The sequence below is a fragment of the Hemitrygon akajei genome, chromosome 5 (assembly GCF_048418815.1).
Source record: "Hemitrygon akajei chromosome 5, sHemAka1.3, whole genome shotgun sequence".
Taxonomy (NCBI): Eukaryota; Metazoa; Chordata; class Chondrichthyes; order Myliobatiformes; family Dasyatidae; genus Hemitrygon; species Hemitrygon akajei.
The window spans coordinates 8,564,350-9,061,230 of record NC_133128.1 but is presented as its reverse complement, the minus strand read 5'-3'; the positions used below and the strand labels follow the sequence as shown (position 1 = coordinate 9,061,230).

The 496,881-nt window shown below is 43.6% G+C and overlaps 2 protein-coding genes across 5 annotated transcripts; both read left to right on the top strand.

Annotated features, from left to right (window-relative positions):
• The first annotated feature begins 18,157 nt into the window (after positions 1-18,157).
• On the top strand, positions 18,158-52,705 carry LOC140727477 (arsenite methyltransferase). Its single transcript, XM_073044806.1, has 10 exons — positions 18,158-18,351; positions 20,208-20,338; positions 25,058-25,208; positions 29,039-29,175; positions 32,548-32,617; positions 37,993-38,074; positions 40,925-41,056; positions 43,684-43,826; positions 49,711-49,836; positions 52,482-52,705. The coding sequence occupies exons 1-10, from the start codon at positions 18,316-18,318 to the stop codon at positions 52,614-52,616; spliced, it is 1,143 nt and encodes a 380-aa protein (XP_072900907.1). The 5' UTR covers positions 18,158-18,315; the 3' UTR covers positions 52,617-52,705.
• A 4,996-nt stretch (positions 52,706-57,701) lies between these two features.
• Positions 57,702-279,558, top strand: usp25 (ubiquitin specific peptidase 25). 4 transcript variants are annotated; one of them, XR_012098867.1, is made up of 27 exons: positions 57,702-57,810; positions 82,453-82,530; positions 96,123-96,264; positions 113,176-113,299; positions 120,128-120,290; positions 137,355-137,441; positions 150,187-150,324; positions 151,868-151,944; positions 154,659-154,732; positions 155,891-156,048; positions 157,362-157,489; positions 159,961-160,056; positions 162,295-162,462; positions 163,136-163,344; positions 164,429-164,499; positions 168,526-168,754; positions 169,462-169,662; positions 176,592-176,731; positions 187,548-187,661; positions 191,354-191,449; positions 205,819-205,997; positions 213,311-213,389; positions 214,898-214,977; positions 267,962-268,085; positions 269,763-269,958; positions 275,431-275,707; positions 278,800-278,934. XR_012098867.1 is itself a non-coding variant. In XM_073044802.1 (26 exons), the coding sequence occupies exons 1-26, from the start codon at positions 57,769-57,771 to the stop codon at positions 278,970-278,972; spliced, it is 3,366 nt and encodes a 1,121-aa protein (XP_072900903.1). In that variant the 5' UTR covers positions 57,702-57,768; the 3' UTR covers positions 278,973-279,558. The 4 variants fall into 4 exon arrangements, 3 of the variants coding, with proteins under 3 accessions (XP_072900903.1, XP_072900904.1, XP_072900905.1); XM_073044802.1 differs by lacking the exon at positions 275,431-275,707 and having other exon boundaries at positions 278,800-279,558; XM_073044803.1 differs by lacking the exons at positions 187,548-187,661; positions 275,431-275,707 and having other exon boundaries at positions 278,800-279,558.
• The last annotated feature ends 217,323 nt before the right edge of the window (positions 279,559-496,881 follow it).

Below are 496,881 nucleotides of genomic sequence, written 5' to 3'. Positions count from 1 at the left end.
AGCCTCCTTCCCCCTGCCCCCACCTTTTTATTCTGGCATCTTCCCGCTTCCTTTCCAGTCCCGATGCTGCCTGACTTGCTGAGTTCCTCCAACATTTTGAGTGTGTTACTCTCCCATAGTGTTCCGTGCATTGTGATTTGTGGGTTGAGTCACAGCTGCTATGATGCACGTGATACATCTTCAATGTACACATGACAAATAAAGCTAGTCTCTTCAAATCTCTCATCTCCCAGAAAGAGGGAAAAGAAGCGATGTGGATTCATTTATGGTAGCTGTCAACCAAGGTCACTTCAGAACCGGCTTGAGGCAATACTCAAATGCAGTTGAAAAAGAAACCAGACCAATTAAGCTTATAATTGAAATGGTTTCCTGTTCTGAGTTTGTTTCATAAAATTGACTTCTCTAACATTGGTGTTCGACCTAGTGTTTAAATCCAGGGATGGATTGAGGGTGAGTAAAGAAGCCATTGACACAGAGGGAGGCTTTGTACAAACAGGAAGGTGAAGGCTGGGGAGCATACAGCTTTAACTGAGGCAAGAGTCAGTGGGTGAGAGTCTGCAGACACAGGATGAAGGATAAGGGCTGAAGCTGGGTCAGAACAGTCATTACAGCAGAGATAAAGGCCAGGGCAAAGCAAAGCAATCCGAGTTGAAGGTTGGAAATTCTCCTTTTTGACCTGATAAGGCGAGGTCAGACAAGAAGCTGTGACTGCAGAGGGGCAAGGGGAAGAGAAACATGTGTGAGTATGTGATTGTGTACGTGTCTGTGTGCATGTGCATGTCTGCGTTTGTGTCTGTGTGTGTGTGTGTGTATAGTAGGTCTGTGTGTGTCACTGTGTGGGCATGCGTGTGTACGGGTGTTTTTTTGCTGTGTCACTATTAAAACTCAGCTGGGAGACTATGAACCTCTCTCTTTCACAAATCTGTGGTCACACCAGGTCAGAGCTAATGGTCAGTAAACTGATAGAAGGAATGAAATCTGTGGATTGTTTTAAAGTGGCAGAATAGCCTTCCCTACCGGCATAGGTCGCTAAATGAAGCTCGGGCCATGCACACGGAATCACCAGCTGATGTACGGTATTATATCATTATTCATACTTCATTGAGCAAACATCTCGTCCAGAAATTAATCAAGAGGAAATTCATCACACCCTTCAAAGGCAACTAAATCCTTCTTGATATAAAGTAGTAGAATCTGAACGAAAGAGATGCTGCAGGTGCCTGAAATCTTGAACAACACGTACAAAATGGTGGAGGAGCTCAGCAGGTCAGGCAGCAGCTATGGAGAGCAATAAGTAGTCGATGTTTTAGGTCAAGAACATTCACGAGGACCAGAATGGAAGAGAGCAGAAGCCAGAATGTGAAGATTGGGGGAGGAAGGAGGAAAATGAGCTGGCAGCATAGGTGAAGCCAGGTGAGGAGGAAGAAGAGTGAGTGGAGGAGGAAGGCAAGTGAATGGAGGAGAGGGGGGGATGAAGTCACAAGCTGAGAGGTGATGGGTGGATAAAGGGCTGAAGCAGAAGGAATGTGATAGAAAAGGAGAGTGGACCATGGGGGAAAGGGAAGGAGGAGGGGCATCAGATGGAGGAGGTGGGCAGGGGAGGGGAAGAGAAAGGTAAGAGGGTAACCAGAGCGGGGAATGGAAAAGGGAGAAGTGGGGGGGGGGGGGAGAAATTACCAGAACTCAGATAAATTGATCTGGGTTGCCCTTAAAACCAAAGCAAAACCTCCTTACACCAGTGACCCAACCCTCTTAAACCGAGACTGAAAGGCAGTCATCTTCGTTATTTAAAGTTTTTTTGTAAATTATATTGTATTCCTTTACTTTTTCTGTATATACCTGCAAGAAAATGAACCTCAAGGTAGCATATGGTGACGTGTACATACTTTGATAATGAATTTTGCCTTGAACTTTGAACTTTGCATTATTTGCCCCTGCACCTGCATGCTAACTTTTTCTTTTTTTGTTGCTAAGACACCGATCTTATGTTGAAAGCTTCTGCAGACAGTGACAGGTTTAGCTCTGGATGACCAGCTCCGTCCGGGATGGCAGCGCAGTTGATATACTGGATGAGTAATTCAGCAGTCTGGACCAATGATCCTGAGACTTGAGTTCAAATCTCACAAGGGCAGTAGGTGAATTTAAATTGTTAATTAACTAAATCTGAAATAGAAAATGAATATTAGTAATCGTGGCCAGGAAACTGTTGGATTGACAAAAATTACATCTGACTCACTAATGTCTTTATGAAGAAAGTCTTCTATTCATAGCTTAATGGTCTTTAGGTCATTTCATACCTACAGCACTATTAACCCTTTAACTGCCTGCTAAAATGGTATAATGAGCCAGGCTGCTCAAGGCCAAATAGAAACAGGTGATAAATACAGGGACACCCAGATGCTGCAGAGAAGTTGAATGCAAATAGTCTCAGAGTGGATTAAAAACATTGTGGGCCAAAGGCTGTAATGTTTGAATTTCTACGTCCTAATTGTGAGGAATTGCAGTTGCACAAAGACGTTGGTGAGGCCACATTTGCAATATTGTGTTCAGCCATGCTGCAAAAGGAAAGCTGCTATAGCTGGAAAGAGTTATTTTTTTCATATGCACAATTGCCTTCTTTTCCATGTTGCTTGGTTGTCTGTTTTTGTTTATGTATAGTTTTGCGTAACGGCTTTGGGGCACCACAGTAGTGTAGTGGTTAGTGTCTTGTAGCTCAGAGCATTTGAGTTCAATTCCGGCGCCATTCTGAAAGGGTTTTGTATATCCTCCCTGTGGAATGCGAAGGTTTTCCCCAAGTCCTCAGGTTCCCTCCATCAGTCCAAAGATGTACGGGGTAGATTACTTGGCCATTGTAAATTGTCCTGTGACAGGTTTGGGTTAAATCGGGTTTGTCGGATGTTGCTGTGTGGGGCAGATCATAGGGCCAGAAGGCCCTATTCCGCACTACATTGCTACATAAATAAATCAGTTCTATTGTACTTCATATTTTCTCTAAATGCCTGCAAGAAAATGAATCTCAAAGTAGTATCGTCATCATTATGTATTGTGCTGTATTGACGTGGACAATCATGGTCTTATCCATGACCATGAATGTTCTTGGCAAACTTTTCTACAGAAGTGGTTTGCCATTTCCTTCTTCTGGGCAGTGCCTTTGCAAGACAAATGAACCCAGCCATTATCAATACTCTTCAGAGATTGTATGGCATCTGTGGTCACATAACCAGGATTGTGATATGCACCAGCTGTTCATATGACCATCCACCATCTGCACCCATGGCCTAACGTGATCCTGATCGGGGGAGACTAAGCAGGGGCTGCACCTTGCCCAAGGGTGTCCTACTGGCTAGTGGAGGGAAGGAACACCTTACACCTTTGGTATAGATATATTTCCACCCTCACTAAGATAATAAGTTTTATTTTGACTTTTGACTTTGAATTTGAGACTTACAAGTTAAATTTACAACCATTTTCCCAGATTTGGGGAATCAACACCTAAGAGGAGCATAGCTTAAAGGAGAGCTGAAAGGTTCTTTTAAGAATCTGAGGGGCATCCAGAGGATGATTAGTATATGGAATGAGCTGCCAGACAAAGTGGTTGAGACAAGTTCATTAACAATAATTCGACACACCTGGTGCAGATATGGCCATCCGGGAGGCTGGGAGTCTCCAGGACCTCCCAAATCTGACACCGAGCACAGAAAACCGGCCTCACACACATACTTTCTGTCTATTCTACACAGATAACCTACCTCGCCTCGACCCTTTGAGCCAAAGCCTTCCTACTCTGTCTCCCTCTACTCTGTCGCCTGCTTCTCTGACACCCGCTCTATAAATCTGTCTTCTTTTTAAACTCTTCTCGCTTTTCTCACTGGCTGCCATCCACACGCTTGCGTAGTTGTGCCCTGTTCAAACTGCTGAAGAAAGAACTATCACCTTTTGAACGCTCTCACTTTTAAACTCTTCTGGCAGTTCTCACTGGCTGACATCCACGAGCTTGCGCAGTCGTGCCCCATTCAAACTGCTGAAGGGATAACCGTAACCTTTTGGACTCTTCTCGCATTTAAATTCTTCTCGCTGTTCTCACTGGCTGACGTCCAGGCGCTTTCGCAGTCGTACCCCATTCAAACCGCTGAAGAAATAACCCTTAACCATGAGGGAGGTGATAGATGGATGTGACAATGGGCTGCAGATTGAGGAACCTGATGGGGAAGGAAGATGAAGGTTATTACCCCTTAACCATCAGGCTCTTGAACCAGAGGGATGACTTCACTCAACTTCACTTGCCACATCATTGAACTGTTCCCACAACCTATGGACTCACCTTCAAGGACTCCTCATCTCATGTTCTCTATACGTATTGCTTATTTAATTATCTATTATTATTATTATTGCATGGTCTGCATTAGGACAGTTTGCTGTCCCCTGCATGCTGGTTGAATGCCCTAGTTGCGTAGTTCTTTCATTGATTCTGTTATGGCTATTATTCTAAAGATTTATTGAGTATGCCCACGAGAACATGAATCTCAGGGTCGTTGTATATGGTGACATATCTCTGGTGGCATCCGTTGGTCTCGAGAGACCATGGATCTGCACCTGGAGTTTCCAGGGCGCAAGCCTGGGCAGCGTTGTACGGGAGACCGGCAGTTGCCCAAGCTGCAGGCCTTCCCCTCTCCACGCCACTGATGGTGTCCAAGGGAAGGGCACTAGGACCGGTGACGTCGCAGAGCATTGTGTTGTTAAGTCCCTTGCTCAAGGACACAAACACGCTCCCTCAGCTGAGGCTCGAACCAGTGACCTTCAGGTTACTAGTCCGATGCCTTGCCCACTAGGCCACGCGCCAACACACATTGTACATATATGTACTTTGATAATAAATTGACCTTGAACTTTGTACTTTAGGGACAGCACAGTAGCATCGTGGTTAGTGTAACACTCTCACAGTGCCAATGACGAAGGTTCAATTCCGCCACTCTCTGTGAGGAGTTTGTGTGTTCTCCAGGTGGGTTTCTTCTGGGTGCTCCAGTTCCCTGTCACATTGCAAAGATGTACAGGCCAGGGCTAGCAGGTTGTGGGCATGTGTATAGCATCGGAAGCATGGCGATACTTCGGGCTGCACATTATCGGACTGTGTTGGTCATTGACGCAAACAATGAATTTCACTGTATGTTTCGAAGCTTCGATGCACATGGGACAAATAAAGCTAATCTATCAATCGATGACCCTTCTGGCCACTGCAACAGAAACAGTCTCTGTAGAAGTCAAGAGAAAAGTACAAGCTCAGTGGGTCAGGCAGTAACAGTGGAGGGAAATTTCCAGCTAAAGCTTCCGGTTGAGACCCTTAATCTGGACTGGAAGGCAGAGGAGCTGTTCTTTTTCGTAGGCCCATCACCCCTACTGAGATAGGCCACTGACGGAAGCTCGCCAGAGTCCTCGATCCTGGGCCAATAGAAGGTTGATCGGCCCTGTGGCTTCCGGCTTCACCACATGACTTCATACGTCTGAGCTGGCAGGTGATGGGCGGATCCCGGTGAGGAGGAGTGATGGGCAGATGGAGGAGGGGAGAGCAGGAGTAGTGACAGGGGCTGGGAGGTGATAGGTGGAGGTGACAACGCTTTGCAGATTGTGGAATCTGACAGGGAAGGAAGATGAAGCCTGGAACTAAATAAGGGAGATGGGGAGGGCAGATGGGAACAGTAGGGAGGGGGACCCATTTGGAAGTATGTTTTGGTAATGGACAAATGGATAGAAGTGGAGGGAAAAGAAAAGAGAGCGATTCATCCATGTGAAACTCTTTCCTCCTGATTATCAACATGACCATCCCTTATTAGAATGCTTGAGCAAAGTAACAGGGACCACTCGGACTATCTAGTCCATACTAGCCTGGTCTTCTACCTAGTTTCATCTACCAGCTCCCAGGCTATATGGCTGCCATCCGTGTACTTATCCAAACATCTCTTAAATATTGAATTCAAATCCACATCCACTACTTCTGCTGGCTGCTTGTTCCCCACTCTCACCACCTCTGAGTGAAGATGTTCCCTCTCGTATTCCCTTTAAACATTTCACCTTTCACCCTTAACCCATGACCTATGGTTCTAGTTTCACCCAACCTCAGTGTAAAAAGTCTGTTTTCATTTACCTTTTCTATACCCCTCATAATTTTATATGCCTCTATCAAATCTCCCCTCTTTCTCCTGCATTCTAGGAAATAAAGTCCTAACCTATTCGACCTTTCCCAATAACTCAGGTCCCAGCAGTATCCCAGTAATTGGTCTCAGAGCAGAATCTCTTAAGGCTTTTCCCTTTGTGGGCTTCATGAGAGCCTTCAGGATTATTGGGTTGTTGTTTCTGATCAGAGAATGTGCTAATTGATAGAAATAGTACAGACAGGGAGCTTCATCTGTGTGTTAAATCGTGACCCTGTGTTGTCTTAGCTGAGCCAAAGATTTAATTGATTCATCCAATACTGAGTAACCTTTAGCCCAATCCTCAGATTCCCAGAGCCTGAATGGTTTGTGCCTTCAGGCTCCTGTACCTCTTCCCGAATGGTAGCAATGAGAAGAGGGCATGTCCTGGGTGATGGGGCCCTTAATGATGGATGCCACCTTTTTGAAGCATTGCCTTTTGAAGATGTCCTCAAATTCTGATTCCAGAGAATCAGAATCAAAACCAGTTTTATTATCATTGACATATGTCATGAAATTTGTTGGTTTGTGGCACCAGTGCAATGCAGTGCCTGAAAATTACAATGATTTTAATTATAAATTCCAATAAGAAATACCTTAAAGCAATGCTAAGTACTTAGAAAGAGGAAATGCTAGTGTGAGATTTACAAAGGGACCTACTGCCATCCCTTTCATTCCCAATGTACAAATCAAACAAACACTTTCCCATCATAAAACACACAAAATGCTGAAAGAACTCAGCAGGCCATGAAGCATCTGTGGAAATGAATAAAGTCAATGTTTCAGGCTGAGGTTTTTCATTAACCGCTTTCCCATTACGTCCTTTTATCAAATCCAAGTATACTGATGCATTTATCACTTGCATCTTCTGTACAGATTCCAAAAGACTGAGGTTCATCCCGTTGACTACCACTGTATAGAAATCCCATTTATTTCTTTACAGATCAAATGTCCTCAGTTATTACCACTGAAAAGGATTGCAATAGACATCACGATTGCAATGGTCGGCACAGTAGCAACAGCATAATCGCTTTACAGCCCAGGCAGTCGCCAATCAATTCCCACCACTGCTTGTAAGGAGTTTGTCCGTTCTCCCTCTGATCATATGGGCTTCCTTCGGGTGCTCCGGATTTCTCCCACATTTCAACGATGTATGGGTTAGAGTTAGCAAGTTACGGGCTTCCTATGTTGGCACCGGAAGTGAGGCATCACTGACAGGCTGAGAAGGTCACACAACTTTTTAGTCTGCTCTATTCTTTGTTTCTCTCAACTCTTCTTTGCTTTTGTAATGTTTAAAAAACGTAAGCAGGTACAGGGTTCTGAGTTGGATGATCAGCCATGTTCATACTGAATGGCGGTGCAGGCTCGAAGGGCCGAATGGCCTACTCCTGCACCTATTTTCTATGTTTCTATGTAAGCTGTAAGCAACAAGCTTTATGCCTCAGACTTGACTTCCTTTGGATCACAAAAACATCAGCATCCAACACCACTCCATCTAGGCCTCTCATAACCTTCCACACCTCTATCACCTTGTACACCTCTATCTCATTCACTGTCACTCCAAAGGGAAAAGCCCGAGCTCACTCAACCATTCCTCATTAGACAATTATTCCTCCAGTATGGAATTCCAGTGGACTAAAATCCCACTCTGTTAAATTCATGAAATTCATTACATTTAATTACTTCTTATTTAACCTTATTGATTTGAGAAGCCGATCTGAGCATCCACAGAATTTCTGGGATGATTCTTCCTGGATTAATCCCAAACACCATTGGAAGATAATCATGTTTGGTGCTGGATAATCACTGCTGTTCCACCAAAACCACAACAGGCGGGTGGGAAAATCCGAAAGAAATTCATACCTGCACCCCTACTACACCGCTCACCCCTGGAAATAATGCAGAGCGTTAAAGTGATGAGAAATCTAATCTATTAAATATCAAGGTTGGAAACTGCTCTCATTTGGCCGCAGGCAAGAAACTGCTTTGCTGAAGACTCCACTAATTGTATTTAATGATCCAATCACTAGGTTCCTGGAAGCAAAGAGGTTTAGAGCGGAATAAATAATGGAAAAGTGCAGTGCATTAAAACTCTTCTCATAATCAAGCCAACCTGACAAAGCAAAACTGTTCTGCCAATATTCAAAATATTTCCTGATTCTCTGCTAATCAGGGAGGGAGTAAGTAGAACATCTGAATATGCAACAGAGGAACAAGTTGGTCAACCCTTCAACTCTAAACTCAAGGGATTCTGCAGATGCTCAAAATCCAGGGCAACACACACACAAAATCCTGGAGGAACGCAACAGGTCAGGGGGCATCTACGGAAATGAATAAACAGTCGACATTTTGGGCCTTGACCCTTCATTAGGACAAAAGGAAGGGGAGAATTCGAATAAGGAGGTGAGCAGAGGGGAAGGAGTACAAGCTGGCAAGTGATAGGTGAAGCCAGGTTGGGGGGGGGGGTGGGGAAGATGAGTGGGAGGGAGAAGGTGATAAAGTAAGAAGCTAGAAGAGGATAGGTGGAGGAGGTGCAGGGCTGGCTGAAGAAGAAACAGTCTGATAGGAGAGGAGAGTGGCCCATAGAAACAAGGGAAGGAGGAGGGTCACCAGAATGAGATGATGGGCAGGTGATGGGGAGAGAAGGGGTAAGATGGGAGCCAGAATGGGGAATGGAGAAAGGGAGAAAGGGGAGAGGGGGTTATTGCCTAGAAGTTAGAGAAATAAATGTCCATGCTGTCAGGTTGGAAGCTTGAGAACCTTTAGTTCTAGATTAACATAAGCTAGCCATAGTTCCATTGTTTGCTCTCTCCATCTTGTACATTTTCAGCTGGTAAGATTGCCCAAATTGATTTACGATCGCCAACGTGCTCCTCACAGAAATGCACACAGCTACAGTTGTGAAAAAGGGTCTTCAGACTGAAATGTTAGCTCTTTTTCTCTCCCCACAGCTACTGCCTGACCTGTTGAGTGTTTCCAGCATTTTTCGCTTTGTTGAGAGACACAGCTTCAGAGTCTTTCCTCCAACCAAGTGGCCCAAGAATACTCCTCACCTGTCAAGAACATGCAACTCATAAACACAAGAGATTCCACAGATGGTGAAAATTTTGAGCAACATACACAAAATGGTGGAGGACCTCATAAGGTTATGGAGAGAAATGAACGGTCAGCATTACCGGCCGAGACCCTTCATCAGGGCTGGAAGGAAGAGGGAAGAAGCCAGAACAAGAAGGTTGGGGAGGCAGAGGAGTACAGACCAGCAAGATGATCGGTGATACCAGGCGAGGGGGATGGTGAGTGGATAGGGTTGGGGGAGGGAGTTCAAGTAAGAAGCTGGGAGATGATAGGTGGGACAGGTGAGGGGCTGATGGAAAGGGAATCTGGTAAGAGAGGGGAGTGTGTCAAGGAGGAAAGGGAAAGAGGAGGGAACCCTAGGAGAGGTGATGGGCAGTAAGATTTTCACATTTGCTTACATTTGGTCCATATCCTTCTGAACCTTTCCTATCGAAATGTCTTTTAAATTCATTCAGAGTTCTTCAATGACATGGTAGAAAAGCAGTTAGCGTAACACTATTATAGTGCCAGTGACCTGGGTTCAGTTCCATTGCAATCTGTACATTTTCCCCAAGAGCTTGGAGTTTCCTCCAAGTGCTCTGGTTTCCTCCCACTTTCCAAAGGTGTACTCATTAGGGTTAGTAAGTTGAGGACGTTTATGTTGATGCCCAGAAGTGTGGCAATACTTGTGGTTACACCCAGCACATCCTCAGACTGTGTTGTCTGTTGAAGAAAATGACGTTTCTCACTGTAAATTTCGATATTCTGTATTTGTGACTAATTAAACTAATATCTTTAAGTTCCTTCCTACGCACTGGTATACAATATTTAACATGTTATTCCCAAGGTTTTACAAAGGCTTATAATTATGTGTCTTCTATTTCATATGCTGAACTTTGAGAATTTTTTCAAAGGCACCTGCAGAACCTGTGACCATCGCACCAAGAAGGTCAAAAGTGGCAGTTCTGTTGAAGTGTTATTGCCCGTACATTTCTCTCCTTCTCAGGCACCATCCAAAACTGAAGTCACCTTTCTGGGTCAAAGCCCTGGAACTCCCTCCCCTCTCAGCACCCCATGATATTGTCACTAAAGTAGTCAGAGAAGGTGTTCACCATCACTTCCTCAGAGGCAATCACAGATGGGCAATAAATACTTCTTGTTTGTTTTTTTACTTTTATTTAGAGATTTGGCAAGGTACAGGTATCCCGCCCCCCCCCCCCCCCACTTTACAAAGGTACAGCATTTCTATGAAACCTTTCTTAAGCAGAAATGGCGTAAAGCGAAGAAACATTAATTTATATGGGAAAAATTAGTTAAAGCGAACATCCTCTTTGTAATGCGAAAACAGGTTACCAATATAACCATATAACAATTACAGCACGGAAACAGGCCATCTCGGCCCTTCTAGTCCGTGCTGAATGCTTACTCTCACCTAGTCCCACCTGCCTGCACTCAGCCCATAACCCTCCATTCCTTTCCTGTCCATATACCTATCCAATTTTTTTTAAATGACAAAATCAAACCTACCTCTACCACTTCTACTGGAAGCTCATTCCACACAGCTACCACTCTCTGAGTAAAGAAGTTCCCCCCCCCCCATGTTACCCCTAAACTTTTGCCCCTTAACTCTCAACTCATGTCCTCTTGTTTGAATCTCCCTTACTCTCAATGGAAAAAAGCCTATCCACATCAACTCTATCTATCCCCCTCATAATTTTAAATACCTCTATCAAGTCCCCCCTCAATCTTCTACGCTCCAAAGAATAAAGACCTAACTTGTTCAACCTTTCTCTGTAACGTAGGTCTTTTGTAAAAGGGAAGTGGTGTGAAGCAAACATTCGTAAAGCGGGGATACCTGTAGTAGGTCCTTCTGCCCAGTGAGCACATACTGCCCAATTACACCTTTGGAATGTAGAAGGAAACCAAACCACTCATAAGAAACGCACATTTACAAGGAGCGCTGTCACAAGAAAGCAGGGTCCATCATCAAAGATCCCCATCGTCTAGGCTCTGTTATCACTTCTACAACTGGGCAGCAGGTACCGGAGTCTTCGGTCCCACACCACTAATTCAGGAACAGTTATTACCCTACAGCCATCAGACTCTTGAACCAGTGTGGGTAACTTCACTCACCTCAACTCTGAACTGATTCCACAACCTACAGACTCACTTTCAAGGACTCTGCAGCCCATGTTCTCAGCTTTATTTATTTATTTATTATGCAAATTAATCAGAGGCACAATCAATTCTGGTTGTTCAAAGTTTTTGGAGAATGACCACAACAGAAACTTGAAAAAAGATCATGCTCAACATTATAAATGAAGAGCATCGGCTGTGTTAAAGCGGATGGCTGTTGACACACGAGAAGACTCACCCACCATGCTACCTAGATGAGGAACTGGTAGATTGTTAACTCTTTCTCATTTGTGATTGTGTCACTGATTTTGACACTGCCTCCGCATGTGGGACACATCCACTGGATACAAGTTTGGCTTTTGGCCCAGGCAAGCTGTCTAGGGATATTGACATGGTATTAACAGTGATTTCTCTAGCTTCTGGTAATGCCTCCCCCCTCCCTCTTCTCTCTTTTTCCATTCATCATTCTGGCCTCCCTCTTACCCGTTCTTTTCTCCTCACCTGCCCATCACCTTCCTCTGGTTACCCTCCTCTTTCCCTTTCTCCCATGGTCCGTTCCCCTCTCCTATCAAATTCCTTCTTCTTCACCCCTTTACCTTTTTCACCTATCACCTCACAGCTTCTTACCTCATTCTCCTCCACCACCTACTTTCCCCCTCACCTGGTCTCGTCTATCACCTGCCAGCTTGTTCTCCTTCCCCCCCCCCACCCTCTTATTTTGTTCCTGCCCCCTTTCTTTCCAGTCTTGTTTATTCTCCTCCATAGATGCTGCTTGACTTGCTGAGTTCCTCCAGCATTTTGTGTGTGCATTGCTCAAGATTTCCTGCATCTGGAGAATCTCTTGTGTTTATGAAGCTGCCTGAGGAACAGCCCTGCTATGAGGAGATTTGGATTCCATTTTTCCAGGTTAGTGCCCTGTGCTGTCAGTGCTCTAAGCTGAATCCTTGGAGCCTGTGGAGTGTTACATTGGGCGATTAATGAGTTTCTAACGCTACAACCTCGCTCACAGCTCTGCAATGGGGTGTTGGGGTGTGACAATGAAAGCTCGATAGCTCCATCTAGTGCTTTCCTCCATTATGTCAGCATCAAGTCTGATGTTTTGAATCCGGTGAAACCATTCACATCTTTCGGGTGTCCCAAAGCATTATGCTTGTTTGGAGCTATTACTCCTATGAGGAACGTGGCGTGGACAACAAGTTCACACAAACAATAATGAACAGAACTTTGCAGTGACAATTGTACCTGCACAGATTGCCTTCTTTTACACGATGGTTGTTTGTCAGTCTTTCTGTGTAGTTTATCATCCAGGCCATGCTCTCTTCTCACTGCTGCCATCGGGAAGGAGATATAAGAGCCTTAGGTCCCAAACCAACAGATTTAGGAACAGTCATTACTCTACAACCGGGCCTCTGAACTGGTGTGGATAACTTCACTCACATAAGATCATAAGGCCATAAGTTATAGCAGAAGAATTAGGCCATTTGGCCCATGAGGTCTGCTCCGCCATTGCATCATGGCTGATTCATTTCCCTCTCAGCTCCAATCTCTTGCCTCCTCCTTGTAACTCTTCATGCCGTGACTAATCAAGAATCTATCAATTTCCACAATCTCCACAGCTGACTGGGATGACAATTTCTTCTGGCTAAAGAAATTCCTCCTCATCTCTGTTCTAAATGAATGTCCTTCTGTTCTGAGGTTGTGCCCTTTGGTCCTGGACTCCCCTACCATCCACTTTATCAAGGCCCTTCAACGTTTGGTAGGTTTCAATGAGATCACCCCTTCATTCTTCTGAACTCTAGTAAGCACAGGCCTGGAGCCATCAATTGGTCCTCATATGGTAACCCTTTCATTCCTGGAGTCATCCTCATGAACCTCCTGTGAACCCTCCCTGATGTCAGCACATCCTTTCTTAAAAACTGCTCACAATACACCAAGCGAGGCTTTACCAGCATCTTATAAAGCCTCAACAGTACATCCTCGCTTTTATATTCTAGTCCTCTTGAAATGAATGATAACATTGGATTTGCTTCCTCACCACTGAATCAACCTGTAAATTATCCTTGGATTTTTAATTTTTTTGCTGGATTTAGAAAGTAGTCTATGCTTTTATTTCTTCTACCAAAGTGCATGACCATACACTTCCCAACACTGCTTTCCATCTGCCACTTCTTTGCAAATTCTTCTACTCTGTCCAAGTCCTTCTGCAGCCCCTCTGCTTCCTCAACATTACCTGCCCATTCATCTATCTTTGTGTTGTTCGCAAACTTGGCCACAAAGCCATTAATTTCTTCATCCAAATCATTGACATATAACGTAAAAAGATACGGTTCCAGCACAGACTCCTGTGGAACACTGCTAGTCACTGGCAACCAACCAGAAAAGGATCCCTTTATTCCCACTCTTTGCCTCCTACCAATCAGCCACTGCTTTATCCATGCTAGTACTTTTTCTGGAGTACCAAAGACTCATAACAGCCTTATGTGTGGCACCTTGTCAAAGGCCTTCTGGAAATCCAAGTACACAACATCCATCAATTCACCTTTGTCTATTCTGCTTGTTATTTCTTCAAAGAATTCCAACAGATTAGTCAGACAAGACTTTCCTTTAAGGAAACCATGCTGACTGCAGCCTATTTTATCATGTGCCTCTAAGTAACCTGAGACCTCATCCTTAACAATCAACTTCAAAATATTTCCAACCACTAAGGTCAGGCTAACTGGCCTATGATTTCCTTTCTTCTGCCTCTCTCCCTCCTTGAAGAGTGGAGTGACATTTGCTATTTTCCAGTCCTCTGGAACTATGCAAGAATCTATTGATTCTTCCAAAATCATTACTAATACTTCCACAGTATCCTCAGCCACTTCTTTTAGAACCCTGGGATTTAGACCATCTGGTCGAGGTGATTTATCTACCTCCAGGCCTATCAATTTCCCAAGAACTTTCTCCCCGGTCATGGAAACTGGATGCTGATACTGACATGGTCAAACTCTGCCCTACAGAGGGCTAAAATGTCCCTTTTGATTTTATGCATCACAGTGAGATCACTCCTCATTCTCTTACACTCCACTGAAAAATGTCCCCGCCTACTCAGCTCTCTCCACAGCACACACCCTTGAGTCCAGACAACATCCTCGTAAGTCTTTTCTGCATTCTTTGCAACTAAATAGCATTTTTCAGCAACAGGTTGACCACAAAGACTCATGCAAATTTTTACAGATGTGCCATGGAGAGCATTCTGACTGGTTGCAACATGGTCTGGTTTGGAGGGGCCACTACACAGGATTGGAAAAAGCTGCAGAGGGTTGCAAATTCAGCCAGCTCCATGGAGTAGTTGCCTCCCCACCATCAACACCTTCAAAAGGTGGCAGATGGTGCCTCATGAAGGTAGCATCCAACAGTAAGGGCCCTCGCCATCCAGGACATGTCCTCTTCTCATTACGGGAGCCTGAAGATCAACAAAGACGAGAGTAGAAGGTGAGCGTGTGTTCAGCGCTGTCTGCTTGCGTTTTTCTGGTTTCTCTCTCTCCCTCTCGCTCACTGCTTCTGGAAGATAGTGCCAGTGCCTTGGGTCTTGGACAAGGTTTAATCGATGCGGTTTGTGGATTGGACTCTGTAGTTCATGTTTTATGTGTTTCTGGGTTCTCCTTTCTTTACTGCTATTTTGTGCGATTTTGATCGGGGTGGACTGGCTCTGTAACCAGCAGTTAACGAACAATACGGTGCTAAGTTAAACTGAACATTGCTGGACTGTTTCAATGACTCTGTGCTTTGACATTTTATATTCTGATTTTTGCTCGTTTTCTTCCCTTTGCATCTTTTTGCACATTGGGTGTTTGATGTTTTCTTTGAATGGGTTCCCCGATGTTTCTTTGTTTTGTGACTAGCTTTTGGAAAATGAATCTCAGGGTTTTATCCTGCATACATACTTTGATAATAAGTGTACTTTGTACTTTGAAGACCTACACTCAGTGTTTTAGGAACAGCATCTTCCCCTCTGCTATCAGTTTTCTGAATGGACATTGAATTCATGAATGCTACCTCATTGTTCCTCTTTTGCACTGTTTATTTATTTTCTTATTGTAATTTATAGAAATGTGTTATGTCTTGCATTGTTCTCAACAGATTTCATGACATATGTCACTGATAATAAACCTGTTTCTGATTCTCAAACGTAGCTTCACCAACATCTTGTAGAATTGGAACATAGTAGTTGCAGAGGTTGGCAACGTTATTCCTGTGCTCAAGAAAGGTAATAGGGTAATCCTTGGAATTATAGATCAGCATTGAGGTTGAGTGAACTTGGCCTTTTCTTCTTGGAGCGACAGAGGATGAGAGGTGACCTGATAGAGGTGTATGAAATGATAAGAGGCATTGATTGTGTGGATAGTCAGAGGCTTTTTCCCAGGGCTGAAATGGTTGCCACAAGAGGACACAGGTTTAAGGTGCTGGGGAGTAGGTACAGAGGAGATGTCAGGGGTAAGTTTTTTACTCAGAGAGTGGTGAGTGCGTGGAATGGGCTGCCAGCAACGGTGGTGGAGGCGGATACGATAGGGTCTTTTAAGAGACTTTTGGATAGGTACTTGGAGCTTAGAAAACTAGAAGGCTATAGGTAAGCCTAGTAACTTCTAAGGTAGGGACATATTCGGCATAACTTTGTGGGTCAAAAGGCCTGGATTGTGCTGTAGGTTTTCTATGTTTCTATGTTTAGCGTACTCCCTCTTCTCCCCCCCCCCCCCATTTGTGACATTTACTGGGGGTGTTGTATACAGAGGGCATAGAAGCATAGCTGAGGATCCCTACCACCCATCCCACAATCTCTTTGTCCGACTACTGTCAGGAAGGAAGTACAGAAACATCAGCACTAGGACTGCCAGACTGGGTAACAGCTTCTTCCCTCAGGATGTAAGACTAAAAAATATCTGCAACCACTGAGATCTCCACTAGGACAGCGAGCTGTTTACTGTTTACCTGTGCTGTGCACTACATGACCTTTCAATGATATATTAGTAACTATTTTGTAGTAATATTTTGTTTGATGCACTATTTCAAGTCAAGTCAACTTTTATTGTCATTTCGACCATAACTGCTGGTACAGTGCATAGTAAAAATGAGACAACTTTTTTCAGGACCATGGTGTTACATGACACAGTACAAAAACTAGACTGAACTACGTAATTTTAAAAAAACACAGAGAAAGCTACACTAGACGCACAGAGAAAGCTACACGAGCTATCACATTTGTGATATGCGTATGTTTTCTGGGTGCACCACGGTTTCATTTGGTTGTATAGATGCACAGTTAGATGACAATAAACTTGAACTTGTCAATATTGCACTGTACTTTTCTATGTTCTACTATAGCATCCCAACTCCTATACCCAGTGCCCTGGCCAGCGTTCCAACAGACTTCTTCACCTCCCTGTCCACCTGTGACGCCGCTTCAGGAGTGGAGAGAGGGAAGCAATGAGCGGAAAGACAGAGCAACAGGCACCACCCGATAAACCAGATGCCCAAACGTGGAGATACCTGGTGAATCAGATAGTGTGTCGGTGGAGATTTGAGGTTATGTGTATTTACCACGTTGCTGTGGATTTCTGTGCCTAGTGTCACTTTATGGACGTACAGTCAATCAGTGTACTGAGGAGGTGGGGTGGAGGTATGTCTCTGCAAACGAGGTATAAGACACTCCTTCCCTCCGCTAGCCTGCAGGTCACCCTTGGGCACATGTAGCACCTGCTTAGCACCCCTTCCCCCCATCCCACCGATCAAGGTCACATGAAGCCATGGGGGCAAGTGCATAAACTATCTTATGTGTTTATATTTATTGTGTTAATTTAGTCATGTATTTTTTTATTTTTGTGATTTATTTTGTGCTGCATGAGATCTGGAGTAATTCTACTTTACACTTGCACACTGTAAATGACATTTAACAATCTTGGATCTATAGAAATGTGTTCCTTCTAAATAAAAGACCGCACTTGGAGTATTGTGTTCAGTGCTGATTGCCTCACTGTAGGAAGGACGTGGAAGCTTTCGAGAGGGTGCAGAGAGGATTTAACAGGATGCTGTCTGGATTGACCATGCCTAGGCTGAGCGAGCTAGGCTTTTCTCTTCGAAGTGAAGGAAGATAAGACATGACTTGATGTAAGGTGTACAAGATGGTAGAGAGGCATAGATTGTGCAGATAGTCAGGGATTTCTTTTCCAGAGCGCAAATAGCTAATATGAGGGGGCAAACACGAGGAAATCTGCAGATGCTGGAAATTCAAGCAACAACACACACAAGATGCTGGTGGAACACAGCAGGCCAGGCAGCATCTATAGGGAGAAGCACTGTCGACGTTTCGGGCTAGAGGCACATTTTCATGCTGTGGAATTCATTGCCACAGTCAGCCGTGGAGACCAAGCCTTTGGATATATTTAAAGCAGATGTTGATAAATTCTGGATTAGTCAGGGCATCAAAGGTTACGGGAGGAAGGCAGGAGAATGGGGTTAAGAGCGATAATAAATCAGCCATGATGGAATGATGGATCAGGCTCAGTGAAGGACCAGTTACCGAATTCTGATTCTATGTCCTATGGCCCGAGATGATAAAGAGTTTCTCTCTCCACGTACACTGAGTGTGTCTTCAGCGTTTTATTGCTTTTTATTTCAGATTTCCGGTCTGCAGTTTTTAAGTTAATGTTTGTGGGAGCTTGCTGTACGTTAACCAGTCAGTTACTTTCCCACCCGCCCCCTTGGACTGGGTGTCTGTGTTTTCTGGGGCTGTCGATCTCCGTGACGCTGTTTTCTGCACGATCCCGCCCCGTGTGTCCTTTGCCCCGCGGTCTGGAGAAGCAACAGGGAGGAGAGGTAAATACCCAGACCGTCCGGATTGACCGAGGAAAGTCTGCCGTCCACACCACCATCCTGTAGCCAGACCTTCTCCGTACGCGCAGGCATGAACCAGACTGACTCCGTTCAGGAGCAGGTGAAGGTAAATGTTTGGGGAGTGTTCCTGAGGCGTGATTCTCGCTTTCATTTGTAACACACTGTGCACAGACACGCGTCCAAATGCAAGCAATGGTAACTGTTTATAGATCAAGAGATTAGGCTTTGCAAACGCAAGAGAATAATTTACCGCTTCGATTCAGTTTAGGATCTAGTTATAATAAAAATGGTGTCTAGGAGTTCCAGATGTCGCCTGTCGTCACCATTCCAGAGAGCTCCAAGAAACTCGGAGTTTTCTCCTCCACTGGGTCCTAATGCCCGTGGCACGGATTGATAAAAACATTCTGACTTGTTGCATCCTGGTCTGCTATGGCAATTCAAATGCGCAGGAGTATATGAAGCTATAGAGAGTAGGGAACTCTGCCCAACACATCATGGTCACATCCCTCCCCACTATTAGTATTGAGGCACAGCGTGGAATGGACCTTTGGAGCCATGGTGCCAGCAATCTCCTGTTTATCCTTGCCTAATCATGGAACAAGTTACAATGACCAAATAGCCTATCAACCAGTGCTTCTTTGGACTGTGGGAGGAAACCTGGGCAGTCATGAGGAGAACGTACAAACTCCTTACAGGCAGCGGTGGGAAACTGTCATCAAAGATCCCTACCCTCTGGGTCATGCCATCTTCTCTCAGATACCATGGAGCAGGAGGTACAGAAGCCTCAAGAACTACTTCCCTTTAAGCATTCAGTTTTTGAACCAACTAGCACAATGTAATCACAACACCGTGACCACTTCGATCACTTTGCACTAGCATTGACTTCTTGTGTTTTTTTTGTTATAATTGTATTCTTTCTTGTAAAAATTATGTGTAATTCATGTTTTTCTTGTGAATGCTGATTTTCTCAGTGTGCCTGTGATGCTTCCACAAGTTTTCATTTTCTTGTGGGCATACTCAATAAATCTATAATAGAGTAATAACCATAACCAAATCAGTGAAAGACTCCACCAACTTGGGCATTCAACAAGTGTGGAAAAGCCAACAAATTGTGCAAATACAAAAAGAAAAAAAGAATGACAGTAAATAAGTAAGCACTAAATATCAAGAACATGAAATGAAAGTCCTTGAAGGCAAGTCCATAGGTTGTAGGAACAATTTAGTGATGGGGCAAGTAAAGTTGAGTAAAGTTATCCCCTCTGGTTCAGGGGCCTGATGGTTGAGGAGTAATAACTGCTCCTGAACCTGGTGGTATAAATCCCTGAGGCTCTTGTACCTTCTTCCTGATGGCAGCAGCAAGAAGAGAGCATGGCCTGGGTGGTGGGGATCCCTGATGATGGATGCTGCTTAATAGTGGGGAGGGCTTTACTGGTGATGGACTGGGCTGTATCTACTACTTTTTGAAGGATTTTCCGTTCAAGGACATTGGTGTTTCCATACCAGGCTGTGATGCAGCCAGTCAATATGCTCTCCACCACAAATCTATAGAAGTTCATCAAAGTTTTAGATGTCATGCTGAATCTTCACAATAAGGTGCAAGATCATAATGAGGTATGTTGTGTGGCCAAGAATCTAACTTATCATCCATACCAAGTTGTTTTACATCCAGATGGAATATGACAATAAACTCAACTTTGACTTTCTGATCTGAGGAGGGAGACAGGGTCTAAAAGGCAGAGAATGCCTCTGCAAGGCAGCAGGACAGGATTAACCAGGATTATAAGATGAGTGTCTTCCTCGGTCACCAGACATTATCCCCCAGAGGTTTTGACAACGTGGTGGGAGTTTAACCTGTATATGACCCCTTGATATTCCTGCCATGCTGTCAAAGAAAATCTATCTGGCTCATGGACCATGGAAAGTTCAAGGGATTTACTAATTCTCTTCTCTTGTTCTTCTCAGGGTTACTATGGGAAACGGCTGAAGAGGTCAGAAGATCTACAGACCAATGTGACATGTTCCTTAACAAGACCCCCGTCAAGTAAAACAGTACGTGAAGCCATGACACTCATCCACCCCGAGGTTTCTCAAAGGTGCTTATCTTCATGGTCTGCCTTGTAGCTAATGAGGCTGGTTGAATACTCTGGTGAGGTGTTGGGGGCCATGCTCACCCAGCAGGAGTGTGAGCTCAGCATGGTAATATTGCGATTAGCTACCACTAATACAATGCCGGCGACCTGGGTTCAGTTCCAATGCTGTCTGTACGTTCTCCCCATGACCATGTTTTCTTTCTTTCTTTCTTTTTTTCTCTCTTTCTCTCTCTCTTTCTTTCTTTCTCTCTTTCATTCTTTTGAAGGCTTTTGGAAGCTTGTCTTTCATCAATCAGAGGACTGAGTACAGAAGTTAGGATTTTTTATAAGATGATGATGAGGCAAGATTTGGAGTACATTGTGTGCAGTTCTAGTCACCTATCTACAGGAACGATGTCAATAAGATTGAAAGAGTACAGAGAAAATTTGCAAGGAAGTTGCCGGGACTTGAGGAACTGAATTATGAGGATGGCCCTCTGTTGGTTGGGGTGACCACAGGTGTTGCCTCCTAGCTGTTGAAGTCAATATGCAAACCAGTACACAAGTCAAGTCTGGTAGAGCAAGCTGTTGACCCTTCTCCACACAGCTGACGAATCCAAAGGAATGACGGAGACCAGTACAGATTGGTACCACTGGCGTTGCAGGAGTTGCCAGTCAGTGTCCAGTTCAACGTTGGGCTGCCTTAGGGATTCCAGCTCCAGATCTTTCCCTTGACGTTTACTCCTGAAGCCTTTCCCGTGAGTGGGTGTAGCCGCAAGGTAGTGGAGGTTTGAAATCGGAGTTCTCCTTCTCCTAGATGAGCTGCCACCACGGTTGATGAGCCCCAACTGCCCAGAGTGACTGGCTTTAAGACGCCAGTAACCTGCCTTTGCCCCTTCTCATGTCAGTAGAAACACCTCTGCTGGGCTCAGCTAAGCTGCGAGATACAGCACAGTAACAGGCCCTTCTGGTCCAGTGAGCTCACGCTGCCCAATTACACTTGTGTGACCAATTAACCTGTTAACCTCTTTTGAATGTGGGAGGAAACCAGAGCACCTGGAGGAAACCCATGTGGTCACACTAAAAATGTACAAACTCCTTACAGACAGTGGCAGGAATTGAACCCCAGTTGCTGGCATTTTATAGCGATGCGCTAACTGTTATGCTACTGTGCTGCCCTAAGTTGTAACTATTCCCTGGAGTGTAGGAGGAAGAGGGGAGATTTAATAGAGGTATACAAAATTATGAGGGGTTTAGACAGGGTAAATGCAAGCAGGCTTTTCCCACTAAGGTTGGCCGAGACTCGAACTAGGGGTCATATGTTAAGGGTGAAAAGTGAAATGTTTAAAGAGAACCTGAAGGGGAACTTGTTCACTCAGAGTGTGGTGCAAGTGTGGAACAAGCTGCCAACAGAAGTGGGTTCAATTGCAACATTTAAGAGAAATTTCGATAGATATATTGATGGGAGAGGTATGGAGGGCTATAGTCCAGGTGTGGGTCAATGGAACGAGACAGAATAACAGTTCAGCATGGTTTAGATGGTCAGAAGGGCCTGTATTATCCTATGGCTCTTCATAGGAGCAGCGCAAGGCCATTTGCTCTCTCAAACCCTGCTATGCCATACTGTTGGGGAGAGAAATGGGGAGCGATTTCAGAAATCAGAGGTGCAGATGGATTTAGGAGTCCTTGATTCCCTTATCTTGTAGATTGGGTCGATGGTATGGAAGGCAAATGCAATTTTAGTAGTCATTTCAAGGCGACTAGAATATAAAAGCAAGGATGTAATGCTAAGGCTTTTTAAAGCACTGGTGAATGTATACTTGGAGTATCAGGAGCAGTTTTAGGCTCCATATTTAAGAAAGGATGTGCTGGGCCTGGAGAAGGGCCAGAGGAGGTTGACAAGAATGATCACGGGAATGAAAGAGTTAAACTATGAGAAACATTTGATGACTCTAGGCATGGTTGGAGTTTAGAGGGATGGGGGCAGATCTCATTAAAACCTATGAAGTACCGAAAAGCCTAGGTAGACTGGATGTGGAGAGTCGAGGATACGAGGACATAACCTCAGAATAAAGGGACCTCCCTTTAAAACTTAGAAAGATTTTTTACAGCCAGAGTGGTGAATCTGTGAAATTCGCTGTCACTGAGGGCTGTGGAGGCCAAGTCACTGGTTGTATTTAAGACAGAGACTGATAGGTTCTTGATCGGTGAAGGTGTTGAGGGTCATGGGGAAAAGGCAGCAGAATGGATAGGCTGAGCGAGCTGGGCCTTTTTTCTTTGGATCAAGGATAAGAGGTGACTTGATAGAGGAGGCATTGATCAAGTGAACAGCCAGCGACTTTATCCCAGGGTTAAAGTGGCTAATACATGAGGACATAATTTTAAGATGATTGGAGGAACGTATAGAGGGGTTGCCAGAGATAAGTTTTTTACACAGAGAATGGTGGGTGCATGAAATGCACTGCCAGGCCTGGTGGTAGAAATCAATACATTAGGAGATTTAAGGGACTCATAACAATGGAGGGAAGATTGATATGGATTGATCTTAGAGTAGGTTAGTAGGTTAGCACAAGTGTGGGCCAAAGGGCCTGTAGTGTGCTGTAATGTTCTACCGTGTGTTCTATGTTCTTATGTACATCTATCAGACCAAGCTGATGGAGTGTTTAGTAAGGCCAATGAGATTGAGCAAAGTCTGCCAGTTAGAAGTTTATCTTAATGAGCAACAGACGTTTGAACCTTGAAATTTAACTTATTGGACAATAGACCTTTGAACATTAGATAGTGTCTGCTGTCCTGAAGAAGTGCCTCAGCTTGGATCATTGAATTTTTATTCCTCTCCATCGGTGCTGGCTGACCTGCTGCGTTCTTCCAGCATTTTGTGGGTGCTACTTTAGATTTCCAGCATCAGCAGAATCTCTTGTCTTTGCAGTTTCTGCTGTTGTGCTGAAAAGCTGAGGTTGGCAATGAACCATTTGGACCTGGAAGGTGAACATCCATCACCATCGTCCATCATGACTGTACAGTAGAGATTCGATCTGATCAGTTGAGTATGAGATTGATTAGCTTCTCTTTCACACGCTGATTTTGCTCTTCAGTACATCAGCAATAATGTATTACAGCTTCAGTGGTTCTGCTCCTTACATGTCCTTCCACACTACACCAGGACTAATCCCCTGCTTTGAGAGTGAGGGATATATTGGGTCATGAGGTTACAGACCATAGTGGTATTGTGTTTCTATTGAGAGTTAACACCATCTCCTGGATGCCCAGCATTTTTTTCTGCTGGATAGTTACGGGAGAAGGCAGGAGAATGGGGTTGACGGGAAAATAAATCAGCCTTGATCAATAGGTGGAGCAGACTCGATTTCTGCTCTAATTCTGCTCTTATGTCTAATGGTATTATGGTCTTATGAGAGTTGGTTTTTAGCTTCAGCTGGGTGCAAACTGTCTAAATGCCCCTTTAGAAAAGAAATTAGGGGGAATTTTTCAAGTGGTGAATCCACGGCTCTGTAGACCAAGTTGTTGGATATATTTAAAGTGGAGGTTGAAAGGTTCTTGACTAGTAAGGGTTCAATGGTTATGAAGAAAAGGCAGGAGAATGGGGTTGAGAGGGGAAAATAAATCAGCCATGATCCGATGACAGAGCAGACACAATGAACTGAACGGCCTAATTCTCTGCCTATGCTTTATGATCATATGTCTTATAGATATGTTCTAGTGGACAGGTTAATGGAGCAAGTCTGTGAGATGATTGGTTAGTGCGAGCAGCCAGTGGATTGCGATCCAGGTGTTGGGATCAGTCTGGTTATTATGGCGATCTGGTTAATAAACCCAGTTGGTGTGGTTAAAGGTTCTAGTCTAGGAGACAGTGGTCTGATTAATAGAGAGGTTCTGCAGAAAATCCAGAGCAAAATGCTGGAGGAACTCAGTGGGTCAGTCTGCAGCTATGGAGAGGAATAAACAGCTGGCGTTTTGTGCCGTGACCCTTCATCAGGACTGGAGACGAACGAGGTAGAAGCCAGAAAAACTACTTATTCAATGTAAACAAGACCTGGGAGCTGAATATTGACCAGGATTAGGAAATCAGAGGTCCATGAGCCAGCACTCATCTGGGTATCGGAGGTGGAGAGATCAGTAACTTTAAATTCATTTTAGAGGACCTGTCCTGGGCCCAGCGCCCAAGTGCAATTATAAAGAAAGCATGGCAGTGTCAGTACTTCCTTAGGAGTTTGTAGAAATTCAGCATGACACCTATAACTCTGACTAACTTTTATAGATGTGTGATGGAGAGTACGTTGACTGGCTGCATCACAACCTGGTTTGGAAACACCAGTGCCCTTAAATGAAAAATTCTACAAGAAGTAGTGGATACAGCATAGTCCATCACGGGTAAAGCCCTTCCTACAATGGAGCACATCTACATGGAGCGTTGTCGCAGGAAAGCATCGTCCATCATCATAGACCCCACCAGCCAGGCCATATTCTCATCTTGCTGCTGCCTTCTGATTTCTGAATGGACGATGAACCCATGAACACTTTTTGCTCTACTTATTTATTTATATATATATATATATATATATTTCTTATTATAATTTATTATAACTTTTTATATATTGCAATGTGCTGCTGTCGCAAAACAACAAATTTCTCGACACATGTCAGTGATAATAAACCTGACTCTGGAATTTTCTTCGTTGCCACTATGCCATATCTGAAACTACCAAATCGTTGCTCATTTTCCAGATACTTTGGATGTGGTCTTGTGGTCCCAGAGAGCTTGGAAGGATGTCACGTGTTGGATCTGGGCAGTGGGAGTGGCCGTGACTGTTACATCCTGAGCAAGTTAGTGGGACCCCTTGGTCATGTGACAGGAGTGGACATGACTGATGAACAAGTAAGTCAACAGGTGGATTGTTCTTACCTACTTGAGCCCTGCTGGGGCATAGGCCACTGACAGCAGCTCGCTAGAGTCCTCTGTCCTAGACCAATCTTTCATGTTATCTCCAGGTTTAGCCCATCTTCCGAAGCTCCTTCCGCTCCCAGGGATGAGGTCTTTGGAGCTTCTGTTGGCGTTTCTGTACCTCTTGGTTTTTTTTAAATTAGTTTTTTTTATGCATTTTCTACATCGCTACAGATAGAAAAAAAAAACCCAAATCAAAATGAAGAAAATTAATACAGTGCAAAAAATAAACATACAATAATAATATAATACAAAAAAGATCATTGAGAAAGCACCCAAATTGAAGACATGTAAAATTAGTATCCTCTCCAAGCCCCGCAACAAAAAAAAACTCCAGACCAACCACAACACAATATAGAGAATATAAATCAGGACATTCAAAGCCCCCAAAACTGTAAATACACTTAAAAACAGAAGATAATAATGCCTACTACCAAAAAAAAAGAGCTGAAAGCAAGGGACTGAAAAAAAAACCTTAGTTAAGAGGAAGGTTATGAAAGTACTCAATAAAAGGTCCCCAGACCTTATGGAACTTCATATCCGAATTAAGAACTGAATAATGAATGTTTTCAAGGTCTAAGCAGGACATAATATCATTAAGCCATTGAGCATGCGTGGGCGGGGCAACATCTCTCCATCTAAGGAGGATTAAACGTCTAGCCAGGAGAGAAGCAAAAGATAATATTCGACACTTAGTCGAACTCAAACGTAAATCTGTCTCACCCAAAAAATCAAACAAAGCAATTAAAGGGTTAGGTTCTAAGTGGTGATTCAGAATATAAGATAAAGTTATGAAGACATCTTTCCAAAATTTCTCCAAGCTAAGACAGAACCAGTACATATGAATAAGAGAGGCCTCGCCCCTTTTGCATTTATCACAAAGAGGACTAATATTAGGGTAAAATCGAGATAATTTAGATTTAGACATATGGGCTCTATGAACAATCTTAAATTGTAAAAGGGTACCTCTGGGTTTTTAAGGGATGGGATTGTTCATCCCATGCTCAACCCTCCTCTTTTCACAGTCAGGCTTGAGAACATCCATGGCTGAGTTTAGATTGATTGTTCAAGCTGCATTTAATGCCCGTCAGGGCACCTGGAGGAATATTTCTTTGGTTTTATTCCCTGGTTTGTCCTTTGATTTTATTTGCTGCCCATATTTTCCATTCAATCCTAACTATAATAAAACTGAACAGAATCAATATGGATTCATAAAAGGACAATCGTGTATCTCCAAAATATTGGAGTTCTCTGAAGATGTATTGGGTAGATCAGGAACAACTATTAGATGAAGGGTGGGATAATGACATGGGAATAAAAGGGGAACGTATCAAGAAGGATACAAAGGGGATATGGATAGGTAAAGTACAGGAGCCTCAGGACCTCCACCACCAGGTTCTGGAACAATTAGTACCCTTCAGCTATCAAGCTCCTGAACCAGTGTGGCTAATTTCACTCACCCCAACACTGAACTGATTCCACAGCCTATAACAGGGGTTTCCAACCTGGGGTCCATTGCTCAATGGTATTGGACCAATCTATAAAGGCAGTTGGGAATCCCTGCTATAGATTCACTTTCAAGGACTCCGCATCACACGTTCTCAGTATTATTTATTTATTTATTTGCAGAACTTGGCTTCTTTTACACTTTGGTTGCTTGTCAACCTTGGTGTGTATTTTTCATTAATTCTATTGTATTTCTTTGCTCCACTTTGAATGCTTGCAAGAAAATGAAACATGGTAGAGTGTGGGACATACACATACTTTAATCATAGAAACACTTTGAATGTTTGAACATTTGAGTGAGAGGGCCAAAGCATGGCAGCTAGTAATTCAATCTCTGTTCAGCCTTGGTTGGCTTGTTTAAAGTGACGCTTCCGGTTCTGTGGCCCTGTTCAACTCTGGACAGCATCACAGCTGAACCTAAACTTATTTGCAGTGCACACACACAGATTTAAAATTAGTGCATGTGGCACAGGAAAGCCCTCCCACCCCTTGAGCACACCGATAAGAAACACCGTCGTAGGAAAGCAGCATCCATCATCAGAGATCCTGAGATCCCCATCACCCAGGTCATGCTCTTTTCTCGCTGCTGCCATTAAGTAAAAGGAGCAATAGCCTCAGGAGGCACGCCGCCAAGTTCAAGAACAGTTACTACCCCTCAACCATTAGGCTCTTGAACAAAAAGTGATAATGACACTCAACTTCACTTGCGCCATCATTGAAATGTTCCCACAACCAATGATCTCACTTTAAAGGACACTCTATCTCATTATCTCATGTTCTCATTTTTTATTGCTATTTATTTATGAAACCCACTGGCTTCTTGGCTGTGTAAGTCTAGGGAATACACACTTCGGTCCTGCCAAACCTATGAGACTAAGACGACTCTCCTACCCCAAACCCCGGTTTGTGTGGATGCTGTGCAATTTGCAACCCTGTTACAACTCAGTGCCAAGAAATAACAGACAGCACCCTGCATACGATCAATGGAATTATATATATGAACTTTAACTTAGGGGTTAGTAAAGAAAAAAACAAAAAGAGCCTATTATAATTAGAACAGTCAAATGTGCACAAGATGGAGCTGAACACTTCCAGAAGTCATATTTATTCATCGATCCTCAATCGACTGCGGCACCTTGCTCCATTGAGTCATGGTTCTCCGCTGGGTCAAATCCTACAACCGGTTCTCTCCGGCGTCTTCCCTCTTCATCTCCTGCCAAAGGACCCAGCTCACATTCCAAAGCCCCTGTTATCTCCAAGCATAGCCCAAACACTGCTTCTACCGACCATTATGTAAGCAGTGAAACCTTTCCCAGGGCGTTACATTTATATTTTCATTTATGCAGTTCATTGTCTTCTGCACGCTGGTTGATCTTTCACTGAACCTGTTAGAGATCTGCTGAGTATGCCCACAGGAAGATGAATCTCAGGTTTGTACATGATGACATTTAGTCTTAGATGAGGCCCTTTGTTGGTTGAGGTCGACTATGGTTGTTGCATCCCAGATGTCTACGTGATACACAAGTCAGGACAGTACGATATGGAGAGCAAGCTGTTGCTCATGCAGCAGGCTCTGCCTCTGCACACAGCTGGTAAATCTAAATGAATGGCAGAGACTGATACAGTTTGGCACTAGTGGCATCACAGGAGATGCCAGTCAGCGTTGAACTCAATGTACGACTGCCTGAGGGACTCCATCTCTGGATTTTTCCTGAGGGTTTACTCCTGAAGCCTTCTCCTTGAGTGGGTATAGCCACAAGGCAGCGAAGGTTTGAGATCAGAGTTTTCCGTCTCCTACATTAGCTGCCAACAATGGCTGATGAGCCCCATGTACCTTGAGAGAAAGCGACTAGATTTAAGGAGCCAGTTACCCATCTTTGCACCTTCTCCTGTCAGTCAGAATGGTTCTGCTGGGCTTAGTAGCTAAGCCACATGTGAAGGCCAAGAGCTGGACTTGTTTGGCAGAGGATATTTCCGATGCATGCCATTGGGAGCATTTATTATGTAGTGGGAGCTTATCCCCATTCTCCCCGCCTCTTCGCTTCCAGCTATGACAACCTTAAGGCACTTAAAGAACATAAGGACATGATCCTGATGCAAGCAAATGGGATCAATGTAGATGGGCCTAAAGTTCTTGCAGATGGGGATTTAATCTGTATCTAACTTTCCCTGCTCTGGGAGTGTGTGATGGGACAGTGTAGAGGGAGCTTCACTCTGTATCTAACTGTCTCTATTTTCCACATCTGGTTTTGTTTCAGATCCAACTCTCACGCAAGTATATTCCGTATCATCAGGAGAAGTTTGGATACAAGGAAGCAAACACTGAATTTGTCCAGGGATATATTGAAAAGCTGGGAGAAGCTGGTATTCCGTACAACAGTTTTGATTTGTTAATGTAAGTGCTGTTCAGAACTAGTCAATTACATTCTGTAATAGAGCTGCTTAATACTTCGGTCATCCCTTCCTTGAATATAATGACTGACATGTTATAGTGGTTTCATGGACCATTGGTGGATGACCCAGTATCTTCAGTTATCCATTTTCTTTGCACGTGCTGAGACCCTGATCAGAGTCAACAATCAGATTCAGATCCATTCATTTATCACATGTACAGTACATCTAAAATGTTCTGATGAAGCACTTTGGCCTGGAATGTTTACTGTTTATTCATTTCCATAGATGCAGCCTGGCCTGCTGAGTTCCTCCAGCATTATGCGAGTGTTGATACGGTGACATGTGTCTGTGTATTTAGCAAAACAGTGCAGAGTAGGCCCTTCCAGCTCTCCGGACCATGCTGTCCTAGTAACCCCTCGACCTGATTAACCCTAACCGAATCATGGGACAAGTACAACAACCAATTAACCTACTTAGTATGGTTATGGACTGTGGGAGGAAACTGGAGCACCCGGGGAAAACCCATGCATTCTATGGCGATGACTCGAAAGACTCCACACAGAACGGCGCCAGAATTGAACTCTAGAACACCTCAGTCAGTAACAGTGTGGCACTAACTACTATGCTAAAACAAAAAAAAACCCAAGGATGTGTCGAGGGCTGCCCGCAGGTGTTGGCACACATTCCCAGGTTCGACATAGCATGCTGGAGAAACAGTGGATCGAGCAATGTCTGTGTACACATCTATCTAGCTCTCTCTCTCTCTCTATATATATATATATATATATATATAGAGAGAGAGTTGGCAGTTGGCACTCTTGGATAGCACAGCGGCTCAACAAGTGCCTGACATCTCCAGTGCTATCTGTGTGGAGTTTGCATGCTCACGGAAACTAGCCATTCGGCCCACCTCATCCATGCTTCATCCCACCTATGTGCCCCTGGACAATAGCCTCCCTACCTCTCTTATCCATATAGCTGTCTAAAATTCTCTTAAAAGTTACAATTTTCTACAGAAGTAGTTTGTCATTGCTGCCTTCTGGGCAGTGTCTTTATGAGACGGGTGACCCCAGCCTTTATCAATACTCTTCAGAGATTGTCTGCCTGGCATTATTGGTCACATAACCAGGGCTTGTGATATGCACCAGCTGCTCATACGACCATCCACTACCTGCTCCCATGGCTTCACATGACCATGATCGGTGGGGGTGGCGGATGTGAAGCAGGTGTTTACACCTTGCCCAAGGGTGACCTGAAGGAGCACCTTACACCTCCTTTGGTAGAGACTTATCTCCACACTGCCACCCATGCCCAGCAGAAGGCAATGACAAGCGACTTCAGTAAAAAAACATTGCCAAGAACAATCGTAGTCAAAGACGATGATTGCCTCCATCACACGACAAGGCACAAAGTAATGATGATGACTATAGTGTTCTTGTGCAAGGTGTAGAAACTCTGAACTAAACACCGAGTTAAACCATAGCCAATGAGGACAGGATCGCAGTAAGATTAACCGTTTACTGTTCACTCTTCCACATTAACGTATGGTGAAAAGGCGTTGCTTCTATGGTGTTTCTTAGTGCGTAGAAATGGAACTTTTCTCATGCTGATCCTGCACACACAAGCCCCCACCTTCCCGTTTCTCCAAACTGGTATTTACCCGCAAGATGTGGCGAAACCAGGTGTGATGTCATCACATGCCGCGATATATCACAGATAATGAATTTACCTTCAACAACTGCAACGTAGTTATCAACCTTAACTTTAACTAGAAAATAATTACAAACGAATTACTAAAGCGAAAATGTAATAAAGCTAAATGAATGCCTTAAGGGCAACACAATGACATTGTCCCTTTGGGTTAGGTAAGTTCATTGGAAGAGAGGATGAGTGTAAATGAGTGTTGGATGGGCTGCTGGGTTGAAACCCTTGTTTCTGTGCCATGTGACTCAATGTCTAACAATAAGAACCAATGAGAAATTGCTGTGGACCATAGGAATATCCTGGTGGCATAGTAGCATAGAGGTTAGTGTAACTCTCTCATAGCGCCAACAACCTGGGTTCAATTCTGTCGCTGTCTGTAAAGAGTTTTCATGTTCTTTGGGTGCTAGTTTCCTCCCACTTTCCAAAGACATAAGGGTTTGTAGATTAGGGTGTAATTAGGCGGAGTGGGCTTGTTAGGCTGAAGGGCCTGTTACCATGTTGTCTCTTTGTATCAAACAGGAACACTATGGCAACCTCGGTTTCTATACAGATAGAAACAAAGCAAAGATGAGGATATTAAAATCGATTCATTGTTAACCGGGAACTAAGGGAGCCCGGGTCGGGTTAGTATAGAAAGAGAGGGGGTAGCTCCGGTGGAGGGAGGATTGGTAACAATGTCAGGGTTGGGAAGGGAGGAGGGTGCGAACTGGGGAGCTGGCAGAGGTTGCGATCTCGAGAGGAAATTGAGAGAGGGTGACGTGTGATGGGAGATAAGCTGCCTTCCTCAGGATGTGCTAGTTGTTAACACAAACGATGCATTTCACTCTATGTTTCCATGTACACGTGTGAAATATATCTGTCGCAATGCACGCAAAATACCAGCGAAACACAGCAGGTCAGGCAGCATCTATGGAAATGAACATAGGCCCTTCATCAGGACTGGAATGGAAGGGGGGAGAAGACGGAATAAAAGGTGTGGGGAGGGGAAAGAAGATAGCTGGATGGTGATTGGTGAAGCCAGGCAGGTGGGAAAGGAAAAGGGCTAGAGGAGAAGGAATCTAATGAGAGAGGAGAGTGGACCATTGGAAAAAGAGAAGAAGGAGGGGACCCAGGAGGTGGTGATAGGCAGGTGAGAAGAGGTAAGAGGCCAGAGCAGGGGAATAGAAGAAGAGGAGAGGGGGAGCGAAAATTTTTACCAGAAGTAGAAATCAATATTCATGCCATCAGGTTAGAGGCTACCCAGATGGAAAATAAGGTGTTGCTTCTCCACCCTGAGGGTGGCCTCATCGTGGCACAAGAGGAGGCCACGGACTAACGTGTCGGAATGGGAATGGAAATTAAGATGTTTGGCCACCGTGAAGTTTGGCTTTTGGCAGATGGAGCAGAAGTGCTCTATAAAGTGGTCCCCCAATTTACGATGGGTCTCACCAAAGCAGAGGAGGCCACATCGGGAGCACTGGACACAATGGACGACCCCAGCAGATTGGCAGGTGAAGTGTTGACTCACCCAGAAGGACTGTTTGGGGCCCTGAATGGATATGAGGGAGGAGGTAATAAATCCCAATCTGAATCTGGTTAGTGTTGATGGATTCAGTGTCTGTATGGTCTGTTTCTATCTGTATAAGCGAATCTTTAACCGTCTAATAAGATTGTTCACATTTCCCGTCAGCTCAAACTGCGTCATCTGCTTGTGCCCAGACAAAAAGGCAGTCTTTGAGGAAGCTTACCGTATCCTTAAGGTCAGTTTAATTTTAATAATAGTCTTTTTTTCTCAAATTCAAGTTTAATTGTTATTCTGCCATGAATACAGCCAAATGAAACAGCGTTACTCTGGGGCCAAGGTGCAAAACACAGTGCCGGCAGTCACACTGAGCACAAGGCACACACAAGATATCAATAAAATACAGTCACACACAAAAAAAATCATGCAAAACCCTGAGTCCGTGAATGTTGGAGAAATCTGCAGATGAACACACTGCAGCTTGTCTTCTGCCGAGTGAACACTGGGGGGCAGCACCGACTCTAACCTGGACGCCACGCCACACCGCCTCTGGTGGAGTGCACCGATTCCCATTCTCCCTCCATGGCAACACTGCATCCTGAGACCCAGTCCTCACTACAGCCCAGGCCCTGCTGTTCGCTAATAAATCACCGAATCCAACTTGCACCCTTCCACATTAACAATGTCCAGTAGGGTCTTGTGATCACTAGAAAAGCAACTAAGCTCGCTGTTAGTCTGCACATCTCCTTCCCGCACCGACTCTTCTGTCGCTGCTGTGACGGAGGCAGCAGCATGATCCGCACCAAGTCCAGATCTTTCAGTTTCTCTGCTGCTCTCTTTTCCCTGGCCTGCTGAGTTCCTCCAGCTTCTGGTGTGGGTTGCTTGGATTTCCAGCATCTGCAGATTTTCTCTTGTTTGTGAACAACTTTCCTGATGGGGTAGACCTGCAGTAAGTTCTCAGTGTCCAACAAGGTCTTGCGATTATAAAAAAAAATATGATTATAAGGGACAATAGCACCTTTAGTTGACCCTGTAGAAACCGCTGTGATCGAACGCACTATGCATCAAGTTTTGTATTGGACCAATGAGATTGAGAGGTTTGCACGCTGACCTGCCTTTGTGGTCCCAGATGGGTGTAAATACCTTGAGTCTAATGGGAATGATACCTACTTTTCAATTCACCCTGTCTAAAACTATACTTAATTTGACTAGGCTCACAAAGGAGGGTGAGAAAAAAAATAAACATGCAGATGCTGGAAATCTGAGATAAAAACAAAGTTTCGCAGAAAATTTCAGCTGATAAGGCAGCATCTGTAGGAAGAGAAATAATTATTGATGCTAGTCTGTGACCCTTCATCAGAAATGGGAAGAGAGAGAGAGAGATGTATGTAGGTTTTAGGAAGAGGGAAGGTGAGAGTGTGGTGTGTAGAACAAGGGGAATGTGTGTGATAGTATGAATTGAAATGGCACAGTGGGGATTGTTATCTGCGTGTTAAATTGTGAGGTTAGAATACAGCCCATAGAATATAGATTAGGGCTGCATTCCATGTTTATTTATTTATCTATCGAGATATGGCATGGAACAGGCCCTTCCAACCCTTTAAACCATACAGCTCAATAATCCCCCAATTTAATCCTAGCCTAATCACAGGACAATTAACAATGACCAATTAACCTATAAACCAGTACGTCTTTGGACTATGGGAGGAAACCCACACATACATGGGGAGAATTTAACTCCTTACAGGCAGCAACGATAATTGAACCTGGGTCGCCTGTAAAAACCTAGAAACATAGAAACCTCACAGCACAACACAGGCCCTTCGGCCCACAATACTGTGCCCAACATGTACTATCTTTAGAAAAACCTAGGGTTACCCGTAGCCCTCTATTTTTCTAAGCTCCACGTACCTATCCAGGAGTCTCTTAAAAGATCCTAACGCATTCACCTCCACCAGCAGCCCATTCCACATACTCACCACTCTCTGCATAAAAACCTTACCCCTGACATCTCTACTATACCTACTTCCAAGCACCTTAAAAATGTGCCCTCTCATGCTAGCCATTTCAGCCCGTGGAAAAAGTCTCTGACTATCCACATGATCAATGCCTCTCATCATCTTATACACCTCTGTCAGGTCACCCTCCATCACTCCAAGGAGAAAAGATCAAGTTCACTCAACCTATTCTCATAAGGCGTGCTCCCCAATCCAGGCAACATCCTCTGCACCCTTTCTATAGTTTCCACATCCTTCCTGTTGTGAGGTGACCAGAACTGAGCACAGTACTCCTAGTGGGGTCTGATCAGGGTCCTATATAGCTGTAACATTACCTCTCAGCTCTTAAACTCAATCCCACAGTGGATGAAGGCCAATGCACCGTATGCTTTCTTAACCACCGAGTCAACCTGCGCAGCAGCTTTGAGTGTCCTATGGACTCGGACCCCAAGATCCCTCTGATCCTCCACACTACCAGGAGTCTTATCATTAATACTATATTCAGCCATCAAATTTGACCTACCAAAATGAACCACATCACACTTATTTGGATTGAACTCCATCTGCTACTTCTCAGCCCAGTTTTGCATCCTATCAATGTCCTGCTGTAACCTCTGACAGCCCTCCACACTATCCACAACACCTCCAACCTTTGTGTCATCAGCAAACTTACTAACCCATCCCTCCACTTTCTCGTCTAGGTAATTTATAAAAATCACGAAGAGAAGGGATCCCAAAACAGATCCCTGAGGCACACCACTGGTCACTGATCTCCATGCAGAATATGACCCGTCTACAAACACTCTTTGCCTTCTGTGGGCAAGCTAATTCTGGATCCACAAAGTAATGTCCCCTTGGATCCCATGCCTCCTTACTTTCTCAATAAGCCTTGCATGGGGTACCTTGTCAAATGCCGTGCTGAAATCCACATACACTGCATCTACTGCTCTACCTTCAATGTGTTTAGTCACATCCTCAAAAAATTCAATCAGGCTCGTAAGGCACAACCTGCCCTTGACAAAGCCATGTTGACTACTCCTAATCAAATTATGCCTCTCCAAATGTTCATAAATCCCGCCTCTCAGGATCTTCTCCATCAACTTACCAACCACTGAAGTAAGACTCACTGGTCTATAATTTCCTGGGTTATCTCTACTCCCTTTCTTGAATAAAGGAACAACATCCGCAACCCTCCAATCCTCTGTAATTTTCCCTGTTCCCACTGATGATACAAAAATCATCACCAGAGGCTCAGCAATCTCCTCCCTCACCTCCCACAGTAGCCTGGGGTACATCTCATCCGGTCCCGGTGACTTATCCAACTTGATGCTTTCCAAAAGCTCCAGCACATACTCTTTCTTAACGTCTGTATGCTCAAGCTTTTTAATCCATTGTAAGTTATCCCTATAATTGCCAAGATTATTTTCCGTAGTGAATACTGAAGGGAAGTATTCATTAAGTACTTCAGCTATCTCCTCCAGTTTCATACACACTTTTCCACTGTCACACTTGATTGGTCCTATTCTCTCACGTCTTATCCTCTTGCTTTTCACATACTTGTAGAATTTCTTGGGGTTTTCTTTAATTCTGCTTGCCAAGCCTTCTCATGGCCCCTTCTGGCTCTCCTAATTTCAATCTTAAGCTCCTTCCTGCTAGCCTTATAGTCTTCTAGATCTCTTTCGTAAGCTTTTCTTCTTGACTTGATTTTCAACAGCCTTTGTACACCACGGTTCCTGTACCCTACCATCCTTTCCCTGTCTCATTGGAACGTACCTATACAGAATTCCACGCAAATATCCCCTGAACATTTGCCACATTTCTGCCATACATTTCCCTGAGAACATCTGTTCCCAATTTATACTTCCAAGTTCCTGTCTAAAAGCTTCATATTCCCCCTTACTCCAATTAAACGCTTTCCTAATTTATCTGTTCCTATCCCTCTCCAATGCTATGATAAGGGAAATTGAATTGTGATCACTGTCTCCAGAATCCTTTCCCACTGGGAGACCTGACTCCTGACCAGGTTCATTTCCCAATACCAGATCAAGTACAGCCTCTCCTCTTGTAGGTTTATCGACATACTGTGTCAGGAAACCTTCCTGAGCACAGCTAACAAGCTCCACCCCATCTATACCCCTTGCTCTAGGGAGATGCCAGTCAATATTTGGGAAATTAAAATCTCCCACCGCCACAACCCTATTATTATTACACTTCTCCAGAATCTGTCTCCCTATCTGTTCCTCGATGTCCCTGTTACTATTGGGTGGTCTATAAAAAACACCCAGTAGAGTTATTGACCCCTTCCTGTTTCTAACTTCCACCCACAGAGACTCCGTAGACAACCCCTCCATGACTTTCTCCTTTTCTGCAGCCGTGACACTATCTCTCATCAGCCACGCCCCCACCTCTTTTGCCTCCCTCCCTGCCCATTCTGAAACATCTAAAGCCTGGCACTCTTAACCATTCCTGCCTCTGTAATGATCACAACATAGTTCCAAGTACTGATCCATGCTGTAAGCTCATCCGCTTTATTCATGATGTTTCTTGCTTTAAAATAAACATATCTCAAACCATCGGTCTGAGTGTATCCCTTCTCTATTTCCTGCCTATCTTCCCTCTCACACTGTCTCCAAGCTTTCTTTATTTGTGAGCCAACCGCCCCTTCCTCTGTCTCTTCAGTTCGGTTCCCAAAACCCAGCAATTCTAGTTTAAACTCTCTCCAGTAGCCTCAGCAAACCTCCCTCCAGGATATTGGTCCCCCTCGGATTCAAGTACAACCCGTCCTGTAAAACTTTGTGGTAATCACTACGCTACTGTGCCGATTACATCAACAAATGTAATCATTAATTCTTTCATTCTCATCAACCATGAAGAAATGTAATCATTTGTTGATGGGAAGATATAGGACTTGCCCTTCAGGCTTATATGTAGGATAGCATAAGGGTGGAACAATAGTTTAGCAGTTAGGATTAAATTATTACAATGCCAATAATCTGGGTTCAGTTCCACCACTGTCTCTAAGGAGTTTGTACGTACTCCCTACAACTGTGTGAGTTTCTTCCAGGTGCTCTGGTTTCCTCCACGTTTCCAAGGAATGAATATATGAAATGACTGCAAAGTTTGAGGCAACAGATGGCTAACACCTCTCAGGGACGGCCAAGGATTGGCAGTAAATGCTCACTCCAGCAATGACGACATCCCGTGAATAAAACGTCAGATATTACAGAATTGAGTATGTTATAAAAATAGTTCTTACACTCTTTGTTCATTTGCTATGTGCAATCGTGGCCTATCCATCGCCATGGTTGCCCTTGGCAAATCTTTCTACATTTGCCTTCTTTTGGGCAGTGTCTTTATGAGACGCGTGACCCTGTTCATTATCAATACTCTTCGGAGATTCTCTACCTGGCATCAGTAGTGGCAATAACCAGGACTTGTGGTGTGCACCAGCTGCTCATACGACCCCCCCGCTCCCATGGCTTCATGTGACCCTGATCGAGGGCTAAGCAGGCTAGCGGAGGGAAGGAGCGCCTTAGACCCCGAAACCCTTTACATTCCTCATACTGTTCAATTGTAATTGAAAAATAAATCCCAGGGAATCTTTTGTGTGTTGCAGGAAGGCGGAGAAATGTACTTCAGCGACATGTATGCCAGTGAGCCTGTGGATGAAGAGCTGAAGAAGGACGTTGTGCTCTGGGGTAACAGTTAGCTGGCAGTATTGTGCAGCCCACTCGAGCTAGTGGGGGAGTGTGTCTAGGACCGGAGGGTGCAGCCTCAGCATAGCAGGACGTGCCTTTAGAACAGGGATAAGGAGGAATTTCTTTAGCCAGAGAGTGTTGAATCTGAGGAATTCATTGCCATTGGGTAACTTTAAAGTGGATGTTGATAGGTTCTTGGTGAGTAAGGATGTCAAAGGTTATGGAGAGAAGGCAGGAGAATGGGATTGAGAGGGATAATAAATCAGCCTCGATGGAATGGCGAGCACACTCAATGGGACGACCCACCCTCATGTCAGATTCAAACACTCAGTACAACCAGGAGATAGCCTGTGCACAGTGATGTTTATCTCTGCCAGTAATGATAGCCAGGCACTCTCTGGGAAACTTCCAGCTACCACAGAATAATAAGGCATGAGACATATAGAAATAGACCATTCCTTAAAGGTGAACTTGCAGGTTGAGTCGGTGGTGAGTAAGGCAGATGCAATGCTAGCACTCATTTTGAGAGGACTAGAATATAAAAGAAAGAATGTAATGCCAGATCACTCTAGAACTTGCACTTTGAGGACTGTGAGCAGATTTGGGCCCTTTATCTAAGAAACGTTGTAGGAGAGGGTCCAGAGGAGGTTGATGAGAATGAAAGAATTAATGTATTAGGAGTTTTTGATGGCTCTAGGCCTGGACTCGCTGGAAAAATAAGGGGGAGATCTCACTGAAAGCTTTCAAATATTGAAAGATAAAGTATCTGTCAAGAGGCTCTTTCCTAAAGTGGGGGAATAAATCGGCCATGATGGAATGGCAGCATAGATTGGATGGGCCAAATGGCCTAATTCTGTTCCTATATCTTAAGGTTTTATAGTCATTTGACCCACCATTTCCAAACCAAGCAACGAGAACCCAACTGACTTAACCTGTAGCCTCTGTGCGCAGGTGATTCAAGTGCTTATCCGGACTTCTCTTAACTGCTGGTGTAACAGTGTTCATGGTTATTAACATCACCTGTTTTTAAGAAAAAACTGCTTCACAATTCTCCTTTGGCCTTTCCCCCCCTAACTTGATCGAGAAGCAAGATTGTTCAGGGTGGGTAGGCTGCTGTACTCCCAGGTCGTTAAGGTGGTGAATGCATATGGGAATCTTGCCTTCATTGGCTCTGGTGTAGAATATAAGGGCAGAGATGTAATGTAATAGTTATAAGGAGAGGTTGGTTTTATAGACGTCAAAGTCAAAGTGGAGTTTCTTGACATCTGCATAAGTACATGCTCCAAGTGGACCACAACATTGTCATGGTTTGGAGGCTTGTTTGTCTCAATGACCTGGAGAGCTCGGCTGGCTGGAGGCCAGACTAAGACTGGTCCACCGGTCCTCCAGGTTCAGAGGTTCTGCTGAGGGCTAACAACACAGACAGATAAAACAAAACTGTTACGGAAACAGCAATGAAGTATCCTTCTACACCCGAGTGTGATGGTATTCCAGAGTCTACACCCGGGACTTGCATGACTGACAATAGAGGAAGCTACTGACCCAATGAAGGAAGCTAACCTGAACCATACCTGGGACACAATAGAGAAAATGGCCAAGGACAGTCAGAGAAGGAGGACCTTCATCGCTGCCCTAAATGCCAGTGGCGTAATGGGCGGTAGTAAGCACAAAAACATGTACAGGTGCAACAAGAAACTCAAAATCACAGGTATGAGGCATCAGGTACACAATATTCACAAGAAAAACTCAAATTGAGCACAGTTTTAACATGAGGACATAATTAAAAGAAGAAAAGCCAAGTCCATTGTAAAAGAGTGGTTTTAGTTCAAGACTCAAGTTCATATGTCAAGTGTATAAGACGTTGGTGAGGCCTAATTTGGAGATTTGGTCACCTGCCTACACTCACTTGCTTAATGTCTATTTCAACGCTGGCGTTCAGGGCAGTAATGAAGACCCTCCATCTCTGGCGGTGTTCTGGGCTTCCTTCACCTTGCCAGTAGCTTCCTCTCCGTTTTCACTTTGGTGCTATCCCTGCTCAGTGGAACAAACCCGTCTCAGCCCTACAGGCACCATGGTAGCATAGTGGTTAGCACGTCACTGTTACAGCTTGAGACGTCAGAGTTCAGAGTCCAATTCTGACACCGTCTGTGAGATGTTTTTGTACATTTTCGTGTGACCGCGTGAGTTTCCTCCCGCAGTCCAAAGAATTACTGGTTAGTAGGTTAATTGGTCAATGTAAATAGGTTGGTTGCTGGGCAGCGCAGCTGCTGTTCCATGCTGTATCTCTAAGTACCGTAAATGAATTAGTGAGTGGTGGGGTGGAGATATGTCTCTACTAAAGGAGAGGTAAGTCACTCCTTCCCTCTGCTAGCCTGCAGGTCACCCCTGGATAAGGTGTAGCATCTTCTTAGCCCCCACCCCCTGATTAGGGTTGCATGAAACCGTGGGAGCAGGTCATATGATGGTCATATGAGCAGCTGGTGTATATCACAAGTCAGGGTTATATGAGGACTGATGCCAGGCATGTTTTCTGTTGGAGTCTGCAACACACTGACTGTGGAGATGATGGAGGAAGAAACACTCACTAGCTAAGCATGTAAATGCCAAAGACACTGAAGAATATGAACACAATGCAGGTAAACGAGATTAATGTTGATAGGTGCCCTGGGCAGCACAGATATGGTGGGCCGAAAGGCCTGTCTTGGTGCTGCACCATTCTATGTCTCTGTGACCACAGTGACTGGAGTGGAGAGGTACCTCATTAGCAGTCAGCACCATAGAATGCTGTGGGTGTGATGTGATAGGTTCTAACCCAATGCATCACTTTTTCTCTGTGTGTTTTTGTGGAAGGGGAGGGACTGGCAGGTGCCCTGTACTGGAAGGACTTAATCAACCTGGTGAAGGCCATCGGATTCAGTACACCCTATCTTGTCACTGCCAGTCACATCAAAATTCTGAAGACAGAACTTCTCAAGCAGACTGGTAAATGTTTTTTGCTCTTTTCCCATTGTTTTAATCTCAGGACATCTCCTCTCTTTTTTCTCCTTCTCTCCCTCTCTCCCTCTCTCCCTCTCCCAATCCCAATCCCAAACTGCCCTCTGGAACTCAATCCCAAAATTCTCACAATGGATCTCATTCCTAAGGGTGACATACTCCTTATCCAGAATTTGAGATTAAAGATTCACAAATAAAGATTAGATTTATTTGTCACACGCCCTCTATTGCTCTCTACAGCTCCATTTCTCTCTCCCTCATTCACAGACCTCTAGTACTCTCTTACTCTCTCCCTCCATTACTCTCTACAACTCTATTTTTCTTTCCCTCATTCACAGACCTATATTACTCTCTTATTCTTGTCCTCTTTTACTCTCTACAACTATTTTTCTCTCTCTCATTCTCAAACCTTTATTACTCTCTATAACTCATTCCCACTTCTCTTTACGATTCGTACTCAGCCAGCTCCCAGTTCTCTGGATATCGTCCACTTTACATTGTCTTAGACACTGAAGGTACAGGAACAGTTATTACCCCTCAAGCAGCAGATTCCTGAACCAAGGTGGATAACACACGGTAGGCTTATTCAGAAAGTCAGAAGGCATGGGATCCAGGGAAGTTTGGCCAGGTGGATTCAGAATTGGCTAGCCTGCAGAAAGCAGAGGGTCGTGGTGGAGGGAGTACATTCGGATTGGAGGGTTGTGACTAGTGGTGTCCCACAAGGATCGGTTCTGGGTCCTCTACTTTTCGTGATTTTTATTAACGACCTGGATGTGGGGGTAGAAGGGTGGGTTGGTGTGGATAGTGTAGGGGATTGTCAAAGATTGCAGAGAGACATTGATAGGATGCAGAAATGGGCTGAGAAATGGCAGATGGAGTTCATCCTGGAGAAGTGTGAGGTGGTACACTTTGGAAGGACAAACTCCAAGGCAGAGTACAAAGTAAATAGCAGGACACTTGGTAGAGCAATCTGGGGCTACATGTCCACAGATCTCTGAAAGTTTCCTCAGTCGAGGGATAGAGTTTAAGAGTCGCGAGGTAATGATGCAGTTCTATAAAACTCTGGTTATGCCACACTTGGAGTACTGTGTCCAGTTCTGGTCGCCACACTATAGGAAGGATATGGAAGCATTGGAAAGGGTACAGAGGAGATTTACCAGGATGCTGCCTGGTTTAGAGAGTATGCATTATGATCAGAGATTAAGAGAACATAGAACATAGAATAGTACAGCACAGTACAGGCCCTTTGGCCCACAATGTTGTGCCGACCCTCAAATCCTGCCTCCCATATAACCACCCACTTTAAATTCCTCCATATACCTGTCTAGTAGTCTCGTAAACTTCACTAGTGTATCTGCCTTCACCACTGACTCAGGCAGTGCATTCCACGCACCAACTCTAAGTTTCTCTGAGTGAAAAACCTTCCTCTAATATCCCCCTTGAACTTCCCTCCCCTTACCTTAAAGCTATGTCCTCTTGTACTGAGCAGTGGTGCCCTGGGGAAGAGGCACTGGCTGTCCACTCTGTCTATTCCTCTTAATATCTTGTACATCATGCCTCCTCTCATCCTCCTTCTCTCCAAAGAGTAAAGCCCTAGCTCCCTTAATCTCTGATCATAATCCATACTCTCTAAACCATGCAGCATTCTGGTAAATCTCCTCTGTACCCTTTCCAATGCTTCCACATCCTTCCTATAGTGAGGCGACCAGAACTGCACACAGTACTCCAAGTGTGGCCTAACCAGAGTTTTATAGAGCTGCTTCATTACATTGCGTCTCTTAAACTTTATCCCTCGACTTATGCAAGCTAACACCCCATAAGCTTTCTTAACTACCCTATCTACCTGTGAGGCAACTTTCAGGGATCTGTGGACATGTACCCCCAGATCCCTCTGCTACTCCACACTACCAAGTATCCTGCCAGGGAGCTATAAGGGAGCTAAGACTTTACTCTTTGGAGAGAAGGAGGATGAGAGGAGACATGATAGAGGTATATAAGATATTAAGAGGAATAGATAGAATAGACAGCCAGTGCCTCTTCACCAGGGCACCACTGCTCAGTACAAGAGGACATGGCTTTAAAGTAAGGGGAGGGGAGTTCAAGGGGGTTATTAGAGGAAGGTTTTTCACTCAGAGGGTGGTTGGTGCGTGGAATGCACTGCCTGAGTGGTGGAGGCAGATACACTAGTGAAATTTAAGAGACTACTAGACAGGTATATGGAGGAATTTAACGTGGGGATTATATGGGAGGCAGGGTTTAAGGGTTGGCACAATATTGTGGGCCGAAGGGCCTGTACTGTGCTGTACTATTCAAAGTTCTATGTTCTAATTCCACAACCTACAGAAACACTTTCAAGGATTCTACAACTCATGTTCTCAGTATTTATCTATCTATCTATCTATTTATTTATGCACCTTTTGGCTTATTTTGCACGTTGATTGTCAGTCTTTGTGTGTAGTTTTTTCATTGATTCTATTGTATTTCTTTGGTTTTTTGTAAATGCCCGCAGGAAAACAAATCTTAAGGCATTATATGGATATATACCGTATATGTACTTTGGTAATAAACTTATTTAGAATTTTTAACATTGATCTTCTGGCAATTAATTTTCTCAGGAGATGTGCAGTATGCTTCTGGAACTTACCGCTTTTTCAAACTGCCTGCAGTGAAGAGCAAGAGGAAATATCTTGTGACGTACAAGGGGACAGTGACTGACCACCAGCAAGAGCTGCATTTTGATTCAGCTCACATTTTCAAAGTAAGAAAATTCAGGCCTTCGGCTCTCCAAAGAAACTTGGGTTATAATTTAGAACATAGTGCATAGAATGGAATGCAACAGCCCTATAGTCCACAATGTTGTACCGACTTTTTAATCTACTCTGAGATAATTCTAACTCTTCCCTCCCACATAACCCTCTATTTTTCCATCACCATGTGCCTATCTAAGAGTTTCCTAAATGTCCCTAATGTATCTGTCTCTTCCAGCACCCCTGGCAGGTTGTTCCACTAACCCACCACTCTCTGTATAAAAAAAAATTACATCTGACAGTCCCCAATCCTCCAATCACCTTAAATTTATTTCCCCTCATATTAGGGGAAAAAGTCTGTGGCTATCCACTCCTCTTATCATCTTGTACATCTCTATCAAATTCAGGTTCAAATTCATTGTCGTCAAACTGTACATATATACAACCGACCGAACCAACGCTCCTCCAGGCCTTGGTGCACTCACAAACATCTATCACACTCAGCACAGAGTCATAGAAAACTACAGCCCAACCAGTCTGTGCCAAACCATTTAAACTGCCTAGTCTCATCGACCTGCACTGGGAACATAGCCCTCCAAACCCTCCCATCCATGTACCTATCCAAACTTCTCTGAAATATTAAAATTGGCCCTGCTTCCACCACTTGCACTGCTAGCTTGTTCCACACTCTCACCACTCTTCGAGTGAAAAAGTTTCCCCCATGTTCCCCTTAAACATTTCACCTTTCACCTTTAAGCGATGATCTTCAGTTCTAGTCTCACTCAACCTCAGTGGAAAAAGCCTGCTTGCATTAACCCTGGCCCAGCCCTTCATAATTTTATGTTCCCCTATCAAATCTCTCCTCAATTTTCTATGCTCTAGGGAATAAAGTTCTAACCTAATCAATCTTTAGTTATAACTAGGGTCATCCAGTCCCAGCAACATCCTTGTAAATTTTCTCCTTACTTTTTAATCTTATTTACATCTTTTCTGTAGGTTAGTGATCAAAACTACACACAATACTCCATATTAGGCCTCACCTAGTAACAACTTCAACATAATATCCTAACTCCTGCTCTCAGTACTTTGATCTATGAAGGTCAACGTGCCCAAAGTGTTCTTTAGGGCCCTAGCTACCTGTGACACAACTTTTAAGGAATTATGGATCTATATTCCCAGATCCCGCTGTTCTGGGGGGAAATGTGACACACTCTGGGTTTCCCTCCACAGATGCTGCCTGACACACTGGGTTCCTCCAGCTTTTGTGTGTGCATTTTTCTGCGATCCTGTACTGCTGTGCTGGTGTTGGCCAGCAGATGGCAGTCATGGGCAAGTTGGCCCTGAAGCTTAAACACCAGATTCTGCTGGATATCTTGAGCAACACACACTCAAAATACTGGACGAAGGGTCTCGGCCCAAAATGTCGACTATTTATTCTCCACAGATGCTGCCTGACCTGCTGAGTTCCTCCAGTGTTGTGTGTGTTGCACCTGACTGTTGGTGCAACTTGACTGTTGTCTGGTTTTTATGTTTTGAGATCAAAATCAAATTTATTATCTCATTGTTTTGCATCAGCAATAGTATAAAAAAACAGCAAAATATAAGTTGCACACTAAATAAATAGTGCAAATGAAAGGATTAATAAGGTGGAGGTCATAGGTTGAAGGGTTTTGTACCTCACATGGGTTTGGGAGTTCCTGTTGGAGTAAAGTGCATTTTGTCATTGGTATAGTCGTGCAGACGAGATGTGCTGCCAGTGGAGAAAGTGGCCCATTCACGAGAACGTGCTGAGAATGGAGGACCCATGCCAGTACCAAGAATCGGTAAAGTGCATTGATGAGGTAAAAGAAGCAAATATCCTGGCAATGGAATTAGAATTGGTTTATTGTCTCATGTGCCAAAATACCTGAAAGCTTGTCTTGCATACTGTTCATACAGAGGAAATCATTACACAGTGCATTGAGGTGTGGTGGTTGTCCATTGTATCCAACGATGACAAGAAACCTTAAATGGTTATATGGTTATATGTGCTGTTATATGGTTGTATGTGGAACTAGGTGAGAGTAAGCGTTCGGCACGGACTAGAAGGGCCGAGATGGCCTGTTTCCGTGCTGTAACTGTTATATGGTTAAAGTGGAAATGTCATTTCACTGGGGCAGTTCTGCTCTCTTGACCTCGGAAGTCCAAGTCCAGTGGTACTAGTAAGTGTCGCAAACTGGGGACGTTCCTGGTTGCAGTGGATGACCATGACATCTTCTGAGCCTTGTCCTGCCCTTCGCTCTCCACGGAGTGTTGCAGTTCCACCTTCCTGGCTGCTGGATCTCACTGTAGATTTCATCCTCCCAGCCCACTAGAGCTGACTTTGCATGCTAGGACAGGCATTGAGGTGCCACAAGGTGAAACAATAAGAATTCAAAATAAGTAGATTCTGCAGATGCTGGAAACCTAGAGCAACACACACAAAATGCTGGAGGAACTCAGGCAGCATCTATGGAGAGGAATAAATTATTGATGTTTCGGGCTGAAATCCTTCATTAAAATAAGTGTGAAACTGCTACAAAGTACAGTACAGGTAAACAATTAGATACAAGATTATAATAGGGCAGATTGTGAGGTCAAGAATCCAACTTTTTTTACTAGGGAACTGTTCAATAGTCTTTTAACTGTAGGATTGAAGCTGTCATTGAGCCTGATGATACGTGCTTTCAGGATTTTGTATCTTCTGCCCTTGCAAAGAATCTGATAATCAGGTATAAAATCCTCAAGATCTGGGTTTCCCAACCTTTTTTACTCAATGGATCAATACCATTAAGCAAGGGTTCTGTGGAGCCCAGGTTAGCAACCCCTGATCTGGGTGTTGCTGTACTTGGCACAGGCACGTCCACTTCCTAAGCTTGTAGTGGAGTCACTCGAATTGAGTATGATGTTCTCACAAGGGGTTATTCCTTAATGGAGAATGCCGGTATATGACTTTGTTTAATGTGGGGAGGCAGCCACCACATGGAATCAGAGTCCAGTGGTATGGAATGCAAGATGACTGGGGACCCCTCACTGCTGTTGTGATGTGTTAACATCTAACAGCTCAATCGTTGAGATCTTGGTTAGATTGTTCTTTGTGTGGAACCTCCCCCTTGACCTTACTGCCATGGGCGACCCTACCAGGAGCTGAATTTCAGACGGCATCACTCTCGTGATCTCAGTCCCTCACAAGCCTCTCCACCACGACAAAGTGAAGATCATCAGAGAAGGTTTCCTGCGACTACACTATAGCCAATCACCAGTGATGTTCAACTCTTCAACGGTACGATAACTGGTGCACAATGGCAGACCGGTCAAATCTGATCTACCTGGGTGGAAATTTGGTTCAATTTTTACAATCTCAGCTGACAAGATCGCACAAAAACATGATTACAGTAAGAACAGGTTTTAATAACAGAATGTTGGTAATAGAAGGACTTAGTTAAAAACTGCAGTAGGTCTTGATTACAGAATGAAATGATTATCCACAGTTTACATATTTGTGATCTTCTGCTGCTGTAACCCATCCACTTCAAGGTTCGACATGTTGTGAATTCAGAGATGCTGATCAGCATGCCATTGTATTAACTGTTAGCTTGAACCTGTCTGACCTCTGTCATTCTAGACACTGTTTGCGTGAAAATCCTAGATTAGTGGTTTCTGAGATACTCAAACCACACTGTCTGGCACCAACATGGTCAAAGTCACTAACGCCATATTTCTTCCTCATTGTGATGTTGGGTCTGAGCAACAACTGAACCGCTTGACCAAGCCTGCATGCTTTCATGCATTGAGTTGCTGCCACATGACTGGCTGATTAGATATTTGCATTAACGAGCAGGTGTACAGGTTTTTATTAAATTATGGCCACTGAGTGCATTTGATTGATTTTGGAGTAGGTTAAAGGGTTGGCAAAACACTGTCTGGCAAAATATCTGTACCGTGCTCTACCATTCTATGTACTAATTTGCTTAACAGTATTACCACACTTTAGCATTAGCTTCACAATCAGGGTATGGTAGTGTAGTGGTTAGCGTCACTATTTACAATGCCAGCAACTGGAAGATCAGGATTCTGCTGTCTAAGGGATGTTCTCTTCATGAATGCATGTATTTCCTCAGCGCGCTCTGATTTCCTCCCACATTCCAAAGACATAAGGGTCAAGATTAGTGAGTTGTGAGCGTGCTATGTTGGCCAGAGAAGCTTGACGACACTTGAGGGCTGCCTCCTTCACATCCTCGTACTGTGTCGGTTGTTGATGCAAACAACGCTTTTCATTCTATGTTTCAATGTACATGTGACATATAAAGCTGATCTTTGAATGGGTCTGAGCTGCTTTGGCAAATCATGACAAGGATAATATTGAGGGGTCAAATATGAAGTACAACCCATTCCACACCACTGGACTCTGTGCTGTTGTACCGAGCTGATTATGTTGTGTCTGTTCCTGAGCTGATTATGACAGTGTCACCACTGGACTCTGTGCTGTTGTACCGAGCAAATGGGTCTGTTCCTGAGCTGCTTTTTACAGGATCACCACAATGGGCGCACAATAGTATTCATGTTAAGTTAAAACATTAATGAAGTTACTAAAATTTGGATGAAGCCTTAAGACACAAGCAAGATTTGGCCATTTGGTCCATCAAGATTGCTCTGTCATTCCATCTTGGCTGATTTATTTTCCCTCTCAACCCATTCTCCTGCCTTTTCCCCATAACCTTTGATACTCCTACTAATCAAGAACCTATCAACCTCCACTTTAAAAATACTCGATGACTTGGACTCCACAACAACCTGGGGCAATGAATTCCACAGATTCGCCACCCTCTGAACACTTTATTCTGCATTCTCTTATTGCTTTCTTCAACGCACTGTTGATGTGAAATGGGCTCTATGGATGGCATGCAAATTTATTTCTTCTGTACATTAGTACGTCTGACAATAATGAAACAATTTACCAATTTAAAGATGATGCTAAGTGAGAGGAAATTTCTGCTCATTTAACAGCAGATGTCAATCAAGGAGCCAACTATTATAAGAGCCCAATCCTAAACCAACAAATAATCCTACAGAAAATGCCAAATACCCTCCAAAATCCATAGATTCCACAAATCCGAAGCAAGAGCAGAATAGCAAGCAGCAGTTAAATTAGTGTGTTTATTAAAATGGTGAACGTAATTACAGTTCGGTCCCAGGTAGTTGATGTTATTTATTACACAAAGTTCAAAGTGAATTTATTATCAAATACATGTATGTCAGCATACAAACCTTGAGATTCATTTTATTGCAGGCATACTCAGTTAATCCAAGAAACATAATAGAATTAATGAAAGACCACATACAACAGGGCAGACAACAACCAGTGTACAAAAGACAACAAACTGCAAATAGAAATGAGAGAAATAATATGAATAAAAAATTACCAATAAACATTGAGAACATGAGATTAAGAGTCCTTGAAAGCAAATCCATAGGTTCTGGGAGCAATTTAGTGATGGGGCAAGTGAAGTTATCCGCTCTGGTTTAAGAGCCTGATGGTTTGGGGGTAATAATTGTTCCTGAACCTGGTAGGGTGAATCCTGAGGCTTCTGGATCATCTTCTTGATAGCAGCGAGAAGAGAGCATGGCCTGGGTGGTGGGGGTCTTGGATAATGGACACTGCCTTCCTGCGACAGTGCTCTGTGTAGACTTGCTCAATGGTGGATTTTACCAGGGGTCACTGCTACGTTCCATGTCTCTCCTGTGGCTCCCTGTTACCATGTTAACACATTCCACACCTCTATCGACCAGTTATTATTCATCACTATTCTCTCTGCTATAACACTCTTTTACTCACAAGCCTTGTGTTCAGTTGTCTTTCCCATTTGTTTCATGCAGAAGGACAAAGCAGTGGAGGTTGACGGAGAGCTGGCCATGGTCCTGAAAACCTCTCGCTTTGCCTCCCACTTTGATATTCAAATCAATGAGGAAGAAAAGGAACCTTTAAAAGATGGATACCAGCAGGTGAGTAGGAATATCGTGGTCCAGTACCTTTGTGTCTACCACCTGCTCTAAAGAGGGGGAATGGTTCAAGAAAGTAAAACCACCCACTGTTGTGAAATTTGAATGCTATCAAACATCACAATGCTGTGATCAACACACAAAATGCTGGAGGAACTCAGCAGGTTGGGTAGCATGTATGGGGGTGGAGAATAAACTGTTGACACTTTGGGCCAAGACCCTTCATCAGGACTAGAAGGGATGGGGGAAGAAACCAGAATAAAATGGTGGTGGGGGGGAGCTAGAAGGTGGTAGGTTAGCAACGCACACAAAATGGTGGAGGAACTCAGCAGGCCAGGCGGCATCTTTGGAAGCAAATAAACCATTGATGTTTTAGGTTGAGAAACTTCATCAGAACTGGAAACAAAGGGGAAAGAAGCCAGAATAAGAAGTTGGGAGGAAGGAAAGGAGAACAAACTGACAGGAGATATCTGTGACCAAGTGAAGGGGAATGTGAGTGGGTGGGAGAGAGAGTTGAAGTGAGAAGCTGGGAGATGATAGGTGGAAGAGAAAATGAGCTGAAGAAGGAGGAATCTAATTGGAGAGGACAGTGGACTCTGGAAGAAAAGGAAGGAGGAGGGGAATCAGAGGGAGATAACGGGCAGCTGAGGAAAAGAGAAGGGGTGGAGGGGGACTGGAAATGGAAAAAGAAAGAAGAGGGGAGAAATTACTGAAAGTTTTCAATGAAATCCACCCCCCCCCCGGTACCATTCTCCTAAACGCCATCAAGTACAGTTTCAGAGCCATCACATGTTAACCCTTTCCTTCCTGGGATTCCTCTGCCTCTCTGGTTTTAATTAAGTTCATGGCTGATCTTTTACCCAGTATTGGGGGATGATTGGAAAAAAGTATGGGGGGATGTCAGAAGAAGTTTATTTTTGTTACACAGAAGAGTGTTGGGTGCCTGAAAGGCACTGGAAGGAGTGGCAGTAGAGGTAGATACGTTAGGTTCATTTGAGAGACTTAGATATGCATAAGGATGACAGAGAAATGGAGGGCTATGTAGGAAGGAAGGTTTAGATTGATCTTGGAGTAGGTTGTAAGCTGGACACAACATTATGTGTTGAAGGCCCTGTACTGCGCTGTAATGCTCTATGTACCTCGTTTCTGCACTAATCTCACATTCCATAATACCAAGCATTGATCTCTGATTCCTTTAGTATCTTACAATCTATTGACCTTAATCCATCTAATAGCTTTGTCCATTCATAATCACTTTTTGGTGAGATATAGTTTCTCTCCGCTGTTTATTGAAAATACTTTGCTACTCACTGTATCATAGCAGAGCAAGCTTTCAACGATCTAAGAAAACAAAAGGGAAATCAGGGGCAAAAGGTCACCCAAGTTGTAACAGAGGTCTAGAGCTTGTTACAGGCATGAACAAATCCATAGGACCATTAGACATAGGAGCAGAATTAGGCCATTTGGCCCATCGAGTTGGCCCTGCCATTCTATCATGGCTGATTTATTATCCCCCTCAGCCTCATTCTCCTGCCTTCTCTCCATAATCTTTAATGCCCGTCCTAATCAAGAACCCATCAATCTCCGCTCTAAATACATATAGTTGTCTACAGCCATCTGTGGCAATGAATTCCACGGATTCACTACCCTCTAGCTAAAGAAGTTACTTCTCAATTCTGTTCTAAAGGGACATCCTTCTAGTCATAGGCTGTGCTTTCTGGTCCTAGACTCCCCCATTATAGGAAACATCCTCTCCACATTTACTATATCTAGGCCTTTCAATATTTGGTTGGTGTCAGTGCAATTCTCCCCCATTCTTCTAAACTACAGTGAGTACAGGCCCAGAGCCATCAAATATTCCTCATACATTAATCCTTTCATTCCTGGGATCATTCCTATGAACCTCTTCTGGATCCTCACTAGGAAGCTGAAAGTAAAGGAACCGTTAGGAGACAGTGATCATAACATAGAATTCACGCTGTAATTTGAAAGGGAGAAGCTAAGATCAGATGTATTAGTATTACAGTGGAGTAAAGGGAATTAGAGAGGCTTGCGAGAGGAGCTGGTCAAAGTTGATTGGAAGGGGACACTAGCAGGGATGACAGTCAAACAGCAATGGATAGAGTTTCTGGGAGCAATTCAGAAGACACAGAATAGATGCATCCCAAAGATAAAGTAGTATTCTAAAGGGAGAATGACACAACCATGGCTGACAAGAGAAGTCAAAGACAGTATAAAAGGAAAAGAGAGAGTATATAATGTATGTTATAAGATTGAGAAGCTTTTAACAGCCAATAGAAGGCATCTAACAAAGCTATAAGGAGAGAAAAGATGAAATATGAAGGTATGCTAGCTAATAATATAAATGAGATGCCAAAAGTTTATATGTTCCTTCCCGCGTGTGCATGGGTTTTCTCTGGGTGCTCCAGTTACCCCCTACAGTCCAAAGATGTACTGGCTAGTAGGTTACTTGGTCATTGTCAATTGTCCTGTGATTAGGCTAGTATTAAAAGGGTGGGTTGCTAGGTGGTGGACCAGAAGGACCTGTTCCTCACTGTACATCTAAATAAATAAATATTAAAAATTTTCATTGAAACCGAGACCTGGTGCTTACCCATGCTAGAAAACTTTTCTCTCTCTGTTTCCAGTACTGCCACCTGAATCCCTTCCTTCTGGCTGACAAACTGGGATCATCCATTCAGAAATGCTCCAAAGCACAAAAGGGTTCCCTGTGTGGAAATCAGGAGGAAGAAAGAAAGGGAAGTACAGTGGTGGAAGGTTAAAGATTTTGGTTTCACCTGGTTTGAGGGGCCATGTCATTCCCACAAACCACTTTCATTAATTTTGAATAAAGCACTGTTGGAAAAAAAAAGCCCTTGCCTTATTTCCTTAAAGTGTCTGTCAACATTATCTTTCGTTCAATAGTACTGGAATGGCAGGTGAAATTACTCAAGAACAAAGTTCTAGAATCTGTAATTTGAACCAAGGGACACAATTTAGCAGAATTGGTTTATATATGTTGCATAGCTGGGGTCAGAGGAAAATGCAGGAGCCTTAGGTTCCATGCTGCAAGGATTGATCGGTGAGGCTGTAGGCTCGTTTTGGGAGACTTTGAGGTTCATGGTGCATTTATTTCTGGATTCTGGTTACTCTTTTGTTTCATTGCTTTTGGGCGGTTTGATTGGGGTGATCGATACGGACTGGTGTGTTTCAGTGAAGAATGGCTCTGTTTGCTGCCTGCAGTGGACTAGCAGCGCACTGTTGAACTGAACTAAATGAATGCTACTGGGACTCCCGGGTTTATGTTTGATATTCTATTTGCTGTTTGCGCAATTTGTTGTTCTCCCCCCCGCTTGTTGTGTGTTTGATATTTTCTTAAATGGGTTCCATGGTGTTTCTTTGTTTTGTCGCTGTCTGTGGGAGGACAAATCTCAGTTGTATTCTGTAGACATACCTTGAACCTTTGAATGTACCAAGGTACAGTGAAATCTTGTCTTGCATACGGTCCATACAGATTAATTTATTGAAGAGAAAACAATAATAGAATGCAGAATAAGGTGTTACAATAAGAGATAAAGTGCAGTACAGGTAAGCAAAGTGCAAGGCCATGAAAAGGTCAAGAGTCCATCTAATCATACTGGGGGACCATTTAATAATCTTATAACAGCAGGACAGAAGGTGGTATGTGCTTTCAAGCATCTGCATCTTCTGCCTAAAGGGAGGAGGGAGAAGAGCGAATGCCTTGGGTGGTTGCGATTTTGGATTATGTTGTCTGCCTTACAGAGGCAGCAAGAAGTGTAAACAAAGTCCATGGAGGGGAGACTAGTTTCAGGCTACAGGACCACACAGGGCAAGTGTAAGTGCACATTTGTCATTCAAATTGGCAGGACAGTTTGGAAAGTGATTAAAAATGTATAAAACATCCTATAACATAGAGAAAAATTACAGGAGGAAGGAAGTCAATGAGAAATTTTAGAGAACATTGATTTTGACTGCATCACAGATATTACATTCAGTCCTAGACACTGCACTTTGGAAAGGATTTGAAGGCCATAGGATATAAAAGGTAATCTAATTTTATAGAAAGTAAGGGATGAGAAATATCTTTTACACAGTGAGACTTATTTTTCTATATTTGTCTTTCTATTCTCCTAAATAGCCAAGAACTCACAGTGGCCATCCATTTTAATTCCACTTCCCATTCTCACACTGGTTTGTCTGTCCACAACCAGACGCAAACTGGAGGAGCAAGAGTTTATATTTCATTCTGGCAGACTCCAACCTGAGGGCATCAACTTTGATTTCTCTAAGTTCAAAGTACCGGTACATTTATTATCAACGGATGTATACTTTATACAACGTTGAGATTTGTCTCCTTACAGGTAGCCACAAAACAAAGAAACCCAATAGAACCCATTAAAACGAAAGACCAACCACCCAATATGCAGAGAGTAAAAGAACAAATCGTGCAATTAATTAAAGTAAGCAAACAGCATTCAGAACTTAAGTTCACAAAAGTGAATCACAGACACAAAGCCTGGGATCACTGCAGATTCACTTATGGTAACCACTCCCCTCTGCTTCTGACCCCCTTCCCCAATCTATGTTTTCCCTTTTTCTTGTAGACCGTTACCCCTTCACCTTTCCCTTTCCCTTCCTCACCCTTATGGCCTGTCCTTCAGTATCAACTTCCTCTCTCTGGTTTTACATTGTCTTCCCCCTCTCACCTGGATTCACGTATCACCTGCCGTGGAGTGTAGAGGAGAGAAGGGTTAGGATGATTTTAGAATAAGTTAAAGGGCTGCCTCAACATTTTGGGTCAAAGGCATGTATTATACTGTATTGTTCTACACACAATGGCCACTTTATTAGGTACACCTGCACACCTCATTAATTGAAATATCAAATCAGCCATCATGTGGCAGTAACTCAATGCATAAAAGCATGCAGACATGGTCAAAAGGTTTGGTGGTTGTTTAGATCAAACATCCGAATGGGGAAGGGATCTTATTGTCTGCATAAACTGCACTTCCTCTGTAACACGAAGTGATTTTGAATGTTGGTGCCAGCCAGGTGGTTTGACTATCTAAGAAACTGCTGATCCTGGGGTTTTCATGCACAACGGTCTCTAGAGTTTGGGTGCAAAAAAACAAAAAAAAACTTCCAGTGAGCAGCAGTTCTGTGAGTTAAACTGCCTTGCTAATGAGAGAGGTTAGAGGCTAATGGCTGGACTGGTTCAAGCTGACAGGAAAGCGACAGTAACTCATATAACCCCACGTTACACCAGTGGGGTGCAGAAGCACATCTCTGAATGGAACATGTCGAACAATGAAGCAGATGGGCTACAGCAGCAGAAGACTACAGTGGGTAAAGTGGCCACTACGTCTTTTCACATCTCTGCACACTCAAGATGCTGTGCCGGACCCTGATGCACCCTCTCAAGATACTTTCAACAGCATATCTGTACAAGTTTGTTACAGTGATGAGCCTCCGTAACCTTCTAAGAAAATAATGACAGTATGGTATCTTCCTTATGATTGTTCTTCTTTCCACTACCAGTCTATTCCTCTCTCAGCACCTCCCTAGTCCGCCCTTCATTCCTCAGCTCACTCCATCCCTCACTCCCAACCTCTAATTACACTTACCCATCCTCCTCCCCTCCAGTCCACACCACAGCCACTTTTCTTTCCATCACCTCACTATCTTCCAACCTCCATCCCTCAGTTCCCCCCTCCTTCCCAACACCTACTCATCAAGTGACTCTGCATCCTTTCAACTCCTCCCCCCCCTCCCATTCCGGTCCAATCTCCTTCAGCCCCCACCCTTCAGCAAATCCCCTCTCCTATTTGTCCCTCCCGCTTCACCTACCATATTTCTCAATTCCCGCAGTCCCCAGCCAACACCTTATCCAAGGCCTCCCTTGCTTAATGTCATTCCTTACCTCATCCCCCAGTTCCAGCATCTCCCTGTTTGAATGCTCCATATTCCCACCTGGGCATAATATTTTTCTCAGGGGAGGGGTGCCTAAAACCAGAGAACATTGGTTTTAATTAAGAGGGGAAAAGACTTAGAACACGGAATATAGGATAGTACGTCACAATATTGGACCTTTGACTCACAATCATGTGCTGTTCTATATAAACCTACTCCACAATTAATCCAACCCTTCCTTCCTACACAGCCCCATAGCCTTCCATTTTTCTTACATCTTTGTGCCTATCTAAAGAGTCTCTTAAATGTTCTCATGTATCTGCCTCTACTACCACCCTTGGCAACACTTTCTACGCAGCTACCACTCTCTATGTAAATAACCTACCCCTGACATCCGCCCTCCAATCACATTAAAGTTATGCCCCAAGTATTAGCTATTTCTGCCTTGGGTAAAAGTCTCTGGCTGTCCATTTGACCTACGTCTCAATGAGATTCTCCCCTTCATTCTTCTAAACTCTAGTGAGTACAGGCCCAAAGCCATCAACACTCCTCGTACATTAACCCTTACATTCCTGGGATCACTCTCATGCACAACCTCTGGACCCTCTCCAATGCCTGCAGACCATTTCTTAGATAAGGGGCCCAAAACTGTACTCCAATACTCCCAAGTGCGGTTTGACAAATGTCTTATAAAGCCTCAGCATAACATCCTTGCTTTTATATTCTAGTCCTCTTGAAATGAATGCTAACATTGCATTTCCTTTCCTTACTACCGACTCCACTTACAAGTTAAACTTAAGGGAATCCTGCACAAGGACACCAAAGTCCCTCTGCACCTGTTTTCTGAATTTTCTCCCATTTAGAAAATAGCCTATACCTTTATTCCTACAAAATGCAAGACCATATATTTCTGTACATTGTATTCCATCTGGCACTTTGTTGCCCATTCTCCGAATTTATCTATGTCCTTCTGCAGACTCCCTGCCTGTTCTGCCTATCTTTGTATCGTTTGCAAACTTGACCACAAAGTCAACAACTCTGTCATATAAATTGTTGACATATTTGTTGAAAAGAAGGGGACCCAACACATACCCCTACAGAACTCTAGTCACCAGCCGCCAATTTCAGCTGAGTGGCAACAAAGACTATGTGTGGCCGTTCAGCTTAGAGGGAATAGTGATTCCTATCCCCAAACCATCCTTCATCCCTCAGCCACTTCCTATCATTTATTAGCTCTTATCTCCTCCCTTCCTCTGCCATGCAGCCCCTCTGTCATGCCTCAACCCCTTCCTCCCTTCCAGTCTTCTCCTAAGGCCTTTTCCCTCCCCTTGGGCACAATAGTAGCGTAGCTGTTAGATCGGGGAGTCCAAATTCAGAGTTCAGTTCTGACATCACCATGTCCTCCCTTGGAATGTGTGAATTTTCTCCGGGTGCTCTGGTTTCCTCCCACAGTCCAAAGGCGTACCGGTTAGCAGGTTAATTGGTTATTTTAAATTGTCTAGGCTAGGTTTAAATTGGAGGATTGCTGGGCGGCGTAGCTCGAAAGGCTGATTCCGCACTGCATCTCAGTAGATAAATATCATGTCCTCTCCCTCAATGTCCTCCTCCTTCACTACCTTCTTAACTTCCCCACCCTCATTTCTCTCATTCCCTTCCCGCGTCCTAATTCCCTTCCACTCACCACAAATCCCCCATTTTGCCTTCCCTCCCTTAATTCCCTCCTCCTTCACTACCTCCTATTCCCTCGCCAACCTCTTCACAGCAGTTTCCTCATTTCCTTCCCTTACAGCTCCCTCCCCTCCATTACCTCTCCAGCACCCCCCCCCCCCCCCGTTTCCCTCCCCTACTTCCTATCCGCCAGCACCTCCCTCATTTCCTCTCACCCTCACTTCCCATTCCCAAACACCCTCACCTTCATCTCCGGCCCCTCCCCGCGTCCCGCCCCATTCCAGCCCCTCCCTCCGGCCCTCCCCCTCCCTCCGCTCCGCTCCGCTCGCTTCGGCCATGACGGTGGAACAAAATGTTCTGCAGCAACACTCGCAGAAGGTAAAGCCCCGCCGTCGCCCCGCTATCCGCCAACCCGTTCCCTGCTGTCCCGTACGTCTGTCCAGCAGAGACAGACCGCCCGCCGGGGCCGTTGCTCCCGCAACCGCGGGCGAGGGCGGGGCCCGGGCTCTTGTTTACCTCGCTGGCCCGACAACGCCAGTCCGAGGCCTCGGGCCCAGCGCGGATCTCCCTCCGCGCCGGAGAGAGGGTGGGAGAGGAGGAGGAAGCAGGCGAGGGGAAGAGAGAGGGAGGAGAAATGAGGAGTGGAGGGCGGAAAGGTGAGATGGGAAGAGAGAAGGATTGGGGAAGCGGGAGGGAGGTAGGGAGTTAAGATGGTAAGAGGGAGGGAGGGGAGAGGATGGGATAGAGGAAGATAGAGGGGAGAGGATGGATAGGGGAAGATAGGGAGGGGGAGAGGATGGGATAGGGGAAGATAGCGAGAGGGGAGAGGATAGGATAGGGGAGATAGAGGGGAGGGAGGGGAAGTTGGACGGGGAGGGGGGAGAAGGTGGAATAGGAGGGGAGGGAGGGGAGAGGGTGGGATCGGAGGGGAAGAATGAGGGGGAGGTTGTGGAGGGTGTGAGGAAAAGAGGTGGAAATGGGGAGTGAGGGGGAAATGGAAGAGGGGAGGGGAAGAGAAGGGAGAGGAGAATAGAGGGGGAAGAGAAAGGGACTGAAGGGAGAGAGAAGATGAGAAAAAGGGAAAAGATGGGAGGGAAAGAGTAGGAAGGAGGAAGTGAAGGGGAAGAAGGGAGCATGGGGAAGGGAGAGGAGAGAGCAGATGAGCGAGGGAGGGGATTGGAGAGAAGATGAGGGGTGTGAGAGTTGCTGGGGAATTGGTAAAGGGGAAAGTGGGAAGTGCTGGAGAAAAGGACTGATTAGGATGCTTTTTCCTAAAGCTCCCTCTGCCTTTTTGTCTGGTGTGTCTCAGTACCAAATTCCTTCTTGAAGGCCTTGTACTTGGGGTAGAATTTGTCATATTACATTTGTTTTCTCCAAATCATTCAGAACTTTTAGAACCATAGAACATTACAGCACAGAAACAGGCCTTTTGGCCTTTCTTGGCTGTGCCGAACCATTTTTCTGCCTAGTCCCACTGACCTGCACCAGGCCCATATCCCTCCACACCCCTCTCATCCATGTACCTGTCCAAGTTTTTCTTAAATGTTAAAGTGAGTCTGCATTTACCACTTCATCTGGCAGCTCATTCCAAACTTCCACCACTCCCTGTGTGAAGAAGCCCCCCCAATGTTCCCTTTAAACTTTCCCCCCTTCACCCTTAACCCATGTCCTCTTTTTTTTTCTCCCCTAGCCTCAGAGGAAAAAGCCTGCTTGCGTTCACTCTATCTATACGCATCATAATTTTATATACATCTATTAAGTCTCCCCTCATTTTTCTACTCTCCAGGAAATAAAGTCCTAACCTACTCAACCTTTCTCTGTAACTCAGTTTCTCAAGTCCCGGCAACATCCTTGTAATTCCATAGTAAGAATGATTTAGAAATTACCTGGAAAAATCTGAGGTCTGATGCAGTTGCGTTTAATGCTGTGTAATAGTTTACTTCTTGTCTAGAGCTGCCATCTTCTAGATAGGACATGAAGTTCAGGTTCTGCCTGCCTCTTGTGGGCATGCAAAATTGTGTCTGTTTCAGAGTCACAGGATATCAGAATTAGGTTTATTATCACTGTGTGTGCCTTGAAATTTGTTGTTTTGCAGCAGCAATACATAAAATATGCAATAAATTACAATTAAATATGTATATTATATATACCATCATAATGTATCACGTTGTATGATATGGGTGATTATGGTCTTTCCATGACCATGATTGTTCTTTGCAAATTTTTCTTCAGAAGTGGTTTGCCATTTCCTCTTTCTGGACAGTGTCTCTACAAGACAGATGACCCCAGCCATTATCAATACTTTTCAGACATTGTCTGCCTGGTGTCAGTGATCGCTATTATATATTATTATAAATTATATAGAGTTCAAGAAAAGTGAAAGAGTGAGGTAGTGTTCAGGGACTGTTCAGAAATCTGATGGTGGAAGGGAAGAAACTGTTCCTGAAACCATGAATGTTTGTGTTCAGGTACCTCCTCTCTTATGGTAGAATGAGAAGAGGGTATGTCCTGGGTGATGAGGGGGAGGTCCTAAGTGAGGCATTGCCTTTTGAAGATGTCACCGATGGTGGGAAGGTGCATTGTGGAGCTGGCTGAGTTTTAACCGTCTGCGGGAGAATGCGCTGTCCCCAGAGTTGTTCTCTCAAACTTAATAAGACCAAAACAGATTATTTACTTTTTTCTGTGGGATTTTGCTATGTGCAAATGAGGTGCCCTATTTTAACACACACAAAATGCTGGTGGAACTCAGCAAGTCAGGCAGCATCCATGAAGAGGAATGAATAGTTGATGTTTTGGGCTGAGACCCTTCAGGACTGGAAAGGAAAGAGGGGTAGAAACCAGAATAAGAAGGTGGGGGGGGGGATGGGAAGGCGTACAAGCTAGAAGATGATGGGTGAGGGGGGAATAGGTGAATAGGGAATTTGCTATTTGTGACAGTGATTGCACAAAATATTGTCTTGGCTGAGACCCACACTAGACATCCTTAGGCTGTTGTGTAACAGGTTGTAGCTATATCTTTACTGCATATTATCACATTTTGTGTAGAATTATCTATTTTCCACTCACTGTTATATAATAGGCTTTATGGCGTATTTCTCTGTTGTTGTGATGTTGGCCTAGATTTGAAGAGTGTCAGGGAAATTCAGATTTTAAGATGCTTTTATAAGCTTGTGATTATTCGTAACAGATTTTGCCAGCCTTCCTGGAACCCGTCTTGAGTTTTGAGAATCGGCATTTGCTGGCTTGGCCCAAAATTAATTGCTTTCTTTTCAAGTTGCGCTTGAACCAACCTATTTCAAAAGGCATTTCAGTCACCCACAGAAAGAATGACAGCATCAGTGTGGTAGATTTCCTTCTCGGAATAAAATTAGTAACATCATAACACATAGAAGCAGAATTAGGCTATTTGACTGATCCAGTCTGCTTCACCATTACATCATAGCTGATCCATCTTTCCTCCGAGCCCCATCACCTGCCTTCTCCCTGTATCCCTTCATGCCCTGACTAATTAAGAATATATCAACCTCTGCCTTAAATATACATTAAGACTTGGCATCCATAGCTGCCTGTTGCAAAGAATTCCAAAGATTCACCACTCTCTGGCTAAAGAAATTCATCCTAATCTCTGTTCTAAAAGGATGCTCCTCTGTTCTGAGACTGTGTCCTCTTGTCTTAGACTCTCTCACCATAGGAAACATCTACTCTGTCAAGGCCTTTCACCATTCGATAGGTTTCAATGAGGCTACCCCTCATTCCTCTGAATTCTAGTGAATACAGGCCCTGAGCCATAATACACTCTTCATATGACAAGCTATTCAGTCCTGAAATTATTTGCTTCTACTTCCTCAAAACTATCTGTCCCTCCACTTATCTTCATATCATCTGCAAACTGCAGCAAAGCCCTTAATTCCATCATCCAAATCACTGACATTAATGTAAAAAGAATCAGTGGAACCCCTGTGGAACACCACTGATCACTGGCAGTTAACCAGAAAAAGCTGCCTTTATTCCCACTCTGCCTCCTGTCAATCAGCCACTGCTTTATCAATGTTAGAATCTTTCTTGTAATACCGTGGGCTTGCAGCTTGTATGCACCTGCACATTGTCAAAGGCCTTCTGAAAATCCAACTATACAAAATCCTTTGTCTATCCTCTGTTGTTTCTTCAAAGAATTCCAATAGATTTGTCAGGCAGGATTTTCCCTTGAGGAAACGATGCTGACTACAGCCTATTGAGCCTGCTCCACTATTCCATCATGGCTGATTTATTATCTCTCAACCCATTCTCCTCCCTTCTCCCAATAATCTTGGATGTTCTGACTAATCTAGCGCCTATCAACCTCCGCTTTAAATATACCCAATGACTTGGCATCTACAGCCATCTGTTGCAATGAATTCCATAGATTCATTACGCTCTAGCTAAAGAGATACCTCATCCCTGCTGTTCTAAAGGGACATCCCTCTCTTCTGAGGCTGTGCCCTGTGGTCCAATATTCTTCCAGTGTAGGAAACATCTTTTCCACATCCATTCTATCTAGGCCTTACAACATTCAAAGAAATATTAAATGATAGTAACCAGGAGAGGTAGAATTGGGTCCAAGAACATGGAAGCACCATTGGAAGGGGGTATTTGTTAGGTTTCAATGAAATGTCTGACCCCCTTATTCTTCTAAATACCAGCAAGTACAGACCTAGAGCCAACAAACACGCCTCATACATTAACCCTTTCATTCTGCAGTCATTCTCATGAACCTCCTTTGGACCACCTCCAATGCCAGCACATCTTTTTATTAATTACTGAGATACAGAACAGGCCCTTCGAGCCACGCTGCCCAGCAGTACCCCTGTTTAATCCTAGCCTAATCAGGTGACAAATTATGATGACCAATTAACCTACCAACCAATTGGTCTTTGGACTACGGGAGGAAACAGGAGCACCAGGAAGAAACCCACACAGTCACAGGGAGAACGTACAAACTACTTACAGGGAACAGAAGGAATTGAACAAGGGTTGCCTGTATTGTAGAGCATTGTGCTATCGTGCAGCCCTTTTCTTAGATAGGGGGCCTAAAGCTTACAATACTCCAAATACATTGTGACCAATGTCTTATAACGCCCAGCATTACATCCTTGCTAATGATCTAGGTTGTTTCATGGCTATCTTGTTAGGTATTTGTTTCTGAACTGAATTTAAATTCCTTTGTTGCCATGATAGAGTTTGAATTTATCTCTGGATCAGGGGTTCCCAGTCTGATGTCCATGGATCCTTACCCCTGCTCTGGGTTATTGGTGCAGGACTTGGACTGGTAATTCTAATATTACTGCCATTATGCTCTTGTATTCTAAAATTCAAACCAGCCAAAATTATTCCTTGTTTTTGAGTCAGGAAGATTAAAGATGAGCTTTATTTTTCACACTTACATTGAAACATAAAGTGAAATGCGTTGTTTGTGCGTCAACAACCAACGCAGTCCAAGGATGTGCTGGGTCAGCCACAGGTGTCGCCACACTTCTGTTGCCAGTGTAGCATGCGTGCAACTTACTAATCCTAACCATGCGTCTTTGGAATGTTGGAGGAAACTGGAACACCCCGAGGAAACCCATGGAGTCCCGGGGAGAATGTATAAGCTCCCTATAGACAACAGTAGAAATTGAACCTGTGTCACTGGCACTGTAAAGCGTTATGCTAAGCGCTATGCTACCATGTTGCCCTGTCTCATATTACTGCCTTTATATTAATTCAAAATTCAAACCAGCCAAATTGACTCCTAGTCTTTGAGTCAGAACTCACTTTTTAGTTCTGATGAATGGTGTTGGACCTGAAGCGTTCTTTTTCCACAAATGTTACCCATCTCATTGAGCGCTTCCAGCAAATTTTGTTTGCTTTTTACATTGGACTACAAATTTTTTCAAAAGTCTTGTTTCCTCAGAATTTTTTTTTTTGTTTAAGATAGACCGCTTGAAGCTGAACACGGATATGACTTCAGACTACTTTTATCATGTAGGACTTCAGAGAAACAAGAAATTAACTTCTAGTGAATATAATGTGTTTAATTACATAACTGTAATTGATGCTGTGCTGATGCTTTGCAGTTAAGTTCAACTAAACTAAAAATTTTCTGAAGATTTTCATTTGTACTCTGTCTGAGGCTTCTCGCTTAAGTGTCCAATAATAGTCAGCCAGCATTGATGGATTCCAGTTGCTTTGATACCGTTTCTCCATGACCGCAATGACCTGGTAAAACCTTCCACCATGCTTGTCAGTCACTAAGAGCACCAAGATTTGCAGGGAAGGCCGCCACCATCATCCCCGTGCCGAAGAAATCTTCAGTGTCCTGCCTCAACAACTACCATCCTGTTGCACTCACATCCATCATCATGAAGTGTTTCGAGAGGCTCGTCATGAGGCATATCAAGACCCTGCTACCCCCCCCCCCCCCCCACTGGACCCGCTGCAGTTTGCGTATCGTCCCAACTGCTCAACAGACGACGCCATTGCCATCACCCTCCAACTGGCCCTCACCCACCTGACTGGACAAAAAAGTCACATACGTGCGAATGCTGTTCATAGACTTCAGCATTCGACACAATCATTCCTCAGCACCTGATTGGAAAGCTGAAACTGCTGGGCCTGAACAAACCCCTCCCCTGCAGCTGGATCCTGGACTTCCTGACTGGGAGACCTCAGTCAGTCCGGGTCGGGAGCAGCATCTCCAACACCATCACACTGAGCTCGGGGGCTCCCCAGGGCTGTGTGCTCAGTCCACTGCTGTTCACTCTGCTGACCCACGACTGTGCTGCAACACACAGCTCGAACCACATCATTAAGTTCACTGATGACATGACCCTGGTGGATCTCATTAGCAAGAACGATGAGTCAGCATACAGGGAGGAGCTGCAGCAGCTAATGGACTAGTGCAGAGCCAACAACCTGTCTCTGAATGTGAGCAAAACAAAAGAGATGGTTGTTGACTTCAGGAGAGCACGGAGTGACCACTCTCAGCTGAACATCGACAGCTCCTCGGTAGAGATTGTTAAGAGCACCAAATTTCTTGGTGTTCACTTGGTGGAGAATCTCACCTGGTCCCTCAACACCAGCTCCATAGCCGAGAAAGCCCAGCAGTGTCCCTGCTTTCTGCGAAGGCTGAGGAAAGTCCATCTCCCACCCCGCATCCTCACCACATTCTACAGAGGTGATATCGAGAGCATCCTGAGTAGCTGCATCACTGACTGGTTTGGAAACTGCACAGTCTTGGACCACAAGACTCTGCAGCAGATAGTGAGATCAGCTGAGAAGATCATTGGGGTCTCTCTTACCACCATTACAGACATTTACACCACACGCTGCACCCGCAAAGCTAACAGCATTGTAAAGGACCCCATGCACCCCTCACACAAACTCTTCTCCCTCCTGCCATCTGGCAAAAGGTACCGAAGCATTCGGGCTCTCACGACCAGACTGTGCAACAGTTTCTTCCCCCAAGCCATCAGACTCCTCAATACTCAGAGTCTAGACTGACATCTACATCATTTATTACTATATTGAAATTTGTCCTCTAATGTGCCTATTGCCCTATTATTTAATTAATTAATTGATTGATTGATTGTTGTACTGCCCTGCACTGTTCTGTGCTCTTTATGTAGTCCTGTGTAAGTCTGTAGACTAGTGTAGTTTTTGTGTTGTTTTACGTAGTCTAGTGTAGCCTTGAGTTGTCTCACATAATCTAGTGTAGTTTTGTGCTGTTTCATGTAGCACCATGGTCCTGGAGGAATGTTGTTTCGTTTTTACTGTGTACTGTACCAGGAGTTTATAGTTGAAGTGACAATAAAAAGCGACTTGACTAAATGTGAATGCAGAAAATGTCTTTTCAGTGCCATGTTGCCCTTAATGGTTTTGTGTGCTTGAAGCATGTTGTAAACCAGCTGCACGTAGTTTGGTGCTTTGCAGTTGCCAAGAAAATGCTTTCCATGCGATTTTCTCTGGTCCCACTAGAAGCTCTTCAAATTGCCTGTCATTGATGACATCTTTGATTTGTGAACCAACAAAAATACTTCTTTTAATCTAGGCATTAGGTATTCTGAGAAACATCTGTCTCAAATATTGAAATAATTTATGGAAATGTTTGTGCCTGGTGACATCAGATTCCATCCTTGCATTCTTGAACCCAGTAATTCTGCTTTTGCTTTTGACAAGCCCAAGTCTCTGACGAGGTCATTTAATTCAGATGGAACATGAGGAAATCTGCAGATGCTGGAAATTCAAACAACACACTCAAAATGCTGGTGGAACACAGCAGGCCAGGCAGCATCTATAGGGAGAAGCACTGTCGACATTTCAGGCCGAGACTCTTCGTCAGGACTAACTGAAGGGAAAGGTACTAAGAGATTTGAAAGTAGTGGGGGGAGGGGAAAATGCAAAATGATAGGAGAAGACCAGAGGGGGTGGGATGAAGCTAAGAGCTGGAAAGGTGATTGGCGAAAGTGATACAGAGCTGGAGAAGGGAAAGGATCATGGGACGGGAGGCCTCGGGAGAAAGAAAGGGTGAGGGGGGGGAGCACCAGAGGGAGATGGAGAACAGGCAGAGTGATGGGCAGAGAGAGAGAAAAAACAAACAACTAAATATATCAGGGATGGGGTAAGAAGGGGAGGAGGGGCATTAACGGAAGTTAGAGAAGTCAGTGTTCATGCCCAGGTTGGAGGCTACCCAGCCTGTATATAAGGTGGTGTTCCTCCAACCTGAGTGTGGCTTCATCTTGATAGTAGAGGAGACCATGGATAGAGACTTCTCACGCTTTGAATTTTTTCGATGATTTTAAGTTCACTGGCCCCCACAGCCTTATTTTCACCATGGACGTCCAGTCCCTATATACCTCCATCCCCCACCAGGATGGTCTCAAAGCTCTTTGCTTCTTTTTGGATTCCAGACCTAACCAATTCTCCTCTACCACCACTCTCCTCCGTCTAGCAGAATTAGTTCTTACTCTCAATCATTTCTCCTTTGGCTCCTCCCACTTCCCCCAAACCAAGAGTGTAGCCATGGGCACCCGTATGGGTCCCGGTTATGCCTGCTTTTTTGTTGTCTTTGTGGAAGCAGTCCATGTTCCAAGTCTGTACAGGTATCCATCCCCCTCTTTTCCTTTGCTACATCGACGACTGCATTGGCGCTGCCTCCTGCACGCATGCTGAGCTCGTTGACTTCATAACTTTGCCTCCAACTTTTACCCTGCCCTCAAATTTACCTGGTCCATTTCCGACACCTCCCTCCCCTTTCTTCATCTTTCTGTCTCCATCTCTGGAGACGGCTTATCTACCGATATCTACTATAAGCCTACAGACTCTCACAGCTACCTGGACTATTCCTCTTCCCACCCTGTCTCTTGCAAAAATGCCATCCCCTTCTCACAATTCCTCCATCTCTGCCGCATCTGCTCTCAGGATGAGGCCTTTCATTCCAGGACGAAGGAGATGTCTTCCTTTTTTAAACAAAGGGGCTTCCCTTCTTCCACCATCAACTCTGCTCTCAAACGCATCTCTCCCATTTCCTGCACATCTGCTCTCACCCCATCCGCCCACCACCCCACTCGGGATAGGGTTCCCCTTGTCCTCACCTACCACCCCACCAGCTTCCAGGTCTAACGCATAATTCTCCGTAACTTCTGCCACCTCCAATGGGATCCCACTACCAAACACATTTTTCCCTCCCCCACCTTTCTGCTTTTTGCAGGGATCGCTCCCTACGCGACTCCCTTGTCCACTGGTCCCCCCCATCCCTTCCCACCGATCTCCCTCCTGGCACTTATCCTTGTAAGCGGAACAAATGCTACACCTGCCCTTACACCTCCTCCCTCACCACCATTTAGGGCCCCAGACAGTCCTTCCAGGTGAGGCGACACTTCACCTATAAGTCAGCTGGTGTAGTATACTGAGTCCGATGCTCCCAGTGTGGCCTTTTATATATTGGTGAGACCCGACGCAGACTGGGAGACCATTTCGCTGAACACCTACGCTTGGTCCGCCAGAGAAAGCAGGATCTCCCGGTGGCCACACATTTTAATTCCACGTCCCATTCCCATTCTGATATGTCTATCCATGGCCTCCTCTACTGTCAAGATGAAGCCACACTCAGGTTAGAGGAACAACACCTTATATACAGGCTGGGTAGCCTCCAACCTGATGGCATGAACATTGACTTCTCTAATTTCCGTTAATGCCCCTCCTCTCCTTCTTACCCCATCCCTGACATATTTAGTTTGTTTTTTTCTCTCTCTCTGCCCATCACTCTGCCTGTTCTCCACCTCCCTCTGGTGCTCCCCCCTCACCCTTTCTTTCTCCCGAGGCCTTCCGTCCATGATACTTACCCTTCTCCAGCTCTGTATCACTTTCGCCAATCAACTTTCCAGCTCTTAGCTTCATCCCACCCTCTCCGGTCTTCTCCTATCATTTCGCATTTCCCCCTCCCCCCACTACTTTCAAATCTCTTACTATCTTTCCCTTGAGTTAGTCCTGACGAAGGGTCTTGGCCCGAAACGTCAACAGTGCTTCTCCCTATAGATGCTGCCTGGCCTGCTGTGTTCCACCAGCATTTTGTGTGTGTAATTCAGATTGAGTTAACTGATGCGGCTCTCAACATTAAGGGTTCAAAATCTGTATCAGTGCCATTTTCCATTTCTGGTTTGTGCGTTACGGCATCTTCATGTGCCTCCTCTAGACCCCATGTCTGTGGTGGCTTCGGTACTGGAAGGCTATTGTCATGCAGCACAGGTCTCAAGGCTGAAGTGAGATTGGGGTATTCAGTGGATTCTTGTTTGTAACAGAGAAATCAGACACACTGGTCAGACAGAAGTAGCAGTTTGTCTTCGTACTTCTGCTCTCGCTTATCATCGGGAGAGCAAATAGCATTGACTTCTGATTACCAAGCTCTAAGGCAAAGCTCTGCAATGAATGTGAGGAGCTCAAGCTTTGTCTTGGTCACTGAAAGTAGAGCTCATGATGAGAGGAATCGGGCTCCATCTTTGAAATTTAAGCACATACTCACCACAAATATAACATATCTCGGTCGGAAACGTCGACAGCGCTTCTCCCTATAGATGCTGCCTGGCCTGCTGTGTTCCACCAGCATTTTGTGTGTGCTGTGTTAACATAAAGTATCATGGCTATTGCAACATTGGTGAGACATTTTACTATCACAAATACTGCTGAAAATACAAGAATGAGTAAACACAATATACTATGTGCGTAGAGCATGTGCAGCAATATGATTGTAAACGGATGTACACATAAACACAATCCATTGAACAATGTGTGTAATGATTTTATAGCCTTTCTAAAACCTGTCCTGCCATGCAGTATCTGCCCAACCTAAACATCCGTGGGCATGGTAGAAAACTTCATAGCTTACATTGTGCGCAACATTTTAATTGACTTGAATGATGAATTGAAATAACAAATAAAGACAATTTTTTAAAAATTCTTTCAATTGACGTTCTTAGGTCCTGAATTTTCATTTTGGGGAGGGAGAATTAATTCTGTTGAGAATGGTTTAGAACATGGATCAGTACAGTGTAGGAACTGGCCTTTCAGCCCAAGATGTCTGCACAGAATGTGATGCCAAGTTAAACTATAACTTCTGCCTAAATATTCCTCTATTCCGTGTATTCATGTGTTTATCTGACTCATGAATGGGCAGGAAATTATTTCTTTATTTTGCATTTGCACAATTTGTAGTCTTTTACATAGTGGTTGAAGGCCCAAGTTGGTGCAGTCTTTCAGTGATTCTGTTTTGATTATTATTCTATGGATTTATTGAGAATGTCCACAAGAAAATTAATTTCTCGGTTGCGTATGGTGACATATACAGTTGCTAGTAAAAAAAAGTTTGTGAACCCTTTGTAATTACCTGGTTTTCTGCATTATTTACTCATAAAGTGTGGTCTCATCTCCATCTAAGTCACAATAATAGACAAACACAATTTGCCTCATCTAATAACACTCAAACAATTGTACTTTTTGTGTCTTTATTGAACATATTGTTTAATGATTCACAGTCCAGGCTAGAAAAAGTATGTGAGCCCTTGTTTTTAAAAACTGGTAGAACCTCCCTTTGCAGCAATAACCTCCACCAAACGTTTGCTGTAGCTGCTGATCAGACTTGCACAATGGTGAGTAGGAATTTGAGACCATTTCTCCATTTAAAACACTTTCAGTTCATCAGTCTTTCTGGGATACCTTGCATGAACAGCCCTCTTCAGGTCACTGACTAGGCCATTCCAGAAACCGAATTTTCTTCTTTTTAAACCATTCTGTTGTTAATTTACTCTTGTGTTTCGGATCTTTGGCTTGTTGCATCATCCAACTTCTATTAAGATTCAGGTGATAGACCACCACCCTGACATTCTTCTGTAAAATGTCTTGATACAGTTTTGAATTCATGGTTCCCTCAAAGATAGCAAGCTGTCCAGGCCCTGAAGCAGCAAAACAGGCCTAAAGCATTATTCCTTCCACCATGTTTCACAGTTGGGATGAGGTTTTGGTATTGGAGTACAGTGGTCGTCGTCTTCTAAACAAAGTTGTGTGCATTTCTGCCAAAAAGTTTAACTTCTCTCTCAGCTGTCCACAGAACATTGTGAGACATCTGAGTGGTTTTTTGCAAACTTGAGACATGCATCAATGTTTTTTTGGAGAAGAGTGTTTTCCTCCATGGTGTCCTTCCATGAACACCATTCTTGTGCAGTGTTTTTCTTATAGTGGACACATGAACAGAGACTTCAGCAAGTTCTAGAAATTTCCGGAGGTCTTTTGCTGTTGCCCTTGGGTTGTTGTTCACCTCCTTCAACATTGCATGTTGCGCTCTTGGTGTGATCTTTGCAGCTAGGGCTTGTAATATGCACAGCTGCTCAAATGACCATCCACCACCTGCTCCTGTGGTTTCTCGTGATCCTGAATGGGGGGGGGGGGGGGGGGGGAGGTGGTTTAGCAGGAGCTACAACTTGCCCAAGGGTGACCTGCAGGTTAGTGGAGAGAAGGAGTGCCGGACACCACCTTTAGTAGAGACATTTCTCCACTAATGATAAGTTTCTCTGATTAAAGAAAACTTTGACATTTGGGAGGAGATTTGCTATATGTTTGGAAACAGTGATATAGGCAAGTTGCAGAAGGAGAATTAGAATAGATTAGTTTCTTGTCATATACACAAAGGTGTGTAGAAATTGCAGCGTGGAAAAGGTTAAGATGGTGTGCATATGGAACACAGCACAGACACTTTGCACAGCCTTTTAGTGTGTGGAAGTTCATTACGGCAACAGTCAAGATGATAAGCTGACACAGTCTACAGACGTAGTGCAGTCATCAGGGTGAACATGGTCCTTGAAAGCCCAACTCTTATACAGCCTTTTTGTTCAAACCTGGGAGCCAAGGTCACTGAGCATACAGAGGCAAGAAAACACTATCAGACATTGGAGCAAAGAATTCGGCCATTTGGCCCATTAAGTCTTTTCCGCCATTACATCCTGGCTTATCCATTTCTATCTTAACCCCATTCTCCTGCTTTCTCCCCATAATCTTTCACACCCTGACTAATCACAATCTTATCAACCTCTGCCTTAATTGCACCCAGAGACCTGGCCTCCACAGCTACATGTGGAAAAACAGAATTCCACAGATTTACCACCCTCTGGCTGAAGAAATTCCTCTTCATCTCTGTTCTGAATTGGTGTCCCTCGATTTTGAGGCTGTACCCTCAGATCCTAGACACCTCCACCAAAGGTAAAGATGCAAACCAAAGATTTTAGGGCAGCACTTGCTGTGAAACAGTTATTTTGTTAATTCTTGGGTATTATTGGCCTTAAACAGTTATATTTAATTGGTTATTAACATCTGAAATATGTGCTGTGATTGGTATTATGTCTGCAAATGATGGGATTCAGAAGTGCACAAAGTTTCTATTGGAAGAATATTTGTACAACTAGTTAATTTCTGTATAAAAAATGTCACTTCTTTTTTCAAACTTCAGAATGGTTTGGTGACGGGCCTTGCTGTTATCCTAGTGAACAAGTAGATAAAGCGTCACAACAGGTGCCATAATATTCCTTCTTTGAAGCTCACATCAACAGCATAATAAATAAAATGTACACTAAGCACAGAACAGAATGGTTACATCAAACATGAAGAAGAACATAAGCACATAGGGGCAGAATTAAGCTATTCAGTCCATTGAGTCTGCTCCACCAGTCAATCATGGCTGACTTATTCTCCCTCTCAACCCATACTCCTGCCTTCACCCCATAACCTTTGATACCCTGACTAATCAAGAACTTTTCAACCTCTGCTTTAAATATACCCAATGACTTGGCCTCCCCACAGTCTATGGCAACGAATTCCACAGATTCAAGTCAAGTCACTTTTTATTGTCATTTCGACCATAACTGCTGGTACAGTACACAGTAAGAACGAGACAACGTTTTTCAGGATCATGGTGCTACATGGAACAACAAAAACTACACTGAACTACGTAAAAACAACACAGAAAAAGCTACACTAGACTACAGACTTACCCAGAACTGCATAAAATGCACAAAACAGTGCAGGCATTACAATAAATAATAAACAAGACAATAGGCACAGTAGAGGGCAGTAAGTTGGTGTCAGTCCAGACTCTGGGTATGGAGGAGTCTGGCTTCCTTTGCTATGGAACTGGTGTTGAGGCACCAGGTGAGATTTGCCACTCTGGCTCAAGAAATTCCAGTAATAGAATAAGCAAGAGAGGTAGAATTAGGTCAGAGAACATGGCAACACCAGCGGGAAGGACTGTGGAAAAGGCTATTGGTTCATATATCTCATAGTGGAGGGGTACTTCATATGTGAGGACTTCTGGGCTTTCAGAGTATCACATACAACATGCTGGAGGAACTCAGCAGGTCAGGCAGCATCTGTGGAAAGAAATAAACAGTGGACGTTTCGGGCCAGGACCCTTGATCAGGACTGGAAAGGAAGGGGAAAGAACTCGGAGGGAAAAGGTGGGTGGGGGGAGAAGGAATACAGGATGGGTGAAGCCAAGTGAGTGGAAGCTGATACTTATTTATTGAGATAAAGCACAGTATAGGCCTTTCCAGCCCTTTGAACCATGCCACCAATTAATCCTCAAAAAACTGATGCATTTATGGACTGTGGGATGAAACCCACACAGTCATGGGGAGAACATACAAACTCCTTACAGGCAGTGGTAGGCTTTCCAGCTCTAATAAGCTCTTCAGAACTTTACTTGTCCATTCCATTATGTAACTCAGGAATGTCATGCGCTGTCAAGCGTGGCTTTTTTCCATCACTGCACGATGATCGAGCCTCTTTTTCCTCAGTACATGTTCCAGAAATTTCAATTGTTTCCGGATTGATGATACCAGTTCTCTTCTTATTTCTCAACATTTCCTCATTTGTTGCTCTGTCCTTCAATGATATTTTCATCATTCTTCTCAAAAAACACATTTCTGCAGCTTCAAGTCTTGTCCAACATTTGCTTCCATATGTTAGTGTGGAATGAACGTAGCACCACAACACTGAAAATTATGTTATTTGGATTTCCAGCATCTGCAAAATCCTGTGTGTTTGTATTTGTGAGATATATCCTCTGAGCTGTTTAAATTGGCATCATGGTCATCACGGGTGTTGTGAACCAAAGAGCCTGTTCTTGTGCTGTTCTTTGCTCTTAAGAGAACCTCCCTTAATAATAAGGATTAACTTTATTCGCCATATATATTTACATGTATTAGGAATTTACTGTGGTGTTGTATCGGACATTGCGCCAACATAGCACAGTAGATTCTGAATACATGTGGTGAATAAAGTTCATCTTTGTTCTTAACTTACATACCTTGATTAAAATCTTTCCGTATATTCTTATACATGAAGTTGGACACAACTAGATTTTCAGCTTTTGGGGTTTAGTGAAGCATGGAGCTGGATTGAAGGATAAGATCTTGACAAAGATTCTGGGAAAGATGTTTCCTGGTGGATATATCTAAACAGGAATCATGTTTTCAAAATGAAGGTGTATTTCCTATCAGAATCAGGTTTGATGTCTATGCCATATGTTGTGAAGTTTGTCATTATGCTTCAGCACTACAGTGCAATACATAAAAAATTACAATAAGAAAGAAATATAAATTAAATTGAGACAGCGGGGTCTTGGCGGCAATGTGTACCAGGGTGATTGAATCCAATGTTTGGCCGGCGATTTTGGCGCAGGGCCAGCTTGAAAGGGTCAGTGTGTCATGGCCTGAAGTGAGGGATGGGACGGTTCAGATCGTTGCTTCACGATTTGACTCTGTGCTGAACTATGGACCCTCTTTATGGACTTCAGTTTAGAAGCTATTTGCTTGTGGTGATTTTTCTCTCTCAACGTTGGGTATTTGATGGTCTTTTTTTTTGATATGGGTTCTTTTGGGTCTCTTTGTTTCGTGGCTGCCTATTAGGAGATTAATCTCAAGGTTGCATAATGTATACATACTTTAATAATGTATTGTGAACTTTGAATAAGTAGTGCAAAAAGTGAGCAAAAATAGTGAGATAGTGCTAATGGGTTGATTCTTTGTCTGTTCAGAAATTAGATGGTAGAGAGGAGGAAGCTGTTCCTAAACCATTAATTACGTCACTTCAGGCTCCTGTTTCTCCTGCTTAATGGTAGCAATAAGAAGAGAGCATGTCTTGGGTGATGGGGGTCCTTAATGATGGATGCTGCCTTTTTTTTGAGGCATTTTCTTTTGAAGGTGTCCTTGATGCTGGGGACACTAGTGCCCATGATGGAGCTGGCTGAGTTTGCAACTCTTTGCAGATGAAGAGAAGTTTTTTTGAGGGTCGGGTCTACATCTCTGAGGATCTAACCAGGACCAAACATATCAATGCAGCTACAAAGAAGGCACAACTGCAACTATATTTTATCAGGAGTTTGAGGAGATTTAGTATGTCACCTAAAACACTCAAAAATTTCTACAGGCTGCATCACTGTCTGGTATGGGGAGTGGTGGTGGGTGCGACTGCACAGGATCGAAGTAAGCTACAGTCAGCTCCGTCATGGGCACTAGCCTCTAAAGTATCCAAGACATCTTCAAGGAGTGATGTCTCAAAAAGGTGGCGTCCATCATTAAGGACCCCCCCCCCCCCCCCAAGGTCATGCCTTGTAGTCATTGCTACAATCAGGAAGGAGATACAGAAGCATGAAGGCACACCCAATGTTTCAGGGATGTTTCTTCCCCAGTGCCATCCCATTTCTGAATGAACATTCAGCTCATGAACACTACCTCACTTTTTTATTTCCTTTATTTTGCAAAGGGAGATACAGAATAAGCAAGGGAGTGAAAGGTTACCACAGGTAGCAGAAGTACTGAGTTGAAGTTGCAATCAATTGGCTGTGATCTTATTTAATGTCCGAGGAAGCTTAAGAGAGTGGATTGCAGATTCCACATCCGAAATTTGTAGGTTTGTAAATTCTAAATAAAACACCTTTAATCTTATTAGTCTCTCTCATTATATTTCTGCAGTGCTGGCAATGCCATCATGAATAATCACTGTAGGGTCTCAAGTGCTAACACGTCCTTCTCAAACAACTCTAAATGTTTTGGGCTTGCATTTAAGTTGTTTACAGTTTCATCCTGATTCCTTCTGTGCCTGGAAGGACACCTTGTCTTGTTGGGTTTGGTTTCATTGGCACCATTTGATTTCAGAGCTTTCCACCCGCCACCACACATCCAATCTGTGCTGATGTTGTTTGATGAGCATCACTGAATATTTGACTAAAGGGACGTCAGATCATCTTCCAGCCATGATCTTGTCCGTTCATTTAGTCGATATCTCATTGAAACCTATCAAATATTGAAAGGCCTATGTAGAGTGGACTGAGAGGATATTTCCAGTAGTGAGGGAGTCTGTGATCAGAGGGCACAGCTGCAGAATACAAAGGTGTCCTTTTAGAACAGAAATGAGAAGGAATTTCTTTAGCCAAAAAGTGGTGAATATGTGGAATTTATTGCCAGAGGTGGCTGTAGAGGCCAAATCATTGGGTATATTTAAAATAGAGATTGTTGTGTTCTTGTTTGTGTTAAAGGTTATTGGGAGATGTGGAGAGGATGTTTCTTATGATGGGAGAGTCTAAGACCAGAGGACACAGCTTCAGAACAGAGGGGTGTCGTTTTAGAAATGAGATGAGGAAGAATTTCTTGAGCCAGAGGGTGGTGAATCTGTAAAATTCTTTGCCTCAGACAGCTGTGGAAGCCAAGTCTTTATGTATATTTAAGGCAGAGGCTGATAGATTCTCAATTGGTCAGGGCGTGAAGGGATGCGAGGAGAAGGCAGGAGAGTGGGGCTGAGAGGAAAATTGGATCAACTGTGATAAAGTGGTGGAGCAGACTCGAAGGGCTGAATGACCTAGGCCTGTCTCAGAGTTGCAGCATTAGCTGATAGGGTGGTTAAGAAAATGTAGAGTGTTGGCCTTTATTAGTCGGGTGACTGAGTTCCAAAGCCATGAAATAATGCTGCAGCTCTATAAAACTCTGGTTAGACCACATGGAGTGATGTGTTCATTTTTGGTCACCTCATTATAGGAAGGACATGGAAGCTTTAGAGAGAGTGCAGAGGAGATTTACCAGTATGCTGCCTGGATTAGGGAGCAGGTCTTAATGAGGAAAGATTGAGCTTTTCTCTCTGGAGCAAAGGAGGATGAGAAGTGATTTGACAGGTTTAGAAGATGGTAAAAGGCATAGATGGAGTGGATGGCCAGGGACATTTTTCCTAGGTCAAAAATAATAATGCGAAGGGACGTAACTTTAAAGTGTTGAGAGGAAAGTAGAAGGGGAATGTCAGCAGTTGGTATTTTACACAGAGTGCATGGAACCAGAGGTGTTGATGGAGGCAGATAGGTTAGGGGCATTTAAGAGACTCTTGGATAGATGCATGCTTCCAGTTTAAGATGATGCAACTAAAGATGGTTGACAGCTTACTGGTGGTTCATAAAGCAAGAAATACAACCAAATACTTTATTAATTGGTTAACTTTTTCTGTTAACTATCTGTGAAGTTGTGGTAAACTATCATCACAAACAATGAAGAGGCAAACGAGGGTGAGACCTACTCGAGGTTTGAAGCTTGCAGGCACGATGCAAAGTCGGAGTGGTCAAGGCAAGTTCGAGACGGAGTTGAAGACTGAGTTGTGGTGAGTGGAATGGAGGAGTTTTGAGCTGTCCTCCTAAACCACGAGAGAAGTTGGATCAATCTAAGTGCCAGGCTGATTTGTAAACAGACAGACAGACATTGTAAATGATGCACAGGTTCTTTATAGGTTACTCCATGGCTGTTTATTGATGTACTTTTTAATGTAGCTTCCTAATTCATGCCCCATACTTTAGAAGGATGCTTTGTTTTAATTTAGGACCTAAGCTTCAGTTTGAACTAAATCAGATATAATTGATTGTGGGTAAGGATGTTTCCAATAGTGGGGAAGTCTTGGACTGGGGACACAGCCTCTGAATACAAGACATCTCTTTAGAACAGAGATGAGGGAAAATTTCTTTAGCTAGGAGGTGGTGAAGGTAGCCAGAGATAGGAGTGGAGGCTAACTCATTGGGTATATTTAAAGCAGAGGTTTATAGGTTCTTGATTAATAAGAGTGTCAAAGGTTATGGGGAGAAGGCAGGAGAGTGTGGTTGAGAAGGTAATAAATCAGCCATTATGGAATAGCCTAATTCTGCTCCTATGTCTTATAGTTTTAATTCTTTATATGAGGTACCAAAATCATAAGGCACAGTTAGTATACTGTTCCCTATTATATTCTTTTTCACTCCCTCAGCATTAATGGCCCTTTATATGATGGTCTTATGTTAATTTCGTCCATCCTTGGCACGTTACCTATTCTTGTTCATGTGAGTTGTAGGCCTTCATACCTATTTCTGCAAATGCATGGGCTGAAGCTGTTCTAGTGGTTCCTTCTGGATTCTGTGTCTTATTTCAATATAGTTATACCCTTCTGTTCCCTTGAGTGACCATTTCTGTTTTACTTATTACACTCAAATTTTTTTCTTGTGTGGAAGCTGCTGCAAGGCAAGGGTTAAGACAATGTCCAGGCAAGGATAGTTTACAGAGAGTCTGCTGTCTGCAGGGAAGGGAGCCTTTGAAGAGCGTAGCTTCTCTTTGCAAAGGAGTGGCTGGAGCCATTTGATATGTTGAGAAAAGATAAGAAAGTAAATGAAGAATTCTAGGGTGACACTTAGTATTGATCAGTTATTTTACTAATTCTGAAGTATTCTTGGCCTTTTAACGTGGAGATTCTGTTAGCTATTACCTGTAGCATAAAGTGATTGATTATGCATTTAATAAATTTGAACATCTGCAAGGTTACCAATCCAACACTATCTGTATCCAACTAATCAATCTCTGTATTAAAAATGTAATTTCTTTGTTCAAATTTCAGAATAGTTTGGTGACGGGCCATGCTGTTCTTCTTGTGCACAAGTAAATAAATTGCGCTTGAGGAATGAGCTGTAATCAAAATGCAGAGGAGTCGATGGACCAGATGTTCTAATTCTGCTCCTATGTCTTATGGTCTTGAGGCCCTCTATTGGTCGGGGTTGACCATGGATGTTGTTTTCCAGCTGTCTACGTGATTCGCAAGTCAGGGCTGTACGATATGGAGAGAAAGCTGTTGCCCATGTAGCAGGCTCCCCCTCTCCATGCAGCTGATGAATCTAAATCAATGGCAGAGACAGATATGGTTTAGCACTAGCAGTGTTGTCAGTCAGCATTGAACTCAATGTAGGAATGGCTTAGGGGCTCCCACTCTGGATCTTTTCCACAGTATTTACTCCCGAAGCCTGCCCATGACTGGGTATAGCTCTGAAGCAACAGAGATTTGAGAGCACAGTTTTCCTACTAGGTGAGCTGCCAACTGCCCAAAGTGACTGGCTTTAAGGCACCAGTAACCTGCCTTTGCCCCTTCTCCTATCAGTAGAAAAGGTTGCGCCGGGCTTAATAGCTAGGCCACGTGTGTAGGCCAGGAGCTGGACTTGGTTGTCAGAGGCTATTTGGAAGCATTTAATGGGTAGGGTAGTGGGACCTGATCCCCACTACCACCCCCGGCTGTGACAACCTTAGGGAACGCTATGGTCTTACATAAAAGCATATTTAAGGAGTCTCGACCTTTTACTTAAGGGCTGCTGAAATGAAATTGTCATTGAGACCATTGAGTTTGTATTTAAAATGACTAATTACGCACTCCAGAAAATATTTAAAAGGTGATCTGAGGACATGCTGCTGAAACCAAATTAGCTGCTGATAAATGTTAAAATCAACAGCTCCAGCCTCTTCAGGCCAGCTATTTTCAGCTAAGTGACAAGAGAGCTCACTTAAAGTCTGCATAGATCAGAATGAATTTACAGCCGTTTGTAAACTACAGCAAACTGTCAGGTCAGCTGAAAAGGTCATTGGCTGCAGTCTACCATTACTTGTATCTGGGACAAAGAAGCGGGTGAGAAAAATCATTGCAGACACTACCCAACCAGCAAACTGCCTGTCTTTTCCGAAAGCTCCCTTATGGAAAGTGCTGTAGGGCCTTTAAAGTGAAAACTTCATACCACCTTAAAAGCTCCTTCCCCCGGCAGTTAATTTGATCAACCATTCCAGTAAGCCCTCCCAACCCCGCTATCTATTTTACCTCATTCTCTGCCCTGCACTGTAAACACTTTTAAACCACTTTTTATGTTGTCATTTGCATTGTAACTACTTGAAGATATTTATCTATTTATGCACATTTTATTTTATATCCATACTTTAACCTCAAAATTTAGTTTTTATATAATTCTTAGAATTTTTGAATCCTGTTTTTGTCACATCATGCCAACACCCACAGCAAATTCCCAATACATGTAAGTGTATGTGATGAATAAAGCTGATCTTTGATAAAGTTGATTCCACTCAAATGGCCTGTGTTCAAGGTTTATTTATTAACAAGGTATTAATATATCACTATATACGACCCTGAGATTCATTTTCTTGCAGGCATTCAAAGATACAAAGAAACACAGTAGAACCAATAAAAAACTGCACATAAAGATGAGCAAACAATGCTCAAAAGATAATGAAATACAAGTACAAAAAGAAAAAAAAAGTGATAAGTAATATTGAGTCCGTGATTTGTGGAGTTCTTGAAAGTGAGTCCATAGATTGTGGAATCAGTTCAGAGTTGAGCTGAGTAAAGTTATCCACACTAGTTCAGGAGCCTGTTGGTTGAAAGGTAATAACTGTTCCTGCACCTGGTGGTGTGGGAGCTAAGGGTTACGTACCTCCTTACTGAAGGCAGCAGCAAGAAAAGAGCATGGCTTGGATGATGGGGATCTTTGATGATGCGTGCTGCTTTCGTGTGGCAGTAGATTTGGTTTGTGGTGAGGATGGCTTTGTGTGTGATTGACAGGCTATATATGGTACTTTTTGTAGGCTGTTCCATTCATGGGCATTGGTGTTTCCATACCAGGACGTCATGCAACCAGTCATGATACTCTCTATTGAGTGTCTGTAGAAGTACAGTGGGCCCTCCTTATCCGCGGGGGATTGGTTCTGGGACTCCCTGCGGTTACCAAAATACGTGGGTGCTCAAGTCCCTTATTTAACCTGGCTCTTTGCGGTGGTCTTTAGGACCCAGCACAGCTTTGAATCCGCAGCGTTCCTGTTCACAAAAATAATCACGATCATGATTGAAAATAAGGTGAAAGTAATAAAGCGATCGGAAGGAAGTGAAACGCCATCGGTCATTGGAAAAGTGTTAGGCTACAGTCGGTCAACGATCAGAACAATTTTAATGGAGCATGTGAAAGGCACTGCCCCGATGAAAGCTACAGTTATTACTCAGCAATGTAGTGGTTTAATTATTGAAATACGTATGTTTCTTAAGTGTTTTATATGCATAGAAAGGTAAAATATATACTATATACTAAGAAAAATGTTTGACTAACTGACGCTAAATTATACTGGATGTTCCTGTTCCAACTTCAAATCCGACTCGAAGATGGACTCAGGAACGGAACTCGTTCATAACCCAGGGACTGCCTGTACTTTTAAATCATCTCTAGATTACTTAGAATACCAAATACAACGTAAATGCTATGTAAATAGTTGTTATACTGTATTGTTTAGGGAATAATGACAAGAAAAAATAGTCTGTACATGCTCAAACAACGAGTGCTGGAGAGAGAACTTCCGGGTTTTCCTGATCCGCGGTGGGTTGAGTCCGTGCACGTGGAACCCGTGGATAAGGAGGGCTGACTGTATGTCAAAGTTTTAGCTGAGATGCTGAATCTGCGTGAACTTCTCAGAAAGTAGAGGCATTGTCAGTTATGTACTAGTTCCAGGACACATTCTCTGATATGATAATACCAAGGAATTTAGAGTTACTGGGCTTCTCCAATCTGATCTCCTGATGAATGTGTTGTTTATCCTACATGATTTGCCATTCAGTTTTCATTGACTTGATGAGCACATCATTTTAAAAAAAAAACTCCATGTGATAACTAACACTACAGTTCTTCCTGATTTGGGGGTGGGGGGGAAAGATTGTATTCAGTTCATAGATCCTATTTATCAGTGTGTACGTAGTTCACAGTTCAAATCTTTTCATGCATAGTATATGCTACGTTATATCGAACACTGTGTTCTTCATCCGTAATTTCAGGTGTCTTTTTTAATTTTCCTCTTTTCACTAAGATTCCTCAGTGAAATTGATTTGCGGAGCTTTGCTGGGCAAGGCAAATTCTAAACACGATATTATTGCACTGATATGTTAATTATTTATTGTAACTTCATACTGACTGACAACTGGCTACAGTACTTTGATCAAGGGCTTGAACTGGTTTGCATTTCCTTACTACGTTCCCTTGAAAGCATGGTGTTCGGTAACTAAAATTTAGCTGATTACTTTTCAAGTAGTGTTGGGTACAATACCGTTATAGGTAAATTGTATTGGAGATTATCTTTCATTGTGCACTTGGTGCTCAGTAGGGAAAAGATTACCTTTAGCATTATTTGACATGTATGTTGAAACATATATTGTAATGTGTTATTTGCATTGTGGATATGCTGGAGGCAGCCTACACATGTTACCACACTTCCTGTGCCTACATAGCATGCCCACAACTTACTAAGCCTAACTTGTATGTCTTTGGAACTGGAGCACTTGGAGGAAATCCATGTGGTCACAGGGAGAACGTACAAACTCCTCACAGACAGTGGTGGGAAATTAACCCAGATTTTATCTCAAGCTCTATAAAATAACCAAGTGCATATTGAGGTTCATGGGTTCATTGTCCATTCAGAAATCTGATGGCAGAGAGAGAACCTGTTCCTAAAAAGTAGAGTGTGTGTTTTCAGGCACTTGTACCTCCTCCCTGATGGTAGCATTGGGAAGAAGGTATGTCCTGGGTGTTGGGGGTCCTTAATGATGGATGCCTCCTTCCTCAGGCACTGCCTTTTGAAGATGTTGGAGCTGGCCGAGTTTTTCTGATACTATGCAGTAGCTCCTCCATACTAAAGATGCAACCAGTCAGACTATCTTCCACGGTACATCTGCAGCAACTTGCTCTTGCCTTTGATAACATACCAAATCTCCCCAAACTCCTAATGAGGTATAGCCACGGGCATGCCTTCTTTGTAATTGCATTAATATGTTGAGCCAAAGATAGATTTTCTTTTCCTTTTTGTATTTGCACAGTTTGTTATCTTTTGCACATGGTCGTTTGCCCATCTTGTGTGTGTTCCTCCATTGATTCTATTGTGTTTCTTTGTATTTACTGTGAACGCCCACAAAAAAAATGAATCTCAGGATTGTATATGATGACATATGTGTACTTTGATAATTTACTTTGACCTCTGTTTATCCTGTTCTATCCATCATGTTCACTGTACTTTTATCATCCTGAAAATGTTGTTCTGCCCCAGGGAGATGGGAACTGTGAGATGTTTGTGTAGTAATAGCAGTACATTTTCTTTTATTTTCCAGCATCAACAGACACTACTAAACCAGCTGAGAGAGGTCACGGGTACCAATGACATCCAATTATTGCAACAAGCTCTTCAGGTAAAATACCCCCTTGTTTAGTTCTTGGAACATATTAATGCTCTGACATAATTTGTTTGGTATTGGCAATGTGAACATTTGTTGGCTATCTCCTGAGTTAATGGTGATGATCCTTCTTGAACCACTGCCCACCTTTTGGAGATGGTTTTGCGTAGTAAACCCTAGCATTGTCAACAAACGTGAGAAAATCTTCAGATGCTGGGAATCCAAAGCAACACACACAAAATGGAGGAACACACACAAGATGGGCAAACGACCATGTGCAAAAGATAACAAATTGTGCAAATAAAAAAAGGGAAAGAAAATCTATCTTTGGCTCAACATATTAATGCAATTACAAAGAAGGCATGCCCATGGCTATACTTCATTAGGAGTTTGGGGAGATTTGGCATGTTATCAAAGGCAAGAGCAAGTTGCTGCAGATGTACCGTGGAAGACAGTCTGACTGGTTGCATCTTTGGTATGGAGGAGCTACTGCATTTTGTGTGTGTTGCTGGAGGAACTCAGCAGGACAAGCAGCGTCTATAGAAAAGAGAAATCAGTTGATATTTCAGACTGAGACCTGTCATCAGGACTGGAAAGAGGAGGAGAAATCAGAGTAAGAAGGTGGGGGGAATGGGAGGATGAAGTACAAGGTAGCAGGTGATAGTGAAACCAGGAGGGGGTAAAGTAAAGAGCTGAGAAATTGATGAAAGAGATAAAGGGCTGGGGAAGGTGGGGGTCAGAAGGAGCACCAGAAAGAGGTGATGGACAAATAAGGTGAGAAAGGGAATCAGGAATGGTGAAGGAGACGGGGGACATTACCAGAAGTTTGAGAAATCTGTGTTCATGCCATTGGGTTGGAGGCCACCCAGACAGAATGTAAAGTGTTGCTCCTCCAACCTGAGCGTGACCTCATTGTGGCAATAGAGGAAGCCACGGACTGACATGTCGGAATGGAAATGGGTGGCCTAGCATTGTCAACTCCTTATTGTATCCATAAGGAATTTGCATTCTCCCTGTGACTGCGTGGGTTTCCCCTGGGAGCTCTGGTTTTGCTCCTGCAGTCCGAAGACGTACAGGTTAGTAGGTTAATTAGTCATATGGTTGTATTTGGTTTGTGCAAGCTTGTTGGGCCAGGTCTGTTACTTGGGTGTATCTCTAAATACATAAATAAATAAGTTGCAGCCTGTTCTTGGTGTCCTCAAGGACCAAGGATTAGCAGCAACAACAAATAAGGTTTGTTTTGTCTTTGAGGATCCTGTGTTAGAGATTGAGGGTAGACCTGATAAAAGCTTATAAAAAATGTGAATGGCATAGAATCTTATACACAGAGTGAAAGTGTCAGATAGAGGATGTGCATGAAGTGAGAGGGGGAATGTTTGCAGGAGATGTGTGGGCAGGTTTCATTTACATAGAAAATGGTAGGTGCCTGGAATTGGCTGACTACAGTGATGGAATCAGATACAGTACTACTGCTTAGGACTCATGGAGCAATGCAGCATAGATACAGGCCCTTTGGCCCACTGATTCCCTGCTCACTACAATGCCCACCCAGCTGGATCTAATTCCCTGTTTTGGGCCCATATCCCTCCAAACCCCACCTCCCCAAGTGCTTCTTAAATGAAATTATTGTACGTGCCTCAACCACTTCTGACAGGCTTTTACATAGACATATGAATATACATGGAATAGAGCAGGGGTTCCCAGCATTTTTTTTTTGTGCCACAGACCCCTACCACTCAACGAGGGGCCTGTGGATCTCGAGCTGGGTACCTCTGGAAAAGAGTGATGTGGATCATGTGAATGTAGAAGAGATTGAGTTTAATTTGGTATCATGTTCACTGTAAAGTGTACCCTGTACTTGTGCAGTGCAGTTCTATGGTCTGTTTGTGTCAGTCAAGATATAAATTCTGGTCTTAGTGAAAGATGTTTTCTGAGTAATCAGATTAGTTGTTAATCGAAGTGAGGGCCTTTCTTGCAAAAGAATTCTGTACATTTAACAGAAGCATGGGGGGTATATTAGACCACAAGATATAGGAGCAGAATGAGGTCATCGAGTCTGTTCTGCTATTCCATCATTGTTGATTTATTATCCCACTCAATTCCATTCTTAACAAAATCTGCTACTTTGAAAGGTTAAAGAATAGCTTTACGTTAACACAATATACTCTGCAGATGCTGGGGTCAAAGCAACACACAACACGCTGAAGGAACTCAGCAGGTCGGGTAGCATCCTTGGAAACGAACAGTCAACATTTCGGGCCAAGACCCTTGGTCAAGACTGAAGAGGGCGGGGGCAGGGGCCCTACAAAGAAGGTGGGGGGAGGGTGGGAAGGCGGCTGGTAGGTAGCTTTATTTGTCTGACGTATATTGAAACATCAAAGCATAGAATGAAATGTAACATTTGTATCAAAGTCTGAAGATGTGCTGCTGGCTACCTGCAAGTGTCACCATGCTTCCCGCGTCAATATCGCATAGTCAGAAGTCACTAACCCTAACCTATGTATCATTGTAACGCGGGTGGAAGCCAGAGCAACCGGGGGAAACTCACGTGGTCATAGGGGGAATGCACAAACTCCTTACAAACCCCAATCACTGGTGCTTTACAGTATTATGCTAACTGCTCCATCACCGTGTCCATTCTGTGGCAGCAGTACAATGCAGGTGGGTGGCAGGGTGGAGATAGATAGATAGATAGATACTTTATTAGATACGTCTCTACCAAAGAAGTGTAAGGTTCTTCTTCCATCCACTAGCCTGTAGAGCATGGGGTAGCACCAGCTTTATGTTTAAATACGCCAAACAAAGCTGGGTACACTAGGATTGGTAGATTGTAGAGTATTGTGTGCAGTTTTGGTCCCCTAATCTGAGGAAAGACTTTCTTGCCATAGAGGGAGTACAAAGAAGGTTCACCAGATTGATTCCTGGGATGGCAGGACTTTCATATGAAGAAAGACTGGATCGACTAGGCTTATATTTGCTGGAATTTAGAAGATTGAGGGGGGATCTTATTGAAAGGTATAAAATTCTAAAGGGATTAGACAAGCTAGATGCAGGAAGATTGTTTCCGATGTTGGGGAAGTCCAGAACGAGGGCTCACAGTTTAAGGATAAAGGGGAAGCCTTTTAGAACTGAGATGAGGAAAAACTTCTTCACACAGAGAGTGGTGAATCTGTGGAATTCTCTGCCACAGGAAACAGTTGAGGCCGGTTCATTGGCTATATTTAAGAGGAAGTTAGATATGGTCCTTGTGGCTAAAGGGATCGGGGGTATGGAGAGAAAGCAGGTACAGGGTTCTGAGTTGGATGATCAGCCATGATCATACTGAATGGCGGTGCAGGCTCGAAGGGCTGAATGGCCTATTCCTGCACCTATTTTCTATGTTTCTATTGGTTTATTTATTTAGAGATACAGTGCAGAACAGTCCCTTCTGGCCCAATGAGCCACACCATCCACCAACTCACCTACTTAACCCTTGCCTAATCACAGAATAATTTACAATGAGCAATCAACTGGTACATCTTTGGACTGTGGCAGGAAACTGGAGCACCCAGAGGAAACCCACACAGTTATGGGAAGGATGTATAAATTCTTTACCAATAGTGTCAGAATTGAACTCTGAACAAACCTTCCCCCCCCCCCCCCACCACAAATCTGTAATAGCACAATGGAGGCCCTTTGGCCCAAGATGTTGTGCTGACCTTTTAACTTACTACAATAATCTAAGTCTTCACTCTCCCATAGTAGTTTTATTTTTCTATCATCCATGTGCCTAAGAGTACATCCCTAATGTACCTTTCTCTACCACCACCCCTGGCAGCATGTACCATGCACCCACTAGCTGCATGTAAAAAAAAAACTGCTTCGGACATCTCTCCCTATGCTTTCCTCCAAAATGATGTCCCCTTATATTAACCATATCTGGCCTGGGAAAACGTCTCTGGCTGTCCTCTTGTTCCATGCCTCTTATCACCTTGTATACCTCTATTGAGTAACCACTCACCCTCCTTCGCTCCAAAGAGAAAAGCCCTAGCTTGCTCAACCTGTTCTCATAAGATATGTTCTCTAATCCAGACAGCATTCTGGCAAATCTCCTCTACACCCCAGTAAAGCTTCCACATCCTTCCAGTCATGAGGCAACCAAAACGGAATGCGTTCAGGGAGTGCAAGCTTGTCATCTTTGATACTGAATGATTGCCTAAGGGGGAAAGTGCAATAAACACAAGAGATTCTGCAGATGCTGGAACTCCAGAGAAATACACACAAAATGCTGGAGGAACTCAGCAGGTCAGGCAGCATCTACAGAGAAGAAAAAATAGCCTACCTTTCAGGCTGAAAACCTTAATCAGAATAAAGTGTTGTAATGGGTTCTTCAAGTCTGTGTAGGATGTTGCAGGGTGTTGGGTCCTGAGGTTCATAGAGCACCTGAATTGGTTAATTGTTGTTTAATAGAAGTCATTAATCATTTAAAGTTCTTTGTGTTTTTCTCAATTGACTCATTCTTTGTAATGTGATCTCCTGGTGCTTTCTGTTTAAGCTTGTTAAGTTTATTTTGATGGGCTTAGGGAGTCCGTATTACTTGTACTATTTAAGTGGATGCCTGATTAGTGCTAATCTTGGGGTCCTAGTTTTGATAATGTTACTTCTCGCAGTGTTGCTTGGCCAAGAAAGAGAGGGAGGAAGGGCAGCAGGGGGAATTGATAGGCAGATGAAAAGGGTTAAGAGGCCATAGTGGAGAATAGAAGAAGAGGGGAGAGGGAAGGATTTTTTTTTTAATCGGTAGAAGAAATTGATACTTATGAGGGTTGGAGGTTACCCAGATGGAATGTGAGGTGTTATTCTTCCATTCTGAGAGTGGCCCCATCATGGGAAAAGAGGAGGCCATGGATCGACATGTCGAAATGGACATGTGATTAGGAATTAGGAAAGTTCCATGGTGTGTTCACCAAATCCAGAAAGCACACACTGCATTCCTCTACTGCAGGGGGTTCCCAACCTTCTTTATGCCATGGACTCCGACCATTAACCGAGGGGTCCATAGCCCCCAGTTTGGGAACCCTTGCTCCACTGACTCAAGCATCTTAGTAAGAGTTGTGGACATGCTCCATTTCAAGTGTGGTTGTTTTGTGGCAACAAAGACATACGAACCTGTAAATTACAAACATAAATAGTTCAAGAAAGGGAATAATGAGCAAAAAAATATGTTCTTTCTGCACCATGCTTCTGCATGCTTTAACCAGCTTAGGGATAGTACAACTCATTATAAGGCGAATGAGGAACACCTAATATTAGAATGATTCCAGGAATTCAATCACGAGTTGTGAACAAAAATGAGAAGGGAGTTGCTAATCTTTCACTGAAATATTGAAGCTTGAGTAGGTCTTACGGAGGATAGTAAAAAGTACCAAAAGGATCACTGGGGTCCCCCTCCCTCCCTATTTTTGACATTTACTGTGAGCATTGTAGAATGAAGAGCTTGAAGTATTGTTGCAGATTTCTACCATGTGTCCCCCAATCTCTGTGTCCCAACACCATCAGGAAGCAGATACAGGGGCATCAGGACTAGGACTGCCAGACTGGGGAACAGCTTCTTCCCTCAGCCTGTGAGACTAATGAATACTCTCCCTGCACTGAGGGCTCATCATTAGGACAGCAAGTTGTTTACTGTTTACCTGTGCTGCACACTACATGCATTTATGAATTTTATTTTATTAACTTATTTATGGTAATATTTTCATTTATGTGCTTGTTTGATATATCTTGGTTCAGGGGCAAGTTGTTTCATTTGTTTGTATGTATGTACAGTCAGATGACCATAAACTTAACTAAATCCAATGAAAAAGTAATGTTACTGAAGTATTTGCGTGGACGGCTAATGAAATATTGTTTCCATTAGTTTGGACACTGACAATGAGACTTGCTCCAAATTATCAGTAAGGCTATTTAGTAGAAATTTGGAGGAGTGTTTACTCCACCCTGGTCTTTGTCAGAACATGGTTGTTCTTTGCAGTAAGTCAGTATTAAGGGTGTTACTGTTACATAATATCAAAGGGAATTGAATAGATATTTGAAAGAGAAATAAGTTTTAAAGAAATGCCTTCAAATTTCTTTAGATAACATTGAAGAATTAGCATATATAAAGTATGTATACTATATACAACTTGAGATTTGTCTCCTTACAGACAGACACAAAACAAAGAAACCAAATGGAACCCATTTTTTAAAAAAGACTATCAAGCACCCAGTGGGCAGAGAAAAAAATCAAATTGTGCACACAATAAAAGTAAGCAACTAAATTCAGAATTGAAATTCACGAAAATTAGTTCACAGCCATGAAGCCAGTCATTACTGCAGCTGATCCAGAAGCCCATTAGTTGCAGGCCACAGCCTCAGTTCAGTGCAGAGACGAGTAAACCTCGAACAGCGAGCTGAACATCAATCAACCCATCCCTCACCTCCAACCCCAACACCCAGACTTTTTCCATCTGGTCCAGTGCTTAAATTGGTCAAAACTCAGGTTGTTCTTCACTTTTAGACCTGGACCCCAGTCTCGCCACCTTGCCTCCTCAGCTTGTCTCGGTTCTGCTACATTGAATTGCCTCCAAGTCTGCTCAAATAATGGCCAAACGTTGGCTCATTCCCCGCTCTCAGTTTCGGGCTTCAACTGTCTCAATTTGGTTCACACTTGCCATGTTTGCACCACAAAATTGCCAGGCCATACGGGTGGTTCAGAAGCTCAACTCTGAAAGGGAAGTTACGGGCTCCGAGAAGACGTGATTAATAGAGTAGTTTATAGATGGGCCAAAGGGCTTTTTTCTGTGCTGTGTTCTCTATGACTCGATGACTCATTGTAATAGGATTCACGGCTGCCTGCCTGCCTGTCACAAGGCAGTCTGTTGGGTTGGATGGAGAATATCATATTCAGCTGCAGATGGGTTACATGCCGGTAAAAGGTCACAGCATTTTAGATGAGTATAGAGTTGCTAAGACACCAGTCTCTGCAGTGTTGTCAGTAGGTTTATTTAGCAGTTGGTGCTGAAGCCAACTGGAAAACAGTATTTAATCATATCCACTCTATTGTGCCTCTGAAGCCCCTGTGTGATACAGACATTGAAACAATGAGAAAAATGGTACAAGTAGGTAGTGTAACGTTAACAGCCCCAGTGACCTGGGTTCAATTCCTGCTGCTGTCTGTAAGGAGCTTTTATGTTTTTACCATGACTGCATGGGTTTCCTCCGAGTACTTCAGTTTCTCCCTACATCTCCAAGGCGTTCAGGTTAAGAATGATGAGTGTTGGCAGGCTGTGTTGGCACCAGAAGCATGGTGAACTATGTTGATTGTTGATTTAAATGTTGTATTCCACTGTATATTCCAATATTTCAATGTACATGACGCAAATAAAACTAAACTTTAAATCTTTAACCTTGGTCTTTATTCTGCAATCAGTAATTGTTTTCCCTTGTATTACCTCAATACATTGTTGTAATGAATTGATCTGTATCAAGTCAAATTAAATTTAATTAATTAAATTTATAAAGTATGTACACTTAGTGGCCACTTTATTAGATACCTCTTGTAGCTAATAAAGTGGCCACTGAGTGGTTTCCTGTACGTTCATTGTCTTCAGCTGCTTCAAGGTATGATCTGTGTTCAGAGATGCTCTTCTTCACGGTACTATTGTAACACGTAGTTATTTGAGTTACTGTTGCCTTCCTGTCGGTTTGAACCAGTCTGGCCTTCACCCCCGCCCTCTCCCACGAACACAGCATTTTCATCCACAGATCTTCTGCTCATTGGATTTTTAAAAAAAATTTTTTGTTCTGTGCACCATTCTCTGTAAACTTTCGAGAGTGTTATCTGTAACAATCCTAGGAGATCAGTTTCTGAAATACTTAAACCACCTCATCTGGCACCAACAATCATTCTACAGTCAAAGTAACTTAGATCATAGTTCTTCCTCATTCTGATGTTTGCCTGAACAACACTGGCAACATGTTGCATGCTTTTATGCATTGAGTTGCTGCCGTATGATTGGCTGATTAGATAATTGCATTAACGAACAGGTGTACAGGCATCCCTAATAAGGAGACCACCGAGTTTATATGTTGCCGTATTACCTTGAGTTTAATTTTCTTGCAGGATGGTACTCAAGACAAGTATTTGTCGATTTATTTATTGGGCGAGCGTAGAATTGGCTCTTTGGTCATTTTTATTGATTGTGTTTGCGCAAAGTAACCCAGAGGCTTTTTCCCCCCTGTCGCAAAGGGATTGTTTTTAAAAAGGATTAAATGAAGAGACAATGTTTTAGCAACAGCTTCTCCTCCTACAAAGTACCCAGGACATCTTTAGGGAGCAGTGTCTCAGAAAGGCAGCGTCCATTATTAAAGTGCTCCAGCACCCAGGGCATGCCCTTTTCTCACTGTTACCATCAGGTAGGAGGTACAGAAGCCTGAAGACACACACTCAGCGATTCAGGAACAGCTTCTTCCCCTCTGCCATCCGATTCCTAAATGGACTTTGAAGCTTTGGGCACTACCTCACTTTTTAAAAAATATATGGTATTTCTGTTTTTGCACATTTTAAAATAATTATTCAATATACATAATTGATTTACTTGTTTATGTATTATTATGTTTTATTTATTATTTTTTTCTCTCTCTGTTAGATTATGTATTGCATTGAACTGCTGCTACTAAGTTAACAAATTTCGTATCACATGCCGGTGATAATAAATCTGATTCCTCTGCCATCCCCCGATTTATCCCTAGCCTAACCATAAGACAATATACAATGACCAATTAACCTACCAACCGGTACATCTTTGGTCTGTGGGAGCACCCCCGAGAAAAATCCCGGGGAGAACGTACAAACTCCTTACAGGCAGTGTGAGGAATTGAACCTGGTTGCTGGTACTGTAAGGTGTTGTGGCACCCCTACACTATTGTGCCGCTCCTGCATCTTAATATATCTGGCTATAATAGCTCAATTTAAATTTTCCCTGAAATAATGTAGACTAAATGGCACAAAGATTCTCAGCCCGAAGCATCGATCGTTTACTCTTTTCCATAGATGCTGCCTGGCCTGCTGAGTTCCTCCAGCATTTTGTGTGTGTTGCTGAAACTAAATGGCATTTTTCCTCCTCTTTTGATAAAAAAATGGACAGCATTATAACCATGAACACAAGGGATACTGCAGATGGTGGAAATCTAGAGTAACATGCACAAAATACTAGAGTCCTTTGAAGGGTCTCAACCCAAACATCAACTGTTTATTCCTTTCTGTAGACGCTGCCTGAGCTGCTGAGTTCCTCCGGCATTCTGTCTGTGTTACAACTTTGTAGCCACTGTCATTGATATCCATCTTATTATTGATTAAAAATCATCTGTTACTTTAAGCCAAGAAGCAACTGACTGAGTCTGCGTTTTAGATGTTAATGAAATTCTGCAGTTTGGAGTTTGTGACAAGCAATAGCACACTTTAGAGTTTACATCGTGCTCTTTGTTTGCAAAGCAGTAGAGACAGTGGCAGTGCATTTATTGGGAAATTTTGGCCAAGTATTGATCACTCCACGTTTGGCTCAGCATTATTTTTATTGATTGTGTTTATGCAAAATAACACAGAGGCATTTTTTAATGTCGTAAAGGGATTACTTTTAGAAAGGATTAAAGGAAGACATTGTTTTAGGAAAAGGTTATTGAAAAGTACAAGTTAGGAGATGGATATAAGAAAATTTCCAAGTCACTGAATATGCCTTGGAACTACAGTTAAGTCAATCATCAGGAAATGGAAAGAATGTGGCAGACCTGTAAATCTGCCTAGAGCAGGCCGTCCTCAAAAACTGAGTGACCATGCAAAAAGGGGACTAGTGGGGGAGGCCACCGAGCAATTTATGACAGTTCTGGAGGAGTTACAAGCTTCAGTGGCTGAGATGGGAGAGACTGCATACAACAACTGTTGCCTGGGTGCTTCACCAGTCACAGCTTTATGGGAGAGTGGCAAAGAGAAAGCCACTGTTGAAAAAATCTCACATGAAATCTTGGCTGGAGTTTGCCAGAAGTCATGTGGGAGACACTGAAGTCAGCTGGAAAAAGGTTCTGTGGTCTAATGAAATCAAAATTGAGCTCTTTGGTCATCAGACTAAATGCTGTATTTGGCATAAGCCAAGCAATACACGTCATCAAGAACACACCATCCCAACCGTGAAGCATGGCGGTGGCTGCATCATGCTGTGGGGATGCTTCGCTGCAGCAGGCCCTGGAAGGCTTGTGAGGGTAGAGGGTAAAATGAATGCAGCAAAATCCTGGAGAAAAATCTGATGCAGTCCGCAAGAGAATTGCGACCTGGGAGAATATTTGTTTTCCAACAAGACAATGACCCCAATCATAAAGCCAAAGCTACACAGGAATTTAATGTCCTGGAGTGTCTAGGTCAGAGTCCAGACCCCAATCCAATTAGGAATTTGTGGCTGGAGTTGAAAAGGGCTGTTCACTCACAAACCTCATACAATCTGACAGAGCATGACCAGTTTTGTAAAAAAAAAATGGGGAAATATTGCAGTGTCCAGATGTGCAAAGCCAATAGAGACCTATTCACACAGACTCAAGGCTGTAATTGCTGCCAAAGGTGAATCTACTAAATACTGACTTGAAGGGGTGAATACTTAATGCAATCAACTATTTTGTGTTTTATATTTGTAGTTAATTTAAATCACTTTGTAGAGATGTTTTCACTTTGACACAAAAGAGTCTTTTTGTGTTGATCAGTGCCAAAGCCAAATTAAATCCACTGTAATTGTAAAACAATAAAACATGAAAATTTCCAAGGGGGCGAATGCATTTTATGGGCATTGTATGTGAGTGATGATAAACCCGATTCTGATATATGTCTCTATTGTGCCCTGATAGTGGGAAAGGGACAGGGAGAGGGTTCATGGTTGGGAAAAGGGGAAGAGGGATGGGAGGAAGCGTGAAGTACCAGAGAGACATTCCCTGATGATCAGCAAATCAGTTGCTTGGATCACATGGCATTGCTTGGTGTCTCAGGGCTAGGTATGTCTGCACCCATGCCAGCCCCCACCCCACCCCTGACACCTGTCCCACACGTCTCCCATGGTACTCCACCCTTGCCATTCCCAACTTCTTTTGCTCCTGCCACATTTACAAACTTGTTCTTCACCCCACGTTGACAAAATATAGTACTGTTTAGAAGTCTTAAGCCACCCTAGTTATATAAATGTACCTGAGACTTTTGCGCAGTGCTGTATGTTTTTTTTATGAATTGCACTGTAATGCAGCCACTGAAGAACATAGTTCACAACATATGCTAATGATATTAAACGTGATTGTGAATGAAAAGCAGCAGTTTTTAGATGGGGGAAATTCAGACTCGGGTGCTTGCACGCACCTTCAAAGGAAGGAGGGAACTGAGGCACGAGATTCTGCAGATTTTGGAAATCCAGACCAACACACACTAAATGTTGAAGGAACTCAGCAGTTCAGGCAACTTCTATGGAGAGGAATAAATAGTTGATGTTTAATGCTGAGACCCTTCATCAGGACAGAAAAAGAAGAGGGAGAAAACCAGAATAGGAAGGAGTATAAGCTGGCAGGTTGTGTAAAGACAGGTGTTGGGTGTGTGGGGGTGGAGGGATGAAGTGAAAAGCAGGGAGGTAACCTACAAGAATCTTCTTCAATGTCCACAGCACCACCAACCTTCATGCCAATTGTTCATTTCCTTCCATAGATAACGCATAATCTATATTGAGTTCCTCCAGCAAGTTTTTTGCTCCAGATTCCAGCAACTGCAGTTTTTTATTTCTCCATTTAATAAGATGCAGTTGCAGCTGACCCAAGGTTGGCTATCAGACAGGTAGTCATAGCAGGACAATAGCTGAATGTCAGAGAGATGTGGATTCCTTATGTAATTCAGATGGTATCGAGAAGGGTGGATTCAGCCAGTTCCATCATGGATGCACCTCTCCCCATCACCAAGGAGATCCACAGCAAGCGATGTCTCAGGAAAGCAGTACATCATCAGAAACCCTTACCATCTAAGCCATGCCCTCTTCTCACTGATGCCATTAGGCAGGATGTACAGCAGCTTGAACACCCCCACTTCAGGGTTCAACTCCAGCTTCTTCCCCGCTGCTATTAGGTTCTTGAACCGACTTTAAAAAAAAACCCTAACTCTGCCTTTCCATTCCTAAAGAGTATTTCTTATGAGGAAAGTTTGAGTAAGTTGGGGCTTTTTTCTTTGGAGAGAAGGAGGATATGACTTGATAGAGGAGTACAAAATGATAAGAGGCATAGATAGAGTGGATAGTCAGAGACTATCTAGGGCAGAAATGGCTAATACAAGGGGGCGTAATTTTAAGTTGATAGGAGGATAGTATAGGGATGATGTCACAGGTGGGTTTTTCACGCAGAGTGGTGGGTGTATGGAACACCCTGCCATGGGTGGTGTTAGAGAAGGTTACATTCAGGCAGTGATTTGCAAACGTGGTGTATGGATCTTTTGCTTAATGTTATTGGTCCATGGCCTAAAAAAAGGTTGAGAATCCCTGCATTATGGGCATTTAAGAGACTTTTAGGTTGGGACATAGATGAGAAAGAAATGGAGGGCTATTGGGAGGCAAGGGTTAGATTGATCTTAGAGTATGTTAAAAGGGCTGAAGGACCTGTACTGTGTTGTAATGTTCTATGTCCTCTCTCAGACTCAACTTACACCAATGTCATTGTGTTATTTTTTGTATTGTGTAAGTTATGTTGAATTGACTTTATTTCTTACATCCTTCACATACATGAGGAGTAAAAATCCTTTCATTTCCATCTAAATGTGCAATGTGCATTTTATAGTAATTTGTAATAAATAGTATGTATAACGACAGTCAATATAGCATAGAAATACAATTGTATCAGTGTGAATTAATCAGTCTGATGGCCTGATGGAAGAAGCTGTCCCGGAGCCTGTTGGTCCTGGCTTTTATACTGTGGTACCACAAGAGTAACAACAGAATAGCTAAAAAAGAAGAAAATTCTTGATTTCGAATGGCCAAGTCAGAGTTCAGACCTTAACACAATTGAGAGGCTCTGACATGACCTGAAGAGGGCTGTTCGTGTAAGGTATGCCAGAGATATTGATGAACTGAAATACTTTTGTGTGGAGGAATGGTCTAAAATTCCTACTCACCATTGTGCAGTCTGGTTAGCAGCTACAAGAAACGTTTGGTGGAGGTTATTGCTGCAAAGGGAGGTTCTACCTGTTTTTAAATACAAGGGTTCATGTACTTTTTCTAGCCTGGACTGTGAATGATTAAACAATATGTTCAGTAAAGACTCAAAGTACAATTGTTTGTGTGTGATTAGTTTAGGGAGATTGTGTTTGTCTATAATTGTGACTTGGATGAAAATCAGACCACATTTTATGAGTAATTAATACAGAAAACCAGGTAATTGCAAAAGATTCACACACGTTTTCTTGCATCTGCATCTCCACCCTGCCACCCAATGTTTAATATACATAGGACAAATAAAACTAATCTCTGCTTTTTAATATTTAAAGTGTTCTGTCCTTTAAGTGCATGCATTCTTACCTGTCCTCTTTCTTGCAGGCCAGCAATGGAGACCTTGCTGAAGCTGTGACATTTCTGACTGAGAAGAATGCCAAAGCGCCACAACAGGAGGAAGCCTACTATCACACAGGACAAACAGGCAATGATCGCTACATCAGTGTGGGAAGCCAGGCTGACACGAGTAAGTGACGGTGTTTGCACAATGCGAGCCTTAACAACAAAGAATCAGTTAAAGCGCAAGCTGACGCAGGAAAGAAACATTGATGGTAGTTTGCCTCCCAGGTGCCAAGGTCTGGAATGTTTCTGATCACATCCATGACAATCTGAAGTGGGAAGGTAAACAGCCAGAGGTCGTGGTACATATTGGTACCAATGACATAGTAGGGAAAGGGAGGAGGTCCTGGAACCAATCTACAGGGAGTTAGGAAAGAAGCTGGGATACAGGACCACAAGGGTAGTAATCTCGGGATTGCTATCTGTGCCACGGAACAGTGAGTATAGGAAGAGTGAGGTGGAGGATAAATGCATGGCTGAGGAATTAGAGCGGGGGCAGGGATTCAGATTTCTGGATCATTGGGACCTCTTTTGGGACAGGTGTGACCTGTACAAAAAGGACGGGCTGCACTTGAAGCCAAGGGGGGCCAATATCCTGGCAGGGAGGTTTGCTAAGGCTATTAGGGAAAATTTAAATTAGAATCACTTGAGGGTGGGAACCAAACTGAAGAGACGGAGGAAGGGGCGGTTGGATCACAAATAGAGAAAGCTTGTAAGCAGTGTGAGAGGGAGGATAGGCAGGTGATAGAGAAGGGATGCACTTAGACTGATGGTTTGAGATGTGTCTGTTTTGATGCAAAGAGTATCATGAACAAAGTGGATGAGCTTAGAGCGTGGATCAGTACTTGGAACTATGATGTTGTGGCCATTACAGACTTGGATGACTCGGGCAGGAATGGCTACTTAGAATGCCAGGCTTTAGATGTTTCAGAAAGGACAGGGAGGGAGACAAAAGAGGTGGGGGCTTGGCACTGTTGATCAGAGATAGTGTCATGACTGCAGAAAAGGAGAACGTTATGGAGGGATTGTCTACTGAGTCTCTGTGGGTGGAAGTTAGGAACAGGAAGGGGTCAATAACTCTACTGGGGGTTTTTTATAGACCACCCAATTGTCACAGGGACATCGAGGAGCAGATAAGGAGTCAGATTTTGGAATGGTGCAATAATAACAGGGTTGTCGTGATGGGAGATTTTAATTTCCCCAGTATTGATTGGCATCTCCCCAGAGCAAGGGGTTTAGTTAGGGTAGAGTTTGTTAGGTGTGTTCAGGAAGATTTCCTGACACACTATGTCGATAAGCCTACAAGAGGAGAAGCTGTACTTGATCAGGATATTGGGGAATGAACCTGGTCAGGTGTCAGGTCTCTCAGTGGGAGAGCATTTTGGAGATAGTGATCTCAATTCTATTTCCTTTACCTTAGCATTGGAGAGGGATAGGAGCAGACAAGTTAGGAAATTACAGACCAGTGAGTCTTACTTCAGTGGTTGGTAAATTAATGGAGAAGATCCTGAGAGTCAGGATTTATGAACATTTGGAGAGGCATAATACGATTAGGAATAGTCAGCATGGCTTTGTCAAAGGCAGGTCGTGCTTAAGAGCCTGATTGAATTTTCTGAGGATGTGACTAAACACATTGATGAAGGAAGAGCAGTAGATGTAGTGTATATGGATTTCAGCAAGGCATTTGATAAAGTACCCCATGCAAGGCTTATTGAGAAAGAAAGGAAGCATGGGATCCAAGGGGACCTTGCTTTGTGAATCCAGAATTAGCTTGCCCACAGAAGGCAAAGAGTGTTTGTAGACGGGTCATATTCTGTATGGAGATCAGTGCCTCAGGGATCTATTCTGGGACCCCTTCTCTTTGTGATTTTTATAAATGACCTGGATGAGGAAGTGGAGGGGTGGGTTAGTAAATTTGTGGAAAACACAAAGGTTGGGGGTGTTGTGGATAGTGTGAATGAGTGTCAGGTTACAGCGGGACATCAGTGGGATGCAAAACTGAGCTGAGAAGTGGCAGATGGAGTTCAACCCAGATAAGTATGAGTTGATTCATTTTGGTAGGTCAAATATAATGGCAGAATATAGTATTAATGGTAAGATTCTTGGCAGTGTGGAGGATCAGAGGGATCTTTGGGACTGAGTTCATAGCATACTCAGCTGCTGCGCAGGTTGACTGTGTGGTTAAGAAGGCATACAGCGTATTGGCCTTCATCAAATGTGGGGTTGAGTTCAAGAGCCGTGAGGTAATGTTACAGCTATACAAGACCCTGTTCAGACCCCACTTAGAGTACTGTGCTCAGTTCTGGTCACCTCACTACAGGAAGGGTGTGGAAACTATAGAAAAGGTGCAGAGGAGATTTACAAGGATGTTGCCTGGATTGGGGAGCATGCCTTATGAGAATAGGCTGAGTGAATTTGGCTTTTTCTCCTTGGAGTAACAGAGGATGAGAGGTGACCTGATATAGGTGTATAAGATGACGAGAGGCATTGATTGTGTGGGTGAGGCTTTTTCCCAGGGCTGAAATGGCTAACACGAGAGGTCACAGTTTTAAGATGCTTGGAAGTAGGTACAGAGGAGACGTCAGGGGTAAGTTTAATGCAGAGAATGGTGAGTACGTGGAATGGGCTGCCGGCGACGGTGGTGGAGGCAGATACGATAGGGTCTTTTAAGAGACTCCTGGATAGGTACATGGAGCTTAGAAAAGTAGAGGGCTATAGGTAAGCCTAGGTAATTTCTAAAGTAAGTATGTGTTCGGCTAGCATTGTGGGCCAAAGGACCTGTATTGTGCTGTAGGTTTTCTATGTTTTTCTATGAAGTGTTTCCAAGTATGCGGATATGTATTCACCTGTACAGATGACTGGCTCCTGTATTTGTCTCACTTGAGCCAAATGTACTTGTGGTCCTGCACTATAGACTGATCACATATTCCATATTACCTTATGATATAGCAGCAGGCTTTTTGACCCACTGAGTTCTTGCCTGCTTACAGAGCAATCTAATTCTCCCACTATTTACTCCTGCTATCTATTAGGAATAACATTAGGAATGGTGCAAATGTTGCACCATTTAATTTTTATTTTATTTAAAGATACAGTGCAGGACAGGCCCTTCCAGCCTAATGAGCCACACTGCCCAGCGAGCCACCTATTTAACCCCAGCTTAATCTCATGACAATTTACAAAGATCAATTAACCTTCTAACTGGTCCATCGTATGACTGTGGGAGGAAACCAGAGCACCTGAAGGAAATCCATGCTTTCACAGGGTGGAACGTACAAACTCCATATAGACGCTGTTGGAATTGAACTCTGTACTCTGATGCCCAGAGCTGTATTAGTGTCGTGTTAACCATGGATACTGTGGTGTTCCATGGTAGGTTTGTTACAAGAAAAATTTTTTTACTATTGATAACTGATGTATTTATGATCAATGGCTCTACAGAAGTCAAGAATGAGGCATAAACTTGTTGCTTATGGCCGTTTTTATTAAGGGCTCAAAGAATAAAGGAATAAGGAAAAGGGGGAATGTGAGAGGCAAAGGCTTAGTAGCATGAGGGGAAGAGAGAAGACAAAAGAGACCGATCCAGCATGGTTTGGTTGTTTTCTACCTGTTCGTTGATAACAATAAATTTCATTGCTTGAATCAACCTATAAGCTAGACCCATTCAGATAATGTGATGCCCACCACTAAAAAAGTTTCTACAAAGTGACTGCCACCGCTATAAAAAAACACACTGAATAATTACATGTATGTAGGTAATTATATAAAAATACAAACCAGCATAAGAGCAGTTATTACCCCTCAGCCCTGAACAAAGAGGATAACTTAGCTTACCCCATCACTGTAACTGTTCCCACAACCTATGGACTCACTTTCAAGTTGGAAACTCTGTCTCGTAACAATAAATCTTGGCACAGAACCAGACCTTCAGGCCCACTTAGTCCATACATCCTCCCTGCGAGTCCCTGTTGTTCACATTTGGCCACAACCCTCTAAGCCCCTTGCTTCCATGTACCTATCCAAATGCTTCTTAACTATTGCATTTGTACTCACCACAGCCACTTCCTCTGGCAACTTGTTCCAGATACTCACCATCCTCTGCTCTCCTTTAAATTCCTGAGGTGACAAGAAGCTTTTATGGATTGGCATGTTTGTGTCCATATGGTACCACTAACTGTCTACCTCGGTTATTTTGTACTTGATTTATTTTTGTATTTAACACCGCCAATAGCTCTTTCATAACAGTGAGATCAGTTTTTTTGACCCTGGCAATATTGAAAAATATCCTGGTGCTAGGATAGACCCCTGGATTGCGTGTTCCAGACGAATGGCTGAATAAACTTGGGTGGGGTACGAACAACTTGAGGATGAGGGAAAAGCCAACCGAAAAGGTTGTAATTTTTAACACTTATGCCATCCCTAGACTTTATTATTCTTTGATACTGAATGAGACATCCCAGAACTCTCTTGTGAAATTCGACAGGATTGTCAGGAGCTTCATTAGTGAATTTTTACATCTTCCCTAGTGTTTGATGGGTCTGTATACTCAAGATTTAGAGATTTGTTTGGATTGGTATGTTTCTGCCCATTCAGTACTGCAAATTGTCCTGCCAGTCTAGTCAATTCAAGTTTATCGTCATTTAACTATATACATGTATATAACCTCAAGGCAAGTCAAGAAAGACACAGGAAGGTGTCTGCTCCTGCCCCAATAGGCGGTGCTCCTTGCCCCATCTGCGACCGTATCTGCGCTTCGGACTTCAGCCTCAGAAGTCATATGCGTGCCCACAGACGTTGACTGTGCAACATATTCATCTTCCTCGGACTTCGAGAGACTGCTACTAGTTGTATATAACTTAAATAACCATATAATGTATACAGAAATGAGACATTTCTCCGAACCAGGGCGTAAAGCAGAACAGTACACTTAACATATGATAACGTATGAACATAACGATGAAACCTACAGATGAATTACATATAAATAACAAACTAAAGTGCACTAAATTTAAATATTGTAAGGGTCGGAGCAGACTAACTAGTGACACTTGGAATTTAGTGCGGCAGGGAGTTCAGAAGCATAATGGCCGGGGAAAGAAACTTCCTCATCCTGACTGCTCTCGTTTTTATACATCTTAGTCTCCTGCCTGATGGTAGAAAATTATAGAGGATGCTGGATACTTAATAATACTAAGGGCCCTGTGTAGGCAGTGTTCCTGATAATGTCCCTGATAGATGGTAAGGAGACCCCTATGATCCTCTCAGCTGTTCTCATCATCCTTTGTAGGGACCTCTAGTCCAATGCTTGACTGCTCCTATACCAGATGGAGATGCAATTTGTCAGGACATTCTTAATGGTGCTCCTGTAAAATGGAGTTAAGGTCTGGGTGGGGGACGCGGAGCCTTGCTTGCCTCAATCTTCTTAGGAATTGGAGGCTAGGTTATTTTGCTCGTTGAACGGTGTATTGATAAGTGCGTCAGTTAGGAATTGATAAGTTGGGAGGTGCTGAGTGGTGTGGCTCAAAGGGCCCCTATCATGCTGTATCTCAATATTAACAAAAAATAAAAAACTAAAGTAATGTATTTAAGGTATGTGTTAAAAGATTAATGTAGTTTGTTTGAATGATGCAATGGGGGTTATAAAGCCTGTGCTTATTCCTTTTAAGAGCTAGGAAATTATGTTAAGACAAATGAAAATGAAGCATATTTCAGTGATCTAAGTAAATGGTTGTGCACGCTCAAGAGGTTTAGATGGATTTCCTATATTTCCAAATCTCAGTGAGTTTGTGGCTAATAAGTAAATGTATTGCAATTAACCCCTCTGCATGCATCCTATCAAATTAAGTAACTTGATCCTTTGAAAAGTTCCGAGTACTTTAAATAAGCTGTGGAAAGTACTGTTAATTACATTCAGGCCTGATGTAAAGTCTCATCCCAAAACGTCATTAAATGCTGCCTGATCTGCTGAGTTCCACCTGCATTTTGTGTATGCTTATCACATTCAGATTGGGGTGGGATACCAAACTTTGGGTTTAATTTTGCTATTTTCTGCTGCACTAGAATCAGAATGAGGTTTATTATCACTGACATATGTTGTGAAATTTGTTGATTTGCAGCACCAGTGGAGTGCCATACACAAAAATACGATAAATTACCTTAAGAAATATGTATTAAAATAATCAAATTAAATGAGTGGTGCAAAAAGAGATCAAAAGTAGTAAGGTAGTGTTCATGGGCTCATTGTCTGTTTGGAAATTTGCTAGCAGATGGGAAGAAGCTCTTCCTAAAACGTTGAGTAAGTGTCTTCAGGCTCCTGATGATAGTAATGAGAAGAAGGCACCTATTTGAGGCATCGCCTTTTGAAATGTCTTCCTATGCTCATGATGGAACTCGTGTCTAGTTTCAGGATACCAGATGCTCCAGTACAGGTTAATGGTAAGGCTCCATGGCACAAAAAAGGTTGGGAAACCCTGCTGTAGTATCTAGTTTCGGCTGCATGAACCCTATATCTGTGTGACAGAGATGTACTTGTGCAGCACAGTATTCAGAGATGGTAAAGTGAGTTTGATGATAAAAGCTATAACCTTGAAATGAAAGGGGGTTGAGGTAATCTACGTATTTATTTTAAGGTAAAACTGGTGTGCAAAGGCCTAGATAGAGTGCACATGGAGAGGATGTTTCCAATAGTAGGGAGAGTCCATAACCAGAGGGCACATCCTCAGAATACAAAGACATCCCATTAGAACTGAGATAAGGAATTTCTTAAGCCAGAGGGTGGTGAATCTGTGGAATTCATTGCCACAAGCATCTGTGGAGGCCAAATCATTCGGTATATTTAAAATGGTGGTTGATAGGTTCTTGTTTAGTCAAAGGTTACAGAGAGAAGGTTGAAGAATGGAGTTGAGAGGAATAATAAATCGGCCATGATTGAATGGCAGAGGAGTCTCAACAAGCCGAATGGCCTAATTCTGATCCTGTGTGTTTGCTGTGAATGCCCGCAAGAAATAGAATCTCAGGTAGTATACGATGACAGATATGTACTTTGATAATAAACATGCTTTGAACTTTGATGTCTTAAAATCTTAAATTTATGCTGGGATCAGATCAAAACTGAGGTGCTTGTTTGTTTTATAGACTATGCGCTGTTAGTCTATAAAAAGTATATATCCTGCAGCATGCTTGGTAGCGTTTATATTTTTTGGGATACAAACATGAAGAAGTCTCTTTTTGTTCATTGGCAAAGAAGGTTACATATTTATTTAGTTATATGGCAGAGAGCATTCTGACTGGCTACATCACAGCCTGGTAAGAAGTTTCCAACACACAGGATCACAAGAGACTGCAGAGGATTGTAAAGTCAGTCAGCTTCTTCATAGGCACAACCCTCCCCACATTTGAGGATCTCTTTAAGAGGTGTGCTTTAAGAAGGTAGTATCCATCATCAATGATCTTCAGTATCCGGGACAGCCTCTCTTCTTGTCACTAGGATCGCAGAGGAGATACAGGTGCCTGAAGACCCACTCGCAATGATTTAGGATCAGCTTTTCCTCCATTACCAGATTTCTGAATCGTCCATGAACACTACCTCATTATTGCTTTATTTGAGCTATTTGTTCTCTGTAATTTATAGATTTTTATGTCTTTGTATTGTATTGCTGCAGCAAAACACTGTTTCTTTTCATTTCTTGTTCTCTTTGCTTATTGCTATTTATTTATATTTGCATTTGCACAGTTCATTGTCTTCTGCACTCTGGTTGAATGCCCTAATTGGGCATTCTTTTATTGATCCTGGGATAGATTTGTTGAACATGCAAACAAGAAAATGAATCTCAGGGTTGTTAAGGTGACATGTATGTAATTTTGTATTAAAATTTACTTTGAACTGGGGGCTTTGCTATTGCTTGTATGGTGGGAGGGGGAGGGTTACTTTTGTTGCTCCTTGTGGGAGGGAGGGGGTCTTTAGGGTTCTAACATTTTCTGTCTCTCAGTTTTGTTTTGCTTTTATAAATGTCTGAATTCTCTGATATTAAATTGAACGATTTGAGCCATTTGAACATTGTACTGTATTTTCGTAACAATATATCTGATTCTGTATCAAACATTCATCAGACTTGTAGTGAGGACACACTCTTCCGCTCTCTCCCTTAGAAGATTCTACTTTTTTGTGAGACAATCTTGTTCGGAAAGTAATCTAGTTTTCATAGCTCTAGGCTCAGGAATGACTTGAAATGTTTGATCTGAAAGCAGCCTTGTACCTTAGCAAAGTCTAGCTTGATTGTCTGCATTCTGCTTCTATGCCCCACCCTCAAATTTAGTGAATTATAAACCCTTGGGAATTATATTTCACTTGAATATACTCATTTCAAGGCTGACTTGAACTAAACTGTCTGTTTCTGCTTAACCAAGATGTATGTTGAGAAGTATTTGTAATATCTTTGGCCTGCAGATTGATCTAGGAGTAGCCTGTTTTACTTGTGTGTGTACTGTGACCAGCACAGAGTTCCACAACTCTGACACTAATACTTCACTTTCATCACCTGTGCTTCTTCACCTACATTGGTTTCAGTGACCTGAATTGAAATTTTCCACATGTTGTTGTGCCTCTGTGGCCTTTTTTATAACTTTTTTATTTATTAATATTATTTCTTTCATTTTATATTTGCCTAGTTTGTTGTCTTTTGCACACTGGTTGAACGCCCAAGTTGCTGCTGCCTTTCACTGATTCTGTTACGGTTATTATTCTATTAAAGATTTAATGAGTGTGCCTGCAAGAAAATGAATCTCAGTGTTTTATGTGAGACGTATATGTACTTTACTTTGCATCTTGAAACACAGCATGACACTTTGGAGTGACAGAGCATGAGAGGTGACTCAAGAGAGGTATACACAATGATATGAGGCACTGAGAGAGTGACTTTATCCCAGGGCAGAAATGGCTAATACAAGGAGGCATAATTTTAAGGAGATTGGAAGAAAGTATAGGGGTAAGTTCTTTGCATGCTTGGAATGCCCTGTCTAGGGTGATCATAGAGGCCAATACAATAGGGGCATTAAGAAACTCTTAGATAGAAAGTATAAGGCTGTGTAGGAAGAAAGGGTTACATTGAGTAGGTTAAAAGGTTGGCACAACATTGTGGGCCGAAGGGCATGTACTGTGCTGTAATGTTCCATGTTTTATGATTCCTCAATATGGCTATAACTATGTACTCCTCCCCTAACTACATGTCTTTGCAATTCCCACCTGAATCCTGTCCCATCTCCCTCTTCTAGACCTTCTACGTAACCTACCTTGACATAATTTTCAATTACTTCTACTACTTGTAGTATGGAGTTAAATTAGTTTATTTATGCTTCTGAAAAGAAGCAGGAGATATTGTACTATGTAAATCTATGTGGTGACACTGGTTACATCACTGTCTGGTATGGAGAGGCTGCTGCACAGGATTGGAAAAAGCTGCAGAAGGTTGTAAACTCAGCCAGCCTCATCACAGCACTTCCTCCCATCGAGGACACCTTCAAAAGGTGGCATCGATTGTTAAGGACACCCACCACTTAGGAGCTGCCCTCTTCTCATTGCTACTATCAGCAAGGAAGTGTAGGAGCCTGCAGATGCACACTCAACATTTTAGGAACAGCATCTTCCCCTTCACCATCAGATTTCTGAACATTCCATTCATAATGTCTCACTATTTTGTTCTCTTTGCAATACTTATTTTTTTATTTTTCTTATTATAATAATATTTTTTGCTTTGCCCAGTACTACTGCAAAACAAAACAATTCACACCAAGTATTAGTAATTCTAAAAGTGGTTCTGATGCTATAAATTGCTACATTGAAGGGAGATGATGGATGGAAAGGATAAAGTGCTGAAAAAGAGGGAGTCTGATAGGAGAGGACACTATCATGGAAAAAAGTAAGGAGGGAACCAGGTGGGCAGGTGAGTGGAGGAGAAGGGGTCAGAGGGGAGCTCGAATGGGTATTGGAGAAAGGGGAGAGGGACGATTTGCCAGGAGTTGTTGAATTGGATATTCATGCCATCAAGTTGGAGGATACCCGGATGGACTGTGTGGTGTTGTTCCTCTAACCTGAGAGTGACCTCACCTTGGTAGCAGAGGAAACCATTGACTGACATATCACAATGGGAAGTAGAATTAAAGTGTGTGGCCACTGGGAAATTCTGCCTATCAGAAACATAGAAAACCTACAGTCCAATAAAGGCCAACACGAGGAAATCTGCAGATGCTGGGAATTCAAACAACACACACAAAATGCTGGTGGAACGCAGCAGGCCAGGCAGCATAAATAGGGAGAAGTGTTGTCAACGTTTCGGTTAGTCCTGATGAAGGGTCTGGGCCCAAAACGTCGACAACACTTCTCCCTATAGATGCTGCCTGGCCTGCTGCGTTCCACCAGCATTTTGTGTGTGTTGCCCAATAAAGGCCCTTTGGCCTACAATGCTGTGCTGAACATGTACTTACTTTAGAAATTACCTCAGATTACCCGTAGCCCTCTATTTCTCTAAGCTCCATGTACCTATCCAGGAGTCTCTTAAAAGACCCTACCATATCTGCCTCCACCACCTTTGCCGGCAGCCCATTCCACACACTCACCACTCTCTGCGTTAAAAAAAAACCTTACCCTGACATCTCTTATACCTATTTCTAATCACCTTAAAACTGTGTCCTCTCAGGTTAGCCATTTCAGCCCTGGGAAAAAGCCACATCCTTCCTGTAGTGAGGCGACCAGAACTGAGCACAGTACTCCAAAAGGTTGAATTTGAAACTCTCCCAGAATGTTACTTGACCTGCTCAGTTGATATGAGCAAGTGAATGACATTGGTCAAGCCTGCAATGTAAACTACTATGCCCACTTTGTTCAGGTATTCCTTATAGTGTAGGTGTGTAATGTTTTTTCCCTTTATCCTCACTTAGCTTTTGAGGATTTGTTGCTGGAGGACAATCCTTGGAGCATTTGTAGTCTTCCCAACATCCTGTGGTCTTTCTTTAGGATTAAGCGTGATCTTTGTTTGTCACATGTACATCAAAGCATAAAGTAAAATTTGCCATCTGTGCCAGTGACTGACAGAGTGCGAGGATGATCTGGTGGCTGCCTGGAAGTGTCGCCGTGCTTCTGGCACCAAAATAGCATGCTTGCAACTTACCAAATTTTACCGGTACATCTTTGGAATGTGGGAGGAAACCGGAGAACACAGAGGGAGCTCACATTCTCCTTGCCGAAAACGGTGGGAATTGAGCCCCGATCTTCTGATTGCTGATGCTGTTAAGTGTAGTGCTAACCGCTATGCTAACGTGCCACCCTCTTGTGACTCTGTGCTGCACTCGCATTCAAACCACCCAGGTGGCTTTCAATGAAGAGCTGAGTCCTGATTCAATGAATCCTGTAGTCAGACACCCTACTATAAGAGAGCCCAATCCTGTAGTCCGACACCCTATTACAGGTTTTCAACTGGGGTTCCATGAGAGATCATGATTAAAAAGAAATTAACATTGTTCTTTGAACTTCGTGCAATGTGTGATGTTGGTGCTCACAGTGGTGGGCAGTGACTGAGCAGCCCTGTTTGCAATCTTTTTAGAGGTATCTCAGCCCAGTATGGCAGTGTGCAGTAGGATCGCGTTTACTTGGTTGAATTCACTCTCGGTTTTGACGTGAGACAAGAAAGGCCGTTCATAATTGGTGAGTGCTTGTGTTGCACGGAAGGGACGGTCGGCTGATGAGGAGCGTGAAGTGCATTGAATGGTCTCGACCAGCTCGGGCTGTGATATCAGCTTCTTCCTCCTGAATTACCTCCCCCAACTTGCCCTTACTGACTGACTTGTAAGACCATAAGATGTGGAGCAGAATTAGGCCATTTGGCCCATTGAGCGAACAAACTTCCAGTGCAGTAGAAAATTGGAAGGAAATTTTCATTGTAAAGAAATTTTTATGCGCCATGACTTAGCTGCTGGCTTGCCGCTTTGCTGTTGTGAACATTGCAAAAGGTGGATTGTGTAGGTTAGAAGTGAATTGTATTGTGAAGTTTTTGTATTTGTATCTTTTCACTGCACTAGTGCAATAATGGACACAAAAAAGTCCGTTATTACAATGAAAACTACTTATCAATGTATTTTCCATGGACTGGTGATCCAAGTTGTCTTATTCCATTGTACCTAGTCCGTGGCAAAGAACTTACAAATGCAGCAATGGCTCTGGCAAAATTGAAAAGACACTTCACACCAAATCACAGCGATATGACGTGTAAAAGTGCAGATTATTTTAAATGGCTATTGGAATCTCAAAAACAGAGTAAAGCTGTTAATAAAGTCAGACAGTAAAGGGTAAAGGAGGGAAGTTATTTAGTATCAAAACTTATGACCCAGAAAAGTCACATGGTTGGTGAGAACCTAATAATGCCAGCATGTAAAATTATAGTGGGTAAAGTACTAGGACAAGATGCAGTACGAGATATCGAAGAGGTTTCACTCTCAAACAGTGCGGTAAGTCATGTAAGACAAGTCATATTGATGACATGTCATATGGAGGCCGGTGACTAGTGGTGTGCCTCAGGGATCTGTACTGGGTCCAGTGTTGTTTGTCATATACATTAATGATGGGGTGGTAAATTGGATTAGTAAGTATGCAGATGATACTAAGGTAGGTGACGTTGTGGATAATGAAGTAGGTTTTCAAAGCTTGCAGAGAGATTTAGGCCAGTTAGAAGAGTGGGCTGAACGATGGCAGATGGAGTTTCATGCTGATAAGTGTGAGGTGCTACATTTTGGTAGAAATAATCCAAATAGGACATACATGGTAAATGGTAGGGCATTGAAGAATGCAGTAGAATAGAGTGATCTAGGAATAATGGTGCATAGTTCCCTGAAGGTGGAATCTCATGTGGATAGGGTGGTGAAGAAAGCTTTTGGTATGCTGGCCTTTATAAATCAGAGTATAGGAGCTGGGATGTAATGTTAAAATTGTACAAGGCATTGGTAAGGCCAAATTTGGAGTGTTGTGTACAGTTCTGGTCACCAAATTATAGGAAAGATGTCAACAAAATAGAGAGAGTACAGAGAAGATTTACTAGAATGTTACCTGGGTTTCAGCACCTAAGTTACAGGGAAAGGTTGAACAAGTTAGGTCTTTATTCTTTGGAGCATAGAAGGTTGAGGGGGGACTTGATAGAGGTATTTAAAATTATGAGGGAGATTGATAGAGTTGACGTGGATAGGCTTTTTCCATTGAGAGTAGGGGAGATTCAAACAAGAGGACATGAGTTGAGAGTTAGGGGCAAAAGTTTAAGGGTAACACGAGGGGGAATTTCTTTACTCAGAGAGTGGTAGCTGTGTGGAACGAGCTTCCAGTAGAAGTGGCAGAGGTAGGTTTGGTATTGTCATTTAAAGTCAAATTGGATAGGTATATGGACAGGAAAGGAATGGAGGGTTATGGGCTGAGTGCAGGTCAGTGGGACTAGGTGCGAGTAAGCGTTCGGCATGGACTAGAAGGGCCGAGATGGCCTGTTTCTGTACTGTAATTGTTATATGGTTATATGATGCTGAAGAAGTTTTATGCGATAAACTGAGGAACAACAGCTTCTCTATCCATGTTGATGAGTCAAAGATTTCACCAAGAAGTGCCATGCTGTAACATTTGTAAGATTTGTTATTGATGGTGAAATTTAAGAAAACTTTTTCTGTCGCAAAGAGCTGCCCGAAACAAGCAAAAGCCAAGATATATTTAATGTTTTGATATCATATCTGGAAACAAATGGTTTGACTTGGAGGAACTGTGTTGCTTTGGCTTATGGTTTTTAGAAACTTAACTATTCAACATTGTTAATAAATTTTCATGTTGTAAGTAGCATTAATTAAAATTGATTTACAATCTTTATTTAAATTAAATCTACCAAGTCCACCTTTAGAGAAATTAATCCCATTTTGGTTTAAGGCAATTATTTAACAGAAATTTATTATATTTGCCCTCTGAGTTTTTAAAATTTAAGAAAGGGAAAGAAAGAGATTAATTTCAAGAAAGGTATGCAAAGCTTAACTACCTATTTTTTTCAAGAACGGTTGGCTAAAAATTCATTCTCCACTCAAAAGAGCATTGACAATTATTTTTGGATTATTATATCTGCAATGTATTGATCATGTTAACATATCAGGAGCTGTAGATTTAATAATATTTACGCAGGGGTTCCCTGAGACATGAAAATTATTTCAAGGGTTTTTCCAGGGCAAAATAGTTGAGAAAGGGTGCTCTAGTATAAGGGAGACCAGTCCTGTTCTCTGACAATGTGAGTCACTGGTGAGTTACTTTTTCAGACATAATTATATTTAGAACAGATCAGGAATTGAAACTGGGGGTTTCCAGTTTTTGTAGCCTTGTATGATATTGCAAAATGAGCATATTTGTTACTTTCACTTTCTGTTCTCTTTCATTAGAGTTTTTAAAATTTATTTAGGACGGAACAGGCCCTTCCGGCCCAAGGTGCAGCACTGCTCAACATCCTGTTTTATCCTAGCCTAATCACAGGACAATTTACCATAACCAATCAACCTCCTAACCAGTACATCTTTGGACTGTGGGAGGAATCCAGAGCACCCAGAGGAAACTCACGTGGTCACGAGAGAACATACAGGCTCCTTTGGGATGATGCCAGAATTGAGCTCCAAACTCCGGAATGCCCTAGGCTGTAGTAATGTTGATCTGACCACTGTGCTAAGTTGTAAGGTCGCTTAGCTTGTTGGGCTGATGGCAGCTCCAAGCCAACTAATTAGTCCCAGTGTTCCTGCTCTTTCATTATAATCCTGATTTATTTTGTTTCAAATAAATCTACAGAACTGTGCAAAAGTCTGAGATATAGAGAGGGGTGCCTAAGACTTTTGCACAGTACTGTATTTGTCAACTTGGAGCAAAGGACATTGGGAATGCAAGGTTGGAGCACTGCAGGTAGGGTGTGGGACAGGTGACAGAGGAGTGCCAGGGGCAAGGTGTTGGCATGAATGCAGACACACCCAGCCCTGAGACACCAGGGAAGGGCATTTGATTCCAGGCAATTGGTTTATTGATCATTACAGAATGTCTCTCTGGTGCTTCTGCTCCATTCCCTCTCCCTTTCTCCTTCCCACTCCAGTGCACAATGGAGACCCATATCAGAGTCAGGTTTATAATAACTCACATATGTCATGATTTTTCTTTGTAATAGCAGTGCAGTGCAATACATAAAATTACTACGGTACTGTGCAAAAGTCTTGGCACCCAAACTATCTATATGTACCTAAGACTTTTGCGCAGTACTGTTTTTCAGTTTGTGCCCGACACACTTTCAGGCACTCTATTTCCTGTTTTTTTTGCCAATTTATTCTTTTCGCTGAGTTCCATTCCAAGTGATGGCCCATTCCCAAGTGTAATGATTCTGATATCTACAATGAAAAATCCCACCTAAAGCTGTAACTTGTCGATCTGAGCTGCAGGACCTATGTAGCTCTTGAAGTTCTTTAGCAACACATAGAAAATGCCAGAGGAACACAGCAACTTAGGCAGCATCTTTGGAAATTAATAAACAGACGACGTTTTAGGCCAAGATCCTTCATCAGGACTGAAAAGAAAGGGGGATGGAGACAGAATAAGAAGGTGGAGGAGAAATAAAGGAGCATAGCTAATGGGTGATTGGTGAGGCCAGGTGAAAGGGGAAAGATAGGTAAGTGGAGGCGTGGGTGGTTGTACAACCTCAACATAACATCCCAACTCGCTGCTCAGATTTATGAAGGCTAATGTGCCGAAAGCTCTCTATATGACCTATCTACGCCACATTCAAGGGATTATGTATTCCTATGTCCCTCTGTTCTATTGCACTCCTTGGTGCCCTACCATTTGCTGTGTAAGTCCTACCCTGGTCTGTCCTCCCAAAGTGCAACATCTCACACTCATCTGCAATAAATTCCATCTGCCATTTCTCAGCCCAGGTGTGTGTGCATTTAGCTTGTATCTGTTAGGCTGCAGATGCATGTAAAGTAACAGATGACATTTAAGGCAGAGACCCTTCATCAGAACTGGAAAGGAAGGGGGAAGAAGCCAGAGTAAGAATGTGGGGGGAGGGAAAGGAGTGCAAGCTGGCAGGTGATATAGTGGAGACCAGGTGAGAGGGAAATTAACTGGGAGTTGCAGCAAGAAGCTGAGAGAGACAGGTGGAAAAGGTAAAGCATTTGAAGGAGAAGGAAGCTGAGAGGAGAGTAGACCATGGGGAATTGGGAAGGAGGAGGAGAACAGAGGAAGGTGAAGAGATGAGAAGGGGGTGGGAGGGTAACCAGAATGGAAAATGAAAAAAGGATGGAGGGGCAAAGATTACTGGAAGTTGGAGAAATCAGTGTTGATGCCAGGAGGTTGGAGGCTATCCAGACAAAATATGAGGTGGTACTGCTCCTATCTGAATTTTGCCTCATCATAGAGGAGGCCATGTACAGACATTTATCCAGTGCTCCTGGTATGGCCTCCTCTACATTTATAAGACATGATGCAGTTTGGGGGACCACTTTGTCGATCACCTTTGCTGTGTCCACCACAAAAGGCAAGATCACCCCAGTGGCCACCAATTTCACTACTACTTTTTGATATGTCCAGTTACCCTCCTCCTTCCCTTTCTTCCATGGTCCACTAAATTCTCCTCTTAGATTCTTTCTTCTTCAGTCTCACCTGTCAGCTTATACTCCATCTCCTGCCCCCCACCTTCTTATTCTGGCTTCTACCCCCTTCCTTTACACTTTTCCTGAAGCGTCTTGGTCCAAAATATCGACAGTTTATTCCCCTCCATAGATGCTGCCTGACTTGCATTTTGTGCATGCTGCTCAAGATTTCCAGCATTTGCGGGATGACTTGTGTTTGAAAAGAAGAGAATTGGTCCACTGATTGCAAACCTTTTTGCTACACGTGGCAGAATCTTGTTACCTATACAGTCTGATTCTTGTTCTCCATTCAATCCAACGACTTCTCCCCACTAAAAATAAAATTCTAATTGGATGATTGTATTTGTGATGGTTACAGATGTCATCGACCTCACCGGAGATGACAAGGATGACCTGCAGAGGGCAATTGCTCTAAGTTTGGAGGAATCCAATCGTGCCTTCAGGGAGACTGGTATAACAGATGAAGAGCAAGCCATCAGTAGGTGAGTGGCTTGGAGGCTATCATACCAAATCCTCATGAATGATGAAGCTGGGATGGAGAAATTTCTGCTTTGGAACTTTGCCCCAGGTGTTGTTACATGAGAATAATTATATTAGAACGGCTAAACTTTCAAGACATTATACAAATTCCTCCCAGTGTTTGTTTCCTTAATTCTGTTCTTAAGTATTCAAGTGTCGTAGACAGACACAAGATTGGGACCTCTACCTGAGTCAGCAAGGTGGGCTAATGAAGCAACTGCCCATTTCAAAAACTTGAGGTTCTGCACATGCTGAAAATCCAGAGCAACACACACATTAAATGCCGGAGGGACTAAGCAGGTCAGGCTGCATCTGTGATGATGAGTAAACAGTCAGTGTTTCAGACTAAGACCTTTCATCAGGACTGGAAAGATAGTAGTGGGAAAAAAAAGCATTTTCAAGGTGGTGGGGGTCCTTAATGATGGATGTTGCCTTACTGAGGCATTGTCTTTTGAATTTGTCCTGAATACTGGTGAGGCTGGTGTCCATGATGAAGTTGGCTGAGTTTACAACACTGTCTATTTTTCCACTCCTGTGGAGTGACCCTTCCATACTAGACAGTGATGCAACTAATTAGAATGCTCTCTACGATTCATCTGTAGAATTTGCTAGAGTATTTGGTGACATACCATATCTTCTCAAACTCCTAATGAAATAGAGGTGCTGTCGTACCTTCTATGTAATTGAATCAATATGTTGGGCCAGGATAGATGAGCCTGAGTATATCTGCCTGTGTGAATGCTGTTCACTAATTGTGTTATAATTTTGTTTGGGCTTCGCACTCTGCCAGTGCTAATGACAACTGTCAGTGAGATTTGGTACTAATAAAGAGGGAGAAGTGCAGGCAAGGTATAATCAAACATTGTATAATATATCAAGAAACAGAGGTCCACTAGTTCAAAGTTCAAAGCACATTTATTACTAAAGTGTGTGTGCGCGCGCGTGTAAACAACCTTGAGATTCATCTCCAACCACAAAGCAAAAAGACCCAAAAGAATCCATTTTAAAAAAAAAGTAGACAGTCAAACATCCAGAGGGAGGGAAACGGACAAATCTTACGAACAATAAACACAAGAAAATAGCGTTTTGAACTGAAGTCCACAGAGAGTCTGTCCACAGACCTTTAGTTCAGTGCAGAACAGAGTAAACATTGCAGAGAAGCAAGCTGAACTGGCCCATCCCTTGCCTTGGGCCCTGACATCATGACTTTTTGAATCTGGCCCGGTGCCTAAATCGTCGTCCAAACACCGGGTTCATAATCTGCACATCTTGAACAACACGCACAAACACAGACAAAATACTGGAGAAATATTCCTCTCCATAGATGTTGCCTGACCTGCTGAATTCCTCCATCATTTTGTGTGTGTTCCACTATATAATAGATCATTTTTAACTGAGTGAAGTACATTAATGAGGGCACACTTATTAGCAAAAATGTAAGTTGACTTATTCAAATTTGTCGATTATGCAAGAAAGATATCTTTAGGATTCCAGAACAGAAAGAGTGTGATGAGTGTAGTTTCAATATATTGAGTCTTTTGGGTGAAGCGGTGGTCTTGAATAGGAATGTGGGAGTGCAAATGACAACAGTGTTATGGACCACAATGGACATTATAAACAACAAGAACGTGATCTCAAAACATTAACACTTCCACGTCTCATGACCATAGAAAGCTGTTGTGAAATCGATACTAGTTCACGGACAGATTTGAAGAATGCCACCACAGATGGTGTAAAACCCCTTCAGTACTTGATTCTCCAGAATTAGATAGACTTGCATCCTATTTTGAGAGGCACAGTTGCTTCCTCCTGTAATAATCCACAGTGCTTATAAAACAGGTAGATTTGTACTTTATTTGGGGTTCTTAGAGTCATAGAGCACTATAACACAGAAACAGGCCCCTCAGCCCACCTAGTCTGTGCCAAGGTATTATTCTGCCTTCTCCCGTCCACCATTACCCTCCCATTCAAGTACCTATCCAAATTTTTCTTAAGTTTTGAAATTGAACCCACATCCACCACAGTTGCACCACCGTCTGAGTGAAGAAGTTCTCCCTGAGGGTTCCCTTAAATAATTCACCTTTCACCTTTAACCCATGTCCTCTAGTTCTAGTCTCAACCACCCTCAGTGCAAGAAGTCTGCTAGTAGTTATCTATACACCTCATAATTTTGTGTACTTTATTAGTCATCCTTCAGCCAGGTGCTACAGAATGAAACATGATCATTGAATCAGTGTTTTGCCAAATAGAGCTTTAGACAAACAAGTATGGATTAAATAGTGTTAGCAAAACCAGAAGGTCATGAGAATCATAGACTGAGATCCTGTAAACATTTCCAGACCTGTCAAAAAAAGAGAAATATTTGCAAATCTTTGGCAAGTCAGTGCAATTGATCTTTTTGGTTCTTCCTGGTTTCATGAAGATTTTTTGTAATCAATTGTGGAAAAAAATTGTCAGCAATCTGTCTAATTCTAATTGAGAACAAGCCTAGAGCTATTATGGTTATGAGGATGCAGAAAAGACTTCCGTAATGCATCAGAAGAGAAAGGTTAAAGAATAGTTTTATTTATCATCTGTACACTGAAATGCGTCATTTACATCATTGTCTTGCAATGTGCTAGGGGGCAGCCCGCAAGTATCACCATGTTTCCCGCGCTTACGTAGCATGCTTACAACACATTAACCCTAATCTGTACATCTTTGGAATGTGGGAGGGAACCAGAGCACCCAGAGGAAGTCCGCATGGTCATGGAGTTCCAGGCCTGGAGTTTGGAGTCCTCATCCATAAGACATAGGTGCAAAAGTAGGCCATTTGGCCCATTGAGTCTGCTCTGCCATCCTATGATTCATCATCCAGGATCCTCGTTGTTATTGGTGAGTTCTGGAGTAGATATTGAAGATAGAAGCCCGAAAGTCGATCGGAAGTCTGGAATTTTGAGGCCATGGGGGAAGTCAAATGCAGTGTCTGGGAATCTGAGAGTTTACTGGAGGCTAGAGGCTGAAAATGACGTGTCCTGGGGTTGGAGGAGTGTGTGTGTAGGTAGGAGGGGCCGGACAGGGGGCTTGCTTTGTTATTGTTGTTTTGTTGCCTGTTTGTGCTCTGCTTTGTCGTGTGTTTTGTGTTGTTACGCTGAGAATTGTGGGCGTGCTGTGTTGGTGCAAAAATGTGTGACAACACGTGTGTTGCCCCTGTATGTCCTTAGATTGTGCTGGTTATTAAATCAAACATTTCACTGTATGTTTTGATGTACATGTGATAAACAAAAATGAATCTGAATCGGCAAGAGAGCCAGTAACCAAAAGGGCACAGACTGGGGGGGAAAAAAAGTCACAGATTAGTTGGGGTTTTTATCATGTGTGTTATATGCTAGAATGCACCACTTAAAAGAAAATTGAAAATCAATAAAGACCATTCACGTGACTGCAGGTGAAGTGTGCAGATGGGGCTGCCTGGCCTTTCTTAAAGACCTGGTGTGCTAATGCCCTGTGAAGTCACTGTTAAAAAGAAAAATCAGTCAGAAATTGATGGACCAAATAAAAATTGATTCCCACCCATCAATTTGTTAATGAGGTCCTCTTGATGAATGCCTTATGGTTTGTGCTTCATTTCCACCTGCGCCCATTATACAGATCGAAGCTCATAAATAAAGAATGGTTTATTACAGTCATAGTCTTCCTCAGAGCAGCTTACTGTTGTGACCTCTTGAAAGCAGCTGAACCGTCTTCGAGGACAGCACTTCATTCACACATTTTGAGTTTTCTACACAGTTCTTTATAAATAGAACAGCATAACGGCCATTGTATATGATATCTCTTTATATTATGCTGACCAAGCTCATGTTTCTAAAGAAGATGTGAATTATGAGTTTTGCCTCTGATGGTCATTACTTTCCTGGTTCATATTCAGTTTTTCAATCACAAGAGGTTCTTCGGGTGCTGGACACCACACACAAAACGCTGGAGAAACTCTGCAGATCAGGCAGCATCTATGGAGAAGGATAAATGGTTGATGCTTCAGACTGAGACGCTTCATCATATTCAGTTTCTGTTTTAGTTTGGTTTTGTTTCATTTTTTTCTTGCTCTTCAGTTTCATTTCTCTTTTATAATATCTTAGCTCATTGCAACATGTTTCATCAACTTTCTATTCTGACCCTACTCCAAAGGCTAAATTTTGACACTGTCTCTCCCTGCTGTGCATTCTGGCTGGCTGCATCACAGCCTGGTACAAAGGCTCCGATGCACAGAATCACAGGAGGGTTGTTGACTCAGCCAGCTGTATTATAGGCACAACCCTCTTCACAGTCAGGGACATCTTCAAGCGATTGTACCTCAAGAAGGCAACATTTGTCACTTGTAATCCTCACCATTCATTGCCATAGTAGATAACGTGAAGGCAAAGTGTTTGAGTATATTTAAAGTGGAAGTTGATAGGTTCTTGATTTAAAAAGGATACCAAAGGTTATTGGGGGAAGGCTTGAGAATGGGGTTGAGAGAGAAAATAAATCAGCGATGATCAAAGGGTGGAGCAGATATGATGGGCTGTATGGCCTAATTCTGCTCAGTATCAATCGAGGTGATACAGGAACCTGAAGACCCACACTTAATGGTTTAGGAACAGAGTCTTTCCTTCTGCCATCAGATTTCTGAATGGTCCATAAACCCATGATTACCACCCTGTATTCCTTTTTTTTGCATATTTATTTTGCAGTTTACAGGCATGTTTTAATGTCTTTGTACTATATTGCTGCCAAAACACACATTCCACATCATGAGTTAGTAATAATAAATCTGATTCTGATTTTAAGAGCAGCACCTCCCAATCTTTTGGGATTTAAAAAAAAACTCAGCCTTATTTTTTTTTGATGGCTTTGCCTTTTCCACACTGTATTCCATCTGCCATGTAGACACCCACTCACTCAGCTTGCTTGTCCAAATCCTCTTTGCAATGAGTTAATCTCCTGTGGCACTGCTCATGTCCAGTCCACTGTAGCTCATCTCAACAGCTGGAAAATACATCCAGTTTACTCCTCCTGTACCTAATAAAGTTGCCTCTGAGTGTATGTTCATGGTCTTCTGCTGCTGTAGTCTATCCACTTCAAGATTTGATGCATTATGTGTCCAGAGATGCTCTTATGCACACCACTGTGGTAACAGGTGGTTATTTGAGTTACTGTCACCTTCCTGTCAGCTTGAGTCAGTCAGTCTGGCCATTCTCTCTGACCTCTCTCGTTAACAAGGCATTTTACTGGGATTCCGTGAGAGATCATGACTTTTTTTAAAAATGTCAATTTTTGAACTTTGCGTGATGCTAATGCTCCCAATGGTGGGCAGTGACCAAGCAGCCCTGTTAGCAATCTCGTTAGAGTGGCAGTGCGCAGTAGGACCCTGTTTATTTGGTTGAGTCCATTCACAGTTTTTGACACAAGATAGGTTGATAATTGGTTAGTACTATATTGCACGGGGTGGGGGGGGGGGGAGGACAGTAGGCTGATGAAGAGCATGAAGTGCGTTTTCCAAGAATTGGATGGTCTCGCCCAACTTGAGCTGTGACATCAGCCTCTCTTTGTGTAAAATACACAGGGGTATTTTATTAACCCCTGAGTTTTACAGACATTTCTGACAGCTATTGTGGTGATTTTTGAAGAGGAGGTGTGAGATGGAAGAGGAGGATTCTAGGCCAAGGCCTGCAGACAATTCTGATAAGGTTAATGATGAAGAATTACAATCTTCCGACTTTGAGAGAAGAGGAAGAACTTTGTGAGCTGCAGTCTGATCTTGCACTCAAGTTTAAATTTATTTTGCTGCCCTGGGGAAGTTCTGGATTTCTGTGAAAGAAGAGTATCCTGCCGTTCATTGGAAAGCAGTGAACATTTTGCTGTAGTTTTCAACTTCTTACGTGTGTGAGCAATCTTTTTCTTGTTTAACAAGTATCAAGAGCAAAGATAGAAGTCGTCTCATTTCAGTTGAAGGTGAAACCCATGTATGCTTATCTCAAGTTCGATCCAGAATTAAGTCTTTATGCAGCAAAAAATAAGCACAGGTTTCTCATGCTAAGCCTATATTTGAACCTGATCATGTCGTTTAGTAAGAAAATGATTTTTTTTCAAAATCTTGCAAAGAATTTGTCTTAGGCTATATTTTTATTCATATTGTTTTGGTTTATGGTTTTTTAGTGACTTTACTATTCAACATTGTCAATAAATTTTGATGTTGTAAATAGTATTAAATAAAATCAATTTACAACCTTTATTTAAATTAAATATACAAGCCTACCTTCAGAAAATTAAATCCCATTTTGACTTAAGCCAGTTACTTAACAGAAATTTATTATCTTTGCCTTAAGAGTTTTTAAAATTTATGAAAGAGAAAGAGATTCATTTCAAGAAAGGTAAGCTAAATTTAACTATCTGTTTTTTTTCAAGAAAGGTTGGCTAAAAATTCATTCTGTCAAAAGAGCATTGACAATTTTTTTTGGATTGTTATATCTACAACATACTGGTCACACGAATGTACCATGAGCTGTAGGTATGACCGTCTGTGGCAATGAATTCCACAGAGTCATCATCCTCTGGCTAAAGAAATTCCAGCTCATATCTGTTCTTAAGGAGTGCTCCTCTATCCTGATGTTATGCCCTCTGCTCCAAAACTCCAGAAAACATTTTGGAAGCATGTGATGAAATAATAGGGATACTTTGTCCCCAGTTCCAGTTGGACGGGCACTAGATTAATTTCTTAATGGTCCAGGCACCTTTGATTTATAATGCACATTTTCATTTTTCTTGTCACTAAGAGTGCTCGAAGCCAGTATCGCAGAAAACAAGGCCAGCTTGAAAAGGACGCAAGGAGAGGTGTGGAGTGACTCACTTAACCCGTATGATCGGAAGAGACAGGAAAACTGCCCTGTGGGACTGAAGAACGTAGGAAACACTTGCTGGTTCAGTGCAGTCATTCAGGTGAGAGCTTGGTTGTTTCTTTCTCTCTATATGTTTGATTTCTCTTTGACCCATGGCAGAGGGTTACGGAAATATGTTCAACTCAGTAGCAGATTTGAAATTCAGAATCAGGTTTAATATCACCGACATGTGTCATGAAACATGTTGACTTTGTGGCAGCAGTACAATGCAATACATAATAATAGAGAGAAAAAAAGTGAATGACTGTAAATATGTATTTATTGGTGTATAAGATAATGAGAGGCATTGATCGTGTGGATAGTTAGAAGCTTTATCCCAGGGCTGAAATGGTTGCCACAAGAGGACACAGGTTTAAGGTGCTGGGGAGTAGGTACAGAGGAGATGCCAGGGGTAAGTTTTTTATGCAGAGAGTGGTGAGTGCGTGGAATGGGCTGCCCACGACGTGGTGGAGGCGGATACAATAGGGTCTTTAAGAGACTTTTGGATAGGTACATGGAGCTTAGTAATTTCTACGGTAGGGACATGTTCGGTACAACTTTGTGGGCTGAAGGGCCTGTATTGTGCTGTAGGTTTTCTATGTTTTCTGTATATATATTTAGTAGTTAAATTAACTCAATAGTGCAAAAAATAGAATTTAAAAAATGTACTGAGGTAGTGTTCAGGGGTTCAATGTCCATTCAGAAACCAGATGACAGATGGGAAAAAGCTGTTCCTGAATCATTGAGTGTGTGCCTTCAGGCTCCTGTGCCTCCTTCCTGATGGTAGCAATGAGAACAAGGCATGACCTGGGTGATGGGGGTCCTTCATGATGGATGTCACCTTTTTTTGAGGCATCTCTCGTGAAGTGCTACAGAGGCTAGTGCTCATGATAGAGCAGACTAAGATTACAACTTTCTGCAGGTTTTTTTGATGCTGTACAGTTGCCCCCCCCCCCCCCCAAAAACAAGATGGTGATGCAGCCAGTTAGAATGCCATGCAACATACACAAGATGCTAGAGGAGCTCAGTAGGCCAGGCAGCATCTATGGAAAAGCGTACAGTAGATGTTTTGGGCAGAGACTCTTCATCAGGATGCTGCCTGGCCCGTTGAGTTCCTCCAGCATTTTATGTGTGTTGCTTGGATTTCAAGCTTCTGCACATTTTCTCTTGTTTGTGAGTTAGAATTCTACCTTTGGCTTTGCTTAATGTAAGTTCTAAAAGAGCCACTGGGTTTACATTCTGAGGTTTAGAAAGAATTTTCTTAAGACTATCACTGGCCTGAAAGTGTGGTTTCAAGTCCTCATCTTAATGGCCTAGCTAGCACTCCTGCGTGTCTCACTCAGCTGCTTCAGAGGTCTGATCAGATTTGATCGAACTGCCAAGAGTTTGTGGACGGTGATGTTCTCTGGGCATTGGTACAATGCGATTAATAAAATGTTTCCTAAAGGGATTAATCACATTGTACCAATGTCCAGATGAATGTTCCCTCAGCACAGCACAGAAACCAACCTCCTTTCCATGGACTCTGTTCACACTTCTCGCTGCCCCAGTAAAAGAGCCAGCATGATCAAAGATCCCAGCCAACTCAGACATTCACTCTTCTCCGTCGGGCAGAATATCCAAAGCCCAAAAGCATGTACCATCTGGCTCAATGACAGCTTCTACCCTGCTGTTATAAGACAATTAAAGCATCCTAGTACAATAAAATGGACTCTTGACCTCACAATCTACTTCATCAGTTCAGAGCAGATTTACTTCATAGTATTTTACATTTTACTGTATTCAAATGAGGAACACTATTTCAGAGATGGTCCTTTTGAAACTTTGTGGAGCTGCAAAGGTCATTAAGAAGGCAAATAAACATTGGCCTTCAATGCTAGAAGGATTGAATTTAAGAGCAAGGAAGTTATGTTGCAAATGTACAAGATACAGGTGAAGCTGCATCTGGATTACTGTGTGCAGTTCTGGTTTCATTTCTTGAGAAATTATATTCTGGCTTTGGAGGCAGTGCAGAGGAGGTTCACCTGGGTGATGATCCCAGAGCTAAAGGGGTTCGCCTGTGAGAAGCGATTGAGTCACCTAGGACCCTAATCACTGCAATATGGATGAATGTGAGGGAATCTTATAGAAACATATAAAATTATGTAATGGACAGATAAAATGGAGGCAGGAAAGTTGTTTGCAATGGTAAGCGAGAGTAGAACCAAGGATGTAACCTCAAGATTCAGGGGAGTAGACTTAGGACAGAGATGAGGAGAAGCTGCTTTTCTCAGAGAGTGCTGAATCTATGGAATTCTCTGCCCAGCGAAGCATTAGTGGCCATCTGATTAAATAATCAGATTTTTGCACAGTAGGTTTAGAATCAGGTTTAACATCACTGACATAATGTATGTCATATAATCTGTTGTGTTGCAGCAGCAATATACTGCAAAGCATTAAAAAACTATATAATAAAAATATATTAAAAAGTGAATTATATAAGTCATGCAAAAAGAGAGCAAGAATAATGAGGAGGTGTTCCTGGGTTTGTTCATGAACACGGAGAAGGGGAATTAAGGTTTGGTGGTGGGGTGGGGGGAAGGCAGACAGTTGGAGCTGAGTCCATAACCACATCAGCCATGATCTTATTGAATGGTGGATCAAGCTTGATGGGGTAGTGCTGCTTCTGGTTCTTGTATTCTTATGCAACAAGACTTGCGTATTTTACCCTCTTGCAATAAAGAACCAATATTCCTTTTGTTTTAGCTACTTAATGATATCCATATGTTAATTTTACGTTGCTTTGTATACAAATATAAGTTTCTGTGAAAGCCATCATTTTAAGTTTTATACTGTTCAAATGCTTTCTGTTTTACCAGCCCACGTACCAAAGTGGTTTGCCTCATCTCCTCACACTATACTGTATCTACCATGTTTAGTCCAGTCATTAAACCTGTATGACCTTATTGCCTGCTTTGCCCACTTTGTGTCATCTACAAACCTAGATTAATATCCATGGCTCACTTATTAAAATTGACTGTAACAGAAGAGGCTTTAGTCCTGATCCATGATGCACCTCACTGGTTGTAACTTTCATGTTACTTGTTATTTAATCCTTCCTCTTTCCTTTCAGTGTATACGTCTAATCATGTTATACTAACAGCTCTTTTAAACACGTCCTTAATAATGGATTCAAGTACTTGCCTAAACACTGATGTTAACTGTCTCCGTTTTCCTCTCTTGATGGTTTGCTCTCCAACCTGCCAGTATCTTTTCAGAATACAAGAAGTTTAGAAAAGTGCTTTCATCACAAATGTAACTCCTGGTTCAGCTAGCGGCTTAATCTAGGGGAAGACGGCCCTCGCCCGGCCAAACTTAAATCTTGTTTGGGTGGATGCTGTGTGATGTGTCCCCTGTTTGCAAATCAATACCACGAAATAACAAACAGTACACGATATGCAATTAAATGATTGAGCTTTATAATTCTTAATTTAACTATATGGTTAGTGAAGAAACAAAAAAAAAAGAAAAGGGCCCATTCTCATGAAACAGTCTATTGTGCAACGTTGGAGCTCATGGTTCAGTCCACTGGTTTCCCGTCGACCTCCAAGCGTAACCGACCTTCGGTCCCTCACTCAAGTCCACTCCATCTGGCAGTCTACCAACTCTCTCCATTTGTGTCTTCTCTCCTCATCTCTCCCCGGCAAAAGACCAACATCCCTGCTCCCAGCCCCAAAAGAAAGAACAACATCCCTCTCATTGGATCACCCATATTCCAAAGCTCCGTTATCTCTAGTCATAACCCAAACGTTGCTGCTAAAGAGAAACCATTACATTAGCAGTGAAATCTTACAGCGCATTACATAAATATAGTGGTTGTGCCATCGCTCGTGTTGAACACGATCTAAAGGGTTTCCTGTTGGTGGTTCCACAGGTGTCTGTAGAGGCTGATCCAGGATCCACATATTTTATTGCATTGTGGGCAAGAATAAGCACTCTTCTCCTCCAGTTGCCCTTCGTAAACCCAACACCATGTCCAGACCTCGCAGTACTGCCCCCATCGCCACTTGCTTATTGGCACTGGACTTAATCTTAGATGTTAAATGGATTCCTTTTGTTGAGAATGCTTGTGAAAGACTTTGTTTAATATGGGGAGGCTGATGCACAGGCAGCCTCCACATAGTCCTTGAGAGATTGGGGTCAAGGTCCATTGGCATGGAGTGCAAGACGACTGTGACTGTTCACAGACGTAGCCTTCCTCTGCCATTGTGATGTGTCATCATCTTCCACCAGCTACACCATTGATATCTTGGTTGTATTGCTCTTTTTTCTGAATCTCTCTCTTGATATTACCACCGAAGGTGACCCTACTGGGAGCTGAGCACCAAATGGCAACACTTCCTGAATCTTGAGAACTCACAATCTAAGGTACTGATTCTTTAGGAAGGATAAACGTAACCACTTGCTATGAAGTGCTGGTCACTAAGCCCAGGACATTTCCAGCTATTTGGTGCTATTACTTTGATTGGTGATGTAACTCACTTGTCCCATCCACCCACCCACATTGTCCTTTAACCTCAAAGCAGCCCATCTTTGACCTCCAGTCTCCAGCAGACTTGTGGATTCGCAGACAGTCCAGAAACAGTAAGTTGTGTTAACCAGATAACAGTTCCTGACCTCAGCTAACTGCCCCCCCCCCCACCCCTTACCTCGCCATTCCTGCTTCTCACCCTTTGGCCTTGTACTGCCCAGCACTGCAGAGACTGGCTGAGAACCGTGGTTTGGAAACGAGCAGTTCTGGAAGTGATACTGAGCTGGAGGATCAGGTGGCTGTTCTCAGCTGAATGACCCATTTGTTGCTGTAAACGAACCGTATTTATTTTCTGAGAGGTTTCCACTCCAGCACACTTAGATGTTATTCACTAATGTCACCCTCCCTTCAAATCCCATTTCCCCCCCACTGACTACATGTTGATTTTTCTTGCCTCTGTTACACCCAAATGGCAGTGATTCCAGGCAAGTTCCCTGTAGCAGGGGTTCCCAACCAGGGGTCCATGGATCCCTTGCTTAACGGTATTGGTCCATAGATTTTAAAAGGTTGAGAACCCCTGCACTATAACCTGTTTGGCATCTCGGGATGGGGAGGAGTAGAGCCTACATGCCACCAAGGTCATAAATACAGAAAGGTGCCAGCAATATCACAAAGGATCCCACCAGTCCTGCTCTTGGACTGTGTTTCACTCCCATCAGGAAGGAGACTATGTGGCATCCGCATCAGGAATAGTAGACTAAAGAACAATAAGGCTGATAGCACCTCCACCCACTAACCTACCCCTCCATACCTCCAATCACCACTACTTTATCATTTCCTATCAGACACTTCTGTGCCTAGTATCACATTGTGGACATACAATCAATCTATGAATGTAAGGTAATCTTGTGTATTTACGCTTATTGTTCTTTTTAATTATCATGTTCTTTATGCTTTTTTTAATGTTGCATTGGATCTGGATTAACAATCATTTCATTCTCTTTTAACGTACTTGCAAGCACAATTATTCTCAACAAAGTTTACCACCTCAGTGATTAATTTAAAACTCCTATTCTTGTGCTGTCAGTTGGCAGGGTGGAGATGTGTCTGTACTAGAGGAGGTGTAAAACGCTCTTTTCCTCTGCTAGCCTACAGGTCACTCATGGGCAAGGTGCAGCACTTGCTTCTTCACTTCTTCAACACTCCTATCTTCAATTCCCTTCCCCACTCCCTGATCCGGGTCACAAGTCCTAGTTATGTGATCATTGACACCAGGCAGACAATCTCTGAAGAGTATTAATAATGGCTGAGGTCAACTGTCTTGTAAGGACACTGCACAGAAGAAGGCAATGGCAAACCACTTCTGTAGAAAAATTTGCCATGAGCAATCGATGTCATAGGACCAAGATTGCCCACGTTATAGGACAGGACACATGATGATGATGCTTCTGCTACTTCTCTGAGCACTTTATACTCACAATCTTTAACTGCCCTGCTGCTCTGCACTCCCCTCCAGATCAGTGAGGAAATTAAATGATTATTTGTCAATTCAGAATCAGAGTCAGGAATCCGGCATGTGATGTGAAATTTGTTATCTTAGCAGCAGCAGTTCAATGCAATACATAATCTAGCAGAGAGAGAAAAAAATTATAATAATAAATAAACAAGTAAATCAATTACATATATTGAATAGATTATTTAAAATGTATACACCTAAACGTACAGTGAGATGCATCATTTTTGTCAATGACCCAACACAGTCTGATGTGCTAGGAGCAGCCCGCAGTTGGCATGCTTCTGGTACTAACATTGTTTGTCCACAACTTACTAACTGTACCCAATTTCCCTCGGGATCAATAAAGTCTGTCTGTAATCTGTATGTCTTTTGAATGTGGGAGGAAACCGAAGCAATTGGAGGAACCCCACAACGTACAAACTCCTTACAGGCAAGTGGCAGGAATTGAACTCTGATCTTATAGCTGGTGCTGCAAAGTGTTACGCTAACCACTACGTTACCATGCTGCCCATATCCCCCGCACCCCAACCAAAACATCCCAGGCCCCTGCTAATTCCATGATGGGTTCAAGTTGAGTATTTGCTCATCCAATTCCGCATCTACTGCTTTATTTTGTAATTGTATAATATTATGCAATTTTCAGTTAAACGTCTTGAAAGGTCTTGTAATGCAGTGAGCCAAGTTCGAGTTCAGTTTATTGTCATTCTGTACATGCGTATACTGCAAAACGAAACAATGCTCCTCCAGACTAAGGTGCACAACACAGTACATACAATATAACTCTCACAAAGAACGCATAAAGTAATATTACCACAAATAAATTAACAAATAATAAGGTGTACATACAACAGAAATAACAAAGTAAACAGTATAAAGCTACTGATGCTTCATACATGATGAGGCCTGGGAGGTGGCAGGGAGTTCAGTAGTCTTACAGTCCAGGGGAAGAAGCTGTTTGTCATCCTAACAGTCCTAATGTTATGGTACCTCAGCTTGTTGGTAAGGATTCAAAGAGATATTTGGAGAGAATGGACAGATCTGATGTGTTGAGGAGAGACTCCGATGATCCTCTCACCAGTCCTCACAGTCTTTTGTAATGTCTTGCAGTCAGATAGCCTGCATTTCCCATATCAGACACTAATGCAGCTGGAGAGGACACTCAGTGGTGCTCCTGTAAAAAAGGTGGGGTAGTGCAGTGGAGAGCCTCACTCACCTCAGTCTCCTCAGGAAGTGGAGATGCTGCTGTGCTTTCTTAACCAAGGAGCTGGTGTTGAGGGACCAGGTGATATTGATCGTGCACACCCAGAAGCTTCTGAATCTCTGCAAAGAGGAGGCATTTATGTGCAGGAGGAGTGGTCAGGCTTGCACTCCTGAGCACTGCCCAGCATGAGGAGTGATCATTGAGTTTTTGAACTTGGAAACTACATCATAAAATTTGCCCTGATGCAGAGTCTTGGCCTGAATTGTCAACTGTTTATTCCTCTCCATAGATGCTGCCTGACCTCCAGCATTTTGTGTATGTTGCTCTGGATTTCCAGCATCTGCAGAATCTCTTGTGTTTATAAACTTTTCTTCATTTGGTAGCAACAGAGGGAGTGCAGAAGAGATGTACCATGACCTGAGTTATAGGGAACAATTGAATAGGTTAGAACTTAATTCCCTGGAATGCAGGAGAATGGGGGGAGATTTACTAGTGATATACAAAATTATGAGGGGTATATTTAGGGTGAATGCATGCAGGCATTTCCCCCTCAGGTTGGGTGAGACAAGAACTAGAATCATAGGTTTAGGGTCAAAGGTGAAGTATTTAAGGGGAATCTGAGGGGCATAATCAATAAGTCTATAGAATAATAACCATAACAGAATCAATGAAAGGTCACCCAACTATGGCATTCAACCAGAGTACAGAAGACAAGAAACTGCAAATACGAAAAGAAGAAATAATAACAAATAAACAGTAAATATCAAGAACATGAGATGAAGAGTTCTTGAAAGTGAGTCCATAGCTTGTGGGAACAGTTCAGTGATTGGGCAGGTGAAGTTGAGTGAAGTTATCCCCTTTGGTTCAAGAGCCTGTTGTTTGAGGGGTAATGACTGTTCCTCAACCAGTGGTATGAGTACTGAGGCTCCTGTACCTTTTTCTTGATGGCAGCAGAGGACATGACCTGGATGGTGGGGGTCCCTGATGATGGATGCTGCTTTCCTACAACAGATGTATTTATTCTTATTGGAATGTAGGAGGTTGAGCGGTGACCTTGCAGAGGTTTAAAAATTGACGGGTGTAGGAGGATAGTTCTTGTAATTTTTATGTCTTGCATTGTACTGCTGCTGCAAAGCAACAAATTTAATGACATATGTCAGCGATAATAAACCTGATTGTGATTCTGGTCAGAATATCTTTCCCAGGGCAGGGGAATCTAGAACAAGAGAGCACAGGTTTAATGTGAAGGGGGAGATATTTAAAAGACCTGAGTGGTGAGTTTTTCCACACAGAGGTTGGTGAACATCTGGAACAAGCTACTGAAGGAGGTGCTGCAGGCAACTCAGTATTTAAAAGGTATTTCAACAGGTACTTAGCTAGGAAAGGAGTAAAGGGATAAGCGCCTAAGGCAGGCAGGAGGAGGTGGGCTAAAACAGCTGTTTTATGTGCTGTTCTGCTTTGTAATTCTATGGCAATCACATTCCAGAATCCTCATCACCTCTTAGATTTGGCTAGAATTGAAGAAAGCAACCAGAATACAAGGGCATCCCTTTAGAACAGAGATCAGGAAGAATTTCTTTAGCCAGAAGGTAGTGAATGTGTGGAATTCATTGCCATAAACAGCTGTGGAGGCTGAGCCTTTGAGTATAAGTGGAGGTTGACAGGTTCTTAATTAATAAGGGCATCAGAGGTTACAGGGAGAAGGCAGGAGAATTGGGTTAAGAGGAATAATAAATCAGCTATGATGGAATGGTGTAGCAAACTCAATGGGCAGAATGGCCCAGTCCTGCTCCTATGTTTTATGATCTTATGGTCTAATAATTTGATCTTAATGAACGGTATGTAAGGTAATAATAAACCAATTCCAATACCATATTCTGCTTCTGCCACACTTACTGAAAAACTCGTGTTTCTTCACCTACTCAGTCCACACCTATTTGCAGGAACATCACTGAAGTACATAGCTGAGTCACAACCATGTGCTCGAGGATCTGTGGATGCTGTCATGGGCAACAGAGGCATGGTGTGAGCCAGCACTCTTGGTTAAGTAGTGGAGTACGGTACAACAGCCAGAAGTTCTACTTCAAGAGGTGCAGAGAATGCTTCCTATAGTGTCGGGTGTCTAGGAACAGAGGACACAGCCTCAGAATAAAATGACTTTAGTACAGAAACAAGGAGGAACTTCTTTAGCCAGAGGGTGGTGAATCCATGGAATTCATTGCCACAGATAGTTATGGAGGCCTAGTCATTGATATATATATACTTATGGTCTTATTCTGTGAAAAAGAAACAATCATAGTCCAGAATCCTTGTCACTGTAAGTCATTGGGCCAAATGACCTAATTCTGCTCCATTGAATCTTCATCATGACTGATTTATTATCCCTCTCAACCCCATTCTCTCCTTCCCTCTGTATACTTTGACACCCTTACTAATCAAGAACCTATCAGCCTCTGCTTTAAATATATCCACTGGCTTGGCCTCCACAACTGTCTGTGGCCATGAATTCCACAGATTCATCACCCTATGGCTAAATAAATTCCTCCTTGCCTCTGGTCTAAAGAGATGTCCTTCTATTCTGAGACTGTGCTGTCTGGTCCTACAGCCCTCCACTAAGGCAAAATCCTCTATCAAGGCCTTTCAATATTCAATAGGTTTCAGTGCGATTCCCCCACCCCCTCTATTATTCTAAGCTCCAGTGAGTGTAGGGCATTAAATGATTTTCATATGTTGCCTCCTGGGATCTTTCTCATGAATCTCCTCTGTTCCCTCTCCAATACCAGAAGTGGTATAGATCTGAGCAAGAGGGCAAGCTCAATCCAAGCATCTTCTTTGGCTGCCATTCAGATGTATGGAAACTGTATGTTATAAACATGTGATAAATAAATGGAACTCTGAATGTTGGTGAGGTATGGAATACAGCTTGGGTTGGTAGAGTCAGCTGGGAGAAAGTTGTCAGCCTGAGCTGTGTTAGGTGAGAACCATATGCATGTGATATTGTCTGCACTTTTATGTAACATGTTTATGAAAGTGCCCACGCTTTGCATCAGCTGCCATTCACCATGGGTGTAAACAAGTAATCCTGACTCTGTTCCACTGCACAGATCGGATTCCAAATTTATAAAAAGTTATTTATCATTAATAGTGCCGAGAGATTTCACTGAGCCTGCTTTGTACATTTGCTCCTCTTGAAACCTCAAGTAGCAAAGTGGCCAATGAATAACTTGGCATGTGTAAAAGTTCTTTAACTGTACTTTGCTCTTTCAACGTCTCTTAATTACTGATTGATTCTTCTGTTGTCAGGAGCACATTTGTGAATGCTCAGCTTCCTCAGAACAGAAATAATACTTTCTCATTGCACTGGTATCATAAGTATGTGCCCGATGCACGGAATGTCATACCAAGGTGTAGCCAAATTATGCAGCTCAGTGTGTCAGGAATTAGGAATGCAACACATCTCAGTTGTATTGGTAATAAGACTATATGACATGGGAACAGAATTAGGTCATTCAGCCCAGCAAGTTTGCTCTGCCATTCCATCATGTCTGATCTATCATCCCTCTAAACCCCATTCTCCTGCCTTCTCACTATAACCACAACACCCTTGCCAATCAAGAACTTCAAACTCCACTCTAAATATACCCAATTACTTGGCCGCCATAGCCATCTGTGGCAATGAATTTCACAGAATCGCCACCCTCTTGCAGGGGAAATCCCTCCTTATCTCTGTTCTATAGGGATCTCCCTTTACAAGAAACATTCTCTCCACATCCACTCCGTATAGGCCTTTCAAGATTTGATAGGTTTCAATGAGGTTTCTCACCCCACCCCCATCTTCTAATCTCCTGCAAGTAAAGGCCCAGAGCCATCAAATGCTCATCAAGAAGTATCTTAGCCCAAAACATCAACTGTTTATTCTGTTCCATAGATACTACCTGACCTCCAGAGTTTTGTTTGTATTGCTCAACTTTTTTGATCATTTTGTTCAGGTTAGTTGAGTGTTAAGATTTTGTCCAGGTGTTGGGGGGGAATTCCTCTGGTCTCCTTCATGATGTTTCAAAGCAGGATAGGTGAGCTAGTGTCTGTTTTCTCCTCTCCCCACCCCGGCTATCCTTTTGAAGCAGCTTTGGTAGATAGATCACATCATCTGCACACCTGATGCCTACCTCCTAAAGCATACGCACCCTACTCCGAGCTTTGTCAGGCAAGAGATTTATAGGAGGAAATCCTTCAAAGTTTCCTTGAAAATGTAATTCTCACTGACTCTTTGTAACCCCTGCCTCAGTCTGAGCATCTGTGTACCTCAGTTTCTATGACTGAAACCATGCACAAAAACATTGTGGATCTGCTATGTCGGAGCTAGAATGAACAAGTTCAACTTCAAGTTTATTGTAATCTGACTGTACATATACACAACCAAATGAAAGACCATTCCTCCAGACTACATTGCACCCACAGAATATTTACCACGCGCAGCACATGAAGTGAAATATTGCCACAAATAAACTGGGAAAATATAATTCAAAGAGCATGCAGTGCGCAGCACAGGTAAACAGTAAACAAAATATGTGGTGACTCTCGTGGGCTGTCCCCAGCACATCTTTAGGTTGCGTTGGTAGTTCAAGTTTATTCAACCATACATGAATATCTGTGAATACAGCCAAACAAACAGAGTTCTTTCAGGGCCAAGGTGTAAAACACAGTACCAATAGTCATTCACAACACAAGGCACAAAGAGCACAGAAAAGAGATCTAGCACATATAAGATATCAGTAAAATACAAAACTCTGAGTTGATGGATGTTGCAGCAGTCTGCAGTTGAACATGTTGCAGCTTGTCTTCTGCAGACCGAACACTGGGGGGCAGCACTGACTCCAGTTTGGAGTGAGCCACTCCAAAGGAGTGCAGTGCACTGCCTCCAATGGCTCTCTCCTGGGCGGCTTTAGACGGGTGACACAATGGCTTGGGGCCCAGTCCTCACTATGACCAAGGCCATGCTGTTCCCCCACTGTCTACCAATAACCAGTGCACTGGTGAATTGCAAATGCATTTCACTGTATGCTTTGATGTACATGTGATAAATGTATCGGTATCTGAAAGGCAGATACAGACGATACCACTTGCCTCACCCGTTGCAATCTGTGGACTCTTAAGCTACCTTGGTGCAACATGTTGGCGTGAACATAGAATAGTACAGCACAGCACAGTATAGGCTCTTTGGCCCATAATGTGCTGATCTTTTAACCCACTCTAATTTCCGTTTAACTTTTCCCTCTCACATAACCCTCCATTTTTCTATCATCCTTGTGCTGATCTAGCTTCTCTTAGATGTCCCTAATGTATCTGCCTCTACCATCACCTCTGACAGGGCATTCCACCAACCCACCACTCTCCTACAAACTTGATCATAAAAGCAAGAGGTTCTGCAGATGCTGGAAAATTTTGACAGGTTTTCAAGAGCAGTGGAACAGCCTCTGGCGTTTTGGCCGGTAATGACCACTCAATCGGCATTGCTAAAAGGATAGAGTGGCTGGTCAATGCTAGTTCTTGTTTTTATAGAATCATTAGGATATACAGCCCATAAACCGGCTTCCTTATCAAACCATGACCCTTTTACCCAACTACACTAGACCAGTTAGTCATATCCTTTTACGTTTGTCCAAGTGTCTCTTAAAAATAATAATTGTATCTGATTCTGTCACCACATTTGGTAACAACCTTTTCTGTGCGGGGAACATTACTTAGAATTCAGATCACCTTAAAACAATGTTTTCGATGCCCTTACCACAGGAAAAAGATTTTCACTATCTTCCCTGTCTGTGCACGACAATGTGTTCACTTGTGGAAGGACCTGTTTCTGTACTATGGTGGTCTTTGACTCTCTGCTGTGAATCATCTTGTGAGCTGTTAGTACACCACCTCTCAGCTTCCATCACTCCAACCTATCCTCTCTCTCTCCAGAACTAAAGCCATCCAATCTAGACGATATGCTGGTGAATCAACACTCCTAACTCCCCTGTGCAACCATATCATTCCTACAGTCAGAAATAAGAAGCTGGAAGAACTTAGCAGGTCAGGCAGCATCTGTGGAGGGAAATGGGCAATCAGCGATATGGGTTGAGACCCTTCATCTTGCCATCCTTCCAATAGGGAGATGACAAGAACTCCACACAGTTACTCCAAGGTCCATGCCATTATTAGAATAAAAGCTGAGCACTTCCTCCATCTCAAGTTCAATACTAAACTCTGACAACATCACTAAAATGGAACATCTGGTTATTGTTCCATTGTGTTGGAATTAAGTGCTGGGTCTCCTAAATTATATAGAACAGTACAACACAATGTTGTGCCAGTCTATATAAACCTACTCCAAGATTAATCTAACCTTTCCTTCAAACATGGCCAAACCTCTTCAATTTTTTTTCATTCATGTGCCTAAGAGACTCATAAATGTCACTAATGCATCAGCCTCAACCATCACCCCGGGTGTTTTTCTGTGCACTCATCATTTTTATTATATCTGATATCTCTCTGAAACTTTCCTTCACTCACCTTAAAATGATGATTCCTGTTTAAAACAACATTCGAACTTCACCAGTACTGACGAAGGATCTGGCCTCGAACAATAAGTTCATTTTCCTCCAGCATTTTGCGTGAGTTCCAGGTCTGCAGTCTCTCTTATGACTACAGAAATATACAGTCGGCCCTCCTTATCCGCGAGTTCCGCATCCGCGAATTCAACCAATCGAGAAAACCCGGAAGTGCTCTTCCAGCATTTGTTGTTCAAGCATGTACAGACTTTTTTTTCTTGTCATTATTCCCTAAACAATGCAGTATAACAACTATTTCACATAGCATTTACATTGTATTAGGTATTATAAGTAATCTAGAGATGATTTAAAGTATACGGGAGGATGTGCGTGGGTTATCGTGAATCGGGATCGAAAAAAATCATAGGTTTTCTTACTAAGTAAGTCAGAACAGGTACATCCGGTATTATTTAATGTCAGTTAGTCAAATGTTTGTTTTAGTATATAGTATGTATTTTACCCTTCTATGCATATAAAACACTTAAGAACGTTTGTTTCAGCGCCGGGCTCGGGGCAAGCCAGTAACAGACCACTTTCAAGTGAGCTTTCTATCCATGCCGGGTTGATGTGGAGGATCAAAAACTCAAAACCCCAAAACCCAATAACTAAACCACTTCATTGATTAGTAATAATTGTAGCTTTCAACGGGGCAGGGCCTTTCTCATTTTATCCTTTAAAATTGTTCCGATCGTTGATCGATGTAGCCTAACGCTCTTACAATGACTGATGGCGTTTCACCTTTTTCTGATCGCTTTATTATTTCCGCTTTATTTTCAATCGTGATCATGGTTATTTTTGTGAACTGAAACACTGCGGATTCAGAGCTCTGTCGCTGGGTCCTAATGTCCACTGCACTGAGACAGGTTAAATAAGGTCTGGGATTCCTCTGGGTCTTAAGGTCCACAGCATTGAGGGAACTTGAACATCCGTGTTTTTTTGGTATCCGCGAGGGGTCCCAGAACCAATCCCTCGTGGATAAGGAGTGCTGACTGTAGTTTGTTTTTCTAACTTATCTTTCTTTCTGTCGTTTGGTTCTTTTTTATATTCATTCAAGCGTTCTGGGCTTTGCAGTGTAAGCCAACCTTTAACTACCCACCCTTCAATTCCCTTGAGAAACATAGAAAACCTACAGCACAATACAGGCTCTTCGGCCCACAATGCTGTGCCGAACATATGCTTACTTTAGAAATTACCTAGGGTTACCCATAGCCCATAGTCAGTTAGTCCTGACGAAGGGTCTCGGCCCAAATCGTCGACAGCGGTTCTCCCTATTGATGCTGCCTGGCCTGCTGCGTTCCACCAGCATTTTGTGTGTGTTGCTTACCCATAGCCCTCAGTTTTTCTAAGCTCCATGTACCTATCCAGGAGTCTCACATCCAAGGACTCTTTACAACTTATGAACTTATGTTCTCAGTATTACTTTTATTTGCACAGTTTGTCTTCTTTTGCAGATTGGTTGTTGTCAGTCTTTGTTTACGTATAGTTTTCCTAAAATCCCATTGTTATTGCAACGTTCTCGCTCGGGTGTAACGTAACGCTGAGTTAAATGTCGAGATAAACCGGAGTCAATGAAAACAAGGTCGCAGTAAGATTAACCATTTACTGTTCACTCTTCACATTAACGTATGGTGAAAACTGTTGATAAAACAATACAAGATTGGTACAGTGATTGTTTCCTTCTAAATATCACATTTACATCGTGAATACTTGCAAAGGTAAAACTACAATAACTACATTACATTAAAGTGCAGCATACAGTCAGAATCTACCTGCTCCATTGACTGCTTTAAATACACTTCAACACAAACTATCCCGACTCTTTAACTAACGAAAACATAAACCTTATCAACCGTCGTTACTTTTAACAGAATCAGTGTTAACATTTTAACTCAACGTATCGATTATCTAATGACTTACAGCGTTGTTTTCACTGTGTTTTTGGTACGTAGAGAAAACTTAACTAGCGCTGTGGCGCCACATGTGAGCGCCCCCCACCCTTGCGTTTATCCCAAACCGGTATTTTCCCACAAGACGCGGCGAACCCGGATGTGACGTCATCGCAGCCGCGATATATTACAGACAAATGAATTTACTTAAACAATCCTAACTTTAACTAAAAAATGCTAACAAATTACTAAGCGAAAATATTATAAACTAAATAACTGCCATAAAGGCAGCACAGTTATATTTTTCTTGAAATTGCCTGGAAGAAAAAGAATCTCAAGGTAATATATAGTAACCAGTGGATAGTTTGATGATAAATTTACTGCGAACTTTGACCCAGTGTACCTATGATGTGACAGCATGTTTTTCATTGCATTTGTGCATATACAGTACTGTGCCAAGGTTGTTATAGCTGGGGGTTGGTAATGGGGATAAGCTGTCACTGTCTATTAAATGCTCCCAATGGCATGTGCCTCAAATAGTGCTGACAACCAAGTCCAGCTCCTGATCTTCACGTGTGGCTTAGCTACTAAGCCCAGTGGAACTGTTTCGAATGACAGGAGATGGGGCAAAGGTGGGTTACCGGCACCTTAAAACCAGTCGCTTCAGGCTGATGGGGCTTGGCAGCTCATTTAAGAGAAGGAAGACTCTGATCTCAATCCTCCGCTGCCTGTGGCTATACCCACTCATGGGGAAGGCTATGGGGAGAAGGCAGGGGAGTTGTGATGACTGAAAGAATTGTATCAGCCATAATTGAGTGGCGGAGCAGACTTGATGGGCCGAATGGCCTACTTCTGCTCCTCTATCTTATGGTCTTATGGCTTCGGGAGTAAACCTCAAGGGAAGAATCTGGAGCTCGAGTCCCTAATGCAGTCCTAAATTGAGTTCAATGCTGACTGGCAACTCCTGCGACAATGCAGGTGCTAAACTGTATCAGTCTCTGCTGTTCCTTTAGGTTCATCAGATGCATAGAGAGGGGGAGCTTGCTACATGGGCCAACAGCTCATGCTCCATATTGTACTGCCCAAGGTTGCATATCTAGACAGCTAAGATGCAACATTCATGGCCAACTCTGAGTGATGGAGGCCATCACCTCACCTCCCTTCTCCTTTACTCAACTGTGATTCCCCTCTCTCTGCCCCCTTACCACTCTCAGCCCATAATAGAGACACATATCAGAATCAGGTTTATCGTCACTCACATGTCATAAAATTTCAGCAGTCCTGGTGAAGGGTCTTGGCCCAAAGCGTCAACTGTATTCTTTTCCATAGATACTGCCTGGCCTGGCTTCTTGTGCTAAGTATTTGCCATGTAAATTTCCAGCATTGATCCTAATGTATTGTTCTTGTTCCTTCTTCCTGTAGTCATTGTTTAACCTGCTGAAGTTTCGAAGACTCGTCCTCAACTATGTACCACCAATTGATCCACAGGATGTGCCTCATAATCAAAAGGTGGGTGTCCTGCAAGTAGGACCTGCAGTGCAGAGACTTTCCTCTGATGTGTACAAAGGGTGAAAATGAGTGAGCTCTCATTTTGAAGGGTCTCGGCCTAAAAGGTTGACTGTTTATTCACTTCCATAGATGCTGCCTGACCTGCTGAGTTTCTCCAGTATTTTGTGTCTATTGCTTTGGATTTCCAGTATCTGCTGTATTTCTCATGTCTTTCATCATCTAAGCAAGATTCCGTGCTTCAGTCTGCAGTCTTTCATTCTGTGGAATGAAAGGGTAAATGTATGTAAGGAATTGAAAGGTCTGGATAGAGCAAATGTGGAGAGGATGTTCCCTATCGTGGGGGATTCTAGCATCAGAGAGTACAGCCATTGAAATTAATCCATTTGAACAGAAATGAGGAAAAGTTTCTTTAGCCAGAGGGTGGTGAATCTGTGGAATTCATTCCCACCGATAGCTGCAGATCAAGTCATTGGGTGTATTTAAGGCAGAGCTTGATAGGTTCTTAATTAATCAGAGCATCAGTGGTTATGGCCTAATTCTGCTCCTATGTCTTCTGGTCTTATCTCTGATCGGAGACAAAGGAGGTTGCAGTTTCTGGAACCTGAAGTAACAAACATCAGGATAGCGAAGATGCATACATCAGGATGCTCTTTATCAACTACAGCTCAGCATTCAATACTGCGTCATCCCCTCAACGCTAATCAATAAGCTTCAGTACCTTGGTCTCAATACCTTCTTGTGCAGTTGGATCCTTGATTTCTTCACTTGCAGATTGGTTGTCTGTACTGTTGAGGATGGTTTTTCATTGATTCTATTGCATTTCTTGTATTTACTGTAAATGGCAGCAAGAAAATCAATCTGTGGTGAGATATATGTACTTTGATAATAAATTTACTTTGAACTTTGAGACAGTCTGCTGTAGGGACTCAGTGGGTCAGGCAGCACCTGTGGGGGGAATGGACAAGTTGATGTTTCTGGTCGAGGCATAGGACACAATAGTACAGCCCAGCAACAGGTACTGTGCTTTGATCCAGAATCTTTGGGCTGAAACATGAGGTCAAGTTCAATGTCCCTTGTGTCTGAGCATAATCAATATCTTTCCCCCCCCCCCCCCACTTCCCAACTGTTCATCTACTTATCTAACAATCTCTTAGATGTCTCAGTGGTATCCTCTTCCACCACCTCCTCCGACAGTGAGTTCCAGACACCACCTATTCTTTTAGTACAAAAAATTGTCTTGCATTCATAATAAATAGAAAGAAGCACAATAGAATCAGTGAAAAACCACACATGACAGACATGAACATGAAACAACAAACTCTGCAAATACAAAAAAAAAGCAGTAAATATTGAGTATGTGAGTTGTAGAAGCATTAAAAGTGAGTCCATAGTTTGTGGAATCAGTTCAGTGTTGGCGTGAGTGAAGTGATCCACTCTGGTTCAGGAACCCAGTGGTTGAAGGGTAATAACTGTTCCTGAACCTGTGGTGTAGGACTTGAGGCTCTGTACCACCATCCTGATGGCAGCAGTGAGAAGAGAACATGGCCTGGATGGGGGGAGTCCTTGATGGATGCGGCTTTCCTGCAAGAGTGCTCCTTGTGAATGTGCTCAATGGTGGGGAGGGCTTTTCCTGTGATGGACTGGGCCGTTTCCACTACTTTTTGCAAGGGCATTGGTGTTTCCCACACTGGGCCGAGATGCAAAAAGCCAGTATGCTCTCCATTGTACTTCAATAGATGTTTCTCAAATTTTAGATGACAGATGCTGCGTCGACCTGTTCCACCATCAATCGAACCCTTCCTCCTTCCAGAGCCCATAACTTTCCATTTTTGTTTTTGTACATCCATGTGCCTATTTAAGAGACTCTTAAATGTTCCTACTGTATCAGCCTCTATCATCATGCCTGTTGTGTATTCCAGGCACCCAACATTCACTGTGTAAAAATAAACTGCCTCAGACATGGTGGCTTAGTGGTTAGCATAACCCTATTACAGCACCAGTGACCTGAGTTCAGTTCCCACCACTGTAAAGGGTTTGTATGTTCTCTCTGTGACTGCATGGCTTCCTCTGGGTGCTCCGGTTTCCTCACACATTCCAAAGATGTGTTTTAGTAGGTCACATGGATGTAATTGCCAGAAGGGCCAGTTACCGTGCTGTATCTCTAAATAAATAAAAAATAAAGAAAAACATCTCAAACACAAATTCTGCAGATGCTAGAAATCCATAGCATTACACAAAAAATTTGGAAATTAGAAGTATCTCCACACGTGACGTAGACCTCATCCAAGTCATTTATAAAAATCACAAAAGAGCAGGGGGTCCCAGAACAGATCCCTGTGGAATTTTATTTATTTAGCGATGCAGCACTGTAACAAGCCCTTCCAAGGAACCCGTAATTACACCCCTGTGACCAATTAACCTACTAACCCATGCTCTTTGGAATGTTAGAGGAAACCAGAGCACCCAGATGAGCCCCACACGGTCAGGAGAATGTACAAATTCCTTACAGACAGTTGTCAGGTTATCTGTCCAATCTACTTTCTTACCGCCATGAGTCTCACTTGTCTGCAGGAGGGCTCAGTAGAGCTCTGGAAAACATTAAGTAGAGAAGCAAAAATAAATCAGCTTGTAACGATTCACGAGTACACTCCGACCACTTAGTTTATCCAGATCGAAGGACCAATTGCAAGTAATTCAGTTTAAAACAGAAGGTTAGTAAGTGGAGGTCCGCGAGGATGGCAGTGACAACAGTGCAGTCTGATTGAAGTTTGAGGCTTTGTCTTTATTTCAAGTTCAAGGTAAATTTATTACCAAAATACATATATATTACCATATACTGCCTTGAGATTCATTTTCTTGCAGGCATTTACAGGAAAAATTAAATAATAAAATAGAATTTATGAAAAACTACACGCAAAGTCTGACACACAACCAAAGTTCAAAGTGAATTTATTATCAAAGTACATATATACAACCATACACATTTTGACCAATCTGCAAAAGAAGACAAATTATGCAAATAAAAAAAAATAATGATACTGAGAACCTGAGTTGCAATGTCTTCAAAAACAAGTCTGTAAGTTGTAGAATCAGTTCAGCATAGTGGTGAATGAAGTTATCCACGCTGGTTCAGGAGCCTGAGCAGTAATAACTGTCCCTGAACCTTTTGGTTCAACGCTGACTGGCAACTCCTGTGATGCCACTGATGCCAAACTGTATCATTCATTCCCTGCCATTTCTTTGGCTACGTGGAAAGGGAGAGCCTGTTGTATGGCAACAGCTTGCTCTTCATATCGTACGGTATTGGCTTGCTAACCTAGACAGCTAGGACGCAACATCCATGGCCAATCCTGACCAATGGAACGCTTCTCAGAACCTGGTGTTGAGGAACCTAAGGCTCCTGTACCTCCTCCCCATTGGTAGTAGTGAGAAGAGAACATGGCCTGGAGGGGGGTGTCTTTGATGATGGATTCTGCTTTCTTGTGGAAGTGTTCCATGTAAATGTGCTCAGTGGTGGGGTCATTTTGCACTTTGCATTTCTGTGTCCTATCTTATGGCATAGAGAATAAATTATAATTAATTATAAATTATAAATAATTTATATGACAATAAATGCAGTCATTTGATTTGAATACAGTGGATAACAGTTAATTGGGATGCATCAGAAACAGTGTATTTTGGTCCAATTAAACGGCTGCCCTAATTTGCCTAAGTTCATGGAAATAGTTAAAAGGTATAAGGTTATGAAATACGGAATGAATTGGTTGGGTTGAATTGTTCTCTAATCTTGGCAATCCATTTACAAACATTTTGTCACCATATGAGGAGACATCGTCAGTGGGCTGTCCAATTGTAGATTGTCTTCATAATGCTTGGTTTTTATATACTTATATGCGTTTCTGGAATTCTTCCCACATTGGCAACGCACAGAGTTCGCCACACAACTAATCATCACAAGACCCCCTCCCTACGTCATAATCGAGTTTCTCTAATGACACCCATTTAACTGATTGATAAGTAAGTAAAGGCCAAGCATTCGGAGGTAATGAAACATTTGCAAATGGATTGCCAGGATCAGAAAGCAACTCAAACCAACCACCCGAACTGCATATTTTCCAAGTCATTTTCAAAGAATAAATCCAAACGCTAATGCTGTTAGTTCGTAATAGCTATCACCAGAGGAGTTCATCCATCATGTTCTTATGATTGACTATAATTGAACAAAATGGAGAAAAAAATTCAAAAATCTGAGGCACAAACAGACTTGGGAGTCCTTGTGCAGGATTCCCTAAAGGTTAATTTGCAGGTTCAGTCTGTGGTGAGGAAGGCAAATGCAATGTTAGCATTCATTTCAAGAGGACTAGAATATAAAAGCAAGGATGGAATGATGAAACTTTATCAAGCACTGGTGAGGCCTCACTTGAAGTATTCTGAGCAGGTTTGGGCCGCTTAGTTCAGAAAGGGTATGCTGAAAGAGGGTTCAAAGGAGGTTCATGAAAATGATTCCAGGATTGAATGGCTTGTTAAATGAAGAGTGTTTGATGGCTCGTGGCCTATGTTCATATGAATTCAGAAGAATGAGGGGTGACCTCGTTGAAATCTATCCAGTGGTGAAATGCCTTGATAGAGTGGATGAGGAGAGAATGTTTCCTATGGTGGGAGAGTCTAAGACCAGAGGACACAGTCTCAGAATAGAGGGGGATCCTTTTAGAACAGTTCTGAGGAGGAATTTCTTTAGCTAGAGAGTGGTAAATCTGGAGTTCATTGCCACAGGCAGCTGTGGGGGCTGTCTTTATGTATACTTAAGGCAGAGGTTGATAGATTCTTGATTGGTCAGGGCATGAAGGGATACGGGGAGAAGGCAGGTGATGGGGCTCAGAGAAAAGATGGATTAGCCTTGCTGAAATGGCGGATAGGCCAAATGGCCTAATTCTGCTCCAATATCTTATGGTCTTATAGTCTAAATCAGTGCTGATACCTGGTGCAGGTAATGGACTGGCTTCGTATAATGCTTTAGATCAGTAGTCACCAACCTTTTTAAGCCCAAGATCCCCTACCTCGGCCTTAGTAAAAGGCAAGATCGACCCCACATCAATTAGTTACACGCATGCGCACCGGGGCAGAAAAGACCGGAGGTAAAACCCCACAACCCGGAAGTAGAAATAATATATAAACACCGGGGGTACCCACTTTTTTTTGCACTGCAGACTGGTTTAATATTGATAATATTCTTGCGGACCGGCCAACGGGGGTGGGGTGGTGGTGTTAAACACGACCGGCATACAGCGATACTCAAAGCAGGTTCCATATGTCCAGTCTATTCTACTTTTCACGGCTCTTGGCTTTTGTCCCGCTTGCTCATTTTTTCTACTGAGAAAACTCAGTGGGTTCGTCTTTAAGTGCTGGGTGCTTGGACTCAGGGTACTGAAGCAGTTTTGAGACATTGCCTCATTAGACAGCCTCCGGGCCCGAACTCAGCCTCCCGCCCGCCCACTGCCAGACGCCTTGGCCAGGTGTAGCTGGTCATGGGTGGGGTGAGAAGATAGGTTCAGTGTGCTAAACAAGTTCAGAGGCAACGCTCCAGGCCAGTAGTGACAGCACTTCCCGCCGGCCGCCGGAGGCCAACTGGTGATCCCTGGCACGAGGGTATCACTGTGTTTAGTCGCCTGATGACCTTGTGTGCGTTCAAGTTCAACAGTAGGTTGACAGGGAATGAGGAAAAGTGCAGCTGACTCGTATCGTTTCCTCGCGGCCCGGTGGTTGGGGACCAGTGAATTACACTGTGTAGTGCGGGAGAGCTATACGCATGCGCACTGGACAGAAAGAACGGAACTAAAACCCCGCAACCTGGAAACAATCTCACAACAGTGTTTGTGTATTTATTTTTCATTTTTTGTCGGGATCAACTGGGAAAGTCTCGGAGATCGACGGGTTGGCGACCAATACTTTAGATGATTGTATCCATCGAATCTGCATTTTCATTGTAACATTCAAGATGATTGCCCATACCTTCAAATTCTTCGTAATTACTAACTTGTTGAAGTGGTGAAATGGTTTAATTTTCACATTGGCTGTTTCTGGCATCTTCAAGCCTGAATGCAGTGAACATAACAGTTCTGAATTGTCGTAGCCCTTCCCACCATTGAGCACATCTACATGGAGGGCTTTTGTGGGAAAGCAGTATCCATCGTCAAGGACCCCCACCACTCAGACCATGCTCTCTTCTCACTGCTCCCTTTGGGACAAGTTACAGGAGCCTCAGCACCCACACCACTAGGTTCAGGAATAATATTACCCCTCAACCATCAGGGTCCTGAACCAGAGGTGATAACTTCAGTCAGCTTCACTTGCCCCATCACTGAAAGGGTTCACACAGTTCACTTTCAAGGGCTCTTCATCTCAACTTCGCGATATTTATTGTTTACTTACTTAGTACTTTTTTTTAGTATTTGCACAGTTTGTTGTCTTTTGCACATTAGTTGTTTGTCCGTCTTGTTGGGTGCAGCTTTTCATTGTTTCTGCTGTGTTCCTTGGATTTACTGTGTATGCCTGCAGGAAAATGAATCTCAGTATTGTATTTGGTGACATATACTGTATGTGTGTACTTTGAGAATAAATTTACTTCAAACTTTGGACTTACGTCTCGCCAACTATCAGTGACAAAAATCACTGCTTTTTGACACAAACACATGCAGTTGATGCTATTTAAAAGCTGATCATTCTAAGCACAGTGTAGTCTCTAATGACCACAGAAATGTACGCTACTGATGCTGGTTCAAAACTGTTTGGCAACAGTCTCCCAAATAAGCGAAGGAAATCCCAGCTGTTGTCTCGATTTAGTATTTGCTCTTAGGAGTCGTCCCAAATAGACAGCTACCTCGATTAACTGATAGCCGAATTATCTGGAACCCTTGCATAATCGTGTCCTTTCCTTTTCGTGCGCTGACATAGTTCTGTCTCCACTCCTATCTTCTCCATCCTGCATTGCAGCTCCCTCTGGTGGCAAATAATTGATCTATGAGGGTCAAACACCATTCACGTCCATCAGAAGCTTAAGTGTTCAGAATCTGGTTTATTATCACTGACTTGTATGATATGAAATGTATTGTTTTGCAGCTGCAATACTACAAAGATATAAAAATGCTATAAATTCCAAAAGCAATAGTGCAAAAAGGAATAATGATGTAGTGTTCACCTTATCGTGGACCGTTCAGGAATCTGATGGTGCTGATGAAGAAGTTGTACATGAATCATTGAGTGTGGGTCTTCTTGCTCCTGTGCCCTCCTCCTTGATTGTAGTAATAAGAGAGTATGTCCTGAGAGTCTTTAGTGATGGATGCTGCCTTCTTGAGGCATGCTATTCGTGATGGTGGGAAGGGTTGTATCAGTGATGGGGCTGGCCGAGTATACAGCCTCCTCCTATACATTGCAGTCTCCATACCAGGCAGTGATGCTCTCCACTGAACATTGGTAGAAATTTTCTCCAGCTCCTGATGAAGTAGAGCTAATGACATGCCTTCTTCATGATTGCTCCAATGTGTTGGACCCAGGATGGATCCTCAGAGATGTTGACGCCCAGAAACTTGAAGATGATCACCTTTTCCACTGTTGACCCTCCATGAGGTCTGCTGTGTGTTCTTTCAACTTCCTTTTCCTGAAGCCTACAGTCAGTTCCTTGATCTTGCTGAATTTTAGTCCAGGGTTGTTGTTGCGGCACCACGCAACCAGTTGTGCTGTTTCACTCCTGTACACCTCCTTGTCACCATCTGAGATTCTGCCAACAATAACAGTAGAAGCAGTTTAGTTTTGTTACTGAGAAATTTCTAAGTCAGCAGAAGATTTCAGCAGTGTGTACACTGCTGGGAAGTTTTGTATGTTGTACCATAGAGGAGCATCACTTCCATGGAAGAAATTGGTGATGACCTATGAGAAGCCCTGGAACATAGGAGATTAAGGTTGACATGATAAAGATAAGTCTATAAGATAAAAATTAGAACTATTTATCACATGTATGTCAAAACATACAGTGAAACACTTCATATGTGTCAATGACCAATGCAGTCTGAGGATATGTTATTAGCAGCCTGCAAATAGATAGATAGATAGATACTTTATTCATCCCCATGGGGAAATTCAACTTTTTTCCAATGTCCCATACACTTGTTGTAGCAAAACTAATTACATACAATACTTAACTCAGTAAAAAATATGATATGCATCTAAATCACTATCTCAAAAAGCATTAATAATAGCTTTTAAAAAGTTCTTAAGTCCTGGCGGTTGAATTGTAAAGCCTAATGGCATTGGGGAGTATTGACCTCTTCATCCTGTCTGCATCGATAGTAACCTGTCGCTGAAACTGCTTCTCTGTCTCTGGATGGTGCTATGTAGAGGATGTTCAGAGTTTTCCATAATTGACCGTAGCCTACTCAGCGCCCTCTTATATCTCCACACTTCCAGCATAAACACAGCATGCCCACAACTCACTAACCCTAACCCATGCCTCTTTGAAGGTGGGAGGAAACCAGAGCACCTGGAAGAAGCCCATACGGTCACAAGAAAAACATACAAACTTCTTGCAGGTAGTGGCAGCAATTAAACTCTGATCCCTGGCACTGTAAAGCATTATGCTAGCCGTTATGCTATCGTGCCACCCTTGGTTGCCTACATGGCATAGACAAGGTCAAAGCGTATAGTCTTTTTCTGGCAGAGGAGGTTAAAAACAAGTGGACATAGGTTTACGATTTAAAAGAGACATCAAGGCAATTTCTTCAACCAAAGAGTTGTGAGTATTTGGAATGAGCTGCAAGAAATAGTGGTTGAGAGGGGCATATTAACACCATTTAAACGCCATCTATGTAAGGATGGAAAAAAGGTTTAGAGGGCTGTGGGTAAAACATGAGCAGACAAGACTAGCTTGCTGGGAAACACAGTCAGTATGAACATGTTGGCCGACGAGCCTGTTTCCGTGCTCTATGAATAAACTGAAAATGTAATGGGGATCAATAGCAGAATCTGAATCAGGTTTAATTCACCAGCATATGTTGTAAAATTTGTTGACTGTGGCAGCAGTACAATACAATACATAATGGGGAATAAAACATCAATTACAGGGAATGTGTAGATGTTTATAAAATATATATGTAAGTAAGTAGTGCAAAAATGGAAATTTAAAAAGTAGTGAGGTAGTATTCACAGGTTTAATGTCCATTCACAAATCGGATGGCAGAGGGGAAGAAGCTGTTTCTGAAACATTGAGAACATCCAAGAGTTATTCTGTTCCATATAATGCTACATGAGCCTGTTGTCAATATAGCTGCTAAAAAGAATGTAGCTAGCTGTATTATGAGAGCACTTTTCAAAAATAGCTTCATGAGAGGGGAGTGAATCAACCTCTTGTGTGAGGATCTTTCTAAAGGCTTTGAATACAAAGTGCAGCAGGTGGCTTTGAACCATCACCCTTTCCCTGTTAATCCTTTAGTGATCAACAAGCTTACCGAATGTCATTGTTACTGAATGGAGTGATTTCTGTCGGGTCAGTCATAACACAAGAGTAGGTACAGACTAAACATTAGTGTCTTGCTTTTCTGCTTGCTTCAACATTTATTCAAAGCTGGAAAGGATACCAATTGTTCTGTGGACTATTTACAAAGATGATGTGTAAAGTCAGAATACAGAGTCAGGGGGTACACAGAGGTAGCTGGCTGGCTTAAGTCAGAATCAGGTTTACTGTCACTGACATATGTTGCGAAATTTGTTTTTTGGCAGTGGTACAGTGCATTACATACAGAAAAGTTTCTAAAAATTATGAATATACAGTATGAAAAAATCAATAGTGCAAAAGCAAAATAGTGAAGTAGTGTTCATGGGTTGGTTCATGGTCCATTCAGAATTCTGATGGTGGAGGAGAAGAAGCTATTCCTGAAACATTGTGTGTCTTCAGGCTGTTACGAACCCCATAACTGGGTCACTTACCAGCAAAGATAGAGAGGTCCGTTGAAGTCTGATGGCACTATTTTTAACAGTATTTATTAGTAAAAATACACAAAATAGTATCAATGCAACCATACAGATAATATACGTCATCAATACTAAATCTAAAAGTGCGGGTATAATAATAATCAATAAGAAATAAGCTCTATCGTTGTCTAGGGGATAATGTATTGTCCGATGGAAATATAAAAGTCACTCAGTTCATTCAGGCTGCAGCCTTTGGTTGGAGAGAGAGAGAGATTTTTGAGAAACTTGCCGGCTTTTCCTTTTATGATTTCGATCCTTCGGGAGTCCCGTTGGTGTGGCCGTTCACTTGTGGCCTCTCCTTTAGCTAAGCCGTTCTTCCGTGATGAGCCCGCTACCCTGGCAAGGGAGGACGCACATGGGCCCTCACCGGCGTTCGCTATAAAACGCTGTCACTGGCTTTCCAGCGTTTCTCCTGGTGCGTCTAAAGGAGTTGTTCCCCAGACCCTCTTTTATCCTTACTCACGGGGTCTCAGATGTCAATCAGGTTGGGATGATGCAATCCCTCAACCAGCTCACTCTGGTCATCCCCTGAGGGCTTCAATGAATAGTACAGTACTCAATACACAATTCCGTCTCCAAGAGACAATGGCCGTTATCCGTGGCTTTGTTTCGCTGAGGCCAGGACACATTCCAAAACCTTGTGGATTCTCTCTCATTTCCTGGGTCCCAGACCCGAATTAATAGTGATCTTGCGATTCTCACAAAGGAAGGGGCGACTTTGTACCCTTCGACCCCTCAGAGTTGTGGCACATTCGTAACAAGGCTTCTGTACCTCCTCATTGATGAAAGTAATGAGAAGAGGAAATGTCCTAGATAGTGAGGGCCCTTCTTCATGGATGCCACCATCTCGAGGCATTGCCTTTTTGAAGATACCATCGATACTGGGTAGTCTACTGCCTATGCAACCAGTCAAACTACTTTCCACAGTACATCTGCAGAAATTTGTAGGGTTTTTGGTGATATACCAAGTCTCATATTCCTATTGAAATATAGCCAATGGTGTGCCTTCATTGTGCATCCATGTTGGGCCCAGGGAAGATCTTCAGTGATGTTCACACCTAGGATCATGAAGCTGCTCACCCTTTCCATTGCTGACTCCTCGATGTGAACTGCTATGTGTGTTCTCCCGATTTCCCCTTCCTAAAGTTCATAATCAATTCTTGGGTTTTTCTGACTCTGGGTGCAAGGTTGTTTTGAGTGCAAAGTGGAAGCTAGGCTATTTGAAGTCGTAAAAGATAGCAGGACAATTGTGGAGAACGTTCATGTTCATAATCTTCTTTGTAACATGAAATCAGACATTACAGTAATTTCTAAATGGGGGTGACTGTGGCAAAATGATAAGACATTAATAAACTTCAGGCATGGACATACTGCCGGCAAATTATTTTAAAAGTTGCATATTTATAAAAAAGACAAGAAGCTGTATAGTATCAGAAAATAAAAGGGTCAAAAGTAGCCAAATCTATTATGGTGGTGATAAAGGTTAATAAGATCATATGGCCTACAGTTTAATTTTTGAGGAATGAGGAATATTGAGACCACACTTCGAGAACAGTGTGCAATTTGGTTAATGGGTGGGGGGGGGGGGGGAGATTGGCAAGTGTGCTACCAGATTTGCAAGGATGTTGCTGGCAAGTATTGCTACAGTAATCTTAGAGTCATAGGGCACTACAGCACAGAAAAAAAGCCTTTTGACCATCCAGACTGTCCCATTGACTTACACCTGGATCCATCCATGTACTTATCCAAACTTCTCTTTAGTATTACAATCAAATTTACATCCTCCAGTTCCACTGGCGGCTTGTTCCATGCTCACACCATGCTCTGAGTGAACCATCTCTGGTTTCTATTACTTCTGGTCCTCCAGCATTCCTCCAGATCTGTAACACTCCATTATGTCTCTGAACGACCTTCCTCTGCCTTCTACCCTTAATCCTTTCCCTGTTTGCATTTGGGAGTACGTTGGTAAGACACCTTTTTTAACTGCTGCAGTCACGGTGGTGAAGATACTAATACACTATTGACAGAGAGGAAGTTATGGACTTTGACCTGGTGATGTGAGTAAGCTGAGATGCATTGGGCATGGAGCAAAGGTGGTTTTCATAGCTGAGGTTCCTGACCTTGTGTAGTGCAGCTTCCATGGAGCCTATCAATCTCTTGGCAGCTCTATCCTTACATACTTTTTAATATTCCCATCAACACAGTAATATAGCAGTTAGTGTAATGCTTTACAGCAGTTCGGTATTCATTTTCCACCACCGTCTGTCAGGAGTTTATATGTTCTCCCTATGACTGTGTGAGTTTCTTCCCATATTCCTAAAGACAAACAAGTTAGGGTTAGTGCGTTATGGGCATGCTGTATTGCACCAAAAGCATCTCAGACTATGTTGGTTGTTGAAGTAAAGTGATACACTTCCCTGTGTATTTCGATGTACATGTAACAAATAAAGCTAATCTCTAAAATTTATCTTTAAGTTGGCTTGTCTCAGTTAAAATCTGTAAGTGATTTAAAAATTCCTCCTTACCAAAAATGTGCATAAAGTTCAAAGTACATTTTATTATCAGACTACATCTATGTCACTGTATACAATCCTGAGATTCATTTTTGTGCAGACATAGCATGAATCTTTGCAATTACTGTACGCAGTGCCCCTCCGTGCTTTACAGGTTACCTGATTCTGGCTGTGTAACACAAATCTATTCATTTTATTTCTCCAATGTGCAGGAGCGTCGGAATCTACCATTTATGCGTGAATTAAGACAACTATTTGCACTAATGGTTAGCTCCAAGAGAAAGTATGTGGATCCTTCAAGAGCTGTGGAAATTCTGAAGGATACTTTCAAATCCAATGACTTGCAACAGGTGAGACTTGGGATGTGGCTCATCAAGAATGTGCAGAATAACAATTTGTATTCTATCTTTTGTTTAAAATGTCTCTCAAACCAGTGAAATGTGAATCCCTGTCCAAGCTTTATTTGGGAGGGAAAGAAAGATTTTTCAATGTTTTGGAAAAGAAATTATTTAATGCATCTGATCTCTGTCTTTGCTGATTAAATTGCTCAACATTGGTTGGTAAGTTGATGGAGAAGATCCTGAGAGGCAGGATTTATGAACATTTGAAGAGGCATAATATGATTAGGAGTAGTCAACATGGCAGGTCGTGCCTTACGACAATAATCATTCACCAATCACACTATGGTAATGCAGGTAATAGCCAATTGAATCTACACATTAAAGGCCAATAATTGTTCAGAATTAGCAAAATAAACTGTCCAGTAGTAAATGTTACCCTAGAATCCTTCATCTGCTTCCGTATCTTGCCTTGGTTTGTCAAATGGCTCTGGCCTCCTCCTGTGCAAAGGGAACCTATGCTCTCCAAAAACCTCATTTGCCTGGGCTGACTGCTGTAAGCTGTCCCTGCCTGGACATTATCATAGCATTGCCTTGTTAATGACTTTCACAGCTGTTAGCCTCTTTTTCCTTCTTGTGTAAAGCCCACTATAATACCCATTGGCAAATGTAAACAGATGCGTGACTGGAATTTAGATTATTTAGTCTGTCACACGTTGATCTTGTAATTTCCTGTAGCCTTTCAGTCCTCTTGAAGTCCCTTCATTTCTACCCTTGTCTAACCTTTTAATTCCTCACCTTCCATCTGTGTGTCTCCTACTCTACCTATAGCTCAGCACCTCTCCATCTTGTTCTCCTTCAGAATATTCCTTGAAGATCGTGTCTTTCATCAGACTTTCAGTAGTTGGTTCTAACTTCTGGGTTTATCAAATTATAGAACCTAGAGCAGTACAGGGCCTTCAGCCCACAACATTGTGCCAGTCGTTTAACCTGCTCCAAAATCAATCTAACTCTTCTCTCCTACATAGCCCTCCATTTTTCTTTCATCCATGTGCCTACCTAAGAGTTTCTTAAATGTCTCTAATGTATGTGTGTTATATGTGTAATATAGCAGGCATGTATATATTCCACGCACTCACCTCTCTCTGTGTAATAAAGTCTACCTCTACATCCCTCCGTATACTTTCCTTCACTCACCTTAAAATTATGCCCCTTCCTGTATTTGCCATTTCCACCTTGGGGAAAAAGTTAATGGCTGTCAGCTATATATATCAAGTCTCACACCTCTTTCAAGCCACTTGTCATCTTCTTGATAATTGTTCCTATCTTGTGTGCTAGAATACCATATCTTGAACATGCATGTGGCTCTTTAATAAGTCCTCTATACCTTCTACCCCACCTTTTTATTCTGTTGTCTTCCCCCTTCCTTTTCAGTCCTGAAGAATTGTCTAGGCCTGAAACATCAACTGTTTATTCATTTCCATAACTGGTGCGTACCCTGCTGAGTTCATCCAGCATTTTGTGTGTGTTTAAAGTCCTCTCTCTTATTTTGTAGCAAGATGTGAGTGAGTTTACACACAAGCTTTTGGACTGGTTAGAAGATGCATTTCAGGTGAAGGCAGAAGAAGAGAGGTAAGCAGAGAGACATCTCGAGGTGAAATTATCAATATACCCCTGTGAAGTTGGTCATTATCCACATGAACTGCTGTTCTGTAATTGTACTTACTCAATGCATTTACTACACTCCTACGCTTTTCCCTCACTAGAGAATGTGAGCTGTCCCACCTGTAAATTCACTCCTCATTCCATATTCCTCTGCGTTGCTTGCAGTATATGGGTAGATCTAATTGTATGTGTGACAAATAAGCTTCTCTCTATTGCATAGTTTTTATAAAAGCAAGAAATACATTTCTGTAAACCTGCATATTGCTTCATAGAGTATTACTGCATCTCATTTTCTTCTGGGGATTTCAGAATCATCAGCATATGTTGTGCAATTAGTTAACTTTGCAGCAGTACAATGCAATACATGATAATAGAGAGGTAAAAAGCTGTGAATTACAGTAAGTATATTAAATAAGTAAATTAAATAAGTAGTGCAGAAAATAGGAAATAAAAAGTAATGAAATAGTGTTGGTGAGTTCAATGTCCATTCAGAAACTGGAGGAGAAGACTCAGCAGACCTATTTTCATGGTGTATTGTGAACCCATCAATCTGAATCTCTGCATCAGGAAGGGATGGAGTTAACCAAGATTCCGTGAAACAAAAGACGCAAGTGGTCCTAATGTCCCTCTAATAAATCACCCTAGCTCTGAGATCAGTTTTTATACCAGAGACTGTACATTTGCCAGCAAGGTGGTTGGTATTAGGAGTTGAAAGGCACGTTTTCTTAAACAAACTTTTATCCCAGCTCAGGATCCTCTCTTCTGCTGGCTTAAAGGGGAAACACACCAATGACCAGAGGAATTTGCTCCAGTTCCAATTTTAAGTGGCGATAGATTGATTAATCGCATCAAAACGATGTTACTAACTGTACACACCTTAGATGTAGATGTGTTTCTCAGCTGTAGCAGACTGAAACAGGAGAATTTGATGGTACCCATCAGCTATTCGCACAAGTTACCTTTCGATAGAAGTTGAAGTATTACATTGCGCAGTTCAGAGCAAACACAACATCATGTACAACAGCAATATATTGCTGTCTAGGTGACAGGCTCTTAAGCTGAATGTGCACACAAAATTACACAGTGCCTTGATGGATTGGGTAGGGTAAAGTTGAGGGTGTCAAATTTGAGGGTAAATATTAAAAAAATACTTGCAGCAACTTGTGATCTGGAGCTTAAGCCCATAAAGTTTAATGGGTAGATTCGGGAATAACATTTGAAAGTTGCAAACAAGTCTGGAATGAGAGGAAGAGGATATTAAATGAGTAACTGTTATTGGGGCATGAGAACAAAGATAGCATGTGGTGCTATTAGAATCAGAATCAGGTTAAATATCACTGGCATATGCTGTGAAATTTGTTTTGTAGCAGCAGTACATTGCAATGCATAATAATAAAAACTATAAATTACATTAACAAATATAGTGAGGTAGCATTTGATAATATGTATTAGCAAATAATGAGGAAGTGTTCATGGGTCATTGCCCATTCCAAAATGGCCAAGGGGCTGAAGCAGTTCCTGAAATTTTGAGAGTGTGGCTCCAGGCTCCTGTACCTCCTTAATAGTAGCAATGAGAAGAGGGCATGTCCTGGATGATGGATGCCACCTTTTTGAGGCATTGCATTTTGAAGGTGTCCTCAATGCAGGGAAGCACATTCAGTACTGTGCAAAAATCCTAGGCATATATTTTTGGGCTCCTTATCTTAGAGAGGATATACTGACATTGGAGATGGTTCAGAGAAGATTCATGCGAGGCTGTATTCCCTGGAGTTCAGGAGAATGAGGGGGATCTCATAGAAGCATTCCGAATGTTAAAAGGCCTGAACAGATTAGATATGGCAAAGTTATTTCCCATGGTAGGGGAGTCTAGGGACAAGAGGGCGTGAATTCAGGATTGAAGGACATCCATTTATAACAGAGGTGTGGAGAAATTACTTCAGTCAGAGGGTGGTAAATCTGGAATTTGTTGCCACGAGCGGCTGTGAAGGCCAAGTCATTGGGTGTATTTAAGGCAGAGATAGATAGGTTCTTGATTAGCCAGGGCATCAAAGGGTATGGGGAGAAGGCAGGGGCGTTGGGATGACTGGAAGAATTGGATCAGCCATGATTGAATAGTGGAGCAGACTCGATGGGCTGAACCTTAAGGTCTTATATAGCTAGGGTGTCTAAGACTTTTGCACAGTACTATAGTAATTTTATCTATTGCATTGTACTGCTGCCATGAAATTCATGACACTTGCGGGTGATGATAAACCTGATTCTGACCTGGGTCTCTATTGTGGACTGAGAGTGGGAAGGGGACAGGGAGAGGAGAATCACAGCTGGAAAAAGGGAGAGAAGCAGGAAACACCAGAGACATTCTGGAATGATTAATAAACCAATTGTTTGGAATCAAATGACCTTGCCTGGTGTCTCAGGGCTGGGTGTGTCTCCACCCACGCCATCCCTTCTCCAGCCCGGCACTCCTTCTCTACCATCTGTGCCACACCCCTCCTCCGGTGCCCCACTCTTCTACTCCCATTTTTTGGTGCTTCCGCAAAATTTACAAATTTCCTCTCCGCTCCATGTTGACAAATACAGTACTGTGTAAAAGTCCTAGGTATGCTATATATATATATAGTTCTTTTGTACAGAACTGTATAACATTGAAATGTGTTAATGAACTTTTGTTATTTTGCTAGAGATGGTGAAAAGCCAAAGAACCCAATGGTGGAACTCTTTTACGGGCGATTCCTGGCTGTTGGGATGCATGAAGGTAACATAGATCAAAGCTAGTGTTGTGAAGATGCTATTTAGTGATTTTAGTTTTAAATTGCGATTTTTTTCAAAGTGGTCAGAATTTGTTTGTAATCCTTTTTGTGTAATTTTACCTGTTTGCATTAATTGGTCAACAGTCCATATTATTTCATTAGAGGTCCGTTCAATAGTGGGATTGAAGCTGTCCTTCCTTGAGCCTGGAGATATGTGCTTTCAGGCTGCTGAATGAAGGAAGAGGAAGAGAGTATGTCCAGGATAGGTGGGGTTTTCGATTGTGCTGGTTGCTTTATGGAGGCAGCAAGAAGTGTCGACATGGTCCATGGAGGTAGGCTGGTTTCTGTGATGAGCTATGACCACGACACTGTGTAGTTTCTTGTGGTCTCAGGCAGAGCAGTTGCCATATGAAGCTGTGTTATATCCAGATAGGATGCTTTCTATGGTGCATCAATGAAAAGGAGACTTGCCACATTTCTTCAGTGTCCTGAGGAAGTAGACGTGCTGCTGAGATTTCTGGACCATAGCTGATCAGTCGATAGGGTAGTCTATTGGTGATCACTCCTAAAAATTTGAAGCACTCAACTCTTGAGTTCAGCACTGCTGATGTAAACAGAAGCATATGCATCGCCCCCTTCCTGAAGTTAGTGACCAGCTCTTTCATTTTGCAGACATTGAGGGGCAGATTGGTATTGTGGCATCATGTCACCAGTCTCTCTGTTTTCCTCTTGTATTCTGACTATTGTTCTTGAAGATTGAGGTTGGAGGAGTTGGGCTAGCACAGTAGCGTAACAGTTAGTGTAACACTATTACAGTGCCAGCAACGTGGGTTCAATTCTCACCGCTGCCTGTAAAGAGTTTGTATGTTCTCCCCATGACTGCATGGGTTTCCTCCCACAGTCCAAAGAATTAGTAGGTTAATTGGTCATGTAGGTTTCCTCTGGGTGCTCCGGTTTCCTCCCACATTGCAAAGACATACCTATTAGTCATATGGATGTAATTGGGCAGCTCGGGCTTGTTGGGCCAGAAAAGCCTCTTACTGAATAAAAATTGATAAATGTCAATGCCTAAGTACTGGGAAATGAGACAATAAATGAGCCTTTAGCCATTCTAAATCCGTGAACACCAGGTTAACTTGAATACACCTCAAACTTTGCAACAGGGAAGAAGTTTGAGAACTCTGAGATGTTTGGCCAGTACCCTCTGCAGGTGAATGGATTTAAAGATCTGCATGAATGTCTGGAGGCTGCAATGGTTGAAGGCGAGATCGAGTCAGTACAGGTGGAAAATTCTGTTACATCGGCGAAGTCTGGACAAGAGGTGAGTTGTTTCTGTAACTCGTGCCATGCTGAAGTTGAGATCCCCACATATCGATGTATTGAAGGGAGAGACAATTTCAAGGGTCTCTGTTTATTTTGCTCATCTTCCTCGCAGACCAGCTGCGAGCAGAATCCCAGAACAAATATTCTGGTGTAAATAGGCTTCCTTTCCTGTAGAATACTTTTCTATGTTATACTAATTTTGGGATATTCACAGATCAGAATTTGTCTTATTCAGTAAGTATAAATCTGAAAGTTTAGGAAACTATTTCCTCAAGCCAGAGACACAGGATCTTATGTGGTTTGGTATTCATGATAGAGGTGCAGATAGGGTGCCATGGTAACAGCGTTTAGTGCATTGTTATTACAACTTGAGACATTCCACAGCTTGGAGTTCAGTTCTGGCGCCATTCTGTAAGGAGTGTCTGTGAAATGCATGGGTTTTGCCCAGGTGCTCTGGTTTCCACCCATAGTTCAAAGATTATACAGGGTAAGTTAATTGGTCATTGTAAATTGACCCATGATTAGGTTAGTGTTAAATTAGGATTGCTGCAGCCATATGGCTCAAAAGGCTGTACCACTAATTAAAATTTTAAAAATATTATTTATTCAAAGGATTACTATCTACTTAATTCTCATAATTAAGCCTGGATGGTGGGGGATCTTTGATGGAAGGCTCAATAAAGGGTTTTGTCTTGAAATGTGGACTGTTTATTCCTTTCCACACATGCTGCTTGACCTGCTGAGTTCCTCCAGCAGTTTGAGTGTGCTACTAAGGGCTTCCAGCATCTGAAGAAACTCTTGTAGTTTTGATGGATTTTGCCTTCTTGGGGCAATTCCTCCTGTCGATACTACCATTGGTAGGGAGCAATTCTCTTCTCCGAAGAGCCTCATTTTTTTCTTAATCAGAATTAATGAAAATTTTAGAAACTTACAATAGTAATTTTTGGATAAGGGAACTGGGGGATTTTGGGAATCCAGAAGGAAAGTGGACACAATGTAGAGAAATCCCCATGACTGACAGAGCATGGTTAAAGGACACAATTGTCCACTCTGACTTCTGATACGTAAGATTCATTACATGGCACATTTAACAAATAACTAACAATCCTCTGGGTTTGGTTATGTTATTCCATTTGAAATTCACAAACTGTCCCCAACAGCTGTAGTAACATACACAAAGTTCTGGAGGAATTATGGAAGGGTATAAAGAGTTGAGGTTTTGGGCCGATACCAGGCTTAACATTCATCTCAGAAATACAAGTGATCAGGCTTCGATTTCTGTTAATGACATGTTTCTGTTTGTCTCCACAGCACTGGTTTACTGCACTCCCACCTGTACTAACTTTCGAACTTTCCAGATTTGAGTTTAATCAAGCTTTGGGAAGGCCTGAGAAGATTCATCATAAGCTGGAATTTCCACCAGTCTTGTACATGGACAGGTATTGGGCTTAATTAGCATTATTTTGAGAAGGCTAGAAGACAAAAGCAAGAATGTAATGTAGAGGTTTTATCAGGCTTTGGTCAGTCTGCACTTGGAGTATCGTGAGCAGTTTTGGGCCCTTTATCTAAGAAAGGATGTGCAGGCATTAGAGGGCATCTAGAGGAGGTTCACAAGAATGATCCTAGGAATGAAAGGATTAATGTATGAGGATCTTTTGATGTCTTTGTACTCGACATACAAACTGTACTCAGTGGTGTTCAGAAGATTGAGTGGTGATCTCATTGAAACCTACCGAATATTGAAAGGCCTGCATGGAGAGGATGTTTTGTTGCCGTAGCGGGAGAGTTTAGGGCCAGAGGGCACAGCCTCAAAATAGATAATGTCACTTTAAGACAAAGATGAGGAGAGTAATTTCTTTAGCCAGAGGGTACTGAATCTGTAGAATCCATTGCCACAGGCGGCTGTAGAGGGCAAGTCTTTAGATATATTTAAAGCAGATATATTTTACTTGATTAGTAAAGGTGTCAGAAGTTACGAGAATGGCACAAGGATGTGTTGAGAGGGATAATAAAGCAGGAATGGTGGAGCAAACTTGATGGGCTGAACGGCCTAATTGTGCTCCTATGTCTTATTGTCATAAATGTTCATGTCCCTGCTTTGCATCGTAACAGTACTAAAGAAGTAACAGATTTTTAAATGTCAGCTTTAACATGGTAAATCACACCAAGTTGTGTCATCAAGTAATAAAAAGCAGCAAGAAACACAGAACGGTGACCAAAATCTTGGTTGGCGAAGTGGGCTTTCAAGGGATGTCGGAAGAAGAAATCAGGCGTTTGGGGATGGATGGGAGAGAGAAAGAGTTAGTGGAATAGTAATGCAGATTTTAAAATTCTTACTCTCTCCTGCTCTGTGAAATTCTCTGATATCATCACCATCTTGATATAGTTGATTCTTGGTGAGTATTAGATCATAATACCATAAGATATAGGAGCAGAAGTAGGCCATACAGCCCATCGAGTCTGCTCCACCATTCAATCATGGGCTGATCCAATTCTTCCAGTCATCCCAACTCCCCTGCCTTCTCCCCATACCATTTGATGCCCTGGCTAATCAAGAACCTATCTATCTCTGCCTTAAATGCACCCAATGACTTGGCCTCCACAGCTGCTCGTGGCAACAAATTCCACAGATTTACCACCCTCTGATTAAAGGAATTTCTCCGCATCTCAGTTCTAAATGGACGTCCTTCAATCCTGGAGTTGTGCTCTCTTGTCCCTAGACTCCCCTACCGTGGGAAATAACTTTGCCATATCTAATCTGTTGAGGCCTTTTAACATTCGGAATGTTTTTATGAGATTCCCCCTCATTCTCCTGAACTCCAGAGAAAACAGCCCAAGAGCTGTCAGACGTTCCTCATATAGTAACTCTTTCATTCCTGGAATCATTCTGGTGAATCTTCTCTGAACTCTCTCCAATGTCAGTATATCCTTTCTAAAATAAGGAGCCCAAAGCGAATACAATGCTCCAAGTGTGGTCTCACAAGTGCCTTGTAGAGCCTCAACATCACATCCCTACTCTTATATTCTATATCTCTAGAAATGAATGCCAACATTGCTTTGCCGCCTTCACCACCAACTCAACCTGCAGGTTAACCTTTAGGGTTATCCTGCACAAGGACTCCCAAGTCCCTTCGCATCTCTGCGTTTTGAATTCTGTCCTGATTTAAATAATAGTCTACCCGTTTATTTCTTCCACCAAAATGCATGACCATACACTTTACAACATTGTATTTCATTTACCACTTCTTTGCCCATTCCCCTAAACTACTTAAGTCTCTCTGCAGGCTTTCTGTTTCCTCAACACTACCTGCTCCTTCACCTACCTTTGCATCATCAGCAAATATAGCCACAAATCCATTAATCCCATAGTCCAAATCATTGACAAACATCATATAAAGCAGCAGTTCCAACACTGATCCCTGTGGAACTCCACAGGTAACTGGCAGCCAATAGGATCCCTTTATTCCACTCTCTGTTTTCTGCCTATCAGCCAATGCTCCACCCATGCTAATTACTGTAATTCTGTGGGCTCTTATCTTGCTAAGCAGCCTCATGCGGCGCTTTGTCAAAGATCTTCTGAAAATCCAAGTACACCACGTCTACTGCATCTCTTTTGTCTACCCTGCTCGTAATTTCCTCAGGAAATTGCAGTCGGTTAGTCAGGCAGGATTTTCCTTTCAGGAAACCATGCTGACTTTGGCCTATCTCGTTACGTGCCTCCAGGTACTCCGTAACCTCATCCCTAACAATCGATTCCAACAACTTCCCAACTACTGATGTCAGGCTAACAGGTCTATGGTTTCCTTTCTGCTGCCATCCACCGTTCTTAAATAGTGGAGTAACATTTGCAATTAATAAAACTTTAAGATTAATTGGTGATGCATTTTGTTTTTGAAAAAAAAATGCACAGGTACATGGATAAAAACCGGGAAATAACCAGGATCAAACGGGAAGAGATCCGACGTCTGAAGGAACATCTCACAGTACTGCAGCAGCGATTGGAAAGGTACGTGAACATCTAGCGTGTATGATAGGCCATTCGCAAACACAGTAGCATAACAGTTAGTCTAACAGTATTATAACACCAGCGACTTTGGTTCAATCCCAGCGCCATCTGTAAGGAGTTTGTACATTCTCCCTGTGACTACATGGGTTTCTGCTGGGTGCTCTGGTTTTCTCCCATATTCCAAAAATGTATGAATTGGTAGGTTAATTGGTCATATGGGTGGTGTAAGCTCCTTGGCCAGAAGGGCCTGTTACCGTGCTGTTTCTTTAAATAGAAATACATCAATAACATTAAAAAGGCAACAAAACAACCTGATACAGCCACTGTCAGGCACCAATAGTTTAAAAGCTCAAACACCATCACCTCAAAGGCAATTAGTGTGGGCAGTAAATGTTCAGCTAGATAAGGACACCCATGTTACAGGACTGAATTAAAAAAGCAACGCTGTAGATTTTTCTGGTCTGCTAATTGATAATTGGTTCAAAATTGTGTTCAATTCTCGTGGATGTGGAAACTTTAGAGAGGGTGCAGAGAAGATTTACCAGGACTAGAGAGTATGTGTTATGAGGATAGGTTGAGCGAAACAGGATTTTTTTTACTTTGGAGTGAAGAAGGATGAGAGGCTAATATGCTGGGGCATAATTTTAAGGGGATTGTATAGGAATAATGTCAGAGATTGCAATAGTGTTAGGTGCGTGGAACGGGTAATGGTAGAGGCAGATACATTATTGTTTATGAGACTCTAAGGTAAATGAATGATAGAAAAATGGAGGGCTACGTTGGAGGAAGGGGTTAGATTGATCTTAGACTAATATAAAGGGTCAGCACAACATCATGGGCTGAAGGGTTGCATTGTGCTGTACTGTTCTGTGTTTTCAATGAGGTACAGTGAAAAGCTTTTGTTTGGCTGTCATCCAAACATATAAGAATGTCAAGGTACATCAGGGAAAAAAAAATGCAGAATACTGTGCTACAGTTACAGAGAAAATGCAGGTAGACAAATAGAGTGCAAGGCCATGACAAAGTAGATTGGGAGAACAGGAGGATATGGTGTTACATAAACAGCAAAGAGCACTGAAATAATAAGGAAATGGGAACAGAAGAATATCGAAAGTCAAAGTTGAGTTTTTTGTCAAATGCACAACTACAGGTGCAATGAAAAGCATCATAACAACACAATCCTTCCAAGAATGAACACAATTTGAACAAAAGTGTCTATTTTAGTTTAAAGTGATTATAATGTTGCTAAAATGTAGTGGTTCAAATGTTTTTCTGGTTGGTTCAAGAGCTGAATGGTTGAAGGGAAGTAGCTGTTCTTGAACCAGGTGGTGTGGGGCTTCGAGCTTCTGTACCTCCTGCTCCATGGTAGTTGCACGAAGAAGTTATGGTGATAGGATTATGTGAAAAGTAGGAGGAACAAGGCTCATACAATGCATGAACAGCAATGCAAAAGAGCTGGTTCCCAGGAATTCAGCTATCTAAGGTTTAAAAACTAATTAGGCACCTCAATGGCATAATCTTTGGGACTAAGTACAATTCTCTGTAAAGAGATTATAATAAGGGTGTTAGAGTTTGCTATGCCATTCCATGGATATGGATGAATTAATTACTTATGTTTCCTAATGTCATAGAGTCAGAACACTACAGCACAGAAACAGGCTCTTTGACCCGTCTAGTCCGTGCCGAATCATTGTTTTGCCTAGCTGTATCGACCTGCACCTAGACCATAGCCCTCCCATCCATGTGCCGATCTGAATTTCTCTGGGATGTTAAAATTGAACCTGCAACCACTACTTCAAGACTCTTACGGCCCTCTGAGTGAAGAAATTCCCAGTCATGTTCCCCTTTCACCATTAACCAATGACCTCTAGATCTAGCCTCTGCCACCCTCAGTGGAAAAAGTCTCCTTGCAGTTGCCCAATATACCCCTCATAATTTTGTATATCTTTGTTTTACTGATTTATCTACTACTGATTTGTGTCTGGTGTCAGTTCCTGGAAAAGCATACTTAAAACCATAAGACTTAAGTACAGAATTAAGCCAATCTGCCGATCGATTCTGCTCCACAGACTACAGTATGACCAGATCTTGTTACAATCCTAGAGCAAAATTACAGATGCTGTAATATTGATCCTCTTCCCCTCTCCCCACTGCTCTCTCTCGCTCCCCTCCCACCTTTATTTGCACTGACCATATCCTGCTGAACTGTTGCCACTGTGCTGTTTCCTCTCTTGCTAGGTATTTAAGCTATGGTTCTGGCCCCAAGCGCTTCCCACTGGCTGATGTCCTCCAGTATGCCTTAGAGTTTGCATCCAGTAAGCCTGTGTGTACGTCACCAGTGGAGGATGTTGAAACAGCTCCCCCCAGCAGTACGACAGCGCCACAAACAACAACAAGACTGGAAAGGTTTGTATATGCAGCTTAAATTAAGATTTGCTCATATTTTTCATATTTTTGTGTCTATAGTTATATTCAATACACTCAGTGGCCACATTTGTCAGTTATACCTTGTTAATACAAATATCTATTCAGCCAATCATGTGACTGCTACTCAGTACATAAAAGCATGCAGACATGATCAAGAGGTTCAGTTGTTGTTCAGACCAAACATCAGAATGGGGAAGAAATGTGATCTAAGTGACTTTGACTGTGGAGTGATTGTTGGTCCCAGACAAGGTGGTTTGAGAATAACTGCTGATCTCCTGCAATTTTCACACACAACAGTCTAGAGTTGATGGAGAGTGGTGCACAAAACAAAAACATTGAGTGAGCGGCAGTTCTATGTGCTAAAACACCCTTTTAAGGTGGTTTGTTGAGATGTCAGAGGCAAATGACCAGACTAGTTCAAGCTGACAGGAAGACGACAGTAACTCAAATAACCACATGTTACAACAGTGCTGTGCAGAAGAGCCTCTCTGAACTCAACACCAAACCTTGAAGTGGATGGGCTACAGCAGCAGAAAACCTCACCGGGTTCCAGTCCTGTACCTAATAAAGTGGCCACTGAAAGTAGAAGTCTGGCACTGTTGTTAATATGGTTAACTAACCAACTGTCTTTATTGCTCCAAACTGCCAACAGCCCGACAGAACAAGGACCAGTGGCACCTACAGACTCCCCTTGCACACCTCCTCTTCAGAGGCCAATTGTCCACAAGCCGTTCACGCAATCCAGGGTTCCACCGGAAATCCCGATGCACCCTGCACCACGGCACATCACTGAGGACGAGCTGAGGGTATTAGAAGGTTGTCTACATCGATGGAGAACGGAGGTGGAGAATGACACCAGAGGTATGAGCTTCTCTCTCTACCTTCCCTTACCCCTGCCCTGCCCCAGATCTGTAAACTGGTTATTCTGATAATCCTCTGCTGGCCCATTGTTCATATGGTGGCCCAAGAGGATGAGGGCCATAGGTCACTATAAAACTGAAAAGTATTTGAGATTAGTGGTTGTGATTTGGTCACTTTAAAAGCACTTAGATCCTTGCTATCTATCTCTACAGCGTGATCCAGGCCCTTCCAGTCCTTTGAGCTGTGCCGCCCCAGTAATCCCACCACCCTGATTTTGCCCTAGCCTAATCACGGGACAATTTACAGTGATAAATTAACTTACCTCATGCTTCTTTGGACCGTGGGAAGAAACCAGAGCACCCAGAGAAATCCCACACATTCCATGGACGTACAGATTCCTCACAGAACGGTGCTGGAATTGAACTCTGAACTCCGGAATACTTCAAGCTGTAATAGCATTGTGCTAACTGCTAAATTACCATGGCACCAGTTTAGAGATTTCCAGGTAGAGAGTTGAAAAAGCAGCTTTTGCCACATTGACCTTCATAAAATTATTGACTGGGAAAGGTGGAATCCTAGGGAATGTTAAGGAACAGACTGCATGATTTCCCAACTTGGGGTCCACGGATCCCTTGATTAATAGTAGGGGTCTGTGGCATAAAAGAAGAGGGAATCCTGGAATAGAGAGACTTTGGTCTACAAGTTCATAGATTCTGAAAGGTAAACATAAGAGATTCTACAGATCTGGAAATTCAGAGCAACACACACAAAATGCTGGAGAAACTCAGCATGTCAAGCAGCATCTGTGGAGAGGAATAAACAGTCGACTTTTCTGACTGAGACCCTTCATCAAGATTGGATAGGAAGAGGTTATTCTTCGGAAATTTTATGGGGATGCTTTGGGGATTTTCTTCGGAGTTAGTAATTCAGCAAATAATTAAAAGTGGGAAGTCTGAAATTTCAGTTGCAAATCTAAAATCAGAATTGCTGGTGTTATTTAGATTTCAGTCACTGACCCCACAGGGGGGTGTAAGCTTTCTTTGTCATTCAAACTGCCAACAAGAATTTTCTGGTGTCTTTTCAGATCTGCAGGAGAGTATTGCTCGGCTTCACCGCACCATTGATCTGATGTACGCTGACAAGACCATGATGCAAGTGAGTGCATTGCCTGCGTGATTTCTTTCTGTGTTGCAGGTGGACTGCTGCAAATGTAAACAGGTCGAGTGAAGGGCAGAGTCCGCTGTGCAGACATCCATTGGTCCGGGTGAGAATAGCAGGGAAACAGCAAGTACCGTAGATTCCGGACTACAGAGCGCACCTGATTTTTAGCCGCTGGCTCTAATTTTAGAAATAAAATCATTTTTTTAATTGTAAAGGCCGCACCGGATTTTAGGCCGCACCGGATTTTCGGCCGCAGGTGTCCCACGTTGTAATATGAGATATTTACACAGAAAGATATTACACGTGAGGATTTTTTTAACTTTTAATTAAATCCATATGGTAACAAAAACAAATACATATTGCAAATGCTTTTTTTCGAACCGTGCCCGTACGCGGCTACTTTTAAATATACGTTGCGTATACTTCTTTACTGAACAACATTCCAATATCTCCTAACGACTGGTAAAAAAATATATATATTGCAGCCTACCAGGAAAAGTTATTGATACCTTTAACTTAAAAGCAGAGTTCGCTCAGATCCAAAGCCGCTCGCGTAATGCGCTCCCCCCCCCCCCCTCCTTTCCGTTTCATCGCAAACGGCATTTAAAAGCAGAGTTCGCTCGGATCCAAAGCCGCTCGCGTAATGCGCTCCCCCCCCTCCTTTCCGTTTCATCGCAAACGGCATTTAAAAGCAGAGTTCGCTCGGATCCAAAGCCGCTCGCGTAATGCGCTCCCCCCTCCTTTCCGTTTCATCGCAAACCGGCATTTTCCCACAAGACACCGCGAAACCGGGTGTGACGTCATAGCATCCCGCGATGTAGTACAGAAAACAAATATAGTTTAAACTAAATAGTCAGCACAATGCTTCGAGTGTTTTCCATGTTGATGAGGGTGAGTACAAATGACTGATTTACAATAATTTAATTGTGAAAGTGCGCTTGATTTATCGTACAATTACGAGGCAAAATGTTTACGATGCGGCATGAAAAAAAACCATGCATTAGCCGCTTCGGATTATTGGCCGCAAAGTTCAAAGCTGTTCAAAATGTGGGAAAAAAGTAGCGGCTTAAAATCCGGAATCTACGGTACATGATCCCAGAGTCAAGCAACAACCCGTATTCCAAAGGGGGAAAAGACAGGAAACTATAGCTGGCGTAGGGGTTAGCATAACATTTTACAGGTGGTGTAGCCTTAGCGTAACACTTTACAGCACCAGTGATTGCATTCAGGAATCATTTTCCATCGTTGTCTGTAAGGAATTTGAATGTTCTCCCCGTGACCAAGTGGATTTCCTTCAGATGCTCCACAGCCCAAAGACATACAGTGAGGTTAGTGAGTTGTGGGCATGTTACATTGGCACTGGAAACAAGGCAACACTTGCAGGCTGCCTCCAATACAGTGCTTAGACTGTGTTGATCATTCACACCAACAACGTGATTTACTGTATGTTTCAATATACATGTGACAAATAAAACTAATCTCTTCTATCACATAGAACAGGTAATCAATGGAAGTGATGGACATGGATTCAATTGCAACACTTAAGAGAAGTTTGGTTAAGTACTACTAGAGAAGGCTACATGGTCAGCACAACCTTGTGGGCCAAAGGGCTTGTAATGTGCTGTAGATGTATATGTGGATGGGAGGGATATGGAAGGCTGTGGTTCTAGTGGAAGACAATCACCATCTCTGGCAGTGCGTTCCACTATCTATGCAAAAAAAAAACTTATCACTAATCTGAGTGATGTGTTACACAGTCTCAGCAGGCAAGTAATCATATTGGGGTGCCATGGTAGCGTAACAGTGTGACGCTATTATAGCTCCAGGCATCAGAGTTCAGAGTTCAATTGTGTACTGGAGTTTATATGTTCTTTCCTGTGAACAGCATGGGTTTCCTCCCAGTGCTCCAGTTTATTCCATCATTTCCAAAGACGTACTGGTTAGTATGTTAATTGGTCATTGTAAATTAGGCAAGAGTTAAATCTGTTGCTGTTTGGGGTTATAAATAGGTCTGGGATTATATAAATATCTTATTATAAATTGTTAAGTGGTAGTTGCGGGTTTTACTTCAACATTTAAGAGAAGTTTGGATAGGTACATGGATGTGACAGGTACGGAGGGCTCCTGGTTCAGGTCCAGGTCGATGGGATTAGGTAGAATAACAGTTTGGCATGGACTGGAGGGCCTGTTTCTGTGTTGTGCTCTGTGCCCTAGTTGACTATGTGGTTGATTGTGAGGAGGATAGCTTCAGACTACAGGATAATACTGCAAAGTTCAAATTAAATTTATTATCAAATTATGTTACCATATATTACTCGGGGATTAATTTTCTTGCAGGCATTCGTAATAGATAAAAAGAAATACAACTGAATCAATGAAAAACTACACACAGACTACCAAGCAACCAATATGCAAACTACGACATCCTGTGCAAATACGCGAATAAAAATAAATAAGTAACAAATAATGTCGAGAGCATGAGTTATAGAATCCTTGAAAGTTAGTCCATAGGTTGTGAATTAGTTCAGAGTTAAGGTGGGTGAAGTTATCCACACTCGTTCTGGAGCTTGATGGTTGAAGTATAATAACTGATCCTGAACCTGGTGGTGTGGGACCTAAGGCTCCTGTACCTCTGCAGCAGGAGACGACACATTGCATGGTGCGAAGCAATGTTCCCTCGGTTTTATTTTACAGCTACACAGGCCAAGCGTTCCTCAGAGTAAGAAGATTTTACACAGCCTGAAAACTATGCGGCACTTTATTCAGATTCAGATTCAGTTTATTGTCATTTATAACCACAAATACAATGCAGTTAAAAAATGAGACAACGTTCTCTGGAATGGTATCACGAAAAAAGCACAAAACAGACCACACAAGAAAAACCACATAACGTTTGGTAATCCCCAATCCAGAGTCCGGAGAGACTGCTGCGTATTGATATCACGCTACCGTCTTAGCACGTTCCCCGGAAAGGAACTACAAACCCATCAGACAAACCTAAAGCTACAAGACATACACAAGACCACATAGTTACATATAGTTATAGTTAACATATAGTTTCAACAGTGCAGACAATACCATAATTGATAAAAGACTAACTGACAAAGACCACATAATTATAACACATAGTTTCAACAATGCAAAGCAATACCGTAATCTGATAAAGAGCAGTCCATGGCACGGTTTTAAAAGATAGTCTCTAAGTTCCGACAGTCCATCATCTCACGCAGACGGTAGAAGGAAGAAGAACTCTTTCTGCCATGAACCTCCAGTGCCGCAGCTTGCCGATACAGCACTTTAGGAGCTCCGACCACAGCCAACTCCGAGTCCGTCTGAAATCTTCGAGCCTCCGACCAGCCCTCCAGCACCGAGCACCATCCCTGCCGAGCGCTTCGACCCCGGCACCGGCTGATTATTAACATTATCTAAAAGAACATTCCAGCTGTGCGGCAACAAAGGCTACATTTATGGGAACGTTTCAATTAAGGTGTGGCTGTGCAGCTTACAGGGAGCAGTGGTGTGGGGGAACTAAAAACACTATTAATTTAAAGATACAACATGGAATAGGCCCTTCGGAGCTGAAGCCACACCACCTTGCTACCCACTTATTTAACCCTAGTCTATGATCAATTAACCTACTACCCAAGATGTCTTTGGGATTCCTCTAGGTGCTTCGGTTTCCTCCCACAGTCCAAAGACATGTCGGTTAGTGGGCCAGTTGGTCATTGTAAATTGAGCTGCGTTTAGGCTACGGTTAAACTGACAGCTTGCTGTGCAGCATGGTTCATTGAGCTGTTCTGCACTGTATCTCTAAATAAATAACTAGATTTTAAAAATGGGACTAGGCAGGATTGACAGTTCAGTATGGATGAGATGGGTGGAAGGGCCTGCGTCTGTGCTATAGTGTTCTATGACTATTATAATGCATACCAGAATCTGCTCTAACAGCTGATGCATTTATTTACATATATCTATCTTTAATGTACTGAGTGCTTGTCTTAACTTCCCTTTGCACTCTAGGTTCCTTACCGATTGCATGCTGTCTTGGTGCACGAAGGTCAGGCGAATGCTGGACACTACTGGGCCTATATCCATGATCACCACCACGAGAAATGGATGAAATATAACGACATTGCTGTTACCAAATCCTCCTGGGAGGAGCTTGAACGAGACTCCTTTGGTGGCTACCGGAATGCTAGTGCCTACTGCTTAATGTACATCAATGACACAGATCGATACTTGATAGAAGGTAATTGTAGTAGGGGGCATGCTCATATTCTCCAGTTCTGATAAAGGGTTTTGGGCCAAAATGTTACCTCTATTCCTCTCCATAAATGCTACCTGACCTTCTGAGTTCCTTCAGCATTTTGTGTGTGTTCCTCAAGATTCCTAGTATTTACAAAATCTCTTGTGTTTACCTTTAAGAATCTATGGATTTGTAGACCAAAGTCCCTGTGTTCCTTAATATTCACTAGGGTCATTTCCTGGTGAACGATAACTGTATATGGGACAGTATTTACTACAATCAGTGTTCCTGCCCGGAACATCCCAACTTCCTGTTTGGTTGAATCCCCTGACATATGTTGCTTATGAAAGGTCACGTGGCTGTTAGCAGAGTTGGCTAATGAACCAAGTTTGTATAAGAGTCCCAGTGCGAAGGTTGCATGTGTAAAGAAACTACCTCTAACATCCTCACTATCCTCCAATCACCTTAAAATTATGCTACCTTATAAGGCATGGACTTGAAACATTGACTGTTTCCCTCCACAAATGCTGCCTGACGGGCCAGGTTCCTCAGCATTTCTGTGTGTAGGTAAAGAATCCAGTTGCTTTTCTGACCGTATTCTCAACTTGTTTCTCCACCTTCAAGGTGTGTGAGGACCTCTGCATTTACCCAAATCATGCATATTGTGAGACCAGTAGAATGTTGAAGTGCTCTTCTTTTGCTCTTTGCAGAGGAGTTTGATAAGGAAACCGGTCAGGCACTGACAGGAATGAACACCCTGCCCTCAGATTTGAAAGAATATGTCCGAGAGGACAATCGGAAGTTTGAGAAGGAGTTGCAAGAATGGGATGCACAGCAGGAGAAAAAAGCCCAGTTGGAGAAGCTGGAAATAGACACCACTCCAAGAGAATCCGCTGCAGCACCTACCTCAGGTAGGGGGTTATGTTTACTTGGTAAATATTGTCACATGTACTGAGGTACAGGGAAAGGCTTTGTTTTTCCTGCCATCCATACAGATTACTTTCCTGGATGCTGCTTGGATTAGACAGCATGTCTTATGAGAATAGATTGAGTGAGTTAGGATTTTTCTCTTTGGAGCAAAGGAGGATTAAAGATGACTTGACAGAAGTGATAAGAGGCATAGATTGACTGAATAGGCGGAGACTTTTTTCTTGTGCAGAAATGGCTAATACTACAGGGCATAATTTTAAAGTGTTTGCAAGTATAACAGATGTCAGAGGTCAGTTTTTATTTCAAGAGAGTGGTTGGTGCATAGAATTTGTGAGGGGTGCTGTTAGAGGTAGATACATCAGGGACAATTAAGAAACTGTTCGAAAGTCTCAGCTCAGCAATCAACACAATCATACCCTCAGTTCTAATAATAAACTCCAAAACCTGGGCTTCCTCTGCAAGTGGATCCTGGACTCTCTCATCAGGAGACCACAATCAGTGCGAATGCTGGATACTACTAGGCCTATATCCACGACCACCATCACAAGAAATGGATGAAGTACAGTGACATCGCTGTTACCAAATCCTCCTGGGAGGAGCTTGAACGAGACTTCCTTGGCAACTACCGGAATGCTAGTGCCTACTGCTTAATGTACATCAATGACACAGATCGTACACCAGCATAAAATTATAAGGAAAGTAGTGTTCATGGGTTCAATGTCCATTTAGGAATTGGATGGCAGAGGGGAAGAAGCTGTTTCTGAATCTCTGAGTGTGTGCCTTCAGGCTTCTGTGCCTCCTTCCTGATGGTAACAGTGTGGAGAGGGCATGTCACAGATGGTGGGGATCCTTAATGATGGATGCTGCATTTGTAAGGCACTACTCCTTGAAGATGTCTTGGACACTACAAAGGCTAGTATCCATGATGGAGATGACTAATTTTAAAAATTTCTGCAAGTTACTTCAATCTTGTTCAGTAGACTGCCATACCAGACGGTGATGCAGCTAGTCAGAATGCTCTCCACGGTACACTTGTAGAAGTTTTCGAGTGTTCTCGTGGACAAACCAAATCTCCTCAAACTCCTAATGAAATATAGCCACTGTCTTGCCCTCTTTATAGCTGCATCAATCTGTCGCGTCTAGGTTAGATCCTCAGAGATATTCACACCCAGGAGCTTGAAATTGTTCACTGTCTCTACTTCTGATCCCTCCCTGAGGATTGGTTTGTGTTTCCTCATCTTACCCTTACAGAAGCCCACAATCAACCCTTTGGTCTTGTTGACACCACTCAACTAATTGGTATATCTCGCTCCAGTAATCCTTTTCGTCATCATCTGAAATTCTGCCAACAATGGCTGTATCATCAGCAAATTTATAGATGGCATTTGAGCTATGCCAAGCCACTCAGTCATGGGTATAGAAAGAGTAGAGCAGAGGGCCAAGCACACTTTCCTTTGGTGCACCTTTTCAGCAAGGTGGAGATATTATTTCCATTCCGCACAGATTGTGGTCTTCCAGTTAGGAAAGGTCGAGTTGCAAAGGGATGTAGTAGGCCTAGGTTCTGTAGCTTTCCAATCAGGAATGATAGTGTTAAATATTGAGCTATAGTCAATAAACAGCATCCTGATTTCGGTATTTGTACAAACTCCTCACAGAGATTGGTGGGAATTGAACCCAGGCCGTTTGTACCCATTTAGTTGTATTTAGCCGAAGCTTGCAACAGGAGCTGCAGATGCCGTGGGCAAAGTAGGAGAACAATTCGCCAGTGCACCGATGTGTTGAGATTAATGTAAGAACAAGACGAGGTTTGTCTCTTCTGTCAACATTCTGGCTAGCACTGAAGTAGTTGAAACAAATTGTATGTTGTGTTCAAGGGGGCCCAGATAAAGAGAAAGGCAAAGAAAGATGTGTTTAGTAGAGTGACAGGATGGGACTCATGACATATGACTAACTTGGAAAAGTTCAGCAGTTAAAGTCTGACAAAAGAAACAAATCTATATTTTTAAACAGTTTTATTTTGTAAATACTCTCACTGGCCACTTTATTAGGTACAACTGTACACTGCTCGTTAATGCAAATATATAATCAGACAATAATGTGGCAGGAACTCAGTGCATAAAAACATGTAGACATGTTGATTTGTTATTCAGACCGAACATCAGAATGGGGAAGAAATCTGATATAAGTGACTGACCATGGAATGATTGTTGGTCCCAGACGGGTGGTGTGAGTATTGCGGAAACTGCTGATCTCCTGGGACTTTTACTTACAGAGAATGGTGCAAAAACCTTCCAGTGGGTGACAGTTCTGTGGGTGAAAACACCTTTTTAATGTGAGAGGTCAGAGGAGAATGGCCAGACTGGTTCAAGCTGACAGGAAGTCAAGTCACCTTTTATTGTCATTTCAACCATAACTGCTGGTACAGTTGTTGTGATGGAAAATAACTGGTTCTTTGAGTCTCAACAGTAGAGGCCTGGACACACACAGTTTTAATAATAAGGAATTTATTTACAAGGGGAAGTCGGGTCAACACAAGCAATGTGTTGCACAGGAATACACAGGAAGCAGTGTGGGGACAGGGTACGGTTACACAAACAAAGAACAAGGGAAAAGCACTACAACAGCTATCCCCCTTGACCTTGGATAGCTGCGGCTCCCTTACCAGGACAAACGATAGACCTTCCCAAGCATAAATCAATGCACTTACCTCCAATGTGGTGGTCTGTAAGAGAGGGCTAGCCAAGAGCAAGTCTCACCTTTTAAAGCATGGGGCTGGGCGAGATAATCCAAATAAGGTGACCAATAATTTAGGTGTGCATTGATTAGTCGGGAGGGACCAAATGTTGATTGGCATGTGGTGTGTCCTCCGACCAGCCAGGTGGCAGTGCATCTGTCACGTGGCCGGTATCTCTGGATACAACAGTACACAGTAAAAACGAGATGTTTTTCAGGACCATGGTGCTACATGAAACATTACAAAAACTACACTGAACTACGTAAAAAACAACACAGAAAAAAACTACACTAGACTACAGACCTACCCAGGATTGCATAAAGTGCACAAAACAGTGCAGGCATTACAATAAATAATAAACAAGACAATAGGCACAGTAAAGGGCAGTAAGTTGGTGTCAATCGAGGCTCTGGGTATTGAGGAGTCTGATGGCTTCGGGGAAGAAACTGTTACATAGTCTGGTCTTGAGAGCCCAAATGCTTCGGTGCTTTTTCCCAGATGGCAGGAGGGAGAAGAGTTTGTATGATGGGTGTGTGGGGTCCTTCATAATGCTGTTTGCTTTGCGGATGCAGCGTGTAGTGTAAATGTCTGTAATGGCGGGAAGAGAGACCCCAATGATCTTCGCAGCTGGCCTCACTATCTGCTGCAGGGTCTTGCGATCCGAGACGGTGCAATTTACAAACCAGGCAGTGATGCAGCTACTCAGGATGCTCTCAATACAACCCCAGTAGAATATGATGAGGATGATGGATGGGAGATGGACTTCCCTCAGCCTTCGCAGAAAGTAGAGGTGCTGCTGGGCTTTCTTTGCTATGGAGCTGGTGTTGAGGGACCAGGTGAGATTCTCCGCCAGGTGAACACTAAGAAATTTGGTGCTCCTAACGATCTCTACCAAGGAGCCGTCGATGTTCAGCAGGGAGTGGTCGCTCCATGCCCTCCTGAAGTCAACAACCATCTCTTTTGTTTTGTTCACATTCAGAGACAAATTGTTGGCTCTGCACCAGTCTGTTGGCTGCTGCACCTCCTCTCTGTATGCTGACTCATCGTTCTTACTGATGAGACCCACCACGGTCGTGTCATTGGTGAATTTGATGTGGTTTGAGCTGTATGTTGCAGCACAGTCGTGGGTCAGCAGAGTGAACAGCAGTGGACTGAGCACATAGCCCTGCGGGGCCCCGTGCTCAGTATAATGCTGTTGGAGATGCTGCCTCTGATCCGGACTGACTGAGGTCTCCCAGTCAGGAAGTCTAGTATCCAGTTGCAGAGGGAGGTGTTCAGGCCCAGTAGGCTCAGCTTTCCAATCAGTTTCTGAATGATGATGGTGTTTGAATGCTGAACTGAAGCCTATGAACAGCATTCGAACATGCGTGTCTTTTCTGTCCAGGTGGAGAGTGATGGTAATGGCGTCGTCTGTTGAATGGTTGGGACAGTACGCAAACTGCAGGGGGTAAAGTGAGGAGGGCAGCAGAGTCTTGATGTGCCTCATGACGAGCCTCTCGAAACACTTCACAATGATGGTTGTGAGTGCAACAAGACGGTAATCATTGAGGCAGGATGCTGCAGACTTCTCAGGCGTGGGGATGATGGTGGCGGCCTTGAAGCAAGTTGGAATGATGGCGTTGCTCAGGGAGATGTTGAAGATGTCAGTGAGAACATCTGCTAGCTGGTCTGCTTGTCCTCTAAGCACTCTGCCAGGAATATTGTCTGGTCCAGCAGCCTTCCAAGGTGACAGTAACTCAAATAACCATTCGTTACTCGTTACAACAGTGCTGTGCAGAACATCTCTGAGTGCACAACAAGTTGAACCTTGAAGTGGATGGCTACAGCAGCAGAAAGCCAGAAACATACACACAGTGGCCACTTTATTAGGTACCTCCTGTACTAAATAAAGTGGCTAGTGAGTGTAAATGTACATTCTGTGGAAGTGTAAATATAACAAGTAGAGAGTCAAGCCTATTTAGCAAAATATGCCACCAGAAAACATCTACTGAAAACATTGACATCTAAAAGATATGAAAGTAGGTCCACATCGGATTGTGCAATGAATTTAACCCTCCCCATTGTGAAATGGAATTTGTTCATCCTTCATCACCCCTACCCCCCACCCCTCCACACCCCTGCACTACTGCAGTTCATACTGTACTGCTGAAGCTGCATGGAGACTTCACAATAATGGCTCTAGAAGACAAGTAAATAAATAGATTAAACATACATTGGCACTGCAAATTATTAAAAATTTCCTTCTGCATTGTGAACGAGGATAGAGGTGAATCATGCGTTCTGAATATTTTTTTTTTAATTTTAGAGATACAATATGGAAATGGCCCTTCCAGCCCAATGAGCACGCCATACAGCAACCCACCTATTTCACCCTAGCCTAATCAGAGGACAATTTAAAATGACCAATTAACCTACGAGGGGCGATTGATAAGTTTGTGGCCTAAGGTAGAAGGAGACAATTTTAGAAAACCTAGCACATTAATTTTTCAACATAGTCCCCTCCTACATTTACACACTTAGTCCAGCGGTCGTGGAGCATACAGATCCCTTCTTTGTAGAAGTCAGTGTCTTGGACCTCCAGAAGTAGTCCACAGCAGGGTGATTGATAAATTTGTGGCCTACGGTAGAAGGAGATGAGTTATTAACTTCAAACTTTCTGCAAAATCACTCAAAGAGTTGAACTGCATGTGCATATAACGAGAGCTGTATAACTCATCTCCTTCTACCTTAGGCTATGAACTTATCAATCACCCCTGCTGTGAACCACCTGGAGGTCCAAGATACTCGTTACATGCACATGCAGTTCAACTCTTTGAGTGAAAATGCAGAAAGTTTGAAGTTAATAACTCATCTCCTACTATCGTAGGCCACGAACTTATCAATCACCCCCTCTGTGGACCACTTCTACAAAGAAGGGATCCGTATGTTCCACGACTGCTGGACTAAGTGTGTACATGTAGGAGGGGACTATGTTGAAAAATAAGTGTGCTAGATTTTCTAAAATTGACCCCTTCTACCTTAGGCCACGAACTTATCAATCACCCCTTGTACTAACTGATATATGGTTGGAATATGGGTGGAAACCAGAGCACTCAGAGAACACCCACACACTTACAGGGAGAATATACAGACACCTTAGAGGTGACTATAAGATACAGGAACAAAATTAGGCCATTTGGCCCATTCCACCCCACTATTTCATCATGTCTGATCCATTTTTCCTCTCAGCCCCAAACGCCTGCCTTTTCCTTGTATCCCTTCATGCCCTGACTAGTCAAAAATCTGTCAACCTCTGCCTTAAATATACATAAAGTCTTGGCTTCCACAGCCACCTGTGGCAATGAATTCCACAGTTTCAGCACTCTCTGGCTAAAGAAATTCCTCCTAGTCTCTATTCTAAAAGGATGCCCTTCTATTCTGAGGCTGTGTCCTCTGGTCCTAGACTCTCCCACCATAGGAAACACCCTCCCCTCATCCACTTTATCAAGGCCTCTCAACATTCGATAGGTTTCAGTGAGGTCACCCCTCATTCTTCTGAAATCCAGTGAAAAGAGGCCCAGAGCCATCAAACATTCCTCACACGATGTTGGAATTGAACTTCCCGAGCTCCAGTCACATCATGCTAACCACTACTCTACCGTGGCATCTGTTTTATGGCTCAAGCTTTAGCCAGGCTTTGTGCTTTTGGATTAACATATTACTTTGTCTTGATTAAGCTCTCCAGCCCAGATAAAGATAAAGATTTAAAGATCTTTAATCTTTTTTATATTCCTAAATCTAGATTAAGTATTCAATCCAGATAAAGGGTCTTGACCTGAAACATCAACCATCTATTTCTCTCCACAGCTACTGCCTTTCCTCCAGCGATGCGTTTGTGGCTCTAAATTCCAGCATTTGCAGTCTCTGTGCCTTTCTTTGTGATGACAGTTGTTGAAACCTTGAAATCACTTGAAATGGTGTAAATTAACCAGCAAAAAGCAAATTGCCTTTTGGCAGTTATCTAGATGAAACTGCGGTCCATTGAGGAGAGGAAAATTGATGACGGGTCTCATTGACTGTTTATTCCTCTCTATAGATGCTGCCTGACCTGCTGAATTCCTCCAATATTTTGTGTGTGTGTTGCTCTGGATTTCCAGCATCTGTTTATTGTTTATAACACTCTTGTTATTTTTGTAGTGCACACAAAAGAGTTGAAATACTTGGAACAGCCCACAGTGCACCAGCCCTCCAAAATTTGTGAAGAGGACACAGCACGGAGCATCTCTAAAACTGCCGCCGAATGTGAAGACCAAGGCCCAGAGGCTGCACTGCAAGCGGTATGACTTGCAACAAGCCCACTTTTTTCTTTATTCATTGCTGTTATCAAATAAATAAATGTTCCATAGCTAATACCATTCGATACTCGGTTATTATTTGCAAAGAAGAGCCCCTTCTCTCTCCTGCCCACTGCCACTAACGTTTCTTAACATCTTGTTTCATCTATGGTATATACAGGAGTATCATAGCCAACAGAAGATGTTTCCCTTCTCTCTGTGTTGAAGACTGATATCGGGGTGAACTTTAAAGATAACTAATACCTTGAAATTTAAAAAAAATCGTTGACTGATAGGACATGGGTATTTCTGGCAAGATCAGTATATGTTGTTCGTCCTGAATTATCCTCGATTTGAATGGCTAGTTAGGGAGTCTTAGGCAGATAATCACGACGCTACTGACAGCAGTTAGTGGGACTCTGTTACAGCTCGTGGCATCAGGGTTAGGATTTCAATTACAGTGTCCTCTTTAAGGAGCTTGTACGTTCTCCCCATGGATTGTGTGGGTTTTCTCCGGGTGCTCCAGTTTCCTCCCACAGTCCAACACGTACCAGCTAGTCGGTTAATAGGTCATTGTAAATGGTCCTGTGATTAGGCTAGGTCTGGGATTATATAAATATCTTATAAATTGGTAAGTTGTGGATGCGGGTTTGATTTAAGAGAAGTTTGGATAGGTACAATGAATTGAAGGGCTATGGTTCAGATGCACATCGATGGGACTAGGCAGAATAATAGTTTGGCATGGACTGAATGGGCCAAAGGGCCTGTTTCCAAGTTCTGTGGCTCTTCGATCAGGAACATGAAGCGATTGGCAGCTTTTATTTTCTTAAGCCCTTCCCTCCACAACTTAGAGTCATAGAAAGCTGCAGCACAGAAACAGGCCTTTCATCCTATCTAGTCGGAGAAGTGGGACATCATTCAGAACAAACATAAGGAAAAAATTCTTTCACCAAAGAATGGTGAATTTATGGAATTCATTGCTACAGGTGGCTGTAGAGGCCAAGTCATTGGATATATTTAAGACAGAGGTTGATAGGTTCTCATTTAAACAAGGCTTCAGTTGTTATAGGGAGAAGGCAAGAGAATGAGGTTGACAGGGATAATAAATTAGCTATGATGGAATGGCGAGAAAACTCGTGGCTGGAATAGCCTAATTATTCTCCTATGTCTACAGATTTGTAGACTCTGCTGTACTCTTAATATGCCTACTCCTATTGACCTGCACCTAGATCATAGCCATCCTTACCCGCCCCCCCCCCCCCCATCCGTGTCCTTATCCAAATTTGTCGTAAATGTTGAAATCAACTCTGCATCCACCACTTGCATTGGCAGCTCATTCCACACTCTCACTGTCCTCTGAATGAAGATGTTCCCACTCATGTTCCCCTTAGACATTCCACCCGTCACCCTTAACCTATGACCTTGGAAGACTAGCTTTGGGACAGAACTGAAGTCAATTCCCACTGTTCTCTGTAGCACATTATATACACTGAATGAACTTGCTGACACATCAAATGCAGCTTTATAATTTAGCAAAGCTGAAGTAGCAAAATTGCAAAGAAAAATGGTGCAATAGTCAGAATCAAATCACAGACTTACATAACACAACATTTATTGTTCCATGAAAGTAGTACAGTGCAAAGACATAAAATGACAATATTAAATAAATAGTGAAAATAATATTAACATGGTAGTATTGGCAGGACAGTGATACATCTCTACCAAAGGAGATGTAAGACGCTCCTTCCCTCCAGTAGTTTGCAGGTCACCCTTGGGCAAGGTGGGGATTGGGGTCACGTGAAGCCTTGGGAGCAGGTGGTGGATAGTCGTATGAGCAGCTGGTACATATGACAAGTCCTAGTTATGTGACCACTGACACCAGGCAGACAGTCTCTGAAGAGTATTGATATTCCTGGGGTCAACTGTCTTGTAAAGCCACTTTCCAAAAGAAGGCAAATGTAAAACAATTTGCCAAGAACAATCATGGTTAAGACCATGCTCGCCCACACCTTATGACACAACACTTGATGATGATGAGCGTTAATGGATTAAATCTAATGGTAGAGGGGAAGAAGCTGTTCCTAAAATATGAGTGTGGGTCTTCAGCCTCCTGATTCTCCCTGATGGCAGAAATAAGAAGAGGGCATGTCCTGGAAAGTGGGGGTCCTTAATAATGCTGCCTTCTTGAGTCACTGCCTCTTGAAGATGTATAATATGTAGATACTCCTGTATATAATATGCAGATATTTATAATGTGCAACTAATCTTTAACATCACTGTTGTGCCATGTTTCATTTTGAGCTCTGACCAGTTGCTATTTCTAACTTTTTTTCTCCAAAGAATGGCTTAAAATATGTCAACATGAAGTATGGGTAAACAAGAGGGCAACAAAATATTTTACCAATAAACAAATGCCCAATAAACATTCCACAGGGTACTAAATACCCCTGGGCAGGGTGAGGCAGAAGTGGACTTGGCATTCATACTCTGCTTTTCACCCCCAGTATCTAATTATTATGACTGATAGTGGGGTGCAGAACAGAGCACAAAGCTGCTGTGTACTTACATTGCATTCCTGAAATTCACTTTGGCTGCAAACTTTTTTTTAAGTTTTCCTTGCACGCTCTTCATTCTTCACATAAACAGTGTAAGTGGTTTGTTGTTTTTATGTCTGTGTGCCTCTTTCACTCATGAACATGTGTGCTTGTATTTAACTGCAGAAAATTTATTTCTTGGAAGGATCATGATCAACAATGCAATTGTGTGGTTTAAATAGATCCCATCAGTGGCTGGAGGAAGACATACGAGATATCCTCAATCCTTGTCTTGCGGAAACCCTTTGCTTAAAATAGATTCACTAAAGGGAGTTGCCAATCCTGTAAGGGTTGGCAGAAATGAAGGAGTGAACTCCTACACGTTGCAAGGAGCTCTGGGAAGTGTCATCCTTGCAAAGCTCCACTCACACATGTCGTGAACAGATAGAGTGTTCCGATGTAGTGTGTATCCCAACGGGTTTTTGAGGAATACTAGGCCCTAGGTCCTGCAGTCAGCAGACATGTCAACAGATCAATAGTGGTATGTGCTGTTTCAGATGAAATAGACTGGGTGGAAGTTGAATTTCATTTGGCGAAACCTGCTAGAAGATGGGGGAAATTACCGGAAGTTAGAGAAATTGATGTTCATGTCATCAGGTTGGTGACTACCCAGAAGGAATATGAACTGTTGCTCCTCCAACCTGAGAGTGGCCTCATCATGGCATATTTGTTTAAATAAGGAACAGCATCTATCCCAGGCATACCTGATCACTCCTAGGTCTATGGAGATATGGTACTATTATAACAGACAATTTTTCCCAAAACATCTGCTAGATATTTTTGGCTCAGGTCAAACTGGCCATTGTTAACTGTGTAACTTATGTAATGAATTTTTTTTAAATCCAAACCTAAGCAGATCGTATAAAAGCAGGAAGCTGAGCTGAGGCCTGTGTGTTGCACAGTGCTGAAACTTTGAGTTTTCAGAATCAGGTTTAACATCCCCAGCATATGTCGTGAGATTTGTTGTTTTGCGGTCAGTTACAATATACAATAATAAAAATTATATATAAAAATAAATAGTGCAAAAAGAGAGGGAAAAAATACTGTGGAAGTTTTGATGTGTTCATTGTCCATTGAGAAATCTGATAGTGGAGGGGGGAAAGCTGTTACTGAAATGTTAAGTGTGTCTTTGGGCTCCTGTATCTCCTTGATGGTAGCAATGAGAAGAGGACATGTCCTGGGTGGTGGGGTCTTAATGATGGATGCCCCCTTTTTGAGGCATTGCCTTTTGCAGATGTCCTGGATACTGGGGAGGCTAGTGGGCATGATGAAGCTGGCTGAGTTTACACCTTTCTGCAGCTTTTTCCAATCCTGTGTAGTGACCCCTTCATACCAGACAGTGATGCAACCAGTTGGAATTCTTTGCACAGACCATCTAGACATCTACGAGTGTTTTTGGTGACATACCAATTCTTCTCAAACTCCTAATGAAATATAACCACTGATATGCCATGCCTTCTTAGTAATTGTATCAGTATGTTGGGCCCAGGATAGATCCTCAGAGATGTTAACAACCAGGAACTTGAAAGTTTTCATCCCTTCCAATTCTGATCTCTCGACGAGGACTGATGTGAGTTCCCTCGACTTCCTGTTCCTGAAGTCCATAGACAATTCCTTGGTCTTACTGATCGAAACATAGAAACAGAAAACCTACAGCACAATAGAGGCCCTTCAGCCCACAAAATTGTCGAACATGTCCCAACCTTAGAAATTACTAGGCTTACCCCCATAGCCCTCTATTTTTCTAAGCTCCATGTACTTATCCAAAAGTCTTTTAAAAGACCCTATCGTTTCCACCTCCACCACCGTTGCCAGCAGCCCATTCCACGCACTCACCACTCTGAGTAAAAAACGTACCCCTGACATCTCCTCTGTACCTATTCCCCAGCACCTTAAACCTGTGTCCTCTTGTGGCAACCATTTCAACCCTGGGAAAAAGCCTCTGACTATCCACACGATCAGTGCCTCTTATCATCTTATACTCCTCTATCAGGTCACCTTTCATCTCCAAGGAAAAAAGGCCGAGTTCACTCAACCTGTTTTCATAAGACATGCTCCCCAATCCAGACAACATCCTTGTAAATCTCCTCTGCACCCTTTCTATGGCTTCCACATCCTTCCTGTAGTGAGGCGACCAGAACTGAGCACAGTACTCCAAGTGGGGTCCGACCAGGGTCCTATATAGCTGCAACATTACCTCTTGGCTCCTAAATTCAGTTCCACAATTGATGAAGGCCAATACACCATATGCCTTCTTAACCACAGGGTCAACCTGTGCAGCTGCATTGCGTGTCCTATGAACTCGGACCCCAAGATCCCTCTGATCCTCCACACTACCAGGAGTCTTACCATTAATACTATATTCTGCCATCATTTTTGACCTACCAAAATGAACCACTTCACACTTATCTGGGTTGAACTCCATCTGCCACTTCTCAGCCCAGTTTTGCATCCTATCAATGTCCTGCTGTAACCTCTGACAGCCCTCCACACTATCCACAACACCTCCAACCTTTGTGTCATCAGCAACCTTACTAACCCAACCCTCCTCTTCCTCATCCAGGTCATTTACAAAAATCACGAAGAGTAAGGGTCCCAGAACAGATCCCTGAGGTACACCACTAGTCACCGACCTCGCCTTCTGTGGGCGAGCGAGTTCTGGATCCACAAAGCAATGTCCCCTTGGATCCCATGCCTCCTTACTTTCTGAATGAGCCTTGCATGGGGTAACTTATCAAATGCCTTGCTGAAATCCATATACACTACATCTACTGCTCTTCTTTCATCAATGATGTTGACTGCAAGGTTGTTGCTGCAATACCACTCAGTTGATATATCTCACTCCTCATCACCATCTGAATTCTGCCAACAATAGTTGTGTCATTGGCAAATTTATAGCCACACAGTCGTGGGTGCAGACAGAGTAGAGCAGTGGGTAAGCATTCTTGAGGTCAGTTTTGATTGTCAGCAAGGAGGTGATGTTATTCCGATCCACACAGACTGCGGCCTCCCAGTGAGGAAGTCAAAGATCCAGTTGCATAGGGAGGTATAGCGGCCAAGGTTTTGGAGCTTTTGATTACAACTGAGTGTATAATTGTGTTGAACTCCAGCCTAACGCAAGTATGACTATTGTGCAGGTGATCCAAGGCCAAGTTGAGAGCCAGTGAGATTGCATCCTCTGTAGACCTATTGTGGCGAAAGGCAAGTAGCACTGCATCCGGGTCCTGGCTTAGGCAGGAGGTGATTTGAGCCATGACCAATCTTCCAAAGCACTGCATCATAGATAGGAGTGCCACTGGGCAATAGTTATTATGGCAGCTCACCCTGTTCTTCTTGGGCACTGGTATGATTATCACCCTTTTGAAGCAGTGGGAACCTCCAACTAAAGCAGTGAGAGATGCAGATTTCCTTGAAACTCCTACCATTTGGATGGTACAGGCTTTTCAAAGCCCTACCATCAGGGCTGACACCTTACGAGGGTTCACCCTCTTAAAAGATGTTCTGACATCAGCCTCCAAGATAGAGATCACAGGGTAACCAGATGCTGCAGGGATTCACTTCCTTTCAAAATGTACATAAAAGGTGTTGAGCTCATCTGGGAGTGAAGCATCACTGCCATTCATGATGTTCAGTTCTGCTATGTAGGAAGTAATGGCCAGCAAACCTTGCCAGAGCTGATGTGCACTTGGTTTCATCTCAACCTCAATCGGAATTTTTTTTTGCTCATCAGGTAGCCTTCAGTACTTTTTTGATAGCTCTGGAATGCGAATGCTCAGATCTAGCTCCCCGCTGGTGGTTGGGATCGGTGTGTAGATTTCTTTGCAGTGTGGTTCCTGGTGAGATGTGTCCCATAGCTTCACGGTGAGCTGAGTGCTTCATTTATAACTGAGACAGGAAACTCGGTCTATACTTGTCTGTTGGAGCTGCTCAGTCAGTGTCTTGGAACAAAAGAGGTCACATGGAAGAGAGAATTTTATCACTGCCTTCTCTCTTTTATTGGAGAGGGTCCAGAGGAGGTTCACGAGAATGATCCTAGGAATGATAGGGTTAACATATGAGGAGAATTTAATGGCTCTAGGCCTGTACTTGCTGGAGTTTACAAAAATGATAAGGGATCTCATTGAAACCTATTGAATATTGAAAGGCCTTGATAGACTTGACATGGAAAGGATGTTTCCTGTAGTGGGGGATTTTAGGAGACATAAGAGCTCAGCCTCAGAATAGAAGGATGGCCCTTTAGATCAGAGGAATGTTCTGAGGAACAGGAGGAATTTCTTTCGCCAGATGGTGACAAATCTGTGAAATTGCACTTCACATTGGTGGCATCAAAAGTCAAAGTTGAACTCGGGTTAGCTCCTTTTTTCTCCCTGCTCGCTCCACCTTGCCTCTTTATCTCATTAGATCCAATATTAACTTGGTCGTAACGACACAGTTGGTAGTTCTGTGCTTGGAAGCCTGTGACCCTGTTGTGTAACCTGGAGATTAGTGCTTGTTCCCTTATTACATTAATGATTAGATTTGATTGATTGATGCATGCATATGGAATTCAGGAGAAATGTCTCCTCTCCACCCATTCATTATCAGCAACTTGGTATTGTACCTATTTAGAGGCACAACGCGGAACAGGTCCTTCCGGCCCAATGGGCTGCTCGGCCAGCAACCCACCTACTTAACCCTAGCCTAATCAGGACAATTTACAGTGACCAGTTAACCTTTGGATGTCTTTGGACTGTGAAAGGAAAGCGGAGCACTTGAACGAAATCGGTGTTGTAATGGGGAGAATACACAAGCTCCTTACAGACGGCACCAGAATTGAACTCCGGCCTCCATTCCCAAAGCTGTAATAGTGTTGCACTAGCTGCCACACTACCATGGCACCCTTAACTCTATAGTTAAAGTTGTTAAAGCATTCAGGTTCCTGGACGTTATTATTTCACAGGTCCTTCGGTGGGAAAACCATATCTCCTTCATTAACAAAAAGGCACAACAGAGGATGTACTTCTTGCGACAGTTGGTAAAATTCCATCTTCCTCCAAGCACATTGGTGCAAATCTACACTGGCATGGCAGAAGTCATCCATTGCTGTCTGGTTTAGTGCAGTATCCTCTCACAATATATAAAAACTACAGAGAACTGTCAGGTCAGCAGAGAAGGTCATTGGCTCCAGTCTACCATCACTGCAGGACTTGTATGTGTCCAGGACAAAGAAACAGGCAGGAAAAGTCATTGGGGATGCCACCCATCCTGCAAACTAACTTATTTAAAAGCTCAGTGCTGGAAAACGCCATAGGGCTGTTAAAACTTCACACCAAAAAGTTTCTTCTACTGTTAATCTGATCTATCAGTCTAGTTAAGCCAACCCACTCTCTGTCTATACCCCCATCATTGCATCACTTTAAACCACTTTTAATTGTTTGTTTATTATTTATTTCGGGATACAGTGCTGAACAGGCCCTTCCAGCCCAATGAGCTGCACCGCTCAGCAACCCATCTATTTAACACTAGCCTAATCACAGGACAATTTACACTGACTATTTAACCAAACCAGTACATCTTTGGACTGTGGGAGGAAACCCATGTGGTCATGGGGAGAACGTACAAACTCCTTGTGACAACACCGGAATTGAACTTCGAACTCTGAGCTGTAATAGTGGCACGCTAACCACTTAGTTTCCTTGCTGTTTACATTGTAAATACATATTGGTAATTGTTTATGCACATTTTATTCCATATCTGTTCTTTAACCTCTAACTTCATTAACTTTTTTAAAATTTATATATAATTCCTTTTTTTAATAAAATTCTTTACTCCTCAAAATTGTTGAATGTTTTTGCTTTTTGTCATGTCGTGCTCTGACCAACACTTCACAGCAAGTTCTTAGTACATGTAAATGTAGTATATGGTGAATGGAGTTGATTCTTGATCTTCGAATGTAGGAGGTATGACAATGCAGTTTGAAGGTGTTAGGAAAATTGGTTGTATTGATGGTGAGGAGGGTAATTTTTTGAGCGATCTGTTGGTAAGATTAGCAAAGCTGTGAGGAAGTTCAATCCGGAATTAAAAAATGAGGCGATACATTTTGGAAAGACCCTAAGGAAACAATAGGTAGAATGAATGAGGGAGAAGTGAAGAGGTAAGAGTGGAGCCAGCGAAGGGTCTCTACCTGAAACGTTGACTGTTTATTCCCCTCCTTAGATGGTGTTTGAGCTGCTAAGTAGCTGCAGCATTTTGTGTGTGTTATTTTGGATTTATTTTTGTTGGAGTGCAGGAGACTGTTACAAAACCTGACTGAGGTATACAAAGGGCTGTAGGTTAGACATTACAAAACTTCTGTGTATTAGAGCTGGCTAAAGCTAGAGAGAAAAGGTGTAGGTGAGGGGCAGGAGGTTTAGGGAGCAACTGAAGGATTTTTTTTCCATTGAGTGGGTGGTTGGAATCTGAGGGGCTGCTGTGACAGAATCTCATAACATTTGGTAAGTATCTAGATAGCTTACGTAAATGTGTTTAGTACAGATCGAGCGCAAACAGTCGGCTGTTTCTTCATTTCCAGAGGTGCAACCTGACTTGCTGAGTTCATCCGGCATTTTATGTGTGTTACTCTGGATTTCCAGCATCAACGGAATCTTTTCCATTTCTGATTCTGTTCTCTATGGAACTGTGAAGCTGATAACTAGAGGAGGGTGGCAGGTGATGATTACCTTGGTGATAGCTGGAGGAGAATGATAGATGACCAGATTTATTATATATGATACCTGGAGGAGGGTTGTGAGTGACCACCCTGATACCTGGAGGAGGGTTGTGAGTGACCACCCTGATACCTGGAGGAGCCTGGTGGGTGATAATTACCTTAGTGCTTGTGTTGGTCAGCCTTTAATATATTAGACACAAGTTGAAGTTCCTTCTTGCTTGTGTTATTTTAATTGCCTCAAATTGCCTTTTCTGCCTTTATCTTTCTGTACACTTGCTTTTGCAGGTTTTATGCTTTTCATTTGTGAATCTTCTTCCATCCTTGTATTATTTTAGTCGAGGGCAGTTTCACCATCTCAAATTGCATTGCCACTAGGTGGTGCTATGCAGTCACTCATGGACTTCACTGCATTGAACCTTTCTCGGTTCATTGTTTGTCGTGTTCAGTGGGTTTCTGTTGATCATTTGCCATTTACCTCACAAGAGCAAATAAATCACTGTTTCTGTTAATAAAACCAGACCATGAGCTATAAACAAGTAGACTGGCACACATAAAGTGCTGGAGGAACTCAGCAGGTCAGGGATAGGCCAAAACCCTTTATCAGGATTAAACCCTCCACTGTCACGATCTCAGCATGAAACATCAGCTGTTTATTCCTCCCCATAGGTGCTGCTTGACCTGCTGAGTTCTCCAGCATTTTTTTGTATATGTTGCTCTGGATTTTCAGCATCTCCAGAATTGCTTGTGTATATAGCAAGTATAGATTAGGCCACATAGTGCACTTTGAGGGGTATATTCTCTGTCTCCTGAGGCCTCCGTCGGTCAGAGTTGACAATGGATATTACATCCGAGCTATATAGATATGCAAGCCTGGACAGCACGATATGGAGAGCAAGCTACCCCTCTCCACGCATCTGATGAACCCAAAGGAACGGCAGAGACCAATACAGTTTGCTACCAGCTGTTTGGCAGACCAGAAGGCTTGTGGTATGTGCTGGATCTGTCAGGTCAGTTCAGTGATGTGCTGGGATCCAGTTCAGCACCTCGCTGGTCAGTACATGAGTTGCATTCTGAAGGCAGTAGGGATCTGGCATGGCTGTGATCCCTTGATAGTGAAACACCTCGTTAATACTTCTGTGTTGATTGCACATCGGGGCAGAGCATTGGCGGTGTACTTGAACAGGATGAGCAGCTTGATAGTGGCATAGACATAACCGGGGGGAAAATAAAATTATGGAGCAAATCAGGGAGTATTTTTTTGCTCTATATTCCAACATCTTGCGCTTCTGAAAGGTTAAAGAGCGTCAAAGGTTGCAGGGAGAAGGCAGAAGAATGGGGTTGAGAGGGATAATAAATCAGCCGTGATGAAATGGTGGAACAGACTCGACGAGCTGAATGGCCTAATTCTGCTCCTATGTCTCGTGGTCTAGAATGGAGTTAACCCTTTACTGATTGATTACTGTTCTCTGCCACCCTTTTTCTCCCTTTACCTGCACCGCCCTTCACTTCCTTGTGTGTCCTTGGCCTTTTCTTGTAGGGCTCTGCCAAAGCTTCCCTCAAACCAGGCCCCAGCCAGCGCGTGGTTGAGGTGGAGATTCCTCATATAGGAAGGTTGGTCATAGAATCAGAGGAAGGCGGTTATGATGACGAGGTACCTACCCAGTGCCTGGATGGACAGCATGTGGCTACGTAATGCATGGCACTCCCTAATGGGCATGTTTTATGCACTGCTGTATGTAGGAGAGCTGGCAGCTACATCAGCGTAATTTCATATAACCCTAACATATGATAAAGAGTGCACGTTATATATTCCACAGCAGGTGTAGGAGGGTGCATTGGGTAAGACTATGCAAGCAGGCCGTACAGTACAAAATGTAGACTCGACCGTGTATCGACTGAACAATACAGGCTGGACCATGTTTAGACTGCACAATGCAGGCTGGTATGTGCATAGACTGAACAATACAAGCTGGACCGTGCATAGACAAACCAATACATGCTGGACCATGTATAGACAGACCAGTACAAGTTGGACTGTGTATAGACAGATGAGTTCAGGCTGGACTGTGTATACAGATCAGTGTAGGTGGACTCTTTATGGACTGAATAATACAAGCTGAACTGTGTATAGACTGAACAATGCAGGCTGGACTGTGTATAGACCATTCAATGCAGGCTGGACCATGTTTAGACAGTACAATGCAGGCTGAGCCATGTATGAGACTGTACAATGCACGCTGGACTGTGTTCAGACTGTACAATGCAGGCTGGACTGTATATAGACCATTCAATGCAGGCTGGACCATGTTTAGACTGTACAATGCAGGCTGAGCCATGTATGGACTGTACAATGCAAGCTGGACTGTGTTCAGACTGTACAATGCAGGCTGGGCCATGTATAGACTTAACAATGCAAATGTTTGGACTGTACAGTGCAAGCTGGACTGTGTATAGACCGTACAATGTAAGCCAGATCATGTACATGTTCTACAAAGCCGGCTACACTATGTACAGATTGCACAGTGAGGCCCCAGACAGGTTAATGATACAGCTGGACTGCGTATAGGTTACACAAGGCAGGGTGGGCAGCATGTGGTGCAGGGTACACCAGGCATTGTATATCTAGCACTCATGGTTGTGCACCCTGTGCAGTCACACAGGCAGGGCAGAGCCGCAGAGAAGGCTGGTAACACAATAACTGTAGGCAATTGTGAGTGGGGTAAGAGAGCACATTATGCTGTGCAGGATAAGGGAGAACGTGCAAGTCAGAATTTTGTATAGGTTACAGAACGGGATGAAGGCCACAGCGTACTCTCATGTATACACCCTGACATGGTGATGCTGAACAAAAGTGACATTTATCAGAATTCATAGTGTTATGATCAAAGTACATATATATCACTATATACTTCCCTGAGATTCATTTCTTTGCAGGATTTACAGGAAAAAATAAAGAAATACAATAGAATTTAGTTCTAATTCTAAGCAGACATTGCAGAATATGGCTTCTTATAATTTTTGGGAACACTTGGAATTGTCTGACTTTTATTGGCTTAGGTAGTCTCATTATTTTGGCATGAGAGGGGTTTTAATGGATATGCTGAGACAAATCATGTGTTTTTATCTTTGCAACTATGCCAATGATATTATCTCCCATGTGCGGTGAAGGAGACGGGAGGGATACCATTGAAACACCCATCCACAATCTGCCCATTATCTCCCAGTGTGCAGTGAAGGTGGTGAGAGGGATGCCATTGAAACACCTGCCTATTTTGAATTAGCCTCTCATTCCCCTCGCTAGGTCTTGGTTGAGCAATGGCAACCCATCACTTTGCAGTTCATCTCTGTACCGTTACAGCTGGAGGCCTGGTCCCACAGAGGCTTTCTGTGGCTGATCCCAGCCATTCCTCACTAAAGGGCACACCAGCTGTGGGCCATGATGTTTCCCTGGTCAAATAGACCACCTGCATCATATAGCACAGGCCCTTCGGTCCTTTAACCTACTGCAATATCAATATGCCCTTCCCTGCTTCATAGCCCTCCATATGTGTATCTAAGAGTCTCTTAAATGTCCCTGATATATCTGCCTCAGCCATCACACCTGCCAGTGCATCCCACACACTCACCAACCTCTGTGTAAAAGAACCTCTGACATCCCCCTATATTTTCCTCCAGCCATTTCTGTACTGGGAGGTAGTATCTGGCTGTCCACTCAATCTATGCCTCTTACTATCTTGTACAGCTCTATCAAGACCATAAGACACTTGGAGCAGAATTAAGCCATTCGGCCCATGGTGTTCGCTCTGCCATTTGACCATGACTGATCTATTTCACTCTCATCCTCCTTTGCTGAAAAGAGAGAAGCCATAATTTTATTTAGAGATACAGCACAGTAACAGGCCCTTCTGGCCCAATAAGTCCACAGGGTCCAATTACACCATTGTGACCTGTTAACCTACTAACCCGCATGTCTTTGGAATGTGGGAGCGAACCAGAGCACCCAGAGGAAATCCATACGGTCATGGGGAAAACTTATAAACTCCTTACAGGCAGTGGTTGGAATTGAACCCAGGTCGCTGGCACTGTGATGGTGTTATGCTAATCATTTGACTTCCTTATTACACAGTAGATGTTGAGGCTAATAAAGGAGGAGGGAACCCAGAAGCAAAGATGCCTCAAATGCTCCCTACAGCACCACTGAACTATAGAGAGGAAGGATATTCAGAGAGTGAAGATAATTCCAGGTGGTGTACACCTTTTGACAATACTTCTTCCCCCTTTAATCTGAGGTGAGAAATTAGATTAGAAAAGGTTATGGAGTCTTTATCCTTAAATAAGCATTTGAGACCTGCTGCACAAAACAAAAATACTTATAGGCCAAATCAACACACACAAAATGCTGGAGGGACTCAGCAGGTCAGACATCGTCTATGGAGGGGAATAAATAGTCGGTGTTTTGGGCTGACACCCTTCATCAGGACTAGAAAGAAAGTGGAAAGAAGCAAGCATGAGAAGGTGGGGGAAGAGGAAAGAGTACAAGCTAGCAGGTGATAGGTGAAGCCAGGAAGGTGAAGGAAGGGATGACGTGAGAAGCTGGGAGGTGAGAGGTGGCAAAGGTAAAGGGCTGGAGAAGAAGGAATCCGACACATTTAAATGACCTTTTTGGATGCTACAAATGTTAGGTGTGTACTGTGAACGCACTGTTTAGAACATAAAACAATACAGGCTCTTCAGCACATGATGTCTGTGTCAACAATAGTAGAATCAGAGAGTTGGAGATATAATTAACAGTAAGGAAAACTATGACTATGGAGAAAGAACAAGATGGGGTGGTCGTTATTCGAACATCGCCTCCAGAGGATGGGTTGATTGACCTCTGGTGATGCATTAGTGTTTACCCCTCGGCTAGCAATCGGCACAAGATGTACTGATAGCTTAAACGCATGAGGGAGCGAACTTCGTTCAGTGAATGGCTGGGTGCTTGTGGACCGCATGACTGGGAGCATGTTGTGATAACCATCCGCTTTTCCCTTCCCTGCCGAGCTTTTAACCATTTCGATGGCAGCTGAAATCACATCAGTTTCCTTATGTTTTCTGTGCATGTAACATTTTAATTGGCATATTATTTTTTAATAATATTTTTAATAACAAAATCCATTGCTTATTCACTGCTTATGTTAATGATTTTACGATTTATAAATCGGCTTTTTATCTCATACTCGTTGTAAATATTCTTTTTCATTTAAAAAATAATAAAAAAAATTTAAAAGTGTTGCCAATTCATGTGTTTTGAATAGATTTATCCATAAACTGACTTTTCAACTACAACCCCCTTGTTGGCAGGTCATGCTGACCCCAACCATGCAAGCTATAATCATGGCTATAGGTAAAGCCAGGAATGTATATGACAGACATGGTCCTGAGGCGGGTTTCTTTAAGGTACTCAACTCCCTTTTATATTTCATTCTCTGTGATTGAATGCTGCCTGCTCTTGCATATTATGGCAATTTTGAACCCAGCATCGTGCATTTTATCGCAATAATTTTCACTGATCTGTCTCTCCCAGTTTATCTTCCTCCATCCTTTTGGTCTCTCTCTTAATTTTTCCCCTAGTTCTTTTCTTCTCTCTGACACTGTCCCTTTTCATTTTTCCTTCCTTTTTATTATGTTCTTCCTATCACTCGCCTCACTCTTCTCCCTTTTTTCATCTCATTCCTCCTACTCTCTGTAAACCCTTAACTTCTAGTCGCCAGAGATTGGTGCGGGGCTCCCCAAATGATAGTAGGAACACCAACCTGCAGGCTGTTACTAGGGCAGATACTGTAATACTTCACGAGGAGCAGTATACCTGAGCGTGAAGGGTCCATTTTATCTTCTTCCTCAGCACTTTCAAACTTTAGAAAGCTGAAGTAGTTGCTACTTGGGGAGTCATCTGTAGTGTCAAGTTTGGTTGGCTCATTAGCAAAGGAATTATTAATTTCTTAGTCTTGTCATGCCATAATGGGGACTATAGAGACAATGTGATGGAGATTTCTCGGAAAGGATGTGTTGGCATTGGAGAAGGTCCAGAGGAGGTTCACAAGAATGATACTAGATTAATATAAGAGAAGCATTTGATGATTCTGGGCCTGTACTCACTGGAGTTGAGAAGAATTGGGGGGGGGGGGGCATGCTATTTCATTGAAACCAATCAAATGTTGAAAAGGAGAGGATGTTTCCAATAGTGGGAGAGTCTCGGACCAGCAAGCACAGCCTCAGAATAAAAGGACATAGCTTTACAATGGTAGATGGTAGGGCATTGAAGAATGCAGTAGAACAGAGTGATCTGGGAATAATGGTGCATAGTTCCCTGAAGGTGGAATCTCCTGTGGATAGGGTGGTGAGGAAAGCTTTTGGTATGCTGGCCTTTATAAAATCAGAGCATTGAGTATAGGAGTTGGGATGTAATGTTGAAATTGTACAAGGCATTGGTGAGGCCAAATTTGGAGTACCTGTGTACAGTTCTGGTCACAGAATTATAGGAAAGATGTCAATCAAATAGAGAGAGTACAGAGGAGATTTACTAGAATGTTGCCTGGGTTTCAGCACCTAAGTTACAGAGAAAGGTTGAACAAGTTAGGTCTTTATTCTTTGGAGCGTAGAAGGTTGAGGGGGGACTTGATAGAGGTATTTAAAATTATTTAGATAGAGTTGATGTGGATAGGCTTTTTCCATTGAGAGCAAGGGAGATTCAAACAAGAGGACATGAGTTGTGAGTTAAGGGGCAAAAGTTTAGGGGTAACACGAGGAGGAACTTCTTTACTCAGAGAGTGGTAGCTGTGTGGAATGAGCTTCCAGTAGAAGTGGTAGAGGCAGATTTGATATTGTCATTTTAAAAAAATTGGATAGGTATATGGACAGGAAAGGAATGGAGGGTTATGGGCTGAGTGCAGGTCGGTGGGACTAGGTGAGTAAGCGTTCGGCACGGACTAGAAGGGCCGAGATGGCCTGTTTCCATGCTGTAATTGTTATATGGTTATACAATAGAGATGAGATGGAATTAGATAGATATATAGAGAATTTATTGCCACAGACTGCAGAAGATGCCAGGCCATTATATTTAAAGTGGAGTTTGATATGTTCTTGATTAGTAGAGTCGTCAAAAGTTACAGGGAAAAGGCAGGAGAATAGGGTTGAGAGGGATAATGGATCAGCCATGATGGAGTAGACTCACTGGGCTGATGGCCTAATTCTGCTCCTACGTTTGGTGGTCTTCAGATGACAAATAAATACGATATCAATGGGGTTAGGTTGTATATTTACAAATGGCAAAAGTTAAGGGTTTACTGTTTTAATTTTCTCCCCATTTTTCCTATACCAACTCACTCCTTATATTCCAATTCACTTGCTCTATTTTATCCTCCCCCACCCTCAGTCAAGGGATTTGGAATAATTAGTGTAGTGTGTGGTTGCCTGCGATGCACTCTTTATCAATTTGCACTGAATAGAGTCATCAAAATGTTGGAAGCTGCTGGAAAGGACTGAATGTTCTGGGAACATGCTTTTAAAAAAAACCACATCATCTACTCTTCCCAAACTGACTTTTGTGTTTCTCATGTTCCATTTGTGGGGTTTACCGGATGGTTTAAGAGCAAAAACATCAGTGCACGATTCATGGGTTCATTATTGCTGTTAGATGACTGTACGTGTTATACTCTTAATGCTGTAAACCTGGATCTGTCGTCACAGTCTGTGATTCTTCTATCTCTGATTTGAACTGTGAGTTTCCAGATTGAGTGAAGTAAATGTTTAATTGTTCGGCTCAAGAACTGATTTCAGAAGGTGGGGTGGAGGGGAACATGGTCAATAGCATCCCTCCTCATCTTTCTTAATCCTCCCCCTAATATAATGTGTTCTCATTTCCTTTTCTGCTCCTGTATCCAAGCTTATTCATCTTCAGTAAGGTTTGTAATGAGCACAAAGTCTATATACAAGCAGGAGTTTAGGTATCTCTACTGCTGAAGCCCATCAGTCTTACTGGTACAAGGATATATTTCTGTCTGCCTTGGAATCGTCACCATCTGTCTGCTCATTGTAGGTACAAGGGACTGAGTACCTGTGGCCTCTGTCAATGTTCCGTAGGGAGATATGCATTTATAAAGTGCCCTTCACAACATCAGAATACCCCAAGCATTTAGCAACCACAATTTACCCTTCATTCAGTGATATAATATGGAATGCCCTGCAATTACTTTTCTGATTGCAAAGATTTGCAAGCTGCCTTTGATATTGGTTGAAGGAAGTGTACTGTTTAGGAAACCAGATGAGAACTTGACTATTGTATTATGACTTTAAAGTCCAGAATCGTTTAGCACCTTATCTGGAAGATGATTGCAACAAGCGGTGCTGCCCACAGCTTCAGTGGTCCTGATCTCAGATGCTATCGTTATCAAGCTTGTTTCTTCTCCCTGTAACCACACAGGGCTCATAGAACATAGAACAATACAGCTCAGTAGAGGTCCGTAAGGACACAATGTCACCTTGACAGATCAATCTAACCCTTCCCTCTTACATTGTCCTCCAGTTTTCTATCATCCAAAAGAGATAAAAGAAATTGATGAGGGTAGGGCAGTGGATGTGGTCTACATAGACTTTAGCAAAGCATTTGACAAGGTCTGTCATGAAAGACTCATCCAGAAAGTCATGAGGCATGGGATCAGTGGAACCTTGGCTGTTTGGATAAAAAATTGGCTTCAAGGAAGAAAGCAGAGGGTAGTTGTGGAAGGAAAGTATTCTGCCTGGAGGTCGGTGACTAGTGGAGTGCCGCAGGGATCTGTCCTGGGACCCCTGCTATTTGTGATTTTCATAAATGACCTGGATGTAGAGGCAGAAGGATGAGTGAGTAAGTTTGCGGATGACACGAAGATTGAAGGAGTTGTGGATGGAGCTGTAGGTGGTTGAAAGTTACAAGAGGATATAGACAGGCTGCAGAGTTGGGCAGAAAAATGGCAGATGGAATTCAATCCGGACAAGTGTGAGGTGATGCATTTTGGAAGGACAAACCAGAAGACTGAGTAAAGGATTAATGGTCAGTTACTTAAGAGTGTGGATGAACAAAGGGACCTTGGGGTTCAAATCCATACATCCCTCAAGGTCGCTGCACAGGTTGATAGGGTAGTTAAGAAGGCCTATGGGATGCTAGGCTTCATTAACAGGGGGATTCAGTTCAAGAGTAGAGAGGTCATGTTGCAACTCTACAAATCTCTGGTGAGACTGCACTTATAGTATTGTGTTCAATTCTGATCATCTCATTATAGGAAGGATGTGGAAGCTATGGAGAGGGTGCAGAGGAGATTTACCAGGATGTTGCCTGGTTTAGAGAACAAGTCATATGAAGCAAGGTTAGCAGAGCTGGGACTTTTCTCTTTGGAGTGTAGAAGAATGAGAGGGGACTTGATAGAGGTCTACAAGACTATGAGAGGCATAGATAGGGTGGATAGTCAGTACCTGTTTCCCAGGGCACCAATAGCAAACACCAGAGGGCATATGTACAAAATTAAGGGAGGGAAGTTTAGGGGAGACATCAGGGGTAAGTTTTTTTACACAGAGGGTTGTGAGTGCCTGGAATGACTTGCCAGGGATGGTGGTGGAGGCTAAAACATTAGGGGTATTTAAGAGCCTCTTGGACAGGCACATGGATGAAAGAAAAATGGAGGGTTATGGGGTAGTGTGGGTCTAGTACTTTTTTTTTAAGAATTATATGGGTCAGCACAACATGGAGGCCTGAAGGACCTGTACTGTGCTGCAGTGTTCTATGGTTTTAAGGGAGATATCCCTAATATAGCTCCCTCTACCACCACCCCTGGCAGTGCGTACCTCGCACTCACCACTGTGTAAAAATCTGCGACATCTCCCTTGTACTTTCCTTCAGTCTTCTCAAAATTATGCCTCCTGGTATTAGCCTTTTTCTGTCTGGAAAAAAAATTTCTGGCTGTCCACTTCACCAGGTCCTCTTACCATCTAGTACATCTCTATCAAGCTGCCTCTCACCCTCCTTCACTCCAAAGAGAGAAGCACTAGCTTGTTCAACCTACTCGCATAAGACATGCTCTCTAATCCAGGCAGCATCCTGGTAAATCTTTGCATCCATCTCAAGCTTTCTACATCCTCACGATAACAGAAAGACATAATAGTCTTTTCAGTTGTCAAGCAAAGTGGAGAAATTGCGCAGGCTGTTTTGCACCAGCAACAAAATCAGACTGTTGGAGGAACTGGGCTAGGTGAAACAGCATCTGTTTAAGGGTGGGGTGGGGGGGACACTAATGTACGGTTCCAGTCTGAAACGTCGATAAATCCTTTCCCTCCCAGCTGTTCTTCAACCAGCTGAGTTCCTCTGGCAGATTATTTATTACTGCAGATTCCTGCATCTGCAGTCTCTCATGTCCCAGTTTCCTTCAGTTTCTCTAATTTCCTCCGACATTCCAAAGGCATGTTGATGGGGTTAATTAGCAGCTGTACATGAGATTAGCTTTGTCACATGTACACTGAAACATATTAGAATTCTTTGAAGGAAAACAAGCAGAAGGAGAATCAGTGGATGTTGTTTACTTGGATTTTCAGAAGGCCTTTGACAAGGTGCAGCCTTTGAAGCTGCTTAACAGGTTAACAGCCAGTGGTATTACAAGAAAGATACTAGCATGGGATGAGCATTGGCTGATTGGCAGGAGACAAAGAGTGGGATTAAAGGGGGCCTTTTCTGGTTAGCTGCCAGTGACTAGTAGTATTCCATAGGTGGTGGTGTTGGGACCACTTTTCATGTATTATTTCAATGATTTTGATGATGGAATTGATGGCTTTGGTGCCAAGTTTGTAAATGACACAAAGATAGGTGGAGATCGTGTTGAGGGAGCAGGCAGTCTGCAGAAGAACTTGGATTAGGAGATTGGGCAAAGAAGTGGCAGATGGAATATAGTGTCGGGAAGTGTGTGGTCATGCACTTTACCAAAGGAATAAAGGCATAGACTATTTTCTAAATGGGGAGACTTTTCAAAAATCTGAAGTGCAAAGTGAATTGGGAGTCCTCATACAGGATTCTCTGAAGGTTCGCTTACAGGTTGAGTCAGTAGTAAGGAAGACAAATGCAATCTTAGAATTCACTTCAAAAGGACTAGAATATAAAAGCAAAGATGTAATGCTGAGGGCTTATGAGGCATTGGTCAGATCACACTTAGAGTATTGTGATCAGTTTAGAGCCTCTTATCTAAGAAAAGATGTACTGGTGTTAGAGAGAATCCAGAGGAAGTTCACAAGCATTTTTCCAGGAATAGGATGTTTAAGGAGCGTTTGATGGCTCTGGGCTTGTACTTGCTGGAGTCTGGAAGAATGAGGGTGATCTCATTAAACCCTGTTGAATATAAAAGACCTGGATAGAGTGGATATAGAGAGGATGTTTCGCATAGTGGAGGAATCTAGGACCAGAGGCACAGCCTCAGAATAAAGGGACATCCATTTAGAACAGAGATGAGGAGGAATTTCTTTATCAAGAGGTTGATGAATCTGTGGAATTCATTGTCACAAATAGCTGTGGAAGCCATGTCATTGGGTTATATTTTAAATGGAGATTGATAAGTTCTTGTTTAATCAGGGCATCAAAGTTACAGGGAGAAGGTAGGTAAATGGGGTTGAGAGGGATATAAATCAGCCATGATGGAATGACGAAGCAGACTTGATGGGCTAAATGGACTAATTCTGCTCGTATGTCTTATGGAAGCATTAAACTATACTGTGAAATATGCCGTTTCGCATCAATGACAGCCTGAGGATGTTCAGGGGCAGCCCACAATGTACTAACCCCAACTCATATGACTTGTGGGAAATCCACATGGTCAAGGGGAGAACATTCAAAGTCCTTACAGGCAGCAGCAGGAATTGAACTCTGACCACTTGACACTGTAAAGCATTGTGCTAACCTTTACGCTATCATGCCACCCATTATGACTGCTTAGTGTCAAACAAACTACAGGAGAGTTAATAGGCATGTGTGAGAGAATAAATTGCTAGACTACAGGGAAATGAGGAGAGGCGGGATGGGACTAAGGGACCTGCTCTCTTTGGATGGCCTCACGTTGGAAGCATTAAGTAATGGAACCTATGAAAGAGCAGCATTCGCTCTGTCAACAACTTGAGTGTTCAAGCTGCAGTATTTTGATTATAACAGTTAGAAGGAATGGCCAGCAAAATAAACTTTGATTTAGTGAAGAGAATACATCCCCTGTCACATCCTTCTCTATCTAAAAAAGATTAGCTTTATTTGTCACATGTGCATCGAATCATACAGTGAAATGTGTCGTTTGCACCAACTATCACCACTATCCGAGTTTGCTAGGTGTGGCCCACAAGTGTCGCCTTGCTTCCAGCGCCAACATAGCAGGCAAAGCTTTGTAACCGTAACCCAATACGATTTCAAGATGTGGGAGGAAACCAGAGTGCCCGGAGGAAACCCACACGGTCACTGGGAGAACCTTACAAATGGCAGCAGGGAACTGAACCCCGATCTTACGGCTGTTCACAGATCCGCCGCGAGGTCATGTCCAAAAGCATTCAGCCAAAGAACAATGCAGCTCTGATCTCATTGAAAACTAGATTGAGCTTGAAATGGAATGTCTGCTCTTTTAAGTTCCTTAATTCCATGAATAAGACCTTTTCCTGGATTCAAGGTTTGGAGCGGAAGCATTAACTATTTCTTTCCCTCATGGATCCTGCTCAACTGCTCAGTTCCACAGCAGCTTGTTTGTTGCTTCAGAGTCCAGTATTTGCAGCCTCTTGTGTCTGTAAGACCTTAAGGGTTGGCATGTACATCAAAACCTACAGTGAAATGCGTTACTAGCATCAATGTCCACCACAATCTGGGATGCGTAGGGCAGCCCAGAAGTGTCGCCATGCTTCTGACACAAACAAGACATGCCTACAGCTCACTTTGGAATCTGGGAGGAAACAAGCACCCGGAGGAAACACACGTGATCACAGGGAGAATGTGCAAATTCATTATGGGCAGCAGTGGAAATTGAACCCAGACCATTGACGTAAACTATTAAGCTGGCCACTACGCTTCTATTCCACTTGTGCTGTGAGAAGCAGAGTGATTGGTGGATATAGAAGAGTGGAAGGGAACTTTGGCCAGGGCACTGATTGCAAGTTGCTACTTCAGATGATTGATACTGTAAACAAGCAGGAATGAAAGGATTAACATATTTGGAGTATTTGGTCACGCTGGGCCTGTACTCACTGGAGTTTAGAAGAATGGGGGTGGGGATCTCATTGAAACCTATTGTATATTGAAAGCCCAGCATAGTGTGGATATGGAGAGGATGTTTCCAATAGTGAGGGAGTCTTAAGACCAGAGGACACAGCCTGAGAATAAAATGTATCCCTTTAGAATACAGATGAGGAAGAATTTCTTTAGCCAGAGGATGGTGAACCTGTGGAATTCATTGTCCTAGACAGCTGTTGGGGCCAAGTAATTGGGTAAATTTAAAGTGGAAGTTGATGGGTTCTTGGTTAGTAAAGGTGTCAAAAGTTACCATAAGACCATAAAGTATAGGAGCAGAACTAGACAATTTGGCCCATCGAGTTGGCTCTGACATTTCATCATGGCTGATCCATTTTAACTCTCTGACCCAATCTCCTGCCTCTTCCACCCCCACCCCTCCTATATCTCTTCATTTCCTGACCAATCAAGAACCTATCAACTTCTGCCTTAAATAAACATAAAGACTTGGCCTCCAAAGCTGCCTGTGGCAACGAGTTCCACAGATTCACCACTTTCTGGAAGAAATTCCTCCTCATCTCCATTCTAAAAGGATGCCCCTCTATTCTGAGGCTGTGTCTTCTGGTCTTAGACACTCCCACCATAGGAAATTTCCTCTCCTATGAAGGGAGAAGGCAGGAGAATGGGGTTGAAAGGAATAATAAATCAGCCATGATGGAATGGTGGAGCAGACTCGATGGGCCCAGTGGCCTAATTCTGCTCCTATATCTGATGGTTGATCATCAGACCATCAGGATGTACAGTGGCATAATTTTATACAGCACCAATACTCACAATCGTGCTTCAGTTCCTGCTGCTAAGCTCAATTTGAGCTTAGAAAAATAGAGGGCTATGTGGTAAGTAATACTAGGCAATTTCTAGAGTAGGTTACATGGTCGGCACAACATTGTGGGCCAAAGGGCCTGTAATGTGCTGTAGACTTCTATGTTCTATGTTCCATGTGCTGTCTGTAATTAGTTTGTAAGTTCTCCCTTTGCATCCTCCGGGTCCTCCAGTTTCCTCCCACATTGCAAAGATGTACAAGTTCGGGTTAGTAAGTTGCGGGCATGCGTTAGCGCAGGAAGCATGATGACACTTGCAGGCTGTCCCCAGCACGTCTTGGACTGCGTTGGCCATTGCTGTAAAATGGTGCATTTTGCTGAGTGTTTCAATGTATGCGTGATAAACGAAGCTAGTCTTTAATCTTTAGATGACAAGGCTTGGGTACAGTGCTCACTATTGTATCACACCTGGCTGAGGACTTGACTGCCGTTGGTTGGAGAACAACAGAACGCTCATTCATGGATGTAGACTGCATCTGGAGTCCAGTGTTTTTGGGATAAGAGGGAATAAATTGGTAGCAGCATATATGCAGTATCCTTTTGCCTCAAACTTGTTGAAAGTATTCAGGCTCTGCTCCACACACCTAACTCACCAATGGTTCACTGAATGTAATGAATGTGCTCTTTGGGTTGCTTTCTGAGGGGCTACCCGAGAGAAATTGATAAGCTTATTAAAATCAGAGCTAAGACCATAAGACATCAAAGCAGAATTAGGCCATTTTGTCCATTGAGTGCTCCACCATTCTATCATGGATAATTTATTATCCTTTTCAGCCTTATTCTCCTGCCTTCTCCCTGTAACTTTTGACAACCTTACTAATCAAAAAATTTAACAATCTCCACTTTAAATATACCCACTGACACGGCCTCCATTGCTGTCTCTGGCAATGAATTCCCCAGATTCACCACCTTGTGGCTAAAAAAAATTCCTCCTCATCTCTGTTCTAAAGTGACATCCTTCTGTTCTGAGGCCGTGCCCTCTGGTCCTAAACTTCCTCCACTATATGAAACATCCTCTCCATATCCATTCTGTCTTGGCCTTCTGTAAGTTTCAATATGTTTCAATAAAATCCTCCTTCTAAACTCCAGCGAATATAGGCTGAGAGCCTTCAAACGCTCATCATACACTAACCCTTTCATTCCTGGGTCATTTCCATGAACTTTCTCTGGACCCTCTCCAATGCCAGCCAGCATATCCCTTCTTAGATAAGGAAACCAAAACGGCTTGCAATACTCCCAAGTGCAATCTGACCAATGCCTTACAAAACCACAAAAGGTAGACAGGATCTTTTCCCCGAGGTAGAAATGCCAAATTCTGGAGGAACATGTACTTAAGGTCAGAGGCAACAGTTTAAAGCTGATGAGCAAGGTAAGTTTTATTCACAGTGGTGAGTGCCTGGAGCAGGGTAGTGGTAGAAGCAGATAAGATTGAGGTGTTTAAGAGGCGTTTTAAACATGAATGTAGCTGGGATTGGAGGGTTATGGATTGTGTGTAGGCAGAAGAAATTTAGTTTCATTTGCCTTCGTGTTCAGCACAGATGTTGGTCAAGTTCAGTTTATGTCATTCAACCATATGCACATACACTGCTGAACAAAACGTACCACAAGATGCGCAATACGGTACATACAGTATAATTCACAACAGAAAGTTCAAAGTAAATTTATTATCAAAGTACACATATGTCACCATGCACAACCTTGAGATTCATTTTCTTGTGGCATACTCAATAAATCCATAATAGAATAATAACCATAATAGGATCAATGAAAGACAACACCAATGTGGGTGTTCAACCAATGTGCAAAAGCCGACAAACTGCGCAAATACGAAAAGAAAGTAATAATAATAAATAAATAAGCAATAAATATCAAAAATGTGAGATGCAGAGTCCTGAAAAGCGAGTCCATAGGGTGTGGGAACATTTCAATGATGGGGCAAGTGAAGTTATATCCTTTGGTTCAAGAGCCTGATGACTGAACTCTAGTAACAATTCCTGCACCTGGTGGCACGAGTCCTGAGGCTCCTGTATCTTCTGATGGGAGCAGGAACGAAGAGAGCATGATCTGGGTGGTGGGGCTCCCAGAAGAGAGGATATCCTGGGTGACAGGTGTCCTACCCTAGGTGATAAAGTAATATTACCACAAATAATGAAATATCTTCCAGAACATCTTGAGGCCTTTTCCTGTGCTGTTCTGTTCCATTTTCAACATGTGCACCAAGTTCAACACAGCCTTGACTTGCCATGTTGCAATGCAACAATCTCACAACAAAACCACTATCAAAACTTTACACTCTGTAGCATCATTGAAGAAGTACTTGGATATTTACACAGAGGGGCAGGACTTGAAGTGTTGTGGGCCAAACACTGGAGCTTGGGACTAACTGGGTGGTCCCTGCGATCAGCATGGATTCACTGGGCCGAAGGGCCTTTATCCATGCCGTATTGCTCTGTGACCCTTTGTCTCAATCAACCATCTGGCTCTGCAGAGCCAGAATTGTGTTCAGTTAGAAAACAAATAAAGCTGAATTGAAATTAAGGTCCATCTTTATCCCCTGGAAACAGGACTCAGAAATCAACCAGCCTACTCTGGTGTCCAAAGCTCTGTTATTAACATGTACAACCATGTAACTTCCAGGAGGGATAGGAGTAGAATTATGCCTTTCAGCCCATCAATACTGCTGCACCATTCCCAATGACTTAGCCTCCACAGCCGTCTTTGGCAATGAATTCCACAGATTCATCCTCTGGCTAAAGTAATTCTAAAGGGAAAGACTCTTACTCTGAGGCCGTGCCCTCTAGTACTAGACTCCCTCACTATTATAAACATACTTCAATTGTCCACTCTTTTTAAGCCTTTCAAATGAGATCTCTCTCGGTCTTCTAAACTCCAGTGAGAACAGGCCCATAGCCGTCAATTAACTCTTAATTTATTAACTCCATCAATTAATTCTGTCAATTAACTGTTTAACTCTTGGGATCATTCTCATGAACTTCCTCTTGAGAAGGATAATATTTTGGCTGTGATCGAATGGCAGAACAAATTCAATGGGTCGAATAACCTAATTCTGCTCCAATGGTGTGTGGTCTTAAGGCAAGTTCCTCAAATTCAGTTACTGATGGCAAACTGTACTTAAAGATCAAAATGAATCTGTGTTCAAACTATAACCTGTGGAGTTCCCAAGCTGAATAAACATAACTGGCTCTACTGTAAACATCTTCACCAAATTTTCCCCACTTCACAGCTAGAGTTTTAAATCTTGTGGAATGATATCATCTAGAAACTCAGGAGAGAAAGAGAGATTTGAAAATATGATTGTATTTATTGAGGGATTTTTGCTGTGGCTTCGTCAACAGATCTGTGCCGGTGATTGAGATGTATTGACTGGGCTTTGTGTTCAGTTCAGCCAGTTCCTTTGAGTGACGCTCATTTTGGGCACTACGGTAGTGTACCATTTGGCGTTGCACTTTACGGTGCCAATTCTTGGTTCAATTTTGCCGCTGTCTGTAAGGAGTTTGTCCAATCTCCCCATGACAGCATGGGATTCCTCCAGGTGCTCCACTTCCCTCCAGCAGTCCAAAGTTTTAGGGTTAGTAAGTTGTGGATGTACCATATTGGTGCTGGATGCATGGTGACAATTATGGGCTGCACCCCTCCCCACCCCGCCAGCACATCCTTGACGCAAACAATACATTTCATTCCAGTATGATCGCTCAAGTTGAGTATGATGTTTTCCTATTCATTCACAGGATGTGGGCGTTGCCAGCTAAGGCAGCATTTATTCCCCATTCCTTTGTTGCACTTGAGAAGAAGGTGATGAACTGCCTCCGTGAACCGCTGTAGTCCCCGAGGTGTAGGCACACTCACAGTGCAGTTAGGGAGGAAATTCCATGATTTTGACCCGGCATAAGGGATTATTGGCGGGTGTTCGGGTAGATCTAGAGGCCAATCTGAGATCCACGTAGGACTTAATCTGGGATGTTAGGCTGGTTTCCCTTAATGGAGAATGCCTGTGTGTGACTTTAATGCAGGGAGGCTGATGCATGGGCAGCCACCAAATGGCCCTTGCTGGACTGAAGTTAGAGTCAAATGGCATGGAGTATAAGATGACTGGGAACCTTTCACTGTTGCAGCCTTCCTCCACCTTATGTGTCATCATCTTCCACCAGCTGCACCGTTGATGTCCTGGTCAGATTGCTCTTTGTCTGGAACCCTCTTGCCATGGGTAACTCTACCCAGAGCTAAGTGCCAGATGGTAAATTCCAGACCGTATCGCTCTGGGGATCTCAGCAACTCACAACCCTGTCCACCACAACAAGGTGACGATCCTTGGAGAAGGATCTCTGTATCAGTGTATGGTTTGAAGTACATGTGACAAATAAAGCTGCTCTTTAACCGGGAAGCAATCCCAGAGGTAGTGCAATTGCCTAACCTGTTGGCGACTAGATACCTTCCCTTACCATCCTTGATTTGGACTGGGGAAAGGAAAAGGGTCTAAGAGAGAGAACCACTGATGTGTGTAATGCGATGGAAGCAAGCTGTATGATTTTGATCAGTAGAGTTTTGAACAATATGTTTTATTTTTCCCTTTCTGCTTTAGAGGATACTGTGCCAAATCGAGCATGGTCAGTATTTTCTTAAAGTGACCATCCACCCTTGGTGACCCTTTGAGCAGTGGCTGACAATTCAGCAACTGGTCACACCTTCATTTATTTCTTTTCTTTAGTGATTGAAACAGGTTCTTCCTGCCCAATGAGCCGGAACCACCCAATTACACCCATGTGACCAATTAACCTACTAACCAGTATGTCTTTGGAATGTGGGAGGAAACCGGAGCAAATGAAGAAAACACGGTCGTAGAGGGAGCATACTGACTCCTTACAGAATGTAGCGGGAATCTGTAGGGTCTTGACCATCCTTTCCCTCCTCAGATTCTGCTTGACCCACTGAGATCCTCCAGCAGTTTCCTTTTTGCTCCAGACTGCGGCATTGGCAATCTATTGTGTTCCCATATCTTAGCTGAAGCTATCCATAAGACATTGGAGCAGAATTAGGCCATTTGACCCATCAATTTTGCTCCACCATTTCATCATGGCTGATTTATTACCCCTCTCAAGCCCATTCTCATATCTTCTACCCGTAACTTTTGATGTCCTGACCAATCAAGAACCTATCAACTTCTGCTTTAAATATACTCAATGACTTGACCTCCACAGCCATCTGTGGCAATGAATTCCACATTCATTATGCTTTGGGTATCCATCCCATCTGGGCTGAATCAAATCACAGCAACTCTGTATGTGAGGTCTGTTTGACCCTTCTTACGTCTTCCAGACGTAAATCTATTGCCCCTCAGGTAAGTTAACAATCTCCACAGCCAATATGTGGAAATAAAAGTCTAGCATTTATTGTCTATGTGGATAGAATGTTTTAATTAACTCAGTATAGCGTGTGGTAATAACAGCAAGCTTTATCAAGAAGCCCATTTGAGGCTGGTATGTATTGTGTGCATTAAATCACAGATTTACTTCTGCATGTTTTTGGCAGATACGGTGGTTCTGTTTCGTTTCAGTCTTCCCATGATTTCCCCACCCCCGTCCCACCCTTGGGCACCAGCAGCGGTTCGGAGCAGTGTTGGCGCTCTCTGAATGCGTCTCCGGTGGGTTTTCTTGTCCCTCCAGGCTTTCACGGCGGAGTACTCGCGTTTGGTGCGGCTGGCTCAGGAGGACACCACCCTGGACAATGACAACCGACTGAAGCACGTGATTGTCTACTTGCTTCACAACGAAGCGCCAAAGAAAATCATCGAGAGGACGCTGCTCGAGCAGTTTGCAGATCGCAACCTCACTTTCGATGAACGGTACTTTTTATTACTTTCCTTCTCAAAATAAACTGAGCTGCTGTGATCTGTGGCCGGCATAGTAGCGTAGCAGTTAGCTGAACACTCAACAGTGCCAGCAGTCTGGGTTCAATACCTGCCAGAATCTATATGGTGTTTGGACTTTCTCCCCATGACTGCGTGGGCTTCCACATTCCAAAAGCATACACACTAGGGTTAATAAGGTGAGGACCTGCTATGTTGGCACTGGAACATGGTGACACTAGTGTGCTGCCCCTCACACATGCTTAGCCTGTGTTGATCGTTGATCCACAACGCATTCCACTGTATGCTTCAATGTATATGTGACAACAAAAGCTAAGCTTTAAAATCTTTGGGACATACCACAATACTTTACAGTTAATAAAATTAGTTTTTAAGCAAATGAATCATAATTGTTTTACTGACAAATTGTTTTAGTTGACAAAAATAAAAATTAGAACAGGAATAATGCTACAGAGTTTGTTGGCGCGTAGCCAAGTGGTTAAGGCTTTGGGCTGGCGATCTGCAAGCTGTTAGTTCGAGCCTCAGCCAAGGCAGCGTGTGTGTCCTTGAGCAAGGCACTTAACCACAAACTGCTCCTGCACGTTTATAGCCCAAAGGCGGTGGTTGGTGCAGTATGGACAAGACAAGACAGGGTCATACAGTAAGGAAGCAGGCCCTTCAGACAACCAAGATGCCTTTCTGAGTTTGTCCCACTTACCAGCATTTTATCCTTATCCATATCCCTGTTCAAGTGCCTTTTAAATCTGGTAATTTACCTGCTTCAACCACTTCCTTTGGCAGCTATTTCCATATATTGAATCGAATGATCATTATACATAGATACAATGAAACTCTGTTTGGCTTCCTCTCAGGCAATCAAACAAAACAGTAGATAAAAACAGGACAGTAATAGAAAAACAGTATTAAATAGATAAGTAGCAGGAAATAAGTTGCAGCAGCTCCAGAATATCACAGTAATGCACAAAGTGCCGTTAGTGCGAGTATTTGAGTCCTTGTGTGCGCTCACAGTTTCAGTCATTGTTCTGTGGGAGTGGTGTGACGGAGGCCACAGCTCTGGGGTAGAAGCTGTTCCTCAGTCTATTTGTTCTGGTTTTTAGTGCCCTGAACCTTTTGCTGGATGGAAGTGGGTCAAACAGAGAGTGGCCGGGGTGTGTGGTGTCTCTGGTTATGCTGATTGCTTTCCTCCTGAGTCTGCTGGAATAGATGGTGTCCAGTCCTGGATACTCACTACCTTCTGGGAGAAAGTGTTGTCGCTCAGTTTCCTGATAGATCTATCCTTTCTCACCTTGAGCCAGTCCCTTCTGGTTCTCCGTTCCCTAACTCTGGGAAATGTATTTCATGTTGAGTTAGTGACTCAGCGCCTCCAAAGCTGCTCCCCCGCTCAGTAAGATCACAGTTGCCATGCTTTTAACCTCGACGGTGAATTCCGACTAACCCCCCACCTTAGTTTACCTTCTTGTTTATCATGAACATACAGAAGCCTTAAATACATTCAAAGATTCTGCTTCCATCGTTCTTTCAGGAAGATGGCTTCAAAGAGAGAAGCCATTTTTTCTCAAATCTGACGTGGGCGGTCATAGAGTCATAGAAAAGTACAGCACAGAAACAACCCATCTAGTCTGTGCTGAACCATTTAAGCTGGCGAGTTGCATCGACCTTCACCTGGACCATAGCCCGCCCCTCCCCCCATACCCCTACTATCCATCAAGTCATAGAAAACAACAGCACAGAAGCAAGCCCTTCAGCCCATCCAGTCCATGCCTAACCATTTAAACTGCCTAGTTGCAGTGACCTGCACTCAGACCATAGCCCTCCACACCCCTGCTATTCAGGTACCTATCCAAATTTCTCTTAAGCGTTGAAATTGAGTTTGCATTCATCACTTGAGCGGGCAGCTCATTCCACACTCTCAAGATCCTCTGAGTGAAGAGATTTCCCATCATGTTCCGCTAAACTTTTCATCTTTTACCCATAACACATCACCTCTAGTTGTAGTCCCATCCAGTGAAGTCACCGTTTATCTTTAAACACCAACTCTGGTTCTAAGTTCTTCCATGTAAGGAAATAACCAATTTGTCATGCGATGCAGGATTTTCTGTGTTCCATTGAAGTCAGCTCTGAACTTTCTGAGCTCTAACAGAATTTAAACTCAGCTTGCCCAACGTCTGCTCGTTTCTAACCAGGGAGTAAATTCAGAGGTGCAAAGGAACTTGTTGGATCCTGATGCTTTTGTGATCCATAGGTTCTTCAGGAGTCAGGAATGAGGCACAAAACTTCTTGCTAAGCAATTAAGTGTTACAAGAGCAAAGGATGAACAAGAAATGAAAAGATGAAGGAAAAAACAGTCCCATTCTCAGACCAGAAGTAACAAACATTCCAGTGATAACAATTAACCTAGAAAATGGCCAGGTTCAAAGTGACACCTGCTACTGAAATCAAAGAATTTTTGAGAAAAATGCATAAGCAACTGTGCTGTATTTACTGGAAAATTCACTGAAATTTTACATGGACATAGATGAGCTTATAAGCAAGCAAGTAGAGAAAAGTTAAACTACCCTGAAAATAGTGAAAGAAGTAACAATCCTAAACTCTAACTCAACAGAGAACATCTGTCTCCATGCCTTACCACCCACCCAGCCTCCCACGTCCTCCCCCACCAACTCTGCAACTGACAGATACATCTCATCACTGGACTCTTTTCATCTTTTATTGCTGTAGTTTCACATATTTATACAACTGTTTGTTTTATTATAATAGTGCCAGTAGCATTATGCAGTCTTACATAAACATGCACCTCACACTTTATGTCAACATGTTGTGTATTTAATATTTCACTAATATTTGAGCAATATTCTAAATATATTGTTTGATTAAGCATTCTTAGTTTGATTGTTTAAATAATTCATTAGGGGTTATATGTCACGAGGCCACCATTGGTCAGGGTTGACTATGGATGTTGTATTCTAATTGCATAGATACGCAAGCCAGCGCAATACAATATTTCTCCCTCCTCTCCACCCACCTTTTAACTCTACTCCTCATCTTTTTTTCTTCAGTCCTGCTGAAGAGTCTTGACTCGAAGCGTTGACTGTACTCTTTTCCATAGATGCTACCCAGCCTGCTGAGTTCCTCCAGCATTCTAATTCAACATGGAGAGCAAACTGTTGTCTATGTAACAAGCTTCCCCTCACCGCGCATCGGACGAACCTGAAAAAATGGCAGCGACGTGTACGGTTTGGTGCCAGCAGCATTGCAAGAGTTGCCAGTCAGCGTTAAACTCAACGTAGGACTGCCTTAGGGATTCCAGCTCTTAGCTTTCCCTTGGGGTTTACTCCTGAAGCCTTCTCCATAAGTGGGTATAGCCACACGGCAGTGAAAGTTTAAGATCAGAGTTTTCCTTCTAGATGAGCTGCCAACTACGGCTGACGAGCCCCATCTAATCAAAGCGACTGGTTTTAAGGCACCAGTAACCTGACTTTGTCCCCCCTCCTGTCCGTTGAAACAGTTCCCCTGGGCTTAATAGCTAAGCCACAAGTGAAGGCCAGGAGCTGGACTTGGTTGTCGGAAGCTATTTGAGACGCACACCATAACCACCCCCGACTATAAGAACCTTGAACCACAGGTTATATGTGAATGGCATACATCATTACATGACACGTTATAAGCGTGCACCTCACTTAAAGTAAAAACAAAACTAAGACACGTTCTCCAGGGCTCCCAAGTTTTTCTTTCAATTAGTGTTATGTTTTGGAGTCTGTACCACTCAGGGACTAATTTTGTGACTATATGGGCTGGATCGTAACTACATGTACCGTGTTTTCACACCTTGACCCCAGAGGAACCATGTTTCATTTGGCTGTATACATGTGTATGGTTGAATGAGAATAAACTTGAATTTGAACTTGAGTCCTAGTTCAGGATTCCTTCAAAGTTAACGTGCAGGTCAAGTTAGTAATACGGAAGTTAAATGCGATGTTAGCATTCGTCCAGAGAGGACTTGAATTTCAAAGCAAGAATGCATTCCTGAAAAGGCGGTAGATCAAACTGTATTTAGCATATTATAAATAATTTTGGGACCTGTATCCAGAGAAGGGCATGCTACCCCACAGAGGATCCAGAGGAGGTTCACAGGAATGAGAGGCTTAGCATATGAGGAGCAATTAATGTCTCTGAGCTTGTGCTCGATGGAGTTCAGAAAGATGAAGAGGGAATCTCTTTGAAATCTACTAGATGCTGAAAGGCCTGGACAAAGTAGATGTGGAAAAGATGTTTCCATTAGTAGGAGAGTCTAGGATCAAGGGCACATCCTTGAGATAAAGGGACAACAATTTAAAAAAGGAGATGAGGAGAAATTGCAAATAACAGGCTCTTAGATCAGCTGTGACTACCTTTGTGGCTGTGAACTCACTTTTGTGAGCTTCATGTCTAAATGTTATTCACTTACTTTTATTGTTTGTACAATTTGTTTTATCTTCTGCACATTGGTGCCTGACAGTCTATTTTTTAATGGGTTCTTTTGGGATTCTTTGTTATGTGGTTGCCTGTAGGGAGACGAATCTGAAAGTTATATATGGTTATACTATACATACTTTGATAATAAATGTACTTTGAACCTTTTGAACTTTGAATTTCTTCAGTCAGAGGATGGTCAGTTTGTGAAATTTGTTGCCACAGATGGCTGCGGAGGCCATTGGGTGTAGTTAAGGCAGAAATGGATTGAAGATTAAGGGTTACAGGGAGAAGCCAGGAGAATGAGGTTAAACAAAATCAGTCATGATTGATGGCAAACCAAATTCATGAGCCTGCTCCTATACCTATATTTTATTGTTTATTAAGACAACTTGTCCATTCAGAGATTACAGAACATAGAGCAGTACAGCATGTTGTGCTAACCTATAAACCTACTCCAAGATCAATCTAACCCTTCCCTCCCACATATTGTATCCCTCCACTTTTCTTTCATCCATGTCAAAGTGTCTCTTAAATGTCCCTGAAGTATCTGCTTCTAACAGGCAGTGCTGACATTCCCCCAGTACCCTCCTCCAGTCACCTCTGATTAAAACCATTAGTTAGAAGGTAGGGGGAAGGGAGGGAGAAACACAAGGTGATATGTGAAACTTGGAGTGGGGGAGGCGTGAAGTAAAGAGCTGGGAAGTTGATTGTCTAGTCCCTGCTCCTACTCCATTTCTTTCTTCCATGGCCTTCTGTCCTCTCCTTTTAAATTCCCCCTTCTGCACACCCTTCCCCCTGCCCACCACATTTCACCTATCACCTTATGTTTCTCCCTCCCTTTCCCCACCTTCTAATTCTGATTTCTCATCTTTTTTTTCTCCGCTCATGCTGGAGGGTCTCAGCCCAAAACGTTGACTTACTCTTTTCCATAGATGCTGCCTGGCCTGCTGAGTTCTTCCAGCGTTTTGTGTGTGTTGTTTGGATTTCCAGCATCTGCAGATTTTCTGTTGTCTGTGATTGTCTTTATTAAACGTATTTTTTACAGTTGCAAGACCCTGGATATTAAGAACTTTAAGTTCTGCAGATCTACCCGTTAAATGAGTTGTTTGTTGGAAAAACTGAAGGAGATGGTGTGGACCATGTTGCTAGAGAGGTGTAGGAGCTGGTGCACCAAGGTGGTGTACAGTCTAACAGCGAGTGATGTCTTTGTCACTTTTCTTGTGATCGCAAGGCCCTGTTGGACATTGATAGGGTGGAATGCCTGGTTTATTTGCGGATGGCGGAGGAGCTGCGGGGATTTGGTCGTATGGCCATGCATTTGGTAGAGGGATAAAGGTGTAAACTATTTGCTAAATGGGGAGAAAATTCAAAAATCAGAGGTGCAAAAGGACTTGGGAGTCCTTGTAAGGGATTCACTAATCTCGAACTTGCAGGTTGAGTTGGTGATAACGAAGGCAAATGCAATGTGAGCGTTCATCTGGAGAGGATGAGAGTCTAAAAGCAAGGATGTAACGGTGAGGCTTTATAAGGCATTGGTCAGACCGCACTTGGAGAGTATTGAGAGCAGTTTTGTCTTCCTTATCTCAGAAAGGATGTGTTGGCATTGGAGAGGATCCAGAAGAGATTCATGAGAATGATTCCAAGAATGAAAAGGTTAACATGAAGAGTATTTGATGGCTCTGGGCCTCTACTCACAGGAATTCAAAAGAATGAGGGGGGAATGTCATTGAAACCTGTCGAATATTAAAAGGCCTCGATAGTGGATGTGGAGAGGTTATTTATAGTAGGGGGAGTCTAGGACCATGGTCTCAGAATAGAGGAATGCCCATTTAGAACAGAGATGAGGAAGAATTTCTCTAGCCAGAGCGTAGAGAATCTGTGGATTTCATTGCCGCAGATGGCTGTGGAGGCGAATTCATTGGTTATGGGGAGAAGGCAGAAGAATGGGGTTGAGGGGGATAATAAATCAGCCCTGATGGAGTGGCAGAACAGACTCGGTGGGCTGAATGGTGTAATTCTGCTCCTATATCTTATGGTCTAATACAGGCTATTGGGATTAGTGTGGATGGGTAGAACCAAATCAATGAAATCCAAGCTGTCTTCAATCTTTCAGTTATTTTATTTCTATTAGTTTTATTTAGAGATACAGCATGGTAACAGGTCCTTCCGGCCAGATGAGCCCCTGCTATAAACCAGTGTGTATTTGGAATATGGCGAGAAAACGGAGCATCCGGAAAAACCCATGCTGTCATGAAGAGAACATGCAAACTCCTCACAGGCAACAGGGGGAATTGAACCCGGGGCACTTACACTGTCTGCTACACAGCTGTGCCGCGAGGCTTTGATTTTTCTATATTATGTATTCAGATTTATTTATCAAAGTATCCAGCGAAATGCATGTTTAATGTCAATAACCAACACAACTTAAGGAGGTGCTGGGGGCAGCCTGTAGATATCAACGCACATTACAGCGCTATCATAGTTTGTCCACAATGTTCAGCAGAACAACACAAGCAGCAAAAAACAACGATATAATGAAACAAAACAAGCCCTTTACCTCCCTTCCACACAGACAGACCTCTCACATCAGGACAGGCCATCTCTGGGCCTCCAGCCTTTCCTTGGTAAGGAGCTAGTCCAGATCCAGGAAGGCTTTGCAGGGATGTCAACAGCCACAATGAAATTTGCCACTTTTTCCTGCATAATAGCTGCCTGCTTCACCACTAATCCTAGTGTCCCGATCTGATCTGAGATCTCTTTCAGAGGAACAGTGATGGGTGGTATTACCTGCAGGGTTGCTTCTGTGTCTCACTCATTCCATCATTTTTGTGTTTAAGGTGTCGCAGTGTAATGAAAATTGCTCGGGCCAAGCTTGAATTAATCAAACCCAAGGAAGTCAACATGGAGGAATATGAGGTCAGTGTGCTGGCATGGGTTGAAGGCTGATCACATAGAATGTAAGAGTCTGACTAACTGCATTCTGTTGTATACCCTATTCCAAACTGAATTTATTATCAAAGTACATGTGTGGCACCACGTATTATCCTGAGATTCATTTTCTTGCAATCATTCACAGTAAATACAAAGAAACACAATAGAATCAATGAAAAACTACACACAGACAGACAACCAACCAATGTTCAAAAGAAGACAAACTGCGGATTGTCAGAGCAATGTATCTATTTTCTGTCTGTACTGTATTTTGTGTAGTGCATTTATTATGAGTAATTTGTCACGTGGGTTGGGGCGTGGCAGAAGCAAAGAGTATAGTTATGTATTCACGCTTTCTCTAAGGCAGTTTAGTCTGGTTAGAGCCAGGGAGTAGACAGGATGAATTTTTTTGTTGACTGATTAAAACTGCTTAAATACGCTAAGGTCGCTAATGCTACTGTCTAGACCGTTGTTTCGTGTCTCGCTAGTTTTAGTTTTATTGGTTTTTATTGTTACAAGATTGTTCGTTATTGCTAGTTTTTTAAAGGATCAAATGTACTGGCTTCGATTTAGAATTTTGTTATTGTGGATAGCGCATCATATGGTGTCAGTCCCCATGCTTAGTCTCTGAGCAGTTGCGGATTGTTTTCAAGAAACTGCCGTACATATAAATAAATAATATATAGAAGCATACAGAGAACTGAGTTGTAGAGTCTTTGACTGTGAGCCAGTAGGTTGAATTCAGTGATTAGTGTTGAGATGAATGAAGTTATCTTCACTGGTTCAGGAGCCTAATGATTAAGGGGCAATAACTGTTCCCGAACCCGGTGGTGTGGGACCTAAGGCTCCTGTATCTCCTTCCCACTGGCAGCAGCGAGAAGAGAGCATGGCCTGAATAGTGGGGGTCCTTGATAATGGATGCTGCTTTCTTGTGCCAGTACTCCTTGTAGACGTGTTCATTGTCGGGGGAGGGCTTTTCCTGTGATGGACTGGGCCAGATATATATAAAACTTCCTTACGTTCACCTCTCAGCCTCCATCACTCCAAGGAAAACAATCCCAACCTATACAGTTTCTTCCTGTAACACAATCTCTTCAGCCCTTGCAACATCCTTGTGAATCTTAAATAATAAAAAATAATATTGATAACAAGAGTTATAGAGTCCTTGAAAGTGAAGTCATGGTTATGGAATCAATTCAGTGTTGAGATGAGTGAAGTTATGCACACCAGTTCAGGAGCCTGATGGTTGAAGGGATAATAACTGTTCCTGGTGGTATGGGACTTAAGACTCCTGTACCTCCTGCCTGATGGCAGCAGCAAGAAGAGAGCATGGCCTGGTTGCTGAGGGTACTTGTTGATGGTTGCTGCTTTCTTATGGCAGCATTCCTTGTAGATGCACATAAGATATGCAGAACAAAGATTTTCCCTATATCTCAGTACATGTGACAATGATAAACCAATTTATCAATCCCCTCATGTTTTGTTTTGAACAGAGGTGGCATCAGGAATACCGAAGGTTTCGAGAAACCACCGTTTGTATAATGATCGGCCTGGAGCTGTTCCAGAGGAAATGGTAAGATGGGGATTGTATTGTGCACAGTGAGTGTAGCATCTTTATTTATTGTGAGTTTTAAGGATCAAGAGCCTACTTTATGCACCATATACATTTACAAGGATTAGAAATTTCAGGGCACAACACACAATGAAAAATATTCAATAATCATTAAGAATTTGTCGGTTTTTTGCTTTGTGCTGTGCCATATGACATGTGTGTTCATGGCCTTTCTATGGATGGCAATGTCTGTTCTTGTTAAACTTTTCTACAGAAGTGGTTTGCCATTGCCTTCTTCTGGGCAGTGTCTTTACAAGACCCCAGCCATTACCAATACTGTTCAGTGATTGTCTGCCTGGCCTCAGAGGTCACGTAATCAGGACTGCGATACACACCAGCTGCACATACGACCATCCACCACCTGCCCCAAAGGTTTCACATGACCCATTTGGGGGCTAAGCAGGTGATACACCTTGCCCGAGGGTGACTTGCAGGTGGGCGGAGGGAAGGAGCACCTTACTCCTCCTTTGGTAGAGACCCCATATAAAGAATATATAAAAAATAAAGTTAAGAGGTTCAAGTACAGATATGGAATAAAATGTGCAGGCAGTTCCCGGGTTACGAACAAGTTCCATTCCTGAGTCCGTCTGTAAGTCGGATTTGTATGTAAGTTGGAACAGGTACATCCGGTATTATTTAGCGTCTGTTAGTCAAACGTTTGTCTTAGTATATAGTATATATTTTACCTTTCTATGCATATAAAGCACTTAAGAAACGTATGTATTTCAATAATTAAACCACTGCGTTGCTTAGTAATAATCGTAGCTTTCATCGAGGCAGGGCCTTTCACATGCTCCATTATTCTAACTTTATCCTTTACCTGTATCCTTTAAGGCTGTTCTGATCGTTGATCAACTGTAGCCTACAGTTTTTCCAATGACCGATGGCATTTCATCTCTTTCCAATCACTTTATTATTTCCACTTTATTTTCAATTGCGATCGTTTTTCGTCAACAGAACAGAAAACTGCGTATTTTATGTCCTATCGCTGAGCAGCAGTGAACCATCTGATTGGCCTATCAGAGTTCTCTTTAGGACCTAGTTGACTTCATCAGCACTTCTGATCTGGCTATTGTTCACAATTGTACTTAAAAAAATACAGCAGCAGCCATGGGCGGCAGGTCTTGTGTTGCTCTGGGTCCTAAAGTTCACCCGCACTGAGGAAGGGTAAATGGGTCAAGTGGGGGCGGTGCTGACTGGAAAAGGGAGGGTCAGGGTGAATCTTGCTAAGAAATATTTAAGCCAAATACAAAGTTACACACTCAACACAGTGTTAACAGCAACGACTTAAAATGGTGGGCAGCGTCGTGATCTGACTTAAAATGGCGGCGGCTTTCTCCTCCCTCCGTTCGTAAGTACAAGCTTTCTGTAAGTAGGACATTCGTAACTCAGGGACTGCCTGTAATACAAAAATGCCAGCATGTACTTGTGATGTAAAGAACATTATAAAAAATAGTTTAACGTTTTTTTAGTGAAGTGCAGTGATGGGCGTAATAGATCTCTGGTCTTTAAATACAAGCTAATTTGCACATCAAATTTCTGCCATTTTCATTCTGTTGAAATATCCCTGCTGCTTCCATTTAAGTTCTAAATCCAAGAGATTCTGCAGTTGCTGGAAGTCTTGGACAACACACACAGAATACTGGAAGAACTCCTCAGGTTAGACAGCGTCAATGGAAAGAAATAAAGAGTTGACATTTCAGGCCAAGTCCTGGTGAAGGATGTAAGCCTGACACGTTTTTTTTATACCTTTCCATAGATGCTGCATGAACTGATCAGTTTCTCCAGCGTTTTTGTGTTGTCTTAAGTTCTGCCTATTCCTCCAGGTGGCGGTTTTCCTTCCTCTCTCCAGACAGGTCTGAAAAGTCCCTTTGCAGTGACCCTTGCTGGAGTAACTAGTGCAGCCTGAGAACTGCAAGATCTGTCTGAGCCAAAAGCAACCAGCAGCCTGGGAGTAATCCCACACACTACTGGATAAAAGCCACATGGGCAAACCTTAGAAGCAGAAGACAAAGGAGCAGAATTAGGCCATTCAACCCATTGAGTCTGCTCCACCATTTAATCATGGCTGATGTATTTTTCCTCCACTCCATTCTACTGCCTTTATTGCCCTTACTAATCAAGAACCTTTCAATCTCCATTTTAAATATAACCAATGACTAGGCTTGCACGGCCGTCTATGGCAATGAATTCCCCAGTTTCACCACTCTCTGGCTGAAGAAATTCTTCCTGACTTTTGTTTTAAAGGCACATCCTTGTATTCCAAGGTTGTGCTCTCTGATCATAGATTCCCCCACAATTGGAAAAATCTTTTCCATCTCCCTTCTATATGTGCCTCTCAATATTTGGTAGGGTTCAATGACATCCCCTCATTTTCTAAACTCCAAGGAGTGCAGGCCTACAATCAAACACTCCTCATACACACTCAAAATGCTGGAGGAACTCAGCAGGCCAGGCAGCATCTATGGAAAAGAGTAAACAGTCGATGATTTGGGCTGAGAGCAGGCCCAGCATTTTGTGTGTGTGTTGCTTGGAATTCTAGCGTCTATAGATATTCTCATGTTTGTGCTCCTCATACATTCCGTTCCTGGAATCATTCTTGTAAACCTCTGGACCCTCTCTAATGCTAGGACATCCTTTCTACCTTGTTATGATCTTGCATGTTAATGTGTACCTGTGCTGCCCTTTCTCTGTAGCTGTACATTTTACTCTACATTGTTAATGTTTTACCTTGTACGTCCTCAATGTCCTGTGTAATGAATTGACCTATATGCAAGACACACTTTACGCTATATCTTGGTACACATGACAGTAAGAAACCTATTCCACTTTCTCTTTAAGGGGCTCATTAAATTGAAGATATTTGGAAAAGACCTGACTAAATAAAACTTGGGACGAATTAGAGTGTCCGGTGAATAATTCTGGGAATGAAAGGGTTAATGTATGACAAGCATTTGATGGGTCTGGGCGTGTACTCGCTGGAGTTTAGGGGGTTTCCATTAAGACTTACTGAATATTGAAAGATCTGGATAGATATACAGAGGATGTTCGAAGTTCAAAGTAAATTCATTATCAAAGTATAGTACATAAAGATCACCATTTACTATACAACCCTGAGATTCATTTTCTTGCGGGCATTAACAGTAAGTACAAGAAACACAGTGGAATCAATGAAAGATTGCCCCAACCACTGTGTCAAAGACAATAAACTGTGCAAATACAAAAATAAAAAAAATTGATAAATAAGCTATAAATATTGAAAATATGAGATGAAGAGTCCTTGAAAATGAGTCCATAGGTTGTAGGAATGTTTCAATGATGGAACTAGTGAAGTTGTTCCCCCCCGGATAATTAAAAGGAATAAAGAGTCGGCATTTTAGTGATTGAAGGGTGATAACTGTTCCTAAACCTGGTGGTGTAGGTCCTGAGGCTCCTGTACCTTCTTCCTGATGCAGCAGTGCAAAGAGAGCATGGCCTGGATGGTGGGGTGCCCTTGATGACAGTTGCTACTTTCCTGTGACAGTGCTTCATGTAGATGTGCTCAATGGTGGGGAGGACTTTACCTGTGATGCACTACTTTGTGTAGGCTCTTCCATTCAGGGCCACTCCACCACACCTCCGGTTTCCATTAGTGGGAGAGTTTAGGACCAGAGGGCACAGCGTCAGAATAGAATGAGGTCACTTTAGAATAGTGACGCAGAATTATTTAGCCAGAGGATGGTGAATCTGTGAAATTCATTGCCATGAACAGTTGTGAAGGCCAAGTCATTGGGTATATTTAAATCTGAGATTGATTAGGTTCTTGATTAGTCAGGGCATCAAAGGTTACAGGGAGAAGACAAAAATATGGGCGTGGAAAGGATAATAAATCAGACATGATTGAATGGCAGAGCAGACTCAATGGGCTGAATATCCTAATTCTGCTTCTATACCTTATGGTCTTATGGGACTAGTCTGGGACTCAAACCCACAAGCTTTTGTGCTGGTGCTGCCAATAGGCAAACTGTCCCTCATTAGCCATCAGCTCCATCTCTTGCCGCTGCTGTTGAAGCTCGTACGTGGAACAGGTTGGTTGGGCAGCAGCAGCCTCTCTTCAGGCGATGACAGCCATGAAAAATTTGTAAAGCCTCAGTTGTGGGATTTAAAGCACGCCACATATTTCCATGGAATACTTCTCATTTCATGGAGATGCTATCACAGCACTCTTGAGTCCTGAAACTAAGCGTTTTTTGTCCATTCTGAAAAATTAATTTATAAGCATATTACCAAGTCTAAACATTCTGAACCTAAGTCACGCAACAAAGGACCACTTGGCAGACTCGGTCACCAGCTGCATTTCAGCTGAAATATGAGCAAGTGTGATTGCAAGGAAAGTCTAAACTTTTTTTCCTTTCGAACTTCTTTTGTCCAATTGCCTAGTCTGTTTTCAAACAAAGAACTTAACATTTTATGATTTGGTATCAGCCCTCAAAATGCATCCCTGTTCGCATCGCTGTAGAATGAATTACTGGTTTGCAATGAAAATAGAAAACCCTGTACAATTTTTGCTACGAGTTAATGCAATTCCACAGAGTGATTGATGTCGTAAAATGTCGCAAAGAGCTTCAGGGAACCATTACTAGCTGAAAATAGTGGCCCAGTAGTGTGGCGGTTAGCGTAATGCTTTACAGCACCAGAGATCAGGTTCAATTCCCGCCACTGCCTGTAAGGAGTTTGTACATACTCCCTTTATTGACGTTGGTTTCCTCCGAGTGCTCCAGTTTCCTCCCACATCCCAAAGACATACTGGTTAGTAGAACAATTGGTCATGTGGGCTCATTGAGCTGGAAGGGCTCAGATGGTAAATTGTTTCTTACTGTCAGATGTACCAAGTTACAGGGGAAAACTTGCCCTGCATACTATCCGTTCAGATCAATGGATTACAACCATGCATTGAGGCAGAACAAGGTAAAATGTGAACAGCATGCAGAATGAAGTCATATAGTTAGAGAGAAAGTGCAAGGTCAATTATGAGGTCAACAGTCCATCTTCAAGTTCAAGTTTATTGTCATTTGGTCATATACATGTATACAGCTAAAGGAAACAATGTCTTTCTGGGACCGAGATGCAAAACACAGTACATATATCACATACAGTACATAAAATAATATTAACAGATTAAACAAAACATTCTAGAGATGTACAAGTTGAAATAAAGTGCAAATACAACATATTGTTAAATATACAACTGTATAACTGTTACTAGCACTGTGATGAATAATAGTGCTGGGTGGTGATGGGGTGTTCCTAGTATCTATCATACCAGGGGGCTATATTGTAGTTTTGTAAAAACTGCCCTTAGGATTTTTTTTATGTTTTCAGTCTTTTGCATCTTCTGTCCGATCTGAAGGGGGAGAAGAGAAAATGTCCTGGTGGGTGGGGTCTTTGACGATGTTGGCTGCATTAACGAGGCAGCGGGAAGTGTAGACAGAGTCACGAGGGGGGAGGCTGATCTCCCTGATATGCTGAGCTGTGAAACTCTCAGCAGTTTCTTACGGTCATGGCTGGAGCAGTTGCTGTGATACATCTGGATAGGTGCTTTAACGGTGCCTCGACAAAAGTTGCTGAGAGTCAATGGGGATGTGCCAAATTTCTTTAGCTTACTGAGAAAGTAGAGGTGTTTAATGGTGCTGGGCCTGTACTCAGTAGAGTTTAGAAGAATGAAAGGGGATCTGATTGAAACCTATTGAATATTGAAAGGCCTAGATAGAGTAGATGTCCAGAGGATGGATGTTTCCAATAGTGAGGGAGTCTAGGATCAGAGGACACAGTCTCAGAATAGGACTTCCTTTTAGAAGAGAGATAAGGAATAATTTATTTAGCCAGAGGATGGTGAATGTGTGGAATTCATTGCCACAGACAGCTGTGGAGGCCAATTCATTGGGTATATTTAAAGTGGAGGTTGATCCATTCTTGAATAGTAAAGTCATCAGTGGTTATAGGAGAATGGAGTTGAGAGGTTTGATAAATCAGCCATGATGGGCCAAGAGGTACAATTCTGCTCCTATGTCTTATGGACTAAAATCAGCTGTTATGTTTTAGTTAGTCTGATTGCACTTAAAACAAAGAAGGCACACACTGGGAGACCACAGTCAGTGCAGATCGGGAATATCATCTCCTCCTCGCTGACAATCAACACTGGCACACCTCAAGAATGCATGCTTAACCCACTGCTTTACTTTCTCTACATCTACAACTGTGTGGCTAGGCACAGTTCAAACACCATATATAAGTTTGCCAATGATACAATTACTGTTGGTAGAATTTCAGATGGTGACGAGGAGGTGTACAGGAGTGAGATAGATCAGCTGGTTGAGTGGTGTTGCAACAGCAACAGTAAGACCAATGAATTGATTGTGAACTTCAGGAAGAGGATGTTGAGGAGACACACACAAGCCCTCATTGAGGGATCAGAAGTGGAAAGGGTGAGAAGTTTCAAGTACCTGGGTGTCAACATCTCTAAAGATCTATTTTGGACCTAACATATTGATCCAGTTACAAAGAAGGCACAGCTATGGCTGTATTTCATTAGGAGTTTGAGGAGATTTCGTATGTCACCAAAGACGAGCAAATTTGTACAGATGTACGATGAATAGCATTCGGACTGCTGGCATCACCGTCTGGTATGGATGCTCTGATGCACAGGATTCACAAGATGCTGCAGAGGGTTGTAGACTCAGCCAATTCCATCACCGTCACAGCCCTCCACACCATTGAGGACATCATCAAAAGGCGTTGCCTCAAGAAGTCAGTATCCATCATTAAGGACCCTTCATTTCCACCATATGAAGACACACACTCAACATTTTGGGAAGAACTTCTCTCACCATCAGATTTCTGAACGATCCACAAACACCATGTTGCTATTCCCCTTTTACAGTAATTATATATTTCCTCATTATCACTTACAGTAATCTTTTAAATGTCTTGCACTGCATTTCTGCCACAAAACAAGACATTTCATGACATTGTGTATGTCAGTGACAATAAACCTGATTCTGAGACATATCTGCAATTTTCCACTTTGTCAGGTAGATGTCAGTGTTGTAGTTGTATTGGTACAGCTTGGCTGGAGGCACAGTTAGTTTTTATTTAGAGATACAACACTGTAACAAAGCCTAAAGAGTCTCCGCCACCCAGTTACACCCACCCAGGTGATGAATTAACCTCATAACCAGTACATCTTTGGAATGTGGGAGGAAATGGGAGCATCTGGAGAAAACCCACATGGTCCCGTGGAGAACGTCAGACTCCTTACAGACAGCAGCAGGAATTGAACCAGATTGCTGCATTAGGATTAGGGTTAGATGGGCTGTAGGGCCTGTTTCTGTGCTGTAGTGGTCTATGACTCTATGACACTATAATCAGAATCAGAATTATTACATATGTTGGAAAATCTGTTGTTTTGCAGCAGCAGTGTATGCATTACATAAACTTTTACTATAAGTTATAATATATAAAATCTAAATACATAATGCAAAAAGAGAACAATGTAGTAAGGTAATGTTCATGGGTTCATGGAAATGTAGAAATCGGAGGGGAAGAAACTTTTCCTAAAATGTTGAGTATGCATCATCAGGCTTCTGTACCTCCTCCTTGATAGTAACAGAGAGAAGGAGGTATATTCTGAGTGGTGGAGGCCCTTAATGATGGATGCTGGCTTTTGGAGGCATCACCATTTGAAGATGTCCTCGATGGTGGGTGACTAGTATCCATGATGGAGACTAGCACCCACGATGAGACTAGCACCCATGATGAGACTAGTGCCCACATGGAGACTACCGCCCACGATGGAGACTAGCACCCATAATGTAAACAGCATTCACAAGAGAAACGTAAATTTAATATAGACACAACTTTTATTTTTAAAAAGTGCAATTGGAACAGAAATTCCATTTTAATGCAAAGTGACCAGGGTGGTTACAGTGTTGCAATACTGAGGTAGTGATTTAAGATTAAAGGTAACTTTATTTGTCAAATGTACATCAAAACATACAGTGAAATGAGCCGTTTCATGTCAATGGCCCAACGCGTTCCGAGGATTGTGCTGGAGGTGGCCCACAAGTGTTATAAGGTTCTGGTACCAACTTAGCATGCCCACAACTTACTAACCCTAAGAGGGCATAAAATACAGCAAAAATTAGTGGGAAGTTAGAGGATTGGGAAGCTTTTAAAAACCAACAAGGCAATTAAAAATCCATAAGGAGATAAAAGATGAAATATGAAGGTTGGTTACTACCCATTACGCCACTGGCATTTAGGGCAGCAATGAAAGTCCTCCATCTCTGTCCATCCATAGAGGATTCTTCATTGCTGTTTCTGTAACAATTGTTTCTGACTAGTCCAGGTCATTAGCCCTGAGCTGAACCCCCAAACTTAGAGGACTGGTGGACCACTCTTAGTCTGACCTCTACCCTGTGACCTGTTTGGCATGGGTGACCCTACCAAGAACCAAAGCATAAAGCCATGACTCCAGCCAGCATAGCTCTCCGAGTCATTGAGGCACACAAGCCTCCAAACCACAACAGGGTTGTGTTCCCCTTGGAGGAAATATGAAGGTAGCTAACCAAAAATATCCAAGAGGATACCAATAATTTTTTCAGTTATATAAAGAGCAAAGGAGTCGCGAGAGTGGGTATTGAACTAGTGAAAAAATATGCCAGAGATGTTGTAATGGGGAACAAAGAAATGGCAGGCAAACTTAATAAGTATTTTGCACCAGTCTTCACTGTGAAAGATGCTCGCAAAATGCCAGAAGTTTGAGAGTGTTGTGGGTGTAATTAGTATTACTAGGGAGAAGGTGCTTGGGAAGCTGAGAGGTCTGAAGATAGATAAGTCACCTGCACCAGATGGACTACACCCTACAGTTCAGAAAGACATAGCTGAAGAGATTGTAGAGGCATTTGTAATGATCAATCAAGAATCACTCGATTCTGGAATGGTTCCCGAAAACTGGAAAATTGCAAATGGCTCCATTCTTTAAAAAGGAAATTATAGGCCTATTAGCCTGACTTTGGTTGGGCAGGTGTTGGAGTTCATTATTAAGGATGCGGTTTTGGGGTACTTGGAGGTACATGATAAAGTAGGTTAAAGTAGGTACATGGTTCCTTAAGAGGAAATTGTGGCTGACAACTTTGCTGGAGCTCTTTGAGGAAATTACAGGCAGGACAGACAAGGGGGGGCGGGGGGTCAGAAGGTTTTTGACAGGGTGCCACATATTAGAGGTATTAGAGGAAAGATACTAGCATGGATAGAACATTAGCTGATCAGCAGGAGGCAAAGAGTGGGAATAAAGGTAGCCTTTTCTGTTTGGTTCTGGGTGACTAGTGGTATTCCGCAAAGGGAAGTGTTAGGACCGCTTCTTTTTGCATTATTGTATGTATCAATGATTTGGATGAAGGAATCGATGGTTCTGTGGCCACATTTGCAAACAATACAAAGATAGATGGAGGGACAGGTAATGTTGAGGAAGCAGGGTGTCTTCAGAAGGAATCAAGTCAAGTCACTTTTATTGTCATTTCAACCATGATTGCTGGACAGTACATAGTAAAAGCGAGACAACGTTTTTTCAGGACTATGTTGTTACATGACACAGTATAAAAACTAGTCTGAACTACATAAAAAACAACACAGAACAAAAAAACTACTCTAGGCTACAGACCTACCCAGGATTGCATAAAGTGCACAAAACAGTGCAGGCATTACAATAAATAAACAAGACAATAGGGCAGTAAGGTGTCAGTCCAGGCTCTGGGTATTGATGAGTCTGATAGCTTGGGGGAAGAAACTGTTACATAGTCTGGTCATGAGAGCCCGAATGCTTCGGTGCCTTTTCCCAGACGGCAGGAGGGGGAAGAGTTTGTATGAGGGGTGCGTGGGGTCCTTCATAATGCTGTTTGCTTTGCGGTCTTAGCCAGATTGGGAGAATGGGCAAAGAAGTGGCAGATGGAATATAGTGTAGAGAAGTGTATGGTCATGCACTTTGGTAGATGGAATAAAGGTGTAGACTATTTTCTAAATGGGGAGAAAATTCAAAAGTCAGAGGTGCAAAGGGACTTAGGAGTTCTGTGCAGGATTCATTAAGGTTTAACTTGCAAGTTGAGTTAGTAGTAATGAAGGTAAATGCAATGTTAGTATTCATTTCGAGACAACTAGAATATAGGAGCAAGGATATGAGACTGAGGTTTTATAAAGCATTGGTCAGAGTGCACGGAGTATTGTGAGCAGTTTTGGGCCCCTTATCTAAGAAAATGCCATCATTAGAGAGGGTGCAGAGGAGATTGACAAGAATGTGTGAGGAACATTTGATGACTCTGGGCCTGTATTCACTGGAATTGAAAGGCCTAGGCAGAGTGGATGTGGAGAGCATGTATCTTGTCTTGGGTGAGTTTACAACCAGAAGGGACAGTCTCAGAATAAAGGGATGTCCATTTAGAACAGAGAAGGAATTTTTTTATCCAGAGGGTGGTGAATCTGTGGAGTTCTTTGCCATGGGCAGCAATAGAGGCCATGTCTTTTGAGTATATTTAAAGTAGTCGTTGATAGGTTCTCAAATAGTCAGGGCGTCAAAGTTTACAGGGAGAAGGCAGGTGAATGGTTTGAGAGGAATAACATATCAGCCCTGATGGAATGGCAGAGCAGACTCATTGGGCCACATGACCTAATTCTGCTCCTATGTCTTATGGTCTTATTTTGCAATTGCTGGAAATCCAGAGTAACACGCACAGAGTACTGGAGGAACTCAGCAGGTCAGGCTGCCTCTATGGAGGGGAATAAACAGTCAATGTTTTGAGCAGAGGCCCTTCATCAGGACTGGAAAAGAAGGGGAAGGAAGCCAGAGTCAGAAGGTGGGGGGAGGAAAGGAGGGGGAGTACAAGCTGACAAGTGGCAGATGAAACTAGGTGGGGAGGATTGTGGGTGGGTGGGGAGAGGGGATGAGGTGAGAAGCTGGGAGGTGATGTGGAAAAGGTAAAATGGCCAAACAAGAAGGAAACTGATAGGAGGGGAGAGTGGACCATGGGAGGAAGGGCACCAGGGGCAGGTGGTAGGCAGATGAGGAGAAGAGAAAGGGTGAGAGGGCAACCAGAATGGGAATGGACAAGGAGAGAAGGGGGAGGGGAGAAATTACCAGAAGTTAGAGAAACTCTGACTCCTTTTCCTTGCACTAGTTGTTTAATTTTTTTATCACCATCTGTGACTGAATATGACAGGATTGCAAGGCATTTAAATTGCAATTTTGTTCCTTGGATCAAGGTTCAGATGTAGTTCAGACTGCTGAAGAAAGCTCCTTCTGTTTGCTGGACACATACATCACTAAACAAGTTTCAGACACGTTAGTCTGGTTTTTAGTAGTCACAAACTCTCAGTGCCGAACAAATTATAATTTGTATGAGTTGATTTATTAATTTATTTATCACCACTTTATTAGTCTTACAGCTTCAAATCTTCTGTCACTGTTTTCTTTGCACTCTCTCACCATCAGGTCCAACTCTGTAGGTGTGGAACTACCTTGAATCACTTTTCAAACTCTGATTTCCAGTCAATGTAGAACAGAACACAGAGCAGTACAGGCCCTTCGGCTCACGATGTTCACAGAGTCACAGAGCAGTACAGGCCCTTCGGCTCACGATGTTCACAGAGTCACAGAGCAGTACAGGCCCTTCGGCTCACGATGTTCACACAGTCACAGAGCAGTACAGGCCCTTCGGCTCACGATGTTCACACAGTCACAGAGCAGTACAGGCCCTTCGGCTCACGATGTTCACAGAGTCACAGAGCAGTACAGGCCCTTCGGCTCACAATGTTCACAGAGTCACAGAGCAGTACAGGCCCTTCGGCTCACGATGTTCACAGAGAATACAGAGCAGTTCAGGCCCTTCGGCTCACGATGTTCACAGAGTCACAGAGCAGTTCAGGCCCTTCGGCTCACGATGTTCATAGTCACAGAGCAGTACAGGCCCTTCGGCTCACGATGTTCACAGAGTCACAGAGCGGTACAGGCCCTTCTGCTCACGATGTTCACAGAGTCACAGAGCGGTACAGGCCCTTCGGCTCACGATGTTCACAGAGTCCCAGAGCGGTACAGGCCCTTCGGCTCACGATGTTCACAGAGTCCCAGAGCGGTACAGGCCCTTCGGCTCACGATGTTCACAGAGTCACAGAGCAGTACAGGCCCTTCGGCTCACGATGTTCACAGAGTCACAGAGCAGTACAGGCCCTTCGGCTCACGATGTTCATAGAGTCACAGAGCAGTACAGGCCCTTCGGCTCACGATGTTCACAGAGACACAGAGCAGTACAGGCCCTTCAGCTCACGATGTTCACAGAGTCACAGAGCAGTACAGGCCCTTCGGCTCACGATGTTCACAGAGTCCCAGAGCGGTACAGGCCCTTCGGCTCACGATGTTCACAGAGTCACAGAGCAGTACAGGCCCTTCGGCTCACAATGTTCACAGAGTCACAGAGCAGTACACGCCCTTCGGCTCACGATGTTCACAGAGTCACAGAGCAGTACAGGCCCTTCGGCTCACAATGTTCACAGAGTCACAGAGCAGTACACGCCCTTCGGCTCACGATGTTCACAGAGTCCCAGAGCGGATCAGGCCCTTCGGCTCACGATGTTCACAGAGTCACAGAGCAGTACAGGCCCTTCGGCTCACGATGTTCATAGTCACAGAGCAGAACAGGCCCTTCGGCTCACGATGTTCACAGAGTCCCAGAGCAGTACAGGCCCTTCGGCTCACGATGTTCATAGTCACAGAGCAGTACAGGCCCTTCGGCTCACGATGTTCACAGAGTCACAGAGCAGTACAGGCCCTTCGGCTCACGATATTCACAGAGTCACAGAGCAGCACAGGCCCTTCGGCTCACGATGTTCACAGAGTCACAGAGCAGTACAGGCCCTTCGGCTCACAATGTTCACAGAGTCACAGAGCAGTACAGGCCCTTCGGCTCACGATATTCACAGAGTCACAGAGCAGCACAGGCCCTTCGGCTCACGATGCTCACAGAGTCACAGAGCAGTACAGGCCCTTCGGCTCACGATGCTCACAGAGTCACAGAGCAGCACAGGCCCTTCGGCTCACGATGTTCACAGAGTCACAGAGCAGTACAGGCCCTTCGGCTCACGATGTTCACAGGGAACACAGAGCAGTACAGGCCCTTCGGCTCACGATGTTCATAGAGTCACAGAGCAGTACAGGCCCTTCGGCTCACGATGTTCACAGAGAATACAGAGCAGCACAGGCCCTTCGGCTCACAATGTTCACAGAGTCACAGAGCAGTACAGGCCCTTCGGCTCACGATGTTCATAGTCACAGAGCAGTACAGGCCCTTCGGCTCACGATGTTCACAGAGTCACAGAGCAGTACAGGCCCTTCGGCTCACGATGTTCACAGAGTCACAGAGCAGTACAGGCCCTTCTGCTCACGATGTTCACAGAGTCCCAGAGCAGTACAGGCCCTTCGGCTCACGATGTTCACAGAGTCACAGAGCAGTACAGGCCCTTCGGCTCACGATGTTCACAGAGTCACAGAGCAGTACAGGCCCTTCGGCTCACGATGTTCATAGAGTCACAGAGCAGTACAGGCCCTTCGGCTCACGATGTTCACAGAGACACAGAGCAGTACAGGCCCTTCAGCTCACGATGTTCACAGAGTCACAGAGCAGTACAGGCCCTTCGGCTCACGATGTTCACAGAGTCCCAGAGCGGTACAGGCCCTTCGGCTCACGATGTTCACAGAGTCACAGAGCAGTACAGGCCCTTCGGCTCACAATGTTCACAGAGTCACAGAGCAGTACACGCCCTTCGGCTCACGATGTTCACAGAGTCACAGAGCAGTACAGGCCCTTCGGCTCACAATGTTCACAGAGTCACAGAGCAGTACACGCCCTTCGGCTCACGATGTTCACAGAGTCCCAGAGCGGTACAGGCCCTTCGGCTCACGATGTTCACAGAGTCACAGAGCAGTACAGGCCCTTCGGCTCACGATGTTCATAGTCACAGAGCAGAACAGGCCCTTCGGCTCACGATGTTCACAGAGTCCCAGAGCAGTACAGGCCCTTCGGCTCACGATGTTCATAGTCACAGAGCAGTACAGGCCCTTCGGCTCACGATGTTCACAGAGTCACAGAGCAGTACAGGCCCTTCGGCTCACGATATTCACAGAGTCACAGAGCAGCACAGGCCCTTCGGCTCACGATGTTCACAGAGTCACAGAGCAGTACAGGCCCTTCGGCTCACAATGTTCACAGAGTCACAGAGCAGTACAGGCCCTTCGGCTCACGATATTCACAGAGTCACAGAGCAGCACAGGCCCTTCGGCTCACGATGCTCACAGAGTCACAGAGCAGTACAGGCCCTTCGGCTCACGATGCTCACAGAGTCACAGAGCAGCACAGGCCCTTCGGCTCACGATGTTCACAGAGTCACAGAGCAGTACAGGCCCTTCGGCTCACGATGTTCACAGGGAACACAGAGCAGTACAGGCCCTTCGGCTCACGATGTTCATAGAGTCACAGAGCAGTACAGGCCCTTCGGCTCACGATGTTCACAGAGAATACAGAGCAGCACAGGCCCTTCGGCTCACAATGTTCACAGAGTCACAGAGCAGTACAGGCCCTTCGGCTCACGATGTTCATAGTCACAGAGCAGTACAGGCCCTTCGGCTCACGATGTTCACAGAGTCACAGAGCAGTACAGGCCCTTCGGCTCACGATGTTCACAGAGTCACAGAGCAGTACAGGCCCTTCTGCTCACGATGTTCACAGAGTCCCAGAGCAGTACAGGCCCTTCGGCTCACGATGTTCACAGAGTCACAGAGCAGTACAGGCCCTTCGGCTCACGATGTTCACAGAGTCACAGAGCAGTACAGGCCCTTCGGCTCACGATGTTCACAGAGTCACAGAGCAGTACAGGCCCTTCGGCTCACGATGTTCACAGAGTCACAGAGCAGTACAGGCCCTTCGGCTCACGATGTTCACAGAGTCACAGAGCAGTACAGGCCCTTCGGCTCACGATGTTCACAGAGTCACAGAGCGGTACAGGCCCTTCGGCTCACAATGTTCACAAAGAATACAGAGCAGTTCAGGCCCTTCGGCTCACGATGTTCACAGAGTCACAGAGCGGTACAGGCCCTTCGGCTCACGATGTTCACAGAGTCACAGAGCAGTACAGGCCCTTCGGCTCACGATGTTCACAGAGTCACAGAGCAGTACAGGCCCTGCGGCTCACGATGTTCACAGAGTCACAGAGCAGCACAGGCCCTTCGGCTCACGATGTTCACAGAGTCACAGAGCAGTACAGGCCCTTCGGCTCACGATGTTCATAGTCACAGAGCAGTACAGGCCCTTCGGCTCACGATGTTCACAGAGTCACAGAGCAGTACAGGCCCTTCGGCTCACGATGTTCACAGAGTCACAGAGCAGTACAGGCCCTTCGGCTCACGATGTTCACAGAGTCACAGAGCAGTACAGGCCCTTCAGCTCACGATGTTCACAGAGTCACAGAGCAGTACAGGCCCTTCGGCTCACGATGTTCACAGGGAACACAGAGCAGTACAGGCCCTTCGGCTCACGATGTTCACAGAGAATACAGAGCAGTACAGGCCCTTCGGCTCACGATGTTCACAGAGTCACAGAGCGGTACAGGCCCTTCGGCTCACGATGTTCACAGAGTCACAGAGCAGTACAGGCCCTTCGGCTCACGATGTTCACAGGGAACACAGAGCAGTACAGGCCCTTCGGCTCACGATGTTCACAGGGAACACAGAGCAGTACAGGCCCTTCGGCTCACGATGTTCACAGGGAACACAGAGCAGTACAGGCCCTTCGGCTCACGATGTTCACAGGGAACACAGAGCAGTACAGGCCCTTCGGCTCACGATGTTCACAGGGAACACAGAGCAGTACAGGCCCTTCGGCTCACGATGTTCATAGTCACAGAGCAGAACAGGCCCTTCGGCTCACGATGTTCACAGAGTCACAGAGCAGTACAGGCCCTTCGGCTCACGATGTTCACAGAGTCACAGAGCAGTACAGGCCCTTCGGCTCACGATGTTCACAGAGTCACAGAGCAGTACAGGCCCTTCGGCTCACGATGTTCACAGAGTCCCAGAGCAGCACAGGCCCTTCGGCTCACGATGTTCACAGAGTCACAGAGCAGTACAGGCCCTTCGGCTCACGATGTTCACAGAGTCACAGAGCAGTACAGGCCCTTCGGCTCACGATGTTCACAGAGTCACAGAGCAGTACAGGCCCTTCGGCTCACGATGTTCACAGAGTCACAGAGCAGTACAGGCCCTTCGGCTCACGATGTTCATAGTCACAGAGCAGAACAGGCCCTTCGGCTCACGATGTTCACAGAGTCACAGAGCAGTACAGGCCCTTCGGCTCACGATGTTCACAGAGTCACAGAGCAGCACAGGCCCTTCGGCTCACGATGTTCACAGAGTCACAGAGCAGCACAGGCCCTTCTGCTCACGATGTTCACAGAGTCACAGAGCAGTACAGGCCCTTCGGCTCACGATGTTCACAGAGTCACAGAGCAGTACAGGCCCTTCGGCTCACGATGCTCACAGAGTCACAGAGCAGTACAGGCCCTTCGGCTCACGATGTTCACAGAGTCACAGAGCAGTACAGGCCCTTCGGCTCACGATGTTCACAGAGTCACAGAGCAGTACAGGCCCTTCGGCTCACGATGTTCACAGAGTCACAGAGCAGTACAGGCCCTTCGGCTCACGATGTTCACAGAGTCACAGAGCAGTACAGGCCCTTCGGCTCACGATGTTCACAGAGTCCCAGAGCAGCACAGGCCCTTCGGCTCACGATGTTCACAGAGTCACAGAGCAGTACAGGCCCTTCGGCTCACGATGTTCACAGAGTCACAGAGCAGTACAGGCCCTTCGGCTCACGATGGTCACAGAATCACAGAGCAGTACAGGCCCTTCGGCTCACGATGTTCACAGAGTCACAGAGCAGTACAGGCCCTTCGGCTCACGATGGTCACAGAGTCACAGAGCAGTACAGGCCCTTCGGCTCACGATGTTCACAGAGTCCCAGAGCAGTACAGGCCCTTCGGCTCACGATGTTCACAGAGTCACAGAGCAGTACAGGCCCTTCGGCTCACGATGTTCACAGAATCACAGAGCGGTACAGGCCCTTCGGCTCACGATGTTCACAGAGTCCCAGAGCGGTACAGGCCCTTCGGCTCACAATGTTCACAGAGTCCCAGAGCAGTACAGGCCCTTCGGCTCACGATGTTCACAGAGTCACAGAGCAGTACAGGCCCTTCGGCTCACGATGTTCACAGAGTCACAGAGCAGTACAGGCCCTTCGGCTCACGATGTTCACAGAGTCCCAGAGCAGTACAGGCCCTTCGGCTCACGATGTTCACAGAGTCACAGAGCAGTACAGGCCCTTCGGCTCACGATGTTCACAGAGTCACAGAGCAGCACAGGCCCTTCGGCTCACGATGTTCACAGAGTCACAGAGCAGTACAGGCCCTTCGGCTCACGATGTTCACAGAGCACCACAGCACTGAAACAAGCCCTTACGCCTATCTAGGTCAGGCAGCATCTGTGGAGGGAATAAACAGTCAATGTTCAGGCTGAGACCCCTCATCAGCACTGGAAAAGAAGGGGAAGGAAGCCAGAGTGAGAAGGTGAGGGAAGGGGAGGGGACGAGTACAGGTGGTAAGTGAACTGTGATGCCAAGTTATTATTCTGCCTAGTCCCATCGACCCACACAGGGCTTGTCTGTTTTCTTTGCATCGTACACTGAATTTATCTCTATCCATATCCATTTGTGATAAATAGTTATTGATGTGAACACTGCACTCACACACACACACGCACGCATGCACAGTGCTGGAGCTCAGCAGGCCAGGCAACATCTATGAGGTGGAATAAGTAATTGATGTTTTGGGCCAAAACCCTTCAGCAGGACTGTGTGAAGTTGCAGGAGATTGTTACAATCCATTTCTCAGAGGCACTGGTCCTACCAGCACCATGGCTATTGGGATTGCTTTATTATTGTCACATGGACCAAGATACAGCTCGTTCCCCTCCGCCATCAGACGTTCATGAACACTGTCTCACTATTTTTGCACTAGTTATTTAACCACACACACACACACACACACACACACACACACACACACACACACACACACACACACACACACACACACACACACACACACACACACACACCACCACCACCACCACCACCACCCCCACCCCCACCCCCACCCCCACCCCCACCCGATTCAGTTTCTAATTTTGATTCTAAGGCAGCAGAAAGTAACAAAATGAAACCCCAAGTTTGTTATTCTTCCCCACTCTAAATATGATTAAAACACACAAAATGCTGGAGGAACTCAGCAGATCAGTTAGCATCTTTGGAGAGGAATAAACAGTTTAAAGTTGAGAGCCTTCATCAGAACTAAATGTGATTATCAGTACTTTCCAGTACTTATTTAAATTTCACAACATATTAGATCTGATGCTGATTCCATGGTTTTCATTTTTCAATTCCCTTTAACATGGTGTTCTGTGCCATGCTAGTGCCTAATGCAGTGCACATAAAGCTAACGTATTATGTCTATATTATCCCTTAGGTCCTTGGCAATGCTCCTTGTACTGTTCCTCTTAGAAGCAATTCAAGTGGTTGTATTGCCAAGTTAGTCTGACCAGAAGCCAATGAGAGTATTGAAAATCCTGTGTCTCTGCTTTGCTGGAGACCTGTGTTTTGCATCGTCAGCATTTGCTGCTATTGTTTACTCTGCCCGACAACAAACCGAGAGAAGGGTGACCTTAGTGCCAGTGTATCTGTTGTTGCGGTCCGTGTATTCAGCAGACACTGCTAGGGTTCAAGGGCTTCAGACTGAAAACTGAGGACCACTCGGAGAAGGAATTTGCTTGCTTGGCTGTTTGCCTGCACTCCCAATTCTGAGAAACGTCCCTGAACATTTCGACAGCTGCTGGCCGCGTTTGATGAGTAACAGAGGCCCACACAGTGTGGTGATCCACCCAGGAACGGGTGCTTTAAAGGTTTGCAGCAGCGCTTTCCCTCTAAACCTTCAAAGTAAATTCATTATCGAGGTGCATATATGGCACCATATACTACCTTGAGTTTTGTTTTCTTGCGGGCATTTACAGGAAAATAAAAACGCATAATAGAATTTATGCAAATCAAAGACATTAAAATTGTGCAAAAGAAGGCAAATAAAAAAAGGCAATAAATGCTGAGTTGTAGAGTCCTTGGGGGTAGGTTTATACTATAGGTTGTGGAATCAGTTCAGTGTTCAGGTGAGTGAAGTTATCCACGCTGGTTTAGGTGCCCGATGGTTATAGGGTAATAACTGTTTCTGAACCTGATTATGTGGGGCTCCTGTACCTCCTTCCCGATGGTAGTAGCAAGAAAAGAGTATGGCCTGGATGGTGGGGGTCCTTGATGATGGATGTTGCTTTCTTGTGTCAGTGCTCCTTGTAGATGTCCTCAATGGTGGATAGGTAAACCTTTCCCTATGATGGATTAGGCAGTGGTGAATCTGGAATTCACTGCTGTGGAGCTAAGTCATTGGGTATATTTAAGTCAGAAGTTGATCAATTCTTGATCAGTCAGGGCATGAAGGGATACGGGGAGAAGGCAGGAGATTGGGGCTGAGAGGGAAAATGGTTCAGCCACGATGAAATGGCAGAGCAGAGTCGATGGGCCAAATGGCATAACTCTGCTCCTATATTTTATGGTATCCACCACTTATTGTAGATATAGTGACGTTGACTACCCCTCTTCCTGTTCTTGTTTTCAATTATTCACAGTATTTTGCTGCACTAACCTCGCAACACAACAGATTTCTAAGATCAATCACGAGACATGGAAGTATTAACGTTTTGAGTTCACTTTCTCGTTAATTATAATGTGGATTCACTGTGTTCATTAACACTGCAGACTTACACTGCCCACATTCCCTATTCAAGACCACCGCTTCACCCAGAAGACTCAATATATTGAAAACAACGGTCATCATTCTGCCCTGGAATCCTGAGGAAAACTTCCTTGCACGAATTTTAAGGAGTTGGGTTTCGGGTGAGTGGGGGTGGGGGCAGCATCACAACTGACAGGCCGGCTAGGGGAATCGCCCCAAAGTTATTTTCACAAGGTCTGTACTTTTTAAATCATTTCAAAGCAGGAATCTAGAGTGCACCTCTGAAACTGTTCCCAGACCCAGGCCTGTCTATTCACAGCTGTCAAGTTTATCCGCTCAGATTTTTATAGATGATGACTTGGCCCATTTAAAGGGAGAAAGAATCTTGCCATCAATAGAAGCTCTTGTTTCAGTTCCCCCTCCCCTTGTTCTCAATGTACTGGCTCTCGCTTTGGTCAGGTGCCAGAATTTTACTTCAAGCGCCCGTCTATCAGCTGTACAGCCAGCCAGAGACAGCCTGTTCGACCTTGAGAGGTTTGCCAAGCTTTATCCTGACATCTCTTTTTATCAGGATGTGGTGCGGGATCAAGTGGAGATGGCGCCATGGTAACGTAGCACTTAGTGCAACGCTATTACAGTTCAGGCCATCGGAGTTCAACCCAGTGTCCTCTGTAAGTTTGTATGTTCCTTGCCGTGTGCACGTGGGTTTCCTCCTGAAATCCAAAGATGTACTGACCAGCAGGTTAATTGGTCATTGTAACTTATCCTGTGATTTGGGGGTGGGGGGGGAGGTGTTAAGTTGGTGAGTTGCTGAGTGGTGCAGTGTTTGAAGGGCTAGGAGGGGCTATTCCATGCTGTATCTCGAAATAAATAGAAGTGCGGAAAATTGATCTTTGGCCCACATCCCTCCAAACTTTTCTTACACCTGCATCTTTTAAATGTTAAAGTATTCAAGATTCAAGCTTATTCATCACATGTACATACAGTGAAATGCAACTTTTTCATTAACAATGAACGCACCCAAGGGCACAAGTGTGGTCACACATTCCGGCGCCAGCATAGCATGCCCACAATACTCGGCAGTACAACTCAGAACACAGGAAGCGCCAAAACAAACCCCATTTCTCCCTCCCACCCACACAGTCCTCTTACTCCAAGACAGTCCGTATTCTTTGGCCTGTAACAGATCCCGATTCGGATTCTGAGACATGCAGACACCGAACCTTCGACGACCCCTGTAGGCTCGCAAGATTCACAGACCTCAGACCTCAATCCTTGGCATCGATCACCAAACATTAAGCTTCAACCTCCTGCCTTACCCTCTTCCTGTGGCAGCTCATTCCATGTTCAGACCACTCTGTGGGAGAAAAGGATGCCCCTCAGGTTCCTAGTAAATCTCTACCCTTACACCATAGACCAGGGGTCCTCAAACTCCTCAGTTAGTGGTAAGGCTCTATGGCATAAAAAAGGTAAGGAAGCCCTGTATTAAACCTATTTCCTCTACTTCTTGATTCATCCCTGGGAAAAACACCGAGTTCATTCACCCTATCCATGCCCCTCATGATTTTATTAAACTCTATAAGATCACCCCTCAGTCTCCAACACCAATTAAAAAAGCCCCAACCTGTTCAATCTCTCTCCATAACTCAGTTCCCGGAGTTCTGGCAACATCCTCATAAATGTCATTTGCGCTCTTTCCATCTTAACAGCATCTTTTCAATGGCAGAATAATCAAAGCTGAACATGCTATTCCAGCTGGGGCTCGCCAGTGTCTTGTACAACTGCAACGTATCATCCCAGCTTCTGCACTCTGTGCCATGACTGATGAAAAGCCATATTCAGTGTTATTTTCCTGTGCAGGTATTTACAGAAAATAAAAAGAAATACAATAGAATTTTAAGAAAAGCTGTGCTTAATAAGGAATGGCATGGTGGTGTAGCAGTTAGTGTGTCGCTTTACAATGCCACCAATCATCGATTGGGTCTCATTTCCTGCAACTGTCTGTAGGGAGTTTATATGATCTCCCAATGAATACATGCCTTTCCTCCAGGTGCTCCGGTTTCCTCTCGGAAGGTAGTAATGAGAAGAGAATGTGTGAAATGGTAACAGCCCTTGTTGAGGGGCACCAGCTTCTTGAGGCACGGCCTCGACGATGTTCTGGATGCTGGGGAGGGTGTGCAGAATGAACAGTGTGGACTGGATGGGCCAAAGGGCCTATTTTTGTGCTGTAGTGCACTACGCCTATGGCACAGCAGCAGGTAGCTATCTCTAACTAGAACCAGCTCACTTTACCATAAGTACAGAAGAAAGAAAAAGGGAGCAAAAAACAAAGGACTTTCCTCACAGCCATGCTTTATACTGATGGCTTGTTCAAGCTGGATAGGTAAGGGAATTCCATTGAGCAGAATAGCTGGTGAGACCAGACAGTCTATGATTCACACTGCCAATCAGTGATTCTGGCTTAAAGACAAATAAATTACAGAAATGCAGAACCAGCTGTACCTCACGTTAATGAAAATCCATTTGCCAAGAACAATCATGGTCAAAGACCATGATCTGGTATGTCATATGACACAGCACACAATGGTGATGATGAGTGAAAAATCAACTGCACATTTACAGACGATTATACAAAGTGCAAAGTAAACTTATTATCAAAGTATGTATATGTCACCATATACAACCCTGAGATTTATTTTCTTGTGGGCATGCTCAATAAATCCATAATAGAATAATAACCATAACAAAATTAATGAAAAACCACACCAACTTGAGTATTCAACCAGTGTGCAAGACAACAAACTGTGCAAATATAAAAAGAAATAAATAATAATGATGAATAAATAAGCAATATATATTAAGAACATGAGACGAATAGCCCTTGAAAGTGAGTCCATTTGTCTTGGGAACATTTCGATAATGGGGCAAGTGAATTTGAAGATAGTTATCCCCTTTGGTTGAAGAGTGGCAGTTGCTGTTCCTGAACTGGGTGGTGCGAATCCTGAGGCTCCTTTATCATTTTCTTCAAGGCAGCAGTGAATTGTATGTAGCCTGCAGAATGTCACTATGGTTCGCCGGCGTTATCTTTGATTATACAAATGTATAAATAAGCATAAAGAATGTTAAACTACAATAAAAATGACAGTTTGACCCTAATCCAACAGTGCCAAAGTTTTCTGCCATCTACCCTATCTATACCCCACATAGTTTTATATTCCTCAGGCATAGAGTCATAGAACACTGTGGCACAGAAACAGTCTCACCTAGTCCATGCTATCTCTTATTCTGCTTCATCCCTTCAACCTGCACCCAGACCATAGCTCTCCATATCCCTCCCATCAATCTACTTACCCAAACTTCTTTTAAATGTTGAAATCAAACCCACATCCACTACTTCCACTGGAAGCTTGTTCCACATACTCAGCACCCTCTGAGTAAAGAAAATTCCTCTCACGTGCCCCTTAAATATTTCACTTTTCGCTCTCCCTTAGTGGGGGGGTGGGGGGGGGGGGGGGGAGGTTGTCTAGGGCCAGAGAGCACAGCCTCAGAATAAGAGGAAGTCCCTTCAGAAGGGAGGTGAGGAGGAATTTCTTTAGCCAGAGGTGGTGAATGTGTGGAATTCATTGCTAGAGACACCCATGGAGCCATCATTGGGAATATTTAATATAGAAGTTGATTGGTTCTTGATTAGTAATGGCTTCAAAGGACATGGGGAGGAAGCAGAAGAGTGGGGTTGAACAGGATAATAAATCAGCATTAATTGAATGGCAGAGCAGACTCAATGGGCCCAATGGCCTAATTCTCCTTTTTCTTACAGTCATATAGCCTCCCAGTTCTGATATTAATTTTCCCAACTACTGAAGGCCAGTACCCTATATGCCTTCTTAATTGTGTTATATACATTGCATGTGCTCTTCGCTTCAGGACAAAACCCTTGCATCATCGATCTTCAAGCCATTTGCAACTCAGGCCCCTGGGCTATTTGTTTATTGTGAATAAGATTTTCTGCTATCATGTCTATATGCGTTGTGTGTGTACTGTGTTACGTACCTTGGCCCCAGAGGAACACAAACACAAGGAAATCTGCAGATGCTGGAAATTCAAGCAACACACACAAAATGCTGGTGGAACGCAGCAGGCCAGGCAGCATCTATAGGAAGAAGCACAGTCGACATTTCAAACATCGACTGCTGCGTTCCACCAGCATTTTGTGTATGTTACCAGAGGAACACTGTTTTGTTTGGCTGTATACATGTGTACGGTTGAATGACAATTACACTTGAATTGTGCATACACACTAAGATCCTTCTATTCTTTAATGCTCCTTAGTTCCTGCCATATATGGAGTTAGTCCTGGCCTTCAGCTGTTTATCGGAAATTATCCAGAACAGTGTGCAGTCGTATGTCATGCCTAAGTAATCTGACGTTGAATTATACCAGTGTTTTGTTTCATAACTTGCAGAAGGCATTTGGCACACTGGCCTTCATCAGACAGAGCACTGAGTTCAGGAGGTTGGGCCGTTACTTTGCAGTTGTACAAGATATTGGTGAGGCTGCATTTGGAACATTGTGTTCAGTTTTGATAAGACTGATAGAGGAAAGATGTCATGAAGCTGGAAATGTTCTGCATATTATTTGCTTACTTTTTTATTCTTTGCACAGTTTATTTCTGCACATTTGGTGTTTGACGGTCTTGTGTGACATTTCTTTAACGGGTTCTTTTGCGTTTCTTTGTTTTGTGGCTGCCTGCAAGAAGACGGTTCTCCAGGTTGTATACAGTATACCTACTTTGAACTTTGGAAAGAGTGCAGAAGGGATGTCGCCAGGACTCAAGGGACTAGATTACAGAAGGTTGTGCAGATGAGGACTTTATTCATTGCAATGTAGGGGTGTAGAATGTAGAATGAGGGGTGATTTTATAGAGGTGTATAAAATCATGAGGGTCATAAATGAGGCACACATTCTTTTTGCCAGAGTTGGACAATAAAGGCTAGAGGACATTGGTTTAGGGTGAAAGAGGAGATATTTGATAGGAATCTGAGAGGCAAATTGTTCACCCAGAGTATAGTCAATATATTGAATGAGCTGCCAGATGAAACGGTTAGGACAGGTGCAATAACATTTTAAAAGTTCTTGGATATGTCAGGAAAACGACATCCATCATTAAGGATTCCCAGCATCTAAGACGTGCTATCTTCTCATTACCACCATCGGGAAGGAGGTAAAGGAGCCTGAAGACCCACACTCAGCTTTTACCTTTAAAATAAATTCCTTCACATTTCTGTTCTAAAGGGACGTCGTTCTATTCAGAGACTGTTCCCTCTTGTCTTAGACTCCTCACAACAGGAAACATCTTCTCCATGTCCACCCAGAGCCTTTTAATATTGAAAGGTCTCATTAAAATTCCCAACTCCCTCATAGTTCTGAATTCTAGCAAGTGTAGGCCCGGAGACATCAAACACTCCTCATATAATCCATGATCAATCTAACCCTTCTCTACCACATAACCCAAAACCCTCCATTTTTCTTTTATTCATATGTCTGTTTGAGAGTCTGATAAATGACCCTTATCTGCCTTTTCCACCACCTCCAAAAGTGCATTTCATGCACCCATCACTCTCTGTGTAAAAAAAAACTGTCTCTGGCATTTTCCCTAAGCCTTCCTTAACTTACTTTAAAGCAATGTACTGTGTTACTCAAATTCCAGTTCAAGTTTATCGTCATCTGTACGTTACCACAACCAAATGAAACAACATTCCTCCAGACCACAGTGCACACACAAAACATATACCACACGCAGTACATAAACCAAAAATATTACAATAAATAAATTAAAATACGATTCAGAATGAATATAGTGCACAGATAAACCGTAAATAGTTTGCTGTCTTAGTGACCAGACCTCGGTGGTGACAGGGTATTCATTCGCCTCATAGCCTGAAGGAAGAAGCTGTTATCCAGTCTGGCAGTCCTAGTCCTGATGCTTTTTGTACCTCCTTCTGATGGTAGTGGTCACGGAGATTGTGGGATGGGTGGTAAGGATTGTTATGCTTTGGGCCCTTCACCTGAAATGATCCTAGTGAGTGTGGGCGATCCTGAAGATCCTCTCGGCAGTTTTTACTGTCCTCTGTAGGTTCTTGTGGTCCAGTGTCCTGCACCTTCCACACCACACAATGATGCATCCAGACAGGACACTGTCAATAATGCTCCTGTAAAAAGTTGTTAGAGTACGGGTGAGGAGCCTTGCATGCCTCAGTCTCCTCAGTAAGTGTGATACTGCTGTGTCTTCTTGACTAATGAGGGACTGTTGTGGGTCCAGGTTGGCCTTTTCTGCCCTGGGAGAAAGACTCTATCTGTGCCTCTTGTAATCTTATGCCTTTTATACAGTTATGGAAATTAAAAGGTATCAAAGGTACACTTCATGTCAGAGAAGTGTATGCATTATACATCCTGAAATACTTTTTCTTCGCAACCATTAACGAAAACAAAGGAGTGCCCCCAAAGAATGAATGAATGACGGTTAAATGTTAGAACCCCAAAATCCCCCCCAGCTCCCCTCCCTCCCGTGTGTAAGTGGCAGCAAGCAACAATCCCCCTCCCCCACCCCACCGGCAAAAAAAGCATCCGCCACCAAGCACTCAAGTGTGAGCAAGGCAACAGTAAAGACGCGAGTACCCCAAAGACTACATTGTTCACCTGGTATTGACACACCACAGGCGCGCGCTCTCTCTCTCTCTCTCTCTCTCCTCTCTCTCTCTCTCTCTCTCTCTCTCACTCTCTCTCTCTCTACTCTATCTCTCTCTCTCTCTCTCCTCTCTCTCTCTCTCTCTCTCCTCTCCCTCACTCTCCCTCTCTTCCCTCTCTCCTCTCACTCCTCCTCTCTCTCCCTCTCTCCCTCTCTCTCTCTCTCCTCTCCTCTCTTCTCCCTCTCTCTCTCTCTCCCTCTCTCTCTCTCTCTCCTCTCCTCCCCCCTCTCTCTCTCTCTCATCTCTCCCTCTCTCTCTCCTCTCTCTCTCTCCTCTCTTCTCTCCCTCCCTCTCTCTCTCTCCCTCTCTCCCTCTCTCTCTCTCTCTCTCGTCCTCTCTCTCTCGCTCTCTCTCTCTCTCCCTCCCTCCCCCCCTCCCCCTCCCTCTCCCTCTCCCTCTCCCTCTCTCCCTACTAGGGAGAAAAAGGTGTCTCCCTTCACAGCAAGAGGGGAGACATAACAAACAACTTGCTGGTTTATGATGTTAGAAGTCCGTTGTGTCGCTTTTTCCAAGCTCTTGTGTTCAAAGATCTTGGGTCTCCGGACACAAAGCCAGAGATCTTCCGTCTCCAAAGACACACCGATCTGCAGAGGCACCAACCTCCAATCCCCCCCATCTCCAGAGCCACGAGATCCCAGGCCTCCGAAGGCAAGTGGAACTCTTAGACGGAGCCCTTGGCGTGCCGAACAACGGCCAGTTGTGAAACCCCGAGAGCGGGTCCCATTCCCACAAAGAACCGTAGTCAGCATGTAACTCAGGTCAGGTGTCTTCAAAAGAACCCTGAAAGGGAAAAATAGAGATAATAAAGATGGAAATAGAGCTGTTTCCAAAGGTGTAAGCAAAGGAGTCACCGTTAGGTGCCATTATCCTCCTGAGCTCCACTGCAGATACTGGAAATCTGAAATAAAATCTCAAAATACTGGAAAAACCAGGTCAGGCAGCATCTGGGTAAGGTGAAACTGAGTTAACATTCCAGGTCAATGGCCTTCCATCTGAACTGGGAAGGTTTTGAAGGGTCTTGCCCGTGAAAACATTAACTCTGTTTCCCTCTCCTCAGATACTGCCTGACATACTGATTGTTTCCAGCATTTTCTGTTTATTGCAGATGGATCTTACCAGCTAGTGAGTGAATGGAAAGACTGTATAAGGTGAATATCTTCACCCCAAATACATAAGAATGTGAAATTGGCTCAGTTTTGCAAAGTATTTCAGATGTTTACTGGAGAAGAAGAAAATAGTACATATACACTCAGTGGCCACTTTATTAAGTATACCTGTACACTTCATTAATGCATGTATCTAATCAGCCAATCTCATGGCAACGACTCAATGCAGAAAAGCATAGCAGAGTTGGTCAAGAGGTTCAGAACAAACATCAGAATGGGGAAGAAATTGATCTAAGTGACTTTGACTGCAGAATGATTGTTGGTGCCAGATGGTGGTTTGAGTGTCTCAGAAACTGCGGATCTTATGGGATTGTCATGCCCAACAAGCTCTAGAGCAGGGGTTCACCTGCTGGGATCCATGGACCCCTCAGTTAATGGTAGCAGTCCATAGTGTAAAACCGTTGGAAGCTGCTGGTCTAGAGTTTGCGGAGAATGGTGCGATAAACAAAAAACTTCCAATGAGTAGCAGTTCTGTGTGTGAAAACGTCTTATTGTTGAGAGAAGTCAGAGGAGTATGGTCAGACTGGTTCAAGCTGACAGGAAGGCAACTCAATGCAGAAAAAACATGCTCAAGTAACCACACATTACAACAGTGGTGTACAGAAGAATCTCTCTGAATGCACAACACGTCAAACCTTGAAGTAGATGAGCTACAGTAGCAGAAGACCACAAACATACACTCAGTGTATATTAATTGCCTATTCTTCACTTTAAGACATTCCAAACTGAATTACTGCCAATATTATATAAGTCACTGAGGAGGCCACATTTGGAGTACTGTGTACAATTTTGGTTACCATGTTATTAAGAAAGATGTGCTTAAACTGGAAAGAGTGTAGTAAAGATTTACAAAGATATTGCCTGGATTTAAGGGAGGGTTTGGCCAGGCTAGGTCTTTATTCCTTGAGGCATAGGAGAATGAAAGGTGACCTTACAGAAGTGTTTAAAGTTAGAAGGGGCATAGATCAGGACTCAGCCAGCTCCATCATGGGCACTGGCCTCCCCAGCATCCAAGCCATCTTCAAAAGGCAATACATCAAAAAAGCAACATCGTTAGGAAGGGCCCTCACCACCCCAGGACATGCCTTCTTCTCATTTCTGCCATCAGGAAGGAGATACAGGAGCCTGAAGACACTCAGCATTTTAGGAACAGCTTCTTTCCCTCTGCCATCAGATTTCTGAATGGTCCATGAGCACTGCCTCACTGTTTTGCTGTCTTTTTGCTCATCTTATTTATTTTTTCTTGTGTTCTTATTATATATTGTCGTAATTTTTCTGATCTGAGGTTCATTATCACTATCTTATGTGACAATAAATTTGTTGTTTTGCATCAGCAGTACAATGCAATGGTGGAGGACAACAGTTTTTTCCCCCTAGGCAAGGGAGTCTGAAATTAAGGGGGTGTAGATTTAAGGTGAGAGGGGATAAAATTTGAGAGGTAGGTACCTGAGGGCCAACCTTTTGACCAAAGAGGGTGATGAATATACTCATTGTGCTGCCAGACGAATGTATCATTTATGAAATTTTGGGCAGGTAAGTGAAGGGGGCAGGGCTTGGATGGATGAGTCAAAAACAAGGATTTGGGATGAATTACGTTGGTACCTTGTCTGGCATGGACTCGATGGCTAGAAGAGCCTGTATCCATACTGTATTACGCTTATAGCTCAATGATTCTCAATGACTCACTGTTAGAATGTAGGAAATACAGTAACTAACTTTTCCACAAAAACATAGAACATTTCAGCACGGTTCAAGCCCTCAGCCCATGATGTTCTCCTGGCCTTTTAACCTACTCTAACATCAATCTAACCCTTCCCTCCTACATAACCCTCCCATTTTTCTATCATCCATGTACCTATCTAAGAGTCTCTTAAATGTCAGCAATTATCTGCCTCTACCATGACCCTGTCAGTTTGTTCCATGTACCTACCATTCTCTGTATGAGAAAAGCCCACCTCTGACATCCTCCCAACATCTTAAAGTTATAAGACATAGCAGCAGAATTAAACTATTCGGCCCATTGAGTCTGTCCCACCATTCCAAGTCTTGGCTGATTTATTATCCCTCTCAACCCCATCCTCCAGCCTTCTCCCCATAACCTTTGACACCCTTACTAACAAACTCTGCTTTAAATTTACCCCAATGACTTAGCTTCCACAGTCATCTGTGGCAATGAATTCCACAGATTCACCACCTTTGGCTAAAGAAATTCCTCCTCATCTCTGTTCTAATTCTGAGGCTTTGTCGGACTGTCCCTTGATGTAACTCCTGAATGCACATGACATTCATGAGTTGCATGAAGAGGTGGACAGGCAAAAGTTTTGAAGAGCTTATTAGAACTTATCAGATTAAGGACAGAAGTAAGACCATGATCACCACATATGACATGGCACATAATAATAATGATTATGGTAATGTCCTTTAGTCCTAGGCTTCCCCACTAAAGGAAACATCCTTTCCATGTCTACTCTATCTTGGCCTTACAGCATTTGATACTAGGTGTGTAATCCCTTGGGTAAGGTTTCTACTGCTATGTAGTGAGGTATTTTCATCTTAGCAGTTTTCTGTAAAAGTAGTGTAAGTGTTTTGGCTTTGGCTGAAGATAAGGAGTCATGTTATCCAACTTAGGAATGTGGTATCAGCCATTCGGGATTGCCTTGGTATGTCTCTTAACTTCCTATCCAGTGGAATATCCGAGAGCATTGGGAGAGAGCAGATTCCTGAAGGACAGTAGTCTGGTTTGCGCTTTTTTTTTGGTGGGAGCTGTGTAGCGGGGCACAAGGGAAGATTTCACAGAATGCATTGAGAGTCCCCATTGTAAGAAGGGCTTCGTCCAGATGAATGGCTCCAAGCAGGAAGGGCCAATGCTCCAGAGAGAGCAATTTCATTCGAGATGGTCTTTGAGGGAAGTTCAGAATGTGGTGAGAGCCTTCAGCGCGTGAGTAAAGCGATGCACCTGACTACTTCAGAAATGAGCTCCAATGTTTATGTGCACGTCTAGACTCATTAACTGCAATGGGCCCTTTTATTTTTTTTCTTTCTTTTCTTTAATTGGTTGATAAAGCTGAAAACTGGTAAATATACTCTTTATAATTTAATGCTTGTGACTGATCTGTCATTTCTTTGTGACCGATAATTGTGTGTGTGCAGTATTTACACAGCATTTGCTACAATCAATGTTCCTTAATCGGAACATCCCAACTTTTCTGTTTGGTGGAACCCAAATCATTACCAACCCAGGACGTGTATTGTTTATGAAAGGTGGCCTTCTCGCTGCCGAGTCACGTGGCTGTTAGCAGAGTTAGCTAACAAGCCAAGTTTGTATATGAGCCCGGTGAGAGGGTTGTGTGTAATACAGACAGAAATGCTAGAGGAACTCAGCAGGCCAGACAGCATGTATGGAAAAGAATATAAGTTGACATTTTGGGTTGAGACCCATCATCAGGACTGGAAAGAAAGAGGAGGTCAAAGTAAGAAGGGGGGTGAGGGGAGGAAAAACTACAAGGTGATAGGTGAAGCCCGCAGAGGGGGAGGGGTGAAGTAAAAAGCTGGGAAGTTGATTGTGAAAGAGATAACGGGCTGCAGGAGGAACACTAGATGGGAATGATAGGTAACGAGACATGATGAGAGAGGGAAATGGGAATGGTGAAGGGGTGTGGGCAATTACCGGAAGTTTGAGAAATCAATGTTCATGCCATCAGGTTGGAGGCTACCCAGATGGAATATAAGGTGTTGCGCTTCCAACCTGAGTGTGGCTTCATGAGGCAGTAGAGGAGCCATGGACTGACATATCGGAATGGGAATGGGAAATAGAATTGAAAGGGTGGCTACCAGGAGATCCCAGTTTTTCTGGTGGGTGGAGGTAAGTGCTTGGAAAACAGGCTTGTCTGATGGCTGAATGGTTTAATGGAATATCTTGCCATGGCACTGGAATTATCAATGGCGTGTCATTGAAGGGATAAATCCTAGTGTTTCACATAAAAATGTATTGCTCTGATAAAGTGATGTAATGCTTCAGTAAAATTTATGCTCCTCCAGGAACGTGACACATATTAAAATACTTAGTCTCTTGCTTCATGCTGCAAGTTTAGGATATGGAACAATTCACAGAAAGTCTCTCAACGCTGATCACAAGCTCAGACGAGTGGCTGTTGGTATTATTATCACACCAGTCATCTTAGAAACATAGAAAATAGGTGCAGGAGTAGGCCATTCGGCCCTTCGAGCCTGCACCGCCATTCAGTATGATCATGGCTGATCATCCAACTCAGAACCCTGTACCTGCTTTCTCTCCATACCCCCTGATCCCTTTAGCCACAAGGGCCATATCTAACTTCCTCTTAAATATAGCCAATGAACCGGCCTCAACTGTTTCCTGTGGCAGAGAATTCCACAGATTCACCACTCTCTGTGTGAAGAAGTTTTTCCTCATCTCGATCCTAAAAGGCTTCCCCTTTATTCTTAAACTGTGACCCCTCGTTCTGGACTTCCCCAACATCGGAAACAATCTTCCTGCATCTAGCCTGTCCAATCCCTTTAGAATTTTATATGTTTCAATAAGATCCCCCCTCAATCTTCTAAATTCCAGTGAGTATAAGTCTAGTCGATCCAGTCTTTCTTCATATGAAAGTCCTGCCATCCCAGGAATCAATCTGGTGAACCTTCTCTGTACTCTCTCTATGGCAAGAATGTCTTTCCTCAGATTAGGGGACCAAAACTGCACACAATATTCTAGGTGCGGTCTCACCAAGGCCTTGTACAACTACAGTAGAACTTCCCTGCTCCTGTACTCAAATCCTTTTGCTATGAATGCCAACATACCATTTGCCTTTTTCACTGCCTGCTGTACCTGCATGCCCACCTTCAATGACTGGTGTACAATGACACCCAGGTCTCGTTGCATCTCCCCTTTTCCTAATCGGCCACCATTCAGATAATAATCTGTCTTCCTGTTCTTGCAACCAAAGTGGATAACCTCACATTTATCCACATTAAATTGCATCTGCCATGAATTTACCCACTCACCTAACCTATCCAAGTCACCCTGCATCCTCTTAGCATCCTCCTCACAGCTAACACCGCCGCCCAGCTTTGTGTCATCTGCAAACTTGGAGATGCTGCATTTAATTCCCTCGTCTAAATCATTAATATTGTTACGTAACCCCGTAACCAGGTAACTTACCAGCAAAGATAGATGGATCAGCTGAGTCGGATGCTACTATTTTCAAACGTTTTATTCGAAAAGGGCACAAACGTATGGTTAATACAAAACATTCAGATCATATACATCGTCAAACTCAATCTAAAACACCGGTGTAACCATAATCAATCAGAAATAAGCTCTACAGTTGTCTAGGGGTTAATACAGAGTCCAATTGAAATATAAAGAGTCACTCAGAAGTTTGCAGGCTTTTCCCTTTTGGGAACCGCTGGAGTTTTCACGTTGTAGAGAGAAAGAGATGATTTGGAAAAGATAAACACTTGCCCGTCGTCTTGGCAGAGCAAATCCTTGGAATCAGGGGAGCAGACTTCCCCGTTGTTAGCTAAAAGCAGTCTTTCGTTGGTTCTAGCCACAGATTCAAAAGTTGGAATCTAACGCACGTGGCTTCCTTCAGAATGGCTTCCTGCTCCCACGGGAATCGATATCGTGCTTCCTTCGTCTCCTGGGTGCATCTGAGGGTTCCCCCCCCCCCCCCCCCCAGACCCTCCTTTATACTTCTTCACGGGATCGCAGGTGTCAATCAGGTTGCAGGTGATGCGATCTCTCTCTCAACCAGCCCACTTTGCCCAAGGGCTTTTCACGTGGTCTCCATGAGACAATAGTCAAGGTCACCTTTATTCTGCTTCTTGGGAGAACGTGGTCTCTCTCTCTCTCTCTCTCCCATTTCCCTGGGTCTATTCAGCACGTCCCTTCCTCTTTTGGGTCAGCTGACCCCCCTCTTGACTCGGGTTCTTGAGATTCTCACAAAGGAGGGGGCCGATGGCATAACAATATATATTGTAAACAACTGGGGTCCCAGCACTGAGCCTTGCGGTACCCCACTAGTCACTGCCTGCCATTCTGAAAAGGTCCCGTTTACTCCCACTCTTTGCTTCCTGTCTGCCAACCAATTCTCTATCCACATCAATACCATACCCCCAATACCGTGTGCTTTAAGTTTGCACACTAATCTTCTGTGTGGGACCTTGTCAAAAGCCTTTTGAAAATCTAAATATACCACATCCACTGGCTCTCCCCTATCCACTCTACTAGTTACATCTACAAAAAATTCTATAAGATTCGTCACACATGGTTTTCCTTTCACAAATCCTTGCTGACTTTGTCCAATGATTTCACCTCTTTCCAAATGTGCTGTTATCACATCTTTGATAACCGACTCTAGCATTTTCCCCACCACCGATGTCAGACTAACCGGTCTATAATTCCCCGGATTCTCTCTCCCTCCTTTTTTAAAAAGTGGGGTTACATTAGCCACCCTCCAATCCTCAGGAACTAATCCAGAATCTAAGGAGTTTTGAAAAATTATCACTAATGCATCCATTATTTCTTGGGCTACTTCCTTAAGCACTCTGGGATGCAGACCATCTGGCCCTGGGGATTTATCTGCCTTTAATCCCTTCAATTTACCTAACACCACTTCCCTACTAACATGTATTTCCCTCAGTTCCTCCATCTCACTAGACCCTCGGTCCCTTACTATTTCCGGAAGATTATTTATGTCCTCCTTAGTGAACACAGAACCAAAGTAGTTACCGTAGATTTCGCACTACAGAGCGCACCTGATTAAAAGCCGCTGGCTCTAATTTTAGAAATAAAATCAATTTTGTACTTGTACAAGCCGCACCGGATTTTAGGCTGCAGGTGTCCCACGTTGTAATATGAGATATTTACACAGAAAGATAATACACGTGAGGATTTTTTAACTTTTAATTAAATCCATATGGTAACATAAACAAATACATATTGCAAATGCTTTTTTTCGAACCGTGCCTGTAACGCGGCTACTTTTAAATATACGTTGCGTATACTTTTTTACTGAACAACATTCCAATATCTCCTAACGACTGGTAAAAAATATATATACTGCAGCCTACCAGGAAAAGTTATTGATCGCCTTTAACTTAAAAGCAGCGTTTTCGCTCCGCCGCTCGCCCCCCCAGCCTTCCTGTTTATCGCAAACTGGTATTTCCCACAAGACGTGGCGAAACCGGGTGTGACGTCATAGCATCCCGGGATGTAGTACAGAAAACAAATATAGTTAAAACACTTCTAACTTTAACTAACAAATGAATTACTAAGCGAAAATATTATAAACTAAATAACTGCCATAAAGGCAGCACAATGCTTTTCTTCGAGTGTTTTCCATGTTGATGAGGGTGAGTACAAATGACTGATTTACAATAATTTAATTGTGAAAGTGCGCTTGATTTATCGTACAATTTCATTGGACCTCTGTGAACTACTCATCAATTTTATTGGTCTACTGTTACGAGGCAAAATGTTTTTGGCGGCATGAAAAAAAATCATGCATTAACCGCACCGTAGTAAAGGCCGCAGTGTTCAAAGCTGTTCAAAATGTGGGAAAAAAGTAGCGGCTTATAATCCGACATCTACGGTATTCAATTAGTCTGCCATGTCTTTGTTCCCTATGATCAATTCACCTGTTTCTGACTGTAAAGGACCTACATTTGTCTTGACCAATCTTTTTCTTTTCACGTATCTATAAAAGCTTTCACAGTCAGTTTTTATGTTCCCTGCCAGCTTTCTCTCATAATCTTTTTTCCCTTTCCTAATTAAGCCCTTTGTCCTCCTCTGCTGGTCTCTCAATTTCTCCCAGTCCTCGGGTGTGCCGCTTTCTTTTTGCTAATTTATGTATTTCTTCTTTGGACTTGATACTATCCCTAATTTCCCTTGTCTGCCACGGTTGCACTACCTTCCCTGGTTTATTCTTTTGCCAAACTGGGATGAGCAATTGTTGTAGTTCATCCATGCGATCTTTAAATGCTTGCCATTGCATATCCACTGGCAACCCTTTAAGTATCATTTGCCAGTCTATCTTAGCTAATTCACGTCTCATACCTTCAAAGTTACCCTTCTTTAAGTTCAGAACCTTTGTTTCTGAATTACCTATGTCACTCTCCATCTTAATGAAGAATTCCACCATATTATGGTCACTCTTACCCAAGGGGCCTCGCACGACAAGATTGCTAACTAACCCTTCCTCATTGCTCAATACCCAATCTAGAATGGCCTGCTCTCTAGTTGGTTCCTCGACATGTTGGTTCAGAATACCATCCCGCATACATTCCAAGAAATCCTCTTCCTCAGCACCCTTACCAATTTGGTTCACCCAATCTATATGTAGATTGAAGTCATCCATTATAACTACTGTTCCTTTATTGCACGCATTTCTAATTTCCTGTTTAATGCCATCCCCAACCTCACTACTACTGTTAGGTGGCCTGTACACAACTCCCACCAGCGTTTTCTGCCCCTTAGTGTTATGCAGCTCTACCCATATCGATTCCACATCCTCCAGGCTAACGTCCTTCCTTTCTATTGAGTTAATCTCCTCTCTAACCAGTAATGCTACCCCACCTCCTTTTCTTTTCTGTCTATCCCTCCTGAATATTGAATATCCCTGGATGTTGAGCTCCCATCCTTGGTCACCCTGGAGCCATGTCTCTGTGATCCCAACTATATCATATTCATTAATAACTATCTGCACATTCAATTCATCCACCTTGTTACGAATCTTGTCACATTCTTCATCCATCTTGTCTCTACTCAGTAAAGTTACCAGTGGAGTGCTAAAGTCAGGCCAATTTTTGTGCTGTGTTTCATTTGTATAAAAAGTTAGATTGAGAATGCCACAAACTCGTATCACTTTAGGACCATGGAGCCAATGCAGAGAGAAATTAAAGTTCATGTGAATTTGTTATCAAAGTTCAAATATGTCACCTTATGCTCACCTGAGATTTATTTTCTTGCGGACATTCGCAGTGTAGCGGTTAGCGCGATGCTGTTACAGCTTGGGGCGTTGGAGTTGGAAATTCAATTCCAACATCCTCTGTAAGAAGTTTGTATGTCCTTCCCGTGAGCACATGAGTTTCCACCAGGTTCTCCGATTTCCTTCCACAGTACAAAGACGGTAGGGTTAGTAGGATAATTGGTCAATGTAAATTGTCCCATGATTAGGCTCACATTATCTAGTTGTGTTGCTGGGTGTTGCTGCTTATTGAGTAAGAAGAGCCCATTCTACCCTTTTACTCTAAATAAATGTAAAAAAATAAAGAAATACAACCTATCAAGCTATCAAGCTCCACTTTAAATAAACCCAATGACTTGGCCTCCACAGACATTGTGAAAATTAATTCCACAGATTTGCCACCCTCTGGCTAAACTAATTCCTCCTCATCTCTGCTCAAAAGAGACGACCTTCTATTCTGAGTCTGTACCCTCTGGTCCTAGACTGCTCCACCCCCCCCCCCCCCCGGCCAGGGGTTCCCAACCACATTTATGCCATGTACCAGTACCTTTAAACAAGGGTCCATTGTCCCTAGGGGTTGGGAACCCTTGATCTATGCCTTTCAATATAGGTTTCAATGGGATGCGCCTCATTCGTCTAAACTCCAGCAAGTACAGGCCCTGAGCCTTCAAATGCCTCTACTTCCTCAGGAGGCTAAAGAAATTTGACATTTTCCCATTGATATGTATATGTGTCTTTCTAAAAAGCCTCTTAACACCAGTATCGTATCTGCTTCCTCTGATAGCACACCAACCTCTCTGTGTAAAAAAAAATTGCCCCAAACATTTCATTGAAACTTCGCCCATAAAGCTATGCCCTATAGCATTTGACATTTCCACTTTAGGAAAAAGACTCTAATTTTCCTCGCGATGGCATTGCTCTGATCTTAGCAACTTGTTCCTTCATTCTTGTATTACCCATCAAGGGCAATAGTTTCTTGGTAAATTGGTTTATTACTGTCACATGTACTGAAGTACAGTGAAAAGCTTGTTCATACATATCAAACCATTACACAGTGCATTGAGCTAGTACAAGGTAAAACAATAATAGTGCAGCGTAGTGTGCATCAGCTAGAGAGGAAGTGCAATGCAGGTAGACCAAGAAGTGCAAGTTCAGAATGGGGTAGATTCTGAGGTCAAGGGTCCACCTTACCATACTAAGGGACTGTTCAATAATCTTCTAACAATGGGGTAGAAGCTGTCCTTGAACCTGGTAGTATGTGCTTTCAGTCTTTAATATCCTCTGCCTGATGTGATGGGGGATAGGAGAAAGTGTCTTTGGTGGGTGAGGTGTTTATGCTGGCTGCTGGCGTTCTGCTGCTGTAGTTCTTTCACTTCGAGGTTTGACTCTTCTGAACACCACTTTATTTCTGTGTATTTGTTTACTTCTTGATTGATTGATTGAAACAACCTCCCAGCTGTTAGAGCTGCACCACCCCGGCAACCTGATTTAACTCTACCCTAATAACAGGACAATTATATTTGAGTTATTGTCGCCTTCTTGTCTGCTTGAACCAGTCTGACCATTCTCTTCTGACCTCTCATTAACAAGACATTTTCGCCCACAGAACTGCCACTCTCTGGATGTTTTTTTGTTCCTCGCACCATTCTCTGTAAACTCTAGAGCAGCGGTTTCCAACTGGGTCCACGAACCCCTTGCTTAATGGTTTTAGTCCATGGCATAAAAAAGATTGGGAATCCCTACTCTAGAGACTGTTGTGCCTGAAAATTCCAGGAGATCAACAGTTTATGAGATACTCAACCCACCCCGTCAGGTTCCGACGATCATTCCATGGTCAAAGTCACTTTGATCACGTTGCTTCCCCATTCTGATGTTTGGTCTGAACTACAACTGAATCTATTGACCATGTCTGCATGCTTTTGTGAATTGGGTTTCTGCCACATGATTGGTTGATTTAAAAAATCACATTAACAAGTAGCTGTACAGGTATACCTATTAACATGATCACTGTATATCTTTGGCCAAGCCTTTTATCATCCAACCTACTATCCTTGCGTGGCTTAACAGTAGATAAGAACTGTTCTGTGAGGTGCCTCTGAATGTTTGCCATGTTAAGTGGTTTATATATTTGGCAATTTTGTGGCGACCCAATTACTAGCACACTCGAACCGGCTGACAATTAGCCAGAGCCAGAGACAAAGATACATAGCCTCAGGGAGTTTCAGTTACGTGCCTCTCCAAGTTTCGAGTGGGGGGAGACAGGCTTTTAAGCAAGACTGTGTTTGTGAAATAAACTTATTCCGTGGTTGCAGTTTACCGACTCCGTGTCGTAATTTCAGCGCTGCGCGTAGCACCCCGCTACATTGGTGACCCCGACGGTCCAACCGTTTTTTTGGACCGGAGATGGCAGACGCTGCGTTTGTTAACGCGGTTTCCTTGAAGCTGCCAAGCTTCTGGACGCTATAACCTCACCTATGGTTTCAGCAAGCAGAAGCCCAATTCCATGTTCGGCAAATAACCTCAGAGGACACCCGTTACTACTACGTGGTGAGCTCCCTCGACCAGGACACAGCGGCCCAGGTCGCAGAGTTCGTACAGTCTCCCCCGGCAGACGGCAAGTACACGGAATTCAAAGCCCTGCTCATAAGGACTTTCGGGCTCTCCCGCCGCGAGCGAGCTGCCCGCTTACTGCACCTGGATGGCTTGGGAGACAGGCCTCCATCGGCTTTGATGAATGAGATGTTGTCTCTGGCCGACGGACACACGCCCTGCCTCATGTTTGAGCAGGCATTCCTGGAGCAGCTGCCCGAGGACATACGCCTGCTGCTGTCCGACGCGGATTTCAGCGACCCCCGGAAGGTGGCAGCCCGGGCGGACGCGCTGTGGAACGCCAAGAAGGTGAGTGGGATGTCCATCGCACAGATCACCAGGCCATCCCAGCAGCAAACCAGTCCAGGCCTGGCCGCAGAGCCCGCTAAACCCAGAGGCCGGGTTGTGGAGCCCAACGAACACTGGTGTTTCTACCACCAGCGGTGGGGCGCAGATGCCCGCCGCTGTCGCCCGCCCTGCCAATTCCACGGGAAACGCCAGGGCCAGCCGTCGCTGATGGCTACGACGGCTGGCCTTCGGGATAGCCTCCTGTATGTCTGGGACAAACAGTCGGGACGCCGGTTTTTGGTCGACACCGGTGCCGAGATCAGCGTCTTACCTCCGACGAGTTACGACACCCGCAGCAGGGCGCCGGGTCCCCCCCTACGGGCCGCGAACGGCAGCACAATAAGGACTTATGGCACCCGTCCGGTGCAGCTACGGCTCGACTCCAGCAAGTTTACGTGGGACTTCACACTGGCCGCCGTAGCCCAACCGCTTCTGGGTGCGGATTTCTTGCGGGCTCACAGCCTACTGGTCGACCTGCCCAGGAAGAGACTGGTTCACGCCGAGACCTTTCAGACATTCCCCCTGGGTGCAGCCCAGTTGCCGGCCCCTCACCTCGGCTCCATCACGCTGTCCGGCAACGACTTCACCAGGGTCCTGGCGGATTTCCCATCGGTTCTGGCACCACAGTTCACGGCAGCCATGCCCCGACACGGTGTACAGCACCACATCCTGACCCAGGGACCACCCCTCCATGCCCGCGCTCGGCGGCTTCCCCCGGACAAGCTCCGACTGGCGAAGGAGGAGTTTACACGGATGGAGGAATTGGGGATCATACGGCGGTCTGACAGCCCATGGGCCTCTCCCCTGCACATGGTGCCCAAGGCGACAGGGGGCTGGAGACTGTGCGGCGACTACCGCAGGCTGAACGAGGCTACAACACCGGACCGCTACCCTGTGCCGCACATTCAGGACTTTGCAGCCAACCTGCACGGCGCGCAGATCTTCTCCAAGGTAGACCTAATCCGCGGATACCATCAAATCCCGATGCATCCAGACGACATCCCCAAAACGGCTCTCATCACCCCGTTCGGCCTTTTCGAGTTCCTCCGCATGCCGTTCGGCCTGAAGAATGCCGCACAGACGTTCCAGCGGTTGAAGGACGCGGTGGGACGCGACCTGGACTTCGCATTCATCTATTTGGACGACATCCTCATAGCCAGCAGCAGTCGTCAGGAGCATCTGTCCCACCTCCGACAGCTCTTTGCCCGGCTGAGTGACTACGGTCTAACGATCAACCTGGCCAAATGCCAGTTCGGGCTCGACACCATTGACTTCCTGGGCCACAGGATTACTAAAGACGGGGCAACCCCTCTGCCCGCTAAGGTGGATGCGGTCCGTCATTTCCCCCGACCCACCACGGTCAAAGGCCTGCAGGAATTCGTAGGTATGGTCAATTTCTACCACCGCTTCCTCCCTTCAGCTGCCCGGATCATGCGCCCCCTGTTCGCCTTGCTGTCCGGTCCGGGCAAGGACATTACCTGGGACGAGGTGTCCGCCGCCGCTTTCATTCAAACGAAGGATGCCTTGGCGAATGCCACGATGCTAGTGCACCCCAGAATGGACGTCCCTACCGCCCTCACGGTGGACGCCTCTAACACGGCAGTCGGTGGGGTACTGGAGCAGCTCATCGCGGGCCGCTGGCAACCCCTGGCGTTTTTCAGCAAACACCTGCGGCCACCCGAGCTCAAGTACAGTGCTTTCGACCGGGAGCTGTTGGCGCTATACCTGGCAATCCGGCATTTCAGGTACTTCTTAGAAGGTAGGCCCTTCACCGCGTACACGGACCACAAACCGCTTACCTTTACATTCACAAAGGTGTCCGATCCCTGGTCGTCCCGCCAGCAGCGCCATCTGGCCTACATCTCTGAATACACGACGGACGTCCGGCACGTCTCGGGTAAGGACAATGTCGTGGTGGATGCGCTCTCTCGTCCTAACATTCACGCCCTTTCCCAAGGGGTAGACTTTGAGGCGCTGGCAGAGGCACAGCTGGCAGATGAGGAGATCCCGAGTTACCGGACCGCAGTCTCCGGTTTGCAGCTCCAGGACCTCCCCGTAGGCCCAGGTGAGAGGACCCTACTCTGTGACGTCGCCACCGGCCAGCCCCGTCCCGTCGTCCCGGCACCTTGGCGACGACGCGTGTTCGACTCCATTCATAACTTGGCCCACCCCTCCATCAGGACAACCGTCCGGATGGTCTCCAGCAGGTTCGTTTGGCACGGACTCCGCAAGCAGGTCCGTGACTGGGCCAGAACGTGCCTGCACTGCCAGACGGCCAAGGTGCAGCGACACACCAAGGCCCCGCCGCAGCAGTTCCACCCCACCCACCGGCGTTTCGACCACATTCATGTGGATATCGTGGGCCCCCTGCCTGTGTCACGCGGGGCGCGGCACCTCCTGACTATCGTGGACAGGTTCACAAGATGGCCAGAGGCGGTCCCGCTCACCGACACCACCTCCGAATCTTGCGCCCGGGCGCTGATCGCCACCTGGGTGTCCCGCTTTGGTGTCCCGGCCCACATTACCTCCGACAGAGGCGCCCAGTTCACCTCCAGCCTCTGGTCAGCGATGGCCAACCTGTTGGGGACTCAGCTGCACCACACCACTGCCTACCACCCACAGTCGAACGGACTGGTGGAGCGTTTCCACCGCCACCTGAAGTCAGCTCTCATGGCCCGCCTGCGAGGAGCTAACTGGGCGGACGAGCTTCCCTGGGTCCTGCTCGGCGTCCGCACGGCGCCCAAAGACGATCTGCACGCTTCGTCGGCCGAGTTGGTGTACGGCGCGCCCCTGGTCGTTCCTGGGGAGTTCATACCAGCCCCAAGGGGGCGAGAGGAAGAACCCACAGCAGTCCTGGGCAGACTACGTGCGAGGCTTGGTGCCCTGGCCCCCATACCCACTTCGCAGCATGGGCAGCACCCGACCTGCGTACCCAAAGACCTGCAGAACTGTAAGTTTGTGTTTGTACGCCGGGGCGGGCATCGGCCACCGCTGCAACGGCCCTACGAGGGGCCGTTTACGGTGATCAGAAACGACGGGTCCACGTTCGTGCTGGACGTTGGGGGGAGAGAGGAGGTTTTCACGGTGGACCGACTCCAACCGGCCCACGTGGACTTGGCGCAACCGGTCGAGTTTCCGGCACCCGCGGCGCAGAGGCCGACCTCCCAAACAGGGCCCGGCCCAGACTGTGGACATTGGGGGGTGTACCGCCGGTTCTGGGGGGGGGTTATGTGGCGACCCAATTACTAGCACACTCGAACCGGCTGACAATTAGCCAGAGCCAGAGACAAAGATACATAGCCTCAGGGAGTTTCAGTTACGTGCCTCTCCAAGTTTCGAGTGGGGGGAGACAGGCTTTTAAGCAAGACTGTGTTTGTGAAATAAACTTATTCCGTGGTTGCAGTTTACCGACTCCGTGTCGTAATTTCAGCGCTGCGCGTAGCACCCCGCTACAATTTGTTTATTTTTGTCACACTTATCAATATATAGTGAAAAGCTTTGTCAGCCATGAAGGAATTAAAAAAAGTGAAAGTAGACAAACTAGATATTTTTGTTCTTGCCATGTGCTTGAAGGAATGAAGGCTGCCATTTTGTAAAGCTGCTCTGTAATCTCCATTTTGTGAGCTGTCTTGCGAATTTTTTTGCACATTCTAATCATTCTTTTAAAGTAATTTAAAAGTTGACGTAATGATGTTCCTGACAATTTGCTGACCTACAGATCATTTCCAAATAAGAAGTTATTTGTGAGGTGTTCTTTGGTGCGATAGAATATACAGGTTTATGAATAGGGGACTCTGTGTCCGACCTGAGTAACTTGAGCTTAGTAGCTGGCTGATTCAGAACAAAGAGCCGTTAGTTACGAGTTGTCACTTGCAGAAGGGCAATAAATTGATGCTGGCTTGGACTACTTCCAATGGGAATCTGACGCAGGTCAGTCAGATAACCTCGAGCCAACGAGATTGAAGTGCAACATTTGAACTGATGAGGAAAGACTATAAGAATACAAAGTGGTGAGAACTCAGAGACTAACTATCATCAATGCCAAGGGCTGGGAGAAGAAGGATCAATGGTATGGCTAACAGGAGATTCTATTTCGGTGTTACAAATTGGAGAAGTGGTCTGAGTGAGTATTGGTACAGAGGGAATAGTAGAATTCATGTTTTAAGTTGTTGGCCTGGGGTTAACGTATTTGCATTGTTGTTGGTGCACAGGCAATAAAGTGCAAACTTTGATTGATTAATTAATTAAGTGAATTGTTTAACATAAATCAGTTGATTGGTCAATAGGCAGCATCTATGGAGGAGAATAAGCAGTTAATGTTTTGGGCTAAGACCATCCTATTTAGAGTGAAGGAAGATGATAGGTGACTTGATGGAGGTATACAACATGTTGAGGCATTGATCAACTTGATAGCCACAGACTTTTTCCCAGAGTGGAAATGGCTAATACAAGAGGGCATAGTATTAAGTTGATTTGAGGAAAATATAGGGGATACCAGAACAGAAGTAGGTTTTTACAAAGAGAACGGTGGGCACTGCCAGGAGTGATGGTAGAAGCAAATACATCAGGGACATTTAAGAGTGTTATGTCACTTCTGTTTAAACGTACCGTGGGTTAACAGTGAAGAATCATATTCTGGAGAATTAGAGAACTTTTATTTACAGTAATAAACAAGCACGTCTTAACCCAGCCAGGTGCTGGAACATTCTGGCAATCCCGCGCATGCTGAGTGCTCCGTCCAATCATGTACTGGCACATCATTGCACGTATATCACCACATCATCCTTCCCTTAAAAAGAAAAAATAAATAACAACATTAACCAATAAACAAATCCATATCAGCTAACTGAAACTCTGAAGTTGGCTCTTCGCTATCTGAGCCATGACTCTTCTTGTGCTTCTTTTTCTTCTTCTTTTCTGCTTTAAGCTTTTCTTCATGTATCTCAATTAAATTTTTTCGTATACTCTCACATGCCTCCTGGTTAGAATCTGGAATTTCAGGTAAGCAGTTCATGCTATCCTCCTCAACAATCTGCTCCCCTGCCTCTGTTTGGACTGTATCTTTCCTAATTCCTTCCACTTCCATTTGTAATGAAATACGAATTTTCTTTTCTTCATCTAATTCATTCATTAATGGTGTAATCTCTTTTTTATGCAGAGACTTCATCGTTTCAATAGAACTTCTCAATTCCTTCACTTATGCTTTCACTTCTTCCTTACACTGTGCCCACTGTGAGCGTTCTTGCTCTAGCTGGTGATTAGACTGAATCTCATATTCTCTCAGAGTCTCTATCATTATCGCTTGCATTGAAGCAACCTCCTCCCATTGCTTTTTCATATCATCAATTGCCTCCTGTTTGGTCATCTCAGAAACTGCAGCTACTGCTTTTATATTCTCCATGTCAGCATTTTCATAAAGCACATCTATATAAAATTCCTCAGGGTCATCTTCAATCACTGCATTTACTTGTTTCATTTCATTTTCCTTCTTTCTACTTCTACAACAGCGCGAAAAATGATTAATCTTACCGCAGTTGTACCAAAGTTTCCACATGCGAAACACTGATTTGGGCAATGTTCCCATGCACAGCGTTCACATAACTTTTTTCTTTCAAATGCTGTCTTGCCCCTTGTCGGTTTTGTCGACGTATTATTATATTTCTTGGTATATTTGCGCTTTTTTACAGCATTTACATTGCAGTTTTCAACAAAAAGCTCTTCAGCCTGCAACATTACGGTCTCAGAAGCTTTGCAGAGCGTGAAAGCTTTTCCAAAATTTAAATCTTGCTCTCTCAACAGCCTTTCACTAAGTACATTATCTCGAATGCCACAAACTAATCTATCTTTAATAATAGTCTGTAAGCAATCCAAACTCACGTTCTACTACGCTTTCTTAACTCGGTCACATACTGATCAATTGTTTCAGTAGCTCTCTGCGCACGTGAAGAATTTAAATCGCTCATACGTTAAATTACGCTTAGGTATACAAAATACTTCAAATCTGTCCATTATTGACTTTAATTTGAAATTATCTCCATCTTCAAAGACAAAATTATTATATACCTCCACTGCGTCATTCATTCCCGATTACATGGAGCAGGATTGCAGCTTTAGTTTTGTCTGCTTTTCTATCAGCTCCAATCGCTGATAAATATATTTCAGGCTAATGCTTGAATATCCTCTAATTCTTAGCTACATTGTCAGTCAGCTGAAGTTTTGGTAAGGGTTGTAAACCTTCCATTTTACCATTTACAGTTGAAACTTTTTTCTTTTTTTTTGATTATCTTTGATTCTCAATTCTTGATTCTCTCGTATTATTCTTCCAGAACCACTTCTGACACCATGTTATGTTACTTCTATTTAAACATACCGTGGGTTAACAGTGAAGAATCATATTCTGGAAGAATTAGAGAACTTTTATTTACAGTAACAAACGAACAGGTCTTAACCCAGCCACATGCTGGAACATTCTGGCACATCACTGCAAGTGATATCACCACAAAGAGACTCTTAGATTGGCATGTGGATGATGGAAAAATGGAGGTCTATGTGGGATGGAAGAGTTAGATGGATCTTAAAGTAGGTTAAAAGGTCAGTACAGCATCGTGGGCTGAATGGTCTGAAGTATTCTATGTTCTAACATCATAGGCTCTGTGACTTAGAAGAGAAGGGGGAGAAGAGCAGCCATGATAGAGGATTCCATAGTTGGAGGAGTAGGCAGGAGGTTCTTCGGATGTGTAAGAGACACCTGGATGATATGTTGCCTCCCAGGTGTCAGGGTCAGGGACACCTCAGATCAGGTTTACGGCATTCTAAAAGGGGAGAGTGAGCAGCCAGAAGTTATGGGTACATATTGGATCCAAAGGCATAGGTAGGAAAAGGGGGGAGGTTCTGAAGAGAGAATCTATGGAGTTAGGTAGAAAGCTGAAAAGCACATACTCCAGGGTGGTAATCTCTGGATTACTGCCTGTGCCATGTGCCAGTGAGGGTAAGGATAGGATGATTTGACAGATGAATGAGTGGCTGAGGAATTGGTGCAGGGGGTCAGGGTTTCAAATTTATGGGTCATTGGGAGCTCTTCTGGGAAAGGTATGACCTGTCAAAATGATGGGTTAACACCTGAAGCCAAGGGGGAAGTACCGGTAATATCTTTGTGGGAAGTTTGCTAGAACTGTTAGGGCGAGTTTAAACTAAATTGGCAGGGGGATGAAAACCTGTGTGATAGGGCTCAGGATGGGCAGTTGGTATACAAGCAGATGCAGTGTGATAGGGCAAAGCTGCAGTCAGAATCAGGCTTAATGTCACTAGAATATGTCATGAAATTTGATTTTGATCCAGCTGTACATTGTAATCCATAATAATAAAAAATATAAATTACAATAAACCATATAACAATTACAGCACGGAAACAGGCCATCTCGGCCCTTCTAGTCCGTGTCAAACGCTTACTCTCACCTAGTCCACTGACCTGCACTCAGCCCATAACCCTCCATTCCTTTCCTGTCCATATACCTATCCAATTTTACTTTAAATGACAATACCGAACCTGCTTCTACCACTTCTACTGGAAGCTCGTTCCACACAGCTACCACTCTCTGAGTAAAGAAGTTCCCCCTCATGTTACCCTTAAACTTTTGCCCCCTAACTCTCAATTCATGTCCTCTTGTTTGAATCTCCCCTACTCTCAATGGAAAAAGCCTATCCACGTCAACTCTATCTATCCCCCTCATAATTTTAAATACCTCTATCAAGTCTCCCCTCAACCTTCTACGCTCCAAAGAATAAAGACCTAACTTGTTCAACCTTTCCCTGTAACTTAGGTGCTGAAACCCAGGTAACATTCTAGTAAATCTCCTCTGTACTCTTTCTATTTTGTTGACATCTTTCCTATAAAGACCAGAACTGCACACAATACTCCAAATTCGGTCTTACCTATGCCTTGTACAATTTTAACATTACATTCCAACTCCTATACTCAGTGCTCTGATTTATAAAGGCCAACGTACCAAAAGTTTTCTTCACCACCCTATCCACATAAGATTCCACCTTCAGGGAACTATGCACCATTATTCCTAGATCACTCTGTTCTGCATTCTTCAATGCCCTACCATTTACCATGTATGTCCTATTTGGATTATTCCTACCAACATGTAGCACCTCACATTTATCAGCATTAAACTCCATCTGCCATCGTTCAGCCCACTCTCCTAACTGGCCTAAATCTCTCTGCAAACTTTGAAAACCTACTTCATCATCCACAACGCCACCTACCTTAGTATCATCTGCATACTTACTAATCCAATTTACCACCCCATCATCCAGATCATTGATGTATATGACAAACTGTTTTCCACCACTACTCTCTGGTATCTCCCATCCAGCCACAGTTGAATCCATTTTACTACTTCAATATTAATACCTAACGATTGAACCTTCCTAACTAACCTTCCATGCGGATTAAGTTTATATAAAAAAGAAAATTAAATTAATTAAGTAGTGCAGAAAGAAAGGGAGAAATTACTAAGATAATGTTCGTGGGTGGGTTCATTCAGAAATCTGATGGCAGAGGGGAAGATGCTGTTCCTGAACCGTTGAGTCTGTGTCTTCCTGTACCACCTCCATGTTGGTAGCAATGCGAAGAAGACATGTCCTGGGTCATGGAGATCCTTAATGATGGATGCCAACTTTTGAAGGTGCCCTGGATGCTGAGGAAGCTAGTGCCCATGATGGAGCTGACTGAGTTCACAACTTACTGCAGCTTTTTTTGATGCTGTGCAGTGACCCTTCCATACCAGGCTGTGATGCAAACAGTTAATATCCTCTCCATGGTACATCTGTAGAAATTTGCCAGTGTCTTTGATGACATATCAATCCTCCTCAAACTCCTAATGAAATATAACTGCTGTCGTCCATTCTGTGTAATTGCATCAATATATTGAGCCCAGGATAGTGGTGTGTTCCCTAGACTTCCCCTTCGTGGTCCACAATCAGTTCCTTGGTCTTGTTGATGTTGACTGTAGGTTTGTTGCAACAAAACCACTCAACCAGCTGATCTGTCTTGCTCCTATATGTCTTCTCGTTACCATCTGAAATCCTGCCAAAAGTAGTTGTGTCATCGGCAAATTTATAGCTGGAATTTGAGCCATGCCTAGCCTGATAAGGAAGGCGGGCTCTGTCGTGGGCAAAGTACTGGAGAGTTTAACATCGGTAGCTGAGCGAAGGGCGCTGAGTAGGCTACGGTCAATTATGGAAAACCCTGAACATCCTCTACATAGCACCATCCAGAGACAGAGAAGCAGTTTCAGCGACAGGTTACTGTCGATGCAATGCTCCTCAGACAGGATGAAGAGGTCAATACTCCCCAATGCCATTAGGCTTTACAATTCAACTGCCAGGACTTAAGAACTTTTTTTTAAAGCTATTATTAATGCTTTTTGAGTTAGTGATTTAGATGCATATCATATCATTACTGAGTTAAGTATTGTATGTAATGAGTTTTTGCTACAACAAGTGTATGGGACATTGGAAAAAATGTTGAATTTCCCCATGGGGATGAATAAAGTATCTATCTATCTATCTATCTATCACACAATCATAGATGTAGAGAGAGTGGACAGTGGGTAAATCTTGCATCCTTGAGTGCACCAGTGTTTACTTTCAGTGAGTTGGAGATGTAATTTCTGATCCACAGACTGTTGTCTTCATTTGAGGAAGTTGAGGATCTAGTTGCAGAGGGAGGTACAGAGGCCCAGGTTTTGGAGCTTGTTGATTATAACTGAGGGTATCATTGTGTTGAATGTCTGTAATTTCCTGGTTTCTGTTTGGAGCCTTTTTTAAACAGTGGAAAAACATTGGCTATCCTCCATTCCTCTGGTATCTCTCCTGTCACTAAGGATGTTAAATGCCTCTGCTAGGGCCTCAGCAATATCTGCACTTGCCTCCAATAGGATCCAAGGAAACACCTTGTCAGGCCTGGGGGATTTATCCACTTCAATATGCCTCAGGATAACAAACATCTCCTCCTTCGTAATTTGATATATAGTATATATAATATGAAAGCAAGTTAGCAAATAATATCCAAGTGGCTAGTAAAAGCTTTTCAAGTATGTAAGAAATAAAAGAGAGTTGAGAGATGATATAGGACCTTTAGAAAACGAGACCGGAGAAATAATAACTGGAGACAAGGTGATGGCAGATGAACTGAATGAGTATTTTGCATCAGTCTTCACTGTGGAAGACACTAGCAGTGTGCCAGATGTTGAAGGGTGTGAGGGAAGAGAAGTCAGTGCGATTACTGTTACAAGGGAGAAGGTGCTCAAAAAGCTGAAAGACCTGAGGGTACATAACACACTCTGGCTAGATGAACTGCACCCTAGGGTTCTGAAAGAGGTGATGGTAGAGATTGTGGAGGCATTAGTAATGATCTTTCAGAAATCATTGAACTGTGGCATGGTGCCAGAGGACTGGAAAATTGCAAATGACACTCCAATTTTTAAGAAAGGAAAAAGGCAGCAGAAAGGAAATTAGATAGATGATAGATAGATAGATACTTTATTCATCCCCATGGGGAAATTCAACATTTTTTCCAATGTCCCATACACTTGTTGTAGCAAAAACTCATTACATACAATACTTAACTCAGTAATAATATGATATGCATCTAAATCACTAATTCAAAAGCATTAATAATAGCTTTAAAAAAAAAAAAAAAAGTTCTTAAGTCCTGGCAGTTGAATTGTAAAGCCTAATGGCATTGGGGAGTATTGACCGTGATGAGGTTATAGAGTACTTGGAGACACAGGACAAGATAGGACAAAGTCAGCGTAGTCTCCTTAAGGGGACATCTTGTCTGACAAGCCTGTTGTAATTCCTTGAGGAAATTACACATAGATTAGATAAGGGGATGCGGTGGATGTTGTATATTTGGACTTTCAGAAGGCCTTTGACAAGGTGCCACACATGAGACTGCTTACCAAGTTAAGAGCCCATGATATTACAGGAAAGTTACCGGCCTGGTTAGAGCAATAGCTAATTGGTAGGAGGCAGCAAGTGGGAATAAAATGATCCTTGTCTCGGTGTTGGAACCACTTCTTTTTATTCTGTGTGTCAATAATTTACGAGGGCTGATTGATACGTTCATGGCCTAGGGTAGAAGGAGTCAATGTTAGAAAACCTAGCACATTTATTTTTCACCCTCCCCTAGTGTAGCGGATGACTGCACAAAGGCCAATGTTGTCCGTTTTCTCAGACAGTACTTACTTGCAATTTTCAATTAGCTGAAACACAAATACCACAAAAGTTATTAACTTCAAACTTTCTGCATAATCACTCAAAGAGTTGAACTGCACGTGTATGTAACGAGAGCTGTATAACTCATCTTCTTCTACCCTAGGCCACGAACTTGTCAATCACCCCATGCTGTGGACCACTTTGTGGAGGTCCAAGACACTGACTTCTTCAAAGAAGGGATCCGTTTGTTCCACAACCACTGTACTAAGTGTGTAAATGTAGGAGGGGACTATGTTGAAAAATAAATGTGCTGGTTTTCTAAAATTGACTCCTTCTACCTTAGGTCACAAACTTATCAATCACCCCTCGTATATGATGAAATAGATGGCTTTGTTGCCGTGATTAAATGGCAGAGCAGACTTGATGGGCCAAATGGTCTAATTCTGTTTTTATGTGTTATGGTGTTACGGAATAAGGTAGATAACCTTGTAACACAGAGATTGGCAAGTATGACATTGTGGGCATCACTGATTCATGGCTGAAAGAAGATCATAGTTAGGAGCTTAACATCCAAGGATACAGTAGCCAGGGTGTGGGCTACAAATTACAATGGGAGACAGAAAAGCATGTAAAAAGGGCAATATTACAATCGTCATGGGAGATTTCAAAATGTTGGTAAATTTGGAAAATCAGGTTCATACTGGATCCAAAGAGATGGAATTTATAGAATGGCTACACAATGACTTTTTAGAGCAGCTTGTGCTGATCCAACTAGGAAAAGGCAATTCAGGATTGGGTGGTGTGAAGTAAACAAGATTTGATTAGGGAGCTTAAGGTAAAGGAATCCTCAGGAGACAGTGGTCATTATGTGATGGAATTCATCGTGAAATTTGAAATGTAGAGACTAAAGTCAATTGTATCAGTAATACAGTGGAGTAAAGGGAATTACAGCAGGGATGATGGCAGAACAGTAGTGGCTCTAATTTCTAGGGGGCAGTTTGGAAGCTGCAGGATAGATACATCCCAAAGTTGAAGAAGTGTTCTGAAAGGATGCTGAGGTAACTGGCTGACACAGGAAATCAACATCAGTATAAAAGGAATACTGATGTTTCAAAGAATACTCAAATTTGGGCCATTTATCTAAGAGAAGGTGTGCTGGCATCCAAAGGAGGTTCACAAGAATGACTCTGGAAATGAAAGGTTTATGTATGAGGAATGTTTGATGGCTTTAGGCCTGTACATGTTTGAGTTCAGTGGAATGAAGGGGGGATCTCACTGAAACCTGTTGAATATTGAAAGGCCTCAATAGAGTGGATGTGGAAAGGATGTTTCCTACAGTGGGTGAGATTAGGACTAGAAGACACAGACTCAGAATAGAGGGGTGTCCATTTAGAACAGAGATGAGGAGGAATTTCTTTAGCTAGCAGGTGGTGAATCTGTGGAATTCATTGCCACCAAAACCTGTGGGAGCCAAGTCACTAGGTGTATTTAAGGCAGAAGTTGATAGGTTCTTCATTTATAATGTTGTCAAAGGTTATGGGGAGAAGGCAAGAGAATGAGGTTGAGAGGGATAATATATCAACCATGATGGAATGGCGGAGTAGACTCGATGGGCTGAGTGGCCTAATTCTGCTTCTATGTCTTCTGGTCAAGGGCCTGTACAGTGCTGTTGTGTTCTGTGCTCTAACATCAGGGGCTGAAGAGCCTGTATCGTGCCGTCATATCCCAGATGTAACCAAGCGATACAAAGCCTGGCATTTTCCATCAGGGATGTGTGTGGGATTTGGAGCAGATCTTTGCGGCATTTCTATCTGCTTACTTCCCTTGACTTTCTAAGTGTTGTAGGCCTCTCCTTGTGTTGCTGGGTGCTGTATATGAAGTAATGAGTACCTTTCTTTATTTTGTTTTACAGTTACAGTGAAGCTTTGATTTATCTTATCCATGCATACCAATATAACAAAGAGCTACTGTCCAAAGGCATGTACAGAGGACACGATGAGGAGCTGATGTCACACTACAGGCGGGAGTGTTTGCTTGTAAGTAGAACTTCACCGAAACGATGTAATATACACAAAATGCTGGAGGAACTCAGCATCTATGGAGGGGAATAAACACTCACTCCTGCTCGCTGGCACTTTCAGACCTCTGGCACACTACTAGCATCTTCCACAATGAAGACAGATGCAAAGTACCCATTAAGTTCATCTGCCATTTGTTTGTCCCCATTACTACTTCACCAGCATCATTTTCCAATGGTCCAATATCAGCACTCATCTCCCTTTTACTCTTTATAAAGCTTTTGATATCCTGCTTTATATTATCGGCTAGTCTGCCCTCATATTTCATCTTTTCCCTTCGTATAGCTCTTTTAGTTGCTTTTTGTTGGATTTTAAAAGCTTCCCAATCATCCAACTTCCCACTCACTTTTGCTACCTTATATACCCTTTCCTTGATGTTTATGCAGTCCTTAACTTCCTTTGTTAACCATATTTTCCTATCCCTGCCATTTGAGAACTGCTTCCTCAGTGGGACATATCTGTCCTGTGCCTTGTGAACTATTCCCAGAAACTTCACCCATCTCTGCTCTGCCGTCATCCCCACCAGTATCCCCCTCCAATCCACCTGGGCAAGCTCCTCTCTCATGCCTCTGTAATTCCCTTTGTTCCATTGTGATACTGATACATGTGACTTATGCTTCTACCTCGCAAACTGCAGTATGAATTCAATCACATTATGTTCACTGCGTTCTAAGGGTTCCTTTACATTAAGCTCCCTAATAAGATCTGGGTTATTACACAACACCCAAACTAAGATAGCCTTTCCCCGAGTAGGCTCAAGCACAAGCTGCTCTGAAAATCCATCTCTTAGGCATTCAACAAATTCCCTCTCTTGCGATTTGACACCAACCTGATTTTCCCAATCCCCTTGCATGTTGCAGTCTTTCATTGCAATTGTGTCATTACGTTTATTACATGCCTTTTCCAGCTCCCTTTGCAATCTTAACCTCACATCTTGGCTACTATTTAGAGGCCTATATATGATTCCCATAATGGTTTTTTTACCCTTGCAGTTTCTTAATTCCACCCATAAAGGTTCAATATTGAACCTTGCCGCCCTGGGAAAATGAGTCTGGCTATCCACCCTATGAATGCCTCTTACCATCTTGTACACCTCTATCAAGTCACTTCTCATCCTCTTTTGCAGCAGAGAGGAAAGCCCTACCCTGCTGTAAGATGTGCTCTCTAATCCAGACAATCCTAGTAAATCTGCTCTCTACTCTCTCTAAAGCTTCCTCATCCTCCCTATAATGAGGTGACTGGAGCCTTTAAACTAGCAATTCCCAACCGTTTTTATGCCATGGAGCCTTACCATTAACCGAGGGATCTTTGGACCCCAGCTTGTTCTCTTCTTGCACTATTTACTTATGTATATATTTCTTATTGTAATTTATAGTACTGTAATTTATAGTATTGTAATTTTATGTATTGCACTGTATTGCTACTGCAAAACAACAAAGTTCACGACCAGCTGTATGTCAGTGATAATAAACCTGATTCTGATTCTCTGTTCATTAGGGAACCATGCCCTCTGTCCACAGAATTGTAATCCTTCATCCGTAAAAACACTTCAGTACCTCTTCTCTTGGGGGTGCTCTCTCCAGGTTGATAGCCCATCTAAGGCTGTGTGACACATTCTGTTTCTGTGCTTGATAGAAACTGAACGAGCATGCGGCCTCTCTCTTTGAGTCAGGCGATGACCAGGAAGTGGAGGAAGGACTCGCCACGATGAACGAGTTGGTCGTCCCCTGCCTCCCCTTGCTATTGGTGGATGAAATGGAGGAGAAGGACATTGTGGCAGTGGAGGACATGAGGAACCGATGGTGCTCTTATCTGGGGCAGGAAATGGAACGTAAGTGTGGCTGAATAAGCACTGAGCTTTCCATACACATCACAAAAATCTCAGGAGTTTTATTTATTTTATATTTTATTTAATTTAAAAATATAGCACAGTAACAGGCCTTCCCAACACAAGATGCCCACATCACCCAATTACACCCATGTGACCAATTACCCTTCTAAATCTATTTGTCACAGGTCATTCAAAACATACAGCGAAATATGCTGTTTGTGTCACCGACCAGCATATTCTAAGGATGTGCTGGGGGCAGCCTGCAAGTGTTGCTATGCTTCCAGTGCCAACTAGCATACCCACAACTGACAACCCTAACCCTAACATCTTTGGAATGTGGGAAGAAACCAGCAGCTGGAGGGTACCCGGGCAGTCCCGGGGAGAACGTACAAACCCCAGGAATTGAATCCGGAACACTGGTGCTGTAATGGCTTTACAATACCGTACTGCCTGATTATCTTTAGTCAAAGGCAAATTCATTGACATATGCACAAGTACTTGTATGGATAGGTACAGATGAGAAACTTACTTGCAGCAGCATCACAGGCACATACAATGCTAGTAATAATTATTCACCCCTCCCCCCAGAAGTTTTCATGTTTTATTATTTTACAACATTGAATCACAGTGGATTTAATTTTGCTTTTTTTGACACTGATCCTAATTAATTACAAATCAAAATCACAAAATAACTGATATTGCTTAAGTATTCACCCCCCCTTACATGACACACCAAATCATCACTGGTGCAGTCATTTCGTTCTAGAAGTCATAATTGGTTAAATGGAGATCACTTGTGTGCAGTCAAGGTGTTTGAATTGATTATAGTAAAAATACGCCTGTATCTGGAAGGTCCAACTGCTGGTGAGTCAGTATCCTGGTAAAAACTACACCAAGAAGACAAAAGAAGACTCCAAGCAACTCCATGAAGAGGTTATTGAAAAGCACAAGTCAGGTGATGGATACAAGAATATTTCCAAGTCACTGATTATCCCTTGGAGTATAGTTAAGTCAATCATCAAGAAATGGAAAGAATATGACGCAGCTGTAAATCTGCCTGGAGCAGGCCATCCTCAAAAACTGAGTGACCATGCAAGAAGTGGTCTAGTGAGGGAGGCCACCAAGAGACCTATGAGAACTCTGGAGGAGTTACAAGCTTCAGTGGCTGAGATGGGAGTGACTGCGCTTACAACTGTTGTCCGGGTGTGTCACCAGTCGCAGCTTTATGGGAAAAAGAAAAAGAGAAAGCCACTGTTGAAAATAAACTCACATGAAATCTCGACTAGAGTTTGCTGAAAGGCAAGTGGGAGACTGAAGTCAGCAGGAAGAAGGCTCTATGGTCTGATGAAACCAAAACTGAGTTTTTTGGCCATCCAACTAAACACTATGTTTCATGTAAGGCAAACACCTCACATCAAAAACATACCATCCCTACCGTGAAGCATGGTGGTGGTTCCATCATGCTGTGGGATGCTTCACTGCAGCAGCCCTGGAAGACGTGAAGGTAGGGGGTAAATACAGGGACATCCTGGAGGAAAACATGATGCAGTCTGCATGAGAACTGTGACTTGGGAGAAAATTTGTTTTCCAACAAGACACTGACCCCAAGCATAAAGCCAAGAGTACGCAGGAATGGTTTAAAAACAACAAAGTTAATGTCCTGGAGTGGTCAAGTCAGAGAGTCCAGACATCAATCGAATTGAGAATTTATGGCTGGACTTGACGAGGGCTGTTCACTCACAATCCCCATGCAATCTGACAGAGCTTGAACAGTTCTGTAAAGAAGAATAGGGAAAGATTGCAGTGTCCAGATGTGCAAAGCTGATAGAGACCTATCCATACAGACTCAAGGCTGTAATTGCCTCCAAAGGTGCATCTACTAAATACTGACTTGAAGGAGGTGAATAATTATGCTGTCAATTATTTTGTGTTTAATAATTGTAATAAATTTAGACCAATTTATAGAAAATTGTTTTCACGTTGACACGAAAGAGTCTTCTGTTGATCAGTGTCAAAAAAGCCAAATTAAATCCACTGTGATTCAATGTTGTAAAACAATAAAACATGAAAACTTCCAAGAGGGAGTGAATACTTTTTATAGGCACTGTAGCATTATTTTTACACAAAACAATACATTTTGAATCAAACCCTTTAAAGAATCCTCGATCCAGAAAGTTGTGAACTGAGTTAGGTTCATCATGGGCACTAGACTCCCCAGCATCCATGACATCTTCACAGTGTGATGCCTCAAAAAAGCGGCATCCGTCATTAACGACCCCCAACACCCCGGACATGCCCTCTCCTTATTGCTGCCATGAAGGAGGAGGTACAGGAGCCTGGAGGCACACACTCAACAGTTCAGGGATAGATTCTTCCCCTCTGCCATCAGAGTTCTGAATGGGCATTGAACCCACGAACATTAATTCACTGCTTTTTTTCTCTTTTTGCACTAGTTATTTAACTTTTTTAATGTATGCTGTTTGTGTATATATGGGTGTGGATGTGTAATTTACAATTTTTATTATGTATTGCAATGTACTGCTGCCGCATAACAACAAACTTCACGACATATGATGGTAATATTAAACCAGATGCTGATTCTGAAAGAACAAATTAGATCAGATATCAGGACAAATGTTTTTAGATCTGTGTGTTGCTTGAATTATTGTCATAGAGGCAGAGAGCAGGGAAACAGGGCCTTTTGCTCACACTTGATCTATATCCTTCTAAACCTTTCCCATCCACATGGCTTTAAATATTGTACTTGGTACAACCACTTCCTCTGGCAGCTTACTTCACATACTGACCAATTTCTGGGTGAAAAAGTTGCCCCTTGACTTCCTCACCCCTCTTACCTTAAACCAGTGCCCTTAAGTTCCCAATTGCCCTACCCAGGGAAAACTGCACATGCAGTCCCTCATGTTTTTCACACCTCTACGGGATCTCTTCCCCCACCATTCTCCAATGCTCCAATGAAAACTGTCCCAACTTGCTCAACCTCCCTCCATTGGACCATAAAATAGGACATTCGACCCATCAAGTCTGCTCTGCCATTCCATCATGGCTGATTTATTTTCCCTCTCAACCCCATTCTCCCACCTTCTCCCTGTAACTTTTGACCACCCTTACTAATCAGGAACCTATCAACTTCTGCTTTAAATATACCCAATGACTTGGCCTCCACAGCCATCTGTGGCAATGAATTCCACAAATGTACCACTCTCTGGCCCTCTGTCCTTCTATTCTGAGGCTGCGCCCTCTGGTCCTAGACTCACCCACTATAGCAAATATCTCTCCATGTCCACGCTATTTAGGCCTTTCAATATTCAATCGGTTTCAATTACATCACCCCTCATTCTTCTAAACTCCAGTGAGTACAGACCCAGAGTCATCAAGGGCTCTTCATACATGAATCCTTTCATTCCAGGATCATTCTTGTGTATCTCTTCTGGACCCTCTCCAATTCCAGCACATCATTTCTTAAAGGACTCAGAACTGCTCACCATACTCTCAGTGTGGTCTGGCCAATGCCTTAAAAAGCCTCAGTATCACATCCTTGCTTTTACATTATTTTATTTATACTTTTATTAGTCACATGTACATCAAAACATACAGGGAAAAGCGTTGTTTGTGTCAACAGCAACACAATTTGAGTATTTGCTGGGTACAGCCCACAAGTGTTGCCACACTCCCTGTGCCAATGTAACACTCACAATGTTCAGTCAAACAGTACATAGCCATTGTACAATGAGACAGGCCCAACAACAGCTAAACAAACCCCTTTCTTTGCCCCCACCCTTAGCAGTTCAGAACACCCCCACCTGCTGACCTGTCAACTTTTGGCCTCCAACCCCAGGACAAGCCATTTTCAGGTCTCCGTCCTCCAGAGCTTGGCCCTGGACTCATCAAACTGGCCAATCTTACCCACGGGGCCCGCTGACCACTGTCCTTGACCTTGGGGTTTTCAGGTCTTTGTCCTCATAGCCTGCCAACCCAACCTCCGTCTTCCAAGATCGTTGGAGTCTGACATCTGGCTCTACCGATCGACCTTGTTCCTCTAGATTTTCCCTCATAGATCTTGATCCCAGCACTCAGCGACCACAGGTGTCACGGGCCCTCCTCCATGGGGGTCAATAACCTCGCTCTCTGGGCCCACTGACGGGGATCACTGGCCATCACCCTTAGCACTTCCATTTACCCAGCAGGTCAGGCAGCTTCTGTGGAGACAGACACAGGGTTAATGATTTGGGCTATTGACCTTTCATCAGCTGAAGAACAGCTGACCTGGTTCAAGTAGAGTTTATTTGCAGGTCAGTCTCCAGAGCGGGGAGGAATTCATCTGATTTCTAAAGAGCTTTTGTGTGCAGAAATACAATTGCATTCTTGTAGGCTTGCCTTGACAGTTTCCATTTCAAATGCAAATACTGGAATCCATCTAATTAAAAACCTTCTCCTGGCCGGCCTCCCAAGACAACATCCAAAGTTGCACTTTATTTTAACTCAAAATGTTAACTAATACAGAATTTCCTGCCTGAGGCTTAAAACAGTCACCTGGTCTTGTGTAGTGAAGTGATAAGAAACTTGCACTTGTTTCTGTACTGATACACCCAAGCATTAAAATCTTCATCAACACATGCACAAAATACCAGAGGAACTCAGCAGGTCAGGCAGTTTCTACGGAGAGGAATAAGCGCTTGACGTTTTGGGCCAAGACCCTTTATCGGGACTGGAAAGAAAGGGGGAAGAAGCCAGAATAAGAAGGTGGGGAGGAGGGGAAAGTGTACCAGCTTGCAGGTGTTGTGTATATCACAGAGGGGGAGCAGTGAGAAAGGGTTTCACCGAACTCCATCAAAGAGAAGATTTAAACTTCTTTGGGGTAGATATACGGTGATAAAACTTCACAGTGGAGCAGAAAATCAAAAACACAAGCTGTTGGAAGACCAGGACAAAATACACAAATTGCTGGAGGAACTTAGCAGGTCTGGCAGCATCCACGGAGGGGAACAATCATTTGACATCCTCATTAAAAAATCCTCGTTCCCATTTTCACGTCTCTGCCTGCCTTCCCTCTTACTGAATCTATAAGCTCCTAGAACCTGTTCGTGCTCCATCACCAGTTTTAATTGCTTAATCCAGTGCACAGAATTTCAGCGCAAAAGGCCTCATAAAGTCATAGAGAGACACACCTCAGAAAGGCCTTTCGTCAGCACCTCCAATGTTCTGCCACTCACCAGACAGGAGTAGAATTAGGCTATTTGGCTCATCGAGCCAGCTCCACCTTTTCATCCATGGCTGATTTATTTTTCCTCTCAACCCCATTCTGTCCACTCAATAGACAGACATACTTTATTGATCCCGAGGCAAATTGGGTTTCGTTACAGTCACACCAACCAAGAATAGTGTAGAAATATAGCAATATAAAACCATAAATAATTAAATAATAATAAGTAAATTATTCCATCCTCTTTTCAGACACCACCGTCAGAGGGTCCACCCCCACAACATCACTGGCCTTACGAATGAGTTTGTTGATTCTGTTGGTGTCTGTTACCCTCAGCCTGCTGCCCCAGCACACAACAGCAAACATGATAGCACTGGCCACCACAGACTCGTAGAACATCCTCAGCATCGTCCGGCAGATGTTAAAGGACCTCAGTCTCCTCAGGAAGTAGAGACGGCTCTGACCCTTCTTCTAGACAGCCTCAGTGTTCTTTGACCAGTCCAGTTTATTGTCAGTTTGTATCCCCAGGTATTTGTAATCCTCCACCATGTCCACACTGACCCCTTGGATGGAAACAGGGGTCACTGGTGCCTTAACCCTCCTCAGGTCCACCACCAGCTCATTAGTCTTTTTCACATTAAGCTGCAGATGATTCTGCTCACACCACGTGACAAAGTTTCCCACCGTAGCCCTGTACTCTGCCTCATCTCCCTTGCTGATGCATCCAACTATGGCAGAGTCATCAGAAAACTTCTGAAGATGGCAAGACTCTGTGTTGTAGTTGAAGTCCAGGGTGTAGATGGTGAAGAGAAAGGGAAACAGGACAGTCCCCTGTGGGGCCCCAGTGCTGCTGACCACTCTGTCTGACACACAGTGTTGCAAGCACACGTACTGTAGTCTGCCAGTCAGGTAATCAATAATCCATGACACCAGAGAAGCATCCACCTGCATCACTGTCAGCTTCTCACCCAGCAGAGCAGGGTGGATGGTGTTGAACGCACTGGAGAAGTCAAAAAACATGACCCTCACAGTGCTCGCCGGCTTGTCCAGGTGGGCGTAGACACGGTTCAGCAGGTAGACGATGGCATCCTCAACTCCTAGTCAGGGCTGCTAGGTGAACTGGAGGGGGTCTAAGTGTGACCTAACTATAGGCCGGAGCTGCTCTAGAACAGGTCTATCCAGGGTCTTCATGATGTGGGAGGTCAGTGCCACCGGTCTGTAGTCATTGGAGCCACTGGGGCGCGGCGTCTTCGGTACAGGGACGAGGCAGGACATCTTCCACAGCACAGGAACCCTCTGGAGACTCAGGCTCAGGTTGAAGACATGGTGAAGTACTCCACATAGCTGGGGGGCACAGGCTTTGAGCACCCTGGGGCTGACACCATCCGGGCCTGCAGCCTTGCTTGGGTGGAGACGTTTCAGCTGTCTTCTCACCTGTTCAGCTGTGAAGCCCACCAGGGTGGTTTCAGGCGGGGGAGGGGAGTAGTCATGAGAGCAGGGTGGGGGGCTGTGAGGAGGGGTAGGAGGGGAGAGTGGAGTATATGTTGGTTGGGGACCAACAACAGATGAATCGTGGGGGATGGGCAGGGGCCACAGTGTCAAATCTGTTAAAGAACAGGTTAAGTTCGTTGGCCCTGTCCACACTGCCTTCAGCTCCTCTGTTGCTAGTTTGCCGGACCCCAGTGATGGTCCTCATCCCACTCCAGACCTCTCTCATGTTGTTCTGCTGGAGTTTCCACTCAAGCTTCCTCCTATACCTGTCTTTAGCCTCCCTGATCTTGGCTTTCAGGTCCCTCTGTAATGTCCTCAGCTCCTCCCTATTTCCATCTCTGAACACCCTCTTTTTAGCGTTCAGGATGTCCTTAATGTCCTTTGTTACCCATGGCTTGTTATTTGAATAACAAAGGACAGTTCTTGCCGGAACATTGCAGTCCACACAGAAGTTGATGTAACCAGTGATGCACTCAGTGAGCGCATCAATGTCCTCTCCATGTGGCTCACAGAGGGCCTGCCAGTCTGTCACCTCAAAACAATCCTGGAGTGCCTCATAAGCCTCCCCCAACCATTTCCTCACTGACGTCGAGGCTGCAGGTTTACTCTTCACCAGAGGCACGTAGCAGGGTTTGAGATACGCCAGGTTGTGATCTGACCTTCCCAGTGGGGGGAGTGGAGAGGAGCTGTAAGCATCCTGAACGTTAGCATACATCAAGTCCAGGGTCCTCCCCCCTCTGGTTGTACAGCTCACATACTGCATGAAATTGGGCAGTGTTCTAGCTATGGTAACATGGTTGAAGTCACCCGAGATGGTAATGAGGGCACTCGGGTGCTGGGTTTGTAGTCCGGCTATGACGGTGTGAATGATGTTACACGCCAATGTCGGGTTGGCAGAGGGAGGGACGTACACAACAACCACAATTGCATGTGAGATTTCCCTTGGCAAATAATATGGCCAGAGTCCAACAGCAAAAAGTTCAATATCCGGGCTACAAACACGTTCCATGATCATAATATGACCAGGATTGTACCATCTGTTGTTAACCAAAACAGCAAGCCCCCTTCCTTTACACTTACCACTCTCAGTGCAATTCCAATCAGCCTGAACGATCTGGAAGCCCTCTATGAAAACGTTTTGGTCGGATATGTCCTCATGCAGCCACGTTTCAGTAAAACACATAACACTGCTCTCCCGAAAAGTCCTCTGACTCCTGACTAGCGCTGTCAGCTCGTCCATTTTATTACCCAGCAATCTCACATTGCCCATAATGAGGGGAGACACAGCTTATAACTCCTTTCTCTCCAACCCCATTCTCTCCACTCTCCCCCTTACTAATGAAGTAGCCACCAACCTCTGCCTACAACCAACTTAACCCTCTTGAGTGAAGAAGATTTCCCTCAGGTTCCTCTTAAACATGTCCCCTTTCATCGTTAACCCATGACCTCTTGTTTTAGTCTCATCCAAACTCAGTGGAAAAAGCATGCTTGCATTCATCTATCTGTCTACCTCATAATTTTGTATACCTTTATCCAATCTCCCCTCATTCTCCTGTGCTTCAGGGAATAAAGCCTTAACCTATTCAGCCTTTCCCTATAACTCAAGCCCTCAAGTTTTGGCAACATCCCTTGTAAATTTCCACGGCACTCTCTCAATCTTGCTGCTATCTTTCCTGTAGGGAGGTGACCAGAACTCAGATTCAGATTCATTTATTTATGACATGTACATCAAAGTGTACAAAGAATGTTTTACTGGTGTTTACAACCAACACAACCAAAGGCCCTTCGATGTGCTGGAGGTAGCTGGCAGGTGTAACCCACATTACAACACCATCAGAGCAATCCCACAGTGTTCAGCAGAACAACACAAGTAGTAACAACAGCAGTGAAAAAAAAGCCCCTTTCCACCCTCCCACTCAGTCACACGCACGCACAGACAGTCCTCCTCCAACTCAGGGACAGGCTTCCGGGCCTGCAGCCTCTAGTGGACTCACAGCTATTGGGACTCCGACTTCCCCAGTGGACTCATAGACTCACACACCCAGGGTTCGGCCACACACACAGTAGTACAAATTTGGCCTCACCAATATTTAATTTGAAAAATAAAGTAATCCTCCTTGCTTCCGTAGCCAACCTACAAGAGAAGCTGACGGACTTCCTGCCAAAGTTGCTGGACTGCTCGACCGAAATCAAAGCTTTCCGCGAACCGCCAAAACTACCTTCCTTCTCCACGCATGAACTATGTGAGCGCTACGCTCGTGTGATGGCATCTCTCAGTCGAACACCCGCCGACGGCAGATGAAGAGCGAAGCAGGAATCTTTTGTCGTCTTCTCGGGAGCACGCTGCAACCAACACAGGACTTCTGTTCATTTTCCAGTTTTTTTTTGTTCTGAAATATACCCCATGCCGTCCTGTCACAGGGTTTGCTTGCTGCTATTGGTTTTACCCATTTTTACAAAATAAAAGAATTGAGTTAACTGCAACCCAGACATCCATTTACCATAATGAACTTTCATGGCTGTACTCAAGAGGACAGACCGCATAGTGATTCGGATACAGCTTGAAGAAAAGCAGGGGGAAGAGCAAGCGAGGGAAAACAGAGACTGATTTACAAAAGTAAGAGCTGAACTTCCTAAAGAATGAGGGATGTCCCTCTCTCAGTTCTCATCCCACCAAATTTCTGTTACAGTGTTAACATACCATGCGATCAATTACTTTACCAGAATCTCAGTTTCATCTGCTGAGATTTACCTTTCCAAGTTGTTCTTTTTGACGGTTGAAGATATTAGAGGTGTAGATGCCACCCTTGTCATCCCATCCCCCTCCGGAAAAATGGCATCACAAGGCTTGTGAAGGAACTGAAAGAATAAAGTTTTATTTATGGTTATTTTTAGATGTAATGGTGAAACCTCTGTTGTGTCTGCATTTTTATAACCCAAGAATCTCAGCTTCAGGTTGAAGATAAAGGTGCAAGCCAGCTGGGATATTTGGACATTTCTGTAATTCTTTATCACATACATCAAAACATACAGTGAAATGTGTTGTTAGTGTTAACCAGCACAGCCAAGTGTCACCACATGTTCCGACACCAACATAGCAATGGTTCAATTTAATATCAGAGAATGTATACACTATACAACCTGAAATCCTTACTCTTCACAGACATTCATGAATCAGAAAAAGAACCTAAAGAGCGATTGACAGATGATAGAACCCCAAAGACCCTCCCTTCCCCTCTTATGCAAAAGCATCAGCTCTCACCCCACTTGCTCAAGCAGAAGGATGCCCCCCCCACACTCACCATGCAAGCAATAGCGAAGCCCCCCAGAGACCATGATCTAGAGTCCATCAAAAGCTATTATTGAGAGAGAGATATCACTCCTGCTACAACAGCTCACTGTTTCAATGTTACAATCTGTCACGTCACTTGTCTGAGTTCCTCAACTCGAGGACCAGCAGACTCACCGTCAGGGAGTGGGGGGGAGATCACTCGAGTGCAGGGCACTTCTTCTGACAGCAGCGTATACCACCTGCGCACCGTCTCAATGTTTTAATCTCAGGACTTTTCACTCGGCAACATTGGCGAGGAATCGGGTCGTCCACAGGGCCATATCGAAACACCGTCTGCTTGGCGAGCTCCGAGCGAGAACCCACTGCTTGTGAAGTTGAAGTTGCAGCTGTAGATCACAGGCTCTGACAGAACCCCAAGCACCCTGAAAAACAAAAAAGAGTCACGAGAGGAGAAGAATTAAACTTTAGCAAATGGGAAGAAGTCACCCAAGTCCGCAAAAACCTCTGGTATAGTCTTTAACTCCTCCCACTCTCCTTTTTCCCCCATTGTGCTTGGTAGAACAACAAAGAACACAACCCTAGGGAAAAGACTGTGACCATTCACTTTATTTATCCTCTTCATTTTATAAATGTCTCAGCATCCTGTGCTCTAGGGGAATTGCCTCTCTGTATCCAGTCTCTCCATATAACTCAAGCCATTCAGTTCCAGTACAATCCTGTGAATCTTTTCTGCATCCTTTGGAGATTTGAAATGTACACAGTTTTCCACATATGAGTTTATCATTGACTCACAGTTGAAAACACAAGAGACTACAGAGGCTGGAAATCCAGGGCAAAATGCTGGAGGAACTCTACATTTCAGGCAGCATCTATGGAGAGAAGTAAACTGTTGATGTTTCGGGCTGAGACTCTTCAATGTTCAGAGTAACATTTATAATCAGAGTACATACATGTCACCACATACAACCCTGAGAATTTTCTTCTGCTAGCATACTTAGCAAAGCTATAGAACAGTAACTGTAAACACTGGACAACAAACTGTGCAAATGCAGATAAAAATAAATAGCAGTAAATAATGAGCATGAAATAAGATAAAAAGAGTTCTTAAATGAGTGCAGTTATCCCCTTTTGTTCAAGAGTCTGATGGTTGAGGTGTAGTAACTGTTCTTGAACCTGGCAGTGCGAGTCCTGAGGCTCCTGTACCTTCTACCTGATAGCAACAGTGAGAAAAGTACATGGCCTGGGTGGTGAAGATCTTTGATGGTGAATGCTGCTTTTCTACGGCATTGTTTCATGGAGAACTACTCAGTGGTTGAGAGGGCTTTACCTGTGATGTCCTGGGCTGAATCCATTACCTTTTGTAGGATTTTCTGCTGAAAGGCATTGATCTTCCCATACCAGGCCGTAATGCAGCCAGTAAGCATACTTTTCACTACACATCCATAGGCATTTGCCAAGGTTTTTGATGACTTGCCAAATCTCCACAGACTCTTGAAGGAATAGAGGTGCTGCCATGCACAATTTTATTTATATGTTGGGTCCAGGACAGGTCCTCTGAGATAGTGACACCTGGGAATTTAAAGTTTCTGATCCTCCAATGATCGCAGGCTCATAGACCTCTGGTTTCCCTCTCTTGAAGTCTATGGTCAATTCCTTGGTCTTACATTGACTGAGAGGTTGTTGTTATTACACCACTCAGCCAAACTTTGAATCTCCCTCCTGTATACCGATACCTCACCACATTTGGTACAGCCCACAACAGTGGTGTCATCAGCAAACTGGTATTTGGTGTTGGAGCTGTACTTAGTCATACAGTCATAGGTGTAAAACAAGTACAGCAGAGTACACATCCCTCTGATGCTCCTGTGCTGAAGGAGATGCTTTTGCCAATCTGAACTAACTGGGGTCTACAAGTGAGAAAATCTAGGATCCAGTTGCACAAAGGGGTATTGAGACCCAGGTCTTGGAGTTTACTTATTAGTTTTGAAGGAACAATGGTGTTAAATGCCAAGCTGTAATCAATAAAGAGCATCCTGATGTATGTGCACCTTTGCTGTCTACATGTTCCAGGGTTGTGTGAAGAGCCAACGGGATAGCATCTGCTGTTGCTTCAGTAGGTGAATTGGAGCACATCCAAGTTACCACTCAGACAGGAGCTGATAGGCTTCTTCGCCAGCCTCTCATCACTGGATGTAAGTGCCACTGGGTGATAGTCACTTAAGTTACCACAATCTTCTTGGGCACCAGTACGATTGAAGCCTGCTTGAAGCAGGTGGGTACCACACACTGGCAGATTGAGAGGTTGAAGATATCCGTGAATACGCGCCATTTGGTCAGTACAGGTCTTCAGTGCTTGGCCAAGTACACCATCTAGACTGGATGCTCTCCTTGGATTCAATCCCTTGAAGGCAGCCCTCATTCATCTTCATATACTGAAACCAAAGAATCATTGGAAGACATGATGGTTCATCCCTGTTCTGGTGATCAAAGCGAGCATACGTAGATAGCATTGAGCTCATCTGGAAGCAAAGCTCTGCTGTCCCCTATGTTGCAAGATTTATCTTTGTAGGAGGTTATGGCATTCAAACCCTGCCACAGTTTTCAAGCATCCCTTGCTGATTCCAGTCTAGTCTCTAATCTCCACTACATCAGGCCTTTTGATCTTTGGCCTCCGCTTGAACGATCTGACATGACCTTGGTTATGTACCTCCTTTAACAGTGGTCCTGCAGCATAACTGCACATCCTCAGTGTTACACTTTGGTTCAGATGAAGGGTCTTGGCCTGAAATGCTGACTTTACTCCTGTCCAAAGATGGTGCCTGACCTGCTGAGTTTCTCCAGCATTTTGTGTGTTAAGAAGAGTAGCAGTTAGTGCAACAGCTCATAGCACCAGTGATCACCGATCAGGATTTAATTCCCACGCAGTCCATAAGGAGTTTGTACGTTCTCCCCTTGATCATATGGATTTCCTCCAGCTGCTCCGGTTTCTTCGCACATTCCAAAGACGTACAGGTCACTAAGTTGATAGTTCACATGGTGTACTGGGGCGACGTGGGCTCATTGGGCCACTGTACCATGTCACATCTCTAAAAGAGACGTACAAACTAAGGTTAGTAAGTGTGGGTGTGCTGATTTGATGCCAGACGCAGGCTGTCCCCAGTACATCCTTGAACTGTGTTGATTGTTGAGGCAAATAACGTATTTATTTATTGAGATATTGTGTGGAATAGGCCCTTCCAGCCCTTCAAGCTACACTGCCCAGCAATCCCCCAATTTAACCCAAGCCTAATCATCGGACAATTTACAATGATCTACCAGACAGTACGTCTTTGGACTGTGGGAGGAAACTGGAGCACCCACAGGAAACCCATGCAGTCATGGGAAGAACGTACAACTCCTCACTGACAAGATTGGGAATTGAACCCGGGTCACTGGTACTGTAAAGTGTTGTGCTAACCGTGCCACCCTCCATTGTTTTGATATTTCAATATACCTGTGATGAATGAATAAAGCTAATCAAATCTTCTCGGACACCTAAGTACACAGGCTGATGTGCTTTCCAGATCACCTTATCAATGTGGAGGGACCAGGTGATGCGGACACCTAGGAATATGAAGTTGTTGGGTATGTCTGCACTTCCCATGGGTGGAAGAGTTGATAGTATACAACTGCCACTATGATTATCCAACAGTCCCTGTCTGTAAGTATTTGAAGGTATCAATGAATCGTAGAATCATTATGGTAAGAAAGAGGCTCTTCAGCTTATCTGTTTTGTTTCTGGGAAGACAATCCTAGCTGTTTCTCTTTCTTATAGCCTGGTAAACAATTGTAACATGCTGTAAGGTTTTACTGCTAAGGCTAATGTAATGGCTTCTATGTTAAGGTAATGGTTTCTGTAGCGGCAATGTTTGGGTTATAACTAGAGATAACGGGACTTCGGAATTCAGTGGCTAGCCAATGGGAGAAATGTTTCTTGTGTGTCTGGGAGCTGGGTTTTTCGCGGTCTTTTGTCGAGGAGAGATGAAGAGGGAAGATGTGTGTGGAGAGGGCTGGTAGACCACCAGACGGAGTGGACTGGGATCTGAGGGTCTGAAGGTCGGCAACGTTCGGAGGAGACCGATGGTGGAAGAATGACTACTGAGTGAGCTCCAACAGGGACCTTGACTTTGACTTGGGCCCTTTTTTTTGTTTTGTTTATTTTCATTACCAACCCAACTTTCAGATTAAGATTCATAAAGTCTATCATTTAATTGCATATGGTGTACTGTCTGATATCTTGCATTGTGGGTTTGTAACTGGGGGTACATTACACAGCATCCACACAAGCGTGATTATCCAGTTTAGCAGGGCTGAAGGCTGATTTCCCTAGACAAACATGAGCTGGGTGAGCCTGAGAGTTACACAATCCTTCCTCAACTGTGGTTGAGACAGCTCCATTAACAACATTTACAAGGTGCTTGCACAGGTACATGGATTGGAAAGGTTTAGAGCAGGGGTCTGCGGACCCCTCACATCATGGTAAGACTCTAAGGCATAAAAAAGTTTGGGAACCCATGGATTAGAGGGATTTAGGCCAAATATAGCTAAACAGGACTAGCTTAGATGGGCAAACATGAGGAAATCTGCAGATGCTGGAAATTCAAGCAACACACACAAAATGCTGGTGGAACGCAGCAGGCCAGGCAGCATCTATAGGGAGAAGCGCTGTCGACGTTTCGGGCCGAGACCCTTCGTCAGGACTAACTGAAAGGAAAGATAGTAAGAGATTTGAAAGTAGGAGGGGGAGGGGGAAATGCAAAATGATAAAAGACCGGAGGGGGTGGGGTGAAGCTGAGAGCCAGACAGGTAATTGGCAAAGAGCTAGAGAAGGGAAAGGATCATGGGATGGGAGGCCTAGGGAGAAAGAAAGGGGTAGGGGAGCACCAGAGGGAGATGGAGAACAGGTAGAGTGATGGGCAGAGAGAGAGATAAAAACTAAATATATCAGGGATGGGGTCAGAAGTTAGAGAAGTCAATGTTCATGCCATCAGGTTGCAGGCTACCCAGCAGGTATATAAGGTGTTTCCACATCCCATTCCCATTCTGATATGTCTATCCATGGCCTCCTCTACTGTCAAGATGAAGCCACACTCAGGTTGGAGGAACAACATCTTATATACTGGCTGGGTAGCCTCCAACCTGACGGCATGAACATTGATTTCTCGAACTTCCGTTAATGCCACTCCCCTTCTTACCCCATCCCTGATAATATTTAGTTTTTTTTCTCTCCCTCTGCCCATCACTCTGCCTGCTCTCCATCTCCCTCTAGTGCTCCCCTCCCCCTTTCTTTCTCCCTAGGCCTCCCGTCCCATGATCCTTCCCCTTCTCCAGCTCTGTATCTCTTTTGCCAATCACCTGTCTGGCTCTCGGCTTCACCCCACCCCCTCCGGTCTTCTCCTATCATTTCGCATTTTCCCCTCTCCCTCCTACTTTCAAATCTCTTACTATCTTTCCTTTCAGTTAGTCCTGACGAAGGTCTTGGCCCGAAACGTTGACAGCGCTTCTCCCTATAGATGCTGCCTGGCCTGCTGCGTTCCACCAGCATTTTGTGTGTGTTGCTTAGATGGGCTTCTTGATTAGCATGAACCAGTTGGGCTGAATGGCCTTCTTCCATAAACACAACAGGTTCCACAGATGCTAGAAATTCAGAATATTACTCAAATTGCTGGAAGAACTCAGCAGATCAGGCAGCATTTACAGAGAGGAATAAGCAGTTGATGTTTCAAAATGCTGGAGGAACTCAGCAGATCATGTAGCATCTAAAGAGAGGGAGGAATGTTTCAGGGTGAAATGCCCGTTTCCATAATAACCCTACACTCAGTGGCCTGCCTCTTTATCTGGTAAATCTTGCATCTTATAAAGTGGCTGCTGAGTGTATGTTCAATGGTCGTCTGGTTTGACGTGTTGTGCATTCAGTGATGCTCTTCCACACACCACTGTTGTAACAAATGGTTATTTGAGTTACTGACTCCTTCCTGTCTGCTTGAACCATTCTGGCCATTCTCCTCTGACTTCTCTCACTAACAAGGCATTTCAGCCACAGAACTGCTGCTCACTGGATGCTTTTAGTTTCTTGCACTATTCCCTGTAAACTCTAGACATTATTGCATGTGAAAATCATAGGAGATCAGCAGTTTCTGAGATACTCAAACCACCCCATCTGGCACCGTCAATCACACCACAATCAAAGTCATTTAGATCACATTTCTTCCCCGTTTTGATCCCTGGTCTAAACAACAACAACTGAACCTCTTGCCCATGTCTACATGCTATGAGGGATTGAGTTGCTGCCTCATGATTGACTGATTAGATATTTGCATTAGCGAGCAGGTGTACAGGTGTACCTAATAAAGTGTATGACTGTATAAATTCCTGTTTTTCCCTTTGGAGACCCTGATTGAATCTGCTTCCACTCCTAGAGCAGGTACTATCGACACTCGGAGGATCAAATTACAGTTTACCTTTCCCGAAATTGTCCCTCAGTGTCCATCCCCAAGTGAGAACCAGGAGGCCCCAGGGTTGATCATCCTCCCTGGTCAATGTGCCTGCTCAGGGACTTGGGCTATATTTATCCTACTCAGGACCCTCGGTACAAAGTGGCTTTCAAGTGCACTTTAACTCTCAGCCAACAGGAGTGACTAGGCCGTGAACTTGGAGCAGGAATGTATACTCTGATCTTTTAAGTACTCTTTCTCAAACGTGGTGAAGCGCAGGGTAAAGAGCTGGATGTGTGACCCTAATGACGTCTGACATCAGAATAACCCACGTAGGAAATGGAATCCCTCTGGGGGACGTTCCCCAGAAGACTTGAGTCTACTGGAATTAACACAGCTGCATAAATACAGCATCAGTCCATCTGAGGCTGAGGTGTCATGGGTCAGTTCTTCTGCCCCACCAATCCATGGAAACCGTACTAGATCTACACAAGAGATTAAGCCAGCAGATTAGGTGGTCTTTTTAATAAATATTTCACTTCCAACCAACTTTGGTTACAGGAAATAGTTTGCATTTACAGGACGTGTGATAGTTGAGATGAAATCCAATACCCTCTGAGGGAATTTTATCTTTAATTAACAGGCATGTCAGAGTTAATGATCATGTTATCTCTGAAACCTCCTCCAGTTCTTGCTACATTTCTCTTCTGTTTTCTTCCATGGGTTCAGAGTTTGATTAATGCCTCTTCCTCTAATGATCTGTTTTCTCCTCTTCATCAGGGTGATACCCGTAATCAGGGACCCCAGACATCTGGGCTCAATGCTTCAGTCAGGCATGATGTACAGAAGCCTGAAGATCCACTCTTCAAGTTTCAACAACAGCTTCTTCCCCACTGTCACCAGGTTCTTGAACTGACCTGACACTATCCTAACAATACCCTTCGACAATATATACAGTATATATTTTTCTTTCTTCCTTTCTCCATTTTTCTATCATCCATTTGCCTATCTAAGAGTTTTTGAAATGGCCCTACTGTATCTGCCTCTACCACTACCCCTGACAGGGTATTCCATGGATTCATCAATCTCAGTGTGGAAATCTTATCTCTGACATTCCCCTATACTTTCCGTCAGGCACCTTAAAGTTATGCTGTCTTGTATTAGCCATTTCTACCCTGGGAAAATGTCTCCGGCTGTCCCCTCGATCAATGACTCTTACCTTCTTGTACACCTCTGTCAAGTTGCCTCTCATCCTCCTTCACTCCAAAGTGAACGGCCCTCGCTCAGTCAACGTATAAACCTATCTGTATTTATTGTGACCACAATGTTGGACATTGCTAATGTAGAATACTGCGAGTCGGATTCACTGGTTCATTGGTGAGACCGATGGTGGGTGAGCAGCAAGGCCTCAACTGGCGGTGCAGGCTCGAAGGGCCGAATGGTCTACTTCTGCACCTATTGTCTATTGCAGCACGGGCCAGGCCCTCATACCTCAGGGTTGCCTATTGTGGCTGCCGAGGAAGTAGATGCCAGAGTTGGCACTGTGTGCCGAGGGATGCCATACTGGGTTGGGGACTGTCCCCTCCTGCCAGTGCTTCCCTCCAGTGTTCACTTGGGGAAAGGCAGCTGGATTGTGACTGCACTGTGCATTATGAAGAACTGCTGTACGCATGTTCTTGCAGAACTGTGCTATCAGGACAACATCCAATGTACCATCAGGCCAAGACACTCAGGGATTTGGGCTATGTTATCTTAGTTTGTAACTGTATGCTTTTATCATAATTACACATACTATACGTGCCTTGTGATGTGTGTGACTGTTGGATCTGTGTTTTGCACCTTGGCCCCTGAGGAATGCTGTTTCATTTGGTTGTGTTATGTACATGACTGAATGACAATTAAACTTGAACTTGAACTCATAAGGTATACTTTCTAATCCAGGCAGCATCCTGGTAAATCTCCTCTGCACCCTCTCTAAAGCTTACACATCCTTCCTATGATGGGGTGGCCAGAAATGAACACAATATTCCAACCTTGGTCTAACCAGAGTGTTATAGAACACAACTTTACCTCATGGCTCTTGAACTCAATCCTCTGACTAACAAAGGCCATCATACCATACGACTTCTTAACCACCCTATTAACTTGTAGATCCAAGATCTTTCTGTTCCTCTACACAGAGTGTACAGAAGTGAGGCAAAGCAGTCACAACATCATGGACCCCGTACAGGTTACAGGGGAGGAAATGTTTGCTGCCCTGAGGCAAATTAGGGTGGATAAATCCCCAAGGTCTAACTAGGTGTTCCCTTGAACCCATTGCATCCTTGTGAAGAATTGCAGGGGTCCTAGCAGAGATATTTAAATCATCCTGAGCAACAGGTGAGAGGTACTGGAGGATTGGAGGATTGCTAATGTTGTTCTGCTGTTTGTCACGTGTCCAGCAACAATGAATATATAATTGAGCAAACACGAGGAAATCTGCAGATGCTGGAAATTCAAACAACAACACACACACACACAATGCTGGTAGAACACAGCAGGCTAGGCAGCATCTATAGGGAGAAGCGATGTTGATGTTTCGGGCCGAGACCCTTCGTTAGGACTAACCGAAAGGAAAGATAGTAAGAGATTTGAAAGTAGAGGGGGGAGGGGGAAATGCGAAATGATAGGAGTAGACCGGAGGGGGTGGGATGAAGCTAAGAGCTTGAAAGGTGATTGGCGAAAGTGATACAGAGCTGGAGAAGGGAAAGGATCATGGGATGGGAGGCCTCAGGAGAAAGAAAGGGGGGGGGAGCACCAGAGGGAGATGGAGAACAGGCAAACAACTAAATATGTCAGGGATGGGGTAAGAAGGGGAGGAGGGGCATTAACGGAAGTTAGAGAAGTCAATGTTCATGCCATCAGGTTGGAGGCTACCCAGCCGGTATATAAGGTGTTGTTCCTCCAACCTGAGTTTGGATTTATTTTGACAATAGAGGAGGCCATGGATAGACATATCAGAATGGGAATGGGAAGTGGAATTAAAATGTGTGGCCACTGGGAGATCCCAGTGGGAATATATAATTGAGTTAAGTTTTATAAACAAACATAAACATTTATTAAACCCTGCTCAACAATAGCGAAAAGTATTCAAACGACTAATTTAACCGGAAGTTAACTGCTATACGGCAACTCTGGAACAGTTCTTAAAGTGGTAAATTCAAACACAGTCTTGAAGTGGTAAATGCAAACACAGTCTTAAAGGGTTAAATTCAAAAGTCCAAGTGATTTTTACAGTCAATTAGGAGAGACTTTCCTGAAGTAAATAATTCCTCAACAACGTGATGTTACTGCTGATCCTAGCAATATGCCTTGTCCAAAGGATTCACGATGAAGGAAATAAAACAGTTTAAAGGAACTGACCTTTATTCTGGAGGATAGACACTGCACCAAACCTTCCTGCTCTTGCAGAGGTTATCTCAGATGCAGGCCACTATTCTTGAACAAAGATTCAATAAGGTTGATCCTTTATAAAACCACCGAACGACACAAACTTTCCCCACTTCTTTCTTCACTCTCCAATCCTGGACTGTAAAGGTAAATCAAAGTTACCCCAAACAAAACTGGCAGCGATTGGCAAAACTACTGGCACAACGATTTTACCTTACAATAGGAAGTAAAACTCCACTTTAAAATGAAACTGCGTCATAAGACGAATACGAAGCAAAACTAAAACTAACGAACTAACTGACGAACCAACCAACACAAAACTCCTGCATCATAGCAGGGCTTTCCCGTTTTATACCTGTTGGAACATCACAACATGTGACCACACACTGGCGGGAAAATTACATCATCCCACCATCACAAGACGATTACATCATGCTCACAAGATACTCAATTACATGATGGTCATAAGACAGTCACAAGATACCCATGGGGTATGTAACATGTTTAAGTAAGGCTCTAAAACTAACCAAGAAAATGATAGGCTGGTGAGCCTGACATAGGTAGTGGAAAGTTATTGGAAGATATCCAAAGGGACCAGACATTTGAAGATTTATACAGACATGGATTGATTAGGGATAGCATGGCTTCATGCATGGTAGGCTGTGGCTAACTTATAGAGTCTCTTGAGGAAGTTACCAGGAAAGTTGGTGAAGGCAAAGCAGTGGATGATGTCAACATCGACTTCCGCAAGGCATTTGACAAGATCCCTCATGGGAAGTTGGTCAAGAGAGTTCAGTTTCTCGGCATTCAAGATGAGGTTGTAAATTGGATTAGACATTAGCTTTGTGGAAAAAGCCAGAGAGTGAGAATAGATGGTTGCTTCTCTGGCCAGAGGCCTGTGACTAGTGGTGTGCCACAGGGATCGGTGCTGAGTCCATTTTTCATCTATATCAATGTGGTTAACTGGATTGGCAAATTTGCTAATGAAGACTATCAAGGCTTGCAGCAGGATCTGGACCAGCTGGAAAAATGTCAGATGGAATTTAATTCAGACAAATGCAAGGTGTTGCACTTTGGTAGGACTAACCAGGGTAGGTGTTACATAATGAATGGTAGGGCACTGGGGAGTGCTGGAGAACAAAGGGATCCGGGAATACAGGTCCATAATTCATTGAAAGTGACGTTACCGATAGATAGGGTCATAAAGAAAGCTTTTGGCACATTGGCTTTCATAAATCAAAGTACTGAGTACAGGAAATGGGATGTTACACATTGGTGAGACCTAATTTGGAGTATTGTGTGCAGTTTTGTCCCCCTACCTACAGGAAATATGTAAATAAGGTTGAAAGAGTACAGAGAAAATTTACAAGGATGTGGCCGGGACTGGAAGACCTAAGTTAGAAGGAATGATTGAATAGGTTAGGGCTTTTTTCCTTAGAACATAGAAGACTGAAGGGAGATTTGATTAAGGTATACAAAATTGTGAGGGGTATAGACAGAGTAAGTACAAGCAGGCTTTTTCCACTGAGGTTGGGTGGGACTACAACCAGAGGTCATGGGTTAATGATGAAAGGTGTAAAGTTTAAGGGGACCATGAGGGGGAACTTCTTCACCTGAGGGTCAGGAGAGTGTGGAATGAGCTGCCAATATGAATGGTGCATGTAAGCTTGATTTCAACATTTAGGAGAAGTTTGGATAGGTACATGGATGGTAGGGGTATGGAAAGCTATTGTTCTGGTGCAGGTTGATGGGAGTAAACAGTTTAACTTCTTCGCCATGGTCTAGATGGACAGTTTCTGTGCTGTACTTTTCTATGACTATGACTAAGAATCCTGCCTTTACCTCTGTACTCTGCCTTCAAATTTGAGATTCAGATTGATACTATGTTTGTAATGCACTGTACTGCTGTGGAAAGGAAGCTCATTTTAAAGAGATTTCTACCCTATTATTTATTGTTCATTTATTTATTTTAGAGATACAGCATGGAACAGGCCCTTCTGGCCCAAGGAGCTGCACCACCCAGCAGCCCACCTATTTAACCCTAACCTAATCACAGAACAATTTGCAAAGGCCATTTAACCTACCACGTCCCTGGACTGTGGGTGGAAATCAGCACCCAGAGGACACCTACGTTCTCATGGGGAGAATGTAAAAGCTCTTCAGCATTGGAATTGAACTCTGAACTCTGGAATGCCCCAAGCTGTGATAGCATCGTGCTAACCACTATGCTACCACGTTACCCCAAAGCCTATGACAATGTCCATGTGTGCCTATCACAACAATAAACTGGATCGCAAATCACTTTGAGCTCTTCCTTCCTCCTCTTTACTTCAGTACCTTAATCTTGGATTTTCCACTATCCATTCTCCTGATCTTAACCCTCGCTCTTCTTAAACAGGCCTCGTCCATCAAGAGATTTGATGGCAACACACCGAGGCTATGTCAACACCACTGATCATTGGGGCTCATCATTGGCAAGTCCGGACTTCAATACCAAACATAAAAGCCTGAAGGTCGATTGGAATTTGACCGCTCAACGTCTGAATCCCTGGGTCAGTCCATCGGGGAAGTCGGAAAGCTCACCAACTCATCTTTCTGAGGAGGCTGTAGAGGACTGGACTGTGCACATCCATACTCACATCATTCTACAGATGTACAGTAGGGAGCATCCTGACAAGCTGCATCACTGCATGGGACAGAAACTGTCCTGTGGCGGACAGGAACACTCAACAACAAAATTCCACAAAGCTCACCAGCAGCAGCCTAGCTGCCATAAGGGACATTGATACAGAAAGGTGCCAGAAAAAGGCCAGTAATGTCAGGAAGGATACTCCCCACCCTTGCTCATGGACTGTTTGCCCCACTCCCATCAGAGAGTGATACTCCATTCCAGGGCCACCAGACTATGAAACAGTTACTCTCTGCAAGCAATAAGGCTGATCAACACCTCCACCCACTAAATGCCCCCGACCACCACTACTTTATAATCTCCTGTCAGTCACTTTATGTACGGACACTCCTGTGCTTAGTATCAATTTATGGACATACAGTCTATGAACTATACTGTGCAAAGGTCTTAGGCACATAAATACTGTATAACTAGGTGCCTAAGACTTTTGCACAGTACTGTAGTAATTTTATGTATTGCACTGTACTGCTGCCACAGAGAAAAAAACGTATTTCATGATATATGTGAGTGATGATAAACCTGCTTCTGATATGGATCTCTATTGTGGACTGAGAGTGGGAAGGGGTTGGGGAGAGAAGAATCATGTTTGGGAAATGTGGAAGGGAGTGGGGAGGGTGCGGGAAGCACCAGAGACACATTCTGTAAAGATCAATAAACCAAATGTTTGGAATTAAATTACCTTGCCTGGTGTTTCAGTGCTGGGTGTGTCTGCACCTGTGCCACCCCACTCCTGGCACTCCTTCCCTTCCACCTGACCCACACCTCTCCCTCGGCACTCCACACTCGCCATTCCCAACATGCTTTGCTCCCGCCAGATTTACAAACTCGCTCTCCACTCCATGTTGATATATACAATATTGTGTAAAAGTCATAGGTACCCTGGCTATATATACTGTATGTTCCTTAGACATTTGCATACTACTGTATGTACATGTGTGGCCTCCGTCGGTTGTAGTCAACCATGGGTACTGCGCCTCTGGTAGTCACTGGGAGTGGCCTCTCCAGGGTGCAAGCCAGGGCAGAGTTGATATGGAGATCCTGTTGCCCATGCAGCGGGACCCCCCTCTCCGTGCTGATGACAGGTCCAAAGGAACGACGAAAGTCGATACAGTTTGGTGCCAGCAGCATCGCAGGAGTTGCCGTGCCGGTGCTGGATACAGCAGTCAGCCGCCTTCGGGACTCCGACTCCAGATTTTTCCTCGGAGTTTACTCCCGAAGCCTTTCCCATGAGCGGGTATAGCCGCAAGGCAGCGGAGGTTTGAAATCGGAGTTTTCCCTCTCCTAGATGAGCTACCATCCGTGGTTAACGAGCCCCATCTGCCCAGAGCAACTGGCTTTGCCCCTTCTCCTGTCAGTGAGAACAGCTCCGCCGGGCAGAAGAACTATGCCACACGTCAGGGCAAGAAGTTGGACTTGGTTGTCAGAGGCTGTTTGAGATGCACGCCATGAAGAGCATTTGTTTAGCAGTGGGAGCTCATCCTCAGTACCACCCTTTGGCTATGACTACCCTTGGAGCCTGTATGTATATAAGCTATCTTATATATTCATGTTTATATTTATTGTACTTTTGTTATTATTGTGTTCTTCATCTTTCGTGTTTCTTTCCATGCTGCATTGGATCCGGAGTCACAATTATATTGTTCTCGTTTACACGTGTGTACAGGAAATTATATTAACCAATCTTGAATCTTGGATCTTACAAGCTGATGTCTGAAAATCTGGAGACTGGACTATCCTGGTATTGACGGACTCTGTGTTTGTAAGTGGGTGGGTGGATGGGTTGGTGAATGAGGAAAGGGACTTTGTTTTGCTGCTGACGTTCTGTTGTCGTGGCTTGCGTTGTTATTCCGAGCATTGTGGGAATGCCATGTTGGTGCTAGAGTGTGAGGCAGCACGTGGGGGCTGACTCTCAGTACGTCCGCGGGTTGTGCTGGATGTTAACACAGAGGATGTCTTTTCATGGTGGGTTCCGATGTACGTGTGATAAATAGACAAATCTGAATCTGAATTGCAACTCACCAAGTGCATCAAGCTGATGGGAAAACTCCCTGTGTGTTGCTCTCAAAGTCTCACTATAGTCTATCCTGGATATAAATGGTGTGTATAGAATAAGATAAGATTATAAAATTAGCATTATTTACGCATGAATATCGAAACATTGAAACACACAGTGAAATGCTTGGTTTGCATCAATGACCAACACAGCTGAAAGATGTGCTGAGGGTAACCCACAAGTGACGGTAACACAGCACGCCACAACTTCCTAACCCTAACAATACGCCTTTGGAATATGGGACAAAACCAGAGTACCCAGAGGAAACACACATGGTCAGAGGGAGAGCTTACAGAAAGCAGAAGGAATCAAGCACAGTGCTGTAAAGAACTTCTGGGTCTTAATTCTGGAACTCCGTCCCTGCATAAAAATTCTGGTCTTCATCAGTCAGGGTACATTAGTTAGGACGTTACGTGGCATTAGACAACTTGTTGGTGAGGCTGCACCTTCACACACTCCCAGGGCAGAGACATCAAGGGATGGTGAAGAGCTACAAGGAAATGGATGTGGTTGTTAACACTTTGAGGATCAGAGAAAGAGGTACGGACAGAGTCGGTCCCACTGGGAGAGGTTCAAACACAGTCAAAGATCAGAGGGCAAACACACTCCAGGCTGTGGAACTCTCATTATCAAAGGTCACAACAATATATTTCAGTTTTGACAGAGCAGAAAGAATCGACAGTGTTAGATACAACATGAATGATTAAAGACTGAATACAAGACAGAAAGTTCAAATGACTGCTTCACTTTGTATCTACCCAATGTTTTCCTTTCCCTGGGAGTGTGTGCAAAGGGACTGGGAAAATCAGGTTGGTTTCGGATTGCAAGAGAGGTAATTTCGAGGTGGCTTTTTAGAGCACCTTGTGCTTGATCCTACTCGGGGAAAGGCTATCTTAGATTGGGTGTTTGTAATAACCCAGATCTTATTAAGGAGCTTAATGTAAAGGAGCCCTTATGAGGCAGTGATCATAATATTATTGAATTCATACTGCAATTTGAGAGGGAGAAGCATGTATCAGTATCGCAATGGAATAAAGGGAATTACACAGGCATGAGAGAGGAGCTTGCCCAGGTGGATTGACTGATATGAGAGTAGAGCAGAGATGGCTGAAGTTTCTGGGAATAGATCACAAAGTGCAGGATAGATATGTCCCACAGAAAAAGTTGTTCTCAAGTGGCAGGGCGAGGCAACCGTAGCTGACAAGGGAAGTTAAGGACTGCATAAAAGCCAGGGAATAGGCATATAAGGTACCATAATTGAGTGGAAAGTTAGATGATTGGAAGGCTTTTAAAATCCAACAAAAGACAACTAAAGAAGCTATAAGATGAAATATGAGGGCAGACTAGACAATAATATAAAGCAGGATACTAAAAGTTTTTCAGTGATATGAGAAGCAAGAGGGAGGCAAGAGTTGATATTGGACCACTGGAAAATGGTGCTGATGAGGTAGTAACAGGAGACAAAGAAATGGCAGATGAACTTAATGGGTACTTTACATCTGACACCAGCAATATTCCAGAGGTCCGTGAATGTCAGGGAGCAGGAGTGAGTGCCATTGCTATTACAAAGGAAAAAGTGCTAGGCAAACTCAAAGTTGGATAAATCACCTGGATAAGATGGACTCTATCCTAGAGTCCTGAGAGAGGTTGCTGAAGAGATAATGGATGCATTGGTCATGATCTTTCAAGAATCACTTGATTCTGGCATGATCCCGGAGCACTGGAAGATTGCAAATGTCACTCCACACTTTAAGAAGGGAGGAAGGCAAAAGAAAGGAAATTATAGGCCAGTTAGCCTAACCTCAGTGTTTGGGAAAGTGTTGGAGTCTATTATGAAGGGTGAGGTTTCGAGGTACTTGGAGACTAATGATAAAATAAGTCAAAAGTCAGCATGGTTTCTGTTAAGGGTAACCTTAATGGCTGACAGGCAGGAGACAGCAAGTGGGAATAAAAGGGGCCTTTTCTGTTTAGCTGCCAGTGTCTAGTGGTATTTCTCAGGGGTCAGTATTGGGACTGATGCTTTTCACATTGTTTGTCAATGATTTAGATAATGGAATTGATGGCTTTGTGGCAAAGTTTGCGAATGATGCAAAGGTAGTTGGAGGGGTAGGTAGTGCTGAGGAAACAACGCGATTGCAGCAGGACAAATTTGAAGAATGGGCAAAAAAGTTGCAGATGGAATACAGTGTTGGGAAATGTACGATAATGCATTTTGGTAAAAGGAACAACAATGTGGACTATTATCTAAATGGGGAGAAGGTTCAAACATCAGAGGTGCAGAAGGGACTTAGCAGTCCTCATGCAAGACTCCCAGAAGGATATTTTACAGGTTGAGTCTGTGGTAAAGAAGGCAAAAGCAATGTTTTAAGGGGAATAGAATGTAAAAGCAAGGGGATAATGCTGAGCCTTGATCAGACCTTAGTCAGGCTGCACTTGTAGTATTGTCAACAGTATTGGGCCCCATATCTCAGAAGGGATATCTAGTCATTGGAGAGAGTTCAGAGGAGGTTCATGATTCCAGGATTGAAGGGGTTACATATGAGGAGCGTTTGGCAGCTTTGGGCCTGTACTCACTGGAGGTTAGAATAATGTGGGGGGATCTCGATGAAACCCACCAAATGTCTAAAGGACTGGATAGGTTGGATGTGGAGAGGATGTTTCCTATGGTGGGGGTATCCAGAACTAGAGGGCACAGCCTCAAAATCAAAGTGACCTTTTAGAAAAAAGGTAAGGAGGAATTTTTTTACCTAGACAGTGACGAAGCTGTAGAATGCTCAACCACAGTCTGTGGTGGAGGCCAAGTCCATGGGTATATTTAAAGCCGAAGTTCATCACTTTCTGATTGGTCAGGGCATCAAAGGGTATGGCGAGAAGGCAGGTGTATGGGGTCGAGTGGGATCCAGGATAGGCCATGATGGAATAGCAGAGCAGACTCAATGAGCTGAATGGCCTTATACTCTTCCTATGTCTTATGCTGTGATGGTACAGTGTAGAAGGAGCTTCACTCTGTATCTAACTATCCCTGCCCTGGGAGTGTGTGACGGGACAGTGTAGAAGGAGCTTCACTCTGTATCTAACTGTCCCTGCCCTGGGAGTGTGTGATGGGACAGTGTAGAGGGAGCTTCACTCTGTATCTAACTATCCCTGCCCTGGGAGTGTGTGACGGGACAGTGTAGAGGGAGCTTCACTCCGTATCTCAATGTCCCTGCCCTGGGAGTGTGTGACGGGACAGTGTAGAGGGAGCTTCACTCCATATCCAACTGTCCCTGCCCTGGCAGTGTGTGATGGGACAGTGTAGAGGGAGCTTCACTCTGTATCTGACTGTCCCTGACCTGGGAGTGTGTGATGGGACAGTGTAGAGGGAGCTTCACTCTGTATCTGACTGTCCCTGCCCTGGCAGTGTGTGATGGGACAGTATAGAGGGAGTTTCACTCCGTATCTAACTGTCCCTGTCCTGGGAGTGTGTGATGGGACAGTGTAGGGGGAGCTTCACTCTGTATCTGACTGTCCCTGTCCTGGGAGTGTGTGATGGGACAGTGTAGAGGGAGCTTCACTCTGTATCTGACTGTCCCTGTCCTGGGGGTGTGTGATGGGACAGTGTAGAGGGAGCTTCACTCTGTATCTGACTGTCCCTGTCCTGGGAGTGTGTGATGGGACAGTGTAGAGGGAGCTTCACTCTGTATCTGACTGTCCCTGACCTGGGAGTGTGTGATGGGACAGTGTAGGGGGAGCTTCACTCTGTATCTAACTGTCCCTGCCCTGGGAGTGTGTGATGGGACAGTGTAGAGGGAGCTTCACTCTGTATCTAACTATCCCTGCCCTGGGAGTGTGTGACGGGACAGTGTAGAGGGAGCTTCACACTGTATCTAACTGACCCTGCCCTGGGAGTGTGTGACGGGACAGTGTAGAGGGAGCTTCACACTGTATCTAACTGACCCTGCCCTGGGAGTGTGTGACGGGACAGTGTAGAGGGAGCTTCACTCCGTATCTCAATGTCCCTGCCCTGGGAGTGTGTGACGGGACAGTGTAGAGGGAGCTTCACTCCATATCCAACTGTCCCTGCCCTGGCAGTGTGTGATGGGACAGTGTAGAGGGAGCTTCACTCTGTATCTGACTGTCCCTGACCTGGGAGTGTGTGATGGGACAGTATAGAGGGAGTTTCACTCCGTATCTAACTGTCCCTGTCCTGGGAGTGTGTGATGGGACAGTGTAGGGGGAGCTTCACTCTGTATCTGACTGTCCCTGTCCTGGGAGTGTGTGATGGGACAGTGTAGAGGGAGCTTCACTCTGTATCTGACTGTCCCTGTCCTGGGGGTGTGTGATGGGACAGTGTAGAGGGAGCTTCACTCTGTATCTGACTGTCCCTGTCCTGGGAGTGTGTGATGGGACAGTGTAGAGGGAGCTTCACTCTGTATCTGACTGTCCCTGACCTGGGAGTGTGTGATGGGACAGTGTAGGGGGAGCTTCACTCTGTATCTAACTGTCCCTGCCCTGGGAGTGTGTGATGGGACAGTGTAGAGGGAGCTTCACTCTGTATCTAACTATCCCTGCCCTGGGAGTGTGTGACGGGACAGTGTAGAGGGAGCTTCACACTGTATCTAACTGACCCTGCCCTGGGAGTGTGTGACGGGACAGTGTAGAGGGAGCTTCACACTGTATCTAACTGACCCTGCCCTGGGAGTGTGTGACGGGACAGTGTAGAGGGAGCTTCACTCTGTATCTAACTGTCCCTGCCCTGGGAGTGTGTGATGGGACAGTGTAGAGGGAGCTTCACTCTGTATCTAACTGTCCCTGCCCTGGGAGTGTGTGATGGGACAGTGTAGAGGGAGCTTCACACTGTATCTGACTGACCCTGTCCTGGGAGTGTGTGATGGGACAGTGTAGAGGGAGCTTCACACTGTATCTGACTGTCCCTGCCCTGGGAGTGTGTGACGGGACAGTGTAGAGGGAGCTTCACTCTGTGTCTGACTGTCCCTGCCCTGGGAGTGTGTGATGGGACAGTGTAGAGGGAGCTTCACTCTGTATCTAACTGTCCCTGACCTGGGAGTGTGTGATGGGACAGTGTAGAGGGAGCTTCACTCTGTATCTAACTGTCCCTGGCCCGGGAGTGTGTGATGGGACAGTGTAGAGGGAGCCTCACTCTGTATCTAACTGTCCCTGCCCTGGCAGTGTGTGATGGGACAGTGTAGAGGGAGCTTCACTCTGTATCTGACTGTCCCTGTCCTGGGAGTGTGTGATGGGACAGTGTAGAGGGAGCTTCACTCTGTATCTGACTGTACCTGTCCTGGGAGTGTGTGATGGACAGTGTAGAGGGAGCTTCACTCTGTATCTGACTGTCCCTGCCCTGGGAGTGTGTGATGGGACAGTGTAGAGGGAGCTTCACTCTGTATCTGACTGTACCTGTCCTGGGAGTGTGTGATGGACAGTGTAGAGGGAGCTTCACTCTGTATCTAACTGTCCCTGCCCTGGGAGTGTGTGATGGGACAGTGTAGAGGGAGCTTCACTCTGTATCTAACCGTCCCTGCCCTGGGAGTGTGTGATGGGACAGTGTAGAGGGAGCTTCACTCTGTATCTAACTGTCCGTGCCCTGGGAGTGTGTGATGGGACAGTGTAGAGGGGGCTTCACTCTGTATCTAACTGTCCGTGCCCTGGGAGTGTGTGATGGGACAGTGTAGAGGGAGCTTCACTCTGTATCTAACTGTCCGTGCCCTGGGAGTGTGTGATGGGACAGTGTAGAGGGGGCTTCACTCTGTATCTAACTGTCCGTGCCCTGGGAGTGTGTGATGGGACAGTGTAGAGGGAGCTTCACTCTGTATCTGACTGGCCCTGCCCTGGGAGTGTGTGATGGGACAGTGTAGAGGGAGCTTCACTCTGTATCTGACTGTCCCTGTCCTGGGAGTGTGTGATGGGACAGTGTAGAGGGAGCTTCACTCTGTATCTGACTGTCCCTGTCCTGGGAGTGTGTGATGGGACAGTGTAGAGGGAGCTTCACTCTGTATCTGACTGGCCCTGCCCTGGGAGTGTGTGATGGGACAGTGTAGAGGGAGCTTCACTCTGTATCTGACTGTCCCTGTCCTGGGAGTGTGTGATGGGACAGTGTAGAGGGAGCTTCACTCTGTATCTGACTGTCCCTGTCCTGGGAGTGTGTGATGGGACAGTGTAGAGGGAGCTTCACTCTGTATCTAACTGTCCCAGTCCTGGGAGTGTGTGATGGGACAGTGTAGAGGGAGCTTCACTCTGTATCTGACTGTCCCTGTCCTGGGAGTGTGTGATGGGACAGTGTAGAGGGAGCTTCACTCTGTATCTGACTGTCCCTGTCCTGGGAGTGTGTGATGGGACAGTGTAGAGGGAGCTTCACTCTGTATCTGACTGTCCCTGTCCTGGGAGTGTGTGATGGGACAGTGTAGAGGGAGCTTCACTCTGTATCTGACTGGCCCTGCCCTGGGAGTGTGTGATGGGACAGTGTAGAGGGAGCTTCACTCTGTATCTGACTGTCCCTGTCCTGGGAGTGTGTGATGGGACAGTGTAGAGGGAGCTTCACTCTGTATCTGACTGTCCCTGTCCTGGGAGTGTGTGATGGGACAGTGTAGAGGGAGCTTCACTCTGTATCTAACTGTCCCAGTCCTGGGAGTGTGTGATGGGACAGTGTAGAGGGAGCTTCACTCTGTATCTGACTGTCCCTGTCCTGGGAGTGTGTGATGGGACAGTGTAGAGGGAGCTTCACTCTGTATCTGACTGTCCCTGTCCTGGGAGTGTGTGATGGGACAGTGTAGAGGGAGCTTCACTCTGTATCTGACTGTCCCTGTCCTGGGAGTGTGTGATGGGACAGTGTAGAGGGAGCTTCACTCTGTATCTGACTGTCCCTGCCTTGGGAGTGTGTGATGGGACAGTGTAGAGGGAGCTTCACTCTGTATCTAACTGTCCCTGCCCTAGGAGTGTGTGATAGGACAGTGTAGAGGGAGCTTCACTCTGTATCTAACTGTCCCTGCCTTGGGAGTGTGTGATGGGACAGTGTAGAGGGAGCTTCACTCTGTATCTAACTGTCCCTGACCTGGGAGTGTGTGATGGGACAGTGTAGAGGGAGCTTCACTCTGTATCTGACTGTCCCTGCCCTGGGAGTGTGTGATGGGACAGTGTAGAGGGAGCTTCACTCTGTATCTGACTGTCCCTGCCCTGGGAGTGTGTGATGGGACAGTGTAGAGGGAGCTTCACTCTGTATCTGACTGTCCCTGTCCTGGGAGTGTGTGATGGGACAGTGTAGAGGGAGCTTCACTCTGTATCTAACTGTCCCTGCCCTGGGAGTGTGTGATGGGACAGTGTAGAGGGAGCTTCACTCTGTATCTAACCGTCCCTGCCCTGGGAGTGTGTGATGGGACAGTGTAGAGGGAGCTTCACTCTGTATCTAACTGTCCCTGCCCTGGGAGTGTGTGATGGGACAGTGTAGAGGGAGCTTCACTCTGTATCTGACTGTCCCTGCCTTGGGAGTGTGTGATGGGACAGTGTAGAGGGAGCTTCACTCTGTATCTAACTGTCCCTGCCCTAGGAGTGTGTGATAGGACAGTGTAGAGGGAGCTTCACTCTGTATCTAACTGTCCCTGCCTTGGGAGTGTGTGATGGGACAGTGTAGAGGGAGCTTCACTCTGTATCTAACTGTCCCTGACCTGGGAGTGTGTGATGGGACAGTGTAGAGGGAGCTTCACTCTGTATCTGACTGTCCCTGCCCTGGGAGTGTGTGATGGGACAGTGTAGAGGGAGCTTCACTCTGTATCTGACTGTCCCTGCCCTGGGAGTGTGTGATGGGACAGTGTAGAGGGAGCTTCACTCTGTATCTGACTGTCCCTGTCCTGGGAGTGTGTGATGGGACAGTGTAGAGGGAGCTTCACTCTGTATCTAACTGTCCCTGCCCTGGGAGTGTGTGATGGGACAGTGTAGAGGGAGCTTCACTCTGTATCTAACCGTCCCTGCCCTGGGAGTGTGTGATGGGACAGTGTAGAGGGAGCTTCACTCTGTATCTAACTGTCCCTGCCCTGGGAGTGTGTGATGGGACAGTGTAGAGGGAGCTTCACTCTGTATCTAACCGTCCCTGCCCTGGGAGTGTGTGATGGGACAGTGTAGAGGGAGCTTCACTCTGTATCTAACTGTCCCTGCCCTGGGAGTGTGTGATGGGACAGTGTAGAGGGAGCTTCACTCTGTATCTGACTGTCCTTGCCCTGGGAGTGTGTGATGGGACAGTGTAGAGGGAGCTTCACTCTGTATCTAACTGTCCCTGCCCTGGGAGTGCGTGATGGGACAGTGTAGAGGGAGCTTCACTCTGTATCTGACTGTCCCTGCCCTGGGAGTGCGTGATGGGACAGTGTAGAGGGAGCTTCACTCTGTATCTGACTGTCCCTGCCCTGGGAGTGTGTGATGGGCCAGTGTAGAGGGAGCTTCACTCTGTATCTGACTGTCCCTGCCCTGGGAGTGTGTGATGGGCCAGTGTAGAGGGAGCTTCACTCTGTATCTGACTGTCCCTGCCCTGGGAGTGTGTGATGGGACAGTGTAGAGGGAGATTCACTCTGTATCTGACTGTCCCTGTCCTGGGAGTGTGTGATGGGACAGTGTAGAGGGAGCTTCACTCTGTATCTGACTGTCCCTGCCCTGGGAGTGTGTGATGGGACAGTGTAGAGGGAGCTTCACTCTGTATGTAAGTGGAGAGTTCCTTCAAGCTGCTAGCACAGACAGCAAGAACTTAGTGGCCTTCTTCTGTGCTGTGATGCTGGTTTCTTTGATGGGTAAACATTCACACAAATTAAGTCTTTAAGATGATGCAGCGTGAATTGCAGCACTGCCTTTCTCCAGGTCTGTGCAGACGATCATTCCTGGACCAAATGCCTGTCAGGAGAGCTTGAGAAACAAATCTTTCAAAATCTGCTTTCAACTATCCCACCACTCCAGTCACCCCACAGTTGTTACGGAGAACAGCACAGTATGTTGCAGGCCCTTTGGCCCAAGGACATTGAAACCATTTGTTTTTGTCTAAATCCTGATCTCCTTGCCCATCTCCTAATTGTGATCCATGAACCAGCTCCATAGCACTTTCACACACCGGGGCTCACGAGAGGCAGAATTGGCTCATGTACCAATGTACTGAAACAGATGTTCTTATGTAGAAGAACTACAACTTAGTACAGGCCACTCAGCTCACGATGTTGTGCTGAACTTTAACCTACTCTGAGATCAATCTACCCTTCCCTCCATTTTTCTATCATCCATGAGCCTTTCTAAGAGTTTCTTAAAAAGTCCCTGATGTATCTGACTCTACCACTACACCGGCACACACTACTCTCCATGTAAGAAAACTTACTTCTGACATTCCCCTCCATAATTTCCTCTAATCACTTAAAATTATGTCCCCGTGTATTAGCGAATGCTGCCCTGGGGGAAAGTATCTGGCTTTCAGCCCTGGCTATTCTCTCTTCTCCCCTCACCGACTGGGCAGAAGACACTAAAGCCTGAGGGACTATAGCACGGATGCAAAGACAGCTTCTACCCCATTGTTATCATGTCCTTCAATGGACCTGTACGACCTTGGTGTGAATGGGTGGTTGAAGAGTAGGCTGAAGGTGGAGCAGTTTGTCAGAGAGCTGTCAGATGGCCTCAGCAAAGTAGGGGTAGCAGTCAGACGGTTGATGAACCAAAAGGCCTGTTTCTGTGCTGTATTTCTGTATGAATCTCTGAGACCCCTTGCTATAGAACATAGATCATAGATTATGGCACAGTACAGGCTGCTTTGGTGAAAATACGTCTCTACCAAAGGAGGTGTGAGGTGCTCCTTCCCTCCACTAGCCTGCAGGTCCCCCTTGGACAAGGTGTAGCATTTGCCTAGACCCCCAATCAGGGTCATGTGAATCCATGGGGTGGATGGTCATATGAGCAGTCAGTTCATATTACAAGTCCTGGTTATGTGACCACTGGCACCAGGCAGACAGGCTCTGAAGAGTATTGATAATGGCTGGGGTCACTCGTCTTGCAAAGGCACTGCCCAGAAGAAGGCAATGGCAAACCACTTCTGTAGAAAAATTTGCCAGGAACTACCATGGTCATAGAGAGACCATGACCGCCCACATCAATACAAAACAGCGCATAATAATGATGATGATGATGATGATAATGATGATGATGATGCCAGGTTGTTTGGCCCATGATGTAGTGCCGACCATTTAACCTACTCTAAGATCAATCTAACTCTTTCCTCCCACATAGGCCACCATCTTTCTGTCATCCATGTGCCTATCTAAGAGTATTTTAAATATCTATAATGTATCTACCTCTGCCATCACATCTGGTGGCATGTTCCATGACCCACCACTCTCTGTGTAAAAAACCTACCTCTAGCATCCCCCCTGTACTTTCCTCCAATTACCTTAAATTTAAGCCCCCTGATATTAGCCATTTCCACCCTGGGAAAAAGGCACTGTCTGTCCACTCTATCTATGCCTCTTATCATCTTGAACACCTCAATCAAGTCACCTCTCATCCTCCTTCACTCCAAAGTGAAAAGCCCTAGCTCACTGAATCTGTCCTCATAAGACATGCTCTGTAAATCCAGGTAGCGTCCTGGTAAACCTCCTCTGCGGCCCCTCTAAAGTTTCCACCTCCTTCCTATAATGAGATGAACAGAACTGAACACAATATTCCAAGTGTGGTCCAACCAGGGTTTTACAGAGTTGCAGCATGACCTTGCACCCTTGAACTCAACCCCCCGTCACTGGGTGACCAATGACACCCAACACAACATACGCCTTCTTAACCATCCTATCAACTTCTGTGGCAACTTTGACGGATCTAAGGATGTGGACACCAACATCTCTCTGTCCCTCCACACTGCTAAGAGTCGTGCCATTTATCCAGCACTCTGCCACCAAGTTCAACCTTGTGAACTGTATCACTTCACACTTTTCCAAATTGAAGCTGTATCTCTTTCTGGTTATCTATAATTCTATATATATAGATACTGTAAAGTCCCAGCTCCTACACACTCCTTGAATTAGAAGTCCAGCCTGGAATTCCCTGCAGGGTATCTAATTCTGTATATAAACAGCCAGACCATTCATTTAAACTTCACTCCCTGTATCTGGAATGATATGTAGAGAAACCAGCCACCCTTTGATTAGATCTAAGCCTCTAGCCCATGCTCGGATATTTGTCATTCTGTGTTTAAACACCCACTCAAAGCCCTCATGATTAAATTTCAGCTATGAACCCATGCCCAGCTCTGTATATTTCTACATAGACAGCTCAGACCCTTCGATTAGATCCACACCTGGGTCATCCTCTATTATTTTGCTGTTGGCGCCCATTAACCTTTCCTTTCCATGAACTTTCTATAACCTACTTCCTCCAAACTTCTGATTCACTTTTCAAAGTTCTAATTGTCTCTGTTTCCACTGTCCCCACAACAAATAAGTTTGGATACTCTTCACCGTGAAACAGTGTAAGTTTGTCAAAGTTTTAGATGACGTGCTGAATCTTTGCAAACTTCTGAGAAAATAGAGTATCCGTGCTTTCTTTGCAATGGCGCTATGTGCTGGTCCCAGGACACCCTCTGAACTGACAACACCAAGGAATTTAAAAGTTACTGAACCTCTCCACCTGCAATCTCCTGTTGAGGACTGGCTCATGGACCTAAATTAATTTTTTTTAACGTTTTTGAATGAAGATTCATGGCATGGTAGTGTAGCAGTTAGCACGACGCTTTATAGCACCTGTAACCCAGGTTCAATTCCTGCCTCTGCCTGTAAGGAACCTTGGCCGTTCCTGCCCCTTTTGTTGTGAGAATGCAGAGGAAGTTAGTGGACTTCTTCTGGGGCAACAGGAAACACTGGGTCTCCACAGCGGTCTTGAGTCTCCCAGTGGGAGAGGGCAGACAGTCGCTGGTGTGTGTACGTACGTGACTGGCGGCTGTCTGCCTCAGGACTCTGCAGAGATTCCTGTATGCGGAGTACCCTCCCAGGTGGCATGTGTTGGTGACACTCTTCTTCCAGAGAGGCTGCTGTCTTCACGAAGATATGTGACTAACACCGGCGGGTGTCGCCATGCTGCTTTGCAGAGTCTACTCGGCTTCTATCAGGACCTTCTGAGAGTCTGGAACATGGTTGCCTCAGGCCGGGAATCCCCTCCTCTGGCAGAGGGCAGAGTCCTGGCCGACCCTTGCCCTACCTCAATGGATGTCGGTGCAGCTCAGGTGTGTGGAATGACTCAGGCTGAGCTGCTTGTCAGGCCCAATCATATCCGAGAGCTGAGTCCACACAACTTGAGCCGTCTCTCCTCGACACCTACAATCCCATTCAGGGATGCAAGTAGGAGGTATCTGTATGGGCTGCTGCTCCACACTCTTCACTTCCTTGCCCTTGTCCACCGTCCCGACACGCCATGGCAGTCGGTCTGTCCACCTGGAGGTGAAGAGGGTCCCCACTGAAAGTCCCTTTACGAGGGGGTTCTTCCCATGCACCTGGGGGATCTCAGCTGGAGGGCACTGCATAGAGCAGTGCCCTGCAATAAGTTCTTCAGTTTGTACACGGATCTCCCACCTGCATGTCATTTCTGTGGGCTGGAGGAGATCGTGTACCACGTGTACCTGGAGTGTGCAAAGCTGTAGCCCCTTTTTGCGTATTTGTGCAGGATGCTTCTCGCCTTCTGGTTGTATTTTAGCCCCAACCTATTTATATATGGTCATCCAGTAAGGAGGGGGCATGGAGGGATGTCCTTGTTAACTTTGCTCCTGGGGCTGGCGAAAACAGTCATCTGAGGGTCTTGGAAATGGGTGGCAGGAGGATCTGCCCGGGCAGACTGCCTGGCAATGTTTAGAGGGTATGTTCGTGCCTGGGTAAATATTGAAAGGGAACATGCGCAGTCCGCGGCGACCTTATAGAGGTGTTCCAGGACCGTTGGGCTCTGCGCGGCGTAAATGCCATCATTAATAGAGATGGGAACATTTTGGTTTGATGTGTATTGTCTAAATGTAGTGGAGTAATTGTGTTAGTCACTGTTTTGTATATATTGTATAGCATCGATATTTATAATAAAGGAATTCTGTTTTTTTTTAAACTGCCTGTAAGGAGTTTGTATGTTCTCCCCATGACAGTGTGGGTTTCTTCCCACAGTCCAAAGATGTCAGTAGGTTCACTGGTCATTGTTAATTGTCCTGTGTTTAGGCTGGGACTAAATTGGGGGCTTGCTGGATAGCACAGCTCAAAGAGCCCAAGGGTCCTGTTCTGCGCTGTACCTTGATAAATGGATAAATAAATTAATTAATTGAAATACTAGAGATGAAATAACAAGAAAGGCCTTTTCAATCTGATGAAGGGTCTCGGCCTGAATCATCAACGGTTTATTCCCTCCATAGATGCTGTCTGACCTATTGAGCTCCACCAGCATTTTGTGTGTGTTTCTCTGGATTTCCAGCATCTGCAGAATCTCTTGTGCTTACCTGATTGGAGACGTTCACTTTCGAACATGATTAGGGAAAATGCTTCTTGAAAAGATTTTGATATTGGTATTGGTTTCATTGTTTCCACATGTACCAAGATATAGAGAAAAAACGTGTACTCTTTATAAAGATCAGATGTTTGCACAGCGCATTGAGCTGGAATGAAATGAAACAGATATAATGAAGAATCAATTGTAAATGACAGCTGGAAATGTACAGTGCAGGTGAATGATAAAGTGCAAAATCACAATGAGGTTGACTGTGAGGATAATCCATCCTATCATAAAAGAGAGTCAAGGGTCTGATAACAGGATTGAAGCTGTGGTTCGTGCTTTCAGGCTTTTGTATCTTCTGCCTGATGGGAGTGGAGAGAAGGGAAAATGGCCATGGTGGGTGGGTGCGGTCTTTGATTATGCCGGCTGCTTTACTGAGGCAGCGAGGAGTATAGACAGAGTCCATGGAGGGGAAGCTGATGTCTGTGATGTGCTGACCTGTGTGCACAAGTCTCTGCAGTTTCTTGTGGTTATGCACAGAGCAGTTGCTGTACCAAGCAGATATGCATCCAGACAAAATGAAGCTTTCAATTGTGCATCAGTAAGACTAGCTAAGAGTCAATGGGGACATGCTGAAATTTCTTTAGCCTCCTGAGGAAGTAGAGGTGTGGGTGAGCTTTCTTGGCCACAACATGTACATGTTTGGACCAGGACAAGCTATTGGTAATGTCCACACTAAGAACTTGAAGCTCTCAATACTGTTGATGTATAATATATTCCTGAACCTCCACAATCCATGCATTTGACCTTGGGAACAGTGGGGTACATTGTGTATGAGGCTGTTAGAAGTATGATTGTTATGCCCAGGACTAAGTGGAGTAATATTGTAGATAGGCGTCTGAGGATTGATGTTTCTCATGCATTGCTGACGTGACCCATAAGACATAGGATGGTGCTAGCAAACAATGTAAGCAATCCGACGTCCTGCTGACAGATCACAGAACTATTTCTTTTACTTCTTTCAAATATGATTCTACTATTAAGCTGCGTGCAGTTGGAACCTGTGATTTGCATTTTTACCCTGTGTTTTTGTGCTGATTAGGTAATCTGGCCATTGTTGTCTCCAAGGGAATTCGGTGAGCTTGGGATGTACCCTGGAGGCCAAGAAACCTGGAGACGCGACGCGAGCCCATGTTCAACTCTGTTTCTTGCCAATCTCGTCGATTAAAGAGTCAATCAAGATTGAAATCAGTAAGAACCAAAGCAGAAGGCGAGCGGGTGTCCAGTGCCATCTGCCTGAGTGTGACTGGTCTCCCCCTCTCTCTCTCTCCCTCTCGCTCACTGCTACTGGAAGAAGGCACCTACATTTGACCAGACTCTCTCTCTCTTGCTCACTGCTGCCGGAGTTTTGGGTCCTGGGCAGAATTTAATCGATGCGGTTTGTGGATTGGGCTCTGCAGTTCATGTCATGACATCTTTCTGGTTTCTGGTGGTTGCTTTTTCCATTGTTATTTTGTGTGATTTTGATCAGGGCAGACTGGCTGTGTGTCCTGCAGTGAACAAACTGTGCTAAATTGAACTGAGCTGAACGAAGCTGAACATTCCTCGAATGTTTCATGTAATATGTAGTTGATGTTTAACGTTCTGTGTGTTTTTATTTGTTTTCTGCCGTTCACATGATTTGTTCATTTTTTGCACGCTGGGTGTTTGATGTTTTCTGTGAATGGGCTCCATGCTGTTTCTTTGTTTCGTGGCTGTCTGGGGCAAGACTAAACTCGGGGTTGCCTACTGTATACATACTTAGATAATATAATGTACTCTGAAACTTTCAGTCTTTGAATAGGAGCAAAATTAAGCCATTTAGTCCATTGAGTCAGCTCCACCATTCAATCATGGCTGATTTATTATCCCTCTCAACCATTTCTCCTGCCTTCCCGTAACCTTTGATGCCCCGACTAATCAAGAACCTATCAATCTCTGCCTTAAACATACCCAATTTCTTGGCCTGCACAGCCATCCGTGGCAATGAATTCCACAAATTCACCACCCTCTGGCTAAAGAAAATTCTCATCATCTCTGTTCTAAATGGAGGCTTCTCAATTCTGAGGCTGTGCCATCTGGTCCTAGACTCATTCATTAGGAAGCATTTTCTCCACATCCACTCTATCTAGGCCTTTCAATATTCAAAAGGTTTCAATGAGATCCCTCCTTATTCTTCAAAACTCCAGCGAGCACAGGCCCAGAGCCATCAAATGCTCCTCATATTTAAGTCCAGCGATTATTCTCATAAGCACCCTCGGGACCCTCTCCAATTCTAGAAAATCTTTTCTTAGATAAAGGGCCCAAAACTGCTCACAATACTCCAAGTGCAGCCTGACTGGTGAGTCATTACATCCCTGTTTGTTATATTCTAGGCCTCTTGAAGTGAATGCGAACATTGCGTTTGCCTTCCTCACCATTGGCTCATTATATGACTTCCATTATAAAGTTCAAAGTATTTCATTGGCTTTTATGGGAAGGCAGCATTCAATGAGAGCTTTTATCATAGATTATTGAATTGAATTGACTTTATTTCTTACATCCTTCACATACATGAGGAGTAAAAATCTTTATGTTACGTCTCTGTCTAAATATGCAATGTGCGATCATAGTAATTTATAATAAATAGAACAGTCAATGTAATATAGAGTACACTCAAATCAGCATGAGATAATCATTCTGATGGCCTGGTGGGAGAAGCTGTCCCGGAGCCTGTTGGTCCTGGCTTTTATGCTGCAGTGCCATTTCCCAGATGGCAGCAGCTGGAACAGTTTGTGGTTGGGGTGACTTGGGTCCCTAATGATCCTTTGGGCCCCTTTTTCACACCTGTCCTTGTAAATGCCCTGAATAGTGGGAAGTTCACAACTACAGATGCGCTGGGCTGTCCGCACCACTCTCTGCAGAGTCCTGCGATTGAGGGAAGTACAGTTCCCATACCAGGCAGTGATGCAGCCAGTCAGGATGCTCTCAATTCCGCCCCTGTAGTAAGTTCTTAGGATTTGGAGGCCCATACCAAACTTCCTCAACCTTCTGAGATGAAAGAGGCACTGTTGTGCCTTTTTCACCACACAGTTGGTGTGTACAGACCATGTCAGGTCCTTAGTGATGTGGATGCAGAGGAACTTGAAGCTGTTTACCCTCTCAACCCCAGATCCATTGATGTCAATAGGGGTTAGCTCATCTCCACTCCTCCTGTAGTCCACAACCAGCTCCTTTGTATTTGTGACATTGAGGGAGAGGTTGTTTTCTGTGTCAGAGAGATGACTTCTTCCCTGTAGGCCTCAGGGATTTTCTCCCATTATTGTTTGAGATTAGGCCAATCAATCCCAAGCAATGAGATTATTTTGTATAGATGGGAGAAATTGCTGTGTCAGTCTTTTCCAAAGGATTGATGATAGTTCAGCCCTTGTAGAACTGTGTACTGTTCAGCACTGTTCTTTTACTGGCTTTCTCTCATTTCAGCTGGATGAAAATCTGAATCTTTCCAAATATTCAGGTACTATTGACAGCACGATTGCCTAGTGCTTTGCACATTGCTTTACTGTGCTGGCTGTGAGACTGGCTTTGATTCCTGTCACTGTCTGTAGGGAGTTTCTACAGTCTCCCGTTCCAAACGTGCACGGTTAGTTAGTGATCTGGCACGGTGACGCTTGTGGGCTGCCCAGCAGAATCCTGGCCAATTTGAATAGATGCAAGCAATACACTTCACTGTAAGTTTTGATGCACATGTAACAAATAAAGCTAATCTTTGATTTCTATTCTCCCTATTAATCGGCTGGGTTGAGGTGAACACTGCCCCTTGCTCACACCAACCAGCGGGTCCACCTTCTCATCCCGTACTCTCCCCCCAGACTCCCTGTCACTGTTCTGCCTAAGCTGTGCAGTAACTGAACTGCTCTGCTCATAGTGCCTTTGTCGCCGTGCAGCTGGAATTTTCTTTTATTCAATGAATCAGAATCAGAACCGGGTTTATTATCAGCGGCATTTGTTAACTTAGCAGCAGCAGCAGTACAATGCCATACGTAATGTAGAAAGAATAAAAAGTAATTCATTTACAGTAAGTATGTATATTGAATAGGTTAAAAATAGTGCAAAAACAGAAATAATAGATATTTTTAAAAAGTGGGATAATGTTCACGGGTTCAATGTCCTGTATGGCAGAGGGGAAGAAGCTGTTCCTGAATCGCTGAGTGTGTGCCTTCAGGCTTCTGTACCTCCTTCCTGATGGTAAAAAAGAGAAGAGGAAATGTCTTGTGTGATCGGGGTCCTTAATAATTGACGTTTCCTTTCTGAGGCACCACTCCTTGAAGATGTCTTGGATACTACAGAGGCTAGTACCTAGGATGGGGCTGACTAATTTTACAACTTTCTGTAGCTTCTTTTGGTCCTGTGCAGTATCACCCCATAACAGACAGTGATACAGCCTGTCAGAATGCTCTCCATGATATATCTGTAAGAGTTTTCAAGTATTTTAGGTGACAAACCAAATCTCCTCAAACTCCTAATGAAATATAGCTGCTGTCTTGCCTTCTTTATAGATGCATCCATATGTTGGAACCAGATTAGATCCTCAGAGATCTTGATACCCAGGAACTTGGAATTTTTCACTGTCTCCACTTCTGATCCCTCTATGAGGATTGGTTCGTGTTCCCTCGTCTTACCCTTTCTGAAGTCCACAATCAGCTCTTTGGTCTTACTGACATTGAGTGCAAGTTGGTTGCTGTGACACCACTCAACTAGATGGTATATCTTACTCCTGTACGCCCTCTCACCTCCATCTGAGATTCTATCAACAATGGTTGTTTCATCAACAAATTTATAGATGGTATTTGAGCTACATCTAGACAGTCATGGGTATGGAGAGAGTAGAGCAATATGCTAAGCACGCACCCCAGAAGAGTGCCAATGTTGATCATTAGTGAGAGGGAGATATTATCACCTATCCATACAGATTGTGGTCTTCCAGTTAGGAAGTCGAGGATCCAATTGCAGAGGGAGGTACAGAGATCCAGGTTATGTAGCTTTTCGATCAGGACTGTAGGTGTGATGGTGTTAAATGTTAATGTAATTTTCTAATTATGTTAACATAATTGTGGAATAACCTGTAATTAATTATGTTAATGAATATAATCCATAAACATTCAAAATAATAAATGTACCACAACCTTTTCTTTGGAATGTTTTAGAGCTGGGTTTCCCAACTTTTTAATGCCATGGACCCCTATCGCTAACCGAGGGGTCCATGGACCCCAGGTTGGGAACCCTTGTTTTAGAGTTTCAGCGTATTTACATTGGCAGTGTTTCAAGTTACAACACTGTTACAATTTGTAAGAATAAATGCAGAAAAGAAGTCGGTAGCACTTTGTTAATAAACCGCCAGTCCAGCGGCTGCTGATGCTGTTTAAAGAGCCATGCAGTTTTCAGGTCATGTAAAAACTTCTGTGTTGTACAACACCAGTGATCAGGGTCTTTCCATAACCATGATTGTTCTTGGAAATTTTTTCCATAGAAGTGGCTTGTCATTGTCTTCTTCTGGGCAGTGTCACACCAAGACGGGTAATCCCAGTCATTATCAACATGCTTCAGAGGTTGCCTCCCTGGTGTCAGTGGTCACATAACCAGGACTTGTGATATGCACCAGCTGCTCATACGACCATCCACCACCTGCTCCTATGGCTCCACATGACCCTGATTTGGGGGGGAGGGGGCTAAGCAGGTGTTACACCTTGCCCGAGAGTGATCTGCAGGCTAGCAGACGGAAGGAGCACCTTGCACCTCTTTCGGTGGAGACGTGCAGTATTTCCACACAGCCACGCAGAGGGAACAGTATAGCACAGGAAAAGGCCTTTCAGCCCACAAAGACTGTGCTGACCTGCTGCCAGATTAAACTAATCCCTAATTAGAAGGATGAGAAGTGACTTGATAAAGGTGTACAAGATGAAAAGAATCATAGATCAAATGGATAGTCTGAGACCTTTCCCAGGGCAGAAATGGCTAATATAAGGAGGCGTAATTTTAAGATGGCTGGAGGAAAGTAAAGGGGTGATGTCAGAGGTAGGTTTTTTTACACAAAGAGTCATGGGTGCATGGAACAGCATGCATGGTAGAGGCTGATACATTAGGAACATTGAAGAGACTCTTAGATTGTCCATGGCTATTTAGAAGCAAAGGATTAGATTGATTTTAGAGAAGGTTAAAAAGTTGGCACAACATTGTGGGTTGAAATGCCTGAACTGCATTATAATATTCTATGTTCCATGTTGTATGTTCTAACTGCATGCATATAATCTATAAGGCATAAAAGCATAGGATATAGGAGATGATTTATGCTCTTCAGTCCACTGAGACTGCTCTGCCAATTCATCATGGTTGATTCAACACCCCTTTCAGACCAAATCTGCTGCCTTCTCCCTATAACTTTTCATGCCCTGACTAAAAAAGAACCTATCATCCTATCTGCCTTAAATATACTCAATGATCTGGCCTCCACAGCTGCCTGTGGCAATGAATTCCACAGATTCACCACTCTCTGGCCAAAGAAATTCCTCATCTCCGTAGCTGTGCCCTCTGCTCCTAGACTCTGCAACCATAGGAAGCATCCTCTCCACATCCACTCTATCGAAGGCTTTCAACGTTCCAAATGTTTCAATGGGAACTCCCTCATTCTTTTGAATTCCAGCAAGTAAAGGCCAAGAGCCATCAATCATACAATAAGCTTTTCATTCCCAGAATCATTCTTGTGAACATACTCTGAACCCTCTCCACCGTCAGCACATCCTTTCTTAAATAAGGGGCCCAAAACTGCTCACTATGCTCCAAATGAGGCCTCCCCAGAGCCTTATAAAGCCTCAGCATTACGTCTTTGCTTTTATATTCTAGTCCTCTTGAAATGAATGCTGACATTGCATTTGCCTTCCTCACCATGGGATCAACCTGCAAATTAACCTTTAAAGAATCCTGCACGAGGACTCCTAATTCACTTTGAATCTCATATTTTTTAATTTTCTTCTCCTTTAGAAAATAGTCTGTTTTTATTCCTTCTATCAAAATGCATGACTATACACTTCCCGACACCGTATTCCACTTGCCACTTACACCCAGAAAACAGTCCATTTGGGCCTTCTAGTCTGTGCCGAAACTTTATTCCGCTGGTCCCATTGACCTGCACCCAGTCCATTACCCTCCAGACCCCTCCCATCCATGTATCTATCCGATTTATTCTTAAAACTTAAGAGTGAGCCTGCATTTACCACGTCAGATGGCAGCTCATTCCACACTCACACCACTCTCTGAATGAAGAAGTTCCCCCTAATGTTTCTCCCTAAACCTTTCCCCTTTCACCCTAAAGCCATGTCCTCTCATATTTATCTCTCCTAATCTAAGTGGAAAGAGCCTACTCACATTTACTCTGTCTATACCCCTCATAATTTTGTAAACCTCTATCAAATCCCCCCTCCTTCTTCTACACTCTATGGAATAAAGTCCTAACCTGTTCAATCTTTCCCTGTAACTTAACTCCTGAAGACCTGGCAACATCCTAGTAAATATTCTCTGCATTCTTTCAATCTTACTGATATCTTTCCTATAGTTAGGTGACCAGAACTGCACACAATACTCCAAATTTGGCCTCACCAATGTCTTATATAGCCTCACCATAACATCCCAACTCCTATACTCAATACTTTGATTTATGAATGCCAGGATGCCAAAAGCCTTCTTTACAACCCTGTCTACCTGTGATGCCACTTTTGGGGAATTATGTATCTGAGCTCCCAAGATCCCTTTGTTCCTCCGCACTCATCAGTGCCCTACCTTTTACTGTGTATGTCCTACCTTGATTTGTCCTTCCAAAATGCAACACCTCACACTTGTCTGCATTAAATTCCATCTGCCATTTTCTGGCCCATTATTCCAGATGGTCCAGATCCCTCTGCAAGCTTTGAAAGCCTTCCTCACTGTCCACAACACCTCCAATCTTAGTGTCATCAGCAAACTTGCTGATCCAATTTACCACATTATCATCTAGATCATTGATATAGACAACAAACAACAATGGTCCCAGCACAGATCCCTGAGGCACACCACTAGTCACAGGCCTCCAGTCTGAGAAGCAATCATCCACTACCACTCTCTGTCTTCTCCAACACAGCCAATTTCAAATCCAGTTTCCAACCTCTCCATGGATACCTAGTGTCTGAACCTTCTGAACTAACCTCCCATGTGGGACCTTGTCAAAGGCCTTACTAAAGTCTATGTAGACAACATCCACAGCCTTTCCTTCATCTACTCTTTTGGTAACCTCCTCGAAAAGCTCTACAAGATTCATTAAACACGATCAACCACGCACAAAGTCATGCTGACTATCCTTAACCAGCCCTTGGGCTGTCCAAATACTCGTATATCCGATCTCTCAGAACACCTTCCAATAATTTACCTACTACTGATGTGAGGCTCACTGGCCTGTAATTACCTGGTTTACTTTTGGAACCTTTTTTAATCAATGGAACGACATAAGCTACCCTCCAATCCTCTAGCACCGCACCCATGGCTAAGGACATTTTAAATATTTCTGCCAGGGCCCCTGCAATTTCAACACTAGTCTCTCTCAAGGTCCAAGGAAACATCAAGTCAGGCCTGGGGGATTTATCTACCTTTATTCGCTGTAAAGCAGCAAGCACCTCCTCATCTTTAATCTCTATATGTTTGTTTCCCTTCCTTCCATATACGCTATGCCAGTTTCCTGAGTAAATACTGATGCAAAAAAACTGTTTAAGATCTCCCCCATTTCATGAGGTTCCACACATCGATGACCAATCTGATCTTCTAGGGGACCAATTTTGTCCCTTACTATCCTTTTACTCTTAATATACTTGTAGAAACCCTTTGGGTTTACCTTCACATTATCTTTGCTCATTTGCCCAATCTGATACTTCCTCAACATTACCTGCCCCTTCACCCATCTTCATACTGTCAGCAAATGTGGCCAAATTTGGCCAATTTTATCATCCAATTCATTAACTGTTGCAAAACACCACTAGTCACTGGCAGACAATCAGAAAAGGCTCCCTTTATTCTCACTCTGTGCCTCCTGCTTTATCCATGCTACTCTCTTACCATGGGCTCTATTCTTGTTAAGCAGCTTCATGTGTGGCACCTTGTCCTTAGCCATCTGAAAATCTAAGTACACTGCATCAACTAGTTCTCCATTTTCCTGCTTCTTCTTTCCTCAAAGAATTCTGACAGATTTGCCAGGCAAGATTTTCCCTTAAGGAAACCATGTTGACTTTAGCCTGTTTTATCATGTGCGTCCAAGTACCCCGAAACCACATCCTTAACAATCAACTCAACATCTTCACAACCTGCCGGAAGGATATTTGTCCTCCTTGGGTTCTGGTGTAACCCGTCCTTTTTTTACAGGTCGTACCTTCCACAGAAGAGATCCCAATGATCCAGAAATCTGAAAACCTGCCCCCTGCACTAATTCCTCAGCTATGCATTCACCTATCAAACACATATCTCTACGTTCCCTGCCTGTTCATGTATCTGTCTAAATGCCTCTGAAACACCACTATGATGCTTATTTCATTTAATTTGACACAGTATGTTTTGATGTACATGTGACAAATAAAACTAATCTTTATCTCTTTTCACAAACAGGGACCATGAAAGAAAGGGAATGGGGAAAAGCACCCGAGGGAGGTAAGGAGATAAGGTGAGAGAGAGGAATGGGAATGGGGAATGGTGGGAGGGGGGCATTACCAGAAGTTTGAAAAATCGATGTTCATACCATCAAGTTGGAGGCTACCCAGATGGAATACAAGGTGTTGCTCCTCCACCTGAGTGTGGCCTCATCATGGCAGCAGAGGAGGCCATGGAGTGACATGTTGGAATGGGAATGGGAAGTGGAATTAAAATGGGTGGCCACTGGGAAATCCCGCTTTTTCTGGAGGATGGAGCGTAGGTGCTCGGCAAACCGGTCTCCCAATCAACATCAGGTCTCACCGATATACAGGAGGCCACACTGGGAACACCGGATACAGTAAATGACCCCAACAGACTCACAGGTGAAGTGTCACCTCACCTGCAAGGACTGTTTAGGGCCCTGGATGGTAGTGAGGGAGGAGGTGTAGGCGCAGGTGTAGTACTTGTTCTGTTTGCAAGGATAAGTGCCAGGAGGGAGATCAGTGGGGAGGGACGAATGGACAAGGGAGTTGCATAGGGAGCGATCCCTGTGAATAGCTGCTTCCTCTACTACCCCAGACACCACCATTCAAGAACCACATTACCTGTAAACCTTTCCCCTCAGTCAGCTACACTACTGAGGCAGTGAGGAGTATAAACTGAATCATGGAGGGGAGCAAGCCATAAACACAAGAGAACCTGCAGATGCTGGAAATCCAGAGCAACATAACAGCATGAACTTGGCTTTCCTTAGCTTGCAATCATATCCCTGCTCCTCTTTCTCTCTTTTTCCATTCTGGCTCCCCGTCTCACCCCTCACCTCCCTCTGGTATCCTTCCTTCCCTTTTGCTTGATGGTCCACCCCCCCCCCCCAATCAGATTCCTTCTTCTTCAGCTCTTTACCATTTCCACCTATCACCTCCCAGCTTCTCATTTCATTCCCCCCTCCCCCAGCCACCCACTTCCCCCCTCACCAGGTCTCACCTATCATCTTACAGCTTGTAGTCCTTCCCCTCCCCCAACCTTCTTACTCTGGCTTCTTCTCCCTTCCTTTCCAGTCCTGATGAGGGGTCTCAGCCCGAAATGTCAACTGTTTATTCCCTCCATAGATGCTGCCTGACCTGCTGAGCTTCCCCAGTGTTTTGTGTGCATTGCCATGGAGGGGAGGCTGAACTTGGTGACGTGTCGAGATGCCTCCACAGCTCTGCAGTTTCTTGTGTTCGAGCAGCAAACAGTTAGCATACCAATCCATGAGGCAACTGGACAGGAAGATTCCTGTGGTGATTCGGTGACTGGTGATGGACAGTAAACTCCAGCTTTGCCAACGCCAACCACATCCGGTTAATGAGCAACCAGAGACAGAAATGAAGATATGTTAAGTCTGAAAAACACTGCTCCAGCTGGGCTCAGATTCAGAAAAGAGGAGGGAGTGAACTGAGCTGAGTCTTTGATGGTGGGTCAAGTTTGCAGAGAGCTCTCAGAATAGAGTGTTAAAGATACTTACTGAACCACTGATGAGGTGCCAAGGCTTGTCAGACGCTTCAGAATCAGAAGGGATGACAGATTAAAGGTCTAAAAATAAAAAACCCACAGCTTCAGTGTGAAGTTATCAGGCTGCCACTTTGTCTGACGAGATAGCTTAGGTGGGAGGTGAAGGGAGGGCACGTTTGCCACCTGCTGCTGAGGTTGGAGACTGAGAGAAAGAAAGGCATACCATGCATGGATTGTGCGAAGATGAGGGCCAACGTAAAGCCGTGAACTCTCGAGGCGGTCAGTACTGGTGTTGATATCAGCTTATCATTGTCACACGTTCCAAGATACAATGAAAAGAATGGCAAAGTACCAAATTTCTCTTAAATGTTGAAATTGAACCCATGTCCACTACTCCCACTGGCAGCCTGTTCCACGCTCTCACCACCCTGAGTGAAGAAGCTCCCCCTCATGTTCCTCTTAAACATTTCACCTTTCACCCCTAAGCCATGACCAGACTCATTCAACCTCAGTGGAAAAAGCCTGCTTGCATTGATCCTACCCTTATACCCCTCAGAACTTTATATACCTCTACCAAATCTCCCCTATTCTCTTGTGCTCAAGGGAATAATGTCCGAACCACGTCAACCTTTCCTTATAACTCAAGCTCTGGCATCATCCTGGTAAATATTCTCTGCAGTCTTTCAATCTTCACAGTAGAACAAAGAAATACAATTGAATCAATGAAAAACCGCACACGAAGACTGACAAGTGACCAATGTGCAAAAGAAGACAATCTGAGAAAATATAAAGTAAGATAAAACTTTATTCATCCTGAAGGAAATTATTGTTCCAACCTTGCTCAATCAGAAATATATACCGTACTTTAAAATACAAAACGTAAGCACTGAAGTACGAAAATTAATACAAGATGTGCATTAAAAAGTAATCATGCAAAATACAGATGTGCAATGAAACCATAAACTTATATACTTAGTGAGGAGGAGTCGCAGAGCCTTATAGCCACAGGGAGAAAGGATTTCCTGTGGCATTCAGTGGAAAAACATAAAATAAATAAATAAATCTATCAATCAATCATACTGAGAGCAGGAGTTGTGGAGCCCTTGAAAGTGAGTCCATAGGTTGTGGAATCAGTTCAGAGTCGAGGTGAGTGAAGTTATCCACACTGGTTCAGGAGCCTGACGGTTGAAGAGTATTGACTGTTCCTGAACCTGGAGATGTGGGACCTAAGGCTCCTGTACCTCTGCCCCTTCCAACAGTATGTCTTGCATACTATTCGTACAGATTAAATCATTACACGATACATTGAAGTAGTACAGGGTAAACAATACTGTTGCAGAATAAGATGTAACAGCTACAGAGAAAGTACAGTCAAGTCAAGTCACTTTTATTGTCATTTCGACCATAACTGCAGGTAAATGAGACAACGCTTTTCAGGACCATGGTGTTACATGACACAGTACAAAAACTAGACTGAACTACGTACAAGTGGGTATAGTCTCAAAGCAACGGGGGTCAGGTAAGGACATGTTCAGCACAGCATTGTGGGCCAAAAGGCCTGAATTGTGATGTAGGTTTTCTATGTTTCTATCAGTTTTCCTTCTCCTAGATGAGCTGCCAACCATGGCTGATGAGCTCATTCTGCTCAAAGTGACTGGTTTTAAGGTGCCAGTAACCTGCCTTTTCCCTTTCAGTAGAAACTGTTCTGTAGATGTGCGGTGGAGAGCATATTGACTGGCTGGTATGGCGACACCAATGCCCTTGAATGGAAATCCTACAAAATGTAGTGGATGTGGCCCAGTCCATCGGGGGTAAAGCCCCCCCAAACACTGAGCCGGAAAGCAGCATCTAACATCAGAGACCCACACCACACAGGTCAGTGCTCTATTCTTGTTGCTGCCATCAGGAAGAAGGTACAGGAGCCTCAGGACTCATCCCATCAGGTTCAGGAACAGTTACTACCCCTCAGCCATCAGGATCCTGAACCAGAAGGGATCACTTCACTCAACTTCACTTACCCAATCATTGTTCCCACAACCTGTGGGCTCACTTTCAAGCACTCCTCATCTTATGTTCTCAATATTTATTGCTTATGTATTTTATTTATTATTATTGTTTCTCTCTTTTTGCACTTGCACAATTTGTTGTCTTCTGCAAACTGGTTGAATGCCCAAGTTGGGCGATCTTTCATTGAATCTGTTATTGTTATTATTCTGTAGATTTGTTGAGTATGCCCACAAGAAAATGAATCTCAGGGTTGTATACGGTGACGTATATGTACTTTGATAATAAATTTACTTTGAACTTTCCACCAGGCTTAGTAGCTAAGCCATATGTGGAGACCAGGAGATGGACCTGGTTGTCAAAGGCTATTTAAGACACACACCTCCGGGAGCATTTGACAGGTAGTGGGAGCTTATCCTCTCTAACCTCCACCCCCAGCTTTGACAACCTTAAGGAAACTCTTCAGTCCCAGAAAAAGATAATCCAAAAAGGACTGACAACCCTTAGCAAAGCTTTAGCAGAAAACCTGTGTTTTTAAAATCAAAATAAATGTCATAATTAAATTAAATTTACAACAGCTTTTCATCCTTCCATTCATAGTCAGTCCTATCAGTACGGTTCTATTACATTCCTTAAAACCAACAGGACTATTGCCACTTATTGCCCCCGCCCCGGGCTGATAACATTACTACCAAAATTTGAGAGGTTTTGTCACACAAACCATCCTCTCCCTCTCCAGTTGTGGAAGACCCTTATACAGTGGTCCTTCTCCACTGAGACCTTGGTTTGCAAGGGAAGAAGGCTGATGTTGCTGGGAACATTATTGTCATTATGTAAGGAATGAAATGCAAGGAAATTATGCCAAACATTTATCTAGTATATAGGGTGAATATGACTTAGCTGGCCGAACCTGATCTCTGAACTTTAGGAAGGATGTGAAAGTATTGGAGAGATTGTCGAAGAGTTAGAGTGAAGTATTTCAGACATGCAGATGCTTGGATTGTTTGCTTTGGGTAGACAAGGGAGGGCTGATAAAACTGTTTACAATTCCTGAAGGGAGGTTTGATTCTAGTGGAGAATGGGTGACTAGCCTACAGGGGATAAACCCAGGGTGGGACAAAAGGATGGAGTGAGCTGTTGTTGTGATTGACTAAAACTGAGCCACATGGAAGCTCTAACTGGGAAAGATAAAACTCTCTATTCATATGGCTAACCTCCAGGAGAGAGAGAGTCTATGAGAACCTAAGAGAACCTCACTCTTCTGACACAATGATTTGTACATCTTCAACAAAAATACCAATAAATGAATAACTACTCTATCTATCTATCAATTGTTATAATCACCTACATATATTAACTTTCAGAAAATAATTTGGTACATTTACAGAATTACATATTTACAATTGCAGCATATCCCAATTAGCAGAACCTCTTTGAGGTCGCCTTCAAAAGGCAGCATCCATTATTAAGGACCCCCATCACCTAGGACAGGCCCTCTTCTCATTGCTGCCAACAAGGAGGAGGTACAAGAGCTGGAAGACGTGCACTCAATGTTGCAGGAACAGCTTCTTCCCCTCTGCCATCAAATTGCTGAATAGGCAATGTACCTGTGTATACTATCTCACTAAATTGCTTTTCTCTTTTTTGTCTCTTTTTGCACTACTTATTATATATATATACATTACAAAGGTCTTGGACTGAATGGTGTGCAGGATCGAGGGGCCGAATGGCCTACTTCTGCACATATTTTCTATGTTTCTATGACACCCTAACTATATATACTGTATGTGCCTAAGACTTTTGCACAGTACTGTATTTGTCAATGTGGAGTGGAGAGTGAGTTTGTAATTCTGACAGGAGCAAAGGGGTGCTGCGGGTGGGGGGTGGGGCTGGTGTGGGACAGGTGGCAGAGAAAAAGTGCCAGGGGAAGGGGTGGCGCGGGTGCAGACACACCCAGCCCTGAGACACCAGGCGAGCTCATTTGATTCCAAACGATTGGTTTATTGATCATTACAGAATGTCTCTCTGGTGCTTCCCGCTCACTCCCTTCTTCCTTCCCCTTTTCCCAACTGTGATTCCCCCGCTCCCTGCCCCCTTCCCACTATCAGTCCACGACAGGGGCCCATATCAGAATCAGGTTTATCATCACTCACATATCTCATGAATTTTTTTTTGAGGCAGCAGTACAGTGTAATACATGACATTACTACGTATGTGTGCCCTGCCCACCATGGAGCACGTCTACAAGGAGCGCTGCGACGAGAAAGCAGCATCCATCATCAGAAACACTCCCCATCCAGCCCATGCTCTCTTCTCGCCACTACCATCAGGCAGGAGGTAAAAGAGCGTTAATTCTCACACCACCAGGCTCAGAAACTGTTATTACCCTACAAACATCAGGCTCCTGAACCAGCATGGATAGCTTCACTCACCACTACTCTGGACTGATACAACGATCTACAGTCTCAAGTTCAAGTTTACAACACCTGTTGTTAGCCTTATCTTTCTTTGAACAATTTGCTTCTGCACTTTTTGTCAGTCTTTGTTTATGCGCAGTTTTTTTTGTAAAATTCTATTGTATTTCTATTTCTTCCAGATTAGAGGCAGGAAATGTGATCACACAAAACTAAGAGACAGTAGGAATTACAACACAAAAATACAACTGCAGATGCTGTGGATCAAAGAATACGTACACGACGCTGGAGGAACTCAGCAGGTCAGGCAGCATCCGTGAGAAAAGAGTAGCCGACGTTTCGGGCCGAGACCCTTCATCAGGAATGGGGGGGGAAGAGAGGGCCGAAGCCCAGTAAGAGAAATAGGGGAGGGGGAAGGGTAGGAATTACATGCAGGTAGCAGGAAAAATGCTTTCTGATGTCAGTGAAGTGTCTTTGTGTGGTTCAACAGTATTCCAGGCAAAGGAGGTCAAACAAAAAGTGTTCGGCCTAGAGAAAGGTGTGAACGTACATACTCTGTGAGAAACTGCAGAGAACTGTGGACACAGCTCAACACATCACAGAAACCAGCCTCCCCTCCGTGGACTCTTTATGACCCTATCTACCTCTGAAGCCACTTTCAATGAATTCCCAAATCCCTCTGTTCTAACACACTCCTCAGTGCCCTACCATTCACTGCATAAGACCTGTCCTTTTTGGTCCTTACAAAGTGCAAAACTTCGTACTTGTCTGCATTAAATTCCATTATGAAAATTTAAAAAATGACAATATACTATATATATAGATGAATGAATGAATGAATGAATTAATACTGAGAACACAAGTTGTAGGGTTCTTGAAAGTCAGTCCATAGGTTCAGGAATTAGTTCAGTATTGAGGTGAATGAACCCTTCTCTGATACATATTTTTTTAAATTTAGAGATACAGCTCGGTAACAGACCCTTCCGGCCCAATGAGCCCGTATCACCCAGTTACACCCTTGTGACCAATTAACCTACTAACCTGTACGTCTTTGGAATGTAGGTGGAAACTGGAGCACCCAGAGGAAACCCAAACAGACAGCGGTGGAATTAAACCAGGGTCACTGCAGGGTGATCATGTTACACCAATCACTATGCTACTGGGCTGCCCATGTAGTTATATATATTCTGGACTTTACTTAGACCTTCCAAGTCTGCTGTACCTTCAATGTCATGGCTAATCTGCATAAATTTTCACTCCCTGTTTTCAAGTGTCTGCCTTTGAAATGTTAAAACACGCTCTTTCCACTGCCTTTTGAGGGACAGAGTTCCAAAACTTCACAGCCCTTCTTATAGAGAAAAAAAAACCTTTATCTTAAATAGAGTCATCGGGCACTACAGCACAGAAACAAGCCGTTTGGTCCATCTGGTCCAAGCCAAAGTCGGCAGCTTTTTAAAGAGTGATCCCAAGATCTTGGGTCTCCTTCAAGAACATAGATCTCTGAACAACACAATGCTGGACAGGCTGTTCGGCCCACAATCTTGTGCTGATCTTGATGCCAATTCATAATAAAAGTCCTCCTCTATCGGTATCCCCCCCCTCATTCTCTTCACATTCATGTATCTCCTAAATGCTATCAAACTGACTGCATCCACCGCTACCCCCGATATCCCTCCTCTTGCTCCAGCACCTGACATTACCTGCGTAGCCTAAAGCCTGACCGTCTTAGCATTGAATTCTCCAATATCAGTTAAATTGCTCCCCCCGTCACTTTCTCTCTCCTTCTCATCTAGTCAGGTCCTTCCCCCTTAGTCCCCTGTTACACCCTCTCTCCCCTCCTTTATCCACTTCAGAATCAGAAATCAGAAAACTGGCTTATGTCGTGAAATGTGTTGGTTTGCAACAGCAGTACATCACAATACATAATAATAAAAAAAACTTACAATAAGAGGTATATATAATTAAAATAGTGCAAATAGGGAGACAAATATAAAAGAGAAAAAGATAACAAAGGAAGTAAATTCTGTCAATCATTCACACACTCCTCCCACTGGGTCCCCTCCCCACCCACTGTATCCATCTGCCCTCCCCACCTCCGTATTTAATTCTATGTTCCACTTTATCAGATTCCAGCATATGCAGCCCTTTGTCACCTCCCAGTCTCTTTCTATATTCCCACTCTCCCCTCCTCCCTCACCTGCCTATCACACCCCTCACCTGGATCCACCTATCACTATCACACTATTTATACTCCCCCCTCCATCTGCCTGCCATAACTCCTCACCTGGATGTACCACTCAGTTGCTCCATCCCTTCCCCTCACCCTCTTTATACCGACCATCTCCCCTCTCTCCACCCTTCAGTCCAGCTTTGACTGAAATGTCGACTGTCTACTTTCCCCCGCAGATGCTGCCTGACCCGCTGAGTTGCTTCAGCAGATTGCGGCATCTGTGGTCCTTTGTGGCTTCGCCCATTCTATGTGTTCCATGCTCCTGTCTAGCATGGGTCTCAAACTCGAAACCTGCTACTCGGAACTAGACAGGGCTGCGCTGGAACGCAATCCAGCTTCGTCCCCGCAATCACGCAAACAGGTGTACTTTCCATTAGTCACCACCAGATGGCAAACACGAGCAGGAGACGGGTTGGTTCTTGTGCGGCCGTGTCTTTGTGTCTGTCTCTGTGTCTATGTGTGTCTTTGTGTGTGGGTGTTTGTGTCTTTGTGCGTGTTTGTCTGTATCTTTGAGTGTGTGCCTGTGTGTCTTTGTGCGTGAGTCTGTTCCTCTGTGTGTGTGTGGGGCGGGGGGGTGTGATGTCTCTGTGTGTGTGGGTGGTGTCTCTGTCTGTGTGTGTCGGGGGGTGATGGCTCTGTGTGTATGGGGGATTGTGTGTGTGTGTGGGAGGGTGTCTTTGTTACTGTATGTCTGTATCTGTGTGTGTGTCTTTATGTCTGTCTGTGTATTATGTGGGGGGGGGTGTCTTTGTGACTGTGTGCATGTGTGTGTGGGAGGGAGTGATGTCTCTGTGTGTATGGGGGTTGTGTGTGGGGGGGGTGATGTCTCTGTGTGTATGGGGGTTGTGTGTGTGGGGGGGGTGATCTCTCTGTCTGTGTATGGGGGGGGATGTGTGACTTTTTGTGTGAGTCTGTTCCTGTGTGTGTGTGTTGGGGGGGATGGGGGTGATGCCTCTCTGTGCGTAGGGGCGATTGTGTGTGTGTGTGTGGGAGGTTGCCTTTGTGAGTCTGTGTGTCTGTATCTGTGTGTGTGTGTGTCTTTGTGTCTGTCTGTGTTCCTGTGTATTATGGGGAGGATGTCTTTGTGACTCTGTATGTGTGTGTGTGTGTGTGGGGGGGGTGTCTTTGTGACTCTGTCTGTGTGTGTGTGTGTGTGTCTTTGTGTCTGTGTGCCTGTGTATTATGGGGAGGTTGTCTTTGTGACTCTGTGTGTGTGTGTGTGTGCGGGGGGGGTGTCTTTGTGACTCTGTGTGTGTGTGTGGAGGTTGTCTTTGTGACTGTGTGTGTGAAAGTTCCTGTTACTACAGTTTCTGCCACTCCTGTCAGTGTGTTTCAAGCACCCATCACTCTGTAAAAAATCACTACTTTGTTAAAAGGTACAGAGAAAATTTACAAGGGTGTTCCTGGGACTTTGAGTCTTGAGGAGTGGAGTTATAGGGAAAAGTTATTTTATTCCCTGGAGTATAGGAAAATGAGGGGAGATTTGATAGAGGGATACAAAATTATGAGGGGTATAGAGAGAGTAAATGCACTGAGTGTGGGTAGGACTAGAACTAGAGGCCATAGTTAAGGGTGAAAAGTGATATGTTTAAGGGGAATATGAGGAGAAACTTTTTCACTCAGTGTGTGGTGAGGGTGTGGAATGAGCTGCCAGTGTAAGTGCTGGAAGCAGATTTGATTTCAACGTTTAAGAGAAGTAGACACAGGAAGGCGTCCGCTCCTGCCCCAACAGGCGGTGCCCCTTGCCCCATCTGCAACTGTATCTGCGCTTCGGACTTCGGCCTCAGAAGTCATATGCGTGCCCACAGACATTGTCTGCGCAACACATCCGTCTTCCTCGGACTTCGAGAGACTGCTACTAATGGATGGGTACATGGTTTGGGGGGGTATGGACAGCTACAGGCCGGGTATTTCGATGGGATGAGGCAGAATTACAGTTCAGCATGAACTAGATGGGCAGAAGGGCCTATTTTTCTGTTGCAGTGTCTGAGTCAATGACTATGGCAAGTAACTAACTCTATTACTTCCAACAGAGATGTAGACACAGATGTAGGAGTACAATTAGGCTACTCATCCCAACGACTCAATCATGTCTGATTTTACATTCAGACCCCACAGGGCTGCACGGTAGTTTTACAGCGCCATTGATGACTGACTTGGATTTGATTTCCATCGCGATCTGGGAGGAGTTTGTACATTCCTCCTGTAACCACAGTGGTTTCCTCCGGGCGCCCCGGTTTCCTCCAACCTTCCAAAGACGGGTTAGGGTCAGTAAACTGTGGGTGTGCTGTGTTGGTGCTGGAAGTGTGACAACACTTGTGCGGGTGAGGCAGCGCACACAGAACCACCCTCAGACGCTGTTGGTCTTTGACACAAAAACGACGCATTTCTATGCACGTGCGACAAATAAAGCGGATCTTTGAAATTCCTTTATCACTTCCTCACCTTCTACCCGTACCCCTAACCCCCTTGTTAATCAAGAATTTCAGAATCAGAATCCAGTTGCTATCTCCAACGTACGTCGTGAAATTTGTTGTGTTATGTCAGAATTATAGTGCAAAACATAAACACGATTACTATGTTGCAATACAAAATAAATAGAGTAAAAGAGGAATAGGGAGGTAGTGTGCATGAATCCAAGGACTGTTTAGAAACCTGAAACCTATCAATCTCTGCCTTAAATACACTCAGTGACTTGGGCCCCACAGCTGTCTGTGGCAATGAATTCCACAGGTTCAGCACCCTTTGACTGAAGAAATTCCTCCTCGATCTCAGTTCTAATGTTGCCTTCTGGAGTCAGATACTCCCTGGTGGGGAGGGTTGTGCCCGAGATGTACTGGGCTGAGTCCACTATTCTCTGCAGCTTCTCATGGCCCTGCACACATCGTTTGCTGTACCAGACCGTGATACAAAACTGAATCTCACCTCCCAGGCACGTCATCGACTTAAAATGAATTCTCTGATGTGCCTTTCTTCTGATTGTGTCTGTGTGCTGGGTCCAGGACAGGTCATCTGCATGTTAACAGCCAGGAATTTAAAGCTGCTTACTTGTTTCTCTACCGATCCCCAGTGTGGACTGCTACATGTTCACCTCCTCTCCCTTTCCTGAAGTCAGTTCTGTAACACTCTGTAATCCAGAGTACCGGTGTAATACGTTTGAATTACCTCACAGGTAGACAGGGTAGTTAAGAAAGCTTATGGGGTGTTAGCTTTCATAAGTCGAGGGATAGAGTTTAAGAGTCGCGATGTAATGATGCAGCTCTATAAAACTCTAGTTAGGCCACACTTGGAGTACTGTGTCCAGTTCTGGTCGCCTCAGAATAGGAAGGATGTGGAAGCATTGGAAAGGGTACAGAGGAGATTTACCAGGATGCTGCCTGGTTTAGAGAGTATGGATTATGATCAGAGATTAAGGGAGCTAGGGCTTTACTCTTTGGAGAGAAGGAGGATGAGAGGAGACATGATAGAGGTGTACAAGATATTAAGAGGAATAGACAGAGTGGACAGCCAGCGCCTCTTCCCCAGGGCACCACTGCTCAATACAAGAGGACATGGCTTTAAGGTAAGGGGAGGGGAGTTCAAAGGGGATATTAGAGGAAGGTTTTTTACTCAGAGAGTAGTTGGTGCGTGGAATGCACTGTCTGAGTCAGTGGTGGAGGCAGATACACTAGTGAAGTTTAAGAGACTACTAGACAGGTATATGGAGGAATTTAAGGTGGGGGGGTTGTATGGGAGGCAGGCTTTGAGGGTCGGCAGAACATTGTGAGCCAACATTGTACTGTGCTGTACTATTCTATGTTCTATAAGAAGAGCATCTGGCAGCTTTGTACCTGTATTCCCTGGAATTTAGAAGAATGCAGAGAATCTCATTGAATCCTACCAAACGTTGAAAGGACTGGATTAGGTGGATATGGAGAGGATGTTTCCTGTGGTGGGGGTATCCAGAACTAGAGGGCTCAGCCTCAAAATTCAGGGGCGACCTTTTAGAACAGAGGTAAGGAGGAACTTTTTTAGCCAGAGAGTAGAAAATCTGTGGAATGCTCTGCCATGGACTGCAATAGAAACCAAGCCCGTGGGTATATTTAATGCGGAAGTTGATCATTTCCTGATCAGTCAGGACATCAAAGGATATGGCAAGAAGTATAGAGTCGAATGGGATCCAGGATCAGCCATGATGGAATCGTGGAGCAGACTCGATGGGCTGAATGGCCTGATTCTGCTCCTATGTCTTATGGTCTTATATGGTCTTCCCATGACCATGACGGTTCTTAGCAAATTTTTTCTGTGTTAGTGGTTTGCCATTGCCTTCTTCTGGACAGTGTCTTTACAAGATGGGTGACCTCAGCCATTATCAATACTCTTCAGAGATTGTGTCCTTGGTGTCAGTGGTCGCATAACCAGGACTTGTGATATCACCCATATATGTTTTAATTATTGAGCAAATTTTCCAGTAATTGTATAAAACTTCTGTACTTTTCTAGACGCTTCTTAGTTTTCTGTAGCAGCTGTCAGAATCATAGAAAACCTGCAGCACAATAAAGGCCCTTTGGCCCACAATGCTGTGCTGTACATGTACTTACTTTAGAAATTACCTAGGGTTACCCCCATAGCCCTCTATTTTTCTAAGCTCCATGTACCTACCCAAGAGTCTCTTAAAAGACCCTATCGTTTCCGCCTCCACCACCATTGCCGGCAGCCCATTCCACGCACTCACCACTCTCTGCATAAAAATCTTACCCCTGACATCTCCTCTGTACCTACTTCCTACTTCCAACCTTAAACCTGTGCCCTCTCATGCTAGCCATTTCAGCCCTGGGAAAAAGCCTCTGACTATCCACATGATCAATGCCTCTCATCATCTTAAACACCCCTATCAGGTTACCTCTCATCCTCCGTCACTCCAAGGAGAAAAGGCCGAGTTCACTTAACTTATTCTCATAAGACATGTTCCCCAATCCAGGCAACATCCTTGTAAATCTCCTCTGCACCCTTTCTATGGCTTCCACATCCTTCCTGTAGTGAGGTGACCAGAACTGAGCACAGTACTCCAAGTGGGGTCTGACCAGGGTCCTATATAGCTGCACCATTACCTCTCGGCTCTTAAACTCAATCCCATGGTTGATGAAGGTTGATGTACGCCTTCTTAACCACAGAGTCAACCTGCATAGCAGCTTTGAGTGTCCTATGGACTCAGACTCCAAGATCCCTCTGATCCTCCACACTGCCAAGAGTTTTACTATTAATACTATGTTATACTTGAAGCTGGATAATTGTTATCACTAAATGTTGTTATCTTTTCAGTCAGAGCTAGTTTTTTTGTATATGAAGACCACAACTTCTTTGTTCTTTATACACCCTGTCTCACTGTTCTCCCTCTCTGATCTCTGCAGCTCCCCAACTCTGCAACCATGTGCTCACCCAGACTTGCTGCCATGTGTCCTTCTTGCCTAGAATGCCCAAAACAGTTGTACAGTACTATAGTAATTTTATGTATTACACTGTACTGCTGGCGCAAAGAGAAACAAATTTCATAACATATGTGAGTGATGATAAACCTAATTCTGACATGGGTCCCTATTGTGGACCGAGAATGGGAAGGGGGCAAGGAGAGGGGAAATATGGTTGGGAAAAGGGGAAGGGAGAGAGGCAGAAGCAGGAATCACCAGAGAGACATTCTTGTAATGATCAGTAAATCAATTGTCTGGAATCAAATGACCTTGCCTGGTGTCTCAGGAATGGGTGTGTCTGCACCTGTGCCAGCACCTGCTCCAGCATTCCTTCTCTGCCACCTGACCCACACCCGTCCTAAGTGCCCCACCCTCGCCATTCCCAACATGCTTTGCTCCAGAATTACAAACTCACTCTCAGCTCCATGTTGACAATTACAGAACTGTGCAAAAGTCTTAGGCACCCTAGCTATATGTATGTGCCTAAGACTTTTGACAGTACTGTATATATCTACCTGCATTGTACTTTTGTAAAGCATGGACAAACTGTTAATAAGACTGCAGATGCAACAAAGCTGCCAACTCACAGCCTGTTGGCACTTGTGGTGTGTGGGAGATTCAGAATCAGTTTTAATATCACTGGCATACAGTATGCTGGTTCACTTGTTGTTTTGTGGCAGCAGTATATTGCAATGCATAATAACAAAAAGCTATAAATTATAATTATAATTAAGCTATAAATTATAATTACATAATTAAATAAATAGTGAAAAAGAGACCCAAAAAAGAAAATAAATAAATAAATATTAAAGTAGTGTTCATGGGTTCATTGTCCATACAGGAAGCTGATGGCAAAGGGGAAGATGCTGTTCCTGAATCATTGAATGTGGTCTTCAGGCTCCTGTGTCCCCTGCCTGATGGTAGCAATGAGGGCATGTCCTGGGTGATGGGGGTCCTTAATGATGGATGCTGCCTTTTTGAGACATTTCTCCTTGAAGATGTCCTGGATACTGGGGAGGCTATTGCTCATGATGCAACCCCACATGTGGCTTTCAACAAAACTAACACACACACACACTCACTCATCCCCACCCCTGCCCTCTCCTGAATTCAGCAAGTTGGGCTGTTTAATCAGTGCATGTCCACTGACAGTTTATTTGAGTCATAGAGTGCTGCAGCACAGAAAGAGGCCTTCTAGTCTGTGCTGAACCATTTTTCTAGTCCCCTCGACCTCACCGAGAGCACAGAACTCCATACTCCTCCCATCCATTAATTATCAACATTTCTGTCAGGTATTGAAATGGAACCCGCATCCACCCTTCTGCTGGGACCTCATTCCGCACTTACACCACCTTATGAGTCAAGAAATTTCCTCTCAGGTACCCATAAACATCTCACCTTTCACCATTAGCCCTTGACCTTTAGTTACACTCCCATCCAACCTCAGTGGAGAAAGCCTGCTTGCGTTTACCTTATCTATATCCCTCATACTTTTATATACCTTTGTCAAATCTCCCCTCATTCTCCAACGCTCTAGGGAATAATGTCCAAACTATTCCACCTTTTCCTATAGCTCCGGTTCTCAGTTCCCAGTGACATCCATGTAAATTTTCTCTGTAGTCTTTCCTTTATTTATTGGGATTACATGCAAACAAGTTCAATCGGGTTGTCTGGTTGCATCTGGCGACAATCTTGATGATGGTGGTATGGGTGTGCTCTTTACTGTTCCGTCACTGTTGATTAATTTGGCAAAAGAAAGAAAAATAAATAATAACCCTTTCATCCTGGTTTGATTTTTCCACTAGCTTACTGAGCTGTCTGAAAAAGAAGTACCTTATACCCACGGAATGAATTCTGCTCTCATTGTGATTAAAATCTGCTCATTAGCTCTTGAAAATATTCTGCTTTTCTGACCCTGGGATTAGTGAGTTGTGGACATGCATGTAGAGGACAGAAACATGGCAACACTTGTGAGCTACCCCAGCACATCCACAGACTGTGTTGGTCATTGATGCAAATGATACATTTGACTCTGTGTTTAGATGTTGACAATTAAAGCTAATCTAATCTTTAATCACTAACTCTCCTAAATTATATTTTTGCCTTCATGCATGTTCAAATGCAAGATTTTTCTTAATCTCTTTTCTCCTTCCTCTCTCGTTCTCCACTTTCTCTCTCCCTCTTCCTTTCTCTCTGTCCCCTCTCTCACTCCCACCTCTCTCCCCCCTTTTCTCTCCCTCTCTCTCTCCTCTCTCTCACCTCTTTCTACTCTCCCTCTCTCATCTCCTCCCATCTCTCTCCTCTCTCTTCTCTCTCTTTCTCTCTGATACATATACTCTCTCTCCTTCTCCATTTGGCTCTTCTATTTCTCTCTCACATGGCACTCCCTCTCTCTTCGTCACACTCTAACTCTTTCTTTCTATTTTTTTTCTCCCTAGTTAATCATTGGACTTGTGGGCAGACCCCTGCACATTCTCAGATTGTTTTAGTTGTCAATGCAGAAGACACATTTCACCGTATGTTGCAAAGTACATGTGATTAATAAATAAATCTAAATCTGTATCTGTCTCTCATCTGAACTTTTTCATTCTGTATTTCCTTCACTTCCCATCTCCCTTTCTGTCTGTGTTCTACCTTTCTTTGGTTCCTTAGGTTGTGATAGCTAGCGAACAAGCTCCCATGACCTAGTCAATGCTCCCAATGGTGTGCATTTCAAATAGCCTTTGAAAACCAAGTCCAACTCCTGGCGTTCATGTGTGGTTTAGCTACTAATCCTGGCAGAACCATTTCTACTGACAGGAGAAGGGGCAAAGGCAGGTTACTGGCACATTAAAACCAGTCGCTTTGGGTTGATGGGTTTGTCAGCCGTGGTTGGCAGATCACCTAGGAGAAGGAGAACTCTGATTTCAAATCTCCGCTGCCTTGCGGCGATACCAACTCATGGCAAAGGGAGGAAACCATGAGAAAAAATCCAGAGCTGAAGTTCCTAAGGCAGCCCTATACAGAGTTCAACACTGACAGGCAACCCCAGCCATGCTGCTGGTGCCAAACTGTATTGGTCTGCGCTGTTCATTTGAGTTCATCAGATATATAGAGAGGGGGAGCTTGCTACATGGGCAACAGCTTGCTCTTCATATTGTACTGCCCAGGCTTCTGTATCTAGACAGCTTGGACAGAACATCCCTGGTTGACCCCTGTAGTACTCAGCTCAGTTCTATCTTTCTTTCCACTTTTCTTCTCTTTCTATCTTCAGCTCTTTATCCATCTACTTCTTTCTATCTCTTCCATTATCTGCCATATTTGACTTTGCTAGTTTCTTTCTTTATTTTCCATTTTCATCTGTCTATCCAGCTCTCCCTCTCTAGATGTCTCTCACCATTTCTCCCTTGCTTAGTTATGTCCGTCTCTCTTTTTACCTTCCCCAAGAGTTTACAAATAGTTTTTGTTGCGATGAAAGAGAGGAGAGAGTTAGAAAAAAGAGGGGAGAGGGTAAGGAAAAGAAGAAAGAAGAATGATTGTTTTGAAAAAGAGAGAAGATAAGAAAAAGAAAATGGGGAGTGACAAAAAGAGAGGGAAGAGACATAATTATTATCGTATTTGTATTTTTTTTTAGCTGAAGTTGGTAAAACCTGAGCATGCTCATTTCTCAATTGCTAAGAACTTTTGGAACATTCTAGTGGTCTTTAATATTGTGGCTTTCTGGAGATTTACATAACTATTGTTGTCAGTGCCTAATTGTTTAATGTTATTATGTAGTCACTTGGGGATGACACCATTTGTAGATATTACTATTGGGGCAATGTATACCCTGTTCATGTTCCATAGTCTTTCAATTTCCTCTTTTAATTTGGCATATTTCTGGTGTTTTTCACTTATTGATTTCTGAATGTTATAGTTATAGTTAGACCTAGTAAGTGCAATAGTTAGACCTAGTAAGTTATTATCATTATTATTCTGTATTTGCACAGTTTGCATCTTTTGCACATCAGTTGTTTATCAGTCTTTGTGTGTACATTTTCATCGACTCTGTTGTATTTTTCCATTCTAAAGTGAATTCCTGAAAGAAAATGAATCTCAGGGTAGTACATGGTGACAAAGAATACTTCAATAATAAAGAAAGGAGAGGCAGAGAGGAGAGGGACAGAAGGAAGAGAGAAAACAAAGAGAAAAGACAAAAGGAGAGAGTAGAGAGAAGAAAAAGAGGACGGGAGTGATAGGATAAAGAGGAAAGTGAGAAGAAAAGGGAGAGAGCGGAAAAATAAAGAAGTGAAGAAAAAGGACAGAAAAAAAGAGGCGAGAGAAAAGAAAGAGAGAGAGGATAGAGAGAGAGATAGAGAGAGAGGATAGAGAGAGAGATAGAGAGAGAGGACAGAGAGAGATAGAGAGAGAGGACAGAGAGAGATGATAGAGAGAGAGGACAGAGAGAGATAGAGAGGACAGAGAGAGAGGACAGAGAGAGAGGATAGAGAGAGAGGAAAGAGAGAGGACAGAGAGACAGGAAAGAGAGAGAGGACAGAGAGAGAGGAAAGAGAGGGGACAGAGAGAGAGGACAGAGAGAGAGATAGAGAGAGAGGACAGAGAGAGAGATAGAGAGAGAGGACAGAGAGAGAGGATAGAGTAGACAAAGAGATAGAGACAAAGAAGAGAGGAGAAAAAAGAGGAAAGTGAGAAGAAAAAGGGATGAGAGGAAAAAAGGAGTGAAGAACAAGAGGAGAGAAGAGAAAGGGGAGAGAAAGGGTGGATAGACAGGAAAGAGTAGATAAAGAGATAGAAGACAAAGGAGAGTGGAGAGTGTGAGAAGAGAGGGAAGAAGAGGAGAGAGAGAGGGAGAGAGATGGAGAAAGGAGGAAGACTGATAAGTACAGCTAAAGTACAAAATGCTGTATCACCATGTTTCTGGTTGGATGTTTCTCTCTTCCACCTTAGGCCATTTCACATTGTTCACCACAGAGCCATCTTCCATCTTAAATGCAAAGCCAGCCCCTGAGCTGATAGTACTGGTTTCAACTTCTCTTTTCACTTTGATTCCAGAAGACATTTCTGCAAAAAGGATCTAGTGCTTTCCCAGTATATATGATGAATAAACTCTTCTCAGGCTTCCATCTGGGTACAGGTATCGTTTTTAACTGATGTTTTGATGACCAACTCTGCCATCTTCATCAGGGGTGATGCCTGTGCACAGTATATATGCCCCCATCGTCTATCCCTCCTGATTGATTAGTCCTCATCCAATCAGGTTTCCGCTGTCCCACCTTGTTTACAATCGAATTCCAGTTCTTATTTAGAGTGAGACCTTCATCTTTGTTAAAATCCTTTTTTTCTAGTTTTATTTCAATGGCTTCCTTCACCAGGTGGTCTCAAAAGCACTGGCATGGCACAGTAGTTTTGTGTTGTTGAAGTCAATCCCATGGCTATTGCAAAAGCAATGTCCTGCTGCTGCAGGATTCTCCAGGTAACCCAAACGGAAACACCTCCTGTGCTCCTGCCCTCTTTCCACCGTGCACCGTATCTGGCCGATAGACACTGCTCCACATTCACAGGGAATCCTGTAAACACCGGGCTTCCTGGGTCCCAGGTCACCTTCGACCCACAGAAACTGGGATTTGAGCTCCTCCCGGGTATGTGGATGGTATTAATCCAGTATTTTTTCAGGATCCAGGCGATCCTTCCAGAAACCATGGAAATATAGGGAAGACAGATGGTAGCAACAGGTTCCTCCTCATTGTTCTTACCTGGAGAAATCAGCGGTAGCAGAACATTGCATTCACAATGGCTGTGGGATTGACTTTGAGGGGCCAGAACTACTGTGCTGTGCCAATGGCTATTGGGACCGCCTGGTGAAGGAAGCCGTTGACATAAAACTAGAGGAATAGAATTTTAACAAATATGAAGGCCTCACTCTAAGTAAGAACTGGAATTTAGGAATTTAGTTGTAAACAAGTAGGACTACAGAAACATGATTGGTTGAGGACGAACCATGAAGGATGGACAATGGGGGTATATATACCACCAGACTAAGCATGCCTCGGCATCATCCCTGATGAAGCTGGCAGAGTTTTCCATTGAAATATCAGTTAAATTTGATACCTGTACCCTGAGGAGAGTTTATTCAACACTTTTGCAGGTTGGTGATAGTTGTTGAGAAAGTAACTGGCGAGTCAGCACAGTTCTCAACTATAAGGGGGCAGGGAGAGGTGCTTTTGCTGTTAAATTGCAAGTCAAATCACCTCTTTTATTTATTATTTTCTGCAAAGGTTGTTACCAAAATAATCTTTGCTTTCTTTTTCTGCAGATCAAAGTTTCTTTTCTCCCTGGGAAGGAACGCAGTCTGGGCTCTCCGCCAAAGGCTGGCATTTCTACACTAGATACATCTCAGAGTGAACTCTGAAAGCATACACTCAGCAGCCACTTTATTAGTTACAGGAGTGGAACCCAGTATGGTCTTCTGCTACTGTAGCCCATCCACTCCAGGTTCAACCTGCTGTGTGTTCATAGATGCTCTTCTGCGCACCAGTTATTTGAATTACTGACACCTTCCTATCAGCTTGAACTAGTCAGGCCATTTTCCTCCGACCTCTCTCATTAACAAGACATCTTCACCCACAGAACTGCCATTCACCAGATGTTTTGTTGGTTTTCATACCATTCTTTGTGAACTCTAGAAATTGTTGTGTGTGAATACCTCCTCACTCTCTCCTTCTCTATCCCAGGAACTGTCAGGGAAGCTTAGAAATGGATTCAGAATCCAGCCCCATCATGATTTAATATAGCCCTTAGAGCAATGACAAGCTTAACATCAAGACCAAAAGACATAGGAGCAGAATTAGGCCATTCAGCCCATCGACCGTGCTCTACCATCCCATTATGGTTGATTTATTACCTTTCAACCCTATTCTCCTGCCTTCTACCTCTAATCTTTGATGCCCTGACTGATCAACAAACTATCAACCTCTGCTTTAAATACTCAAGGACTTGGCCTCCACAGCTTTTTGTGGCAATGAATTTCACAGATTCACCACTGTTTTGAGGATATGCCCTCTGGTCCTGGACTCCCTCACTATTGGAAGCATCCTTTCTATGTCCACTCTATCTAGGCCTTTCAATATTCAATAGGTTTCAATGCGATACCCCCTCATTCTTCTAAACTCCAGTGACTACGGGCCCAGAGCCATCAAACACTCCTCAGATGTTAACCCTTTCAATCCCAGGAACCTCCTCTGGACTCTAATACCAGCACATCTTTTCTTAGATAGGGGGTCCTAAACTGCTCACAATACTCCAAGTGCAGTCTGACCAAAGTCTTAAAAAGCCTTAGCATTATATCCTTGCTTTTCAATTCTAGACTTCATGAAATAAACGCAAACAATGCATTTACCTTTCTCACCACGACTCTGCAGAAGGACTCCCAAGTCCCTGCAGACCACGACCCTTTCTCACCACAATCCTGCAGAAGGACTCCCAAGTCCCTTTGCCCCTCCGATTTCTGAATGCACTTTCTGTTAACAAAATAGTCGATGCCTTTATTCCTTCTACCAAAGTGCATGACTACACACTATCAAAGTTCAATGTTCAAAGTAAATTTATTAACAGATTTGTCACTATATACAACCCAGAGATTCACTTTCTCGTGGGCATTCCCAGTAAATACAAGAAGCGCAATAGAATCAGTGAAAGGCCACAACGAACAATCTGCAAGTACAAAATGAGTGGGGGGGGGGGGGGGAAACAAAATATTAACAATAAATAAGCAAGCAATAAATACTGAATAAGTGTTTTGGAGTCCTTAAAAGTGAATCCATAGGTTGTGGAAACAATTCGATGATGGGGTGGGAGAAGTTATCCCCTTTGTTTCATGAGGGGTAATAACTGTTCCTGAAGCTGGTGCCGTGAGTCATGAGTCTCCTGTGCCTTCCCGTTGATAATGGATGCAGTTTTCCTGCGCCAGTGCTCAATGGTGGGGCGGGCTTTACCCGGGGTAGTCTGGACCGTATCCACTATTTATTGTAGACTTTTCCATGCACCAGTCTCACTGTCAGAAACATCTAACAAAGATTATTTACTGATTAAAATAAGCTTCAAGATGGTTTGACTTTTGCCGATTAATCCTACGAAGGTAATACTACAGCGGGCCGTGGGAGGGATGGCGGCTTTGTGAAATTCAAAATCAGGTTTATTATCACTGACGTCTTTTGTGAAATTTATTGTTTTACGGCTGTACTGCCAGACATAAAAATTACTAAATTACAAATGTAAATAAATCGTGCAGTTATGAATAACGAGGTGGCGTTCGTGGGTTCACGTTCCGTTCAGAAATCTGTTGGTGGAAGGGAAGAGGCTGTGTTTAAAACACTGAGTGTGTGTCTTCAGGCTCCTGTTCCTCCTCGCCGATGGCAGAACTAAGAGGGCTGGAGCCTTTACGCAGGGTGGACTGATCTGAATTGAGCGAGTGAGCGATGGCCGCGGACATAAAGAGTGATAGTGTGCTGTGAGTGAGATGGAGAGAGGTTCTCGTCCTGACAAGGATCCAGACATGACCATCAGTATCTTGTTAGTCTGTGTGTAGTCCTGCTTGGGGTAAAAACTCCGGGATCAGCGTCCATCTCTTTGTCTTGTTTTACATCAGCATTCATCCTGCGTAGCTCTCCCAGTCTGCCGTTTCATTTATAAAACTCGAGATCTCCTGATTTGCGGGGTGTGGGCATGTGGGAGGGGGTGCAGAGGGTCATGGAGGGCAGGAGCTGGGGGAGAGGTGGAGTGGCAGGGCGTTTGCGAGAGAAATGGTTTTTACCTCAGTTCTGGCATTTGCTATGCAGAGATCTCTGGGCTGGGTGCCAGGACTAATCCATTATTCACTCGCCAATGACACAACTCCCTTCACGAATTAACAGCTGCAGCGGCCACGTGACCCAAGATGAATGTGGGCCCTGCTCCTGCCCTGTGCTTTCGGATTTTCTGAGCCCCTTGTCCTCTGTTAAAGGTTACCGAGTAATCAGGCCTCGCTTTCCTCCCTCTCTCTCTTACCCCCTCCCCTCCCCCCACCATCATCCTGTTCCTTCCTGTCTCCGTTCTGTTAGTGTGGTGAGACACTGCAGCTTCTCGCTCCTGCACCATTTGAAAAAGGGAAATAAAAATAAGGTGTCACGGGTTAAAAAATAACATTCCCCAGACTGCAGCTGGTGCAGTATTAAAATTGCTCTCTCAGTGGCCAGGGCCTTCAGAGGAAAGTCGTAAAGATTTACAAACTCGTCCCTTCCTCGCTCTGTAACCTGCTGCACTCTGGTTCCTGCAGTTCTCTCCTGAGATTAATCCCGCCACCATTAGAAAGTGGAACACAGAACAGTGCAGCACAGTTTGGCCCCCAGTGTTGTGCCAAGCCACTGAAAAGTAAACTTAAAAAACCCAAACATTAATCTCTCTTACCTACACAAAGGCATCAAATTCCCTGTATGTGTCCTCATACTTGGCAATAATAAAGGATTCTGATTCTGATTCTGACAGTGTCCATATCCCCCCATTTTCCTCATATTCATGTTGCCTGTCTAAATGTCTCTTAAAAGCCTCTAATGTATTTGCCTCTACCACCATACCAGGTGACGCATTCCAGGCATCAACCACACTGAGCAAAAAAACTTAACCCACATACCCAATCTGCACCTACCCATTCTAACCTTCAATGCCCTAATGCCCTCTGGTATTAGGCACTCCTACTCTGGGAAACAGATACTGTCTGTCGACTCTATCTGTCTCTCATAATCTTACAATCCTCTAGCAGATCTCCCCTCAGTCTCCGCCGCTCTGGAGAAAACAGCCCAAGTTCGTCCAGGCTCTCATGATAGCTCATGCCCTCCAAACCAGGCAGCGTCCTGGTAAACCTCTTTCAAAGCATTCGCATCCTTCCTGTAGTGGGACAACCAGAACACTAAGCAATTCTTCAGATGTGGCTAACCGGAGTTCTATAAAGTTTCAACATAACCTCTTGACTTTTGAACCCAATGCTTCAACTAATAAAAGCAAGCTTCCATAAGCCTTCTTAACCACCTTATTGACCTGTGTAACACCCATAAAATGCTGGAGGAATTCAGCAGGCCAGGCAGCATCTATGGAAAAATGTACAGTCAGCAAGACTCAGCATCTGCAGATTTTCTCTTGTTTGCTATTGACCTGTGTAACTACTATCAACGAGTTATGGACTTGGACCCAAAACCCCTTTGTTCAGAAACACTATTAAGGGTCTTGCCCCTAATGGTGTACTGTCTCCTTGCATTTGCCCTAGCAAGGTGCAGCACCTCATATTTATCTGGGTTAAACTCCATCTGCCCATATCTGTTGTGGTAGTTAATAGTGTTATTTCTCTGCCACTTGGTTAGCCACCCCCACATGGGAGGAGTGTGCAAATTTAACAAGCCGTGTTAAAAGTAAAATGTTCAGTTAAATATCCAGCCTGCCGGCCTCTTGGTGTGCTCCGCCCTGTCCCTCAATATTGAACCAACACGGTGTCAGAAGTTCTTGATTGCCAATGAATTGGAGCTACAGGCCAAGTGAGATCCCCGACAACAGAGAATTTACAGTGCGGCTGTTCTTGTTAGCATACATCTATGAAAAATATCCAGAGGTTTATCAGTCTAAACTTCTTATGCTAGTTTGCTAATAGTATACGCCGCATGAGCTGAGAACTGGCCACGGCTGCTAGGCAACAGCTTCAAGCTACACCCAAAAGTGGATACGTTGTAATCATCTGTGGACCACTAGCCTGGGGTAGTGCACAGAGACACAGATACAGCAGAGAAGTCAGTCAAGCTCTCAAGGACAGAAAAGAAGACGTTTGTAGTCCAAATAAATAAACAATCAGGAAAATGGAGCAAATACCTGCAGTACCTAATAAGTCCCCTGAGACACCTGATTTCTCTAAACTAGGGGACTTTGAGAGATGGCTCAGATGCTTTGAGAGATTTTGGGTTGCCTGCAGTCTCACTTTGGCTTCAGAACGGCATCAAATAAATATATTGAAATACAGCATAGGTGACACAGCAGAAGACATCATGGGTGGATTAGGACTGACAGATGCTCAGGAAAAGGAGTACAAAATATTGCAGGAGAAATTCAAAGAATATTTCACAGGAAAGCGAAGTGTGATATATGAGAGAGCAAAGTTCAACTCCAGAAAACAGGAGCCAGATGAATGTGTAGATGACTTCATCACAGCATTGTCTGCCCTGTCAGACAACTGTGCATATGGAAATTTGAGAGATGAGCTCATGAGAGACAGGATTGGCTATTAGACACCAAATTGTCAGAGACTTCAGTTGCAGACAAATCTCACAGGAGAGTAAGTTATTACTGTGGTCAGGTAGAGTGAGAATGTTCATCAGCAACAGGCAGAAATCAGGCTGAAGTAACTCAGGTTAGATGCTGTACAAAAAGAAGGGTGTAAATAAGGTGCAGTCAGAAAGAGGTGACAGTAAGAGCTCAGCTCAAACTAAACAGGCAAGCAAAACAAAAGCAGGTAAAATGTCCAACTGCAAGAAGTGCGGCAAGGGTCCAACAAAAGAAGTGAAATGCCAATAGAGTTGGCCATTATAAAAGCCCATTTCACTCAGTTCTTCAGGAGGTCAACGAAGACCATGATTCAGACAGAGAGAGAACTTTAGTTGGGGCTCCATATTCAAATAGACAAGGCTGGTGTACTGCGGTTCAGTTGCAAAATGAGGCAGTGATGTTCAAAATGGACACTGAGTCATCCCCAAGTATCTGTTCACAAAAGAAAACAGGCATTACGCTAATCCCAGCAAAGGAAGTGCTCCTGGGACCAGGGAAACATCAGATCAGTGTGAAAGGAATGTTATTACTTCCATCTGTAAAAATGAGAAACAGTTAAAAGAGGATGTCTATGTTGTTCAGAATCTCTTCTCACTACTAATGGGACAATATGTCATCAAGAAGCTAAACCTCACTCAAAGGCTGGATTTGCTAAACAATGCTCAGTGGCAGAAGAAGTACCTGGAGTTGTTCACAGGCCTGGGGGTACTGAAAGATGAGTACTTTATCCAACTGAGGCCAGGAGAGAGACCCTACTCTCTAACCACAGCGAGGTGTATACCAATCCCATTGATGAACGAAGTCAAAGCTGAATTTGAGAGAATGGAGGTGCTTAATGGACCTGCTGATGGTGTGCGGGCATTGTTCCTGTTCCCAAGCCAGATGGCTCAGTGAGGATCTGTGTTGAGCTAACAAAATGGAATAGTGCAGTGAGGTGGGAGATGTTTATTCTGCCCTCTGTTGAGCACACATTTAGTATGCTGGGTGCAGCAAAGTTCTTCACCAAACTCGAAGCAAACTCAGGAATCTGGCAGATCCGTTTAGCTGCTGAGTCACAGAAGCTCACAACCTTTATCACATCGTATGGACATTATGCATATGGATGCAAGAGGCTCCCTTTGGCATCTCATCAGCTCCTGAACTCTTTCAATGAGGATGCTGCAAATTTTGGAGGGCCTGCGGGACTGGAAGTGAGGAACATGACAACAGAGTGGAAGCTGTCTTGGAGAAACTGAAGCAGGCTGGAAACATAGAAACATAGAAAATAGGTGCAGGAATAGGCCCTTCGGCCCTTCGAGCCTGCACTGCCATTCAGTATGATCATGGCTGATCATCCAACTCAGAACCCTGTACCTGCTTTCTCTCCATACCCCCGATCCCTTTAGCCACAAGGGCCATATCTAACTGCCTCTTAAATATAGCAAATGAACTGGCCTCAACTGTTTCCTGTGGCAGAGAATTCCACAGATTCACCACTCTCTGTGTGAAGAAGTTTTTCCTCATCTCGGTCCTAAAAGGCTTCCCCTTTATCCTTCATCTGTGACCCCTCGTTCTGGACTTCCCCAACATCGGAAACAATCTTCCTGCATCTAGCCTGTCCAATCCCTTTAGAATTTTATACGTTTTATACAGAATCACCCCAAACAAATAGAAATGCAAATTTGCAAAGTTGGAGGTGAAGTTCTTTAGCCCACCAACTGTCCTCAGTGGGAGTGCAACCAGATTCAGACAAACTTGCAGGAGTTTGGAGCATTGAACAACCTGTGGATATATCAGAGATCTGCAGTTTGCTTGGCATGGTATTCCAGCTGGGAAAGTTCATTCCAGATTTGGTCGAGAAAACAAAGCCACTATGAGACCTCCTTTCTCAGAGAAATGTTTGGACCTGGGACACACCACAGGAGAAGCACATACCTAGTTTTTATTTTTTTATCAAGAAGAGGAGGGGAGCTGTTGTGGTAGTTAATAGTGTTATTCCTCTGCCACTCAGTTAGCCACTCCCACATGGGAGCAGTTCACATATTTGTCAAGCAGAGTTAATAAAGTTCAATTGAATACCCTGCATGGTGGCATTTGGGTGTACTCTGCACTACCCCTCACGTTCAAACATAACAATATCCACAACTGGAATTTATCGTGCTCTATTCGTTGTCAGTCTTCTACACTATCCACAACTCCACCAGTCTTGGTACCATCCACAAACCTAATAACCCACCCATCTATATTTTCACCTGGGTCATTACTATGCATTACAGACTTTAGAGATCTCAGCACAAATCCCTGAGGAATACCACTAATTACAGACCTCCATCTTGAAAAGTCCCTTCAACCACTACTCTCTGTCTTCTATGCACAAGGCAGTTCTGAATCCATACAGCCAATTCACCTTGGATCCCATGCATCCAAATTTTCTGGATTAGCCTCCTATGATGCACTTTGATAAACACCTTACTAAAATTCATGTAGACAACATCTACCTTCATCAATCCCTCTTGTCACCTTGTCAAAAAATGTAATCAAGTTAGTAAGACGCGACTTGCACTGCACAAAGCCATGTTGGCTCTCCCTAATTAGGCCATGGGTTTCAAATGCTCAAATATCCTATCCATAAGAATTTTCTCCAGGAATTTTCCTACAACTGATGCAAGACTCCCATCATGCCCCGGGGACTTATCCACCTTAATACTCACTAGGAGACCCAACACTTCCTCCTCCTTGACCTCTATATGCCCAAATATATTAATGCACTCAGCACCAATCTCCTGGTCCTCCAGGTTTTTTTCTTTGGTAAATACTGAAGTAAAATACTCATTAAGGGCCTTGCTCACATTCTCTGCATCCAAGTAACCATTCCCGTCTTTATCCTTGAGGGGTCCCACCCTCTCCCTAGTTACTCTCTTGCATTGATGTGCGTATAGTGCCTTGAGATTCAACAATCCTACTTGCCAAGGACTGTTCATGGCCCCTCCTGCCTTTCCCATTTCCCTTCTTGAGTTTTTCTCTGGCTTTATACTCCTCATGTGCTCCATTTGATCCTAACTTCTGAAGCTTTACATACTTTTCTCTGCTTGGCTAAATTCATCACCTCTCTGGACATCCAAGGTTCTCTTGTCTTTCCATCCTTGTCCTTCCCTCTAACAGAAACAAACCTTTCCTGTACTCAGTGCAATTGATCTTTAAACACCTTCCACCTCTGATGTCGACTTGCTGGAATAAAGATGTTCTCCTTAGTTCCTGCCGAATGCCCTCGTATTTCGCCCGACTCCAATTTAAGGCTCTCCCACAAGGACCATACCTATCTTTATCTATAGCTATTCTGAAAGTTATGGAGTTGTGGTCGCTGTTCCCTAACAGTTCACCCACTGAATGGTCAGTCACCTGGCCAGACTCATTACCCAGTACCAAGTCCAGTACAGCCCCTCATCTCACTGGACTGTCTACATATTGATTTCAGATACCCTCCTGGATACACTTAACAGATCCTGCCCCATCTCAACCTCTTGCACTACGAATGTCCCAGTTTCTATTAGGGAAATTGAAATACCCCATGACAACAACCTTATTATTTTTACACATTTCCTTAATCTGTTTATATATCTGTTCCTCAAACTCCTGGTAGATATAGGGGGATCTGTAATACAATCCCATCAGTGTGATTGCTCCCTTCCTATTCCTGAATTCTACCAAATGGACTCAGTGTCTGACCCCTCCGTTATGTCTCACCTAAGAGCAGTTTCCCTGACATCTACCTTCCTGTCCAATCTTTCACTTACTGAGCTGGGCCTGGGTTCTCAGTTCCCTGCAAAACTAGTTTCAACTCTTCCAAGTAGCATCAGCAAAACCCCTAGCCAGGATTGGTTCCTCTTCATTTCAGGTGCAACCTGTCCCTCTTGTAAAGGTCACCCCTTTCCCAGTAAAGGTTCCAATGATCCAAGAACTTGAAACCCTGCCTCCTGCAGTATCTCCTCAGCCACTCATTCATATATGCTATCACCCCATTCCAACCTGAGCCCATGGCACAGGGAGTAATCTGGAGGTTATTACATTGAAGGTCCTTCTGTTCAACCTCCCTTTAACATATCCCTTATACTTTCCAACCAACAGTTTAAAGTTACATCCTCTTGTATTAATCATTTCCATTTGGGAAAAGAGTGCTTGATCTATACCTATTATCATTCTGTAAACATTTATCAACTTACCTCTCATCCTCCTTCTCACCAAAGAGAAATACCCGTGCATGCTCAAATTATCCTCATAAGACATCAGAGGCATCATCCTTGCAATCTCTACTGTGAATTCTCTAAAGCGTCCACATCTTTCCTTTTATGAGGTGACCAGAAATGAACACAATACTCCTAGTGTGCTCTAAGCAGACCTCAAGAGGACCACAACCTTGTCATAAGGTTTGGATATTTGTGGTGGAGTATTACAAATACCTGGGGATACAAATTGACAATAAACTGGACTGGTCAAAGAACACTGAGGCTGTCTACAAGAAGGGTCAGAGCTGTCTCTACTTCCTGAGGAGACTGAGGTCCTTTAACATCTGCCGGACGATGCTGAGGATGTTCTACGAGCCTGTGGTGGCCAGTGCTATCATGTTTGCTGTTGTGTGCTGGGGCAGCAGGCTGAGGGTAGCAGACACCAACAGAATCAACAAACTCATTCGTAAGGCCAGTGATGTTGTGGGGGTGGAACTGGACTCTCTGACGGTGGTGTCTGCAAAGAGGATGCTGTCCAAGTTGCATGCCATCTTGGACAATGACTCCCATCCACTCCATAATGTACTGATTAGGCACAGGAGTACATTCAGCCGGAGACTCATTCCACCGAGATGTAACACTGAGCGTCATAGGAAGTCATTCCTTCTTGTGGCCATCAAACTTTACAACTCCTCCCTCGGAGTGTCAGACACCCTGAGCCAATAGGCTGGTCCTGGACTTACTTCCACTTTGCATAATTTACTTATTATTATTATTTAAATATTTATGGTTTTATATTGCTATATTTCTACACTATTCTTGGTTGGTGCGACTGTAACGAAACCCAATCTCCCTCGGGATCAATAAAGTATGTCTGTCTGTATTTGTGGTTCTCAATAACCGAGGAGCTATGTTGGCCGGAGTCAGAGCTTTATGCTTTGGCTCTTGGTAGGATAACCCATGCCAAATAGGTCAAAGGGTAAAGGCCAGACAAAGAGTGGTCCACTGGTCCCCCAAGTTTGGGTGTTCAGCTCAGGGTTAAAACCCCTGACTGGTAAAAAAAAAGTGTTACGGAAACAGCAATGAAGAATCCTTCTATGGACAGAAAGAGATGGAGGACTTTCATTGCTGTCCTAAGTGCCAGCGGTGTCACAGGCAGAGATGATCGAACCAAGGTTTATGGAGCTGCAACTTTCTTATTTGAAGTCTGTGACCATTGTGCAGAGATCAATGCATGTGTTTTGGTAGTGACTTGGATGAGAACGCAAGAGGTATGATTAATAGATTTACAGAGGAAACTGTTTTCATTTTATTGTACTTACTGCCCATTACACTACTGGTGTTTTGGGCAGGAATGAAGTCCTCCATCTCTGGCGGTGTTCAGGGCTTCCTTCTTCATGTCAGTAGCTTCCTCTTGGCTTTAACTACCGTCAGTCATTCAAGTCCTAGGTGGAGACTCAGCATTACCATTGCATTCAGATGTAGAAGGAATCTTCATTGCTGTCTCTGTAACAGTTTTGTTTGAACAGTTAGTCCTGGACACTTTTTGTCCATTCTCCTAATCTGTCTAAGTCCTTCTGCATTCTACCTATTTACTGTTTACTCAACACTATCTTCCCCACCACCAATCTTTGTATCATGTGCAAACTTGGCGACAAAGCCATCTATTCCATCATCAAATTATTTATATACAGCATAAAAAGAAGTGGTCTTAACACCGATCCCTGTGGAACACAAGTAGTCACTGGCAGCCAATGAGAAAAGGATCCTTTTATTCCCACTCGCTGCCTCCTACCTATCAGCCAATGCTTTAAACATGTTAGTAACTTTCCTGTAATACTATGGGTTCTTAACTTGGTAAGCAGCCTCATGTGTGGCACCTTGTCAAAGGCCTTCTGAAAGTCCAAATATACAACATCTACTGCATCCCCTTTATCTATCCTACTTGTATTTTTACTCTCTGGGTTTGCTAGCCTCATGCCCAACCCTCCTCCTCTTGCAGCCAGGCTTGGGCTGTACATGGTGGGGCTAATACTGTTGTGATGAGTTGATCTGTATGGACCGTAGATAAAACAAGTCTTTCAGTATATCTGGGTCCATGTGACACAAATAAACTAATTTACCATCGCGGAGGAGGTACAGGATCTTGACGACTCACATTCAATGATTCATAAGAAGTATCTTCCCCTCTGCCATCAGATTTCAGAATGGTCCATGAACCCACACTACCTCATTATTCCTTTTTGTTTTGCACTGTTTATTTTTGTAACTTTTAGTAATTTTTATGTCTCTGCACGGAATTCTCTATGTCTCTGTCAGTGCTGACCCTTATTAAGGTACCACACCGAAAGTGAGCCTGGAGCAGCCTGCAGAAGTTAAATCTATCAACTTCTGCAGAAATGAATGATGCCTAAATAATTGAAGAACGCCTCAGAATAGATGAATGTCCCTTTAGACCAGAGATGAGGAGGATTTTTTTTTTTAGCCAGAGGGTGGTGAATCTGTGGAATTCATTGTCTCAGATGGCTGTGGAGGCCAAGTCATTGGGGATATTTAAAGTGGAGTTTGATAGGTTCTTGATTAGTCAGGGCATTAAAGGTTATGGGGAGAAGGCAGGAAAGTGGGCTTGAGAGGGATAATAAATCAGCCATGTTGGAATGTTGGAGCAGACTCGATGAGTCAAACGGCCTAATTCTGCTCCTGTGTCTTATGGCCTTATGCACTGTACTGTTGCCACAAAGCATCCAATTTCACATCTTATAAGCTAGTAATAATAATCCTGATTCTGTTTACGAAAATATGATATTTCATAAACATTAGAAAGACTGTAGAAGCTGGAAGTTCAAAGCAACCCACACAAAACACTGGAGGAATTCAGGAGGCCAGGCAGCATCTATGGAAATGAATAAACAGTGGAATTTCAGGCCGAGGCTCTTCCTCAGAACGGGAAGGCAGGGGGAAAGTAGGGGTAGGGGAAGGTGAATAGCTAGAAGATGATAAGTGAAGCCAGGTGTGTGGAAAAGGTGAGGAGGACAGAGAGGAAGGAATCTTTTGGGAGAGGAGAATGGTCCATAGGAGAAGTGGAAGGAAGAGGGGATCCAAGAGGAGGTGGAAATAGAAGAAGAGGGGAAAGGCCAGACTGGGAAATAGAAGAAGAGGGGAGGGAAGAAAAGGAAATTTCTTGCTTTTTTCACACTAGATTTCATTTGCCGGATCTTTGCCCAGTCAAAATAAATGACAAATTTATCGTGGGCGAAGTGTAATGGTTAGCATAATGCTATTACAGTGCCAGGGCTCAATTCCCACTGCTGTCTGTAAGGAGTTTGTACATTCTCCCCATCACCATGTGGGTCTCCTCCAAGTCCTCTGGTTTCCTCCCACCTTCCGAAGATGCATAGGTTAGGGTTAGTAAGCTGTGGGCATGCTTTGTTGGTGCTGGAAACATGGCAACAATTTTGCGGGTTTCCCAGCACATTTTCAGATTGGGTTGGTCTTTGATGCTGATGATGCATTTCACTGTGTTTCAATGTACATGTGACTAGTAAAGCTCATCTTTTACCCGTTTAACTGACCTATATTAGATTAGATAAAATATATTTATTAATTTAAAAATTAGCTTTATTAGTCAGATACACATCGAAGCATACGGTGAAATGCATTGTTAGCATTAATTACCAACACAATCTGTGGATGTTCTGCAAATGTTGTCACACATTCCAGCACCAGCGGAGCATGCTCACAATGCTTAGCAGAACAACACACAGCCAACATACAACCAATAACTACAAAATAAATCCATTTCCATCCCTACTTTGCACAACTTACCTTCCTACCTGTTGTAATGTGAGGGAAGGAAAAATAGATTCCTTCCCTCACTCACTTCCATATCCCTGTCTCCTTAAAGCTTCTTTTTCTCACCTATCACAGATTCAGATTTATTTATTTGTCACACGGTTGAGGCCGCCATCAGTCAGGGTCGACAATAGATTGCATTCCAGCTGTCTAGATATGCAAGCCAGGGCAGTATGATACGGAGAGCAAGCTATTGCTCGTGTAGCAGGCTCCCCCCTCTCCATGCAGCCGATTAATTTAAAGGACCGGCCGTGACCAACACAGTTTGGCACCAGAGGCATCGTAAGAGTTGCCAGTTGTGGAGAACTACATATACCTGTCTGGACACGCCCCCTGCTGACTGCTCCTGTGGCCCCTCCCACAGACCTCGGTATAAAGGTGATTGAGGTCTGAGCCCGGCCCTCAGTTTCCAGGATGTAGTATGGTGGTCAACTACTGCTTGTTCTTTCTTCCAGTCAATAAAAGCCAATATCTCGCCTTCACGTCTCAGAGAGAGTTATTGATGGTGTATCACCAGTCAATGTTGAAATCAAAGTAGGACTGCCTTAAGGACTCCAGCTCTGGATGTTCCATGGGATTTACTCCTGAAGCCTTTCCATGAGTGGGTGCCTTGAGATCAGAGTGTTCCTTCTCCTAGATGAGCTGCAAACGTAGCTGATGAGCCCCATCTGTCCAAAGCGACTGGTTTCAAGTTGCCAATAACCCACCCTTGCCCCTTCTCCTGTCAGTAGCAATGGTTCTACCGAGCTTAGTAGCTAAGCCAGACATGAAGGCCAGGAGCTGGACTTGCTTGTCAGAGGTTATTTGAGACTCACACCATTGGGAACATTTAATATGTAGTGGGAGCTTATCCCCACTACCACCCCTGGCTATAACAGCCCTAAGGAACCATTTATCACACGTACCTCAAAATATATAGCGAAATGCATCACTTGCGTTAACAACCAACACACTTAATGACGTGCCTGGGGCAGCCCACAAGTGTTTCCACACATTCTGGCTCCAACATAGCATGCTCACACAATACTCGGCAGAATACAACTAAACATAACAAGCAACAAAGCGACAACAGCAGAACATGCCCCTCTCTTCTCTCCCACACTCCTTGCCATCCACACACCCAGACAGTCCTCTAACTCCAGGACAGGCCTTCAGAATGTCAGGCTTCAGCCACTGGGCTACAACTTCCAGACTTCCGATCAACGTTAGCTCTTTGACCTTAGGTATCAATTCCTGGACTAGCCAATAATGGGACCCCACACCTCGAACTCTGAATGCACCAGCTGACCAGTTGTGGTCACTTTCTCAAAAATGTGACTTGCTGTCAGATGCTGGATGTCATGCTCTTATGAAACCCCTTGAGATGCTATTTTGGAGGTATGCAAACACACGTTGTTATTGTACTGGGGCTGATAACAGAGAATGTGAGGAGGTTGTAATTATATGAGAAATACGATTAAAGTCAAAATAATGAAACAATTATGAACACAAACAAGACATAGACAATAACAGAGTTAGAAACCATAGCCCATGGTGAAGTTAGTCACGGCCTCTGCTATTTGCATGTAATTTTTGTTTGAAGTATCAGTTCACAGATTATATAATTGATTGTTGGCATTGTCATATATGAGTAATTACAGGTTAACAGCAGCCACATAACCTGTTTTTAACAATGATCTTTGAGTGTTGACACCAGGTAGAACACTGCTTTTCAATTTCATTTGTGCAGTAGTGTCTAGGTAGAAAGTCATAGAATGCTGCAACATAGAATCAGGCACTTCAGCCCATCAAGTCTATGCCGAACTGTTACTCTGCCCACGTACATCACTCCACACCGCTCTCATGCATGTATTTTTCTAAACCAAGTTAATTTGAATTTGCAACTTATACACCTCTATCAAGCCACCTCTCATCCTCTTTCGCTGCAAAGTATAAAGTCCTACTTCACTCTAACTATCTTCATAAGACACATTCTATGATCCAGGCAGCATCACGGTAAATCTACTCTGTGGACAACCCTAAAGAGGATGAGAAATGGTCCTATGGTCACCTGATGTTTGGGAAACAGAGAGACTATGCAAAGCCTGAACCGACCATGGAGCAAAGTGCTACCTCACAGCCTCAATGACCAACATTCATTGGTCATCCTCCCTGTGTTCTACTACTGGCTTGGTTTTGGTTTTAATGCTGTGGCTTTATAAGGCAATGTAGATCGTGAATTGTAGATTTGGACTCTAATACAGTTTTTATGATGTGTTCTGTTTCTAGTTCTAGTTCTGCTTGCTCTTTTTTTTGTTACTACTATTGGGTGAGTTTTGGATTGGTTGGCCTGCAGATGATGAACACAGCTGTATGCCTTTTGTGTTTTATATTCTATGCTTTTCATTTGCTTTTTTTTTGTTGCTGTTTGCACAACTTTTTTGTGCGTGCAGGGGAGAGGGGGTTTTGATGTTTGATGTTTTTCTTTGAATGGGCTGGTTCCATGTTTCTTTGTTTTGTGACTGTCTGTGAGGAAGACAAATTTCAGGTTTGTGTACTGCATACATACTTTGATAATAAATGTACTTTGAACGTTGGTCAGACTGCACTTGGAGCATTGTATGCAGCTTTGGGCCCCTTATCTAAGAAAGAATATGTTGGCATTGGAGAGGGTTCCAGCAGGACTATAACAAGAAGGCACAGCTTCAGGCTAGAAGGATGTCCATTTAGAACAGAGATGTGGAGAAATTTCTTTGTGTCTAAGTTTATGGGTGGAGGTGAAGAATGGGGTTAAGAGGGATAATAAGTTACCCATAATGGATTGGCGGAGAAGACTCGATGGGCCAGATGGCCTAATTCTGCTCTTATGTCACGAGGTCTTGTGGTTTACTATTGTCATGTGTACTGAGATACTGTCTGAAAGTCATCCAGGCGAATCATGCTGTATTTAAGTATGGGAATAAAAGTTACATTGTGATAGGAAAAAGAAATCGAAATAAGAGAGTATAACTTTGCAGCTATGGAAACAATGCAGTGTAGTTAAACGAATAAATTACAAAGGCCATGATGAGATAGATGGGAGATCAAGTATTTATCTTTAGTGTACAAAGGGTCCCTTCAAGAGTCTGATAACAGCAAGATAGATATACTGTCCTTGAGTCTGGGGATCAGATCTTTCAGGCTTTTGTACTTTCTGCACGATTGGAGGTGGGTAGAAGAGACACTGTCCAGGGTGAAAAGGGTCCTTGTTAATGCTCTGGGTTGAACACCTACGCTCTTTCCGCCAGAGAAAGCAGGATCTCCCAGTGGCCACACATTTTAATTCCACGTTCCATTCCCATTCTGATATGTCTATCCATGGCCTCCTCTACTGTTAAGATGAAGCCACACTCAGGTTGGAGGAACAACACCTTATATTCTGTCTAGGTAGCCTCCAACCTGATGGCATGAACATTGATTTCTCTAACTTCTGTTAATGCCCCTCCTCCCCTTTTTACCCCATCCCTGATTTATTTATATTTCCTCCCCTCCTTTTTTTCTCTCTCTCTGCCCATCACTCTTTGCCTGTTCTCCATCTCCCTCTGGTGCCCCCCCCCTCCTTTCTTTCTCCCTAGGCCTCTCATCCCATGATCCTTTCCCTTCTCTAGCTCTGCATCCCTTTTGCCAATCACCTTTCCAGCTCTTAGCTTCACCCCATCCCCCTCCTGTCTCCTCCTATCATTTCGGATTTCCCCCTCCCCCTCCTACTTTCAAATCTCTTACTATCTTCTCTTTCAGTTAGTCCTGGCAAAAGGTCTCGGCCCGAAACGTCGACATTGCTTCTTCCTATAGACACTGTCTGGCCTGCTGCATTCCACCAGCATTTTGTGTGTGTTCCTTGATAATGCTGGCTGCTTCCAGAGGCAGTGGGATGTATAGACAAGAGTCTCTGGAAGAGACCCTGGATTTCATGAAGGACTGAGCTGTATCCAAAATTTTCTGCAGTTTCTTGGACAGAGCATTTGCCATACCATACTGTCATGCATGTGGATAGAATACTTTCTGTGGTGCATCTGTAAAAATTGGTAAAGGTCATTGGGGACATGCTGAATTTCCATAACCTTCTGGGTGCAGATTGGTAATTTGATTGGTCACTGACCCCAGGGTATATAGGTGGTAAAATCTGGGTCAGTTGTGGGGGGGATGGAAGTGATTGGAAAGTGAAGAGAATAGAGTACAGGGAATATTCATGGGAGAGTTGGAATTGCTACAAATGCCGCAGAACTTATGAGCAAAATGGGCTTCTTCTACATTTCAAAGATGCAGAACTGTAACAGGCCCTTCTATCCATCCAACCCTATGCTGTCTAATGGCACCCATGTGACCAATTAGCCCACTAAACCATATATCTTTGAACTGTGGGAGGAAACTGGAGCATCTGGAGGAAACCCACATGGTCACAGGGAGAACGCACAAACACCTCACAAACAGCGTGTCAGGAGTTGAACTGGGTTCCTGGTGCCCTAACAGCATTATACTAACCTCTACGCTAATAGCTATCTAATTGTGGCACAAATATTTGTTGCAACTTGGAATTGACTCTTTAAAATGGAAAACGAAATGTTCAATCTAAAACTAATGTTCTGCATCATAGGTTGATAGAGTCATAGAGATATACAACATGGAAACAAGTCCTTCAGCTCATTGAGTCCACCACCCATCCATTTGAGAGAGAAGTGAAGTCCAGGACCAGAGAGCACAGCCTCAGAATATAAGGACATCCCTTTAGAAGTGGTCTTACACCATTGGTAGCATCTACAGCAGGGCCACCTGAAGAAGGTGATATTCATCAACAATGATCTCCACCATCTGGGCTGATTTATCTTCTCACAACTACCACTGAGCAGGAGGTACAGAAGCTTGAAATCCCTCTGGACTGGGATCAAGGACAGCTACTTCTATTCAAACTTTCAACTGCTTAACCAATGACGTTCCACATCACTGAGGACACTTTCAAGAGGAGACAGCTATCATTAAAGACCATCAGCATCTGGGACAAACTGTTCTCAGTACCACCATTGAGGAGGAGGCTGAAGACCACACTCAATGATTCAGGAACTGCTTCTTCCCCTCCACTGTCAGATTTCTGAATGGTCCATGAACACATGAACACTACATTATTCGTCTTTTTACCCTGTATTATTATAGTAATTTTTTATTTCTTGCACTGTACTGCTGCCGCAAAACAACAAATTTCATGACATAATGTAAGTCAATGATAATAAACTCTAACCTGACTCTGATTCCCTCCACCAGAAGGGCAGAAGTAGAAATGTTCCTGCCATATTCATTTCTGCTTGCAACTTTTGCCTGTGTGCAACAAGACCTAGACAACATTCAGATATGTGATGTTGGCCCCAAGCATTGAGTGTTTCCAACAACTGAGTATCTCATGTGGTCTCTACATATCAGCTGTGTAGTGAAAATGCCCAACAGTGCCTCTTTCACCTTGGAAGGTTGAAAAAGTTTGGTATGTGCCCCCAAATCCTAAGAACTTTCTACAGGGGCAGAGTTGAGAGCATCCTGTCTGGCTGCATCACTGCCTGGTATGGGAACTGTACTTCCCTCAATTGCAGGACTCTGCAGAGAGTGGTGGGGACAGCCATGCACATCTGTAGATGTGAACTTCTCAATATTCAGGACATTTACAAAGACAGGTGTGTAAAAAGGGCCCAAAGGATCATCGGAGACTCGAGTCACCCCAACTACATACAATCTGTTCCAGCTGCTACCATCTGGGAAATGGTACCACAGCATAAAAGCCAGGACTAACAGTTCCACGATAACTTCTTCCACCAGGCCCTCAGACTGATTAGTTCATGCTGATACAATTGTATTTCTATGTTATATTGACTGTCCTGTTGTACATACTATTTATTATAAATGACTATAAATTGCAGATTGAACATTTAGACGGAGACATAACATAGAGATTTTTACTCCACATGTATATGAAAGAAATAAGTATTAAAGTCAATGCAATTCAATTAAATTCAATTCTTTCCAACTACCCTTGATATTCAGTGGCTAGACCATCTCTGAACTGCCCTCCTTCAGAATCAGAATCAGAATCAGGTTTAATATTATCGGCATATATTGTGAAATCTGTTGTTTTGTGGCAGCAGTATATTGCAATACATGATAATAAAGCTGTGAATTATATTAAGCATATATACTGTATTTGAAAACAAATTAAATTGAATAAAATGTTGGTGGAATGCAGCAGGCCAGGCAGCATCTATAGGAAGAAGTACAGTCGACGTTTCAGGCCGAGACCCTTCGCCAGGACTAACTGAAAGATGAGATAGTAAGAGATTTGAAAGTGGGAGGGGGAGGGGGAGATCTGAAATGATAGGAGAAGACAGGAGGGGGAGGGATGAAGCTAAGAGCTGGAAAGGTGATTGGCAAAAGGGATACACAGCTGGAGAAGGGAAAGGATCATAGGACGGGAGGCCAACGGAGAAAGAAAGGGGGAGGGGAGCACCAAAGGAAGATGGAGAACAGGCAGAGTGATTGTGAGAGGGGCAGAGAGAGAAAAAAAGGGGAGAAAATAATAAATAAATGAATAAATAAGGGACAGGGTATGAAGGGGAGGAGGGGCATTAACAGAAGTTAGAGAAGTCAATGTTCATGCCATCAGGTTGGAGGCTACCCAACCGGTATATAACTTGTTGTTCCTCCAACCTGAGTGTGGCTTCATTTTGACAATAGAGGAGGCCATGGATAGACATATCAGAATGGGAATGGGATGTGGAATTAAAATGTGTGGCCACTGGGAGATCCTGCTTTCTCTGGTAGGTGTTCAGTGAAACGGTCTCCCAGTCTGCGTCGGGTCTCACCAATATATAGAAGGCTGCACTGGGAGCACCGGACGCAGTGATGCAAAACACATTACCAACAGCACACAGCACAAATAGAATACATGGTTATGATTTCAGAAAGACATACATAAACTGGGTATCCCTATGGTCTTGTGCAGAGCAGATGCCCTACCAAGGTCTGATGCTTTCTCAGAAATCAGAATCAGGTTTACTATTTATTTATTTATTGATACAGTGCAGGGTAGGCCCTCCCAGCCCTACGAGCCACGCTGCCACACCAACCCTACAACCCCAATTAACCCTAACCTTATCATGGGGCAATGTACAATGCCAACTAACCTGCCCGGTATTTCTTTGGACTGTGGGATCAAACTGGAGCAACCGGGAAAAAGCCACACATTCCATGGGAAGGACGTACTGAGACTCCTCACAAGTGGCGACTAGAGGTGAACTCTGACCTCTGGAGTGCCCTGAGCTGTAATAGTGTTGCGCTGACTGCTACGCCACCGTGGCATCCTTTTATTTACCATCGTGAACTTTGTTGTGTTGCAGCAGCTGGACAGTGGCGGATTTGAAAAATATTACTGTAAGTTGCAAGTGTTGCCCTGCTTCCGATACCATCACAGCACGCCAACAACTCACTAGTCCTAATCGTGCATCTTTGGAATGACAGTGAAAACAGGAACACTTGGTGGAAACCCACATGGTCACAGGGAGAATTCATAAACTCCTTACTGCATCAGATGTTGAAATGTATTTGGTAAGTTCAGTGACTCATCATGGATTATCTTTGAAACCAGTGATATATTTGATTGTATCTTGGAGAGCAGTCTGTAACCTGACACAGCCCTCAATGATGTGACCACTTCCATGACACAACTATGGGCTTAAAAGAAAGAAATATAAATTTAAAAAATGATTCAACATAATTTGAAGTTTTGCAACTTCAATTGAGTCATCAGTTTCCACACTCCTTGTGACGCTCAGAGTGGGGCCGGTTTTGCTTGAGGTGAAATTGCTGATTCTTTCATTATTGATGGAGTGAATTCCATTTCAAGGCTTAATGATATTGCCTCCTCCTTTTGGAAGTATCACTAGTTGGCCCTTCCTATGGAAAGTCACTTGGGAAGTTGCAAGAGTTGCTTGGAATCTGTTATAGCTACATAACACTCAGATTAGGCCACACTTGGAGTATTCTGTGCATTTCTGGTCACCCCATTATGTCAAGGATGTGGAGACTTCAGAAAGGGTGCAAAAGAGGTTTATCAGGATCAGAGACTATGAGCTATAAGGAGAGGTTGGGCAAACTTGGTTTAGGTCATAAGATCATAAAACATAGGAGCAGAATTTGGCCATTCAGTCCACCAAGTCTGCTTCGCCATTCCCTCATGATTGATTTATTACCCTCTCATCCCCATTCTCCTGCCTTCTGACTATAACCTTTGACACCTTGACTAATAAAGAACCAATTAGCATCCACTTTAAATATACTCAATGACTTGGCATCCACAGACTATGCCAAAGAATTCCATAGATTCACCCCAAGCTGGCTCAAGAAATTCTTCCTCATCTGTGTTCTAAAGGGACATCCTTCTATTCTGAAGCTGTGATCCATGGTCCTAGAGAGGAGACATCTTCACATCCACTCTATCTACAGGTAGGCCTTGTACTGTTTGATGGGTTTCAATGAGATACCCCTTCATTCTTCTAAACTGCAGTGAGTACAGGCCCAGAATCATCAAATGTTCCTCATCTATTAACCTTTTCATTCCTTTAATCAGTCTCATGAACCTCCTCTAGACCCTCTCCAATGCCTGCAATTCCATTGCTAAATAGGGGGCCCAAACTGCTCACAATACTCCAGGAGTGGCCTGACCAGTGTGTTATAAAGTGTCAGTATTACATCCTTGCTTTTATATTATAAATGCCAACATGCCATTTGCCTTTCTCACCATCAACTCAATCTGCAAGTTAACCTTTAGAGAATCCTGCACCAGGATGTCCAAGCCTCTTTGAACCTCTGAATTCTGAATATTCTCCCTGTTTAGAAAATAGCCTATGTTTTTATTTCTTCCACCAAAAGAGCATGACCATGCACGTCCCTACATGATAGTCTATCTGTCACTTCTTTGCTCATTCTCCCAATCTGTCTAAGTCCTTTGCAGACTCCCTGTCTCCTCAACACCACCTGTCCCTCTACCTATTTTTGTATTCTCTGGAAACTTGGCCCACAAAGCCAGTAATTGCAGTCCCAACACCAATCCCTGCAGAACACCTCTAGTCACCAGCAGCCAACCTGAAAAGACTCCCTTTATTTCTCCCCTTTGCCTTCTGCCAATCAGCCAATCTTCTATCCATGCTAGAGTCTTTCTTCCTATGCCAGGGGCTTTTATTTGGTTTATCAGCGTCATGTGCAGCAATTTGTCAATGGACTTCTGAAAATCCAAGTAAACAACGTCCACTGACTCTCCTTTGTCTATCTTGCCTATTATTGGCTCATAAACTTCTAATATATTCATCAGGAAAGATTCCCCCTTAAGGAAATCATGCTGATTTTGGCCTATTTTGTCATGTACTACCAAGTATCCTGAGACCTCATCCTTAATAATGGACTCCAACATTTTCCCAACTATTGAAGTCAAGCTAACTGGATGATAATTTCCTGTCTTTTGCTTCCTGCCCTTGTGAAAGAGTGGAGTGACATTTCTAATTTTCCAGTTCTCTGGAACCATTCTTGAAAGATCCCTACTGATACCACCACAATTTCTTCAGCTACATCTTTCAGATCTCTGGGGTGTAGTCCATTTGGTTCAGATGACCTATCTACTTTAGACTTTCAGCTTCCAAAGCGCCTTCTTGTTAGTAATAGCAACTACATTCACTTCTTCCCCTTGACCCTTTCCAATTTCTCTCACACTCCTGGTGTCTTCCACTGTGAAGGCTGATGCAAAGTACTTACTGAGTTTGTCAGCCATTTCTTTGTCCCCCATTATTACCTGTCCAGAGTCTTTCTCCAGTGGTTTGATATCCACTCTCGCCTCTCTTTGGCTCTTATTTTCTCTGGGACTGTGAAGGCTGAGGGGACAGAGGCAAAGTTAGAGTAGACAAAAAAACTATAGCTCACTCAACCTGTCCTCATAAGACATGCTTATCCAGCTAATCCATGCTTATCCATGCTAATCCAGGCAGCACCTTGGTAAATCTCCTCTGCACCCTCTCTAAAGCTTCCACACCCTTCCTATAATGAGGCAACCAGAACTGAATATATTACTCCAAGTGTGGTTATACCAATGTATCATAGAACATAGAACATCACCCTTCGGCCCTTCAGCCAATAATGTGGTACTGATATTTTTAACCTTTAAGATCAATCTAATTTTCCCTCCCAAATAGCCCTCCATTTTTCTATCATCCATGTGCCTATTTAAGAATCTCTTAAATATCCCTAATGTAGCCCTAACACTATCTCTGGCAGCACATTCCATGCACCCACCACTCACTGTGTAAAGAACTTACCTCTGACATCCCCCCTGTACTCTCCTCCAATTACCTTAAAATTATCCCTCCTTGTATTAGCTATTTCTGCCCTGGGAAAAAGTCTCTGGCTGTCCACTCGATCAATGTCTGTTGTCATCTTGCACACCTCTATCAAGTCACCTCTCCAAAGTCCTTTGCTCCGAAGAGAAAAGCCTCAGCTAGGTTGTTCAATCTATCCTCACAAGACGTGTTGTCTAATCCAGGCAGCGTCCTGGTAAATCTCCTCTGCACCCTCTCGAAAGCCTCCACGTCCTTCCTATAATGAGGACACCAGAACTGAACACGATATCCTGGTATGGCTCAGCCAATGTTTCATTGCAATGCTTAGTGGGCTATCCATAACCTATTTCTGCAAGGCACCCTGTAGCGTGTAAACTGACTTTTCTGTTTCCTCTTTGGGTGGTAAGAAGAAATATGACGGTGTCATCCATTGAGATCCAAAGCTTTTCATAAATTGTTCAGAGTGGAACGATTTACACTGTGGATGATTGTCTGATAGGATTTCTTACGGAAGACTGTATGTTACAGAAACAAACTTCCGTGTGACAGAGGAGCAGAATTAGGCCTTTTGGCCCATGAAGTCTGCTCCACTATTCGATCATGGTTGATATATTATCCCTCCGAACCCCATTCAACCCGTAACCTTTGACACCTTTAGTAATCAAGAACCAATCAATCTCCACTTTAAATATACCCAATGATCTGGCCTCCACGGGTGTCCGTGGCAATGAGTTAAAGATGACCTTTATTTGTCACATGTATGTCGAAGCATACAGTGAAATACATGGTTTAAATCAAATCAAGTCAGCAAAGGTTATGCTGGGTACAGATTCTGGCACCAACATAGCATGCCCACAATTCACTAACCCAGCCCCCTAAATCTTTGGAGTGTGGGAGGATACCGGAGAATCTGGAGGAATCCCATGCTGTCACAGGGAGAATGTACAAACTTCTCACTGACAACAGCAGGAACTGAACCCAAATCTTACAGCAATGTGCCACACGGCATTAACCGCTACACTGCAAAACTTCCCTATTGTGTGTATTAATTGAATGGTGGTCACTTGTTGCAATTTCAACCACTTTCAATGTCTGCAAATCAATGCCGGAGAGGTAAATTGGTAACTTGGTTTATTATTGTCACGTTTACCAATGTACAGCGGCCAATTATAAGCAAGCACTCGTGAAACTACACAATGTTGTCTGTAAACAAGAACCAGCTCATACCAATGCATTTCACATTATAGCTGGCAATTTTAACTAGGCCTGTTTGAAGAAAAGCCTGCTCAATTATCACCAACATGTAACCTGTTGCACCAGAGGTTCCAACACACTAGACCACTGCTACACTATGATAAGGAATGCCTATCACTCCTTCCAGAGACTGCACTTTGGCAAGTCGGATCATTTGGCTGTACTCCCATTATACCTGCGTACAGACAGAGGGTAAAGAGCAAGGACATACAGAGCAAGGCAACTAAAAAGTAGTTGCAGGAGGCTGAGGAATGGTTACAGGATTGCCTTGAGTCAGTGGACTGGGCTGTGTTCAAGAATTCATCTGAGGACCTGAATGATTACATCTGCAGGCTTTATTAACAACTGTGGGTGTGTGTGTCCCCACTAAATCATTCAGGGTTTTCTCCAATCAGAAGGCCTGGATGAACATTGAAATCCAGAATCTGCTGAGAGCTAGATCAGAGACAGTCAAGTCTGAGATCAAGAATGCTACAAAAGGTGCAGGTATGACCTCCAGAAAGCCATCTCACAAATGAAATGGAGATTCCGGATTAGACTGGAATCTACAAGGGATGCTTGATAGCTGTGGCAGGGTTTGAATGTCATAACCTCCTACAAAGCCAAATCTTGCAACATAGGGAACAGTAGAGCTTTGCTCCCTGGTGAGCTCAATGCCTTCTATGCTCGCTTTGACCACCAGGACAGGAAGAAACAATCACACAGCCCCATGTCTCCCAAGGATATTTTGGTCTCAGTATCTGAAGATGACATGCGGTCTGCCTTCAAGAGTGAATCCAAGGAAAGCATCAGGTCCAGACGGAGTACCTGACCGAGTAATGAAGACCTGGGCCAACCAACTGGCTGTTGTATTCATGGCTATCTTCAACCTCTCGACCCGGCGGTGTGTGGTACTTACCTGCTTCCAGCAGACTTCAGTCATACCGGTGCACGAGGAGCGTGGACACCTGTCTAAATGACTATCGCCCAGTGGCACTTACAGCACATCCACAGTGATAAAGTGCTTTGAGAGGCTGGCATTGAAGCATATAGGCTCCTGTCTGAGAGGTGACTTGGATTTGCTCCGATTCACCCACTGAAGCAACAGGTCAACAGCAGATGCTATCCTGATGGCTCTTCAAACAGCCCTGGAACATCTGGACAACGAAGATGCATACATAAGGATACACCTTGTCAATTAACACCATCATCCCCTGAAAACTAATCAGTAAACTCCAAGACCGGGGCCTCAATACTCTCTTGTGCAATCAGATCCTGGATTTCCTCACTTGTAAACCCCAGTCAGTTCAGATTGGCAAAAACATCTCCTCTGCAGTCTCCATCAGCACAGGAGCATCACAGGGATGTGTACTTAGCCCTCTGCTCTACTCGCTTTACACCTGTGACTGTGTGGCTAAGTACAGCTCCAACACCATATACAATGAGACCACTATTGTGGGTTGTGTCAAAGGTGGTAATGAATGAACATACATTGAAAACTTGGCAGAGTGGCGTAATAACAGCAATCCCTCAGTCAATGTCAACAAGACCAAGGAAATGATTGTAGGCTTCAGGAGAGGGAAACCAGAGGTCCATGAGCCAGTAATCATCTGAGTATCAGAGGTGGAGAGGGTCAGTAACTTTAAATTTCTGGATGTCACTATCTCAGAGGACTTGTCCTGGGCACAGCATATAAATATAATTGTGAAGGAAGCACAACAGCACCTCAACTTCCTCAGGAGTCTGTGGGGATATAGCATGTCATCAAAAACCTTGGCAAACTTCTACAGAGAGTCTAGACTGACAGCTACATCATTTATTATTATATTAAAATCTGTCCTCTACCGTGCCTATTGTCTTGTTTGTTTGTTTGTTTATTTATTTATTTATTATTTAATTATTGTACGGCCTTGTTTTGTGCACTTTACATAGTCCTGTGTAGGTCTGTAGTCTAGTGCAGTTTTTGTGTTGTTTTACATAGTCTAGTGTAGCCTTGAGTTGTCTCACATAGTCTAGTGTAGTTTTGTGTTTCATGTAGCACCATGGTCCTGGAGGAATGTTGTTTCATTTTTACTGTGTACTGTACCTGCTTTCTTCTCAAGTCAAGCCAAGTCAAGTCACTTTTTATTGTCATTTTGATCATAAACTGCTGGTACAGTACACAGTAAAAACAAGACAACGTTTTTCTGGACCATGGTGCTACATCAAACAATACAAAAACTACACTGAACTATGTAAAAACAACACAGAAAAAAACTACACTAGACTACAGACCTACCCAGGACTGCATAAATTGCACAAAACAGTGCAGGCATTACAATAAATAATAAACAAGACAATAGGCACAGTAGAGGGCAGTAAGTTGGTGTCGGTCCAGACTCTGGGTATTGAGGAGTCTGATGGCATGGGGAAGAAACTATTACATAGTCTGGTCATGAGAGCCTGAATGCTTCGGTGCCTTTTCCCAGATGGCAGGAGGGAGAAGAGTTTGTATGAAGGGTGTGTGGGGTCCTTCATAATGCTGTTTGCTTTACGGATGCAGCGTATGGTGTAAAAGTCTGTAATGGCAGGAATAGAGACCCCGATGATCTTCTCAGCTGACCTCACTATCCGCTGCAGAGTCTTGCGATCTGAGATGGTGCAGTTTCCGAACTAGGCAATGATGCATCTGATCAGGATACTCTCAATACAACCACTGTAGAATGTGATGAGGATGGGGGGTGGGAGATGGACTTTCCTCAGCCTTCGCAGAAAGTAGAGACACTTCTGGGCTTTCTTGGCTATGGAGCTGGTGTTGAGGGACCAGGTGAAATTCTCTGCCAGGTGAACACCAAAATCTCTACATAGGAACCGTTGATGTTCAGCGGAGAGTGGTCGCTCCGTGCCCTCCTGAAGTCAACAACCATCTCTTTTGTCTTGTTTGCATTCAGAGACAGGTTGTTGGCTCTGCACCAGTCTATTAACTGCTGCACCTCCTCTCTGTATGCTGACTCGTCATTCTTGCTGATGAGACCCACCATGGTCGAGTCATCACCGAACTTGATGATATGGTTCGAGCTGTGTGTTGCAGCACAGTCGTGGGTCAGCAGAGTGAACAGCAGTGGACTGAGCACACAGCCCTTGGGGAGCCCCCGTGCTCAGTGTGATGGGTTTGGAGATGCTGCCCCCGATCTGGACTGACTGAGGCCTCCCAGTCAGGAAGTCTAGGATCCAGTTGCAGAGGGAGCTGTTCAGGCCCAGTAGGCTCAGCTTTCCAATCAGTTTCTGAGGGATGATTGGGTTGAATGCTGAACTGAAGTCTATGAACAGCATTCGAACGTACGTGTCTTTTTTGTCCAGGTGGAGAGTGATGGCAATGGTGTCATCTGTCGAACGGTTGGGACAGTACGTGAACTGCAGGGGGTCCAGTGAGGGGGGCAGCAGGGTCTTGATACACCTAATGACGAGCCTCTCGAAACACTTCATGATGATGGATGTGAGTGCAATGGGACGGTAGTCATTGAGGCAGGACACTGAAGACTTCTCCGGCACAGGGACGATGGTGCTGCTCAGGGAGATGTTGAAGATGTCAGTGAGAACAACTGCTAGCTGGTCTGCACATCCTCTAAGCACTCTGCCAGGAATATTGTCTGGTCCAGCAGCCTTCTGTGGGTTGACCCTGCACATCGGCCACGGTGAGACACAGCACCTGGTCATTTGGAGGAGAGGTGGACTTCCTTGCCACCACGGCTTGACGGGAGGGGGAGAAAAGAAAAGGTCCGGTTCTTTGACTATGTTGGCTGCTTAACTGAGGCGGAAAGATGTGTAACAACTTTGGAAACACCATTGCCCAGGAACGGAAAAGCCTCTAGAAAGCAGTGAATACAGCCCAGTCCATCATAGGCAAACCCTTCCCCACCACTGAGCATATCTACAAGCTGCTTCCATCATCAAGGATCCCCACCACCCAGGCCATGCTCTCTTCGTATGGCTACCATCAGGTAGCAGGTACAAGAGCCTCGGGTCCCACACTACCAAGGTCAGGAACAACTATCACTCTTCAACCATCTGGCTCCTGAACCAGCGTGGATAACTTCACTCACCTCAACACTGAACTGATCCCACAACCTGTAGACTCATTTTCAAGGTCTCTACAATGCATGTTCTCAATATTATTTATTATTCATTATTATTTGTATTTGCACATTGGCTGTTTGTCTGTCTTTGTTGTGTGTAGTTTTTCATTGATTCTGTTGTTTTTTTCGTTCTACTATGAACGCCTGCAAGAGTAGTATATGGTGACGTATACATACTTTGATAATGAATTTACTTTAAACTTTGATTTGCAGAATCTCTTCAGTTTATGTCTGCCTCTATTATCCCGTGAAAAACACGTTATAGCCTGCAGATTCAGTTGGGATGAGAAAGGCACCATGGAAATGCAACTCTTTTATCCATTGCTCGCATCCTAGAGTGAGACTTGAACCCCTGACCTTTCAGTCCACAGGCAAGAGATCTACAATCGAGCCAAGCTGACCTTTATCTGGGCCTTGGGCTCGTGGGGGCACAACACAGGTCACTCTTTCCTGGCAGGTGGGGAGAAGCGACGGGGGATGGAGCATTTCACAGTAGGTCACCACACCCCCAGAACATGCCCTCTTCTCATTGCTTCAATCAAGGATGAGGTACAGGAGCTTGAAAAAACTCTCTCAACATTTTAGAAACAGCTTCTTTCCCTCCACCATCTGATTTCTGAATAGACAATGAACCCATGAACACTACTTCACTGCTTTTCTTATTCTGTATTGCAATGTGCTGCTGCCACAAAGCACATTTCAGTGATGTTAAACGTGATTCTGATTCACTTTTCCTTGATGTTGCTACGGGCATCTCTCCTGAAAGTGGGAGTCACTTTCTGTAGGCACCTCTCCCCTCACCTTCCCAAGGAGGGGAGCATTCACACACTGAAGGGAGTCACAGAGGGGTTAATGGAAACAGCACAATGATACTTTTTCCAAGACATTTATTTTTTAGCTTTTGCTCTGGTCTACAAGAGCAAAATCAGGTTCAGCCTTAAAGACAAAGTGACTCAAATCAGATTCAGATTCAGTGATGAGAGAGTTAATCGGCCCTGAAAAACTTGGAGTCAGTTTATTAGTGAAAATGGTGACTATCAGAGAACAGAGCAAAGATGGAGGATCATTAGAGAAATGTTTGAACATTAAGAAATGCCCTTTGACCCTGACAACCCTTCCCTGCTGCCAACACCCCTCCTCCCATTCAACCTCTACACCCCCCTTCTCCGTCCCCCTTGTCCGCAATCCGTTGCCCCCTCCCCCCTCCTCCTTGCCGGCGGCTTGTGCATAGCTGTGGAAAGAATAACCCTTGCACAGAATTCCTCAGACAGGGAGGTTCTTCAGACTGTGATCATTGCACAAAGTTGAAAACAAAATAGGTTGCTGGACAGGCGGACGGTGTCACAGGGAGAGTACAGACTCGGCTCTTTTGTTTCCCCACTACGGAGGCTGGGGCTGTATACCTTGGAAATATCCCTTCTGCAGATCATACACACGCACTCTCTCTCTCTCTCTCTTTCACACACACAAACAAACAGACACAGACAGACAGACAGACACACACACACACACACTCACACACACACCAACACAACATACTCACACACACATGCTTACACACCACACACATACACACTCATGTGCACACACACACTCACACACATACAAACTCGTGCATGCACCCACAAGCACAAACTGGCATACACAAGCACATAAAGCACACATGCACACACACTCACATACACAAACACATACATACAGTACATGCTCTCACACACGTACACACATACACGCATGCACACAAAGGCATGCACACACACACACTATATATATATACTTATTCACACAGTTACACATAAATGCACACATACAAACACACTCACACACACACTGACTTAAGAGTGACCTCGAGTCACAAATAATGAGTGCAGGTTAATTGATTCCGAAAGTCTTGTCTGGGTCAGTCTCTCCCTGGGCCTGGGCCTCTTGAGTTAAGCGAAAACATTCCAATGTACCCTGCAAAAAAAAGCAGTCAGGCATAGGCGGGAGGCAAGCAGGAAGTTGTATGAGTTTTGATTATGCGTAGACTTTTAGTTTTCCTTGTCCGTTCCATTCTCTCTCTCTCCCACCCCCTCTCTGCACCTCCCTCCTTCCCGCTCTCTGCCCTCGTTCCTAACCTTGTGGCAAGGGCTGCTTTAAGTGAGACAGGCACACAGACACACACACACACACACACTCACTCACACTCACACACTCACACTCACACGCACACACACTCACACTCACACACACACACAGTCACACTCACACGCACGCACACACACACACACATCTCACGTGGCTAAAGATTTGGATTGGATAAGTGTGCCTCCTGCTTCATGCACGTATAGAGCAGAGAGAGAGAGAGAAAAGTAATCTCTGCCTGCTCACAATTTTCTTGAGGCATTTGTCATTGTAGTTGGGGAAGATTGCTGGGTACCCAGTGCTGTTATTCTGGGGTGCACTGTCTAAGAGTGGTGCATCAATAGACGAGCAAGCTGGTGCATGGAACAAGATTTCAATCCGACACTGGAAACACAAAAGCAGAAACTTATGCCAAATCCAACTGACTTCCACCCAGGAGCGGCCGGACTGCCTGTGAGTAACTCAGCCAGAAGATGCATTCTTATTTAAATTGCATGGTGAAATATTTTTTAAAATGTAGACTCAATTTGAGTAGGTTCTTTTAGGAGAGTTTTAACCATGTAAATCCTTCCTGTCTGTGCCTATCAGCAGAGTAGATATCCCAAGCAGAGTTTTTTTCTGATTTTTGGATGGTCTTCATTTGAAATGTGTGTATATAAAATAGAATAATATTAATAATAATAATAACTTTATTAATAGAGCACTTTTCAGACAGGTGATGTAGTTCAAAGTGCTTTGCAATGGGAATAAAGTACAAACATGAAAATAAAAGCAAGGTTAAATAAATAGATTTTGAGCTGGTGTTTAAAAGTGTCAACTGAATCTGCATCCTTTATAGTTTTAGGTTTTGAGTTCCACAGTTTAGGAGCTTGGTTCAAAAAAGCTGACTTGCCAATTATCTTTTGAGGGAGACTGTTTAAATTTAAGAGACTGGTGAAGAAGTCCTGAGAGCTCAAGCGGGATTATAAAACAAAAATGATTCAGTGATGTCCTCTGGTCCCTGACCATTAAGAGCTTTAAAAACAAGTAAGAGAATTTTAAAATCGATTCTAAAAGATACAGGAAGGAGCCTTTCCTTATTTCTGCCATTTCTCGTTCCAACCCAGCACTCTGATCCTTTACTTTCTGCTTTTCCCTGTATTCCTCTGCCCTCCATTGCCTAAATTTCTTGAACCTCCTCCCTCTCTCTCTCTTCCTAGCTCGCGCGCACACACACACACACACACACACACACACTCTCTCTCTCTCTCCCTCTCTTCCCCTCTCTCTTGATTCACTGGAGCTACAGTCTCGTGGATTGCTTCCTTTTGCTCACCATCTTGGCTCCTTCCGAGAGCAAAGGAGAACGATTATGAACAAGCCGCTTTGTGTACAAATTCCTGCCCGTTTGTGGGTCAGATCCCGGGAGACCTTGTCTGCATTTGCAATGAAGGTGGGGATGTCCTTTGTGTCTGGGTAATCGTTAGCCGCAAAATTCCTGACTCTTTTCCGTGAATATATATTTTTTAAATGCAATGAAAATCATTTGCGTTCAAGTTGTAAATGCACTGTGTTTTAATTCCTTGACGAAGTAAAAATGTTATTAGTGGCTTTGTGGAGATGGCGCAGGGAGGGGTGGGGGGGGGTGGTTTAACTTACCAGAATTTCAGGTGCTAAACCCTCGCTCCCACCACCACCATCCCCCCTCCCCACCCCACTTTGATTTAGAGCCAGAGCCGGGCATGCTCCAAGGATATGTTGCTGTTCCCCCTTTCCCGTTCCCAGCCCCTGGCTGTGAGGGAGAGGCTGATGGGGAGAGTTGGGAGCACTGCCCAAAGCTTCCACTGATCGACATCGCTTCAGAGACACCGGTGGCCATTTTGAGGTCAGTGTAAGGAGGAAGAGATAAAAGCTGAGATTAACCAAAAATTAGAGAGGAAATCTCTCTCTCTCTCTTTCTCCTTTATTCTTGAGTCGATACTTTAAAAAAAAATTCTTTCCCCCGCAACCTCCACCCAAATCAATTCAGCAAGCGTTTTTCACCATGAAAACATGAAAGCGTGGTTCGCTGTTTGTGATAGAACTAGACAAATCTGAACTGGAAAACAGTCAGCTTGTGTTCACTGCACAAGTTTAGTCCTGGCTTTCAACCCAGTCATTCTTGCTGGTGATTATAGGTGGTTGGAGGAACAGATTCTTGCAAGGGTATTTCTGTGTGCCAAAGGGCGTGTGTGTGTGCGCGTGCTTGTGTGTGCATGAGAGTGCGCACGCACGCATGTGTGATTCTAATGAGTTACCACAACTCCTGTGTGATCTCTTACACCAGGGGTGTTAAGCTATAGATCGTTTAAACGCTGTGATTGTTTCAGCATAATTCCCAGCAGAAAAAAGTCTGAAGCCTCACCCCACTTCGATACAGCCTTCTGTCAACCTCTGCCATAGGCCCCATCACAAAGTGAGCCTGGTTACTGTGCGCTAAGGCTGGCCTCAGGAGCCATCGTCTGTGGCGTACCGTTTGGGCGCAATGGCGGTGCAGCGGCGAGCGCGACATTACAGCAGGGTGGGGGTTGGAATTTCAAATTGAATTCCAGCGCCATCCGTAAGGAGCTTGTATGTTCTCCCCATTTCTTCTGTGTGCTCCGGTTTCCTCCACAGTCCAAAGACATACTGGTTAGAAGGTTAATTGTTCACTGTAAATTGTCCTGTGATTAGACTAGGGGTTAAATGGGTTCTTGGGTGGCGTGGCTTGTTGGCCTGGAAAGGCCAGTTCTGTTGTATCTCTAAATAAAATAGAAATAAATAAATAAATTTAAATTCTGATTCCTATTGGGCTCTGCGCTATCTCTCACTAAGGTCTCCTCATACCACCTTCTACACAATGCCATTCATCCTGACACACAGGTGCCAGAGAATCTTTCTCAGTGCCACATAGCAGCAGCTTAATGCAGGTGAGGGTGCTCTGCCACCATTCACCCCCTACCTCTGGCGGGTGTTGGCTGGTTCACTGACACCCAGTCCCATTTGCTGTTGATCGATCTACGTGTGCTACTGGTGACAGCACCTCCTCTTTGAAGTTCTTCACCTCATTTTCAAATCCCTCTGTGATCTCTTCCATTCCTAAAGTCTTCCAAGGTATCTGTGCTCTTCTAATTACGGTCTACCATTGGCCGACAACTCCCCCACTCCACCCAAACCTTCCCATTGGTCTACCTCACCTCCGAATTACTTCAGAAAACCTCCATTTTTGACTATTGTCTGCTCACCTGTTCCAGGACCTCGTTATGTGTTTTTTTTTCACCAAACAGTAAGTATCTCTCATTTCCTTTCTTCCTTGGTAAAATTGAGATGGTTTTGTGTTCTGTTCTTCGCAAACAACTGCGGTCCATGTAGTGAAGATGTTCTCACAATGACATCAGACTCACGAGATTGACTCTGTGATGATTAAGGAATGTTTTGCTGTGCTATAGATTCTGTACAGGTGGAAGTTACTGTGATTCTTTGGGTTACAGAATCAGATATATTATCAATGATTTTTATTGAAATTTATTGTTTTGTAGCAGCAGTACAGTGTAAAGGCACAAAAATTCCTATAAATTACAAAATGCACTCAGTGGCCATTTTATTACGTACACCTGTACACCTGCTCATTAATGCAAAAATCTAATCAGCCAATCAGATGGAAGCAACTCAATGTAGAAAAGCATGTGGACATGGTCAAGAGCTTCAGTTATTGTTCAGATCAAATATCAGAATGAGGAAGTAATGTGATCTAAATGACGTTGACCATGGAGTGACCATTGGTGCCTGACGAGGTGGTTTGAGTATCTCAGAATCTGTTGATCTTCTGGAGTTTTCACGCACAACAGTCTCTAGAGTTTACAGAGAATGATGTGAAAAACCAAAAACATCCAATGAGCGGCAGTTCTGTGGGTGAAACCGCCTTGATAATGAGAGCGGTCAGAGGGGAATGGCCAAACTGGTTCACTAGATACATTAGGGACATGTAAGAAACTCTAAATAAGCACAGTAAAGAGTGTCTTAAATAGGCACATGGATGATGGAAAAATGGAGGGCTATGCAGGAGGGAAGGGCTAGATTGATCTTAGAGTAGGTTAAAGGGTTATGATATCATCATGGGCCAAAAGGCCTGTACTGTGCTGTACAGTTGTATGTTCTATGTTCTATAAAAGGAATAATGAGGTGATGTGCATGAGTCATTGTCCATTCAGAAATATGATAACAGGGAGGAAGAAGCTGTTTCCAAAACACTGAATATGTGTCTTCAGTCTCCTGTACCTCCTCCCCAATGGAAAATTGGTTTATTGTCTGGCAGACCGTTCGTACATATCAATTTATTACAACAGAGGCAGTACAAGTAACACAAAAACTGAGTGCGGAATAAAGTGTTACAGTTACAGAGAAAGTGTCGTGCAGGCAGTCCTGATGGCCCACAATATTGACTGGTTATTCCTGTCCATAGACGCTGCCTGATCTGCCGAGTTCCTCCAGCATTTTATGTGTGCAGACAGACAATAAGGTGAAAGGCCATAACAAGGCAGATTGTGAGGCCAAGAATACATCTTATTTTATCAGGGAACCATTCAATAGCTTTATAACAATGGAGTACAAAGTGCAGTACTGGTAGACAATAAAGTGTAGGTCATAGTGAGGGAGAATAGGGTGTGTCCTGGATGGTGAGCGTCCTGAGTGATGGATACCACCTTCTTGAGGCAACAACTCATGAAGATGTCCTTGATGGTCGAACTTCAAAACTCAATGTTCAAAATAAATTTATTATCGAAGTATGCATGTGTCATCATATACAACCTTCAGATTCATTTTCTGGCAGGTATTTACAGGAAAATAAAGAAATAAAATCGAATTTATGAAAGACTGCCAAGCAACCAATGCGCAAATGAAGACAATTCATCCAAGTAATAAATAACGTTAATAAATAATCTGGAGTTGCCTAGACCTTAAAAGTGAGTCCATAAGTTGTGGAATCAGTTCAGATTTGGGATGAGTGAAGTTATCCACGCTGGATCAGAGCCCTGATGGTTGCAGGATAATAACTGTTCCTGAACCTGGTGGTGTGGGACTCAAGGCTCCTGTACCTCCTTCCCAATGGCAGCAGTGAGAAGAGAGCATGGCCTGGATGGTGGAGTCCTCGATGATGGATACTGCTTTCTAGTGGCAGCACTCCTTGTAAATGTGCTCAATGGTGGGGCAGGTTACTGTCATGCGTACCTTGTGGCTGACCCACACTCACTGACTGAAAGGCTTGTTTCCCTGCTGGGTAGCCTCCAACCTGAGGGCATAAACATCCATTTCTCTGACTGCTGGTAATTTCTCTCCCCTTCCCCTTCTCTCTTTTTCCATTCCCCATTCTGGTTCCCCCTTAACCCTTCTCTTCTCCTCACCTGCCCATCACTTCACTTTGGACCCCTCCTTCTTCCCTTTCTCCCATGGTCCAATCTCTTCTCCTGTTAGGTACCTTCTCCTGCAACCCTTCACTATAAGACCACAAAGGAACAGAATTACACCGGAATACCGATCAAGCCAGCTGGGTTGCTAACCTTGTCATCCCTTTCTATAGCTTGTCAGCTGTGGTTTATTGAGTCACATTAAATGTCAGAAGGTTATGGGTTCACGTCTCATTTTGGCAATGTAAAAGTCTAGCCTGGAGTTTTATTGTTGCTCTAGGAGAAGTGATGGGAAGCAGGGATTAACTAGCCGGGTAGGTAAACAGCTTGAGGAGACAGATCATGGTGATTAGTGTGGGGAGAAGTTGGGATTTTGAGAAAGGCAGGCATCTGAAACCAATATAATAATATTTGGTGGCTCCATTTTTCGGGGTCAACAAGAGATATTGTGTCCTTGCCGTCTACGTTGAAGTCGATATACACAAGCCAGGGCAGTACAATATGGAGAGCAAGCTGTTGCCCATGTAGCATGATCCCTCTCTCCATGCAGCTGATGAATCCAAAGAAATGCCAGAGACCAATACAGTTTGGCACTAGTGGCGTCGCAGGAGTCGCCAGTCAGCACTGAACTCAACATAGGACTGCCTTAGGGACTCCAGCTTGAGATCAGAGATTCCTTCTGCTAGATTCCTAGATGAGTTGCCGATCATGGCTGACAAGTCCCATCTGCCTGAAGTGATTGGCTTTAAGGAAACTTAAGATTCCTTAAGACTATCATAGCCAGGTTGTGGGGAGAAGGAGTTGAGGGGGCTGGTAATGGGATAAGCTCCCACTATGTACTAAATGTTCTCAATGGTGTGTGTCTCAAACAGCCTTGACAACCAAGTCCAACTCCGGGCTTTCACCTGTGCCTTAGTTATTAAACCTAGGAACCATTTCTACTGACAGGAGAAGAGGTAAAGGCAAGTTAATGGCACCTTATAATCAGTTAAAGTAATAAAATATTATAAAATATAAAGTATCAAATCCCTGTGAATATGTTCTATATAAAATTATGAGGTAATGTTGCAACTCTATCAAACCTGTTTAGAACACTTTTGGAATAAATAGTTAAGTTCTGGTCACCTCATAATGGGAAGGATGTGGAAGCTTCAGAGAGAATGCAGAGAAGATTTACCAGAATACTGTCTGAACTAGAGGACATGTCTTATGATAGGCTGAGTGAGCTAGAGTTCTTATGCTGGAGTGAAGGAGGATGAGAGGTGAATTGATCGAGGTATACAAGATGATAAGAGGCATCGATAGAGTGGACAGGCCGATACTTTTTCTGAGGGCAAAAATGGCTGATAAAAAGGGGGATTATTTAAGGAGATTGGAGAAAATTATTGGGGGATGTCAGGTCTTTAAATACAGATTGGTACGAGTGTGGAATGTCCTGCCAGGGATGTTGGTAGAGACAGATATATTATAGATATATAAGAAAATCTTAGATAGGCACATGGATATCAGAAAAATGGAAGGCTATGTAGGAAGGAAGAGTTAGATTGATTTTAGAGTCAGTTATAAGGTTGTCACAACATCTTGGGCTGAAGGGCTGTACTGTATTGAAATGTTCTATGTTCTAAGCATGTGTATGGAAGAGGTCTGGAGGGCTCTGGTTTGTGTGCAGGTCAATGGGACTAGGCAAAATAACAGGTTGGCATGAACTAGATGGGCCAAAGAGCCTGTTTCTGAGCTGTAGTGCTCCACAACAACCATGATGCACCAGATATTTGTCTGCCACACTGCTGTTGCACACCAGCTCTTCACAGGGATAGGGCTGAAGTCTTTACACATTGTACTGGAGGGATAGGAAGGTAGGCAGAGGAGGTGGCATGGTTCTACTGGTAAAGAATGGCAGCAAATAATTAGAAAGATGAGACATAGGATTGAGTTAAAAAACTGTAAGGGTAAAAAGACCCTGATGGCTGTTATATGCAGGCCTCCAAACAGTAGCTGGGATGTGGACTACAGATTATAATGGGAAATAGAAAAGGCATGTTAAAAGGATAATGCTACGATAGTCATGGGAGATTTCAATATGAAAGTAGATTGGGAAAATCAGATAGGTAATGGATCTTAACAGAGTCGATTTGTTGAATGTCTACAATTTGTCATTAAGCCTATCAGGGGATTAGCTGGACTGGATTGCGTGTTATGTAATGAACCAGAGGCAGTTGGGGAGCTTAAGGTAAAGGAATGGACTGAGTTCAACTTGAAATTTGATAGGGAGAAAGTAAAGTCTGACATAGCAGTATTTTAGTGGAGTAAAGGAAATTACAATGGTATGAGAGAGGAGTTGGCCAAAGTAAATTGGAAGAAGATGCTGGCAGGGATGACAGCAGAACAGCAATGACTTGGATTTTTGGGGAAAATGAGGAAGGTGTAGGATAGATGTATTCCAAAATCAAAGAAATATTCAAATGGCAAAATAGTACAACCGTGGCTGATGAGGGAAGTCAAAGCTAATGTAAAAAGCAAATGAAAGGGCACACAACAAAGCAAAAATTAGCAGAAAGATATAGGGTTGGGTTTTAAGAGCCTACAGAAAGCAACTAAAAGAATCATTAAAAGGGAAAAGATGAAATATCAAGCAAGTTAGCAAACAATATCAAGGTGGATAGAAAAATGTTTTTCAAGTATAAAAACAATAAAAGAGAGATGAGAATGGATATAGCACTGCTAGAAAATGAGGCCAGAGAAATAATAATGGGAGACAAGGAGATGACAGATGAACTAAATGAGTATTTGCATCAGTCTTCACTGTGGAAGACACTAGCGGTGTGCCAGATGTTGAAAGGTGTGATGGAAGAGAAGTGAGTGCAGTTACTATTACAAGGGAGAACTGCTGCCCAAGTTTCTGAAAGACATAGCGGTAGAGATTTTGGAGGCATTAATAATGATCTTTTAAGAATCATTGGACTCTGACATGGTGCCAGAGGACTGGAAAAATACAAATGTCACTCCACTCTTTAAGAAAAGAGGGAGGGAGCAGAAAGGAAATTGTAGACCAGTTAGCCTGACCTGAGTGATTGGGAAGATGTTGGAGTCAATTGTTAAGGATGAGGTGATGGAGTACTTGGTGACACAGGACAATATAGGACAAAGTCAGAATGGTTTCCTAATGGGAAAACCTTGCCTGACAAACCTGTTGAAATTCTTTGAGGAGATTACTGGATAAAGGGGATGGAGTGGATGTTGTATATTTGGATTTTTGAAGGCCTTTGACAAAATGCTACACATGAGGCTGCTTACTAAGTTAAGAGCCCATGGTATTCTGCAGGGATCAGTGTTGAGACAGTTTCTTTTTATGCTGTATATGATGATTTAGATGACAGAACAGCAGACTTTGTTGCCAATTTTTCAGATGATACAAAATTTGGTGGAATGGTAGGTAGTGTTGAGGAAAAAGGAAGGCTGCAGATGGACTTCGACAGTTTAGGAGAATGGGCAAGAAAATAGCAAGTAAATCAGAATGTTGGAAAATGCATAGTCATGCACTTTGGTGGAAGAAGTAAATGTGCAGAATATTTTCTAAACAGGAAGAAAATCCAAAAATCTGAGATGCAAAGAGACTTGGGAGTCCTTGTGCAGAACACCCTAAAGGTTAACTTGCAGATAGAGCTGGTGGTGAGGAAGGCAAATGCAATGTTAGCCATTCATTTCAAGAGATCTAAAGTACAAGAGCAGGGATATGATACTGAGGCTTTATAAGGCATTGGTGAGGCCTCAACTTGAGTATTGTGAACAGTTTTGGGCTCCTTATCTAAGAAAAGATACTGGTATTGGAGAGGGTTCAGAAGAGGTTCACCAGGATGATTCCGAGATTGAAAGGTTATCGTATGAGGAACGTTTGATGGCTCTGGGCCTGTACTTGCTGGAATTTAGAAGGGGAGAGGGGATCTCATTGAAACCTTCCAAATGTTGAAAGGTCCAGACAGAGTTGATATGGAAATAATATTTCCCATGGTGGGGGAGTCCAGGACAGGAGAGCACAGCCTCAGGATAGAGGGGTGTCCATTTCAAACAGAGATATGGAGAAATTTCTTTAGCCAGAGGGTGGTGAAGTTGTGGAATTTGTTACCACAGGCAGCAGTGGATGCCAGGTTGTTGGGTGTAATTAATGCAGAGATTGACAGGTTCTTGATTGGACACGAAATCAAAAGTTACAGGGAGAAGGTCAGAAATGGGGCTGAGGAGGGGAAGAAATGGATAAGTCATAATTGAATGGCGGAGCAGACTTGATGGGCCAAATGCCTAATTGTGCTCCTGCATCTTATGCTCTTTAGTGGGGAGAGGGTTTATATGCCATACACCAGGATGAGAGAAATGATAGTAACATCATTAAATAGACAAGTGAAGAGGTTGGGAATAGCAGAGCACCTTGTATGTACAGGCTGATGGGATCAATTTAATTTTGTATCAGGTTCACTTTGCACCTGAGCCGTACTGTTCTAGTTCCATAACACCCCAACGGTATCGTGGGAATATCATTACTTTGCCCATGAAATGCTTGCTTGTGCGTTTCAGTGTCCTGCAGCCTTGTGTGCCCCTCATGGAGCAAAAAACTCTGTTGCTGCCTCTGGTCTCCAGTCTCTAGCCTGAGCTGAACACTCATTAATGTCGCAGCTTGCGCTGTAAAGCATCAATCTTCATCCAATCATTCCCACCTGATGAAATTGCAGAGGAGATTTTCAAGAGGAGGGACTTTAGGTAAATAGGGATTTTGAAGAATCCTTGGAGCAGAGAATTCTGAAGAGTACAGTGGAGGTTTGCAAAGTCATGCCGAGATTTGGCAGGGTGAAGGATCAGTAACTGCTGTGACAGGAGGGTTGGGGGTGGGTGATAAGATTACACAAACTGAGAGATATGCAGCATCAGAATTTTAAAAAATATATGTTTAGAGATACATCACAGTAAAGGCCCTTCCAGCTCAATAAGACTAGATCACGGGGAGAATAAGTGGGGAGCCAGAATTACGGCAAAAACCATCATAGGATTTATGAGCAAAATGGGCTTCCACATTTCAAGAAATTATTTCATTTATTTGGAGATATAGCACAGTGACATTCGCTTCAAGCCCAACAAGTCCACGCTGTCCAATTACACCCACACTGACCAATTAACCTGCTAACCCTTATGTCTTTGGAATGTGGGAGGAATCTAGAGCAGCCAGAGGAAACACACTTCCACGGGGCAAAGGTGCAAGCTCTTTAGAGACAGTGGCAGAAATTGACTCCACCCCGTGGTGCAGTGATATTTTAATTCAGTGAGCTGAGTGATCTGGAATTTACTGCTGGAAAGGGTGATGTAAGCTGATTCAGTGGGGACTTTTCAAAAGGAATCAGAGGAGTAGGTGAGAGGGATAAACTTGTTTAAGTTGAGAGTGGAACTAACTGGAGAGCCCTTGCAAAGTGTTGCTCCAGATGCGATGGGCCAAATTGCCTCTTTTTAGTTACGTTACCCTGACAAGAAAGGAACCGAATCCAAATGCTAACACGAGGAAATCTGCAGATGCTGGAAATTCAAGCAACACACACAAAATGCTGGTGGAGCACAGCAGGCCAGGCAGCATCTATAGGAAGAAGTACAGTCGACGTTTCGGGCCGAGACCCTTCGTCCTGACGTTGACTGTACTTCTTCCTATAGATGCTGCCTGGCCTGCTGCGTTCCATCAGCATTTTGTGTGTGTTGTTTGGGAACCCAAATGCTGCTCTGTTTGAGACTGTAGAAATTTCCTGCCAAGGTCAGCAATTATGTCCACTTTGCTTGTCCTTCAGCAGGCAGAGCTGAGATGGTGTGTGTGTGTGTGTGTGTGTGTGTGTGTGTGTGTGTGTGTGTGTGTGTGTGTGTGTGTGTGTGTGTGTGTGTGTGTGTGTGTGTGTGTGTGTGTGTGTGTGTGTGTGTGTGTGTGTGTGTGTGTGTGAGAGAAAGCATATATGTTTGTGCAAGAGAGTATGTGTGAGAGTGTGCAGTGTGGTTTTTATGTGTATCTGTGAGATATGTTCACACACGTGTTAGTGTGTTCTTGTGCTTATGTGTATCTGTGTTTGTGAATGTGTACACATATCTGTATGTATGTGTGTGAGAATGTGAGCACATGTGTGTGTTCTTATGGAAGCAGGGAGTCTGCAGAAGGATTTAGACGGATTAGGAGAATGGGCAAAGAAGTGGCAGACGGAATACAGTGTTGGGAAGTGTATGGTCATGCACTTTTGTTAGAAGGAATAAAGACAAAGATTATTTTCTAAATGGGGCGAAAATTCAGAAATTGGAGGTGAAAGGATACTTGGTATTGGATTCCCTAACTTGCAAGTTGAGTTGAGGAAGGCAAATGCAATGTTAGCACTCATTTAAAGAGGACTAGAATACAAAAGTGAGATGTAATGCCAAGGCTTAACAAAGCATTGGTTGGGCCGCACAGAGTACTGTGAGCAGTTTCTGGCTCCTTATCTAAGAAAGGATGTGCTGGCATCGGAGACGTTCCATAGGATGTTCGTGAAACTAATCCCAGGAATAAAAAGGTTAATGTATGAGGAGCGTTTGATGGCTCTGGACCTGTACTCACTAAAGTTAGGAAGAATGAGGTGAGGGGTAAATCTCATAGAAACCTATTGAATATTGAAAGGCCTAGAAAGAGTGGATGTGGAGAGAATGTTTCCTACAGTGGACAAGCCTAGGACCAGATGGAGACAGCATCAGAAAACTGGAATGTTGTTTTAGAACAGAGATAAGGAGGAGTTTCTTTAAACACAGGGTGGTGCATCTGTATAATTCATTGCCACAGACAGCTGTGGAGGCCAGATCATTCAGTACATTTAAAGTAAAGCTTGACAGGTTCTTGATTAGTAAAGACATCTAAGATTATGGGGCGAAGACAGGATCCAGAGTCACGCAAAGGCCAAGACGGAAACAATGAATAATTTGCTTTCCTGAAAGGACCTCTGAACCTGATGGGATTTTGTCCCAATGCTCCAGTTTTACTCGACAGGCTGTGACATGACCGTGCTTCCTGCTGGCCTGTTTAGATCACACTCATGCTGGGTGTGTGTTAATATGCACAATGATTGGAGGAGGTTAAGAACACAGCATTCATAAGACAGCATTTTTTCCAACTCTACATTATTGCACTAGGGAATAGCCCAAATTTGTTTTTTTTGAGTCCTTACATTTTATACTTGGGAAAACGTCAGTCCAGCAGAAAGGAGAGGGTAAGGAGAAAATGGAAATTTCTGTGACTAAATTCTCCCACTGTGTATTGGAACAACTGAGAGGCTTCTGAGGAATGCACACAAAATCCTGAAGGAACTCAGTTGGTTAGGAAGCCTCTAAACTCAGTGGCCACTTTATTAGGTTCACCTGTACATCTGCTCATTATTGCAAATATCTAATCAGCCAATCATGTGGCAGCAACTCAATGCATAAAAGCATGCAGACATGGTCAAGAGATTCAGTTGTTGTTCAAACCAAACAGAATAAGGAAGAAATGTGATCTAGGTGACTTTGTCTGTAGAATGATTGTCGGTGCCTGATGGAGTGGTTTGAGGATCTCAGAAACTGCTGATCTCCTGGAATTTTCAGAGAATGATGTGAAATACAAAAACATCCAGTGAGTGGAAGTTCTATGGGCAAAAATACCTTGTTAATGAGATCAGAGGAGAATGGCCAGACTGGTTCAAGCTGACAGGAAGGCGACAGATCCTTAATCAGCGTGAGACCTTTCATCAGGACTGGAAAGGAATGGGGGCGAAGCCAGAAGAAGAAGGCGGGGGAAGAGGAAGATAAAGGAGGGAGATTGGAGAAACTTCTTGGACAGCCTTTTTTATATGTCTCAGTGTATGTGTGAGGTAGTTGAGAGGCTGGTGTGGAATCTGGTAACAGTGGGATAGAAGATGTCCTTGAACCTGGTGGCACATGCTTTCAGGCTTTTGTATCTGCCTAATGGAAGGGAGGAGAAGAGAGAATATCTTGTTTGTGTTGGGCTCTTTGATTATGCTGGTTGTTTTACTAAGGCACCGAGAAGTATAGACAGTATATGAAAATATATGCCTATATTAAAAATGTTCAAGAAACCAATGTTAACACAATGCCTTGAAATGCATCTTCCCTTCTGCACCGATCTGTTACTCTGTGAGTTATTTTATTATTTATTTTATTTAGAGATACAGCGTAGAACAAGCTCTTCTGGCACTTCAAGCTGCACCGCCCAGCAACCCCCAATTTAACCCTAGCCTAATCATGGGAGAATTTATGATATTCAATGAACCTGACTAGTATATCTTTGAATTGTGAGAAGAAACTGGAGCTCCCTGAGGAAACACATGCATTCGACGGGGTGGATGTACAAACTCCTTACAGAGAATGCTGGAATTGAAATTCTAAATCCAATGCCCCGAGCTGTAGTAGCATTGTGCTCACTGCCACACTGCTGTGGCACCCCAAATTACTTTGCAGTCCAAAGTATTCACTGGAAAGGTTCTGCTCTCTGTATTCTGAGCCAATATTCTCAGCTCTATGTTCTTTCAGAGTTTGAGGAGATTGGTATAGCACCAAGGTCTCTCGCAAATTTCTAACTGGCTGTACCACCATCTGGGATGGACGGGGCCACGGCACAGGATCGGACAAAGCTGCAGAAAGTTGCAAACTCACCCAACTCCATCTTGGGTACTAGCCTCCCCACCATCAAGGACAACTTCAAAAGGGGATGCCGCAAGAAGGCGGCATCCATCATTAAGGATCACCATCACCCAGGACATGCCCTCTTCTCATTGCTGCCACCAAGGAGGAGGTACAGGAATCTGAAGACACACACTCAATGTTTCATGAACAGCTTCTTCCTCTCTCCCATCAGATTTCTGAATAGAAAATAAACTGATGAACACTAGCTCAACTATTTTTTGCTCTCTTTTTGCACCACTTATTTAATTTAATTATTTATACAATATATACTGTATATATATCTTATTGTAATTTATTGTTCTTTAATGTATTTTATGTATTTATTTTTTATTGTAATACAGCGCAGAATAGGTCCTCTGGCCCTTTGAGCTACGCCACTCAGCAACCCCCAACAACCCCGATTTAACCCTAACCATAATTACGGGGCAATTTACAATGACCAATTAACTCTCTAACCGGTACGTCTTTGGACTGTGGGAGGAAACTGGAGCACCCGGAGAAAACCCATGCATTCCACAGGTAGGACACGCAGAGATGCTGGGATTGCTCCAATCCCCGACACCCCGAGCTGTAATTGCACTGCGCTAATTACTACGCCACCGTTGCGCTCAATGCATGTATTGAACTGCACTGCTGCTGCAAAACATAAAATTTCATGACATATTCCAGCGATGTTGCGACTGATTCTGAAGCTCGATTTTCACCTTTGTGCAGACTGTCTCTTTTTTCCACAGTACCTCTTCTAATAGAAAATCAGAAACATTCAAGACTTAGCTACGGCTCTCTAGCTGGACACAGGTATAAAGATGCTTCTACACCCAGTCATTGAACACAGGGCACAGGACGGAAAATATATTGTAGCATCCTTCATGCCGATCATACTTGGTGGTATATAGTGTATTTTGGATGTCGTATTGCTTTTGGCTTCAAACATAGAATAGTACAGTATTTCTCAAACAAGAGAAAATCTGCAGATGCTGGAAATCATCTCTTGTTTGTGATTCGACTGCCTCACTGCAAAGTCTCTGTCAGGGATGCCTATCCTGAAGAAGTTTAAATCTTCCCTTCAAAGGGAGTTCAGTGAAACCCTCTCTCACTGCTCCCTCTCTGTGATCTCTGGTGCCTTACAATGATTCCCCCTTCTCCAGCCCTGTATCTATTTTACCAATCAACTTCCTAGCTCTTTTCTTCACTTCCCCTCTCTCCCCCGGCTTCACCTATTACCTGCCACCTTGTATTTCTTCCTCCCCTGCCCCCACAGTAGTCTGACCGCTCAACTTTTTTCCAGTCCAGACGAAGGGTCTCAGTCTGAAATATCAACTTGTTTACTCTTCCATAAATATTACCTGACCTGCTTAGTACAGTATTTCTGTTGTACTCCCTTTTGCCTACGATGTTGTGCCAAATTAATTAAACTAGTAACACAATCTCTAACTGTACTCAGTGGCCAATTTATTAGGTACCTCCTGCACCTAACAGAGTGACCACTGAGTGTAAATACTAAACTAAACTAGTCCGTTCTCCTGCATTTGGTACACATCCCTCCATTCTCTGCACATTCATGTGCAAGTCAAAGAGCCAGCTAAACGTCTCTAACATATTTGGCTCGACACCACCCCTAGTAGCAAATTCCAGTCACCCACCACCCTTTGTGTAAAGAATTGGTCCTGGATATCTCCTTTGAATTTACTCCCTCTCACCTTAAGTGCATGTCCTCTAGTATTAGATAACTCAACATTGGGAAAAAGATACTCCGTCTCTGAGGCCTCCATTCATCAGGGTCCACCATGGATATTGCACCCTGGCTGTCTAGATATGCAAAGACAGGGCAGTACGATACAGAGAGCAAGCTGTTGCCCATGTAGCAAGCCCCCCCCCCCCCCCCGATGCTTCTTACGAACCCAAAGGAATGACAAAGACCAAAACATTTTGACACCAGCAGCTTTGCAGGAGTTGCCAGTCAGAGTCAAGCTCGACGTAGGACTGCCTTAGGGTCTCCAGCTCTATAATTTTCCTCGGGGTTTACCCCCAAAGCCTTCCCCATGAATGGCTATAGCTGCAAGGCAGTGGAGGTTTGAGATCAGAGATTTTCTTCTCCTAGATGAGCTGCTAGCCATGGCTAACGATCCCCATCTGCCCAAAGTGACTTGTTTTAAAGTGCCAGTAACCCACCTTTTTCCTTTCTCCTGACAGTAGAAATGGCTCTGTTGGGCTTAGTACCAAGTCACACGTGAAAGCCAGAAGCTGGACTTGGTTATCAGAGGCTATATGAGGTGTATGCCTTTGGGAGCATTTACTAGGTAGTGGTAACTTGTCCCCCTTACCACCCCTGGCTATAACAACCTTAAGGAACCACTCTATCTACGCCTTTCATAATCTTATAAACTTCTATCAGGTTTCTCCTAAACCTCTGCCACTCCAGAGAAAAGAACCCAGGTTTGCCCAACCTCTTGTTACAGCATATCTTTGAATCCAGGCAGCATCCTGGTAAACCTCTTCTGCACTCTCTCCAAAGCCCCTCCATCCTTCCTGTAATGAGGTGACCAGAAGTGCACACAATAAGGGCTGATGAAGACTACAGGTGAGCTGTTCCTGCTATACAACGAAGCACATCCAGATGACATCCATCACTAGAATGAGACTCCGGAGCTCAACATCGTCTGTGTAATGTCCCCATTTTAATTCCTATCCCCATCTCATTCATTCCAACGTTGGTCCATGGATTCCTCTTCTGCCACGGTGAGGCCACTCTTAGGTTGAAGAAACAACGCCTCATATTTCGTCTGCATAGCCTCCAACCTAACAACATGAACATCAATTATTCCAATTTCCTGTAATTTTCCCCTCTCCCTTCCCTCTTCTTCAGTTCCTCACTCTAGTTTCTTGCCTTTTCTGCTCACCTGCCTATCACCTCCTGCTGGTGCCCACCTTTTTCTTTTTCTCCCATGGTCCACTCTCCTCTCCTATCAGATTCCTTCTTTTTCAGCTGTTTGCTTTTTCCACCTATCACCTCCCAGCTTTTTACTTCATTCCTGCCCCCACCTGGCTTCATATCACCTTCTAGCTTGTCCTTCTTCCACTCTCCCCCTCCCCAACCCTGCGCCTACTTATTCTGGTATCTACCCCCCTCCCTTTCCAGTCCTGATAAAGGGTCATGGCCTGAAATATCAACCGCACTCTTTTCCTTAGATGCTGCCTGACCTGCTGATTTCCTCCAGCATGTTGTGTGTGTTGCTCTGAATCTTGTTCTTTTTTCTGCCAATAAATAAAGAAGACCCAACTACTGAGGTGTTGCAGTAGTGCAGCGGTTAGTGCGATTGTTTTACAATGCCAGCCAGAGATAAAAAATCAGGGTTCAATTCCCATCGCTGTTTGTAAGAAGTTTGTATGTTTTCTCTGTGACTTGCGGATTTCCTCTAGGTGCTCCATTTTCCTCCCACATTCCAAAGATGTAACAGTTTTAACTGTTCGAATTAATGAGATGTGGGCATGCTGTGCTAGGTAGTGACGATTGCATGCCACCCATTATAATCCTTGCTGATCTGATTTGATGCAAATGACTTATCTCGGGTTTATTTTGACATACATATGACAAATAAAGCTGATCTTTGAGTTTTGATCCTAGCTCCTCCCATGGGTCAAATGGCCTCATTCTGCTCCTTTATCTTATGGTCTTAACACCCTCAACTAAAACTCTGGAATAAAGGATTTGATTTCACTGTAGAAGATGTTGCCTGGATTGGAGAACTTTAGTTAGAAGGAGAGATGGGACAGGTTGAGCTTGTTCCCCCTGGAGTGCTGGGAGCTGACAGATGATCTAATGGAGGTATAAATTGGGTAGGTAGTTAAAATCTTTATCCCCTGGAAAAGGGCTAATATATCATGAAGGATCCCACCCACCCTGCTCAAGGACTGTTTGTCCCTCTCCCAGCAGGGAGGAGGCTACATAGCATCCATGCCAGGACCACCAGACACAAAACCAGTTACTTTCCCCAAGCAGTAAGGCTGATCAACACCTACGCCCATTAATGCACCCCTCCGCACCCCCAATCACCACTAATTTATTATTTCCTGTCAGTCACCTTATGTGCAGACACTCCTGTGCCTTGTGTCACTTTATGGACATACAATCAATCTATGTATGTAACCTATCTTATGTATTTATATTGATTGTGCTTTTTCATTATTATAGTGCTCTTTATCTTATTGTGATTTTTTTGTACTGCATTGGAATCGGAGTAACAATTATTTTGTTTTCCTTTACACTTGTGTATTGTAAATGACATTAAACAATCTTGAATTTTGAAAGGGAATAGTTTTAAGGTGTGAGGGAGGAGATTTAAATTCAGTTTAGTTTATTGTCATATACACCAGGGTGCAATGAGATTCCTTGTTCATGTGAAGATAACAGAGTGAACAGTATACATGGGAACAATAAAAATAATGGATGGCACAGTACCATAGAGGTTAGTGTAACACTTGGCAGCCTCAGTGACCCGGGTTCAATTCTGCTGATGTCTGAAAGGAGTTTGTGCTGTGCTATAATGCTCTATGTTCCATTTGGGTTGATCTTAAAGTAGGTTAAAGGGTTGGCACGACATCGTGGACCAAAAGGCCTGTAGTGTGCTGTGATCTGTGTTCTATGTATTCTGAGTTCCTACATTCTCCTCGTGACTGCAAGGGTTTCCACAGGGTATTCTGGTTTCCTTCCACATTCCAAAGATCTATGGGTCAGTAGGTTAGTAGGTTAATTGGTCACATTGGTATAATTGGAGTGAAGGCTCGTTGGGCTGGATAGCAGTGGGGAAGAAACTCATTAAAGTGACACAAGGCACAGGAGTGTCTGCACATAAGGTGACTGACAGGAAATAATAAATTAGTGGTGATTGGGGGTGCGGTGGGGTGCATTAATGGGCGTAGGTGTTGATCAACCTTACTGCTTGAGGAAAGTAACTGGTTTTGAGTCTGGTGGTACTGGCATGGATGCTATGTAACCTCCTCCCTGTTGGGAGAGGGACAAACAGTCCTTGAGCAGGGTGGGTGGGATCCTTCATGATATATCAGCCCTTTTCCAGGGGATAAAGATTTTAACTACCTACCCAATTTATACCTCCATTAGATCATCTGGTTGTCCGATCTTTGAAGCTCCTTTAAAAGGAATCTAAGGATTAAAAAATTCACACAGAAGGTGGTTGATATAAGAGCGAAAGAGTGTGGATAAAATGTTGGTGGGCCTTGAGGACCTGAGTCATAGGGAAAGATTGAATAGGCTAGGACTTCATTCCCTAGAGCGCAGAATAATGAGGGAAGATTTGATAGATGGATACAAAATTATGAGGGATACAGATAGGATAAATGTAAGCTGAGGCTGGGTGAGACTAGAACTAGAGGTCATGGGTTAATGGTGAAATGAAATAAAGTGGAAGAGGAGTGTGAAGTTCTTCACTCAGAAGGTGATGAGAGCGTAGAACGAGCTGCCAGTGGAACTGGTTGATGCGGGTTTGATATCAACATTTAAGAGAAATTTGGATAGGTACATGGATGGGAGAGGTATGGCTGGCTATGGTCGATGGGACTAGGCAGATTAATAATTCAGCAGGGACTAGATGGGCTGAAGAGCCAGTTTCTGTGCAATAAGTATTCTATGACCCTGTGGTATCTGGAACTCACTGGCAGAGGAAGTGGTGGATTCAGACAATGACTTAGAGGCATTGAGACGAACACCCAAGTAGGAGAATATGTTCCAAAGTGGGAAAATGGGATCAGAGAAGGAGGATAAAAAAGGTCAGTATGGAAAACATGGGTTGAAAGGCCTTTTTTTACACTGGGACAACTCTATGAATCTACAATGTTGACATAAGAATCAGATAGACATTTGAAGGGGAGCAAACTGCAGAATCCTGTCTGCAAGTTTGCACTGACGACTAACTTTTGGAGGGTGTGTGTGTGTGTGTGTGTGTGTGTGTGTGTGTGTGTGTGTGTGTGTGTGTGTGTGTGTGTGTGTGTGTGTGTGTGTGTGTGTGTGTGTGTGTGTGTGTGTGTGTGGTGTGTATGTGTGTGTGTGTGTGTGTGTGTGAGAGAGAGAGAGAGAAAGCATATATGTTTGTGCAAGAGAGTATGTGTGAGAGTGTGCAGTGTGGTTTTTATGTGTATCTGTGAGATATGTTCACACACATGTGTTAGTGTGTTCTTGTGCTTATGTGTATGTGTTTGTGAATGTGTACACATATCTGTATGTATGTGTGTGAGAATGTGAGCACATGCGTGTGTTCTTATGGAAGCAGGGAGTCTGCAGAAGGATTTAGACAGATTAGGAGAATGGGCAAAGAAGTGGCAGATGGAATACAGTGTTGGGAAGTGTATGGTCATGCACTTTTGTTAGAAGGAATAAAGACAAAGATTATTTTCTAAATGGGGTGAAAATTCAGAAATTGGAGGTGAAAGGATACTTGGGTATCCTTTGTGTTGGTGGTTAACTCAAATGGCACACTTCACTGCAGGTTTTGATGTACATATGCTAAATAAATGAATCTGAATTAGAAACGAAAACAAAAAAGTGGGACAAATTGAAGAATTTTTTTAAAGAGCTAGCAGAGACCCAGAGAGTAAATGCCCTCCAGCACTGTGTTCCATAAATCTGAGTGATCATGGGAAACAAAGTTGTGAAGAATTTCTCCATAGGGTAGGGAGTGGAGGAACAGAGGCTTTGAGGAGGGTTAGTGTACAGAGTTTGGATTTAATCAAGATTGCATAGAAGATTCACCTTGGAGTAAGGCTCCAAATAGAATTTTTTTCCCCCCATCGATCTAACAACTAAATAAAACATAATCAGAGAGGAAGTCATTTTGCTGGTCAATGAATGCTCCTGGACACTGGCTCTCTGTTCGATTATATAAAATGATAAAATGTACAGGAGTAATACGGTGAGCATTTAGAAAGAGAAACTCAATTACATTTCTTCAGACATTTGTAGGACTCTGGGGCGAAATCTCCAGGCAGCATCCATGGTAATGAATAAATGTTTCAGATCGAGACCCTTCTTCAGGACTGTGAAGAAAGGGTAAAGATGCCAGAATAAAAAAGCGGAGGGGGAGGGGAAGGATGATAGCAAGATAAAGGTCTGAGAGAAAGGGATCTGATAGGAGAAAGGGGCACCAGTGGGAAGTGATGGGCAGGTGGAAGAGGTAAGAGGACAGAGTGAGGAATAGAAAAAGAGGGGAGGGGAAGGAATTTTTTAACCGGAAGGAGAAGCTGATATTCATGCCAATAGGGTGAAGGATACCCAAGTGGAATATAAGGTGTTGCTCCTTCACCCTGAAAGTGGCGTTAACTTGGCAAAAAAAGATCATGGACCAACATTTTGGAATGGGAATGGGGATTGGAATTAAAATGTTTGGCCACCAGGAAGTTCCATTTTGGCTGTTAGAACAGATGTCCTCGACAAAGTGGTTCCCCAGTTTATGGCAGGTCTCACCAATGTAGAGAAGGCAGTTTCAGGAGCACCAGACACAACAGACGACCCCAGCAGATTCACAGGTAAAGTGTTGCCTCACCTGGGTGGACCTGTGGTCTAGGGGCGGCCAATTGGATCGAGGTGTTGCTGCTTGTGCTGTTCTGCTCAACATTCTAGGAATGCTATGTTGGTGCTGGAATGTGCGGTGACATTAGCTATCTGCCCCCAGCACATCCTTAGGTTGTGTTGGTTTTTAGTACAAACAATGGACTTTACTGTATGTTTCCATGGACACAAGATAACTAAATTAATCTGAACCTGAACCCAATGGCAGTAATGAGAAGTTATGTCCCAGATGGTGAGGGTCCTTTATGAATGTGCACATGATGGAGCTGGCTGAGTTTACAACTTTCTGCAGACTTTCTATCCCGTGTCTCCATGTCAGGCTGTGATTGACTCCATGGTACATCTGTAGAAATCTGCTAGAATCTTTTGTGACCTACCAAATCTTCTCAAATTCCTAATAAAGAATAGCCGCTGGCATTTTCATTTCTAGTGTCTCCTGCACATCCCTTTTAGGATATGGCCAAAGCAGATTATGTTAGCAGCTGCACAGGAGGTTTCTCTGATTAAATTTGAAAATAAGGACCAAATGTCTGGTCAAAAAGGAGAGAGACAGTGAAGTCTAGGGGGGAAGTTCCAGAGTGAGGGGAGGTAGATTCACCAGTGAAGGGATGGTTAGATTGGGAAATGATCAGGACGCCAGAAATGATGGTGTGTCAAAGTTCAAAGTTCAGAGCTGTCGAGATTCCGAAGAATTATTGGTCTGGAGGAGATTATAGAGAAAAAAATGGAGTGATTAGAATACAGGGGGGAAGGAATATTTTAAATCAAATTCTTGCTTAATGGGGTGCCAAGTCAATGTGTGAGAGTGAATGGTGGACAAAATGTAGCACAGAGGCATCAGGAGTTTTAGATTAGCTCAGGCACAGTCAGCAGTAGGAGGGAAGAAAGCCAGAACTGTCGATCCCAGTGGAAACTCGGATGAGGATTCAGTGGCGAATGAGCTCAGACTGGGGAGGAGTCAGGCTATTGTTTGTGTGTCCTGCTAGGCAATGCCAGAACCTGTACTTTCGAAAGCGGACGTGGTGTGACCGAAACAATTGCAGCGTGTGACTGAATATCCTTGCTCCTGCCTGTTCCACAAGTGGTAGGAGCCTCGAGCATAAATTGCTTGGCAGCTACGTTCATTGGCATGGCAACAGTCGGTGCTTCCAGGGTCTGCTTGTTGCAAGAAAATTTACAGCGAACAATTAATATGTCCACTTCACCAGTGAGCCGTCCGTGAATTCCTTTGACTGTGCACTAGCTGAGTTGATCTGTTCATTTTCTGATGCTTTTCTTCATGACGTCGCCAAGAAGGATTTTATAGCTTCAGGCTTTCACGTCGACAGAACGCTCAAAATTTCTGGCTGTATCCTGAATCCCAAGCTGCACTCAACGGGCAAGGCAGTGCAGAACTGACAAAAGAGTTTAGCCTGGCTTCTAGGATTACAAAGACACTCTCTGCTGAAGGTTCTTGGTCTATAAATCCATTGACTTGTTTACAGATCAAGCAAGTTAAAGACAGCTGCAATTTGTCATTGGTTCTTTAACCCACCAGGTGTTACTTTGTAAATGAGATGGAAAACAATTCAAGTTGGGCTTGAGTAAACACTGGAATCAGCTCGTTGCTGAGTGACTGATTGTTGGTTAATTGTAGATAGCTTGTGTTGAGCAACATCCCCCTGCTGAGGATGCAGTCACTGGAAGACCTTCTGTAAGTTACTGAGGCCTGAAAATACTTCCTGTGAGTCTTACATCTGCGTAGCTTCCCCCTACACTCCCGTCGGTGTTCTACAGGCCTTTCCCATGAGAAGGCATCCTCTGTCACCAGGAATCATGCTGCAGAGATTACAGCTGCTGTCTGACTGCGCAAATGATGTCACTTGGCCAATTTTTGGTAAAGGTGTGGGGGTTGAGGGACCTCTGTGCATCCCACCTGGACACTGTAAGGTGGGAATCAGGCAGCCAGCTGGCAGACAGCAAAGGATCCCTGATGACATGAACATTGACTTTTCTAACTTCTAGTAATTTCTCCACACCCTCCTTCCATTCGCTCTTTTTCTATTCCCTATTCTTATTCCCATTTTAACTCTTCTCTTCACCTGCCCATCGCCTCCCTTTGGTGCCCTCCTCCTTCCCTGACTCCCATGGTGGTCCAACTCCCTCTTCTATTAGATTACTACTTCAGCCCTTGCCCATAAGAGCAGAAGAGAAAGGAGTAGAATTAGGCCATTCAGCCAATTGAGTATGCTCCACCCTTCCATCATGGCTAATTTATTGTCCCTCTCAACCCCGTTCTCTGACCTCTCACCCCCGTCAGGAATCAAAAGGTTGGCACAGTGTGACTAGTGTCCTGAGCTGCTTGTATTTCACTGCAAGAAGTATTGTAGGAAAGGCAGATAAGAGTCCTGAAGATGAAGTAACTGGTTTACAAACAGGAGATATGCAGTGAGGAGAGGACGTTGGTACTGTAAAATTGCAGTCGACCGGATGAGCTGCAATGTAAAAGGTATATAAAATCAAAAAGGGTGAATACGGGACTGAGGGGGTTGTATTTCAATGTTCAGAGTATACGGCATAAGGTAGATGAACGTGAAGCACAGTTGCAGATTGACAGGTATGATGATGTAGGCATCACTGAATCGTGGATGTAAGATTATAGCTGGGAGCTTAGCGTCCAAGGATATACATTGTATCTAAAGGACAGGCAGGAAGGCAGAGGGGGTGGTGTTGCTCTGTTGCTAAAAAATGAAATCAAATCATTAGAAAGAGGTGACAAAGGGTTAAAAGGTGTTGAATTATTGTGGATAGAGCTAAGGAGCTGCAAGGATAAAAAGATGCTGATGGGAGTCATATACAGACCCTCAAACAGTAGTAGCAATATGGCCCACAAATTACAACGGGAGATGGAAAATGCATGCCAAATGGGCAATGTTACAATAGTCAAGGGGGATTGGGAAAATCAAGTCGGTGCTAGATTACAGGAGGGGGTATTTCCAGAGAGCCCATGAGGTGGCATTTCAGAGCAGCTCATGGTTGAGCCCACTAGGGGGTCAGCTATTCTGGACTGGGTGTTGTGCAATGAACCAGAATTCAATAAAAAGCTGAAGGTAAAAGAATAGTCATAATATGGTCGGATTCACCCTGAAATTGAGAAGGAGCAGCTAAAGTCAGATGCATCTGTATTACAGTGGAGTAAAGGGAATTACAGAGGCGTGAGAGAGGAGCTGGCCAGAATTGATTGGAACAGAACACTGGCAGGAATGGCGGCAGAGCGGCAATGGCTGGAATTTCTGGAAGCAATTCAGAAGGCAATGGATATATACATCCCAAAGAGGAAGAAGTATTCTAAAGTTAAGATGATACAACCATGGCTAACAAGAAAAGTCAAAGCCAACATAAAAGCTGAAAAGGGGGCATAAAATAGAATAAGAATTAGTGGGAAGTTAGAGGATTGGGAAGCTTTTAAAAATCAACAGGTCGACTAAAAAAGTCATTAAAAAGGTAAAGATAAAATAAGAAAATAAGCTTGCCAATAGTATTGAAGAAGATAACAAAAATTTCTTCAGATATATAAAGTGTAAAAGAGAGGTGAGAGTGGATATGCAGCTGCTGGACAACAATGCTGGAGAGGTAACAATGAGGGACAACAAGATGAACTGAATAAGTATTTTGCATCAGTCTTCACTGAGGAAAACACTAACCCTATGGTGAATGTTCCAGGGGTCATGAAGTGTGTGAAATTGTGGTAATGAGAAAGAAAGTTCTTCAGAAGCTGAAAGGTCTGAAGGTAGACAAGTCACCTGCACCAGATGGTGTGTACCTCAGGGTTCTGAAAGAGGTGTCTGAAGAGATTGTGAAGACATTAGTAATGATTTTTCAAGAATCACTAGATTCTTCCGGAAGACTGAATTTGCAAATGTCACTCCACTTTATAAAGCACTGGTAAGTCCTCTCTTGGAGTTCTGTGAGCTGTTTTGGGCCTTTTATCTTAGAAAGGATGTGCAGAAACTGGAGAGGGTTCAAAGGAGGTTCAGACAAATGATTCCAGGATAGAACAGCTTGTCTTATGAAAAGCACTTGATGGCTCTGGGTCTGTATTCACTAGAATTCAGAAGAATAAGGGATGATCACATTGAAACCTATTGAATGGTGAAAAACCTTAATAGAGTGGATGTGGAGAGGATGTTTCCTATGGTGTGAGAGTCTAAGACAAGAGGACACAGCTTCAGAATAGAGGGGCATTCTTTTAGAATGGAGATGAGGAGGAATTTCTTTAGCCAGAGAGTGGTGACTCTGTGGAATTCTTTGCAACAGGCAGTTGTGGAGGCCAAGTCTATATGTATGTTTATGGCAGAGGTTGATAGATTCTTGTTTGGTCGAGGCATGAAGGGATATGGGGATAGTGCAGGAGATTGGGGCTGAGAGGAAAATTGGATCAGCTGTGATGAAATGGCAGAGCAGATTTAATGGGCCAAATGGCCTAATTCTGCTTCTATATCTTACGGTCTTATGGTAACCTTTGACAATATAATTGCGGGCAGGTTTGATAAGAACTGTTGGGAGTGGTTTAATCTAATATGGGAACCAGTATGGTAGAGCTGAGGATGAGCCAGCAGATTTGCAAGTAGGTGATGGATGCAACATGAATATAAGGAAGATCAAGCCAATGACTGGGTACAAATGCAGACAGATCAAGAGTTATATTGTACTACATAGGCAAACCTCAAAAAGGGCAAAGCATGCAGGACTGAAGGTGCTGTATTTAAATGTGCGTAACATTTGGAATAAGGTGAACAACTCATGGCGCAATTAGAGATTGGTTGGGCATCACTGAGTCGTTTTCAAAACAAGGCCATAGTTGGGAGCTTAATATCAAAGGATATATTTTGCATTGAAAAGACAGGCAGGAAGGCATAGGTGGTGGTGTGGTTCTGTTGGTAAGAGATGGAATTATATCTTTAGAAAAAAGTGACTTAGGGTCAGAGAATGTTGAATCTTTGTGGGTGGAGTTAAGAAACTTCAAGGGTAAAAAAACTTTATGGGAATCATATATAACCCTCTAAGTAGTGGCCAAGATGTGGGGCTGAGATTGCAAAGGGAGCTGAGATGGGCACGTAATAAGGGTAATGTCACAATTGTAATAGCGGCTTCAATATGCAAGGGGATGGGAAAATCAGGTTGGTGGTGAATCACAAGAGAGGGAATTTGTTGAATGCCTACGAGATTGTGCTTGAGCCTACTCAGGTAAAGGATATCTCTGATTAGGTGTTGTGTAATAAACCAGTTCTTATTAGGGAGCTTAAGGTAGAGGAATCCTTTGGAGGCAGAGATCATAGTATGATTGAATTCATACTGCAGTTCAAGAGGGAGAAGCATAAGTCAGATGTATCAGTATCACAATGGAATAAAAGGGAATTACAGAAACAAGAGAGAGGAGATTGCCCAGGTGGATTGGAGGAGGATATTGGTGGGAATGACAGCAGAAGAGAGATGGCTGATATTTCTGGGAATAGTTCACAAAGCACAGGATAGATATGTCCCACAGAAGAACTTGTTCTAAAATGGCAGGGGAAGGCAACTGTGGCTGACAATGGAAGTTGAGAACTGCATAAAAGGCAAGGAAATAGCAAATAATATAACAAAAGTGAGTGGGAAGTTGGATGATCGGGAAGTTTTTAAAATCCAAGAAACGGCAGTTAAAAAGCTATAAAATAATGTAAGGACAAACCAGCCAATAATATAAAGCAGGATACTAAAAGTTTCTTCAGTTATATAAAGAGTAAAAGGTAGGTGAGAGTTGACATTGGACCTCCAGAAAATGATGCAATGATGCTGGTGAGGTAGTAATGGGGGACAAAGAAATGACAGATGAACTTAATAAGAACTTTGCATCAGTCTTCACTTTGGAAGGCACTAGCAGTGTCTGAGAGTATCAGCGAACAGGAGTGTGTGCCATTGCTATTACAAAGGGAAAAAGTCTAGGCAACCTGAAAGGTCTTAAGGTGGATAAGTCACCTGGGCCAGATGGATTACATCCTGGAGTCCTGAAAGAGGTTTCTGAAGAGATAAAGGATGCATTGGTTATAATCTTTCAAGAATCACTTGATTCTGGCATGGTTCTGGAGGAGTGGAAAATTGCAATTGTCTCTCCACTCTTTAAGAAGGGAGGAAGGAAAAAGAAAGGAAATCATAGACCAATTAGCCTAACATCAGTGGCTGGAAAAGTGTTGGAGTCCATTATGAAGGATGAGGTTTTGGGGTATTTGGAGACTAATGATAAAATAAGTCAAAGTCAGCATGGTTTCTGTAAAAGGAAATCTTGCATGACAAATCTATTGTTCTTCGAGGAAGTAACAAGCAGGGTGGACAAAGGAGAGGCAGTGGATGTCATTTACTTGGATTTTCAGAAGGCGTTTGATAAGGTGCCACACATGAGGCTGCTTAACAAGATAAAATCCCATGGCTTTACAGGAAAGATACTGGCATGGATAGAGGAATGACTGACAGGCAGGAGACAGCGAGTGGGAATAAATGGGGTCTTTTCTGGTTGGCTGCCAGTCACTAGTGATGTTCCTCAGGGTTCAGTATTGGGACCGTTCCTTTTCACATTGTTTGTCAGTGATTTAGATAGTGGAATTGATGGCTCTGTGGCAAAGTTTGCAGATGATACAGAGAGGGTAGGTAGTGCTGAGGGAGCAGTGCGATTGCAGCAAGACTTAGACAAATTGAAAGAATGGGTAAAAAAGTGGCAGATGGAATATACTGTTGGGAAATGTATGATAATGCATTTTGGTAAAAGGAACAATAGTGCAGATTATTATCTAAATGGGGAGAAAATTCAAACTTCAGAGGTGCAGAGGGAGTTGGGATTCATTGTGCGTGACTTTCAGAAGGTTAATTTACAGGTTGACTCTATGGTAAAAAAGGCAAATGCAATGTTGATGTTCATTTCAAGGGGAATAGAATATAAACACAAGGAAATAATACTGAGGCTTTATAGGATACTAGTCAGGCCACACTTGGAATATTGTTAACAATTTTGGGCTCCATATCTCAAAGGATGTGTTGTCATTGGTGAGAGTACAGAGGAGATTCACGAGGATGATTCCGGGAATGAAGGGGTTAACATATGAGGGCGTTTGGCAGCTTTGGGCCTGTACTCACTGGAATTTGGAAGAATGAGGGAATATGTCATTGAAACTTACCAAATGTTAAAAGGACTAGAGAAGATGTACGTGGAGAGGATGCTCCTTATGCTGGGGGTGTCCAGAACTAGAGGGCACAGCCTCAAAATTGAGGGGCGACACTTTAGAACAGAGTTAAAAAGGATTTTTTTGGCCAGAGGGTAGTGAATCTATGGAATGCTCTGCCACAGACATGGAGGCCAAGACCATGGGTATATTTAAAGCGGAAATGGATAGTTTCTTGATTGGTCAGGGCATCAAAGGTTATGGTGAGAAGGCAGGTGTATGGGGTTAAGGGAAAATCCAGGATCAGCCATGATGGAATGGCAGAACAGAATTGATGGGCTGAATGGCCTAATTCTGCTGCTCTGTCTTGTGGTCTTATTGTCTTATGGACATCCTGACTAATCAAGAACCTACCAATCTCTGTTTTAAATGTACCCAGTGTCCTGAATGCTACAGCCATCCATGATAATGAGTCCAACAGTTCACCAGCCTTAGGCTAAAGAAATTTCTGTTTATCTTTGTTGTAAAGGATTGGTCCATGTATTCTCATTCTGTGCCTCATGATCCTAAACTCACCCACTATTGTAACCATCCGCTCCATGTCCAATCTCATCAACATCATTATGTGCCGTGTCATATTACGTAGTCGATCAAGGTCTTTGACCATGATTGTTCTTGGCAAATTTTTCTGCAGAAGAGGTTTGCTTGTGTCTTCTGGGCAGTTTTTTACAAGATTGGTGGCCACAGTCAATCTGCCTGGCGGTACTCTATCTAGGCTTTCCAATACTGGGTAGATTTCTATAAGATTTCCCCTCATCCTTCTAAGCTCCAGCGAGTACATGCCCAGAGGCACCAAACACTCCTTGTATGTTAACCCTTTCATTCCCAGTTTCATTCTTGTAAACTTCCTCCAGACCCTCCCCAATGTCAGCACATCCTTTCTTAGATAAGGCCAAAAACTGTTCACAATACTGAAATAATTACCCGGGGACTGGTCTACTTTGCAAGGGTGAAATGAATCAGAATCAGATTTTTACTGATGTGAAACATTGTTTTGTGGCAGGAGTACAGTGCAATGATATAAAATTTAAAAACATAAATAAATAATGAAAGAAAAAGAGTAATGTATTGGTCATAGGTTCATGGACTGTTCAGAAATGTGATGATGGAGGGGAAGATGCTGTTCCAGTGTGGTTCAAGGACTGGATGTAAGGGGATTGTATCTGAATCTGTGGGGCATTGGCAGCAGTGTTGGGGAAGGAGGGAGTTGTTCTTAGTGTATGGGCTCCAACTGAAGCATGCAGTGACAAGGATCCTGGAAAAACTGGGGCAGTGGACATATCTTTGAACAAAAATAGTCGGAGGGTTGGAGATTGAAAGGCCTAGATAGAGTGGATGTGGAGAAGATGCTCCCCATAGTGGGCGAGTCTAGGACCAGAGGGTTCAGTCTCAAAATACAAGGACATTCACTTAGAACAGGGATGAAGAGAAATTTATTTCGCTAGAGGGTGGTGAATCTGTGGAATTTAATTTCTCAGACAGCTGGGGAGGCCAATTTATTGAGTATATTTAAAAAGGATTTGTGATTATTAAGGACATCAAAGTTTGCAGGGAGAATGCAGGAGAATGGAGTTGAGAGGAATAATAAATCAGTCATGATGGAATGGCAGAGCAGACTCAATGACCAAATGGTCTAGTCCTGCCTCAATGTCTTGTGGTCTTATGGGTGGGTTTAACAAAATGGAAAAGATTGGATAAAGTAAAAGGTAAAGAGTATGCAGGAGAGTTTCCAGAAGTGTTCAGAATTAAAAAATCACATAGATAGTTTAGAAAGGAGGTAATAATTTATCTTCAGGCAACATGGAGATAAATTTGAGAAGAGATCATTATGAGGAAAGCATGACAACACCTCTACTTTCTTAAAAGTTTGTGAAGATTCGGCATGTCATCTAATACTTTGACAAACCTCTATAGATGTGTGGTGGAGAGTATATTGCCTGGTTGTATCATGGTCTGGTATGGAAACACCAGTGCCCTTGTGTGGAAAAGCCCAGTCCATCATGGGTAAAGCCCTCCTCACCATCGAGAACATGAAATGAAGAGTCCTTGAAAGTGATTCCATTGGTTGTTGGAGAGGTTCGGTGATGGGGTGATTGAAGTTGTGAATTTATCCCCCCTGGTTTAAGAGCCCGAGGGTTGAGGGATAATAACTGTTCCTCAACCTGGTAATGTGAGCCCTGAGGCTCCTGTACCCTTCTGATGGCAGCAGTGAGAAGAAAGCATGGGCTGGGTGATGGGGTCCTTGATGACGAATGCTGCTTTCCTGCAACAGTGCCCCATGTAGACGTGCTCAATGGGGAGGAGGGCTTTACCCATGATGGACTGGGCCATATCCAATACTTTTTAAAAGATTTTACTGCTAAGTGCAATGGTGTTTACACACCAGACCATTGCAGAATTAACAGGCAGAATAGACAAAGGCAAGCCATTGAATTGAATTGACTTTAAAAGTTCAAAGGTACAATTTAATGTCAGAAAAATGTATACAATATACATCCTGAAATGCTTTTTCTTCGCATCCTTAAATCCTTGAAATACATGAGGAGTAAAAATCTTTATGTTATGTCTCTGTCTAAATGTGCAATGTGCAATTATAGTAATTTATAATAAATATTATATATGACAGGATAGTCAATATAACATAGAAATTCAGTAGCGCCAGCATGAATTAAGTAGTCTGATGTCCTGGTGGAAGAAGCTGTCCCGGAACTTGGCTTTTATGCTGGAGTACTGTTTCCCGGATGGTAGCAGCTGGATCAGTTTGTGCTTGGTGTGACTTGTGTCTCCAATAATCCTTCGGGCCCTTTTTACACACCTGTCTTTGTAAATATCCTGAATAGTGGGAAGTTCACATTTACAGATGTGCTGGGCTGCTCTGCAGAGTCCTGCGATTGAGGAAAGTACAGTTCCCGTACCAGGCAGCGATGCAGCCAGTCAGGACGCTCTCAACTGTGCCCCTGTAGAAAGTTCTTAGGATCTGGGGGTCCATACCAAAACTTCTTCATCCGTTTGAGGTGAAAGAGGCGCTGTTGTGCCTTTTTCACCACACAGCTGGTATGTACAGACCACGTGAGATCCTCGGTGATGTTTATGCCGAGGAACTAAAGCTGTTTACCCTCTCAACCCCCAATCCATTGATATCTATAGGGGTTAGCCTGTCTCCATTCTTCCTGTAGTCCACAATCAGCTCCTTTGTTTTTGCGACATTGAAGGAGAGGTTATTTTCTTGACACCACTGTGTCAGGGTGATTAATTATTCTCTGTAGGCTGCCTCATTATTATTTGAGATTAGGCCAGTTAGTGTAGCGTTGTCAGCAAATGTAATTAGCAGATTGCAGCTGTGGGTGGCGACATGGTCGTGGGCATACAGAGAGTAAAGGAGGGGGCTTAATACACAGCCCTGAGGGGCACCTGTGTTGAGAGTCAGAGGGGTATTGGCTTGGATTTTCAAAAGGCCTTTGCAAGGTGCTACACATGAGCCTTCTAAACAAGATATTAGGGCATGTTATAACAGGAAAGGTACTAGCATGTACTGTATAGAAGATTTGTTGACTTGCAAAAGAGAAAGAGTGGGAATATAGCGGACCTTCTCTAGGTGTCTGCTGGTGACTGTTGCTTTTCCACAAGGGTTGGTGTTGTATCAGCTACTTCTCAAGTTACATGTCAATGATCTGGATAATGGAATTGATGGATTTGTGGACAAATCTGCAGATAGGTAGACAGACAAGTAGTGTTGATGAAGCATGGAGTCGACGGAAGTAATTAAACAGATTAGAAGAATGGGCAAAGAAGTGACAGATGGAATATTGTATAGAGAAGTTTTTGGTCATGTACTTTCGTAGAAGGAATAAAGGTGTAGACTATTTTCTAAATGGGGAGAAAATTCATAAATCAGTGGTGCAAATGGACTTTGGAGTTCTCGTGCAGGATTTCATAAAGGTCAACTTGCATGTTGAATTGATAGTAAGGAAGGCAAATGTAATGTTAGCATTCATTTTGAAAGGATATGAATATAAAAGCAACCCAAGGAATGCCCTTTTCTCACTGTTACCATCAGGTAGGAGGTACAGAAGCCTGAAGGCACACATTCAGCGATTCAGGAACAGCTTCTTCCCCTCTGCCATCCGATTCCTGAATGGACTTTGAAGCTTTGGACACTACCTCACTTTTTTAATATACAGTATTTCTGTTTTTGCATATTTTTAATAATCTATTCAATATACATAATTGATTTACTTGTTTATTTATTATTATGTTTCATTATATGTATTTTTTTTCTTTCTCTCTGCTAGATTATGTATTGCATTGAACTGCTGCTGCTAAGTTAACAAATTTCATGTCACATGCTGGTGATAATAAACCTGATTCTGATTCTGAGAATTTAAATGTAAGGCTACATTTAGAGTATTGTCAGCAGTTTTAGTCCCCATACATGAGGAAGGATTTGGTGGGAGTGGAGGGGGTCCTGAAGAAGTTTATAAGAATGACTTTGGGGATGAAAAAGTTAACATATTAGGAGCATTTGGTTGCTCTAAGACTGTACTTGCTGGAGTTTGGAAGGATGGGTGGGGAGATCTCATTGAAACTGATTGAATATTGAAAGGACTAGGTAGAGTGGATGTGGAGAGGATGTTTCCCATAGTGGGTGAGTCTAGGACCAGAAGGCACAGCCTCAGAATAAAAGGACATCCCTTTAGAACAGAGATGAGGAGGAATTTCTTTAGCCAAAGGGTGGTGAATATGTGGAATTCATTGCCACAGACGGCTGTGGAGGCCATGTCACTGGGTATTTTTAAAGTGGAGATTGATAGGTTCTTGATCAGCAAGACCATGAAAAGTTATGGGAGAAGGCAGGAGAATGGGGTTGAATGACATAATAAATCAGCCATGATTGAAGGACGGAGCAGACATGATGAGCTGAATTGCATAATTCACCTCTTGTGTCTTATGGTCATATGAATCATTGAGTGTGGATCTTCAGACTCATGTATCTCCTCCCTAGTAAATTGAAAAGTGCATGTCTCGGAGGCTGAAGTTTCTTTGTGATAGATGATGCCTTTTTGATGCTCTGCCTCTTGAAGGTGTCTTTGATGGTGCGGAAGGTTGTGTCTGGAATGGAACTGGTTGAGCTTACAAGCTTCCGCAACCTCTTGTGATCCTGTGCATCGGAGCCTCCATTCCAAGCTGTGGTCCAACCATATACCCAAGAGATCCTGCAGATGCTAGACATCTTGAGCAACAGAAACAAAATGCTGGAGGAACTCAAAAGGTCAGGCTTGACTTGCTGAGTTCTTCCAGCATCTATGTGTGTATACGATGCAACTAGTCATCACATTCCAACAGATGTAACCTCCACTACATTGGTGAGACCCTGCGTAAGTTGGGGGACTGTTTCATCAAGCACCACCACTCCTGCTGCCAGAAGCAGAATTTCCCAGTGCCAACCATTTTAATTCAGAATCAGGTTTATTATCACCGGCATGTATCGTGAAATTTGTTAACTTAGCAGCAGAAGTTCAATGCAATACATGATAATATAGAAAGAAAAAATAAATATATCAATTACATTAATTGTATATATGTAGATTGAATAGATTAAAATAGTGCAAAACAGAAAAAAATATATATTTTTAAAAAAGAAGTAGTGTTCATGGGTTCAATGTCAATTTACGTATCAGAGGGCAGAGGGGAAGAAGCTGTTCCTGAATCTCTGAGTGTGTGCCTTCAGGCTTCTGTACCTCCTTCCTGATAGTGACAATGAAAAAAGGGCATGCCCTGGGTGATGAGGGTCCTTAATTATGGACATTGGCTTTCTGAGGCACTGCTCCTTGAAGATGTCTTGGTTACTACAGAGGCTAGAATCCATTGATGGAGTTGACTAATATTACGCCTTCCTGTAGCTTCCTTCAATCCTGTACAGTCGCCCCCATCGCCCACACCAGACAGTGATGCAGCCTGTCAGAATGCTCTCCATGGTACATCTATAGAAGTTTTCAAGTGTTTTAGTTGACAAAGAAATCTCTTCAAAATCCTCATGAAATATAGCCACTGTCTTGCCTTCTTTGTAGCTGCATTGATGTGTTGGGAGCAGGGAGCTCTTGACACCCAGGAGCTTGAAATTGCTCACTCTCTCCATTTGTGATCCCTCTATGATTTGTATTCCCATTCCCATTCCCATATCAACACGTTGGTCCATGGCTTCCTCTTGTGCCACAATGAGGCCTTTCTCAGGGTGGAGGAGCAACACCTCATATTCCGTTTGGGTACTCTCTAACCCAATGGCATGAATATTAATTTCTCTTTCCTGTAATGCTTTTCCCTCACCCATCCTTCTTCTATTCAGCACTCTGGCCTTCTACCTCTTCTCACCCACCTATCACCTTCCCCTGGTGACCATCCTTTTTCCCTTTCTCCCATGGTCCACAGTCCTCTCCTATCAGATTCCTTCCTCTCCAGCCCTTTATCTTTCCTGCCCACCAAGATTCAACTCTCACATGCTTGCTAGTTCTCCTCCCCCCTCCCCCCACCTTTTTATTCTGGCATCTTCCCTCTTCCTTTCCAGTCCTGAAGAAGGATCACGGCCTGAAATGTTGACTGGTTAGATGCTGCCTGACCTCCTGAGTTGCTCCAACATTTTGTGTGTGTTACTTTAGATCTATAGAAATTTTCAAGTTTACTTGGACTTTCAGAAGGCTTATTCAGCTGCTGAATAAGCCTGTGGTATTACAGGAAACGCACTAGCATAGACAGCAGGTTGGCTGACTGGTAGGAGGTAAAGAGTTAGAATTAAGGAGGCTTTTTCTGGTTGGCTGCCAGTGACTAGTGGTGTTTCACTGGGATAGGTAATGGGACTGCTTCTTTTCAGGTTACATGTTATGATTTGGATGGCATAATTGATAGCTTTGTGGCTAAGTTTTCAGATGATACAGAGATAGGTGGAGGAGCAGGTGGTGTTGAAGAAGCAGGGAGTCTGCAGAAGGACTTGTACAAATTTGGAGAATGGGCAAAGAAGTGGAAGATAGAACATAATGTAGGGAAATGTATAGTCATGGGCTTTTGTAGAAAAAACTAAAGGTACTGTATCATTTCCTAAAGGTTAACTTGCAGGTTGAGTCAGTGGTATATCTGTGGAATTCATTGCCATGGATGTCTGTAGAGGCCAAGTCACTGAGAATATTTGAATTGGAGTTTGACAAATTCTTGATTAGTCCGGGCATCAAAGGTTACAGGGAAAAGGCAGGAGATCGGGGTTGAGCAAGATAATAAATCAGCTATGATGGAATGGTGGAGCAGACTCAGTGGGCTGGACAGATCTCCTGAGATGTTGATGCCTAGGAACTTGAAGCTGCTCACTCTTTCCCCGCTGACCGCTCAATTAGCAATAGAGTGTGGTCTCCTGACTTCCCCTTCCTGAAGGCCACAATCAATTCCTTGGTCTGGTTGACACTGTATGAGCTTCTGGCAACACCACTCCACCAGCTCATCTACCTCCTTCATTTTATACCTTTTATATCTACTTGAAGGAGTAGGCAGAGCCTTGGTTCAATGAATTCAGGAGGATGCATGTCAGGCAGGGTGGTACTGGAGCTTCACCAGCTGTCGTCTGAGTGGACATTCAGAGTGGTGATCTTAAGGCTTTAGCTCTTCAAGGCTTCAGCAAAGGGAGGCTTCACTCAGGGGAAGAAAATCTCAAGTTTTTTTTCCTTCTCTTCTTTATATCTACTCAGCTGGGTAGAGATGCCAGGCAGGCAATATTCCACGTGGGATGTGGGAAGGCAGGGAGACCTCCAGTGTCCCTGATGACCACAAGTGCGAGACGTGCATCCAGCTGCAGCTTCTAACAAACCACGTTAAGGAGTTGCCGTTGGAGTACCTCTGTGGCCGTCCCTCTCAACAACAGTTATATTACTTTGAATACTATCGGGGGGATGACCCAACAGAGGAAAGTCACAGTGGTTGGGTCTTGGGCACTGAGTCTGCCTCTGACTCAGATGAGAAGGGGAAAAGAAGACACACGCTGTGGTGACAGGGAATTCGTTAGTTAGAAGGATGGACAGGAGGTTCTATGGGTGAGAACGAGATTCCCAGATGGTATGTTGCCTCCCCAGTGCCATGCTCTGGGGTATCTCGGATTGAATCCTCAGCATTCTTAAGTAGGAGGGTGACCATCCAGAAGTCGTGGTCCATGTATGTACCAATGACATGGGTAGGATGAGTGATGAGGTTCTGCATTGGGAGTTTAGGGACTTGGGTGCTAAGCTAAAGGGCAGGGCCTTGAGGTTTGTGATCTCAGAAATTCTACCTGTGCTACATATTAGCGAGGCTAGAATGAGGAAGATTATCCAGCTTCATACATGGTTAGGGAGTTGGTGCAGGAGGGAAGGCATAAGACTTTTGGATCATTAGTCTCTCTTCCAGGGAAGGTGGGATCTGTACAGAAGGGATGGTTTGCACCTGAACTGGAGGGGGACGAATATGCTTGCAGGAAGGTTTGATAATGCTGCATGGTGGGGTTTAAATTAGAGTTGCAGGGGTATGGGAACCAGAGTGCCAGAGCAGTTAGTGGAGAGGCTGTGGAGGCAGAATTAGGTAAGACCTCAGTCAAAGCTAGGATTGATTGATTAGTGAGCTTAAGGTAAAAGAACCCTTAGGGGAAGAGTGATCATTATATGATCAAATTCACCCTGAAATTTGAGCCAGGTGTATTAGTATTACAGTGGAGTAAAGGGAATTACAGAGGCATGAGAGAGGAGTTGGCCAGAATTGATTGGAAAAGAACATTGGCAGGGATGACAACAGAGCAGCAAATTACAAATGTCATTCCACTCTTCAAGAAGTGAGAGAAGCAGAAGAAAGGAAACTATAGGCCAGTTAGTCTGACCGCAGTGGTTGGGAAGATGTTGGAGTTGAGTATTAAGGATGAGGTCTCTGGATACTTGGAGGCACATGATAAAGTAGGCTGTAGTCAGTATGGTTTCCTCAAGGGAAAACCTTGCCTGACAACTATGTTGGAATTCTTTGAAGATGTAACAAGCAGGATAGACAAAGGAGAATCGGTTGATGTTGTGTTCTTGAATTTTCGGAAAGCCTTTGATGGGCGCCACACATGAGGCTGCTTAACAAGCTATGAGCCCTGGTATTACAGGGCAGATTCTAGCATGGTTCAGGCAGTGGCTGGTTGGCGGGAGGCAAAAGAGTGGGAATAAAGGGAGCCTTTTCTCACTGGCTACCAGTGACTAATGTTATTGTACAGGAGTCTGTGTTGGGACCAATTCTTTTTGATTTATATATGAATGATTTTGATTTTGGAATTGATGTTTTTTTTTGCAAAGTTTGCAAATGATATGAAGATAGGTGGAGGGGCAGGTAGTTTGAAGGAAGTGGAGAGGCTACAGAAGGACTTAGACAGATTAGGAGAATGGGCAAAAAAATGGCAAATAGGATACGGTTTTGGGAAGTATAGTGTCATGCACTTTTGTAGAAGAAATTAAAGAGTTGACTATTTTCTAAATGGAGAGAAAATATAAAAAACTGAGATACAAAGGGACTTGGGAGTCCTTATGCAGGATTCCTTAAAGGTTAACTTCCGGATTCAATCTGTGATGAGGAAGGCAAATGCAATGTTAGCATTTATTTCAAGAGGACTAGAATATTAAAAAAGGATGTAATGTTGAAGCTTTATAAAGCACTGGTGAGTATTGTGAGCAGTTTTGGGCCCATATCTTAGAAAGGAAGTGCTGTAACTGGAGAGGGATCACAGGAGGTTTGTGAAAATAATTCCAGGATTTGATGGCTTGTCAGAAGAAGAGCATTTTATGGCTCTGGGCTATTATTCAGTGGAATTCAGAAGAATGAGGGGTGACCTGATTGAAACCAATCGAATGGTGAAAGGCTTTGAGTGAGTGGATGTGGAGAGGATGTTTACTATGGTGGGAGAGTCTAAGACCAGAGGATACAGCCTCAGAATAGAGGGGCATCCTTTTAGAACAGAGATGAGGAGGTATTTCTATAGCTAGAAAGTGGTGAATCTGTGGAATTCTTTGTTACAGGCTGCTGTGGAGGTCAAGTCTTTATGTATATTTAAGGCAGAGGTTGATAGATTCTTGATTGGTCAGGGCATGAAGGGATATGAGGAGATTGGGGCTGAGAGGAAAACTGGATCAGCTATGAGTCTCGATGGGCCAACTGGCATAATTCTGCTCCTATACCTTACGGTCTTATGGTCTATACTACTCTGAGCTGTTCCCACATTCATTGGACTCACTTTCCAGGACTCTTCATTTCATATTTTCAATATTTATTTCTCGTGTATTTATTGTTATGATTTTGTTTTTTCTTTTATTCTTTTTGTAATTGTACAGCTTGTTGACTTTTGCACATTGGTTCTTTGTCAGTCTTGTTGTGTGCTTTTTTCATCGATTCCATTGTCTTTCTTTGTATTTACTGTAATTCCTGCAAGAAAAAGAATCTCGGGGTTGTAAATGGTAACATCTGTGTACTTTGATAATGAATTTTTCTTGAAATTTGAAGATTATACTCTTGTTCCTGAACCTCTGGAGTGAGAGTTGAGCCTATGACATTGCAGCACTGAGGTGTGGAGAAAGAAAGTTACCCTCTGAGCCAGTCTGTCATCCCTGCTTATTTCCGTCTTTTCTGTTGCAGGAGGAGAGCAATCCACATTGATGCGGCTCAATACTGATGAAGTGGAAGATAAAGTAAGTATGTTTGCCTCATAATTGCTAACACTGTAAAATATAATTTGCCATGTGGCATCTCCAAGAGAGTCTCACTTCAGGGATCTGCATTTCTTGCATTCCAATGGACCATGTTGGAAACAATTAGAGATGTTTCCCTATGAGTGTAGACCCTCCTAATATTGACAACTTGTACCATGCTTTCTTCTCCCTATTCCCATTGGGCAGGTGGCACAGAAACCTTAGATCCAGACCATCAGGTTCAGGAACAGTTCTTGAGCCTACAACCATCAGGCTCCTGAACCGGTGTGAATAACTTCACTCACCTCAAAACTGAACTGATTCTACGACCTACAGGCTCACTTTCAAGGACTCTCGGTGTTATTGTTTTCTTTTCATTTACCCAGATTGTCTTCTTTTGCACATTGGTTATTTGTCAATTTGTGTACAGTTTTTCATAAATTGTATTGCATGTCTTTATTTTCCTTTAAATGCCTACAAGAAAATGGATGTCAAAGTAGGATATGGTTGCATATACATACTTTGATACTAAATTTATTTTGACCTTGACGTCTTATGTAAATGTTCTTGATGTATCACTATTGACAGTATGGACCTTCAGGATGATCCATTGAATGTTACAATGGAGAAGGGGGTCTTGGCTCTTAAATAGTTTTCCAGATCATTTGTTTCCATTCCCTTCTTTCTTCAGATCTCTGTAATTTTTTCTTTGTCCATCTCTATCACTCTGCACATTTCATATCCCGGATCCTCAGAATAGATGATCTTCCGTCAAGGTTTGCAAGAAGCAATTGGAATTAAAGTTATTTTTGTCAAAGAGTTGGGACCAGCTCTACAACTCCAACTAGAAGCCCTCCTGAATCTGGTTACTTGGTCGTTCTCCTTTCTGAAAGATCCTCTTCAGACCAATATTTCCCCCCTGACAAGGTCTGACTGCTTTTGGCATTTGGATGATGTGCTTATAGGCTACATCTTTATGTTCAATAGTTCAATTGATTGTCAGAGAATGCATACAGTACATGGCCTGAAATTCTTAGTCTTCACGGACATCCATGAAACAGTAGAAAAACCCCAAAGAATGAATGATAGACTGTTAGAAACCCAAAGGCCCCTTAAATATTGAAATGAGTATGTTGTTAACACAAACACGTTTCAATATTTAAGTTATAAGATTCAAGATTGTTTAATGTCATTTCCAGCGCACAGATGTAAAGGAGAATGAAATAATTGTTACTCATATCTGATGCAGCACAAATTAAACACAATAAGATAAAGAACACCATAAGAACTATCATCATCATTATGTGCTGTGTCATATGACATAAGCAATTACAGTCGCATGACCATGATTGTTCTTGGCAAATTTTTCTACAAAAGTGGTTTGCCATTGCCTTCCACTGCGCAGTGTCTTTACAAGACCAGTGACCCCAGCCACTATCAATACTCTTCAGAGACTGTCTGTCTGGCAGCTGTGATCGTATAACCAGGACTTGTGATATACACCAGCTGCTTATACGACCATCTACCATCTACTCCCATGGCTTCATGTGACCTTGATCGGGGGGCTAAGCAGTTACTACACTTTGCCCGAGGGTGTCCTGCAGGCTAGAGGAAGGAAGGAGCACCTTACATCTCCCTCTGTAGAAACATATCTCCACCCCACACGCAATAAATATAAATACAGAAGAGAGCTTATCAACATCAATTGAATGTGTGTCCATAAAGTGGCGCTCGGCACAGGAGTGTCTGTACAGAAGATAACTGACAAGAAATGATAAAGTAGTGGTCATTGGCTGTGAAGGGGTGGGTTAGTGGGTGGAGATGTTGATCAGCCTTACTGTTTGGACAAAGTAACTGGTTTTGATCAACACGTACGACATGCTGGAGGAACTCAGCAGGTCGGGCAGCATCCGTTGAAATGAGCAGTCAACGTTTCGGGCCGAGACCCTTCGAAATGTTGACTGCTCGTTTCAATGGATGCTGCTTGACCTGCTGAGTTCCTCCAGCATGTTGTACGTGTTGATTTGACCACAGCATCTGCAGTGTACTTTGTGTTAACTGGTTTTGAGTCTGGTGGTCCTGAATAGTATGCTACATAGCTTCTTCCCTGATGGGAGTGTGACAAGTCTTTCATGAGCAGGGTAAATGAGATTACTGGCCCAGTTCTGACACCTTTCTGTATATACGACGTGTATATGTACGATGCGACAGCCCAGATTGGAGGCGGGAGCCTATTTTGCTCACACTCTGAGATGTTCTTGCCCTTTCTAGAGCGCCAGAGCCTTTCGCTGTTTCACTGTTTGGTCAGTTTACACCATCCCAGATAGACTGGAAAGACAGAGTGTCGGGATCTGGGACGAGAGCCAGATTCACTCATTCTCTGCGATGGCCACTCCGCTCTCACTATGATGCTGAGGCTATTAAGATTGCCCTGTCTGTTGTGCTCTGTACCCAATCATATGATGAACTGATAAGTGGGCTGGTCCAGGGTTCAGATCTGAGGACTCAATTTTGGTTCAGAATGTCATTGTTTGTTTCAATTGTTTCCATGTTTTGTGTTTTTATCCCCTCTTGTGTAGCAGGTGTAGGTTTTTATTTTTATTTTTATTTTTTTTCTTTAATTGGGTTCTTTTGCATTTCATGCTTTGTGGCTACCTGTGAGCAACAAATCTCAAGGTTGTATAATGTATGCATTCTTTGATAATAAATGGACTTAGAATCTTTGATCTTTGTATGCTGTACTGTGCAAAAGTCTTAGGCACATGTATATAGTTTTATTGGTCTACACAGAGCAAAAAGTGAGTTTGTAAATCTAGCGGGTGCAAAGAATGTTGGGAGTGGTGAGGGTGGATCATCGCAGGAGAGGCGGGGGATACGTAGCAGAGATGGAGTACCAGGGGTGGGGGGTGCTGTGGGTGCAGACATACCCAGCCCTGAGGCACCAGACAAGGCCATTTCATTCCAACCAGTTGGTTTATTAATCGTTACAGAATGTCTCTCTGGTGCTTCCTGCTCCCTCCCCTCTCCCTTCCCCTTTCCCCAACCATGATTCCCCTCTCCCTGCCCCCATATCAGAATCAGGTATATCATCACTCACATATGTCATGAAATTTGTTTTTATTTTTGTGGCAGCGGTACAGTGCAAAACATAAAATTACTACGGTACTATGCAAAATTCTTAGGCACCATATATGTGTAGTTCTCTTCAGCCTCCTCAGAGAGTAAACACATGTGTTTCAACACAAGAACATAAGAAGTAGGAGCAGGAGTAGGCCATCTGGCCTGTTGAGCCTGCTCCGCCATTCAATGAAATCATGGCTCATCTGGCCATTGACTCATTTCCACCTACCCGACTTTTCCCTATAGCCCTTAATTCCCCTACTATGCAAACATCTATCTAAGCTTGTCTTAAGTATATTTACTGAGGAAGCCTCCACTGCTTCATTGGGAAGAAAATTCCACAGATTCACCACCCTCTGACCCCTGTGACACACCGCTCACCACTGATCGCCAACCAGAGTAACACCCATGTATCCCAAATCTCTGCTTTCTATTAGTTAACCAGTCCTTTATCCATGCTAATACATCACCCCCAACTCTATGCATCCTTATCTTATGGACAGGTCAATTTATGTTTCACCTTATCGAATGCCTTCTGGAAATCCAAGTAAGTAATGTCCATCTGTTCCCCTCTATCCACTGCGCTCATTATATCCCAAAGTACTCTAGTAAATTTGTCAAACAGGACCTGTCTTTGCTGAATCCATACTGCATCTGCCTGATGGATCTATTTCTTACCATACGTCTCGATATTTCTTCTTTAATGATCGTTTCAAGCATTTTCCCAATTACAGATGTTAAATTAACTGGCCTCTAGTTACCTGCCTTTTGCCTTCATCCTTTTTTGAACAGTGGCATGACATTTACTATCTTCCAGTCCGCCGGGATTTGCCCAGAGTCCAGAGAATTTTGGTAAATTATCACCAAAGCTTCCATTATAACTTCTGCCATTTGTTTCAGTACCCTGGGATGCATTCCATCAGGACCAGGGGACTTGTCTATCTTCAGGCCCACAAGTTTGCTCAACACTACCTCTTTAGTGATAAGCTATTGTATCGAGGTCCTCACTTCCCATCGCATCCATAATGTCTCTCTTTGGCATATTAGATCTGTTCTCCATCGTGAAGACTGACATAAAATAGTAATTCAAAGCCTTGACTATTTCCTCATTAACCAATATCCATTCTCCCTTCTCTTCCTCCAAGGGACCTACATTCACTTTAACCACCTTTTTCTGCTTTATATAATTATAAAAACTTTTACTATCCATTTTTATACTTTGTGCGAGTTTATTTCATAATCTGTCTTCCCTTTCTGATGAGAAAGTACCTTCACAACATCTTGATTCAAGTGTGGATCAATTGGTACCCAGTCTGTCTTCAAAAGGTTGTATCCTGCTCCAGAATAGGCTTCAGCATGTGGGGACAGCTGAAACATGGGCTGCACAATCCTGGCAAATATTAAGCACTTTGAGACCATAAGATCAAAAGTTATAGGAGTATATTTTGGCTATTCAGCTCATTGAGTTGGCTTTACCATTCAATAATGGCTGATTTTTTTGAACCCCATTCTCCTGCCTTCTTCCCATAATGCTTAATGTAACTAATATAGAACCTATCAAGCTCTGCCTTAAGTACATCCAATGGCGTCCTCCATAGCCCTCAGAGGCAACGAATTCTACAGATCATTCTCTGTCCCTTTATTCTGAAGCTGTGCCCTTTGGTCCTATAGTGTCTAGCCTAGAAATTCAGTAACACCAGGATATATATGGTGTTGAAGACCACATTAACAACCTTTTGAGTTCTCTGTAAATATTCATGAAATTTGGTTTTTAAAAAAAGTCACTTACCCCTGACATCTCCTCTGTACCTACTTCCAAACACCTTTGAAATGTGCCCTCACGTGTTAGCCAATTCAGCTAGCTGGGAAAAAGCCTCTGACTATCCACACGATCAATGCCTCTCATCATCTTATACACCTCTATCAGATCACCTCTCATCCCCTGTCGCTCCAAGGAGAAAAGGCCGAGTTCACTCAACCTATTCTCATGAGGCATGTTCCCCAATCCAGGCAACATCCTTGTAAGTCTCCTCTGCACTCTTTCTATGGTTTCCACATCTCTGAATAACAAGAACTGGCAGATGACAAGTGGGGAGATGAAAATGAATAAGCAGATGGAAAAGAGAATTCTTCCCAGGCTTTCACCAGCTTTTCTGAGATTGTTTGCGTTAGCACACTAGATGCTTTGAGACACCTGTCTCTGTCACTCTGAATACGGGGATCTGAGCCCAGTGCCCTCTCAATTCTCCCAAGCATTGGAGGCCACCTCACGCCCCTCTGGAACAGTATTCACCCATCTCTCAGGACAGCCTGGGGTGTGGTACATTACCATAATGCTGTTACAGCATCAGTGACCCGGACTCAGTAGCAGTCGCTGTCTGTAAGGACAGTCCCGAATGTTCCTGCAGGGGTTTCCTCTGGGTATTCTGGTTTTGTCCCAGATCCCAACGATGAATGGGTTGGAAGGCCAGTTGGTCACATTGGGGTAACTGGTGGCCCTGGCTCATTGATCTGGAAGGGCCTGTTCCGTGCTATATCTCTAAATAAAAATAGTGTCAGAGGGGAAAGTGGAAATAACAACAGAGGTTGGGAGGGATCTTCCACTGTGTCCACTTGTTCAGCACCTTCCCCCTTGCTCAACATTCCCATTCGCCCCCACCCCAGCACTTCCTTATTGTGCTGCACTTTCCTTCCCTATCAGATTCCATCAGAAGCAAAGGTCAAAGTAAGTTTATTATCAAAGTACATATATGTCACTGCATACAGCCCTGAGATACATTGTCTTGAGGCATACTCAATAAATCTATAGCATAATAACCATAACAGAATCAATGAAAGACTACCCCAACTTAGGTGATTAACTAGTGCACAAAAAACAACAAACTGTACAAATACAAAAAGGAAGAAATAATAATAATAAATATATAAATAAGAAATAACTATTGAGAACGTGAGATGAAGAGTCCTTGAAAGTGAGTCCATTGGTTGTGGGAACATTTCAATGATAATGCAAGTGAAGTAGAGGGAAGACCCTGGTGGTTGAGGGGTAGTAACTGTTCCTGAACCTGGTGCTGTGAGTCCTGAGGCTCCTGTACCTTCTTCCTGATGGCAGCAGCGAGAAGAGAGCACAAACTGGCTGGTGGGCATCCCAGATGATGGATGCTGCTATCCTACAACAGCCTTTTGTGTAGATTTTCTTAATGGTGGGGAGGACTTTCCCCATGATGGACTACGCCATAGGTTTCTGTGCTTCTTATTATGGCTGTTGACTGTTTATTCCTCCCCATAGATGCTGTTTGACCTGCTGAGTTTCTCCAGAGTGTGTTCTCCTCATTCTCCTGTGTCCAAGTGAATCAATTCCTAACCTATTCATTCTTTCCTAAAATCAGGTCCCCACGTCCCGGTAATATCTGTATAATTTTTTTCTGCAAAGCAAGCAGGCATATATGCAGAGATATGGCACTTTGTTTTATCAGAGGAGCTTTTCTTTGGCAAAGCAGCGAGAATCGGTATCAGAATAATATTTATTATCAGCTAACTATGTCACGAAATTTATTGTTTTGTGGTAGCAGTACCGTGCATAGATACAACAATTACCATAAATTGCAAAAATAAATAAATAGCGCATAAAAAGGATAGTGTTCATGGGTTGATCGACCATTCAGAAATCTGATGGCAGAGGGGAAGAAGCTGCATCTGAATTTATTATAAATCTTCATGCTCCTGTACCTTCTCACTGATGGTCGTATTGAGAGGAGGGTCCTTAATGATGGATGCCACCTTTTTGAGGCACTGCCTTTGAAGAAGTCCTTGATGGTGGGAAGCTAGTGCCCATAATGGAGCTGGCTGAGTTTACTAATCCCCTGCAGTGTCTCCTCCATACAAGTTGGTAATGCACCTAGTCAGAATGCTCTGCAGTGTATATCTGAGGTTGTAGCCATTTATCACCTCTGCCTATCATACCTCAGCATCAGTCGCTATTCCCACTCTCCCCTCCTTCATCGGCCAGCTATCCACCCCTTCCCCTCACCTCTTCATAATGGCCATCACCCCTCTACTGCCCATTTCCTTCCACAGATGCCGCTGACCTACTGAGTTCTTCCAGCGATATGTGTGTCGCTCCAGATTCCAGCACCTGCTGCCTCTTGTGTCTCCAAAACTGCTTCATAGCCAGTGAAGTACTGATGTGCAATCACTCTGGCAATACAAGAAACACAGCCAGCACTTAGACTTCGTAAGTAGCAATGTAATCATCAGTAGTTCAGCTTTGGGATCTGATTGATGAATAAATATTGGCTCGGGACACCAGGGGGAAATCTTCTGCTCTTCAAAGTAGCACCAAAGGAACATTCCAATCCGCGGTAGATCAGACTTCTATTTAATGTCTCATCCAAGACAATAATCTTTCAGTGTAGCAACTTTCTCCATTGGTACAGTGCTTAGATTCAGACTCATTTATTTCTCACATACAATGTACAAAGTACAGACTACATTTATTATCAAAGTATGCGCTGAGCATCAAAACACTCGGTGAAATGAATCATTTACCAATCAGCACAGTCTAAGAATGTGCTGGGGACAGCATGCAAGTGTTGCCAAGTGGGAGAAGGTGCGAAGGAGTTCGACGTTTTGCAGTTTTGTATAAAGGAGTGATTGAGAATTGTTAAGTTCATCTGCATTCAGTAGAGGACATTCTTTTAAGGTGTAAAGTATAAGGGGGAATGTGCTAGGTTTTTTTACACAGGGAGTGTGTGGAATGCCCTACCAGGACTGGTGGTACAGGCAATTACATTAGAGACATTTATAAAACCCTTAGACAAGCGCATACTGCTGGTGTCTAATGCAACAGTGGAGGTCTTCCTTCTCTGTCTGTCCATACTGTGGCACATAGGTACGGAAGGATCCTTCATTGCTGTTTCGGTCACAATTTTGTTTGACCAGTCAGGATTGTTAGCCCTGAGCTGAACCCCTGAACCTGGAGGACCGGTGGACCACTGTTAGTCTGGCCTCTACCCTGTGACCTGTTTGGCATGGGCAACCCTATCAAGAGCCAAAGCATAAAGCCCTGACTCTAGCCAGCATAGTCCTCCAGGTCTTTGAGGTACCCAAGCCTCTAAACCCTATGAGAAGATTAAGGTCCTCTTAGAGGTAGATAGGCACATGGATGGAAGAAAAATGGAAGGCTATGTACAGGCATGGATTAGACAGATCTTGGAGGATAAAATATAAAACAGTCCAGCATAGTACGTGCCTTTTGGCCCACAATATTGTGCTGACATTTTAATCTGCTCTAAGATCCATCTAACTCTACCTTCCCATGGAAGGATTCTTCATTGCAGTTTTATTTGACCAGTCAAGGTTGTTAGCCCTGAGCTGAACCCTGAACCTGGAGGATCGGTGGACCACTCTTAGTCTGGCCTCTACCCTTTGACCCATCTAGCATGGGTGACCCTACCAAGAGACAAAGCACAAGGCCTTGCCTTCAGCCAACATAGCTCTCCAGGTCAATGAGGCACGCAAGCCTCTAAACCGCCACAAGGTTGTGATAAGACTAGTTTTAACTGTGATGAAGCTTGTGATTAACTTAAGGTTTAATCATCGACAAGCCAGTGTTCATGAAATCCATTGCTTAGCCTAATCCAACAGCTCCAGGACAGAATGATTGGAGTAACAACTGAATGTCGAACGGAGAACAGTACAGCACAGGAACAGACCAGTCAGGCCATGATGTCTGTGCCCAGCACGATGTCAAATTAAACCATCTACTGGCATATGACCTATATCCCTAACTGTTCCTGGGCTTGACTAAATGCCTCTTAAATGTTGCTGCTACATTTCTTTCCACCACATCTTCTGGAAGCATGTCGCTGGCACCTCTCAGTCCTGATGAAAACAGAGATGAGGAGGAATTTCTCAGCCAGCGGGTGGTGAATCTGTGGAATTCATTGTCACAGGCAACTGTGGAGACCAAGTCATTTGGTACCATGGTAACAAAGTGGTAAGCATGACGCTATTCCAGCTCGGAGTGTTCTGGAGTTTGGAGTTCAATTCCGATGCTATTCTGTGTGAAGTCTCTGTGTCTCTCTACATCTTCCCCATGTAATGCACGGGTTTTCTCTGGGTCCTCCAGTTTCCTCCCATAGTCCAAAGACATATCGGGTAGGTTAATTCGTCATTGTAAACTGTCCAGTGATCAGATTAGGATTAATCGGGGTTGTGGGTTTGCTGGGGTAGGGGTGAATCCAAGAGCCAGAGGAGCGTACTGGCAATGTGTCACTAAATAAATAATTAAATAAACATATTTAAAGCAAAGGTTGATAGGTTCTCGATTAGTAGTGTTACGTACCCCGTAACTGCGTGTCAGACCAGCAAAGATAGAAGAATCCATTGGAGTCTGGTGGTACCAAAACTAAAGGTGTTTATTAGTAAACTACACAATACCGTATCAAAAATGCAAATATACATATAAAACAAGTTAGCGTAATAAACCTAGAAGTGTAGGAATAATAATAAGCAATAATAAACAAGCTCTATCGATGTCTAGGGGTAAATGAATTGTCATAGAAAAGTATAAAGTTCAGTTCATGCGTGCTGAGGTAGTTATGGTTGTTGTAGTGTAATCGTTGGAGAGAGAGAGAGAGAGCGAGGGATTAGGCAGCTGCAGCAGGCAAACCTTCTGTGGCTTTCTTAACCCATCGTGTCATTGTGGCCATTCAGTTATGACCCCTCTGGTCTTCAGCTAGACCGTTCTTCTGTGGTAGACTCATCACTCAGGCATGAGTGGACACACACACACAAGTCCCCACCAGCCCTGCTGTCACACTGTGATCTTTATTGACCGATCTCCTGGTTCGGTCTCCGAAACCCCCACCTTCCTGTGGGTTCACAACACTCAGTCAGTGTCCACTGGTGTGTCTGGAGGGTGTCTCCCCAGACCTGTCTTTTATCCCTACTAACGGGGTCTCAGCTATCCATCAACTCTAAATGACTGTGTCCATCAAATCAGGCCACTCCTGCTGTCTCCTGAGGAATGTTGACGAGCAAAGTAAAGTCCTTGTAGTGAAAGATAAATAATCTAGGAAGAGTCAAAATACAATAAATCAACAGTCTCTCTCTCTCCCTCTTATCTGTAGCAGATGTTCTTGCCTGGGCTTCATCTCTCTCCCTCAGTAACAGCATAGCAACAGCAATAGTTCAAAGTTCTCAGGGGGGGTTGGGGAATGGTTAACTCTGCACCCCATTTTCCATCAGGTCTGTTCATCACTCATAACAGTAGGGGGAATCAAAGGTTACCGGGAGGAGGCAGGAGAATGGGGTTGAGAAGGAAAATAAATCAGCCATGATGAATGATGGATCGGACTTGATGGGCTGAATGGCTGAATATTACTGCTTCTATGCTTTATGGTCTAATTGTAAAAAATTGTCTTGCAAATCTTCTTTAAAGTTTTCCCCTCTCACCATAAAGCTGAGCCCTCAGGTAAGTGACATTTCCAATCTGGATATCAGACCTTTGACATTCTGTCCTATCTATTGCGTAGTGGTTAGTATAATCACTTTACAGTGCCAGTGATCACTGAGTCCTGCTACTGTTTGTACGTTTCTCCATAACTATGTGTTATTCCTCTGGGTGCTTCAGCTTCCTCCCACATTCAAGAGATGTCTGGGTCATGGTTAGTGAGTTGTGGGTTATGGTTAGTGAGTTACCCCACTAGGAACATGGAACATAAGACATTACAGGGCAGTAGGGGTCCTTCAGCTGCTGATTGTGTTCTGACCTATATAAACCTACTCCACAATCAGTATAACCCTTCCCTCCCTCACAGCCCTAAACACCCCAATTTTTGTACATCCAATTGCCTATCTAAGTGTCTCTTAAATGTCCCTAATGTATCAGCCTCTACCGCCACCTCGACAGTGTATTCCAGGCATCCCTCTCTCTGTGTAACAAAAACTACCTTTGACACCTCCTACTAAAACTTGGAATATAGGACACAAAAACATTACGGCACAGTACAGGCCCCTTTGGTCATGATGTTGTCCTGATCTTTTAGCCTATTCCATAATCAATCTAACTCTTCCTTCCAACATCGTCCTCCATTTTTCCTATCATCTGTGTACCTATCTAAGAGTCTTTTAAATGTCCTTAATGTATCTGCCTCTACCATTATCCTTGGCAGTGTGTTCCACACATCCACCACTCTCTGTGTAAAAAAAAAAGACCTCTGAAATCGGATATGTTTTTTGACTAATCCATTTTCTAGTCTGGAGATTGGAACCAATCCCTCATCTTTCTTCAGATATGGCAAATTATCCATCAGGATTACATTAGTATTAGATCATAGATCCATACATTAAAGGAACAGGCCCTTTGTATTATGTTTTGTAACTTCAAAACTTTAAACTAAATCAAAGGAAGGCACGGGAATCCAGAACGCAAATCTAACTTCGTGTTTTAGTGAGTTGCACGTGTATCACATAATAGCATGCTGACATTGGCAATTACTGAAATATTAAATACACAACACTCCACCCTGCTGAGCTATAAACTCCAAATCAACAGAGAATTTATCTCAACTGTACACATATATTATAACACAACTACTATATACAGACATCCACAGTGCAGTAAATTTTAAATTGTCCCTTTCAGGCCTAAAGATTTAATCACTGTGGAGGATTTCTCACTCTTCGGAGATAACGTCTTTCCTGACAAGGGGGATCGCTTTGCTTGGCAGGTGAGACGTGGCTGTGAAGCAAACCCAGATTCTGGGGCTCTGTAAGAGTTGACTATGAGACTGCAGGAAGAGGTTATAACAGCTGTGGACACTTCTCCTTTTTCTTCTTTCTAAGATGTGAATCTTGACCTTGGGAAGGTGCATTTAGTTCACTGGAATATTCTCTTATTAATCCTTCTATTGATCTCTTTGCAATCTGATCTCTCCTCTTGGTTTCCGCATCCACATCGTCTGATGAATCCTCTGTTTTGTATCTCCATTGACTCTTTTTGGCCAACCATTCATCCAGCTGGGCTTGGTCTTTGCATCTATTTTTACAAGCAACTTTTTGTCTCCCACTTGAAATTCATGCAATAACTTTAATGCACACAGAGTAGATTCATTCTTTATACTCACAAAAGCTGAACACTTGCAACTTTCCTGAAGCTCCTTGAACTCCCTTCCAGCTTAAAACATAGCTACTTTTTGCAAGTAACTGCCTGATGAACATATCAGAAGCTTTCTCAGATATGTTGCCCGCAAAAACTGTTGTAGTTGGCCCACTACTTTCATCGCTTTCATGATTCCTCTGAGCAGCATGGTCCTTCCTTACTCCAATACACTTTCCAACCAGAAGCACAGAGGTTGGCACCTGCATCTGTTTGTCCTATGTTGGGCAATGGTTTATGGTGTATAGTACAGAGACAGTTGTGGCATTATCAGGTACCTTTCTTAATTTGCTTTCAGTTTACTTTATTATAGGAGATGTGGCATGCAAATGGCGGATTGATTTCTAACTGTAATACAATCTGTTCAACCAGGCTGCTTTCTGTTTAGATGCAGCAATTTTGTTCATGCTCACTTTTATTCCTGACTGCAACTCGATTGCGTCTCTGTCTGCAGTTTCCATTGTTACAGCAATTTCAACTGCTCTTTTAAATGTGAGCTGTGCTTCAGTTAGAGCCATTTTTAAATGCTTTCTTTTAAGATTCCACAAACAATCTCCCATGGCATTTTTAAGACCATTACCAAACTTACAATGCTCAGACAATCTCTTCAATTCAGCCATGTATGGTGAAATTAACTCCCCTTCTTTTTGATTCCACTTATGAAACGAAAAGTGTTCTGCAATCAACAATAGCTTTGGTTCTAAATGCTACTGCATCGCTTTTGCAATATCAACAAACCTCATTTCTGGTAGTTTGATTGGAGCAGTTAAATTTCAAAGCAAACTGTTTTAAACCCAATGCACTCTGCAAAACTGGTACTTGCTTCTCATTGGCTTCAAAATACTGTTCAATTAGCTCAGTATTCATATTCCAGTTATCTTTTATGTAACCAAACATGTCTATCTTTCTGATGTAGCAAGCCATTGCTGTTCTTCTTTAAAAATTATTATCATCACTCGGTACTCACTCTTTATGAACCTATGAATTCTTCCATGTCCTGCCTTTTTAAAACACTCGCTCACCTCTGCATGTGCTGAGCTGCGCTGTATTTTTAAAAATTCGATGTTCCGCGCTGTGCTTTTCTTTTAATTCAGTCATCTCGCTGCACTTCAACAGGTCAGTAACTGTTTCAGATTTGTTTTAAAAATACCTCATCATCACTGTCATGTTTTTTAACTTCAAAACATTAAACTAATTCAAAGGAAGACACAGGAGCCCAAAATGTGAGTCTAATTTCATGTTTGCTTTAAGTGAGGCGTGCATATGTCACCAAGTAGCATGATGCATATGTAGTTCGTATATATATATATAGAAAACAAAACTCGCAATTAATTATTTAAATGAATAAGAATGCTTAATCGATCAATATATACAAGATTACTCAAATATTATTGAAATATTAAATACACTACACTTTTGTTTAACTTGCTCATGTGCACCTAGCTGTGCTAGTCTCATTTGCCTGTATTTGGAGTGTGAGTGTGTGTGTGTAAAAGAGGGGAAAGGGGCTTGTTTTGCTGTTGTTGGTCTGTCACTTGTTTTGTTATATTCTGTGTTGTTCTGCTGAACATTGTGGGCATGCTGTGTTGACACAGAATGTGTGGTGATGAAAGTGGGCTGCCCCTAGCACATCCTTGGGTTGTGTTGGTTGTAATCTGTATCTTTCAATGTATGTATGATAAATAAATGAATCTGTATGTGAATCTTGATGCCCCAGACCTGGGAAAAGACCATGTGCCTTCACCCTGACTATGCCCCTCACCTGCATCAAATCACCTCTCCGTCTCCTGCACTCCAATGATCGGTCTATTATTATTTACCATCTCCTTCAAATGATTGGTGTTGACCATCTGACCGGGCTGTGTGTTTCATCATTTTCACTCCTCTTCTCTCTCTTCAACTCCACTTCCTACTGGCTGCTTCAGATCCGGGGGGGGGGGGGGCACCTGCCCCTGTTTCTGCTCTGCAGAGCCACATTCCTCTTCCCTTGAACAGTCGGCGGTCTCTTCCTCACTGATTCAGATCAGGAGGAGAGAGGGAACTGCTTTTCCCTGTGCCTTTTGCCCCTGAGTGGGTAACAAGAAATTAGAGGTGGCACAGTAATGTAGTGGTTAGTGTAACACTATTACAGCACCAAAGACCAGGTTCAATTCCAAACGCTGTTCGGAAAGTTCGTACGCTCTCCCTGTGACATTGTGCTCCTGTTTCCTACAACGTTCTAAAGAGGTACAGGTTAGGAGGTTGTTCGGTTGCATGCCTGTAATTGGACAACGTGGGCTCGTTGGGCCAGAAGGGCCTGGTACCATGCAGAATCTCTAAATAAATAAAAACATGGGATACTTATTCAATGGAAAAGGTTCACAGAAACAATATTGATTGTGTCCAACAGATCACATCACAAACACTACCCAACCAAAGCAATTGATGCCCATGAGAAATGCAAGTCAATTTTCAGTGGTCTGATGAGCAGTGTCTTATTTTTCTTTTGAATAAATTATTGAACCTTGCTTTAGAGAAAGCTTTGCATTTTTATTGCACCTCACAGCCCAGGCAAGTCTGGAAGTAATTTGAATTAGTAAAATGCATTTTGTTCTGAAGTATGATTTGAATCCAAGGGAGACACAGCATGAAAACAGGCTATTTTACCAGCAATGACAATCAAAAGCCTATTCTTTACACTAATCTTGGGGTCCAAGATCACCGTTCACTGAAAGTGTCTACACTCATTGATAGGGTGTTTAAGAAGGCATATGGCACGTTTGCCTTTATTATTCGAGTAATTGAGTTCAAAAGCCAGGCAGTTATGTTGCAGCTTTATAAAACTCTAGTTGGGCTGCATCCAGAGTTTTGCACACAGTTTTGGTCTCCCCATTATTGGAAGGGTGGCCAGGCTTTGGGAAAAGGTGCGGAAGAGGTTTACCAGGTTGCTGCCCGGATTAGAGGGCATGTGCTACGGACAAACCTGTGTTGCTTTCACTGGAGCTGCAGAGGCTGAGGGGAGATCTGATTGAGGTTTATGAGATTATGAGAGGCTCCGATAGAGCAGACAGGGAGTATCTCTTTCTCAGGTCAAATTTTCTAATACCAGAGGGCATGCATTTAAGGTGATGGGGGTAATTTCAAATGAGTTGTGAGGGGCAATGGAAGTCCTCCTTTAGGGCTTCCTTGATCATGTCAATAGCTTCCTCTCAGTTTTCACTACTGTCAGTCATGCAAGTCCAGGGTAGAGACACAGGAATATTGTCGTATTCAGATGTATAAGGAAATTTCATTGTTGATTTGGTAACAATTTTGCTTCATTGGGCAGGGTTGTTAGCCCTGAGCTGAAGCTCCAAACCTGCCGATCTTTGTACACATCTGCACTATCCCCATTCTCTACCAGACTGAGAAGGTCCTTTCATTATGCTGAAATTCAGCTGCTCAGCTACAGCATAATCAAAGATCACACTCATCCCAGACATTCTCTATTCTCCCCTCTCCCAATGAGCAGAAGATAAAAAAGTCTGATAAATGCATGTAACCACCAGGTTTAAGGTTAGCTTCTACCCCTCTGTAATCAGTGGATCAATATGTATTCTTGACCTATAAGACCATAAGATCATAAGATATAGGAGCAGAAGTAGGCCATTTGGCCCATCAAGTCTGCTCCACCATTCAATCACGGGCTTATCCAATTCTCCCAGTCATCTCCACTCCCCTGTATTCTCCCCATACCCTTTGATGTCCTGGCTAATCAAGTACTTATCTATCTCTGCCTTAAATGCACCCAATGACTTGACATCTACAGCAGTTCACGACAACGAATTCCACAGATTTACCACCCTCTGACTAAAGTAATTTCTCTGCATCTCTGTTCTAAATGGATGTCCTTCATTCCAGAAGTTAGAACATAGAACATAGAATAGTACAGCATGTTACAGGCCCTTCGGCCCACAATGTTGTGCCGACCCTCAAACCCTGCCTCTTGTTGTAAGAGCTGTGCCCTCTTGTCCTGGAGTCCTCTACCATGGGAAGTAACTTTGCCAGATATCTAATCTGTTCGGGCCTTTTAACATTCGGAATGTTTCTATGAGATCCGCCCCCCCCCCCCCATTCTCCTGAACTCCAGGGAATACAGCCCAAGAGCTGCTAGACATTCCTCATATGGTAACCCTTTCATTCCTGGAATCATTCTTGTGAATCTTCTCTGAACCCTCTCCAATGTCAGTATATCCTTTCTAAAATAAGGAGCCCAAATCTGCACACAAGTGTGGTCTCACGAGTGCCTTATAGGGCCTCAACATCACATCCCTGCTCTTATCTTCTATACCTCTAGAAATGAATGCCAACATTGCATTTGCCTTCTTCACCACCAACTAACCTGGAGTTTAACATTTAGGGTATCCTGCACAAGGACTCCCAAGTCCCTTTGTATCTCTTGTATTTTGAATTCTCTCCCCATCTAAATAGTAGTTTGCCTGTTTATTTCTTCCACCAAAGTGCTTAACCATACACTTTCCAACATTGTTATTTCATTTGCCACTTTGCCCATTCCCCTAAACTATCTAAGTCTCTCTGCAGGCTCTCTGTTTCCTCAACACTACCCACTCCTCCTCCTATCTTCGTATCATCTGCAAATTTATCCACAAATCCATTAATCCCATAGTCCAAATCTTTGACATGCATCGTAAAAAGCAGCGGTCCCAACACCAACACCTGTGGAACTCAACTGGTAACCGGCAGCCAGCCAGAATAGGATCCCTTTATTCCCATTCTCTGTTTTCTGTCGAACAGCCATTGCTTCACCTATGCTAGTAACTTCCCTGTAATTCCATGGGATCTTATCTTACGAAGCAGCCTCATGTGCGGCGCCTTGTCAAATGCCTTCTGAAAATCCAAGTACTACTGCATCTGCATCTCTTTTGTCTACCCTGCTTGTAATTTCCTCAAAGAATTGCAGTAGGTTAGTCTGGTAGGATTTTCCTTTCAGGAAACCATGCTGGCCTTGGCCTATTTTGTCAAGTGCCTCCAGGTACTCTGTAATCTCATCCCTAATAATCGATTCCAACAACTTTCCAACCACTGATGTCAGGCTAACAGGTCTATAGTTTCCTTTCTGCTGCCTCCCACCCTTCTTAAATAGTGGAGTAACATTTGCAATTTTCCAATCATCTGGTATGATGCCAGAATCTATCTATTCTTGAAAGATCATTGTTAATGCCTTTGCAATCTCTCCAGCTACTTCCTTCAGAACCCGAGGGTTGCATTCCATCAGGTCCAGGAGATTTTATCCACCCTCAGACCATTAAGCTTCCTGAGCACCTTCTCAGTTGTAATTTCCACTGCAATAACTTCACTTCCCTGACATTCTTGAATGTCCGGTATACTGCAGATGTCTTCCACTGTGAAGACTGATGCAAAATATGTATTCAGTTCCTCTGCCATTTCTGTGTCTCTCATTACAATATCCCCAGCATCATTTCTTATTGGTCCTATATCTATCCTCAACTCTCTTTTACCCTTTATATAATTAAAAATGCTTTTAGTATCTTCTTTGATATTAGTCACCAGTTTCCTTTCATAATTCATCTTTTCCTTCCTAATGACCTTCTTAGTTTCCTTCTGCAAGTTTTATAAGCTTCCCAATCCTCTATCTTCCCTCTGGCTTTGACTTCCTTGTATGCCTTCTCTTTTGCTTTTACTTCTGCTTCGACTTCACTTGTCAGTCATGGTAGTGTCCTTCTTCCATTCAAAATTTCTTCTTATTCGGAATATATCTGTCTTGCACTTCCCTCATTTTTCACAGAAACTCCAGCCATTGCTGCTCTGCTGTCCTTCCTGCTAGTTTCCCTTTCCAGTCAACCTTGGTCAGTTCCACTCTCATGCCATTGTAATTTCCTTTATTCCACTGAAATACCAATACATTGGAATTTAATTTCTCCTTCTCAAATTTCAAAGGGAACTCGATCATATTGTGATCACTGTTCCCTAAGGGTTCCTTAACCTTAAGTTCTCTTATCCGCTCCGGATCATTGCACAGTCCAGCACAGCCGATCCCCTAGTGGGCTCAACAAGCTGTTCTAAAAAGCCAGCCCTTAGACATTCTACAAATTCTCTCTCTTGAGGTCCAGTACTGGCCTGGTTTTCCCAATCCACTTTCATGTTAAAATCCCCAACGATTATCATGACATTGCCCTTCAGACACGCCTTTTCTATCTCGTGGCAAACACGAGGAAATCTGCAGATGCTGGAAATTCAAGCAACACACACAAAATGCTAGTGGAACGCAGCAGGCCAGGCAGCATCTATAGGGAGAAGCGCTGTCGATGTTTCGGGTCGAGACCCTTCATCAATCCTGACGAAGGGTCTCGGCCCGAAACGTCAACAGCGCTTCTCCCTATAGATGCTGCCTGGCCTGTTGTGATCCACCAGCATTTTGTGTGTGTTTTCTATCTCCTGCTTCAATTTGTAATCCGCATCCCAGCTGCTGTTTGGAGACCTGTATACAACTGCCGTTAGGGCCCTTTTACCCTTGTCATTTCTTAACGCAACCCATAGAGACTGTACACCTTCCAATCCTATGTCATGCCTTTCTAATGATTTAATATTATTTCTTATACACAAGGCCCCACCACCCCCTCAGCTTACTAACCTATCTTTCCGATACACTGTGTATCCTTGGACGTTCAGCTCCCAATGGCAGCCATCCTTTAGCCGAGTTTCAGAGATGGCCACAACGTCATATATGCCAATCTGTAGCTGAATGTCAAGATCAAGCATTTTATTTCTTTGCTGTGTGCATTCAAATATAACACTTTCAGTCCAGTACTTGTTGCTTTCTGTTTGAACTCCATCACGCCCCTATTGCCCTGTAACTCATCCCACTGGCTGTGATTATGTCTCATCTCCTGCCTGTCCTTTCTATCATCACTGTTGCACGCTATATTTCATTTATTTCTATTTTCCCCCCTCCTCAGCCCTATCACTCCGGTTCCCATCCCCATGCCAAATTAGTTTAAACCCTTCCTAACAGCTCTATTAAACCTGCCTGCTAGGATATTGGACCCCTTTAGTTTCAGGTGTAACCCGTCCTTTATGTACAGGTCGTACCTCCACCGGAAGAAGCCCCAGTGACCAAGGAACCCGAAACCCTTCCCCCTACACCAGTCTCTCAGCCACACATTAATATGCCTGATCATGCTCTTCTTGCGCTTGTTAGCACGTGGCATAGGCAGCAATCCTGAGATTACTACCCAGGAGGTCCTGCTTTTCAGCTTTCTACCCAACTCCCTGAATTCTTTCTTCAGGACAGCTTCTCTTTTTCTACCTATGTCATTGGTACCAACGGGTAGCAAGACTTCTGGCTGTTCACCCTCTCCTTTTAGAATTCTTTGCACCCAATCCAAGACATTCCATACCCTGGCACCTGGGAGGCAACACACCATGCGGTATCTCTATCAGGCTGACAGAACCTCCTGTCTGTTCCCCTTACTATTGTATCCCCAATGACTACCGCATTCCTCATCTCTCCCTCTGCACCACAGAACCGGGCTCAGTACCAGAGACCCGATAGCCTTGGTTGTCCTCTGTCAGGTCATCCCCCTCAAAAGCATCCAAAATGAGATAACGATTACTGAGGAGGATGGCCAGAGTGGTGCCCTCTACTATCTGAGATCTTCCCATCCTTTCCCTGACACTCACCCACTTGTCTAACTCCTGCAGCCTCGGGATGACTAACTCCTTGTAGCTCTTGCTCTATCTCCTGCTCACTTTCCCTAATAAGCTGTAGGTCATCGAGCCTCAGCTCCAGATCTCTAACACAATCTCTCAGAAGCTGCATGTTTGTGAACCTGGCGCAGATGTGGCCATCTGGGAGACTGGAAGATTCCCAGGATTCTCACATCCGACACCCAGAACAAAGTACTAATCCTACAGACATGCTGTCTATTCCTCGAAAAAAAATGCAAGGGGGGAAAAGAAAGAGGTCCACCTACCTACATACCACTCTGGCTCAGACCACTCCGTCGACGACCGCTCCTTTGATGACTGCTCTGTTAGGCAGTCTCTCCCTTTTATGCCTGGACCTTGGTGCGTCGGTAATAGCTGAGTTCCCGTGAAGCTTTCCCCTTTTAAACTTCACTCTCGGACCTGTGTGCCGCCTGCTCTCTCGGAGCTCTCCAAATCATGACTGGTGCACTGGATTTTCACTGTATTCTGTTATTGTTTTACTCACCCCTTCTTCTATTCTCACTCTGGTCCCTTAATTTTCCTACCTGCCTTTCAGCTCCCACCGAATCCTTTCCTGTCTCCTAAGGGCTACTCTCCTTGCCAATCAGATTCCTTCCTGTCCAGCACGTGACCTTTGCTACCCATTTAAATTGACTTATCACATTCTAGCTATCCTCCTTTCCCTCCCCACCAACTGTTTTATTCTGGTGTTTCCTCCCTTCCTTTTCAGTCCTGAAGAAAGCCTTGGCCTGAAAGATCTCCATAGATGCTGCCTGGTCTGCTGAGTTCCTCCAGCATTTTGTATGTGTTGCCTTGTTTTATTGTGTTCTACATCAGAACCAGAATCAGGTTTAAGATCACTGGCATTTGTCATGAAATTTGTAGTTTTACAGTAGCAGTACATTGCACTACATAGTGATAAAAACTATAAATTACAATGAGAAACATATATAAAAAAATCAATTGCGTAAAAAGAGAGAAAAGAATTGTGAAGTAGTGTACATGGGTTCATTGACCATTTAGAAATCTGATGGCAGAGGAGAGAAGCTGTTCCTGAAATGTTGAGCGTGTGCTTTCAGGCTCCTGTACCTCCTCTCTGAAAGCAGCAATGAGAAAAGGTCTTATCCTGGGTGATGGAGGTTCTTAATGATGGATACCGCCTTCTTGAGGCATTGTATCAATGTACTGTGTAATGATTTGTTGTGTATCAACAGTATGCAAGACAAGCTTTTCACTGTATCTTGGTACATGTGACAATAGTAAACCGATTCCAATTCTAATTCCAATTTTTCAACAACTGAAACCAGGAGGTCATTATTGGGGAGACTGGCAGATGGTTATGTCAATAGTTTGAAAAATTAAATATTGTAATTGTTAACAGCTGTGAGTCACTAAGGCTCTGAAAGTCCATTGGGTTCTCCCAATATCCTGGTTTAAGTACAACAGAAATCCCAGGGAGCTGGTTCTGCCTGAGCGAGAAGGTCTCTGCAATGGGATTAGACTGGTCTCATCCCGGAAATTGGCTATGGAATTTCCCGGCACCAGTCCTTTCCTGATGTATTCTACTGGGGTTTGTAGTAAATTAAAACATTTTGCGAGCTTTAATTACCACTTGTGCTTGGTTGATATGTTTTCAATTGACTGATGAGATGGACAGACTGAGAGAGAGAGAGGGAGAGAGAAAGAGAATGAGGGGGAAAGAGTAAAATGAATATATGAGATGGAAAGAAATAGAGAAGTTGAGATGGAGAAAGGGAAAGATCAAAACAGAATCAGGTTTAATATCACTGGTGTGTTTATGTGTGTGTGTGTGTGTGTGTGTCTATATATATATATTAAACTAAATAAATAGTACAAAAATAGAAATAAAAAGGTACTGAGGTAGTGTTCATGGGTTTGATGTCCATTCAGAAATTGGGTGGCTGAGGGGAAGAAACTGTTCCTGATTCTCTGAGTGTGTGCCTTTATGCTCCTGTACCTCCTTCCCGATGGTAGCAATGAGAACAGGGCATGACCTAGGTGATGGGGGACAATAATGATGGATCCCGCCTTTTTGAGACATCGCCTCTTGAAGATGTCCTGGATACTACAGAGGCTAGTGTCCATGATGGAGCTGACTAAGTTTACAACTCTCTGTAGCTTACTTTGATCCTGTGCAGTGGCCCCTACCCCCATACCAGATGGTTTTGCAGCCAGTTAGAATACTCTCCACAGACAGTACATCTTTAGAAATTTCTGAGTGTCTTTGGTGATATGCCAAATCTCCTCAAACTCCTAATGAAATAGAGCCTTTGTTGTGCCTTCTTTGTAGCCGCATCGATATCTTGGGATCGGGATAGATCTGCAGAGATGGGGGGAGGGAGAGAGAGAGAGAGAGAGAGAGATTGAGACTGTGTGTGTGTGTCTGTGTGTGTGTCTGTGAGTGTGTCTGTGAGTGTGTCTGTGAGTGTGAGTGTGAGTGTGAGTGTGAGTGTGAGTGTGAGTGTGTGTGTGTGTGTGTGTGTGTGTGTGTGTGTGTGTGTGTGTGTGTGTGTGTGCATAAAAAAATGGAAATATGAAATAAGAACTTGCCCACCATCCTCTCTTTGAAAAACCTACCCCTCAGGTCCCTATTAAATCAATTCTCACTCACCAAAAACCCCAACCCAATCAGTTTTTCCTTAAAACTAAAATCCTCCAGTACCCAGTACTGCACAACATAGAACCACTAACGGCACAATAACGCCACAAAGTTGTCCTGACATTTTATGGGCCACTCTCCAATGATCTGCTCGGTTACTGGTGAGTCATTCTTCACACTCAGCCCACTCTTGGGCCGCTCTCAAACTGCTGACCAGTTATAGCTTTTGGAGTTTCTGGATATGACCAGTTATTCCATCCAGTCAACGTGATATGTGTAAAATCATGAGGGACATAGATAAAGTGAATGCACGCTGTCTTTTTTCCAGGCTTCGGTGATCAAGTACCACAGGGTATAGGTTTAAAGTGAGAGGGGAGAGATTTAATAAGAACATGAGGGGAAATTTCTTCATACAGAGAGCAGTGTGTATAGGAAGGATGTAGGAGCTTTGGAGAGGGCGCAGAGAAGATTTACCTGGATGTTGCCTGGATTAGAGGACATGTCTTATGAGGACAGGTTGAGCAAGCTAGGGCTTTTCTCTTTGGAGCAAGCGAGAATGAACGGCAACTTAATAGAGGTGTACAAGATGATAAGAGGCATAGATCAAGTGGACAGCCAGAAACTTCTTCCCAGTGTGGAAATGGCTACTACCAGGGGCATAATTTTAAGGTGATTGGAGGAAAGTGTCAGAGGGAATGTCAGAGTTAGATGTTATACAGAGATTAGTCGGTATGTGGAATGCCCTGTCAGGGGTGATGGTAGAGGTTTCAAGGGATATGGGCCAAATGTAGCAAATGAGACAGCTTGGATGGGTACTTTGGTTGGCATGGACGAATCAGATTGAGATAAATTGAAACCAGGGAAAGTCATCTGGTATTTCTTTCCCAGCTTCTGTCGTTCAACACTTCAGTTAATATACAACCAAATGCATTAATTCAGAAGATCCTTGTGTGGAGGCAATAACGCAAGTAGACACTTCTGTCAGCTGTTAAACTCTCTCAAATGGATGTAAGTGATCCCATGGTACTATTTTGGAGTATACTGAAGTTTTTATCCAGCAAATAGAATGTAAAAGAGGTTTACTGGATTGGAGCGAATGCTGGTCAAAAGTGGATTGTTTTCTCTGGACTGCTGACTCCCTTTCCTTTACCCTCTCGCTCTCACTCTCCCTCTCCCCCTCACTCCCCTCACCACCTCCCTCATCTATCTTTGAGTCTCTCTCACTGAAGTTGGAGATGAGTTACAGGTTCCTCTCAAATTTCACCTTATCTAAACTGGACCCCTGGATCATCTCACACAGTGACCTTGTGAGATCCCAATAGAATATTTGCAGAATTTAGATCAGTACATTTGTGAGAACCTAAGAAAAAGACAAGGAGCAGACGTAGTACTAACTCTACCACTCATCATTCCTGCCTGATCCTTTACCTCAATGACGTTTTCCTGCACTCCCTTCATATTCCAGGAAGCCATCAATCTCTGTATTGAATGAACTCCTTGAACCTCCACAGCCCTGCAAGTGAGAGTCCATACTTTAAGAAGTTTCTCCTTATTTCTATCCTCATTAGCTTACCTCTATTCTAGACTCGTTATCATAATGAAGGATCTCAGCCCGAACGTCAATTGTACTCTTTTCCGTAGATGCTGACTGGCCTGCTGAGTTCCTTCAGCATTTTGTCTGTGTTCTGAAATTTGATGTTTTGTGGCAGCAGTACAGTGCAATATATAAACAATTACTGTAAGTTGCAATAAGAAATATAAAAAAGATAACTAAGTAGTGTAAAAAGAGCAAAATAGTGATGCATAAAGATCAATAATTCTTTTAATGTGTTTAAACAATGTTGCTTACTGAAGTACTTGTGGCTGTGACTGTGGATTTCAGCTTCCATAGTCTTAATGGGAATATTTGATGATTCCCTTAGGAGCTGTACACAAAGAGTCACCACTCTATGCCACTGTCTTTACATCTCTGCAGTCAGCAAGTTATACTGGAAAATCTCAACCCTCCACCCTCAGCCACAATGCAGGGTTTCAACTCGAAATGTTGACAGTATCTTTTTTCCTACAGATGCTGCTCGACCACTGAGATCCTCCAGCACTTTGTGTGATGCTCCAAACTCTATCATGTTCAAGGTATCTACATAAAAGGGTCCATTGAGCACCATATCCATGCCAAGCATTTTGTCCATCTACACCAGGTGTTCCTAATCATTTTCATGCCATGGACTCCACCCATTAACAGAGGGGTCCATCATCCCCAGGTTGGGTACCCCTAATATACACTAACCCCCAAATGCCTGGATTAGCACCATCTCCTTCTGTGTCATGCCTGCTTAAATGTCCATCTACAAATATAGTGTAGGGAAGTGTACGATTATGTACTTTGGTAAAAGGAATAAAGGGGTAGGCTATTTTCTAAACGGGCTTGGGAATTCTTGTGCAGGATTCCATAAAGGTGAACTCGCAAGTTAAGTCGAAGGTGAGGAAGGCAAATGCAATGTTAACATTCATTTCAAGTAGGCTAGAATATAAAAGCAAGGATGTAATGTTGAAGATTTATAAGGCAATGGTTAGACCATACTTAGAGTATTGTGAGCAGTTTTGGGCCCCTTATCTAAAAAAAGAGGTTCCAACATTGGAGAGGGTCCAAAGGAGGTTTATGAAAATTATCCAGGGAATGAAATTTTAATATACGAGATCCATTTGCTGGCTTTGGGTTTTCTACATTTGGAGTTCAGAAGAATGGGAGATGATCTCATTGAAACCTATTGACAACTGAAAGGCCTAGACAGAGTTGATGTGGAGAAGAAGGTTTCTATAGTAGAGGAGTCTAGGAGTAGTGGGCACAGCATCAGCATAGAAGGACATCCCTTTAGAGCAGAGTGTGGTGAGTCTGTGCAATTGTTTGCCACAGATGACTGTGAAGAACAAGTCATAGAGTATATTTAAAATGGAGGTTGATAGGTTCTTGATTAGTAAAGACATCAGAGGTTACAGGAAGATAGATAGATAGATAGATAGATAGATACTTTATTCATCCCCATGGGGAAATTCAACTTTTTTCCAATGTCCCATACACTTGTTGTAGCAAAACTAATTACATACAATACTTAACTCAGTAAAAAAATATGATATGCATCTAAATCACTATCTCAAAAAGCATTAATAATAGCTTTTAAAAAGTTCTTAAGTCCTGGTGGTAGAATTGTAAACCCTAATGGCATTGGGGAGTATTGACCTCTTCATCCTGTCTGAGGAGCATTGCATCGATAGTAACCTGTCGCTGAAACTGCTTCTCTGTCTCTGGATGGTGCTATGTAGAGGATGTTCAGAGTTATCCATAATTAACCGTAGCCTACTCAGCGCCCTTCGCTCAGCTACCGATGTTAAACTCTCCAGTACTTTGCCCACGACAGAGCCCGCCTTCCTTACCAGCTTATTAAGACGTGAGGCGTCCCTCTTCTTAATGCTTCCTCACCAACACGCCACCACAAAGAAGAGGGCGCCCTCCACAACTGACCTATAGAACATCTTCAGCATCTCACTACAGACATTGAATGATGCAAACCTTCTTAGGAAGTACAGTCGACTCTGTGCCTTCCTGCACAAGGCAGGAGAATGGAGTTGAGAGGGGAAATAAATCAGTTGTAACGGAATGGCGAGGAAGACTCAAAGGGCTGAATGGCCTCATTCTGCTTCTATGATCTCTTGAACATGGTAATTGTATCTGATTCCATCACCTTCTATAACAAATTCCAAATCTCAACCACTCTCTGTGAAAAACTTACCCTTATGATTCCTTTAAAACTCTTACCCCTCACCATAAAACTATTCCCTGTGGGTTTTGAAGCCCCTACCATGGGGAAAGATGTTTGGCTATCTGTCCTATCAATTCTCTCATAGACTACTATCAGGTCTCCTTTCAGTGCCATTCATTCTAAGGGGATCAAGCCTATCTCACCCAGTCTCTCCCCCTAATCAAAGCCCTCCAATCAAGCCTGTCAGCCTCCAGATGTGGTAATCACTGAGGGAGGGCCCCTGCCTGAGATCAATACACGGTACAGGAGTTTGCTAACGAGCCCTGTGGCCTGCTTCATTCTGGGATGGATTGCTGTGGACTGAGGCTGTACCAACGTGTAGTTTTCTTTCTCTCAGAGGAATTATTTTCTAATAAATACTTTGCTGTGTGCTAGGCAGCCCATATGGGAATGATTATTGTTAGAGCTGTATGTAAAAGCCTTGGGCCATTTCCTGACAGCAACTACAGGCCAGTTATTTTGTTAAATACCCAGTTATTGCACAGGATTAAAGCCACAATGTTACTACAAACAAAATATACAACACTTTATTATTTTTTATTTCCAACAGTTTCTGATTGTGTAGACTCCTACTGGAATGGTCAGAGGAGGCATTTCTTCACATGTTCAGCAGCTCCAGGACACCACAGTAGTGTGTTGGTTAGTGCGATGCTACTAAAGCTCAGGATGTCAGGGTTCAATTCTAGTGTTCTCTGTAAGAAATATTGTACATCCTTCCCATGGGCATGTGGGTTTCCTCCGGGCGCTCTGGCTTCCTCCCACAGTCCTGAGACGTACCGTTGGTAGGTTAGTCGGCCATTGAGGGTTGTTCTGTGATTAGGCTGGGGTTAAATATGTGGGTTGCTGTACAGAGTGGCTCGGTGGGCTGGAAGGGCCCGTTCCACACTTTCTCCCTAAATAAATAAAAATATAACTTGCGATGTTAAAGAGCACACATAACATAGGAGCAGGCCCTTTTGGTCCATAATGTTACGCTGAACTAATTAAAATAATCCATTCTAATGCACTATGTCCATAGTCAAAGTTCAAAGTAAATATATTATCGAAGTACATACTGTATGTGTCATCATATACAACCTTGAGATTCGTTTTCCTGTTGGCATTCACTGTAAATACAAGAGCCCTGGTAGAATCAATGAAAGACTGCACCCAACAAGATGAGCAAACAACCAACGTGCAAAAGACAACAAACTGTGCAAATACAATAGGAAAAGAGTTCAAAGTTCATATATACAGTATGACACCATATATAACCCTGAGATTCATTTTCTTGTGGGCATAATAATAATAAATAAATTACCAAGAAGTATTGGGAATATGGGATGAAAAGTCCATAATAGTGAGTCCGTAGGTTGTGGGAGTAGTTCAGTGATGGGGCAAGTGAAGTTCAATGAATTTATCCCCACTGGTTCAAGAAATGGATGGTTCATTCTCTGCACATTCATGCACTTATTCAATGTCGCTATCAAATTTGCCTCCACCACAGCCCCAGGCAGCACATTCCAGGCACTCACCACTCTCTGTGTACAAAACTTCCTGCACATCTCCTTTGAATTTGCCATCCTTCACCTCGAAAGCATGCCCCTTAGTATTTAGACATTTTGACCCTGGGATAAAGAAACTAGCTGTCTCCTCTATCAATGCTTCTCAAAATCTTATAAACTTCTATTAGCTCTCCCCTCATTCTTTTTATTTCCGATATTTGCAAACTGCTTTATATATGCTAAACACAACAAGGAATATATAAGCCAAACCTGTCTGTGTCTCACAGGAGTGATGGCAAGCAAGATTATGCCAAGGTAACGAGCTGAGACATAAGTTCAGGGAAGCTGCAAACTGGAGCAACATACAAAACACTGGAGGAACTCAATGGCCCAGGCAGCATCTGTGGAGGGAAGTGGGCAATAGAGTTTTCAGGTCGACACTCTTCACCTGGACCCTTCTTCCAGGTGCTGCCTGACCTGCTGAGTTTCTCCAGTACTGAGGCAGATTGAAAGGAGCATTTCAAAGGTGGAGAATCAACAGAGACATTGAGAGCAATGCCAAAACACTGGTACATCCAACGTGTTGTGTGTTGCTACAGGTGCAAGCATCCGCAAGACACAGTCTTCTTGTGTCTCCATGACCTTGTCTTCATATCTCCCTATATGGCTGGGCATAATGTTTGATTGGCTTTTGTCCTCTGGGTTATAGAGTAGTTTGTCTTAGTTATGCCAGGGTTTGAGGCACAACTGTCCATCATTCAAACTCTCACCATCTGGGACATGCCTTCTTCTCATTACTACCATCAGGGAGGAGGCACAGAAACCTCAGCCTTTGACACTTGACATCTCAAGTTTGTCCAACAATGCCTTATGCCTCACACCCTTTCATCCAAGCAGCATCCTAGTAAACCCCTACTGCATCCCCTCCACAGTCTCCATATTTAATGAGGTGACCAGATGCAGCCTAACCAGAGCCTTATAAACCTGCAACATAACTTCCTAATTCTTGAACTCACTGCCTCAACTAATAAAGGCAAGCATGCTGTATGCCTTCTTTATCAACCTTTCAACCAGTGTAGCCACTTTCAAGGAGCTATGGCTTGGACCCCAAGATTCCCCTGCTTTGTTCTTCTTAAATACAAAATGGGATTGTCAATGGATGCCAGCTCCATCATGGGCACTAGCCTCCCTACCATCGAGGACAACTTCAAAAGGCGATGCCTCAAGAAGGAGGCATCCATCATTAATGACCCCTCACCATCCAGGACATGCCTTCTTCTCATTCCAAAATCAAGGAGGAGGTACAGAAACTTGCAGAACCACACTCAACAATTCAGGAACAACTTTTTGTCCACTGTCACTAGATTTATGAATGAAGATCAGAATCAGATTTAATAACACTGACATATGTCATGAAATCTGTTGTCTTTGCAGCAACAGTACTGTGCAATACATAATAATAGGTCATGGGTTCAATGTCCATTCAGAAATCAGATGGTGGAAAGGAAGAAGCTGCTCCTAAAACATTGAATGTGTGTCTTCAGGCTCCTGTACCTCCTCCCTGATGGTAGCAATGAGAAGACGACATGTACTGGGTGATGGAAGTTGTTAATAATGAAGGCCGCTTTTTGTGTCATCGCATTTTGAAGGTGTAATTGATGTTGGGTAGGCTAGTGCCCTTGAAAGTTACTAATCTATGGATTTGCTGAGTATGCCTGCAGGAAAAAGAATCTCATGGTTGTATGTGGTGACATGTAGGTACTTTGATAATAAATTTTACTTTGAACTTTTGAACTTTGGCTGAGTTTACAACTTTCTGCAGATTTGTCTGATCCTGTGCAGTGGCCTCTCCATACCAGACAGTAATGCAACCAGTTAGAATGCTCTCCACGGCACATCAGTAGGAATTTGCAAAAGTCTTTAGTGACATACCTAGACTCTTCAAACTGCTGATGAAATATAGTTACTGTCATGCCTTCTTTGTAATTGCATCAATATGTTGGGCCCAGGATAAATCTTCAGAGATGTTGACACCCAGGAATTTGAAACTGCTCCCCCTTTCCACTTCTGATCCCTTGATGAGGATTGGTGCGGGTTATTTCAACTTACTCTTCCTCAAGTCCACAGTCAATTCCTTGGTCTTAGTGGTTGAGCATCTGTTATCTGAACTGCTTTGGTCCAGAGGTGTTTTGTATTTAGAGTATTTTTGGATTTTGGAATACTTGCATCTACATAATAATATATTGGAGACAGGACCCAAGTCTAAACACAAAATCCATTTACATTACATATCCAGCTGGTATGAAGCTCACAGAGTGCACAGTCCACAGTCAGAGTACAGACCGATGTGATGGAGCTGGGTCCTCCACAGGCTGCTGGAGTTAAATGACCACTCATGACAGTGTCTATTACCAGGTTCCAGCATTGTGATTAACTTCATATCTACCACCGATTTCAATGGGAGTTTACTCATTTTATGCATGAAACAATTACCTTCAATTTTCAGTTCGCCGTGATAGATCTTTACTTGTTTCATGATCAGCATACCATTGAGTGGCCTATATTCACTCGAAAGCTGACAAATCCACTCTTTCAAAACACGATCAAAACATAGAAACATAGAAAACCTACAGCACAATACAGGCCCTTCGGCCCACAATGAAATGCTGAACATGTACTTACTTGAAAATTACCTAAGGTTACCCATAGCTCTCTAGTTTTCTAAGCTCCATGTACCTATCCAGGAATCTCTTAAAAGATCCTATTATATCTGCCTCCACCACCATTGCCGGCAGCCCATTCCACGCACTCACCACTCTCTGATTAAAAAGAAACTTACCTTTGACATCTCCTCTGTACCTGCTTCCAAGCACCTTAAACCTGTGCCCTCTCATGCTAGCCATTTCAACCCTGGGAAAAAGCCTCTGACTATCCACGTGATCAATGCCTCTCATCATCTTGTACACCTCTATCAGGACACCTCTCATCCTCCATCACTCCAAGGAGAAAAGGCTGAGTTCACTCAACCTGTCTTCATAAGACATGCCCCCCAATCCAGGCAACATTCCTGTAAATCTCCTCTGCATCCTTTCTATGGTTTCCACGTCCTTCCTATAGTGAGGCGACCAGAACTGAGCACAGTACTCCAAGTGGAGTCTGACTAGGACCCTATATAGCTGTAAGATTAAGATCTTCATTTTTCACTTTATGCAGTATCCTTTAATTCTCATTAATTTCTGTTCATTACATATGTGTGTTCACTTCTCGCAACAGCCTGTAGTGTGCAGAGACCAGCACATCACCTGCGACCCTTCCCTCTCCCTTGTGGCATCATGACAGCACTGAGGAAAAATTTGGATTTTGGAGGTTTTCAGACTTTGGAATTTTAGATCGGGGTACTCAAACTGTATATAGCAATGTTACGGCTTTGCACCCCCGTGCTGCCACAAATCAACACATCAAAGACAGTGATGATAAACCTGATTGTGATTGTGATTCTGATTCAGTGGTGAAGTGGTTAAATTCAGGAATCCAGGAGGGTGAAAGAGATAGAAATGAAGTGGATTATAAGCAAGGATGGAAGTTTTAAATTTGAGGACTCGTAGAGTAGGGAGAGTCACTGAGTACAGGAACAATGAGTTAATGGGATGGTAAAAGTTAAGAATAGACAGCAGAATTTTTGATGGGTCTGGTAATGTTTGATGCAAGACAGGATGTGAGCCAAGATTATTGGAATTGGTTTATTATTGTCACATGTAGATACAACAGTACAGAATAGCAACAGCCCTTTCGACCCACAATGCTGTGCCAAACTAACTAAATTCGTAATTAAGTAACCAAACAAACCAATGTCAAGACATTGTCCATGTCTTTCCAGTTATCTCACATTCATGTCCCTACCTAAATATCCTTTAAAAATCTCTAATGTCCCGAGATACAGTGAAGGGGTTGGCTTGCCTGCTGTTCACTCAGATCAAATCTTTACATGTTGCATTGAGGTAGAACAATAACAATACAAAATAAAGTGTAACAGTTACAGAGAAAGTACAGTGCCGATTGACATTAAAGTACAAGATCATAACAAGGTAGAATCTGAGGCCAAGAGTCTATCTTATCAGAATCAGAATCGTTTTATTGCCAGTGTGTGAAAAATACCAGAATTGATAGTGGTTCAGTGCCAAGCATCAAACACGGGACAATACCATAACAGACAACACAGTAGCAACCAACAGTTCACAAGACAATAGTGCAAACAGTCATGAGCAATCAACAATTAGCAGAACGGTCACAGGTGCAAACATAAATAAAGTGAACATATGAACAGGCTCATTTCTCAACAGACTAAGGAAAGCAGGAAAGACCATTTAACAGATGTTGTGCAGGGATGTTTAGGGTATTAACCTGAGTGAGTTTTGTAGAGAAGCTGGATAGCTACAGGAAAGAAGCTTCGGAGAAGATGTGAAGTCCTGGTGGTGATGGACTTGTAGCATCTCTCTAATGGCAACTTGGTGAATAGGTGACTGCTAGGGTGGGTGGAGACAGCAGTAATTTTTCCAGCTCTGGTGATGAGCAGGTCTTTTAATGACAGCCAATGATCTTTTCCACTCGCTACAACCTGGACTTGGAAAGGAAGGAAGTGGCAGGAAACCAAACAGTGATAGGGGTGATCATAACACTCTCAATAACAGCTGAGTAAAAATTCAGCAGGATACGCCCCGAGATATTAAGTTCCTAAGCTGGCAGAGGAAGAACAATCTCTGCTGGGCTTTCATAGTGATGGGTGTAACGTGCTAGTCTCACTTCAGTGGTAATGGTAGCCCCCTGGAATTTGAATGACTCAACCACACACACAACCTGATCACTAACTTCCATGCGGAGGCAGAGAGTGGTACTAGGAAACCATTCAATCGTGGGCTAGAAGCTATTCTTGGGCCCGGTTGTACTTACTTTCTGGTTCTTATATCTTCGGCCTGATGGGAGAAGGGGAGAAGATAGAATATCTGGGATGGGTGGAGACTTTGATTATGCTAGTTGTCTTCCTGAGGTAGCAAAAGGAATAGACAGAGTTCTCAGAGGTGTGGTGAGTTGTGACTGCAGCTCTCTGCAGTTTCTTTCAGCCACAAGCAGAGCAGTTGCCTTATCAAGCCGGTAAGTAAGTATTCAGATAGGATGCTTTCTGTGCTATATGTATTGTTGGTGTTGCAGAATTTAGAAGTAACAAAGGTACAGATAAGATTTTCAGGACTAAATGAGGGGACGTAGCAGGAGGCTGCTGACGGTCGTGATGCATAGGTGTGATGTTGCAGACAATTCAGGGTCAGAGGGGCAGCGCGCAATCCAGTTAGGAATTCACTGTGTGCACTGAGTCTTGAGCTGTGGCTGGGTAATGTGACAAGGTGCTATAATGCATCTTCACGGCTACTCACTGACTGGCAATGACAGTCTGGGAGCCTGATGCTGCTGATAAAATCTCCTTAGGCCCAGCGTTCATTAAGGATTCTCTGAAGAGAGGCATTCTGTGTGATAGTGGCTTTAAAGAGGTATTTCATCATGCGAACTTACAATAATAGAAGGAAAAGAAAACATCAGAACATCAGAGACAGGATCAGAAATAGGAATTTGGCCCCTCAAGCCCATTCTATCATTTAATGAGATCATAGCTGATCTGACCTGTTGTAATTTCTTGCAATTTCTCACAACCATCAATTCCACAATAAACCAAAAATTTATCTTAGCTGTAAGTAGTTCAAAAAACTCTACCCTATCAGCTATTTGGGGTCGAGAGTTCTGGAGGTCACCAGTATCTGAGTGAAGATTTTTATTTATTTATTGAGATACAACATAGAATAGGCTCTTCAGCAATCCCTTAATTTAAGCCTGACCTAACCATGGGACAATTCATACTGATCAATTAAACTATCAATAGGTAGGTCTTTGAACTGTGGGAGGAAACCGGAGCACCCAGAGGAAACCCACAAGGTCATGGAAGAACGTACAATCTCCTTACAGGCAGCAGCGGGAATTGAACTCAGGTCGCCTGTACTGTAAAGCGCTGAGCTAACTACTATGCTACTGTGATGCCCAATGTTGTTCCTGGTCTCAAGAATGAGTGGTTGAGCCTTGACCCTGAGGCTGATTTAGAATCAGAAAGACATCCCACACAGATCTCCACTTTCCCATCAACTCCCCCGAAGATATCACTGCCCACCAACACACTAGTGGCCAATACATTGCCCAATTAGCCGATCAACCTGTTCACCTTTGGGGTGTGGGAGGAAACTGCAGCAAAGGACATACAACTTGCACAAGAACAGGCCCTTTGGCCCACAATGTTCTGCTTACCAAAATAAGCAAGGATCTTTTATCAATTTATTTCCGGTTCTTATCAATGCATCAGGGTAAGCATCTCATCCAGATGGTCTGGCAACTGCTCCACCCATTGCAGGTTGAAACCCTACATCAGAAACATTGACCCAAGCCCTGATGCAAGGTTTAGACTCAAAACATCCACCTTGCTCTCAGGCAGAGTTTCAACATGAAATACCAACACTCTCTTTCCCTCCACAAATGCTACTTGATCTCCTGAGTTCCTCCAGCTGAAAGCTTATTGCTCTGTATTCCAGCATCTGCAGTCTCTTGAGCCTCCAATGTTTTTGTAGGTATTGAGTTCAAGGCCAATTCTTTTGTAAAAAGTCACAGAACACAACAGCACAGAAACAGACCCTTCTGCTCGTGTATTCTGTGGTAAACTGTTACACTGCCTAGTTGCATCGATCCACACCTGGTCTATAGCCTCCATACCTCTCCCATCCATGTACTTATCCAAATCTCTCTTAAATGTCGCCATTGAACCTGCATCTACCATTTCTGCTAGCAACTCTTTCCACAATCTAAACACCGTCTGAGTGAAGAAGCACCCTCAAGGTTCCCCTTAAATATTTCACCCTTCATCCCTAACTATGAACTCTACTTCCAGTCAAAACCAACCTCAGTGGAAAAAAGCTTGCTTATATTTACCCAGTCTACACTCTTAATAAATTGGTATACTTTTTCCCTTTCAAGAACCTCAAAGTTTTAAGTAAATTTATTATCAAAGTACGCATATGTCATAACAGACCAAAGAAATGCAAAGGAGTCAATGAAAAACAACATATAAACAAAGACTGGCAAGCAGATAATCTGGAAAAGAAGACAAACACAAAAAGCAAATAATAACAATAAAATCTAAATAAATAATACTGACGACTTGAGTTATGGAGTCCTTGAAAGTTAGATAATGGAATCAGTTCAGTGTTGAGGTAAATGAAGTTATCCACACTAGTTTAGGAGCCTGATGTTTCAAGAGTATTAACTATTCCTGAACCTGATTATCAGGGAATCAGGACATGAAGGGATACAGGGAGAAGGCAGGAGATTGGAGCTGAGAGGGAAAATGGAGCAGCTGTGATGAAATGGCGGAGTAGACTCAATGGGCCAAATGGACTAATTCTACTATATCTGTGGTCTTATGGTCTTATGTGGGACCTAACGCTCCTGAACCCCCAATGACAGTAGTGAGAAGAAAGCATGCCCTGCATGGTGGTGGGGGGGGGGGGGTCTTTGATGATGGACCCACACCATCCTTTTCTGTAACCTGGACATGGTCCATGACCTCACCACTGTGTACTTAAGTGATCCAGTCAACAATGATGTGGCGATTAGCCAGTGAATGTATGCATATGCAAGCATTGTTTGTGCATGGTAACTCAGAAACTGAGGTTGGAGTGACCTTACTTCTGCTATATAGTTGTTGTGAATTGAACTATTTCCCATTACTCCTGCAGATGATTTTTTCTCCAGTGAGAAGCTTGTTGAGGGTGAGGTACAACATGAAACATAATGGTTTTGGCAGGAAACATTGCAGTAGCGTCTGCTTTTGGGATGATGTTAAGACTATAAGGCACAGGAGCAGAATTAGACCATTTGGCCCATTGAGTTTGCTCTGCCATTCCACCATGGCTGATTTATTATCTCTGTCATCACCATTCTCCTATCTTTTTCCTGTAGGGTTTAATGCCCTGACTAATCAAAAACCTTTCAACCTCTGCCTTAAATGTACTCAATGGCTTGGCCTCCACAGCTGTCCATGGCTGAAGAAATTCCTCCACATTTCTGATCTAAATCTACATCCTTCTATTCTGAGACTGTGCCCTCTAGTCTTAGACTCATCTAAAATAGGAAGCATCCTCTCCACACTCACTCTATCTAGTCCTTTCACTGTTTGATAGTTTTTAACGATACCTCCCCTATTTCTTCTAAAGTCTAGCTAGTATGGGCCCAGAGCCATCAAACGAGACTTCTACATTAACCATTTCATACCTAGAATTATTCTAGTAAACCTCCTCTGGACCTTCTCTAATACCAGCACATCTACTCTTAGATAAGGGGCCCAAAACATTTCAGTTTACTATACACCAGAACCAAGGTCACCCCATTTTCAGTCACTGAGTTGCCATGCACGAATGATGCTTGCGCATGCATACATTCACTGGCTAATCTCCTCAATACTCCAAATACAGTCTGACCAATACTTTATAAAGCCTCAGCATTCCATCCTTGCTCTTGTATTTTCATCCCCTTGAATGCTGAACATTGCATTTGCTGCCCTTACCACCAACTCAACCTGCACTTTGGCAATAATGCAACGGTTTTGAAAACCATGAGCATATTATTTCAGAAAGAATTAATACTGGAACAAATAGGAGAGACTAGACGTGATAAGATTCTCTTTTATTAAATAATTAGTTAACCCCTCATGCAAGTGTGATGAAGTCACACTAAATCTTCAGAGTGCAGGATTGCTGTATTCAGGACTAGTTGTCAGAACCTTGGAAGGATGTATAGATGTAAAGAAGTCAATTTGCTGCTCTATAACATGATATATTCAGGCCACATTTGAAGTAGTGCATTCATTTCCAGTTGCCTCATTATAAGACCATAAGATATAGGAGCAGAATTAGGCCATCTGGCCCATTGTCTGCTCCGCCATTTCATCATGGCTGATCAATTTTCCCTCTCTGCTCCAATCTCCTGCCCTCTCCCCATATCCCTTCATGCCTTGACTAATCAAGAATCTGTCAACCTCTGCCTTAAATATACTCGATGACTCGGCCTCCACAAGAGGAACACAGGGGAGTAGTTACCCAGAGGAGAGAGGTTTAAGGCAAGATTTTACAGTGGTGTTCAACATTATGAGCAGTTTTTATTAGGTTCAGTATACAACGAGTTATTGTTTGCATTGGCAGGTGGGTCAGTTATCAAAGGAAACATATGGGAGCCAGGTCACTAAAAATGGGGAGACTTATTTTTTAGGCAGTGAAAAAGTGGTGGAAGCAGCTTTAAAAGGAAATTTCAAAAGGAAATTGGACAAACACATGAAAGGGGACATTTTCAGTGTACTGAGCAAAGCTGCTATTTGGGAAAAGCCAGTCTACACATAATGGAGTGAACTCCCTTCCGAAGTCATAAAACTCTGATCTGAAAAAGGAAATTTACCCCCACACAGAAACCTGAATGGACCATGGTCAAGGGAGTGGACATCTGTAACGTTACACAGAAGTAGATAAGAAGTTGTGCTGTTCAGTACAATTAAGGTTGACTGAAGACTATAAAGTTTTCTGATGAGTCCAGTGAAGAAAGAAACTACTGAGGTTTTGAGAAGCTTTCCTCCAAGATAGGAGTGACCCTGACTTAGTACAAGGTCCCTTTATAAGTCTGGTAATTGATTTATTATTGTCACATAAGACCATAAAACATAGGAACAAAAGCAGGCCATTAAGCCCATTGAGTCTGCTCTACTATTCCATCATGCTCTTAACCCCCATTATCCTGCCTTCTGCTGCCCTTACTAATCAAGAACCTATCAACCTACGCTTTAAATACACCCAATGACTTGGCCTCAACAGCTGTCTGTGGCAATGAATTCCACAGATTTACCACTTTCTGGCTAAAGAATTTTTTCTTTATCTCTGTTCTAAAGGGATGTCTGTCTATTCTGAGGCTGTGCCCTGTGGTCCCAGACTTTCCCATCACTGGAAACATCCTCTCCACATCACTCTGTCTAGGACTTTCAATGTTCAGTAGGTTTAATTCTTCCAAACTCCAGTGAGTACAGGCCCAGAGCCATCAAACACTCCTCATACATTAACCCGATCATTCATTCCCGAGATCATTCTCATGAACCTCTGGACCTTCTTCAAAGCCAGCACACTCCTTCTTAGATAAGAGGCCCTAAACTGTTCACAATACCCTAAATGCAGCCTGATCAATGTCTTATAAAGCTTTAGCTTCACCTGTAACGAGGTAGAGTGAAAAGATTTTGTCTGTATGTCATCTGTCCAGGTTATTCCAGAACATCAGTACATCAGGATAGTACAGGAGAAAAGCAAAGTAAAATATAGAATATAATGTCTGTTACAGAGAAAGTGCAGTGCAGGCAGACTTTCAGGGTCAATTTCAAGATTCTTCATCTCATATTCTTGATATTTATTGCTTTTTTATCCATTATTGTTATTTTTTTTCTTTTGTATTTGCACAGTTTGTTGTCTTTTACATATTGGTTGTTTGTCCGTTCTGTTGGGTGTGTTTGTTCATTATGATTCTTGAATTTACTGAGTATGCCCATTAGAAAATGAGCATACCACTGCAAAAGTACTCTGCAAAAGTCTTAGGCACCTAGTTAATGTGCCTAGGACTTTTGTACAGTACTGGATTTGTCAATGTGGATTGGAGAGTAAGCTTGTAAATCTGGCGGGATCAAAGGATGTTTGGAATGGTGAGGGTGGAGAACCGCGGAAGGGGCGTGGGACCGATGATAGAGACGGAGTGCCAGGTGTGGCAGGTGGCGTGGGTGCAGACACACCCAGCCCTGAGACACCAGACAGGGTCATTTGCTTCAAACAACTGGTTTATTGATCATTTCAGAATGTTTCTCCTGTGCTTCCCACTCATTCCCTTCTCCCTTTCCCTTTTCCCTGCTCCCACCACCCCCTTCCCACTCTCAGTCCATAATAGAAAACCCTATCGCAATCAGGTTTCTATTACTCACATATGTCATGAATTCTTTTTTGTGGCTTAAGACTTTTTGCACATTAATGTCTATGGTGACATTTATGTGCTTTGATAATAAATTTACTTTGAACTTTAAACAATAAGGTGCTATAATGCGGTAGATTGTGAAGTCAAGTGCTCATCTTACCATACATAGATCTTTTCAACAGTGAGTGAGAAGTTGTCCTTGTGGCTGGAGGTACGTACCTTCATGCTTTTGCATCCTCTGTCTGAAGAAAGAGCATCCAGGATGGGTGAGGACTTTGATTATACTGGCTACCGCATAGAGGCAGTGAGAAGTGTAACCAGAGTTCATGGAGGGGAGGCTGGCTTCTGTGACAATGTTGAGCTGCATCCATAACTGTCTGCTGTGGTCTTGGCCAGAGCAGATACCGTGCCGATAAAGAACCAAAGTCAGAATCAGGTTTATTATCACTGGCATATGTTATGAAATTTGTTGCTTTGCAACTGCAGTACAGTGCAATGCTTAAAAAATTATGATAAGTTACCATAAGAAATACAATAAAATAAATAAGTAGTGGAAAAAGAGAGCAAAAAGTGAGGTAGTGTTCATGGGGGAGCTTGCTACATGGGCAGCAGCTTGTTCTCCATATCGTTCAGAAATCTGATGGCAGAGGGGGAGAAGCTGTTCCTGAAACTCAGGCTCCTGTACCTCCTCACTGACAGGAGTCCTGATGCATGGGATAGGCATGCATCAATAATAATTAGACACACCAAATTTTCTTAACCTCCTGAGGATGTAGAGAAGCTGGAGCACTTTCCCGGCCAGCTCATTGACGTGGTTGGAGCAGGTGATATGGTATTGGTGATGTTTACATCCGGGAATGTGAAGCTCTCTGTCATTTCCACCTCAGCACCTAGAAACCTGTACACTGCCCTGCTTTCCTAATGTCAATGACCATCAATTTTGTTTTGCTGAGCTGACATTGAAGGAATATTTGTTACCATGGTAACATGCCACTAAGCTCTGTTTCTCCATCCTGTACTCTGACTCATCGAAAGCTGAGGTTCAGCCCACTACTGTGGTGTCATCTGGCCATGCAGAGCAGGGGGCCGATGATACAACCTTGCAGTACACCAGTGTTGAGGATAATCATGGTGGAGGTGTGGCTGCCTGATTGTGGTATGTTGGTTAGGAAGTCAAGGATCCAGTTGTAAAGGGAGGTGCTGAATCCTAGGTCTCAGAGTTTCGAGATGAATTTGCTTGTAATTCTGGCATTGTGATATTGTAAATTGTTCCTTAAGGTTGTTATAGCCAGGGGTGGTTCCACCTATTAAATGCTTCCAATGCCGTGTGCCTCAGATAGCCTCTGACAACCTAGTCCAGTTCCTGGCCTTCTGTGGCTTAGCTACTGAGCCTGGTGGAACCATTTCTACTGACAAAAGAAGGGGCAGAGAAGGGTGCCTTAAAACCAGTCGCTTTGGGCAGAAGGGGCTCATCAGCCATGGTTGGGAGCTCATCTAGGAGAGGGAAAACTCTCATCTCAAACCTCCGTTGCATTATGGCTATACCCATTCATGGAGAAGGGTTCGGAAGTAAACCCTGAGGGAAAAATCTGGAGCTAGAGTCCCTAATGCAGTCCTACATTGAGTTCCATATTGACTGGCAACTCCTGCGACGCTGCTGGTACCAAACGGTATCGGTCTCTGCCGTTCCTTTGGGTTCATCAGATGCGTGGAGAGGAGTAGCTTGCTACATGGGCAACAGCTTGCTCTCCACGTCGTACTGCCCAGGCTTGCGTATCTAGACAGCTAGAATGCAATATCCATGGTCAACTCTGACCGACGGAGGCCTCAGATATTGTAAATAAGTGAAAGAAGCTTTTGAGTTTCTGCTGTGGCTTTCACTTTCAAAGAGTTAAAATAAATTTATTATCAAAGTACGTATGTATCTAGAATACAATTCTGAGATTTGTGCTCCCGCTGGCAGCCACGAAACAAGAAAACACCATGGAACCCGTTCAAGAAAACATCAAACCCCCAATGCGAGAAAAACAAAGAACAAATTACGCAAACAGCAAAAGGCAAGCCAACAATACATAGAATATCAAACGCCAACCAGCAGTATTCTGTTTAGTTGAGTTCAGCCCTGTGCCGCTAGCCACTGCAGGCTGCAAGGCATTCTTCGCTGAACCGCCTCAATCTGCACTAATCGCACTGATCAAACTGCACAAAAACAGCAAAAAAAGGGAAACCAAAATCCAGGAAATCATGCAACATGAACCTCAAAGTCCTCCAAAATGAGTCCACAGCCTCCCTGATCAATCCTGGCAACGTGGATACCGAGACTCCTGGATTTTCTTCTGTCAGGAGCTTGTGAGGGGGCAAGAGAGAAAGACCAGTCAAACTCAGGCAGACAGCGCTGAACACCCTCCCATCCTCCCCTCTCAAGATATCCCAGTTTTCAGAAAGAAATACTGTCTGCCATAAACGCTGGGAGCATGTTGCAGGTCAGGCAGCATCTGTTGAATGAGAAGCTGAATTTTTAATCCGAACCAGGATAGATTAGAAATCATAAACACAAGAGATCTTGCAGATGTGAGAAATCAAGAACAAAACACACAAAATGCTGGAGCAACTCAGCAGGTCAGGCAACATCTATGGAGAGGAATAAACAGCCGGCGTTTTGGACTGGAACCCTTCATCAAGAATGGAAAGGAAGGGGAGAAAAGCCAGAATGAGAAGGCAGAGGAAGGGGAAGGAGTACAAGCTAGAAGGCAATAGGTGAAGCCAGGAGGGTTGGGCAGTGGGATGAAATAAGAAGCTGGGAGGTAATAGGTGGAATTGGTGAATGGATGGAAAAGAAGGAATCTGATAGGAGAGGAGTGTGGACTATGGGAGGAAGAGAAGGAGGAGGGGCAAAAAGGCAAAGGTGAAAGACAGGTGAGAAGAATAGAAGATGTATGAGGCAGTTCAGAGTAGGAATTGAAGAAGAGGGAAGAGGGAGGGGAAAATTCCCTGAAATTTGAGAAATCAATGTTTATACCATCAGGTTAGAATATACCTAATTGGAATATGAGGTGTTGCTCCTCCAACTTAAGAATGGCCTCATCGTGCAGTAGAGGAGACCATGGATCGACATGTTGGAATGGGAATAGGGATTGGAATTAAAATGGTTGGCTAGGAGGAAACCCTGGAGGATGAAGAGAAGATGCTCAAAATTTTGAAGTCAGACATGACTTGAGTTGCAGAACAAGTGATGAAAGAAATCAAAGAGTCATACAACCTGCAGTCAGGTCCTTTGGCCTACCTGTCCATGCCAGTTAATACACCCTTACATGCTCATGAAGAGGATGAAGAGGTCAATACTCCCCAATGCCATTAGGCTTTACAATTCTACCGCCAGGACTTAATAACTTTTTTAAAAGCTATTATTAATGCTTTTTGAGATAGTGATTTAGATGCATATCATATTTTTTACTGAGTTAAGTATTGTATGTAATTAGTTTTGCTACAACAAGTGTATGGGACATTGGAAAAAAAGTTGAATTTCCCCATGGGGATGAATAAAGTATCTATCTATCTATCTATCTCATCCCATTTACAATGTTTGATGAGAATTCCTTTCTCAGGCTGGGACAGGAGAAGTTCAGTAGCATAACAGACATTGTGGACTTACTGTTATAATATTGAGGTGACGGACTGCAAAGGAAGGGACAGCTGAGTGATCTGCATAGGTCTACCAGCCAGGCAGCCTCTGAGTGAGGTATGTTAGCAATGGGCGGTAGCTAAGACCATTGTCAATAATTGACTTTTGTTTGCCAAATGTTGAAATACCGTCTGCTTCTAAACTGAAATGTCTTTCCTGTAGCCAATCAGAATGAGGTTTAATATCACTGGCATATGTTGTGAAATTTGTTGCTTTTCAGTAGCAGTACATTGCAATACATAATAATAAAAGAACTATAAAATACAATAAAGAAAATATATAAAATATTGAATTAAATAAGTAGTGCAAAAAGAGCAAAAGGTAAGAATTATGCTCAGATATCTGATGAAGGGTATTACTGTAATTCAGTTTTTATTATTATGTACTAAAATGTACAGCTGCCGCATAACAACAAATTTCACGACGTACGCTGGTGATATTAAATCTGATTCTGATTCTGAAGAAACTGTTCCTGAAATGTTGAGTGTGTGTCTTCAGGCTCTTGTATCTCCTCGTTGACGGTAGCAATGAGAAGAGGGCACATCCTGGGTGATGGGTTGTTAATGATAAATGCTACCTTTTTTGAGTTACTGACTTTGAGGGTGTTCTTGATGCTGGGGAGGCTAGTGCCCGTGATGGAACTGGGCTGACTTTGCAAGTTTCTGTAGCTTTTTCTGATCCTGTGCAGTGGCCGCTCCGTACCAGACGGTGACGTAACCAGTAAGACTGCTTTCCACTGTACATTTGTATGTGGTGAAGACCTTAATTCAATGTTTACTGTTTTTAACAATTAATTTGCTTGAAGCTTATTTGAAATCAGTCAGTCTTGTGTATTTTCAGTTTCTGCTTTGAATATAGCTTTATTTTCCTTTAAAACTTTTGGTTACTCCAACAATTTTTTTCTGAATTGCTGATGGTTCAGTGATATGAGGCTTTTTCACAAATAGGTGTGTTTTGTAATTGCTCATCAACATTTCTGAGAAGAGCTTGCCCCACTTTTAGTCCTTTCGAGGATATGCATGCATACTGAAAGTAAATATTTACCTCCTCCTGAGATGTATTCACTTCTGTATCTGTGTTTTCCAAAAAACACTTTTCAAAACTTTTCCTTAAAGATTTATTTTGTAAATCGTCTTTGCAATTGAGCTAATTTGTCATAGAGAAATACAGCGCAGAAACCGGCCCTTCAGTCCATCTAGACCATGCTGAAAACCATTTAAACTGCTTACTCTCAGCAACCTGCTCTCGTACTGTAGCCTTCTATATCATTACCATCCATGTACCTATCCAAACTTCTCTCAAACATTGAAATCAAGCTCGCATGGATCACTTGTGCTGGCAGTTCATTCCACACTCTCATGACCCTTGGAGTGAAGAAGTTTCCCCTCATGTTTCCCTTAAACTTCTCACCTTTCAGCCTTAACCCATAACCTCTGGTTGAGGTCCCATCCAACCTCAGTGGAAAAAGCCTGCTTGCATTTACCCTATATATACCCCTCATAATTTTGTATACCTTCTTCAAATCTCCTCTCAATCTTCTACACTCCAAAGAATAAAGTCCTAACCTATTCAATCTTTCCTTATAACTCAAGTCCTCCAGATCTGGCAACATCCCTGTAAATTTTCTGTGCACTCTTTCAACCTTGTTTACATCTTTCCTTTAGGTAGGTGACCAAAACTGCACACAATACTCCAAATAAGGCCTCACTAAAGTCGTATACATCTTCAACATAAGATCCTACCTACTGTACTCAAAAAATTGACTTACAAAGACCAATGTGCCAAAAGCTTTATGACCCTATCTACCTGTGCCACCACTTTCATTGAATTATGGACCTGTATTCTTAGATCCCTTTGTTCTTTTTAAAACATTTTAATGTCTTTCTTTGAAATCGACACAGCAATTTATACATGAAAATATGTTTTAAAACTTCTTTCTTCTCAATCGATGTAATTTGCTCTTATTTTTATATTCATTTAGCAGGGCAGACTCAATGGGCTGAATGGCCTAATGCTACTCCTGTGTTGTACCGTCTTACAGAATATAGGTTTATATTTCACCCAATCACCAGTGTGGAGAGTAGAACTGAATATGCCTATTTGTAGTGTAGTTGAAACAGACCATTTTTATCAACTAGAAGCTAATCCTCCTCCCACATCTCATGTTCCCCTTCCTCTTTTGATCATTTGGTCATCGTGAGCGAGTGAGTTTCATAGCTGAACCATCTCGAGAGTGGTGAGCTAATGGGTTATGTAAGATGATGGAGTAGAGAGGACTTCGGGTGCTTGCCAGACCATGTGACATGAATCACAATCTTTGCCTGAAGCTGTGGAACATTTCATGAATATTAACCTGCAGATTTGTACTGCATGAGAGAGCAAGGAGAGCACAAAAGAGAGAGAGAGAGACATCGAGAAATAAAATTAGTGAACAAGAAGTATTAGAAAGAAAGAGAGCAGGATGGGTATAAGAGACAACTGGATAGACAGAAAAAGGATGAGTGAGACAGAAGAATGAGAGAGACAGATAAAGAAGGGTGAAAGGAAAGAGACAGATGGGCCATTAGAGGAAAGGATGAGGGATGAGACAAAGCTTGAAATTGTGATAGAAGCAAACAGATGGATATAGGCAGAGAGAGTGAGAGAGAGAGAGAAACAGATAGACTGACTGAAACAAAGTAAAAGGAGAAAAGGAGGAAGGTTGAGAGGTGTGGTTGAGGGCGAGAGTAAAACACAAATAAAAAAAAGACTGAGAAAAAGAGAATGAAGGTGACAGAGAGAAAATACCAGAACCACGGACAGGTACGCTGGGGAGGGAGTGAGATAAATAAATAGATAGAAGAAAGAGAGAGCGAGTGAAGGACTTACGAGAGCAGGGAGAGAAGGAAGGGCTTGCTTGTGCTATGCACCAGTCGGGTGGTGCCTTTGATTGGCGGTGCTTGGTGGGAGCGGCAGATTGCTGGCGAGGCCGTTTGATGTCTGAGATCTAAACTCGCCACCAGCTGCCTGTGAACACCGCTGCCCGCAAGGCTCGGAGGAAGCGAGCCAAGTGACCCCGCCTATTCTGAACCTATAGGGAGGGGGCTGCCGGCGGCGATTCCCACGCAGCCCAGAATAAAGCGCATTCCTCGCACCCCCCTCGCTCGCTCTCCCTTTCTGTGTGTCTGCCCGCGTGTGAAGGCCAGGTTACTCCGCATGAGTTCCCTGCTGATCTGCTCATGTGTGTATTTTCTCTTTCTCTCCCTCTCTCTCTCCGCCGTTGCCATTTTTTAACTGAGGATTCATATGCAAATCGAGGGCAGGGCCGGTGCATTTTCTCACATAAACTTGATCTGCCGATGAATACAGCCCTCTGTTCCTGCTAACGCTGCGTTGGCTTAAGATCCTGCTGCCGGCCAGTAAACAGAGAGACAGACGGAAGAAGAAAATTAATAAAAGGAGTGAAGAGAGGTAGTGAAACGTTGCCAAATCGGACAGAATTGTATAAACCTGATCAAGCCTGGCCTCTTCTGTAGAGCCGCTCTCTCCATATACACAGCTGTTGAAAATGTATTTATTTAGCTTTTTTTCTTGCTGTCTCAGCCCCCCCCCCCCCCCGAGTTCCCCACAATGAGCCAAGTGCTTATCAAACCCAATAGACCTTGGGCAGATATTTATTTGTACTGGGGCACATGAAGAATTAATTTTATTTTTATTTTTCCTTCAGCATAGTTTTCCAGAAGGATTAAACGGGGAGATTCTTTCAGGCACTAGTTATTCCATCTTTAAGGACCTCCATCACCCAGGACATACCCTCTTCTCATTGCTACCATCAGGGAATAGGTACAGGAGCCTGAAGACACACACACAATGATTCAGGAAAAGTTTCTTCCCCTCTGTCATCAGATTTCAGAATGGACAATGAGCCCATGTGCACTACCTCGCTTTTTTTTTGCTCTCTGCATTTCTTGTTTAATTTTTCTATGTATACTTATTGTAATTTATAGTAATTTTATGTATTGTACTGTGGCAAAGCAACAAATTTCATGATATATATTGTATGCAGAGCGTTTGGTGGCTCTGGGTCTGTATTCACTGGGATTCGGAAGAATGAGCAGTGACCTCATTGGAACTTACCAAATGTTGAAAGGCTTTGATAGAGTGGATGTGCAGAGCATGTTACCTATGGTGGAGGGGGGGAACGCAGCCGCAGAATAGAGGGGTGTCCTTTTAGAACAGGGATGAGGAGGAACTTCTTCAGCCAGAGATTAGAGAAACTATGGAATTCATTGCCACAGGTGGCCGTAGAGGCCAAGTCATTGATATATTTAAGGCAAAGGTTGATAGATTCTTGATTGGTCAGGGCATGAAGGGAAATGGGGAGAAGGCAGGAGATTGGGGTTGAGAGGGAAATTGGATTAGCCATGATGAAATAGCAGAGCAGCTCAATGGCAAAATGGCCTAGTTCTGCTCTTATATCTTATAGCCTTAAGTTCTTATGATATTAAGCATAATTCTGATTCAGATTCAAATTCAGAGCTCTTCCAGAATGCAAGAGATCCTGCAGATGCTGGAAATCCAGAGCAATACACACAAAATGCTGAGGAACTCAGCAGGCCAGGCAGCATCTACGGAGGGAGAACAAACAATCAACTTTTTGGCTGAGACCCTTTATCAGGCCTGGAAAGGAAGGGGACAGAAGCCAGAACAAGGTGGTGGGAAGAGGGGGAGGAGTACAAGTTAGCAGGTGATAGGTGAGATCTGGGAAGGGGGAAGGTAAATTGGTGGAGGAGGGGTGAAGTAAGAAGCTGGGAAGTGAGAGATAGACAATAGACAATAGGTGCAGGAGTAGGCCATTCGGCCATTTGAGCCAGCACCGCCATTCACCGTGATCATGGCTGATCATCCACAATCGGTACCCTGTTCCTGCTTTCTCCCCATATCCCTTGACTCCGCTATTGAAAGCATCCAGAGAACTGGCCTCCACTGCCTTCTGAGGCAGAGCATTCCATACATCCACAACTCTCTGGGTGAAAAAGTTTTTCCTCAAGATGGAAGAGACAGAGGGATGCAGAAGGAATCTGATAGGAGAGGAGAGTGGACCAGGGAGAAGGGAAGGAGGAGGGGCACCAGAGGGAGGTGCTGGGCAGGTGAGAAGATAAAGGGTAATAAGAGAACCAGAATGGGGGATGGAAAAAGAGAGAAGGTGAGGGGTAGAAATTACTGGCAGGTAGAGAAATTGATGTTCTTGTTATCAGGTTGGAGGCTACCCAGACAGTATAAGTAGTGTTGGACCTCTAAGCTGCGAATAGCCTCATCGTGGCAATAGGGGAGACCATGGACCAACATGTCCATATGGGAATGGGAAGTAGAATTAAAATAGGTGGCCATCAGGAACGCCCGTGTTTTGTGGCAGACAGACCAAAGCGTCAACTGTTTATTCCTGTCCATAGGTACTGAGTTCCTCCAGCATTTTGTATTTGTGGCTCATCTACATTTGTAATATGTACAAAATGGGTGGAATGGGTCGTAGGTGCTGTCCCGCCATGAGGCTTCCCAGCCCCACCATCAAACTTTTTAATGATTTCAGGATGGAAAATTGTGTGGTTTCTTCCATTCCACTGGGAGTCACACTGAATGGCCACTTTATGAGATACCTCCTGTAACTAATAAAGAGGCCACCGAGTCTATGTGGTCTTCTGCTGCTGTAGCCCATCCATGCAAGGTCCAACACACATTCAATGTTTCAGGAACAACCTCTTCCTCTCTGCCATCAGATTTCTGAACTGACCCATGAACACCACCTCAGTACTTTACCTCTCTTTTTGCACGACTCATTTAATTTTCTTTTTTATATATGTTTACTGTAAATTGTAGTTTTTATTATTATATATTGCACTGTACTGCTGCCACAAAACAACAAGTTTCACAGCGTAGGCCAGTGATATTAAACCTGATTCTGAATTGCTGCCACATGATTGACTAATGAAATATTCGGATTCACGAGCAGGTGTACCTAATAAAGTGGCCACTGAGTGTAGTTTAGCACTGGATCCAAGTACTCAAACTGCAGCTAGAAGTAATCTCCGCAGCAGAAACTGTGCACAAAATCCATGGTACTCTACTGAGGGAGTCCTCCCTCACTGAGGCTTTATAAGGCATTGGTTAGACTGCACTTGGAATATTGTCTATTGTCTATTGCAATTTGCCTGTTGCCACAATAAATGGCAGACGCAATTTCAATGGCTCTCCACACAACTTCAGACAACACAAACACCTACAACAGGATGCTGTTCCACAACTATAGCTCAGCATTTAGTACCATCATTCCCACAGTCCTGTTTGAGAAGTTGTAGAACCTGGGCCTCTGTACCTCCACCTGCAATTGGATCCTCGACTTCCTAACCAGAAGGCCACAATCTGTGTGGATTGACGATAACATATCTTCCTCGTTGACGATCAACACTGGTGCACCTCGGGTGTGTGCTTAGCCCCCTGCTCTACTCTCTATATACTCATGACTGTGTGGCTGAGCATAGCTCAAATGCCATCTATAAATTTGCAAATGTTACAACCGTTGTTGGTAGAATCTTAGGTGGTGACAAGAGGGCGTAGAGGAGTGAGATATGCCAACTAGTGGAGTGGTGTCGCAGTAACAACGTGGCACTCAATATTAGTAAGACAAAAGAGCTGATTGTGGACTTCAGGAAGGGTAAGACAAAGGAACACATACCAATCCTGGTAGAGGGATCAGAAGTGGAGAGAGTGAGCAGCTTCAAGTTCCTGGGTGTCAAGATCTCTGGTCCCAACATATCGAAGTACATATAAAGAAGGCAAGACAGTGGCTGTACTTGATTAGGAGTTTGAAGAGATTTGGCATGTCAACAAATACACTCAAAAACATCTATAGTTGTACCGTGGAGACCATTCTGACAGGCTGCATCACTGTCTGGTATGGAGGGGCTACTGCACAGGACTGAAAGAAGCTACAGAAGGTTATAGATCTAGTCAGCTCCATCTTGGGTACTAGCCTACAAAGTACCCAGGACATCTTTAGGGAGCAGTGTTTTAGAAAGGCAGCGTCCATTATTAAGGACCTCCAGCATCCAGGGCATGCCATTCGATTCCTAAATGGACATTGAATCTTTGGACACTACCTCACTTTTGGTAGTAAGGAAGGCAAATGTAATGTTAGCATTCATTCTGAGAGGATATGAATATAAAAGCAACCCAGGGCATGCCCTTTTCTCACTGTTACCATCAGGTAGGAGATACAGACGCCTAAAGGCACACACTCAGCGATTCAGGAACAGCTTCTTCCCCTCTGTCATCCGATTCCTAAATGGACATTGAATCTTTGGACACTACCTCACTTTTTTTTTAAAGTACAGTATTTCTGTTTTTGCACTTTTTAAAAATGTATTCAATATATGTAGTTGATTTACTTGTTTATTTATTTTTATTGTTTTTATTTTTTCTCTGCTAGATTATGTTTTGCATTGAACTGCTGCTGCTAAGTTAACAAATTTCATGTCACATGCCGGTAGTGATAAACCTGATTCTGATTCTGATTGTGAGCAGTTCTGGAACCCTTATCTAAGAAAATGTGTGCTGGCATTGGAGAGGGTCCAGAGGAGGTTCATGGGAATGAGTCCAGGAATAAAAGGGTTAAAGAATGAGCAGTGTTTGATGTCTCTGGGCCTGTAATCGCTGGAGCTTAGAAGAATGAGTGGCGGGGGTTTGTGAAATCTCATTGAAACCTATCAAATATTGAAAGTCCTGGACAGAGTGGATGTGGAGGGGATGGTTCCTATAGTGGGAGCGTCTTGGACCAGAGGGCACAGCCTCAGAATAGAAGGATGTCCTAACTCTGTTGAATTCATTGCCACAGACAGCTGAGGACATCAAGTAACTGGATATATTTAAAGTGGAGGCTGATGGGTTCTTAATTACTAAAAGCATCAAAGGTTATGGGGAGAAGGAAGGAGAATGGGGTGGAGAGGGATAATAAATCAGCCATGATGGAATGGCAAGCAGACTTGATGGGCTGAAAGGCTGAATATTGCTGTATGTCTGATGGACTTATTGTCCTGTGGTAGGTTAAACCACAGCCCTTCCTCCTTGCAAACAATGCCCAATTTCTTTTCATTATTTCCAAAGAAGATTGAGTCAGGTATGGTGTTAGGTGACATGGTAGCACAGCACCTTCAGTCTATGTGGTGCTTGTGTTAAACATGAGAAATTCTGCAGTCCTGGAAATTCTGAGCAACACACACAATGCTGGAGAAACTCAGTGGGTCAGGCAGCATCTATGGACAGTAATAAACAATCAACATTTTGGGCCAAGGCCCTTCATCAGGAAAGGAAGGGGGAAGATGCCAGAATTTGAAGGTGGGGGCGGGAGGAGAAGGAGGACAAATCAGAAGGTGATAGGTGAAGCCAGATGGGTCAGGGAGGGGAGATGAAGTAAGAAGCTGGGAGATGGGTAGAAAAAAGCAAATGGCTGGAGATGAAGGAATCTGGTAGGAGAGGAGAGTGGGCCATGGGAGAAAGGGAAGGAGGAGGGGCAAAAGGGGGAGATGATAAGCAGGTGAGCAGAAGAGGTAAAAGACCAGAGTGGGAAATTGAAGAAGAGGGAACGTGGGGGGAGGGGGAATTTACTGGTTGTTGGAGAAATTGATGTTCATGCCATTTAAGTGGGAGACTATCTAGATGGAATATGCGGCGTTGCTCCTCCAACCTGAGAGTGGATTCCTCATGGTGGAGAGCGTGCTTATGTTGCTCCCTCTCTACTGCTGTTGTAGTTACTGGTATCACTGATCGAGATGTCAGCAGACAAGCCTAGAGTGGGTTGGGAAGTGTGGAGGAATGAGAAAACGTTGGTGGTTTGGAGTGGTTGACAGAGAAGGGTGCAGTTGTAACTGCTTTTTACCACAGAGGCTTAAAAATTGCAGGCGCTGGAATCTGGAGATCTGGAGCAACATACAAAAAATTGGAGGAACTCAGCGGGAGGGGTGAGGCAGCCTCTGTGGAGGGAAGTGGACAGTCAATGTTTCAAATCAGAATCAGTAACAGGGTTAATATCATTGGCATATGGCGTGAAATTTGTTGTTTTGTGGTGGCAATACATTGCTATACATAATAATAAAGGACGATTAAATACAATGAGAAAAGTATATATAATTAAATCCAGTATGCAGAGCAAACGGGGAGCAGCAAAAAAGAAAAAAAATAGGTAGTTCATGGGCTCAGTGTCCATACGTAAGTCTGATGGCAGAAGGGAAGAAGTTGTTCCTGGAACGTTGAGTTAGTCTCTTCAGGCTCCTGACCACCTCCTTGATGGTGGCAATGAGAAGGGGGCAATGCCCTGGGTGGTGGGGGGTAGTGATGATGGATGCCGTCTTCTTGAGTCATCGCCTTTTGAAGGTATTCACGATGCGGGGGAGGCTAGCACCCATGATGGAGCTAGTTGAGTTTACAACTTTCTGCAGCTTTTTCTGATCCTGTGCCACCGTACCAGATGGTGATACAACCAGTTAGAATGCTCTTCATGGTACATCTATGGAAATTTGCGAGTGTCTTTGGTGATAAACCAATTCCCCTCAAACTCCTTGTGAAATACAGCTGCTGTCATGTCTTCTTTGTAATTGCATCGATATGTTGGACACTTCATAGATGTTGACACCCAGATGATAGGTGAGAATTTTCCTCTGGACCCCAAATGTCAACTGCCCAACAGACAGCTGGTTATTGAACACAGAACATAGAACTCTACAGCACAGTACAGGTCCTTTGGCCCATGATGTTGTCCTGAATTTTTGAATTACTCTAAGAGTAATCTAACCCTTCCCTTCTTCATTGCCCCCCCCCCCCATTTTTGCAATATCATTGTGCCAGTCTAAGAGTTTCTTAAATATCCTTAATGTGTCTGCCTTTAGCACCACCCTGACATCACATTCCATACACCTATCACTCTGTATAAAAAATACTCTGGCTGCCCATTCAATCTATGCCTCTCATCATCATGTACATCTCTATCAAGTTGCCTCTCATCCTCCTTCACTCCAAAGAAAAAAACCCTAACTCACTCAACCTATCCTCATTTCCACCCTGGGCACAAGCCTCTGGCCATCCACATGATGTATTCCACTTATCGATAAAAGGTTTGTGAGATTGTGAGTGTCTGCGCTCATGAGGTAACCACAAGAGTTCTGTGTAGCTGCGAGATTTCAGTTCCAAAACCTGGCCGCAAGCATTTGACTTCAATCATTTCTCTTAGGCAAAAAGAGTGCAGGGTGTCCACAGCCGTGGACTCTGTTTAATTTTCTAGTATTGTATTTTTAATATCCTTATTCACTCCTTGCCCCTCACCCCTTCCCCATTACACTCCAGCATTTGGCTCACCTCCCCTTCATTAAACAATTCACGGCTGCTTGCCTTTTCCACACACAGACAGCTTGGGAGAGCAGGATTGGTGAGCAGGGAAATGCAAAGTTGTTTTCCTTTTGCATTTCATCGATCTCATTTCTCAATTAAGGCAGTGAGGTTGATGGATATCTTCACAGAACTGAAGCCTTTTTCTCTCTTTCTTGCTCACACTTTCTCACTCTTCCTCGCCTTCAATTTGTTACTCACACTCTAACTCATTCTCTGTACCTGGCTGTCTTTTACCCTCCTCCCTCTTTCTGTTTCTTTCTCTCTCTCTCTCTCTCTCTCTCTCTCTCCATCTCTCATTTCCCCTTTCTCTCTCAGTCTCTTTCACTCTCTCTCTCTTTCTCTGTTTCTGTATCCCTCTGTCACTTCCTTCCTCTCTCTCACATGCCCTCTTTCGTTCTCACTCTCCCTCTATCTCTATCACTCTCTTCCCCCCTCACACACTCTTTCACTCTCTCTATATCTCTCTCCCTGTCTCTCACTTCCCTTTTCTTCACACGTTTTCTTTCACTTTCTCTCCCTTCTCTCTCTACCCCCTTCTTCCTCTCTCTCCACCTCTTCCTCTCTCTCCACACTCCCTCCCTCTTTCCCTTGTCTACTGTGTCCTGGATGAAACATTATTTTATTGCGTGTGTGATTTGAATTACAGATTTTAGCTTCTGAAGCTGCCCCCAAAGATCTCTTTCTCACTCTGCTTTGCAAAGGCTGCTGCAGCAACCTCTGGGGTTTTGTGCTTCAGTGTTTATTTTTATTTTATTTATCGATAGCGCACTGTAACAAGCCCATAAGACCCTACGAGCCTGCACCGACCATTTACACCCATGTGACCAATTACCCTACTAACCTGTAAGTCTTTGGACTGTGGGAGGAAACCAGAGCACCCAGAGAAAACCTATGCGGTCATGGGGAAAATATACAAACTCCCACGTGAGGACAATTGTGCCCTTTCCTAGAAGGGAAAGAGTCCTGCATTTCTGTAGCCTACCTCACAAAGCCAATTTGGCCCCAGAGTTCATTAAAGCCAATTATGGCAGTGTAATAACGTAGGGACAAAGGAACTCTGTACTACCTTAACTTGGATATATACTCGGAGGCCACCTCCTGTACCTAATGAAGTGACAACTGAGTGTTTGTTCATGACCACCTGCTGCTGTAGCCCATCCGCTTCAAGGTTCAAAGTGTTGTGCATACAGAGATGCTCTTCTGCACAGCACTGTTGTAACACGTGGTTATTTGAGTTACTGTCACCTTCCTATCAGCTTGTACCAGTCTGGCCATTCTCCTCTGACCTCCCTCATTAACAAGCCATCTTCACTCACAGAATTGTTGTTTTTCTGTATTTTGCACCATTCTCTGTAAAATCTCGAGCAGGGGCTCCCAACCTGGGGGTTAATGGACCCTTGTTCAATGCTATTGGTCCATGGCATGAAAAAGGCTGGGAAAACCCTGCTCCAGAGACTGTTGTGCATGAAAATCACAGAGGAGTGTTGATGCCAGAGGGGGTGGTTTGAGTATCTCAGAAACTGCTGATCTCCGGGATTGTCACACACACCAGTCTCTAAAGTTTACAGAGAATAGTGCGATAAACAAAAAAACATCCAGCGAGATGAGTTCGCTGACGAAAACGTGTCAGTGACCAGCATTACCTTCATTACCCAGGTAGCAAACCACTCTTCAGCCTGATGCAGTAACGGGTCCGTGGAGCGCGTATTCTTGGCGTCGCTGAGACTGCCGCTTCCACTTGGTCTTGCATGGTTTGATTCTGTGTCTGCCACGGCTCCTCAACCCCTCTTTCATGTTTCCTCAGTGTCAGACTGGATTATTGCAACGCATTCATGCTCGGTTTGCTCTCCATAAGCACAAGATCATTCAACGCTCAACTTCAGGGCGGCACAATACCGTAACGGTTCATGCTCGTCCCATTTCAGATGTGTTGATTGAATCTGCTTCCACTACACTGTAGCGTAGTGGTTAGCATTGTGCTTTACAGCTGATAGCAATCACCGATCAGGGGTTCAATTCCCGCTACTGTCTGTAAGGAATTTGTACATTTGCCCTGTGACCGCGTGGGTTTTCTCCATTTTCCTTGCACATTCTAAAGACTTATGGGTTGGGGTTAGTTAGTCGTGGGCATATTATGTTGACACCGAAAGCATGCTCTGCATCGGTTGTTGATGCAAACAACGCATTTCAGTGTTTGGTTTTATATATTAATGTATATGCTACAAATAAAACTAATCTTCAAAATCCATGTCTGGCCACTACCAAATCCATCACTGACATTGGATTAAGTAATGCATCTGCTTTATAATCCTCACCTTCACTTTGAAATCACACTTACCTCTCACGGTGAACCTCTTTATCATATTGGAAATCTCTGCCCCCCTCTAACTTTGACCAACTCTGAATTATAGTAACCCTGCTGAGGTTTTGCAGTTGCCTCCCTGAACAAATCCAGCATCAGGTTTACGATCACCTGTATATATTGTGACATTTGTTGTCTTTGCGGCACCAGTAGAATGCAATACGTCATAACAGAAAAATAAACTGTGAATTGCAATAAATATCTGTATATATGTGTTAAATAGTTAAATTAAATAAGTAGTGCAAAAATAGAAATAAGCATGTCATGAGGTAGTGTTCATGGGTTCAGTGTCCATTCAGAAATCAAATGGCAGAGGAGAAGAAGCTGTTCCTGAATTCTAGAGGGTGTGGCTTTGGCTTCTGTTCCTCCTTCCTGATGGTGGCAATGAGAACAAAGCATGACCTCCATGATAGGGGTCCTTAATACTGGACGCCGCCTTTTTGAGGCGTCACTCCTTGAAGATGTCCTGGATACCACAGAGGCTAGTGCCCATGATGGAGCTGACCAAGTTTACAATTCTCTGCAGCTTATTTTGATCCTGTGCATAGCCCCCCAATACCAGATAGTAAGTTTTAAGGAGCTTTTTAAAAATCCAAGATGCTCCTTAATCACGTCTTTCACACTCTTTTCCTGGTGGTCCTGCCGTGTTCTCAAACTCTTAATTCTATCTCTCTCAATTAATACCTTATTGTTACTTTAGAACATAGAAATTTATAGCACATTACAGACCTTTCGGCCCACAATGTTGTACTGACCATGTAACCTAGAATTTCCCTAGAGCATTGCCCTCTATTTTTCTAGGCTCCATGTACCTATCTAAGAGGCTCTTAAAAGACCCTATTGTATCCGTTTACCATTTCTTTTTGCACTGCTATCTGGTAAACAGAATGTACCACTCTGCTGTTTTGTACTCATTGCTGTGCCATAGAAAAGTACAGCACAGAAGCAGGCCCATTGACCCATCTAATCAATGCCCAACCATTTAAATTGCCTACTTCCATCGACCTGTACCCAGAACATAGCCCTCCATACCCTATGTACCTATCCAAACTGCTCTTAAACGTTGAAATCAAGTTGGTATGCACATTCACACTCGTTCCACACTCGTTCCACACTCTCACAACCCTCTGAATGAAGAAGTTCCCCCTCATGTTCACCTTAAACATCACCTTTCACCCTTAACTCATGGGGTTGTAGTCCCTCCCAATCTCAGTGGAAAAGCCTGCTTGCATTTGCCCTATCTATATCCCTCATAATTTTGCATACTTTTATCAAATCTCCCTCAATCTTCGATGTTCCAAGGAATAAAGTCCTAACCTATTCAATCTTTCTTTATAACCCCGGTCCTCCAGTCCGGGCAACATCCTTGTAAATTTTCTCTACCCTCTTTCAACCTTCCTGTAGGTAGGTGACAAAAACTACAGACAATATTCCAAATTAGGCCTCTCCAATGCCTTATACAACCTCTACATATCATCCCATCTCCTGTACTCAGTACTTTGATTTATGAAGGCCAATGTGCCAAAAACTTTCTTTACTACCCTATCTCCCTGTGTATTTATTATTACAACGAATGCCATTTACTTGATGAACGTAGTGAGAACAAGGAATGGCATTGCATGCTGGTGTATGTGACTATAAATTGAACTGAAACTTGCCCCCTTGATCAAATTTCTAATCCCTTCAGCTTAACTGACTCAACAATTTTATTTGCTAACAATCCTTGAAGTTCAGTCGTCCTTGGAATGTTATCCTGTGTAAAGTAACATTGTTATAAACACAAGAGATTCTGCAGATGCTTGAAACCTTGAGGAGCACACACAAAGTGCTGAGGACCTCAGCAGGTCAGGCAACATCTATGGAGAAGAAAAGAAAGTTGGTGTTTCAGTCTGAGATCCTTCTGCAAAGGAAGGCAGAAGAAGCTGGGGGAGGGGAGGGGAAGGAGTATAATCTGGCAGATGAATAGCTGAGACCAAGTGAGGGGGAAAGGAGGGTTGGTAGGGGAGAGGGTAGGATGAAATAAGAATCTCGGAGGTGATATGTGGAAGAGGTAAAAGGCTGAAGAAAAAAAGAATGTGATAGGGTGAGAGGCAAACCAGAAGGGAAAATGAAAAAAGACGGGGGAGGGGGGGGTGCATAATTACCAGAAGTTAAAGGAATTAATGTTTATGCCATCAGGTTGGAGGCTAACCAAACTTGTTGCTCCTCCAACCTGGGTTTGGTGTCTTCATGGCCTGTTAAAGTTATTCTATTCTTCTTTGCCCCATGTCCTATTTAAGACCCAGGAGTTCTTCACAGTCCTCTTCCCTCACCCCATTCCATCTGTTTTTTTTCTCCCCCTTTCCCCTTTTCCTCTCTCTTTGTTTGCCTCCTTCATTCATTCACTTGCCATGGCTTTCTCAGTCCGCCCCCACTCCCGCTCACCTCCCTTGAGGTTTGTCTCATATTCCTCCTCAAGTCCACCAGTCACCTCAGACTCCTGTCTCCTTACTTTCCTTTCTCTTCTTTATCCAGGCCACCCCTCCTCCCCTCTCACTCTCAGTCCTGATGTAAGGTTTCGACCCAAAACATCTACAATTCCTTTCCCTAACAGATGCTGCTTGACGCTCTGAATTCCTCCAGTGGGTTGTTTGTTAACATGTAGAAAATTCCTTTAATCCTATGGAATTTGCTCAGCCTGCCGAGTTCCTCCAGCAGATTGTTGTTAAGGTTATCGAGTGTTGGATTTGTATCAGTGCATTGCACGGTACCATTGTCCACTGTGTGTAATGTGTTCAGGCCTAACTGCAAAGGCCTGGGCATGAAAACCTTGGCATGGTCTCACATTGTGCTACTGAGGGGATACTGAATCAGAATCAGGTTTATTATCATTGACACATGTCATGAAGTTTATTGTTTGGAGTAGCAGTACGAATTACTATGTTACAAAATAAATTAATAGTGAAAACACCAATTAAGAGGGAATGTTTATGGGTTGATGGAGAATTATGAAATTGATGGTGGAGTGGAAGAAGTTGCTCTTAAAATGCTGAGTGTGTGTGTCTTCAGGCTCTTCTATCCCCTCACCAATGGTAGTAACGTGAAGAGGTCATGTCCTGGAAGGGAGGTTTTTTAATGATGGATGCTGCTATCTTGAAGCACAGCCTACTGAAGATGTTCTCAATAGTGGGGAGGGTTGTGCCCACGAAGGAGCTGGCTGAGTCTACAACCCTCTGCGGCCACTTCCAATCCTGTGCATTGCAGACTCCACACCAGATGGTGATGCAGCCAGTCAAAATGCTCTCTACAGCTATAGAAATTTGAAAGAATTTTTGTTGACTTAGTAAATCCCCTCTAACTCCTAATGAAGTTGAGCTGTTGGTGTGCCTTCTTTGTGATTGCATCAGTGTGTTGGGCCCAGGTTAGCTCTTCTTGAGGTGTTGATGCCCAGGTTATCAGAATCAGGTTTAATATCACTGGCATCTGCCACGAAATTTATTAACTTGTTGGCAGCAGTACAATGCAATACATGATAAAGATAGAAAAAAAACTGAATTACAGTAAATATATATATTTTTAAAAATTAAATAGTTAAATAAAGATAAACAGTACAAAAACAGAATTTTTTATGAAGTAGTGTTTAAGGGTTCAATATCTATTTAGGAATTAGATGGCAGAAGGGAAGAAGCTGTTCCTGAATTGCTGGGTATGTGGCTTCAGGTTTCTGTACCTCTTCCTGATGAAAAAGGATCTAGTGCTTTTCTGGCATTAATGACAAATAAACTCTTCTCAGGCTTCCGGCATAACTCAAAACTACTGTGCCAAGTGCCAATGGCATTTGGGACCGCCTGGTGAAGGAAAATCATTGAAATAAAACTAGAAGAGTTTATTCCTCCTTCCTGATGCTAACAATGAGAAGAGGGCGTGTCCTGGTTGGTGGGGGGTCCTTAATAATGGAAGCCACTTTTCTGAGACACCGCTCATTGAAGGTGTCTTGGATACTATAGAGGCTAGTACCCATGATGGAGCTGACTAATTTAGAGATGCTCTTATAGAGGTGTTGGCCCTTTCCACTGCCAACACCTCTGTAAGAACTGGTGTGTGTTCTCCCGATTTCCGTTCTTGAGGTCTGCAATCAGTTCCTTGATCCTGTTGACACTGAGTGTGGGTTGTTTTTACTGTAGATCCTGCTTTTGGGATGAAACATTACATTGAAATTTATTGGTTCTCTTCAGCTGTCTAGATGCTCCCTTGAAAAGCAGCCAATGACCCAAGGCTTTAAATAAACATTGCTAAAAGCAAATTAAATGGGAGCTTGCTGTGTACTAACTTCAAAGATCAAAGGAAAATTTATTATATGTGTCACAATATACTACCTTGAGATTCATTTTTGCAGACATTTACAGGAAAATAAAAAAACTAGATATAGACAAGGACTGCCAAACAACCAATATGCAAGGAAGTGAAATAAACAAACAAACAAGTAAACAACTATTTAATTGATAAATTGATTAATTAATGCTGAGAACATGAGTTGTAGAATTCTTTAAAGTGAGTGTATAGGTTGTGGAATCAGTTCAGAACTGAGGTGAGTGAAGTTATTCGTGTTGGTTCAGGAGGCTGATGATTGAAGCATAAAGACTGTTCCTGAACCTGGTGGTGTAGGATCTAAGGTTCCTGTACTTCCTATCCAATGGCAGTAGTGTGAAGACAGCATGGCCTGGATGGTAGGGGTCCTTGTTGAAGGACTCTGCTTCCTTGTAGATGTACTCAGTGGTTGGGAGTGATTTTCCAGTGATGAAGTGGGCTATGTCCATCAGTTTCTGTAGTCTTTTCCATTCCTGCCCTTTGGTGTTTCCATACCAGGTTGTGATGCAACCAGTTAGGATAATCTCTACTGTGCAGCTATAGAAGTTTGTCATAGTTTTAAATGACATGCTGAATCTTTGTGAACTTCTATTAAAGTAGAGGCACTGTAATGGAGTTACGTGCTGAACCCAGGGCACAATCTCTGAAATGATAATGCAAAGTAATTTAAAGTTGCTGAAACTCTCGACCTGGATCTCCGGAAAAGGATTGTCTCATGGATCTCCAGTTTCCTCCAGCTGTAGTTAATGATCAGCTATTTGGTCATGCTGACATTGAGTGAGAGGTTGTTAGTGTGCCACCTCTCAGACACATCTTCAATCTCCATCCTTTATGCCGATTAGTCACCACTTTTGATTTGGCTAGCAACAGGGGTGTTAGTAAACATAAATATGGCATTGGAGCTGCATTTAGCCTCACAATCATAAGCATAAAGTGAGTGGAGCAGGGGCCAAAGCACACAGTCTCGTGGTGCTGATGGAGATTGGGGAGGTATTTCCCCTCATTTCAGCTCGTCCAGAGGTGGCTTTAAATCAAAAGGAACTCTCTGGCCCGAAGGCTCTCCTCAGAAGACAACTTGGATTGGGATCAGGATAGGGATTGTGGATGCTGCTGCTGCCTCTAAAGCACACGCTGGAGCTCACGGATTCATCCATTCGACCCCATCGACCTCCTCCGAGCATCGCTGACCGTCGGACCCGCGCTCCAAGTCCACTCTGTCCGGCAGTCTACCAACTCTTTCCATTCGCGTCTTCTCTCTTCATTTCTCGCCGACAAAAGACCGCCAAGTCCCTGCCCCCAGCCCACAATAAAGAACAAAATGCCTCCCGTTGGCTAACATACACTCCAATGGCCTCGTTATCTCTAGTCATTAACCAAACGTTGCTGCTACAGAGAGGCTATTACATTAGCAGTGATACCTTCCAGAGCATTACAGACAGACAGACATACTTTATTGATCCCGAGGGAAATTGGGTTTTGTTACAGCCGCACCAACCAAGAATAGTGAAGAAATATAGCAATATAAACCATAAATAATTAAATAACAATAAGTAAAAATAAGTTACACACCATATACTACCCTGAGATTCATTTTCTTGCAGGCATTCATAGTAGAACAAAGAAATACAATAGGATCAATGAAAAACTACACACGAGCAAAGACTGGCAAACAACTGATGTGTAAAAGAAAATCTGTGCAAATATGAAAATAAAGAAATGATAATAATACATAATAAATGAATAATACTGAGAGCATGAGTTATATAGACCTTGAAAGTGAGTCCATAGTTTGTGGAATCAGTTCAGTACTGAGTTGAGTGAAGTTATCCACGCCGGTACAGAAGCCTGATGGTTGAGAGGTATTAACTATTCCTGAACTTGAGGGCCTTGTACCTCCTTTCCAATGGCAGCAGTGAGAAGAGACAATGGCCTACTGCTGCTTTCCTGCAATAGCGCTCAGTGGTGGGGATACTTTCCTGGGAAGGACTGGGCAGTATCCACTACACTTTGCAAGCTTTTCCCTCTGTCCTTGGGCGCTGGTGCTACCACTGTATCCTCTGGTGGGGAAAGATCAGGCAGGCACAAAATGGTTTTCTTTCAAATGAGAGAGGAGCATGAGTCATTAAAAAATCGAGCATAATTTTAGTTCTAAGGGGAGATGGATTGTGCTTTATTGCAGTATGTTACCCTTATGCCCTTGAGGAGCAGAGCAAAATAATGTTTTGGTTGATGGAGATGTTAATCAGAGTTAAATTTACCAGATGGCAGCTAGTCTGCTAATGTCTTATGTCTATCAGCTCAAAAATAGAAGTTAAAAATCTGTTGCAGTTTCTATTGAGATAAGTTAACCATTGATAGGCAACATGAGTGAATCTGCGGATGCTGGAAATAAGTAAAAAACACAAAATGCTGGCAGAACTCAGCAGGCCAGATAGCATCTTTGGGAGAAGGTAATAACGACGTTTCGGGCCTGATGAAGGGTTTCAGCCCGAAACGTTGTTATTACCTCCTCCCATAGATGCTGTCTGGCCTGCCGAGTTCTGCCAGCATTTTGTGTTTTTTAACCATTGATACACTTTTTTAGCACTATCAGAACCTGGTTTCATCATTTCCGTTTCTTGCAAGCTCATTCTTCTTGAAACTAATCTAAAGCAAGTTTTTATTTGACTGATAAAGATTAAAAATTATGTCACAAGAACATTGAAACAGATGGTGAAATGCATTTTTTGCCCCATGAATGTGCTGGAGGAAGCCCCCAAGTGTTGCCATGCCAATATAGGATGTTCGTAAGTTATTAACCCAACTCTCACTGTATGTGGGAGGAAACTGGAGCACCTGGAGGCAAGGCATGTGGTCACGGGGAGAACGTACAAACTCCTTACAGACGCCGATGGGAATTGAATCCCAATCTTACAGCTGGCGCTGTTATGCATTTTGCCTACTCCTCTGCTAGCGTGCCACCGTGATCAAACTCATCTGCCACACAGAAGGGAATTTAAACCCCGTTGTGGTAGAGCGGATAGGTTGTACAGTATAGAAGCAGGCCATTCAGCCCATCACATCTGTATTGACCGGCATGTCTATCTTGAGATAACGTTTAACTATATTTGTCACATGTACATTGAAACATCGAAACATACAGCGAAACACATAGTTTGCAATCAGATCAAATCAGCAAAGATTGTGCTGGGAAGTCTGCAAATGTCGTCACACTTCTGGTGCCAACATACAGTGCCCACAACATTACTAATCCTACATGTATGTATTAGGAATGTTGGAGGAAACTGGAGCACCTGGAGGAAACCTGCACAGTCATAGGGAGAACGTACAAACTCCTTACAGACAGTGGTGGGAATTGAACTCAGAACACTGACCTCTGGCACTTGCAAAGCGATTGTACTCACTGTTATGCTGCTGTGCCGCCCCAATATGATGTAAATGATACGTAAATAAAACCAAGCAATTCATTTAAAATGTTACATATTAGAAGAAAAATAGACAGAAACGTTTCCCTTTTTCGTACAAATAAAACGATGAGGATAAAGTTTATAAATCAAAAGGAGCAAAGGTACATGGAGAGAAAAACTTGGAGATGGCTGCTCTTTGGGAATGTTTGCCCCTTACTGTGGCAGTACAGACTGAGTCAGACAGGTCAGACTGTCTTGGGTTAGAAGTAACTTTAAATTCATTAGAGTGACTGAATGCCTGAAAATTCTTCAAGATGAATAATAGAATGGCCGGCAAATCACTGAGACAGACGGTTGCTCACTGCGCTGTTTCACGTAAATGCCTGATAATTATTCAAACATCAGCTGACCAGAAATGCAGAATTCTTTTTAACTATAGATTTCCAATGTTCTCCCTTACAATTGTCTCTTTCCCCCACTACTGCACCCCGCCACCACACGCACACATACACAGGTACAAACACACAAAAACTCTCACAGACAGGTACAGACATACACACTTTCATACACATGCATAGACACACACACACACACACACACAGAGGTACACACACTCATACATTCACACACATATATACATATATACATTCAGACACACATATACAAGCACACCACTCACTCATGCATACAGACTCAGACACACTTAAGTGCACACACACACACGCCATGACACACATGCACACTTTCACTCTCTCTCTCTCTCACACACACACACACACACACACACACACACACACACACACACACACACACACACACACACACACACACACACACACACACACACACACACACACCTCTCCCCATGCTGGTCCCGCTTTCTTCCCATCTGTAAGTGCACTCAGATGATGGTGAGACAGACACAGAGCAGGGGTTACATCGAGCCTTGTTTAACGCACCACGCAGAACCATCTAGACCAATTGGCTGTCTAAACCTGCGCCTTTGCAGGAGAATGAAGACAAGTTCGGTCACGCGAAGGAGGCGAGCCTTTTCTGCTCCTCCTTCTCCCTCCACCTCCTCACCAACATTCCCCCCCCCACTCTCACTGCATCACCACCCTCCCCCACATCCTCCCTTTTCGACCGCTACCGGTGTCGTCACAGCGGGGAAAGCAGCTGCGAGAGGTAAGTAGGGAGGAGAGGAGGGCATCGGATTCCATGGTTACAGGCAGGAGTATCAGGGACTTGCTTTCCTTTCAGGGACCAGTTCCCAGGCGCTCTCTCTCTCTCTCTCTCTCTCTCTCTCTCTCTCTGCAGCAGTACCATGCGTTATGAGTGCAGATAATGGGGAGGAATCTGTGTGGTTATTTGAGAATGCAATGAAATGTGAGCACATGGCTAATGGTGAGAAGGGACGGGAAAGGTCACATGATTATTAAGCTGCCTTGAACGTCCAGCTTTCAAACAAAAAAAACAGTATGGGGATTCGGGAGAAAGAATTTTTTTTACATTTTTTCGTGTGCGTGTGTGTGAGAGAGAGAGAGAGAAAGAGAGAGAGACGGAGATGGAGCCGGAGAAACAGGGAGAGACAGAGAGAGACAAGGAGACTCAGAGAGACAGAAAGAGAGAAAGAGAGAGAAAAGGATTTAGAGAAACAGGGAGACGGAGACGGGGGACAGGGAAAGACGGAGAGACAGAGAGAAACAGAGAGAGACAGAGAGGGGGGGAGGGCGGTTGCCTGTTTAGTGAACACCTCCCTTCGAGACATAGATCAGACTTTTCACAGTGTTGATCCCTTTGACTGCAGGAAGGTCAAGGGTCAAGGGTCAAGGTTTATGTGGCAACACCACAGACCCCCTTTTGTGAAAAGTCGTTTCCTTGTGAACGGCCAGACAAAACAACTAAAAAAAGAGAGAGGATTTTCTCATTGTGGCATGTTGCTGCTTTTCCGTGTGATGGGATTTGTAAGTAATGAGTTTTCAGACGGCATTCTCTTGTGATTTTAATCCCCCGCCTCTCCCTCCCTTCTGACAAACCGATCCATTTAGCCCCCCCTTCCCCAACCGTGCTTGCATCCAACCCCCCCCCCGCATCACCCAGTCTTCTGCCCCTCCCATCTGTTCACCCCTCCACCTTCTTCACTGGGTCGAGTGGTCATAGATACAATATCCCAGCCCGGACACTGATACAACAATTCGCCTTGTGTCATCAGCAGTCAGACAGCTGACATTTCCTTTGTGGACCGTCCCCGGTTCTCCATCCGGTCAAAAATTCCGCTGCGTCGGTTTCCTCTCTCCCCGTGACTGCCTCTCCTCTTGAAAGTCAGAGTGAGCTGACCTGGTTTTGCTTTTATGCTGCGTGCTGCTGCGGTTCGGTGCACAGATTACAGCCGAGAGGACAGGATCATGGGCATTCATCTTTCAGAGGAACACGATGGGTGAAGCGTGAGTATTTAAAGGCAGCACATTCTCCCGTCCCTCCCCACCCTAATCCTCCTTTGACCGGAAGCCTCATGAGGGGCCTGGGGCACACTTGGAGTCCGGTGACTGTCTTCTGCAGAGGCACACACCTGTGTAAAGCTAATCTGGAACGGGTAGTTGTCTGGAGGGGACAGACTGCAAAAGCTGGGCAGACTTTGCAGTTTCAGAAGCAGAGAGAAAAGAAAATATGCAAGCGTATTCTCCTCCCCGCCACACAATCCCCCCAAACTCCGGCATTTTGCAATTATCAAAGGCTGGGGAACAGTTTCTAATGTGGAAGTGTTGAGTGATGTAGGACGTAGGGCGGTGGGTGGGGGTGGGAGTGGTGGTGGAGAGGATTTGGCAATCAACATCCAAGGACCAACGTTTCACAACTCCTCCTTCGTTACTGCATTACAGCAAAGGAGTTCATCCCGGAGAGGTGTGAAGTGATTCACTTTGGACAGAATGCAAGGTGGATGGCAGAATTCTTGGCTGTGTGGAGGAACAGAGGGATCATGGAGTACATTCCATACATCCCTCAAAGTTGCGGCGCTAGTTGATAAGGTGGTTAAGAAGGCATATAGAGTGTTGGCTTTTGTTATTCAGGGGATTGAGTTCAAGAGCTGTGAGGTAATGATGCAGTTTATAAATCTCAGGTTAGACTGTACTTGGAATATTGTGTTCCGTTCTGGTCGGCTCATTATAGGAAGGATATGGAAGCTTTAGAGAGGGTGCAGAGGAGATTTACCAGGGTGCTGCCTGGATTAGAGAGCATGCCTTATGAGGATAGGTTGAGCAAGCTAGGTCTTTTCTCTCTGAAGCGAAGGACGATGAGAGGTGATTTAGTATAGGTGTACAAGATAACTAAAGGAATAGATAGAGTGGACAGCCAGAAACTTTTTCCCAAGGTGGAAATTGCTAATACAGGGGGGCATCATTTTAAAGTGATTGGAGGAAAGTATAGGAGGGGATGTCAGAGGTAGGTTTTTTTTTACACAGAGAGTGGTCAGTACATGAAACACACTGCAAAGGATGATGGTATAGGCAGGTGCATCAGGAACATTTAAGTAGGCACTTTGGTAAGGAACATGGATGATAGAAAAATGGAAGGTTATGTTGGAGGGAAGGGTTAGATTGATTTTAATTAGGTTAAAAGGTCTGCACAATATGGTGGGCTGAAGGGCCCGTACTGTGCAGCGATTTTCTATGTTCTGTATAAGTATGTAAGTCTTACTAACTTGTTTGAGGCTTTTAACAAGGTGACAAGGGTGGTTTATGAGGGTAGAACTGTGGAAGTTGTCTACATGGATTTTAGTAAGATGTCTGACAAGGTCCCAGAGTGGAGGAGATTTAGGTATCTAGGATCAATGATGAATTGGCTGTTTAGATTCAGAACTAGAACTGAGGGTAGTGACTGAAGGAACTTATCCAGGCTGGAGTTCTGTAATTAATGTTGTTCCACAGGGATCTTTACTTGGACTTCTGCTGTTTGTCGTGTATATAAATGACCTTGATGAAAATGTTAGTAAGTTTGCAGATGATACAAAGATTGGTGGTGTTGTGGATGGTGTAGAATACTGGCAAAGGATACAGTGGAATATAGATCAGTTGCAGATCTGGGCAGAGAAATGGCAGATGGAGTTTAACCAGCCAAATATAAAGTGTTGCACCTTGGTAGATAAGATGTAAAGAGACAGACTGGCCCCTAACAGTGTTGATGAGCAGAGCGATCTTGGGGTCCAGGTTCATAACTCCCTGAAAGTGGCTACATAGGTTGATAGGGAGGTTCGGAAGGCACAAGGAATGCTTGCTTTTGTTAGTCAAGGCACTGAGTTTAAAAGTCAGGAAGTTACATTGCAGTTTTAGAAATCTCAAGTTAGGCCACAAATGGAGTGTGGCATACAGTTCTGGTCACGCTGTTATTGGAAGGATGTCGAGGCTTTGGAGGGGGTGTAGACGGGATTTACCGGGATGCTGCCTGGTTTAGAGGGCATGTGCTATAACAAGAGGTGGGACAAACTTTGGTTGTTTTCTCTGGAGTGGCGGAGGCTGAGGAAGGATCTGAAAGAAGTTTATAAGATTGTGAGAGGCATGGATAGAGTAGACAGACAGTGTCTTTTTCCCAGGTTTGAAATGTCTAATACTAGAGGGCATGCATCAGGGTGAGGTGGGGTAATTTCAAAGGAGATGTGAGAGGCAAGTTTTTTTTAATATAGTGAGCATTGGGTGCCTGGAATGCACTGCCTGGGGTGGCGATAGATGCAGAAAATTAAGGACTTAGATGGGTAAATGGAGGGAAATTGGCATCGTGTAGGCATAAGGGATTAGTTTAGTTGGCCATTTGATAAGCATTTATTTGGCTCAGCGCAACATTGTGGGTTGAAGGGTCTGTTCCTGTGCTGTATTGTTTCATGTCAATAGATAATTGACAATAGGTGCAGAAGTAGACCATTCGGCCCTTCGAGCCTGCACCGCCATTTTGAGATCATGGCTGATCATCTACTATCAATACCCGGTTCCTGCCTTGTCCCCATATCCTATGTTGTATATTGTTAAACTTGTATTGGGGTGGCGTGGCAGCATAGTGGATAGCACAATGCTTTAGAGTACCAGGTTCAATTCCTGTTGCTGCCTGTAAGGTGCTTGTACGTTCTCCTCGAGATGGCTTGGATTTCCTCTGGGTGCACTGATTTCCTCCCAAATTGCAAAGATGTACTGATTGGAAGGTTAATCTGTTCATTGTAGGTTGTCTTGTGATTAGGCTGGGGTTAAATCGGGGGTTGCCGGGCGGCGCAGTTTGAAATTCCGCATGGGCCTATTCTGCACTGTGTCTCAATAAATAAAATAACTCTCAGGTTGCCCATCAGATATGGAATGCGACCTCACACCTCAGGAAGGCTTTGGAGAGGGGCCGAGGAGGTTTACAGGATTGATCCCAAGTGGCAACAGGCAAGGAGGGACGGCAGTAACTGGGTTTGTTCTCATTTGGCAAAGGTTGGGGAGATTTGTTTGAAATTATAGGGGTTTTGATGAATCAAGGAGGGCAAACATTGCAGTGGCAGGAAGAGGATAGAACAGTGCAGCATGGGAAGATGTCACAGTTTGAGATGATTGACAGGGAGGCTAAAGAATCGGGGATATGAGGTGAATTTGATTGTGCAGGTGGGTTTCTTGGACCAAATACAGAAAAGAAAGGGAAGCAGATTCATAGAACGTAGAACACAACACAGCACAAGTCTTTCTGCCCATGATATTGTGCCAACCTTTCAACTTACTCTAAAACCCGTCTAACTCTTCCCTTCTGCATAGCCTTCCATTTTTGTAACATCCATGTGCCTACGAGTTTCTTAAATTTTGAATTTCTTAAATTCAGTATGCTCTTGGTTAAAGAGCTGTGATAAAGTATTTCTGTAAGGTAAGAGCTCTGGATGGATTCTGGGAGATGGGGGGCAGGGGAGTGTGCTGAATTGGAGAGGTTAATTACTGGGTGGGAGGCTTGTTCTTTCAGGAGCACTTAAACCGGATCTACATTTATAAGGAGGAAATGCACTCAGTGGCCACTTTATTAGGCATAGCTGTGTACTTGCTCGTTATTGCAAATATCTAATCAGTCAATCATGTGGCAGTAACTTGGTGCACAAAAGGCATGCAGACAGGGTCAAGAGGTTCAGTTGTTGTTCAGACCAAACATCAAAATGGGGAAGAAATGTGATTTAAGTGACTTTGACTGTGGAATGATTATTGATGCTAGACAGGGTGGTTTGAGTATCTCAGAAACTGCTGATCTCGTTGGACTTCCTTGCACAACAGTCTCTAGAGTTTATAGAGAATGGTGTGTAAAACTATAAAAAGCCTCCAGTGAGCGGCAGTTCTGTGGGTGAAAATGCCTTGTTAATGACAGAGGTCAGAGGAGAGAGGCCAGACTGGTTCAAGCTGACAGGAAGGTGACAGTAATTACGCGTTACAACAGTGGTGTGCAGAAGGGCATCTCTGAATGCAGATCACATTAAACCTTGAAGCAGATGGGCTACAGCAGCAGAAGACCATAGTCATAAAGTAACCACTCTGGGTATATAGTTAATACCAGGACCATGTACAGTTTGATGTGAGAAGGATCTTGGGGTCTAAGTCCAGAGCCATTGGAAGGGATAAAGAAGGAAAATGGTGTGCTTGCCTTCACTGGTTGAGCATAAGAGTAAGGAAGTCAATGTAAAGCTTTGGTTGGCTGCTGTTGGTGCATTGCCTGCCTCAGCAGCATAGTAGTTAGCACGATGCTATTACAGTTTTGGGAATTCCGGAGTTCAGAATGGCCAGCAGTGTTTCTATTTTCTTCGAGCCTTAATGGCTGAATCACCTCATTTGCATACTGATATTGTATTGCTTCTGTCAGAATCAGGTTTATTATTATCACTGACATATGTTGTGCAATTTGTTGCTTTGCAGCAGCAGAACAGTGCAAGACATAAACAATTATTATAAATTTACAATAATATATAAAACTAAAAAGTGTAAAATTATAGTTCAAGTTCAAAGTACGTATATATCACCATATACTACCCTGAGATTCATTTCCTTGCAGGCGCTACACATTAGTATAAAGAAATACAATAGAATCAATTAAAAATTGCATACAAAGAGAGTTAAAGAGGGGGAATCTCATTGTAATTTACCAAATATTGAAAGGCCTAGGTAGAGTGGATGTGGAGAGGATGTTCCCTATAGTGGGAGAGTCTAGGTCCAGAGGACATGGTCTCAGAATAGAAGGATGTTCACTTAGAACAGAGAGGAAGAGGAATTTCTTTAGCCTGAGAGTGGTGAATCTGTGGAATTCATTGCCAAAGTTGGCCATGGAGGGCAAGTCATTGGGAATATTTAAAGCGGAGGGTAGGATCAATACGGGCATCAAAGGTTATCAGGAAAAGGAAGGGGACTGAGAGAGATAATAAATCAGCCATAGTCAAATGACAGAGCAGACTCAATGGACCGAGTAGCTTTATTCTGCCTCTTTGTCATAGGGTCTTATCATCTGAATGTTGTTGGGTTTTGAATGCTGAGTTACTGGACAGGCCAGGCCTTTAAACATTGGAACTTAGAAGAATGAAGGGTGCTTGTATCGAAGTGTATAAAATCATGAGAGGCATAAATAAGATGAATGCACAGAGTCTTCTTCTCAGATAAAAGGGAATCTAGAACTAGAGGGCATAGAGGGTCAATTTCTTCACTCAGAGGGTAGTAGGTGCATGGAACGATTTGCCTGAGGAAGTGGTTGAAGTGGGTACATAAGCACAATTTCAAAGACATGTGGAAAGAGATAGGAAAGGTTTAGAGCAGGTTTTCCTAACCTTTGTTATGCCATGGACCAATGCCATTAACCAAAGGGTCTGTGGACCCCAGCTTGGGAACCCTTGGTTTACGGAGTTATGGGCCTGATACCAGAAAATGGAGAAGTAACTTAGATGGGCATTTATGTTAGCATGGAACTGTTACCATGCTGTATAACCATCCGATGTTCAATTCAACACATGTAGAATTGAGAAAGTTGAGGTAATGTGTGCATTATTTAAATAGGAATTGGAACAACAAGGGTTTTTATGTACAGAGTGGTTGGTATCAGCAACGCGTTGCCAAAGGAGGTGGTTCAATCAGATTAAATGCTTATGTTTAAGGGACATTTAATAGGCAATTTCTAGAATGTCTATGAGATGGCATTTTAAAGCAGCTTCTGGTTGAGCCCACTAGAGATCAGCTATTCTGAATTGAATGTCGTGTAATGAAAGAAAATTGATTAGAGACTTTAAGGTAAAAGAGCCCTTAGGGGAAAGTGATCACAATATGTTCGAATTTACCCTGAAATTTGAGGAGAAGCTGAAGTTAGACGTATTAGTATTACGTGTAGTAAAAGGAATTAAAGAGGCACGAAAGAGGATTTGGCCAGAATTGATTGGAAAAGAACACTAGCAGGGATGATGGCATAGCAGCAATGGTTGGAATTTCTGGAAATAATTTGGAAGGCACAGGATAAATACATTCCAAAGAGACAGGTGAAAAAATTGACCCTCTATGCCCTCTAGTTCTAGATTCCCTTTTACCCGAGAAAAAGACTGTGCATTCATCTTATTTATGTCCCTCTTGATTTTATACACCTCGATACAAGCACCCTTCATTCTTCTAAAGGAAAGATGACACAAGCATGGCTAACAAGAGAAATCAAAGTCAACATAAAAGCCAAGAGAGGGCATATAATAGAACAAAAATTAGTGGGAAATTAGAGTACTGTGAAGCTTTTAAAATCTACAGAAGGCAACTAAAAATTCATTAAGAAGGTAAAGATGGAATACAAAAGTAAGCTGGCCAATAATATTAAAGAGGATACCTGATGTTTTTTCAGATACATAAAGTATAAAAGAGAGGTGAGAATGGATAATGGACTGCTGGAAAATTATGCTGGAGGGGTAGTAATGGGGGAACATTGAAATAGCGGATGAACTGAATAAGTATTGTGCATCAGTCTACACTGCGAAAGACACTAGTGGTATGGAGGAAATTCCAAGTGTTAGGGGCCATGAAGTGTGTGAAGTTACCATAAACAGAGAGAGGGTTCTTGGGTAATAAAAAGGTCTGAAGGTAGTTAAGTCACCTGGACCAGATGGTTTACACTCCAGAGTTCTAAGAGGTTGCTGAAAAGATTGTGCAGGCATTAGTAATAATCTTTCAAGAATTGCTGGATTCTGGAATGGTTCCAGAGACTGGAAAATTGCACATGTTACTCCACTCTTCAAGAAGGGATAAAGGCAGTAGAAAGAAAATTATAGGCCAGTTAGTCTGGCCTCAGTGGTTGGGAAGATGTTGGTGTCAATTATTAAGGATATGGCTTTGGGGTTCTTGGAAGCACATGCTAAATAGGCCAGAGTCAGCATGCTTTCCTCAAGGGAAAATCTTGCCTGACAAATCTGTTGAAATTCTTTGAAGAAATAACAAGAAAGATAGACAAAGGAGAATTGATTTCAGAAGGCCTTTGACAAGGTACTGCTTAATAGCCCATGAGGCTGCTTAGCCACTTATGAGCCCATGGCATTACAGGAAAGATTCAAGCATGGATAAAGCAGTGGCTGATTGGCAGGAGGCAAAGCGTAGGAATAAAGGGAACCTTTTCTGACTGGCTACCTGTGACTAATGGTATTCCACAGGGGTCTGTGTTGGGACCGATTCTTTTTATGTTGAATGATTATGTGAATGATTTGGATGATGGAATTGATGGCCTTGTTGCAAAGTTTACAGACAATATGAAAAAAAGGTGAAGAGGTAGGTAGTTGTGAGGAATTAAAGAGGCTATAGAAGGAATTAGACAGATGAGAATGGACAAAGAAATAGCAGATGGGATACAGTGTCAGGAAGTGTATGGTTATGCACTTTGGTAGAATAAATGAAAGGGTTGACTATTTTCTAAATGGAGGGAAAATTTGTTAGGCCTTTGTTAGTGTAGTGGTTAGCATAACACTATTACAGTGCCAGCAACCTGGCTTCAATTCCTGCCGTGGTCTGTAAGGAGTTTGTATGTTGTCCCTGTGACTGCATGGGTTTCCTCTGGATGCACCAGCTTCCTACCACACTCCAAGGATGTACAGGGCTGAAGGTTAATTGGTCACGTGGGTGTAATTGGGTGGTGTGGACTTGTTGGGCCATAAGGGGCTGCTAACATGTTGATGAGGGTGATGAGGCCTCCATCGGTCAGAGTCAACCATAGATGTTGCATCCTAGCTGCCTTAATTCACAAGCCAGGACAATACAATATGGAGATCAAGTTGTTGCCCATGTAGCAAGCTCCCCCTCTCCATGCATCTGATGAATCCAGAGACCAATACATTTTGACTCCTGCATAGTCACAGGAGTTGCCAAGTCAACATTGAATTCAACATTAGACTGCTTTTGGGACTCCAGGTCCATATTTTTCCCCTCGGGGTTTACTCCCAAAGGCTCCCCCTTGAGTGGGTATAGCCGCAAGGCAGTGGAGGTTTGAAATCAGAGTTTTCCTTCTACATGAGCTGCCAACCACGGCTAACCCATCTGCCCAGAGTGAGTGGTTTTAAGATGATATTAATGTGCCTGTGCCTTTGCCTCTTCTCCTGTCAACAGAAACGGTTCTGCCGAGCTTAGTAGCTAAGCCACATGTAAAGGCCAGGAGCTGGACTTGGTTGTCAGAGGATCTTTGAGTTGCATGTCATTGGAGCACAGAAAGAAGAGGAGTTATAGCTGTACTAAATCATGAGGGTCACATGCATATAGAGCAGGTGTTCCCAAACTGGGGTCTATGGACCCCCTCAGTTAATGGTAGGGGCCCATGACACGAAAATGGGTGGGAACCCCTGGTACCGAATATTTCTCCCAATCTTTCTCTCAGGGTTTGGGAATCAAGAAATAGAGGGCATAGGTTCAAGGTCAGAAGGGTAAGATTTAATTGGAGCCTAAGGGGTGATTTTCTTTACCTGGAGGTAGAAACGTTTATGAAATGCACTGCCAAAGGCAGTGTTTGAGACAGGTACAGATAAAAGGTACTTGGACGGGTACACTGGCAGGAGAGGTTTCGAGCAAGGGCTCCCAACTTCATTTATGCAGGGGTCCATGGACCCCCGTTTTAGAGGAATGCGGACCACATAGGGGTAAATGGGAACTAGATTAGATGGGAATCTTGATTGGCATGGGCCAGTTGAGTCAAAGGGCCTGTTTCCATCTCTAAATAATTAATCTTCACCTTTGTCTCTTAAACGATTGTCATCCAATCCCCAGTGAGAACACAGATCCTGATCAAACAAAACTGGATCTAAACTGTGGTTCCCCCGCGATGGAGTGCCAAGTCTGGGCCCCATCGCTGGACTGACCATTGAACCAGCTGACAAATCTGGCCTTTAGTAAAACCCGGGGTCTGATACATGGCGAGTGTATGAAAACCTTTGACTTCATTCCAATTAAACAGCTGAGCTGGCAGTGAGCAGAGATCATGGGCATTTGAGCTGCATTCATATAAAAGATAAAGATGAGCTTTATTTGTGACATGTACATCGAAGCATACAGAGAAATGCGTTGCTTGCGATGGGGATATGCTGGCGCAGGCTACAAGTGTCGCCATTGTACTAACTCTAACTCATGGGAGGAAACCTGCACGGTCACAGGAAGAAAATGCAAACTCCTTACAGACAACGGCAGGAATTGAACCCTGATCTCACAGTCGGTGCTGTAAAGAGTTGCAATAACTGCTACGCTACTGTGAAGCCCCAAGTTACCAAAAGTCCCTAGATCATTTACAGAATTTGACTTGGACTGAGTTGATTTAAGATAGTTTGCTAAATATAGCAGGTGTAAATAATTGTACAGAATAATTGTGGCTGTTTAGAGGCCTGTCACTCTTCTGATTGCGTTCCTTCTTTTTTGTGAACTGACTTAGAGACTCAGGGGTGAGTAACTATATTGATTTCTCTTGTACGGGGTCAGTTACTTTTTTATTAACCGCTGTCTAGGGTCAGTTGCTACATTGACTAGATGCCATCTTGCAAGGATTACTGATCAGACTGCCTGTGATGTCAGTTGCTAACTTACAATGGTGAAAGCACAAAAAGCTGTTTGGCCCATCGTGCCCATACCTGTGCTCTACCAAAGCAAATTCTACAATTCCCTTCATCAACCACTGCAAATGTTTCTTCTATTCGCTTCTGAAGGTCGCCATAGAAACCAACTCCACCACGTCTGCAGAAAATCCACCCCAGATTCCAACCCTACACAGTATTAAAAAAAAAACTTGCCTCATAGCAACCTTCCCCTTTATTTTCAGAATCAGAAGCAGGTTCATTATCACAGATATATGTCATGAAATTTATTGTTTTGTGGCAGCAGTACAGTGCAATACATAAGTTACAACATAAAAGTAGTTCAAAAAGAGAGGAAAATAGTGAGCAGAAGGGTTCAGAAATCTGATGGTAGAGGGGAAGGAGCAGCTCCTAAAATTCTTTTATACTTTATTTATTTATTGGGATACAACATGCAATAGGCCCTTCCAGCCCTTTGAGGCACACTGCCCAGCAATCCCTCAATTTAATCTGAGCTTAATCATGAGACAATTTATGCTGACCAATTAAACTTTGGACAATGAGAGGAAATCGGAGCAACCAGAGGAAACCAATGTGGTCATGGGGAGAATGTACAAACTCCTTACGGGCAGCTGTGGGTTCTTGGCTCTCTCTGTCAATGAGGACAACCTCCTAGTATCTGCAGAACTTTCTTTTCAGGTGCTTGATCATTTTATATACCTCTGTCAGATCTCCCCTTAGTCATGGCCTCATGGAAGAGAGCAGCCCTCTCCTAATCTATCCTTGTTACTGTAGTGGTTCATCTCAGGGACCAATCTTACTCCAGGTCCCTCATCAAAGGGACTAAAGAGTGTGGAGGCAGTATAAGGAATCCACTTGCTGGATTCTCTCTTTTGCCTCCATTCCCATTCAACTGTATAATTTTTCTTCTTCTTTATGTCATCACCCCGACAGGGGCATTGGGCTTCTGAGCGTCCTCTGCCTGGACCAAGGGTTGATTGACCCAGCGGCTTTGGCTTTTACCATGAGGCTTCATTTGTCTTCTAGATGAAGGTCCTTCCTCTCTGAGGGGTGAGGTCTTCAGAGCTTCTGTTGGCATTTCTACAGCTCTGGGTTTATATGGGAGGGGGTTTGTTAGCCTTACAACCAACCCCCTCCTCTCACAGGGGCAATCCATAACTGTATAATGCAACTACCAAAATAGAATACAATATCTAACTGGGACCAGACCAATGCTTTACAATCCTTCAGCATGACCTCTCTAGCTTTATACTTTGATGGTAATTTCTATATTACTTAACTCCTGATTGGGGCCATTGCTTTATTGATTAACCCCTGTCTTTGTCTGTTATATTGATTAGAGTTTGCCTTGGCTCATTTACCACACTAATCACCCCAATGTCTTGGATCAGTGATATTATGATTGCATCCTATTAACAACAGATTAAAGCCATCTGGGGTTTATGTATAGATTTTCTTAAATTCTATTCTATTTCTTTATTTTTCTGTAAATGCCTGCAAAAAATTAAATCTCGAGGTAGTACATGTACTTTGACGATACATTTACTTTGACATAGTTTTGGCCCTTTTTGAGGTTTTGTTGCCACCGAGTCATTGGAGAAAGAGGCCATTTGTCCCTTCAAAGCCAAACTGCGTCATGTAGGGCAGGGCTCCAGTTAATGGTAAGGGTCCATGACATTAAAAAGGTTGTGAACCCCTGAGGTAAAGCAATCCATTCAGTTTCATGCTCTGTTGCCTTAATCACCTCAATTACCTTTCTGCAGGAGCTTATTAATTACTCTTTGGAAAAAGCTGATAAATGTTGGGTTCACTGTCATCTCTGCTAGTGAGTCCCAGAGTCACCACTCTTGTTCAGATACGACCACCTCTTCTCAAACCCCACCCTTCATCTTAACTCTTTAAAGAGTCTTTCACCCTTGCTCCCCCTATTTAGGACACAGAACGGTACAAGATAGCACAAGCCCTTAAGACTGTTGTGCTGACCTTTCAATCTACCCCAGGGGTTCCTAGACTTTGTTATGCCATGGACCAATAACATTAAGCAGGTTGGGAACCCCTGATCTAACCCTTTCTCCTACACAGTCTATAACACTCCATTTTGCTTTCATCCATTTCCCTAATGTATCACGTTCTACCATCATCCCTGGCAGTACTTACCAGGAACCCATCATTCTGTGTAAAGTAAAAATACTTCTGACATTGCCTCTTAATTCTCCTCTATGCATCTTAAGCAGATGTCTTTTGGTATTGGCCACTGCTAGCCTTGGAGAAATGTACTGGCTTTCTATATGACCTACCTAAACCCATCGGGTGAACGTCAAGCCCATCTGGGCTCTGTAACTATATTGATTAGAACCTACCTGATCTCCTTCACTAGTATTGATTAGACACAGCCTGCATTCAGTTGCTATATTGATCTGCAACCAGGCTCAGCCATTATATTAGTTAACCCCTGTCTGGGTAAAGTCATTTATTGATTTTTATTTGTCTGGTTCGGTTAATACATTGTTTGGTGCCAGTTGCAATATTGATTAACTCCTGTCTGGGGCCATCTTCTATATTGATTAGATCCTATATGTGGTCAGTTAATATAATATTTGCTGGTCTTTGCCGACTGTTACAATATTGATTTGAACCTTTTTAGGGGCAATTCCTATAGACATCCAGCAACAGCCATACCCAACATTAATTAGCCCTGCATTAAACCAGTTACTATATTGATTAGTCCAATAATTGGATTGCATATTGATTAGATTCTTGCTGGAGTCAGATAAATACTTGCTGTATTGATAAATACCTGTATAGATCAAGTTCAATATTGACTAATTATTAAATAAATGGGTCACTCTTTGCATTTTTGTTCCTATATTGAACAGAGCATGCTTTCACCAATATATATATTTATTTACTGATAAAGACCAGCTCTAATTAATATCAGAACTGACCTCCCGAGTGGGATCAGTTGCTATATTGATTATTTATTGGATCCTGTCTGGTTTGATTACTGATTGATTTCATTTACAATGCTGACTAATCCCTTCTCTGTATAGAATGGATCCTGTCTGAGGTCAGTTACGATGTCAGCTCGACCCTGCGGTTGGCTACCATATTGGGTTCAGATGCAATATTTGTTCATCTTTAGCTGAAGTTTTATACTATTCTAGTATAAATTGATCCTATTGTAAACACGATAAATTCCGTAAATGCTGGAAATCCAAAATGACACACACAAAATGCTGGAGGAACTCAGCAAGTCAGGCAGCATCTATGGAAATGAACAAACAGTTCTCATTCCTTTGCATTTACAGTGAATGCCTGCAAGAAAATGAATCTCAGGGTAGAAAAGGGTGACAAACATGTACTTTGATCATAAACTTACTTTGAACTTTTTTGAACTTAGTTACTTCATTGATTAACCCTTTCCATGATCACTTGCAACATTGATTGGACCACGTGTGGAGTCAGTTATCCCATTGATTAGATGGTCTGTCTGCAGTGACTATATTGATTAGAATCTGTTTGTCTCAGAACAGTAATTAAGCTATCTGGGGGTTTGTTAGTACATTGATTAACCCTTTGTGAGGTCAGTTACAATATTGATTGAAAATGGTCTGGAGTCTGATGTTGCACTGATTGATCTGTATCTTGGGACTGTTGCTGTATTGATTACTGTCTGAGGTTGGTTGCTATATTGATTGGACAATTTCTTGGCACAATTGCAATTTTGATTAGACCTTCTAAGGTGTATTTTTTCTCTCTGATTATGCTTTTTCTATGGCCAGCTGCCTTTATTGATTTGGCACTGTCTAGTTCACTAAAGACAATGATGTGACCTTTGAAAAGTTTTGTTAAAAAGAACATAGATGCTGAACTTACTTACTGGCATTTCAGGCAGCAATGAAGGTCCTCCATCTCTGTCTGCCCTTGGCCATCTTCTCTATTGTGCTCCAGGTGTGGTTCACAGTCCTCCTTTCTGCCTCTATGCTATGGCACCAAGTTGTCTTTGGTCTCCTGCATTTCTTCCGTCCTCGAGGGTCCAGTGAAGTGCTGTCTTGATGATGGAGTTGTCCTCTCTTCTCGTCATGTACCCAATCCATCTCCAATGTTTCCTCATGATGATTATGGCCATGTCTTCTTGATGACACTGAAGGAGTAGGTCGTGGTTGGAGATCTTACCTGGCCAGAGAATATGGATGATCTTCCAAGGATCATGGTGTGGTATGGTGACCACTTGGCAAGGTTGCTGCTTGTCATGCACCAGCGTTCTGACCTGGTCAAGAGTGTGGACAGATCATGGCTCTGGTATAGCTTCACCTTGTGTGGACGCTGTATTTGGTTGATCCTGGAGTTCAGTCAAACATAAAATGCTGGAAACACTCAGCAGATCAGGCAGCATCTAGGGATGTTAACATTCATGCAATGATCAAATTTGGCTGCACTATTGATTAGACTATGGTCAGTACTGCAATGATTTCCCCTGTCTGAGGTCAATTGCCAAATTGATAAGGCCCTAGTATCAGTTTCCCCTTCACTAGACTCTGCCTGGTCAGTTAAGATATTGAGAACATCTATTATTATTATTGTTAAACAAATATACTACATTGAAGAGCCTTTGTTTAACGAAATTACTTTCTTAATTACAACTTATTTAGAGCCGATCACCAAATAGATTATAGACCTTGTCTGTAATTAGTTACTGAATAATTTATTCAGTCTGCAATTAGCAACAACAATGATTCGACCCATTTTAGGGTCAGCTAGATTAGACTCTGTCTTGAGTTACTATTATTAAGTAGAAGCTGTTTAGTATCAGAGCAATAATAATTGCACTCTGTTTGGGGGTCAATTACTCTTTTGATAAGATTCAGTCTGGCCCAGTTACAACACTGATTAACCCTTTCTAGGGTTGCTTATTTTATTGTATGACCCTTTCTGGGGTCAGCTACAATAGTGATTATACCCTGTCTGGGTTCCTTAGCTATATTAATTAAACACTTTTGGTTATTACCAACCACCCAAGATCACTTATATATCAGTTTTCCTGTCTGGGCTCAGAGTATTGGGTATATGCTGCTGGTGATCATATTTATCTATTTTATTTATTTATGTAGGACTTGTGTAGGATAGGCCCTTCCAGCCCTTCAAGCTATGTAGCTCACACCCCCTCCCCCCGCCATCCCCCCAGAATTTAATCCTAGCCTAATCATGGGACAATTTACAATGACCAATTAATCCTCGAACCAGTACATCTTTGTACTGTGGGAGGAAATCGGAGCATCCGGAGAAAACCCAGATATTCCACAGAGAGGACGTACAAATGACATCAGAATTGCCCTCCGAGCTGTAATAGTGTCCCACTAACCATGGTGTCCAATTTATTGAAAAGCAATAAATTCTGTTCACTGAATAAATGTAATTTACTGCTGAGTTTACCAGTGAACACTACGTCACTACATTTTATTTCTATTTTTTGCACTATTATTTAATTTAACTATTTAATATAAGTATCTACTTACATTTTTTTCTCCATATTATCGTGTATTACACTGTACTGCTGCTGCAAAGTTACAGATTTTACAACATATGCCGGTGATGTTAAACCTGATTCTGATTCTGATTTTGTAATAAGAAACGGAGCAGGAATTAATCGGTTGACCCCTTGGTTCAGATTGATTTGGTCATTGCATCGACCTCCTTTAAAAGTGGCGATGCAAGTGTATTGGGTCATACAAGTGGCAATACGAGTCATAAGGGAGGCAACTTCATCAGTTGGGCATGAAGTCAGGAAGGCGTGTTGCAGCTGTGTAGAACTTTGGTTAGGTCACATTTCCTGGAGGATGTTCAGGCTTTGGCGAAAATGCGAAAGTGGTTCACGAGGATGCTACCTGGATCAGAGGGTATTATTTACAAAGAGAGGTTGGAAAACTTGGGTTGTTTTCTCTGGAGCGTCAGAGGCCGAGGGGAGATCTGACAGAAGTACGTACATTAAACTAGGAGAGGCATACACTTAGTGGCCTCATTATTAGGTACTTCATGTCTGCTGCAGCTCATCCATTTCAATGTTTGGCATGTTGTACATTCAGGGGTGTTCTTCTGCGCACCATATATGGTTGTTTAATTTACTGTCACCTTCATTCAACTTAAGCAGCCTGGCCATTCTCCTCTAAGCTCGCTCGGCAACTAGGGTATTCCTCCACAGGTCTACCACTCACTGGATGTCTTTTGCACCTTTCTCTGTAAACTCTACAAAAAAAAACATGTCAAAATATCCCAAGAGATCAACAGTTTCTGAGATAGTCAAACCACCCCATCTGGCACCAACATGGTCAAAGTCACTTAGATCATATTTCTGATATTTGGTCTGGACAACAATGGATCTCTTGACCATGTCAGCATGCTTTTATGCATTGAGTTGTTGCCACATGATTAGCTGATTAGATATTTGCATTAGTAAACAGGTGTGCCTAATAAAGTGGCCACTGAGTGTAGATTGGGTGGATGGTCTGGGGATTTCTCCTAGGGTGGAAATGTCAAATAATGGAGGTGAAAGGTGAGATGTTTTACGAGCTGTACTTGTTTATTTATTTATTGAGATACAGCGCGGAATAAGCATCGCCTAGCAACCCCCGTTTTCACTCTAGCTCAGTCACAGGAAAACTTACAATGACCAATTAGCCTACCAACCTTTGGAATGTGGGAAGAAACTGGAGCACCTGGAGGAAACCCACACAGCCATGTGGAAAACGTACAAACTCCTTACAGGCAGCAGTGGGAGTTGGAACACACTTTAAGGGGAAGTGGTAGAGGCAGATATGACTGTAATGTAAAAGAGAGTGTTAGACAGGCACATGAACAGGCAAGCAATGGAGGGATATAGACCACATGCAGGCAGATAGGATTAGTTTAAATTGACAGCATTATTGGCATAGACCCAATGGGCTGAATGGCCTGTTCCTGTTCTGTACTGTTCTACGTTTCCTTCACCATTAGTCCAAATGTCGGTCTACTTCACTTACTTACTACCCATTATGCCACTGGCATTTAGGGCAGCAATGAAATCCTCCAAATCCTCCACCTCTGGTGGTGTTCAGGGCTTCCTTCATCATGTCAGTAGCTTCCTCTTTGTTTTCGCTACTGTCAGTCATGCAAGTCCCGGGTGGAGACTCAGGAATACCGTCGCACTCAGATGTTGAAGGATTCTTCATTGCTGTTTCCGTAACAGTTTTGTTTGAACAGTCAGGGTTGCTTGCCTTGAACTGAACCCCCGAACCTGGAGAACCAGTGGACCACTCTTAGTCTGTCCTCTACCCTTTGACCTGTTTGGCACGGGTGACTCTACTAAGAGTCAAAGCTTAAAGCCGGACTCCAACCAACCTAGCCCTCTGGGTCATTGAGGCACACAAGCCTCCAGCCCATGATAAGGTTGTGGTAGTCTATCTCAGAATCAGAGTTACTGCCAACAATATGATAATTTATTCTTTTACTGCAGCAGGAAAGTGCAGGACATTAAAAAAAGTCACTAAATTACAGAAATAACGGGTGGAAAGAGGAATAAGACGCAGTGTGATTCTCCCTTTCGAGCTAATTGGGAGTGAAGCATCGCCACGGTTCCTGCTGTCAGGTTTCACCTTGGAGAGAGTAATGACATCCAAACCCGGCCGCTGTTTTCTTGCATCTGTCTCACTCTCCTGCTTCACTCGGAACTCCTTTTCGCTCTCATAATGGGCTTCCATTGTAAGTTGTACTCAGACCTGGATTCCTTTTCTGCACTATTTGTTTATTTTGTAATTGGCAATGAATTCCATGGATTCGCCAGCCTCTGGTTAAAGAAGTTCATTCTCATCTCAGTTCTAAGCGACGTTCCTCTATCTTGAGGCTGTGGCCTCTGGTTCTAGACTCTCCGCTATTGAAAACATCCTCTCCCAATCAACTCTACCTTGGCCTTTCAATATTCAACTGGTTTCAATGAGATCTCCCTTCATTCTTCTAAACTCCAGTGAGTACAGGTCCAGAACTATCAAATGATCCTCATATGTTGACGCTTTCACTCCCGGGATCTTTCTTGTAAACTTCCCGTGTCGTCTCCAATGCCAGCACATTGGGTAAAGGGCCCAAAACTGCTCATAGTACTCCAATTGTGGTTTGAGCAATGCCTTATAAAGCCTCAGTATTATATCCTTTCTGTACCAAGGTGGATAACCTCACATCATGGGTAAATCCTGTCTTGTGCCAGTCCAATGCTTGGATTTGTTCAGGTGTATTTACCCAGTTGGCAATATACTCTCCATGGTCTGTTCCCATTTTAATTAAACCCTGTCCTGTCCAGTCCAATGCTATACACACTTGAATTGGAATCAGGTTTATTATCACTGACTTGTAGGAGGTAAAATATGTTATAGAGACATAAAATTACAGCAACAAGAAAAAGTACAGAAAATGGAATCATGATGCCATGTTTATGGTCCATACAGAAATCTGATATTGAAGTGGAAGCTGTTTTTAAAACATTGAGTGTTGATCTTCCGGCTCCTGTACCTTCTCCATCATGGGCTCTAAGCTCCATAGTATCCAGGACATCTTCAAGAAGTAATGCCCCAAGAAGGTGGCATCTATTTTTAAGAATCCCCATCACCTAGGGCATGCCTTATTCTCATTGTTACCATCAGGAAGGAGGTACAAGAGCCTGAACGCACATGCTCAGTGATTCAGGAACAGCTTCTTCCCCTCTGCCATCTGACTTCTGAATGGACATTGAACCTATGAACACTACCTCACTTTCTTTTGCTTAACTTAGTCAATTTAACTATTTAATATATGCATACTTCCTGTAATTCATGTTTTTTCTGTTATAATGTATTGCATTGTACTGCTGCTGCAAAGACAACAAATTTCATGACATATGCTGGTGAGATTAAACCTGATTCAGATTCAGATTCTTCCTGATGGTGGGGGTCCATTGTAATGGATGCCTCCTTCTTGAAGATATCTGTGATGGTGAAGAGGGTGGTTTCTGCTGTGGACCTAGCTGTATCTACATCCCCCTGCAGTCTCCTGCGATCCTGGGCAATGGAGTCTCCAATCAGAACCAGTCAGAATTCTCTCCTCTCTACATACATTTGTAGAAAGAGATGCGGTCCATGATCAGAATTCACTCCACGTACGTACATCTGTAGAAAGAGATGCAGTCCATGTTCAGCTACAATTTTGTTATATTCATGCTTGGGATTATTTGCTGTAAGATTGGATGCTGCAAGGCTGCACTTATATTGATGAGACCCTGACTGAGGTCAGTTACTATATTAATAGACCCTGTCTGGCAGTGGTTTCTTTATTGATTAGACCCAGTGTGGGTCCAGTTCCAATATTGATTAGACCCTGTCTGGTCTCGGTGACCATATTGAATGGACGCTGTCTGTGGACAGTTGTATATGATTAGACCCTGTCTGGATTCTGCATTTATTTTGATTAACCCCCAACTTGTATTGATTATACCTTGTGTGAGGTTAGGTACGATATTGATTTGACCCTGTCGGTGGGCATTTAAAATGTTGATTAGCTGCTGTATGGCTTCAGTTACTGTTTTGAAAGGAGTCTTTCTTAATCAGTTAATATTTTGATCGTTCTCACAGTTCTTTTATAATATTGATTAGATCTTGTCTGGACCTGGTTGCCATGTCAATAAGACCCTCTCTGGTATTAACAGAGACCACCATATGCTGAATAACAGCAGGGTCTGGGTGTCTTCATCCTCATATTTGAAGTTCAGACAATCTCTTTTCTCTCCCCTGCTCCCATCAGGCAAACAACACAAAAGCTTGAGAGCACAAAGCTCCAGGCTCAAGGACGGATTCCATCTCATTAGCATCAGGACTCTTATGTGATAGAGCTGAACTTTTGATCTCTCAATCTACCTCATTATGGCCCTTGCACTTCAGTTGTCTGACTGCTCTGCACTTTCTCTGCAACTGGAGCACTCTATTCTGCATTCTGTTTTCTTTTTCACTACCTCAGAGTATTTGTCCATGACATTATCTATTTGGATGGGAAGCAAATAAAATCTTTTTATTGTACCTCAGTACTTAAAAGAGTAGAAGAACAATTCTAATTCAAAGTCCCATTTCCCCTCCAAAAATTATATCTCCAAAAGATTTGTCAGAAGTGATTTCTCTTTCATCAATCTATGGTGATCATCATCACTATGTATCATGTTGTGTGATGTGGCTGATCATGGTCCCACGACCATGATAGTTCTTGGCAAATTTTTCTACAGAAGTGGTTTGCCATTGCCTTCTTCTGGGCAGTGCCTTATAGGACAGGTGATCCCAGCCATTATCAATACTCTTCAGAGATTGTTACTGGTATCAGTGATTGCATAACCAAGACTCGTGATATGTACCAGCTGCTCCCATGATTTCACGTGACCCTGATCGGGGGGCTAAGTAGGTGCTACAGTTTGCCCCAAGGGTGACCTGCAAGCTAGAGGAGAGAAGGAGCTCCCTACACTTCTTTTAGTAGAGACATCGCCCACTTGATGGTATAAATTAGTTTATAATTGTCGCATGTACCACTGTCTTACGTACGATTCATACAGATCAGTTCTTTGCAACATAGGATTGAGGTAGTTCAGAGTAAAACAATAATAGAATACAAAATGAAGTATTATATTTGCAGAGAAGGTGCAGTGCAGGGAGACAATAACATGCAAGGTAGATTGTGAGGTCAAGAGTGCATCTTTTCATAGTCAGGAACCATTCAATAGTCTAATAACTGTTATATAGAAGCTGTTTTTGAACATAGTGGTACACGCTTTCAGGATTTTATATTTTCTGCTGGATGGGAAGGTGGAGAAGAAATTATTCTTTATTCTTTATTATTTATTATAAAAGTAAATAACTCACCATATGATACCCTGAGATTCACTTTCTTATGAGCATTCACAGTAAGTACAACAAAACAAAAAACAATAATAAATAAATAAGCAATAAATATTGAGAACATGAAAGAGTCTTTGAAAGTAAATCCATAGGTTATAGGAATGATGGGATGAGTGAAGTTATCCCCAGTGGTTCAAGAACCTGATGGTTGAAGGGTAGTAACTGTTTGTGAACCTGGCAGTGTGGGATTTGAGGCTCCTGTACCTTCTTTCTGAAGTCAGCAGTGAGAACAGAGCATAACCTGGTTAGTGGGGTTCCTTGATGATGGCTGCTGCTTTCCTGTGACAGTGCTCCATGTAGATGTGCTCAGTGATGCTTAGGGCTTTACCTGTGATGGACGGGGCTGCATCCACCACTTTTTGTAGGATTTCCCATTCAAGGGCATTGGTGTTTATCCAGAATGTCCAGGGTGGGTGGGCCCTTTGATAATGCTGGCTGCTTTACTGAGGCTGTGAGATACAGACAGAGTCCACGGAGGGGAAGCTGATTACTGTGATGTGGTACAGTGGCAGAAACTTGCTAGAGTCTCCAGTGCCACAGCAAATTTCCAAGTAAAATATAGTCACTGTTGTGCCTTTGTCATGATTGCTTGGGCCCAGGATAGATGTTCAGAGATGTTGACACCCAGGAACACGATGCTGCTCAGCCTTTCCACAGCTGACCCCTTGCCTAGAACTGGTGAAACAAAAGTCCTAGCTCACTCAACCTTTCAACCTTCTAACAAAGATGGAGTCTGATAGGATGAGAAGGTAGAGCGCCTCCAGGAGTTTGATTTTTTTCCTGCTCCCATTGTTCAGTTGTGGGCATGGGCATTGAACTGAAGTCACTGGATCCCTTGGCCATGACAACCAAGCCCGGCCGTGGCCAGAATTTAAGAACAGCTTCTTTTTGCAGGACGCATTGAGTGGTGATCTAACGTAGAGACTCAAATAACACTTGGAAGGCTTTATCTACCTACACCCAGTGGCCACTTTATTAGGTACACCTGTACACCTGCTCGTTAATGCAAATATCTGATCAGCCAATCATGCAGCAGCAACTGAATGCATAAAAGCATGCAGACATGGTCACAAGGTTCAGTTGTTCAGACCAAACATCAGAATGGGGAAAGGAATGTGATTTAAGTGACTGACTGTTGGTGCCAGATGGGGTGGTCTGAGTATCTCAGAAACTGCTGATCTCATGTGATTGTCATGCACAAAAGTTTCTAGAGTTTACTGAGAATGGTGTGAAAAACAAAAGGTCCAGTGAGTGGTAGTTCTGTGGGTGGAAATGCCTTGCTAATGAGAAAGGACACGACCAACGCAGCCAACACACTTTTTGTCCCTCTTCCCTCCGGGAGAAGGTTCAGGAGCTTGAAGATTCATACGGCCAGATTTGGGAACACCTTCTTTCCAACTGTGATAAGACTGCTGAACAGATCCTGACCCAGATCTGGGCCGTACCTTCCAAATATCCGGACCTGACTTGCACTACCTTACTTTCCCTTTTCTATTTTCTAATTATGATTTATAATTTAAATTTTTATTATATTCGATTTGTACTTCAGGGAGCGCAAAGCGCAGAATAAAATATCACTGTGATGATTGTACGCTCTAGTATCAATTGTTTGGTGACAATGAAGTAAAGAAGACTGGTTCAAGCTGACAGGAAGGTGACGGTAACTCAGATAACCACGCATTAGCACAGTGGTGTGCAGAAGAGCATCTCTGGATGCAGAACATGTTGAGCCTTGAAGCTGATGGACTGCAGCAGCAGAAACCACAGACCTATATTCAGAGGCCACTTTATTAGGTACAGGAGGTACCTAATAAAGTGTTCACTGTTAGTAATTAATAGCATCTGCAAAGGATAGACTTGAAAGATTTATTGCTACCAATCTGTGCAGGGTTCAGCTTCTGCGTGGGGATGAGGCCAATAGAATTTGTCACTGTCGCAGTCTGCCCAGCGCTGTCTGTAACACATGGAGCCCAAGATGATTTGTTGTTGCCTAGGTACAGGCAGGGTGTTACTGAGTGTGGAATGGGGAGGCGAGGTTGGTTATTGGAATTTAAATGAGGAGGGCGATAGCATTCTCTGGATGAACACATTTTTGCAGTGAAATATTCTGGAGGTTTTATTTGATAAATAGTAATTGTTCAAAGTATTTTTTTATATGTCTGCTTGATTTTTCAACAACATTTGGGCACAACACATATATACAGCCTCCTTTTTAATTCCCATTGAATTAATCAGAGGAAGGTAGTTGGCAACGTTTTTCTGTTAAAAGATAAAGCATACATGGTGATCTCATTCTCAGACTAGAGATAACAGAATTCCAATAATAACAATTAGCCTATAAAATAGTCAGATTCAGGTGATGTGACACCTGCTACTGAAAACTCAGAAGTTTCTAGAAAAATACAGAAGGCACTTACTGGAATTACTGAAAATTTCACTGAACAATC

Excerpts from the sequence above, each read along its gene's own strand:
- usp25 (XM_073044802.1), top strand. The coding sequence starts at position 57,769 with ATGACGGTGGAACAAAATGTTCTGCAGCAACACTCGCAGAAG. Across the intron at positions 150,325-151,867 it reads AATCCAATGACTTGCAACAG|CAAGATGTGAGTGAGTTTAC; the intron begins GTGAGACTTGGG and ends CTTATTTTGTAG. Across the intron at positions 162,463-163,135 it reads ACAACAACAAGACTGGAAAG|CCCGACAGAACAAGGACCAG; the intron begins GTTTGTATATGC and ends AACTGCCAACAG.
- LOC140727477 (XM_073044806.1), top strand. The coding sequence starts at position 18,316 with ATGAACCAGACTGACTCCGTTCAGGAGCAGGTGAAG. Across the intron at positions 18,352-20,207 it reads CCGTTCAGGAGCAGGTGAAG|GGTTACTATGGGAAACGGCT; the intron begins GTAAATGTTTGG and ends TGTTCTTCTCAG. Across the intron at positions 41,057-43,683 it reads AGAACTTCTCAAGCAGACTG|GAGATGTGCAGTATGCTTCT; the intron begins GTAAATGTTTTT and ends TAATTTTCTCAG.